At 41.6% G+C, this 576,716-nt stretch overlaps 11 protein-coding genes, 2 long non-coding RNA genes and 1 pseudogene across 29 annotated transcripts; 8 read left to right on the top strand and 6 right to left on the bottom strand.

The window, feature by feature from the left end:
• Window positions 1–129,565: 129,565 nt before the first annotated feature.
• PMFBP1 (polyamine modulated factor 1 binding protein 1) lies at window positions 129,566–173,593 on the top strand (the record flags this gene model as incomplete). The annotated part of the gene is made up of 20 exons (XM_080828207.1): window positions 129,566–129,616; window positions 134,527–134,682; window positions 143,084–143,326; window positions 146,290–146,511; window positions 152,597–152,767; window positions 153,750–153,860; window positions 156,938–157,064; window positions 157,150–157,307; window positions 158,752–158,992; window positions 160,880–161,069; window positions 161,234–161,387; window positions 162,422–162,589; window positions 162,858–162,999; window positions 167,364–167,524; window positions 168,070–168,237; window positions 168,568–168,735; window positions 169,576–169,679; window positions 170,225–170,299; window positions 172,541–172,779; window positions 173,345–173,593. 20 exons carry the CDS (start codon window positions 129,566–129,568, stop codon window positions 173,359–173,361), a joined length of 3,066 nt encoding a protein of 1,021 aa, XP_080684333.1. The 3' UTR covers window positions 173,362–173,593.
• A 3,187-nt stretch (window positions 173,594–176,780) lies between these two features.
• DHX38 (DEAH-box helicase 38) lies at window positions 176,781–195,306 on the bottom strand. Of its 3 annotated transcripts, XM_080828204.1 has the most exons (28): window positions 195,200–195,306; window positions 194,740–195,042; window positions 192,349–192,688; window positions 191,820–192,007; window positions 191,005–191,106; window positions 190,307–190,454; window positions 190,031–190,149; window positions 189,793–189,869; window positions 189,193–189,348; window positions 188,530–188,691; window positions 188,234–188,341; window positions 187,747–187,859; window positions 186,105–186,242; window positions 185,524–185,710; window positions 185,203–185,388; window positions 184,696–184,836; window positions 184,403–184,513; window positions 184,198–184,314; window positions 183,907–184,014; window positions 183,391–183,503; window positions 182,483–182,691; window positions 182,239–182,393; window positions 181,654–181,809; window positions 181,420–181,554; window positions 181,101–181,226; window positions 180,486–180,581; window positions 178,653–178,774; window positions 176,781–177,266 (listed from the first exon to the last, which is right to left on the bottom strand). In XM_080828204.1, exons 3-28 carry the CDS (start codon window positions 192,669–192,671, stop codon window positions 177,182–177,184), a joined length of 3,681 nt encoding a protein of 1,226 aa, XP_080684330.1. In that variant the 5' UTR covers window positions 192,672–192,688; window positions 194,740–195,042; window positions 195,200–195,306; the 3' UTR covers window positions 176,781–177,181. The 3 variants fall into 3 exon arrangements, with proteins under 3 accessions (XP_080684330.1, XP_080684329.1, XP_080684331.1); XM_080828203.1 differs by lacking the exon at window positions 195,200–195,306 and having other exon boundaries at window positions 194,740–195,103; XM_080828205.1 differs by lacking the exons at window positions 194,740–195,042; window positions 195,200–195,306 and adding an exon at window positions 193,642–193,747.
• On the top strand, window positions 195,237–204,840 carry TXNL4B (thioredoxin like 4B). 3 transcript variants are annotated; one of them, XR_013968286.1, is made up of 5 exons: window positions 195,252–195,391; window positions 198,039–198,206; window positions 199,705–199,856; window positions 201,602–202,831; window positions 203,023–204,840. XR_013968286.1 is itself a non-coding variant. In XM_080828209.1 (4 exons), exons 2-4 carry the CDS (start codon window positions 198,075–198,077, stop codon window positions 201,765–201,767), a joined length of 450 nt encoding a protein of 149 aa, XP_080684335.1. In that variant the 5' UTR covers window positions 195,237–195,391; window positions 198,039–198,074; the 3' UTR covers window positions 201,768–204,840. The 3 variants fall into 3 exon arrangements, 2 of the variants coding, with proteins under 2 accessions (XP_080684335.1, XP_080684336.1); XM_080828209.1 differs by having other exon boundaries at window positions 195,237–195,391; window positions 201,602–204,840; XM_080828210.1 differs by lacking the exon at window positions 198,039–198,206 and having other exon boundaries at window positions 195,259–195,391; window positions 201,602–204,840.
• Window positions 204,841–204,981: 141 nt separating this feature from the next.
• Window positions 204,982–209,577, bottom strand: LOC308358145 (haptoglobin). Its single transcript, XM_080828208.1, has 5 exons — window positions 209,479–209,577; window positions 208,270–208,352; window positions 207,862–207,963; window positions 206,872–206,946; window positions 204,982–205,894 (listed from the first exon to the last, which is right to left on the bottom strand). The coding sequence occupies exons 1-5, from the start codon at window positions 209,481–209,483 to the stop codon at window positions 205,116–205,118; spliced, it is 1,044 nt and encodes a 347-aa protein (XP_080684334.1). The 5' UTR covers window positions 209,484–209,577; the 3' UTR covers window positions 204,982–205,115.
• Window positions 209,578–227,803: 18,226 nt separating this feature from the next.
• On the bottom strand, window positions 227,804–230,220 carry LOC308357969. Its single transcript, XR_013968271.1, has 3 exons — window positions 230,043–230,220; window positions 229,033–229,438; window positions 227,804–228,104 (listed from the first exon to the last, which is right to left on the bottom strand). It is a non-coding gene; the product is annotated as an uncharacterized lncRNA (long non-coding RNA).
• On the top strand, window positions 228,236–239,617 carry LOC308357968. 3 transcript variants are annotated; one of them, XR_013968269.1, is made up of 5 exons: window positions 228,285–228,409; window positions 233,601–233,679; window positions 233,800–234,448; window positions 234,881–235,062; window positions 239,388–239,610. It is a non-coding gene; the product is annotated as an uncharacterized lncRNA (long non-coding RNA). The 3 variants fall into 3 exon arrangements; XR_013968270.1 differs by lacking the exon at window positions 239,388–239,610 and having other exon boundaries at window positions 228,236–228,409; window positions 234,881–235,459; XR_013968268.1 differs by lacking the exon at window positions 234,881–235,062 and having other exon boundaries at window positions 228,238–228,409; window positions 239,388–239,617.
• DHODH (dihydroorotate dehydrogenase (quinone)) lies at window positions 237,668–248,189 on the bottom strand. 2 transcript variants are annotated; one of them, XM_080827898.1, is made up of 9 exons: window positions 248,143–248,189; window positions 245,828–246,040; window positions 245,498–245,697; window positions 243,709–243,791; window positions 241,328–241,515; window positions 240,610–240,723; window positions 240,018–240,171; window positions 239,682–239,841; window positions 237,668–238,971 (listed from the first exon to the last, which is right to left on the bottom strand). In XM_080827898.1, exons 1-9 carry the CDS (start codon window positions 248,161–248,163, stop codon window positions 238,917–238,919), a joined length of 1,188 nt encoding a protein of 395 aa, XP_080684024.1. In that variant the 5' UTR covers window positions 248,164–248,189; the 3' UTR covers window positions 237,668–238,916. The 2 variants fall into 2 exon arrangements, with proteins under 2 accessions (XP_080684024.1, XP_080684025.1); XM_080827899.1 differs by having other exon boundaries at window positions 237,676–238,971; window positions 248,018–248,178.
• A 1,970-nt stretch (window positions 248,190–250,159) lies between these two features.
• On the top strand, window positions 250,160–314,361 carry PKD1L3 (polycystin 1 like 3, transient receptor potential channel interacting; the record flags this gene model as incomplete). Its single annotated transcript, XM_080827662.1, has 32 exons — window positions 250,160–250,454; window positions 251,941–252,060; window positions 257,001–257,108; window positions 261,652–261,698; window positions 263,932–264,180; window positions 266,101–266,232; window positions 268,542–268,718; window positions 269,600–269,727; window positions 269,823–269,949; window positions 271,038–271,166; window positions 271,493–271,724; window positions 273,870–274,063; window positions 276,382–276,612; window positions 277,746–277,847; window positions 278,116–278,294; window positions 280,462–280,608; window positions 282,556–282,752; window positions 283,105–283,304; window positions 283,753–283,933; window positions 284,531–284,723; window positions 284,824–285,058; window positions 289,924–290,023; window positions 292,953–293,090; window positions 294,022–294,207; window positions 302,674–302,989; window positions 304,129–304,262; window positions 308,520–308,647; window positions 309,427–309,587; window positions 311,219–311,429; window positions 311,843–311,944; window positions 313,582–313,713; window positions 314,085–314,361. 32 exons carry the CDS (start codon window positions 250,160–250,162, stop codon window positions 314,166–314,168), a joined length of 5,295 nt encoding a protein of 1,764 aa, XP_080683788.1. The 3' UTR covers window positions 314,169–314,361.
• A 497-nt stretch (window positions 314,362–314,858) lies between these two features.
• IST1 (IST1 factor associated with ESCRT-III) lies at window positions 314,859–347,299 on the bottom strand. 3 transcript variants are annotated; one of them, XM_080827663.1, is made up of 10 exons: window positions 347,211–347,298; window positions 326,874–326,976; window positions 326,297–326,477; window positions 324,885–324,972; window positions 321,826–321,909; window positions 321,202–321,312; window positions 320,094–320,300; window positions 319,391–319,483; window positions 318,217–318,265; window positions 314,859–316,260 (listed from the first exon to the last, which is right to left on the bottom strand). In XM_080827663.1, the coding sequence occupies exons 2-10, from the start codon at window positions 326,959–326,961 to the stop codon at window positions 316,061–316,063; spliced, it is 1,101 nt and encodes a 366-aa protein (XP_080683789.1). In that variant the 5' UTR covers window positions 326,962–326,976; window positions 347,211–347,298; the 3' UTR covers window positions 314,859–316,060. The 3 variants fall into 3 exon arrangements, with proteins under 3 accessions (XP_080683789.1, XP_080683791.1, XP_080683790.1); XM_080827665.1 differs by having other exon boundaries at window positions 318,217–318,261; XM_080827664.1 differs by lacking the exon at window positions 318,217–318,265 and having other exon boundaries at window positions 319,387–319,483; window positions 347,211–347,299.
• Window positions 347,300–360,685: 13,386 nt separating this feature from the next.
• Window positions 360,686–377,781, top strand: ZNF821 (zinc finger protein 821). Of its 5 annotated transcripts, none has more exons than XM_080829575.1 (9): window positions 360,686–360,966; window positions 361,616–361,678; window positions 362,871–362,958; window positions 364,235–364,351; window positions 371,064–371,189; window positions 373,825–373,970; window positions 374,636–374,740; window positions 375,890–376,056; window positions 376,821–377,781. In XM_080829575.1, the coding sequence occupies exons 4-9, from the start codon at window positions 364,312–364,314 to the stop codon at window positions 377,473–377,475; spliced, it is 1,239 nt and encodes a 412-aa protein (XP_080685701.1). In that variant the 5' UTR covers window positions 360,686–360,966; window positions 361,616–361,678; window positions 362,871–362,958; window positions 364,235–364,311; the 3' UTR covers window positions 377,476–377,781. The 5 variants fall into 5 exon arrangements, with proteins under 5 accessions (XP_080685701.1, XP_080685703.1, XP_080685702.1 ...); XM_080829574.1 differs by lacking the exon at window positions 360,686–360,966 and adding an exon at window positions 361,330–361,528; XM_080829577.1 differs by lacking the exon at window positions 362,871–362,958 and having other exon boundaries at window positions 360,918–360,966; window positions 371,064–371,208.
• A 5,219-nt stretch (window positions 377,782–383,000) lies between these two features.
• On the bottom strand, window positions 383,001–390,876 carry ATXN1L (ataxin 1 like). Of its 2 annotated transcripts, none has more exons than XM_080827661.1 (3): window positions 390,767–390,876; window positions 388,595–388,662; window positions 383,001–387,455 (listed from the first exon to the last, which is right to left on the bottom strand). In XM_080827661.1, the coding sequence occupies exon 3, from the start codon at window positions 387,333–387,335 to the stop codon at window positions 385,269–385,271; it is 2,067 nt and encodes a 688-aa protein (XP_080683787.1). In that variant the 5' UTR covers window positions 387,336–387,455; window positions 388,595–388,662; window positions 390,767–390,876; the 3' UTR covers window positions 383,001–385,268. The 2 variants fall into 2 exon arrangements, with proteins under 2 accessions (XP_080683787.1, XP_080683786.1); XM_080827660.1 differs by having other exon boundaries at window positions 383,001–387,452.
• LOC308357913 (IST1 homolog) lies at window positions 390,669–406,033 on the top strand (annotated as a pseudogene). Its single transcript has 10 exons — window positions 390,669–391,062; window positions 391,159–391,215; window positions 394,794–394,863; window positions 398,207–398,381; window positions 399,120–399,218; window positions 399,929–400,000; window positions 400,837–400,946; window positions 402,997–403,185; window positions 405,150–405,214; window positions 405,844–406,033. The product of its transcript is annotated as an IST1 homolog (transcript).
• Window positions 406,034–415,729: 9,696 nt separating this feature from the next.
• On the top strand, window positions 415,730–497,209 carry AP1G1 (adaptor related protein complex 1 subunit gamma 1; the record flags this gene model as incomplete). 2 transcript variants are annotated; one of them, XM_080827659.1, is made up of 23 exons in its annotated part: window positions 415,730–416,044; window positions 442,202–442,405; window positions 454,706–454,830; window positions 460,785–460,926; window positions 462,467–462,563; window positions 463,727–463,803; window positions 467,241–467,336; window positions 467,800–467,880; window positions 468,082–468,180; window positions 470,810–470,865; window positions 472,186–472,299; window positions 475,724–475,864; window positions 476,617–476,671; window positions 480,153–480,275; window positions 480,454–480,543; window positions 481,603–481,730; window positions 482,602–482,706; window positions 483,383–483,524; window positions 483,716–483,842; window positions 488,107–488,214; window positions 488,317–488,477; window positions 491,304–491,402; window positions 493,024–497,209. In XM_080827659.1, the coding sequence occupies 22 exons, from the start codon at window positions 442,205–442,207 to the stop codon at window positions 493,123–493,125; spliced, it is 2,469 nt and encodes an 822-aa protein (XP_080683785.1). In that variant the 3' UTR covers window positions 493,126–497,209. The 2 variants fall into 2 exon arrangements, with proteins under 2 accessions (XP_080683785.1, XP_080683784.1); XM_080827658.1 differs by lacking the exon at window positions 415,730–416,044 and having other exon boundaries at window positions 442,184–442,405.
• Window positions 497,210–501,001: 3,792 nt separating this feature from the next.
• Window positions 501,002–575,497, top strand: PHLPP2 (PH domain and leucine rich repeat protein phosphatase 2; the record flags this gene model as incomplete). The annotated part of the gene is made up of 19 exons (XM_080828021.1): window positions 501,002–501,100; window positions 508,368–508,636; window positions 519,784–519,917; window positions 536,712–536,902; window positions 542,603–542,728; window positions 544,262–544,416; window positions 546,457–546,603; window positions 546,983–547,213; window positions 548,414–548,616; window positions 552,258–552,318; window positions 555,491–555,586; window positions 557,380–557,535; window positions 560,135–560,335; window positions 563,991–564,153; window positions 564,369–564,499; window positions 565,130–565,240; window positions 565,937–566,131; window positions 567,794–568,025; window positions 570,616–575,497. The coding sequence occupies 19 exons, from the start codon at window positions 501,002–501,004 to the stop codon at window positions 571,768–571,770; spliced, it is 4,056 nt and encodes a 1,351-aa protein (XP_080684147.1). The 3' UTR covers window positions 571,771–575,497.
• Between the last annotated feature and the right edge of the window lie 1,219 nt (window positions 575,498–576,716).

Below are 576,716 nucleotides of genomic sequence, written 5' to 3'. Positions count from 1 at the left end.
GCATGTCAGACTGAGCTGCCATGTGTGTGTGCTTGTGCATGTGTGTGTGTTTGTATGTGTGATCACGCCTACCATATTGGCTTCCTGTCCCTGGGACATCAGCTTTTCCAGCTAGCTGAGCCTGTCCCCACAACCAGTTGCCACCGAGACCACCCCAATTCCTACCCTGTGAGCTTCAGGCCTGTGCTATGCAGGGTTTTGTTAAGCCGTTTAGTATTAATTGATTTTTTTCCCCATTTTTTTTCTTTCTTTCCCTGGGCGGGTCAATAGCTGGATGCTTCAGGAGCAGAGGATCTATCAACGGCAGACCAAGCCTAGGGAGACGCAGGCAGACCTGGAACGAAACCCAGCCAGCTCCAGCCGCTCCGACAGTACTTGGTGGCCAGAGAGTCGGCAGCAGGAAGCATGAGGCAGAAAATTACCCAATCCTTGAGGTCTGGTAAGTTTCCTCACTTTTGGGAAGTGAGGCAAATGATAACCAAGTCTTTCTTTCCTTACTCAAAAGAGTCAGCAGCATTTTTGCTGATTTCAGTTAATGAGCTAAACATAAAATTGGGATGCCCCCAGCAGAACTGGGAGGATGGAGGGGTTGTGAGGGAGTTTGCAGGATAGATGAGGGCTCACCAAACTCCGGTCCTAAGGTGAGCCACTGTGGCCAAGCAGACGTCCTGGGTATTGATCCCTGCCTCCCGATATTGATTTCCTCTTGGGGCCAAGAATGGGGTGGACCTACAGAGGACGAGAGGAGAACCGACACCCTCCCAGAGGCCCAGGCAGCCCTAATCGGTGATAACAGTGTTAAGTGGTCAGCCTGGAGATGAGGTTTGCTCAGATCTATTGATCTGCACTCCCCTGGGACATAAATCCTTCTGAATTTGCTTCCGTGATATAAATATTTATAATTAAAATAGCTTAGGAGCCTCTTCCAGGCCCAGGGAGAGTGGCCCATCCCAGGGTGGGTGTGATATCAGTCTCTGCCATCTCTGTACTTTGTACGCTCTTCCCACTCTCATATCTGTTTACTCATCTCTGCTTTCTCTTCTGAACCCTATTTTGCTCACACTCTGAGTGACAGGCACAATGTCTCAGACTATCAGAAGCCAGGAAAAATCTATTCTTTCTGAATGCTGCCTCCAGCTGAGGAGGGAGTGCTGCTCCCCCCAGCCAACGCTACACAGTTTCATGTGCATTCAGGAGCCTGGACTCGGAAAGGAATGGGCTGTTTTGGGGGGAGTAAGAGGAAGACTTCTTTAGTTGTCGCTTTGTTCTTGCTTTACTTGGGGCGACAGATCGGATCCAGTAACAAACAGCTTTTAACCAATGCCAAGACCCTGTGTTGGCTCACTTGCAGTTAAATCTAGAAGAAAAATTTGAAGGGCCTCACACTCCTATTTCTCAGCACCTCAGAAATCTAAGCTCGCGTGAAGTGACCAGAGCATCCCTTACCCGTGATAATGGGGAAAAAGGATGCTGAGGACTTATTTGGAGGCAGAGCCCTTGAAGCCAGCTGGAAAGACCAAGACCATTGACCAAAGCTTTGTCCACTGCAAGGACAACCTTATAAAGGGTTGAAACCATTTGACTTTAATTTTTTTTAAATTTGAGTAGTACGGAAAATGGTTTTCGAAGTCATTTGCTGTGTTTCCTAAACCTATTATCGCTTCGGTGTCCAGGATACAAATCTGTTCACCCTGAATCCATCATTTGTTTGATATCCAGGGTATAATCTTTTCAGTTCTGGAACTTCTGACTTTCTATCAGGTGTCTGTCTTGCTTCAGTGCTTATATTTTGAACTGTGTATCTTTGTGTGTCTGCCCTCAGCAGGTTTCATTAATTTGTAATTGATGCCTATAAAACTGTTTAAGGACTTCTGGATCTTATTCGTGTTGAGGAGGTGTGTTGGTGGGTGTGTACGCACTATGTAGGATGTGGGGAGAATGCACTGGGTTTTATTTCTCCTCATTTCAGAATGTTTAGTCACTCCATTCCGTTTGTGTTGAGTTAATAAGTGTGTGTCTGTGTATCTCTGCACCGGTGTCTGTACTTGGAGGGCAATGAGTATAAGCAGGTTAGAGTGGTGTCGCACGTTTCTCTTGCATTTGCATTAACTATATCTTTCCCAAATGCATATTAACCTTCACTCTTTTTTTTTTTTTCCTTTTTATTCAGAGATGGTAGTTTCAGAACTCAGATCTAGCTCATTTGTCTCTTTTAGCAAATGATTGAGGGTTAGGGACTATTCCAATTGGCAGGCAGGGTCTGTATTTTGGACTCCATTTGGCTTAGATAATTTATACAAAATAAAAGTCTAGCAGGTGTAATCACAACAGGCTTGACTTGAGAATGCTTCCAAGCATACTTGAGGTTGAAAAATATTTCAAGCTAAAAATGGAAGAATGTTCTGGTTTGTAACTTGTATGCCTCTGTGGTAATGGAGAGAATTGGAATGCAGTTCTCTTTGTTTGATTTATATGGCGACACTCAGAATGTGAAAGGTGTATTTTACTGTAGAAATAAACTTTCAACCTTGACCTAAAGAATAGAAGACTCAGGCCAGTACTTAAATCCTTCTCTGCTAGGTTATAATGAAAAGCATAATTAATAAGAGTAGATTTATTTTTAGGCAGAAAAATCCTGAGATTCATGTCTTTCTCCCATTGTTTGCAATATTTGTCAACATGTGCTTGCTTGATTCCTCTGGAGCACAAGCTTATTTGGAGAAAGTGATCTAAATTTTAGAACTGAATGCACTCCACTAATTAAATGTGTTTCCATGTGATCTTAGTGCCACTAAATCTAAATAGCACATACATAAATTCATTGCTGTCTTGTGCTACTGTTCCTACAGGTCATATTTGAAAGCTTGTTACCAGCCATAGGGAAATAATTATTATTATGGAATAATCCAATGGCTTAGGATAGCAAGCTTCAGTGTCTTCAGTCTTATAAGAATTCAACTCTTATGTTATAGATATTTGTCATATGGTACATCTGCCTTTTATATTTCATATATATAGATATGTTTTTCAATCCCATTTGTCTAAAAGATTGTATATTCAAATATTTTTAATGCGAGGATAGAAACATTTCACTGTTATTTCTACATTCATAACATAAAATGTCATGATATTGATATTTCACTATTACTTCTATTCAAAAATGTATGTATTATGTTTCAAGCCTTTCTGAGCATCTTGATGTACTCATTTGACCCTTAGAGCAAACTTATGAAATAAGTTAGAGCAGAGCCATTACCACCATTTTACCAATAATAAAATGCACAAGGTGACACAGATATGAGTATCAGACTGGGGTCAATTACCTGAGGGTATGGACCCCTGGTCAAGAGCTCTTTCCTAAGTTACCAGCTGCCTCCACTAATATTTGATAAAATTTTAGCTTATTCTGTACTCCCAGCATCTATCACAAGCATTGAAATGTATGTAAGGCAAACATTGGTTGATATTAAATGATTGCTAGTGTTCTGCTTAGGCAAGAAAAAGTAGTAAATAAGTATTTCAGGCATCTTTCTTTGGCCTTCATCATACCACAGCTGGCTACAGAGTCTGACGCCATGACAAACCTTTCTTGTTAGACTCAGAATTTCTGTGAGTTATTAATATGCCTAATCAATAGTTTTGCTCCCCAGGAACATGTCCCTATGAAAACACAGTGAGTATTTATTACTCAGTTCACAGAACTGACATGCACATATTTAGTCTTCATACTACCAGTACTTGCTTTTAAAGAAACATTATGTACAACTTGAAATATCAAGATTAAGTATTTAAAATCAACCATAAACTTTTCATCTTACCAAAATAACCACTGTCCCTTTCCCCAACCTTCTTACTTATTCAGGGGCTCTTAATCTTTTCTGTGTCTATTTCCAGACTGCCATAGCCTTGAAGACTATGGACCTCTCCTCAGAATAATAGTTTTGAATGTATAAAATAAAATGTATAGAATTACAAAGGAAACCAATTTATATTGAGATTAAGTTATCAAAAGATTAAAATCATTTAATTGATTTCCAAAATTACCGCATGTGTAGTTTTTATTAAAATGTTGATATGGTCTAGTTGTAGATCTATTACTGTAATTTTGGGGTGAATAAGATCCAGTGGTGGAGCTACTGCTATAATTTTAAGGTAGCGATGAACATTAGGGATATTTTGAAGTTACCTAAAATATGTAATATGGATATGATATGAAAATAGCTGTGAGGGACGCCTGGGTGGCTCAGTTGGTTAAGCCGCTGCCTTCGGCTCAGGTCATGATCCCAGGGTCCTGGGATCGAGTCCCGCATCGGGTTCCTTGCTCCGCAGGGAGCCTGCTTCTCTCGCTGCCTCTGCCTGCCTCTCTGCCTGCTTGTGTGTACTCTCTCTCTCTCTCTCTGGCAAATAAATAAAATCTTAAAAAAAAAAAATTTAAAAAAAAAGAAAATAACTGTGATTTCTGTTGGTGACATTGTCACTGGTATTATTAATATTACTTTGGTGTTTCCTACAGTTATAACTGAAGGAAATGCTAAATATGGTTCAATATTAGTGAAAATAAAGGTGTGATTTTTTTTTTGGTCTTATCTAAGTTTATAGACCTACTGAACTCTATCCATGGATTTATTAGGAATCAGAGGATGTCAGGTCAAGAACCCCTACTTTAGGAGTGCCTGGGTGGCTCAGTGGGTTAAGCCTCTGCCTTCAGCTCAGGTCATGATCTCAGGGTCCCAGGATCGAGCCCTGCATTGGCTCTCTGCTCAGCAGAAAGCTCGATTCCTCCTCTCTCTCTACCTGCCTCTCTGCCTACTTGTGATCTCTCTCTCTGTCAAATTAATAATAATAAAAAAAAGAACCCTACTTTAGCTACTTTCTACTCATTTTTCAAAACTCAACCGAAGCATCATCTTTTCTAAACAATTTCACCAGCCTTCCCCCAGGAAGAATAAACTGCCACTTTTCTATGCCTTAAGAGCACCCACAACCTCTCTAACTAACACTTAGCACACCACAGGATTCACATCAATTTACTCCTCTGTCCCTCCTAAAGAGTGCACATTCCTGAGGGCATGGCCCATGGCTTATTACCACCACCTACCACGAAGTGTGGAACATAGCAGGGGTGCACTAGATATTAAAAAGGAGGAGGGAGGAAAATTCAAAGACAAGGGAGCCATATATCACAGAAAATTAAAATTAATAGAAAATTAAAGTCAGTAGGTTGAATGTTTGCTTGAGCCAGATTTTCCATCAATGACACCTTTATATCCCAAGCACTAAAGATAGCCATAGGGACCCTGTTCTTCTTCCCTTTTAGTGCAACTCTCGATTTATAGCTTCCTAAAAAATAATAATCCTATGTTAAGAATATAATAATGATAACATCCTAGTTTCAGACCCATTTTTTAGCTTTTTGTTAGTACAGACAAGGGAAAGTCAGGATGGGCATGAAGATAGAGGGCTTTCTTCACCTCCTGAGATTTAGAGCTTTCTCAGTCAAATGTAAAAAGCCAGGGAAAATGTTTTTGATTTTAAGGCACAGATACAAATGTGTGAATTCCCCCTAAAACTCTATGTATTTGAAAATGATTATGAAAATTTCCTTGAAACCTAGAGCATTAGTAATAAAAGCCTCTTAAGTCCTCAACACAAATGCTTTGTGTAGAATAAGCATAGATGTTTATACATAGAAAGGTACACTTTCAGACATGCACTCAACTTCTTAATATTAATGTCACATAAAAATCAGAATTTATTCATGCATATTGACACAATTTTGTATGCACCTCTTGCTTTCCCATAATAAATACTTGCTATTTCTACCCAAATGAATGGGTATTCACATATCACTGTGAGGCTGCATATTTCTTGGGTCCAAGTTGATTTTTATTGACAATGGACTTGTTTATTACAGGAGGAAGAAGATAGAGATCAAAATGAAGATAAAATTGGAAGACAATTTATAGCCATTTTTATTATCTAGTCTTCCATTCAATATTCTTGTGCATGAGCGCGTGTTGTACCTGAGTCATTGGTTAACAGTTCAATAGCTTTCAATACCCCTCTATAGAATATCTTATTGAAATATACTAGCCAACCACAAATTTAGATTACAAAATTTAATCTGATTTAATATAAAGTACTAAGATCTTATCTTCGGTAAAGCTCATTTCACCCCATCATTTAATAAGACACTGATCCACATGCATTCCACATATCCTACAAGTGGTATCTTATCAGGGTCAGCAGTGAGCGTCTATGGAACAGACACCTAAATATCCTGTGGACCTGACCCTTGTTTCAGTATTCACTTACCTTCACCCACTGAAGCAGAAAGTTGAAAAAGCAGTATTGAGTCCTCCATTCTTAAACAGAGTGTTGGTAGAGCAAAGAAGAAAGACTGGCCAATGACTATGATGATAGATAGGGAGAAGTAGTTTGCATTGGAACTGTGGGTCAAGGAACTGATCTCAAAGCATCAATCCCTATTTGAGCCTCCTCACCTTTTGAAAGGAATTCCCCACAAAGCCTTAATTGATATTCTTGTCACTAGCTTTCCAAAGGTCCATTGCTTATACCATGCTTTTTTACCTGTTACATACCAGCTTCTCCCTGATTTTATCATTCTTCTCTTTTGTTATTATTATTCTGCTCTCCTGCTCTCCTTACTCTTTTGAAACATCTAATATTTTTAGTTCACTGTTGCTCCAAATTTACTGATTTGGCATATAACCCTGAAGTTCTTCAGAAGGGAAGTCTACAGAAATCTAAAAGGTGAGGAATATTTTTAGCAGGCAGACAAATGAATCTAGATACACATAAAAAAACATAGGCCAGGGGCGCCTGGGTGGCTCAGTGGGTTAAAGCCTCTGCCTTCAGCTCAGATCATGATCTCAGGGTCCTGGGATCGAGCCCCACATCGGGCTCTCTGCTCAGCAGGGAGCCTGCTTCCCCCTCCCTCTGCCTGCCTCTCTGCCTACTTGTGATCTCTGTCTGTCAAATAAATAAATAAAAATCTTTAAAAAAAAAATAGGCCAGACTTACTTTGCAAATAAATATAGGCATTCATAGTTGATATGATTATGTTAGAATTACAGCAAGAATTCAATATTTATAATCACCCTTAGTTTATGCAACACAGTAGATATCTTTCCTAGGCAGAAATGAAAATATGGTTCTGGAAACACAATTCGAACAAGCAGAACAGGAAAGACAGCTTAAATACTATACCATATAACAAAAATTCCGTTAAAAAAAAAAAAGGACCTAGGGCAAGAGATTGTTAACAGAATCCTATCTTGAGATAAAGAGATTGCATAAAGCAATTTGCTTAGGAATTTGACAATCAATAGAGATTATGTTCAATAATCCTCACTTTAAAGATTTGAATATTTTAAATATTTTCAAAACAGAAAAAAAAGGTGTTCTTAGTAATTATCAACTATTAAAACGTAACCTCTGTGCCTAATAATATAATGACTCAAATGCAAAGAGAAAAGAACTGAAAGGATGTAGGGGATAATGGAGCCAAGAGCAGGAGGCAGCTTTAGGGATGGATAAAGGACAAATCATTCCAGACAAATGTGATCACTCTTTTAAATCGCATTACGAGATTAATGGATGAAGGGAATGCACTAGAGGTAATATATATGGATTTTACTAAAGCATTTGATACACTGCTCCATGAATTTCCACTTGCAAAATTAATTCAAATTGGGTAGAATATGTGCATGGTCACATAGATTGAAAATTGGCTGAAGGACCATAAACAAGAAGTAATGACAAATGGTGGTCCCTCACATTTAGGTGGGAGACAGTGTCCAGTGCATCTCTGAGGACTGATGCCCACTTTGATATAATATAACCACCTCACTAATGATCCTGAGAAGGGGAAGGAAATTGCAGAATTTACAGATTTTGACATAGGAAGTATCATAAACCAAGACACAATTAGAGCACAAAAATAAATAAATAAATAAAAATAAAGAGTAAAGTCAAATAGAGGTGATACTTAACCTCTTTTCATGACTTAATAAAGGATTGCTAAGAAAATAGTTATATACAATTTTCATTTTCATTGTTAAAGTGCTGATTGGGGAAAGTGTATTTCCTGTCATTAAATAGGATAGTCCTTTATTCAGTGAGAATCTGAAATCTATCCTCCTGTGTTCTCCAAATTTTAATTCATCTAAAGAATTCTTAGAAATGGTGAAGGAGCAGGGAGGCTCAGTGGTGCTGGTAAGTTCCGACATTGCAGTAAGTAAGGTTCAGGTCATTATCTCAGGGTTGTGAGATCAAACCCCACAAGGGGCTCTGTGCTCAGTGCCTGGTCTGCTTGAAATTTTCTGCCTCTGCCCCTCCCCCCACTCACGCACACGAAGGCACATGCACTCTCTCCTACTCACAAATAAATAAATAAAATCTTAAAAAAAAAAAAAAGAAAGAAAGAAATGGTGAAGGGACAAAAGAGGTAGATTTATAAAGAAAGAACTTAATTATGTTGACTTATGTGCCTAAACATTGGGACATTAGTAATTTTCCCAGATATGTGATAAGTACAGGGCAAATAATCACCCTGAAAAAAACTTCAACTTATTATAAGATTCTTTCTGACACAAATGTTCCCAAGTACCTCCTTGACAACCGTCAGGACGATCTTATTGTTGTTTCTGATGTTGTTGTAGGATTTAAAACCATATAAAATGTCATCATTTAGTAACAGAATGAACTCTTAAAAAGTGAACTGGATAAAATTTGATTTTCCTTTTATGGAGAGCAGGGTCTTAATTATAATTAAAGCCCTTTTACATTTACCATTTCATCAAATCCTCTTGGCCACCCCAGAAGGGTAAATCTCCAATTTACTGATGTGGAAACTGAGGCCCAGAGAGGATAAATGACTTGTCTAAGGCTATGCCATTAACAAATAACAGAGTCAGTACCAAAGCCTCAGTTTTATGGGCAGCTAGTCTTGCAGTCTTTCTACCAAAAAGCAGTTTCCCATGTTTATGCCATGGAAGAGACTATCTCAGAAACCATATACCAGGGTATATGGTGACTTTAACTATTCATCCTGTGATAAATCAGATCATGTGATGAAAATGACCAAGCATGGAGTCTGGGACATGAAAGTCACTTAATAATGTGTAGCTCCTTTTCTTTGCTTTTCACCCTACTTACAGTGTCTTCATCCAGCAAGCAGTTATCAAACACCTAGTGAGGGTGGGCACTGTCAGGCTGTGCACATCTTAATCCTTCTTAGCCAACTTAATTCTTCCTCTGAAGCTCAGGTCTCCCAAGTGAGACCAAAAGTTCCATGAGAGAAGACCGTGTCTGTCCATTCACTGCAGTGTCCCCAGTATCTGGCCCATAATGAGGGAGACTTCCTGAGCTAGAGAGAAAACATTCTGCCTCACCCTTCTGAAGTTCCCCTGAACTTTGGTCAGGCTCACATGTCTGCATAGCTTCATCATGTACCATGAAGTAAAATGGCCCATGACCCCCAGCCCACACTGAAAGAAAAGTCTTGGATAGGAGATTGAGGAAGCTGGACTACGAATGCACTTGTGAAGTTGTTTTTATTTCTCTTCTGCCATATCATCTCTGTGGCCTTTATAGCCAAGTCTGACAAGTTAATCACCATGCTACAGCAGTTGGCTACTGGAATACCCTTTGCTGAAGGGTGGAGACAGACATTCTGCTTCTGCACCCATTGTTCAGCCTCTCCACAGAAAGCTCTGTTGAGGAGTAACAACAGCCCACTGCTTTGCAGCTTCCGGACAGTCTGCTTTCCTGCAAATTTGGAAGGAGAATAGAGTATTATAGAAAGCTTGGCATTCATTTGATGAATAGGCCAATTGTAAGGACAGGCCAATGGGTATGTAGCTTAGGTAGTAATGCACAACATGGATGTCCCCATGCATAAGACTGTGGCCAGGGTAAGGACCTAGCCAGGGCCACCCTGTCTAGCTGTGTACATGACTGTCACATCCCCACATCCACTCAGTTACTGCCCTTAACCCAACCCTGGAAATGTATTACATCACAGATATTTCCACACACAATTGAATTAGTTATGTTATATTATATTCAAAAAGAATACCTTTGTCATTCCCAACACTCTTCTTCCACATTAGGCTTATTGCAGTTGGGGGAGTGCACCTGAAGTCTTCATTGAGGTGTCAGGCATAATTTAGCACTGGGAAATGAATTACGGGATTGCCCTTTAGGAAAACGCTGGAAGCTCAGCCCTGCCTGTCAAATAGGTCCCTGCCTTATAGCGAACTCTGCAGGTGAATGAATCAGTATTTGGCATATCAGCATTTCATAGAGCCTCCATGCTAATGTCTTTTTGAAATGAAACCGAGAAAGCTGTTAACCTCAGTTAGCCGAGTGTCCCCTCTGTGACCGGGATAAATCATCAATGTAGAGGCTGAGAACTCTGTTCTCACTGCTTTGGGGAATGAGAGCCAAGGCTGTGGAGAAGCCGATGAAAGGAGCCTCTGGATCTCAGAAAACTAAGTAAAAGTCTTTCTCCCTTAAAAAGAGAAAGAAATATTACTTCTCCTTACCTCCTGATTTAGTTATTCTAAAAGGATTTTTTAATACTTTGATTCAATTAGATAGCATATCCTAGCTTTGCGCAGTGGCGGTATCATAGCCAATGAGGTTTATCCGAGGCACGATTATTGCTAATAGATAGCATATCCTTACTTATCCTTTTTTCCAAACCTTTGATCTCTTCTTCAGTGAAGTCCCCCCAAAATATTGATATTTCATTATAGTATATATGCATATCTATATAGATAAATATATATGAAAAAATATAACACAAAACAACATATAATTTTATAATAGATAATAATATATTAATATATTATGTATATATTAAGTATGTATATTAACTCCTGGACTCTCTCACAACTAGTCTTAACTGCCTAGTCTTAACTGTCAGAGTTGCTATGGTCAGCTGCCTATTCCCTCCTATTCTGACTATTCTATACTACTTCTTGAATATTTTCCCAGAGTTCAGATTCAAACACCCATACACAATCCTCCCATCAATCCTGTGAAGCCATTAGTTCTGCTTTTACATTTGAAGAAACTGGGGTGCAGAGCAGTTAAGGGATCAAACCCAGAACTTCTGCTATTAACTGCTTTGCAACCAACAGTGGCCAGATAAATTGCCAGAATTCTCTTTAACAAGCCAGTGCAAACAAAAGGTTCATGACATAGGCTTTCAGGCCCCTTTTTGCCCTGAGGCCTCCTGACTGCTTCCCCCTTCAGATGTCCCAAAGGGAAGGCTGTTTGATTACTACGTGCATTACTACGTGCATCTTCAACCTTAGTATTTACGATCAACTGTACAATTGCTTTTATTAGTTGCAGCGTGCATGTTATCCTCATTTTCACTTTTCCTCCCTGACTCCCTGAATTAGAAGAAGGCAAGATGCCTAAAGTTAAGGCCTGTGACGTTGAGTGTTCAAGAGGAGCATGGGGCAAGATGCTAGAAAGATTCTCAATCAGCAAGAAAACATCGGTTAAGTGGACTGCAAGATTTTCAGAACACTGATGATTCACGATAAATTACACTCTAAAATTTCTTACATTCTAGGAAAAAAAGTTAAAAACATAAATTGTAAACATGGCAATAGAATGCCAACAGTATTTAATGTTAGGGTTGGAAAGGAAGCTTGCTTGTTTGCTCCTACCAGTCTTTGGCAGGAGGGGGAAAGGATCAGAGTGGGAAGGAAACTGGTTTGTATTGACAAGTTCAATAATTGATGGGATATGAGATACAAAAGTTTGAAGAGCACCATAAGATACAACTTTGTCATTTTACTGCCAGAAGTTTATTAAAAAAAAATAAAGAAGAAGTAAAACCAATGAATCACTTAAGAAGTAGTTAGTAAAAGTTTATTGTGCACACATCAAAAAGACAGTTTGTAAACAAAGAGCACTCAAACCAAAACATGGAATGAGGCTCAGAGGTACATTGTTATAGAGCAACTTGTATAGTAGGAAGGCAGTGAGTGTTTATTCTTTACGTGATTGGTTACAATATTAGAATTTTCTTAAATGAAAGGGAATTGGTCAGTGATTACCTCATATCAATTTGGGGGAACTTTTTAAGTTTCACTTATGATTTTTAGAGGCATAAGTAAGAAGTGACATTGGTTAAGTTAACCTCACTTTTCTTTGCCAAATAAACTAAATTAAGCTTTCCTTGTAAAGCTCACTGGTTTCATCTGCTCAGGGTATTTTCAAATTTGGTTGGTCTTTGTGTTTGATTTTGACAGTTCCCCTCTTCTGGTCATGGTCTCTGCGAGCAGTGGCATTACTCCCGGTTACCACTGTTGATGTAGTCAGCTCAGGTCTAGGAATCACTTACTTAATTCTGTTTCTATCAGAATAGTTGCCAGGCTGGAGGGACTTGCAGTCTTCATTGTTTAAGCAATGATTGTTGATTTCATGCAGTTGCCTGATCCTTTTGGATACCACTTAGTACGCAAGTGGCTGCCAAAAGATACTTAAAACGCTAGAAAGTATACAACTCACTAGCAAGAATAATATGATGACTATAAGGAGAACAATAGCCAAGGACTGAAAAGTTCCTCAGAGAAGAGATTCCCAAGAGCCAAGTTTTAACCAACAAAACAGGACCATGAAGAAGGTGTCACTTATTTGATGAAAAAAAAAATTTTTTTTAAGATTGTATTTATTTATTTGACAGAGGGATCACAAGTAGGCATACAGACAGACAGGGGGAGGGGGGGAAGCAGGCTCCCTGCTGAGCAGAGAGCCTGATGTGGCTTGATCCCAGGACCCTGAGAACATGACCTGAGCCGAAGGCAGAGGCTTAACACACGTAGCCACCCAGGCGCCCTGATGAAAAATTTTTATCTGGTCTTTTAGATCCTTTAGATTTGGGGTAATAATGCCTAATATGTCAACATAAAAATAACATTTTTTTCTCCAATTATAGCACATGCACCTCCTTGTTGAGCAATCAGGGCATCGGGGACTCTCCTACTTTTTTAAATTTTTTATTTTTTATTAATATATAATGTATTATTAGCCCCAGGGGTACAGGTCTGTGAATAGCCAGGTTTACACACTTCACAGCACTCACCATAGCACATACCTTCCCCAGTGTCCATAACCCAACCACCTTCTCCCTACCCTCCTCCCCCCCGGCAACCCTAAATTTGTTTTGTGAGATTAAGAGTCTCTTGTGATTTGTGGGGACTCTCCTATTTTAGAGTACCACTGAAAATAAACTATTTATTTCAGTTTGTACTGCTTGAAAAACATTTAGGGCATCATTAAAGCTTTTCTCAATAGTTGCTGAAATATTAACAGGTGATTTTTCTTTTTTTTTTAATTTTTTAATTTTTTTATAAACATATAATATATTTTTATCCCCAGGGGTACAGGTCTGTGAATCGCCAGGTCTACATACTTCACAGCACTCACCATAGCACATACCCTCCCCAATGTCCATAACCTCACCCCCCTCTCCCGACCCCCCTCCCCCCAGCAACCCTCAGTTTGTTTTGTGAGATTCAGAGTCACTTATGGTTTGTCTCCCTCCTGATCCCATCTTGTTTCATTTGTTCTTCTCCTACCCCCCTAACCCCCCATGTTGCATCTCCACTTCCTTATATCAGGGAGATCATATGATAGTTGTCTTTCTCCGACTGACTTATTTCACTAAGCATGATACTCTCTAGTTCCATCCACGTCGTCGCAAATGGCAAGATTTCATTTCTTTTGATGGTTGCATAGTATTCCATTGTTTATATATACCACATATTCTTTATCCATTCATCTGTTGATGGACATCTAGGTTCTTTCCATAGTTTGGCTATTGTGGACATTGCTGCTATAAACATTCGGGTGCACGTGCCCCTTTGGATCACTACATTTGTATCCTTAGGGTAAATACCCAGTAGTGCAATTGCTGGGTCATAGGGTAGTTCTATTTTCAACTTTTTGAGGAACCTCCATGCTGTTTTCCAGATTGGTTGCACCAGCTTGCATTCCCACCAACAGTATAGGAGGGTTCCCCTTTCTCCACATCCTTGCAAGCATCTGTCATTTCCTGACTTGTTAATTTTAGCCATTCTGACTGGCGTGAGGTGATATCTCACTGTGGTTTTGATTTGTATTTCCCTGATGCCAAGTGATGTGGAGCACTTTTTCATGTGTCTGTTGGCCATCTGGATGTCTTCTTTGCAGAAATGTCTGTTCATGTCTTCTGCCCATTTCTTGATTGGATTATTTGTTCGTTGGGTGTTGAGTTTGCTAAGTTCTTTATAGATTTTGGACACTAGCCCTTTTATCTGATATGTCGTTTGCAAATATCTTCTCCCATTCTGTCAGTTGTCTTTTGGTTTTGTTAACTGTTTCCTTTGCTGTGCAAAAGCTTTTGATCTTGATGAAATCCCAATAGTTCATTTTTGCTCTTGCTTCCCTTGCCTTTGGCGATGTTCCTAGGAAGACATTGCTTCGGCTGAGGTCGAAGAGGTTGCTGCCTGCGTTCTCCTCAAGGATTTTGATGGATTCCTTTCTCACATTGAGATCCTTCATCCATTTTGAGTCTATTTTCATGTGTGGTATAAGGAAATGGTCCGATTTCATTTTTCTGCATGTGGCCGTCTAATTTTCCCAACACCATTTATTGAAGAGGCTGTCTTTTTTCCATCGGACATTCTTTCCTGCTTTGTCGAAGATTAGTTGACCATAGAGTTGAGGGTCTATTTCTGGGCTCTCTATTCTGTTCCATTGATCTATGTGTCTGTTTTTGTGCCAGTACCATGCTGTCTTGATGATGACAGCTTTGTAATAGAGCTTGAAGTCTGGAACTGTGATGCCACCAACTTTGGCTTTTCTTTTCAATATTCCTTTGGCTATTTGAGGTCTTTTCTGGTTCCATATAAATTTTAGGATTATTTGTTCCATTTCTTTGAAAAAAATGATAGGGATTGCATTAAACATGTAGATTGCTTTAGGTAGCAAAATAAATATTTTCACAATATTTATTCTTTATTCTTCCAATCCAGGAGCATGGAACATTTTTCCATTTCTTTGTGTCTTCCTCAATTTCTTTCATGAGTACTTTATAGTTTTCTGCATATAGATTCTTAGCCTCTTTGGTCCTAGGTATCTTATAGTTTTGGGTGCAATTGTAAATGGGATTGACTCCTTAATTTCTCTTTCTTCTGTCTTGCTGTTGGTGTAGAGAAATGCAACTGATTTCTGTGCATTGATTTTATATCCTGACACTTTACTAAATTCCTATACAAGTTCTAGCAGTTTTGGAATGGAATCTTTTGGGTTTTCCACATATATTATCATATCATCTGCAAAGAGTGATAGTTTGACTTCTTCTTTGCCAATTTGGATGCCTTTAATTTCTTTTTGTTGTCTGATTGCTGAGGCTAGGACTTCTAGTACTATGTTGAATAGCAGTGGTGATAACGGACATCCCTGCCGTGTTCCTGACCTTAGCGGAAAAGCTTTCAGTTTTTCTCCATTGAGAATATTTGCGGTGGGTTTTTCATAGATGGCTTTGATAATATTGAGGTATGTGTCCTCTATCCCTACACTTTGAAGAGTTTTGATCAGGAAGGGATGCTGTACTTTGTCAAATGCTTTTTCAGCATCTATTGAGAGTATCATATGGTTCTTGTTCTTTCTTTTATTAATGTGTTGTATCACATTGATTGATTTGTGGATGTTGAACCAACCTTGCAGCCCTGGAATAAATCCCACTTGGTCGTGGTGAATAATCCTTTTAATGTACTGTTGGATCCTATTGGCCAGTATTTTGGTGAGAATTTTTGCATCTGTGTTCATCAAGGATATTGGTCTGTAATTCTCTTTTTTGATGGGATCCTTGTCTGGTTTTGGGATCAAGGTGATGCTGTCCTCATAAAATGAGTTTGGAAGTTTTCCTTCCATTTCTATGTTTTGGAACAGTTTCAGGAGAATAGGAATTAGTTCTTCTTTAAATGTTTGATAGAATTCCCTGGGAAGCCATCTGGCCCTGGGCTTTTGTTTGTTTGGAGATTTTGGATGACTGTTTCAATCTCCTTACTGGTTATGGGTCTGTTCAGGCTTTCTATTTCTTCCTGGTTCAGTTGTGATAGTTTATATGTCTCTAGAAATGCATCCATTTCTTCCAGATTGTCAAATTTGTTGGCGTAGAGTTGCTCATAGTATGTTCTTATAATTGTTTGTATTTCTTTGGTGTTAGTTGTGATCTCTCCTCTTTCATCCATGATTTTATTTATTTGGGTCCTTTCTCTTTTCTTTTTGATAAGTCTGGCCAGGGGTTTATCAATCTTATTAATTCTTTCAAAGAACCAGCTCCTAGTTTCATTGATTTGTTCTATTGTTTTTTTGGTTTCTATTTCATTGATTTCTGCTCTGATCTTTATTATTTATCTTCTCCTGATGGGTTTAGGCTTTCTTTGTTGTTCTTTCTCCAGCTCCTTTAGGTGTAGGGTTAGGTTGTATATTTGAGACCTTTCTTGTTTCTTGAGAAAGGCTTGTACCACTATATATTTTCCTCTCAGGACTGCCTTTGCTGTGTCCCACAGATTTTGAACTGTTGTGTTTTCATTATCATTTGTTTCCATGAATTTTTTCAATTCTTCTTTAATTTCCTGGTTGACCCATTCATTCTTTAGAAGGATGCTGTTTAGTCTCCATGTATTTGTGTTCTTTCCAAATTTCCTCTTGTGATTGAGTTCCAGCTTCAGAGCATTGTGGTCTGAAAATATGCAGGGAATGATCCCAATCTTTTGATACCAGTTGAGACCTGATTTATGACCCAGGATGTGATCTATTCTGGAGAATGTTCCATGTGCACTAGAGAAGAATGTGTATTCTGTTGCTTTGGGATGAAATGTTCTGAATATATCTGTGATGTCCATCTGGTCCAGTGTGTCATTTAAGGCCTTTCTTTCCTTGTTGATCTTTTGCTTGGATGATCTGTCCATTTCAGTGAGGGGAGTGTTAAAGTCCCCTACTATTATTGTATTATTGTTGATGTGTTTCTTTGATTTTGTTATTATTGGTTTATATAGTTGGCTGCTCCCATGTTAGGGGCATAGATATTTAAGATTGTTAGATCTTCTTGTTGGACAGACCCTTTGAGTATGATATAGTGTCCTTCCTCATCTCTTATTATAGTCTTTGGCTTAAAATCTAATTGATCTGATATAAGGATTGCCACCCCAGCTTTCTTCTGATGTCCATTAGCATGGTACATTGTTTTCCACCCCCTCACTTTAAATCTGGAGGTGTCTTCAGGTCTAAAATGAGTTTCTTGTAGGCAGCATATTAATGGGTTTTGTTTTTTTATCCATTCTGATACCCTGTGTCTTTTGATTGGGGCATTTAGCCCATTAACATTCAGGGTAACTATTGAGAGATATGAATTTAGTGCCATTGTATTGCCTGTAAGGTGACTGTTACTGTATATTGTCTCTGTTTCTTTCTGATCTACTACTTTTAGGGTCTCTCTTGGCTTAGAGGACCCCTTTCAATATTTCCTGTAGAGCTGGTTTGGTGTTTGCAAATTCTTTCAGCTTTTGTTTGTCCTGGAAGCTCTTTATCTCTCCTTCTATTTTCAATGATAGCCTAGCCGGATATAGTATTCTTGGCTGCATGTTTTTCTCGTTTAGTGCTCTGAATATATCATGCCAGTTCTTTCTGGCCTGCCAGGTCTCTTTGGATAAGTCCGCTGCCAATCTAATATTTTTACCATTGTATGTTACAGACTTCTTTTCCCGGGCTGCTTTTGGGATTTTCTCTTTGTCGCTAAGACTTGTAAATTTTACTATTAGGTGACGGGTTGTGGACCTATTCTTGTTGATTTTGAGGGGGTTCTCTGCACCTCCTGGATTTTGATGCTTGTTCCCTTTGCCATATTAGGGAAATTCTCTCCAATAATTCTCTCCAATATACCTTCTGCTCCTCTCTCTCTTTCTTCTTCTTCTGGAATCCCAATTATTCTAATGTTGTTTTGTCTTATGGTTTCGCTTATCTAATTCTCCCCTCGTGGTCCAGTAGCTGTTTGTCCCTCTTTTGCTCAGCTTCTTTATTCTCTGCCATTTGGTCTTCTATATCACTAATTCTTTCTTCTGCCTCATTTATCCTAGAAGTAAGAGCCTCCATTTTTTATTGCACCTCATTAATAGCTTTTTTTATTTCAACTTGGTTAGATTTTAGTTCTTTTATTTCTCCAGAAAGGGCTTTTATCTCTCCAGAGAGGGTTTCTCTAATATCTTCCATGCCTTTTTCGAGCCCGGCTAGAACCTTGAGAATCATCATTCTGAACTCTAGATCTAACGTATTACTAATGTCTGTATTGATTAGGTCCCTAGCCTTCGGTACTGCCTCTTGTTCTTTTTTTTGTGCTGAGTTTTTCCGCCTTGTCATTTTGTCCAGATAAGAGTATATGAAGGAGCAAATAAAATACTGAAAGGGTGGCAAAGACCCCAGGAAAATGCACTTTAACGAAATCAGAAGAGACCCCAAATCGTGGGGGGAAGAAAAGGGATAAAAAGAAGTTAAAAAAAAAAGTAAAAAAGAAAACAAATAAAAAAAAAAAATATATATATATATAATATAAACTAGTTAAAAACTTTAAAAAAGAAAAGGGCAAAAGTTAAAAAAAATTAGCAGAAGAAAAAAAATTTTTAAAAAAATTTAAATTAACCGCAAGACTAAAGAATCATGGGGAGAAAGCCATGAGTTCCGTGCTTTGCTTTCTCCTCCTCTGGAATTCTGCTGTTCTCCTTGGTAGGTGAACTTGGTCTTGGCTGGATTTCTTGTTGATCTTCTGGGGGAGGGGCCTGTTGTAGTGATTCGCAAGTGTCTTTGCCCGAGGCGGAATTGCACCGCCCTTACCAGGGGCCGGGCTAAGTAATCTGCTCTGTTTCGCTTTTGGGAGCTTTTGTCCCCTGAACGCTTTCCGTAGAGTTCCGGAGGACGGGAATGAAGATGGCGGCCTCCCAGTCTCCGGCCTGGAGGAGACGAGAGCTCGGGGCCCCTCTCCTCAGTGCGCCCTCAGAGAAAAGAGCCCAATCACTCCCATCTCCCTGGCCTCTGGCTGCGCTCCGAGCTCGCCCAGCCTGCGACTGCTTCAAGGTAACCCTGAGCTGAGAGCTCACTCCTCGGCTCTGTCTCTGTAGCTGGCTTCCCCTTTCTAATACCTGCGAGCTCTGTGGCACTCAGACACCCCCAATCCTTCTGTGACCCTGCGGGACCTAGGGCCATGCTGGCCCCACGTGGGCTTCACCCCGGTTTAGCCTCTGGAGCGATGTCCCTCCATGGAGCAGACTTTTAAAAGTCCTGATTTTGTGCTCCGTTGCTCCGCCACTTGCCGAGAGCCGGCCCCTCCCCCTGGGGTCTATCTTCCTGTCGCTTTGGATTCACTTCTCCGCCAGTCCTACCTTTCAGAAAGTGGTCGATTTTCTGTTTCTAGAATTTCTGTTCTTCTTCTCTTTGATCTCCAGTTGGATTTGTAGGTGTTTGCAATGGTTTGATAAGCTATCTAGTTGATCTCCTGCTACCTGATGTAGTCTCAGCCTGCTACTTCTCCGCCATCTTGACTCCTCCCCACAGGTGATTTTTCTAACTCATTAACTCCCAATGAGGAAAAAACATTCCAACAAACATATGAAAACCAGAGCTTTTTTGAACAGTAGGATTTGGAAACTCACAGGAAGCTTGTTACTTCATATATATATCATTTTAAATTTAAAATCTGGCTAGCATTCAAGGAGTCATATTTAGTCCTTTGGGTGCAAGGTTATCCTAAACCACAGTATCCATAACATTTCAGTGGGAAAGCTTTGTATATCTTATTACCACAGAGGATGAATAACCCAACAATATTAAGAGAGTTAGGGTGGATCCTGTGACCCACCAATTAGGTGGGCATCATGATTATTCCTTGCCATGAAGCAGGAGCACATTCCCATCTTGAATGACTGTGGTTTACATTTAGATAGGAACAAAAAACATTCCTATGAATTTCATTTAGCAGTCTATGTATCATATCATGGATGATAAATGATTGATTTCTTTTTCCATTGGTGCCCTGAATATTGGTCTATCCAATAAGTGAAACTGTTATTTGCTTTACATTATGGGATTATGGAGACATTCCATTTCCCTACTTATTTTTCACTGAACCAATGTACAAGTTCAGTCATTTCCTTGATGATATAATTAAGAGTATTGTTATCATTATCTAATTTTAATTCTGTATCAATATATGTAGAAGTCCACTCTTCCTCATCTAAATCAAATACAGAGTGAGTCTGGAACATTCCCGCAGATGAGGTCTAGTACAATTTTCTATGCATAGTGACAGTTTGCCAGCAATTAAGTTTACAGTGGTCATGAGCCAGGCCTTGGCTCTCAGGCTTCTTCCCAATGCCATATTAATTGGCCATAAGTATTAGTTCAGTGGCCAAGGGAAGAATACCAGACCTTTTCATAAAGCCATTTTCCTTAATTAGTCAATCTAGGAATGTATAGCAGCTGGTTCTAATATTAATTGGGTGTCTTCCTGAGCATTTAAATGGCTAAGTAACTTGGATGCCTGGCTGGCTCTGTTGGTTAAGCGTCCAACTCTTGACTTTGGCTCAGGTAGTGATCTCAAAGTGTGAGATCCAGCCCCAACTCAGCTCCACACTGGGCATGGAACCTGCTTGGGATTCTCTCTCTCTCCCTCTACCCCTTCCATCCCCCCCACCACCACCACTCATGTGCACTCTCTCTTAAAAAATGGCTAGGCAACCAAAAATAATTTTGGTTAGTAAAAGAAGTTATTTTTTGGATGTCGGACTTTAGTGAGTGTTCAGTCTAGGTGAGGAAAATTCCCAACATAAAGAGAACCATAAGTTTAAACACTTTTTAAATTGACATATAATGTATTATTTACCCCAGAGGTACAGGTCTGTGAATCATCAGGCCTACACATTTCACAGTACTCACCATAGCACATACCCTCTCCAATGTCCATAACCCAGCCACCCTATCCCTACTGCCCCACCCCCTAGCAACCTTCAGTTTGCTTCATGAGATTAAGAGTCTCTTATGGTTTGTCTCCCTCCCGATCCCATTTTGTTTCATTTTTTTCCCTCCCTAGCTCCCACGACCTCCTGCCCTGCCTCTCAAATCCCTCATATCAGAGAGATCATATGATAATTGTCTTTCTCTGATTGACTTATTTCACTTAGCATAATACCCTCTAGTTCCATCCACATCTTTGCAAATGGCAAGATTTCTTTCCATTTGATGGCTGCATAATATTCCATTGTGTATATATACCACATATTCTTTATCCATTCATCTGTTGATGGACATCTAAGTTCTTTCCATAGTTTGGCTATTGTGACATTGCTGCTATAAACATTCAGGTGCACATGTCCCTTCAGATCACTACATTTATATCTTTAGGGTATATACCCAGTACTGTGTTTGCTGGGTCATAGGGTAGCTTTATTTTCAACTTTTTGAGCTTTATTTTCAACTATTTTTATTTCAACTTTATTTTCAACTTCAAACCTCCATACTGTTGTCCAGAGTGGCTGCACCAGCTTGCATTCCCACCGACAGTATAGGAAGGTTCCCCTTAAGTTTAAACATTTTGAGTTAGTTTGCAAGACACTAATCACAAAACAATTGTTATAAAATTAAGTCTTGAAAATAAATAGGAATTCTGCATATGTTGTTTCGTGATGTTGGGCAGAAGTTGTCTATATCATGCTATCATCTACTTCAGGGAAAGACTTCTCCCTGGAAATCTTTAATTTTAAGTCAGCTACAGGTTGGCAAGCCAAAAAGTCTGGGGAGCTCTCTTTATTTTTTTTTTATTTAATTTCTTTTCAGTGTAACAGAATTCATTGTTTATGCACCACACCCAGTGCTCCATGCAATACGTGCCCTCCATAATACCCACCACCAGGCTTGGGGAGCTCTCTTTAAATGAGAAACATGGATCCAAGCTTCAATAACCTATAATTTAGTTGTTGTGTAAAAAATGAAAAGAACCTATTATGGCCCTTTCCATCAAGTTTCAAGTGCCATTTTTCTCTGATGTTCCTTCCAGAATACCCAGTCTCCATGTTCCAATATATGGGATACATCAAGCTATTGCAAATAAGTTTTTGAATATTGTGTTAGTGTTTTAGAGCATTTAGTCGTGTCAGAATTTATAAAGGCAAAATATGCATGAGGTTCTATCTTAAATGGCATAGGTTACCCAGTGATGATTTCCTAAAGTGTCAATTTATGTTTCCCAAAAGGTGTTGATCTTAAAATCATAAGAGTGAAGGATAACACTGTAAGCCATGCTAATCTTGTGATTTCAGTCAGTTTTGCCATTTTCAATTTCTGAGTACCATTGGTATGTTCAACCTTCCCTGAAGACTGAGGATGATAGGAACAATGATAGTGCCACAATGTTTGAATAACCTTGTTTAATTGTTTTATAACCTCTCCAGTAAGTTAATCCCTTAATCACTTGAAACTTCATCTGGAACTCCTCATACTAGGAAAACATGTTCTAATAATTTCTTTGCCACAGTAGCTACAACAGCTTTCCAACAGGGGCAAGCTTCTACCCATCTAGAAAACAAATATACCATTACAAATACATATTGATAACTCATAGAAAGAGGCAATTGAATGAAGTCCAATTGTAAATGTGCCAATGGTCTGGATGGTAGGGGAGCAACCCCTCAAGCTACTTTAATAATTTTAGCTGGGTTATATGATTGACAGGTTAAACATTGACTGTAAATCTGTCATGACAATTTAAGACCATCACTCCACCAAAATTTTTTCATAATTTGTGTCATTTTGTCAATTCTATGATGGGTAGTTGTGTGAAGTACTCATAAGAGTGGCAATTTGAGAGATTCAGGAAGTGTCAGAAGACCATTTGGACTTTCTCAGAATCTGTTGTTGTTGTTAAATTTACATGCTTCTTGGTGCCGTTTTTGTTTTTCAGTGTTTGACACAATTTTTATATGTTACACAAGTTGTCGTAAGTAACCAGATTTGGATCTATCTTACAAAACCCATTTAAAGTACAGAATTTGGTTACATTAGGAATTTCTTGAGTAACAGCCTTAGTGTGAACATCAGCCATAGCATTTCCTTGATATTCAGAGTCTGATCAGCAGGTATGAACTTCAATTTTGCTTATAGCTATTTGTGAAAATAATAACAGCAGAGAGATCAGCAGTCTGAGGTCTGTTTCTTATGGGCATACCATTTGATATTAAAAATCTTGTTTCTAGAGCATACCAAATGCAGAGACCACTCCAAAAAACATGCCTGCTCTCTGTGTAAATATTTGCAGTTTTTCCTTTTGCTAGTTCACATGCTTGAGTGAGGACAAATAATTCTGCTGGTTAGGCTGAGTTAAACTGAGAAAGGACTCTTCTTTATGTTAATACATATTGTGTAGTTATAGCATACCCAGCTTGATATTTCCCTTCAGAATTTTGACTTAAGAACCATTAACATACCATACTAAGTTCAGATTTGGAGTTTCCTGTAAATCTAATCTAGGAGTCAGATCTTGAGAGACCAATTCAACATAGTTGTGAGCTTCTCCTTTGTCAGGTAAAGGTAAAGGGTAGCAGGGTTTAAGGATTTTCAGCAAAGAATATGCAGATCTGAAGGAGACAGGAGTAGAATGTCATGCTACTCGAGTAACAGAATTGCTGAGTATGTTCAGTGTTTAGCAAACCCTACAGCATGAGGAACTTTCAGATATAATACACTTCCTTGAATAAGTTCTGAACAGGATTCTACAATTTTAGCAGCTACAATAACTACCCTTAAACCATTTGGTTATGCCCTGTCTACCATGTCCAATTATAAACCATAATAAATTAAAGGACTTTTTTTCCTCCATGTTCTTGTGTAAGGATTCCCAGTGCCTGCCTATTACATTCATAAACAAAGAGTTTCAAAAGTATAATCAGGAAGCCCCAAAGCAGGAGGATTTTGTAAGGCTTGTTTGATTTTAGTAAAGGCTTCCTCATATTTTGTTTCCCAAGGAATGGTTTCCTAAATGTTACTTTTAGTCAGTTCATAGAGTAGAGAAACCATAAGGAAAAATTAGGGACCCTAAATTGGCAATGTCCTGCAAACCCGAAGAATCTTCTAAGTTATCTCTTAGTCCTAGGTCTGGGGTAACTTTGCATGGTACTTATTCTTTCTGGAGGCAGAATGATTCCTTTTGCTGTTAAATCATGATAAAGGTAATGTACTTTTTCTTGTGAAAACTGAAGTTTATCTCAAGGGGCCTTATGATGTTTATAAGGTAGCTGTTGCAATACATATTTTGAGTCAATTTCTGAGTTCTCTCTGGATGAGGAGCAGAGAAGTAAGTCATCTATGTATTGAATCAAGGTAGAATTTCTGGAAAGTTGTGGGGTACTTAAACTCCAGTGTTGAACTTGGGATAAATATGAAGGGGCTTCAGTAAATCCTTGAGTGAATATACTATCCAAGTATACTGTTGATTTTTCCGGTGAAAACTAACAAATACTAACTTTCCTTATCTACTGGGATGCTAAAGAAGGCAAAACAGAGCTACAACTGTAAACCATTTACATTCAGTTGGAATATTTGACAACAGAGTGTTTGGGTTGGGTGCCACAGGAAACTTTGGAGTATAGTTTTATTTATAGCCCTAGCATCTTTTACAAATCTCCACTCTCAACCATGGGGCTATTTTTATGGGTAGATAGGAGTGTTGCAAGGACTACTGCAGGGAATAATTAGTCTCTGACTTATTAAATCTTCTGTTATAGGGATGAGCCCTTGTATGGCTCCAGGTTTTAAAGCATCTTGGGGCAATTTTGGAAGCAGTTTAGAAGGATGAATCTGAATTTTGTTTAAGTTTGTACCAAAATATATTCAAATAATCTCTCATTTGTTTCTGGTTTATCATCATTTCTTTTTCTTTTCTTTTTTTTTTTTTATAAATTGAAGTGCATTTGAGACACAGTGTTACATTGGTTTCATTTATCCAATGAGGTGATCTGAAACTCTATAGGTTATGCTATGTTCACAAGTGTAGCTACCACCTGTCACCATACAACACTATTACAATACCATTGACTATATTCTCTATGCTGTATCTTTAATCCCTGGGACATACTCAATCCAAAACTAAAAACCTGTATCTCTCACTCCCCTTCACCCATTTTGCCCATCCCTCCACCTACCTCACATCTAGCAATCATCAGTTAGTTTGTTCTCTATATTTATGGGTCAGTTTCTACTTTTTGTTTATTTGTTTGTTCCTTAGAGTTTTTCTTTAGATTCCATATGCAAGTTTAATGAATCATATGGTATTTGGCTTTCTCTATTTCATTTAACATAAAACTCTCTAGGTCTATCTATATTGTCACAAATGGCAAAATTTCTTTATTTTTTATGCCTGAGTAATATTCCATTGTGTGTATGTACATTTATATATTTATAATAAATGTATATATTTATATACATGTGTGTGTATACACACACACACACACACACACATATATATATATATATATATATATATATCTCACATCTTTTTTAACCCATTCATCTATTGATGGACACTTGCTTCCATATCTTGGCTATTGTAAATAATGGACTAACATAGGATGCATGTATGCCACAATAAACGTAGGGGTGCGGGGCGCCTGGGTGGCTCAGTGGGGTTAAAGCCTCTGCCTTTGGCTCAGGTCATGATCCCAGGGTCCTGGAATTGAGTCCCGCATCGGGCTCTCTGCTCAGTGGGGAGCCTGCTCCCTCCTCTCTCTGCCTGCCTCTCTGCCTACTTGTGATCTCTCTCTGTCAAATAAATAAATAAATCTTTAAAAAATGTTTAAAAAAATAAATAAACATAGGGGTGCTTGTATCGTTTTAAATTAGTGTTTTCAATTTGTTTTGGGAAAATACCCAGTTGTAGAATTATTGGATCATATGGTATTTCTCTTTTTAGTTTTTTGAGGTATCTCCACACTGTCTTCCTGTTCTGAATTTTAATAGTTCAGCACTCTTAATTTTTCCCATATCTATGAAAGAAGAGGCCCATGAGAATGTTAGGGAATTTGGAGAGGTATACAATATTTATGTTATTATGGGGTTTGTTATCCTCTTCAGAATAATCAATTTGGACTTGTAGAGCACATAATGTTTCAGGATCTATTGAGTCTGGAAATGCCAAGGTTATTTCTCCTGGGGCAAAAATTTATTTGGCCTCCTAATTTGGAAAGTAAAGCTCTTCTTAGGAGATTTAAAGGAGCTGTGTCACATAACAGAAAGACAAGGCTTGCAGAGGAGAGGCCAAGGGTAACAGTTGGACTCTGCTAAAAGAACCCTTTGATTTTGATTGGACACACCCATCACTGAAACATTTTTATTAATCCAGGGAAGTTCTTGATGTATCATGGTGAGGTTTAAAGTCACTCTGGTATCTACTAGTACGGTACCGATTTCTCCATTTATTTTACGTTCTATTTCACCCTGATGATTTGTAGGCATTACTAGGATAGCTTACTGAGCAATTCCTCCAAGTCCTGTCAGTATTGATAATCATCTTGGAGATCTGATGGTATGTTCCCACTAGTTGGATAATTATATTGTTTGAAGGTACCATCCCTTTTCTTTCTTTCTTTCTTTTTTTAATATTTTATTTATTTATTTGACAGGGAGAGATCACAAGTAGGCAGAGAGGCAGGCAGAGAAAGAGGAGGAAGCAGGCTTCCTGCTGAGCAGAGAGCCCGATGTGGGGCTCCATCCTAGGACCGTGGGATCATGACCTGAGCTGAAGGCAGAGGCTTTAACCCACTGAGCCACCCAGGTGCTCCTACAATCCCTTTTCTATTGTCCCTTCTGTCTGCAGTATCTACAGGTATCTTTGTCAACAGGGGCAAAATTAGTTCTAAAATTTGATTGAGGCCCGTATAGTTGCTATAATTGTAGGGTCAGGAGCTTATTTGCTTGATGACCTCCACTGTCTAAAAATTCTTTCAAAATACTCAGCAAGATGTTGGAGCTTAGAAAGGGGAGTGATCTCCCGATCTCATTTATGCTTCTTTAATAAATCATTAAGCTCAGGGCGAAGCCCATTAACAAAATGAGCAGACAAGACAATATTAGCTTTAGAGTCCCTGAGACCAGAATGCTGTCTAAATATTTTTTCTAAGCAAATTTGAAAGTCTGCAACTGATTCATCCCTTTTGTGTTTATAGGATTGTATTATAGCCCAATCAATTCTCTCACAGGAAAAACTCTCATATAGCTTCAAGGAGCAATTAATCTAACTTTCTTTCTCTTTTTATTCCATCTTTCGAGGCATGCTTTGTGGGGTCCTCAGAGTCTCTAGAGGAGTCCTAATCTGCTGCATGAAGCCATCTTTGGGCATCTCTTGGACTTACCACCATGTGAACAAATTGGTACAAATCAGGGAGCCTAGGGTCATAAGCTCCAAAAAGAATCCTAAATTCTTCTATAAATTTAGTTTGATCCTTCTTTGGGTCTTGAAAATCCTTTATAATGGCTTGGAGCTCAACTCAATATCATAGCTTAAATTCTGCTCTAGCTGGGACTCCCAGTTCATGGGAAACTCTTACATTCAGGGCCATCAAATAGTTAAATTGATTATTTCCTTTCCTCCGTATCAAAGACTTTATGTCCAGACAGAAACTTCAAAGCCTTATCTAAAGAAATTCCCAAGGATCCCTCAACATGGCATAGTTAAAAAAAGAGTTGGGGACAGGGCAGGTTGATGCTATGGGTGAATGGCTGAACAAGAATGCCTCAAAAACAGATGACATCTGTCCTATTTGCTCACCACGTGGTTCTAATTAGATTGGTACAGAGTGAATTTATGACTCATCTTAGGGACAGGTTTTACCTTGGACATTTGTGTTGAGTTTAAAAGTGTTTGTTCCATTTCTTTCTATATTACATAGCAATGTAAAAACACCTGCGTGTTAATAAGCATTAAATATTAAACAAGTCCCCTTAAATATACCAATTAAAAATATGATAGAGTTGTAACATTCAGGTTGAGCTAATTTCATTTATCTATGAAATCATAAATAAATCTTTAATTTTTCTTACTTTACTACTTATAAAGCTATGTATTTGTGATGTATGTTCAAAATTTACTTGTAATAGAGAACATCAAGAATGGAAGAGTTGTAAGTTTAAAACACATTGCATCAGTACTATCTTAGAGACTTAATGCCATTGTTACAACCACACCACTTTCATCTTGTCCTCCATTAACTTACTAGATGTGGCCAGTTATTGCCTCCTAAACAACCAGAAGACAGCTCTACAAGGATTTAAGATTACCAGAAGAGGGGTGCCTGGGTGGCTCAGTTGGTTAAGCTCTGCCTTTGGCTCAGCCCCACTTATGGCTCCCTGCTCAGCGGGGAGCCTGCTTCTCCCTCTCCCTCTACCCCTCTCCTCACTCCCTCCCTCTCTGCCCCTCCCACTAGTGTTCTCTCTCACTTGCTCTGCTCTCTCTCTCTCAAAAAAAAAAAAAAAAAAAATAGAGATTACCAGGAAAATTTTTCCATGATTCTAGTAGGATTTAAAAAAGATAAATAAGAAGGTTGCTTCCTCGGGACGCCTGGGTGGCTCAGTTGGTTAAGCAGCTGCCTTCGGCTCAGGTCATGATCCCGGCGTCCTGGGATCGAGTCCCACATCGGGCTCCTTGCTCCGCAGGGAGCCTGCTTCTCCCTCTGCCACTCTGTCTGCCTGTGCTCTCTCTCTCTGACAAATAAATAAATAAAATCTTTAAAAAAAAATAAAAAAATAAAAAAATAAAAAAAAATAAAAAAAAAAAAAGAAGGTTGCTTCCTTTTTCGATGTCTAACCAGGAAAACAAAGGACTTCAAGTATTTACAAGAGGGAATTTAATGCAAGGATTTACATGGGGGAGCTGAGACACCAGTGGGGGTAGGGCAGTTAACAACAGCGGGAAGCCACTACCCTACTGCAGAGACAAGAGGAGGAGGTGGTGCTATCAGTGTTCAGGGACTAGAATCATGTCAGGTCTATAGGGTAGAGCTGGAGCTACAGAGGAGACACAGTTGCTGCTGGAGATCCATCCCAAAGCAGAAAGAAAAGGGAAACGTGCTTGGTTCCTTCCTCCCACACTACATTCTCCTTCCAGTTCCTCTCATTGGCCAAACCTAGCTGGTAACCAATTGACTTTAGAGCCTAGAAATACATTCTGCAGGGGGTTCACCTCCCAGCTACACAGAGCGGAACAAGGGAAGAATGAGAAATGGAAGTGAACACAAATAGGAAACAGCCTAGAAGCAAAAGAGAAGCCTCTCTATAGATGAAGACCTGCACTTTGGTCTTTAGTAATTATTAAGTTGTGTCTCTCAGCTCTCAGGCTTGAGTTCCTTCCAGTGTTGGTTAGGATGGTTAGGTCTATACATTAGCCATCTTTACTGCATATCAATGGATGATAAACATTACTAGACTCTGCAGGACAAATAAAGAAAGAGAACACAGCATCCCTGATTAGATGTAATTTACTCTTATATCTTTCTCCCTGAAAGAGGTAAATCCTAAAAGAGGAGGTAAAATGTTTCCCAGAGAGGAGATAAAAAGAGTGTTTTAGGTAGAAGGAATAGCCTAAAGAAGTGGTAAAAATATTTTGCATGGCACGCAAATCTCCTTAGATGGAATCAATTCTGAATGGGCTTAGGTGAGAGAAGTGAGTAGAAAACTTTGGAGGACTTTAAATTTGATCAATAGAGAACACAGTAAACTTTCCATATGAAAAATGTATTGAGTTTTGCTGATATCAGAAAGAATACTAGGAAGCTCTTGGCATATCTAGTCACAAGGCAGAGAACCAAATGGTTGACTGTGAAGAGGCATCCTACTGCAGTATTTAAGAGCATAGGTGCTGAAGCAAGAATTCCTGGGTTCAAATCTCAGTTTTACCATTTATTAACTCCTCTGAGAGACAAAGATATAATCGTACTTACCTTGCAGGGTTCCAAGCATCAATTTTGTACTTGACACATGATAAATGTTAGCTATTATCGAAATCATATTAGAGGATGAGCTTACCAAGGAAGGAAGGGAGAAAGAGTAAAATGCCCTTCAGGCATCTCCAATGTATATTTGGAACGTTTTGTAATCTAAATTGTGGTTGAAATCACTATGAATGCATAAACTTACTGCACGAGTGAGTCCAGAGAAAGGAAAAACAGAGGGCCCAGGACAGACAGAGAAAACAATAGAAAACTCAGTCAGAGAAATAATAAGAGAATTCTGTGGACCAGCATATTAAAACCTCAGAGAATAATAAAGCCTCACAAAACAATGGCCGCTCAGCAGGATATTGAAAACCCTGGATGGATGTCTTCTCTTGAGTTTGCTGAATTGCTTCTCTGCTTGCTCTGTCCTAGGCATTACCATCATTTTTGCACATTGCAGCATTTTAAACAGGATTACTGGACTAAAAGCCAATCACAATATTGTATAAGTGTCTATCATCAGTGAGGATTAGAAAACTGAAACATTTTTTTGTCCACAGAGAGTTGAGTGTACGTCTCTAAATCTTCCAAGGGGATTAATTTGGCAATGACAAGAGGACACTTTTCATGGGGTACGAGATTCACCTTGACTGGTACCAGTTTCTCTGCTTCCCACTGGAGGCTGAAGACAGTAAGGAGAGATAGCTCACAATGTGAAACCATTTCCAAGAGCCACAAGGCAGCCAACATTATTGCACATGGCCTGGCATCAGCCTGATAGCAGCTCTAGCTGAGGCTGCATATCCATATGGCATGTGGTCATTATGCCTGATTTGGAAGAAATAATGGAGTGCTCACTTGGGGGTGGAGGTATGGAGATAAGAAAGAGAGAGATGGGAGGGCAAATTCACTGTAGAGTTTTGGTGGTTCAATGTCCATTACTGCTTAAAGAATGGGTGTGTAGAAATCCAATTGGTAGCAACTGGGAGAATGCAAGAAACACGTGACCTCATTGTTTCTTTTTGTGTTTCTCTTTTAACTCCTTCAGCAGCAGTGTTAAAGTGCTTAGAGGAGGGGCGCCTGGGTGGCTCAGTGGTTTAAGCCTCTGCCTTCGGCTCAGGTCGTGGTCTCGGGGTCCTGGGATCAAGCCCCGCATCGGGCTCTCTGCTCGGCGGGAGCCTGCTTCCCCCTCTCTCTGTCTGCCTCTCTGCCTAGCTCTGATTTCTCTCTGTCAAATAAATAAAATCTTAAAAAAAAAAAAAAAAGTGCTTAGAGGAACAGAGGCCACTAGGAACAGGAGAGGGGCTATGATCTTACCAAGGGGATCAAAGAAGCTGGGTTTTGCAGGCTATGAGGCTGTGCATCATAGCAAGAGATAGCCATTTCATTTATTTTCCTTAAATGACTTTCAGTTCTTTGTGTATACTCATCACATAAGCCAATAATTAATTGTTTGAAGAAAAGCCCAGCAATTGTTTAATTTCTCTTATAATTGGGGGAACTATGTACTTTATCCTTCAACCCTTCTATTGAAAGGGGTTACAATGGATACTTTCACTGGGACAGTAACCATCAAGTGGGTCTTCCCAAACTGATTGGAATATGTAATCCTACTTATAACCCATTTCAAAATCTTTTTAGTTCGCATAGCATAGTCATTAAGGGCACAGACTTGAGCCAGACTGACTCACTAAGTTCAAATCCCGGCTCTGCTGGCAACTAACTAACCATGTGACCTTGACAAGTCACTTAACTCCTCTACAGTTCAATACCCTCATCAGTGAAATTAGACAAAATAATTGGGTCTAAGTACCAACTGGTTAATATGTGGGTAGGCACTTAAGGTGACTCCTGATGGACAATGTGAGTTGAGTGTTTATTGTTCTTGTTGGTTTTGGTTTTGGGGTTTTTTGGGGTTTTTGGTTGGGGTTTGTTGTTGTTGTTATTTTAGACTCTTAAGGATAAGGAACCTAATCTACGGACCTGATACCTGCCTTCTTTCTCCATGCCTTGACATGGATGGACATTCAGCAAGTATATTGAATGAATAAAGGAGAGAAGAGAAGGAATGTGTCACGGAAGAAAGGAACATAATTTTTATCCTTTACTTTCCTTTTTTCTTGATTCTTTATCACTATTTTTAGGTTACTTTGAAGCACAAGGACACTGATACCCACTCAAAAATTCTTTCAAATGCCTACTCTAGCCTTTACTATATCCTTGGGTTTGAGCTTTCCTGTCATTAGCTCACTCATAACCAGCACTGGTCTCACCCTACCATCTGCTTTTCCACATGCCTGCCTCTCCCATGCTGTTAAAACTTAAAGGAAGAAGTTATATCTGATATTAATTAATTAAAATTAATTTTGTCAATTAATACTATTGCTACCACCTCAAGTAGGCTTGTTAGCAATCCTTTTATTCACTCTCTATCATATTCCCCAAAGAGATCCTCTTTCCTATCCCTCAAACTTGCAACCCTCTCAGCCACACCTCTCTCTCAGAAGGTGACCTGCTTTCTGCTTTATGGAGATGAGACTCATGAACTCCTTCAAATTCCCTCATTCCACATCCAAATGATTTATAATCCTTCCCATTATCATTTTGCCTACCTCAGAGGCGAAATTATCCCAACTCCTTTCCAAGGCTAATTCTTCTCTCTCTATCTGGATCCCAATCCATCCCTCTTCCTTCTGGGGCTCTGATCTATCAGTTATCCTGCTCTGTTTTGTTTTTTACAACTCTCCCAAATTCTCAATTCCTTCCCCTTTGGATATTAATATGCTCATTTATTTTTCTACCTTAAAACAGAAAGGACAACACAAATCCTCATATCTTTCTCCTTGTATTCATTACCAAACCTGTCAAAGAATAATCTATCAAAAGAATTTTAGCTTCTTTCACCCATTCATCATTCCTAAACCTTTCCAAAAGGACCTATCACACCACTAGCTTGAAATTGCCCTCTCTTAAGTTACCCTTGACATTTTAATCCCTATAACCAATGATCTTTCTGGGTCCTTGTCCTACTCAGTCACCCTATGGCATCTTATATTGCTGATCACCCTCCCCTTCATGCATTACATTCTCTGGATTCCCTGACTTGGGTTGATCTTGGTTACACTCTGTCTCTCTATTTGCCTCTTCCATTTCCTACCCCTCAATACAGATGCTCCCCCAATACTCAGCTCTTCCCTTTATGCTCATCCATCTTCTTTGGTGATGTCAACCATTTCCAGGCCTTTGACTATCTCCTCAGTGCAGATGGCCCCAGCCCAACACACCTCTCAGGCTGCAAGTCCACAATTCCAGCATTCTGCTGGACTTCTCTGTTTGCTAAAACCCAGAATCTTCTTCTCAACATATTCTCCCAAACCGATTTTACCTCCTGGGTTTCCTGCCTCTGATATTGGCATCTCTATCCCCCCATCTCATCCTCTAGACTTCAAAATTCAAATTATTTCCATGCCTCCTGCACCTAGTCTCCAGATTCCATCAATTCTACCTCAGCCTCTCAAATCTGTAGCTTTCTTTTCATAACCACTGCCACCATCCAGATGTCACTTCTCATCTCAAATATCACAACAGCCTGTTAGCTGTTCACTTCTTCCCTGGTCTATTCTTCCAGCTCATCCTGAATCTTCCATCACTCCCTTTCCCAATAATGCTTTATAGACTACAGATAGTGGCCTAAACTCCACAATCTGGGCCTTCTTTTTATTTTATTTTATTTTATTTTCAGCATAACAGAATTCATTGTTTTTGCACCACACCCAGTGCTCCATGCAATACGTGCGCTCCTTAATACCCACCACCTGGCTCCCCCAACCTCCCACCCCCTGCCCCTTCAAAACCCTCAGATTGTTTTTCAGAGTCCATAGTCTCTCATGGTTCACCTCCCCTTCCAATTTCCCTCAACTCCCTTCTCCTCTCCATCTCCCCATGTCCTCCATGTTATTTGTTATGCTCCACAAATAAGTGAAACCCTATGATAATTGACTCTCTCTGCTTGACTTACTTCACTCAGCATAATCTCTTCCAGTCCCGTCCATATTGATACAAAAGTTGGGTATTCATTCTTTCTGATGGAGGCATAATACTCCATAGTGTATATGGACCACATCTTCCTTATCCTTTCATCCGTTGAAGGGCATCTTGGTTCTTTCCACAGTTTGGCAACTGTGGCCATTGCTGCTATAAATATTGGGGTACAGATGGCCCTTCTTTTCACTACATCTGTATCTTTGGGGTAAATACCCAGTAGTGCAATTGCAGGGTCATAAGGAAGCTCTATTTTTAATTTCTTAAGGAATCTCCACACTGTTCTCCAAAGTGGCTGCACCAACTTGCATTCCCACCAACAGTCTAAGAGGGTTCCCCTTTCTCCACATCCTCTCCAACACACATTGTTTTCTGTCTTGCTAATTTTAGCCATTCTAACTGGTGTAAGGTGGTATCTCAATGTGGTTTTAATTTGAATCTCCCTGATGGCTAATGATGATGAACATTTTTTCATGTGTCTGTTAGCCATTTGTATGTCTTCATTGGAGAAGTGTCTGTTCATATCTTCTGCCCATTTTTTGATATGATTATCTGTTTTGTGTGTGCTGAGTTTGAGAAGTTCTTTATAGATCCTGGATATCAAACTTTTGTCTGTACTGTCATTTGCAAATATCTTCTCCCATTCCGTGGGTTGCCTCTTTGTTTTGTTGACTGTTTCCTTTGCTGTGCAGAAGTTTTTGATCTTGATGAAGTCCCAAAAGTTCATTTTCGCTTTTGTTTCCTTTGCCTTTGGAGACATATCTTGAAAGAAGTTGCTGTGGCTGATATCGAAGAGGTTACTGCCTATGTTCTCCTCTAGGATTCTGATGGATTCCTGTCTCACATCGAGGTCTTTTATCCATTTCAAGTTTATCTTTGTGTATGGTGTAAGAGAATGGTCAAGTTTCATTCTTCTACATATAGCTGTCCAATTTTCCCAGCACCATTTATTGAAGAGACTGTCTTTTTTCCACTGTATATTTTTTCCTGCTTTGTCGAAGATTATTTGACCATAGAGTTGAGGGTCCATATCTGGGCTCTCTACTCTGTTCCACTGGTCTATTTGTCTGTTTTTATGCCAGTACCATGCTGTCTTGGTGATCACAGCTTTGTAGTAAAGCTTGAAATCAGGTAACGTGATGCCGCCAGCTTTATTTTTGTTTTTCAACATTTCCCTAGCGATTCGGGGTCTCTTCTGATTCCATACAAATTTTAGGATTATTTGCTCCAGCTCTTTGAAAAATACCAGTGGAATTTTGATCGGAATGGCATTAAAAGTATAGATTGCTCTAGGCAGTATAGACATTTTAACAATGTTTATTCTTCCAATCCAAGAGCATGGAATGATCTTCCATCTTTTTGTGTCTTCTTCAATTTCTTTCGTGAGTGTTCTGTAGTTCCTCAAGTACAGATCCTTTACCTCTTTGGTTAGGTTTATTCCCAGGTATTTTATGGTTCTTGGTGCTATAGTAAATGGAATCGATTCTCTAATTTCCCTTTCTGTATTTTCATTGTTAGTGTATAAGAAAGCCACTGATTTCTGTACATTGACTTTGTATCCTGCCACATTACTGAATTGCTGTATGAATTCTAGTAGTTTGGGGCTGGAGTCTTTTGGGTTTTCCATATAAAGTATCATGTCACCTGCGAAGAGAGAGAGTTTGACTTCTTCACTGCCAATTTGGACACCTTTTATTTCTCTTTGTTGTCTGATTGCTGTTGCTAGGACTTCTAATACTATGTTGAACAAGAGTGGTGAGAGTGGGCATCCTTGTCGTGTTCCTGATCTCAATGGGAACGCTGTGAGCTTTTTCCCATTGAGGATGATATTTGCTGTGGGTCTTTCATAGATAGATTTTATGAAGTTCAGGAATGTTCCCTCTATCCCTTTACTTTGAAGTGTTTTAATCAGGAACGGATGCTGGATTTTGTCAAATGCTTTTTCTGCATCAACTGAGAGGACCATGTGGTTCTTCTCTCTTCTCTTATTGATTTGTTCTATCACATTGATTGATTTACGAATGTTGAACCATTCTTGTAACCCAGGGATGAATCCCACCTGGTCATAGTGGATAATCTTTTTAATGTGCTGCTGGATCCTGTTTGCTAGGATCTTGTTGAGAATCTTAGCATCCATATTCATCAGTGATATTTGGTGTTGATTTGTCTGAAATTCTTTTTGGTGTGGTCTTTGCCTGGTTTGGGGATCAGGGTAATGCTGGCTTCAAAAGAGTCTGGAAGTTTTCCTTCTGCTTCAATTTTTTGAAACAGCTTCAGGAGAATAGGTGTTATTTCTTCTTTGAAAGTTTGGTAGAATTCCCCAGGGAATCTGTCAGGTCCTGGGCTCTTGTTTTTTGGGAGGTTTTTGATCACTGCTTCAATCTCGTTACTAGATATTGGTCTATTTAGGTTGTTAATTCCTTCCTGGTTCAATTTTGGGAGTTTATAGTTTTCCAGGAATGCATCCATTTCATCTAGGTTGCTTAACTTATTGGCATATAACTGTTGATAATAACTTCTGATGATTGTCTCTACTTCCTTGGTATTAGTTGTGATCTCTCCCTTTTCATTCGTAATTTTATTAATTTGAGATTTCTCTCTTTTCTTTTGGATTAGTGTGGCCAATGGTTTATCTATCTTATTGATTCTTTCAAAAAACCAGCTGCTAGTTTCATTGATACGTTCTACTGTATCTCTAGTTTCTACCTCATTGATCTCTGTTCTAATCTTGATTATTTCCCTTCTTATGTGTGGAGTTGGTTTAATTTGTTGTTGATTCTCCAGTTCTTTAAGGTGTAGAGACAGCTGGTGTATTCTGGATTTTTCAGTTTTTTTGAGGGAGACTGGGATGGCTATGTATTTCCCCCTTAGGACTGCCTTTGCTGTATCCCATAGGTTTTGGACAGAAGTCTCTTCATTCTCATTGGTTTCCATGAATTGTTTAAGTTCTTCTTTGATCTCCTGGTTGATCCAAGCATTCTTAAGCAAGGTGGTCTTTAGCTTCCAGGTGTTTGAGTTCCTTCCAAACTTTTCCTTGTGATTGAGCTCCACTTTCAAAGCATTGTGATCTGAGAATATGCAGGGGATAATCTCAGTCTTTTGGTATCAGTTGAGCCCTGATTTGTGACCCAGTATGTGGTCTATTCTGGAGAAGGTTCCATGTGCACTTGAGAAGAATGAGTATTCTGTTGTTTTAGGGTGGAATGTTCTGTATATATCTATGAGGTCCATCTGCTCCAATGTGTCATTCAATGCTCTTGTTTCTTTATTGATTTTTTGCTTGGATGATCTGTCTATTACAATCTGGGCCTTCTTATTTTCCAAAGTGTAACTCCTACTGTTGATCTTTATACACGTTGCTCTCCAGCCAATCCAAACTTCACCTTTCAGAATAAGTCCCACACTTCCCACTGCTAAGCCACATCTTCTTTCTTCTTGTATTAGTTTCCTAAGGCTGCCATAACAAAGCACCATACAATAGGTGGTTTAAAATAATAGAATAATAGAATAATAGAATAAATAATAAATAATAAATAAAATAATAGAAATGTATTCTCTTACAGTTTTGGAGGCTTAAAGTCTGAAATCAAGTTGGCAGCAGGGCTATATTCTCTTTAGGCTCTAGGCTCTAGGGGAAGAATCCTCCCTTGCCTCTTCTAACCTCTGGCAGTTGCTGGCATCCTTGGTGTTCCTTTAGCTTATAAATGCATCACTCCAGTCTCTTTCTGCCTCCATCTTTGTGTGGCCTTCTCCCTTACCCAGGAGAGGGTCCAAATATTCCTCTTCTTATATCAACACTGATCATTGAATTAGGACCAAACCTCAGCCAATTAGACTTCATCTTAACTCAGTTATATTAACAAACTCTATTTCCAAATAAGATCATGTTCACAACTTCTGGTGAATAGAACTTCAACAATATCTTTTTGGGGGACACAATTCAACTCATAACACTTCTCTGCAGAGATGGATTTCTCCCTTCATCCAATTCCGTCTGTCAAATCCTATTGCTTCAGAGTCTGGTTGATTTTCATCTCTGCCATGTGGTTGCTCATAATTCCCCTTCACCCCCTCCCTATAAATAACATAGTATTTTCCCCCTTTAATAGCATAGCTATTTATGCACATTTTCTCTCTGCTGCTAAATTCTAAAGCTCTCAAGACATCGGACACATATGTCATTCATCTCTGTAGCCCTCAAAATGCCTAGCAGACTGCCTTTTGTTTATGAACTCACCTAGTTAAATAAAATAAATTTCCTTATACATATGAAGTTGTGACCGTTCTGTATTTTTTGCCATTTAAAGTAGTTTTTCACTTCGTCCTTAAATCTAAATGTTGGCCAGGCCCAAAGAATTTCAATTTAGACTTACTTTTGCATTGAAATATTTCAACATTAGTAACATATCTCTCTCTTATTTAACTTGATGCATCTTTATTTTTTTCTATGCATCAATCTATTCCTTGGACTATTTTGAAGTTAATATTGCAGGTGCCATGAATTCTGTTGGAATCTAATCATCTAGCATTCAGAAGATATATTGGGGAGTCGTCTGGGGGGCCTAGCTCGTACATTCAACTTCAGCCTTACAGACAATATGTTGAAAATTGAATCAGCATGGTGAAACACAGGTTCCTTCTGGCCCAATTTATATGTTTAAATATATAAATAACTCTTTACTCTAAGTTTGTTATAACTAGTATGTTGTTCCTAATCCCATAATACTTTATTTTTGCTTCCTTCAGATTTTAACCTGGAGAAGAGTGGAGTAACTCATGAATGCTCTTGTATCTTAATCAGAGCATATATATATCCTAGTTTTTCTTCTGGAATTGCTGCATAATATATATGGCTTCCTCTCTGTGTGTGCATATGTGTGTGTGTATCTGTGTTTCTGTGTACCTATGTGTCTGTGTATATTTGTATATATATTCACAGAATGGCTGGAATCTGATTAATCTTCTAAATAAGCTGAGCACAAATGCAGTGAGAGCATTCAGATTCAGTTTCGTTCGAGGAGGACATGGTTCTCTTTTTAATGCATATTTGGGACTGACAGACAGAATTACTAAGTATCAGCAGTCATGGGGAGAAACGGAGAAACAACTGAAATGGTAGATTGAAATGGTGTTTAAGGGCCAGTTTCTCTGCATGTGCTCACTCTACAGAAAGGGTCCTAGGGGCTGTGGGGAAATAGGCAGCCTCTGGGCTGTGAGCTAATGTGGCACTGCTGCTGTTTGCATAGCTGCAGAGCCCTAGGAAGACCTGGTAAAGCTAGCTCAAATTCCAATGAATATTTACAATTACACTGCTCCAGAGCCGAATGCAATCACAGCGCTCCAGTCTACAGGTTTTATGCATCAAAAGAAAATGAGAGGAGAGCTGCAAAAATGGAGTTGCCTTTGGAGAGACTTATAAACACAGATCTCACTGCTTGTGGCAGAACTAAAATGCTTTATTTCTGATAGGAGCAATTTATTCTTCAGGCACCTTCCTTGATAGTAGAAAGCGCCTGACTGGGTTTTGAAGTGAGAAAGTCTTCAGTAGATGATTTTTAATTCCAAGCAAGAAAAAGGGATGGAAGGAATCATATTACATAATTTTGATTTTGTTTTCTAACAGAAGACCCTAGAGAGGAGTGAGAAAATCCCTAAGCTGGTCACAAATTCCATCTTCTTTCAGTTTGTGTTTTTATTCTATTCTCATAGCTTGTCCTTTCTTCATAGAGCAGCCCTGGGAAAAGCTGCCACCATTTTGTGTCCCCAGTTTAAAACCTTGAGTAATTGATTGCCAGTAATGCATGCAGCCCCTTGCTCATTTTTTCTCATAAGCTTTTGATCCACACCAAAGTCTGGAGAGAACTGAGTGGGAAAAATTAGTCAGAACCATTTGGACCCAGTGAGGCAATTTTTAACTTTCAGAGGCACTGGGGTGGATGAAATTGAATGTTTTAAAAGGACTCCATCAGAACCTGGTTTTGTGGTTCAGCTGACTAATCTTTTAGACTATTAAGATTTATATTAGATTACTATTTGCTAGAAGCCAGGGTTGTTGCACTAAACAGAAGTCTTCTCTACTACCCATCCATACTTTTACCCACTTATCAGTCCATTCTTCCCATCAAGATGCTACTGTCTCTCATCCATTTACTGGCTTGCTTACTCCTCCTACTACTAACCCACATAGCCTTTCACATATCTATCCATCAGTTTACTTGTGTATATCCATGCTTGGAGCAAAAGAAGGGAAGAGTGGTGTGCCTATATTAGTGTGATTAGCCATTGGTAAATCTGAGAAAGCATGTTTCCTTCTCCAATTATAGTTCCTTAGATTCTCAGTTGTTTATAGACACTGGGGAAAAGGAGAAGCTTTAGATTCCCATGACCCTCATTACCCTTCCCTATTCTTTGTTGTAAATTAATAATATTTTGATAGTCATATATAATTGTTAAGCAAATACAGCCTCAGGGTACTCCACCTTCCAGTTAGAATGCTGCCTCTAAATCTTTCCTTCAAGGAAATTCTGTAGCCACTAGAGTTATTTAGTAAGTCCCTACTATATACAAAGCAGTATATGGTCTATGAACATGCAACAGGTGTAAAAATATTTGTTGTAAAAACCCATGGATGTTGTACTCCTGAGTGTAGGATGAAGAAGCATCTTAAAGTGATGTTATTGATTGAGTCATTACTCCTCTGATCAAAGTTGTATTACAAGATCATTTAGTGACTCCAAGAGACTATGCATTTGTTCCAACAGTGCTACTATTGCCCAAAATATTTGGGTCTTCTCTTCTGGAAGAGTCCATTACAAATTTTAAAGTAGGCAATAAAACTGAATAGACTTTTTTTTCCAAAGAAAGTCTACAAATAGCCAAGAAGTACATGAAATAAATGCTCAACATTATTAGCCTTTAGAGAAAGGCCTATTAAAACCACAATGAGATACTACTTCAGACCCACAAGGATGGTCATAATTTTTCAAAAAAGGGGAATATAATAAGTTTTGGCAAAGTTATAGGGAAATTGAAACCCCCAGACACCACTAGTGGGAATGTAAACTTGTGTAGATTTTATGGAAAAGGTTGATGGTTCTTCAAAAAGTTAAAGATAGAATTACCATATGGCCCAGCTATTCTACTTGAAGGTGTATGCACAAAAGAAGGTGAAACAGGTATTCAGGGACACCTGGGTGGCTCAGTCAGTTAAGCATCTGCCTTCAGCTTGTGTGTGATCCCAGGGTCCTGGGATCAAGCCCACATTGGGCTCCCCGATTGGCGAAGAGTCTCCTTCTCCCTCTGCCCCTCCCCCAGCTCGTCCTCACTCTCTCAAATAAGTAAAATCTTTAAATAAATAAATAAATAAAACAGATATTTGAACAAAAAGTTGTATATAAATAGTGATACCATCTCCATTCACAATAGCCAAAAGGTGGAAACAACCCAAATGCCCATCAAGAGATGAAAGAATGAAAAAATATGGTATATCTGTATACTGAAATATTCATTCATAACAAGGAATGATACATGCTGTAATATAAATGAAACTTAACATATTATGTTAAGAAGACAGTCACAAAGACAACATATTATTCCATTTATATTGTTTCCAGAATAGACAAATCTATAGAAATAGAAAGTTAATTTCATGGTTGCTTAGGGCTAGGGAGAATGGGAAAGGAGGGGTAGGAAAATAGAGAGGTGATGGCTAAAACGTACAAGGTTTTTCTTTGTAGACATGAAAATATTTCAAAATTATATGTGATGTTTGCAAATATCTGTGCATACACTAAAAAATAATTGAATTTTATACTTTATATGAGTGAATTATATGGTATGTGAATTATTTCCCAATAAATCCAGTTTGTTTGTCTTTTTAAGGAATCTCGATCCCTCAACATGCCTCTCAAACTCACAACCCCAAAATCAAGAGTTGCGTGTTCTACCAACTAAACCAGCCAGGTGCCCCAAATATGCTTTAATTTTAAAAAAGCAATTTATAAGCCATATGAAAAAAAAGTATTAACCCATTACTTTATGGTAATATTGGTCCTGCCCAAAATTTTTGGATAAAGAATAGTATTCTCCATCTTGTTCATTTACTTATTTCAGATGTTTGTTTCCAACTGACTTTTAGCTATTTTTAGACATCCAATCTACTATCAAGTGGTGCACATTTGCTGACAATGATAATATCCAAATTAATGAGCAGAGGTCAGGAAAGAACTGCCCAGAGGGAAGTTCCTGAAGTTTCCACTTTCATCTGAGAAATAAATGGATTATCTCTTTAAATCACTTCAGAAAGAACAACTGTCATTTGAAGCTATAAATTCTGGTGCGTGTGCTTTTTAAAAAAGGTCAGACTTCACATATGTATATGCATGTTACTATATACATATTCTTTGCAATAGGTAAAATATATAGTATGTGTGTTCAATCTTCAGTTTGTATCAGAGCAAGGAGAAGGGAAAAGTAGGGTTTTTTCCTACTTATTCATTCAATAGACATTTATTGGACTCCATTTATTTGGTACAAAAATCGTAAGACAAATTTTTCAGGAAAAGCCCTTAGCTGATTAGGTGGGGATAGTCCAGACCTTTTATAAACTCCAGAATTCAGACCAAAGAATAGAGACCAAATAATACATTAGTGCTTAAGAGCAAACTTTGTAGGATAGTCAACAGAGGCTAATGTTCCCCTAGAGAAGTTCTTTGGCAAATATTTTTTAAAGCTCCCAGAAATGCCTTTGACCAGCAGAATATCCAAAGGTGGTATAACTAATTGTCTCAGCAATAACTTCTGTATAGTTGCTGTTGACCTACAAAGAAGATTCCATCTTTAGCTCTTCCCATAGTTTTAGGCCCTCCAACACTAGTACCCTGTAACTTTTATGAAAATGGTTCCTGTTGACCCTATTAACTGATGACAACTGCATAATAATACAACAGGAGAGAATGTTATAGGTGTTGGTAGAATCTTTGAAATCCTCTCCACTGTGCTAATGATCTATGGGTAAAAAAAGTCACTTGTATATTTCTATAGAATTATTTTAGGTTTTTGTCATTTTTCTTTCTGCTAAAAATATACTAAGTAAGTCATAATAACTAGCTAACTAATTGCCTCCCCTACTGATGTTCAACTTCTATAGCAACTGGGTTTGAGTGGAAACTTAGCCAGAAAATGATTTCTGTGAACTCAGGTGAAACTCTAATGATACCACCACATGAGAGAAAAACTGCCACCATCATACAAAAAAAGTTAGCGCAGAGCAAATTGATATCTAAGAGAGGCCCTTTCAACCTTGCAGGGAATGGTGTTTTCAAAAGTTTGGAAGCGACTATTTTATCTGGTATTGTTTGAATGTTCAGATGCCCCCCAGGACTGACAGCATTTTTTTCTAACCTTGAAATAGACACTCAATGGAAATAGGAAATAATGAGATTTGCCTGTACATTTCTGCTAATATACCAGTACTCACTAATGGCTAATACATCCAAGATTTAGTTCCTTGGTTGACTTGAATCCTCAACCCACCTATTAGTTTGTATTGGTGATACAGATTGTATTAGGGGATAGTGTGACTTTTAATGTTTTGGGGAAAAATTGTTATTTATTTTCAAAGTTAAAACCTACTTGGATTCCTACCTCTTGATAACTATTGGTCAGCTACCTCACCCTTTTATGTTTATGTGTACATTTATAAAACAGATATAAAAGACATAAAATGATACCCAGAGGAGTAAAGGAACCAACATTTGTTGCAAACATACCACATGCCAGACACTATGCTTGTTATTTCATTTTAATCCTCAAAATAATGGTATAGTCAATAAGATTCCCATTTTTACAGACAAGCAAACGGAAGTTCAGAGTCATTCAATCTGTGACCTTTGAGAAATGTGGTACAAAGATTCATACCAGAGTGGAAAGCCAAAATCCTTTTAAGTTTCAAGATCCTACATGCCCACCCCCTTCCCACTCCTTACGTTTTGGATCTCATTATCTCTACTCTTTCACCCTCCTCCAGCCCTGCAAGCCTGCTCCTATGTCAGGGCCTTTGCAGTGCTGTTCCTCTAGAAGGCCCTGCCCCATGCCTAAATGGCTTATCCCCTCACCTTCTCATGTCTTGACCCAAATGCCACCTTCTCAGTAAGGTTTCTCCTGATCATCCCACTTACTCTCTACTCCCTATTCCCAATCTTTCTTACCCTGCTGTTTTCTTTCCCTGTAATCTTTTGCTATAATGTTATCTTCATTGTCTGTTCCCTTCACTACAATGTATGGTCCACTAAGACATAGATTTTTTGATAACAGTTGACACACAGTGTTGTATTAGCTTCAGGTGTACAACATAGTTATTCAACAAGTTTATACAGTGTGCTATGTTCACCACATACATATCAGTACCATCTGTACTGATACATTGCTATTGGAATATCATTGACTATAGCCCCTATGTGTCTTTTAGTCTCGTGACTTATTTATTCTACAACTCAAAGCCTGTATCTCCCAGTTCCCTTCACCCATTTTGCCCTTCACCTCCATCCCCTCTGGCAACCATTTGTTTGTTCTCTGTATTTATAGGTCTGATATGCTTTTTGTTTGTTTATTCGTTCATCATTTTGTTTTGTTTTTTAGATTCCACTTAAGAGTGAAATCAGGGCGCCTGGGTGGCTCAGTGTGTTAAAGCCTCTGCCTTCGGCTCAGGTCATGATCCCAGGGTCCTGGGATCGAGCCCCGCATAGGGCGCTCTGCTCAGCAGGGAGCCTGCTTCCTCCTCTCTCTCTGCCTGCCTCTCTGCCTAATTGTGATCTCTGTCTGTTAAATAAATAAATAAAATCTTTAAAAAAAAAAAAGAGTGAAATCATATGGTATTTACCTTTCTCAGTCTAACTTATTTCACTTAGCAAAACACCCTCTAAGTCCTCCGTCCATGTTGTCTCAAATGACATGACTTCATCCCTTTTTAATGACTGTGTTGTATTCCTGTGGTGTATGTGTGTGTGTGTGTGTGTGCGCGCGCGCACACGTGTGCATGAAGGGGAATGATAACCCTTTTTGCTAGTCACCCACAGGCTTGGTGAGTGATCTGTGGTACTGGGGAAGCATGGAAACAGAAGGCCCAGGGGGGAGGAAAAGAGCTCGTACCTCCTCTGTGCACTTGTGACTTCGTAGGCCCAAAGAAGAGGCCCATGCTCTATTTGGAATTTACAGTCTTGAGGGATGAAAAATAAATCTAAGCTTGGATTACATTTCTAGATGGTTAAAATTCAGAATTTCATAATGAACAGTCACAAGGCTTAATGGATTTTGTGCTATGCTCCTACTGTTGGATATTTGTTAAAATTCAGTGTGGAACTAATTCATCTCTGAAACCCATCTTAAACTTTCTAATAACCCATAAGCCTGTTGGAAGAAGGCAATGACAGAAAACAGTTCTTATCATTTCATTGGTATAGTTCTTCATAGGCCTGAAATGAACTCACTTTTTTCACTTTATTAAAAATCTTTTTGTGGCTGACTCAGTATATAATAAAGAAAAGTAGCTAGATACAAAACCTTGAAAACAGTTAAACAAACAAATTTTTTAATGCACAAGCTATCTAACTGCTTCTAGACTTTTTTCTGTGTGTATATGTATGTGCATGTTTATATGATTATATACTAGAAGGAAAATTGGTTAAGTTGTTATTTCTAAATTGTAAGATCCAGGGTGATTTTTATTTTTTTAATGTCTGGATATTTTTCAAATTCTCTACCACAAATGTGTATTGTTTTTAGAACCACAAGAACAATTAATTTTATCAGTAATTTTTAGAAATTTTACATCATTTTCTTTGAAGATCCATACAAAGTATTCCCTATATTATTATGTTTCTTTGAATCTATTTCCTTTTTCTTAAACCCTGCCATGATTCTAGCAGCTGAAGTGTTTTACTAATTATAAAGATTTTTCCACATCAAAAAAAAAAAATTTAAACCACAAAACCATTTATCCAGTGATATTTTTTCCCTCCAAGAACTAATGAAAATACATATCCACACACACAGTATATTTTTTTAAGCTTTGTAGAATTGATCCATAACAAATACTCCCTCCCTCCATCTCCCTCCTCCCCATATATTTATCTACTCTATGACTTTTTAAAATTTCTTCAAGTATTTACCAAAGGTTTTGAAATAACATCTAAACTACTTGTCTCCTTAACTTACAGTAGAAGCAAAGAAAACAAAGACCAGCTGGGAGAGAATGAAATGGATGCACCTACTTTCAAGCCCAGGCCTTCAGAGAGGTAAAACACATACTCAATCCTTCCAGTAGATTCCAGAAAGAATGTGGATAGCACTTCTCTTGATCTTTTTTTTTTTTCTTACACAAATTTAATACTTTGTTCGCTTATAACCAAAAAGCAGTATTTAAAGAAACAGCACAGGTCACCTTTATTATAGATAGCACAGTTAGCAAGATACTACCTTGAGTAGCTGTTTAAAGGGATCACACTTCAAAAGATAATTGACCTAAATTCTCCTTCCTGATCTGCACTCTGGTGAGTTTTGCCCATGTGCAGCCCTCCCAAGCATCTCACACAAGGAAGAGATACAGTAGGGTCCTAGGAGGCATGAGAATACAGGCCACTGTGATTAAAACTAATTCAAACATTATTTTAATCCCTGTGTTTAGTTTTCTAAAAATTCTCAACCTCAGTGGGTGTGTAAGGGCTGACAGCTCCACTATGGAAGGTATCAGAAATTGGTTTATAGAGAAGAACAATTTAAAGTGATTACACCTGTTCTGGTCCTATTTGGTTAGGGTGTGGTGAAACAGAATTCTCTGTCTCTACTTTCAGAGTATTTGTTATGATGTGAATTATGGGCAACATTATAAAATACACATATCTAAAGGAAGAAATTTTACTAAGAGAAGCCTAATGTTACCTAATTTCTTTTGTGAATCACATAAAGATCACCAGCCTAAAAACTTTCTTTTGGCAGATGTTCACTAATTTAGTCATGTTACCTGGCTATGTTGACATTCCAAGTGTATTTTGTTGCTTTGTCCCCTTGGTGTATTTTAACTTATAAATTTAAAGGATATCTGCTAGGAATATACTTAGGATAGTTATGCAGTTGGTTCTTTACAATCTACAAGAACAACAATTTAAAGTTTCATTAAACATTCAACATATTTGGGGCGCCTGGGTGGCTCAGTGGGTTAAAGCCTCTGCCTTCGGCTCAGGTCATGATCCCGGGGTCCTGGGATCGAGCCCCGCATCGGGCTCTCGCTCCGCGGAGAGCCTGCTTCCTCTTCTCTCTCTGCCTGCCTCTCTGCCTACTTGTGATCTCTGTCAAATAAATAAAAATCTTTAATAAAAAAAAAAAAAACATTCAACATATTTACTGGTTGTAGAAATCCTATCAGCATCAACTACCCATTGTTCCAAACATCTCTGGAACAAATTGGAATCAACAAACATCTTGGGTACATGATCTTCCTGGAGTGTTTTTGTGGCTTTCTCTCATTATTTTGGGAAATAATCTTGTTGCTATCATTTAATACTTCCAGAAACAGACTTGGCATTAAAGTTCTGATTCATTTATAAAATTCTGACCATATGTCATGAATCATAACTTTCTGCTTCATACATGGAGGACCAACACAGATTTGGAAGATGTTTATATTACCTAAGGCTGTGTGTTAGCAAAGAAAGGCATGAGAACCAGATTCCTAACATGTATTCATATTTCTGACAGGTGTCCTTGTATTTGTGAGTGTTCCCATTGTGTCTTTCTCAAACAAAACCTTAGCCATTCTCCTTAAATTTATAAAATTAAACAGAATAAAAAATGGAAAGAGATATACACTAAACCCCTGATACCTAAAGAGTGGAGAAGCCAAAACAAAGGTGAAATGGGGAAACGGCTGGGGAAAGAAAACAAAATCAAGCTCCTGGACCCTAATATTATATGAATATGAGCAAAAACCTATATGAAGTCACTTAATAATGAGGTCAAGAATGCTAAATAATTTAACATACCCTTGGATCTTGATTTGTGATGGTCCAAAACTAATATTCCACAGGCCACAATGCACCTTGTCACAGACTCCTATTTCTCCTTCAAGATAATGCCCAACTATTAATAGACCCAATCTGGTGGAAATTACCTAATTGGCCACAGTCACTTCAACTCGAACGTGACACTTTGGACATTCTGTAGTCACAAGGATAAGTTAGGAGTGTGGGCAGCAGACTTGCTCTTTGTGGTAATTGTAGCTGAAGCTTGTGCTATCACCGAAGCTTATTATTTTGCAAGTTGTACACTCAGCTCTTTGTAAAAATTGTACTGTAAGGAAAAATCCCTGAGGAGGCTTCTTTTCTCTACTGGTTCTTCTAACATCCCAGATGAAGATGACCAAACAAAATGCTATGTGATTGTGTTTAAGTGCACATAACTACATGCCGCCTGATATCTTAGTACTATGGATTAAACAGTTCCTTAAGTCTCTGTATTCTTTCAGTTTTGTGCTTATTCAGCTAACCAAATTATTGCTAGTGAATGACATTATTTAAGAGAATTCATCTTGGGAAAAATTTGTGTACCTACCCCTTCATCAAGCAGGTAAATGAGGAATGAGAGGTCTGCTTCTTTTTTAAAAAATTTATTTGACAGACGAAGTTCACAAGTAGGCAGAGAGGCAGGCAGAGAGATAGGAGGAAGCAGGCTCCCCACTGAGCAGAGACCCCGATGTGGGGCTCGATGCGGGGCTCAATCCCAGGACCTTGAGATCATGACCTGAGCTGAAGGCAGAGGCTTTAACCCACTGAGCTACCCAGGCACCCCAAGAGGTCTGCTTCTAACTAGCATTGTCATTGGCCTCCATTCTTTGCCTAAGCATTGTGCCTATGAAGACAATAAGCTTATTCCTACACAGTATGAGTGCATCAAACTGTAGACATCTTTCTCTGGTTAGTAATTCTTTGTATTTTCATAACTTTTTACAATTTCAGAAGGGTACAGCTACCCTCTCTCCTTCTCTTCCTTGCCCCCTTCCTTTTGTGTTCATTGGGTGAATAAGGTGATCTAGGTCCTATGCTGGGCACTGAAGATACACAGATAAATGAAATATAGTCTCTGTCTTCAAGGAACTCCCTGCTTAGGAAAAGGAAAAGTAAGAATAACCAACTAATTATAATCTCATGCAATGAGTGCTCTAACCATGTGTACTGCAGAAAATGCCAAGAAGTCAGGAAGCTGCACAGAGAAAGTAACTTTGGGACAAGATCTTGAAGGATGAACAGATGTTTACAACTGAAAAAGGGGGGATGTGGAAAGAGGATTGGGGAAGTTGTTGCCTGAAGCAGAAGGGACAGTAGCTGTGAGGACATCAAGGTGTGAAATACATGGCTAAAATGGCAAGTGAGGCCAGATCAGAATGAATTTTATGAGGCTTTTTGAAATAACGGAAAAAATACGTACACCAGTCTCTGCTCCTGGTTCCTGGCACAGAGTTCCTAAATCCTCTGAAATTTCCTAGACAGGAGGAATGTCTTTTGTTCTAATGAGGTGACTCTTGGTGGGCTCATGGATAACTTCAGATTGGGAGCTGCTCACTAGAGAGACCAAGCCTTGATTAGGAGTTTGGGACTCTCAGCCCCACCTCCAATCTCCAGAAATGGAATTAATGATTGATCAAGCATGTGTGATGAAACCGCCATTAAAAGTCCCAAAAGTATGGGGTTCACAGAGCTTCCAGGTTGGAGACCACATACCAACGTCATGGGAACAGAAGCTCCTGTACTCAAGACATTTCCAGACCTCGCCCTGTATATCTCTTTATCTGCCTGTCCATCTGTATTCTTCATCATGTTCCTTATAATATAATAAAAGAGTAGAGGTAAGTAAGGGTTTATCAAAGTTCTGTGAGGTGTTCTAGCAAATGATTGGACCTGCAGAAGGAGTGGTAGGAGCCTTCAACTTGTAGCCATGTTGGACAGAAATTGTAAGTAACCTAGGGACCCACTACTTGCAGTTGGTGTCGGAAAAGGGAACAGTCTTATGGGAATGAGCCCTTAACCTGTGGAGCCTGTGCTAACTTTGGCTAGTGTCAGAATTGACTTGAATTATAGGACAGTCATCTAGTGTTGGGGAATTGTTTGGTGTGAAAACCCCACATATCTAGTGTCAGAAGTGTTTGAGAAGTGTTGTAAGTGTGAAAAAAGGAAAACACAGAAGAGTTCTCCTAGACACACTTATCCAGGTGTTTGAACAAGTCAACAAGCTCCTTTGGGTACAGAGTACACATAGTCTAACAGTTCTGTATGCAGCAATAATTTTATATTAATGCTATTCTCCTTTTAGCAACAATAGTCCATTACCACATACCGTTAATATATTTTTCCCAGCCGCTGGGTGCTATTAGCCAATGGAAGCTAATATGACAGACTGTAGTCTCCTCTCTTAACCAATGAGCAGCAGTGTAACACTCTGCAGCTGGTCTTACCCAATGAGTGCTCTAACATACTATCCCCAGGTGAGTGTTTTTCCCACCGGTGGTTTTTGTCTGCCATGATTTCTCTTTCTGTGATTTATTTCTGCTCTGAGAAGCAATTTTGATCCATGTGGCTAATAAGAGATGTGCAAGTGCTAGTGCTAGAGCAAAGAAATAGAATATCATGCTGGGTGTTCAAATACAAGTGTAATAACAGCTCAAGTGAATTTCAAGGAAATAGAGTAAGAATCAGCAGACAGTTGCAGACTGGTGGCCAATTTTGAGATGGGCATCATATAGGGCAGGGCATCTCGGGAGGACTACAGGACACCTGCCCAAAATCTGGCTGGCGGGACCATGTGACCTCAAGGAATTTGGAGGGAACAAAGTGGCTCTTATCAGCCATTGCCTTGATACTGGGAACACCTCTTTAGGGTCTATGCTTTCAGGACCATGTGCAGCACTAATTCAGGTAGTGCACCCCCGCCCCCAACCCAGTGCAAAATGAGAATCAATGAGCAGTTCATAGCTTACTAGGGTATTCCTCTAGAGCCAGAGGAACCCAGTCTGGGTTTGAAACAGCTCTACCATTTTTATCAGCTATATCACCTTAGATATTTAACCTTGCTGACTTCAGTTTCCCTCTTTGTAAAATGGGAGTAAAAATACTACCTACCAAATGAAGCTGTTCTGAAAGTGGAATAATATTTATAAAGCACTAAGATTAGTGCCTGGCACAAAGTAAATGCTTAAAAATATTTGCTGTTGTTGTTATTATTATTACCACTGTTTATTTTCTGTCTATAAAATGAGGAAAAATGACTAAATGATCCCTAAAGGCCCTCCCAATTCTAACATTGCCTGAATTTGCCAATCTCTTTTATCCTAGGAGAAAATTATAACTCAGAGGGTTTGACTACCCACCCCTGTGCCCACCAAGGTTACATTGGGAATAAGGAGTAAGATGCAAAACCAGAATTGGAACCCAAGTCTTACAGCCCCAAATGTTATGCCTTTTGTGCCCTTCCCTGTACCAAAAACTGAATAAAGCATCACCCAGCTGGGTGTCTCACTCCTTAATCTCTCCCACTCTTGGAGTTGCACCACCTCAAGCCACTCTGTTTTGTTGTAGTGTTATTGTTTTTGTTTTTTTTTTTAACCCTTTCCATCCCTCTGCAGATCAGGAAGAGAAGTGACAAGCTTGGGAAGCAAAAAGGGGGTTGTTGCATTAGAGGAAATAAAACTTAGCACGATGTTAGAATGTTCTGCTCAGTATTTACAGCTCAAGCACCTGCTGTTGGTCTCCACCATTAGGAGACTTATCATCCTTGCAAGGCAAGTGGTCCATTTTCCATTCACCACTGCACTCAGTTTTTAGAAAAGCCAAGTCTTTGGATGTGGCCCTTTGTCTTACTACCTATTGTTCTTGTTCTATATGGATGGAATTCTAGTCATATTTTTTTCCATTTCTGGTACAATTTTGGCAATGCTGCAAGGACCAGTAGAGAAGGGAGAGAGAGGGAAGAAGGGGGAGGTGGAAAGAGAGGTGATGACAGGACACATTCCCAGCAAACTGACCTATCTAGTGTCAGTCTTGTTAATTTGTTCTTCTGTATTTTGTCCTGCAGTTTTTAAACCCATTTACAATGTACCCAGGACTCTGGTCTCTCATTCCTAGGAATGAAGTGTTCTTTTGTTTATCATCTTTTTTTTTTCCTTGTCTCTGTCCACTCAAATATTAGAATAGTCATTATTCTTTTAACAGCTAAAATATCTGTGCAGGTTTTTAAAAAATAAGTATTTTTCATTTGACTGAACTGATTTCATCAGAAAAGGTTAATGTGATTATTTTGATTTGCAAAATTTCCCCCTCTTTTTATTTCTTCCACATTTGATTTTGAGCACACATTTAATAATTTCTGGTAGTTTGTGTAGGTTCAGCTAGATATGCAGAGTAGGTTCTCAACAGTCACGGAATTTTATTATGACCAAGGAACCACTATTCTATAAACACGGAAAATTAGAAATTATCTCTAGAACTGTTTGTTAACGAAGTCGAAGGCTAACCTTTAGGGCTCATTAAAATTCCACTGATGAAAACTCTCTCTCTTTCATGAATCCATCCCTCTGTTACGAGTGCTGGTGTGTGGAAATTGGTCTGGGCCCTCCCCTTTTGCCCTCCCCTTTAATCTCTTGGTCAGGTTTAGGCAGAGATTTTTAAAGCTTATAGATTTCTCTTTCTCCTTCTCAGAGTATGTGTTGTGAATCCAAACAAACACGAATGAGTCTCTGAATGTGTAACTGTTACCGAGTCCTACTGACCAGGCAGGCAGTCCTGCTGAATCTGCCATCCTCCATCAATAAAGGAATGAAGTCATTTAGGGATAATTAACAGGGGCAAAAAGAGGGATATGTTCTCTGTGCCTGACGGTAGAAATAAATATGAAAACAAACCTCCAAATATAATGCACAATTGATGAAATGCATTGAGTTTTTTTAATGAATCTATTTTAAAAATGACAGTCAGTTAAAATGCAGTCTTATCAAGAGATCCCTGCATGGTAACAGCAGCCACTCTCCTGTCCTGCTGGCGGATAAGACCCTCCAAATCCTCCCAAAGTGCTGCAGCATCCATGTGCAGAAGAGCATTTGAATTCACTTGGTACCTCTCTGTAAACGGAGGATTCTATTGATGCCACATAGCATCACTACTACTGTTGCTAAACAGATGGAAAATAATTGTTTATGGAATTTTTGTTTTAATCGCATTAACGTGTTTGGCAGGGAGATCCACCTAAGTACACAATGTAAAGCCTGCCTTTGATCTAGGCCCCTTTGGGGCATTTTCCACGACTGATAAACTGCTTCTCTGAGTTCATAGGCAAATGATAAAAATCATAAAAAGAAAGAAAAGAGGAAAAAGAAGAAGAAAGCCAGGCACCAACCTCCCATTTGAGTATTTGTCTCCTTGGAGCTAGCCAGGCTTGCAGTCATGCTGACGACTCAGCACACATCTCACCCAGTTATACACCCACACAGGGAGCAACATGAATGCCCTCAGCTCTCACCCCCCCTTTCTCCAGTTCCCTCCTACCCTTTGCACACAAACACACACATGCTCAATGCAAGAATTCATATGCTCTATCTTTTCAGACTTTCCTACTGCCTTTAAATGTGGCCTCATTTAGATCCTTACATTTATCAGTAACAGCCCTTACACATATTTTCCTTTTACCCTCACGCATTTCTTAGTTAGCATTAATTATATTGTGGTCTGATAGAAATCAGAAGCTTTCTTGTAATGAAAATGAGTGTTCCAATTGTGAAATATTTTGTCTACTAAATATTCTGCTGTAAATTAGCCTGAGTATAGCCAAAGGCAGAACTAACTAGATTCTATACAGAATCTAGTATAGAAAATTTGATAGCCACTGAAAGAAAGGCTTCTATAGATTCCCATTTCCGAAGCACAATCCCCATCTTGCCTCCTCTTGAGATGGTTGATCAGACACTTTCCTCCCTTCTTAGGAGAAAGAGATCTGAGGAGGTTTTAAATTCTTGGATGGATTTTTTTGTTTGTTTGTTTGGTGGATTTTTTTTCTTCTCATTCTTTCTCCTCTGCAGAACACAACTAGTAAATGATTGGATCTTTGACAGAACAAAGGTATTTTTGATGGGCTCTGTAATCTAGTGCGCTAATGCGCCCAGTCCCCTCATTGTCTTGCTGTCTGATCCCATCCCTTCTGCCAGACAGTCACTGCGGGATGAGTCACTTTTAATGTCTGATAATCAAGGTGAATTTTCAAAAAGCTGCCATTTTGGAATTATGCACTATATCACAGTGTCAGGGACGAGAGGAGGAGGAAGGATGAAGGAAAGGCTAAGATAGACACCTACTGTACATTGAAAGAACTGCAGTACAGAGCCAGCACTGTGCCAGACAAGATGTGTCTGGAGGGGCTAAGTCGATCAAGGCGTCCATAATGAGAAGGGAACTATGTTAATTATAAATTAAAAATAACTTCTATGATAATGAAGATTATATGCACAGGAGAAAACGTCTTAGTTAAAACAGACTGCAGGGATGGAATTAAGCACCAGCCATTTGGGGGCATGGATTCTGTACCTACTGAATCTATTGTGGTCCATTAAATAACCTAATACAAACTTACATTGGAAAAAGAATAGAAGTGAATTGTGGCTGTCTCCGTGGATGCTGTATTGTCTGCCATCCTTATTTAAAGCAACATCAGCTAAGGGAGGTACCTAGCAAATGAACACAGCCTCCCTGCATCTTGGGAGACTGGATATTTCTGGAATCATTTAAAGGACTGAAACATTTTTCCCCAAGAAATAGCAAGGGAGATATTGGAAACCCCTGGTAAACAAAGGCCAATCAAACATTCTTGCAAGACTTCGGCTATTATATACGTTGGTCACTGTCTTCTCTAAGGTAATTAACTAAACCCACTGTTACGTATTATGGTTCTGAAATATTTTTAAATTGTTGTCACTGTATTAAATGGTAGGATAGTTGAAGGAAAAGGATATCAGAATAGCCTGCTATTTCTGTTTATTATTCAGATAAGCGAATGCCTATAAATAGAACCAGGATGTTTTGACTAGGGAAATGCTGTCCTCGTTACAGCTGGGAGATGCTGGGGCGATTTAAAGCTGAAGCTTCAAAGCCTTGTCCTGCTTTATAAAAGCATGAGGGTTTTCATGGCTGTTTCAGTGACCAGTCAAAGTCTGCAGGTGCTTTATCTGTCCTGGGGGAGGGAGAGAATGACATTTCTGCGAATGCTATTTTATAACCATGATGATCGCTTACATATTTCCTCTAACAGAGGTATTTAAATACCTGCATATCTTCTTCAACACAAGTTATGTTTACAGATTATTACACCTTGTTATTGTCTACCAAGGTTAACTAGTCCATTCTCTCCCCATTCTCCACTTCTACCATCATACATACACATGTACACACACATACACACACACACACACACAAATACCTTAACAGATGGCTGCAAAAAAAAAAAGCAGAAAAAATATTTAGCTACCATGCTATTTTCATATATACAAAAGGTTAGATATACAGAAAATATATGAGATAAAAGTGACCCCTTGTACTAAACTACAGAGAAGTGACTTGTCCTAGGACACTCAACCAGAGAATGGCAGATGTCAGGCTAGCATCCAGGCGGCTAACTTGAAAGCTGGCATGCTTTCCACGGCAGCATGCTCTCTTTCCATTAAAAGAATCAGGTCTCTGCAGCTTGGCTAAACAGTGATTAATGCACAGATGTCACAATGAAAAAAAGAAAAACCTGAGGAAGAGATAAGAATCATATACATTTTCAACCATGATACAAAGGAATAAAATGGAAAATGGTATGAAATGAAGAAAAGCAAAATTTTAATGGAACGTCTATCTAACAAAATGATCTGCCTAGTCAGGAATTCTATTAGAAGGCAGAATTGTCCTTTAAGGAAAGTGGTAGAGACGTTTGAAACTAGCCAAGAAAGCAAACGTCGCTTGCAAAAGTCACACTGCTCTATTTCTCTCTATATATTTTCATCTGAAATATTAGAACAATTCAGTCATATTCAAGCATGGATTCTCACTGTAGTCACAGATCCTGCCTAGGCTCTGTCAATGAGTGACAGCTAAACCAGCATGTTCTTTTCTTCTCTAAAATCTAGATCCTTAGAGTGTACAGCCTACCTTGCTCTCTGAGGAAAGATCAACCTGAAATGACCTAATAGGGATTTTTGCATCTATAATTTCCCTTTTGCCATGTTCTGTCTCCTGTTAAACTAATCTCTGTCTGAAACATTCTGCACATTTTTATTAAAATACCTCACTGGTGCTTGGGGGCTCTAAGGTCCTGAGCATGAAACCCCGGCCCCTTCAAGCATGATGTCCCCTATATTAGTGTGAAACCTGACAGATTTCCTTCACAAACACTGTATAACAATAGGAACATTATCAGAGATGCTAAATAATAATAATGATAAACCAGACATAACTATAAACGAGAACAGGACCTCCCAGTAGCTCTGGTTATCCTTCTACAAGGAGCTAAAGAAGGCTGTGCTAAGAATTAAAAAAGAAGAAATTAAATCCATCTCAATGAAGAATGTGTTTTAACACAATGAACAATCTTTGGTAGCTAAAGGAAGGGATCAAAAGACTATCTGTTGTATAAAAAAATCTTAACAAATAAGATGGAGGATGAAGATATGAGGGTCAATAGACAGTGGAAGTTTAGAAAACAAATTGTGATTCCTTCAAGTATCAAAACAAGTAGGCTTTCATAGTCTCTCTGATCCTACTTTTTGCTTCTGGAGAAGAAAAAATTGAAGAACATAGATCTGGCTGGTGGGGTAAACATAGAAACATGTTACCTGTTTTTGCTCTGAAGAGGTATCAGGAGTATTAATGGGACTTCTGTTTCAATGGCACTGTTAGGAATAAGGTTTCTCGACTTCAGCCCTATTAACATTTTGGGCTGAATAATTCTTTATTGGGGAGACAGAAGAGGCAGGAAAGGGGATGTCCTGTACATTTTAATATGTTTAACACCCTCGCTCCCTTCTACCCACTAGACGCCAGTGACATCGCCCGGTTATGACAACTAAAATGTCTCTAGACATTGCCAAATGTCCCCTCAGGAGCAAAATCATCCCTGCTTGAAACCACTGAACTAAAGGGAATGGATCTTATTTTTACAAATAGACTCGGCTATCCCATGTTTTGGAGACAATCTTTATTTGTACAACAAAACTCATGTTTCTGATATGTTCAAAACGTGGCAGGCACTTCATGGTCTCTGATATTGCCCATGGATTGACTAATTATTGGTTCTCCCACAGAACTCAGAGCTCAAGATACCTGTAATCAAGTCTACAGGGAGGCAGGTCTCAAAAAGAATTGAACATTTGATTATTGATGTAGAGTCACCTAAGATCAAATAGATACAAAGCCAACCACCTTTTGAAAGAGATTACAAACAAAATATTTTGTTTAGTCTCCATGTATTTGCGTTCTTTCCAAATTTCCTCTTGTGATTGAGTTCCAGCTTCAGAGCATTGTGGTCTGAAAATATGCAGGGAATGATCTCGATCTTTTGGTACCGATTGAGACCTGATTTATGACCCAGGATGTGGTCTATTCTGGAGAATGTTCCATGTGCACTAGAGAAGAATGTATATTCCGTTGCTTTGGGATGGAATGTTCTGAATATATCTGTGATGTCGATCTGGTCCAGTGTGTCATTTAAGGCCTTTATTTCCTTGTTGATCTTTTGCTTAGATGATCTGTCCATTTCAGTGAGGGGAGTGTTAAAGTCCCCTGCTATTATTGTATTACTGTCGATGTATTTCTTTGATTTTGTTATTAATTGGTTTATATAGTTGGCTGCTCCCATGTTAGGGGCATAGATATTTAAGACTGTTAGGTCTTCTTGTTGGACAGACCCTTTGAGTATGATATAGTGTCCTTCCTCATCTCTTATTATAGTCTTTGGCTTAAAATCTAATTGATCTGATATAAGGATTGCCACCCCAGCTTTCTTCTGATGTCCATTAGCATGGTACATTGTTTTCCACCCCCTCACTTTAAATCTGGAGGTGTCTTCGGGTCTAAAATGAGTTTCTTGTAGGCAGCATATGGATGGGTTTTGTTTTTTTTATCCATTCTGATACCCTGTGTCTTTTGATTGGGGCATTTAGCCCATTAACATTCAGGGTAACTATGGAGAGATATGAATTTAGTGCCATTGTATTGCCTGTAAGGTGACTGTTACTGTATATTGTCTCTGTTTCTTTCTGATCTACTACTTTTAGGGTCTCTCTTTGCTTAGAGGACCCCTTTCAATATTTCCTGTAGAGCTGGTTTGGTGTTTGCAAATTCTTTCAGCTTTTGTTTGTCCTGGAAGCTCTTTATCTCTCCTTCTATTTTCAATGATAGCCTAGCCAGATATAGTATTCTTGGCTGCATGTTTTTCTCGTTTAGTGCTCTGAATATATCATGCCAGTTCTTTCTGGCCTGCCAGGTCTCTGTGGATAGGTCCGCTGCCAATCTAATGTTTTTACCCTTGTATGTTACCGACTTCTTTTCCCGGGCTGCTTTCAGGATTTTCTCTTTGTTGCTAAGACTTGTAAATTTTACTATCAGGTGACGAGGTGTGGACCTATTTTTATTGATTTTGAGGGGCGTTCTTAGCATCTCCTGGATTTTGATGTTTGTTCCCTTTGCCATATTAGGGAAATTCTCTCCAATAATTGTCTCCAATATACCTTCTGCTCCCCTCTCTCTTTCTTCTTCTTCTGGAATCCCAATTATTCTAATGTTGTGTCGTCTTATGGTGTCACTTATCTCTCGAATTCTCTCCTCGTGGTCCAGTATTTGTTTGTCTCTCTTTTGCTCAGCTTCTTTACTCTCTATCATTTGGTCTTCTATGTCACTAATTCTTTCTTCTGCCTCATTTATCCTGGCAGTGAGAGCTTCCATTTTTGATTGCACCTCATGAATAGCTTTTTTGATTTCAACTTGGTTAGATTTTAGTTCTTTTATTTCTCCAGAAAGGGCTTTTATCTCTCCGGAGAGGGTTTCTCTAATATCTTCTATGCCTTTTTCGAGCCCGGCTAGAACCTTGAGAATTGTCATTCTGAACTCTAGATCTGTCATGCTACCTATGTCCGTATTGATTAGGTCTCCAGCCTTCGGTACGGCCTCTTGTTCTTTTTTTTGAGGTGAGTTTTTCCGCCTTGTCATTTTGTCCAGGTAGGATTTGCTTTCTCCTGCTGTGGAATTCCGCTGTTCTTGGTGACTGAAGTTGGTTTTGGATGGGTTTCTTGTTGATCTTCTTGGGGAGGGGCCTGTTGTAGTGATTCTCAAGTGTCCTTGCCGCAGGCGGAATTGCACCGCCCTTGCCAGGGGCCGGGCTAAGGAATCCGCTCGGGTTTGCTTTCGGGAGCTTTTGTTCCCTGAGCGCTTTCCGTAGAGTTCCGGAGGACGGGAATGAAGATGGCGGCCTCCCAGTCTCCGGCCCGGAGGAGCCGAGAGCTTGGGGTTCTGCTCCTCAGTGCGCTCTCAGAGCAAAGCGCCCAACAGCCCCGCCTCCCTGGCTTGCGGTCGCGCCTCGAGGAAAGCAGTCAATTGCTGGAGCTGGAGAAAAGCGCCGGGTCGCTTTTGTCTCCGTGGCCTCCGGCCGCGCTCCGAGCCCACCCAGCCTGCGACCGGCACAAGGTAACCCCGGGCTTAGAGCTCACTCCTCGGCTTTGTCACTGTAGCCGGCTTCCCCACTCTAATACCTGCGAGCTGTGCGGCACTCAGACACCCCCAGTCCTTCTGTGACCCCGCGGGACCTGGGGTTATGCTGACCCCGCCTGGGTTTCCCCCCAGTTTAGCCTCTGGAGCGATGTCTCCCAGTGGAGCCGACTTTTAAAAGTCCCGATTTTGTGCTCCGTCGCTCCGCCGCTTGCTGGGTGCCGGCCTCTCCCCCTGGGGTCTATCTTCCCGTCGCTTTGGATTCACTTCTCCGCAGGTCCTACCTTTCAGAAAGTGATCGATTTTCTGTTTCTGGAATTGTTGCTCTTCTTCTCTTCGATTTCCCGTTGGATTTGTAGGTGTTCACAATGGTTAGATAAGCTATCTAGCTGATCTCCTGCTACCCGACGTCGTCTCAGCCTGCTACTTCTCCGCCATCTTGACTCCTCCCCCAACAAAATATTTTGAAAGAAATTAAAGACCTAAATAAATGGGAAGCCATCCCATGGTCATGGATTGGAAGATTTAATATTGTTAAGAATGCAACACTTCCCAAAGAGCCACCACCCTAGAGTTTTTCATTTGTTTGTTTGTTGATTGTTTTGTTTTTGACATAACAATTATGACAAAAATGACTTTGAAGTTCCCAGACTTCTATAGAAAACAGGCCAAGCCACAGTAGAAAGCATATTTTTTGGGATAATGGGAGGAAGGGACCTCCCAGAACCATGGAGAACAATGAACTAGGAAGCTCCTCCAGGAACCAGAACAAGAGCCCAAGTAAAGAAGTCCCTACCCCTAAGGGTACTTCACCATGTCCCCTCACAAAAATCTCAAAATTGTTGAGAACCAGTGACAGCTCTATGATTTTTATTCCTTCCTTTTTTAAATGGGAATATTTATTTTAGTTACCCTGTATCTCCCTCTTCCACCAGTATGTACTGGGCATGTGAAAGCAAGTAATTTGGCTTATTAGTTCACAAGTGTCTGGACCAAGAGGATCCATATGAGATCCAGTGCTTTGAGTTTTGAAATGTGATTGGCTGAGACTTTGAGTGTTTTCTTTAAAGAAAAGAGGAAAGTATTTTGCATGTAAAAGAGGGAGCAAGTTTTTGTCACCAAAAGAACAGTCAGATTTTACTACTCTTCTCAATTATTGTCTGCTCTTCCCTATGAAATGATTATAAATACTCATTTGCATTTCATTTTCACTTTCATTTTCAGAGTTTTAGCACTTATACATATGGGTGACCATGTCTTTGACATTAGGGTTGGACATAAGACTTTCTTTTGCCAAGGAAATGTGGGTAGCAGTGAGGCATACAACTTCCCAGGAGAAGCTTAGCCGTTTTATGGCTCAATTATCACTTCTTTTCCTTTGACACTTTGTCCAACATGAAAGAATTGAATGGGCATCACCAACTCAAGTCAGAAATTTCAACAGAGGGAATGATGGCCATGATCTTGATAATGATAAGGACTTGCAGGTGAGGCTTTTTAAAAATCCATCTTGTTGCTCAAAGAATTTCCCGATTTCATTTTTGCTAGTTGGAAATGAAAAACAGTTGTATTTTTCAATCCTATTTACAAGCCACCAAGTTCTTTCTTGGGCCCCCTCTTTCTTGTATTGCCTTGTTAAATGTAGAAAATAGAAACTAAGTCATACTAGTAACTTTCTGTTTCTTATCCTCTTCACCTGAATCCACAAACCAGGTAGGTAGATGATCTGCCTTCCTAGAAAAGTCAGACTTAAGCAATGCAGTTTTTTAAATTAAAAAACAGAGAACTGGCAGAAAATGCATTTGATGAAACCCTAAGACTAATATCATACTAAGTGGCTAAACACTAAATGCTTTCCTCTTAAGATCAGGAACAAGACAGGGGTGTCTGCTCTCACCACTCTTATTCAACATTGTATTGGAGGTTCTGAAATCCAGGGCAAGTAGGCAAGAAAAAGAGATAAGAGGCACCAAGTTTGGAAAGGAAAAAATAAAACTATCATCATTTTCAGATGATATGATCTTGTACATAGAAAATCCTAAGTAACTGACCAAAAAAGCAACTATTACAACAGTAAACAAGTTCAACAGTGTTGCAGGATGCAAGATCAATATACAAAAATCAATTGTATTGGTATACACTAGTAATGAAAAATCCAAAAATGAAATTACAAAAAAAAAAAAAATCCCATTTATAATAACCCCTGAAGGTTTAAGTCAAATAGAGCTCATTCTTGTCATCCATTATTGTTTGCCTTTTTTGTGGATCCCTCCAGTGCTCATTTAAAACGGTTTTACTTAAATAAGAGTTTTGCTGGGTAGTTTGGATTTGGGGATAGGGATGTTGGCATGTATATGTATGGTTTTGGTGGAGGGTGATTATCTTAATGTAGAGTTTTTAACCTATATCTTTATAAGTAGAAGGGTTATGTGCATACTTGATTTGTAAATTAGACCTCGTATTTCCCTTTTGCAAGTTCTAGAAATGGTTTACCCTAACATTTTGGGAGTCAGTTTACCAATATAAATTACTTTGTAATCTTTTGTATTTTTTTACAAGTCCACCTGGTAGGGTTGATCACTGTCTTCTGTACAACGTCTGTACCTTGTACAAACTCCTATTTCTGCATATCCCCACCATTTTCTAATTATTTGTATATGTGTCTGTTTCTGACACCAGACCTCTGAAAACAAAGACAGCATTTTAACTTTGTATCCCCAATGCCTAGAACACATTCAGTGCATGCTTGCCATCCTGACCTCCCACTTCCATAGGATTTTTATGTTTCACCTGCTTGAAGGCTGTCTTCCTGAAGTCTTCTCTCCTCCAAACTCTGTATGTCAGTCCCCTCATATTACAGGTTGATAATAAATTAATACACATCCTCTCCATGTATTATATCCATTTCCTTATTTCTAAACTTATCACTAACCATCATTTCACCATTGGTCATAATGAAAACAGCCCATGAGAGTCATGTTAGGTGTGTCTACTAATGGGATTTAAAGCCACAGTATGAGAATAGCTTATCTGTGAACAAGATTTTCAAGGTAAGAAGTAAAAATTTCTGTCCATCTTTTCACTATCCCAGCCTCATCAATATTTCTTAGCCCCTTTAACCTAAAACAATAGTGGATCAGAGAAGCTGAGATCTTCCATCTGCTGTTAAGCACAGACTATACATGTCTTTTCAGAGAGAGACAGCTGCCCTTGTATTTAGAATAAGGACAGAAAGAAGCCAGCATATAGCTCATGCTTGATGAATATTTATTGTTCAATATAGTCTAAAGGAACCTGCCCTACCACTAGTGTTTCTATCAGCTGTGACTATCAGCCTATCAAATCAGACATCATGATAATTGATTGAGAACTGGGTGGGATAGGAAGACATTCTTAATGGTTGATTGACTGAAAAATCCATCACTAAACAATATACAGTCAATGTTATAGTCACAGCTTATATATTCTCTGACGAGAGTTTTTAATCCACATAGCCATTGTTTTTCTAGAGATTGACTTGAGGCTCACTGGTTTGATAGGTATTTTCTCATAGAGATGGTCTCAACTTGACCTGATGAGAGGTGGAAGTTTTTAAAGACCCACACAGCCGAATGTTTCAGTCTTTGAAAGAAAGATACATGAATATTAATTAACAGATTAGTGTCTTCCCATCAGTATATCTTTGTGAGAAAAGTCTTTGCCATTTATCTTGAGTAAATCCTTTGAAATAGTGCTACTCAACGTGTGGTCCATAGACCAGTGCTAGTCTAACAACTCTTTGTTACTGGCGCATGATAGGATAAATACAAAAATTAAGGATGAGCATTTAGAAAATGTTCTAACAGCTTGACAGCATAATTTTATGTCTGGGTAAAAAGCAAGCCGGGTATTTTGTATTTCTTTTACATTTAAATTTTTCAATATTAATTTTATCATGGCTTATGAAAATATTAGTCCATGTTGGTTTGTATATTTTTTAGAAAACTGATCTTTACCACAGATAGTTTGGGAAACACTAATTAAAATACCATGTCTCATCTCTGCTTGTTTGCTAGCCTTATTTGCTTTATTCTAATCTCCAGACTTTATACAATTTTATATTCACTGCCATTTTCTCTGAACATACTAAACTTAGACCATCTCCTCTTTGACCTGCAGACAGTAGGCATATTAAAGAAGTATCGGTAACACCTTTGTTTGAAGCCCTTAGTATCTGGAGGTTCATTTGTAGTCATGAAGTTTTCTAACCATGTTAACAATTTATTTATAATTTAGGGGGTAGAAAATTTTGTCCCTGTTGATTATAACTTTGGCTCCTGGAATTATCAAGCTAGAATAGACTTTAGTAAGTGAATCTTTCTCTGACAGGTTCACAGAGACCAGGTGGCCGTTGGAATGCTAGAGAAGTTCCTCTTAATCCACCATGCCCTTCTAGCATTACTAACCTCTGCGTCATCTCTGCACAATCCAATAAATGTCGGTTCTCCATGAGTATTATTTCAAGTGAACTGATATATTGTTCATTGTTATATTTCATTTGGTTCTTGTGCTGAGCAGTCAACCTGTCTCCAGGAGAACTATGTTTAGCTGATTATGTCTTAACCTATGACATCATATTTTTTAAAGAACATAATTTGAAGACATTGATATCTATTGCCATTTACAGCTTCTTTTCATCTAGATTGATTATATGCTTATGACAAGGATGTGAGTGATGGAATGGAGAGAGCAAGACCAGAATCAAGAAGACCAGTTAGGGGGCGCCTGGGTGGCTCAGTGGGTTAAAGCCTCTGCCTTCGGCTCAGGTCATGATCTCAGGGTCCTGGGATCAAGCCCCGCATCGGGCTCTCTGCTCAGCAGGGAGTCTGCTTTCTCTCTCTCTCTGCCTGCCTCTCTGCCTACTTGTGATCTCTGTCTGTCAAATAAATAAAATCTTTAAAAAAAAAAAAAAAAAAAAAAGAAGACCAGTTAGGAGGTTACTGCATCCAGACAAGAAATAATGAGGGGCTGGTCCAGAACAATGACAGTGCTGATGGAGAAGAAAGGATGAGTGTGAGAAATATTTAAGCATTAAAACAACAGGATTTGGTGACTAATTAGATGTGGAGAGTAAGAACGAAAAGTTGATGATGACTCCCAAATTTTTGGCTTGGGATAAGTAGGTAGTGATGAGATGGGAAGATAGGAGGAAGAACAAGTCTGGGAAAGTATGCAGAGAGAGGAGGTGATGGATTCAGTTTTGAGTACACTGAGTTCACCAACACTCCAGCCAGGAAGTTGGATATATGAGTCTGAAACTCAGGAGAACAACCTGGCTACAGATCCAGATTTTTGAACTCATGGACATTTAAGTAATTAAAACCATAGAATTGAATGAGAACACAGAGATATGTAATATTTTAAAGTGTCTTAGAACTATTTCAATTTATTCAACTCCCTCTTAAAGTTTACAAATTTTACAGTTATGGTTTCTCTATCTTCTCTGTGATAAAATAGAATAATCTAGCTATATCCTAATAGTTTGCATATGGGAATTTTAGGATTCTATGAAAAGTGAAGCCCATCAGAGAGATCAGTTGAAATGTTTCCTAAACCTGGAACTCTATCTTCTGGTGTAGCACAGATTACCCAACTCTCCTCCTTGTCCAGATCTCATTAACAGATAGTAAAAACACACAAATGTATATATTAGAATTTTAGGTGTTTGCCTGTTTGATTCAATGTAATCACCACATGACCCCCTAAGAGATATCATGAAACTCATTTACAGATGAGAAAAATCAACTCAAAGAAACTACAAGGATGACAAGTGATGAAAGTTGCCATACTTCAGCATTGTATCTCCAGCCATCTAATAACATGTGCCTTTGGACAACATCATATTTAGGGCCCCACTCTATACTGGTCACTCCAACTGCTGATACCTCTGTCTGCCTCAACCAAATCAGGGACCCCCAAAACCAATTTTTATGGTTCAAAAATTGGCTTTTGTGCTGTACCCTTGAAACACAAATAGCAAACACTAATGGACACAGGAGAGAGAGCCATATTTTAAATGAAGTTTCTTTTTATGTTTGTTTTTGCCATAAATCTTACTAAGAGAGCATCAAGGAGGCTGGAAATGTTTATCCCTTTTCACCCAGTAATCCTGTTTCTACAAAATTCTCCTACAGAATAGTCAGAGAGGTATCACAAAATTCATTCATAAAGTTTTTTTTAATTTAACAAGTATTTTTAGTGAGCATCTACCAGTGCCAGACACTATGCTATCCATAAGACAGTCTCTGCCCTCTAAGTATTCCCAGTCCAAAGCATCACAGGGATGCAGTACCTACAGTGACAGAGAATTTGACTGGGTGTCATGTAAACAGGAAAGAGGAGGATCTCACCAACCTGGGGCAGAGAAAGCTTTCTAGAGGAAGTGGTGCATAAGTCTGAGTTGATTATATGACTTAGCCTTGGGAAGATGGGAAATAAAGATATTCTAGACAGAAACAAGAATATAAGCAAAGTGGTAGGAAAAGATACTACTTCAGGGTCTTTCAGAAATGGACAGTTTGAAGATGTCATATACCATGTTCTGGGGCCTCATTTTTACTCTGTACGTTAAAAGTACTACCAGTGTGTTCAGAGTAGCCCTAATGTTTCTCAGAGAAGTTTTAAGGGCCTTTGTCAACAGGGAGGGGGGTGGGGCTGGGAATTGATCAAACCTCTGAACCACACCCTGTCGCAACATAAGATCCCCAGGAAGTTTTACTTAAGGTATTTTAAAGAAGGTTTCCACTGTTGAAATTTTAAAAACCTTTGATGGGGAATTAAGAGATATCTTTAAACAAGGAAATGACCAGAACAGATGTGCATTGCAGGTAGATTACATGGCTAACCACTGGAGGATACTTCTCCCTGTATTATAACTGGAAACAACCTAAATGTCCAATAATAAGAGTGTGACAAAATAATAATAATAATAAGTAGCTGCCATTTATTGAATGTTTATTGTGTGCAGGCACACTGCTAAGCACATGTATGCTTTACACCATTTAACCTTGATAGAAATCCCATGAGGTGAGTATTAACAATATTTTGTGGGTGTGAGAATTGAGGCTTAATGAGGTTGAGTGGCCAGTTTTATATTACCCAGCTGTTAAAGGGTGGGACTGGAATTCCATCCCAAATTTGTCTGACTTTTAAGGGCATGCATTCCGTCTCCTGAGCCATGATAAATCCATGTGGAGGAATGTTCTTCAAACCTTTGGAATCATTTTTTTTCAAAGACCACTTAAAATTATCTGTAGAACAATATAAAATGAAAGCAAAACTCAAATACAAAAAATACATAGAATCATTCCAATTTTATTAAACAATTAAAATGTTAAAAATATTTATCACTGAATGATATGACTCTATGTAATTATAATTTTTATTGTTATAGCTTTCATCTAAATTTTCTAGAATGAATATATTTCTTTAATCAATAAAAACATAACAAAAATTTATATATACATAAAAATATAAGTATATATATTTATACATATACATATATATAAATACATATATGTGTGTGTGTGTATATATATATATAAAACTTACTCAAGCTGAATTGCTGTTGTCAGTCATCCTCACCCTAGACTCAAGGGGAGGGGGATAGTTCTTTAATACATTTTTCAGAACAACAGTGCAAACTATCATGTGCGCAGGATGTAAGAAAAATCAGTCTGTGCTAATTACTAATCATATAACTTTGAAGTTAAATTCTCTGGATCTCAACTTCTTTGCCTAGGAAATGAGAAAGTTAAGCTAAAGAGTCTTTACAATTCTGAAAAACACTAAATTTTTAAGGATTTTTTTTTCTTTTTAGTACAAATGAAATTAGGTAGGGAGCATAAAAGAAATACATTAAATTTTTCTTGTCTTAGATTTTCATGGGCATTTAAGGTGGATTTTTGATTAGCGTGGCTGTTGGTAGTATGATAATATGCTCAGGTGCATTCAACATCTCAGCACTGCTTGATGCTTTCACAAAAATTTTTCTCATCTCATCTTCACTAAAACCTTTAGGGGTGAGCATTATTATCCCTATTTTTGCTGCTGTAGATCAAAGAGTTCAGGAATTCATCAAAGGTCTCTCATGATATGTTGTGGCCAGATTCAAACCTGAAGGCTCCTTTATGAATTTGTAGAATATTGTTAGTTCAGATATGGAATTATCTGTTTGCTTGTTTGTTTTGTCATTTCAACTACCTACTGTACTGGTTATTTAAAAAAAAAAAAACATAGTTTCTGTCTTCAAATATTTTGTATTCTGAGAGACAAGGTTCTTTTAAAGAAACAATTGTGAAATTAAAATTGAGAACGATATCTAATAGGGACAAATGGAGGCTTTCGGCAATGTCCCTGTATCCTTTAGTGAGAAGCAAACAAAAGGACATTATTATAAAATTGCAAATGGGGGCAGAAGCAGTCACTTGTCATTAGTGTCAGGGTCATTTTAATGAAAATTAACCCCAGAAATGCTTGACTAAGCAGTGGAAACCTAGGCATCATTTGGACCTTGACAGAACCAGGGCAGTTAAATCTTTCTTACCTGCATATGAGCTTAAGAGAATAAATCAGTCCAAAGCCACTGGTCATGGTAATTGCTCTAATTATTATTGCAGGAAACACTAGAAAATACCTATGAGGTATCAAAAGATAGCCATAGCCCAGAATAATCTTGTAACCGAAGAATTCCCAGAGGAATATTCAGACAGTGCTCACAAAGCCTGCATCTGCCCAGCTGGATAACAAAGCATAAAAATATGTAGTTTGCCAGAGAGGATGGATTCCATAGCATAGGGTGTGGTCTCCTGCTGGGGATGACCCTGCTCAGCAGAAATACAGCACAGACAGGAAGAAATTAGGCAGGGCATCTCAGAGAGTCATTATTGCTAGCTTAGGGACATTTTGGCTCCTGAAGGTTTCTACTCCTGGTGTGTGTGTATATGCACGTGCACATATGCACACGTGGCCTTCAGGTGAAAGAACAGTGAGGTGATTTGTTCATCTGTGACCCAGCCTTATTTCTTGAAATGTGACTATCCACCTAGCATTATGGGCTATGCAAAGAGGGTTATATCTAAATAAGAGTTCCTAGGATTTTTTGAGGGGCTATCAACTTCTAAAATCTCCCACTGTCTTGAGATGAAAGGTGACCCAAGGTGGTAAGCTTGATCTCAGATGGTAAGAGGAAACCAGGTGTTTTGTGCGTCGTCAGCTCTGATCTATCATCTGTGCATCGTTTGAGGCGTGGTGAAGGGTACATGGTTTATCCCGCTCAAACATTTCTTCTCCAGCAGACTCTCTTCTTCTAGGTAGTTAAAGACATAACTACTTTGAAGTGCTCTAGTTTCTGAGGAGTGCTGACATGGGGACAAAGTATGGTAGATAAAGAACCCTGGGCCAGAAATTAGGAAAATGGCTGCAAGCTCTGCCCCTGTGCCTCATGAGAAAACTAATCTACAGGTGCCATTAATTCTCCATTATCAAAAGCAGAATTGTATGTTTATTTACACAAGTCACCAGAACAAGTGAAATAATGTGTCCAAGCACTTAAATTTCCTTCTAAGTAAAATGTAACAAAATTTAAGGAGCCTTTGCTGTGTGCAAGGTACAAGTTATATGAGAGATACAAACAAGGCATGGTTCATATCTTTAGGGAGCTTGGAATCTAGTGAGGTGACAGACCAATGCACCTATTACAACCAACTGAGGTGTAACCGACATTGGGATAATTGCTGTGAGAAAGTTTATTCAGTCATTCAATAAGTATTGGCAGGCACTGTGAAAACTCTAAAGGCAAATTACTTCTCTCTGAGGTGGGGGAGGCATCATGAAGCTTCATGGAAATGAGCATTTGGGGTGGGTTTTGAAGAAGAGGTAAAAATTTGCTAGGCTGGGATGAATCGAGACAGGTATGTTGAAAGTAATGGAGGCATAAGAGGCCTGGGAACATATTGGGTGTGCTTAGGCAGCAGTGAGCCATCTGGCTGGGCAAGAGTCAAAAACGTGGAATTAGAAGAGAAGGAATTAGTGAGGGTCACGTCGGAAAAGATCACTTTCAGCCAGATTCAAGGTTGCTAAGTTGAGAAGCTTGGACTTCATCATGTAGATATCAAAGGCTTGGGGCAGAGGAGTGATGTGATTACATCTATGCTGTAGGACAAGTCTGTCAGTGGAGCAAAGAGAAGAGAATGGAGGAAAGGAAACTCGGTAAGGGATCCATAAGAGCCCAGACAAGACAGAGTCAAGCTCTTTCAGAAGGGGATGGGAAAAAGAAATGAACACACAAGATATGAAGGATGTAGAATCCACAGAAGGTGGCAATTTGGTTATGGAGCCAAGTGGAGGAGAGAGTTGAAAATGATCCTTCCCACATGTTGCCATCAGCAGCCCCGCCCTGGGCAAAATATTGGCTTTATTTTCGCAGCTTCGGAGAGTTCAGCACAGTACCCCCTCTTCTGCTGTCAGGCCCATGAGCACTTATTTCCTTTCCACAGTCAAAGTCTGTCATCTGGAAGGGTGTGAAATTCATCCTGTCTGGTTAAGAGCTTGCAATGTAACCCTTCCCAAGGATTTGCCCTTCAACAGATTTCTAAGCTTTAAGGTAGAGATAGAAACTTTTTAAAAGGAAATTTTGAATATTAGCTAAAAATTTTCCAATGTGTTTTTCTTCGTATATTGTATGCCTTTCACAAGAAGCTTTGAAGCTTTGGGAGGTAATTCCTGTAACCCCATCCTCTGATAGTTTTCCTATTGCCTCTATCCATCTGGCAGCCCTCCCTCAGCATGTCTTTTGTAGGTCTACTCTTTCCTTTTCTGTCCAGCGTACTCACCAGGTCCTGCTTCTTGGCTCCCACTTATGATTTGGCAACTGACCTACAAATGAGGAATTATTTTATTCTCAAATTTCAAATATTTCAAACTTTGCTTTGGTCCAGCCTTGTTTAATGGCAGGAGTGATATTCAAAATACTGAATAAGTCCTTAAAGCACAATCATTCACCAGTCATAAGAAGCACCAATAGCAAACAACTGTTAGGGTCATATGGGAACATCCAGCTGAGTTTCAGCTTGGAATTGGGCATCTTCTGGGTTATTACACCCTTACAAATAAGGATGGGCCAACAGACCTGTAGTTAAGACTTCCACCCAGTCTTTTGAAAATTGGATTAAGACAAAGTGAAAAACAAACTATAATCCATTTCACTACCACTGAATTTCCAAAGGCTACTGTTGCCAGCCTGCAACTGATCCCTGACTATTTCCTAGGCAAGGTAGGAAGGAACTGTGAAAATTCTGTGGTGTGATATACCTCCTCAACCTGAATGTTTCTCCTCTGTGCATGGAGTTTTCCTACAGTGCCTCTGAGATGCTCTGGAGGAAAGGGAGCAAAGCTGCTACCTGTTCTTGCCTTGCTGCATCCCACTCCCGTTCAGTCTAGGCAGCCAGACCTTTGCCCCACTGAGGCTGAGTGTCATTGCAGTCTGGCCTGTGTCTCATTATCCACTCAAGATTATTCACTCCCTCTTCTATCTGAAAGATCCAAATAATTTTAAATACCACCCCTCAGGCTGCAGCTGTCCCCAGAAATGAAGTTCTGATTAAATTCCTACTGCTCCTTTAAGAGCCAACTTAAATGTCACCTCTAAATAATAACAGCTGACATTTACTCAGTGCTTACTCTGAACCAGGCACTTTGCTAAGGGCTTCTAATGGATTTTCTCCTTTCATCCTCAAAATAGACCTCTGAGGTGAGTATTAGTATTATTCCCATACTACAGATATGGAAACTGAGAGGTTAACTTATCCAAGGTCTTACTAACTAGTAAGCAGGAGAGCCAGTTGTCCAATGTCTGGGTCTTCACTGCCCGTATATTGCAGGCATTCAGTGTATGACCTGAAAGATGGGCACAGTCTCTGCCTCCCTTTTGCAGAGTGTTCTGATCATGTCCTTTACAGCAGCCTGCACATTTTCAGGGATTTACCCAGTGCTATCCTTCTAAACTCAACAAGACCATCATTATGCGCCACCCCCCCAGACCTGGTACTGTGCCTGGCATATTGTGGGTATGCAATAAATATTTGCAGAAGGAAAATATAAAGGGACAAAGGAAGAAAAGAACAAAAAGGCTTTCTAGTTTGGGGGTTGAACAATACAGTGACCCAATATATACTTTTGAATGAATAGAAGCTGTGTCACTGAGATTTAAAACACCAGGGTTGCAATCCCAGCTCTGCCATTTACTGGCCCAGCAGCTCCCATGCGTATCACTTTCCTTTGAGCCTCATTGTCGGTTGTGTTGTTGAGTAAGAGATACACAGAAGGGATTGACATATTTCACATCGTATAGAGGAACAGGTAGTCATCACGGATACATAACATATTGCAGGGGGCCAATAACTGTTTTTGAGTGATTAGGCCAAATGGCTGTATGTCTAAACATTAAAATATGATACATGCAAGTATCATCAGAAACATCTATTTTATGTCTCGATGCTGTCTTTACGGAGATGTGCATCTGTTTATATTTCAAATGCAAATGAATTTTGCTAGTCCTGGTCAGAATAGTTCAAATGTCTCTTCTTTTGTCGCCCCCGCCCTTCCTGCCTCCCCAGCCTATGTATTCCTTCCCCACGCTCTCCCTCCAACACCCTTCATCTGCCTGTCACTTTTCAAAGACAAGCTCCTCAAGAATGAAATCTCTGCTTTCTTTGTTTTCCTGGTTTCCATTTTGTATCCTAAAATATTCACTTGAAGTTCCGCTTGACAGACGTCCCTAATCTAATCTCCACGTCTGCTTTCTAATTTTCACAGTCAGGATAAAACAAATAGGTTGGAGTTAATTGCCGGAGCAGCGGGCCGGAGCTCTGAGCTGTGATTTATGAGCTGAGTGCAGGCGCTCTGCAACACATTTTTCTTAATTTATTTTTAATGAGTCTCTCAATTAATTTTCTTGGAAACATCTTAATGATGTTGGAGGCGGGTGTTAATGAGGTCTGCACCAGCTCCTAATTTTGCATATTTTAAAGTGCCTAATGTCATCTTGCACCCTTTCTTTCCATTTTAAGAAGAGTTGAGAGACGAGGGAGATTGTTGTTGAACGGAGAATTTTCACTCTTCATGCCTCAGTCTTTGCGTAACCTTTCAGACTTTATGGGCTTATGGTGTGTCTCAGAGCAATTGCATGCTTCTTGCCACCCTCCCCCACCTGCTCTGGGCTCTTGGAGTCTCAGAAGCTGCTGCTAGAAGGGGAGAAAAGACACAATCCCCAGAAACTTCGAGTTCTGGGGAGCAGTTAGTAGCCCTGAGTGAAGATGCCCAGAAAGTACTTTTGCAAGGTGGCCTAACCTTCCCTAAAGCAGTCAGTGAAGAGGTGGAAATAACAGTGGAAGAAACAACTCACGGGGTGTCTTAGCATCTGGCCATTTGTTCAGAGACCCTGCTCCCCTCAATGTCTCTACAGAGTTCAGGACAAAGTGCTGGAGCACAGTTGGTCTCCGAGCCCTCTCTGAGCCCTTTCAATTCCAAAGTCAGCCTCCACTAAGTCATCATTAGTCTTCATTCTGTATTTGCTAGTTAGACTTTATTTTTCTGATTAAATAGTCATTAAATGCTTTTGATAGAAAATTTGGGAAATGCAAAAGAATGGATCAAATAAGGGAAAAACAGTTTCTAGTGCCTGAAAACAGCCGCTATTAAAACTGTGGTGTTTCCTTCTAGACATTGTTCACTTTCTACTCGTGGCTTTTGGTTTTATTTTTATAATTGTGATATACCGAAGATCATTTTTTTCTCATTTAATATTATAAGTAGCAAACTTCTTTCAAGCACTTTTAAAGGCTGTTTAATATTCCATCTAATATATCTGTCATCATTTACTGTACCGTTCCACTGTAAGCATGTAAGCTAATTCTCAAACTATTAACACAAATACTATTGTGATGAACATCTTTGCACAGAAAGCTTTTTTTAATTAGGGGAAATTAATTAATTAATTAATTTAAAAATTTGGGACTGTTTCCTTTGGAAGAGCCTGAGGAATTACAGATTTAAAGAGTATAATTCTTTGTAAGGCTCTTGATATAGTTACTTTCCAAAGAGTTATGCCAGGTTATTTCCAACAGTAATACATGAGTATGTCTATTTATTCAAACTTACATTAGCATGAAGCGGTACAATTATAAAAAATCTTAAGTAATCTGGCAGATTTGATTGCATTTCTCTTAATTCCTCTACTAAGTCCCCTCCTTGGGTAAGGTTCCAGTGAAACCAAAGGCTGATTTTACTAGGGAACCTCCTGAACCATGAACTTGATGTGGCCAAGACCCAGATTTCCTCTCTTGACGTGTAGTACTCAACAAATATGTATTGAATTGACTTAAACACAAAAAGGAAAGCTGAGGATATGTCTCTGAGTGTCTTATTTCCATCTGAATCTGCCCAATGACCTCTCCATCTCAGTGTCCCCAAAACTGACTGCATGTCTCCACACCTCACCTTTCCCATCTTGAGTGAAGTTACCCCCATTGAACAGCCCCCGGAGGCTCCAGACGTGAGAGTCATCTGCAAAGCAGCCCTGTCCTCACAGCTCCCAACACAGGTACTTTAAGTCAGTCAGCAACTCCTGTGGGTATATTTCCCCCCCATCTTCATGGATACCTCTTCTGTTCCATTCCCACAGTCCCATTTCAAATGTTCTTTTTTTTTTTTTTTTAATTTTACTTATTTATTTGACAGACAGAGATAACACGCAGGCAGAGAGGCAGGCAGGGAGAGAGGGGGAAGCAGGTTCCCTGCTGAGCAGAGAGCCCGATGCAGGGCTCGATCCCAGGACCCTGAGATCATGACCTGAGCCAAAGGCAGAGGCTTTAACCCACTGAGCCACCCAGGCGCACCCCCACAGTCCCATTTCAGACCCCTGTCTCTCACCTAGACTAGTGCAAAAGCCTCCCAGTTGTCTTCTGCCTACAATATTTGCCACTGCCCTTTAGCTCTTTAAATTGCCAGGGTGCTGTCTTTCTAACACAAGCAAAAACCCTATAGGGATTCCCTTCTTGTATGCAAAACTTAGACCAAAATCCTCAGTATGTCATTCATACAATTTGACCCCTGATACATTACTCTTTTCTCAAATGTGCGATGTACTCTGTTCAAGCCATTTGCTAAGCTCGGGATGCCCTTTTTCCAGCTCCCATAGAGCAATTCCATGCCACCTACTCCATGAAGCTTATTTACCACTATGGCTTCTGCTTGGTGCATATCTCACACATGGTAAATGCTTAGTGAACATCTGGTGTACGATAAGACAACTATAGAAATGTGTTTCCTTCAAAGCCTTTACCTACTGCACTTTCTGGATTGTTTTACACTCTTAAGTTACATGTTTATATTTGAAATTTTAAAGAACCCTTTAAACCTGGAGGTTAAGATATTTATATTAAAATTTTTTAAGAACATTTCAGCCTGGGAGAAAATAGTTTTTCAAGGCACTTCTGTTTTCTGGTAGACTCTTTTGATTTATTGCTGGGCATTTCTTAATTTCTGTTAAAGTATCTTTTGAGTGTGTTTCCCACTGATTCCTTGTGCTTAGTTTAAGTGTTGTCAGAATATTCCCCGAGAAAAGACCACAGATTCTAGCTTTAGGGGATAATTGGTTCAGATAAGATACTGTACCCAGATGCAGACCTTAAAATCCAGTGGCCTTAACAGTTAAAACAGGATCTTTCAAGCATTATGTTAAAGCTGAGGGATTTTTTTTTTTTAAAGCTTTCTGACAAATAGCAATAATTTACCTACAACCGTGAGACTCTGGTCTCTGACTCCAAATATTTATCAAATAAATTAATAAACTATAAGTGAAGCTCTGACATCAGAAGCATTGCTTTTGAGATACTTTTAAAGCCTTAGATTTATACAGGGAGAGAACAGAGCTCACCAGTGGATGAAAGCCAAGATGAGCAGGCAATATCAATAGTTTTAGATATGATGTTGAAGATGGCTTGACATTGAATATGTTATCATAACATTATTATTATTTCTAATATTGGCCTCTATATTTGGGTTAATAATATAATTATATAAATCCTCCATTTTATTTTTAATGTTTAAGATTTTCTAGCAATGTATATTAGTCATGATAGGTTTTGTTATAACAAACAACCTCCAATTTCAGACATATGATGCAACAAACATTTTTATTTTGCTCACATAATGTTTAAGGTAGACATTTTTAGTAGGATAGTACTTCCAGGTTATCTCCTTAGTGACTCAGAGATCCAGGTTCTGCTGTCCTCTAGGGCATTCCTGGAGTCCTTCTCCGGGTCCTCTGCACTGAGCTGGCCAATGAGTAAAGAGAGGGTGTATGAAGGGTTATGTTGTGCATTTCAGAAGTCAGGTACATTAGTGGCATACCTCATCCCTGTGGTGTGCCAGAGCCAGCCCATGACAGCTCTCAAAAGAGCTACCTATTAAATTTTCAGTCATTTTGCGAGCTGGTTGTTAAACACAGACATTATTTACAATGAAATTATATAAACAAATTTTTCAAACAAATTAAATGAAAATCAAAGGTAATAATTATTCAAACTTCCTATTTTTCTACATTTTACTATGATTTATGCTTGAGATTATTTATGTCTCTGCTATCTAAAAATGGGAAATGTTGTAGAATACTACAGAATGGTTCATCTCTTCCTGACTCCATGTTTCAGTGCCATCATGTTGGGTGTTTGAAATAGACAATGGTAGGGATACTTACACCACAAAAATTGGCAAACCCTAGAAATTAGGGTTTGGTTACTATTTTGTTGATTATCTAGAGACTTTTAGAAGTCATAGAGAAAAAATTAAAATCCAGATTAATTAAAATCATTTTGTATCTCTAGTCATTACATTATGAACAGCACAAAATATTGAAGAAATATTCTCTAGTATTTGATAACTGCTAACTGATTCATCAAAGAAGTTGCCCACATTACTGATGAACAAGTAAATTCTGACATATGTCTTCATTATTTCACTTACTCCCAAAGAAGATAACCAATATTCATGTTGGAACTACATTCATCAATTGTAACCATAGGTTGGCTACAATAAAAGAGTTCAGTAGAAGTCAACAAAAGCATTTGAGAGAATCAATTACCTATATGGAATTACAGTAGAGTATTGTATAATTTTTAAATGTAATTGTTATATTTTTAATAGTAAGCAATGTGCTACACATCCTTTATATCTTTATATCCTATATACATCCTTTATATCAACAATTTATAATAAACTCAAGTACCGATACACGTCCTGTATTATGGAGAGCCCATTGTTAAACATTTACCACTGCCTCTACCTAAACTCTATTGACCAGAACTCAATGGCATGGTTTCACCTAGATGCAGGGATTGCAGAGTAACTAGCATAGCTACATGTCCAGGAAGAAGAGAACTGGATATTCATGAGCACTAGCAGTCTCTTTCACAGTCTATTCTTCTGGTCACAAAGTATCAATTCCTTTCTTCTTCCAGCATGGAGAACACACTCACCCAAAGGGGACAACCCAAAGTCCCATCCAATAACTACATTCCAGCTCAAAGTCCAGCATCTCTCAATGATGCAAATTTCTCTATCAGGTCAGATGTAACTTTTCTTGGCCTGACAACCAATGAACTAAAAGCAGTTATCTTCTCTCCCTACCTCCCAACCCCACCCTACATACTGTAGTGAAGCAGAGCAAGAACTATAATTAAAAATTCATGTCAGAAAATGAACACAAAGGGGGTATGCTACAATCACTTATTCTTAACAAATACTAGAAACTTATGGGGCTGGCATTGTGAAGGCCTCTTATCCTGACAAGGACCCAGTTCTGCTTTATGGGAGGAAATCTCTTGGTCTGTAGGGCTCTGCTTATTGCTTATGCTGGGGAAACTAAAGATGTTTTGTGTCTCGAGCTTCTTTAATCTAGACTCCTATTTTATTTAACAGTAAAATTCTTTCAAAAACTAGTATAGCCTTCTGATCTCTTTTGCTTCCCAGTCACTTGAATGAGACAATAATCACAACCAACATTATTTCCTAGAGATGATTTTCAAACCTGCCTCATTTTTTTTGCTTCTTTGTCCTCATGCCAGTCTCTCTCAATTTAATGGGAACTGGCTTGAAGCCATCTGGAACCACCTATGGGAAGATCAGACCTTCAGTCTGGTCTTTGCCACAAGCTGTGTTGCACTGAGAGGTGTCACCAGGCCTTTGTCATACATCCTCTACTGTTTGGGATAGAGGAGCAGTGAGCTTTTTCAACTCTGACTTTGCAAATGCCTGGGCTCTTTTTAATCCCATTTATTTTTGCTTTAGAGACCTGCTAATTCTCTCTTGGGTTCATCTCCTTCTTATAACAATAGCTTAGCAAAGGCAACCAATAAAAATCAAAACCATTACAAATAGTCTGTTGTCTAGACTTTTCTTCTAGAGCTTCCAAGTTAGGAGAACTTATGACTACTAGGTTGCCACAAGTGACAGTTTTATCATGTTTTACCGCTATATACCATGGGTTTCATCTTTCTGGTCATTTGTAACAGCATCCTTGTCACTCACTGCCTGACCATTAAGCCAATGCCACATGCTTTAGTTTTTTATCAGGGCAGCAGCTCACTTCAAGATACCAACTTCTATATTAGTCAAAAAAGGACAGGCTAAACTATGGTACAATATCCTAGCCCCTTAACACAATAAAATTTGTTCTGCCTAATGGAAAGTTCATGCAGGTTTTTGTAATAGGGCAGCTCTACTTGCAGGTACTAATTCTGGGATACCAGTTCTTCAATCTGGTGGCTCGATATCCCTTGAGATTCCCTGGGAATCCTCAGCACCCTGTACTCTGTACTCTGCTCACCAAGAAGGAAAGAAAGAGTGTGGAGGACACTGTGGGTGATTTTAGGGGTCAGGCTTTCAAGAGAGAGAGATATATATTAATCACTTCCACACCTCCTCCAAGCCACTCAATCACATGCTTCTACCTAGATGCAAACAGATACTGTAAACAATATCGTCTGTATTATTATTATCTTTATCCTCCTCCTGACCAAAACAAAGATCTTTTTTTTTTTTAAAGATTTTATTTATTTATTTGACAGACAGAGATCACAAGTAGGCAGAGAGGCAGGCAGAGAGAGAGGAGGAAGCAGGCTCCCTGCCGAGCAGAGAGCCCGATGCGGGGCTCGATCCCAGGACCCTGGGATCATGACCTGAGCCGAAGGCACAGGCCTTAACCCACTGAGCCACCCAGGCGCCCCCAAAACAAAGATCTTAAGATGCCTTAAATACCTTCCTACCTTCTTCCACCCTTCTTCCCTGTTAGGGGGTTTTGTTGGTTGGTTGGTTGGTTGGTTTTTGTTTGTTTGTGTAGTTAGTATTTATTTAGTTTACCAGCATGTTTCACTATTTTTTGCTCACTGTTGCTTTCTGCATCCTCTTCTCTTCTGGTTTAATCTACCTTCTTGAAACAATTTTCTTTATTTGTTCGTCCAGCAGGGTCTAAGGCAAATAAATTCTTACTCTTTATATGTCTGGAAATGTCTTTATATCACCTTGCTTTTTGAATGATAATAAGTCGGGTAGAACATTCAAAGTTGTCAATTATTTTTCCCTAAGCATTTTGATGGTGGTCCTACTATCTTCAGTTTTTTTGCTGTTTCTTCTGATAGTTACCTCCATATTTATAAAGAGTGTGTTTAATGACACTTTGTACTTGCTATATTAGAAATTAACTAGGGGTGCCTGGGTGATTCAGTCAGTTAAGCGTCCAAATCTTGGTTTCAGCTCAGGTAGTGATCTCAGGGTCATGGGATCAAACCCCATGTCGGGCTCTGTGCTTGGTGTGCAGCCTGCTTATGATTCTGTCTCTCCCTCTCCCTGTGCCTCTCCTCCCTTCTCTAAAAAAAAAAAAAAAAAAAAGAAAGAAAGAAGAAGAAAAAGAAATTAACCAGATACTTCATATTAAGATAAATAAGAATTTAGTTCTCTTATTCCACCTTATATCACTCCTATTTTTAATTATGTATTTAATATTTACAACAGTGTGATTATGTTGATACTGTTCACTGTTAAGCCAAATAGTAAACTATGATCACATTTAAATTGAACTATAATTCAAGTTCTAGTACTGGGGTGTCTGGGTGGCTCAGTCAGTCCTGGGACCAAGCCCCACTTTGGGCTCCCTGCTGGCTCAGCAGGGAGCCTGCTTCTCCCTCTCCTCCTTGCTTCTGCTATCTCTGTCTCTGTCTCTCTCTCTCTCTCTCTCTCTCTCTCTCTCAAATAAATAAATAAATAAATAATTTTTAAAAGATTTTATTTATTTATTTGATAGACAGAGATCACAGGTAGTCAGAGAGGCAGGCAGGGAGAGAGGAGGAAGCAGCTCCCCGCTGAGCAGAGAGCCCAATGCAGGGCTTGATCCCAGGACCCTGAGACCAGGACCTGAGCTGCAGGCAGAGGCTTTAACCCACTGAGCCACCCAGGAGCCCCAGATAAATAAAATTCCAGTGCAACTTTGGGATATTCTGATAATTTCTGTTTGCTCTTTATTTATATGCAAAGTTGGCCATGTACTTATCATTGACCTTTCCCCTCAAATGCTTTATATTAGGTTTGCATTCAACTCCCTTGCATTAGTATCTATGGCTGTGTGGCAAATTGCCCCAAAACTTTGTGACTTAACACAAGCAATTTATTATCTCAAATTTCTGTGGGAAAGGAATCAGACTTGAAGCAGTTGGTTCCTCTGGCTCAGGATTACTCACAAGGTTGCAACTAAGGTGTCAGCCAGGACTGATGGCTATTTCAAGGTTCAACTAGGAGATGATCTGTTTCCAAATTCATTGAAGTGGATCTTAGCAGGATTCAGTTCCTCAAGGGTTTTGGCAAAGACCATTCCCCAGTTTCTTGCCATTCTCCATTGTGCAAGTCACAACATGGCACCTTGCTTTCATCAGAGAAAGAGATGGAGAATAAGATGGAAACCAGTATCTTTTTATACCCTCATCATGAAAGTAACATTCCCTCACTTTTATTATATTCTATTTATTAGAAGCACATCACTAGGTCTAGTCCATCCTAAGAGGGGAGAGTTTTACAAGGGCATGACTACCAGAAATCTGAGATCATTAAAAATCATTTTGGAAGCTATCCATCATACCCTTTTATTTTTTTCATGGAGTTCTCTTTCTCCTTCTTCCTCTAATCTAGACCAGCCAATCTCTAGTCTTGCTCTCAGCCAACATCCTGAGAGTTCCCTTTACCATTTTTCTGTAATGGAGTCTTTGTTTCCTAGATCCGACCATCTCCTTTCTTGGTTGACTTTTTCTTATTTTGGGAGAGCATATCTACAACTACAGATCCCTAACAAAGGCACTGAGAAGGTAAATTTTCTAAGTTTGTTCATATGTGGAATGTATTTGTATTAATTATATCTACTATTTGGCCAGATATAGAATTCAAATTTAAAAATCAGGATTTATGAGACCTTACTTTTTTTTCTTCTAGCATCAGTATTGTTGTAGAGCAGTCTTATCTCTCATTTCTCTGTAAGTGACCAGTTCTTTTATCTTCTCTGGAAATTTTCCAGATCTTCTCTTTATCCCCAATGTTCTGAAATTTCATGGTGATATTCTCTAGTAAAGCCCTAGTCTTCATTTATTGTTCTGAATACTCTGTGCACCTTTTCAACCTGAGACTCATGTAAATTTGGAGAATTTTCCTTGTATAGTTTCTTTTTTTTTTTTAATTTTTTTTTTTTAAATTTATTTATTTGTTAGAGAGAGAGAGAGAGCGAGCACAGGCAGACAGAGTGGCAGGCAGAGGCAGAGGGAGAAGCAGGCTCCCCACCGAGCAAGGAGCCCGATGTGGGACTCGATCCCAGGACGCTGGGATCATGACCTGAGCCGAAGGCAGCCGCCTAACCAACTGAGCCACCCAGGCGTCCCCCTTGTATAGTTTCTTTGATGAGTTCCTCTTTCCACTTTCTCTCTTCTTTTTCTAGAATTCCTATTCTACTCTAGTTGTCCTTCTAGATCAGGGGTCAGCAAATGTTTTTTGTAGACGGTCAAGTAGTAAACATTTTAGGCCATATATGGCCTAAAATTTGGATGCCATATATGACCTCTATCACATATTCTTCTTTTTCTTATATATATAATCCTTTACAAATTTAAAAAGCATTCTTAGATTAAGGGACCTACAACAACAGGCTATCACCATATTTGGTCCGTGGGCCATTAATTGGCAACCTCTTCTAGATAGACATAGCCTATGTTTCTTATCTGTTCTCTCATATTTTCTATTACTTCTTCCTATAATTTCTGGGTGATTTTCTTGGTGTTACATTCCAACTCTCCACCACATTTTTTTATTTCAGAAATTCTATTTTTAAACTCAAAGAACTCTTTCTTATTGTGCAAATGCTCCCTTGTATAATAACATCTTTGCTATGGATATAAACTAGAGGTTATTTCTTTCTTTTTAAATTTTCTTTCTGTTCCCTGCATTATCTCTATTTCCTTCATGTTCATGTTTCTGTTTGTCTATTTTTGTCTCTTCCTTTCCATTTAAGGGTTTTCTTTAAAAAAAAAAAAAAAATTCCTTGCCTGTTCTATTGAAATGTGAGATTCTAAACAGAGGGAGGACTCTATTTAGGAAGGGGAGCAAGGCAACCAAGGGATTTTACTTTTGGGTTACCAGATACAGAATGCTAGTGTGGGGAAGTCTAGTCCCTAGGGCCATTTAGTTTATCCAGAGAAAAGATTTCTGATCTCTTGCTTAGAGGAGAGATGTGTTGCTGCTGGTGTTCTATACATTGAGACTAGAGGGTGGGAGGAAGGTTAACTCTTCTACTCATTGATTTTATTCAATACCTGTGCTAAATCCCTTTATCCAAATCACCCTCAAAATTAAGTTTAGACTATGGCTTCTTTTATTTGATAAATGAGTCATCTCATTTAGTCATCTGCCTCCTAACTTCCAAAAATCATTTAACTTTCTTATCTGTTGGGTCACATCTTTCATTGTCTTTCTATAGTGGATTTATATCTTTTAAAAATCCCTCTATGATCATTTTAATAAGGTCTTAGATGTAAGCAAAGATAAACACACATAGTTAATCCACCTTATTTAATCAGGAGTTCTATATATCTTAAGACTACCTTGGATGAGTGAAATGTCATTTACTGAGATCTGGAAGCCAGAGAATTCTTTAGAATAAGAGATCTGAGTATGGATATCCACTAGGTGAGAGTGGTTCCTCATTGTCAGGCAAAACATTTACCGTATTGAGTGACATAATACAGAACATTTTTCACTTACCACTCAGACTGTCATGAGCAGAAAATACTGATTATGACCTAACTATTATACTTTATACTTGAATTTTCTGTAGTCCACTTCTGTCACATAGGTTGATTTCACAGGTACTTTAGATCCCACCTTTAATATTAGAGCAAGTGAGTATTTTTTCATTGAGTTTGTTTTGCAGGGATATTTATGTTCAATATTACCACCACTTTCATAAAGCACATTTTTAGAAGATTGGATGGAATATTTTGATATTTCATGGTACCCTCTATTCAAAAACTTTAGTGAGAATCAAAATATTGAACCCTTCAGCCTTTAAGAGAAAGGAAGTTCTGACACATGCTATAACATGGTTGAAACTTAAGGACATATGCTATGTGAAATAAGCCAGTCACAAAAAAAGAAAAATATGTATGGTTCCACTTTTATGAGTATTTACAGTAACCAAAATAATAGAAACAGAAAGTAGGATGGGTCAGGGCTAGAGGGAGAAGGAACAGGTAATTATTGTTTAATGGGTACAGAGGTTCATTTTCACAAGATTAAAAGACTTTTGGAGATGGATGGTGGTATAGGCAGCATAAAATAATGAATTTATTTAATAACACTGACCTGTACACTTAAAAATAATTAAGATGGTAAATTTTATGTTCTATGTATTTTACCACAAAAATAACTGAAAAAATAACACTGAGTTTTATACCATATCATTATTAAATTCATTCAATAAACACTAATTGAGTACCTCCTATGTACTAGGCACTGTTACAGTATTGAAGAGTCAACAGTTAACAAACTAGACACAATCTCTTCCCTCCTAGAGCCAATACTCTAGTTGGGAAAGGTAGATAATAAATTACTAAGTGTATGGGATGCCTGGGTGGCTCAGTTGGTTAAGCGGCTGCCTTCGGCTCAGGTCATGATCCCAGTGTCCTGGGATCGAGTCCCACATCGGGCTCCTTGCTCAGCAGGGAGCCTGCTTCTCCCTCTGCCTCTGCCTGCCTCTCTGTCTGCCTGTGCTCACTCTCTCTGACAAATAAATAAATAAAATCTTTAAAAAAAAAAATAAAATAAAATAAATTACTAAGTGTATAACATAAAGTGGGGTAAAGGAAGATGAGTGACAAGCATGCTATTTCTTAGTATGATCGGGGAAGCCCTCTCTGATTAAGCAGTACTTAAGCAGAGAGAACTGACTGGTTTTCATATCTTATCCCATTTCCAAAGAGAATTTATAATTGTGAGTTAACCAAATACCCACCCATTCCCCCCACACACACACACATATACACACAAAAGAGCTACATTTGGTAAAAACTCTTAAATTTCAGTTACTCATTGTTCTTATGGTTGGTATTGTCACTATTTGAGTATTCATCTATGCATTCTCTTCTGCTTTTAGCCCACGTTATTTCATTATTTCTATTCACATTAACAAATATTTCCTGACATAGACTGAACTTTCCATCCAAAGAAATTCATCTGCTTAAGTTGATTATCATTCACCTATAAGGATTAGGCATTGTTTTCATTTTCTAACTGAGGAAACTGAAGCACAGAGACCTGAAAGCACACAAGATTTTTCTGGCGAAACTACATGCAAACTTCAGCCACCTAGCTCAAAGTCTTCTCTGTTCCATAGAACCTAAGTCACCACATTGCTGTGGGGACTGATTAGGACAACTTCTCTGAAAGCACTTAGCATATCCTTAAGCACATTGTAGAAGTTCTTTTTTCGTCAGCAACTTTTACTAATAACTGGCCGCTAGGGTGATAAAAACACCCCTTGCCTCCCTTCCTATTTTTTAGAATGATTTACCTAGCAAAGGATCCTTGGCAGACATTTTTCTTTCTTCTTTGATTTCTAGCCCCCTAGCACATGGTAGTAGGCATCTCAGGATTTGGGGCACTGAGAGCAGTTGGCTACTAAATCATTTTAGTGAGAACGGCCATGAGGCCAACCTAATGTATCATTTGTCCTGTGAACTCCTGGATAACATTGCTCTTGCTCTAGTCGGAAACCCTTCACCTTTTCAACACTCTGTTTTGTTCTGTGTCACCATTGGGAGACTCAGTAGCCATGGAAGTGAAATTGACCCTGGTTTCATGATCCTTAAATCAGAATCCAAAAGTGGATTCTTTTTCATCCCTATTCAAACATGGCACTCTCTCATTTCAATTAGCAAAGCTTGAAAAAGAATATTAAGCCAGGAGTAATTAAAGCAGAAAGGATTCCTTGCTTACCTCCAGTCCTCCTCCAAATTGAGGATCTGCAGTGTCCCCCAGCAGGGCTGTGAAGTTTGGGTTCTTGGGAATTCTGATGCCTGGGGCTTTGATGTAGCTCTCTTTTTAAACAAGTGACAGTTCAGGAAGCATAAGCTTCCAGGAAGGATTTATTTAACTTTTTAGAGTCTAAAATTTAACTGCACAAATCAGACTTGTCTATGCCCAACACCCAACTTGTTCACTTCAAACCCTTGCTTTTTTCTCTCTGTAAGTGGTTTTCAAAGCTCCTTCTCCCCTCCTACTGGGGAAGGCCACCCCCCTTCTCCTCTATGAAACAAGTATTTGTTTGTTAAAATCTCTACCAAGAAGCAAAGCAACCCCCTACCTGCAACTTCTTAAGTTTCATTGCATCAGTCAGGGTCCTGGCAGGAAACAGATTCCACTCCCAATGGTACAGATGAAAAGGATTTAAGGTAGGGGCTACTGAGAGAGGAAGGGACAGGATTAAGAGAACAGGCAAGGAAAGGTGAGGTGCCCCGGGACTGGCAATAGCAGGAAATTATTACCACCTCTGGAACAGAAGGAACAAGAGACAGACATAGTGTTACCAAAGCCAGCGAGAAGTGGCAGAGTGGCCCAACAGAAACTGTCATCATGGAACGAAGTGACCCTCCCAGGAGTCTGAAGCAGGGAAGAAATGCCCCCCTGTCTCCCAGGCTCCTGCATGTGCTTCCATGGCCCACCCAGACAGGGCAGTTAATTGTCACTGCTTGTGTGTGGGTCTTGTTTCCCCACTTTGTGTGTAGTCTACCTGAAAGCCAGTAGTATGTTTGCTGTTTGTTTTGTATTTCATGGGTCTTACCCTGATAACCTAATAGGTCTTAACCTAGTAAATGCTCTTGTTAGATTTTTGAATATAATTAGTTATAGTATAAAAATATAATTTAGAAAAGATTTCACTAGGTATTATTATCATATCATATGTTTAATATATAGGGAAATCTCTACTTTGGGGGGATTTTATATTTTTTTATTATTGAGATTTATTTGATATATAATATTGTACAAGTTTTATATGTAATGTGTCAATTTGATTCCTTTATGGATTGCAATATGATTACCTAACGCTTTAGCATTAGTTAACACCTCCATTGTGTCCCATATTTTTGTATGTGGTAAGAACATTTAAGATCTAGTTTCTTAGTGACTTTGAAGTATGTAATAGAGTAGTTAACTATAATTTTTTCTTCAATTATATTTTTACACTATAAGAATTAATTATACTCAAATAATCTAATAAGAGCATTATATTGAGCACTTTTATTGCACTTTGCTTTATTGAGCTTCACAGATAGTGCATTTTTTACAAATTGAAGATTTGTGGCAAGCATTGAGCACATCTTTCAGTGTCATTTTTTCAACATTTGCTCACTTCATGTCCCTCTGTCACATTGTGGTAATTTTCACAATATTTCAAACCTTTTCATTATTACTATATTATTTTTGTGTGGGGTTTTTTTTCTGTTTTGCTTTGTTTTGTTTTTAGAGAGGGAAAGATGGGGGGACAGGAAGGGGCAAAGGGAGAGGGAGAGAGAGAGAATCTGAAGCAGGCTCCATACCCAGCAAGGAGCCTGACTTTGGGCTCCATCTCACAACCCTGAGATCATGACTTGAGCTAAAATCAGAAGGTGTGTGCATAACCAACTAAGCCACCCAGGTGCCCCTTGCTAATAAATATAGAGTGATAACCCTGAGAATATGTGTGGGGCATCATTGTAAGTCAGTGAGTGGATCTCAGCCAGAAATAGAGCAGACCCTTTGCTGAAGAAAAGTAAAGAAACAGCACAGCCACTGAGAAATGACAGCTAATGGGCATGTTTGGCCAGGGACAATATGCACATGACTTTCTGGACACAAGCACTGTTTAGAGAGGTATTTGCATGGCCTGTTTTAAAAGGTTAAGTGAGGAGGGGTGCCTGGGTGGTACAGTGAGTTAAGCTAACCATCTGATTCTTGGTTTCGGCTCAGGTCATGATCTCAGGGTAATGAGATCAAGCCCCGTGTCTGGCTCTGCACACAGCACAGAGTCTGATTAAGACTCTCTCTCCCTCTCCCTGTGTCCCTCTCCACCTTCCACCCTCTCTCTGTCTAAAATAAATAAATAAATCTTTTAAAAAAAAAAAAAAAAAGGTTTAAGTGAGGAGAGGAGAGAAATGTCCAGAATGTCCAGAATGTCCAGAAACTGACCAGAACTGAGCGCCCAGGCCCAGCTGGCTATGTGGAATCTACTTAAGAAAAGAGAGAAAGAGAGAGCACTGGTGAAACATGGAACTAGGACTCTAGCAAATGGTCTGTGGCTCAAAAAGGATTTTGTTACTATTTATCTTTAAGGTTTTGCAGAGTCTGGATTCCTGGGTTGTAAGCATTGCTCTCTCACTCTGGGGCAGGGACATGTCACTGTGCCATGACTGGCTTGCCACCTAGACCAGCTGACCAAAGTGTAGGACCCTTCAGTGCTTCTGACCCATCTGGCACGAAGGTTTGGAAGGTGTATTCCCTTGTATTTAAGTAAGCGCTAAGGCATGTCAACATATGCTGGCAAAAAACACCAGATCCCTTCTGCATCAATGACAAAAAGCCACAAGTAACATAGAACAATTAACTTTGATTATCTTTATAAGCAGTGTGCACTTTTATCCACAACACATTTTGGATCATGGGCTTGATTTTTCCTTTGCCCCAGATCCTTTCGCAGCCATCTTTCTCTGCCAATAGTTGGCATGCCTACCAGAAATGCAAACTAACTTCAACTTACCTTTGGGCAAACACAGTTAGATTGGAAATTGTATATTCAATTCAATAACCTTTTGGGGGAAAAAGATTAAATGAATGTCTGTATGGATTAGCAAAGGAGAGTCAAGTCTAAAGGTCTCCTCTATCATTTAAAGAAATCTTGGTTGACCCTGCTGCCCCTTCAGTTTCGCATGTGATTTTTCTCCTTCTTTTGGCTGCCAACATTCTCAAGTAGGTGGTTACATCTTCTGCCTCCTCTTCCTCACAATGCATTCCTTATTTAGTCCCCAAAAAGCTGACTTTGTGGCACTTGTGATGGTTAAATTTAAGTGTCAATTTGACTGGGTCATGGGCTGCTCAGACATTTGGTCAGACATTCCAGGCATGTAGGGTGTTTCTGGATGAGGTTAAGATGTGAATTGGTAGACTGAGCCAACCAGATCACCCTCCCCAGTATAGGTGGGCCCCAACCAATCAACTGAAGACCTAAAGAGAACAAAAATACTAAGCAAGAGGGAACTTCTCTTGCCTGAGCTGGGACATTGGTCTTTTCCAGACTTCAGACTCAGACTGAAATGTCTGCCCTGCTTGGGTCTTAAGTGGGTTGGCTTTTGAATTGGAATGTATGCCATTAGCTCTCCTGATTCTCAGGTCTTTGGACTTAAACTTACATATCAGCTCTTCTGTGTCTCCAGCTTGCCACCTGCAGGTATTGGGACTTCTTAGCCTCCATAATTGTGTGAGCCAATTCCTTATAATAGATCATATGTATATAATATACACATATATAATAAACTGTATCTATAAATATGTATTTATATACGTGTGTGTGTGTGTGTGTGTGTGTGTGTGTGTATAATTGGTTGTTTTCCTGAAGAACCCTGACTAATACAGCACCACTGAAGCTGTACTCTCAAATGTCACCAGTGGCCTTCTAGTCAGGTTCTATGGGCTGATCTCTACCTTTCTCTTTGTTGATGCTGACATTCACTGCTCTGCCCACCTCTCATGGGCTCCTTCTTCCTCTCCCCATTTCTTGGTTCTCAGTCCTGCTCTCACAACCTTTTCCAATTCTCACCACTGAAGCTCCCATTTCTCTACTAAATCCTAACTGAGTTTCCTCTACCTTCCAGCCCAGTATCTCTTGCCACCTATTAGCCACTGCTCTTTAATATTTCCATCTCACCTAAAATTCAGTGTGTCTATCTTCTTTCTCCCAAAATCATCTCTTCCTGTGCCTGAAAACTTGTGTCTGCTTCCCCTACCCCAGGATCCAATTAATCACCAAGTCCGGTTGGTTTTTCCTTTCATTTCCAGACACCCCCTTCTTTTCATTTCTTCTGTTTCAATCCTAGATGTGCTGTCATTCCCGCAATAGGCTTTCGTTGGCCCCATGCCTTCAGCCTCTCTTCTCCTTCACCACTGCCAGATTAACAGTGGCAGACATTATTTCATTATGTCTGTCCCCTCCTCAATCACCTCTAGTGACTCAAAGCAAATCCCAGACTTCTTTGCTGAGCCCCTAAGCCTCTCTGCCATCAGACCTACCATTCCAGATTGACTATCAGGACAAAATCATACTCCAGGTAATTGGAGACATACTGCATAGGATTGCCTTCCTGACATGTCTTATATTCCTTCCAACCCTGAAAATTATAGAGGTGCAAAGAACTTGTATTTCCCCACTTAAAACCCCCTTCCTACATATATTTTTTAAAATTTTGATGTCACATGTGTTCTGGGTGAAAACTGATTGACATGAAGTTTACTATAAAATTTTAAGGAGCCATTTAAAGGAGTTAAGCATTTCTTAGCCAACTTTGTGTTTGTTCCTATTATCTACAGTCACCATTGCAATAGCGAGTTAGCGAAGAGCAGTACTTTGGGAGATAGTGCTTAATAGTGTGGGCTCTCAAACTCCCTAGGTTTGAATCCTAGTTCTACCACATATAGGCTGTGTGGACTTGGGCAAATCCCTTAACCTCTTGGGGCCTCAGTTTCATCATCTGCAAGGTGGAAATGATAATAGTCACATCCAAAGGACTATCATAAGGCTTTACAGAAATTGGTTAGACCAGTGTAAGTGCTCATCATACACATTCTCTGAATTTCAGTCATTATTGCATTGTTACTAATGGTGAGCTGCCAATGCAGTATTGGAATTACCCTATGGAGCTGCCCTTCTAGAATATTAATATCACAGCTACGAGTGAGTGGGCATCCTGGTGCTCCCCTGGCCTTGGCTCACCTCCAACAAAAGTTATAAATAGATGTAGGTCATGGAGACCCCTTACCTGGAGGCACTTCTGGTTCTGCCTATTTGCCGGCCACTCTATAAGAACTTTTATCTTATATTAACTATTACCTTTTATCTATTAACTATAATAGATCTACTATCTATTAACTATTATCATATAAGAACCTTATCTCATTTCAGGCTCTCAACCACCCATAAAGTAAAACTGAGGCTCTGAGAGACTAAGGAATTTTCCTAAGGCTACATAGACAGAATTTGAGCTCAGATCTAGCTGTGTTTTTTCTCTTGTGCCTCCAGATTTGTTCCATCTCTGCCATACCCGCCACTCACTCTTCACTTACTTCCTCAGAACTCCGCCCCATCTTCCAACAGCCAGCAGTTATCTAGTGAGGACGTTCATTCATTTTTAGTTGATTGGAACTAAGGCAACGTGAAGCAGTGAAATTTCTTTTCTGACTCACTGATTGTTGTCACTACACCTTCTGCCTTCACAAGCAGTCACCCTAGAACAGTGGAAAAGAAAGGGATTCAGGCCCTCAGAGTACCTGATGCTTCTAAAGTTCACCTGCCATGGGACATCAAGGATGATAGACAGGGCTAAGCTGTGATGATTCCTGCCTATCTTGAACAAAAGAGGCTCAGAGAAGATAGACCACAAAGATATCATGGGACTTAAGTGTTAAGTTACAAGTCTGATGACAGTCTTCCTGGTTGTACAAATGTTCTCAGTGAAGTCACCACCGTGGCCAAATGGTGGATACGACTTCTGCACCTACGATTTGTACTTGTGTTTCTTGCAGCTCAAATGTATGATTAACCCAACATTAGCTAGTGGGAAAGGTTTATAATTACTCCACACACTGTCACTAGGATATGCAATGCAGTTTGTGAAGCCCGTTTCTTATGTGCCTTCAGTGATTCTGTTTTCGTTGCTGACTCAGTCAGGACAAGATCAACAAAGCTGAGGTAATAAACCCTGAAATCTACTACCTTAACACAACAAAAGCTTTCTTCTTGTTCATGCAAAGTCTGAACATTGGGGGTCCTCCATGCTAGTGCCTCAGGGACCCTGTCCCTCTTTGTGGAGACATTGCCATCTCAACAGGAGGTCCCTAGAGTGAACGTGGCAGTAGATAAGAGAGCACAGCGGGGGCACATTGACTCTTAAATGCCTCAGCCTGGAAGTGACATACATGATTTCCAGGCATACTTCAGTGGGTAGAACTAGTTACATAGCCCTACCTAATTGCAGGGGGCAGAGGAATGTCATCTTCCTCAGTGAGGAAGAAGATGAGGAGAACCAGATGTACAAGCATACTAGTAATCTCTGCCATCCTATTTACATAAGAAACCACCAGAGACATAAAATCAGAGCTCCTCAAACTTGTGATCAGAACTGTTTTTTATTAACTATTTTTACCTATAAAAGTAATATATCTTCATAGTAAAAATAATTCAAAATCTACAGGAAGGTATTAGGTGAAAAGGGGAATTCCCCTCCTGTCTTATTCTTAGGTCTTCCCCTCCCCTCCCCCCCCACCCCCGGGTCCTTCCCAAAAGTTTCCTGTATATTCTTCCTGTTCTTGTTTTTCACTCAATAATGGCTTAGGTAGCTTTTCATATCAAAGTACATACAGCTACCAGTTTCGTTCTTTCTTTTTTTTTTTTTTTAAGATTTTATTACTTTATTGACAGACAGAGATCACAAGTAGGCAGAGAGGCAGGCAGAGAGGGCGGAGGTAAAGGGGGGTGGCCACGGGCAGGGAAGCAAGCTCCCTGCTGAGCAAAGAGCCTGATGGGATGTAGGGCTCAATCCCAGAACCCTGAGATCATGACCTGAGCCGAAGGCAGAGGCTTAACCCACTGAGCCACCCAGGCACCCCATCTCCAGCTTCTTTTAATTGCCTAGTATAATCAACCCTGGTTAATGAACATTTAGGTTGCTTTCCATGTTGAACTATCATAAATCATATCTCTGCATAGTTCAGTGGATGTAATATATGCTAAGGCAAATTTCTACATGGTGGAACACAGAGTCAAAGGGTATAGGCATTTTATATCTTGAAATCTACTGCCTAACTGCACTCTCAAAAGGCAGTAAGTATCAATTTTTACTTAACAAAAAATGATGAGCCTGAATTTAAATATTGATGACAGCAAGGAATTTTTGTGAATTTTTCTGGGCATGACAATGATATTTTTTTAAGTTTTTATCTGTTAGGGATAACTACTGAAGTGTTTCTAGGAGAAATAATACAAGGACTTAGATTTGCTTAAAAAAAAAATTGAGCAAAGAAGTAGATGTGGGATGAATGAAGCAAAAATGGTAAGCTATTGATCATTGTTGAAGTGGATGATTCATTATACTCTTCTCTCAACCTTTGTATGTATTTGATATTTTCCATAATAAAAAGTTAATTCCTGGGTCACCCGGGTGGCTTAGTTGGTAAGTGTCTATCTACCTTCAGCTCAGGTCATGATCCTGGGGTTCTACGTGGGGCTCCCTGCTTGGCAGAAAGCCTACTTCTCCCTCTTACTCTGCCGTCCTCCCTGTTTGTGCTCTCTCTCTCTCAAATAAATTTTTTAAAGTTTTTAAGTTAATTCTTTTTTTTTAAGATTTTTTATTTATTTATTTGACAGAGATCACAAGTAGGCAGAGAGAGAGAGGAGGAAGCAGGCTCCCCGCAGAGCAGAGAGCCCAATGTGGGGCTCGATCCCAGGACCCCAGGACCCCGGGGATCATGACCTGAGCTGAAGGCAGAGGCTTTAACCCACAGAGCCACCCAGGCGTGACTTTAAGTTAATTCTTTAAGTTAATTCTTATGTTTATTCTAAGAGGAGATGTCTGAGAGGCTTGTTACTGTCCAATATCAACTTCCTGATTAAAGTCAGAGGAGCCCTGTGTGAGAGCAAGTCTCTCCTGGTTAGCCAGGAGGAGCTGGAGAGAGATGGGGATTTAGGATGAGGAAAAAAATTAAAGTTCTAGAAGAAAGAGAAGGAGGACCTTGCAGAAGGAGAAGAAGGAGAGAGATTGCCAGTCCTATCCATCACCCGCTCCCTCCAAGTGAACCACACAGAAACTCTTGCTTTGAAGGGTGGAATTGCCCTCTGGACATGTAAGACTATGCACACTAGGGGCTGGTAGATGACAGGGAGTAAGGAGGGGGAAGCAGAGGGGTAGGAGAAAGAGAAAGGGAAGTTTGCCTACTGAGCACCAGCAGCACCTCCCTCAGTGAAGCCATTTAGCATGCCAGGGAAGCACCTGAACTTTATGTTCAGAATTCCAGGTTCAGATCCCTTCCCAGGCCAAGCAGGTGTGCTTATCTTCCCAACAGTCCACCCAAGACTGTTCAGAAATCATCCGGAATCAAGCTGATATTTCAATGATTCCCCTAGTGTTATTAAATTCTACACTCACAAGTTGTGACCATGGATGTATGATTTCTGTCTATGTGTAAATCTATGTGCCCAACAGGAAAAAAAAAAAAAATTTATATGTGAGAGAATTCTCTGTTTTTAAGTAAGAATATGAGCACTTACCATAGTGAACCCAAGTATGGTTGGTGATTATATCCTCCTCTGGCAGATTACAGAAATGACTAAATCCAAGGACTATCTTCTCTTAGCGTCTGAAATGCTGATCTCTAAGAATTCTATGAAAGAGATACTATAAATAAGAGTCCTGCACATACATTTTCAGAACGTCATGAAAAGAGGCCACTTTGCAGCCAGGTAACCACAGATGTGTGCTCATCATCTGTGCTATACTCAGCATTACCAGCATTGATCACAGCCCTGGGATTGCATCATAACTTTTTGTATGTGTAATAAGAGCCAACAAAGTGGCCAAGGCAAGAATGTGTTGGGTTCAACCTACCCACAGCCATCCAGGATGCCCACAGGGGTTTGTTTTCATCCTTGACATCCAGTGCAATTGGACACACACTTGCAGTTACTGTAGGAGATGCTACAGAGCTGTGCTGGGAGGAGGGAGGGATGTCTTGATGGGAAACTGATTATCTTTTCCAAAAGGAGTCATCCATTCAATGCTGATCCATGGTGGAGGATCCACTCAACATATGGACAAACAATTCTTCCAGTGGCATTCTGCCTCTGTGCTACCACAGTGCTATACTTCAGTGGTACAAGAAGTAGGAAATGTCATTCATTTCTAAAGAGTCAGATCACTTTTAAAAATTAGAGAAAAGAGTATTTGAAAGCTAATCTCCTGTTTGTCATCTCCCCATGAAGCTTTCCACTTCTCTTTCTCCTAAGTTTTAAGCCCTGGTCCTGGGCCAGAAAGGCAAATTCCCAGCCCATAAACACTGACAATGACATCTAGACAGTCCTGGTCCATGTGCCTGTCAAAGTAGTATGTACTCTAATTTGCTCTCCAATGTGGCAGCCACCAGCCACTATGGCTCCTTAAATTCAAATTAATTAAAATTAAGCAAAATTTTAAAATTCATTTCTTCAGTTACACCAGCCACATTTCAAGTGCCTAATAGTTACCTGTGCCTCAGGCTACCCTGCTGTACAGAGTAGATCTAGAACATCTTCATTATCACAGAAAGTTCTACTGGGCAGTGCTGCTGCTCTGATGTCATTTAAACTGGTATGACGTCTTTGAAAGGCCCCGAAATCCATTTGAAGGGAAATGATGGAAAATGGTAGATCAGGCTCTAGTCTGGGAGCATAGCTATGTATACACCCTCTCCTCTGTTCTTTTATTCCTGTCAAATTTTATCAGGCTTATATGTACATCATCTCATAAGAGAAGTGTCCTGAGTGTTCATAGAGTTCAGAGAAGCAAAAACTACTTCCACCTTGGGAAAAGGAGTGGATCTCAAAGGAGGAGGAATATAGTGGTGGAGGCAAGACTATCTCAAGCAGGAGGAAGGACCTGTGCAGAGGCACAGAGATAAACAGTTTCTTCCTTGAAGGACAGTGCTCCTCCTCTCTCCCAGCCGCCTGCCCTAGGCTCTCGCCCCTGCCAGCTGGCTGATTACCTCAGTGCACTGTGCCAAGTAGTGGGGGATGAATGTCTACACCAATTGTCCTCGGTGGTGATTAAGGGTCAGTCAGAGAGAAGAGAATTCACTTTAACAAGTTAAAGTGGGATATCAAATGACTTACAAAATTACGAGAAAACCTGAAGAGACAGATGCTAGGTGGAGCTGTCAAGAGTGACTCCAAGCAAAAGAGCACCAAGGAGACTGCTCCTTGGTTTGTGACCAGGAAGCTGCCATGATCAGAAAGCAGTACAGTCAGTAAGTGACCACCACTGAAAATCCCAACACAGCCATGAAGGTGCTGTCAGAGAAATAACAGCCCCAGAAAACATGGGCACTGCCCCATGTCACCTTCCACAATTCATGCTGCTATATCTAACAAACAGAACTTAAATCACATCCAGAACCCTACGTGCTTTTGCGCCTAGTGAATAAAAGGGAGTATGGAAAATGGCGATTGCTAGCATAACAGCAAAACAGGAAGGAATGTTAGAAGTGGGAATCTTTTCCTCCACCAACCTGCCATACCCTCATACCCCCATAATTATCACAGATTAAACTCCAGGATAGTTACAGCAAATTTCAAAGGTCAAAACCTGAGACTGATGGGAAGACTGCTAAAAGTAGAAAGCAGGAAATAATACTCCTGTAACCACATTAACAAGAAAGAAAAATCTGGAAAATATTTTAAGGCTCCTGGGTATTCTTTAGAAATCAAGAGTTCCAGAACTATGCAGCCTCTTTGCTGGGATGCAGCCATTGAGATTCCCAGCTTTCTGCAAAGCCCTGCAATAATCAGTGGGGTTGTACAGCATCCCACCCAGCCACACACTGATGAGGACTGAGGCAGGCTATTTTTAGGGTGAATTTCCAAGTCTGAAAAACACTAGTAGGAAGTTGGCACCCAGCTCCTGGTTTTGTTTGTCATGTCAGTCCCCGCTGAGGAAAGCAAACAGCAGGTAACTGTAGAACACACCTGTCTATAGCAGCTGTTTGATGTTAGCAGGCTTTGATTATCAACCAAGCAATTTGCGTAGGATTTGGAAACAAAGGAAAGAGATTGTCAAGAGCCAGAGGAGCAGGTGACATGCAGCATGCCTATGTGCTCCCAGCAGTCAGGAGGAGAATGCATGAGTGAGAGATTGGCACCAGAGGTAGTACACTTTGGAAAAGTGACAACCTCCTACGGGGAAGTAATGGGGGTCTCTGCAATGAAGTGCCAACTCCCTATCCCAACGAAGCCTTGATGTCACTAAAGTCCATGCTACTTGTAAACAATTCTAACGAGTGTCGGAGTGGAGCCTAGAGGAGCAAAAAATGCATGGTTCTTAGCATGGCTAGTGAAAAACTTCAGTAAGGATTCCAGCTGGATGCTAGCCAGATGGTTTCTAATCTATAATGACCAATTTATTATTTATTTATTACTGCCCGTCCTTCAAGATCCAGCTCAAATCCCATATCAACTCATTCATTTCCTAATTTGTTCCTTCTTTAATTGTTTGTTCAAGTGTATTTACTCAGCCTACTCTATCTCCTAAGTACAAGGGCCTAGTCAAGACTTCCACAGCAAGATGAGTGAAAGAGATGATCTTCTCTCCAAAAGGAAGATAAAATATGAATAAATTGTGTTAGGTATTGGGTATCTAGTACTAGAAACAAAGTGGTGTGAAAATTCCAGGATAGGAGAATTAACTTTAGTTTGGTGGAGGAAAATGAAGAAAAGGATTTGGGAGACCTTCCTGGAGGAAGCCACCTCTGTGAAAACCTTCATTAGCACCTCAATCTTGGGATTCCGTCTCTCTGAACTACCAGGGTATTCTGCCACTCAGCCGTGACCTACTTTGTAGAGTTAGTGGCCTTTCAATATATCTAGTCCTCTAATTTATATCTGACCAAAAATAATGAGCTTTGGAAAGTATTTTGGGGGCTCTACACTGGACATAGAATCTGTTTAGGATTCTTTCTCCTCCTCTCCCTCTGCCCCTCCTTGTTCATGCTCATGTTCTCTCTCCCATTCTAAAAATAAAAAAAGTATTTTTTAATGAATTGAGATAATGTATATAAACATATAGTGGGTACTTGATAATATTAGCCCTTTCCTGGGATGGAAATAACCCCATAGGTAAAAGTAAATAAAATTCAAGACAATCTGTTGACCGAATTCATTGTTAAAGGACTGGTTTTGGCAACTTTACTTGACTCCTTTATTATTATTTATTTTAGAGCCAGGCCCTTGTGTATTCCAGAAAAGTATTTGCTATCATGTTGTAGATAATTTTTCTGACAATCGTTATTTGTTCTTAACTATCATATTCAGAAGAAGCACACACTATTCTAACAGAATTAGAAACCAGATGTTAAGTGGGAAGTGTTGAAGATCTCTTGAACAACTGTTGGGAATGAGGAGTATCTATAATGAAAATTTGGACATAGTTCCTCTAACTTTCACACCTCTCAAACTCCAATTTAAATTTAAATCCAAAATGCATTGTTCTAAGGGTAACTGTTCAGCATAAAGTTATGATCTCAAATTAATATCTCATCACCCTCTCAAGGTGAAGTCTGAGAACTGAGAAGACAGAGCCAAATGTTGGCTTTACACCAGACGTTTCCAGGCCAGTATAGAAGCTGCGCTGGGTAAAGAGCTGGAAAAGCAATGACGGACTTATAAATGAGGATTCTATGGCAATCTGGGGAGCTCTGCTAATCCGTCCCATGGGTGGGAAGGGAACAAGGAGTTATTCAGACTGTGAAACAATAAAAAAGCAGTAAGTATATAGTTAGCAGACAGAGAACCATAATCCAGCTAAAGCACCCAGGGACCCCGCAAAGGACAGTCTCTGTGTATATCACCAGCAGCATACAGAATTGGGACCCACAGGCTACTCCTCTTTTCCTCAGACAGTATGCTATGCCCCAAGGCCTGATAGAGAATGCCCAACTAAGACAGGAGCTGATTTCTTCCAGCAGAGCCCATCACTAGTGGACAGTTGTCTTGCCTTCCCAATGCAAAAGATGGGGAATAGAATATACGATATGGTAAATTCTAGATGTACATTAACTCTTCATAGGTATTCCATGGAAGACAAACTGCTGTGCTGCCACAAAACAAAGAATTATCTGGCCCAAAATTCCAGCTGTGCCAAGGTTGAGAAAACCTGGTCTAGATGTACCATGCATGAACTTCACTCTGAAGTCTTGCCCCTTATGTAGACATATTGTCAGGCCTCAGGGAGCACGTCCCTTCTTCAGTCAGAACTCACAGACGTTTCTCTACTTCTCCCCTTCCTCTTCTCTCTGCTCCCCTTTCACTCTTCCCAGCTAAGAGGAAATCTCTCTTAGGTGCTGGGAATCCTTCTGCCTTTATGTTTCTTCAAGACACTAGGCTTGTGCTCCCAAATGCCCTGTCCAAAACTGACAACAGGTCACCATGGGCATTTGGTGTAGGACAGCTCCTGTCCATTCATTATTGACACTTAGCATCTCTAGCCCCCAGAACAAAATGAGGACAGTACCTTTCTTCCAGTACCTTATTGCAATAAAACTCATGACATGCATTTCCGAAGCCCTTTTTAGGGATGCTAATACCCCCATTGGAACATTTTCCCTAAGAACTTAAGCTTTAGTAATATGCAAGCCAGAAAGACTTTCACCTGCCTTGTGACATGTCTCCCCCAAGGCAATGACCAAATTACTGGTTTGTAGGAAAAGAAAGACAAAATAGATTAATATATTTAAATAGTATCCAGCCACATTCTGGTTACTTTCTGCAATAGAGGTTCATAGGATCCATAGAAACTTAGAGCAGTACATGGTATTTTTTTTCCCCACCAGCCATCTCAAAAACCAGTGTTAAAACTCTGGGAGCTTTTTTTTTTTTTTAAATCACAAAGTAATGTATCCATCAGACTCTGAACCCATTTTTGGCCCCATCCTGTACCACCAAGGACAAGGTAGGGGAGAGGTTCTGGATGTGGGAGGCACAGCAAAGGGTAAGGATGTCTGGTACTTCCATTACCAGAGAGCTGAAGATGCAATGGTTTATATTTTGGGAGAGTCAACTTGACTATATCAAAACCTCAAATGGCACCTTCACTCTGAGGCCCACTGTTTCTTAGGAAGATTTGTATAGCAGGCTTCCTGCAAAGGGGAACTAGACCTACCTTCTCATTTGCCACCAGGATCCACGATTCCCAAGAGAGAAGATGAATTGGGTTGGGTTGCCTCTGTCTGATCTGAAAAATTCTAGTGAGTAGAATCCACAGTTGTGAATAGAATCAGAGGCACTTGTACCCTTCATGCTCAACCTAGAGATGGTTATCCTCTGCTCAAGCACCAACCCCCATCCATTCATCTATGGGCCAGTTCTTTCCTAAGATACAACCATAGCAAATTGTATAGAAAGGAGGCATTTGGGGCCATTTTCCTCAGAAAAGGCAGCACTCTTGCCCTGAGCCTGTCCATGGTGTGGAAAGAGCACTGCACCAAATATCCTGAGATCTAGATCTTATCCTTACTCTGTGTGATTTTGTCCTAATCCCAACTTTCCTACACCCTAATTTCTTATCTGTAAAATATGTCCCACCTGTATCATAGGATTGCTGTGCATTTCAAATGAGCTAATAGTTACGGAAGTACTTTGAAAAGCTGTAAGAACTATAATAATGTTATTCCTTGACTATAGATTAACGAACATAATAAAATTGCTATTGCAGGTATTAGCATAATAGCACAGATTGCCCTTCCCTTTAATGAAATTCATCAAGGATAAAATTCTTGGATGTTTTCCTGATGTTCTCACACCATCTTTCTTCAGTAGGAGGCCATGAAGCTCAGTGGTCCCAGGATACCTGTGTATGGGTAGAGGGTCCAGAAGGCTACTCTGCCTAAAGAGACATCACTCGAATACAGATTAGACATCTTCAAGGTCCTAACTGCTTGAACAGCTCTAGCAAGAGAGTCAGCTATTTTAAACTGATAAGTGGGGAAATGATGCTCCAGAATAAATCAAACCCATTTTGATTAGAAAACATGTTCAGTTTTGTGAATACCAGCGAAGTTTGCTAGTTACAAGGACAGGGCTTCCCCTCCTAGACAGGGAGAGTTCAGGCTAGTGTAAAGTCCCTGATTAAAGCTAAAGGGTTGGCTCTCTCTGAGGACATCCCACCCCCTTGCCTTATGGACAGGCAGGCGTGGTGTGAAAGTGTTTGGCAAAGACCTTCCAGAGGCTCCGGCACAGCAAGACAGGCATAGAGCCGTGTGTGCGACCAACAACTTGGCATGTCGTTTTCTCTCTCCAGATCCAAATGTCACCTTGCTGATATAAAATCCATTGCAATAGTTCTCTCCATTTCCTCTCTGGCTATTTTTCTCTTGCAGGCCCCATGAAGATTCCGCATAGCCACCAAGCCCTCTGTGTAGAGTCAACAACGACCACCAGCAGTCTGTCCTAATTCCATGCTGCCATTCCCTCTCTGCTCAACTTCTCAGCAAGTTTCCCGTGGCAGCACAGCATTAGAATAGTGTTACTAGCTTAGTAAGTGATTTCCAATTACATTTTCACCCCTTATTAGAGTAAACCATCCCCTTAAATGAAGCCACTGCAGAAACTATTTCCCCTTCCTTTTTTTTTTTTTTTTTTTTCGTATGATCCCTATGTTTTTAAGTTTCCTTTTGCTTGACCTTCAGCATTGGGCTTTCTAAGGGCTGGACTCTGCTTTGTCTTCATTTGGCTATTAAAGCAGGTTTTATGTCTATTTTAAAGTGACGTTCGTAAAAGGGGGCGGTCATCGGAGAGTAGGACCATGCAAAGTCTCAGCCAGGGAGGACACTGCCTTATGTCTCAGAACACAGGCAGACCGCTGACAACACCTGAACAGACAGGGAGAGGTGACCTTGGGCTGGAAACAAAAGAACTGGGCCCCGGAAGCATGCTTCTTAGCTCCCCACAACAGCACAGCAACTCACCCTGGGAAGAGCAAGAGCACAGAAAACAAAGGCTCATTTGGCATCTCTGATATCATCTTGGGAAGCGAATAAGACAAATAACTTAAAAGGGGCAGGGGAGATCGATGACGCTGCTAACTTGAGACTGTCCATATGAGAGACTCTGATTTATCAACCTTCATAAGAACTGATAAGCTCTGAAATGAGTGTTCTGTGATCGGCCGTTGTACCTCCTGCTAATCTGTGTTGCTCTCCTGGTAGTGGGGGTGGGTAAGGTGTATGTGCAGAGGGGGGAGGGGACTGTGACAGGGACAGAAAATACACACTTTGATTCTATTATTCACTGATCCACCAGTTTGCCCTCTTACGATGGGGCTGTTAATTGTGCCATTCCAAGGTGCAGCCCAGAGCCGGTGGGAATTCTATTTCAGAACGGGTTTGGGGTTGGGGGGGAAGCTATTCCTGAGAGTGGAGCCTGGTCATTTTTTTTCACCAGTATTATTATGAACCTGTGCTCCTTGTATTAGCAGAATGGAGTCAGAGAAACCATGCAGCCATTCGGAAAGGAGGAGGGGAGTTCTCCCCAGGGCAGGGGGACGCTCGGGATCCAGCAGGGAGAGGGAAGCTATCATTAAAAATAAGAATAAGAAAATAGAGCTGTAAAGTGGGCGAGTAGCCGGGCTGAATATTGGTGCGGAACAGTGTCTGAGCACTGGCTGGGGCTGCCTGAGTAAGATTAAAATCTGCAGGGAAATTTTGTTCCTTAGCACTGGCAGAAATTAGGAATAAATTCAATTGCATTCTGCACAATAGCTGGAAGCGATTGAGGTTAAGTGGCCTCGCTCTCTGATGTGTTAGTATTACTGAGCACTCTCTGCCCATGTGACTCCGTGCAATCTGCTCTTGGAACACGTCGCCATGGCAACTGATGATTTCTATTACAGTACATTCAAGTTCACATTCTAGGCCTGTCATATGCTTGGAAATTTCCAGTTAAAATATTTATTTATGAAAAAGGCAAAAAAAAAAAAAAAGCCACCCCCAGACTCTTTTCAGGGATAGAAAACAAAAAGATAGACCCCAATGCAGAATGATTTATCTGCAGATGGAAAGAGATTATTACATTTTCACTTAGCTGTTGCCACCAAACAAAAAACTCCCCATGGGGTGGCCAACTTAGTTGCAGAGGGGGCAAGTTGGAATCTTACCTACTGTGGTTTGTGTGCAGGTGTGATGTCTGAGTGCAAAGCGAAATAGTCTAAGTATCAAAGTTTCCACTTCTCTGAGGCTCGTGGTTCCAGCTGCAGCTTCCCACTAGGTTTGCACTGCTTTATCTTAGTCAACCCTCAGCCGGGAAAAAGCTGCACTCACCCCTCAGCCGTGAGGAAGGGGTAAAGAGCTCTCTCATTGGGTGGGTCATATTCTGGGGGGCCCAGATATTCTCAAGCTGACCCCAGGAGAGGAGAGGGCAGCCTGGGACATAACATAGCAGACTGGTCTCTCATAGAAGCCATAACCGTGTTCCCTGATGGAGATCTGTGAAGATTTCTATGTATACCTCCCAGGCACTGCCCACGGGGCCGCAGGGACCCCCAGCCCTTTCATGAAGACTGTTTAGGCTTGTATACGCCCCCTGGCTTCTCTCCAGAGAAAGACAGTCAAGGGTTAAACTAAACCCTTTCTGAGAAAGCAAGCATTGTTTCTCTGCCATGCCACTATGGTTGCTAACAAGCCCTCCTGGCTTCCTCTACTTTTTCCCCTTAGTCAAGCACATTAAATATGTTAATAAAAGATTCCCTAGTGCTTTTACTATCAGAAGTTTCCAGGTGGCTGTGCTGACCCTAGGTGCCCAATTACCTGGTGAGGGCATCCCATGACTCACAGATGGTTCTCTCTCAAGCTATTAAAATCTCCAGATTTTTTTTTTCTTACATTGTGGCTTCTGCTGTGTCTGATTGGAATTGAATCATGATTCATAGCTAGAACCCACTTTGTTCAGTGGGGCATGGTTTTCTGAATTTTCCTGATCATAAGAATCACTGGGTTACTTGTTAAAATACATATTCTCAAGGGTATTCCCCAGACCTACTCAGTCAGAATCTCTAGGAGATAGGCCTGGGAATCTGTGTTCTTACAATCAAGCAAACTTGAGTGGCACTGTACTTGGACTGTGAACCTATTAACAATATTAGGGCTATTTTTCAAAAATTATCCCACTGACATACTCCTAATATCTCTATATAAGGCACGGAGCCAGAAGTCTTCTGGGAAATTCTTAACCATTACTGATGTCAAATGTGACCAGGAAAAAAAAAAAAAAAAAAAAAGATTGGGCAATATTAGAGAAACATAAAGAATGGATTGATGGCTGTTGTTCTGGAAACTTCCCAATGGAAACATGAATGAGTTCAGTCCTCTAAATATGAAAGTGTTTTCTATGCAACCAAATAGTCATCCCATGTATAAGAAAATAACTTCTTAAAACTGAGCTTCACCAATGCACCAACCCAGCAGCTCTAAGAAAGTAGGATTGTGCCTGAAAAACAGATGAAACTGTTCAGGGCTGGGGTGGAGGCAAATCAAAGGGTTAAATATTTGTCCCACTCAGCAGCTTTGTCTATGAGGATTTACAAGGCAGGTGTGATGTTTACAGATTGCTGACTGTGCACATAAACAGGTAGGGGAGGCAGCATAAAAGATGGCAGCCCCGAAGCCAGAACGCTAGCCAGCAAGGCATGTGTGCTACATTCAGCAGAGAAGGCACCAAGCATAGATGTGGCCCCTGAGCCCTCTACTCCTAGCAGAAGTGAGCGGTGCCTGGATGTGCAACTCTGTTGAGGAACTCTAGGTAAAGACGTCGGTGTCAACACCACTCAGATTGAGGGTTCTCCCAGATCTGGAGGCAGGGATTGAAGAACTTTCAGTTGATCTGTTGATCCAAAGGGTGAGCAGTCAAATCTGAGAATGGGCACTAGGAGAAATTAGAGCAGCCATGGTTAGTTGCTGAATCAAGTCAAGAGTTCCAGAGAACTCCTTCACACACACATACATCAGATTCTGGAAGCTCTGAGAGAAAGAGACAGAGGGAGATTTAACATGCTCTTCTGGAGCCTGGTTTCTTGGATCCAGAAATCACTTTTTCAGATTCCGTAGTGAATTACAGACCTGTAGGTCCCTATCCAGCCAAGTAAACAGCAGGACCCAGAGCCCAGAATGGTTCTGGCCAAGCCTAGCTCAGGCTGTCGCCTTTGTGTAGGGCAGCAGCGTCACCTAGTGATCCTGTGGTTTAAGTACAAGCTCTTTCCCTGGGAATTGTCCAACTTGATCCAACTATAAAGAGATCAATTACCCATATTAATGAGTGAGAATCATAGTATATATAATCCCTGCCTGGTGATGACCGCCCCCCATTCTGTATTTGTTTAGCCTGACATGCATTCTGTGGTTGTGTAGCACTTGGGTTTTCCACCAAGTAACATAAAAAAGAGGATGAATAAGCTCATGCCAGGCCAGCTGGGTAGAGGAGGAGGAGGGGTTAGCAAAGTTAAAGGGGGCTGGGCCCTTGTGTCAGTTCAGGTCCTCCAAGAAGCAGATGCTGAAATAAAGTTAGAAACAAGACACTTAGTGCGGTTAACACCCATGGGGAAAGGGAGTGGGAGTAGGCAGGGAGAGACTTCAGGCCACAATGCAGGTCAGACATCTGTGAAAAGAAGGGGAAGGAAAGAAGATGGGATAGGAAGAGCTTCAGAGTGCTGTGTTGCTGGAGAAGGGCTTGGCCAGCCCAACAGGGCAATCTGGTGCAAAGATCATCTGCAAAGGAGTCCTATACTGGCCAGAAAAGGTGGGCCCTGGTACCAGCTCTGTGCCTGGTCCCTGGCCAGGAGCTTCCCTGGAGATGCTCACAGATAGAGGCTGTCAGCTCGCTGCATTCCTTATGGCAGTTTCTCTCTTGAAAGGAGACCTGAGCAGCATGACTCTATGGCTGCCACAAACTCAAAAGGAAGCTGTCTCAAAATCAGATATTTGCCAGCAGATCCCCATGTCTACACATGGACACTATCAAAAATGGAATGAAGGAACGCTGTGGAGTGATGCATCTAAATTGATGAGTGTAAAAATCAACAATTGTTCTCATTGCATTAACAAATGTAAACTAGAAAGAGAAACTCTTAGCAGCATTTATTAATCTTGCCTTTCTAAACAGCAAGCTGCCTGCCATCCATGGTGTGTTCTCTGCCCAGGAAACCAAGATCAATGTCAACAACCTGGAATACAAACAGCACTTTAGCTTCTTTGTTGAGGATGGATTTGGGTCTGAAAACGTCTATATCCTGCCCAAGGCATGAACAATGACCTCACATCTGTGCTGACTCTCTCCCTCCTGTAAATGGTCTTTGATGCTGTTGACCATGAGACACCACTGCCCTGGTGATATGACCTGATCTCTGTATTTAAAAACATTAAGGAACTTGTTCAAGTTCAAGGATTTTCAGAAATCCAATTTGGGTGAATTAGGAAATCCAGATAGCACTACAGGCAAGGGCACAAAGTTTTCAAATCACAGTTAAGCCACAAAGGGCCAGGATGCTTGAATAAAAAATGCAAGGAGCCCCTTGACAAAGAACCTTGAAAAGATCTAAGGTCGGAAGAATGCCCACTGTGGAAATAGAGAAAGGATGAAGAAGAGCCAAAAAAAAAAAAAAAAAGTGAATGCACAAACTCTTTCTAAGGCTTGTCAAGAAAAGAAAGGTAAGAGCAGCAGAGAAGGCAGAATGAGTTAACACCACCAAAGAGGTTAAAGGCAAGGAAAACTGGCTAGGAAGGGGAAAGCATGGGCAATGAAGTGGCTGGACTAATGAATGAGAAGGCAAGTGAAATTAATGATAACTCTGAGTGGCAGAGATACCAAGCTGCTCTATTAAATTGGTCTTTAACAAGAAAAATAAAGGAAGGGAGCATAGATAATTAGGAAGTAATGAAGACTTTAAATATGGATGTTGAAATAAACCAGGTAAGGGAATACTTGGAATCATGGTACAATATGTAAATCAGCAGGTCCAGATAACACGCATTCCCCAATCTTAAGGGAATTAGTTAATGAACTTGCTGAACTACTGGCCATTATTTTCAAAGATTCCAAGAGACCAGGGATTTTAAAATGAAAATATCTGACCAGTCTTATACCAAATTTAAAAAAAAAAAAAAAAAGGCAGTTTGATCTTTTTTTTTTTTCAAATTTTTATTTAAATTCTAGTTAGTTAGCATATAGTATAATGTTGTTTTCAGGAGTAGAGGCCTTGATAATTATTATACCTGCGGCTGTATACTCTCCCCACCTCATGAGGATGTTGTAATGACAAATGGGATTAGAAATATTAAACTACCCGGAGGAAAACCTGGGGGAAGTGGGGGTAGCCGGTATTAGTTTTATGATCCAGGCTGATGGACTGGAGCTGGGACATATGATCAAGTACAATACAGATATTTGACCTTTTGTTCATGGAATGCATATGGGGGTTGTATGATTATATTTTTGTTTTTTAAAGCTGATATAAAATCAGTTTCATCTCCAGGGAAAAAGAGAAAGAAAGCCTTCTTACTAGTGGCCCATCTATGATGCAAAAATCTCTAAGGAGGGGCACCTGGGTAGCTCAGTCTTCTGAGCATCAGTCTTCTGCTCAGGTCATGATCCAGGGGTCCTGGGGTCAAGCCCCGCCTCAGGTTCCCTGCTCAGTATGGAGCCTGCTTCTCCCTCTCCCACTCCCCCTGCTTGTGCTCATTCTCTCTCTCCCTCTTTCAAATAAGTAAATAATTTCTTAAAAAAAAAATTTCTACAGATAATCCACAGATGGATGATGGAGTATAGGCAGTATCAAAAGTCTCCACACTTTCTCTTCAATAAATAGACTGCAACACATTATTCTTTAATTTAATCAAAATAATTAATACATTTTTAAAAAGATTTTATTTATTTATTTGACAGAGATCACAAGCAAGCAGAGAAGCAGGCAGAGAGAGAGAGGGGGAAGCAGGCTCCCCGCTGAACAGAGAGCCCGATGTGGGGCTCGATCCCAGGACCCTGAGATCATGACCTGAGCCGAAGGCAGAGGCTTTAACCCACTGAGCCACCCAGGCGCCCCAATACATTATTTTTGTAGAAGAAAACAAACAATAGATAAGCAATAATAATAATCACCTAAAATCCTGCCACTGCTTTAAGTTCGATATATTTGCATCCATAATTTTTCCCATAGAAATAAATATAAAAGTTATTTTTTTTATTTTGTTTTTTAGAGAGAGAGAGTGAGAGCATGTGAGGAAGGGAGGAGTTGGGGGTGCGGAGGGGATAAAGAGAGAATCCCAAGCAGGATCCATACTCAGTGCAGAGCCCAACCCAGGGCTCTGAGATCATGACCCTGAGATCATGGCATGAGCCAAAGTCAAGAGTCAAACACTCAACCAATTGAGCCACCCAGGCATCCCAATATAGAAGTTATTTTTATAAAAACTGAATGGGTCATGTATGTAGAATGGCCTATATAAATATAATATAATTGGGTTTTTTCCCACACGCTATAATACACACATGCTTCCATTATCTCAAATTGCTGCATAGTTGTTTAACCAACAACTTTTGGACATTTAGATTATTTCTCCTTTCTCTTTGCTATCAGTAACTCTGCAGTTAACATCCTTAAGCAAACATCTTCGTATATGTATTCTTTTCTTCCGTTAGAATAAAATCCCATAAGGGGAATTGCCAAGTCAATTGTCCTTTTTTTAGGACTTTTGTTCCATATTGCTAAATTACCTTCAAGAAAGAAGGCAATTAACACTCCACAAACAGTAAGTGAAAATGCCAGTTTCCTCAATGTGCACACCAACTGGATTTAACAAATATTTTAATCTTTCAATTCAATAACATTTTAAACATCTTATAATAGTTTAATTTGGGTCATTAGATAGAAAAAAACACCTGAGGAAATGTGTATATTTTCTATCCTGGCCTTAAACAGGGTTTAAGTTTGGAGGAATTCTCTTTTCTCTCCCTGTCTCTTCTTTCCTCCTGCCTACCTGCCCACCTGTGACTCCCTTTCTTTTTGAATCATACCTGCATTGACACATTTTTCATAAAGTTGGGTAAGAAATTCAAACTATTGAGAATAATAGCACAGCACTATCTTATCAAGTTAAACTTTCACAAGCCTATGAACCAGGCATTTACATTGGAGAAACACTCGCATAAGCACCCAAGAATGCCCAAGAACGCACACAGCAGCCCAGCTCCTCTGTAACTAAGGACCCAACAACAACTAACTGTACATCTCCAGCAACAAGGATAAATAAACTGTGCCACAGCCCCACAATAGACTGTCATAGGGCGGTGAAATGTATGAACCACAGCTCAATACAACCACATGAATGAATCTGGCAAGCAACTTTGAGTGAAAAGAGCCAGTTGCAAAAGGTTCAACACAGTATGATAAAATTTTTATAAAGCTCAAAAGCCAATAAACTTAAATAACATATTGCTGGGGGGCACCTACATATATGATAAAAGCATTTTTTACCAGATAAATAATGATCATGAAGTTTAGGGGAGTGGTTATCTGAGGGGGAAGGTGGGCTCAGAAGAACAAAACAGGCAACTCTTGGATGCCACACCGGAAATGTTTCAGATCCCGATGGGATCACACATAGCACTTGATTGTTCTGTTTCATAACTTGCATAGGTGTACTAAGCATCGAATGTGTCAACCACAGAGAGGTGATTATGCATTGCACACTTACTCATTAGCAAATTTCATTAGCTAATATGTCAAATAGTCCTCTGATGTCCCCAAAGAGCACAAGCAATTTCTCACTGCTAAAACCGGGCCCCATCCTTTACTGGCTGGGTGCCTGCCACTGAAAATATAGAACAGAGCCTCTCCTGAGGATTCCACCATCCCCCAGAGAAGGGGATGTGTCCTCCCACCTCAAAAGGAGAATTCCTTCCACTCTGGAGAATCAGGAAGGGAGAAAAATGAACCAGAATGTACAATGGACACAACTTCTAGAGGAATTCCCTAAGGCTTAGGGCTATGACCTTACCCATCTTTTCTAAAAATAGATCCCGAATTCTGGTAAATGGTGAGAGGAAAATAGCCTATTTTTAAAGCAGATATCCTAAATAGCAATATCATTTTGCTTAAGCAATGAGCCAAGTCGCTTTAATGAGGTTGTGGCATTACTGGAAATAAAAGATATATTTAAATAAATAGTCCATACATTACCCCAATAAATCACTTGAAAAATATTCTTAAATGTACTAAATGTATTTTTAGTGGCACATGCCTGACCTTTCTGGAAAAAGAAAGACAATGCTGGAACATTTTGAGAATAAACATTTATCCAAATTAGTAGTCAAGACACCAGTAAAATTGTTTCACATATTCTTAACATCTTTAACTATACCCTATGCCTCAAGAACAATTTATTTTTCCTACCTTTATTAAAATACAGATTCTGTCTGTAAAGTAGCAGGAATATGAGACCAGAAACTTTTTTGATGACCCAGTGAGAAATCCTATAATGGTCCTATCACTGCAAGGCCTCAGGCAGGATGGATATATGTATTTGCAACATCTCCATAAAATGACTTGCAGTCCATAAAATAGTTTTTTTGACTGTGTTTCCAAGTGTTTTAAAATCAGTGTCATATTCTTTTTCTATAATATTCACAATAAAAATGTAAATAAAACCCATTTATTCATTCAACAAACACATTCTGAGAACCCGCTCTCTGCCTGGCACTCTGCTGGGGACACGAAAGTGTTCTTTCAAAGTCCTTGTAGCTTAGGATGTTTTATAAAGCCCCCTGTGTTAAATCACATCTGACTCTCCATATGTTATGTTCCACTGCCTGAAAAATCATAATAATTAATAATAATAAAGTAGCAATTAATAATAATTAATTAAAATAATAATAGAATAAGTTGTTCTCCAGCGACAATTTCAGGTTTAGGTTTGGGGGGAGAAATTCCAAACCTCAAACTTACTCATCCCCCATGCTTCTCCTGCCCCACCTCCCTCTCACCCCTCACTCTCCGCTTTTCCCTTGTCTGATCCTTAGCTAAGCTCACTGGCTTCCCTTCTGTTCCCTTTCTTCTCTCCCTCCCCTCTTTCCTTTACTGTAAAACTTGTAGAAAAAGATTCACACCACTCTCTCCTCCTAGAAACCTCTGGTCAGCTGTGGGCAATTTCAGTCCTTTATTCTAGCCACAAGGTCACAAAGGTCAGCAATGGCCTCCTCATCTCCAAAATAATGGCCTGATTTTCTCATCTTACTTCAACTTCTGTAGCAGCTACACCATGGATCCCACTGTCATTTCTCTGCCTTCTCCCCTTTAGAGAGATCTCTTTACTGGCTTTCTTTCTGCAAGACCCTTCTCAGCCCTTCTAGCCAGTTCCCTTCTCTTCCCAACCCTCAAGTGTTGGCACTTACACCCCAAACAGCACCCCCACTTACCCTGCTGTCCTAACCCCTGGAAGTTCTTCTCATGTGCAACATGGAATCAGACAGAGAGGATCTTGGACAAGCTTTTCCCTTTGTCTAGAATGCTGACCCTAGAATACTCATGTCACACATTCCCCCCTCTCATCTTCCTAAAGGAAGGCAACATGTAGTGATGGAGGGCATGGAATCTGGAGCCAGACGATGGGGGTTCAAACCTTGACTCTGCACTGATGAGCCATGCAACCTTGGGCAAGTTACTCTCCCTGTTCCTTAACTTCCTCAACTATAGCATAAGATAATAGTATCTGCATCCAAAAATTATTATGAGAATTAATGAATTAATTTTTTTAAAGATTTATTCATTTATGTGAGAGAGAGAGCGAGCACAGGTAGAGGGAGAGGGAATGAGAAACTAAACAGGCTCCCCCGCTGGGCGCAGAGCCCAATGCTGTGCTCCATCCTACCACCCTGAGATCATAACCTGAGCTCACATCAAGAGTCAGACGCTTAATCAACTGAGCCACCCAGGTGCACCAATGAGTTAATATTTTTAAAGTCTTTAGAGCGGTGCGTGAAACATAGTACCATGTGTGTTTGGGGGGAGAAAAGTCAACTCTAAAAATATTTTCCAAATGCTGAAGCTTTTAATCACCCCTTACCAGTCTACTTATCACTATATATTGTTTTTAGATAAGTGTCTCCTTATACTCTGAGCTCCCTTGGTCAGGGACCCTGTCCCAGTCACTTTTGGATTCCAGCCTGGCACAAGGCAACTCTCAGCAAATATTTGTTGAATAAGCAGAAGATCTGGGGCACCTGGGTGGCTCAGTGGGTTAAAGCCTCTGCCTTCGGCTCAGGTCATGATCTCAGGGTCCTGGGATCGAGCCCCGCATCGGGCTCTCTGCTCAGCGGGGAGCCTGCTTCCCTTCCTCTCTCTCTCTGTCTGCCTCTCTGCCTACTTGTGATCTCTGTCAAATAAATAAAATCTTAAAAAAAAAAAATTTAAAAAAAATAAGCAGAAGATCAGAAAGGATGAGTTTTCCACAGCTACTGGTCTTTATAGCAACTCAGAGATCATGAGCCTAGAACTTCCCTGGGAGGAATTTTGGCAGGGGTGAGGGTGGGGCATTATTAGGCACGAGCACTTTCCATTCCCACAGTTTCTTCAGCCCTGTAAACTGATCAGGTGACAGGAGGCATAGTAGTGCCAAGCCCGATTAATCCAAACCAGAATGGCACACACAGTACCTTTCTGTATCACATCAGTTGAGTTTTATTTTCCATCCTTCATACCTGTTTCCTCCTTTGTGTGTAGTTAATGAGCTTAACATTTAAAACAAGAAAAGCCAATAAAACACAAAAATCACAAATCAACAGTGCTTTGTTCAAGAATATCCTATTTAATCAAGAAAATTCCCCCAAGTAATACACTCAGTTCAGCCCCCAGGGGCCAGGTGGTGCTGGGTGCTGTAGGGGGAGGGTCAGGGAGAATGTAGGAAAGAAAAGCTGTGCTCCCTTCCCTTGAGGCTCACAATGCCGTGTAAGATAGAATACACCATCCCCCTCCAGGCAAGCATCTTTAGAAATCAAAGATGTTCCCATAACCTACTAATGCATCTGTGCCTTTAATTAGCCCAATCGAGCATATAACTCGGTAAAAATCTCTCACCTTTTCTGTTCCTTTCAACTAATTTCTGAACATTTCATTTTCTAGTAAGCTTTCACTGAATAACAAGCAGTAATGAAATGACCGATATTAACCCATTGTTAGATTAAACAAAGTACATCATTGGCTGATAGCATTCTATATTATTGGGGTTTGAAATGGGTCCCATCCTATGTTGCAAACATTTGGTATTTGCCTAATGAGACCATTCTTGTACATACAAAGGAAAAAAAGACATTGTATTAAAACATTTCATATTAATGACGGCATGTTCAGCACTTTCCGCTCACGGCCACATCTATGGGTGAGGCAGGTTTCTTGATATTAAATGCTGCAGTTGGGCCCATATTCTTAGCAAGATGTCTGATTGGCTACTCCCCAAATATACCTTAAATTGGCTTAAAATAGAACAATCACATGCTAACCTGGTAGCATTAGCAACTCTATTAACAGCCAATTTCACATCTACACCGGAGGGAGTAAAAGGTAATTTGCTCATTATCAACACCCTCTGGCAGTGGAAGGAAATGACTGTTCATCAAAAAGTATTTTCCAACATAACAATAGCAGCGCCCATATGTAACCACCTCACTCTCCCTTCCCTCCACAACTGGATCACTGGAGAATGGCTACAGGAAAAAGACCAAAATACAAATGGGTTTGATATAAGTAGTCTACCTGCCCACTCCCTACTCCCCTCCATCCAAAATCAGCCCTACCTTCACCTCACCTCAACCCTTCAGGGTTATAAGTGAAATGTTGGGCAAATAATCCTACAGGGTACAGGATGAATCCCACTACAACAGAAGTTGTGTAGATCGAAAAGTTATCCAACTCTCCATTACTTAACTAGTATCTCAAACTACTTTAACCTAACCCAGTAGAGAGTGGACAGTTCTTGGAGCCCACTATAAGCAGACCTAATCTGTAGACTCACCCAGTGACTGAAAAAAATAAACCACTCAAGAAATACAGTATTGTCCCAATGGTGCAATTTTAAATCTCACCCTTGGCCAGGCTTCATTTAGTAAATATTTCTTTAGAAATGAAGTTCTTTTATTTGTTTGCTTTTATTGGTGTTTAATAAACTCCAGTATGATGTGTTTATATATTTGGGTATAATATTATACTATTGTAATGACAAATTACAGAAACAGATTTTGTATCTATCACCTCTGTTCAGCTGGCTGTTTTTATTTGAGAATAGTCATCTCCTAATTCTTGTCTAGCTCTCTGGGCCTTCTCTTCTTCATACCTTTGTCCACCCTGTCTCCTGTATACAGAGGCCAGGCTAATCTGCCTGAAGCAATTCTTGAGATGTTACTCCCCTACTCAAAATTGCCTCCCTGTTGCTCCCTGTTGCTCCCTGTTGCCTCCCCATTGTTTCTAAATAAATTCCAGACTGCATTCTAGCATCTGAAGCTTTTCACAACACTGCCCTCCCACTTTTCTAGCTCTAGTTGAAAGCTCTCATTTCTCCCCGGTATCCCAGAATACAGCCCATCTGCCCTTATCAGAGTTAAAAGTAAGACCAAACATACCACCTCCAGAAAGACTTTTTTGATTGTTCCAAAGGAAAGTGATCAAGTACACCTCTGAATTACAGTAACCCTTTGGGATAGTCTGCCAGTTCATAGTGGATTACAAGGGGGCTTCCCCTGGAACTTGTAAATGAGAGAAAGATTGTTCTAAAAGAGCTTGAACCATACCCAGAGTTGCCTTAGAGAGACAGATTAGCTCTGATGACCTGACTGATGACCTGACTGTACCAGATTATCCTACTTAAGGAAAGAGCTTATCAATCTCATGATGCAGAAGGGGGAGAAAAACATAGTCCCAGAGGGAATGATGTCTGGACCCCTCCAGATGTCTAGGAGGGATGTCTAGGACATAGGGATCCTAGGCCAACAGATTGACAGTACCAGTCCCATTGGTATTGGATACAGTTACTATCTGTCTTTGCTATCTGAGACATTTACATGATGTTGTCCTAGCCAGTTGCCATTCAACACTATACGCTTTAAGTGTCCTTAGTTCTGATTCTGTCACTCCAAACCTCTTTGGTTTCTGATGTTTCTGATGTTAGTCAGAGAGGGTATGTATGTACGTCCATACATGTATGGACTGCAAGTGTTCCAGCTCCCATGATAGTGAGTTCTCACTATAAAGTAGTTAGTCGGCTCTTTATTCTTTCAGTAAATATTACTGAGCATCTACTCTGTGCCAGGTATTTGTCTACTCACTTGAGTTAAGATGGTAAACAAGAAAAATACAGTCTTTTGACCCTTGGAGTTTATAGTATAGCAGGAAATACAGACAAGTACACTTACAATTCTAATATTGTGTAATGACTGCTTTGTTAGGGATGTTCAGGGGATAAGAGTGGGACCACATGCTTGGAGGAAACACCCAGGCTTTGGGAACCAGAGAAAGCTTTGTAGATAAAATTATATTTACCCTGATTCTTGAGGCACCAGCTGAAGTTAGCCCAAAGATGATGGGAGAAGAGAAATGTAATGATACATATAACTCAAGCAGCATGGACAAAAGATTCAGGGTATGTCTGAGAAACTAAGCATAGGTCAACAAAGCTACAGTGGGGAATACAAAGAAGGGCAGGGAGGGTTAGGAGAGCAGGACACAGGTCAAGGAGGGCCTCATAAACCATTTTAAGAATCTTCCTATCGTGAGAACAGTGGAGAATTATTGAAAGGTTTTAGACAAGTAAATGACATGATCATATCTCTAATTGCTGGGGAATAGGCAGAGTCATTGGGGATGAAGAGAAGAGGGCCAATTAAAAGATTTATTTAGAAGATACAACAGGTAGGACTTGGTGAGTGGTGGGATGAGAGGGCTGGGAGTTGGTAAGAGAGAGAGGGGGAAAGACGGAGGGAAGGAGAGAGAGAAGATTCAAGATGGTGCTTACATTTCTGGGCTTGAACAGATGGAATGAGTTGCGGTACCTTTCACTGAGGCAACTTGTAACAGTGGTTCAGAGCACAGACTCCAGGTAGTGCAGAGTTGGACTACCTGGGTTTGAATCCCTGCTTTACCCCTTACTGCTGTGTAGCCTTGGGTAAGTTACTTAATCTCTCTGTGCCTCATTTTCTTACCTATAATGAAGATAACCAGAATACCCATCCATAGAGTCATCATGCCGATTACATGAGTTAATGGTGATGTGCTCAGAATAGTGCTGGCACATAATAACCGCCTCATATGTTTGTTAAGTAAATAAAATAGGTGACACAGGAGGAGTAACAGGTTTGGAGCAGAGGATTATAAGCTTAGTTTTGGAGATGTTGAACTGCGGAAATCTGTGGAATAATCAAGAATAGCTCTCTAGACAGCAGTTGCATATATAGATCTGGAGCTCCAAATGGAGATCTGTGCTAGAGATTTCGTTCTGGGAGCAATCTCATATAAACAGTAACTGATATCAGGACAAGGGAGAGAACAGATCAGAGAGGATATAAGAACGAGAAGGACAAGACAAGGGAGAGTCTTGAGGACAATTTCAGGGCATAAGAAGTACTTTACTTGCGAAAAAAATTGAGGAGCAGTCAGAAAAGCAGTTCTCAGAAAACTAAGCAGTTCTCAGAAACCAAGGACAGAAAGTGTTTCTAGAAGCTGGAAGTAGCCGCTGGTGTCAAGTTTGTCAAATACAATTAAGACCCAAAAAAAGCCCATTGGATCTGACAAAAGTTTGACCTCGGCCAGTCAGAGTTGCTGCCACTAGGTGGGGATGGAGGTAGGAGAAGGGGGTGGAGGAAAAATAAAGAGACAGCAAATGCAAACAATTTATTCATCGTGGTGAGTGGGGAGTAGTGGGGGGAGGAGAGAGCAGACAATAGGTGGAGGTCGAGAAGGTTGTTGGTTTTTTTGTTTTTGGTTTTGGTTTTTTTTTTTTTTTAGTATATTAGAAGATACTTGAGCATATTTAAATGCTATTATGGGTTGAATTGTGTCCCCCAAAATTCATATGTTGAAGTCCTAAGCCCCAGTATCTGATAATGTGACCTTATTTGGAAATAGGGTCATTGCAGATGTAATTAGTTAAGATGAGGTCATACTGGAGTAGGATGGGCCCCTAATCCCATTTGACTGGTGTTCTTATAAAAGGGGAATTTGAAGACGGACATGCACACAGAGCGAGCACCATGTGAAAATGAAGTCTGAGATGGGAGGGGTGCAGGCAAACCTCCAGAAGCTAGGTGAGAGACACAGAACAGATTCTCCCTCCCAGCCTTTCTCAGAAGGAACCAACCATGCCCACACCTTGATCTCAGACTCCCAGCCTTCAGAACTATGAGACAAATAATTTCTACTATTAACCACCGATTTTCTAGTACTTTGTTACACCAACCCTGGGAAACTAATACGACTAAGTCTCCAGCTAATGGGACATTCCACTGTTTACCTAATTAATCAGGGTCCCAGCAGGAAGCAGATGGCATGCTCAAGTTGAGTAATTAGTGGAATGTTTTATCAGGGAACCGAATATAAAGGCATGGACAGGGTGTAAGGAAGCTACATGTTATCATGCAATGCCCAGGCAGAGTAAGAGCGGGCCTTGACCATTCCCAGACCTCAAGAGCCAAGGGTGGAGCAAACCTAGACTGAAATGGGCAACGGAGCAGCTGTTTATAAGGACCCTGACAGAAGTGTGATCCCAGCCTCAGTCACTGCTGGGGAGCTGCCAGGGCCAGATCTGAGGGCATATGTGCAAATGTGGCACAGCCCTCCCTTCCTCTGATCCCCCTGCTGGTGCTCCATATCCACCAAACCAACCAGAGGCCAGAGGGCAAGTGAGCAGCTTGATAGGCCCACAGGTGCACCTCACTGGGCCAAAGCAGAAGAGGAAGAGTCTAGAAGGGGCAGGGGTGCCTGGGTGGCTCAGTAGGTTAAGCATCTGATTCTTGACTTCACTCCAGGCCATGATCTCAGGGTTGTGAGATCAGGCTCTGCACTGGGCATGGAAGCCTGCTTAAGATTCTCTCTCTGTCCCTCTCCCACTGCCCCTCCCACCTCCCTTCAAAGAAGAAGAAGGAGAAGGAGAAGGAGAAGGAGAAGGAGAAGAAGGAGAGGAGGGGGAGGGGGAGGGGAAGAGGAGAAAGAGGAAGAAGAAAAAGTAGTAGTAGTAGTAGTAGTAGTAGTAGTAGTAGTAGTAGTAGTAGTAAGGGGCAAACGGAAAACCCAGACCGATCCCTTTTCACACTTTGGAACTGCTTGACTACATTATATATTCAAATGATTAAACTTTTAAAATGCTAATAAGAAGAATCATTAGAAAGGGAGAGGTTGCAGTCACTAGGCCCCTCACTGCGTGAAGCCCCTACGGGAGGGAAGGGGGCTATTTTATGGTTCCAGTACTCTTGTAGTTACATTTGTCATTGCTCATTTCTGCTTCACCTAATGCATACTGGGTTCTTTGCACTTTTTAATTACTGAATAAATTAATATTTATAGTCTCTATTTCTCTTAGAAATATCCATTGAGAGGGACTTTTTCTATCACCTGACCTCTTGACTATGTGAAGTGACTGAGGTGTATCTCTCTCTCCTAGGATACCTTTGAGATATGCCAGTGAATGTACCTGTAACCAGAACAGGTCTGGTTTAAAATATGGGCTCGTAAAAGACAGCAAGTGACTCCAGAGAAGCTTCTGTTTATAACATAATCGGTAAGAATCATTTCTTTTATCTATGATTATAGACATTTATTTAACTAAACCTACTACAAAAGGCTGTATTATCTAAACTTGTACAGGTTGACTTGCTATGGCTTTTATATGCCTCTATACTAGCTTTAACCAATGCTTTGTTTCAAGGGGAATCTTAATTCATTGCAGAAATTAATGCAATAATCATAAGAATAATAAGTCTTTTGTAATAAAGGCTGATGTACACATGTTCATAACAGTTCATCTTTGGGTTTTACAACATGAATAATTTTTAATTCCACAAAGTAGCACCAGATATGTGGCAGGCTTTTGAGTCCTTCGCTTGGCTTTTCCAGGTAAAATTCAGGAACTGCTTTGTGACAACCCACTTCAGCAGTCTTCAGCTTCTCATACCGTAATTACCGCAGCAATCCGCTGGTTACCTGCTTCTTGAAGCAGAAGAACAGATTTGGAAGTCACTCTTACAACTAAACTATCCACGTGAATATCTTCACACTGTATTGTCTCTGGTGGAGGGAAAAGGGACGTAATAAAATACAGAAACTGTCATAGTGGGAGGAGAAGTTGCTCGTGGGTAAATCATTTGAGGAAAATCAGAACTGAGCTTTGACCCAGTTTCTCTCTCTCATGAATAATGGGATTAAGAGGATGAGCTAGAATAGGCCTCAGAGATCAGTGAGGACAAAGGAGGCAACCAGGTGAGTGGAAGAAATGACCTCTGACAGAAATTCAGCCTTCAGGATCTTTCCAGGTGGAGATGTCTGAGAGCTGGACAGCTTTTGGGGTGGGGGTGGGGGGGAACCTCATGAAGTAACAAGAAAAGCCATAAATAGCTGAGCATTTTAATTTAAAAAATAAATAAACATTTAAAAAGCAAAAGATGGGGGGCCTGGATGGCTCAGCTGGTTAAGCATCAGACTCTTGATTTCCACTCAGGTCATGATCTCAAGGTTGTGAGTTCGACCCCTGCATCCAGGCTGGGTCTGGGCATGGAGACTGCTTAGGATTCTCTCTCTACTTCTCCCTCTGCCCCTTCCCCCCTGTAAAAAATAATTAAGTAAGATATTAAAAAGTAAAACAAAAAGCAAAAGATAAAGTGGAGAAGCGGGGAGTACTCCATGGCCCAAGATGTCTTCCCACAAAATGCACTTCCGTGAATGGTCCCAACTGGGTATTTCCAGTGTTTTAAAAAGTCATGCGCCCATGCTACAACACACCCATCAAAGTTTCATTCCTTCCCTTTGTTTTGGAGACAGAAATTCCCTTTACATCCTCCTTGTTACCGGAACCATGGGAGCGCCGGGGTTCACCCGAGCCCCGCGGCTTTCCTCCCTCCTTGCCCCTTGTGCGGTTGATGCGCTCTCAGTTACAAAGCGCTGGAGTGCTCCTGCCTTCAGTCAATCCGTTTAGCCAAAGGCCTCTGATTTGTTCACATTTACTACAACACAGACAGAGGGCTGGAGGATTTTTTTTTTTCTTTTTTTTCTTCTTCCTTTTTTTTTTTTCACTATTGATCTGGTGCTTTAAGAGGGGAAAAAATCTCCTTGGCTGTCTAAACACTATTGATCCCTGCTTGGGAGTTGCAGCAGAAGTGTAGAAAGGGCGTGGATGAATTGAAATTTCATTTCCGACAACTTGTTCCTGTTATTTTTACCCTTTCGGACGGGGAGAAACACGTTGCTGCCGCTTCAGTCAATGTGGTCGATAGCTCCACAGAGAAACTCAACACGGCTTCTGCCAGAGGTTTGGCAATGAGACATGATGTTGGATTTGGAGTGTATGAAACTGAAGGATGCTGGCGAAAAGCACAAGGTCTTAGCCAATGGTTTGGGACTTGCTCAGACCTCAAGGGAGCTGTGGCTTCGGAGAAAAGGTTTACAGAGACAACAACATTCCTGTTTGGGAAAGGCCCTGAGTGGCCTCACAAGAAGCTTCACGGTTAACCAGTGCCTGCTTCAGACCCTTGGCTGGCTTTCTGTAACAAGAAAAGGAGAGATCCTCTCCAGCCAAAGCTAAATTTCAGGCCTCAAAGAGGAGCATTGTGTCGTGCTCTTACAGGAGGTTGCTCATTACCGTCTGGAAAAGGACTGATGTAGAAACCGGAGCTGCAGCCCTGCAGGGATCGGGTGGACGACGCTGGGTGTTCAAGGGCACACATCTGCAGCCAGGAGCCTCAGGAAGCACTCCCACCCCGTCAGCACGCTGAGTAGATGTGGTTTGGTGCCAACAGCACCAGCTTTGTTCTTACTTTTATGAGATGTTCAAAGAACACAGGAGAGAACCAGGCTCCTTCGTCCTAATGGCAACATCTGGCATTTATGTAGCCACGCACCTTTGATCCTTAAGGATCCCAAAGCACTTTATAAACTGCTGCAGTGCTAATGGTCATAGCAAGCACCTTACTTATAGTAAATGTGGTCAAATATTCCCCATATTGGTTCCCTCTTCTCAATTTTGCTGTGTACAGAACAGTCCTCCATTCGAAGGCACAATTCCAGTTTGGATCTCAAGCATCAACTTTTATGTGTCTTTTTTTTTTTTTTTTTTTTGCATTTTGTTCCATACTGTTTGCCCCCACACACATCCTGCTTCTTTTTAACTAAAAGTGCTTCACAACCATTGTTAATAAACAGTACTTCGTTTACAGTTCCAATTATTTTATAGGCCTGTTTCTGCTTCTATCCCCATCCCTCCCATTCCAGAGAAAGATGAAAATGCTCTTTTCTCCTGGGAGCCAAGAATCTGCATTGCGGATGAGGTTGCAAATTCAGACACAATAAACAGAATTAAGAAAAACTGAGCTGGCATTTGACAGAAATTGTAAAATGACACTCAGAAATGTTGCTCTTGTGGAAATTACTGATATTAAAATATAAATCAGTGTCTTGTGTTTCCCGTAGCACCAGGGGCTCTATTAGGTTATGCAGTTTGATTGCTGAGCTGAACCTAAGAGACTTGGCAGTTCTGTGCTGAAGTTATCCCAAACTATTTAACCCCTCTCCTGCTGGAAAGAAGGCATCCAAGCAAATGCCAGCTAAAAACATTGCTTCCAAAAGGCCTCGGTTTTTTCATCGAACACTTTGAAATCTGGGAGAAGGTAGAGGGGGCTAACATGGGGGGAGAGAAGGTAAGGAATTTAGAAAATCCTTTCTCAAGGCAAGAATCTGGTTGCACAGTACCAGGAATAAGACAGACTAGGACAACTCAAAAAGCAGATTCGATGCTAGAAAGGGCAAAGGAGAACAGAGCATTACTTTTTTAAAAAAATATTACCCCTGTTATATATGTATAATTTTTTAAATCCCCACAACAACCCTATAGGGTAAGTACTGTTACTCCAGTTTTTTCCAAGTGAGAAAACTGAGACTCAGAAAAGGTAACTTGCCCAAGCTCACATAACTTGAGTCAAAATGTGAACCGTGACTCCATAAATAGGCTGGGGCAAGGAAGCAAAAAGATGAGTCTGGAGCATCTTCAAGGGCCAAAAAGTAAGGAAGTACTCAAGAAATGTTGGGGCTTATTGAAATGACCCAGGGAGCACCTGGGTGGCTCAGTCGGTTAAGCAGCCAATCGTTAATTTTGGCTCAGGTCATGATCTCAGGGTCCTGGAATGGAAACCTAAGTCTGGTTCCATCTCAGCAGGGAGTCTGCCTAAGATCCCCTCTCTCCCTCTTCCTCTGCCCCTCCTTCCCCCCCACTCCATGTACGTACTCTCTCTCTCTCTCTCTCAAATAAATAAATAAGTCCTTAAAAAGGAAAAAAAATACATATAGGAACCAAACTGAAAGAGCTCCCAGTGGCCAAAGTTGCAACAAATAAACGATGATATTAAACTATAACCCATGCAATAAAATAGATAGCCATGAGTTCATACTGCTGTAAATAAATAAATAAATAAATAAATTGGAGAGAAGGGGCAGCTCTTCCTAATGAAGAATTCCAGTGAATAAATGTAGAAGGAGTAAAGGAAATAAAAAATCCCCATTAGGACACTGCAGCAATAATTACTGCAAGCAGGATGTACCTTGCTAAAAATAGTAGGTGAGAGTTTCAGGGAAAAAAACAGGATATTTATATGCCCTCAAAGTATCTCCCCCCCATCTTAAGAAGTTATTAATTATAATGGAGAAAATAGTATAACTGCATAGTGGATAAACTCAATAAACAGTAGCATAACCAAATGACCAGTGTTAACATCATCAATAACAAGACATACTAACATTATGTCATATTGATGCTAACATTGGAAAGTTGGAGAAAGGGTATATAGGAACTCTAGACTATTTTTGCAGCTTTTCTGGAAATCTAAAATTATTTCAGATAGGTCTGTATATTCCCAGTTTTTCACAAGAGTAGACCGCTGTTAGCTATGTGGGGAGACAAAGCAAATCACAAATAACCATAATAAAGGAAGGTGGTATTGTGTTAAAAGAATTATAAAGTGCTGTGAGCATATGAGGAGTTACCTACTTGGCAAGGCTGGTGTGAGGATTAATTCTGTTATTTTATGTTTATAACTGTGCCTGACATATAGTAGTTGCCATACAAATGTTCATAGTACATGTGGCTGGAGGGAAGATAACAGAAATGGCAGTTGAGTTTAGTCTTGAAGGTGTGTGATTTTTGGACAGGCAGAAAGATTTCTCATTTAAAAGGAAAGATAATGAACAATCAGGTGGGAGAGTGCTTGCCATGTCAGTCAGTCGTAGTGGCAACCAAGATTAGAGGAGTATGTGCTTCAACAGAGAAAATTTTACTAAATGGCATGGGAATATTGCTGGTGTCAGTAGGAGGATCCCCACTCTGGATCTCCCTACTCCATACAGCAAGTGGAGAAAGAGAAAGAGTGAAAGCAAAGAGCTGATGTATCAAGAGAAACCCAAGTCAAGTGTCAAGGAAAGGAAGAGGCATTTGAGAAAAATATCTGTTCACAATGGAACAGGGGTTCTAAAATGTACCGTAGAAGCATCTTGTTGAAGTGCTAAAAATGGGGAGTTGTCGAAAGGTATCTCTGAGAAGAACATAAGGATACTTTGTCCATTTCTTTGCATTAGATTCAGCTGCATGAAACAAAAAAATAACAGAGACTTAAGATAGAAATTGCTCTCTGAATGGTGGTTCCACAGCATTCAGGGGCTTAGGCTCTTTCTGTTTTGTCTCTATGAGCATCTTCTCCGGTTCCAAATGGTTGTTGGGTTAAATCAGCGTTCTAAACCATCAGGAAGGAGGAAAGAATGAAGAGCTGTACACTACTACTAACTAAGAAGATTTTCTGGAAGGTTCCCACAGTATTTCCTTGTACATCTCACTGACCAAAACTTAGATGTGCAGCCATAACGAGCTAGCTACAGGAGAGGCCGAGGTAGGTAGTCTTCTATTTATTTATTTATTTTTATTTTATTTCAATTCCAGTGTAGTAAACATACAGTGTTATATTAGTTTTAGGTGTACAATATAGTGATTCAACAACTGCATATATTAATCAGTGCTCATCAAGGTAAGTGTACTCTTTTTTTTTAAAGATTTATTTATTTATTTGAGAGGGAGAGCATGTGCATGAAAGTGAGGGGAGGGGTAGAGAGAGACAATCTTTCAAGCCAACACCCTGCTGAGCAGGGAGCCCCATGGGTCCTGACGTGGGGTGGAGGCAGCAGCCCCAAGCAGGGCCCTATCCCAGGACTCATAAGATCACGACCTGAGCCAAAACCAAAAGTCAGTTGCTCAACCAACTAAGCCACCCAGGTGCTCCTTCACCAATTTCATCCATCCCTCCACCCACCTCTCCTCTAGTAACCATCTGTTTATTCTCTATAGATACGAGTCTGTGTTTTTGGTTTGTCTCTTTTTTTTCCCCTTTGTTCATTTCATAGCCTTTCAGATGAGCACATGGACACCCCAATAAAATTAAGGCTCTGTTACAAAGGAAGACAAGGAGTATGGATGCTGGAATAGGTGATTGATAGCCTCTGTGAAAAGTATCAAAGAAGATAGTCATGGGAGAGAATTTCACCTGTGACAGTGAGGCTGATAAATCCTGGAAACACTGCTCTTGTTCCTCCTGGACCCTCATTCCTTCTGCCATTACAAAGTCTCCTTCTGGGAAGACCCAACTAGCCATGCTTCCTCTCCAGAAAAGCCTCGGTCCTGGGGTTGGACTATGACCTGATCAGAGACCTTGGTGTCAAGTTCCTATTCATTAAGTTATGGTCCAGAACCCCAAACCCTGGCAAAATCATCTAAAGTGTCATCTCCTCCTACCACCTTCCCCATCAGATATGCCCTACATGATTAAGGAATTTCTCTTTTAGAACTGAGTTTGGATCCAAAGAGTAGACCCTGTTCATGCTAAGCTTCTGCACAATATGGCTCCATCCATGCATTCTGGGTAGGAATAATTTATTATACAAGGAGCATCCCTATAAATTCATGGTGCTCACATATTTTTTTAAATTTTATTTATTTATTTATTTGACAGAGATCACAAGTGGGCAGAGGGGCAGGTGGGGGGGGGGCAGGCTCTCCACTGAGCAGAGAGCCCAATGTGGGGCTCGATCCCAGGACTCTGGGATCATGACCTGAGCCGAAGGCAGAGGCTTAACCCACTGAACCATCCAGGTGCCCCTCATATATTTTTAAAATAGAGGAAGCATTGAACATCCTCTCATTATTTCAAGAATTAAGAGCCCTGGATTTGATCACACTTTTTCCATTGGTAGGGGGTGGAACATTGGAGAAAAATCTAAAACCCAACAAGAATAAAGGAACAACTTATGGCTGAGTGTAGGTAAACCTACTGGTTTTAATTTTATCTTATTTTAGGGATTTTATTTTATTTTATTTTATTTTTATTTTGTTTTCATTTTATTATATTTATTTATTATTATAAGGGATAATTTTAACTTTATCTCCTAAAATTTTTTCCAGTGTTACTGAGATATAATTGACAAACAGCACTGTATAAGCTTAATGTGTACAGCATAATGACTTGATTTACATATATTGCAAAATGATTATCATAATAAGCATAGTTAACATTTATATAGATACCAAAAAAAAATGCTTTTTTCCTTGTGATGAAAACTCTTAGGATTTACTCTCAACTTTCAAATAGACTACAACAGTGATAACTACGGTCATCATGTTGTACATTCCATCCCCAGTTCTTATTTCTCTTATAACCAGAAGCTCACTTTTCTAAGGCTAGTAGTCCATCCCTACACCCAGGCAGTTGGTTACCAGTTCCTTGGGAAAAGAGCCAGCATCAGCAATCTGTGGTTATGGCATTAGCGTAACCTCATGTAGGTAAATGGTGTATGAAACCCTAACACGTGTTTCTCATCCTGCCCACTCAACCTGCACTTCATCAAATTCATTCACTTGTACTCTTTTTATTTCCTCTCCCAAAAACTAAACAAAGCCTTTCTGAGTTAGGAAAGGGGAAGGAGAGGGGAATTTGAGCATAAGCAAGAGAATTAGACCCTGGTGAGATTGATGAGGAGGGCAAGAGTCAGGGAAACAATAGAATCCCAGATAGGCTTAGCAAACCAGGGGCAAAAGATACTTTTGATCAATACCAGGAATGGGGGGCAGAAAAGTGGGCAAGATCTTAATTAGGGTCCTATACCCTTTCTCTCAATGCCTTTCTAGGCAAAATGCAGAAATGTTAAGGCAGGCCTAAGAAGAGAGGGCCTGAGACCAATCTGCCGTGTGTGTGTCTCTCTCTGCATTGGGAGCATCCTTGGAGAATGAGGAAGATGCAGTACATGTAGCCTGTTAACCAAGACACAGATATCTCAGCATACTCCAGCTGAGACAGCTGGAGTAGGACCATGGACTAGAGCCACCTCCAATGCCAGAATCCAACCTAGGACCCCAGAATTTAGGTGTACTCTGAAGAGACCTTAAAAAGGTGGAAGGAATCATGAACTGATTATTTTTAACTTGAAAACGATGGCCCTTTCTCAGAAACAACTAAGATTCTGCTTTCTGACATTTGATGAAAATGGAGCTCAGTAGCCAGGTTGAACAGTAGAAAAACGGTTGCCTTTTCTTTGCACACTTGAGTTCATACCTGCTAAACTAGTCACTCACGTAAGGTACAGTGCTAGGTGTTTCTTGGGAATCTATAAAGTGCTCTGAGTGTGGGCTGAGGACTACCCGGAGGCACAAACATCTCCGAGATGCTCTGACCAAGTTTCTGTTTTCACTACAACCGGTTTTTGTTGTTGTTGTTGTTGTTGTTGTTGATCTGTTTGTTTTTCTGGTCACAGCTGTCACCAAGGGAAGGCCTGCTGGAAGGATAAAAGGAGCAGAACTTTTGAATACAAGGAAGCAGTTCCCTGGGCAGATGCGGCAGAATTGGATATGCCAGTAGAAGAGAAGAGGCATGAGGAAGTGAAGGTCTCAAAAGAGATGCAGGCGATAGCACCACAGAAGACACAGAATAAGCATTTGAGAAGAGAGAAGACATTCAAGTCCTAGACCCAGAGATCAGAATCCACAGATCAGGTAGGGAGCCCCTCCCTCCATAACGAGTTCTCTCCTCCACAAAATATCGGTCCCGCCACACCCCTCAGAGAATGTTGTGAAGGCTCACATGACCATTTTATAAAACATCTGAAGCTCCCTCAGAGCACTCTTCCTTGTCCATCTGGCAAACCATACTGTCAAATGCATTGAAAATTTATCATATAACCCTTCCATTTTATTCATCATAAGCACTTCCAAATTGCCCACTGCTGTTGTTAATGACTCACAGGATTCCCACGTCTCCTTCGTGGAACACAACTTAGTTCTCTCTTTTTTTTTCTTCTCACTTACTTCACTTAGTAAAGCCCAATGCTTTATCATGCAAATATGAGAGCCTCTGCTTCCATTTTTCCTTCCAGATACTTTAGGCCTTTGCAACCATAGCTGTGTAACTCAGTAGTTGATGTTATCAACACAATCTAGACAGTCATTTTTCTGTCTTGGGATAAGATTTCACTTGGTTTAAGAGTCATCTTTTGACCATCCTGTAGGTCTGGCTGTAGAGGAATATTATTCTCAAGGATATATTTGTTCCATTCCAACTTTTATATGATGCTCGGGCTGAATTCATGGTTCCAACTAAAGAAAGATGTGCATCAAGGTAGAACGTTGAATCAGTGAGCCTTAGTGCTAGAAAAGTCAATGGTCATTTAATACAACCCTTGTTGTATTAAATGCATTATGTTGTAATTAAATTAAATTAAATGTATTAAATATAATATGTTGTATTAATATAAAATATAAATATAATATATAATTAATTAATATAAAATATAAATATAATATGTTGTATTAATATAAAATGTTGTATTAAATATAAACCACCCAGTTTATAGTCAGGAACAAAGCCTTGGAAAGATGAGTGCTTTTCTTTCCAAAGGCTCCTCCTTGACTTAGGTGCTGAACAAGGTTTAGAAGCTTGGCAGGCTAGAGCCCCCTTTAGTGTTATTATACCACACCATATTTAATCTTCTCATTTGTGTCGTGCTGTAGATTAAATGTTTGTGCCCCCCCATTCATGTGTTGAAATTCTAATCCCCAAAATGATGGTGTTAAGAAATGGGGACTTGGAGTCGTGATTAGGTCAAGAGATGGGAACCCTCATGAATGGGATTAGTTCCCTTATAAAGAGACTACAGATCAATCCCTTGCCCCTTCAGCCATATAAAGTCACAGCAAAAACAAAACAGAACAAATAAAAACAAACAAACAAACAAAAAACAGCTGTCTCTGAAGTGGGTCTTCACCAAATACTTAATCTTCTAGCAAACTGGTCAAGGATTTCTCAGTTTCCAGAACTGTGAGAAATTTCTGTTGTTTAGAAGCTACCCAGTTTGCGATATTTTGTTGAAGCAGTACGACCGGCTAAGACACCCAATGTTGACATCAGTTGTGACATTCACCATTATTTTCTTTAAGGCATAAAGGAAGAAGTCAGGCATAGCCATGTGACTTCTTTTGGCCAATGAACTGTGAGCAGAAGTGAAGGCAGCTTCTGCTTTAAGAACCCGTGTGTTGTCTCTCTGCTGCCGTGGCAGCAGGCAACATAGTAGAGGAGGTTCTACCAGCTGAGGTCAATGAAGAGCAGCCCCAGCTGAGGCATAAAGGACATGTAGCACAGTGAGAAGGGAACTTTCATGGTTTTAAGTCCCTGAGATTTGGGGGATGTTTGTTCCTGCAACATCACCCGGCCTCTACCAGCTGAGTAGGCCTGAGCTAAATCCCCGCTCCCATGATGCATCTCTGTGCACAAAGACTAAAGAGAGTAAACAATGCAACACACCAGAACACAACCCCACAAAACGTTCCAAATTCTATGTCTCACCAGCATTCTTTCTTCCTCTTGGCTTATATTAGGGGTGGAGGATGTGGTTCATTACAAAGAATGAGTATTTTGATAGCTTCTCATTCTTGGAACTATTCTGCAGGTAAGTGCCTAGTGGAAATTTCTCTCGTTGTAGAGTGAAAAACATAATAAATTAGATTACTTTAATAAGTAAGAGCATTATGATCTGAAAAGCATCATCGTGTACCTAAGTACACACATACATGTGCAAAAAACTTTGGTTTTCCTTGAGACTTTTTATATGGATAATTCTCAGCATTCTACAAGTTTTACAACTTTACAGGCACCACATTACAGTAAACTGATGCTTTGAAAAACACCACATCATCAGGTATCTCCAAAGTAACAGCTACAAATTAATGACAGCTTCTCAAGAAGTAGTAAGACAACTCATGTGACCTTGGGTAAGTCACTTAGCCTCTCTGGACTAGTTTCCTCCTTAAACAAGTACTTCCCAGGGTTATCTTGAGAAAGAAGGTGGGTTGTGCACATTCTGTCTGATTCATAATTACTGCATTAATGTTAACTATATTTGAGCCATTGAATACTTATGACAGAAAGTAAGATCATCTCAGAACTTTTGCTTTCCAAGAAACTGTGAATTCAGAAATGATTTAGTCCACCAAGTGTTGGTTTTTGGAAAAGATGTAAACCCTTAGTTCTGTCTGTCTGGTGAAGGTGTTAACACACTTTTGAAAACACAGATGGACAGACAAGTAGGTATTGCTAACAGTTCGGGAAATTTTTCCAAGCTCCCTGATGAGAGCATGGATCCAGATGGGAAAATCTTTAAAAGTCCAGACTCATTTCTACTTTTACCATCTTAAATTCTTGGGCTTTTGCAGGTTTATAACAAAGCTCAGAAAATGCTAAAGCTTAAAGGAGAATTGAGAGGTGCCAAGGAAATGAAAGATGAGGTAAGGCTCCTAACTCTCCTACACACATGGAGTTAAACCTGTGTTACAGTGAACTTCTTTTTCAAGTTTCATGATTCAAAATTCTAGGAATAACAATCCCAGAATATCACAAACAGAGGTGGGCAGCAGATAATAGTGTTTAAAAGCCCAGACGTGAGCTAGGTGGGTTGGGGTCCATATCTAATAGTAGTATAATATCAGGCATGTTACTTATCCTTTGGGAGCTTCCTTTCCCTTATGCAGAAAATGTGAATAATTAACACCCATCTCAAAGGTTTGCTGTGAGGATTAAGTAAGATACCACATGTAAAACACTAATTCTTGGGACATAGGAAACATTTAAAAGATAGTAACTATTGTTGCAAGCATTGTCTCTCTAACTGGAATGATATGGAAATGGAGTGTTCTAGTTAGTCTAATATTTTGATCAAACTATGTTTACCTATTCCCTGACTTGTTCCAGAAAGCATTTAAGGGGGATGTTTAGGGTAGTATAGGATTGTCCCACATGACATATGCTTTCAACAGAACCCCTATCAAGAGATGAATACTTTCTAAAAGAGATGTTTCAGCTCCTTTCCTGCTGGATTAATGGAGGGAGCTGTACAGGATTTGCTGCATGTTCTGCAGGGAACAAGGATTTGGTATGGATTTTCTAGAAGGGCATTTCTTCATTCAGTTGATATCTTTGGACCACCTTCAATGTGCCAGGCATTGTTCTAGAGGCTGAGGATAAAGCAGTAAACAAAAGAGAGAAAGATCCATGTTCTCATGGAGCTTACTTTCTGGTAAAATAATTTCTCCCAAGGATACGATAGAGAAAAGTATGTAGCAACTGCCCAAATGCTAATAAAAATCAGCCCGTATTCCAGAGGTGGCGGACCACTGCCATATGCCATGTGTATCCTAACCCATATATTTATGTAGTGTGCCAATTTTTAAAGAATTTAGAACACAATAAAATATACTCATTCTTCACTAGATGAACAAAATTGGTTCCAAAATTTTTGCTCACAGGCAAAACCTTGTATAAGAGCCCATTAACTCCCATTATAAGTAATCAAAAACTGCTATGTTTCTATCGATGGTAATGTAAACTCAAAAATCAAGTTAGTAATATTGATAACAGTGCTTGAAATTACTGTAGTAACTGTAAACTCTTACTACATAAGTAAAATGTAAAGATTCCTGAAGCAATGATGATTTTTAAGGTTTTATGCTTTTTAAAACATACCTCTCACAAGAAATTGATACATTCTGAATGGTAGCAGTGGTTAAAAGTAGTTTTCCATTGTTTGTTAAAGATTTGCCTTTATCCTCAGATTAAAAAAAAAAAAAGATAATTTCCCACAGATGATGACTTTTATGGTGCCATTGGTTGACTCCTGGAAACCACCACCCAAGCTTTCTTGTTCAGGTACCAAATCCTGAGGGAATGCTTCCATCTTAAAAATTTGTAAGGCTCTTGACTTCTGAGAGTGCTTGTGAGTCACAAGCCTCAATTTAACATCAGCTTCTTCCAAGAGGAAGCACGAGACTATGTGTCAATACTTTGAAGTCTAGAGCAAAATTTCTTCCTATCCTTGGAAATGTATGTTCGAGAAGGCATGCTCTTTGAAAAGGACCCGTTGAATCAATACAGAAAATTTGCTTCAGTAAACAATCTATTTTCCAATAACTATCATGATTGCAACCACAGTACCAGCACTCACCACTTTGCCTGCACTTGGTAGCTGTTGCTGATGTCACACGCCTTTAAGCAGTAACCAGGTCCCAACCTCATCTAAGCAAAACTGGGGTATCTAAGAGCATCGCTTGCATAAGTGAAAACTCACCTAAAAGCAGAGGCTTGTGATTTCAGCCATCATTAATGACTTCAGATCTAGGACAGGATCAGATGGTGCCTGAGGGTCAGTATTATGACTCTCAGCTCCTCTCATGCCCCAGTACTGGTTACAGAGCTTTGACTGATGAAATGTAAGATTAAATCAATTCCTGCCACATATTGATACTCAAAAGGCATCTGCCTGGAATTTAGCCTTCATAAAATAGATAGGATTAGAAATAGTGTACAGTGACCTCTGTGCAAGATATTAGCAAGAAATTAGGTTTACTGGAACCTCAGAAACACTTGCCTCCAGACCACTCTGGAGTTCTGAGGTGAGCACATCCTCTTCTTACAACTACCAGCAGTAAAAAATACTTTGTTTTGCATGGGAGTCACTTCATTGTTCTCCTAGCATTTTCACACCTGTTCTGATAAAAAACAAACAAACAAACAAACAAAAAACGCTTTATGATTTGGACTTTCAGAATGAATGGTTAGGCTTTGATTTCAAAAGCAAATTTCATTTGACATCCAATAAAACACATTTGTTATTCAATTGGTTTATAGAATCCTCAAAGAAAGAATTATTTATTCCAAGCCTCTTGTTTTCTGAATGAAGAAATTGCCTCAGAGACTCTGAGTCAATGCTAACGTCCAAATTAGATGAGATCATCTACATTAAAGAGCCAATTCTGAAGTCCTGTTGGTGCATTAGAATGGGGCCAAGCAGCAGGCTTCTGCTCAGAAGACATCTAAAACTGAAGGGAGAAGGGTTTTTTATTGGCCTGACAGAGAGAGGGCATTTAGCTTTTAAGTTGGAGAGGCTCAAGTTGTATATCATTGCTACTTTGTTAATGAGTCCACAGTGTGTCAGGCTCCATATGGAACAATCTGGTGACATGGTCCTCACTTTAAAATGCATATATTCAGCAGTAAGGCAAGGGTATAGAACATTTGACACTTCCATAGAACAGGCATTGTATTGTCACCTAATCTGCTCATAGATGCCAAAGAGTCCTGGGGCGAGAAGGGAAGAGATCCCTAGGGTCCCAACCCCCAGAGAGCCTCTATTCCCTATTCCCAGTGTGGCAGCAACGAGAAAAGGAATTTACAGCGCTAGGATCAAGCTGCTGCTCCTTGTCAGGTCAAGGATTTTGTTTTCTAGTTAGAAAACAGTGTCCATACACCATTTTTTTAAAGCTACTCTACACACATTCTGTTAAGAGAGTCCCTGGTAAATTGTAGTAATGGTAATTACATGCTTGGGGCAGTTGACATCCACTGTTATTTTTCTGAAAGTGAGGAACAAGGGACGGGAGCAAGAGAGAGAGAGTTTTGAGATAATGAAATCCTTTTAATGACAGAGCCATGCCGTTAACCTAATTAAACTGTAAAGTGGTAAAAAAAAAAAAATCCAGGTACTAAATGGAAATGAAGAAATAAATCAGCTGAGACAGCAGCACTTCTGGGAAACCTTCTGAATTCCGAATACTCTGACATTGTGGTGTCCGATTCTCGTGGTTATCCTCTGGCCCCCTCGGCCTTGTGCAGAGGTCTCTTAAACTGACCTGTCCGGTAAGGCTTGATTTACGATGTCCATATCAGGTCTCCAGCTCTCCTGGGAATGAGAGTTATGTAGCTCATATATTTAAGAAGCCAAAGCAATCAGTGGGATATGGTGGCATATCACTGGCTATAGGGTCAGAAGAGCAGAACTCTCCTCATTCTGCTGCTAACCAGCTAGGGGACCTTGGGCACTGTCGTTTGGATCACTTTACCATTTCTGTGCACCCATGGCTTCTGTGTACTTTTGCACCTGAAACTCTCTTAGAAGAATTGCCTTTGGGCTAGTGGGGTCACTTTCCTCCTAAGAGCAGAGAGCTGGAAATCCTTGGGAGCTTACATCCCACGAGGCAGCCCTTAGCCAATGACTGACTGATAATGAGTCTGACAGCTCAGCTTTTGCAACTAATCAAGACAAACTCTGAGGTGTAACTTTCACTCCAGAGTTCCCTCTGGGATCAGGCTGAAGCTACTGCCTGCAGGACTTTGTCTGAAATCATGCCCTTCACTGGTTTCTCCCCCTTTCCTGTCCTGCTTTCCTCCACTTCCTTGTTGATTTCTCTTGGGAGTGTTTCTTTAATAGATGCCAGAAATCTTCACCAAAGAGCCTGCTTTGGCTAATCTAATACAAGGCAAGGATCTACCATAAAAGCAGCTGCCTCAGTTCCAGCATCTAAAACTCAGAGGTGGTAGGACCTGCCCTCTTGAGTGTTATGAAGCGTCTGCACAGTGATAGGACTAAAGCACTGGACAGGTTCACAAAGGGCTTCTTCATAATTTCTTTTCACACCGTTACCACCCAAAACACTGGGAGTGGAAGGTGGCATCCTTCTGTGATGGGGAATCCACTTCCTTACCACAGCTCACCCAAACTGCTGTGCGCTACACTCTCTATTTTGATCTTGATCATTAATTTCCATTCTGACCTACCTGTAATTAGCTAATCTTTTCACTTGTAATCAAAGGCAAATTATCTTATGCAATCAGTGATTTTGCTTTTATTTTCCTTTGTGTACATCTCCACAGAAAAGCAAGCGCTAGGTTTACAGGGAAGGGAGGTCTTTTGGTTTAGTGGGTAAGAAGAGAAAGTTAAGACACTTCAGAATCGACATCAACTCCATCACTGATTCACTGTAGTCCTGACAAGTTCATTTGACATCTCACTATGTTCATTTCATCGGTGGCAGAGCCATTAATATTTATAGACAGTCTGCTAGGTGCCTGGAATTATTCTAGGCACTGACTTCCTCTTGAAAAACAGGGGAAGTGTCTGTGATGTCCCCACAGCAGTGGGTGAAGATTAATTAATGTAAATAAGTAATTGTCTGAATAATGCAGAGTGCTCAGACACCTCGCAAATGGATACTGTGTAAATGTTATACTGGGTGAGTAATAACAGCTAAGAGTTGACGGACAAATTTCCAGCAAATTTAAAGTCTCTGTCAACCAGTTAAGTGAACGAAAGTAAGCATTTTCTCGATAGTTTATAATTGATGCTTTTGTTTTTCTGACTGCCCAGGCTGGGGAGAGAGACAGAGAAGTGAGCAGCCTGAACAACAAGCTCTTGAGCCTGCAAGTTGACATCAAAAATCTGCATGATGTTTGCAAGAGACAGGGGAAGACCTTGCAGGAGAATCAGCTCTGCGTGGAGGAGGCGATGATGAGCGGCAACCACGTAAGGGATTCAGCAGTGCTACCTACTTCTGCTCCCTCAACTTTCACCTCTGTTCCCTTAGGCAGGAACAATAATAGAAAATTCTTCCACTAGTCATTCAAGAGCATTGATTGACCAGGCAATGAGAGAGAATTAAACACACTTACACTACAACACACACACATACACACACAAAAAGCCCATCCCTGCCCTCAAGATTTTTCCATTTAGCTATCTCCAAGGTCATCTACATCTGAGGCCCTGTCTTTTCCTTATCTGGCCTTTCACACCTGGATTTGCAGCTCCTGAGGCCCATTGCCCCGAAAAGACCAAATCACAGTTTTGTAAGGAGAGTAGCTTCTCCTAATGGATTTTAGACAAACTTCTAAGTCAACCATGAAAATTACAACTGTCCCACTTGCTCAGAGGTGTCACTGCTCATCAGTGCAGCAGGTGATCTTGGTTTTCCCATCGGAAGCTCTCGGCCTACAAGCTTTCCTTTTGGATGCAGGAACCCTGTCACCAGTCAAGCTCAAATGCAGAATGACTAATGCCTGCAAAAGCAGTCCTCTACCAATGACTGACGGGGAGGTGGTTAAATAACCTATCACTCTTGCCCCTCAGTCACGGAACACCCCAGACATGCTCTTTCCTGGTGTTCCTCAACACGATCCTACGTCAGCTGCCCACCACGGGAACTAGCTTGATAACGTGCCCTTCTGAGGCTCCCTTCCTTTCCTTGTCTCATTTCTCCACGGGCCTTCCTGAGTTTCCCAAGATCACTTCCCATGCAAACTCCTACTTGACACTCCGTCCCTTGTCCCAGGGCTTCCTTCCAGAGGTGTGGGAGCCCAGATACTCAGTAACACTTGTCCTGCGTGTGTGTAAACAGTGGCATGATCATCTTTTTTGATTAATACTTAACTGTAGGCTAGGGAGTTCATCAGCTGGGGCAATTTCATTTCAGCCGGAGGTTTTCTCTCTTTGGAAATTCTAGTGCTAGGGTCTTTAAACCAGTCACTAAATTTATCCCCATAAGCTGGGGAGACAACTGGGAAATATTTTCCCATAATTCTCTAAATCTTTGAGTTTGAAAGAATGCCTTACTTGCAGCTTTCATTTCCTTTTAGGGACTTGAGTCCTTGGCAAACATGAAGCAGGAACCAGTTGCACAGACCTGTCACCAGACCCCCAAGTTAGCCTTAGCTGCTGTGTAAGATTCCGCCATCTTCCACATTTGTGGTCAAGGATCTGGTCTCTCTTAATTGTGTCTGTTAGAGTTCTTCCAGGACTTACCACCTCCCTATAGAAACCACAGATTGGTCTTCTGCAATGCCCTAAAAATGCTACCAACAAAGCAGTACCACCTTATCCTACTGAGCGTTACTGTCCTTTCCCCAGGAGGTCACAAACATAGAAAAATCCATCGGTTTTCCTAAATGGATCTCAGGAAGAATATTATCATAATTTACTTCTTTCTAAATATTAACATTTTAAGATATTTTCACCATTGCTGTCCAAGTTTATTTATTCCCCCAGTCAGGGAAAGCCATGTGGCTTATAAATGTACCTAGCAACTTGGAAGGAGAAAGGCATTAAATCGCATTTTATTATTCTAATTGCCCAGAAAAAGGTCTAACAGCTTGAAATAAGCTTTAAAACAGGCTCTTTTTTCCCTAGCACTTAGTGCAGAATTTAAATTGCAGACTATGCATACAAATACACAATTAGATGTAGATTTATACTCATCCACTCAGAAAATCCCTGCAAGATCTGCCCTCTACAAGGAAATGTAATATGGGAACAGAGGGGACACCCAAGACTTTCTGAAATTTTCTACTAATATCTAACAAGGATCTGGAGCAATGAGGCAGAGGTCATAGTTCAGAGCTACAGTTAGGAAAGAAAATTAAAATACTACATCAGATGTTATATGTAAGTACAGGGATGGCAGGCAGGGGGTGGGTAACCTTGTAAACCAAGAATATGTTATGCTCCAAAACCCAGGAACAGAGATAGGACAAGAGTGAAGCAAATGAAGTACTAGGGTTCAGCATTTACAGGGTTCTCCCGCCTCACGTGCCAGCCCTGAGCTTGCCCCACCCTGAGATGGAATGCCTCCTTAAAAATTGCACATCACATGCCCCACGGTAGTCCTGGCCCTGCCCAGGAATCAAAGAGTGCCCCAATTAAAGTGAAAGGAGAAAAGAACAACAGAGATATCATAATATAAGAATGAGCAGATTAGAAAAAGAAGGGTTTCTCTGAGCAATTGACCAGACAACTTTGACCCTGGTGGTGGCCTGGGGAGAATACCCTGATATTTAGTACAGCCCAGATTGTCAAACTCATCTTTGAAGTGGATGAAGGACACTATTCTTAGCATAAAACTATGTGAAGAAGTTTGATTTCTGAAGATAAAAGTCACTGGTCAAATATGGGTTAATATATCCTTGATGGAAATTATGACACAGAAATATCACTTTGAGTTATTAGGAATGAAAAAAAAATTTTAATGGAACTGCTAAATGCAATGTAAGATCTGGGATTGGATCCTAGAACAGAAACAAACAAACATTAGTGGAAAAACTGATAAAATCCAAATGAAGGTGTACTTTAGGTAATAGTAACTTGCCAATGTTAATTTCTTAGTAGGACAAATATACCACGATTACGTAAAATATTAACCTTAGGGAAAGATAGGTGAAGAGTATGTGGAAACTCTATATACTACTTTTGCAATTTTTCTGTAAATCTAAAATTATTCCAAAATGAAGATTTTTTTCCCCCCTTAAAGGGACTCTCTGGTAAGCAGAGATCACAGATGAGAAAAATGTCTAAGCGATGAAGATGTATCCAAAAGAAATGCGAGTCACTTAAACACCAAGTTCTACACTCTACCAATATAAGAAAGTACAAGAAAGTACTTGGTAGAGAATGTAAAAAGTAACTGGTAAACCTATCTAGTGGTAAAAGGCTAAACCAGGGTTACAGGGAAAATATCTCACCTAACACCTCAAAGACAGGGAAAGAAGTTCATGACAATGACTGGGGAAAGATGAGACTTTCAGTTCTTAAATGAAGGGGAAAAATCAGCAGGGATCCAGTTACCAGAGCAATGCCAATCTGAGACAGAAGAGAGTTAGCACAAACTAGAAAAGGAATAAAATGGTTAAAAAGTATTTTGAAAAGCCGGCTTTAGGCAAATCAGCAGGACCTGATGACATACTTTGAAGAGTGCTTAAGGAATTGGCAGGTGTTATTACATAGCTGCTAGCGATTATTTTTGAGAACTCAAGAGGATAAAGAAAGTCCCTGTAGACTGAAAAAGGGTAAATGAAGTGCTCATCTTTTTAAAAAGGGAAAAAGGACAATCCTGGTAATTATAGACCTGTCAGCTTAACTTCAATATCAGGGAAAATATAGAACTTAACATCAATCAATTAGCATCAACTTGAAAAGCACTAAGTATTGGGTAGAAACCAAAGTGACTTCTCAAAAGGCAAATCATGCCAGGCCAATTAATTTCCTTCTGTGATCAAATAGCCACATAGGCAAGGAAAGAGCAATAGCTATAATCTCTTTGACCATAAGTATGGCCAAAAAATTGACTAAATATGAGAACAAGTTCCTACTGGTGGCCAGTGCTCTCCATCCTTTAAGACAGTTCCGGCCTAGATAGAAATTTATCTGAGAAACAAGGTGGGCCTTGAATCAAGAAATTTATCTGAGAAACAAGGTGGGCCTCCAGAATCAAGTCCAACTCTGGATGGTAACTTCAAGAACTAACCTCACTTCTGGAAGATTACTTCCAACTTGCTCATTTTCTCCAAATCTCAGTTTAAAGGTCAAAGTAGAATCTAATAAAATGTCTGTCTTCCCTGGAAAGAAAACTTTTAAAAGGGGAGACAAAGAAATAATAGGAAATGTACTGATGCCTTTATCACAGTGCTCTCTGGCACATATATGTGAGTGAAATGTGGGTTTAATCCATAGCATGTCATTTTCTATTCATTTGCAATTGAGAAAAATAATCTTTTGAGTACTTAGCAATAAATAAGTAGAATTTTAATAGGTCTCAAATAAGTCTAGGCATTTCTCCAAGACTTTGAAACTTGGTGTCTCTAAACTCACAGGTATCTATAGTGTACAAATGTTTAAAATTCTCATCCAAGGAAACTCTAGTTTCCCTGTATATGTGAGCACTTCTTGGATCTTTATAACCAGACAGATTTGGTCAGGTGCTGTGTTTGCCCTGTACTGGAAGATTTGGATGAACTCTCATCATCTGGCTGGTCTATCATGTTACCTCAAACCAGAATTAAACCCAAAAGATTCATCATGACCTCTGGGGAAGAGAACTTACAAGCAGTTCACCAGTACCACCGACAGGTCACTAAGCTTTATACACATAGGAAAAGACATGTGTCTTTTAAGCAAAGAACAATTATGAACACACCTAAGACCAGAGGATGTACCACATACTAGATGGGGAAGCCCTAAAGAAAGTGTTTTCAAAAAAAAAAAAGCTCTTCTTTCATTCCTTTGTATAATGAAGAGAAAACAGGGACATGAAAATAAGGTGAAGCTAAGAAAGAATGAACAATGAAGAGACCACAGTTAGTTTTCAACTGAGTCATGATTATCCATCAGTGGAGAGGCGGGTCCAAATCATCAGTCACACACAAGTCCTTGAGGGACCAAGAATCCAGTTTCTTAATTGTCAGAGATCAAGTCAACTTCCACAAACCCAAGAAAAACAGAATTTAAGCATAATTTGGTAAGGACTTTATTGGGTATCTGCTTCGCTAAAATAAGTCCTCTGAATTAGCCCTACCCCACAATGTTCACTCCTTTGCTTTAGTTCTAGCCACATTAGGTATTTATTCTTGACCATGTTTTTTTCCTAATAGCTTCCCACCTCCCAGCTTACCTGTATAGTCAGAAGACTTGGGCTGTTAAGAACATCCCCTATACACGCCTGTGTGCATGAACACCCACACAAACGGCACTCCCAAGTCCCTTCACGGATGAGTTGTGAGAATAACAACACTCTTATCTTAAAAAGAACGAGAACATTTAACTAAAAACATGTAATATAAATGTTGGCAATTACAGCTACACAGAGTAAATACAAAATTCAGCATTGTTTGGCTTAAGAAATATCATTAGCTTCCATCAATCAGAGAAAGACCATTATCGTATGATCTTACTGATATGAGGAATTTGAGAAACAAGACAGAGGATCACAGGGGAAGGGAGGGAGAAATGAAACAAGATGAAACCAGAGAGGGAGACAAACTGTAAGAGACTCTTAATCTCAGGAAACAAACTGAGGGTTGCTGGAGTGGAGGGGGTTTTGGAGGGATGGGGTGGTGGGGTAATGGATATTGGGGAGGGTATGTGCTATGGTGAGTGCCATGAACTGTGTAAGACTGATGAATCACAGACCTGTACCCCGAAACAAATAATACATTATATGTTTAAAAACAAACAAACAAACTTCCCTCCAGCCACATACACCAGATATTCAGGCCAAGAGTTCAGCTTCTCTTTGCCTAGGATTTCTTGTTGGTGACCATAGTGGTCCATTTTCAGTCTTCTCATTCAGAATGAACTGACACAATCATCTGTTGTCTTTCTGGTTCTGAGTTCGGCTGAGCCTCCCTTATCTTATGTGAGCCAATCCCCCTCTCTCTCACCAGAGATTTTCCCTCTTTTCAGTCCAAGCCCTAACAGAATTACTCTCATTAAGACTCTATCTTCATTTACTCAGACCAAAATTTTGGAGTCATCCTGACTTGGATGACCATCATTCCCTACCATCCCACATCTAACACAGCAGCCAATCCCATGAGATCTGCTTTCAAAATATTTTCATGATCTGGCCATTTCTCCCAACTTCCAACTTGGTCCATGCCACCATCACTTCTTGCCTGGATTCTTGAAGCATCCTCCTTGCTGGTCTCTCTGCTTTCATCTTTGCCCCGCTACTGTTGACTTTCAGTAGAATAGCCAGTGTGCACTTTGCAACACCTAAAGGACATCATTTCACTTGTCTGTTCACTACCCTCCAATGTCCTTTTACCTCACTGAAGGGAAAAGTTAAGTTCTTTAGAATGGCCTACATGGCCCTAAAGGAGCTTACCTCCCTTTTTGTTCTCACCTCATCTGGTACCACTCTCCCCTTTACTCTTTCCGCTCCAGCCAGAATAAAGTGGTTCCTCAGACACGACCAGGCACCTCCCACCCCCAAGCCCTAACACTTGCAGTTATCTCTCCCGGGAGTGTTCCTGCTATGGATCCCCACCAGGCTCCTTCCCTGCCTCCTTCAAGTCTTTGCTCAAATGTCATCTTTTCAATGTGGTCCTCCATGAAAATACTTAATTCAGTATTACAGCTGCCTCCATGCAAGCATTCTTCATCTCTCTTCTCTGCTTTACTCTCCTCCTTAACACTTTTTCCTTTTAATATACTACATAATTCACTTATTTAACTTGCTGCCTCCCCCCTCCCCATAGATGCAAATTCATGAAGGCAGGGATTCTGTCTGTTTTATATACTTCTATATCCCCATTACCTACTACAGTGCATGACACCTACTAGGGGCACCATAATATTTGCTAAACAAATTAATTAAAGGATAATATCCCATCCATCCATGGCTGCTATGCTAATGCTCATAGCAGCAATATTCATGATAGCCAAAAACTGAAACAATCCAAGGGTTCATCAGCTGGTGAACAGATAAACAAAATATGGTATATTCATACTATTCAACAATAAAAAAGAAGAAAATACTGATTCTTGCTATAGCTTGGATGAACCTTAAAACATTATGCTAAGTGAAAGAAGCCAGACACAAAAGATGACATATTATAAAATTCCATTTATATGATATGTCTGGAAAGGGCAAATCCATAGAGGCAGAAAGCCTCTGAGAGATTAGTGGTTGCCTGGAGCTGGGGTAGGAACAAGAGTGACAAATGGGCAAGGTGGAATTTTTTGAGGTTATGGAAAAGTTCTAAAACCAGACTCTAACAATGGTTGCACAACTCCATAAATTTTCTAGAAATCATTGAACTATATACTTAGAGTGGTTGAATTTTGTGATATACAAAGTACTTCACTAAAACTGTAAAAAAAAAAAAAGTTAATTTTTAGAAAGTTTGAAAGTACTCTGTTAATGAGGCCAAGGCCACAAGCTCAAATTTTGGGGAACCAGTGAGATTGCCTAGTCTCTGTTTAATTTCCTTCTTTCCTTCAAAACCTAACTATGTATAAACCTTTAGTCTAGGTCCTATAGAAGCAGACATGGCCCCTGCCCTCCAGGGTCTTACAATCTAATAGAAGATAAGATACACAGAAGTCACTGCAATGCAAAGCAGAATGTGAAATGCCATAGTAAAGACATGCCAATAAAGTCTATGGTATTGGTGCAAAGATGGCTTTGCAGGGAAAAGAGGAAGGAGAGCAAAAATTGGACAGGATTTTACAGAATAAGTAGGAGGATAATAAGCAGGGAAGGGAGTTAAGGAATGTCCATGGGCCACGCTCTTCATCCACCTCTCTTTCACATGTCATCAGGGATATTGGGCAAGAAAATATAGGAACTTCAGTGCAAAGACCTCACCTGTACTGAAATAAACAACTCAGGGATGTATCCTACCAGCAGCATACCTGATACAAAGTAGGTGCTCAACATATATTTATTGAATGAATGAATGAAAATGTAGGATGGGTCTAGCAGCATTTCAATTTGATTGTGGATTGGCAGGAATAGATCTCCCTGTTTCTCTCTCTTTCTCTCTCTCTCTCTCTCTCTCTCTCACAAACACACACACACACACACACACACACACACACACACTCAGCATCTACAAGGTCACATCTTCCTTCAGGAGGAGACAACAGAGTCAATGTGCCTAAATAATCTCTGCCTCCCATTGGCCAGTACTCCAGAAAGCTGTTTCCCCAAGAGCCTACCAAGAGTTTGCCCTTTTATCTAAGTGCAAGTCAAGTTTAGTCCAAAAAGTGACCAGAATTCCATTGTGTTCTAGATCAATTGGGTTATCTTTAAATGTAAAGACAAAAAAAAAATCACATCATTGTGTGTATCTTTATATTACTTTCTAGGTCCTTTAGGTATGTTTTTTCTTCTGGCCTGAGTAATATGAGTGGTAGATCTAACTAGTAGGAAAGAAGTAGGATTTTTTTCGTCTTTCAAATCCTCCTTACAGAATGGAAATACAAAATGATGTTTCAGTGTAGATAGAGTGAAAGGTTTACTAAGTGCCCTGTGGATGAAAGGATGGAGAGATGGATGTCAATGGTTGAACAAATGAAAAAAAATCGAAGAATGAATGCATTCTTAATGGCAACCTAAAGGTATTTTCCCCCATATATTGTATCTCAATTGCAGAATAAGAAACAAGTATTAGCATTCGAGGAGTCACGGATGGAGTTTGAGCCCAGTAAACAGTGCCATCTGAGACAACTCCAACAACTCAAGAAAAAATTGCTAGCCCTTCAGCAAGAACTGGAGTTTCGCACAGAGGAGTTGCAGACTTCTTACTGTTCCCTCCTGCAGTATCAGTCTGTCCTAGAGAAGCAGACTTCTGACCTGGTTCTTCTCCACCATCACTGCAAACTGAAAGAAGATGAGGTATAGATAGAATAACTATGGAAATGTCTCCTAAGCCCAGGTACCCACTGAAATCAGGCCACACCTACTAGAAAGCAGACACTGGCCTTACAGAAGAGAGCTTCTAAACATCTTGAGCAGGTTTTATCAACCTCCCCTCTTTAACTCTTAATCTTTATGAAGCTGAACAGAGAAAACTAAAGAGAATGGCATAATTGGGTGAGAGCTCCAGTATCAGTGTACCTGGGACATGTGATGTGGTGTGTGTGTTGGGGGGGGTAATGCTTATAGGTCCATCATTTCCATACTATTATCATTGCAATTTAAATGCAAAAGACTCTAGGTCTCTGAAGGTTATAAAAAAGGTATAAAGTCCATTAAATGAACCATTTTTAGAAAAACCAGATTTTGATAATATAAAAATTCCTAGCACCTGGATAGCTGATAAGATAACCAGATATTAAGCCTGAGTCAATCATTGAGAGTACCAGATCGGTCATTTTTTTCCAGGCTGGAGTTTTAGATCATATAGACTCAAGTATATTCTGAACATTCATTTCCATTCATGTCCCAAGATAGTATTTTTTTTTAAACCAGAAAGAGCATCCTTGTGGAATCCCGAGTAAATTCCAAAGACCAAAACTATAGAATTTAAACCAGTTGAGCAATGGTAGCACTAGCAGCAGTGAAACTATGGGTTCTAAGTACTGAGACAGACAGCCTCCCCGAGCATTTTCTTCTTTGCCTTTAGAGATAAAATTCCAAGGACTAAGATGGTGCTGTTGCTTAATGAGTAATTCCAGGGGCTTTTTGAGGACTTACAGAATGTAGAATTTTTTACAAGGGTATGTTATGAGAATTTGCTGAAAAGGATTGGAAGGGAAAGAAACAGAGAAAAGCTATCCTACGAAGTATAATTGAGGGCAAAGCCTATGAACATAAACCATAGTTTAATAAATTAAAGCAGGGTTGGGCTAAAACTGACCAGTTCTTAAACAAGAGCAACCCTGAATTAGCCGGGATTCTATTTGGCTGCATGTAACAGAAAACCCCAAGGTAATAGTGACTTTAGATAGTTTATTTCTCTGACATATAGAAGAAGGCTGAAGATAGGTGGTCTAGGAATGTTACAGGAACTGCATGTGTCATCAAGTACCTAGGGTCCTCCCTTTTGGGTCTACCATCATCAGCTCAAAACTTCCATTTTCTAGATCTCCTAAGGTGGCTGCTAGAGCTCCAGCCAACACTTCCTTGTTCCAAGCAGGATAGGGCAGGGAAGGAGGTGGGGGGAAAAAGACACACTCTTCTCTTTTAAGGACACTTTTCAGAAGTCTCACACAACACTTTCATTTATGTATTGTTGGCCAGAGTTAGTCACGTGGCTTATAGCTAGTTCTTAGGAAGCCAAAGAAATGTATTTTAGTGACATGCACTGCTGTCCCAAATGAAGTCAAGTCTCAACTACTAAGGAGGAGGGGGATAATTGATGTGGGATCTGGTAAATAGCAGTCACTAAAAATGATCTCAAGCTGGGAAAACATTGGAAAAAATTACTCTAGGCATTCTGCCAATTTTCCCCAATACTTTGTTGCACAGTAGCATCAGGCTTCTGTGTAAGGCTGGATTTCCCAACAGCAGAGCCTAAGACAAGGAGATGAATGTAAAATAGTCAATTCAAGAAGTGATCCCAGAGGGAGAGTGGAGAAGTGAGTCAAAGAAAGACAGGAACCCTATAAAGAAAATTAGTATTAAGAGCACTACCATGGGCACCTCAGATTCAGCCCCTCTGGAGAACTGGGGGAGGTAGTGTACAGCATGCCTCACAGTGATCCCAACTCACCACCCAGTCATTGCTTGAAGGCTGCTCCTGGGTGTATTAACTCCCCCATACTTGTAACGTGCCTTGTCTTACTCCTCTGCGGGAGTGGGCTCCTGAGGCCAGAGCATCCCTCAGGCAAAGAGTTGAAGATGCTTGTGGTTGGAATGGGTTTAGCATTCAAAGGAACGGTAAATGCCTCCAGAATGTGAGAGAGTCACTGATAGCTTCTGTTATAAACATTTGAATATAAAATATTCTTTCTGTCTTCCCCTTTTCTGATCAGCACCTCAAACTAAATGACCTTTTCCTAGGAGGAACTTCAAATGGCAGGCAGCAAGCATAATTAGCTTAGACCAACAGAACGAGTTCTATCCAAATTCTACACTGAACTATTTGAACAAAATGAAACCTTCCCTGATGACCCTCCTGCTCCTAACTCCTTCAGTACATGTAAATCTGGCCATTCGGTTGACCATAGTCAGCTATATATAGTTATTTGCCAGTTACAAATCATGCCTTCCCCAAATTAAAGAGTTTGTAAACTCTTTGAGGGAGGAGCCTACGTCTAATAGGTATATATCCCCCAGCACCCAAGACATTGTTTAAGAGCGCTCAGTAAATATCTGTCTGTTGGTCAACTAATCAACCAATTAGCTGAAGATTAGGAAGAGAACGCAATGTAAATAAGAACTGTCCAAGTCCCAGAGGAACTTGGGGTTGTTCCCCCTCAATCTCTTAGGAACTTTGCTGTGTGCATGAGGGGCTCCACATTTTCTAAATTAGATCTCTATAGAATACCTAGGAAGGAAAGAACATGGGCATTTCATGCCTTTAAAAAAAATGGAGCTATATAGACTCATTCCTGCTAAGTAACTAACAAGTCCTTATTGACTTTTTAGTACATGCCAGACAGATGGGAAATAGATAATGGTCCCTGCCTTCAAGAAGCTTACCATCCAAATAGGACAATCTTTTTGTTTTAATTTCTAGTCATTAACATTCTGATATTATATCTTGTAGCTTTTAAATCTGTATTGGGCCTATTCTGTACCTCTAGGTTTCTAGTGAAGACATAAGACTCCTCTGTGTGGGGTCCTTATGGCCATATTCTTTCCTCATTAGATGTTTCCATGAGTTCAATGCGGTTTCATTCCTTTACCAACAGGTGATTCTCTATGAGGAGGAAATGGGAAATCATAATGAGAACACAGGCGAGAAGCTCCATTTGGCCCAGGAGCAACTTGCTTTGGCTGGGGACAAGATTGTCTCCTTAGAAAGGAGTTTAAGCCTCTACAGGGATAAATACCAGACTTCCCTGAGCAACATCGAGTTACTGGAGTGCCAAGTGAAGATGTTGGAGGGGGAACTCAGCGGGATCGTCAGTCAGGTAGGCCTCACACCAGGCCACTCTGCCTAGGAGCTCCAGCAAGTGGACATGCTCCCAGGTGGTCACCAGGTAACAGTCCCTGCTTTCTCTGAGGGAAACCCAAACCTCCAACCAGATGTCATTCCTTCCCTTGAATTTTGTAGCTCCCGGCTTTCAACTTCCAGCCTTCACATCTCCTTTAAGATTCCTCCCCAAGAATTTTGAGGCTACTTAATTAATATAAAGTGCTACCACTTCAAATAAGGCAAAAATCAAAATACCAAACGGGCTCCCAAATCTTCCATGTTCTCATGAGGTTCTGGCTGGGGGGGCTCTTTTCGGTCACAGGACTCATGCAAACCATGACTTCAGGATCAAACAGGAAGTGAAGTCCATGAAAGATAACAAAGCAGAGCAAAAATGCCTGAATCTTTCTTTTTCTTTTAATTGCTTTTTTTAATTACAGAAGTAATATAACAATGTAGGTTCCCTAGACAGAATCACAGAAATTAAATGTAAAAGTCTGCTTTCAGCCTCCTCTACCCTACTCTGTTCCCTTTAGATAATCATTTGAATAATCTGTTGGGAATCTTCCTCAGTCTTTTGTTATACAGTTACATATATAAATGGTTAGGGTTTTCTTATTACATAAATGGGTCATTTTATAAATGTGGTTCTATACCTTGCTTTTTAAATGTGTATCTTGGCAATTTTAGTAACTACCTTGTATTCTATGGTATGACTATACCATCTACTGACCTATTTTGTCTATTACAAACAAGATGTAATGGACATCCTTATTCCTATGGGATAATTTCCTGAAGTGGGATTGCTGGGTCAAGGAATACGCTTATTTTTAATGTCAGAAGATACTTCTAAATTGAATGCCAGAAAGATTCTACCAGTTTACACTTTTACCAAAAATAATTAAGGGAACTTGCTTCCCCACACTCACATGGTATGTTTTTAGTCATTTTAAGTTGTGCTAAACTGATGCATGGGGAAAAAAACAAAAAACACCAAAAAACAAGTTTCCTCGTTACAGTTTTCATTTCCTTTCATTCTGACAGTTGTGGGTTGGGTTCCCCGAGGAAGCAGACTCTGACACAGATTGGCATGCAGTACATTTTTTTAGAGAGAACCCTTGGTATCAACACCTGTGAAAAGAAGGAGAAGGAAGCAGGGAGTAGAGGAAGAAATTGAGCTGTAATGCAGTCCCAACAAAGGCCTCAGCCAATCTTGTGGAAGCTCTGGGGCTGGATGAACATACAAAGGGGTCCCAAATTAGGGAGAAGGGATCTGGCCTTCTTCCTCCATGTAGATCAGTTATGGATGTGATCTGCCCCTAGGGAGAGGCATGACTTGGAGCAGAGCAGTTTTCTTCAACCCAGGCAATCCCCAGAAAGGCCTGAGAGCTGAGGGTTGCCTTGGGAAGCACTCCCAGCAGCTGGGGGAGTAAGTCCTTCATTGCTGAAGGGGACACATCACAGTGCCCACCACACTAACAAAGTATTGAGCACTGTTCATGGGTGTATCAGTCATGTGGATTTCTGCTTGATGAATTACTTGTTTAAATCCTTAACCAGTTTTATATTGGGTATTTAATGTTTTTTGCATTGACTTATAGGAGCGTCTTAATATATTATAGGTAATAAATGCTTTACTTTAACTTTTTATTTTACTTTATTAATGGTATTTGTCATCATACAGAAATTTTTTTAATTTTTATGGAGTTGAGTCTTTCAGTCCTCCTTTATAGATTCTGGGTTTTCTTTCCTTTTTTTTTTTTTTTTAAGACTGATTTGTGTATTTGAGAGAGAAAGAGAGCAGGAGAGGGGCAAAGGGAGAGGGAGATAATTCCAATCAGACTCCCCACCGAGCACGGAGACTGACGGCTGGATCTCATGACCCCAAGATCATGATCCAAGCCAATATCAAGAGTCAGACAGCCAACCGACTGAACCACCAAGGTGCCCTTGGGTTTTATTTCTTGCTTAGGAAGGCCTTCTCTACCCCCCAAGATTACAAAAGTTTACCTAATTTTTTTAGCACTTTTATATTTTTTTATTTCTATGTTTTTATCTTTAGTCCATTTGGAATTGATATGGATGGATGAATAGATTAGATAGTCAGATGATAGATGATAGATAGATAGATAGATAGATAACCTATATATATATATATATATATATATATAGAGAGAGAGAGAGAGAGAGAGAGCTATAGATACACATAATTTTATGTTTACCAAAAGGTGTCTCCAGCTGTCCCACTTCTATTTGTTGAACACTTTCCCCATTGACTTGAATTGCCAACTCAGTATATATGCTGATCCCCATGTACATGTGGTTCTTTCTGAACTCTCTTCTTTTGATCTATTTGCCAGTTTTTGCACCAAGATCACAGTTTTTAGTGACTTTAACTGATATGTTTTGATAGCTCCTTCAAAGTAGGTCCTCCTTCCATGTTCTTGACTTCCAAATATTTCTTGGCCACTTTTGTACATCTTTTCTTGGTGAAATTTAGATTTATGTTCATTTACTTTCAAATTAAATATTAATTTGGGGGAATTCACATATTCTATGGGACATGACATGCTTCTACTTTTATTTAAGTTTTCTTAGGCACCCTGCAATAGGATTTTATACTTTTCTTTATAGATTTCACATATTTCTTGCTAAGTTTACTCCTAGATCTGTTATAGTTGTTACTGATTTTGTGAATGAGATTGTATACATTTAATTTTATTAACTATTTCTGATGTATAGGAAAACTCTTGTTCTATCACCTTATTAAACTCTCTGACCAGATTTTCAGTGGACTGCTTGGTATTTCTAAATTGCTTTCCTTCTCAATATTCATACAACTTATTTTCCATCTTACTGCACTGACCAGGACCCCCCAGAACAATGCTGAATTTTAACATCCTTGCCTTGTTTCTCATTTTAAAGGAAATGGTTCTATTATTTCACTAATAAGTATGTTTGTTCTTGGCTGTTTGTTAACATTCTCTTTCAAGTGGAAGCGTGACTGTCTATATGTAGTTTATTGAGAATTTTTGTCAGGAATTAATGCTCAACTTCATCAGATGTTTTAGCAGCTATCAAGGTTATCATAGAGGTTTTTCCCTTTAATGAAGTGAATTATATTAATAGATTTTCATTTATAGGACAATCTCTATGTTCCTGAAATTAACCTTACTTGATTGTGATATATTATTTTATTTTATTTATTATTTTGCTTTATTTTAATAATAATATATCATTATATTACAATAAACTGTTATACTAAATTGCTTAAAGTTTTATTTTTTGTATCTGTTTTCAGAAATGAGATTAGTTTGCTTACTCAAATCCTTGTGCTCTCATCTCATATTGGTTTCTGGATTATGCTACCCTAAGATAAATGAGTTAGAAGGTTTTTATTTCTCTTTTAATCTCTGAAACTGTTTATGTAACATATAAAGTATGCATTTCTTTAAGATTACAAATAAAACCAATTTTTAATCATTACTTAAGCAATATACTCCAACTCTTCTAAATTCTTGGACTTTTGCTTGTTAATTCTTCCAGAAACAATTTTGAGTAGCTAGGTTTCTCAGTATTTACATGTCTGAAAAAGATCACTTTGTCTTCATTCCTAATTGCTAGTTTGGCTGGGTATATAAACTTTCAGGAACACCTTCCTTTAACTCTTTGAAGTTATTGCTACATTGTCTTGTACCATCCAGTATTAAAGAGGAATTGTTAGATTTTGATGTTTCTCATTTTTGTAAGTTGCCAGTTTTATTTCTTGGAATTCTGGAGGGTTTTAGACTCAAGGTTTCTTAGTTTATTTTTCATTAAGCCTCTCAACATTTAACTGACCCTTTTAATCTGAAGATCGATAATTTCTTCAACCCATGGAATTTTTCTTCTATTACTTTAAAATTAATTTCTATTTTTCATCCTGTGGTATTAAAACATTGGACCTGTAAGGGCACCTGGGTGGTTCAGTTGGTTAAACATCTGCCTTCAGCTCAGGTCATGATACCTGGGGTTGTGGGATTGAGCCCAGCGTTGGGCTCTCTGCTCAGCAGGGAGCCCTCTTCTCCCTCTTCCTCTGCTTACTTGTGCTCTCTCTTCCCTATCTCTATATCAAATAAATAAATTAAATCTTTTAAAAAAAAAAGACATTGGACCTCTAGATATCATTTTCTTGTTCCTCAACTTTTCTGTCATTTTCCATTCTTTTGCCCACTTACACACTAACTTACTTATAAGAATGGAGCACTGGGTGTGGTGCAAAAACAATGAATACTGTTACGCTGAAAATAAAATTAATTAATTAATTAATTAATTTTTTTAAAAGAATATTATTTATGGTCAGTTTTAGATTTCTCTCTGTCCCTTCTACAGCTTGCTCATGGGTAGCTTTCATGCTTAGTGAACATAAACTATTTCTAACTTTGCCTGAAAAAGCCCAATTAAGGAAACAAGTTTAATGGAAAAGATCTACTCTCCAAACTGTAACTCTTTCCTCTTTTCTGGCTATCTAAATCAGTTCATTTCATTGTTGGTGCAGACCCATGTGCATGTAGTAACCCTCATACATGATTTCAGATGACCTAGAAAAAGACATTTTTTAAATTTTTTTATTAACATATAATGTGTTATTAGCCCCAGGGATACAGGTCTGTGAAACGCCAGGTTTACACACTTCACAGCACTCACCATAGCACATACCTTCCCCAATGTCCATAACCCAATCACCCTCTCCCTACCCCCGTCCCCCCAGAAATCCTCAGTTTCTTTTGTGAGATTAAGAGTCTCTCATGGTTTTTCTCCCGAGAAAGACATATTTTTTTTTTGAGAAAGAAATTTTTTTAAACGGTTCTAGGAAAATGGGCATACTCATGCTAATGGGAGTGTCAATTGGTATAATCTCTTGAAGGATAACGGTGTGATATCTACCAAAATTTCAAATATGTCTTAGCAGTCCTACTTCATGAATTTTTTAAAAGATTTTATTTATTTATTTGACAGAGAGAGATCACAAGTAGGCAGAGAGGCAGACAGAGAGAGAGGGGGAAGCAGGCTCCCTGCTGAGCAGAGAGCCCTGTGCAGGGCTCAATTCCAGGACCCTGGGACCACAACCTGAGCTGAAGGCAATGGCTTTAACCCACTGAGCCACCCAGGCACCCCCTACTTCAAGAATTTAATCCAAACATATACCAGAATAAGTACTCAAAGACTTATGTGCAAAAATACTCATTTCAACTTCATTTTAGAAAAAAACTTGGAAACAACTGATATTCCCATCAATAGGAAATTAGATAAACCCACTGAAAAGCAATTTAAAATAGCTAGAAGTACATGTACTAACCTGGATATATTTCTAAGACATCTTTTTCAGTGAAAAAAATCTATTTTTATATTTTAAAAGACCAACATAATATCATCTGTATTCTACAGATTCCTTATTATGTATGTAAGTGTATAAAGTTCTAGAAGTATATGCACAAATTGTCATCTCTGGAGAATACAGCAAGTATGGGATTAAAGGTAGTACAGTCAAAGAGAAATTTAGACTTGCCCACAATGTTACACTGTTTTAGATAGATCATATATATATTACTTGTGCAATTTGATATTAATTTTAAAAGAAAAATCAGATAAATATACAAATAACAATATGGAAAATATCCTAAATAAATTGTCAAGTGCATACATAATGTTAGAATAGCGTTTTAGAAGAGTTTAATTGTAGGGGGAAAAATAGAGGGTTATACACATATGCATATATGCATATACAAAGATGCATAAAATATCTTTGGAAGGATACCCCCCAAAATGGTAACATAGACTGTCACAGAGGAGAGGACTTGAGTCATGGAGGGTCAAGAGGGAGGAAGACTAACTTTACAGTATATTCTCTTATGAACTGTTTGAACTTTTAACCATGCGTATACACTTGTTAATTTTTTCTTCTATTAAGAAAGCTGTGATTCACATATGTGAACATGAACTTTCAGAATGTAGATCTAAGAGATTTTCCATGCACATGGCATTCTGAAGTTAACTCAAATAGTATGAACAAAACCAACTCATTTTTTCCAAATATCCAGGAGACTGAGAATAAGGGTGATCATTCAAAAGTGCGTATATACACATCTTCCTGCATGATTCAAGAGCATCAGGAGACCCTGAAACGACTGTCTGAAGTCTGGCAAAAGGTCTCTGAACAGGATGATCTAATCCAGGAACTACGAAATAAATTAGCCTGCAGCAATGCTTTGGTAAGTGACTTCTAGAATATTTTTCTGAGAGACCAAAAATAAACCCATGAAGAAAGAAAGGAGGGAAAAAGAGTCACCTAAAGTTATTTCTGTCAGCAAGATTGCTCAAATGTCTTATATAGACTTGCCCCTACCTTTTCTTCATCATCTCCATGGTTACATGCCCCCAACCCATACTAAGTTTGAGATTCTAAAGAGGCTTAAAATCTATCACAACAACTTAAGTCCTCATCAATAGAGAAATGGTGGAATAGATTTTTTTTAAAAAAAATGGTTAAAAAAACAGCCATATTGTAGAATGATATGCAGCCAAGAAAAAGGATTCAGCAGACTGTAAGAATTAAATGGGGTTGTGAGCTATTGTTGAGAAAAGGTTGCAAAATCCTATGTATAGATCAATTCTACTTTCATTTTTTAAAGTCTTTGATTATTATATAGAAGTACATACCGTAAATTGCCTATAGTGCTCACCACCCCCTACTAGAAATGAGAGTGGAGAGTAAGTGGAGAGATTTCACTTATTTTTTTGATGCTTGGGTTTTGTTTGAATTATTTTAAACCAAGAACAAAAATTTCATGATTTTTAATTTTTTTAAGTACATACACATCCATGCATTCCATAAAAACTTCCTTCTTTAATTCTTGAATTTTGAATCCCATCCTCTGATAGATTAGATGTCTTTCCATCACAGCTTTTAAAGAACCTTCTGCCTCATAAGCTGGAATACACAGAGGTTCAGGAAGGAGTCCAAAATGTGGCCACTGGCAGACTCAGACAAACCACTGTCTATGCCTTACTGAGACTTGATGTAAGATTGAGAACCTAATTCTTTCTCTGTTGCAACCCCACAGGAAGTTTGTGATGAATTACATAGTATTATAACAAACTTAGGCTGAAAAAAGGAACACCCTGCCAAAATAGTACTAGTAATAATCACATTACATTGATCATTCAGCATAACTAACCTAAACTCATTTGCAGGTTCTAGAGCGTGAAGAGGCTTTGATAAAATTACAAGCGGACTTTGCTTCCTATACAGCCACACACAGACATCCTCCTAGTTCCTCAGAAGATTGTGAAGACATTAAAAAGGTGGGAGAACTTTTGCTTATTTGTGCCTGGGGCGTGTCAAGTTGAGTTGGGTTTGCTTCTGGGTTTTCTTGCTTATTTTTTATTTTTATATCATATGTTTATATTTGTGTGAACTTGATTGGCCCTGCTACAAGCATACTGTATGTAATATATGCCAAGTCCCCGTGAATGTGTCTGGCAGTATTCAGTTTTACAGCCAAATTTTGGAATTGCACCTGCTTCTTAACCCCCTCCCAACAGTATGTCCAAACAAGACACAGACTCTGATTGGTTTGCTAGGTTCAAAAGGACCATCCAGCTTTCTAGTTTCTAATTGGAGTTGAAAAGCACCAAATTTAGGGAAGACTATTTATTCAAATTCAGTCCTTAGAAATCTCGATATTTTGAAAATTCAAAGCTATCTCAAAAGTTGATTCTAATAGTGAATAAGCATCTAAACCATGTAAACAAATAGCAAGATTTGACCAACCAATAGTCAAAACTAGGCTCAGTGCTCGCCTAGGCAAGATCTTTTTTAAAAATTTTTTGTTTTTATTTCAGTTAACTTACAGTGTTACATTAGTTTCAAGTGTACAATATAATGATTCAACAATTCCATAAATCACCTAATGCTCATCATGATAAGTGCACTCCTTTATCTCCATCACCTATTTAACACATCTCTCCACCCACTGTCTCTTTAATAACCTTCAATTTGTTCTCTATAATTAAGATCTGTTTCTTGATTTGTTTCTCTTTTTTTCCCCCCCTTTGCTCATTTGTTTCTTAAATTCCACATATGAGTGAAATCTTATAGTACTTGTCTTTCTCTGACTGATTTATTTATGGGATAATGCTCTTTAACTCTATCCACATCGTTGCAAATGGCAAGATGTCATTCTTTTTTGAGGCTGAATAATATTCCATTTTATATATATATACACACATATACATATATGTATGTGTGTGTGTGTGTATATATATATATATACACATACACATACGTATACATATTTATCACATCTTCTTTACCCATTTGTCAGTTGATGGACCTGTAGGCTGCTTTCATAACTTAGCTATTGTAAATAATGCTGCAATAAACATTGAGGTGCATGTTTCCCTTTGAATTTGTGTTCTTGTATTCTTTGGGTAAATATCCGGTAGTAAGATTGCTGGCTCATAAGGTAGTTCTATGTTTAAGTTTTTGAGGAAACTCCATAGAGTTTTCCACAGTGGCTGCACCAGTTTGCATTTCCTAGGTGAGATCTTATATTAAGTCAGTCATACCTGAACCTGAAGTCCAAGGCAAAGTCAGCCACCTGAGGCCATACTGTGCGCAGGCTTGCTAATCCTGAAATAGCAGCAAAGGGGGGTGTGGCCGAGAGAGTAAACAACACATACAATCTCTTCAAGGGTCCTTTAGTGCAGGGACAGAGACTCCTCTTTCCAGGAATTTCTGATGCAAAAAGTTTGAATGAATGAGGAATCAATATTGAATTTTGGAGTTCCTCCTTGGACATCTGTCAATGTTTATTTTAAAGGTCAGTACCATGTTATTCACATCCTCACCTACAGCAAGATCTCCTAACACTCCTATTTTTTGTCTGAAAAATGTCTTTATTTCTCCCATACTCTTTTATTTTTTGTATAGTGGCTAAAAACACATAGCATTAAATTTGCCATCTTAATCACATTTAAGTGTACATTTCAGTCATGTTGAGTCATATTTCCACTGTTATGCAACAGATCTCTAGAACTTTTCCATCTTGCAAAACTGAAACTCTATATTGACCAAACACTAATGCCTCTTTACCACTCCTTTTTTTAAAATGATGCAGACTTCCCCAAGAAACAGCATACAGTTTTCCCTGCCATTTTATGTGCCCTATCCAGTGCTTTCGTGAAACCTGGATATTCTATTAAGAATGGAACTATCCAGGTCACAGTTAATGCCAGAACTCAGCTGGCCTGGCATAGAGTGAGACTTTGAGCCCCTGTAGTGCCCACACCTGGGTCATATGGAGACTGCCCTGTATTTCTCCAGCTTCCCCCACCCCGTCTTCATGCTGCAATCCTCCCTTATTGACAACTCTGAATTCACATAACTATCCCTTGATGCCCAGATGACTGACTGCCCCTCCTCAGTCACATGTTCTACCTTCTCTTAGTTATAGCCCATTCCCCTCACCTTCAGAGTAGAAGCCAAAGTCCTTTCGCAAGGACTACAAGGCCCCCAAGATGTGATCACCCACTAACCTCTCACCTCATGTCCCCTACTCTTTCCATCACTCACCCCTCTAACCACATGCCCCCCCGCCATGTTCTCTCTCTAGAGTTTGGCCACTGGCTAGCTCCCCCGCCTTCACATACCTACAGATACTACAACACTATGACATGGCTCAGTCCCTCACCTCCGGTAAGCCCCTGCTCAGAGGCACCTTCTCAGTGGGGCCAAACTCTCCATTCTGTTTCTAAACGCAACCTTCTCCCCCCATACACCTCTATTCTCCTTTTGCTGTTCTGTTTCTTCTATAGCACATAGAAACTGTTAACATTTTCTACAGGTGACTACTTATGCTCTTTATCTGTCTCACCCCACTATGAAGTCAGTTCCATGGGGTCAAACATTTGTTTCTGTGTTTCTTATTCTACGGCCCCCAGCACCTAGGACAGTGCCTGGCACATAATAGGTGTTCCATCAATGTCAGTTGTTGTAGGGCAGAAGGAATGGTGGCTTTTGTACACATTCTGCATGAGGGTGATAAGTCTGATGTATCCTTTTTTAAATTAATTTAATTTGTTTAATTGAGATACAATTGACATACCCTAAAATTCCCTATGTAAAGTATACAATTCATTGGTTTTAAAACAGTCACAAGGTTGGGCGACCATCCCCACTGATTCCAGAATATTTTCACTACTCCAAAAAGAAACCCTGTATGCATGAGCAGTCATTCCCCCCCTCCCTCCCTCAACCCCTGGCACCTACTTCTCCCCTCTCTGTCTCTCTGGATTTGCCAAATCTGGACAGGTGGCATTTTAGAAAGCATTCTTGCCCCATGTGCTCATCCTGCCCTGGTTCTGTCTTACCTGCCCAGATACTGAAGCACTTGCAGGAGCAGAAAGACAGCCAGTGCCTACACGTGGAGGAGTATCAGAACCTAGTGAAAGACTTGCGCATGGAGCTAGAGGCTGTGTCAGAGCAGAAGAAAAACATCATGAAGGGTAAACCCGGAGTGGGTGGGGTAGCAGGGAGAGGCAGAAGGAAGCTGGAGCCCTCCTTTGAGCACTCTGTCCCTTCCCGCCATAGACATGATGAAGCTGGAGCTGGACTTGCACGGGCTGCGGGAGGAGACATCTGCCCATATGGAGAGGAAGGATAAGGAGGTGTCCATCCTGCAAAGGCGGCTGCAGGAGCTACAGATGCAGTTCACAGAGACCCAGAAGCTGGGCTTGAAGAAAGACAAGGTAAGGCAAAAGGAGCTCTCTGGTTAGAACTGCCAACAGGACAGGCGTGAGGCCAAACCTGGTCCAGGGCGGGTCCTGGAGCTCTGCACCCAGTGGGATTGCCTGGGGGAACATCAACACATGAGCAATGAGACTGCAGGTACTTTAGGCCCAGAGGCAGTTCTGAGCACTTCTTTGGGACTTCTCATAGCACATAATAAATAAATAAAATACCATTATCCAGGGACCTTCATAGAGATGTTGACTCTACAAGAGGTTCTTTCCCAGCCTGCAAGGTAGAGAGTTTGGGACACACTTGCATTGTTCTTTTATGCTTTTGTTTATGCTTGATCGTGGAAAGAAATGCTTTAAATATTGTGTAGTTCTTATTAAGAACTTCAAGTGAATTTCAATGTATAAAATTACAAATACCTCATGAATATGCATAGAGGCAGTTTGAAAATATTAATGGCACTATGCCCTAGAAGATCTGTAGTTCTCAGCATAAGTCAGCGTCCTGGAAAAGCCTAGGAATAGAAGTAAGGACAGAAATGTCGTAAAACCAATGCAAGCTTATACAGTCAGCACAGTTCCAACTCTACACTTTTATCAGAGATAGCAGAAATCATCCAACTGCTTGACTGGCTGGTCATTCAGGCTCCCTATTTGAAAGTTCAGAGGGGATCCATTAGTCAAAATGGAAGTATCTGGAGAGATGACCACATGCAGCCAGGAGTCTGGGTAAACAATTCTGAGTCATTCATATATTCATTCAACCCGTATTTTTGAGCTCCTGTGATGTGCCAAGCACCACTCTAGGCATTAAGAATATAATAACACATGCAACATCCTTATTCCTCTGGAGCTTACATTCTAGCACAGAAAGACAGACGATAAACAAATCACAAAACTAATATATAATGTAATGCCAGGTACTGATAAGTTCCTGTTTCACACAGGGTGGTCAGGGAAGGCCTCTGTGATAGGGTGACATTTTGGCAGAGATTTGAATGAAGTGAGGGAGCCACCCAGGCAGAGGTCTTCGGGAAAAATACTCCAAGCAGAGGGAGTAGCACGGGCGAGAGTCCTCAGGTGGGAGTCTGCTTAGAATATTCTAGGAGACAAGCTCAAACCAAGAGAGTTAGGGGTGGCTGGAGGGGAGGTCAAACGAGACCATGAGCATCCCAGGAGGTTGCTGGAAGGATAGTGGCCTTTTTCCAAATACATGGAGCCAGCAGAGGGCTTTGAGGAGAGGCAGAACAAGATCGAACTTGGGCTTTCAGAGGGCCCCCTCCGACTGCTGCATTGGGAATGGACTGGCTTAAGGCAGGAAGCAGAGGTTGGAGATTGTGTGATATCCAGGCCAGAGAAGATGGTGGCTGGAGAGGGCTCAAGATAATCTGTACCCGGCTTTCATGGGTAGCTGCTCAGGCCTCTATCAGCGGTCACCCTTTGCTTTCCTCAGCTCCTCCAAGAGAAAGATGAAATGCTGCATGAGCTCGAGAAAGAACTGTCACAGGTTCAGAACAGCCTCATGAAAAAGGAGATGGAGTTGGAGAAGCAGCAACGAATGACAGCAGAACTTGAAAGCACCATCCAGGAGGTGAAGCAGGATAAGTCCAGGGCAGAGTGCGGGGCCCTGCGAGCTGAGATCCAGAAGCTGAAGGACAATCTCGAAGACGCCCAACAGCAACAGAAGCTGGCAGGTGAGGCCCCCAGCAGACGGTGTCCCCACCACACTTCAACCCTCCCTCGGGGCCAGGGCAGTTCCCCCTCTTTCTCTGAATGGCCACTTCCTGCTCCTTTCCCCACTCCTCACTGCAGACCTTGTCATGATCTCATGGCACATCTCACAGGGATCACAGTGCCCTCCCGAGCTCCTTCACTCGCCCTTAACTGGGAAGGTGAACTGCTGACCACTCACGCCTGCTGTTTTCCCAGCAGCGTCTGCTGAAGTTCACCTTTCGCCATCACAGGGAGGACAGGGCTCGGTACTTTGCTTCTGTGCTCTGCATTCCTCCCCAACTTCTCCAGGACCTCCATCACACAATTTATTCTTCCCTCCCTTTAGACACCTTCTCTCCCCTTTATTGCCTCCCAACACATTCTCTCCTGCGTAGCCTGCGCTACGGATCATGTCCTTGCTGCTCTGCTGAAACCGCTTTCTCAGAGGTCATTAATGACTTCTTTCCCTGGGCATGGACTTGCCCTTGGGGGGATGAAAACAATCAGAAATTAGGTACTGGTGATGGTTGCACATCTTTGTGAGTATTGCAGAAACCACTGACCTGTATGCTTTAAAGTGTTAAATGTTGTGTTATGTGAGTGACATATCAATTTTGTGGGGGAAAGGTCCATAGCGTGGCCTCCTTCCCCACCCTCCTGTAACTGTGTGTGTCTGTGTGTGCTCTTGGCCTCCCTCACTCAACAGTTGTTTCCCATTTTTGGAGATCAAACAGGTCCCTTCTTCTTTCACAAATCTCATTATTCCCTCCTCCTCTGACAGTAGTCATCCATCCCTTAAACTCTGCCTTCCCCCTTCTAGTCTCATTCTTGGGACAACTCCAAAACCTAGAGCCCCAACCCTTACTTGGCACCTGTGGTCACTCTTGTCCCTAGAGAGTAGCTCCACCTGGGCAATCCACCTTCCCCTCTAACCCAGCATTCCCCAAACTGAACTTTCTCTTCCCTGCTTAGAAAAGAAATTCCTCCTCCTTATTCCAAGGTATATCATTATTTCTGTATTGACACCATCTTTCGTCCAGCATCCCAGGCTGAAAAATGGAGACAAAGGTGATGTTTAAACAGAAACAATAATAGAAACTTTAGGAAGTCCTTCTCCTTTTAATACATTTCAATTTTCCTAAAATAATCTTTTTGCCAGGTCTCTGCTCAAGAACCCCCTAAATTAACTCTAAACATTTCTCTCTGGCTTTCAAAATCCTCCAAAGCCCACTCCTGTCCATGCATTCCCTCAGCAGTCTTCCAGCACTCCTTCCCACTTTCCTTCCCAGTCAAACCAATCTCTTCCCATCCTCTTCCCACTTGCCTCCCCCATTCCATTCCTGTGCATTTGCTCTAATGTTTCCCCCATCTGGAGTTCCCTTCCTCCTCCTCATTCTCGGGCCCAGCAGCATCTCTGTTCTTCCGTAAGTCCATCCCCAACTGTTCTCACCCACACTGATCTTGTTTCACAGGAGTTCACGGTGAGTGCACACTTCACATGACTGGGTTTTCTAGGTCATGTGGGCTGGTTATGTCTCCCTCACGAGGCTCTAAACTCCATTAGGGTCAGGATTTGTCCTTAACGACAGGATGAGTCACATAAGAGATACTGAGCAATTTATATTGATTTGTTTAACTTTAGTCCAGAAGCCGTCTATGGCTGGGGGATAGCTGAAGACAGATGACTTAACAGAGCTCCTTGGGAGTGATAATGAGATGGAGAGAAACAAGGACAGGTTGTAAATTGAAGTAGGTCACAAATTGAAGGAACAGTCTTTTTAACTGGTCTTATCTGAGAGTCAGATCTTCACACATGCATATCCCTTCTCCCACGCACATGTGCCTGGCTTGTCTGCTGGGTTCTGTAGCTCAGCAAGCCTCCCAGTACAAAGAAGAGACCCTTCTGGCAAAGAGTAACCTGGAGGATGCGCAGAGGAAACTGCAAAGCTACCTTTTCCTGGAGAAGCAGAAGACAGAGACCATCCAGGAGCTGCAGAGAGAACTTCAGAAGCTGCAGAAGGATTCCTTGATGGCTGGAGAGGAACTCGCCCCCAACAGGTACCACTGTCTCACCTCCAGGGAGAGGCTCTGTCTCTGGCGAGCCGGTCTGGACACAGCAGCAGCTGCCTGGGACTGAGAGAGCCAGCCCCGGCGCAGCCGACTCACAATCGGCTAACGCAGACCCTGGAGTCTGTCTTCCTCTTGTCGCTATTTTGCTTTAGGATGCGGATAGAGGAGCTGACATTGGAACTCTCTGAGACCCAGAAGAAGCTTGAAAATTCAGAAAAGGAAAAGAGGCAGTTTCAGAAGACGACGACTGAGCAGGAAATGAAGCTGAATGAACTGCTAGACCATCTAAAACTCCTTCAACACCAGGTATAACGGGCAAGTCGGCTGCCAGCCCAAGCATCTGCTCTGCTTGAGATTAAATATATTGGTTTTTACTGGGGAAGATGCTACCACCAATCCATTCAAACTAATTTTCCAGCATTTGTGTTAGAAGGCTAAGCCAGCCTATTAGCTCTAGTTCCCACGACCCACAATAAGCATTCTCAAGGGCTAAGCTTAAAAACAGTCAGAGGACAATGTTCAGTTTTTTTAATAGGATTCAAAACTATCCTTGTCAGTCATTTTAAAGTCCTCAATCTCTGAATTATTCTTTTTGTGCTTTTCTAAGAGTTTTTAAACTTTATTCAGAGAGGTTTTTTTTAATTGTGTTATGTTAGTCACCATACAGTACATCATTAGTTTTTGATGCACTGTTCCAAGATTCATTGTTTGCATACAACACCCAGTGCTCCACGCAATACATGTCCTCCTTACTACCCATCACCGGGCTCACCCATCCCCCCACCCCCATCCCCTCTAAAACTCTCAGTTTGATTCTTGGAGTCCACAGTCTCTCATGGTTCATCTCCCCCTCCAATTTTCCCCCATTCCCTTTACCTTTCCTTCTCCTAATGTCCTCCATGTTATTCCTTTTTATGTGGAAAGATTTGGTAAGTGGGAGAGAAGGTTGATGCTGTGGGAACTGGATCTATATATAAAATAAGTTGGTTTATCTAATTGAACAAAAAAAAATATTGCTGGACATCTGAGGAAACTTTTTTATTATCTATGCTAAATAACCAAGCGGTTGCCCTCAGATTTATCTCAGCCATTCTCTTTGTCTGGGGAGGGGTGGGTTGTTTTGTTTTTTCAAAAATATACAGCCTAAGACTGTCTTTCAGGCCAGCGTTTTTAAACAAAACAAAAAAAAAAGGCAGGATTTTTTTATTTATTTGAGAGAGCAAGCAGGGAGCCTGATGCAAGACTCCAGCCCAGGACTCCAGGATCCATGAGCCAAAGGCAGATGCTTAACCAACTGAGCCACCCAGGCGCCCTCTTTCAGGCTAGTCTTTATTTCTCAGCACAGGGAGCAAGCCTCTGCCAAAACCAGTCTAACAGAGGAGCTTCAGGAGGTGACAAGATTACTGGAGGAGAAACGGGAGCAGCTGAAAAAGAGCAAAGAACAGGAGAAGTTGCTGGAGCAAGAGCTTGAGACATTCCGACAGGAGGAAAAAAGGAAAGAGAAAATGGTGAGAAGGAGAGTCCAGGAGGAGCTGGGTTCGTGAATCCAGGGCAAGACTTGAGCCCCACTGAGTCTGGCAGGATACAGAGGCCGTGGGTGCTCAAACCTCAGAAGAGAAGGGAGGGAAGGTAAGAAAGGCAAGGTAGAAGGAGAGAGAAGGCCAAGACACCACAGGCTGCAGAATGGAGCTGTGGGCGTGGGAAGGAGGAGCAGGCTGCTCTGGGAGTCTGAGGTAACACCTCTTTTCTGGGTTTTGTTCTCTAATGGGGGAGCAGACAAAGGAAAATTTGCGGATGTTGGAGGAGGAAAATGAGAATGTCAAAGCACAGTTAATGCAATGTTCTGCGCAACTGGAATCCTCTCTGAGCAAACAAAACGCCTCCCAGCAAGTCATCCAAGAGCTAAACAATGAGGTGAGTTGACAGAAACCCTGAGGGCGTGCAAACGTGAACCCTGTGACCCTTGACCTGAAATCAGCACTGACATCTCCTCCACTACGGAAATGCTGCTAAATGCTCAGTCCACCTGTATCCTGTGGCTCATTAGCCCCACTTCTCTCCTTGAAGTGGGGGTAACCCTTCCGCACCCACTTACTCAGCCAAAGAAATGTTTCTTCCACATGTGGAAGGTCTTATTTGATATCTGCTGGAGCTCCCAAACTATCTGGGATTTGGCAGCGATATTCCACAGCAACATTTCAGACCAGAGTTCAGTGAGTCCATTGTTGGGGGCAATTTGCTAGGGAACGCTGCCAAAAATAGTGCCAAAGCACAGAAAAGGCATAGAAAGGGAGACAGCTATTTGTCATTACACAAATAAAAATGACAGAAAAGCATAAATGGCATCTGACATATACAAGGCACCATGCTTGAAGTCAGTCATCATTTATTGACGGTCTACTTATGCCCTTCACATGCCTTCCATCTGCTTGACTCCCAAAAACATAGACATTACCCTGATCCTCATTTTGCAGAGGAAAGAAAGGCTGGGGCTCAAGGTAACTGATTAATAAGCGATGAGAGGGACCGGCATTTGAACCTGGATCATCTAGCTCGAACACCTAACCTCTTTCCCCTTTATCATGAATGGCAACACTTTCCCTAACTGCATAGATTTCATCTTTCTGCAGGAAACAAATACAGCATCTTGATAGGTGGTCTCTGTGTTACAAATGAAAGCAGCTCTGATTCCTTTATAATTTAAGAAGAAATAGTATGGACTATGCAAAGTATAAGAACAGCACTGCCAATGGGACTTTCTGTGATGATGGAGAAGTTCTATATGAGAGCTTTCTAATATATGGCATCTACTAGCCATATGTGCCTGTTGACTGCTTGGAATATGGCTTTGTATGACGAAGGAACTGAGTTTTCAATTTTAATATTAACTAATTTTAGTTTTATTTAAAGGTAAATAGCCTCATGTGGCTAGTGTCTACCATATTAGATAGCATAGAAACTGACATTTCTGGAGTTTTGTCCTCTAGAGATATAAATCTCTCCTTTGCTGTGGTCCAGAGCTGAGGTCTGAGTCACTGAGAACCCCCCCCAAGGAACCTCCCTGAATATAAGGGATATTACCTCAGTGTTTAATATGGGCATATTATCATGTTTGCCAAAAGGAAGATAGCTGTGTAAAGGTGGAAGGAAGAGCACTCATTTCAGAATTCCTCTGATGGAAATCAGGAGACTGCAGGGGTTTTTTGGTGTGTATAAGCATGTTCAACTTTTTAAAAGCATACCTCAAATATAGTAGATGTATTATCAGTTGAAACAGTTTATTGGAAAGAGGCTTAGTTTTGCATTCTAAAATGCATTTTCTTTTATCAATATTCCATATCTCAATTTTTAAAGTTACCAACTGAAGACAATAGATCTTGAGATTTTTTTTTTTCATCTCTTTGATTCTAGGACATTTTTCCACTACATTTTATAATTAATTACTATTAATAAGAAAGCTAATTTATTTTACATATTTATTCTGTATTTGGACTTCTTATTGAATTCACTTCTAAGCAGTAATAGTTTCTCAGTTACTTCTCATGGATCTTCTAAGTAGATGATTATATCTCATTTGCAAGCAACAACAGTTCTCTAAGTCTTTGTAATTTTTTTTTTTTTTTTTGCCTTATTGCATTGCACAGTACCTACAGTTTGGTATTCAACAGTAGCATCCTTTTCTTGCTTTAGTATTACTGGAATCCATCTGTTTTGGTGTGGTGTTCTTTGTAATATGGTGAATAAAATTAATTAATTGATCCTAATTTTGGCCCATCCTTACATTCCTAGTATGAGTCCTGACAGTGAGTCATGTATTACTCTTTTAAAACAGTACTTGGAACGTTCTAGGAAGTAAAATAAGGTCTGTATGACTGGAGTGCAGTAATCAAGGAGGATATGGGCATAGGATGAGAATAGAAGATAGGTAGGGGTAGACATTGTGGCCTCTGTTAAGCAATTTGGGGTTTTATTCTAAGAGCAATGAAAAGACATTGATGATATTTCCTTAAAGGCACTGGAGAGGTGATTTGAGCTAAGTTTTCAAAACATAATTCTGACTAATGTGTGGAAATATATTGCAGAGAGGGGTAGGTATAGAAGTGAGGGATCTGGTTAGGATGTTATTGCCATTCAAGCTAGCATGGCATCAGTGAAGACAGAAGTTAGCAAATTCATGATGTGTTTTGGCAATGGAATTGACCAGACTAATGATGGACTGAATGTGAGAGGAAGCAAGGAATCAAAGATGACTTAGTGAAACTCACCTATAAAACCATCTGGGCCTAATGCTTTTGACAAGGGAGAGAGTACATCTTTATAAGAACTTTTATTAAAACCCCTTGATTGTATAATTTACAAATATCTGTATATTATAGATTTTTAATATCTTTCTCCAAGCTAAACCACTGATGTTAGAGAAGTTTAAAATAAAGCCTCCAAACTCCAATGGACTTTTTGTTCATAAGAGCCTTCCCAACTTACCTCTTTTCTCCTTAAAAAAAATACTGCTCCTTTCTTCCCCAGATTTCCCTATGATTTTTTTTTTAATTTATTTATTTGACGGACAGAGATCACAACTAGGCAGAGAGGCAGACAGAGAGAGAGGGGGAAGCAGGCTCCCCGCCGAGCAGAGAGCCCGATGTGGGGCTCGATCCCAGGACCCTAGGATCATGACCTGAGCCGAAGGCAGAGGCTTTAACCCACTGAGCCACCCAGGTGCCCCAGATTTCCCTATGATTTTGCCACCGCTTCTTTGTCCCAGATTATAGTCCACTTTCACTCCCAAATAAACCCATCTTTTGCTGGAAATTGTTAAAAATAAAAATAAATAAATAATACAAAAAATAAATGATATATTTTTATTACATATAAATAAATAACACAAAATCAAATAATTAATTAAGCTTCTGTTTTAGCTTTTAACATCCCTGTGATTTATGTCACCACCTTTCTTTATGTTATCCCACCTCTGTGATGACAGTTCCTGATTTGGCTACCAATTATCAAGAGCTTAGAGTGAATTGCAATTTCTTCAGTGATTCCTCTGGTTTATTGGGCAGACCCAGGTGACTCTATGTTTTCTGAAGTTCCCAAAAAAGATGCATTTCTTTTTCCAGAAGACCAAATTATTTTATCTTTAGGAATGGTTTCCTTCCTGGCACATGTAAATATAGAGTCAAAAGTATAATCTAACACTTCTCATCTCACCATTTCCTAGAGTTGAAGATATTCAAAATTCCGTGTAAAAAAAAATAAATTTCAAGCCTGGAGCAGTTACTGAAGAAAACCCAAATTAGTGTGTTTCTGTGTAGATGGCCACATAGAGGATGTGGGTGTATTAAAATACCAAAGAACAGATAAAATACCAAAGAACAGAAGTTGGAAGTAGATCTCTGCCTCGTACTTAAAAGTATTTAAAAACATGTTCTGTTACTTAGCATGTTCATGACCAAACTCACAGCTATATAGTAATTTTTACCTTACTAAGCCCTTTTTACCTATATAACTTCATTTGATCATCACTAAAATTCTATGAAACAGTTGAAAGTAACTGGTTTGCAGAAAGGGAAACTGAAGTCCAGAGAGATTAAATAAATGACAGAACCACAGCCTCTAACTCCGGATCTCAATTCCTTTTAACTATAGCATGAATACTCTTTACTAAGTTTAAGACACCGACTTCAGTTTTTAAACATGTTTTATCAGAACTACAAGTTCAGTGCATCCCTAATTCCAAACATTGCCATACAAAATATTTCATTCAGTCAAAAACAATTATTTAGTATTTACTGAGCACATATTATATAACATGCCCTGAGCTATAGGCAGTGGAGATACAGCAGTGAAGGAAGCACATACAGTCCTGTTTTCATGGTGCATCAAGTATAGTGGACTAGGTCAGGAACTAAGGAAGGTATAAAATGTACAAATGAAATATTATTTCATGGTTCCTGACCTAGAACTGAATTCCAGATCCTTATTAAAGGCTACAGATTCTGTGAAAGGGATTATTCATGTACTTAATACATCAAAGCCCAGTACTTCCAGTACTCCTTCCCCTTCTAACTTAGAAGGGGAAGTGTGGGGAGAGGCATATTGAAGAGCCTGGAAAGGCAGCTGTTCTTTTTATAACAGTGAGGGAAGGGTGGGGGCCTTATCACAGACTGCTCTGCATGTTAGTGCAGAGAGAAGAGAGCCTTGCTCTTGTCCATTTCCTGTAGACACAGAGCATTCCTCTGTAGGCATGACCCTTGATAGTGATGTTCTCCCTCCTAAAGCTAGTCCTTCAGAAGGACGCCCTAGAGAGTCTGCAGGTCCAGCTGGAGAAGGCTGTGCACAAGGAGAAGCAATACCTGCAGACCATGGTCACTAAGGAAGCCTATGAGGAACTGTCCCGAAAGTCAGTCGCGTGCCAGGATGACTTGACACAAACTCTCGAGAAGGTAAGCCACACCCTCTCTTCTCCAGGGCTGTTTGGGGCAAAGAAATGTCCATAGCATGGAAAGTGCAAGAGTCAATTCCCCGCACAACTGGCTGTCACCAGGACCTCTGCAAACTCTTGCCTGAGCTAAGATGTCCTTCCGGGGAAGGCCTGACTCCTTGTAGTGAGGCTTCTTGTGGGGGGAGAAAGGGAACACAAGGAACGAGGCCAAATCTAACAACTCTTTCTGCCCACAGGTGACCCAGGGGCAAAGTTTTCCCAAAACCTAGGTTTTCTGGGCAATTTGTGCCCCACCCAGGGCTGATCGTGCCCAGCTGATCAGTTCAGAGAAATGGAAAAAGAGGACATGGGGTAGGGGAATGAGGGTGTAGCAAATCAACCACTGTCCCTTCCCACCCCTCTCTGGGACACTAGGCAAGTGACCAGGTGTCTGTGTTACCCTGAACAAAGGATGGGGATGGACTGGAACCCTTCTCCATTCAGCACTCAATAGAATGGGCCAAAGAACTGTGACAGCCATTCTTATCCCCTTTGTCTTTATGGAAGCTCAATCATACGACCTCAGAGACCAAGAGCCTGCACCGAAGCTTGGCACAGGCCCAAGAGAGGAAAGCTCAGCTGGAAGATGAAATCCTTGCTTACGAGGAGAGGATGAAAAAGCTCAACATGGAATTAAAAAAACTGCAGGGCTTCCAACAGCAGAGTGAGCTAGAGGTGAGAAGCAGCCAGGACCTTAGGCTGTCTTCCTGTTCCAGGTCCCCAGAGTTTCTCTCCTCTTGCCCCGAAAGTCCTTAGTGCAGAGCCATTCCCTTTGAAGGGTTCCCTCCACTTGCCGCTCAGGGAGCTTCAGGCAAAGGCCATAACAGTCGGAGCAGGGGCGCCCTCTGCTGGTACTGGAAGTAAAGTGTCCCCCCCCCCCAACCCCCGCCAAGGAGTCTCCCAAAGTCAAGAAAGCCACTCTCCTGCCTTGTCACAGAGGCTCTGGGCTCAGGGCGGCCAGCTGGCCAGCCGGGGTCTCCCTCCTCACTTTGTGCCCCTGAGCAGGTTCAAGCCTTCGACAAGAAGCTGGAGGAGATGAGCAACCAAGTGTTGCAGTGGCAGAAGCAGCACCAGAGTGACCTCAAGATGCTGGCCGCTAAAGAAGAGCAGCTCCGGGCCTTCCAGGAGGAAATGGCCGCCCTGAAAGAGAACCTCCTGGCAGATGAGAAGGAGGTGGGCACTCCTCAGCTTCTGGCCACTTCCTCCCAGACCTTCCCAGCCCATCCACGACCACCTGGATACTAGACCAACCTTGGTGGGGGTGGGAGGGCCTAAGAGCAAGGAAATGATACCTCCAGCCCACTCTATTCAGTACGAGGTAGGGTCTGGGTGCTCTAAGGCCCACGGCAGTTGTCTCAACCCAGCTGTCTTCCTGTGCCTTCACTGATAGAGATAGTGAGCAGAACAAAGGCCCATTCCAGAGAAGAGTGCCCTCCCCCTGTCAGGTATACCAGCTGTCCCTGACTGAGATAACCCCCAGGGCAGTCCTCCTCCAGAACCCATCCTGACATTTTCACTTACTCTGCAGTAGAATCTGCTAAGAGATCTTTGAGCATGCCTTATGCCCCTGTCCCGGAGCAGTGAAGTTCATGGCGGGTGGCCACAGGATATCTTGGTTTAGCCACAAGGCCTTTGCTTGCATTAGAAAAAAAAAAAGGCATCCATTCCTCAAGATATTTTTTCTTCCATATGTTAAAAAATTGGCTTAACATTGCTTTTTTAAAAGCAAGATGTTTTAATGCCTTTGCCCAAAAATCATTATTGTAAGTATACACATCTACTCTGTCTCTACTACAAACAAAGCCCTGCTCAGTGATGTCACCTTTGTACGCAGGCACTATTGGAGCTGAGAGCCTGCTGTGGCAGGTCCAACTCTGGCCTAGGGGTTGGACAGCAGAACCAGTGTTTCTTCTTCCAGGAAGAGAGAAGAGACCTGATTTGGGAGTAGGGAGGTGACGGGCCTGTGCTTCCCACCCCACCCCCTAACCATCTCATTTTCTTCTTGTACCAAAGCCCTCTAGTGTGCCCCAGCGGTCTGTGACTAAAGATACCTATAGGCTACGCCGAGAGAATGATCAGATTATGTCCAACATGGAGCAATGGGCAAAAGAGCAGAAGTAAGTAAGGAATTAAAAAGAAAGGCAGGGTTCCAAGCCTTGGGCTGAGCTGAGAAACTGCACATATGCCAAAGAATAGTGTCACATTCACACACACACACACACACACACACACACACACACACATGCTGCCTTCTAGGGAAATGAATTCAGTGGTAGCCCACATCCAACAGCGGGGAGTAAGATGGAGGGGCCTCAACTTTTCAGGCAGAATTGGGAAGACCTGCTGACTTAGAAACAGAGCAGCTCCATGATAAAGAGGATGCTTTGCTGCAGGTCAAATTTCCTCTTCCCAACCAGGAATCTGGCTTCCCTGCCTAGATCCCTTGAACCCTCCTAAGATCACGGTGATTTTGCCTAGTAATTGAGAATGGAAGGTTCCCTCAACTGCCAGGTGCTAGCGAGGCTCTAGCACTGGGAGTGGGTGATGAGCTGGGGTCTGGGTCTCAGCAGACGCCTTGCTGAGAACACCAGCCTCCCAGCCAGCCAGCTTGTGCTCTTCCTCATGGGGGTCTGGGAAATTTCTTTTATGGATTTTATTACAGGATCGCCAATGAGAAACTAGGAAACAAGCTCCGTGAGCAGGTCAAATATATTGCCAAGCTGACTGGTGAAAAGGAGTAAGTCATCCCACACCACCCAGGCTGCTGCTTGGGCCCTAAGGAGAAGGGTCAGCCACAAGCCAGGGCTGGCTTTATCATTAGATACATGCATCTGACCTCAGGAAAGGGCTGGTACTATGGAAAGATTCTGGATCATGAATCTGCATTTATGTGACTATGGGCACATCACTTCACCTCTTTGGGTCTTCCCTCGTCAACAATATGGAAAGGGGTTACTAATCTCTATGCCCCTTCCCGCTGTCACCTGCTGTGATTCTCAGAGGACAAAAATGCTAAGAAGGAAACAGGAACTTAAAGGTGGGGTAGAGGCTAAGGTGCTGTAACAAAGAGACCTCCAAGGGAAAGAACATAGAACACAGAAGAACCATCCCTAGGAGGTGAACAGTCCAGGTTGGTGGGGTTCCTCTGTCCCACATGGTCATTTGGGGGAGTCTCTTCTACTTGTTGTAAAGTTAAGTTTCTTCTACTTGTTGCTCCACCTTCTCCTGTGGCTATGCTTCATCCTTATGGTCAAAGATGGCTAATCAGACTGTAGTGTGGGAGGAGTGTTGGAAGTTTGAGGACAGAGAGGAAAGTATGGATGTCTAAAATCAAGATTTCAGGGATAGTATAGTCACAGATTATGACAAGCTTTAGGGCGGTGGCTCCCAACCCTCTGTCAGGGAACACTTAGAAAATAACCACATTTGTTTGGCACAGTGGAAGAATTTGGGATGAGTTGTTTGAGACAAGTTGACCGACCAGTGGCTGCCCCAAGAGCTGAGGGTGTCCACATCCCAGCACACCTGGAACCCACTCATCAGCCTCAGGTGGAAAGCTCTGTTCTGAGCTGTGACCATAGGATGGTGGCAGAATTTAAGGAGAGGACAGATCATTGGAATACAGAAGTCGAGGAACTGAGAGGCTTGGATAGAATGTACAGGATGTTGAAGGCATGGGGAATGCTGACAGGAGTGGACCAGAGAGAGTGTCAGAGAGCCAGGGAATGAGGGCGTGGTGAGGACCCCACCTCCAGACCCGGTGGCATATGGAGTGCGGCAGTGACATGAGGGGCTCCAGGGGTATCTCCAACACTGGCCAGGTTTATAGAGGGCAAGAGGGCAAAGCCCAGGCCCAGAGAAGTTCAGAATGAATTCTTTGATTTCCCTCTAGAATAGACCATGAAATTTTTCACTTGGACAAAAGCATTTTCTGAAAGGGATTAGCTAAAAAAGAAATTGTAAAAAATCTGAAGGTAACAGAGCATTTTAGAAAAACAGAACTTTTTCTTATAGTATGCCAAGTTCGAGGAAGTTCTGTTTCACAAAGAACTCATTCCTGAGTTTGAACCTATTTGAAGAAAAGCCATCTTTTAATAATAATAATGACACAAGTAATATTTATCTGTTACATGTGCGAGGCACTGTTCTAAGTGCTTTATATGTATTAATTTATTTAATCTTTATAAGAACTCATGAGTTCAGTACCATTAAAATCCCCATTTATGGATGAAGAAAGAGAGGAACCCAGAGGCTAAATAACTTGCCCTTGGCCTCATGAATAGTAAATGGCAGAGCCAGAATTCCAACTTGGGGTGTCTGGTTCCAGAGCCCATGGTCACCCACTGCCCTCGACATTGGTTTGGAGAAATATGACCAGTTCTGGAGCCCCAGGAGATATGCTAAGTTCTTTCACCTCGCCTACATCAAACTGCCACCATTTCTTCATCCATAAGATGGGGACAAGTTACTTCCCCAAGCTCTCAACAGAGCTGGGATTCCCTGGGCTCTTAACCTTCCAGCAAAGGGAGGGGAAAGAACTTGGCTTTGGCATCAGAACTGGATGAGAGTGTTTCCCCGGCACAGCCGGGATAGCCCAGGCACATGGGATTTTTCATGACAGCCTTCCAGCTCTTCAAATCAAATTTCTATCATTTGTCAAACTGGAGCTTTATATGAAGCACAGAAGGCAGATCAGACTCAACTGTCCCCATCTGACAGATATGAAAACCAGCCCTGAGCTGACATGATGCAGTGTCTCAGAAGTACTGGTTTTGGGTCCACCCTGACCCTGGGCCTGGGCTTCTTCCAGGAGATACACATAGACCTTCATTTCTATGGAACATGAGAGCACCAGCTCTGAAAGGACTTGCATGTCACTGGCCCTCCTTCCTGTGGTGCCTTTATCTGTCCTTGGTAAAGTGGGGAACAAAGATGCTGAAGCAGACCAAACAACTCCTGTCCTTCCCTCCTTCCCCAGCCACCTCCACAATGTAATGGTCCATCTGCAGCAGGAAAACAAGAAACTGAAGACTGAGATAGAGGAGAAGAAGCTGAAAACCGGGCACCCAAGGCTATACACCAAAGCCCTGGGCCCAAGCAAGACGGAGCCCATACAGAAGGGAAAAGTGTGTGCCACCTTGGGCTGGAGGGGTACAACCCAGGACATGACCCAAAGAATGGACATCACCAAGTTTGTCGGGATACCCCACTGCTCAGGTATGTCTGCCATTTGTCTTTTGCTACTTACATAATATTGTCTTTCTTAGTCCCATGGTTCCAAAAAAAAAAAAAAAAATAACAGCCTGATAGTATTTCTTAAGAAGAGATCATTAAATTGGGAATTCAAAGTAGGAACTGGGGGACAGAACTTCTAGCTACGCTGGACCAGAGATCACTGTTTCCTCATTTGTTGAGGGAAGAGGTGAGTGAATTAAGGCTCATTCTGATCTAAGACTCTTTGATGATAGCCAAGTGCCTCGTATCTCAGACCTATCCCTTCCCCTGACCCAGTCCCTTTTGGGAAGTGTGGGGACAAGAGGGAGACAGCCAGAATAAACATCTTCCTCCTATAATGTGTTCTGAAAACTCAATAAGAGCACCCTGATCCCCTGTATAGCCTGGATCCATAACTACCTTTTCTGTCACCTGTAGACCCCATGTTTCCCCAAAGGGAAGAAGTCACCCCACAACTGAGCTGCCCAGCCATGAGGCCAGTCCTTGAGGAATCATCTCATTAATTTCTCCTCAAATCAAGATTGTCATTTCCTCCCTGTTCCCTCAGGTTCCTCATATTGCTAGAATCAGCACCTTGTCCTGGGCATCATTTCCACGTACGTTTTTCAGAGGACAGTGATTTTCTGTCCCTCTCTCTTGACCTGGATCAGCTCTTACAGAATGCATCAAGGTCCCTGCCTGTTTTGCAAGATGCTAACATTTTATTGAGTTTTGTCCACTTTCTGCAGTGGAGTGAGCATTGGAACCATACTACCATCTCCAGACCCAAATTCTAAAATAAAGACATGAGCATAGCAGTCTCCGTGAGCTCTTGGCGTCTTGCAGACATCTTTGCCCCCTCCAGCCCACAGCAACATGTTCATCCCTGTTTTCTCTGGATTCTAAAAGACACAGTGTCTTTCATATATACGGGAAATCTATAATTCTCAAAGCAAGTTTCTGGATTGTTGGGATTAGTTTTTAAGCCAACAATAGATAATTAGCTCCCCCTTATTTTTTCTATGTGCCTGGAATGCAAGAAAAAAAAAAACTTAAAAACCTCAAAAAGGGAAGTAATCCCGAGACCCAAAAGAAAGGAAGAGACATGAGTGATGCATTTTCTGAACGGAGGAGGGACATAGCCATCTGCTTTCTTTCCGCCATATTGCATTTCTCCTTTAACAATTTTATTTTTCTCCCCAGCCAACTCAATACAATTCCATTACAACAAACTCCAAGGACAGCTAAACTATTTTAGCTGTAGGATTTTGTTAAACTGAATACATGTCTGGAATTTATATTCTTGGTCTGTAGGAAATTAGCTACTAAGGTAAAGTAAGAGAAAGAAATGAGTTTGTGTCCCGGGGTGGGGGGCGCAGGAGAAGTGAAGAAACCCACTAGTTGGTAAAGATTCTTAAATATTCTTGCCTCCTTCCCCAGCCAGACAAAAGCCAAGACATGTTAAATAGCATGTCCCTGCCAGTACTTGGCAAGGGCAAATAAGGAAAGTGCAGCGTTGGGGCAGGAATGATGGGCATCTCTGGTAGTCTCTGCTGCGACAGTTGTTGTCTGCTTGTTTGTGCTTATTTTTGACTGTGTATCCCCATCAGGTTTAGAGTAAGGATATATTTTCCAGAGGAAACAAAAAGTGAAGAACCTGGTACTAATGAAATGATTTCCTGCTTCTAGTCTGTGGCCCATTTATTCAAACAAAATTTCAACGTCATTAAAATCCCCAATACAGTCTACTGAAAAAAAAAAAGCATTTTGTCCCTATATTTATGAAAATGTATCATATTTACTGGCTGGACAGTAGTAGCTGGATACTTTGAATGTGGTACATTTTTTCAAAGTTATCTTTCACTTCTTGTGGGGTCATTCCACCAGAGCAGGGCAGGTAGTGAGCTATGGGGAGCAAAGGAGCAGCAGAGCTAGAAAAACATGGACATGTCATCTAGCCATCTGGCCTTTGAAGTGCAGCCGGGGAGATCTGATGGGGTAGAGGGGTTGAACTTAGGGAAATGCAGTTTCTCTAAAGATAAGGCAAAGGCCAGAAAAGCTAACCATAATTCTTTAAAAATAAATAAATAAATAACCAAAGGGGTTTCTAAAAAGTAGTTTGGATAGCTAATAGTAGAAATGGTCTCTGTATGATACAGTAGTGCCGGTTTCACGTCATTGTACATTTCCCAAACCCATGGAGTATGTAACATCAGGAGTGAACCCTCACGTAAAGCCTGGGGTCTGTGGGATAATGTGTCAGTGTAGCTTCATCGAGTGTGACAAATGAACCGGTCAGGTAGAGGATGTTGTTAGGTGGGACCTGGCAAGCAAGCTCTGGGCTCCCTAGAATGAGCCCCCATCTCAGCCTGAGACCCTCAAATGCTGACATCTTTAATGTCTCTAAAGTGCCATTACCATCAACTAGGCATTTACGGAGATGCACGTGACTGAGAGCAAGAGGAGGCCCCCAGAAAGATGTCCAGTTCTTCGGCCTCACTGTTCCCTCACGCCAGGAAGCCTGAAGGCCAGTCCCCAGAACCCACTTCAGGGCTGTTGTCACAGACATGCTTTTTTATCTCTGGGGGCAAAAATTGGTTATTATCTGAGAAAGAGTGGTAAGAATCAGAGTATAAAGCCGGAAGGAATTTTAAGGTGGATCTGAATGGAAAAGGTCCATAAATTAAAGAAAACATTAGAGACAGAGGTCCAGAGAGACTCTTGTGCAGAAGTCCCAACGCCAAAGAAGATTCAGGAAGTGCTGCTGGGAGGCGGAGACCCTCCCCAAACAGCCTGTGGCACCTGTATGTATTCCTTGTTTTTAAATGAGAAGGCTGGGTTGACCCATGGTTTTCATAACCTCTGGCTTCATTTTTGTGACCTAGGGAACTTGAAGGTAAGCTCATGGCCAAGGTCACAGCCTGTTACTAACAAAGCCATATTCACTGGAACCTCAGTTTTTGACCTGTTCTGTTGCATCCCTAGCCCAAGTCTGTAATGAGATCACATACCCAGCTTACTTCTTTCCACAGAGCAGGTAGACACGTTCTGCTAGCCCTCCCGATGCCAAGATTAGAAGCCTTCCCAGATGAGCAGCCAGGAGCCCTCTCTTCAGTCCAGAGCCATGAAAAGTCAGTTTCTACCTGAATTCCCAATAAAGGCAGTTAGAGGTAAAAAGAATGGAATTAGAGGTGGTGGCTGGTGCTGGCTGGTGAAGCCAGGCTTCCAAACTCATCCATAAAACTGACTTAAATTTTAAATCTACATCCCAGGGACAATGTGAGAAAAGGAATAGAAGTAATAGTGAGCAGCATGACCCAAGAGGCTGGAGCTGAGTGCGGCTGGCCTGCGTTCAAGGTGCTTCTGAGCCCCAGGCCAAGCCCATCAGTTAGCAGCTGTTCAGCGCCAACACAGAACCTTGTAACCAGCATGCCTGGCAGAAGCCCCATCCCAGGTGATCACAAAATAAGGACCGTGGGTGATACGAAAGGCCAAATACCCAAAAAGCCACCTCAGCAGATCTAGGCTGCTTCATAAGAGAAAGGACTAGATGATCCAGCAAGGATCATCTTTTATGTGAAAATCAATAAGCAATGTCTTATACTATTTTTGCCAATACATCACCCTTCCGCATGCAGAGCAGGAACTTCTGCCATTCTGAGCAATAGAGTCACGAACGCACCCCTGGGGAAGAGCAGAGGGCACACGGCTGCCCATCAACTTCCCACCTGGCCCCTGGCCAGCCTTGCCTGGCCCACCAGCCTCGGGAAGAGCAAGGCACCCTCAGAGTTCAACCTGCCCGGGGCCCCAGGCCATTATGCTTCCCTGTAGCCACGTCCCATCTGCCAACCGCCTCAAAGAGGCACTACCCAGAGGATAGAAGTAAGGCGAGCCGAGGTTTTAGAAGGATCCACCCAAGGAAAGTCAAGTCAGAGTCCTGCCCATCTTCTTACCTATTATGTGATTTAGGGCAGTGAGGGAAAAAGGAACAGTCTGAAATGCAATAACATTTTACAAACAATAAATTTATTTCCAAATCCTGAATTATAACCAAATTACAATTCCCTCTAGCTCTATTTTGCTGCTTTACACAGAATTTAAAAAACCATAGTCACGGCCACGTCATTTATACACCAAGCATCCCGGGAATGGTTTATTTGGATACGATGGGTCCGGCCCCCTCTTACGGCCCTGGCCGCTCTCTGCTGCTCTGCACCCAGGCCTGCACTGAGGAACTCCTCCTCCCCGTTGCAGAGCTGGCCCCTGCCGCAGCTTCCCCCAGGGGCCATGACGTACACAGATGAAAGCGCGCAGATGAGAGGGTTTGGTGGCAGGCCCCAGGTGCTCTAGCCATGGGGCTCAGGACTCCATACACGGCTGCATCCTCTGCAGACAAAGCCTCAGCTCAGAGCCCAAAGCGGGCTGGTGTGCGGCGAGGGGTCATGGGTTCACCTTGCTCCTTCCGGCCTGGAGTGTAGATCTTTGTAGACCTGGAGACACAGAACGAAGGATGAGGAATCACGCTGCTGCTCACTCCAACCAGGATGCCCAGGAGGACGAGGAGCCCAAGGCCTTGCTGTTTCTAAGTGGTGTGTAAGCAGGCTTTGGGACTGAGAGGTCTTCTCCTCCAGCACATTTCCACCCCAGCTGCCTTTCTCATTTGTAATGGGGAGCAGAATAAAATATCACCTCATTCTGATATCCACCAAGGACTGTTGAGAGGTAGCTCTTTTAATAAATCCTTTCATACCTCCTAGGTGAGCTGTGGAAGCAGCCTTCCAGTCACCTCACCAGGCTGCCACTCCATCTGTCTAATAAAGAATCTAACTGGCCTTGGTCTCCAGGTGCTGAGAATTCTACCAATGAACCACCCATGCATCTGTCCCCAGGTCCTGGGAGGCAATCTCTAAACCCGTGGGACTGAATGTCTGTTACTCCCGGCGGGCCCTCAGACCGCATCTAATAATTTCTCCTAACGAGATGATTCAGGATGATTCAGGGCTGTAATGTGACCCTGTGGTATCAGCCCAGCCTCTGTGGAAAGGAGGAGGCTGGGGAGTGAGTCAACCACACGGATGTTTACTCAACCATTCACGCCCATGAATGAAACCCCAATAAAACACTGGACACTGAAGCTCTGGCAGCTTCCCTGGCCAGCAGTGCTCTGTGCAGACTATCCACACCCCAGCATGCCAGGAGGGTCGTGGGGCCCTGAGGACAATGGAGGCTTCGCATGCGGGACTGTCACAGACCTCATTCTCTGTGTCCCTCCATTGGGCTGGTTCTGACTTGTATCCTTCGGCTATAATAAAACTGTAATCATAAACACGGTACCTTCCTGAGTTCTATGAGTTATTTTAGAAAATTATTGAACATGGGGAAGTCCTCGGGGACCCCCAAATTTGTAGCAAATTGGTTAAGAGTGACCGGCAACTCCCCAACTTGCAGCTGGGGTCTGAAGTGAAGGCAGTCTTGCGGAAAACTGTGCCCTTCACCTGTGAAGTCTGACCCAACTCCGGGCCAGCAGAGACACAGATACCAATTCTCCAAGGCTCCCAGGCTCTCCTCCCATCCCCACCGTGATTTCCAAGTTCTCACTTGTCAGTGAAGCTGGAACTTCTCCAGCCAACCGCAGGCCTTAGAACAACATGACAGGGACCAGGAGTTGCAGACATATCACCACCGGAGACAGTGTGTCTAGAACTCCTCCGATGCCTCCATGTGGGACCGGTCAACTTCTGTCACGATTCAGCCCTACACTCAACTTGTCTTAAATCGCAACCCTGCGTCGGGACCTGCTCGGTCTCTCAGGCTGGTCCCCAGAGCCTCCCACAGACAGGCTCCATCCCAGCCAGGGTTCCTAGGCCGAAGCTCACCGGACACTGCCCAGGGGGCTGCGCTTTTCCTGCTCTTGCCGCCGGGCTCGCAGCTGCTCCTCAGCCAGTGCCATCTCCTCCTCCATGGCAGAGGCCTCCTCTTTGGCCCGTCGGCGGTTCTCCTAGAAAAGTGAGAGATGGACCGGGGACCGACCGGCAGGTGGTGAGGCCTCATCCACACCCTGCCACAAGCCAGGTGCTGTGTTCTCTGGGTCAGCTTCCAGAGCTGGGGCCATATGGCTCTGTACCCCAGCACGAAGGCTGCCTTGTCTTTTGAGGCTGAAGCCTATTCTCCTCATTGAGTCAAGCCAGACACTGCACAATTCAGTCCGAACCCTGTCATGCCTTCCATTCAATTCAGTAAGTACTTTCACTCTCTTACCAAGTGCACAGTGATGCCAGGAGGTACAGGAAACTAGGGAGACATGACCACCTGGCTGGGAAAAATACGCACAAGGAAGATGTGTGCCAGCCCAACACAGACAGTACTGACAAGAGGAGAAGCAGGAGCCCTGCCACCTTCTGCAGCCCTGAATCCTAGCTCTAGGCAGTCGCTGTCCATAGACAGTAAGACCACGGGGAGACGGAGCAGCAGCTAGAGAACTTCTACTGGCGGGATCGGGCAGAACCACTGATCAAGCTTAGCATCCTCAAAAGTGGGACCACCAGACCTGACGTGCTTCCTGACAAGATCTAGAAGGATGTTCACAACACCACATGCATTTATGCATCTTTGCCCAAAACAGCTAAACCTGAATTCTATCAGGCCTTGAAATTAATTTCTGGTGTATAAAATTAAAATGGAAGAGAGGCACAAGTTAAACACCATCATGAAAAAGCAACTAACCAAATACAGAACATGGACCATTCTAGAAATGACCTGGTTTCTCCAATAAATCAATGCCATTATAAAGAATGGGGGCAGAACATGCTCTAGAATAAAAGACTTAACACATATAACAACTAATTGTCATGTTCAGATACTAATCCAAACAGATCATTCATAAAAAGTTATCTTTGGGATAAAAGGAGAAATATGAATAAAAACTGGAAACTTAGAACATTAATTAATTCTGTTAATTAATTAGGATTAATTCTGTTAAACAATAATGGCACAAAAGTTACATTTTAAAAACAAATAAAGTGACATTTTAAAAACATTTAAAAACAAGTAAGTTTTAAACAAGATGCTTACTCAAGTTTATACTGGTGAAATAATGTGTCTGAAATGCGCTTTAAAATTTTTCCAGGAAAAAAAAAATTTTTTTCCAGGAAAAAAAATGAGTGTGTGGAGGATGGTAGGAATAAGCCAAACAAGACTGACCAATGTTGATCATTATGGCAAGCAGGTGATGAATTCATGATGGCTCCCTATACTGTTTTTTATGCTTTTATGAATATCTGGACTTTCTAATAATAAGTTTTTTGTTTTTTTTTAAAAAGACCTGGGTGGCCCAGTTGGTTAAGCATCAAACTCTCGATTTCAGCTCGGGTCATGATCTCAGTGTCATGGAATCGAGTCCAGCATTGGGCTCCGAGCTCAAGGCAGAGTCCACCTGAGATTCTCTCCCTGTCCCTACTCCCTCAGAATAAGTAAATAAAATCATAAAAAGGAAAAAAAAAAAAAAAAAAAAAGCTCGGCCAAGCAAGCAACTGGAGCAGATGGGGGCAATCTAACAGACCAATCTGGCTTGATCCCAGCTTATGTGTTTGAGAGAGACGTAAGGAAGGTAGGATTCAGATGATGACATGTCTTCAATACCAGGCTAAGCAAAAAATGGGTCCCACCCATGGAGGCAAACAAAACCTCCATGGAACCTGCGGGGCCCTTACCTGCCGAGACTTCCCCGCCTGTTTCACACTGTAGAACATGGGGCCCAGCTCCGCCAGCCACTCGCCATCCACGGCAGTCACACACTGCATGTACTCCTGCAGGCGGAAGGATCACAAAGTGGTCTTCACAGAAGGGCCAATGCTTTGGGCTGTGCTTTCCACAGCAGTTCCACAATTAGGGCCTATGTGGGAAGGGACTGACTCCCAGCCCTCTGAGGCTGAAAAAGGCAGACACAAGCCCTAGACACCGGAATTTTAATCCTTTCTCTCATGCAAATTTCTCCATGCTTGAAAACAGGCCCTCTAGTATCCAAAAGAAAAGGCCTAGACCCTCAGAAAGCCCTTCTCATGACACCAAGAGGGGTTGCTTAACCCAGGCAGGAAGCAGGAAACAATCCATTGGCGCAGCTGAGGCCACTGTCATCTAAAGATTAATTCTACATAAGCCTCCCCCAAACCCAACTGAAAACCAATCTCTCAACTCCCCTCAAAGCAACACATGTGGCCTCATGTCTCCCAAGCTCAAAGCTCCTACTGGAAGGCAAGGAAGGGTTACAGAGGCCTGGCCCAGCCAGGTAAGCCTACGTCATGCAAGCTGTGTCAGAAAAGACTCACCTTGGTGGTCATGACCAGCTCGTGATACACTATATAGTCTGGGGTATAGCCCATTCCAAAGAGAGAGCTGGTGGGGTGCAGGTGGCAGGGCATCCCTGTCCGGATATTCACATACTCCCCAATTCCCTAGGGAAGAGACGTAATAGGTAGCCACATCAAGAAATCACACCTCATGTGGGCAGCCACTGCATCCCTTGTCTTGACACAGGGCCTTGGTGGGGAAAGCCCAGATGTGTAGGACTGGACAATGAGAAAGACCTTTGCCCTGGAACAATTACCAGGCCAGGAAGGGGCCACAACCAGGCTTCTCCAGGCTCACCTTGAGTTTGGCCGCCTGGTGGAAATAGGCTGCACAGATACACTTCCTGACGATGTCCCAGTCAGTGCCACACGAGGCCAGGCTCATCCGCTGCTGTACCATGATGTCCTTGAGCTGAGCCCGTACCTCCCGGACCTAGAGCAGGACACGGAGTGGAGAAGGAGCGAGCCCTCCCCTCTTGCTCCCTACCACCCCTCACCCCAACATCCTGCTCATCTGGGCTACTGCCCCTACCTTCCGCATGGCCTTGGCATGGATAAAATGATCGTTACACCAGATGGTGGAGTAGTTATTATTCTTCCACTGCAGGTAGACATTCAGGTAGGTCAAATGATCACTCTCGGGGACAGCAAACTTCTCCCGGATCTGATCGCTCTCCTCCTCTCGGCCCTAGAAAGGAAAAGGGACCTTTACTCTGAGCACAGGCAGTCCAGGCCCTTTGAGAAGACCCTGCACCTGCCTGCACACACAACTTCAAACACATCGATATGTGACCTTGACAACACGGAAAATAACGCAGCTTGTAACAAAATATTTACTCTAAAACCTGAGGGCTGAGACACAATTACACTGGAAGATAAAAAAGGTTCTTGCCAATTCCCAAATCACTTTCTGAGAACCCCTCGTGTAGCCCAGGCTTTCCCTCACCCCAAACTGCTTACCAGAAAACAGTAACATTATTCTTTGAAAGTTCTGACTCCTGTCCCTCCATCCCATGTTAATAATACAAGAAGAAACCAGTTCCCTCTAGTCCTTCCTCAAGCCCCAGGACTTGCGCTGCGGCCGCTGGGGTAGAAGCACGGGACACCATGTCCCCACCTTGGGCCTGTAGAAGATGGCCGGCACGGAGAGCATGGACACGATGAGCAGGATCTCTGAGCTGCAGCCCATGTCACAGGACACAATCAGCATCTTGGACAGCGCCGGGTCCAGTGGGAACTCCACCATCAGCCGACCTGTTGAGGTCAGACCACCTGGGAGAGGGGCAAATCCAGACATTGAGGGGACGCAGTGAGGTCCAGAGAGAACCCCATCTCTCTCCCAGCCGCCGGGGCCCGCGCACCGGTGTTGTCCAGGGCCCCGAGGATCCAGAGCTGATACATGGAGTTGAGCATGTTGTCCTCAGGTGGAGGGTCCATGAAATGGAACTGCAGCAGGTCCTGCACGCCAAGGGACTTGAGCAGCAGCACCACGTTGGCCAGGTTGGTCCTCTGGATCTCAGGCACCGTGGTGGTCAGGAGCTCGTTCTTGTAGGCGCTCTGGGTGTAGAGCCTGCCGGGGAGAACACCAGGCCCTGCTGAATCTCCAACAGGCCCAACGCTTGCGCGGGCATCCCCCTGGGGGACGAGCCGTGCTGCTCAACTCTCCCCAGTGCCCACGCCCCGGAAAGGCTGGAAGAGCTGAAAGCCACGGGGATGGAGGCCAACTTCATCCCGAATTTCCACGCATTCAAAATTCAGTCCCGCCAGTTCACGCTTCTGCTGGAGTCTCCTACACATGTGTTTTATTTCTGGAACCAATGAGCCTACACATGTGTTTTATTTCTGGAACCAATGAGCCCGGGACTAGAATCATGGCTTGCTTTTGTTTTCTTTACAGTTTTCTGTACTTTCTGGATTTTTGTAGTGAGTATTTCTAAAAATTAGAAGCAATGAAAAAGAAAACTCCTGCAGAACCCCATAAATCTGTTCATATCTACCCTCAAAGGGAAGTGCCCTGGGCTCCACTGCCACTCAGGGCTGCCTGAAACCCAAAGCCGCTCACACCTCACAGGTGCCTGGAAAGGCTGCTTCCACTCGGCAGGGGATGATGAGAAGACCAACAGGTGGCAGTCCTGCCACCCGTGCCCAGCCTCAGGGATCCTGGGGCCAGCATCCCTGTGCGGGATCACAGTCCAGCACCCACTGCCCCAGCTCCACACTCCGCAATCCCGGTACTGCCCCAGAAAGCAGGCTAGCACAGGGCTCCTACCTGAAACACTGACCTGGGCCCGTCCGGCCAGCGCGCCCCGACCTCTGGTTAGCATTGGCCTGGCTGATGGGGTAGATCTGTAGAGCATCCATGCCGATCCTGGGGTTGAAGACCTTGGGAGGGGAAACAGTAAAGGGCTGATAAAGGAGAGAGCAAGGGGCAAAGGAGAGGCATCTCTGAGACAAAGACAGCCCAGGCTGCAACACATCACAGAGCATGGTGTTTTAGCAATGCCAACAGCCATCCTTTTGAAGCCAGGAAACTTAAAAAATCTCCCTGACGAATATCAGCTCTGTAATCTCTACTGAGTTACTAAATCATCTACTTCGTGGTGTGATCACTAGGATTAAATCGGTCAAGTGCATGGCAAAATCAGCACTCAAATACTAGCCTCTGAAATAGTACCAGCACTTCTGAGTCCATCCCGCCTCTATGGGCTGAGGACCCAGGGCCTGCCCTCCCCCCAACTGAGTTACTGTGATGTCCCGGGGCCCCAGGGCCCGTGTCGTTCCTTACCTTTAATTTGCAATAACCAGAGTCAATAACAAACATGATGCCATCGACAGTCAGAGACGTCTCAGCAATGTTGGTGGCAACGATACACTTCCGAACGCCATCTGGAGCCTAGAGCCGGGCAGGATGTACAGGAGGGCAGGCTATAGGCCCGCAAGTAGGAAAGACTCTACAGGGGAAAGAACACCCCCATCCCTGCCAGAAAAGTAACACCTTCTCTCTCTCAGCCTCCCTGGGGAGAATCCAGGGAGACCCAAAGGTGGGGACCCAGAACAGACTTTCTTGCTATTGCACCTTCTGGAAGATTTTAGCCTGGAGGTCGGATGGTAGCTGGGAGTAGATGGGCAGCACAGCCAAGGCAGGTGCATTTTCCAGTTCCTCCAGATGTTCCACAATCTGGTCTGAGGTCACCTGACAGCAGAGAGAGAGCCATGAGACACCAGAGCCCCTCACAGGCAGGGCACTACCCGTTCATCACAGTCATGACCAAGGCACACACCTCAATGTCCTCTTGGCCAGGCATGAAGATAAGGATGTCCCCAGGGGCCCCTGACAGGTGCACTTGTAAGGACTGCTTCACTGCGGCCTCCACATAGTCCTCCTGCGGGGTCTGCAACACCAGCCAGGGACACAATCAGAGGGCAGTTATCAAGGGAAATGCAGGCTGGCACCCCTCTGGGAACCGGTGACCAGTCACTGGTGTGGGGCTAGAGAGGGGGTATGTTCAGGGCTACGGACGGGGTTGGGTTCTCATCAGAGATCAGGACTGGTTCAAAAAGGAGGCCTCAGTACCTTGCTGAAGAGAATGTCAACAGGGAAGGTACGGCCAGGGATGTGGAAGATGGGAACATTCCCAAAAAAGGCAGCAAATTTCTCTGCATCCATAGTGGCTGACGTGACGATGAGCTTCAGGTCTGAGCGCCGAGCCACCACCTAAGAGAAAAGGTCAGTGTGAGCCTTCCCGAGATTCAAAACCCTCGGCGCCCAACATTCCCCCAAATGAAACAGAGGCTAAAGCTAACAGACTGGCACATTAGACCCTTAAGACTCCTGAAGACTGAAGCCAGGAAGCCACAGCCAAGAGAACCATGAGTACTCAGCTGAACAAGAACAGAGTGAACTACAACACCAGGAATGAGCCTGGCAACCTGGAGGCCTCGGGGGACACTCTGGCCTGTCAGAGACCCCCTCAGCCTCCCAGGCGAGAGCCCAAGCCCACCTGCAGCACCTGGGTCACTACCAACAGCGTGCTGCTCAAAGCCCCAAGGGTGCAGACGGAGTGTACCCCAAAGCCCTCACCTCCCGGAGCAGCCCAAAGAGCACGTCAGTGTTGAGGGAGCGCTCGTGGGCCTCATCCATGATGATGGCACTGTAGTGATCCAGGTCCGCTTCCCGGAGCGACTCCCGGAGCAGGATCCCGTCCGTCATGTATTTGATCAAGGTGTTTTCTGACGTGCAGTCTTCGAAGCGGATCGCGTAACCCACCTGAAGGTCAGAGAGAGAGGGCTCAGAAGCCCTGGGTCCCAGGTCATGGCCGGCACACCCTGTGCTGGGTCCAGGCCTTAGCAGATCAGCTCAGCCAGATGGAAGCCACGCGGCTCACCCCTCACACCCACTCACCTCCTCACCAAGGTTGCCCCCCATTTCTTCACTGACTCTCTTGGCCACAGACATGGCAGCCACACGGCGAGGCTGGGTGCACCCGATCATCCCGTAGTCCGTGTAACCGTCTTCATGCAAGTACTGCGTCAGCTGAGTGGTCTTACCGCTCCCTGTCTCTCCAACCACGATCACGATGCTGTTATCTCTACAAGGGAAAGAAGATGAACGGCAAGTCGTGCTGAGTGTAAGGCCACCGGGGAGCCTCTGAAGAGGATGGGGCCACCTCCTAGGCCCACATCACTATCCAAGGAGCAGCCTGCTTGGAAAGGTGGACTTCCCTGGGAGAACGGCCCAGAACTGAGACGCCACCTAAAAAGTCTAGAAGACTGGGGAGGGTTAAACAAGTGAACTGCATCAAAGCAATGCTGTTGTGCCGGCTTTGGCCAAAGAAGCCAAGAGCACCCGTATCAGATAAGAAAAAATTCTTCGTGTTCTCCATCAGATCCAACGCCCCAAAGCAGAAGAGCTACTGAGTAAATTCAAGAGACAAAGGGGAACCTGACTCAACAGTGGCTGTCCCAAGCCCGGGAAGGAATCACCTGATGATAGTCAGAAGTTCCTGCTGCACAGCGAAGATGGGCAGATACTGTCGCTGCTCCAGAATGGACTTCTTCTTGGCAAACTCGCTGCTGGCTTCGCTCTTTTTCTTCATGTGATCTGCAAACTTCTGCTCTGTCCTGAGAACACAAAGGAGCCCCATCACCCCGCACAATTTCCCACGCTGTTCTTCCTGACCGGGCTCCTGCCCTTCTTCCGGCACCCCAGAATGAGAACTACCCCAACAAGACACAAGAAAGCTCTGAGACCCCCGCGCAGCCAGGCAACCTGAAACGCTGCTCCTGTCCTCTGCCTCAGGGACTGGCACTGCTGCCTGAGAAGCCACAACATACACAACACCCTCAGGTACAGGGCTCAGTATGACGCGCAGGAGCTCAGATTAGCAAATGGGCCAAATCTCAGCCGTGAAGAGCTTGCCCACCCACTCAGGATCTCGTACAGAACACCAGGGGCGGTTTTGGCACGATGCACGAAGGGCTGAAAGGAGGAGGCGAGGCCACAGTGTCCGGACCCGGCTCAGACCTCTTCTCTCTCCTCTGGGCAGGACAGCATAGTCTGAGCAGCTTCATTTTCAAAGAATTGTGAGAACAAACACACCCACTGAGTGCTGACCAACCGCTTTCACTGAAAGCACGCAAGTATCTGACACATGCACACAGGCCTAGACTCAAAAGTACTACGTGACTCTCCCCAGACCGCACGGCAAAGAGAGAACGCTTCAGTGTTGCCGAAGTCCGTGCCTCTGCCACTCGCCCTCCCCCGAGAGACTGGACCCCTGGCAGGCCCACCCCATGGGTATTTCTAACTCCACCATCACTCCTGGTCAGCTAACAGTCAATGCCTATGGGACTGCATGAACTACAGGCTGACAAGGGCTGATCGGTAGTACCGACTTCTCACCTGGGTCATTTCTCACAGGGTTACAGAGGACTATTCACTCGGATGCTGCTTCGGCAAGACCTTAGAATGTTCAGAGGACGAGACTCACCAGGGACATTTGAGTCCAGTCACCTAGCCAAGGTGGGAACCCCAATAAGCAGCTCTTTACCATCTGTTTAAAAACCTCTATGAACAGGGATGTCTCTCTCTGACAAGACAATCCTTTCAATGTTCAAACCACAGTTAAAAGTAATTCCTTCTTCCGTTAAACTGAAATCTAAGGGGGCAAACCCCACCCTCCCATACTGAACATCTGAAACACACTGAAACAGAGTAGCTAAGATACTGGGCTCCAAGTCCCACTGTCCAGGGATCATCATCAAAGTACCATTTATCAGCCGGGTGACCTCAAACCAGTTAACCTCCCTGGACTTCATTGCTGCACACAGGACACGGGAAGGATAGCATCTACCCCACGGGACTGGCATGAGACCTCTGGGCGTATGTGTGAGGTGTTCAAGGCCGGCAGGCAGGGGTGGCGCCTACAGCAGTAGCAGTGGAGGCAAGAGGAAGAACATCTAGGAAAACCCGCAGATGGTAGAAGAGAAAGACCAGGAGGAAGGGACCAGAAGGGACCAGAAGACCCGAAGTGACATGATTTTCCTATTCACAAAACACAAATTCTACCCATTCCCCAGCAAGTGTCCTCCTTGGAGACAGCTCGTTGCCAACCAGGACTCCTACCTATAGTCCACTTTACCATCTTCCGTCAGAGCTTTATCTGGCTCTTCCTCTTTTTTGACACCCATGATGTCTCCTAGCTTGGTTCCAGCCAGCTCCCAGTGTTTGTGTTGAGCCTGAAAAAAATACCAAACATCATGTAACACGATTTCGGTCAATGGAAAATTAATCCCACTTGACAAGACGCTGCAGCCAGCAGGTGGTGAATCCCCACAAGTCAGTGGTACTGAGCCTGCTTCCCCATTTCAACCTCAAGCTCCCCGAGCATCAGGCCCTGCGGTTGTCTTCACTAAGGCCGTGGTGGAAGAACACAATGCCCTCCTCCAACGGCTTGCTCTTGCTCTGGGAGTGTCATCGAACTTCCAAGAACCCTACCTGGGAGAGCTACTATGATTTTTCTAAAAAGAAAAAAGACCAATAAAAGGAAACAAAAAACAAAAAAACCCACACCCACAAGAGATAGCCTAACCCCCAACAACAAGAAACCAACCTTTTTCCGTTCCTTCTGTTCCCTGTGCTTCCGCACTGTCTGACTGCCTTTTCGAGCAATAATGGCCAAGTCAGAAGTGGCATCCTTGACTGGAATCACCGGCTCTGGCTGCAAAAGGTTGAGGAAAAAGAGAAATTCCCCACTAGTGGGTAACTCAACAGGAAGGTCCACTTCATAGCAGCCCCAGGAAACGGAACAGACTGCTACCCCATCAGGCAAGGGGCTTTTTTCTCCTCTCTTCTTTTTTCACTTCAGTTCTACCTAAGCTGGCTTCTCTCGGGCCCCAGGAGCCTCACCTGCTTGGTGAAGACGATGCGCCCATCAAGAAAGGGAGGAACCAGGTTGTGAACCATCAAATGCACTTTGGCCGCACTGTCCTCCTCGAAGTCCTCGTCCACCTCCAGCCGATGGACCACCCCGCTGGTGAGCATGCGGTTGGTCTCCCAGCGCTCGTTATCCTGTGACAACACAACAGGAGGCCTCGCTCAGACTGCAACCAAAAGGCATCCCGAAAGGTCACTGGCAAGTCCACTCATCAAGTCCTGACAGAAGGGCCAGGGGATGCCATGGAGATATCCCGGGCCTCTGTACCCTGCAGCTCCTTAGAAAGCAGAGTTGCTGATCCCAAATCACCAACAGTATTTTTTCTAAGCAGCAGCCCTTTATATCTATATCAGAACCTCTATACAGACAGACGCATGCCGAGTGTCCCCAGCCCCAGGCGGAGATACCAAGAACACAGAGCCAGAACCCACCCTATCAGTTCTCATCCACGGCAGCCCTCGAGGAAGGACTGCAGAAGGAGAAGTTAGGAGCTAGAAGTTATCTGAAGCCAACCCCTCCTCTGCCTCCAGAGGTACAGCGACACTGGGTACATCAGTGACTGGGAGGCGAACCGTGCCACCACGGCGTGCCCCCGACTCCAGCTGAGTCAGCTCCGACTACTGCGGGCTGCCTACCTCGTTGATCTGCCTCCGCTGAGCCGAAATGCGCTTCTGCTTCTGTTTATGCAGGTGCTGCTCCCGCCTTCTCACATAATCCTCGGAGGAGTAGGCCAGGGGGTTGTGGAACTCATCGTATCCCTCATCCATCATGTACCAATCCCGGTCCGCTTGCTGCCACACATGGGACAAGGCAATGAGAACAAGGGACAGTTGGAGTGTACGTGAATGACAAGGCCAGAGAAGAGATGCCTGGGAAGAAGTAGCTGGTGGGATGACGGGGCCAGGCAAGGGCTGCCCTACTAGGAGATGAGCCATCTAGAGGAGAACTCCGGGGGCGGACTCGTGACGGCACTTCCTACATTTACCACACGGTGGCACCAGCACTCAACTAAAAACTTGGGTCAGCCCTGCGTCTGGTGAAGGAGCTGGTGCAGGAGCCTGTGCCTCCCTGAACAGATTCCAGGGCTTCAGGACTGAATAGGGCTCAGCTCCGGAGCCTGCCCCGTGTTAAGCTCCCTCACCAAAGTCCAGTTCCACCGGAGCTTCACTCATGGCCCACTCCCTACGGAGGGCCACTCGCCCTCGTTCAGTCCCTCAAAGATGTCAAGTTTTTACCCTCTGGTCATCCTCCCACTGCTGCCGTTCCTCTTCTGTGTCGAACGAAATTCCCTCTTCACCATCCTCACGTCTTCCTGAAGGAGAACACGTAACAGGTCAGTCCCAGTGACCCCAGTTTATCCCCAGCGGATGCCAACAGCCCTGCAGAGCCGCACTGCTCCCGAGTCCAGCTGTGCTCGACCTCACTGGGACGAGTCATCCTGCTTTCCTGCCTCCTCCTCCCTCCCTGCCTTACCTCGGCCCCTGGACAGACGGGGCGTGGAGCCCAGATGTCTTCTATCATCGGCCCACTCGTTGTATTTGTAGGATGGGGTTGGCAGAGGTGTGTCATCTGAATACCTGCTCCGCACAGACCTGGGCAGCAGCAGAAGCAGCAGCAATGAGCAGTCACTAGGCGGAGACGTGTTCCCCAGCGGCCATCTGCTTTCCCAGCCCAGGCCCCTTTGCCCTCCTCACGTCCACCCTTTGCCACCCACCCAGAGAAACCGGGTTGCTCTGCCCAGAACATCACCTATCCCGATCACGACTGGACTGTCGATGGCTCCGCTCAGAATCCCGGTAAGAAGGTGTTGGAGATGGAGATTCCCACTGCGAGCGCCTTGAGAAGCCATAGCCACTGTCCTCTTCCTCCCAGGCAGACCTTGAAGGAGTAGCTGCATCTGGGGCCACAAAGAACACAACCACAGGAAACATCTAACTTGGGCTCTAGAGCTGACAGCCAAAAGTCAATTCCCCAAATTTCTTTCTTTTGCTATGCATAAACTTTATATCTATTTGTAACAGGTAAAATGGTTTGGACAGTTTTTAAACATACCTGGATTTTAATGGTTCAGTTTTCATGGGTTTGTAACATTTTTCCTTTTTTTAAAATATGTTTATTTGAAAGAACAGCCAATTTCTCTCAGCAAACATACTCCTCGTGGATATAAATAATTATTTTTAATAAATCCTCTTCTCCAGCTCCCTATTCTTTCCTGCCATTTGGCAAACTGGCCATTCAGCCAATTGGCCTATCAGCTTAAAGGATCAGATCCGTCTCGCCAGGTCCAGGGCGTCCCCGCCTGACTCAGAACCAAGTATTCCTAGAGGTTCATGGTGAAATCAGCAATTCTGACTCTGCCCACAGCAAATCAACTGAGGACAGGAGTCACTCACCCCACCTTTTATACACTCGACCCCTCACAAGTCACAAGCGATGGCTCAGTCTACCTTTAGGTCGGTGTCTCGGGCTCTCCGGTTCATTTCTTCTGCTGCGCTCTGACCCTCCATCTCGCTCGGATCTGCTGCTGTGTCTGCTTCTATCCCGCTCATCTGCCAAGAGCCACACACAGAGCTTAGGATATATGTGTCCCAACCTAATTTCCACCCGTCTTCACCCTAGAGAAAGGACAGGCCTTCCCACTCACTCACAGGTGCAACCTGCACTGTTCTAACGCGATCCATGGGCTCCTGAAACTCACATATCCCCATTCTCTCAAGGGGAAAAAATAGTTACTGGCTAGAAAGTTTCAAACTCACAGTAACAGTTATTTTCCTGCAAGAATTCAAAAAACAGTAGTTACAAGTCTACAGTGAATAGCTGTTTAATAGTTACAAGCGTATAAGCTATAAAACTTAAAACAACACTAAGCAAAGCCAGCGTTGGATTTTATGTCTAGCTTTGCTCCACAGCACTGTCCTTTCTCTGTCACCAGCACTGTAGTAAATTCTGGCTTCTTGTACATATTACCTGTTATCACCTGTATCACCAACCATAATAAAACGAGGAGCACACACTCAAGCAAAGCAGCTTTGTTGCAAGTAACAGTTCTTAAGCTGCCTGCTATTCCTAACCCTGACACAATCAAAACCAACAGGGCTCCCTAATTATTGGGCATTAGAAAAACTCCTGCAACAGGAAAGAGGCTGACGTGTTAATTCAAATGTTTAACCAGGCTGCTCTGCCCAGAGTATCACCTATCCCGATCACGACTGGACTATCGATGGCGCCGCTCAGAACTATATGAATGATGCCGACCAGTTACCTCTGTCTCTCTTGCGGTCACAGTCTCGATCCCGTGATCTCTCTTTCTTCCGATCCTTTTCTTCTTTGGACGAGGCATAGACGCCATGCTCCCGCCGCTCCCGCTCCCTCTGCCGACTGCGTTCCCAAAACTCTTCACTCACACCACCAGGATGGGATGGAGTCTCTACCCGAGCAGACCGATAATGTCTGAAACAGGGAGGGCAACCGGTAAAAGGCCCTTCCATGGGAGAAAAACCTTGCCCCCAGACCTCTGGCTGGCTGTCCTTTTCCACTTTATCTCCCTGCAGGCTTACTTATGGCAATCACCCAAAGCACTTCTAATCTCCATCCTCTCTTCTTTAGTCGCCTTTGAATGTTCCCCACAAATCTGAAGAAAACACCAATTCTTATCTACCTTCAATATTACAGAATCATAATAAAATCATGGAGATCTACACATCCAATTAGAAAACAGACATAAACGTGAGATGCTATTTCCTGGCCTCCATTCTCATTCCCTTTGGGTCAACCTAACCTACAGCTTTTACCTGTCTTTTCGGCTGTGTCGGCCAGCTTGGTCACCGCCCTCCTCCTCAGCATCCCTCTGGTCATCCTTGCTCTCCTCCCAGTCCTTGTAGGAAGAGATTCTGGACTTCTTCTTGTCCTCCCCATCATCCTTCTCCTCTCGCTCCCTTCGTTTCAGGGAAGCTAACAAGTCCAGTCCCAGCAATGAAGGGCGGGGGGCGGGGGCCTTGAAAACATGCTGCTCACTGGCTGCACTTTTGGTCTTGCAAATAAGACCGCCAACCTGAGAGTCCATATCAGTGCCTTCCAATCGATGAATCGAGGCATCCTCGCTGGTATCCTCCATGACAGGCTCTGGGATGTCTGTGGAAGGAAGACAACCCATTTTGTACTGGATGTAAGAGAAGGTTCAACTCTGCTATAACCCAGGATAACTGAAGTTAGAAGTATATTCAGGGACTTAACCTCCCCATCAAGACCAGGCTTTGTTTAGCTACCTCTTACCAAGACCTTTCCATTAAGTCACTGACAATCTCAAAAGATCCTCTGACTCCCACCCCAACACACATCAGAAACACACACACACACACACACACACACGCTCGCACACCCACCAAACACCAGGATCCAAGGGGATATCATCCAGGCAAGTACAGACCTTACTAAGGGACACTTGCTAGAACATAATAGCATCTAGAAAGGGACTACAGGGGAAACACCACTAGATTTTAAGTCAGAATCCTCAGTTAGAATGCAAGATTTTGACATTTTCTACTTGTATGATTTTAAGAAGATAACTTAATATTTGGTTAGGCATAATTTCTATATCTGTAAAACAGAAATACTTTTTGCTTTATCTAATCCATGGAGTTACTGTGAGAATTAAGTACTAGAGTGTATGTGAAAGTTCTCTGTAAACATACAGCATTACATAAATGTGTTATATTATTTTACTTGCTGTGCTCCTATATACCAGCTGGGGCTCAAAATTTTCTACCTGAGTTGTTCTACCTCTCCCTCCCTTTAAACTACAGATACAGTAGAGTAGGCACACTGGTGTATAAGGCTGCCATCCATGTGATCCATACACTAATGGCTTTTTTGGCACCAGCTGTGTTGTGTAGAAAAGAATTACTTCACAGCAGTTGAAATCTGTTTAGTAACAATCCACCTTCTCCAAAAATATTGATGAGAAACACTAGGTTATGAAATGATGTTCATGAAAAGTATTAAGGTGACTGTAAGATTTTCTGGCACTCAACTTATAACAAATTCCTCTTTACCTCCCATTACACACCATCCATTTATAAACATACACTGATTTCTGCGTGCTTGGGTAACTCCCCTTTCAACAAGTCAGTGAAGCAAAGTAACTGTCAAGGTGTAGGGTACCACCGGAATCCAGAATGTTTTGCCCAGCAATAATTAACACGCACGGCTCTATAGAGAAATAAAGCCAAACAGACTGAACACATAACATGAACATACACAGAAGAGTTGCATTTTGAAAAATGCCATCAGGTACAAGAGAAAAGGGAGAGCTGCATATTGGTGACATCTGTGTGCATGAGAGGATATCTAAATAGGAAGGTAAACACATACATGTTTTGCTCAGCAGTAGTCTGAACTAGAAAATATACTCCTATAATGGGAAAAAAGGGAACCTCGTCTGTCTTGCTGTTGCTGTCCCAGTGCCTAGTAAAATAAACGTTTGCTGAATAAATGGATGAATGAATTTAAACAGAGTAATGGAGAACGGGAAATCAAACATTTCTAGAGACAGCAAAGGTACGTACCAACAGCCCAGGACAAGGCGCCTGACAAGACTTAATTAGCTGCTGAGAACAAATAAGGAGTGAAGGGGCTGGATTCTGGAGAATGATTAATGACAGAGAAGCCACAAAGGATACAAAAAAAAATTTTTTTTCGAAAAACTAGATTTACTCATTCAACAATTTTTCATTGACTTCCTTCTGTGAGCCAGTTGCTGTTCTGGGCAATAGGAATAGAAGAGACAACGAACAGACAAAAATCCTCGCCCTCCAGTCCAGGAGATCACCTAATAAAGATACCACAATGACAGAGAAAAGGAAGACACAGGATCCCTACTCGTGCTCGGACTCGGCCTGGGAGGGGGCTAATGCAGAAGCCTGAGGAAGGGTGCAGGGTGACCCCTGGACAGCATCCCTGCACCTCCATGAGGCCGCGCCAGGCAGCAGGATATGACCAGATCAAGGAGAAAGGATGGGGCAGGCCTGACCGGCGCAGCATCCCTAAGGTGAGAAAGGCAAGTGGGGTGACAGGGACGAGACTTTGCAAACCCGGGCAGGAACCTGAGCGAAGGACCGATATCCGTAGCCCGGAGCTGCCATGATTAGGGAAGGGCAGGTCAGGAAGGAAGAAGGGACACTCACCTCACCAAGCTCGACTCTCGGGACCTTCTGTCCCAGATTCTGGGGCGCTGGCACCACCACCCCTCACTCAGAAGGCCTTACAGATCCAGACACAAATCTTGAACGCGGCCATTATTGTCCCATAATACCTTACGCGATCCCTTCTATCCGTCCAAAGATACCATCGAGTGCAGCCCGGAAAACGCCTGTTCTTTCCTCCAAGTGGGAGACAGAAAGCGACCGAGCACACAAGGCTAGAGTGTCCTCCTCTGGGACTTTGATCAGAGACACCGCCTAGTCTCGTTGCGACCAATCACAATTAGTCTGAAAGGCGAGAGGAGAAGGAGGGTGAGGGAAGGAGGCCGGTCATGTTTAGTAAGGGCGGAAGTGACTCTACAGCTTCCGGCCGAAGCCGGGCAAAGTGGGCGAGACTAGAATAACCACTTCCGCTCGTTGGACTGGGGAGCGACAGCAAGTATACCTACTGCGCCTGTGCGTTTTCTCTTTCCGTTTCCGTTTTCTTGAGCGGTACGCGGAGAGTTGCTAAGCAGTAGTGCCTGGGTGGCTGGGGGTTAACGCTGGCAAAGAATGTGTCGCCGGCGTCCCAGTTTGTTTGAAGACGGTTGTGGACAGTCCTGAAGTGGAAGAAAGGGAGGTGACTTGTACAAATAAAGTAAGTATCGTTTTCCGTAGCGGTTATGGGCTAGGAGTAGCCTAGCCACAGGTTTCGTTAAATATATGTATAATTATGTCGAATATTTTGGAAAAAGAAAGACGCTCTCTCCGATGTAAATAAAATCCACCTGTCTGTTCACTCGCAGGCATAACCACTGACGGTGTTTGGGGAAATTTATTTCCAGTTGTTTTTCTATGCAAATGTATACATTTGTATTACAGTTAGGTTTTGTACAGCGGTGGAATCACACTTCGTATACTGTTTTGTAACTTCTTTACCATGAGAACTTTTCGGTATCTGACATTTTCATTTGTATCACAATATTCAGTGGTCGTGTGATAGTATGTTTTAGGACTGTACTATCGTTTATTTTTCCAGTCCCTTTATTTTAGGCCATCTAGGGTGTTTCCAGTTTTTCATCACTAAGATTATGATAATATTTTTTTCTGCATAAATTTTTGTGAACGTGTCGAATTAAGTCTCAGAGATGGAAGTGTTCCTCGGATTGTTTTCTTTCTAGAAAAGTTTTGCTCCTCTGTATTACAGCGGTCACCATGAAATGTGTGTCCGTTCACGCTCTTGCATTATTGTTTCGCTTTACCAACTTAATGGCTTTGTCAAATAATCTTCTAATTTGCTTTTGTTTACTATTAAAGCTTAACTTTTCAAATATTTTTGTCCATTTGTGCTTCTTCTTTTTGTGAAGTTTCTGTTGATATTCTTTGCTGTGAACATATTCTTGGGTGTGGCATCAGTTTTCCTCTCTTCCTTCCAACATATATGTACGGTCCCCTCACCTCGCTGAACAGCTTTGCCTTCCCCTCACTTCCTTCTCTTTGTCAGTATCATAGTGGGGGTGCTATTTGAATTCTTGTGGAATAGGTCCATCCTTTTTTTGACTTAACCCTTCGTAAGTAATTTGTTCTGCTACTGACATTTGATGAGGTCCCTTCTGGCAATCAACTTGCCTGTTTAAAGAATGACTTACTATGGAAATAATTTCATTTCCTATATGAATTTTATTAATATCTTAAAATGTGACTTGTCTCACACACACACGCGCACACACACACATAAAGAAATCCTCCCTTTTCATAGCATTAATCTACTTTGGGACCAGATTGAAAATGTCAGGTTCTCAATGGAGTTTCTTATGGATGGACTCAAAAATAAAGTTCCTTTCTTAACCATAAAAATAGGTACTGATTATAGCAGAGGGAACACTGCACTAGAAATTTGGTGACTTGGATTCTAGTCCTTGTTTTAGCTAGAATCAAAACTGTAAGTAAACAAGTCTATAAAATGAGGGAATTGGATTGGATCCCTTCTATCTCAGTGTTTTATGACTTGTTTCTTTTTGTGTGGGATTGCACACACCCTTCTTAATTGATTTGTTTGCCGTGTGGTGAGGTACATCTAGTAAGGCATGCACCAAGAATCTTGAAGCCAGAACTTAAGATAAGACTCCCATCAATAAAAGACTTAAAAAGTATGGTGCATGCGTAGTGGGGCGCCTACGTGGCTCATTCAGGTAAGCGTCTGCCTTCAGCTCAGGTCATCTTCCCAGGATCCTGGGATTGAGCCTCTTGTCAGGCTCCCTGCTCAGCAGTGGAGTCTACTTCTACCTCTCCCTCTGCCCCTCCCCTGTGCTCATGCTCTCACTCTCTCTCAACTAAATAAATAAAATGTTTAAAAATTTTTTCTGAATGTACGGTCCATGCACTAAATAGTATGTTGTTGTAACAACATATGGAAAGGTCTTCCCATGTTAGGTGAAACACTGCAAAAGGTCTTCCCATGTTAGGTGAAACACTGCAAAGTGCAGAAGAGTGGGTAAAGTATGTGTGCTGGACATCTGTCATTTGCCACTCCAGCTCCACTCTTCCTCAGGATCAGGAGACTGGGCTGCCTTATGCATTTCCACTGCCATCTGGTTCCAGTTTGAGTCAGCCAGTGGGCACATTAGCAGGAGACCAGAGGGAGGGAGAAGAGTGGCTGCATCCCTTCACTGCTGGCCGACCTCCTATACAAGGACCTTCTGCACCCCGTGGTCCCCACCACACACTTCTCCCTCCCGTGGCCCCTTCAGGCCTCGGGGTAGGAACGGCGCCCTGCTCTTACTAGCTGAAGTACAGCACTGTACTCTGTTGTTTTCCTATACCCTGCCTTCATGAAAATCCCTTTAAATGACCAAATTTGAGAATGCCGTCTTTTTCCTGCTGGCACACTGGCAGATAGAATAGGCTATTCTTGGGGTAAAAGAGGGAAAAAACAGAGGAATGTATATTTGTATTTTCCTGTAAATGCATAACAAAACTGGAAGATACATGAGAACTTAACGAAAGTAGCTATGTGGTGTGTGGGGAGAAATAGCCTAGTACAAATGGGGCCAGTCGAGGGCAGACGGGGAGGGAGATTTTTTCACAGCATACATTTCTATATTGTTTCTTTTTAAGCTGACGGACTTGCCACCAGTTTGTGCGTTTAGTGTTTTCCTTTTACTTTTTTGATAGTGTGTTGTATGAAGCCATTTTTTCCTCTGGGAATAAAATATACATATTACCTATTCCAAAAATAAAGTTTTTTTTAAAAAATTAAGACATGCGCACTTAATCTGTCTTTAAATATTGCAACTGTATTTCAGGACTGACAGTGAGGATTACTATTAGGATTTCTCAACATGAGCTTCCTATTGCCCAAGCTAACTAGCAAAAAAGAAGTAGACCAAGCAATACAAAGTACCGCAGAGAAGGTGTTGGTCCTCAGGTTTGGCAGAGACGAGGATCCTGTGTGTCTGCAGCTAGATGATATAGTAAGTGAATTTTTTAAATAAATCGTTTTTATGAAAAATCTATGTATTCTCACTTCAATATCTATAAAGTACATGGGAGGGGGCAGCCAGGCCCAGGGACACAACTTTTCATTTGTCGGCACACTTTCACTGGCCTGAGCTGAGCCCCCAAAGCTCTAACTATGCTGAGTCTGTCCTAGATGTCCTTCTGCAACACCAGCCATCCAAGTTCAGTTTCACCAACAAGGCAGTGGAGAACCAGAAACACTATTAACAAGCATCTGTGAATATTATTTTACTCGGTGCCCACAACAGTGGGGAAATTACTGCTCCCATGGTGGGGGATAAGTGCCCCACCTGAAGAGCTAGGGTTTGAACTTCGTTTTCTCTGCCGGCAGATAAGCTTTCCTAGTGTGTTGCCTCCAGTGTGTGCCTGATGATAATCTCTTGTTTCATAGCACATCTACATACTCTGATGAGCAGAGAGGGGAGTATGAGACAGAATAGGTTTATTCCTGTCTGTGTTTATCATGGAGAGAGACTTACCCCAGAACTGAGATCTCTTCCCAGCATCTCTATTGCTGCCACCCACAGTGTGAATCCGTATAAGAATATTTAGTACTGTGATTAAAAATGAGTGTGTTAACAAAAATGATGTGTTAACATGAGGCGGAAAGGGGCCAGAGGATTATACCCTCAGCTGTAGAAGGGACGGAATATCACCGAGCCAGGCTGCCCGAGTTCAAGTCCCAGCTGTACTGCTTACTAGCTGTGTAGAGGCAGGTTACCTCAGTTTCTACATCTAAGAAATGGAGACTATAAAAACCTCATAGGAATGTTGCACCGATTAGAGTTAACAGGTGTAAAGCACTTCGGACACTTAGCACCTAATAACACGATGCAAGTCTTCACTATTTTTATTACAATTATCGTTCATGGAGGGATCGGAAGGGAAGAGATTTGAGGGAATTTCAGTGTACAGTACATAGTTCTGAGTTGTTTCTGTTTAAGTGAACATGGATTTTATAAATTCACAAAAAGTTTATAAAAACTTTTTACAACCAAAAAACAGATTTTTTCTTAAAAAAAGGCGGGGGGGGTGGGACGCCTGGGTGGCTCAGTTGGTTAAGCAGCTGCCTTCGGCTCGGGTCGTGATCCCAGAGTCCTGGGATCGAGTCCCACATTGGGCTCCTTGCTCAGCGGGGAGCCTGCTTCTCCCTCTGCCTCTGCCTGCCTCTCTGTCTGCCTGTGCTCACTCTCTCTGACAAATAAATAAATAAAATCTTTAAAAAAAAAAAAAAGGCGGGGGAGGGGATGAGTTCATTTTACCCAGGGCCCTCTCACAAGTCTACCAAAGGAAACTCTGAATGATAAGGTTATACTGTGTCTAATGTGGAACTCAGGAGAGATTCTCGCCCCAGGAATTTCTTCCGAACAGAATATTCGAGTAAAAAGTTTTCACAGAAGAAACCTTAACTGCCTCTCGTATTATGACATACATGTCTCTCTCTCTTTGCAGCTTTCTAAGACCTCTTCTGACCTGAGTAAAATGGCTGCTATTTATCTGGTAGATGTGGACCGAACTCCCGTTTACACGCACTATTTTGACATCAGTTATATTCCATCTACGGTGTTTTTCTTCAATGGGCAACATATGAAAGTAGATTATGGGTAAGTCTGATTGACTTGCAGTTACTATAGCGATGGGAGTTGCTTTTACCCAGGTAGTTGCCGTAACTCACCTGCCTGCGCTGCTGCTGCTTCCTCAGCTGGGCCACTCATTTGTTGTGTGAAACGTGGGTGCAAAAAAGAGTGTTTCCAGTGTGACTGGCAGATTTTAACCTCTTGCTGAAGCATGAAAGAATTGTACGATTTGGGAAGCGCTAACCATCCTTCAGTGTAGAAAATGCAGAACAGCTTTTTTAAAAGTTTCCCCGGAATTTCATTTAAAACAAAATAGGTCGTTGTATTTAAACGTCTGGGACTGGTTGGCTACATTTGGAAAGAAGTGTTCCAGCAAACTAAGACATGCTTCTCTCTGCCCAACTGTCCCGTCTTCTGCCACTCAAAAGGTTTCAAAAACATTCTTCAACCAATTCTGTCAAGAATAAGCACTATGAAATCCTTAACACCTTCCACTGCATCCAGTCAGCGTCCTAATACTTAGCATGTATTTTCAGTCCGTCTGTAGTTGTTATCATTTCCCGCTGTGGGTGAGGTGTTTGCTTGTCTAGATCTGTGTTCCTGCTTTGCCATTCTCTCTCTGAGCGTACATTAAATATTACTTGTTTTAAGTATTTTAAAGCTATTTATTCTCCTAGGATACAGTTAAATATTATTTTGCTGCAGTCTTTTTCAAGGGTGATTTATGACACTATTTCCCATCTTAAAAGTCTATAAAATTTGGGGGCACCAGGTGGCTAAGTCAGTTGAGCATCGACTCTTGATTTCAGCCCACTTGATGGTGTCAGCATCATGGGATCAAGCCCTGTGTCAGGCTCCCCACTCAGCACAGAGTCTGTCTAAGACCCTATCCCTCCCTGCCCCCAACTCATGCACTCTCTCCCAAAAAAAAGAATAAAAAAACCAGCAATTGTATTTCCAGAAATTTCTCTGAAGGAAAAATAATCATGAAAGTGAGCAAAATTGGCTGTGTGGATATTCATCCTATTATTTAGAAAGCAAAACACATAGAAAGAACATAGATGTCCACAGAGGGATACTGGATAGCAGTTTCATATAATGTTGTGGATGTAAGCTTAATGACTTTGAAAGAAATACGTTATATGTTAGTTGGGAAAGCACATTACAAGATAGTTTGCATGGTAGAATTGCCATGATTTTGAAAAAGTAGTGCATCTGTGCACATGTGTGCACACACACACATTGGAAGGATGTACTGAAATGCAGCCTCTGGCCTCACTGGTAATTTTTTTTTCTAAAAAATTTCTACAATTAACATACTTGAATTTTGAAGTAGTAAAAAAAAATAAAAAAATAAAGATTTCATACTCAACCCTCAAAAGTGTCCATGAGGGGAACTCCGAGACAATGACCAGTTAATGGGCTTTCCATGGTGAAGCCGACAGCAGCAGCCACAGACTATGCCCAGGCCAGCGTCCAGGGAGTTCTACTGGAGAAGGAGCTAAGAAGTGACTAAAAGAGATTTTGAAGTGGAGGCTCTTCACATGATAGGGCTCACATGCCACCCCAGTGGCTGATGGCACTGGTTTTAGTCCTGTGTCAAATGGGCCCGGTAACTGCAAACAGAGAAATCAATGTCAGGCTTCATGTCTTAAGTGTCCCCGATGAGAAGAAAGTAACAGAGCAACGATTCATTTTGTTTATCCTGAAGGTCTACCACGAGTAATCGCCAGAAGTTCTGAGCGAGCTTGTTTTTCTTCCGTGCTCTCTAGGTCTCCAGATCACACGAAGTTTGTGGGAAGTTTCAAAACCAAGCAGGACTTCATAGATTTGATTGAAGTAATTTATCGAGGAGCAATGCGGGGAAAACTTATTGTCCAAAGTCCTATTGATCCCAAGAATATTCCAAAATACGACCTTCTCTATCAAGACATTTAGCACATTCGCTACTCAGAGTTGAAAACAAAGGAACATGTTGAAGCAGTACCTGAACCCGGCTATGCTGTCTTCCTGGAGTCCTTCAGAAAGGTGCTCGGCATCCCAGCGGAGAAGAGGTCTGACTTGGACAGAAGATCCCCCGCCCCCGAGTAGAAGGCCATGTTGGTCCCGTGATGAGCAGGGATGCTGAAATGTCTACTCTCTGCAGACCTCCGAGCAGTCAAGACAACCGGGGTCCATTTTCCCAGCATGATTTTTTAAGTTTATATTGTACTTCTCTTTATTCCTTAAGGTAATACAGAATCCTTTTCAACATTACCTACTATTCAATTACGTTTATGTGATACACAAGGAAAATAGAAAATCTCTTTGCACAGGAAGAGAAATACTTCTTTTGTACCCTAAGTGTACACACACAGCCTCCCCCTCGCCCATTACTCCACTCGGTTATTTACTGCATGCTCTCCCATCTCCAGTCCCCACTATCCCTGTTTCTCTTGGATGAGTGATTCTCTGCTGATAGTGGGCAAATTTGTTTTATTTTGGAAACCTTCTAGCTTAGACTTTTAAAATAGTATCTTGGTTTGCTCATTTTACTAGTTTTTATGTTACGAAATTGCCCAAGAAATGAGACCTTGAACCTTTACCATCCAGCACCCAGTTTGAGCTAAGCAAAAAAATGAACTACCTGTAGTTAGTAGGAGCAGGTTTCTCCCAGAAGTCAGAGTTCTGCCTCTCTCTGGGGCAGAGAATTTCACTCCAAGGACTCAAGACTGGAAAGAGATGCCAGAGTTGTTAGAAGAAATACATCTTTATGGTATTTGCCCCTTTTAATAACTTGATGGAGAATTCTTGCTCTTCTGACGTCCCCAGCATGACCTGCCCTAACCACTTGGGCAAGTCACTGCTTCTCTCAAAACCTCATAGAGCCTCTGGATCCTGACTTTCTAGTACAAGAGAAGAGGTGCAGAGCCGGAGGGCCACGCGCCAGGCAGCATCAGCCAGTTGCGGGCCTCCTGGCCAGCAGAAGCCCAGTTCTGTGCAGGCCAGCAGTGTCGCTGCAAGTACGTTCCCCCTTCACCAGCTGCTTCCCTTCTGAGCCTCGTCTGCAGGAAGAGGTGGCCACTAACGGGGCACAGAAGGAAGGCTGCTGGGGGCTTTGGTGTCCTTCGCTGGTGAAAGGAGAGAGCCAACACCACTTCTGTGTTCTCTCCCCCTCTCCCTGCGCTGGTTATCCTGATCCGTGGGACTACAGCAGCCATCCTAGGACCATGAGGACCAGCATGAAAAGTGAATGTGCGGAGAAGAACAATAAAACCCTGGGTCCCTACTGATGTTTTGAGCCTGTGAGTAAATACTAGACCTACCTCCCTCCAGACCCCTGTGAAAGAATAAAACGTCTTCATTGCCTCTCACTGTTCGTTGGACTTTCTTTCGGAGCCTAAGTCACGCAGTATTTGACGTGGGGTAAGTGCACAGATACCAGCAAAAACTCACAATTTGCAATGTAAAATTACCCTGTCTCGTCTCCTCCCGAGGTGTTCAGGGAATGTTTCTCTGAAGTCCCGATTTGTGTCCTTGTTCCTACCTTAGTTGCTTTCCATTCTGCAAGTACCGATTGAGTTCATACTGAGTGCCCTGCCCTGTGCCCGATGCTTCTTAAATACAAACGACTCCTGCTTCGCAGAGGAGAGGAGACTTACCCCTCCTGGAGGGAAGGAGGTGCTTGTGTGGAAGAGGGGGGAGCATTTCAGGGGAGGGCGCCGGGAGCAAGGAGGCCTGATGCTGGAGACAGCAGAGCGTGTTCAGAGAGCTGCACGGAATTCAGGGTCACTGAAACTCGAGGGCTAGCCCGGGAGGTGCTGCTGGGGAGGAAGCCAGAGAAGACAAGTGAATGGAGAAAATGCCAAAGGCTTCCTCCTGAGCAGTGGCCAGAGGCCACTTAATGCAACCAAATAATTCTTTAAAAAAGAGATTTTTTTTTTTTTTTTTCAAGAAAACTTAGTGCTAAAGATAGTACCAGAAGAAAAAGGCATTACTACATTCTGAGAGGCATTCTGTTCATGTGTGTGTGGTATGTTTCCGTTTCTGGCTCTTCTCTGTTTCACAGGTTTTAGAGTAGAGGTGTAAGATCTCCCCTGGTCCACTAGCTCTAAGGGGTTGAAAAGTACTGATGGATGTACGGATGTGCGTGTGAGGACAGCTTCGCAGGGCAGGGTGGGGCCTGGTGTGAGAACAAGGAGCTCAGGGCATTTTACACCAGTGAGAAAGAGAGGCCCTATTTTCATGTGACAAGAGGTATCTTGATGAAAGGTCAGTGTCCTAAGGGCTTAAATAGCCAGGAAGAGTGGAAGAGTTAGAAGAGCTTCCTGCTTACAAGGGTTCTGAAATCATTCTTCTGGGAGACCCTTAATAGCAAGAGCCTGTCTTCGTGAAAGGGAAGACTCGGGTGGCTTGCATTTGGCTCCTGGTAAAGGCTGGGTTTCTTCCACCCTGGGAAAGCCTACCCTACTGAGGAAGAGACCTGTACCTCTTTACCAAGATCCGGAATGTTGGTAGGGACATTAGAGATGATCTGGTTCGAGCCGATCAGAAAGGAAAGTGGGGACTGAAGGCCCTTGGCAGACATACAGCCACACCACAGTCTGGACCCAGCAAGTCCAGAACCGCTCCTGCCTTTACCCCATCTTTGTTTTCTGAAGTGCCGTTGTGTGGGGAGCACACATAGTAAGATTCCGCCTGGGTCAGAACCCTCGTCTTTGTCCCTCGTCTTTGTCCCTTGTCTTTGTCCCACGTTGAGCTAGCGTCTTCCTCTTCAGCCCGCACGCTACCGTCACACACTGCCCAGAAGCAAGAGAGCGCGGGGTAGGGAGCTGAGGTTCGTATTCAGACCGGCCTGGGTTCGAGGTGGGTGACCTCAGCCGCCCTGCTTACTGGCCCCCTGCTTACCGGCCATGTAGCCTTAAGCAGATCACTTGCCTTCTCCAAGTCTGTTCCCTTGTCTCTGAAACAAGGGTAACCGTGACCTTTCTGAGGCCTGCTATCTGGTCGGCATGTGGTCACTGAGGGTGAACCCAGCACAAGACAGTTCTGTGCCGCCTTAAGGGTTTCTGGTTGGCTTGGGGTGGTTTCTGCCACGCCCCAGTATATAGCACCGCTTAGCTGTTGCTGCACAGTAAATAAGGGAACGGCCTGGGCTAAAAACCCACAGAAATGACTCAAAAGAAACCTCTTTATTGATTGACTCCTCACCGCTTCACACCGTGTTTTCTCCCCTCCACTCCCATCCACTTTCCCCTCTTCCAGAGTGAGTTCTTGCCCTTGGGCAAGGGCTGCCAACAGTCGGCGTTAGTTGCCAGCAATGGTTTCCTGAACCCAGGCCAGAATAGAGGGCACCTTCACATACACGCCGTACTCGGCCACAGTACAGCTCTTATCAAAGCTCAGGATTCCAGCCGCATACCAGGTGTCCTCATCCTGGTCGTGCACAGCAAAGGCGCTGCCCGCATCCCCGTAGCAGGTGTCTTCCTGAAACTTGGACATGCCTGCGCAGAAGGTGTGCTCATTCAGTATGGGCTGCACCCCCACGGGGCTCTTGGATGACTTCTTTTCGGGCACTGTGCTGCCTTCGTAGTGCTGGACACAGTTGTCTTGATCGGCCACAGGCAGCATGACGTACTTGAGTAGCTCAGTATACTTAAAGTTGGAATTTCGCCCCCAGCCAGACACATAGCCCACACGCCCGACTTGTGCGTAATCTTTGGAAGGCAGACAGATGGGCATTACCCTGTCATCAATGGGCACCTTCTGCTTGAGTTTGATGAGCCCGATATCTACCTTGGAGTAGTCAGGGTGGAGAACCACCTTTTCAACCTCCACAAGCTGGTTTTTCCCCACATAGAGTGTTAAAGTAGGGGCGATGTCTTTTTCTTTCGCATCATCCGTATGGCCCAGGAAGAGATTTTTGGCTGTGGTCAGCAGCCATTGCTCATTGATCAGCGTGGCCCCAGAGGTTAGATTATGGTGCGAGACCATCTTGGCCTGCCAGGGAAAGCTGCCTTTGGCATCCACGGATCCACCCATGATGCGCTGCACCTGGTCCACCGGGTTCTTGGGCTTCCCGCATACTGTCAGGGAGAGCGAGAAAGTCAGGAGCGAGAGTGTGAGTCTCCCGGTGTGGGAGAGAGAGGGACGGCGGGGCCAGGTGCTGCTGTCGAAACTGTCATGTTGATTTCTACACAGAAATATCAACATGCCTTGCCTTTACCACCTGCTGCTCTCATTTCCACAGTTAACAGTTTAAAGCGGTTCTTGTGTACATCACTGAGAGACTAAGTGCTTTTCTAACTCACAAAAAAAAAAAAAAAGGAATCCTTAGATTTTCAAACGCTGGCTGATGAGCTATATGTATATTTAAATCATTTATCACAAAAAGACGCGTCCGCAACTCCCCGAAATTCGTTGTAAGGGTGAGAAGCTGAAATAATTCATCCTCTGCATAAAGAGCGATGTGGTGCCTCACAGGCTGGAGCTCAGATTTTAGATATTGCAGTTAATACAAGACAGGTTAGTAGTTGTGCACTAGAACTTAGTGTAGCTAGTAGTAGCAGAAGAGCGCAGGCAGAATCCTCTGGTCCCAGGAGGGACACAGAAAGAGCAACATCTCTTCCTAATAACAGGAAACACAAGTCCTAACCCCTCGCCAGCCTGCGTCACCCTTCTGTGGATTTGGCTTGTTTCGGTCCTCCCACAACTCGTTCTTCCTGCTTTACACTTGACTCTGGGCTCCCTGAACAGCTCATGTGAACATACAGGCCTCCTGACCCTAGAGGCCAGGGTAGACAGTGGATTCAGCCAATATCCTGAAGGTCCAAATGAGCAAGATCCTTACTGAACTTTGCTGGGGAGTGTCCTCACCTAAAAGTTCGCTTATCAGCCTGACCACTTGTGGTTCTCCCCGGTCCCCCATCTTGGCTCTCATGTGCTTGAAGGAAACCAGTCGGGAAGGATGCACCTTTGGGACCTTTCGATCGAGATGCCTGCCCGTGCAGGAGACTCTCAACACCCACCCTCGGTCAGCTTCCCAGGGCTCCTGGCTTCCTACCTGCTTCACATTCAGGCAGCTTCTCTCCAGTGACCTTGTTTGTCCAATGCTTCTCACTGTTCAAGGTGTACACTCCTGAAACAAAAGGAAAGAAATGAATCAAAAGAGAAATTAAGTCTACACTGAGCGTGAGGAGGGAAGGTGTTTAAAGAGAATTAGAAAAAGAGGAGAAGGAAGGGGAGGGAAGAGGGAGAAGGGAGGAGCGCTGTGCTAGAAGTCAGGTGCTGGGGGTCCGGTGACGCTCCGCAAGACAGATGTGTGGCGGCAGCGATGCAATACAGACTAGCAGTGGGTTCAGATCCTGACCTCTCCCTCTTCCAGGCCACCTGATCTTGAGCAAGTTACTCAGCCTCGCTGTGCCTCATCAGCACAATGAGAATAGTAACAGGAGCTCTTCCGGGCTGGGGGGGATGTCATGAAAACTCCATGAGCAAATACATGTGAAGCACTTTGCACGCGCAGAGCACAGTGCTAGGTCAGGGCCACCTGCCGTCTTCACTAGTGCCACCCTTGTTTCTTTGACCACATCTCCTTTGGGAGATGTAGATGTCCCTCTGGGGTGGGCAGGCTACACGGCATCGCCTCCCCTTCACAAAGGGGCAAACTCAAGGCTGAGTTCATTCTCCCAAGAGGCCACAATTACTGGTGACAAAACCCTTATTAGAATCTACCTCTTCTGGGCACCTGGGTGGCTCAGCGGGTTAAGCCTCTGCCTTCAGCTCAGGTCATGATCCCTGAGCCCCGCATCTGGCTCTCTGCTCAGCGGGGAGCCTGCTTCCTCCTCTCTCTCTGCCTGCCTTTCTGCCTACTTGTGATCTCTCTCTGTCAAATAAATAAATAAAATCTTTAAAAAAAAAAAAAAAAAAAAAGAATCCACCCCTTCTGGTTCCAAGGAGAACGTGTCAGCGTTCTGGCCCATCACCCCTGGCCCCACTCATCACAGAAAGGCCGGGGCAGAGGAGGGTGCAGGGACACTTGTCCAAGTCTTACCGTCTCCTTCAGTGCGCAGTCTGTACAGGGGCTTACACTGGTAGCGAACCAAGTGCTCCACGTAGCCATTTTCAATCTCCGGGGGCTTTGGGACACTGACCTCTGCAAAGAGAAAGTCATTGGAGGAGGAGGGGCGAGACTCGGAAACCGACCCCAGAGACCGAGAAGTCCGTTGAGAAGAGGCTGCTGTGCACATCAGCCACCCTCCAGCTCGAATGGAAGCCAAAGGGAAGGCCATCCCCCCTCTGTCCCGGCTGGCTCCCCAGAGTTCACTGGACTGAAACACCAGACATCAGGACGAGACAGGGGAACTGGCTCTTCCCGAAGAGAGGGTGCAGATCCGACAGGGTCGCAAGGAGGCACGGCAGTACTGAGACGTGAGGCTCCCACCTGAACCCAAACACCTACCTGCGTGGTCTGTGGCCTCACTGCCAGTGTCCGCTGTGCAAAGCTGCCCGCAGAGCACGAGGGCAATGACCGCTCCCAGGCCTCTGCCGAGAGAAGACAAGAAGGAGTGAGCACCTGGTCTCCCGGCCTCACACCCGCACCCACAGGCACCCACACCCCTCCCGCTGGGCCGCGGGAGAAGAAGCTGTACAGAAGTGCTGGCGCCAAGAAGCGGCCGCCACCCCCATGCACACACACTCTCGGGCAGCTGCTCAGTATGGCCGGGTTCCAGCATGCTCTGCACCACTGGGAATCCTGCCTGGGCTTCCAAGAGGGACCACCAAGGTAGGAAGGCATGTAGATCTGTGGGCCTCAGATCTGCAGCATTTAGGAAACGTTGAATTGCCAGTAACACGTGAACTCCCCCGCAAAAAGAAGCCTCCCTCACGCACCCCTGAGGTCCTGGGCCACAGGGTGCTGCTAATAAAATGTGGATAACCGGAAGATGGGAAACGGGTTTCTTATGCTATTCTCTTTACTTTTAAAAACTTTCCATTTCCAAGATGTTTTAAATATACAAAATTTAAAACACTTGCATGGTTTTCCTACTAATGATAATTTGCCTTCAGGAAACCTCAAAATGCCAAAAAGGGTTCCAGGCAGATAACTGGCTTCCTGAGAGCCGGACTCTGGGCATCAGTGCCGGGGGCCGCACTCACCAGTTCCCCATCTTGCTGAACGAAGCCAGCTCTATGGAGAATGCTTGGCTATGTGAAGTTTGTAGTTGTGTGACTTCAACATTTCCAAAAAAATTCTTGTTATTTTGATAAAATCTCAGTGCCTTCATTGGGTCATTTAAATGTGTTACCTTTGGTCCTCTACATTTTTTAAAAATGAGAAAATCTGCTAATAGATATATTTAAATTGCCAGAAAGCCTACCATGGGAGCTGCTGGCAGGCATCCCCTGCAAAGATGAAAACTTTGTAACTTCGAGGAAAGAGCTATGCATTAGAGTAAGTCGCATTCTCACGGATGCAGAAAAGCGGATTTAACGCACGAAACCTCTTAATTTGCTCTAATTGAACGCATCTGCCCTATTTCTTTGGGTTTGTTTTGCATCTCCCCTTTGGTTTCTCCTATACCTGGACTGTCCTGGAGGTAAAGGCTGTACACAGAGAAGGAAGCAGTCATCTGGAGAAAGGGGGGAAGCAGCAGAGCTGCGGACTCACCTCATCCTTGGTTTGTCCTGCCTCTGGACGAGCAGTGCTGTGGGGGCCCCCTGCCGATGCTTTTATGCCCCCAGTATCTCACTCCACCCCCTTCTCGATGTTGTAATTCCTGTGTCTACACAACTTTGACCTTGTTAATAAGGTCATTGCATTTTCCAGTAACAGAGCCACAAACAACATCTCTGTTCAGAGTGGAGCTCTTGCTTCACACTTGAGTTTCTTTACAAACCCCAAAGAAGCCTGGCCACACTGTGACCCCGTGTGGCTGCCAAAGGGTTTCCCAAAATCGGCCCCTGTGTGCAGGACTGGGGTAGGAAGCGTCAATCTGTGTCTCTTTGTTTTGGAGCATTTTCGGCACTGAGAAACAAAGCCCTTCTGTGGGTTATTTTAAACCCATTATAGACGCTCCTGCAACCTGGCTGAGACAGGGCTCTAAAGAAAACATTTCCTTTTCACAATCATTTCCCCCACCAGTGTTGACATCTCCCTATTGCATAAAATTTCTCCAGCCTGAAATCAGTAAACTGTATTTATTGTGCCTTCTCTGATAGCTCTTTGCAAGAAATCACATAAAATAGTTAAAGCTCTGCTTTAACCTTATAAAGTTTGTGTCTGGCTGACGCAAACCATGCTACATGGCAGTGGTTCTCCTGGTATTATAATCCTGTAATTATTTTTTATAAGATTTATTTACTTATCTGAGGGGGGAGGGCAAAATGTGTGAAGAGGAGAAGGAGATACAATTTCTGGTATAGAGACAATAAGTCATGGAAATAAAAGGCACGGCATAAGGAATGAAGTCAGTGGTACTGTACGAGCGTCGTATGGGGACAGATGGTAGTTACACTCGCCGTGAGCACAGCATGGCATGTAGAGATGTTGAGTCGCTGTGTTGTGCACCTGAAACTAATATAACATTGTGTGTCAGCTACAGTCAAAAAAAAATTTAATAGGGGAAGGACTAAATAACATGGTGTATTTGTATAATGGAATACAGATCATCCTCCGCTTATAATGCAGCTGCATCCTGATAAACCAGCTTAAGATCAAAGTATTGTAAGTCAAAAATTCATTTAATACACCCCCCCCCCCACCAAACATCATAGCTTACCCTGGCCTACCTTAAATGTGCCCAGAACAATTACATTAGCCTACGGTTGAGCAAAATCATCTCCTGCAAAGTCTATTTTATAATGAAGTGCTGAGTGTCTCGTGTAATTTATTGAATACTGTACTCAAAATTTAAAATAAAATGGTTATGTGGGTAAAGAATGGTGGTTAAGTGCATTGATTGTTTACCACCATGATCATGTCACTGACTGGGAGCTGTGGCCACCATCATCACAAGAGAATGTCATCCCACATGTCGCTAGCCTGGAAAAAGATCAAAATTCAAAGCACAGTTTCCACTGAATGTATATTGCTTTCACACCATCATAAAGTCAAAAAATCAGAAGTCAGGGGTGAGGAGATGGGTGAAATAGGTTGTGGGATTAAGAGGTACAAACTTCCAGTTATAAAATTAGTAAGTCATAGGATGTATGTACAGTGGAGGGAATATACGCAATAATACTGGCATAACTTTGTGTTGGACAGATGGTACCCACGCTTATCATGATGAGCATTTTATAATGTATATAAATGTTGAATCATTGTTATATACCTGAAACTAATATAATGTTGTATGTCAACTATACTTTAATTTAAAAATTAAATATAAATTAAATATAAAGTAAAAAAAAATTTTTTTAAAGGAGGAAAAAAACTCATGAGTTAAACTCTCCTCAGTCAGGGACCATCTATATTATACATCTAAGAGAATGAATGAACTGTGAAAGAACGTGGATAATCCTAATTTTGAAAGAAAATGACAAGTTTCAGGAGGTTGTAGTAAGAATGATATCACTTTGGGGCACCTGGGTGGCTTAGTCAGTTAAGCTTCTGTCTTCGGCTCAAGTCGTGATCCCGGGGTCCTGGGGTCAAGCTCCCTGCTCAGCAGGGAACCTCCTTCTCCCTCTCCCTCTGGTCCTTCTCATGGCTTGTGTTCTCTGGCATGCTCTGTCTCTCTGATGAATAAATAAAATATTTTTTAAAAATACCAGGGTGCCTGGGTGGCTCAGTTGGTTAAGTAGGCTGCCTTCAGCTCAGGTCATAATTCCAGGGCCCTGGGATCGAGCCCAGCATCAGACTCCCTGCTCAGGAGAGAGCCTGCTTCTCTCTCTTCCTCTGCCTGCTGCTCTGCTTACTTGTGCTCTCTATCTCTCTGCCAAATAAATAAATAAAATCTTTTTTTTAAATGATACCACTTTTATAGAGCTAAAACCGAAACATACTTGGAAATGGATTCTTCTGTATAACAACAAAATCACAAGTAACAACAACAACAACAAAATAGATAAATCGGGCTCCATCAAAATTAAAATTCTGTGCATCAAAAGATAATATCAAGAAAGTGAAAAGACAATCTGTGAATGGGAGAAAATATCTATAAATCATAACTCTGATAACAACTTAATATCCAGAATATATAAAGAATTCCTACAACAACAAGAAACAATCTAATTAAAACACTAAAACATTAAAACAGGCAAATGAATTGAATAGACATTTTCTCAAAGAAGATATACAAATGGCCAGTAAGCACATGAAAAGGTGTTCAACGTCACTGGAAAAGTCAGGAGGGAAATGCAAGCCAAAAACCACTGGATGCCACCTCATCCCTACTAGGATGCTACAACTAAATACACACACACACACACACACACACACACACATAAGGGGCACTGGCTGGCTCATTCTGTGGAGCATGTGGCTCTTGATCTCAATTGTTGTGGGTTTGAGCCCCATGTTGGGTGTAGAGATTGCTTAAAAATTTTTAAATTAAAATTTCATAAAATATGTATATAAAACAGGTGTTGTCAAGAGCGTGGAGAATTTGGAACTCCCATACATTGCTGGAGGGAATGTAGAATGGTGTAGTCTCTGTAGAAGACAGTATCATGGCCCCTCAGAAAGCTAAACATTGACCCGGCAATTCCACCTCCAGGTATATACCCAAACTAATTAAAAATAGGGACTCTAACAGCTACTTGTACACCAATGCTCATTGCAGCATTACTCACAATAGCCCAAAGGTAGAAGCAATCCAAGTGCCCTTCAATAGATGAATAGATAAAGTGTAATTGTTGACACGTGCTACAACATGAACAAACGTGGAAAATATGCTCACTGAAAGAAACCAGACACAAAAAGACAAAAATTGCATGATTCCACTTATGTGAAATATCTAAGAGAGGCAAATTTACAGACACAAAGTAGATGAGAGGTTACCAAGGATTGGGGGAGGGGAGAATAGGATAGTATTGCTTAATGGGTACAGAGTTTCTGTTTGGGGTGATGAAAAAGTTTTGGAAATGGTGGTGTTGATTACACAGCATTATAAATGTAATCAGTGCCCTTGAACTGTATACTTTAGAATTTGGTAAAAAGAGAAAAATTGTATATACTTTATTGCAATAAAAAAAATTCATGAAAAAAATAAATTCTTTCTCTTGAGGCCAAAATCTAAAAAAAAAAAAAAAAAAAGGCAAGCATAGATGCCAAGGAGACAAAAACTATATATTTTTAAATATTTTAGTAGAATGGAAAACACAAAATGTAGTGTAACTTCTCATAGGGAGACAAGAGGAAGGCACAAGAGAGAATCATATAGATAAGTTATGTTAATGATCCAGCTTTGGGCTGGGTGATAGGTTCATATACATACATTTTATAATTGTACTTTATTAGAATATATATCTATGTATCAAATGATGTTTAAAAAAATGAAGGGGGGTGCACCTGGGTGGCTCAGTGGGTTAAGCCTCTGCCTTTGGCTCAGGTCATAATCCCAGAATCCTTGGATCGAGCCCTGCATCAGGCTCTCTGCTCAGCAGGGAGCCTGCTTCCCCCTCTCTCTCTCTGCCTGCCTCTCTGCCTACTTATGATCTCTGTGTGTCAAATAAATAAACAAAATCTTAAAAAAAAAAAAATGAAGGGGGTGGGGGAATCACCTGACAGACATTAAGAGGCAAAGTCCAGGCCCCTCCTTCCAGAGATGTGCTCCAATGAGTCTGAGCGGAGTCTGAGAATCTTCATTGTAAGTGGCCATAACTTCATCCCTGCATATCTTCTGCGACTTGACTGCAGCACAGTGGTCCTATGAAGTGGAGGGAGAGGTTTTCCCTTGGGGCTGCAAGAGTCCCTTCTAGAAAGAAAACATTTCTCACCACCACTGGAGAACAAATGCTTACCCAGGAGGTGCATGAAAATTTGCATTTGCCCATGAACAAAACCTAAACTCTATTACAGCTGTCCCTTTTGTTGGGCAACCTGGGAGGGTTCACAGCCTCTCTTCCTTGGGCATCCTTTAATGACTTGACAACCAAGAGTATCCAGCCCAAAGGCCTTCTGTCTCAACCGGGAGTTAGGGTGGGACAAGATGAGGAGGTGGCAGCTGAGAAGCCTCAGAGTAGCTGGGCACAGGAAGTAGTGAACACATTTTGTGATGAGAGCAGAAAGCAGAAAAGCTTGAAGGATTAATAAAGCAGGACAGCAGTTGACAGAGAAATGTGAAGAGCAGACTTTTGATTTTGGAAGGAAGAAGATAGTTGTTAAAAGTTTATTTTGCCATTATTGAAGTCTTGAAATTTTGCTTGCTACAGAAAAATGCAAATAAGAAAAAAGTCTTCCCATTATTTTGTCACCCCAAGACAAATAACCACTACCAACACTTTGGTGTCACTTCCTTCCAGACTGTACATATTGCTACATAGTTTTGATAATTCTTTATACAGGATTTTTGTGGTCTGCCTTTTTTACCCAGTGTAATAGGTGTTTTCCACGTTGTAGCAAACACTTTTAATGCCACATCATATTCCTAACTTAAGGATATGTCATATATACTTTATTTTTTATTTATTTTTTTTTTTTTTAGAGAGAGAGAGAGAGCATGGGGACAGGGGGCAGAGGGAGAGGGAGGGAGAGAATCTTGAGCTGGCTCCATGCCCAGCACAGAGCCTTATGCGGGGCTTGATCTCACAACCCTGAGATCATAACCTAAGCTGAAATCAAGTCTGAGTTTAACCAACTGAGCCATCTAGGCGCCCCTCCTATATACTTTAAATATTCCCTCATTGTTGGGACTTTAGGATGATTTTAATTTGTTATAAATATCTTCCATAAGTTCAGGAAAGTGAGGTAGGAAGCCAGGCTAATTTTATTCCATATGTATAGACAGTTGATCCAGCATCATTTCCTATAAACATCAAATCTTAAGTGTTCAGCTCAGTGACTATATATGTACAACAACTGCATAATCCACACTCAGATCAAGATATAAAATATTTCGAGGGCATCTGGATGGCTCAGTCTATTAAGCATCCAACTCGTGATTTTGGGTCAGGTCACAGTATTGAGGTTGAAAGATCGAGCTCTGCGTTGGGCTCTGAGGTGGGCATGGAGCCTGCTTTGGGTTCCCTCTGCTCCCTGCCTGCCCTGACTCAAGCACTCTCTCTCTCTCTTTCTCAAAAAAAAAAAAAAAAAAAAAAAAAAAATATATATATATATATATATATATATATATATATATATAAAATATTTCTAGCACCCTAGATGACTATTTTGGGTTCCTTACAAGTCAACACCCCACCCTCAAAAAGTAACCACTAGTCTGACTTCTTTCATGATAGAATAGTTTTGCCTGTTCTTGAACTGCATATAAATAGAATCAAATAGTGGTCACTTGGTTTTGGTTCCTTTGCCTATCACTATGTCTGTGAGAATCAACCATATTGTCACATTAGTTTGCTGCTTTTTTTATTCCTGAGAAGTATTTCATTGTATGAATAAACCACAATTGATTTATTCATTCTCCTGTTTACGGATGTTTGAACAGATTCCAGTTTGGGGCTATTCTAAATAAAGCTGCCATGAACTTTCTTGCACATGTCTTTTGAGGGATACGTGCATTCCTTTCTCTTGAATAAATATCTTGCTGTGCTGGGGTACCTGGGTAGCTCAGTCACTTAGGCATCCAACTCTTGATTTCAGCTCAGGTCATGATTTCAGGGTTGTGAGATCAAGCTCTTCATTGGACTCCTGCTCAGTGGGGAGTTGGCTTGAGAGTCTTTCCCTCTGCTCCCTCTTCCCCCAAGCTCTGTCTTGCACACACACTCTCTCTCAAATAAATGAAACTTTAAATATCTTGCTGTGCCATGGGGTAGGCAATGTTTAACTTTAATAGATGCTGCTAGACAATTCTCCAGTATACGTTCCCATACATTCCCACCAGCAACATATCAAAGTTCCAGTTGCTCCACATCCTTGCCAGTATATTTCAATTTTAGCTATTCTAGTGTATACACAGAAAAGTATAATGATGACTTTAATTTGCATTTTCCAGATATTGAATGACATATAGAGCACTTTTTATATTCTTACTGGTCCATTTAGATAACCTCTTTATGAAATGTCTTTTACTTATTGATTTGCAAGAGTTGGTGTTCTATTTTTTTTTTCCGAGCACTAGTCTCTTATACAGAAGTATAGTAAGCATCTTCTCCTATTCTATGGCTTATCTTTTCTCTGTCTCTTAATCATGCATTTTAAATGAACAGAAGTATAGAAGTTCTTATTTTTAATAAGCCCTAGCTTATTTAGTTTTTTAAATTTTATGGTTAGTAATTTTTTGTGTCCTGATTAAGAATTCTTTGCCTGAAAATTCTCCCAAATTTTATTCTAGAAGTTTGTTTTGCCTTTCTCATTTAGCTCTATAATCCATGTGGAAGTATGTTTGTATATGATGGGAGATGAAAATTCAGGTTCATCTTTTTCCATATAAAGCATCATACCTTGCCCCTAAAACAGTGGCACCTTTGTTAGAAATTAGGTGACCATATGTTGGCCTCTTTCTGTATTCTTTATTCTCTTCCATTAGCCAGTTTATCTTGTCCTGGGTCAATGCAACTCTGTCTTCATAAGGAATTTTATTGTAATCTTATTGTAAATCTTTCTCCCCATTATTATGAGTGTTGCAACTTTATTCTTTTTCCTCAAGATTGTCTTTATGGACTATTCTATATTCTAAGTCCTTTGATTTCAAGTTCTGAAATCAGCTTTCAATTTTCACAGGAAGTCCTGCTGGGATTTTGATTGAGAGAACATGAAATCTCTAGGTCAATTTGGGGAGAATTGACATCTTAACAATATTGAATCTTCCAATCCATTAACAAGGTATATGCCCTCATTTATTTAAGTTGTCACTAATTTCGGTTCCTTGTACATTTTAGGGTAGATGTCTTGCACCTCTTTCATTAGCTTTATTCCTAAGTGTTCAATTTGTATGGCTATTATAAATGATATTTTCATCTAATTTCCTGTTGTTTATAATGAATATAGAAAAGTACACTTGATTTTTGTACATTGAAATTATATCTAGCAACTTGGTATATTCACTAATTAAATCTAATAATTTCACTAATTAAAATTTTTAGGTACACAGTCATGTCATCTGCAAATAATGGCTCTTTTACCTTGTCTTTTCTAATGTTTATACCTTTTATTTCTTTTTCTTACCTTATTGCACTAACTAGGATTTTTGTTACAATGTTAAATAGAAATGGGGAACAGACATTCTTGTCGATTCCAAAACTCAGGGAGGGAAAAGACATTCAAAATTTCACTCTTAAGTGCATTTTTGTTTTCTTTGTTGTTTTTGTTTGTTTGTTTTTGTAAATATTCTTTATCAGATTAAGGAAGTTCCCTTTGGGGGAAAAAAAAAGATTTTATTTATTTGAGAGAGAGAGAGCACGAGCAGGAGAGGGAGAGGGAGAAACAGGCTCCCCACTGAGCAGGGAGCTCGATGTGGGGCTCAATCCCAGGACCACCCTGAGATCATTACCAGACCCCAAAGGCAAACCCTAACCAACTGAGCCACCCAGGTGCCTGTAAGGAAGTTCCTTTCTATTCCTAGTTCACTGAGTTTTTTTAAAACATAAAGAGGTGTCAAATGTTTTTCTTTATTCATTAAGATTATCTATTTCATTAATGTAATGAATTGCATTGCTCCATTTTTTAACGCTAGACCAACCTTGCACTTCTGGAATAAACTTCAATTTCTCATGATGTAGTATAATTTTCAAATATTGCTGGGTTTGATTTGTTGATTATTTTTTAGGATTTTTCCATCAGACTTCAAAGAAATTTTGGTCTATAATTTTCCTTTCTTGTAATGTCCTTATCAGGATTTAATATTAAGTTGATGTTGATCCCTTAATGCAAGAGGGGGAGTATTCCCTATGTTTCTATTACATGAAAGTATTTGTGTAAGATTGATATTATTTTTCTTAATTGTTTGGACGAATTTTCCAATGATGCCATATAGGCCTGTGGTTCTCTTATTGAAAGACTTTAAGTTGGAGGGGGCAGAAAGGGGAGGATCCAAGGTGGTGGCACAGGAAGATCCTGAACTCACATCCTCCCACAGACATACCAAATCTACAGCTACATATGGGTAATTTCCCTCTGAAAACTAAGTGAACTGCTCTCCAAAACAAAAGATTAAAGGACCACATCAAGAGGGTTAAGAGAGGCAGAGACAAAATCTCACCAAAAAAGCCCACCCGCAGCCCATGAACACAATAGGGAGGGACTGCACCAGACAGATAATTCTCCCAAAGGAGCAAGGGGCTGATGCTCTGTATCATACACTCCAGCCTCTGATATCTGCTCTCAAAATACGAGACCTAGAATGTAGGACTGGGAAAACCCATGGGGCTGACATATGGAGGTCCCAAAGTGCTTTAGGAAATTGAGATTCCCCCCTTGGAGGTCTCTCTCACATAGCAAAGAACAGCAAAGACCCAGCAAAAAACAGCAGTTTGAAAAGCACCTACACCATAAGTGAGGGAAATTTATTTGCTGATCTGGGGACATTGCCTGCAGGGGCAGGGGACAGTTGAAATGCTCTCTGAAGATGGAGGTGGTGGAGGACACCATTGTTTGCACTCTCTCCACATGGCCTGCTAGCACAGGAAGATGAGCTCAGAGGCAGCACTCTCCCACTCCATAGCTAAAGTCTTCAAACATAGGTGGCTGCGACACTCTGCTGCCCCCGGCTCAGGCTGGCAAGTGCAAGAGGTCATGGCATTCTCCTGCTTTCGGTCTAAAGCCGGGATCTATGCAAAGACAAGGCACTATCCTACTGCATTGCTAAAGCCCATGGGTAAGCAGAATTGAGATATTTTAGTGCTGCATCTCTGAAGCTACTAGTGTGCCCCAGCCCCAACACTCTCCAGCAGCCTTGCCAAAGCCGACAGGCACATTCAGCCCACACAGGGACACCCCTGATTGCCTGGCTTTGGTGGCCAAGAAGACTTGTGTTCCAGAGCTCAATGGGACTGTAACAATCAGAAAAACAGTTCTTGGCAGACCACAACCCCCAGAGCACTGCTCAGACAGCAGACTAGAACATAATCCCAGTCTTCCTATGAAGAAGACTATTTCCTCAACCTAGAACTTCAGCCTAACAGACCTGCCTCAGGTTTCCCATGAATCTAGATGCTAAAGAAGCACTCCCAGGGAATGTAAGCAGGGATACACCATCCTTCTGTACCCCCTTGGCCTTGCTACAGTTCAACAAGACTTCCAGAAAGCTAATACACTCATCTGGAGCCCTGATTTTTGCAATTGTTACCCAGGGGACACCTCCAGATCTCCTGGTCTGGAAGGCAGCAGAGATTACAATTGCAACCCCACTGGACTGTGTATATATGAATGATTTTAAAACTGCTTCCTCGGGATCTGGCTGCCAATCAACCTGAAACTAGGTACTGAGTGAAATTCCTCCTCTTGGGTCACTGACAAGTCTTGGCACACCCTCTACAATGGGGTCATATGAAGAATAAATCAGGCAGTTTAGACAAAGTTTCATGAGAAAACCAAGATCTAGGGCAAAGTTGAATGAGAAGGATAATCACCTAGACAAGGCCACTCCTTCAAGACAGAGAGGTAGATGTTTTGCGTAATACATAGACACAAACACATAGAATCAAGCAAAATGAGGAAGAAGAGAAATGTGTTCCAAACAAAAAATAAGATGAAACCTCATAAAAAGACCTTAATGATAAACAGATAAGTAATCTACCTGATGAGGAATTCAAAGTAATGATCATAGAGAAACTCACCAAGGTCAGATGGAAAATGAAAACTTGGGGAGTACCAAAAAAGAAGAGAAAGAAGAAGAGGAGGAAGGAGATGAAGAAAAGAAAAGAAATAAAGAAAAGACAAAGAAAATATAAGAGTGCCATATAGAAGTCACAGAGCTGAAGAATACAAAACTGAATGAAAAATACATTAGAGGGGTTCAACAGCAGACTGGATAAAGCAGAAGCATGAGTCAGCAACCTGGAAGATGAAGCATGAAACTCACCCAGACAGAGTAGCAAAAAGAAAATATAACTTAAAAAACAAAGGTAACTTAAGCGACCACTGGGGCAACATCAAGCAAAATACCATTTGCATTATAGGGGTCCCAGAAGAAGAGGAATGAGAGAAAGTGTCAGAAAACTTCTTTGAAGATATAATAGCTGAAAACTTCCTAACTTAGAGAGGGAAACAGTCTAGGTCCAGGAATCCATAGAGTTCCAAAAATGATGACCCCAAAGAGAACTACACAAAGACACATTATCATTTAAAAGTTAAAATTAAAGGGGTGCCTGGGTGGCTCAGTGGGTTGAAGCCTCTGCCTTCGGCTCAGGTCATGATCCCAGGGTCCTGGGATCGAACCCCGCATCGGGCTCTCTGCTCAGCAGGGAGCCTGCTTCCTCCTCTGTCTCTGCCTGCCTCTCTGCCTACTTGTGATCTCTGTCCAGTAAATAAATAAAATCTTTAAAAAAAAAAAAAAAAAAAGCTTTAAAAGTTAAAATTAAAGAGAAACACTTAAAAGCAGCAAGAGAAAAACAAATTGTTATATACAAGGGAAACCCCATAAAGCTATCAGCAGATTTCTCAGCAGAAATTTTTCAAGCCAAAAGGGAGTGGCATGACATATTCAAAGTGCTAAAAGGAAAAGGCTTCCAATGATTACTCTATCCAGCAAGATTATCATTCATATTTGAATGAGAGAGAAGTTTTCCAGACAAGCAAGAGCTGAAGGAGTTTGTTACCACTAAACCAGCCATTCACAAAATATTAAAGGGACGTATTTAAGCTGAAAAGAAATGGCACTAACTAATAAGAAAAAAACATATGAAAGTAAAAATCTCACTGGAAAAAGTAACTGTATAGTAAGGGTTGGATTAATCACTTGTAAATCAATTAAGAAGGTTGAAAGACAAAAATAGTAAAATTAACTAAAACAATAATTGGTTAAGGGATACATAAAATTAAAAGATAAAAAGTGACATCAAAAACATAAAATAGGGGCGCCTTGGTGGCTCAGTGGGTTAAAGCCTCTGCCTTTGGGTCATGATCCCGGGGTCCTGGGATGGAGCCCTGCATCGGGCTCTTTGCTTGGTGGGGAGCCTGCTTCCTCCTCTCTGTCTCTACCTGCTTCTCTGCCTACTTGTGATCTCTGCCTGTCAAATAAATAAATAAAAATCTTTTAAAAAAATAAAACATCAGGGGGAGTAAAAATGTAGAGCTTTAGGATGTGTTCAAATTTAAGTTGCTATTAACTTAAAATAGACTGTTATAAACATAGGATAAGATATGTGAACCTCACAGTATCCACAAAGTAAATACACAAAAGAAAATGAGAAAGGAATCTAAACACAACACTAAAAGAAGATCATCAAACTACAAGAGAAGAGAGGAACTACAAAAATAGCTGGAAAACAATTAACAAAAGGGCAATAAATACATATCTATCCATAATTACTTTAAATGTAAATGAACTAAATACTCCAATCAAAAGATGTGGAGCGTATGAAAGGATTTTAAAAAAGACATATCTATATACTACCTAGAAGAGACTCACTTCAGAAGTAAAGACACGCAAAAACTGAAAGTGAAAGGATGGAAAAAATATTCCATGCAATGACAACAAGGGGAAAGCTGATGCAGCTATGCTTGTACCAGACAAAATAGAATTTTTAAAAAAAGACTAATGGAAAACAAAGAGGGGCACTACATAATGATGAAGGGGACAATCCTATAAGAAAATATAACACATATAAACTCATATGCACCCAATATAGGAGCACCAAAATATGTAAAGCCAACATTAAGAGACCTAAAGGGCAAAACTGACAGCAGGACAGTAACAGAAGGGATTTTAACACCCCACTTATGTCAATGGATGGATCACCCAGACAGAAAATCAATAAGAAAACATTCAGCCTTAAATGATATAAAGATATATACAGAATATTCCATCCAAAAGCAGCAGAATAGAGGTTCCTGGGTCCCTCAGTCAGTAGATCATGTGACTCTTGATCTTGGGGCCATGAGTTTTAGCCCCACACTGGACATAGAGATCACATTAAAAGAAAAAAGGAGCAGCAGAATACACATTCTTCTCAAGTGCACACAGAACATTTTCCTTGATGGATCATCTTTTTGGCCATGAAACAAGTTTCAATATTCAAGGAGATTGAAATCATATCAAGTATCTTTTCTGACTACAATGGTATAAAACTAGGCATCAATTACAAGAAGAAACCTGGCAAAAATACAAATACATTATTAAACAACATGTTACTGAACAACTACGGGGTCAAGGAAGAAAGAGGAAATTTGTTTTTTTATTAAAGATTTTATTTATTTGTCAGAGAGAGAGAGAGCACACAAGCAGGGAGAGCTGCAGGCAGAGGGAGAGGGAGAAGTAGGCTCCCTTTTGAGCAGAGAGCCCAATGTGGGACTTGATCCCAGGGCCCTGGGATCATGACCTGAGCCAAAGGCAGATGCTTAACTGACTGAGCCACCCAGGCATCCCTCAAAGAAGAAATTTTAAAAATACCTAGAGACAAAGAAAACCAGATATGTGGCATGCCAAAATCTATGGGGAGCAGCAAAGCAGTTCTAAGAGGGAAGTTCACACCAATACAGGTCTACCTCGAGAAATAAAAGAAATCTCAAATAAACAATTTAACTTTACACCCGAAGTGACTAAAAAAATTAATGTAGCCCAAAGTTAGTAGAAGGAAGGAAATAATAAACCAGCACAGAAATAAATGAAATAGAGACCAAAAAGACTATAAAAAGAAAAGATCAATGAAACTAAGAGCTGGTTCTTCAAAAAGAAAATCAACAAACCTTTAACTAGAAGACCAAGACCAAGACCAAGAAAAAAAAAAGATGGCTGAAATAAATAAGAAATGAAAGACATGTTATACCTATCAGAATGGCTAAAATCAAAATTATAAGAAATAACAAGTGTTGATGAAGATGTGGGGGAAAAGGAGCACTTATACAGTATTGATGGGAATGTAACCTGATACAGCCTCTATGGAAAAGAGTATGGAGGTATTGAAAATAGAAATAACATTTGATCTAATAATTCTACTATTGGATAATTACCCCTAAAACACAAAAACATGAATTTGAAAAGATATATGCACCCCTATACAGCATTGTTTACAATAGCCAAGATATGAAAGCAACCTAAGTGTCCATTGATAGACAAATGGATAAGGAAGATGTTGTGTATGTATATGCAAGGGAATATTATGCAACCATAAAAAGGATGAGATCATGCTATTTGAGACAACATGGAAAGATCTGGAGGATATTATGCTAAGTGAAATAAGTCAGTCTGAGAAAGACAAATATCATACTATTTCATTCATGTGGCTCTAAGAAAAAAGGAATAAACAAACAAAAAGCAGAATCAGACCTATAAATACAGAGAAAAAACTAATGGTTGCCAGAGGGGAGGGTATGGGGGAATGGGAAAATGGGTGAAGGGGAGTGGGAGATACAGGCTTCCAGTTATAGAATGAATAAGTCACAGATATAAAAAGCGCAGCATAAAGGAATATAGTCAATGATATTACAATAGTGATGTATGATGACAGATGGTAGCTACAATTGTGATGAACATAGCATTATGTATAAACCTGTCAAATCACTATATTGTACACCTGAAACTAATGTAACATTGTGCATCAACTATAGTCAAAAAAGAAAAGGAAGGAGGGAAGGAAGGGAAACCTTTTTTAAAAAAAGATATTGATAGGGGTGCCTGGGTGGCTCAGTTGGTTAAGCATCTGTCTTCTGTTCAGGTCATGATTGCAGCATCCTGGGATCAAGCCCCACATCAGACTCCCTGCTTAGCAGGGGTCTGCTTCTCCCTCTCCCTTTGTGCTTGCACTCTCTCTCTCTTTCAAGTAAATAAAATCTTTTTTTTAAAGACATTGATGAAAGAAATTGAAGAAGACACAAATAAATGGAAATATATTCCATATTCATGAACTGGAAGAATAAATATTGTTAAAATGTCCATAGTACCCAAAGTGATCTACAGATTGAATGCAATCCATATCAAAATTCCAATGGCATTTTTCACAGAACTACAACAAATAATTCTAAAATTTGTGTGGAACCTCAAAAGACCCATAAAAGACAAAATAATCTTAAGAAGAACAAAGCTGGAAGTATCATGGTCCCTAATTTCAAACTGTACTACAAAGCTGTAGTAATTGAAACAGTATGGTACTGTCATAAAAACAGACATATAGATCAATGAAACAAATTAGATAGCCCAGAAATAAACCCATGCATATACAGTTAGAAAATATACAACAAAGGAGGCAAGACTATACTGTCAGGAAAAGACAGTCTCTTCAATAAATGGCATTGGGAAAACTGCAAGCTAAATGCAAAAGAATGAAACTGGACCACTTTCTTACACCATATACACCAATTAACTCAAAATGGATTAAACACTTGAATGTGTAAGACCCGAAACAGTAAAACTAGAAGAAAACAGCAGGCTCCTTGACATCTGTCTTAGGAATGTTTCTTTCCATACCGATATATTTTTTTTTTACCAATTCTGATGATCTTTGCCTTTTAATTGGAATGTTTATTAGTTTATTTATATTTAATGTGATTCCTAATAGGGCTGGTTTCAAGTCTACCATTGTGCTATTTGTTTTATATTTAATCCATAATCTTCTTTTATTTCTTGCTTCCTGCCTTTTTTGTATTACTCAGTTTTTACATTGTTTTCTCCCTATTATTTTGTTATATATTCTTGTGTTATTTTTCTCATGGTTATCCCAAAGATTTCAAGATATGCATCCTTTAATTATAATCTACTTTAAGTTAGTGCTTTGCCACTTCCCAAAGAATATAAGAACTTTACAATAATTTAATTCTCTTTATCTTCTCCCATCCTTTATGTTATTTTTGTCATATATTTTACATCTGTATATTATAATCCTCATAAGCATTTAATAAAAACAGTTGCTGGCAGGTAGATGTGAGGTCATTTGAAATGTGAATAAATAGCCAAGAAGACAAATTTAGTGTTGTGGAAATTTAAACAAAGGGACAAATTCAAGAGAATTTTCAGAGAAGCAAATTGCAAAATTCATTGAGTAATTAAATATGGGGAAGACAAGGCGTGAAAATGACTCAGGGGGTCCTGGGTGACTCAGTGGGTTAAGCCTCTGCCTTCCGCTCAGGTCATGATCTCAGGGTCCTGGGATCAAGCCCCGCATCGGGCTCTCTGCTCAGCGGGAAGCCTGCTTCCCCCCCACCCCCACCTGCCTCTCTGCCTACTTGTGATCTCTGCCTGTCAAAGAAATAAATAAAATATTTCTTTTTTTTTTTTATATTTTATTTATTGGACAGACGGAGATCACAAGCAGGCAGAGAGGCAGGCAGAGAGAGAGAGGAAGGGAAGCAGGCTCCCTGCTGAGCAGAGAGCCCGATTTGGGGCTCGATCTCAGGACCCCGAGATCATGACCCGAACCAAAGGCAGAGGCTTTAACCCACTGAGCCACCCAGGTGCCCCAATAAAATATTTCTTAAAAAAAGAAGAAGAAGAAAAGAAAATGACTCAAGATATTAAACTTGAGACTCAGGGAAGAAACTGATGGATACGTATGGACTGGTTGGGACTGGGATGCTAGGGTTTGGGTGGGAAGAAAAAACACTGAGCTCAAGTTTTAAAATGAATTCTATGTGAAATTGAGGCCTAAAAGATGACCACTGGAAACATGACCAGATTGGGAAGTCATCTAAATATAATACCACATTTATTGGAAATTATGTGAGGAATGAGTTTATCAGGGCACGGAATATAAAAGAAGAACTATTCATTCATTCATTAAATCTTTATCAAACATCTACAATGTGTCTTGGTGTTCTGGTGCTGAGGATGTAAGAAAGAAAAAATCGAACAAAATTCCTGCCCTCCTGGAGCTGATATTCTAGTAAGAAAATAATGATTAGTAGTTGGAGTTGGAAGGACATCATGAACTGAGACAGAGGAGTGCACCCTATACAATAAGTAGAATCTGTGAGGATGCTGTCCGTGAAACCTAGGAGTTGGGGAAAGGCTTGAATAAGGCAGATATACTGTACTTTAACAGGTCTCAAATGTTGCTGTACTTTAAAATCTCTTGGGAGTTTCTGAAAATCCTGATGCCCAGGTCATACTCCATCCCATTATGTAAAAATGCATGCCGGTGTGCGCCAGTCATTAGGATTTTTTTTTTTTTTTAAAGATAGCCAAAGTGGAGAAACTGGTGAGGAGAACAAAGACAAGAGAAGTGTAGGTAAAATTAAATCTCCTTACAACTTGCAATCCACTGATAAACACGTGAGACCTGCGGAGCCTGACATTGTTCAAGGAACTCATGCTGCCTTCATCACTACAGACTAAAAGCGACATTATCTTGACAAAAGCCAGACTTCCAAAGCTCTGTGGACACCACCCCCCTCCGCCCCGCCCCGTACAGAAATTCCTTAGAAACTTACGTTATCTCTACCCACCCTTCCTCCACAAACTTAAAATACATCACAGTAAAATACTCCTCACAGTCACCAACTGCAGCTCTTTTCTGCCCACTGGTCCTGTCCCTGTTCTATCATAAAAGCAGCTTTTGTGCCATAAAACATCTCAAGAATTCTTGACCATTGCCCTCGACCGCCCCACACCAGGAACCACGGCCACATTTCATCAAATTTAATATGCTATGAATTATAAGCCGGAGGAAACCCTGCCAATTAAACTTGGACAAAATGCTTAAGATGCCATCTATTTAAGATGCATGTCAATTTCAGAGATGTTAAAAATGGCAAAATAATCAACATTTCAGAATTGATGGAATCCTGTGGACACAAGTGCTGTGAGCAGTCACGGAATGAGAACCACCAAATTCTCCCAGGAGTGTACATGACCTTAGTGAGTGCTGAATTTGGAACAGCACATGTCGTTCAAAATTGCAGTTTGTCTCGATAAGAAAATTAAACAAGCATGTTCCCACTATCCCTCCTCTTTCTCGTTTATCTCGGTTATCTCACTTCCCCTCAGCCACCAGGGCCCAGGAACGAAGAGATCCCACTGTGCCTGGAACAGGGACATTGCTTCCTTGGTGACACCAATTCTCTTCTGAAAATTGCATCACTGACAGGCATACATACTGATGTTCTGAGCCTTTTTTTTTTAGATTTTTTTTATTTACTTGACAGACAGAGATCACAAGTAGGCAAAGAGGCAGGCAGAGAGAGAAGGGGAAGCAGGCTCCCTGCTGAGCAGAGAGCCTGATGTGGGGCTGGATTCCAGGACCCTAGGATCATGACCTGAGCCGAAGGCAGAGGCTTTAACCCACTGAGCCACCCAGGTGCCCCTGTTCTGAGCTTTTTAAAAAGGTTCTCAAAAGTAGCATCAACCCCCTCCGCCCCCCACAAAAAAAAGCATCAATCCTGACACTTTATAAATGAGGAACTGCTAAGTTCCAAGATCTTATTTTATTTTTTTTAAGATTTTATTTATTCATTTGACAGATCACAAGTAGGCAGAGAGGCAGGCAGAGAGAGAGGAGGAAGCAGGCTCCCCGCGGAGCAGAGAGCCCGATGCGGGGATGCGGGGCTCCAGGATCATGACCTGAGCAGAAAGGCAGAGGCTTTAACCCACTGAGCCACCCAGGAGCCCCTCCAAGATTTTAAATCAAATATTATCCTCAAACCAGCTTCCTATCAGTAAGACAGCCAACCAGAGCTGGTAAAGCCACAGAGTCTGTCAAAACTTCAAATATAATCTGCCAGATGAAATTGGTCAGAGGTCAAAGGTGTGAGGATATCGTTCAAGAACAAAGTTCATCCAAGTAAATTTGAGGATCAAATTAGCTTTATTAGGTGATTCATGAATCAGGCAGCATCCCATCTAGCAAGTAGAAAACCGTGCTCTGAGGAGTTGTACAAAACAAGGTTTTTATAGGAGAAGGGGGAGCAAGGAAGTTATTAGCACAAAGAAACAAGGAAAGACTAAGAAGGAAGGGAGGGAGGGAGGGATTGTTTCTGGCCAGGACATCTTCTTTAATGGGGGGAAGGGAGCAGGCAGGGTTTTCATCACGCAGATGATCTCGCCAGTGCTGATCAGGAAATTTCACACTGACTGTTAAAAGGTCACATTCCTGGAAAAGGTTGAAACTGTAGTTAAGTCTTGGTTTGCTGTTGCGGGGGAGGGGGGGTGACTCCATTTGGGGCTGGTTGTTTCTTTTTTTAACATTATTATAATCATAATAATCCTCTTGTATGCACCTCCAGAAATTCCCAGCACGGACTAAGTCAGCACACCCATTTATGGAGACAGCAGAATGGAACTGGGACAAGGACTCCACCAGCAAGCCCCAGTAAGTGCGGACCGTGGACAGGATTTCAACGCAGAACCGCAAGCCTGAACCGAGAGCTGAGGACCGGCACTGCGTTAGCGCCTCCAGTAAGTCTAGACTGACTGCATCTTGGAAAGCCAAGGAGATCATAAGCCTGAGGCAGAGAGTGGAGCCCGCACAGAGAGGAACTCTCGGGCCCCTGCAAACAGGGCGAAGGAGACTCAACTGCAAAGGGGGTTTGCAGGCTCCACATCTGTTTTTTGTTGTTGTTGTTTTGGGGTTTTTTTGTTTTTTGTTTTTTGGTGTTTTTTTTTTTAAGACTTCATCCATCTATTTGACAGAGATCACAAGTAGGCAGAGAGGCGGGGGTGGGGGGGGAGGAGAGGAGGCGGGGGTGGGGGGAGCAGGCTCCCCACTGAGCAGAGAGCCCCCAGGACCCTGGGATCATGACCTGAGCCTGAGAGGCCTTAACCCACTGAGCTACCTAGGCGCCCCTCCACATCTGTTTTTTAGGGAAGACCCTAAAGTATTGACAGTCAAAGCAGGAGAAGCCTGTGGCGGCAAAGTGGGGGCTTTTTCTGAGCAGAACAGTCCCCAGCCCCACACCCTCCCTCCCCCCACTGCCGCTCTGGCACCCCCACCCCACCCTGCCAGGCCCTGAGGGCATCACCTCCAGGAAGCAGCCAAAGACCACGTGGGCCACGGCTGCAAAATGCATTAGCAAACACACCAAGGAAACTGCCTAGCGAAGCATTTGGGAACTATGTCCCCAGAGTGCCAGCCAGATTCCGGGAAGAGTTGAGCCATCCCTTCTGGTCCCGTGACAGATCTCTCCAGGAGTGGTGTTAAAACTCGGCAAGAAATTAGGGATTGGCATAATTATGGCCCCAGGAAATTGTCTGAAATTAGTCCTAGCCACGCAGAGAAATCACAGCAGCTGCCCGAGGCTCTGCCCCCAGGTGACTCCTCTCCCCTAGGGAAGCACTGGGCTCCTTCCACTGTTGCAGAGTGTGTCCCACTGGATTCTTGTCGGTTGTGTTCAGATTTGTCCCTTCTGAGACCAGGCGAGATGGTAAGAAAACTCAGTGGTCTTCATCCCCAGCGCGTAGCACAGCCCGGGGCAGGAAGCAGAATCTCTGGAAATGAGGGTTGGGAGAATGAGAAAGTGAAAGAGCAAATGAATGCGGGTCAGCCTTCTTCTCTCTGGGTCTCTCCATCTCTCTTTGTCTGTCTGTCTCTCTCTCACGCACACGTTGTTTCATTGGTTATACCAGAGTCTCAAATATAGTTGAAATTCTGCCCTAACCAAAATGATTGCTTTTGGATCCCCAGACTTGGGATCCACACTTTTTGCTTTAAGGTAGGAAGATGTGAGTGCGTTCATTAGAGGACTGTAAATCCAACATCCAACAGAGTGGTCAAAGCTCAAAAGGCTGGCCGATCTCTCAAATAACCAAGACCGAAATGGCAACACCAAGGTTAAGAGTCTTCCCCATCCCTGGGGAGGGAGCGGAGGAGTTCTTGCCGCTGCCCCGGGAAACATTCGGACCGTTCAGGCACAGCTTTGTTCCTGGACCCACCCAGTCAGCCCTAGCGAGTAATGGGAATCAAGTGGCGCGACCAGACGGCCTCCACGTGCTGTGACTCCTTGTGTTTCCCGTGGGACACTTCCCAAATAGAGTGTTCAAGCCCCAGGAAGCCTCTCCTGGGCTGGCAGGAACGCGGAGTTGGCGTGCTTACCGCATCTCCTCTCCTAAACGCGCTGCCCTTTGGAGCCTTGCTCGGGTTTGTGTCTCAGAAGCCTGCTGCGCGCCGGTTCCAGGTCTTCCCTGCTCTGCTCCTGCACACGCACGTGTCCCCTACCATTCTCCTACACGGAAGAAGCCACGCTAACTTCACTTCTCACATTTATAACCACAAAGCTCTTAAAGAACATTTTACTGCCAAGATTCAGTCAACACTAGAGGTTAGGTAACAGGATGGTCTGGCACCAGCCAGACCTAGAGGAAAGAGAAATCTTTTTTTTTTTTTTTAAGATTTTATTTATTTGACAGAGATACAGCGAGAGGGGGAACACAAGCAGGGAGAGTGAGAGAGGGAGAAACAGGCTTCCTGCTGAGCAAGGAGCATCATGCGGTGCTCGGTGCTCGATCCCAGGACCCTGAGATTATGATCTAAGCCAAAGGCAGACACACTTATTGGCTGAGCCACCCAGGCACTCCTGAAAGAGAAATCTTGAAATGTGTCTTAGCCAAGTAGAAAGCAGATAACATATCTGACAGGCAAATACAAGATTACAGTAGGCTTTCATCTGGCCTTAGCTGGGATTAAATTTGGCGACCTATGAAAGAAAACCCCAATTAACAGAGACTTAAGCACACAAGGTTTTATTTTCTCAAAAGAAATGGAAAAGTAAACTGACAAAGCTGGTTTTGGAACTTCAAAGAAGCTCTTTCCAGATTTTGCCTCTGTAGTTACCCTAATTCTCAGTTGTAAGATGGTTGCCAGAGCTCCAGTCATCATCCCCATGTTCCAGGCAGCAGAATACTTCCCAGAAGTTATACACAAGACTTCCATTTATATCTCTTTCAGTAGGATGTGATCGCATATCCACACCCAGATGCAATGCAGCTCAAAGGCTAAAATACAACCTTTATTTTGGGAATAAATATAGAATGTAGACCTGTTCACAAGACAACTGACCTGATATCTTCAGAGGTTACTGGTCTAGATTTTAAAAAGACTGAAGAGACACATAGGTGAGCCTTGAGTGACTGTGGGACATAATTTGAAGTCAATAGGGAAAACTGGAATATGGACTGAATGTTAGACAATATTTGAGAATCATGGCTAATTTCCTTAGTTGTGATCACAGAATTACAGTTTCACAGGAACATGTGGCATAATTATTTTTAGAAGCTGCAGGCTATAAATTACTTAGGAATGAAGTGTCCTCACATCTACCACTTCCTTCAAAATGGTACATCAAAATACAATATATCAATAGGTAAAAATATCCATAGAGAAAACATGGAAAAGATAGTAAGAATTACTGAGCCTAAGTGTAGGGGGTATGGATATTTATTACACTATTCTTTCAATGTTTAAATTATGTCTAAATTCCTTATGATAAAAATGAGGTGAGAGCAATTCCCTGTTTGGTTTGGCACAGCCTCATGTGAGACTGGCTGCCTCCTGGCAAAAGGGAATGATGTTCCTTTGGGCCCTCTGGGGTCACTCGGTTCAGAGGGTCTGCTAGTGGGTTGGCCCCCCGCAGTCAGCCAGGGTGGATTCCAGAGCCTGTGAGTGTGGAGAGAGAGGACTACATCTTGGCCCTTAGCTTCTCCAAGGGCCTCCCCCCATTACCCAGGATTCAGCACAGCAGCAAACATCCACAAATGCCATCACCCACTTGAGATAACATGACAGGAGGTAGACAATGAATCCACTACATAAAATCATCATCATATAATGTGAAGGCATCAGTGGTGTATGAGGACACTGCTGCGTAGAGTACAACAAATGCTAGACTTGAAACCAAAAGAATCTGTCCTCCCTCCACCATTTGTACCCATAACATCTGTGGAGCATTTCAGCCTCCTCATCTGTAAAACGAAGATCATGACCACTGCTTCCCCTGCCTCACAGGGCTGTCTGAAGACCAAAGGAGATATTGTGTGTAGTTTTCTGTAAACTTACAACTGTACAAGATGATTAGGAGGGTGACCTTGCTTATCCAGAACTTCTTCATCCCATGAGACTCCCATGCAATCATCTACAGACACCATAACCAAATGAAATTTTTCAAAATTCTGCTTGTAGTGGTTTAGAAGTATCTCCACAAATTCTTTGGTTTTCCTCCTTCAAAAATGTAACCATTTTTCCCCTCCCCTTGAGTGTAGGCTGGACTACCTGCTTCTGACATAGGGTTGCCAGATAAAATAAATGATACCCAATTAAATTTGAATTTCAGATAAACAACAAATAATTTTTAGCATAAGTATGTCCCAAACATTGCATGGAATATACTTATACTAAAAGTTTGTTCATCGATTATCTGGAATTCAAATTAAACTGGGCATCCTGTTGCTTGTGTTTGTTAGTTTTGCTAGAACCAGCAGCCCTATTCTAATGACCGGAATGAAGTGGCCTAAGTAACAGTTTATGACTCCACCACTGTATCATGAAAGGCCTTGCAGCTTCCACCTTGCATTCCTCTCTTGCATGACTCACTCTGGGGGAGACAGATGCCATGGTTTGAGGATCCTCGGGCAGTCATATGGAGAGATCTACTGACTCATCCAGCCAACAGCCAGCGCCTCCTCCCGAGCCACAGGAGCGAACCATCTGGAAGGGGATCCTCCAGCCCCAGCTAAGCCTCAGCTGGCTGAAGGCCCCGCCAGCGTCCTGGCTGCAGTCTCATGAGAGAGGCTGAGCCAGATCCCTACTGAGCTGCTCCTGAATTCCTGACCCAGAGACGCTGTGTGGGAAGAGAAGTCATTGCTGTTTCAAGCTGCTCCATTTTGGAGTTTCAGGCTCAGCCCTGGCTGGCACGGAGGAGTCTACAGAAGGCTCCCCACCTTTCCTAGTTTCTGAGCTTTGATCACCAAACTCCATTCTACCACCGTATTTCAGACTGATCAAGTGCCCAGGACAAGTATCTCTGAAGGCTTTTAAAAAATTAATTCTACACAGTGGGAAGTCTATCCGTTAAATGAAGATGAACATTTTTTTTAAGTAGGTTCCATGCCCAACATGCGGCTTGAACTCACAACCCTGAGATCAAGAGTCATAGGCTCCACCAACCGAGCCAACCAGGAGCCCCAAAAGAAGATGAAATTTTTTGAAGGCAAAACAAAGGGAAAGAGGACTAGTAATGCTTTTCTGAGGTCCTATGAGGCCCTTTACCTGCATCAGAAGGAGATACTTGGGCCCCGAGGCCCAATTCTGCTGATCACTGGCTGCCTGGTTTGGGGAAGTTACTTAATCTCTCAATCCCTGTGTTTGTTAAATACAAGCATAATAATACCCACTTGCAGGACTTTTGTGATGATGAGAAATATTTAAAATAATCTTCATGAGGCAGGTAGGAAGTGATAAGCACTACTTCACTTTGTCCAGTCCTTTGGGATGGACAATGTCCTTCTTTTCCTTTTACATTTGGGAAACTGAGGCACACAACATTAACATGACTGCTCACAGCTAATAAGTACCTAATGTGCTGGGAGACATAGTACACATCTTTGTAAAAGCTGCAGTAAGGATATCATTTAATCCTCCAAACCATTGTTTTTCCAGGTGAAAAGATGGGGCGTCAGCAGGATTAGTGGGTCTCCTGAGGTCAAACCCTGAAGTCTGCGCTCTTCCCCCAACCACAGTAAGTCATGGAGTGAACAGCACTCCCTGGGGTGGTCCTTCCCCTGCTATTATTCCCAGCCCCGCAACCATCCCCCAGCTGGTGCTCCTGGCTCATGGGAGCTTCTAATTACTGCCGCAGGATGGAATGGGCCAGACACCTGAATCGGAGACCTTAATTCATATCTGGTCCACAACCCAGTTTTCATGGACTGGTCAGCATCAGCTCAGATTTTAAACAGGCATATTTCTGCCTTCTCTGAGCCAATGAGATGCTGGCTGGCCCTCCTGGGTGGCCAGCCAGCTGGAACAGGAGAGTACGGTCTCTTCGAGATGGGGCCTGTGCCCTCCCGTCTACGCCTGAGAGGAGAGCTGAAGGGCCCCCAGTGTCCTGCACACTCGCTTTTCCTGCCAAGGGGCACTGCCTGAATGCCACCAGCAACCTCCTGAGCTATGCGGGTCCCACCGCTGGCCCTGAGATGAAGACGAGTAAATCCTCTCAACTATGGGTCTCAGTCTCCTGCTTGACCTCGAGAACACCATTCTGATGGGATGTTTTCCTGCTCCCGTCCTCATGGATAACTGGACGAATGGTACTGGCTAAGGAACCTGAGCCAGAGCAGCCCATTGGAAGGTCTGCAGAGGAGGGCTGTTTTTCAAAACACTGGATGTGTGTGACTTGATGGACCTTCCCCTTTAAGGGAAACCACTGCCGGAAGGAACCCCAGCCCCTTCTGATACAGCACTGTGCCCTCTTGTCGGCCCCACCAGCCGGAGGCTGACCCGAACAGGTAAGAATGAGAGAACCCAGAGAAAACTACTCCCCTTTTGTTTTCCTTCCCTGTGGTCTGACTTAGTGAAAGCCCCCCACCACACCCCCCCCACACACACACACAGAAACGGATGTGGCAGTCACTCTGGCTGCAGCCCAAGGTGGCTTGCTAAACCCACAGTTCCTGTTTTCTTTTTCCACAAGGAAGAAACATAATGTAAGCTATTCCCAGGGAGAAAGTAGAGAAGGAAGAACAGCTTATTCCCGACCCACAGTTGGAAAATCACATGTGGAGCAACATAAGAGGAAAGGGTCCCTCCCTTACAAAGCTGGAGAGAAAGTAAAACTTGGCAAACCTCTCTCTAATGGCAATTTAGCAGTTAACTATCAACAATGTAAGTGCCTCTAACCTTCGCCCAAGCGGTAACACTTCTGGGAGTCTATTTTACAGAAATTCTACTAGAAGAGCAAAAGATACATAAACCAAGACACTCACTACAGCCTGTGATGGGAACAGTGAAGACAGCCTACATAGGCCATCAGTAATTATTGGTGTGTCTACCCTGTGGAAAACCAGAGTTCTGTCGGAAAATGCACAGTAGATCTTAAAGAACACTGAAAAATTCCATGATGGTACGTGAAAAAAGCTAGTTGCCGAATAAACTTTAACTTACTAACTGCTTGTATTTAACTAATGTGAAACTGGCCAGGCCAATTATGCACAGAACATAAAATATAAGAGTGAACAATGTATTAGCAAATGGTATTAGAAACTCGGAGCACCATTCCACTCAACGATCCTGGGCCCCAGAGGGCTACATGGGCATCGTCAGTCTATGTCTCCCAGCACTGTGGGCTACTCTGGGCTCTGAGCAACATTCTGAGAATCAAGAAGAATTCGTACTCCTTCTCTCACATGGCCCCTGAACGCACGCCAACTCCTTACTCTGGTCCTCAAGGGAGAAACAGCCACCTGTGCAACTGTGCTAAGAGACAGAATGTCTGTCTTCAACTGAGAACATTCCAAAGGGTAACTCTTTCTGATCCCTTCCTTTTCCCGAGCAGCTAGAGTTGGGTCAGGTGGCACAGAGCAAGGCGGGTGCCTGCAATGGGGCAAAAGACAAGCAGGTGGCACAGAGCATGGAAGCCCACGCAGAATGAGGGGGCATGTCCACAAAGGCAGTGGAGGGGGCACGCGGTGTGGAGCGCCAGAGTCCCCACCAACCAGGGAAGTGAACACAGAGTCCACAGACCAACACAGGGATCCGAGCTTCAGTGGTATAAGGAGGATGTCTGCTGCGGGGAGCAGCCCGGAGCAGGTGTCAGAGCCACAGGGCGTTAGGAGGGCCAGGGCGGGGCGGGGCGGATGGTGGAGGGTGCCTGGCCCCAAGCAGGGGAAAGGATGACCACACTCTGCAGAGGGTAGAAACCACGAATAAGATATATATGAGAGGATGGGCCAAATAAGAAAACAGAGTGAGTGTTGAGAGAGCCAGCGTTTCCGTTGTCAGAGACGGGAGTCACAAGTATAGGGAGGGAAGAAGCTAGAATGCACGTTGTGATTTGGGATTGGATTTGAAGGCATCAGTCTGAATTCATGGTTTTCAATATCTAGAAGTCTGTGTGTGCATGTGTGTGTGCGCGCGCACGCGCGCGTGTGTGTGTGTGTGTGTATGTGCTAACATACGCGTATATTCCCTAACTCTGTCCACTGAGAGGCCCTGGAGCAGCAACCCCCTCTCCCAGTGGCAACAAGCATCCCCCACATGTAGATCTTGATTTCTTTTTTATTTTTAAGATTTTATTTACTTGAGAGAGAAAGAGACAGAGCACAAGCAGGGGGAGAGGAAGAGGGAGAAGCAGGCTCCCTCTGTGCAGGGAGCCCAACAAGGGGCTTGATCCCAGGACCCTGAGATCATGACCTGAGCGGAAACCAAGAGTCGGAGGCTCAACTGACTAAGCCACCCAGGTACCCCAGTTCACAGTTCTGTATCAGTAGTTGAGGCTCAGTTGGGTTCTTTTTTCTTTTTTTAAGATTCATTTAGAGAGAGAGAAAGAGCCCACAAGCGGAAGGAGGGGCAGAGGGGGAGAAATCTTTAAGCAGACTCCACACTGAGCAGGGAGCCCACTGCAGGGGTCAATCCCAGGACCCCGAGATCATGACCTGAGCTAAGATCAGGAGTCCAGTGCTTAACTGACTGAGACTCCCAGACACCCCATCCGCTGGGTTCTATGCTCAGGGTATCACAAGGCCGGGACCAAGGTGTTGGACAGGTTGGGTTCTTACTCAGTTTGGAAAGAATCTGCTTCTAAGCTCACTCAAGTGTTTGGCAAAATCCAGCTCTTTGTGGCTGTAGGTCTGAGATCCATTTCCTTGCTGGTTACCAGCCAGGGGCCAACACCTTCCTTCTCATGCCCCCCACCTGTCTTCAAAACAGCAACACTTTGATGCCTTCTGATACTTCCGATCTCTCTGATGTCTTCTTCCCCCAGAGAAAACACTTGCTTTTCATGGGGCTCATGTGATTAGATGGGGCCCACCTGGATAATCTGTCTTCAAGGTGGCTCCAACGTTAAACCACGTAACTTAACAGTCATGGGAAAGATAGCTCATCACGTTGCTAGGCTCCAGAGATGAAGACAGGGCATTGGGAACCAGGGGAGACATTTTAGAAATGCTGCCTACCACACAGCCCGTAGATGAAGTGACGTGTCTGTGCTCATCTCCTGATTTTTGATGGTTGTGTTGCAGTTGTGAAGCGGAATGTACTTGTTTGCAAGAAAGCTACACTACTGTATTCAGGATGATGGAGCATCAGACCAGCAATTTACTCTCATAGGACTTAGTATTAAAAAACAGTTCTTTGGGGGCACCTGGGTGGCTCAGTGGGTTAAAGCCTCTGCCTTCGGCTCAGGTCATGGTCCCAGGGTCCTGGGATCAAGCCCCGCATCGGGCTCTCTGCTCAGCAGGGAGCCTGCTTCCTCCTCTCTCTCTGCCTGCCTCTTCATCTGCTTGTGATCTCTCTCTGTCAAATAAATAAATAAAATCCTAAAAAACAAAACAAAACAAAAAAACAGTTCTTTGTATTATTTTCCTAAAATTATTCTATACATGGCTGCACAGAGAGATAAAAAGATAGCTATGAATGTATGTGTTTGTATATTAAAAAAAAACTTTCTGGAAAAATCTAGAAAGATTCAAAAGTTACCTGTGATTACCTCCGGAAAAGAGTTACTTACAGGAGAAAAGAGGTCCATGACTTTTATTTGTGGGCTATTTTTCAAAAAAAGAGAAAGGTCTTTGAAAAGGACAGCATGAGACAGGCTGGTTTCATGGCAAGAAAGTGAGCCGACACAGGAGGGCCCGGCTGAGACCGATTCAACGACGAGGCAAAGGGACCCATTAGCTCCATTACCATCCTGGGCCTCTTGCAGAGCTTCTGAGAAATCAAATTTAGAATAAAATCCGTATCGAGGTGATGGGAACAAAGGTAATTTCCTGCCAGCTGTGAGAGTGCACCAGACCCCAACAGCACTGCCCAGACAAGGTTTCCGGCTTCTCTCTGCCATTTGCTTTTCGGTATTGAAAAGACTGGTGTTGCTCATTCTCTTTAGCTAATGAGACACCTCTTTAGCATCTTGTCTAAAGTCTTCAAGCACCTTGAGAACCTGTCTGCCCAATGGCACCCCAAGTCACAGATAATAAAGGGGACAGCAAGCACATTTTCCTGTGATGGGTTGAATTGTGTCTCCCCCAAACTGCTGTTAAATCTTCTAACCCCTAGACCTCCAGAGTGTCCCCTTATTTGCAGAGATCCTATGTTTACCGAGGGAATCAAATTAAATGGAGGTCATGGGAGCGGGGTGTACTCTGACATGATTCATGTCCGTATAAGAAAAGATGAGGACCCAGATTCACAGAGGGAAGACAACGTGAAGACAGAGAGAGGATGGTCACCCACAAGCCCAATTCTTGGAACTTTGTCTATGTCTGAAGTATTTTCAAAATAAAGTGAAAAACTTTAAGTAAATAAAAGTTCAGATAGAATGAAAGAGAGTGAAGCTCGTCAGAAGCCCGGTGCAGACCCCAGACAGCAGAGGCCCGCGAGGACCTGCAGTACCGGGGCAAAGCCCAGCGCCCTCCAGGTAGGGCTGGGATTTAAATCAGGTTTTCAATGGCTTTATTTTTTCCATGATTTTTTTCGTGGATTTTTTCATGATTTTTTTCCCTCAAATATTTAATGTCCTTGCAATATTAATGGGATTTGAGTCTAGAAAGAATCATTAACACAGTTATGGTCCAACAAGTGATTAAAGAAAGCCATGCATTGGTTCTGGTGACACTCATGACTGGCTTTGACAAAAGCTGGGCCAGAGGAAGGGCTCCTGTGGGTTGGGGGACGTTGCTCTCCTCTCTCAATCTAGCCACAAAGGCCCTCCTGCTTTAGTGAGAAGATTCCGGATGAGGCTTGCCACCGACTACGTCCTCACCTCTGATGATCTGCTCCAATGGCATCTGTGATTCTGGTAAAACCCTGTTCCCTGGAAAAAGAGAAAACAAAGCAATTTCAGCAAATGGTGAAGGACAGCCCCTGCTCTCACTGGAAGCCCATGTTCACCATAACTGCCCCTGCCTCTGTGTCCCCCGGAGGCATGCCTCATGCCTCCTCTGTGGTCTTCCCCCAGGAAACTAGAGGTATTTCCATCTAAGTCTTCACACCAGAAAGGGAATCAATGTCAAGTATTAACAGCTCCCTGAGCTCAAGCCAATGTTACTGAACAGGGTAGCTGCCCAAACTCCTCAGGCCCAAAACAGCACTGTCTTAGAAGTTAAGACAGTGTTTTAACTGTTTGTTTTAACTGTTTGCCCTGTTTGTCCTTTGTCACAGAAGCAACACAGTCATCTTTCCCTGTGTGTGTGGTTTTTTTTTTTTAAGATCTTTTTATTTATTTGACAGAGACACAGTGAAAGAGGGAACACAAGCAAGGGGAGTGGGCGAGGGAGAAGCAGGCTCCCTACTGAGCAGGGAACCCGACAAAGGACTCGATCCCAGGACCCCAGGACCACGACCCGAGCCGAAGGCAGACACCCAACGACTGAGTCACCCAGGCGCCTCCTTGCCCTGTGTTTCTGAATCCTTTTTGAATGAGGAATAAATAGAGACAGTGAATAGCATCTCTTTCACTTGAGTCTTTGGAATTGATGCCACCTTTAAGTTCCCCTATTTCAAGCCACCCATGGCCCCACTCACTTCAAAAGGGCCTCCAGCTCCCGCTTGACCCTGCCCACCACGGGCGGTCCATGGTAGGTGAGAGCCGTGTACAGCTGCACCAAGGAGGCCCCCGCCCGGATCTTCTCCAGCGCGTCCTGCCCGCTGCTGACACCGCCGACCCCAATGATGGGGACTCCGCCTGCACCGAAGCACATGCAACAGCGTCAGGACAGGTGGGCAACGCGAGACCCTCAGTGTGCCTGCCGCCCTCCAGCCCCTGCTGAATGCAGCAGTTCAGGGGACCCTGATTCGGATCAAACCCCAGAGCCTGGCGAGCTTCCCACAAGTGTGAAGACACAGGGACCGAATTCTTGCCTTTGGTGAGCGCGTACATCTCCCGGATGGTTTGGGTGGATAAGTCCCGGAGAGGCTTCCCACTCAGCCCTCCAATTTCAGAGCGCAGGGCACCCTGGAGGCTGGCAGGGCGGCTCACTGTGGTGTTGGTGACAATCAGTCCATCGATGCCCAGCTGCAGTGAGAGACAGAGAGAGAGCCCTCCAGTCATGGCCAGTAAGAACCACTTACTTTAGTCCTGCCCAAGGCCCCTAAGTAATAAGTGGTGGACTAGGATGTGAACCCAGGATTTCCAGGTTCAGTCTGTGTTTCCACCACTCTTGTATGACACAGGGACCTGGGATCACACTGGAGACAGTGACAGAACACCCCAGTCTGACCCAGGCCGCAAGCGCTAGCCTCAGACCCCTTGCTGGATGAATGTGGGAGGGAAGAAGTACAGGGAAAGGACTTCTCCAAACACTCGCTTTGTATTCCGTGATGAGTTACATCATGACACATACCAAACCAGCTCTCACCATCCCAGAAAGGAAGCTACACACTAGCCCAGCTGGCCAGATGCCCCCAACCCGCAGGCAGTGAGGGGTGTCCCAGGGCCCAGCCCGACTCACACCTCTCTGACCACACTGGCGATGTCCTCCTTGTCCTGGGCTGTGAGGTCAGGTGCGATCTTCACCAGCACGGCTGGCTTGCGCACTCCCTGCAGTGCGTCCCTCTCCTGCAGCACCTAGAGTAACATGTGGCCAGAGACGGGGACCCCTGAGGCCGTAGCCCCCAGTGCACAGGACTGCAGCCGCCCATCAGCTCATTCTCACACGGAAGCACCAGCAACCTCTCCCTTTCCGGAAATAAAGCTCTCAGTTATGCCAAGGACCCCATGAAGGTGAATCTGATTCTCTTGAACCAAGGGATCCCCAAGATTAAATCCCTAGTGTTGTCACTGGCATTAGCTAATCTATTAAGGTTTATTTAGACTTTTTTCCTAACAAGGAGTTAATTCCTAACAAGGAGTTACTGTCACAAGTACTATTTGATAAAGAGTCATCCAATTCATTCATTCAGTGTGCTCATTGCTAGGGACAGAGAGACCCAGGCTCCTGTTCTCTCAGATCTTACGGTGTAACAGCAGGGACAGGTGACTGAGTCATTAATCACTGTTGAGCGTAATCAGGGTTACCAGAGGGGATTACAAGGATAGGAGGGGTCCCTATCTGTCCAGGTGCTAAGGCCCGCTCCTCAACAGTGATGCTGAAGCTTCCCTCTGGAGAAAGAACAGGAAAGGAGTGGGCCGGAAAGGCGACAGAACGGAGCCCGGACATGTAATTGCCTACCTTGGTCAGCAGGTGGCGCAGCTCCGCCTTTCCCTGAAGGCTCCGCAGCCCAGCGGTGTTGGGACTGGACACGTTCACTACCAGGTAGTCAGCCAAGGGGCCCAGGACACGAACCCCCTCCGCGTAGTCCGCAGCTGCGTCCACCGAGGTTTTATTCTTTCCCAGGTTTATTCCCAGGGGCAGCCCCTCTATGAAGATCGCTCGTCAAGATTTTGTCCCCAAATGCCATTTCCCGTGTAACAAGCTCACGACGCCCTCGACTACACGGCCGGCCAGCGAACAGCCCCGTAGGTCTTGACCTCTGCATGGGACCTTCCCGAACCGGCGGGCAAACACCACGACAGCGGCCGGTGCTGCGGCCGGCTGACCCGGAGGAGCTCACCGCCTTGGCGCAGCAACGTCAGGGCAACCACTAGCGTGTTTTACTGCACTGTGCCCTTTTTCTTTTTTTAAAATTTAATGGAAAATGGAGCAATTCGGAGTGCAAATACTAGCGATAAAAAGCTAGAGCTCATAAATGTCACACGGACCGTTGGAAATCCACAGACATGTCAGAAGGGGCAAATGTTTACACTCAAGGGCTGTCTGCTGGCCTTGAGTCACGTGACCGGGTGGGCGGTGGTGAAGAAAAAGCAAAATTTAAGAATATGTCTACAATACTGGAAAATGTTTTCTACTAATCATGCCTAAAATATAGAGGTATAACTCTTTAATAACAGAATTTCAGCTCTCTGAGAAGGGATTCCCCCTCATAGCTAGGGTGAGCGCTCATGCCAGGGCTCCAGGATGCTCCTATGGCTGGGCATAATTATTAATGCCTTCACCCTTCGCTCTCCAAAATGTCTCAATTTGCACAGTAAGTACTAAGCCAACCAACTTAAAAACCCATGGGATTATCGCACTGCATTTTGGACTTTAAGAAAAACATTTCAGAAACCTGCTATCCATCAAAGCAAGAGGTTGTCTGTACTTCTAAGCTACCACCCTATCTGCAAAGGTCACGGATACCTCAGTGGTGCTCATTGCTTCTTCCAGCTGGTGATTTGGAAAAGACCTGGAACTGCAAGTGAGCCCCCAAAATGTGTGTCAAGTTGGTGGGATCAAACAGCAGCATCCCACCTTCTCATACCCTAAACTAGTCACCCTTTTAATCACCAGCTTTAAAGTGAATATACCATGGGGGAAGGGAGGTGAGGAGGGGGTTAGCATTCAGGTAGACAAAAGCACCACAAGGCCTCCAGACTTCCCAAGTCCAGCCTCCACCAAGCCAAGCCATTTGTAAGCTGATTCTTCCCTGAGCAGGCAAACTGGCTTTTAAAAAAAAAGCACCCTTTCGGGGCGCCTGGGTGGCTCCGTTGGTTAAGCGGCTGCCTTCGGCTCAGGTCATGATCCCAGCGTCCAGGGATCGAGTCCCACATCAGGCTCCTTGCTCGGCAGGGAGCCTGCTTCTCCCTCTGCCTCTGCCGGCCACTCTGTCTGCCTGTGCTCGCTCTCTCGCTCTCTCTGACAAATAAATAAATAAAATCTTAAAAAAAAAAAAAAAAGCACCCTTTCATGCAGCTATTGGATCTTCCATCAGCAGTTAGCTACCCAAAACGCTAAGACTTTGAAGTTAGAAATTCCTGAATTACTCCGTCCTAAAAGGGCACCATAGCTTTCGCAATTTCTGTTCCTTAGAGAACAGAGAACACATGAGACTAAACTCCTGAAAAGAGATCCAGGGGGACCCAATGAGGACATGGCCACAGCCCCCACAACCTCAGAGGGCGATTGGGAAGGTATGGTGAGGACAAAATAGGGCTACACACACTTACATGCATCCTGAGGGACAGCAAAGCAGCGTCCCCGGAGAACATATGGAAGCATCCCTGAATGGGGGTTTCTGAACAGGTCATAAGGATAGTTTCCCAAATGCCAGGATCAGCTCTCCCCAAATAGGAAGGAGTATGAGTAATTTTAATGGCCTTCTTTATGCTTCTCTGTATTTACTAATGCTTCTATAATTAACATGCATTATTTACATACACACAAAGGGACCATAAAGCAAGGCAGAGGAGGATGGCGCTCAAGGCCTGCTCGCGTCTTAACCACCCATGTGACCACAGAGGAGCTGCTTTGCTTTGCTCATTTCCAAGCTGCCCCAGTTATGATATAACCCAGGTTATATAACGAGGCAGAAACTAAGTGAGTCTTTGCTAAATTGCAAAATTCAGTTAAAATCTTGGTGGCTGTGATAAAGTCAGGAAAATTCCCAAGTTCCATAGTGGTTTTTTTTCCTACTGCTCAGTCATGTTTCTTTCACCAGGAATGTTCCTGACATTTCTCCCACAGGTTTCCTTCCAATAAATGAAGAAAGTCCCTCGAGAGCACCCCCACTTTACCTTCTGTGAGCCTGGCCTGTTTCTCCTGTCTGGCCCGCAACCTGTGTTCCACCACCGAGAGTCCGTGACTGTTAAATCCGTATCTGGAGAACAGAAGTAGGTAGGGAGGGGACAAGGTTAGAGCCCTCAGCCAGAAGGCAGAGACTTTGGTGAGATGGCTTCAAGGCCATTTCCACCATACTTCTGATTTTTAGAAACAGGGAAAAAAATATCAGAGTCAGTTCTTAGACTTCCAAAGTCTAACCTCTGGAACTCCTAGAGAACTTGCCAGAACACCATCAAACACAGAGGGAAAGATTTAAATTTATAAACAAGCCGCTCTAGTACCTAGCACTGGCAATAGCCCAGACTCACCACACAGCTGCCCCAGACATGTCTGGGTCCGGCCCCCATTCCTGACTCACTGCTCCTCCCACCAAGAGGGGCCTTTCTGACCACCCCATCTTCCACCTCCTGCCTGCGCTCCACTAATGCCTCCCAGAAGAGAAATAATAACCAACACCTATTGGTTAAGCCACTTTGGTACTTGCAGCCTAAAACACTGAACAGATACACTGGCACCCATTTTTGTGGACTTAATGAATTACTCCATTCGTGCGGCAGGTGTTTACTGGGCATCCACTCCGTGCCTCCCAGAGCAAGGAGGCTAAACACACAGGCTCTCCTCCCTCAACCACTTCTCGCCTATGGATTCTGCGAAGTACCGTTGTCCTGGTGCCTGCAGTTTTCTGTGGTAGCCGAATCATAAACACATCTACTTTGCCTGGAAATACCGATCCCAGCCTGCAGTGCAACAGAAAGCCAATGACTTCGTTTCTAACGTTGGAAAATTTCCCTGAAACAAGCATGATGAAACAGGATGTGCGGCCAAATAAAATTCCCCAAGGGCAGTCTTCCAGAAGACCATCACCGGGCCCAAAGATGCTGATCAGAATCTCCCAAGGAGGCTCTCAAAACTCTGATACCAAAAAGTACAGACTTTTTATTTTCTAGGTTCACTGTAGTGAATATTGCCCAGGGCTTACAAAGAGAAGGGCTTCACACAGTCTAGGAGGCTCTCTCTTACTAAGAGCAGCTATACATGTGGACTATTAAATTTTCCAGTTTACTAAAGGCCAGGGCTACACAGTCCAATGCAAGAACTGCCGGCGACATGCGCCACTGAGCACCTGAAATGTGGCCAGCCCAGACCGAGCACGCTGTAAGGCACACGCACCCTGGATTTTGAACACTTAGTACCAATGCAAGAAGGTAAATAGCTAATTAATCATTTTTATTCTGATTATATGTTAAAATGACATTTAGAATACATGATTTAGAGTTAAAGATAACCATAAACAATAATTACATACAATATATTATTAAAATTAATTTCACCCATTTCTTTTTCCTATTTTACTGTGGCCACATGAATATGTTAAGTTACACGCAGAGCTCACATTCTATTTCTACTGGGCAGTGCTGGGCAAGGGCACTGGAATAACGATGTGGAAAAAGCACAAACTCTAAAGTCAAGTTAAGTCTAAATCTGTACTCAAGTTCTCCCGCTTATGATCTCATGATTATAGGTAAGTCATGTAGCTCTCTGAGCTGCAGTGTGTATGTGTGTTAAAGTAGAATACCAAAACCTGTTTCTCTGCCTGCACACAGGAGATGCTCAACACAGCTCCTGAACATTCTAAACAGCAGAAAAATGTCCACACTGTAGGACAGAAAAAACCCCGGCAGATCTTACATCACGGAGAGCCCTGCTGGGAAGGAGGCCTCCCCTGCTGAGCTGTTCACCTACCTGTTAATGACGGCTTGGTCCTCAGGGAGACGGAAGACCCGGGGTCTCGGGTTTCCCTCCTGAGGTTTCGGAGTCACACTGCCTATCTCAACAAAGCCAAAGCCCATCTTGTAAAGTCCGTCCACAGCTTCCCCATGCTTATCAAATCCTGCCGCGATTCCAACTGGATTTCGGAACTTATGGCCCAGGACTCTCACTTCCTAGGAAGAAGGAAACAAAGCCAGACACACGCGGGCTATCCCGGTGTTTCTCCAAGGGCAGGCCACAGCCCATCTAGGTCAGAATGACCCATACAGCTTGTTAATCAGAAGGTGTTCCGAGAGCACCTACCAGCATGTCAGAGTCTTGAAACGTGGCACGAGGAAGGAGCCCCAGGGAGGTGATGCGAATGGCCAGCCTGTGGGCTGACTCGGGGTCCAGCAGCCTCTGCATCGCCGGCATCAAGTGTTCAGCGTAGAAATGTTCATCCCCCATGGCTGTCAGGTAGGAAGTGAAGAGAAGTCCTCCACCCCCCAGGATGACCACAGCATCCTGGGCCCGCTTCTGGGGGAGAAAAAAGGCCCATTTAGAGTCCCACAAGGCCAGACTGCAGTAAATTCTCTGTGCCCTTTACACCCATACACACAGGACATAAAGACATGTCACATGAAGAAACATCTTTAGCCTTCTGCTGACACTGGTCTCCTTCATTTCTAGTCCTGCTCCCACACTGGCCTCAACTTTCAGTGGCTGTATCCACACTTCTGACACTCATCGTGCCCTGAAGGACTCCAAGCCAGAGGTTTCAAGAGAGGCAGTATCGCCTCCTAGGGGACCTGTGGTAGGCATTTTGGAGGACTCAGTAAAGGCAGACATCCTGCATTGTTGTAGGCTCTCAGACAGATGAATTGTCCCTGTCCTGTATGACTTGTGAACATCTTACTGACACTCAGTATGTAAAAAATATCTATTCATATTATCTGAGCCTACAGTCCACCACATAAACACAAACTATCTCCTGCATTCCCTCTCCTGAGGGAATGCAATTGCCTCAATTGCTGAAGGACAACTACACTGTTTTGCACAGAACATTACCAAGGATTGTTCCCCATTTCAGAGATCTCAGGAATGGTATAGTGCTTTGCTTGGGCGTTTGACAATAAAATATACCTGAGGCACTAGAATTTTTTTTTAGAAATTTTTAAAAGATTTTATTTATTTGTCAGGGAGAGAGCCTGAGCACAAGCAGGGGGAGTGTGAGGCAGAGGAAGAAGCAGACAGAGGTAGAAGCAGCAGGCTCACCACTGATCAACCCCAATGTGGGGTTTGATCCTAGGTCAAACCCCACATGGGATCATGACGTGATCTGAAAGCAGATGCTTAATCGACTGAGCCACCCAGGCGTCCCTGAGGCACTAGAATTTCTAGAGACTTAAACACCTGACAAGATCGCACTGAGTCATGCCATAACATTTACATGCTGAAATGCATGTTTTATTATAAATTCCTTCAATTTCTCTTTTATATTCCAGTTAGGACATTAGTTGAACTTTTAAAATAATACAAAGACAGACCACATTATATATAAATTCTACTTCAGGATAATAAAAGCAGTTGCAAAATATTTTTTTAAAAGGAGCATCTGGTCTTAATGAGTCAAGAATCACAATCGTGTTCAAAACGTGCTTCATAATGCTTTTTCTCTGGTTATCACTGCCAGATGATGAGTCATTCATTCATTCATTCAATCATCTGCCCAACAGTTATAGAGCACTCCGAGGAGTGCTCCTCAAGGAGGACAATCTCAGGAGGAGACAGTCATTGGTCAATGATCATGCAAACATGTAACTGTGAGGAGTGCTATGAAGAAGAAAAGGTATAGGGTAATAATAGAACCTAGAGGTGGAGGAAGGCTTGCTTGAGGAAGCAACTAAAAGCTGACATCCAAAGGATAAATAGGAGTTAACTAGGACGCAGCGGGGCTCAGGAAAAAGTGCAAAGATGCTCTCAGTGGCAGAAGGTAATGAGATGCATCCAAGGAAGAGGGGAAGGAGAAGGGCTTGTTGGAAACCAAGGAATAAGGAAAAGGACGACTTAAAAAGAAGATGGGAGATAAGCAGGGACCCTGGCCAGAATAAAGATTTGAGTTTTCCTCCCTACACAAGTTAGTGATGGGGTCAGATCTGCCCTTGAGGATCACTCCCAGCTGTTAATATAGAGCAAGTATTTATTGTCTGGCTTCTAATCTCCAGCGGATTGTAGGAACGCCCCTTAATGTCAATCAGCAAGTATCTGGACGCGGTTACACAAGCCCCCGCCCTAAAATTTCATCTAGAAGGGTTGGGGCCGTTGCACGTTGGATCCTGCGCACGGCGTTAGGCGGTCATGTGTTCACTATACGCCCGTGTGTCAGGGTCAGTAAAAGTCTGGCCCACGTGCGTTGGCAAAGACCTGCATCTACCCAGACTGGAACGTGCCGTTACGCGTGTTAATGCACACGCATTGGCATTTGCAGGTGCCTCCACACACGCACAGACGTACCCGGGGGCCCACGATCTCGGGGCCGAAACCCGTCCACACCTCGCTCACGTTAGCCCTCTATTCTCCTCTTGCCCAACACCTCGCCCGCACTACTCGTTGCTGCACAGCCCACTTTCTCAACTCACTTTAAGCTGCCTCCACGCCATGCTCCTTCCGCCTCTGGACCCGCCTCTGGCTCATTTCCATTGGAGGAGATGGCTGCGAGCCCTCCAATCACCGCCCCGAAGCTGCCACTTCACCAATCGCCGGGCAAGAGGGTGGGGCCGGCCTCCCCGCGGCGGAAAAAGCCTCGCTCCGCCCCGGGGGCGTGGCTGGACGCCGACGCGCGCAATCGCGGCGGCCACGCCCCTTCCGCCCCAGGCGCGGGGCTTAGTCGCTGCGCTGTGCGGTGCTGCGGGTTGCTGGCGCTGGGGGGTGCCCGTCCCCGCTTCCTGGTACAGCGACATCGCATATGTAGCTCTTCAGTTCTAAGCAACGCGCTCACCAATATCATGATCGTTTAAATTGAAAGCTCTCGGTAAAGCGCGTGTTAGGAGTATGTATCAGACACCGTAAATAGGGAATGAAAGACCGCACTGTGTAAGATACCCGAGTTGACCTCAGAGAAGATTCCACCAGCACCAGGTTTTTCTTAAAAATGCCTAAAACGTATGTATGTACGTAAGTATGTGTGTAAATGAAGGTTTTGGGAAATCTAGACTTTGCAGCCAAGTCCTGCTCCCGAACGATTCCATTGCGGCGAAAACCTGGTGGACTCTATTTAGAAACCTTCCATATTAATTGGATACTCTTTTTCCTGGCATTGAAGACATTTCAGTTTTTTAGTTTCAGTTCCCAGTACTGTCTCCCCAAGTGCCCATCCCACCCGCCCCACACAGAATTATTTCTTTCCCCTTTTAAATACTTGACACTTGGCATGCATTTACTCAGTTGACTCTTGCTGAGATGACCAGTCCCTCTATCTCAAGACGGTGAAGTGCTGGGAAAAATTTCTTCCTCATCTGAGTCTTCATAGATATATGCTGTCCAGTGGCACTCTCTTTATTAGCTACAATTGTTAGGTCTTTTTTTCCCCCCCTAACTAGACTGTAAATGTTTTGAAAGTAAGGAACATACCATATTTATCTTTAGTTCCATTACCGCATTATTTTTCAAACTGAGGGAGGAGTGTATTCTTGGCATAGACACTTAAGAGAATATTGGATACTGGTGTCTTTCTGTAATGGTTTTTAAAAATAATATAAGTATCATTTGGGCCATTTGGACAACCACCTGAACCCTGAAACCTACCAAGCTATTTCAGTGCCCACATTTTATTGTATTCATTCTCATATTTTGGTACCAAGAAAGAAAACTGGCTGAAATAAATGATGGATGGCTTGCAGGTGAAGGACAAGTGACATGCTGTATGAACAAAGGTTTTTCAGCAAGTTAAATAAAGAAAAGTGGTGAGAGAATGAATTTTTGCTACAGCATGAGATAGCGTGCCTGCCAAATCAGAACAACCCATGTGGTCATAAGCTAGTACCATGTTTCTCTGTCTGATAGCTGTTTAGTGCAGCCTGTTTTCATTTCATTGGTTTTCAGTTCTGTTTGTATTTAATTTGTATTCTTCCATCAGATATTTACTTTTTGGTTTTTATGATTGTGTAAGAGCTTTAGCATATAGGTTATGCCTAGTTTTATGTTTGAAGGTATTTAAAAAGCAGAATACAATAATTTAAATTTGTCCTGGGGTTCTGTAAGAATGGTTTCCTTTAAAACACACACACACTACATTTCTTAATTTTTAGCAACGTTGACTTAGATATTCCACATCTTCTATTCCTTTACAGCCTAGGCTTAGCAAATAAAGATCCATTGTAAAGCTAAAGGCACAGCTGGCTGTGTAGACACAGGTGCGGGTGCTTTATAAATGCCCATTGCCTTATTGATCTTTGCTGTTTGTTTTCAGCTCGTAGGGACTCCACCTGGGTTCTTAAAAACAAAAGCAGAAAAACAGCCTTTTATCTCCTTCACAAATTATTCCCTCTTCCTAAAAGAATGATACTAATAAATACGACAAACCCACCAAGAATATATTTAAAGGACCAGGCAGCTGCTGAGCTCCTACACTGTTCTTGCTCACAATTCACAGAGAAAATGGTCTTCAGGGGAGGAATCTGGCTTTGGTTATGTATCAGAACAGGTGTCATTCTAGGAAATGAGCTAAATATCCCAGAGCGACTCGGTAAAAATCATTGTTATCAACTTAACAGGTTTCACTGCAGCTACGAGGAAGCAGAAAATCACTGCCGTGTCCAGGGGGGACACCTTGCTTACACTTGGAACCTGGAAGTCCAGAATCTTCTCTGGGACTCTCTAGAGGAAGGGAGTAAGTGGTGGATTGGGCAAAATCTAAAGCACCTGGGAAAACATCGAGAAAACCACAACCCAGGTAAGGGTCTGAGATGAGTGTTTTAAAAGAAAAGTCCTTACTTTTATTCTGGAACAGGAGAAAGAAAAAAATTTAAATCTTTCCACTTTTGTATATAGAAAAAATCAGTCGCTTTACTTCATTACCACAGTTCCTCTGACGTATTTATATTTTGGGGCTTTAACCTTTGATTTGTCTGTGTAGAAAGACAGTGAGATTTTCTCAGAGTTTATCAAAAGCTAGCATGCCTGATATTTCACTGAAAGTGCTGTGTAGGATTCTAAAATGGGAAACTTTTTTTTTTTTAAGATTTTATTTATTTGAGAGAGAGAGAGCATGAGAAGGGGGAGGGTCAGAGGGAGAAGCAGACTCCCTGCCAAGCAGGGAGCTGGATGCGGGACTCGATCCCGGGACTCCAGGATCATGACCTGAGTCGAAGGCAGTCCCTTAACCTACTGAGCCACCCAGGTGCCCCTAAAATGGGAAACTTTTTCTGGCCACTTTGTTCCTGGCAAATATCTCCTCATCATTCTTGGCTCCAAGTTTCCTAATTCAGAAGCCAGAAGAGAAATTATTTGCCTGTTATCTTTCTTAGAGAGATATTTTCAAAGTCATGCACCGTAATATTGTGGTCTTGGAGAAATATCTAAGGCCATGTTATATGACCATCATCTTCACTGAAGTCTAGGTAAATTAATACAAAGCCTTGTGATAAAGAGCGCGTAATATGAAAAAAATTATCTATAATGTTTGGGCAGAGAGAAGCTTAACTGCTTCAGTGTTAATACTTTTCTGGAGACAAAAAGCAACCTTTGCTTGACATTAACCTGACCTCCAGGTTCCTGCAAGTCTTCTTAACATCTAAAAATCCCTTTGGAGGGAGAGGGTGGTTGGGTTATGGACACTGGGGAGGGTATATGCTGTGGTGAGTGCTGTAAAGTGTGTAAACCTGGCGATTCACAGACCTGTACCGCTGGGGCTAATAATACATTATATGCTAATAAAAAATAAAAAATTTTAAAAAATAAAAATTCCTTTGGAAACTTCCTTTATCTCGTCCCCTGACCAAGAGATATAGGTTAGCAATCATCCTTCAAACGTATGGCCCAGTGATAGCCATCTAAAGGGTCTTGTAACTAAGGTTTACTACACAGTAGAAAATGACCCCCTCACGGTCCGGGAAACCTTGCTTTCCAATTACTTAGAGACTTCCCTAACCCTTCCCAATTGGAAAGAATGTAATCAGTCACTCTTCACAATCCCAGGGTAGCTCTTTCTGCCCTCAGGTCCTGTCCCAATGTTTAATAAAACCACCTTCTTGCACTGAAGATGTCTCAAGAATTCTTTCTTGACCATTCGCTTCTGGACCCTCAATAACACATCACATTTGGGGGATATCCTAAGTGCCATCTCTTAGAAGCTAGCAAAATTTGGTTTTCATATTTACTTTGAAAAAAGGTTGATTTTGGAGTCTGAGGCTCATCTGGGTCTGGTCGTCCTATGGCAGGTATCGTGGGCCCTTGGCCCCCGGAGCTGCCCAGCTGCACTTACCTGTCCAGAAACTCCAACTGGATCTCATCAAAAGTGGACTTGTGCCCCCTGGAACATTCTTTCATTTGCCAGGCTGGTAAGTGATGAAGCCCCATACCACCAAATTCATAATTTTTAGAAACTGATTCTACATAAGGACGGCATGCGGACGTATTGGTTCATCTGTTCATGAAAGGGAGATATATGCCAAGTGACATCCAAAGGAGGAGGCAACAGAGGAAGGAAAAAGGCTGGTAAGTCCAGCTTGACAAGAAGTGGTTTTTTTAAGAGGGAGCCACCCAAGAGGAGAATGCTTAAGAGTAGATGTGTGTCCTAGTCCTGTCTCTGGGGCAGATCATGGACATTGTGCCTCAAGGTTTACTTAAGGGTTTGGTTAAATGAAAAGAAAAAAAAAATGGGGGCTGGGGGAGAATGTGCTTAAGAAGGTTTCTTGTCGCAGAGTCTGTGAATGATAGCACAAAGGATGCGCGGTCATGATCTTCATGATACTGATTGGAGTGAGAAACTTCATCTGGGATGACTTTCATATACATCCCACTCTGGTAGTTAGACCTGTGCCTGATGTTGCCTTCGTTTCTTGACTTGGGTGATATGGGAGAAAGGGTCGTAGTAAACTCTGTTTTCCCCTTGTGCACCCCTAACCCATTCGGCACTCGGGCTTCAGAGGGGAAACCACAAAAGCAAAGGAGGAAAATAGAATATTGGTGGAGGAAGATGAGAAGGTGAAGGGTGACGAGGCTGTTGTCATGTCGGTTTGCTTCCGCAGGAGTAGGCGATGAGAATTGTGTGCCCGAAGTTGGGTGTGTGGTTTTTCTTTCAATCTGTGTTTCTCATGGTGGGTGTGTCCAGCATTTATTCTTAGTTCAGTGAATTCTCGAGGACCTTACAGTGTCGCAGTCTGAGTAAAGATTTTGTTCCACTTTAAAAAGTCACAAATACATTCTTATTAAAATATGAAGCATCTGGGACGCCTTGATGGCTTGGTCAGTTAAGCATCTGCTTTTCACTCCGGTCATGATCCCAGAGTCCTGGGGTCAAGTCCTGCATTGGGCTCCCTGCTCAGCGGGGAGTCTGCTTCTCCCTCTGCCTGCTGCTCTTTCACACACACACACTCTCTCTCTGACAAATAAATAAAATCTTTAAAAAAAATGTGAAACATCGGGGTGCCTGGGTGGCTCAGTGGGTTAAAACCTCTGCCTTCAGCTCAGGTCATGATCCCAGGGTTCTGGGATCGAGCCTGACATCGGGCTCTCTGCTCTGAGGAGAGCCTGCTTCCTCCTCTCTCTCTGCCTGACTCTCTGCCTACTTGTGATCTCTGTCAAATAAATAAATAAAATCTTTAAAAAAATATGAAACTTCTATGGGTTCTTGATAAAACAGAACACATTGCAATATTTGTCTATTATAAGGAAAATAAAAAGATCCCCTTCCTCAGATGATTTCGAAAGGACCCTGTATTTCAGGGTAATAAGTTTTTGGCTTCCAGCTTCTCATTCTCCACCCTTTCAAGCTCTCTGTGATACGCTTGCTGGATTTTGCTGTGATAGCACTGTTGTTGGCGAGGCCAAGGTTGTGAGGCCAATCTCTGCGTAAATCAAGTGGTCCTGTGTTTGTACAAATGTGGGTGTGCCACCTATGATTGTGAACTGTTTTTCATCCTTACAGGAGGTTATTGGGCCCAAATCCTCTCCAGGATAGGAAAAACAACCCTTAATACAGCCTAAATAATGATGATTTTCCATTCATTTTTCACTCTTCAAGAGTTGAGTTTTTAGACATTTTCACCTACTCTTGGTTTTGGAGTGAAAATGCATTTTTCTGGTATTATCACTCATGTACTTGCAAGAGATTACTGCTCTGGAATATGGAGTGTTCGTACAGAAGATAATCTTGGGCAAAAAGAATTCTAGGGGCATCTCGCTGAGTCAGTGAAACATACAAACTCACAACATCTCGGGGTTGTGAGTTTGAGCCCCGTGTTGGGTGAAGATATTAATTACACATAAAATCCTTAAAAATAAATAAGTAAAATTTTAAAATAAAAAAATAAAATCTTGGGAAAAAACCAACAAAAAATGTTTTGAAAGATAATTCTATTCCATTATCTAAGCCAACTCAGCAAATTCTGAACTTGCAATCCCGTGATGAGATTAAATGTTTCTGTGGTTGAGAGCTCAGGCTCTAAAGTCAGATGTCTGAGTTCATGTCTTGATTCTGGGACTTTCCTGTTGTGGCCCCTCGGCAGTCCTTCGGAGGACTGTTATGAGGATTAGTAAGATAATACAAGTACAGTATTAGAACAGCACCTGGCAGTTATTACTGATAATATTATGAAATTTCTCTTTTTTGTGTAAAGTTCATTACTGCTTCTAGATAGCATCACATTCCTTCCTGTCAAAGGTCATTGGATATCTTGGAGATCCAGTATTGCTAATTACCTTTAAAACTAAAGTATTGGCACGGTGTCATTGCTTAGTGTTCAGAACTAGCCATTGTTGGGGCACCAGGCTGGCTCAGTCAGAAAAGCACGTGACTCTCAGTCTCCGGCTTGTGAGTTCAAGCCCCATGTTGGGTGTAGAGATTACTTAAATAAATAAAAAAAAAGAAGAAAAGAAAGAAAAAGAAAGGAAGGAAGAAAGAAAGGAGGAAAGAAAGAAAAAGAAAGACTGACTTTTTTTTTTAAAGATTTTAAAAAATTTTTATTTATTTGACAGAGAGATCACAAGTAGGCAAAGAGGCAAGCAGAGAGAGGAGGAAGCAGGCTCCCTGCTAAGCAGAGAGCCCGATGCGGGGCTCGATTCCAGGACCCCGATCATGACCCCAGCCGAAGGCAGAGGCTTTAACCCACTGAACCACCCAGGTGCCCCAGGAAGAAAAAGAAAGAAAAGAAAGAAATCGCTATTTTATTGTGAACTTAAGAAGTGCCTCTTCAGGGCACCTGGATGGCGCAGTCGGTTAAGCATTCAACTCTTGGTTTTGGCTCAGTTCATGATCTCAGGGTGGTGCGACGGAGCCTGCCTAAGATGCTCTCCTGGGCCCCTCCCCACTCTCTCCTGCGCTTGCTCTCTCTGTCTCAAGGGAGGAAGGCAGGCAGGGAGGCAGGCCTCTTCCAAAATAACATGTTGGTGGGAGAAGTGTTTGTAAATTTGTTCCTTAACATTCAAGAGAGAAGTTTAATGTTTCACATTATGAGGTATTGTTGCCCAAAAATAGAGAAATGCAAATTAAAACTGAGATACCATTTCCCACCTAACACGTGGGCATGAATCCACAAACTTAACAACGTATTCCATTGGCAAGAATGTAGGGAAACAGATACTGCCCTAAATTGCTAATGGGAATGCAGTAAGATACAGTTTCTTTTTCTTTTTCTTTTTTCTTTCTTTCTTTCTTTTTTTTTTTTTTTTTTGATAGACAGAGATCACAAGTCGGCAGAGAGAGGAGGAAGCAGGCTCGATCCCAGGACCCTGAGATCATGACCTGAGCCGAAGGCAGAGGCTTTAACCCACTGAGCCACCCAGGCACCCCAAGATACAGTTTCTAAGGAGAGGGATGTTTGGCAGTCTCTAGCAAAATTGCATGTACATCTACCCTTTGACCTAGCATTCCTGCTGCTGGGAATCTATCCCAAAGTTACACTGACAAAAATATAAAAAGACACACGAATGAGACTATTCATGGTGGGTCTCTTTACAATAGCAAAAAAGTAGAAACAGTCCACATACCCATCCAGGGGACACTGGTTGTAAAAAGAAATAAGGAATGTCTCTGTGTACTGCAGTAGGGTCGTTTCTATGTTTTTTTTAGTGGAGAAAGCAATCTGCAGAACAATGTATGGTATGCTACTTCAATCTAAGAGGGTGATAAGAACATATGTAAATATATGCCTAACACACGCATCCATAAGCATAATAGAAAAACAAAAACTAATGAAAATGATTACTTGTGGGGGAGGGAGGGAATAGGGCAGAAAGGACAGAAATAGAATTTAGATCTTTCTGAATGTAACTAGTTTCATAATTTGGACATTGGAACTCTATAAATGTTTTACATAAATAGGAAAAAAAAGCTGTTTTTGTTTCTTAAAAATGAGGAAGAAGAAGAAATGAATTGGATGTAGCAAGTTTAGACATTTTTTAAGGTTAATTTTGCTCAGGAGCAGGAAGGAACTAGGGCAGCAGTTCATGAGGCAATGTGAATGGGTGGTTTGTCTTAAGACAGAAGAAAATAGTAGCCGGGACAGTGTCCTTGATCTGAGCTAGTGTGCAGCCAGAGGGGTTCGGTTTGGGTAGGAGCGCAGGGACAGGACAGAAGGCGGCATTTGTGGGTGTGGATGCTTGCCGGTGGGGGGCAGATTTGGTGGCAGGCCTCTGGAAAGGACCTTCATTGCTTCCATTTTCTTTTTGAAGCAAAAAGTCAGGTTATGACCTGCCTTGAGGACGAAGATCAGGGACTTCCTTGTCATGGGAGGTACAGTAGAGGAGGACATGGGAAGGAGTCCTCTCAGAGAGCAGAAGCACGAAGAGACCCAGGGGACACGGTATGATTGCCCAGCTTGTGATCTGAGTTGAAGTGAGATCTAGTCATGAGGTGGTGTGATTTCGCAAGCCATGTTGGGCGGCATGTGGGAGAAACAGCATGTCAACACAAGGAAGCGCGGCCAAGAATGTCACCGTCCACCTACTGAACTCTTTTCTCTCTACCGACAGGAATTACACACTACGAGGAGAATATTACACTTAGAACGTAATTTCTTAAAATGAAGTTAATTCTATCTTCTTAGTGTTGACCCAGTCAGTGGGCCTCATTTTGTGATGTTGGGGAGTAGAAGGTGTTGTGACGTCAAGAGCAGAAGAGCTCCTTGACGATTCCTATGTTGTTAAAAAAAAAAAAAAAAGATAGTAATCTTTCATTGTGTTGTCTTGATTGCCATGTATGTGCTGGTGACAGCTATCTTACAGACTTAGAGCTGGAGCTATATACTAGAAATTATCTTTCCCACTGGCCTCCAAATAGATGCCTTTCCAGACCAAGTTGAAAGACATGGAATGAATTCTCATTTACACGGGAGACCCGAGAAGACAAGAGGAGAAGTCCCAATAATGAGAAGCAAAAGGACCGCAGGTAATGGGTAGTGAGATCAGTTCCTCTCTGGAAGGGTCGGTTAATGCTCAAGGGTGTCATCCTATCATGTACCTGATCAATATTTGTTATGTTCTGTTTTGTCTGATCTCATTATTGCAGCCTTTGCTCTCATTTTATACTTATTTTCTTGATGGGCCTTTGGCCATCTTCTTTTCACATGTGCCTTAATAAAAGACGAAGGTTTTCTCCCACAAAGTTTTCCATCCAAAGAGTCTTCTTTTTTTTTTTTTTTTTAAGATTTTATTTATTTATTTGACAGATAGAGATCACAAGTAGGCAGAGAGGCAGGCAGAGAGAGAGAGGAGGAAGCAGGATCCCTGCTATGCAGCAGAGAGCCCGATGTGGGGCTCGATCCCAGGACCCTGGGATCATGACCCGAGCCGAAGGCAGAGGCTTTAGCCCACTGAGCCACCCAGGCGCCCCCAAAGAGTCTTCTTAAAGTCCTTGCAGAGTCTTTCACATTGTGGTGTCCTCGCCCTTTTTTTTTTTTTTTTTTGAATAAATACTATTTAGGGAAGATGCATTAGCTTGAAATGACCTCAGTCAATACCAGTGTTGGATGACTATGGAGATCACCTGACCAACCAGGTGGAAAAAGAGACCAATTTAAAGTGCATCTGCTGATTATTCTGAGGGGTCTGACCTCACATCTTCAAGTTGTAGATGTCTTTGTCAGCGAGCCCTCCAAGGACCCATGAAAAGAGCAATCTAGAAAGTGCTACTGTAGACCCATGAATATCTTTTTGAAGAACAAATGTGAAAATCAGCTTCTCTAAATGCTTTTGTAACTGCGGACTTGTGAGGTGGGCAAGAAGTGTTTCATAATAGCATTAGATCAAAGTACAGTTGGTGTGCTTCCGACACTGTTAAGTAATTACAGAAGTCACTCTGATGATAATTAAGGTACTGAGACCTAGGACGCATTTGAAAAGTTTCAGTAAAGCCAAGTGGCGAAAAGTGAATTTCCAGAGAGCAGTGCCAGGACATTAATACCCTACTTCAGAGGAGGCGGTTTTAAACGTGCCTTTGTGGAACAAGTTAATTAACTACGTTAAGTAACTAGACATTGGACTGTTTCACTTACATCCTTAGAAATGATACAGTCAAGATTGCCCTAAAATAACTATCTTTAAATCCATTGAGAAAGGAGGACTTTGCTTTTATCTGAGGAGTTGCCTTATATTTATGTATGCATGGTCCTTCGAAAAAAATTTTTTTTCAATTTTTAAGTAATCTCTATGCCCAGTGTGGGGCTCAAACTCACAACCCCGAGATCAAGAATTGCATGCTCCTCTGTGCTAGCCAGGTGCCCCCCAAAGTCCTTGGAAAATTTTGTGTCACTTCGTTTTACCTGTGTTCCTATTAACTTTTGTGTAAATTGGTCTAATTATTTGATGCTGAGAATATTTTTATAGTAGAGCTTATCACACTTAAATGTGTTTTAATAACTGATGTCATTTCTTGCCTTGTTCTATGCTTTCTGGTTCTAATCCTTCCTTGCTGCTTTCTTCTGTCCTTTGTTGGAATTTTGCCCTTCAGTACTCTTCTTTTAATTGTTTGCCTTCAAGGAGTTGCTTTTCTGAAAACACATTCCCGCACCTGTGTTCCTCTAATGGTTGGGCTCGGGAGTGAAACAGTCTCTTTTGGAGCCCCCTCATCTGGTTAAAGGAATATAGTACATGTTCGTTTTTCCTTCCCTCCATAGATTTTGTTAGTATAGTGTGTGGATTTTTTTCAGGTTATTGTTATATTGGCTTTTTTTTTAAGATTTTATTTATTTATTTGACAGAGAGAGAGAGAGCTCACCCAAGTAGGCAGAGCGGCAGGCAGAGGGAGAGGGGGAAGCAGGCTCTCAGCCGAGCAAGGAGCCCGATGGGGGACTCAATTCCAGGACGCTGGGATCATGACCCAAACCTAAGGCAGCTGTTTAACCGACTGAGCCACCCAGACGTCCCTATTATATTGGTTTTTTAAAATAGATTTTATTTATTTATTTGAGAGAGAGTGAGGGAAGAGGCAGAGGGAGAGGCAGAGGGAGAGAATCTCAAGCAGACTGCACACAGCCTGACACGGGGCTCAGTCTCACGACCCTGAGATCATGACCTGAGCCGAAACCAAGAGTTGGATGCTTAACCAACTGAGCCGCCCGGGGTGCCCCTGTTTTTAAATATATAACTTAAGAATATTTCTTAAAAACTTTTGTCAAAGTCCTATTTCCAGCAATTTAGAACATATATCTGTTTTAACTGGCTTCACATTTAGCACCAATCATTTTTATACCGTAACTTTACCCTTGTTGAGCTCTTCATTTTGTATCATCTCTATTTCAGTTGTTTTTACAAGGAAGATCCATTGGTGGAAATATTTTGGGAACTCATGGATACTCAAAATGTCTTTCTGGTCCCTTCCCAATAGGACATGTTTTAGTAGGATGTGCATGTTAAAAACACAGGGTCAGTTGCTGTAACAGAAGTCAGAATGGTAGCTTGGACAAATGGAAGTTCCTTTCTCTTCCACATCACAGTGTAAGTTAAGTAAGGAGTCCAGGGCTGAGAAGTTGGCTCCGTGGTTTACGAGACCCAAGCTCTTCCTGCCTTGTTCTACTGTCATCACCTTGTGACTTGCCTCTCATGGTCTGTGAAAGCTGTGTTAGCTCCCTGCCTCTGTGATCGCATTCTGTCAACTAGAAAGAGAAGGGAAAACAGGAAGCCTGCCATGCTGCTGCCATCAAGGGAGGCTGGGAAATGTAGTCCTTGATGGGGCTACCGTGTTTCCTTAGAAGGGGTGGGGTTAGATAAGCAGTAGTCCGCGGGACAAGAACAGCCGTTCCTTTCTCAGCCTTCCCCTCAAAACTCTTGCCTTTTGGCATTTAATGTTATCTTGGAAAAGAATATAGTCGGGCTTTTTATTAAAAACAGGTAGCCTTTTTCCCCCTCTATCAGATTGTAAAATTTCTTAATCCTTGTAATACGGAAGTTTTCTTAGCAGGTATCCAGGTCGCTTTTCACTGATTTTGCCTAGAATGTGATATTATATATACACATTTTTCTTAGTTCATGAAAATTCTATTCTCTCTTACCTATATATCACTTACATTTCATTAGTTCTAGTTTTGTCCATAAGAAATACTAGTTATCAGGGCACCTGGGTGGCACCCTGTGCCCCCTCCCCCTCCCCCCTTCCCCCTCCCTCCATCCCCCCACCCACGCTCACACATGGGCTGTCACTCTAAAAAATAAAAAGGAAAAAGAAAGACATGGCAACTAATCAGTACATCTCAGAACTCTGTCCTCCCCCAGCAGTAGTGGTTACAATGATCCTTTGCTAAATAAGACCTATCAGTCCTGTCAAGGCAGAGAGACTGTTACAGGAAGAGATAGAGATGGCAGAGCAGGCTCGTTGTAGCCAGATAAATTGTAAGGGGTCCAGAGCACATGGCTTGAAAGAAGTCAACCTAAGTTAATAGCAAATAGTCATGTTAGCACACTAGTAGTGCCTTCAGATCATGGTTTTCTTACTGGAAAATGTGGAAAGGGAATGAAAGCAATAACTGAGATCTGGTAAAATGTCAACGATCATTTTCTAAACTATCACACTACAGGGATGCCTGGGTGCCTCAGTCTGTTACACATCCAACTCTTGGTTTTGGCTCAGGTCGTGATCTGGGGCTGCTGGGATTGAGCTGAATAGAGAGTCCACTTCCCCTCTCCCTCTGCCCCTCACCTCCACTCAAGCTCTCTCTCTTGCTCTACTTTCTCTCTCAAATAATTGAATAAAAAATTCTTTTAAAATATTCTTTGAAAGGGGGCGCCTGGGTGGTTCAGTCATTAAGCATCTGCCTTCGGCTCAGGTCATGATCCCAGGCTCCCAGGATCGAGCCCCATATCGGGCTCCCTGCTTGGCAGGAAACCTGTTCTTCCTCTCCCACTCCCTCTCTCTATGTGTCTCTCTTTGTCAAATAAATAAATAAAATATTTTTTAAAAATTCTTTGAAAGTATTAGATTATGGCCATACCACCCTGAACACACCCAATCTCCTCTAAAACTATCAGAAATGTGCTCTGATTTATTAATAGGGAGCCTCTCCTTTTGGTGAAATTATGAGGCAAATATTTCCACAGTAATACTTATGTACTGACAACTTTACAATCGATCTGATTTCAATATTTTTTTAAAGATTTTATTTATTTGTTTGACAGAGATCACAGGCAGAGAGAGAGGGAAGCAGGCTTCCTGCTGAGCAGAGAGCCCGACACGGGGCTCGATCCCAGGACCCTGAGATCATGACCCAAGTCGAAGGCAGAGGCTTAATCCGCTGAGCCACCCAGGCGCCCCCTGATTTAAATATTTTTATACTGGGAGTCTTTGAAGAATAAGTCAGATGAGACATTCGTGGTTGGTGACACTTCAGCTCTGGAATCCTAGCTTGTCTCCAGAATTATCAGCGGAAAGTGGTCACTTTGGTTCCCTATATAAAATGATTTTTACTTGAACTTAGTCTGCTTTCTTCTTTCTGTGGCAGCTACTCATCCTGCAGCCGCCTGTCACCACCCTGCTCGTGCCAATCTTGTAAGTACGTCCCCGGACAGCACACATCTGGGATTGGTCATCTCTGCCCTTCCTGGTGGGTCCCGCCAGAATGCCGCTGTGGCTCACCAAGGGCCCCGGGTATAGTTTTCTCATAAGGAAAGCAAAGTACTTATATGCAGGAAAGAACCAGGTTGAATGGATGCTTTACTAACAATATTTTTAAAGGCTCCTCTGGCTTTCATGTTGTTATAGTTATCATTTGTTGGTTGGTTGGTTATTCCCTGCTTTATTCCAAAAAGGACTTGTGATACCTTACAAAAGGATATGCAGTATGATAAAATTTAAATTTCTTTTTAAAAAGGAAAAAAAAAAAAAAGGATGCCTGGGTGGCTCAGTCAGTTAAGCATCTGCCTTTTGGCTCAGGTTATGATCCCGGGGTCCTGGGATCGAGCCCCGCATCAGGCTCCCTGCTCAATGGGGAGCCTGCTTCTCCCTCTGTCTGCCGCTCCCTTCCTCTGCTTGAACATGCGCGCGCGCTCACGCTCTCTCTCTCTCTCTCTCTGACCAATAAATAAATAAATAAATAAAGTCTTTTTTTTTTAAAGATTTTATTTATTTATTTGACAGAGAGATCACAAGTAGGCAGAGAGAGGGAGAAGCAGGCTTCCTGCTGAGCAGAGAGCCTAATGTGGGGCTCGATCCCAGGACCCTGAGATCATGACCTGAGCCGAAGGCAGACGCTTAACCCACTGAGCCACCCAGGCACCCCAATAAATAATTTCTTTTTAAAAATAAATAAATAACAAAACAAAAAGTAGTTAAAAAGGGAAAAATATCTGCATGGGAGGAAAATAAAAGTAGGAACTGTATAATCTATAAAATTCCACATTCAAGAAATTTCTCAGCCTTTTTGCCTTTGTGTCCTACATAGAAACCTTTCAGTGGTTGTCTAAAGATAGATTTACATTTACTTGACCCACTGCAAAAAAGAACTGTTTCTAGTTGTGTGAAAGAGAACAAGGATGAGGTCAAAAATCCCTCAAGTGAGAATTTTTTAAGAGATGTTCTACAGAATAATAACCAATATTGCTTAAATCATTTCCAGAAGGAAAGAAAACAAAGGTTTTTGACTGTATGACTTCTCTGTCTTTCACCTGACCAGACCTAACCACTTCCCACCAGTTTCACCACCATCACACCAGTCTAAACCACCATCATCTCCCAGCCGAACTTGGCATCTGCCTCCTGCTCTTCTCTCCCTGCTTCTGTCTGTGACCCTTTTCTGTCAGTTCTCACAACAGCAATCAGAGGAGGGATCTTTTACAGCACAAGTCAGCTCACGCTGCTGTTCCTCAAAGCCCCCAGTGTCTTCCCATCTCATTCAAAGTAAAGTCCTACTTTTCTCCATTGCCTGCCATATGAATGCTCTCCCTGGTCCCATCCCTCATTCCCACCCCCAGGATCTTTCTGATCTCCCCTACATCTTAGTTCTGCCCCTCTAGCCTCCTGCTGTTCTGTAGACAAACCCATCAGGCTGTGGCCTCAGGGCCTTTGCAGTTCTCACATGCCTGTCTCCAGTATATTGGCAGAGCTTTCTCCCTTTATTTCAACTGTCAGCAAAAATGCTGTCTCATACCTCTGAGCACCCTATCTGAAGCGCACTGTTTCCTTCCATCTGTTTACTCTTACTATTTTTCTGCATGGCACTTATTTAATACGTAGTATAATTTGCCTCCACCATGAAAATGGAGGCGCCATGAGGGCAAGAACTTAGTTTATTTTGGTCATTGCTATATCCCTAGTTCCCCAGAGCATTCTTTGGCATGCGGTAGATGTTTAATTATAACTTACTGAATGGTTGATAATAAATACACTAATGTAAATTGTGAATCTTTTTTTTAAAGATTTATTTATTTATTTATTTGACAGAGAGAGAGAGAGAGAGAGAGAGACATAGTGAGAGAGGGAACACAAGCAGGGGGAGTGGGAGAGGGAGAAGCAGGGATGTAGGGCTCTATCCCAGGACTCTGAGATCATGACCTGACCTGAAGGCAGAGGCTTAACCCACTGAGCCACTCAGGCGCCCCTAAATTGTGAATCTTGAAGAGGGTAATTGTATGCCACTTTTTCAAAACTGAGCACTGGCCCTTTTTGAGAAAAATACCCAGTATTACCTCATGGGACACGGGAGTGCCAGAATAATTTTATAAACTCTGCCTTAATTTTCACTTGGTAAAATCAGGTTCAGCCTTTTCTTCTTTGTACCTTTCAGTCCAAGATCCTGTGTCTTCCCATCAGCCCGTTTCCTTCAACACTCCCCACAGTCACACGGCGGGTCATGGCAGTGACCTCAGCACCTACCAGCCAGCCTCTCCCTGCCACACCAGCGCTCACCACACCTGCGCTTGAAACACAGTCCAGGCAAGCTGTGGCCGAGGTGACCTCAAGCCGCAGAGAGGACTCCCAGGCAGAGGTCTTCACCACTAACCCACAGACGTCACTTCGGGACGCACCTGATCAGGTAAGTACAGAAAACAAGAGGTCACCCTGGGGACCTTTGTGACACTGAGAAGGTACTTCTGTTCTTTCCTTCTATTTTGCTGATGCTTCCAGAATAGCTGCGTGAGGAAGGGGCCCAGTTCGCGCTCTACTTCTGAGCAGAACTGTACTTCAGAGGACCTGACGGATGAGCGTTGCCCCAGTGAAAAGCAAGCATGAGCGAGTCCGTGGAAATAGTGCACAGTGGGTTCCATATCCCCCTCGGGATTTTAATGTCTTATTTTTATTTAATGCTCTTTAGTTTAGTACTTCAGATGGGGAGGAAGTTTTGTCTACCTGCCCCAGTTTTCTGGGCAAACACTTCTGGACTGTTCTCCCTCCGCACCTTCCCCGCTCTCCTTTCTCCTTTGCTCCCTTTCCCCCCACAAATTTCAAACAAAGCAAAGCTACTTTGATCATGTTGACTGAAGAAAATCATCCTGCCTCTCCTTCGCTATCATTTTTTTTTTTTAACACCAGCCTTACTTACATGCCATCTAACATTTCCTTGCTCAAAGATAATCCTGTTAACGCTGGATCTGCTTCCAGCGGGAATTGGAACTGGATGTTCATTATTGTTTCAGTACTGTGTCTCCTGGTAGAAAAACTCAACCCAGTAGCTTACACACAGAGTGCTTTGTTTTCCTTAAACAGAGAGAAGTCTTAAGTGTAGAACACCCAGAAAGGCCTACAAATAAATTATGAGAAAATTAAGAGAATTTACCAGTGTTGCTGAATACCAGATCAATATCAATAAAGCTAATTGTACTTTTACATAGCAGCAGCAATCAGTTAGAAAATTAGATTAAAAAAAAAAAAAAAGCTAGACTAGCAGGGGCTCCTGGGTGGCTCAGTCAGTTAAGCCTCTGATTCTTTTTTTTGTTTTGTTTTGTTTTGTTTTTAAGCCTCTGATTCTTGATTTTGGCTCAGTCATGATCTCAGGGTCCTGAGATGGAGCCCCGTAGTTGGGCTTCACACTCGGGGCAGGGGGAGGGGAGGCCAGTTTGGAATTCCCCCTCTCCCCTGCCCTTCCTCTGCTCCTTACATAGGGTTGCTCTCTTATAAAATAAATAAATAAATAAATAAAATTAAATAAAATAGAAAGTACCTAGGAGTAAATCTAACCAAAGATGGGCAAAACCTCTATGGAGACAGCTATAGAGCTTTATTAAGAGCCATTAAAGAAAGGCGAAGTGAATGGTGAGATCGACCACGCTTCAGCCCAGCTCTGCAGCATCACATAAGCCGCCCTCAGTGTTCTTCCTGGCAGGAGGTAGAATGGCATTAAATACGACCTGACCTCCCCTGGAAAACGTGCAGTTTCATGGCCCCTGGGTCTCACTCATACTTTTATTTCTGCTTATTTACACCTTGGTCCCCAAGTATGGAACCGCAACTGGGTGGTCCTCAATTCTAAGATCACTCTGTAATTTAACTTCCTGCAAACCCTGTGAATTACAAATAACCCTATTCAACTGTATGGCCCACAAGGGCTGGATCACAGCTGACTTTAAGGACTCTAACTCCTGAGCCCAGCTGCACACAGTAGGCATTTAATAAAGATTTACTGAACATTGGCTGAACCAAGCTGCAATGGGCTGTTCTCTAGAAATGGCAGCAAGTAACTGGTATAAACAGAGATTATCTCAGGGTGGGACTTCTGGTTCAAAAGCAGTAGACTCTTAAAGAATGGTCATTGTATGACCTTGGTATCTATTCCTCTACTCTATGAGAGAGGTAAAAATTCTATCCATTTGCAGAAAAGCTTCTGAAAGTAGTAACTGTTACAGGGAGCCTGTGATTCACGGAGTTTGTCCTGTCAACTCCTGTTAAAACAATGTCTCAAACTACTAACAGGTCATTTACTATAAATAATTCTGGCAAAATCCTTCATCCCCAACAGGTCGTAGACGAGCAAGCAGGAACCATGAGCAAAGCGATTTATGGTTTGCAAACTCACAGCAAACTACAGACAGCTTGTGAGGTGCTCCAGAAACTGACAGCCTTTATCCCAGGAATTTCTAAGTCAGCTCAGGTAAGCATAGGGTGATGGGGAGGAAACGAGATAGGAGAAAGGGGGAAGCGAAACAGAGACAAAGTATATAAAACAGAAAATACCAAATCTGGAGATGGTGCCCTGGGCAGAATTTCACCTTATGAACTATTTCATAGAGACTCGATATATTTAGCCAGAGTATTTGTACCTTTAATTCTGAAGATGGCAAATAAATAAGTCAGTAATGACCTTCTCAGGTATGCTGTGTTTCTCTTGTTCATTTATCAGGTTACTGCCTTTCTCATACATTTGTTAGACATCACGGGGGACAGAAACAGATCCACTCCTTGGCCGAGATAGAGCAGTTCAGCTCTGAAACAGACAATCGGCCTGCAGTGCACTGTGATATTTGCATCTGTGGCTGCCACAGTTATTCTCAGGAGTTATTCGTGCCTGGCTCTGCTCCCTACACATAAGTAAATTAAGGGACTAGGATCTGTGAGCATTTTCATTTTTTCTTTTCCATGTCTTTTATTTTCAGATATTCTGCAATAAGCCTATAAATGTAATCTGTGTTTATTTGGGCTGCTTCTCTTTTTCTTTCTTTTTTTTTTTTTTTTGAGAGAGACAGAAAGAGAATACGTGTGTGGGCCTGGGGCTGGGGGGGTCAGAGGGACAGAGAGAGAACCTTAAGCAGCCTCCATGCCCAGGGCAGAGCCCTGACATGGGAGCTCATTCTTAGGACCCTGCGACTGTGACCTGCGCCAAAATCAAGTCAGGCACTTAACCGACTGAGCCACCCAGGTGCCCCTATTTGGGCTTCTTAATTATGGTAATAACACATGCTTGTTATTAAAAAATCTGAAAAGCATATAGAGTTATAAAGCCAAAGCCCTCACCATCTTTGTCCCTCTTGCTAATCCCATTCTCTAAATGTAGTCGCTGATACCAAATTATTATTAATTTGTCACGCATAGCCTGCCAGACTTTTTTCTATGCATGGACAAGTTTGTCATTTTAACAACAATGGGGTTAAAGTAAACAAATGTTTCAGCCTCTTGATTTTTTTTTTTAACTTAATGCTGTGTCATGGATATCTTTTTGTGTCAGTACACGTAAATGAACCAGTCATCCTTCATGTGCATTTGGACATTTTTCATTTGTCCACCCTCAGAAACAGCCTACCCATGAACACCCAAGTCCTTACGTCACCGATTACTTACGCAGATGTTTCTGGGGAATAGAGTGCCAGAGATAGAAGCAGGGTCTTTTGCATTTTCAATAGATGACGGAATTGTCTCAAAAGGCACTGTTCTGGGGCACCTGAGTGGCTTAGTTCGTTGGGCGTCCAACTCTTGATTTTGGCTCAGGTCAGGATCTTGGGGTCCTGGGATCGAGCCCTGCTGAGCATGAAGCCTGCTTGGGATTCTCTCTCTCCCTCTGTGCCCCCCACCCCACGTGCCCTCTCTCTCAAACAAATAAAGAAATAGGCACTGTTTCACATCCCTACCAACCATTGCGCATGCTCTCCCAATTTCAAAGGCAAGAAAAAGAAAAGGAGGAGGGAACATTTTATTGATTACTGAGGACATTGAACATCATCATATGTATTGACTGACATTGTGTCAATCAATCAGCTCTCAGTTGCTTCTTCGTGTCCTTTGTCCACTTTCCCTCCAATGGGTTGTTTGTCATTTTTTCTTACGTGTTGGTAAGAGAGCTTTATTTACTGTCGGTGTTGACCTTTTGTTATTTGTGTTGCAAATATTTTGTGCCCACGTCTTATTTTTCATTTTGTCTATTGGATTTTTTTTTTTAATGCAGAAGTTCTTAATAAATGTTACTTTGAAAACAAAAACATTTCAAAACCAAAATAGTCATACCTACAGTGGATAGTCTGTCAACCTGCTTATCTTCTTACTTGTTTTGCATGAGAACAACCTACCAAAAGGAGAATTGGGGTTTTCTGGTTCATTTAGAATTTTTCCTGCTCTCTATGATGTCAGTCTTGAAGGCTTTTGAGGCCCGAGTTTCAAGGGATAGTCTCCTCAGTGTTCCAGCCAGTACTGCCCTTTCCCTTTTTTTAGCTTAGTTTTGTGAATTAGCTGTTTGATCTACTTACCACTCCGGGAGGGTTTGGTCGGTTCCTTAGAATAACATGAAATACGAATCCTCCCTATAGGTATTATACTGCCAGGTATTAACCTGCCAGGTTGTAATAGTGCTTTGTTATAAAAATGTGTTTGAAATGCATAAAGAACATCGAACTCCTGATGAGAAGAGCACAAATAAATTCAAAACAGGCAGAAACAGCTCAGGTGTGTGTGTTTGCTTCCTTAAACTCCCAGGTCAGTGTCCTCAGTCCGCTTGGTGACCCGAATGGGCAGTTACCTGGGAGCGCGTATGAGAGCAACAGCAGTCTGGGCTTCGAAAACCCCATGACTGTCTGCCTCATTCACTCCTTCGACGATGTCGTGGAAGCTGGTGAAGCCAGTCTGCAAAGATCCAAGCATGACATTGAGCAGGTAGGTGCAGGAGATGCTCATGTTGATCTCATTTTAGAAACTTTTTAATCATCGGGGTGCCTGGGTGGCTCAGTGGTTTTAAGCCTCTGCCTTCAGTTCAGGTCATGATCTCAGGGTCCTGGGATCGAGCTGCACACCGGGCTCTCTGCTCTGTGGGGAGCCTGCTTCCCCCTCTCTCTCTGCCTGCCTCTCTGCCTACTTGTGGTCTCTGTCAAATAAATAAATAAAATCTTTTAAAAAAAAAAGAAAGAAACTTTTTAATCATGAGGCCCCTGCGTGGCGCAGTCGGTTAAATGTCCAACTCTTGATTTTGGTTCAGGTCATGATCTCAGGGTTGTGAGATCGAGCCCAGCGTCGGGCTCTGTGCCCGGTGCAGAGTCGTCCTAAGATTCTTTCTCCCTCTCCCTCTGCTCCTCTCTCTCACTCCCTCTCTTTAAAAAAGGTCCAGGGCAGCGTATATCACGGGACGAAGAAATATGTCTTTGGGTGGCCCTCTTAGTTGATACAAAGGATGTTGATTCTTTAGCCCGACTGGAAGTACTTTCTATGGGTCTTCTTTTTTTTTTTTTTTAAAGATTTTTATTTATTTATTTGACAGAGAGAGAGGCAGGCAGAGAGAGGAGGAAGCAGGCTCCCCACCGAGCGGAGAGCCCGATGTAGGGCTCGATGTGGGGCTCGATCCCAGGACCCTGGGATCATGACCTGAGCTGAAGGCAGAGGCTTTAACCCACTGAGCCACCCGGCACCCCATCTATGGGTCTTTTCCAAGAATGTCACCTTTCCTTATGTCGCCATCAAGATCTTTGTTCCCTGTCCAGCCCCTCCAAAACCATTATCCACTGAGGTTACTCAGGTCACATAGTGATCCCTTCTAAATGCAGGTAGAAAATATGCTGGAAATGGCCTTGCTGGCCCTTGGAAAGATCCAAGAAGTATTTCTACAGCAGAACCGGGTTTCTGAGTCTTTAGTGACTATGACCTCTTCCATTGCTACTCTGATGCTGAGCAGGTAACAGAGGAGGTTGCGGGGAGAGGTTCCTTTTTGGTTTTTGTTCCTAAGAAAACACACAGAAATTTATTTCCCTTTAATTTCTCCTTCCTTAGCCAAAACGTGTCAACCTGGCCTCTGAGCTCCTACAGTCTCTGGTCCCCAGCACCTGTGAGGTTAGTCTTTCCATCAGCCTCAGCTTTGCAAGAGCTCTTGAACAGACACCCGGGAGTTAATGTCCAAGTGAGTGTGAAATTGATTCTGATCCTATCGGAAATGGGATTGATGGCTGCAGGCATTTGAATGCCCCATGAAGGGTGTGCACCGGGAAATGTAAGCTCACCAGACCAAACAAAAGAAGACTGGGTGCCCTGGATCTCTGTTTTAGGTGGTAGGAATGGAGGCCTCTTTTTTTTTTTTTTTTTAAGAAAAAAAGAGAGAGAGCACACAAGCTGGAGGAAGCTGGGGGAAGCTGGGGAAGGGGCAGAGGAAGACGCAGACTCCCTGCCGAATAGTGGGCCCGATGCAGGACTCAGTCCCAGGACTCTGGGATGAGGACCTGAGCTGAAGGCAGACGCTTAACTAACTGAGCCACCCGGGCACCCGGGAATGGAGGCGTCTTAAAAATGATCCACAGTAGAAGTTGGGAGCATTAAACAGACTTTGGGATTTGACAGTTTCTGTGTTAGGGTTTGAATTGATGCATATACAGGGCACCTGGGTGGCTCAGTGGGTTAAGCCTCTGCCTTCGGTTCAGGTCATGGTCTCAGGGTCCTGGGATCAAGTCCCACATCGGGCTCTCTGCTCGTCAGAGAGCCTGCTTCCTCCTCTCTCTCTGCCTGCCTCTCTGCCTACTTGTGATCTCTCTCTGTCAAATAAATAAATAAAATCTTTTTAAAAAAAAGTTTGAATTGGTGCATATACAAAGCTGGGAATACCTGGGTAAGTGTGGACTCAGTGTATCAACTTAGCCGTATCAGTACATTATATTTCTTTCAGCGCTTACCTGACAAACAGAAGTAAGATTGGTGCCTTATCCAGAAGAGCAGAATACTTACTTCCCTAGTAATCATGAATCCTCCAGGCATAAAAGGTGTAAAAAATAATAATAATAATTCTGAGGGTCCCAAATAAATGACTCATTTTAATTAATTCTTTCCCATATGGTGTTCTAATGAGAAATATTTCACTTAAGATATTAGCAAGGGGAAAAATCCCAACATTTACTTTAATTATTGGATATCTGACACCCTATTACCTGTAGGGGTGTTATTTCTAAAGATTTTCCGAAGATTTCAGCAATGGATGAAACCGAGTTCTCTTGTCTCTAGGTAACAGGACTAGCTTTCAATCCCTTCAGGGATTTTGATGACAAGAACATTGTTGGAAGCATCGGGAGTGTGTTGCTAAGCTCTAATCATAAATTGTTCCAAGCCGATGACTTAATGGAAGATATCGAGGTATGACATGATTATAGGGAATGAAATAGAAGGGAATAGGAATTCTTGGAGAACAGGCTGGAAACAAGTCATTTGAGATTCATGGCAGTCCCATTGATTATTCCCATCTCCACTGGGGAGCTTCTAATGGAGGTTACCTCTCCATTAGGAGAAGGTGTTTCGGTCTGAGATTGTTCTTGTCCCTTTACCCCGGCTCTTTATTACCTATTAATACGCGGGGAGGAAGACTTAGGAAGTCACATGCCATTTTCACTAGAAAGGAGACTGAAAGACGTCAGTGGATGGACCGTCATGAACTTGAAGATTGATTAACTGTCTCCTTCTAGATCATGCTGTGGAGAAATGTTAGCATGGAAATCCATCACACCAGCTTCAACGTGAGCTCAGATCATTTTATTATTGTAGTGAACATCACATCCCTGGAGAAATCCCTGATTGTATGCATAGTACCTGAAAGTCGCCTTTTAATGACACTCTACCTGGGGTTCCAGTATCAGCCGAACCACACCCACTTTGACCTGAACATCACCCTTCCAAAGAATCAGGTGTGGCAAAAAGGTAAAACCCCAATCAGAAACTTTTTTTTTTTTTTAATTTATTTGACAGACAGAGATCACAAGTAGTCAGAGAGAGAGAGAGGAAGGGAAGCAGGCTCCCTGCTGAGCAGAGAGCCCGATGCGGGGCTCAGTCCCAGGACCCTGGGATCATGACCTGAGCCGAAGGCAGAAGCTTTAACCCACTGAGCTACCCAGGCGCCCCAGAAACTTACTTTGAAATCTTTGAAATGCATTTTCTTCCCTTTTTTTTTTTTACTTTTTATTTTGAGGTAACTGTGGGTTCTCATGCAATTGTGAAAAATGAAACAGATCTGTATCTCACCCAGTTTCTCCTACTGGTGACGTCCTACTTAACTACGGCACAATATCCTAACCAGGAAATGACACTGGTACAAATGCATTGACCTCATTGGGATTCACCAGTGTTGCGTGCACTTGTGTATGTGTGTTTATTAGTTCTATGGAATTGCATCACATGTGTAAATATACGTGACCAGGAAATGCATTTTTAAAAAAGATGGATTGTGGAATGGATCGAGATCTGTAGGTGATAAAGCAAATTTAGTAAATGTTTTTTGTTGTTTTTTTTTAAGTTTTACTTATTTAAGCAATCTTCACACCCTATGTGGGGCTCAAACTCATGACCCCAAGATCAAGAGTCACATGGTCTTCTGACTGAGCCAGCCAGGTGCCCCAAATTCAGTAAAATGTTAATTATAGAATCTGTTCGGGGATTATTTGGGTGTTCACTGTGTAATAGTCCACTTTCTGCATGGTTGAAAATGTCCATAATGTTGAGAATAAAATCCCAGCACAGTGGGTTATGTCTATATTTCAACCTTTATTTCTAATCTTAGGTTTGGGTAAGGACAGATATGTCTCAGTAGGTCTTGGTGTAATACCAGACGGACTACTTTGTGGCTTAGAATAGTTAAGAATTTCTGCAATACGTAAATAGGGCCTGGATATACTTGACCGAGAAACATAGTCACCAGATATCAATTTTAAATGTAGTCCTGGGGAGTCGGGATGGGGTAACGGGGAGATGGACACGAAGGAGGGCACGTAATGTGATGAGCACTGGGTGTTATTTAAGACTGATGCGTCACTGAACTCTCCCTCTGAAACTCGTGATACACTATATGTTAATTTAAAGAAAAAAAGTATTCTAAAGCTACAGGGAAGTCTTAAGAGCTAAGCCTTCGCATTTAAAAAACAATGGGGTGGGGGGAGTCATCGGAATGGAGAAAGCATGTCGTAGTCTCCTTCTGTTATGGTCTGCCCGGGCTGAGCGAGCTGCCCCTGGCTCTCGAGTCGGCCTCACTGACATAGGGCTCACCGCTGCAAGGCTCTGTCTGCACTACCAGCGGGCTCTCTCCCCATTCGGAGCACGCGCTCCCATCTTCCTTGCCCGTCTTGACAGTGTCATGTTTGGAGCTGGAGGGGATCTTAGACAACCTCTGGTCCAGAGTCCTTGTCTGAAAAGTGAGAAAGCTAGGGAGATTGTGGGACTTGCCGTAGCCCTTCCCAGCCCCCTAGTGACAGAGCCAGACCTGGAATCAGGGCTCTTTCCTGCAACAACCAGTCTAGCTGTTTCCATCATAGCTTCGTTTGGGGGCTTTTTTTGCTCGCTAGGTCTTATAGCTACTCATTGTGATGGATGACGATTTCATTTTTCTAAAATTCCTAAAATCCTGACCTGTTAGACCTAAATTTTCATTCGTAAAAAAAATAGTTTCTTATTGGAACAGGAGTGATGCAAAGCCCCAGGTTATATCACTGGTCATTATCTTAAAAATCATTTGCAGGGTGCCTGGGTGGCACAGTCAGGTAAGCGTCCGACTCTTGGTTTCAGCTCTGAACATGAGGTCAGGGTCATGGGATCCAGCCCCATGACAGGCTCTGTGCTCAGCACGGATTCTTCTTGAGAATCTCTCTCCCTCTCCCTCTGCCTTCCTGCTCATAATGCACTCGTGCACACACACTCTCTCTCTCAAATGTTAAGAAAATAAAATCATTTGTAACTCCAGGCTTAATCATTTCCCTATTTATAAAATAATGACAATAATACATCCTTCATAAGGAAGGTTCTCATGGTACTTTTGTCCCACTTAAAAGGCAACTAAGCACTGTTCTTGGTTCTCAGCTGAGGAATATACATGGGTGCTGAGCCCAGAGAGCCTGCGGCACGGGACCGGCACCTACCATGTGACGGCCACGTGGAACGAAAGCAAGGAGAGCGTCCAGCAGACACCCGCCCGGTTCTCGGTGGTGACAGCCGTCACGCAGTGTTATTTCTGGGACGGCCACAACAGCACGTGGAAGAGCCGTGGATGCCACGTAAGAAGCCACGCCACTTGCTCTTTCTCTACCGCCTGCACTGGCATGAAATGCAGAGCAACTCTTACCTTGTTTGGGGGGTGGGGAGCCCAGAAAGAAAAATCAGCAGAAGGGAAATAAGGTAGCTGGGGAAAACGGAGAAGGAATATGTGTAGCGGGCCAGGACAGTGTGCCTCTTTGGAGCAGGCTCGTGCCCCATATGTGTAATTTCTTTCCTAAACTCAGTCCAGGGTGGATCTGACAGTTCTAGATATAGTAAGTAATATGCAGAAGTCCTACAAATATTAAATATGTGGTGGGTAAAAGAAAAACTTCTTGCTTAATAAAAGAGAACTTTTAGGGGTGCCTGGGTGGCTCAGTCGTTAAGTGCCTTCAGCTCAGGTCATGGTCCTAGGGTTCTAGGATCGAGCCCCGTATCCGGCTCCCTGTTCAGTGGGGGGCTTCTTTCTCTTTCTCCTGCTTCCCCTGCTTATGCTTTTTCTCTGGCAAATAAAATCTTTTAAAAATAAAAATTAAGAAAAGAGAACTTTTATAAAAATAAGTTAGCAGAGGCACCTGGGTGGCTCAGTCAGTTAAGCGTCTGCCTTCGGCTCAGGTCATGATCCTGGGGTCCTGGGATCGAGTCCAGCTTCGGGCTCCCTGCTCAGCGGGGAGTCTGCTTCTTCCTGTCCCTCTCTGCTCCCTCTGCTTGTGCTCTCTCTCTCGCTTGCCCTCTCTGTCAAATGAATAAGTTAAATCTTAAAAAAAAAAAACAAAAAACAAAAAACTAGCAGGTTCTTGTACATTCCAGGCTAGGTGGGGACTTTCCACATGGTTACCTAATTCCAAGTGTGCGCCCACCTTAAAATGGCACTCTGCATTTTCACGCTGGTGAATTTATGCGATCCCATCTGATTTAAGTCCTGGTTCAGTTGCACAAAGACTGTGGTGCAAGGTCCTAGAAATCATAAGGCTGTTCGTAAAAGAGCTGAGAGGGGTCATTCACATGGGAATAGAGGGAAAGAGGATGCTCTGGAAGGCACCAACACCATTGATGGCCTCAGCAGAGATTTCTGGAAGATCTGGAGCAAGGCCTTTCTAGCAAATCCTCTACCTGGGAGCCTGTTCAATGGCAGATTCTGTTGTTGTAAAGGAGGGTGGGACCTGAGCTTCTGCCTTTCTAACAGGCTCCCAGGTGATGTCAGTGCTCCAAGTTGCGGGAGATGGCACTTTGCATAACAAGACTCACCCATCAGTGACCCCACTGCTCACAAAAAGCACCAGGGGGTTTCTGCCTCCTTGAAACCCTGTATAGCGCTTGGACCCCACGCAAGGAACAGAGCTGCCGAAGTCCTCCCAGAACAAGAGATAGACCCAGCACCCAGAGCTTGACCTTGTGGCATGGAAAACAGTCAGTCATACTGACACATGAGTGTTGTTGGGCATGCTTTGGGTCTCTGTGTAAATGGTACCATTTGTACCATCCTTTAACTTTTTTTTTTTTTTTTTTTTTAGATTTTGTGTATTTGACAGGGAGAGAGAGCACAAGCAAGAGGAGTGGGAGAGGGAGAAGCAGACTCCCTGCTAAGCAGGAAGCACGATGCAGGGCTCAATTCCAGGCTCAATTCCAGGACGCTGGGATCATGACCTGAGCCGAGGGCAGACACTTAACTGACTGAGCCACTCAGGGGTCCCCTTTAACTTGTATTTTTCACTCAACATTTATGCACGATGCTATATCTAGCTCTAATTCATTCATTTTAACTGCTAGAGAATATCCCATCAGTCGAGAGTAGTAGCCCTCTACTTCTTTATTTGTATGTTCTGCTGTTACTGGACATACATAGGTCGTTTCCGATTCTTTGGTTATGAACAATGACGACAGAAACATTCTTTCTCACATCTCCTTGTGCGCAGTGCAGACTTCCCCTGGGGTCTGTGTTCACACCTGGAATGGCCAGAGTCCGAGGCTGCCAGATTGTTCTCCACGCTGCTTCCCCCAGCCTCTGCGACCACCAGCAGTGAATACGCAGCCCGGACAGTTTTCCCTCTCAGAACTGCCTTATGTTTGTGTTTTATTTTTAAGATTTATTTATTTATTTATTTGACAGAGATCACAAGCAGGCAGAGAGGCAGGCAGAGAGAGAAGAGGAAGCAGGCTCCCTGCTGAGCAGAAAGCCCGATGTGGGACTTGATCCCAGGACCCTGGGATCATGACCTGAGCCAAAGGCAGAGGCTTTAACCCACTGAGCCACCCAGGCGCCCTATGTTTGTGTTTTATGATTGTCTCTTCCTTAGCACTCAGTTAAGTTAGAATCAGCATTTGATTCTAATTACAGGTTGGGCCACAGAGCACGGTTTTGAGGACACAGTGTCTCTGTAACCGCCTGGCCTACTTTGGCAGCGACTTCTTCATTGTGCCCCGGACGGTGAACATTAAGGACACGATCAAGCTGTTCCTTCGTGTGACCAACAACCCTGTTGGGGTGTCTTTGCTGGCCAGCCTTTTAGGATTCTATATACTCATGTGTGTGTGGGCTTGGAGAAAGGATCAGGCAGACATGCAGAAGGTGAGATGTTGATTCTAGAAGCTTTGCCACAGTGTCTTGAGTGTGTTGAACAAGATGGAAAAAACCCTTGACCAGAAGAGGCTGGTAGCGTGGTACTTGGTGGCATAGAAATTCAGGGGGGACTTTTCTTAAGTTTCTCTTCATGTCTCTTTTCTCAGGGCTTAGCAACTTAACACTCTATCTGCTTTTTTTTTTCTTTTCCTTTAGTGGCGGTTGAACCCTCCTGTGATTTGTTTAGGTTAGGAATCACCCATAACATCTAGAGAACGTAACCAAAATCGAATGCAAGTTTGTCTCACTTTATACACTGGATCTGAAAGTTATGTGGAAGTGAAATGATAATTTCATGTAACTGTGATAGATAAGAAACCTGTAAGGAATCTCTTTTTTGAATAACAAAAAATCCCTTGATGACAGCTTCTTTTTTTTTTTTTAAGGATTTATTTATTTTAGAAAGAGCAAGTGCACGGGGGGAAGGACAGAGGGAGAGGGAGAAAGAAACATAAGCAAACTCTGCGCTGAGTACAGAGCCCTTCGCGGGCCTCAATCTCACAGTCCTGAGATAACAACCTGAGCTGAAATCAGGTGTTAGATGCTCAACCAGCTGAGCCACCCAGGCGCCCTGATGACAGCCTCTTCTTAGCATCCATTGCATGCGTTTTTTACTCGTATGTTTTCTTACCCTTGGAAATTCTAGAATACATGCCGTCCATTTCCTTATTGCTATGCATGAAGAGTTGCCAGTTTTTGTAAATAAAAACATGGGACACCCAGTTAAATTTGAATTTCATATAGTGAATGCATTTTTAGTGTAAGTGTGCTCCCCAGTGATTCACGTTTATCAGAGATTCACACTTAACTAGGTGTCCTCCGGGTCGTGTGATAACCCTCTCTGCATGGGAGGGAGGTGGAAAGATTTTGAAGCCCAAGACCTGATCGGGGATTCTGTGACTATTTCATTTTCGAGGCATAAAGCCGGGTCTTCCAGCCCTCACCGCTGTTCCGTCCCTTGGGTCTGCTTGTTTACCTCCCACTCGCAAGTCCCCCTTGCTCTCCACCGGGTTGTCGAAGCTGGACCGCTCATCCTCCTGCTTCTCAGGCCAAGATCCTTCTTGGTTCTCCTTTCCCTGCAGGTGAAGGTCACTGTCCTAGCCGATAATGGCCCCAGCTCTCAGTTTCACTACCTGCTTCAGGTCTCCACTGGCTATCGAAGAAGGGCTGCCACAACTGCTAAGGTTAGTGGAATGAGTGGTCTTCGCCCTTGGCCTTGCGTCTTCTAGCGCACGAGATGCGCTCTGACCTGGTGACACCCCGCCCTCCGGGAGCATGTTAGGAGCACAGGTCCTGGTTCTAAACTGTACGTGTGTAGAGCCTGGAGAGCTTGTCCAGCCCCCAGCGACTTCACCTTGGTCGTTTTCTCTGTCTCCTCCTTTCCCCTGAAGGATAAACTCAAGGGGTCATGTTACAACATCCTGCATTTTATGTTTCCTTGTCGTGTTTTAGGTGGTTATCACCCTTTATGGATCAGAGGGACGGAGTGAGCCCCATCACCTTTGTGACCCCCAGAAGGCAGTCTTCGAGCGAGGGGGACTGGATGTCTTCCTCCTCACCACCCAGTCCTCCCTCGGGGAGTTGCACGGCCTGCGGCTCTGGCATGACAACTCGGGGGCCAGCCCTTCTTGGTAAGTACCTGTGTCGGGCGGCCTTGTCCTCCCTTCTCTGTGGACCCCCCAGTTTGGGGGCGAGACCAGCATGCCACCGCCACGCGGAACAATAACACTTTGGGCCAAGTCGTAACAAATGACTAGTAGATTTAAATTCCAAAGCATCTACAAAGGGGAAACTCTGGAAACAAATAGGGAAAATTAACAATATGATTCTGTGTGGATGGTAAAGTGACAGATGATTTATTCTTTTATTTTCATTTAATGGTGTCATGATTGTGAAGACCAAATCATGTCAATTTACTGCCCAAAGTGTTGTAAATGAGAAGTATCTCTACACATGAAAGATATCTTTATTTTTTAAAAGATTTTATTTATTTATTTGAGATAAAGAATGAGCAAGTGAGAGAGAGAGCATGAGCAGGGGGAGGGGCAGAGGTAGAGGGAGAAGGAGACATCCCACTGAGCTGGGAGCCCAACACGGGGCTTGATCCCGGGACCCTGGGATCATGATCTGAGCCAAAGGCAGACGCTTAACCAACTGAGCCAGCCGGGTGCCCCAAAAAAATATCTTTGAAGAGTAAACTTAGTAAACTACTCTTCCCTAAATACACTTCTGGTCAAAATTAAGAGCTTCAGAAGAGAGGAAAGGAGGGCAGAATCCTGATGTGGGACAGGTCCAGGGAACTTGTGAGGAAGAGGGTCAGTGATGAGGCCATGAACTTGACATGCGTGAAGTCCACATGGTTCTGCTCTTCCTGCCGCCGCACTCAGAACGAGGGGAGGTGCGTGGAGAGAGTAATGATGGCGTTAACTGAGATCAAGACTATTGATTGCGGTTAGGAAAGAAGAAGGGAATGGAGTCAAAGGTCTCTGATCAGTAGTTGCTGAGTGTTGCCCACCTGCAAAGAGTGCGCTCCCTGCCCAAAAGCATTAGCAACAGGTGTCTCTCCGTGCTACGCGAGGCCAGTCGAGTCTAAGCATTTGCTTGCTGCTTCTCCTCTGTTCAGGCATCTAGAAAGCGCTTGGACACTGATTGCGGTTTGATTTATAAAGGGGAATAACGTATAGTGGACCCCTGAAGAGATGCATAATGTCGCTAGCCACCAAAAATGCAAATTAAAAGCACAGTGAGAGCACTTAACGTCTAGTCTAGAATGACTGGAATAAAGTCTGACAAAATCGAGTTGGGGTGATGTTGGGAGCCACTGGAACTCACGCGCATCAGGCAGGAGCACACAGTGGTGCAGCCACATGAACGGACGGTTTGGCAGGGCTTGTGAAGGCCAATAGACATGTAGCACGTGACCCAGAAACTGCACTCCTAGGTGATCACCCAAGATCAATGAAAACGCACGTCCGTTCCAGGACTTACACACACACATTCATAGCAGCTTTGTTAATAGTCATCCAAAACTAGAACAGCACGAATGCCCATCAGGTCAATGAAGAAACAAATGTTAACATGTTCATTAAAAGGAGTACAACCCACCAGCACAAAGAACGATCTACTGCTACAGTGACGCGGGTGAATGCCAGAAGCATTTTACAAAGCAAAAGAAGCCGGACACAAAAGGAAACAGGCCATATGCATCCACATATATGAAGTTCTGAAAAAAGCAAACTAGTCTGAGGGACAGAAAGCAGATCAGTGGTCACCTGGGGTCAGGGGTGACCCTCAGCGGGGCTGACTGGAAAGGGGCACAGGGAACTTTTGGGGGTGATAATTTGATGGTGGTGGTGCTTACACAGTATTTACATTTCTCAAAATGTGTTGAACTGTAGAGTGTACAGAACCCAGTAGGATGAGAAGCCATTAATATGAATGTTGAGGACCAGTCCCCACCCACCAGGGACGTCCCCTCAGGCCCTGGTGACAGAAGACAGAGGCAGGTGGGCTGTACGAAGAGGCGACTGGCGTGTATGAACAAGGAAAGTTAAGGGAGTCATCCACACACTGGAGTGTTCGCGAGTGACAGAAGGCTGCATTCTGGTTTTGATGCATGAATTCCCTTAGAGGTCAGGAAGGGATCACTCGGATCAGCTCTTCTCTCTTTCTTTAGTTCCTGCCTCACAATGAAAAGAATCCATTTCCCAACAGGGTGAGATTACCTCTTGTTGCAGCAGCTGGTTCGTGCCCACCCCCCCGACCCCCCGTAACATACCTACCTTCATTTTACCGTAGGTACGTAAACCAGGTCACGGTCAGTGACCTGGCAGGTGAAAGGAAATGGTACTTCCTGTGCAACTGCTGGCTGGCGGTGGACCTCGGAGAGTGCGAGCGTGACCGGGTCTTTGTGCCAGGCTCAAAGAAAGAGCTCTTTTCCTTTAGGTATTGGTGGGAAATGGTGGTGGTCCGCAGGTGTCTGTGGCTCTGTTCGTTTTCCTTCCTTCTTTCTGCTGCTCAGATGGGATATGCCAGTTGACCTGTCTTCAGGTCTGCTGATTGTTTCCTCTGCCTGCTCAGATCTGCCGTGGAGCCTTTCCAGTGAACTTTGCTTTTCACTGCATGTATTTTTCAACTGTGGCCTTTCTGTGTGGTTCTTTTAAAAAATACTTTCTGTATATTTACTGATGTTTTCTATTTGGCAAGATGCCATTCTCATTCACTTTCCTTTAGTTCTTTAGACATGGTTGTCTTTGGTTCTTTGGACACATTTAATATAGCTGATTTGGGGGCCGCTGGGTGGGTCAGTCGTTAGGCGTCTGCCTTCAGCTTGGGTCCTGATCCCAGAATCCTGGGATTGAGCCCGCATCAGGCTCCTTGCTCACAGGGAGCCTGCTTCTCCCTCTGCCTGCTTCTTTCCCTGCTTGTACGCTCACTTGCTTGCTCTCTCTCTGACAAATAAATAAATAAAACCTTTTAAAAAATAGCTTATTTAAAGTCTCTTTCTAGTATAGCCTGTGTCTTGTCTTCCTCAGGGACAGTGTATTTATGGCTGTGTGTGTCACACACACATGCATGAGTGAGATATACTTTGTTGTTTCTTTTGGTGTCTTGTGATCTTTTGTTAAAAACTGACCATTTTAAATATATTTTTTAAAGATTTTATTTATTTGTCAGAGATCACAAGTGGGCAGAGAGGCAGGCAGGTGGGTGGGGAGCAGGCTCCCTGCTGAGCAGAGAGTCCGATGCGGGGCTCGATCCCAGGACCCTGAGATCATGACCTTAGCCGAAGGCAGATGCTTTAACCTACTGAGCCACCCAAGCGCCCAAAACTGACCATTTTAAATAATGGAATGTGGCGATGCTGGAAATCATATTTCCTTTCCCTGCCCCAGGATTTGTTGTTCTTAGTAGTTGTTATTGTTATCTGGTTAGTGACTTTTTCTGAATGAATTCTGTGTTCATCATGGCAGGTGAAGTTTCTGCTCACTTAGTTTCATTGTGATTTAATGTTTAGTCAGAGATTTTGTAAATGTCTGGAACCAGTAAGCCTCTCAGTCTTTGCTGGGAGTTTTGTGTGCATGTCATGGCATCCCTTCACCACTCTCCCTTCCCCCACCCATGAAACACTTTTAATTCCAGTTACCCTACCTGAGGCAAACTCCCACCTGTGTTCTACCTTCTTCCAGACCTGGAGCCTAGAAATCCTGTGACTTCCCTGCTTACCACCATTTTTTCTAATTCCACTTCTCCTCAGAGATATTTATCCTGTTTTTAAGCCCAGCCAGTATGTGTTATTCTTTCTTTTTGTAGCTTATTAATAGTTCCTCCACATTTGGAGTAGAGCAGGTGATCAAAGTGTGAATTTACCAAACTATCTTGAGTGGAAGCCTGATGCAAACTTTTGTAGAGCAAAAGATTTATCAAAACTCTTAGGAAGTTTTAAAAAAACAGTTTTTAATTTTAAACTCTCATACAATATAAATTAACCTTATCCTCAAAAACCTCATGTCCAGGGGTGCCTGGGTGGCTCAGTCATTAAGCATCTGTCTTTGGCTCAGGTCATGATCCCAGGGTCCTGGGATCCAGCCCCGCATCAGTCTCCCTGCTCAGTGGGAAGCCTGCTTCTCCCTCTCCCGCTCCCCATGCTTGTGTTCCCTCTCACTGAGTCTTTCTCTGTCAAATAAATAAATAAAATATTTTAAAAAAACACCTGGTGTCCTAAAATCACGAAGGAGTCCCACTGCCATGTCATTTGGAAGCATCTTGATAAAGGTATCAGATGGTGGCTGAGTTGTCACAGTGAGCTTGTGGCCGGACAAAATACTTGTTTGCCTGGGACGCCATCAGGATGCCAATTCATGTCTGTCCTGTTCTCATTTATCTTCTCAGACACCTGTTCTCGTCCATCATTGTAGAGAAGCTCACCCAGGACCATCTGTGGCTCTCGGTCTTAACTCGACATCCCTGGAACCGGTTTACGAGAGTCCAGAGACTCACTTGCTGCCTGACATCGCTGCTGTGCAACATGGTGGTCAATGTTATGTTCTGGAGGAGAAGCAGCAGCACGGCTGAGAGAGACGAGCCAGGTGCGGGTGAGCCTGGTGTGTGGTGTTTGTGGCGTGTAATCCTTCCACTGTACTGCACCCTCCTTCCTTTCAAGGTCAGAAACAGGATCCTGAGGTGCCTTTGTTTTTGCTTTGCTTTGACTGCTCTAACAGACTTCCACCCTGTTCCCGTTCATCAATGAGTGAAGCAGCCTTGGGAACAACACGTCACTCTTATCCTTAGAGATCCTGTCCCTAGATAATGTCCATGAGGATGTCCTGTCTTTGGATAATCATGGCTGAATTGCCAAACAGATACCTAAAGCTGGGAGGGCAACGACTGAGATGACTTCAGCTCTTGAGGATAAACGCTGCTGTCATGTTCTTCTTCCAGTGGGTTCGTTTCCTGTGACCTGGTCCCAGCTGCTCATCAGTGTCCAAACTGCTGTCCTCCTCTTCCCCGTCAATCTTGTAATTGGGCGCCTCTTCCCGCTGATCCAGCCACAGGAACCCCTGCCTCACTTTCCTCCCAGCCAAGCCTCCTGCCTCCCAGAGGCTCCTTTTGAGCCTCTGTCTCTCACAGAGGTGACTGAGGTAAGCTTGGTGCCTAATTTTATAAGTAGATGGCAGGCCTTGCTTCTGCGTGTAGCGAGAAAGGTCAGTGGAGAGGATCTCCTAGAAGGCTTGCGGGTCCTATTAACCTTGACAGCTTTTCCCTGAGTCCTGTCCCCTGGGCCATGATGCTCATGCCCCTCGTCTCTCCTCTTGATATATTCTGAGGACTGGGTGTGAGTGCAGAAGGTACTACTCTCCAGTTTTCGTGGGTGATGTTTGATCCAGCTTTCAGTAATCCCTCATAAAACTAGTTTTGAAGCTACGGGGAGGTGACTTCTTCCTGAGAAAGGAGAAAGACAATGAAAAATAGAGGTTCTTCCCACTGAGCATTCACTCTCAGAGTAAAGAGACGACCCCGCCATGTATAACTGCTACCAGTCCTGGGCCAATGTCAGACTGACTTTTCTCATCTTGGCTCCACATTCAGGAATTGAAGGAAACGGTGGGATTCCTGCTCAGGAGAAACACCTACCTTCTCTCAGAGTGGGAACAATCTTTATGGGTGTCTCACAGCATTAACAAGATGGCGCAGCTTTTAGCCAGCCTCGTCTCTTCTCACTTGGAGGGTCACAGCTCTCCTCAGCAGGCAGGACCCCATCCGGCAAATGGTAAAGCTCCGCAGGTGTTGGTAACTGACGGGTTATCCGCCTCTCCCTCCCTCCTCCCTCTCGGCATAACCAACAGGCACCGTAGAACCTTCTGCTTCCGTTTCCTTAAGCTTCCAGTAGAGCTGATCGCTTTCGAGACAGTATATCTGGTGATACAAAGTAAAGGACGAAGGAAAAACCCACAGAAATGCCCTCTGGTTCAGACCCCCTCACACTCCATCTGCTCTACTGGGGGCTCTTGAGGCTTGTCATTCTTTTTCTTCTATGGAACAGGGAGATTAGGGGATTTATGGAATCTTGAATATAGTTTACGCCCCCCCTGGGCACTTAACACCATTCTGGTGAAGAAAGCCCAATTCAGTTTAAATTTTTATTTGCTTCTAGATCAAAAGTTGTATTTCTTTTTTATTCTGGATCCAAGTGTAGAATTTTAGAAATTGTTAGCAAGTCACCGACATGCTCAGAGAAGACAGTCGTTAATTGTTGGGTCCAGTCTTCGTGGTCTGGGAAACGGAACATCCTCATCCATGAATGACTTGCTCCTCTCTGCCAGTAGTGCCTGTCCCTTGACGTGTGAGCCCCGGCCTGTATTTGCAGTGATTCCTGAAAGCCACCATCATCTGTCCCGTTACCTGCTTGGAGTTCTGAAGCGGCTGCAGTCACACTTATGCGCCCTGGGTCCCACCCAAGCCGATTGGCCTCGTGACGTCCTCGATGCCACCGACCGACTGCAAAAACTCCAGGAGCTCTTGGAAACACGTATTCTTCCCACAGAGCAGGGGCCCTCCAGGTAAGGCCCCGCACCAGGCTTCCCGCATCACCCATAATCTCCCTGAGTCTCTCTCTCAGCTGCTGCCTTTCAGCTGATTCCTTCCACCTCTGTTCTTAAGGGAGGCCACCAGTTTCCCCATCCTGAGCCCACAAGAAGGGAGGAAGCCCGTGGCTCAGGGCCTGCGCGGAGGGTTGACTTATGTCTGCTGGCTCTTCCTGGGCGTCACTAGCCTGGCCGCAGCCTTTTTTACTGCACTTTATAGCTTGGAACTGACCAGAGAGCAGGCCACCAGCTGGGTTTTGTCAGTGATGTTATCCGTGCTTCACAACCTCGTCATCAGCCAGCCAGTCAAGGTACGTGAAAACGGGGCATCCCAGCATGGGGGGGTGAGGGTGGGGACCCACTCGCGCTGCAGGCTGCTCACTTGGGAAGATGACACTCTTGGGTGTCAATTCAAAGTGCCTAATGGTTCTGACAATTTGACCAAAAAGAAAGAAAACAACATAAATAGGCAGAATGAAATTTCAGGCATGTGTGAGGTCACAGAAAAAACTGATGAGAACTGATAGACTAGTAGAAGCAGAGCGGAAAAGGACTGCCAAGAGAGGACAGTGAAAAAAAAAATCAATCAACAATAAACTACTTGGAAAAAAAACACCAGGGAACTTAATTTTTTAAAACTTTTTAAAAAGATTTTATTTATTTATGAAAGAGAACACGAGCAGGGCAAGCTGCAGAGGGAGAGGGAGAAGCAGCTCTCTCTCTTCTTTTTTAAAGATTTATTTATTTGACTGACAGAGATCACAAGTAGGCAGAGAGAGAGAGAGGGAGGGAAGCAGGCTCCCCGCTGAGCAGGGAGCCCGATGTGGGGCTCGATCCCAGGACCCTGGGATCATGACCCGAGCCCAAAGCAGATGCTCAACTAACCGACACACCCAGGTGCCCCAATTTTTAAAAACTTTAAAGAAAAATGCCAAGTCCACAGAAATGTGTGGAGAATGGTCTAACAAATTCTACCCTTGTGTTAGTCAGCTTCAACAATCACTTCATTACCAAAACAAGCCAGTCTTGTTCCATCTGTTTAAAATAAATAAAAAACCTCACTTCCTATCATTTTCTCCCTAGATATTTTAGTGTATATGTTTCAAAAAGATAATCACTCTTCTCTTTTTTTTTTTTTTTAAGATTTTATTTATTTATTTGAGAGAGATCACAAGTAGGCAGAGAGAGAAGGATGGGAAGCAGGCTTCCTGCTGAGCAGAGAGCCCCATGTGCTCAATCCCAGGACCCTGAGATAGTGACCTGAGCTGATGGCAGAGGCTTAACTCACTGAACCACCCAGGTGCCCCAGATAATCACTCTTCTCTTAACAACATAAATATAAAAACCATTCACACTAATGTGTTAATATTTACACATTATAGAATGTATCTTATCCTTTGAAAATGTTAAGATGGTATGTTTTTTGTTATATGTATTTTATCACTTATTTTTTTTAAAGATTTTATTTATTTGACACAGAGCGAGAAAGATCACAAGTAGGCAGAGAGGTAGGCAGAGACAGAGGGAAGCAGGCTCCCCGCCGAGCAGAGAGCCCCATGCAGGGCTCAATCCCAGGACCCTGGGATCATGACCCGAGCCGAAGGCAGAAGCTTTAACCCACTGAGCCACCCAGGTGCCCCATCACTTTTATTTTAGAGTCAATGTTCCATTTCTCCTAGTTGTTTTGTAAATGTCTGTTTTATGGTTACTTTGTTCAAATCAAGATTCAGATAAGGTCCATGTGTTGCCAGTAGTTGGTCTGTGTCAGAGCACTTTGTTTACTAAGTCTGCAGGCACCCGCTCTCTTCACACCACTCTCCGTTCTCGGTATTTCTCACAGGGCATTTGCTGAAAAAACAAAAACAAAAACAAAACACGAATTTTGCCCAGTAGAGTTTTCAGCTTGCCGGGTTTGGGTGACGGGATTGCTTCTGCTGTAAGAACCCTGGAGGGTGGGCCCGCGTTCCCACAGGCCAACTTGGGGAGCTCTTGAAACTCCAGACTCAGGCCTCACTCCGGACCTATCAAATAGTAATCTCTGGAGATGGATTCCAAGGCCCAACGGGTTTAAAATTTCCCCGGTGATTCTGGTGTAAGTCCCATTTGAGACCCGCCCATTCCGGGGAGAGCGAGGAGTAGGTAGATCTTAATGGAAACTGCTGGAGGATGGGCACCTGGTTGCCTTAGTCAGCGGAGCAGGTGACCCGATCTCATGGTTCTGAGATTTTTTTTTTTCAAATCTTAAAAACAAAACAAACTCCTGGGGGAGACCAAAAATAACAGGATCTCCATCCGGAGATTCAGCTGAATGAAACACAGAGGGTTTCGGGAAGTGAAAAAGGTCACTTACCAAATACTCAAATTCTAGTAGTTGAGTTGAAGGAGATGTCACTAGTGAAACTCATATTAATGACCAGGAAAATCAAATGAACCAAAATAATGCAAAATATGAAATACATATATCAAAATACTGAAAGAGAAGACACTCGGGAGATCCAGGGTACTGGGCATGCAGGCCATCGGAGTGGTGATAATTAAACCATCCACTGTGGCAAAGAAATACCGAATTTATGTTGAGAGGCCTCAGCTGGTTTCAGGCACAGTCAGTTTTAAATTTTTTTTTTTAGATTTTATTTATTTATTTATTTGACAGACAGAGATCACAAGTAGGCAGAGAGGCAGGCAGAGAGAGAGGAGGAAGTGGGCTCCCCACTGAGCAGAGAGCCCAATGCGGGACTCGATCCCAGGACCCTGAGATCATGACCCGAGCTGAAGGCAGAGGATTAACCCACTGAGCCACCCAGGTGCCCCAGGTGCCCCAGGCACAGTCAGTTTTAAAACACATGCTGAAATGGAGGATAGTTCTGCAATGGGGCTTACGACCCCCACCCCCCGCCTGCCTCTCTGCCTACTTGTGATCTCTTTCTCTCTGTCAGGTCAATGAATAGAATCTTTAAAAAAAATAAAAATAAAAAATTGATGATGGAAGAGTGTTCTAGATCCTTAGATTAAAGCATACATTTTTAGTATGGATAGGATATTACACAAGGAAAATATTCAGACTTTCCTTAAGTGTGATAATGGTAGGAGAATGTCCTGGTTTTTAGGTGACCCCTGCTTGCATACAGGCGCTCCTCCCTTGCGCTGTTGTGGTGTGCTTGAATTCTGGTTACGTGGTCTCACTAAATAACACCGGTGTCCCAGCAACACAGGTCAAATACCATTTACCGCCGTCTCTCACCTGTGCGTGATTGCATGAAGTTCTAACCACGTGCTGCGAGCTCTGCCATCCACGCATCACTACTTCAGTAACACCTGTGCACAGTTATACACAGTGTATAGCTGTGTTATCTCATCTCTCAGCCGTAAACCCCTCTGACATTTTACCAAAAAAACCCCCCAAAAACAAAAAAAACTAATTGAAATAGGCAGTTGGCCAACAAAGACGTAAATGCAATAAGGCCGCCCACCTGGCCCAGTCACTGGAACCTGTGCCTCTTGATCTCGAGGTCAGGAGTTTGATCCCCACGCGGGGTGTAGAGAGCCCTTAAATAAAACCTTAATACGTAAATAAAAATAAAAGTGGCAAAAACATAATACATGGTAATGCCAGGGATCATGGGCACTCGCTCTGGGTTGAAGAAAATCTGGTGATACAGGGTACGAGCCTTCACGTTCTGCATCCCTTTAGTAAGCAAGCTTCACTTCTAAGGACCTATCCTGTGAAAATTCAGAGTACTTTATTAAAAAAAAAAATTGGCAACAACGTAAATGCCCCCAAATAGGACACTGCTTAATTTATGAGACAGCCATATCCATTTATGGGATGCCAAGCAACCATTAAAAATGCTAAGGGATGGCTCGAGGCGCCTGGGTGGCTCAGTGGGTTAGGCCTCTGCCTTCGGCTCAGGTCATGATCCCGGGGTCCTGGGATCGAGCCCCGCGTCAGGCTCTCTGCTTGGCGGGGCGCCTGGTTCCCCCTCTCTCTGTCTCTGCCTGCCTCTCTGCCTGCTTGTGATCTCTCTCTGTCAAATAAATAAATAAAATCATTAAAAGAAAAAATGTTAAGGGATCCTTAGGGTGGCTCAGTCAGTTAAGTATCTGCCTTCGGCTGAGGTCATGATCCCAGGAACCTGGGATCGAGCCCCACATCGGGCTCCCTGCTCAGCAGGAAGCCTGCTTCTCCCTTTCCCACTCGCCCTGGTTGTGTTCCCTCTCTCACTGTCTCTCTCTGTCAAATAAATAAGTAAAATCATGTTTTAAAATGTTAAGGAAAATGTAGTGATGTGGAAAGCTAGTCTGCAAATATATTAAGACAATTGATTAAAGGATATATTTCAAATGTTAATGTTTTCTTAAAATCTTTAGTTCTTTTTCCCCCAATTTTTATAATAAATGTATGTTGCTTCAATTTTTAAAAAGTTGCAGTGGAATGTTGGGGAAAAATATAAAAAGGGGGAGACAAGAGATGGAAGCCACCGTATCAGATTAGCTCTTGGTCTCGCTACAGTGTTGAATTTGGTTGGACCCAGGGCCAAGTGGGCTTGCTTTTTCCCCCAAGTCGAATCCAAGGACCGTCCACCAGAGGGCGACCTTAGGTCCCCAAAGTAGACACACCCAGAATGGCCACCTCTGAAAGAGGGTGTACGGCAGCGCAGCGGGCTGGAAATAGCACCCTTGTCCTTTATTCTCCTGAGGACTGGAGCACTTTCTTCCCTTCGATGGAAATTAAAGGACTGGGGGAAACTTGGCTGCACATCGAACCGATACTTAAGGTCTTACTCAGTTCCAAGATTCCGTGATTTCTTTAGCAAAATGGACACTTAATCCTTGAAACTTTTAAAAGTGTAGCTTCTCCAGGCCAGCTCATCGGAGGTCTTCCAAAGACGGTGTTCTTAAGTAACTTCCACAGATCATTACAAATAATCCAGTAGTTGAAGCTTTCCAACCCAGGCAGCTTGAGGACCACAGGCAAAAATATAAATCTTAACATTATATTAACTGGGTCCCTATAATGATGCAAAAATAATCATAAAACTCCCTAATTCTCAGTTTTCCATGATAGTAAAGGGTCAAATAGTGGAAGTGCATTAATCATACCTTTAGCTTTCTGTAATGGGATGACCTTGGGTCCTCTGATATCTGCTCCTGACTTTGTCCTGGGATCTTCCTGTAGGCGATCTTCCTCACATTGTTCCTCTCCCTGATGCTGAACCGGATGCCATGGCTTTCCAAAGAGAACGAACAACAAACAAGGAGGATCTTGGCACTCTTGGGTAATTCAAGTAGTTCTAACTACTAACATCGGATTTTGTCACCGCCCCACATTTATCCACGCAGGGGTCTTGTCTCTGGTTAGCGGGCTGCTCCTTCTCCGCTGCCCCAGGCAAACCTTGAATCACTAACACTCCTGCGCGTTCTTCCCAAGACCCTCTGCTGCCTTCTCGGTGCTTCACCTCTCGTCCGTCAGTGTCCTCCATCTCCTCCGGGGTCTTTCCCTCCTGAGCCCCCGAGGCCATTTCCGACCACTCACTGTCTGTATCTGGATGCGTGCACCTGTCTCAAATCAAACCTGTCCCGGTCAGGGTGGTCTGCCCTGCAAACCCACTACTTTACTGTATTTTCTCATTTTTTAAAGAAAGATTTATTTATTTATTTGAGAGAGAGAGCAGAAGGGGCGATGGTGATCGAGAGCGAATCCAGTGCAGACTCTGCAGAGCCTGACATGGGGCTCGATCTCATGACCCTGAGGTCACAACTGGGCCTAAACCATGAGTCAGACGCTTAACCCCCTGCACCACCCAGTCGCCCCTCTATTTTCTCATTACAATTAAGAACAACCCCCACCCTCTAAAAAAATGTCAGAGTGATCCTAAGTTCTTGCTCCTCACATTCATTCGCCAAGCCTGCAGGAAACTGCCCTCTAGATAACAGACTAGAGCTGCGCCTGTCATGCACATGAACCTCACCAACACAGCGGTAATCAAGAAAATTAACACTCTAATCCTGGGAAATAGCACATATATATATAAATATACACAGAAGAGTGTGTGTGTGTGTGTGTGTGTGTGTATATATATATCTATATATAGATATATATAGATATAGATATAGATATAGATATATATTTTTTTTAATGAAGAAGTGCATGGGAGGGACGTCTGGGTGGCTCAGTCAGTTAAGCCGCTGCCTTCGGCTCAGGTTGTGATCCCAGGGTCCTGGGATCAAGTCCTGCTTCGGGCTCCTTGCTTGGCGGGGAGCTTGCTTCTCTCTCCGCCTCTGCCTGCCACTCTGCCTGCTAGTGCACATGCTCTCTCTCTGACAAATAAAATCTTTAAAAAAAAAAAAAAAAGTGCATGGGAATGATAAACTCAAATGCGGGATTAGATTAGCTCTCTGAAAGGGATACCATCACAGATGAACACTAGCAGACCCTATAAGTGGCGATCATTTTATTTATTTTAGGGACAGACAGAGCATGAGCAGTGGGGAGAGGGAGAGAGAGAATCTTAGGCAGGCTCCACGCCCAGCGGTGAGCCCGATACAGGGCTCCATCTCACAACCCTGAGAATATGACCTGAGAGATCAAGAGTCGGATGCTTAACCGACTCAGCCACCCAGGCACCCCTAAATAATCTCTACACCCAACATGGGGTTCAAACTCATGACCCCAAGATCAAGTCGCGTGCTCTATTGACTGAGCCAGTGGGGCGCCCAGTGCAATCACTTATTTCTTAAGCTGAGTTGGAGACACACTGCTATGGGGTAGGCACCCCATTCCTTACAAGATCTTTAAAAATTAATCTAATTTCAAACTGTTTTCCTAGCTCTCCTTTCATTTATCCATGGTCTTGAACTGCTGGACTGCTCTTCCCTCTTTCTAAAAGGCTTTTTTTTTTTTTAATTTTTTAAGCAAGAGCTTTTTTTTGGTCTTTGTCCATCTGAAGAATTTTATCTGACTCATCCTTCAAAAGAAATGTCAGGTTTCAGTCTAAGATACCTTCTCTGATTTCCTCAGGAGATTTATTTCCTTTTCGGTGATTCCCCAAGCACTAGGCACATACGTGCTGGCGAGTTTTATGTCCTGTTATCCCTTCTGTCTTTGTCTTGGTTTGTGTGTCTCTGGCCACGTCTCCCAGTGTGGTCTGTGGGTGAGCAGCATTGACATCTCCTGGGATTTTCAGAAATGCACAGTTGTAGACCTCACCCTGGAATCTGCATTTGAACAAAATTCCCAGGTGATCCCTTTGCACATTGAAATGTGAGAAACACCATAGAACAGTACTCCCAACGTCTGGGTCACTCCTAGAACTGTTCATGTCTAGTCCAAGATAAATGCAGAAATTGAGAGCAAACGTTGAGGAAGTCTTATGGCAGTTGGACCAATTTTAGACATAAAGTATCTAATTTTCAAAATGGGTTTGGATTTTACATGCTCCTATTGTACTTCATTTTTCTAGCAAATCAATTTCTGTTGTATTTTATAACCGCCTCAGTCCCTGGGGTGCCTGGGTGGTGCAGTCATTTGAGCGTCCCACTCTTGGTTTTGGCTCAGGTCATGTGTGACCTCAGGATTTTGGGATCCAGCCCCCCTTCAATGGGCTCCACACTTAGGGCAGAGCCTGGTTAAGATTCTCTCTCTCTCTCTCCCCTCCCCCCGACTCTCCCCTACACGTGCTCACATGCTCTTTCTCCCTTTCTCAAATAAATAAGTAAACTTAAAAAAAAAATAGTGACACCTGGGTGGCTCAGTTGGTTGGGCGGCTGCCTTCGGCTCAGGTCGTTATCCGTGTCCTGGGATCGAGTCCCACATCGGGCTCCTTGCTTGGCAGGGAGACTGCTTCTCCCTCTGCCTCTGCCTGCTATTCTGTCTGGCTGTGCTCACTCTCTCTGGCTCTCGCTCTGACAAATAAATAAATAATCTTAAAAAAATAAATAAAAACACATAAACTTTAAAAAAAATAGTATCAGTCTCCAGTGGGTTGGAATTTTTTTTGCCGGAGGGGGGTTGGAATTTTTAAGTCCTTCACGATAGTTAGAGAATTGCCACAAAGGTGGGTTTATTCTTTGTTTTTGGTTTTGGTTTTTTTTTTTTTTCCCCAGCATTTAATAGGCGATACGCACAGTGGAGTTTCAGCAACTGTTGGTGAATAACTGCTTAATGAAATATAACTATTTTTTGGCCTACATTTGCATTTTTGACAGCAAAATGTCCACCATTACCTGGTTCAAGAGATAAAAACAACCCCATCTATGTAGCTCCAGCTTTCAACAGTCCAGTTCAACGCCCAGAGAGAACATTGAAAGAGAAGAAGCTTTTCAAGCTTGCAGGAGATATTTTGGGTATGGAGGGCAAACAGTAGTGGGTCGATCCTGCAGCACATTTCCCAGCAAAATGGGAGTGGGAAGAAAATGAAAATACAGGGCAGCGAAAAGCTATCTTAAAATGCTGAGGGTACCTTCGTGGCTCAGTCATTAAGCATCTGTCTTTGGCTCAGATCATGATCCCAGGGTCCTGGGATCGAACCACGTATTGGGCTCCCTGCTCAGCGGGGAGCCTGCTTCTCCCTCTCCCACTCCCCCTGCTTGTGTTCCTGCTCTGGCTGTGTCTCCCTCTGTCAAAGAAATGAATAAAATCTTTTAAAAAAGTTTTTTTTTTAATGCTTACCTTGGAAACAACATGGAGCCCAAGGTGGTATGGTAAATGGGAAGATGCTTGAACTCAGGAGTCATGGTAGGTTGGTGTGTGCTTGGATCAGTCCCTTCCTTGGCACACGGAATGTAATAACACAGCCTGCTTCTACACTTCCCAGGCTGGAGGGAAAATGGATATGCCTTCAAAAATGGCAATCCTCCAGTGCCGGGGAACTGGGTCAGCACATACAGTGTTGAGGTTATTGGATTTCCGGGACCAAAGGAGGCCAGTTCTGTGTTTATTGGCCTTCCCTTTCTGGTGAACACAGTCTGAACACAGAGAGAGAGAGAAAGATTGGGGCCGGGGTGCATTTAGTTATAAGAATTAAAATGCAACAATTTTCCTGTGGTATATTGTATACCTTATTTCAAGTAAAATTTCTGATTAGTGGCAGAATAATTCTGGGAAGGCATATATTAGTGTGTGTAGGTCCCCCTATATGGCAAATACGTTGGCTCGTCTATTTACAGCTGTTAGGTTGAACCATATGGAATTGCCAAGTCTTAGGAACCATGGAGAAGGTGTAGAGAATTTCTAAGCTGACCGCTCAACTGATTTTTTTCCCCTCTTGTATCCTAGTACAAATCCTCTTCCTTACCTCGTTGATGACTATAGTCTACTCAGCACAGAACTCGAACAGGTTCTACCTCCATCAAGCGATCCAGAGGAGCTTTTCCCATCGTTTCTCAGAGATCAGACTTCCGAAGCATTTCTACCTGTGGGCCAATCGCACCCTCCTTCCTAACCTGTACGGGGATTACAGAGGTACGGACCCAGTCCTGGCCCCAGCTCCTTGGACGCTTCTCGGTCGATATTTTCCACCAGTTACCAACATGTCGTTGTTACTTTAGATCTTGAGTGAGCTGTATTCGGGAAGTTGTTGAGTTGTTGTTCATTTATCTCAGGATCGCTGGCTTCCTTGTGGGATTTAGAACATCTCTTAGGTTCCTGGGGAAAGAAACCTAAAAGACATGCTCATCTCAGTAAAGGTGTTTTGAGCTCATTTCGGAGGGTTTTTGCACGGATTGCAACTCCTATGCATTGCATGTTGATTCCTTTTATTTTTTTTAAGGTATTTATTTGATTATTTATAGAGCATGTGTACTGGCGGGGGGAGGGGCAGAGAGGGAAGGAGAGAGTACATCTCCCACAGACTCCACACTGAGCCCATCACAGGGCTTAGCGGAGGGGCTCGATCTGATGACCCCAAGATCATGAGGTGAGCCGACATCAAGAGTCGGGCTGAGTCCCTCAGGTGCCCTGTGTGTTGATTCTTTCTAGTTCACGTTTGGATGGTGACGGCTGTAGGTTCAGCACACACTGTATGGGCGGTCTGCAACTTTGTGCTGACTAAAATACTGAGCACATAGAAAGTGAATCGAGCCCTGGGTGGCCGTGGCTGGTGCCAGCGCGACAGGCATGGTCCCCTTCAGTCTGGGGCTCTGTGGTATAGTGTCTGAGAGGACAGACTTGGAAGCCAGACTCTGGCCAGGTTCAGATCCTGGCACTCTACCTATTAGCAGTGTGTTCTTGTGTAAATGACAACCCGTTGTGCCTCAGTTTCCCCATCTATATCATGAGGATAATCCTAGGACTTGCCCTAGCAGATTGATTAAAAACTCAGTAGATCTTACAACAATGTCTGACCCATAGCATACACTGGATAAGTTTTTTCTAAAACAGTTTTAAATTTTATTCATTTGAGAGAATGCGAGAGCACAAGTAGAGGGGAGAGGCAGAAGAAGAGGGAGAAGCAAACTCCCTGCCGAGCAGTGAACCCAAAGTGGAGCTCGATCCCAGGACCCTGGGATCATGACCTGAGCCGGAGGCAGAGGCTTAACCCACTGAGCCACCCAGGCACCCCATGTATACATTCTTAATCTTAAAAGCTACTGCCAGTCTCCTCATTGTACCAACTAATGCTCCCGTGAGCCATGTCTGAGTCTGCCCACATCTCCAACAGCCCAGTGCAAACTGGTGTTTTCAAATAATACCCAGGGCTCTGGAATAGACGACAAGCTTTGTAAGCGCCCTCCTGAGAAAATGCAAGTCATAACTAGAGGAAGGTGCCGTTTTCCACCTCTCATTCGGGCCAACCTTGCCTCTGCCCTTGCCCTCCTTTGTTCCATCCTCCCCGTGCTATGGTTTTGAACATAAATCTGTATTCTTCCCCTGTTCGGAACCTCCCGTGGTTTCTATCGTACTTCAAATCGCAGACCCTTTCCAGAGCTTAGAGGGGACTTCCCGGAGCTGCCCCTGGCTACATCCGGGCCCTCCACTCCTACCCCCGGACCCTCTCCACTCCCCGTCAGCTGCACAGGCTTCCGTGCCTTCCCACACGAGCACATTCTCACCTCAGGGACCTGGGATCGTGCTGATGCCCGGAGAGATCTCTGCATTGTGGTCTCTCTCACAAGCCACTCCTCAGAGAAACTGTCTCTAATCCTTCCTTACCAATGAATAGCATTGTTCCCTCCCCGCCACTCTCTGTCCCTCATCCTACCTAATTTTTGTTCTTAGCGCTCTCGTGCCCTGGATAATGTTTGGGTATTGCCTGTCTCTCTTGCTTCTCAAATGTGCGCTCCCTGTGGACCAGGACGCTCTTTCATCCACTCTGCTGCTGGCACCTAGAGCAGGGCGTGGTGTGAGCTCAGTACGGACTGACTGAGGGGCACCTGGGTGCCTCAGTGGGTTAAGCCTCTGCCTTCAGCTCAGGTCATGATCCCAGAGTCCTGGGATCGAGTCCCCCATCGGGCTCTCTGCTCAGCAGGGAGCCTGCTTCCCCCCCACCCGCCCTGCCTCTCTGCCTACTTGTGATCTCTGTCTGTCAAATAAATAAAATCTTTTTTAAAAAAGTGTATTCAGGTCTTTTGCCCATTTTTTAATCCGCTATTTTTGTGGTATTCAGTTGCATGGGATCCTAGGTATTTTGGATATTGACCCCATATTAGATGCATGGTTTGCAAATACTTTCTCCCATTGAATAGTTTGCCTTTTTACTTTTTGGTCTCTGGCACTGTGCAGAAAGTTTTTTGTTGTTGTCTCACTTGTTTAATTTTGGTTTCTGGTGTTCTCTCCAAAGAACTGCCAAGACTAATGTCAGGGAGCTTTGCCCCTGTTTTCTTCCAGGAGTTTTACAGTTCCAGGTCTTACAGTTGAGTTGGGAATCCATCTGTAATTGATTGTTGTATGTGGCATAAGGAAAGGGTCCAGTTTGGTTCTCTTGCATTCAGGTATCCAGTTTTTCCAGCCTCATTGGTTGAAGAGACCGTCTTGCCCCACTGTGTATACTTGGCACCCTTTCCATAGAGGAGTTGGCCGTAAATACATGAGTTGATTCGGGCCTCCCCATTTAGTTCCATCATCCTGTGTGTCTGTTTTTATGCCAATAGCACACAGTTTTGATTACGATAGCTTCCGTAGTGCGGTTTGACATTAGGACATGGGATGCCTCCAGCTTTTTCTTCCTCAAGATCACTCTGTCTCTTTGGCATGTTTGGTGGGGTTCATACAAATTTTAGGATTGTTCTTCTATTTCTGTGGGAAAAAATGCCTGAATTTTGATGGGTATTACACTGAATTTGTAGATCACTTTGGGTGATACGGACATTTTAACGATATTCTTTTAACCCACAAAGAGGGAATATCTTTCCAGTTATTTGTGTCTTTATTTCTTCCATCAGTGTCTTATGGTTTTTGTTGTACAGATCCCTCTCAGTTAAATCTATTCCCAGGTATTTTCTTCTTTTTGGTGCTTTTGTAAATGAGAGTATTCTTTCTTTTTCTGGTAATTCATTGTCCATGTAACAAAATGCACCTGCTTTTTGTGTACTGATTTTATTTCCTGCAACTTTACTAAACTCATTTATTTGTTTGTTTTTGTCTTTGTTTTTGTCTTTGTTTTTGTGGCGTCTACAGGGTTTTCTGTATATAAGATCATGTTATCTGTACCCGGGATCATGACCCAAGCCAAAGGCAGATGCCAAATGACTGAGCCACCCAGGTGCTCCTTTGTGCATCTTTGGAAATCATCATGTGATTTAATCCTTTGTTCTGCTAATGTGCTATATCACATCTACTGAATTGTGTATGTTCAGTCATCCTTGCAACTCAGGAGATAGACCCCACTCAGTTGCAGTGTGTGATCTTTTTAAACATACTTTTGAACTTCATATGTTTGCATTTTGTTGAGGATTTTTGCATTTGTGTTCATCAGGGATATTGGCCTGTGATTTTCTTTTCTTGTAGGCTGTGGTATGAGGGTAACGTTGGCCTCATAAAATGAATTTTGAACAATTTCTTCCATTTTAGTTTTTTTAAAAGATTTTATTTATTTATTTGACAGCGATCACAAGTAGAGAGGCAGGCAGGGTGGGAGGGGGGAAGCAGGCTCCCCACTGAGCAGAGAGCCCAATGCGGGGCTCGATCCCAGGACCCTGAGATCATGACCCGAGCTGAAGGCAGAGGCTTAACCCACTGAGCCACCCAGGCGCCCCTCCATTTTAATTTTTTGAAAGAATTTGAGGATTGATGTTAATTCTTCTTTAAATGTTTGGTAGAATTCACCCATGAAGCCATCTGGTCCTGGTCTTGTCTTTGTTGGGAAATTTTTTATTACAGTCTCCTTATTTGTTAATAGTCTGTTCAGATTTTCTATTTTGTCATTATTTAGGCTTAATAAGCTCTGTGTTTCTAGGAATTTATCCATTCTAAGCTGTCCAGTTTGTTGGCATACAGTTGTTCACAGTAGTCTCTTACAATCCTTTGTTTTTGTGTTACCAGTGTTAATGTCTACTTTTTAATAATTTTATTTGAATGCTCTTTTTCTTGGTTTAGCCTAAAGGTTTATCAGTTTTGTCTTTCAAAATATTTTTATTTTTGTATATTCTATTTAACTTGTCTTTACTTCATTTATTTCTACTCTAATCTTTATTATTTACTTCCCTCTGCTAACTTTGGGCTTAGTTTGTTGTTGTTGGTTTTTTTTTACTAGTTTCTTGAAGACCAAACTTAGCTTGTTTAGTTGAGAGCTTTCTTTTTTCATAAAATAGGTGTTTATTACTATAAAATACCCTCTTTAGAACGCTTTTGCTGCATCCCATAAGTTTGGTATGACATTTTTATGTGCATTTTTGTTCGTCTCAAGGTACTTTTAAATTTCCTAACTTGACCCATTGGTTGTTCAGAAGTGTGGTGTTGAATTTCCATGTGTTTGTGAATTTTCCAATTTGCATCCTGTTACTGATTTCTGATTTCATACCATTGTGGTCAGAAAAAATACTTGATATATATGCTTTCGGTCTCCTTAAATTTGTGAAGACTTGCTTTGTGGCCCAACGTAGGATCTATCCTGGAGAATGTTCCAGGTGCACTTGTGAGGAATGTATATTCTGGTTGAATGGAATGTTCTACATATATCTTTTAGGTCCATCTGGCTCATAGTATTAACTCACTGATTTTCTGTCTAGGCGGTCTGTCCATTGTTGACAGTGGAGTATTGAAATCACGTACTGTTACCGTATTGCTATCTATTTCTTCTATCGGGTAACGTTTTACTTTACTTATTTTGGTGTTCCAAGGTTGGGTGCATATATATTTACAATTGTTTTGTCCTCTTTATGAAGTCAGCCCTGTATCACTTTATCATAAGTGAGCTTCCCTGTCTGTTGTGACTGAGTTTCACTGAAATTCTGGGTTTTTTTGTTTTATTTTGTATAGATTTTGTTTATTTATATGTCAGAGAGACAGAGTACAAACAGGGGGAGAGGGAGAGGGAGAAGCAGTTTCCCCGCTGAGCAAGGAGCCCAAGATGGGACTTGATCCCAGGGACTGTGACCTGAGCTGAAGGCAGCCACTTAACAGACTGAGCCACCCAGGCACCGCTGAAATTCTGTTTTATCTAAGTTAGAGCTACTTCTACTCTCTTTTGGTTGCCATTTGCATGGAATTTTTTTTTCCAAACCTTCAGTTTCAGCCTATGTGTGTACTTAAAACTGAAGTGAGTCTCTGGGTGCCTGGGTGGCTCAGTGGGTTAAAGCCTCTGCCTTCGGCTTAGGTCATGATCCCTGGGTCCTGGGATCGAGCCCCATATCAGGCTTTCTGCTCAGCAGGGAGCCTGCTTCCTCCTCTCTCTCTCTACCTGCCTCTCTGCCTACTTGTGATCTCTGTCTGTCAAATAAATAAATTAAAAAAAACTTTAAAGTGAGTCTCTCATAGGCAGTATATTATTGGATCTTATATTTTTACCATTCAGTCACTCTGTCTTTTGATTGAAGAATTTAATCTTTTGACATTTAATTATTGATAAGAACTTACTATTGGCACTTTATTGTTTTCTGATTGTTTTTTCAGTTCCTTTATTCCTCTTTTATTCTTTTGGTATCTTTGTGATTTATATTTTTGTAGTGGTATGCTTTAATTCCCTTCCTTTCATTGTTTTGCATTTATTACAGATTTTGCTTTAGTGTTATCATAAGGCTTATGTAAAATATTTTATAACAGTCTGTTTTAAGCTGAAAACAACTTAACTTTAATCACATAAAAAGCTCTACATTTGGAGGTGCCTGATTGGCTCAGTCAGTAGAGCATGCAACTCTTGATCTCAGGGTTGTGAGTTCAAGCCCCACACAGGGTGTAGAGATTACTTAAAAAAAAATAAATAAACAAGATTGTTCTGCCTGTACATTAGAACAACAACAACAACAAAAAAAAACCTCTATACTTTTACTTCTCCTTTCCTTGTGCTTTAGGTAATTGATGTCCCACTGCCTTTCCTCCTGTGCTGTCATTCACTGACGTATTATTATAGTGGTATTAGTGGTATTTTTAACACTATTGTCTTTAACTTTTATACTAAAGATAAAAGTGATTTACATACCACTACAGTAGTACCAAGCTCTGAATTGGACTATGTATTTACCTTTACCAGTGAGTTTTATACTTTCATGTTGTCACACAGCCTCCTTTCCTTTCAGCTAAAAGAATTCCCTCTCGCATCCCTTGTAAGACCTGGTGGTGATAAACTCCCTAATCTTTTGTTTGTCTGGGACTGATTTTAGCTCTCCTTCACTTCTGAAGGACAGTTTTGTTGGGTATAGTGGTTTGGGTTGGCAAGCTTTGTTTTGTTTTTTTCTTTCAAGTACTTTGAATATATCATTCTACTCCCTTTGGCCTGCAAGATCTCTGCTGAGAAATCTGATAGCCTGTGGGGGTTTGTGTGTGTGTGTGTGTAAAGTTACTTTTTTTCTTTCTGTTTTCAGAATTTTCTGTCTTTGACTTTTAACAGTTTGATAAACAATAAAGTATCTCAGAGTAATCTTCTTTGGGTTGATCTGACTTGGGGTCCTTTGAGCTTCATGTACCAGATGTTTCTGTTTTTACCAAAATTTGGGACATTTTCAACTATTGTTTCTTTAAATAAGTTTTCTGCCTCTTTCTCTCTCCTCCTACTCTGAGATTCCCATGATATGTATATTTGTCCTTTTGACAGTGTCCGGAAGTGACATAGGCTTTGTTCACTCTTTGTCATTCATTTTTCTTTTTGTTCCTTGAACTGGCTAACTTCAAATGACCTCTCCTCAAGTTCACTGATTATTTCTTCTGTGTGATCGAGTCTACTGTTGAAGCTTTGTATTGAATTTTTCAGTTCTATCATGGAATTATTCATCTCCAGAATTTCTCTTTAGTTCTTTTTTATGGTTTCTATTTGTTAAAATTACCATTTTGTCCCTTCATTGTTTCCCTGATTTCATTTATTTGTGTTCTCATGCTTTTCACTGAGTTTCTTTAAGAAGATTATTTTGATTTCTGAGGCAGTTCCCAGACCTCTGTATCTTTGGGGTCATTTAGCAGAACTTGAGTTTCCTTTGATGGTCTCATGTTTGTCTGATCCTGATTCTCTGTGATCTATATAGTCTTGGATTGGTGTTCATGCATTTGAAGGAGCAAATACCTTTTCTAGTCTTTATAGACCGGTTTTGGCAAGTAAAAACCTTCTCCTGTCAGTTCCCCAGGCTGATGAGTTACCTCCAGAATCTAAGTTGATCAGGGATGTGGCTGTGGTTATGTCCACAGTGGGGTCCACTGTTTGTAGGCCTGTTACCAGGGGCTCGGATAGGTGTGGATCTGGTCTGCTCTCTGGGTGGACAGGACTCACTGCAGAACCTTGTTCAGTGGGGCTGGCACTGGGATAAGGGTTGGAGTAGAAGAGGCCTGTTACCAGATGCAAGAATGAGTGTGGCTCCCCCCAGGTTTCTGTGAGGGCTCCTGCTGGGTCACTGGGTGGGTCCCTGGGCCAGCAGGGTGGGCCCTGGACTGTGGCTGAGAGGGACTGGAATGAAGTCCCCAGGCTGTTCAGGATCCATAGCCAGGACCAGTATCTACAGAACTGGTTCTGCAGGGATTGATGAGTGTGTCCCCCACCAGGATTGCTCCCTGACCATGGTTGGGATGGCCTGGAGCCAAGTTAGAAGTTTCAGGATCTGAAGTCAGACCAGGTTGGTAGGCTTATGTGCAGTCTCATTGATAGGTGTGTCTCCCAGCCGGTCTCTGGACTAGCAGGACTGCTCATGGACTGTAGCCAAGAGGGGCTGGAGTCCAGTTAAAGGCCATCGCCGGATCTACAGACAGACCGGGTTTGGTGAGCTTGCCTCCAGGGACTTTTGGACTGTGGCTGAAAAGGACTGGCACTCAGAACTAAGGTCTAAAGGCCTGTTATCTGAGACACAGGCAGAAGTGACTCCTGGGTCCCTTGGTGTATGGTGCTGTAGCCAAGTCCACAGGGGCAGAACTATTTCTGGGTCTGTTATCAGGACCGTAGGTGGAGAGTCTGCCGTCTGGGCATGGACGTGCCTTCTCAGAATGGACTTTGTCGGTCCGGGACTCCACTGGGGTTTCACGGTTCCCTACCTTTGGATCCCAAGGCTCCCGCAAAGGCACTCTCATCTGTGGATTACTGTTGCTGAGAGGAGGTACACGCAGGCCGCCTCCTATTTCACGGTCTTGCTGATGCCTTTCAGTTGATTCTCCTGGTTCATCTAGATCACCTTTGTGTCCTTTACAAATGATGACCATTTCACTTCCTTATTTTTATGCTTATTTCATTTTCTTGCCTGGTTGCATTAACTAAAAATTCCAAATATGTTTTTTTTTTAAATAGTGGTGAAAGTGCATTTTCTGCTACTAACTTAATAAGGCAGTTGTGAAAATGGTTTCTTGTACTCTTTTTGTTAGGATTTATCACTGATGGGAACTCCTTTCTTCTGGGCAATGTTCTGCTTCGTCAGATTCGCATTCCTCGTGCTGTACTCCTTCCAACTGGAGTGTCTCCCCAAGAACAAGCGAAGCCATCTCCCCAAGATCAGGAGGATACAGAGAACTATGGAGTAAACTGGGGCCCCCCTGATACAAACGTCACAAAATCAGACAGCATTTGGCATTATCAGAATCAAGAGATAGTGGGTGGCTATCCTGTCCAAGGGGAATTTGCCACTTACTCAGGAGGAGGGTATGTTGTGAGACTTGGAAGAAGCTCCTATACTGCCATCAGGTGAGGAAGCCTGAGCCCTGGACAGGAGAACCAGGACGCGTCCCTTCTTAGGACAGTTACAGCTGCCATAATGGTGCTCAGTTGTCTGTGACACTTGTAGACACTTCCTTTTTTTTTTTTTTTTTTTTTTTTTTAGAGAAATCTTCTTTTTCCCCCCAAGATGTTATTTATTTATTTGTCAGAGAGACAGTGCAAGCACAAGCAATGGGAGAGGCAGGCAGAGAGAGAGAGTAAGGATCCCAGCGTGGGACTCGATCCCAGGACGCTGGGATTATGACCTGAGCCAAAGGCAGACGTTTAACTGACTGAGCCACCCAGGCGTCCCCCTTGTGGACACTTCTTAGACTTTTAAGGAAATGTACCTTTTAGTTTAAAAATTCCTTGTTCAACCTCACACTACAGATATGTTTTGGTTTGGCAATTTGCCCAAACTCATTTTTTTTTTCTCATCTGGGAAAACACCTTCCGATCTCAATTCTGGTATCTCTAGTGTAGGCAAATTATAAGCTTTAAATTTAAGAGGAAGCATTGCCTTTCATGAGCCATAATCAATGCACATATTCACAGTCAAATTTCCAGAGACTTTAGAGTGTTTTGTATGTGTATGTAATAAGAACTTTTATCATTATATATGAAAAGGCTTAAATTATCTCTTCATTTAAGTTTACAGCAAGAAATTTACTCAAAAACGCGGGAAGTCTGCTTCTCCCTCTCCCTCGGCAGCTCCCCCTGCTTGTGCTTTCTCACACTCTCAAATAAGTAAAATCTTAAAAAATAAAGAGAAGCATTTAACATTTAGAAGTCGTAGAGTAATAGCAGTAGCTGACATAAAATAATTCTACCCTACCAAATATGTTAATAATAATAATAATTCTACCCTACCAAATATGTTCTCTTAAACATTTAAAACTGATGTGAATGCTCTTATGAAAACTTTCATCTTTATAGACTTCTCAGTTTCTATCTGTGTGAACTAATACTAGTGAAAGTTTGGAGATTAGTAATAGTAATCCGTAGGCAAACGACATTTGGGAATGTCGCTTTGCAACTGGTACGTGATATTGGAAATGCCAGGCCATTTTTCTCCTTTGCGGGATTGAATGGAGAAAGAAGCTGACCCTGTCGTTCTGTTTTCCCAGAGTCCTGCAGCATCTTGAAGAGAGTCACTGGCTTGACCATTGCACCAAAAGCCTCTTGGTGGAATTTGTGGTCTTCAATGCCAACGTGAACCTCTTCTGTGTAGTGACCCTGATTTTGGAGTCCAACAATGCAGGTACAGAGGTCTCTTCTGTCCTGACCTGGGTATCGCAGGAGAAAGCTCAGTTTCTTTATTTTGTACCATTAAAAGACAGTATTTTAGTTAACGTTATGATACATAATTTTAAAAGTCAAGGAATTCAAGGCAAAAACAAGCAGTCCTTTCTTCCTCCTCACCTCACTCTCCCTCCCCAGAGAAGGCTACCTCCTGCTTTTTTTTAACTGGTTCTTTGAAAAAAAAAAAAAGTTTTTTAAAGATTTCATTTATTTGACAGAGAGAGAGAGACAGCAATAGAGGAAACACAAACAGGGGGAGTGGGAAAGGGAGAAGCAGGCTTCCTGCTGAGCAGGGAGCAGGATGCGGGGCTTGATCCCATGATCTGAGCCAAAGGCAGATGCCTAACTGACTGAGCCACCCAGGCACCCCGGTTCTTTGAAATTAAACAACTAACATGCTTATTACTTATTTCATGCATTTTAAGTTTTAGGTACTGTTTCTTCCTATGATGATAAGCATTTAACTTTCTCATACTCATACACAACACACACACACACACACACACGCATACACACCCACTTTTCTCTTTCCATGTTCTCCAAATATAGTAATAATTTATGGTCAGTTTAATATTTATTTCCACTATTGTGATTATCTAAATGATTTCTCAAAGATGAGCCATGTAATGTATTATAATTTCTTTTCTTCTACAACATGTTCCTTAGAGTTTATAATTATTTCCTTTTTTTTTTCCATTTGGTTGGTTTTGCATTGATTCATTGCATCATTGATTCACCTCCAAACTCCTCCTAGAAGTAAAAATCTCTCTCTGTTCAAAAAGCGTCAAGCAAAAAAAAAAAAAAAAGTGTCAAGCAATCTATTATTTTATCTTTTCAAAGATAAAAGGGCCTCTCTGGGGCCCTCCGTCCTTTTGGTACAGTTCAGAATGGTTATTCTCTGGGTCTGCCGTGCAACACTCATCCTGGATTCTCCCTACAGTATTATTCTGGGGATTATCTTGACCTCTCCCCTCTGTTGGATCTTCTTTCCTGGATCCCACGTTTTCCTCTCTGGGTTTACTTCCTCATTTTGCTGGAGCATATCCTCTGGGAAATTACTGCAAGGGTGCAGAAGAAGTAAATTTTTTGAAGACTTCCAGGTCCAAAACTGTTCCTACTCTGCCGTCACACTTGATTGCTCATTATTCTGGTTACAGTTGTTTTTACAGAATTTTGAAAAGTATAGCTCCATTCCCTTCCAGCTTCTCATGTTGTTGTTAAGAAGTATGACGATGGGGACATCTGGGTGGCTCAATGGGTTAAAGGTCTGCCTTTGGCTCAGGTCACGATCTTGGGGTCCTGGGATCGAGCCCTGCTGGGAAGCCTGCATCTCCTCTTTCCTCTCTCTGCCACTCTGCCTACTTGTGCTCTCTTTTTCAAATAAATAATTTTTTTTAAAGTATGATGCCCCCAATTCCCAAAAGTTTTTAGAATTTTCTTTCTCTTCCTGGTGAGTCCTTTAACCTGGAAATGTGTCCTTAGGTTCTGAGAAATTTTCTCACAGATTTCTATCAATTTTTTCTTTGTTTTCTTTGTTCTCTTTTTCTAGTATTCCTGGCATTTTGACATTGGGATGCCTAGACTGATCCTTTTATTTTTCTTTTCTGTTTTTTGCTTTTCCATCTTTTTCTTCTAGTTTCTGGGAGATAAATTTAACAAGTGGTTTGGAAGTTGAAGTATTAATCTTGATAACTTAGTTTTCAAGAATTGTGTTTATCCTCAATATTTTTTTCATAGTATCCTGTTCTTTTATGGACATTGTATCCTCTCAACTCTCTGAGGATGTTACAGGCTTTGTTGTTTTTTTTCTGCTCTTTCACTTTCTCTAAATGCCTCTGAACTTCTTTTTTTATTTGTTTTGGTCTCCAGTTGTCAGTGTTGAGGTTCAATATGTGGCTGTTTTATCATATTGAAGACAGAGATAGTAAAAAGCAAACAAATGCTAGTTAGAAGCTCTCTGTTCATAGAAAGAGCTTGTCAGCTGTTCCTAATGTCTTTCTGGCAGTTTCACATAGAAGGACCCTCCAAACCCCTGCTTTGAGGATGTCAGCCTTGTAGACTTCTCTGAGACTATTGAGAAAAGGGACTGGGAGGCATCGCCATGCGGTATAAAAACTTTCTCTTAGAGGTGCCTGGGTGGCTCAGTTGGTTAAGTGTCTGACTCTTGATTTCAGCTCAGGTCATAATCTCAGGGTCAAAGGTAGATCCCCAAGTTGGCCTCTGCACTGAGCTTGGAGCCTGCTTAGGATTCTCTCTCTCCCTCTGCCCCTCCCCTGTTCATGAGCGCGCTTTGTCTCTCTCTTCGCTCTCAAAATAAGAGTGAAAAACTTTCTCTTAATTCTTTCCCAGTAGACCACTACTTGCAAACAGACCTGTTGCCCCTGATTTGGGATTCTCTCTAGTTCAACACTAGGAAATAAACCTTTAGTTTTAGTGTGGTGGAAGGCACGATAAGTAGCAAATGCCTAGTTGTGAATGGTGAGGGAGGAAGTCTGGGATCTGACTGCTTATGTCAGACTTGGGATGAATTCTATTTCCAGTTTCATCTGAACTTACCTTCAGAAGTATCTAATGCCAGCAATTTTCCAGCCTTTCTGGGCTTGCTTCTGGGTTTTCTACACAGCTGACTTTGCCTTTCCCTTTCTTGAATCTGTTGTCGGTGTCATTCTTCTGTTTACTGGCTTCCGAGAGTTCGTTGCTGCCATCTACGCTCCTTTTCCTTGTGTGTGTGTTCTTTATCCTGTCACTATCATTATAGTGGCATTTTATGAGATTAGAGGGACGCTCATATATTCAGTTCCCCTACCTCTAACAGGAAGTCTGTCCTGATCAAACTTCCTCTTTATTCTGTTCCCAGAATCTGCCCACTAGTATCCTTCCATTTACCACCAGATGTCACTTTTTTTTTTAAGATTTTATTTATTTATTGGACAGAGAGAGAGAGAGATCACAAGTAGGCAGAGATGCAGGCAGAGGGGAGGAAGCAGGTTCCCCGCTGAGCAGAGAGCCCAACGTGGGGCTTGATCCCAGGACCCTGAGATCATGACCTGAGCAGAAGCTTTAACCCACTGCGCCACCCAGGTGCCCCCAGGTGTCACTTCTGATCAGGAGTTTTATACTTAGACTTCTACACTTTTTCTAAATGAAGTATAAAGGCTTCCTGTGGGTCTTCATAGGGTTTTTTATTGTTAGGAACTACCAAGCCCCACCCCACCCCCGCCAACACACACATAAACTCCAAATAGGGCTGAAGTGAACATGGGAAAGTCCCAGTCTTAAGATCGAACAGTGTGAAGTAGGAATTCCTTTTATTCTTAAATGTACTTTATACTACAAGGGGTACATCTTAATTCTAGTATTTTGGGGCTTTATGAAAGTTTATATTCACAAGACCTTTCACGATTTTAGAAGCAACCACCTCACTGTCCTTCTAGGTAGAATCTGAGGCTTTTTAGTCTATCCTTCTCTAAATGTGTGAGTATTCCCAGGATACTGTGAGTATTCATCAGGTATTAGGGCTTTACATAAATTTACTTTTGGAAAGTACCTACATTTGAAATGGCTCAAAGCACTATCATACTAATTTCTGAAAATGTATTTTAAATAGCTTTAAATTCCATTCTCCCCACGCTTCACATTGCACAGTCATCAGCTCTCTACCAAACATTATATGGAGAGGGTTCAAGGAGTCCGTGCATCTCTGCACCTGTTCTCGCTCAACCAGAGCAACACCTGTTAACAGCTGTGAAGTCACAGACTGTGCCCTCAAGGTGGGATCACGAGTATATCTTCCCCTTCTACTGACTGGTGCAAAAAGTGCATTTCTCCAGTAGTTATGCATGTGTGATCTGAGTTAATATCCCTGACAGCTCTAGAGGAAACACCAAGCGAAGTGTAGCAATTCGGGAACATTTGAAATAGATAATCCGGTGGGGCACCTGGGTGACTCAGTTAACTGTGTGGCTCTTGGTTTGGATTCAGGTCACGTTCTCAGGGTTGGGAGATTGTGCCCACATCAGGCTCCAGGCTCAGCAGATTCTGCTTGGGATTATCTCCCTCTCCCCCTGCCCCTTCCCCCACACACTCTCTCTCTCAAATAAAATCTAAAGAAAAAAAAGATAATCCAGCAATAGTTGCACTGATTTTACAGAGTTTGAAAGGAAGAGGGCGTAAGTTTTGAAGACTCTTGACTCTAGGTGTTCTTTGTTGTTCTCAGGTGCGTTCTTCCCCTCACTGAGGCTGGACACTTTAACTTCCCTTCAGGCATCAAAGAAGGACTTTGCCTGGTCTCTCATCTCGCAAGTCATCTATTACCTACTGGTCTGTTACTATGCCTTTGTACAGGTGAGAAATTCTCAAGGTTTCCAGTGTTATCAGGGGAGCTCCACAATGAGTTATTACAAGAATTATGGCTATGACTTTGTCCTTTCCAGAGCCTGAATTCAGCTAAAGGCTGACTGGCTTTCCATGAAGTAGCTCTTCAAGATTTCAAGAGTGAAGGAATTAACTCTGTAAAAAGATTATTATTTTGGGGGCGCCTGGGTGGCTCAGTGGGTTAAGCCTCTGCCTTCGGCTCAGGTCAAGATCTCAGTGTCCTGGGATCGAGCCCCACATTGGGCTCTCTGCTCAGCCGGGAGCATGCTTCCTCCTCTCTCTCTCTCTCTCTGCCTACTTGTGATCTCTGTCTGTCAAATAAATAGATAAAATCTTTAAAAAAAAAAGAGTATTATTTTTTGTACGTTGTTATTATCCCTATATAAACTAACAACAAGAACTGAAATCTGATGAACAGAGCAAGTGCTCAAAAGTACAAGTAGTGGCACCAAAACAGAATCCATCTTAAGACAACACATCTTACTTTCAGGCTTGATAACTAATTTTAAATTTAAGCAACAGGAATGAAATAATGTGTATCCAATGCAGGTTGTGTTAGAGAAAGCTGGCTTTTCTGTAAGCAGCAGCTCTGAGTGACTACAGAGCAGCACCAAGACCATAACCCATCGTGTCCAAGTTGGATCTGACAAGGGCCCAGCTTAGTGTCTTGCCAGGGTTAAAATGCTTCATTAGGGAAAGACCTGGCTAATCCTCAAGGCAAGCATTAGTGACTGTGTGTCTCCTTTTAGGGTCGTCAGCTGAAACAACAGAGGTGGAGGTTCTTCTCTAGGAAAAGAAACATTCTGGACATGAGCATAATCCTCATTAGCTTTGTCCTCCTGGGTCTTGACATGAAGCGTGCTGCTCTGCATAAGAAAAACATGGCGCGATACCACTATGACCGGGACAGGTAAGACAGAGCCTGAGCAGCACAGGCTGTTCCTGTTCAATGTCTAAAGTTTCCCAATTGCACACAAGTTTCTTTCAGACTCCCCTTCCTCTTCCGCTGTTCTATCAGACCTATGTTTGTATAATACCAGAGTTAAATATAGAACTCAGACCAATGTCCACAGCTGAGAAAACAATTAACAAGTAACCATATACTGCTAATCACATTGAAAAGCTCTCTGCCTTCATAATACTTAGGTATGTGTTTGTCAAAGGTAATGCATTTAAATGCCATATAGCAAGGACCTAGAATTAGTCACATTTTGCACCCTGGCCAAAGACTAAAGCCTGAGGCATGACAAATGATCACCCTTTAAATAAAACAACCCAGTGCATTTTTTTTTAAAAAACCAAAGGGGGTTGTTTTCTGGGTAGAGATGTCCATCCATTAGCTTATCCATACTGAAGAGACATTCTGGTGCCCCTTTGGACACCTTCTGTGGTCTTTCCCATGGGGAAGAACATCTATTTCCCAGACCACATATTGCCACGTGGTACTTTACTTTTTCAGTGGCCAACAGTGTGGACTGCTGATCTGTGTAATGAGAAAATATCCCAGGTCATCCTTAGAGGGCCATTTTTGCAGGGACAGAGTTTATTTTATTATTTTTTTAAAGATTTTATTTATTTATTTGACAGACAGAGATCACAAGTAGGCAGAGAGGCAGGCAGAGAGATAGGAGGAAGCAGGCTCCCCGCTGAGCAGAGAGCCCGATGCGGGGCTCAATCCCAGGACCCTGAGATCATGACCTGAGCCGAAGGCAGAGGCTTAACCCACTGAGCCACCCAGGTGCCCCCAGGAACAGAGTTTAAATGGTGTTGACAGTTGAGGTCCATCTTGCCCCATGGCACTGTCTAGGTCTTAAGACACTAAAACAGTTGTGATCAAGGGCCAACTTGCTCTATCTATTGGAGTCTTTCCAAGTAACCTAGTTGCTGCAACACGAGATTATGAATATGTTTCTCACACAATACTCCTCCCTTCTAGTTTAGCAATCATCTCTCTAAGATTTTGTCACGCATAAGCACGGGAGTGGCAGGCAGAAGTAGGCTCCCTGCTGAGCAAGGACCATGATGCGGAACTCCAGCCCAGGACTCTGGGATCATGACCTGAGCTGCAGGCAGACAGATACTTAACCAACTCAGCCACCCAGGTGTCCTTATCAATCATCTTTCTACTTTCAGCACTGTTAAACCCATTAGATCAATCACCCCCCAGAGAATATAGGATTAGAGTGCTGCAGAAAACAGACTAGCATAATGACATATCTCATTAGGCTAACTCCTCTCCTTTTGAGAGGAGGGGTTTAACTCAAACCAGAGGAGTGGAGGCGGCTGGCCTGGATTGGCGGGATGAGTCTGGAGTAATCTGCTAGAGGTTTTATTTCAGGATTTCTTCAAATCTCCCAAGCAAGTACATGGCCTTTTGCCAGTGCTCTCACATCCACAAGTACTGGAGGCTTCTTGCTGGAGAGTTCTTGCATCAAGTATTTGACCTAATAGGACTCTCAGAGCTGCTGCCCTCAAGCAGGGGAATGGATGAAATGGATGGCATACACTTCGGCGGTTAACTGTCACCCTTCCTTGGCACAGGTTCATCAGCTTCTACGAGGCAGTAAGAGTAAACTCAGCCATCATTCACCTCATGGGCGTCCTGGTTCTGTTGGCAACTATTCAGCTTTGGAACCTGCTGCACCATAACCTCAGGCTGCAGGTCATCGGTAGAACACTCGGCAAAGCCTGGGACGAGGCGGTGGGCTTCTTGCTGGTCATCCTGATCCTGCTCACAGGCTGTGCCACTGCTGTAAGCCCTCATTCCCAAAAGCTGTGGCCTCGGAATCACACTGCTTTCTAAGAAAGCACTATACGGCAAACCATCAGTTCAAGTTGGCAATGAATTTTGGAAAAAAAAAAGTATGAAAACTGGTTTTTAGTTGTAGTTCCTCACTTCACCAGCAGTATGGCTTAAAATCAGACATCCGTCTCCTCTCCTCAAACTTAGCTCACAGGGTGATGTGAAGGCCAAGTCAATCGATATGAACATGCTATGTAACTATAAAATAATTTAAAGGCATTGTGATTTGAATGGCCACTAAGGCACTTCTATGATTTCCATCCCCTTTGGTCCTGGTGTTGGCTCCTTATTAAGCCAGGAGGGAAAGAACTGACATCAGCCCTATTGCTGGGTATCCTCTAATTAGTCTTTCTCCTTTTCAGTTTAACTTGCTGTTTGGATGGAGCATCTCTGACTACCGAACATTCTTCAGCTCAGCAGTGACTGTTATTGGCCTCCTACTGGGAATCTCTCATCCGGAGGAGGTAAAAACCCCCATCCTGGCTTCCCTGCCGGATTCTATTTTGTCTACAGGGCGAGAATTGCTTACAATTAGCAGCCCCTTCTGTGCCACTGCACACATGAAAAGGAGAGTGTAGATCCTCTGCCTTCCCGTTCTGTAGTGCTACCTATGCATTTAATGTGAGGGGCTATTATCAGAGATGTGTCCCTTTTTGAAGCACCTAATTCCAATTTCTTCACTTCTTAATCTTATTGCCAGGAAGCTGGGCCTGAATTTATGTTCTCATCACCTACCCAGATTAGTATTTGCTGCTACTTTCTCAGTAGCCCTTTGACGTATACAATGAAAGTGCCTTCTAAAAAAATTAGAGAGGTACAATTCCAGAAAAAGAGCCACAATATTTCTGTTCATTGTTCTCCCCCAAGAACTCCCAAAACAAATCTCTATCCTATATAAAAAAATAGGAAACCCAGATGAGGATTTGGAGCCCTAGCATTTATAGATTTGATCAAGACAGAAAAACTATAATTCATATTAGTGAAATTGTAAAGATCTCCACGAAGTTTAACCTTCTGAAAATCTAGAACTCAAATGGGCAAGTTTACATAGTTTCTTAACATAGTTCCTAATGTGGGAAGTTCTCACCTTCCTAAGATCCGAGAAAGACCTGTTATGGTTCTAGGTTCAACTGGGGAATGAAACCTTCACCCATGGAACACTTAAGACACTTTAGGAAGTAATAAAACAATGACCTTTTGCTAACACCTCCTTTTTGTCTTTAAAAAAAAAAAAAAAAAGCCTTCTCTAATAACAATACAATGTGAAGGGAAAACGGAGTATACTTACTGGGAAAAGTTTTGTATCACAAAGATGGTGAAAGCTGTCTGGTTGACCTAGAGTAGCTATAATTAAGCAATATCTGGTCATACAGATTTCCATCACAGTGGTATTTATTGTAAGCATTCATCCTCTTAAGTTGTTGGGACTGTTTTTTGTTGTTGTTGTTTTCAAAAGTTCCCAACTGGCAACAGTGAATAAGCCAATACCAAGGGAAAATAAACATTTGTTAAAATGAACACATAAACTAAAATACTCCTACAGAAACCACCGTAGTCCCTGTATTTGAGAATGATCACTTCATGCTGAAAAGTAAAGAATGGCAAAACTCAGTACTTACTTTTAAAATATAACACCCAAAAAAACAAAATAAAAGCCAGTTTTTTATGGTTAACTTCTTAAATTTTATTGGAATGCTCCTGTGTTTATAGAGGTTCTTAGAATGGCAGAGACAGTTTTTATTATTTTTGATGTTGTTTATTCTTTCAATGTGCTTTTACTACTCTTTCAAGCTTCCGTGCTTAGATATATTTTCCAGAGCTGCCAAAATTCACATGGGCTTTGAATCACTTATAGTTCTACTGGGACTTACCTGTTTTCTGGTGAAAGCCCTTAAGTCAATTATTTTTATACCCATTAAATCTGTCATTTCTAGTCTTCTGTCCACGCAAAAGCATTTTCCTTTTTATTTGCTTCTCTCCCTACTGTCTACCAAATATTTTATGTGAATATATCCCAAACATTAGTATATAACTTGTATTTTTAAAGTAGAAGTTAAACTGTCAGTGTTTAAAATCAAAACATTTTACTGTCCCCTTCCAGGTTATTGCTTTAGACCCAGTCCTGGGATCCTTTCTGATTCTCACCGGTGTCTTCCTGATGCTACTTGTGATCATTAACCTTTTTGTTTCGGTGATTCTCATGGCCTTTGGTAAAGAAAGAAAATCCCTTAAGGTAGGTAGGTAACACTCTGACTCAGTAAGTGAAATATAAACTTGTCATGATTTTATCATTAGAAAAACTCAACTGTTGCTGCTCCTAAGATCATAGACTGACTAATGCACAGAATCAGCACAGTTCCTTCATTAATCTCCATAGCTTGGGCAACCATTTTAATAGAACGCCCAGTTTATAGGACATCTACTGTCTTATAAATAGCTGGTCCTCAACTGTGAAGTAGCAGAAACACTCCAATGCCTGACAGTAGATCATTAAAGGAACAGTATGTTTACCATTCCTAGTTTTTAAATCTTTTGGTACATTTCCCCTCCTAACAATGGCATCAATTTTAATTCCCTCACTTTTCTCCTTTTGTGTAGGAGACAACTTTGAAAGAAGATGGACTGATAGAGATGGTGCTACAGAAACTCTCCAGTTTACTAGGAATCCAGCGGCACCAGAACACGTGAGCAAACAGCCATGACAGCAATGGGCAGTAACACTGAGGCTTTAAAAGATGGACTATCTTGGGTGCCTGGGTGACTCAGTCGGTTAAGTGTCTGCCTTGAGCTCAAGTCATGATCCCAGGGTTCTGGGATTGAGCCCGTCTGGCTCCCTGCTAAGTGGAGAGCTCACTTCTCCCTCTCCCTACCTTTGCAGGGTATAGTTTAGGAAATTACTGGTTTAATATACTGTTAATTTTGTAAATCACTGAGGACTCAAAATCTCCTTGGCAGCAAGTTCTTAGGTTTATGGATCACTGTCAGGAAAGGGTTAACACTATAAGAGTGATACAGGATAATCCAGCTCTGCTGCCAGAAAGCAAGAAACACTCACCACCTATGTTTTCAGCATGGCTGTGGGAAATACATGAGTCAGATGTGAGCTCACTGCAGCTTATTAAAATCAAAGATATAAGTGTGAGGTTTGGCTAATGGGCAGCCCTGTCCCAGAGGACTAAACAAGCAAACTCAAAAATGTTACCTGGGCTTAAATACAGAAATAGCAATGGACTCATTGCTGCTTCAGACATACACATTACCCAAGGAACCAAAGGTAAGGTCTGGATTGTGCCCAGCATGGGTCACTTACTTAAAATACTCTCCACTAAAATCCAAATTTGTACCTCACTTGACCAAACGAGTGGAGAAAACAGGGCACAGAATTTTTAACTTTATTATCAGCTACTGAGCTATGAGATACAAACCAATCGAAAACATTAAAGTTGGTTGAAACAGGTGTGTACATTTACACTACACCAAAGCCAGCATCTTGTCTTCTGATCCCAGAGCCATCCCTCCGGGGAAGGATGGCTGCAGCTAGGGGGTAGAGGAACACGTTAAGTTACAATAGTAAAGAGTCTCATCCACCTAGGAAAGTAGTCAACAACCAGAGCCACATTTTTTATGGGCACCAAAAACTTATCTGAAATCAGTTTTTAAAGGTTCTCTTAATCATAAAGTTTTCAAATGAAAACAGGAACCCCTCTTCTCCTGCAGGCATTCCAGCTCACTACCCAAGAAACTTGAGTACTTCTATTAAGGCAACTGGAAGCCCACCTTAGCCTTGAATGGTGACTCTGCCCAGTATGTGACCTGTCCTTCGTTTGCCAGTAAATGCAATCCAACAGAAGATGCTATGGGGAAAAACAGGAATTTATGCAGTGCTGCCCTCTGGTAAAAGGGGAACACAGCACTCAAAGCAAAAGGCCACGGAGGGCTCCCTGAGAATCCAGTAGAACTAAGAGAAGCTTTCAACTTTCCAAATTAACTTTGCAACTGGATCCAGGTAGGACAGTGCCCGGCAGCAAGGAGTAGTGTATGTGCCAATGAGAGGACCCAGCTTCCGGGAACTATTACAGTGGCGTCCAGAGTCAGTCTCTCCCATTCATAGCACACCTTTGCTTTGATTCTTGCTCACCACAAATCCCTCTGTACAGAGGGGTTTGTTTCTAAGTCTAGAACTTCAGCACAGAGCTGAGAGACTTCATGAAATATTCTTCTCTGTGTCCAGCCATCTTTGGCAGCTCTCCTCATAATGCTTTTACCTTCTCACTCCTCTGTGGAGGGACACAGAAGCCAGAGTCTTCTCGGTGATGGGAGAAGCTGGGCTCACACTCATGGGAGCTGGACAAAACCAGCGGCCCAGAGTCCGACGCTCTAGCCTCATAGTCTCTAATCATTAGTCTCTAAGGAGCAGTAGAGAACTGGAAAGCAGCAGAATTAAGAGCAGGAAGAGAGCCCAGAGGAAGAGTGTACTCAGTGATGGTTAAGAGATGAAAAAGAATTTCATGGAGATTGTTACAAGGAGAAACAGCTCAGTCTCAAATCTCAACACCTGCAGGTTGCCTGGTTTAAGAGACCTAGGTTTTCTTTTTCAACTCTTCAAATCTCCGGGACAGATCATCAAAGTCAATATCCTCAGATGCTGAGGTGTTGGCACCAGCAGATGCAGTTGGTAGTGTGTCTGGCACAGATGGCAACTCCGGTAGTACAAAGTTGTCGTAGGTATCCACGGGTCGGGAAGGGGGCTTTGCAGAGGCTTCTGGCTTGGGCCCAGGACCTAATTAAATTAGGGTAATGTTACAAACACCACAGAAAAGTGGCGCAAAGCCAACAATCCCCTTTGGCAGAAACAACGAAAATACAGGAGAAAACACTGGTTTTTAGAAAATGATTAATAGTTCTAAAGACCAATAAAAATTTCCAGGACAATACCTACATTTCTTTAATAGAGCTGAACGCTATCTGTTTTACTTTCCCATGGTGAGAAAAGATTAAAGGGAAATTCAAAGTGTGGTACCTGGGATTAGGTACACAGAGCATTCACTAAGATTCCCCTTTCGCAAAGATCTGCTACTAAAATTCTGTTGGAATGAGCCACTCTCTATGGCTTAGGGGGAAATTTTTTTTTAAAGACTTCATTCATTTATTTGACACAGACAGTGAGAAAGGGAACACAAGCAGGGGGAATAGGAGAGGGAGAAGCAGGCTTCCCGCCAGGCAGGGAGCCCGATGCGGGGCTTGATCCCAGAACCCAGGAATCATGACCTGAGCTGAAGGCAGACACTTAATGACTGAGCCACCCAGGTGCCCCATGGGGGAAAATTTTTTTATTAAAAATGTTAATGTCAGGGACGCCTGGGTGGCTCAGTTGGTTAAGCAGCTGCCTTCGGCTCAGGTGGTGATCCCAGCGTCCTGGGATCGAGTCCCATATCGGGCTCCTTGCTCGGCAGGGAGCCTGCTTCTCACTCTGTCTGCCTGTGCTCTGACAAATAAATAAATAAATAAATAAAAATGTTAATGTCCTTACTGTTTCGTGTAATAGGATCTGAATTACCAGTCTTCCCTTTTGTATTTTACAAAATCGTCCCCCTCTCTACCTACTGTATGTTTCCATTTGTGTCTAAGTTCTAGAAAAGGCAAACCTCAACTAGTTTTAGAAAACAAGAATAGTGAGGTGCCTGAGTGGCTCAGTCAGTTGAGCATCCGACTCTTGGTTTTGGCTCTGGTCAAGATCTCGGGGTCATGGGATTTAGCCCCATGTCAGGCCCCATGCTGAGAGAGGAGTCTGACAGATTCTTTCCCTCCCCCACCCTATGCACACATGTTCTCTTTCTCTTTCTAAAGATAAAGTCTTAAAAAAAAGAAGGGTGGGTACCTGGGTGGCTCAGTTGTTAAGCATCTACCTTTGGCTCACGTCATGATCCCAGGGTCCTGGGAATGAGCCCCACGAAGGGCTTCCTGCTCAGCAGGAAGCCTGTTTCTCCCTCTCCCACCCTCCTACTTGTATTTCCTCTCTCACAAATAAAATCTTTAAAAAAAAAAAAAGAAAAGAAAAGGGAAAGAAAGAAAAGAATAGTGTTTGCCTCCAAAGCAGAGTGTGGACTGATGAAGCTGACTGGAGAGGAACATAAGGGAACTTTCTGGGGTGATGGAAATGTTCTACACCAGTTTTACTGAGATTGTTGTTTATATAAAATCAAAACTCATCAAAATATACCTCAATAAAACAACTATCTCCAATTTAAAAAGTACCCCCTAACCCGACCCCAACCCTAGTTTCCATAGTCCTGGTAGTGTTTTATTTTTTTGAGCACACGACCACAGGAGCATGCTTGCTCTGTGAAAATTCACTGAACTATTCATTTATGGTTTTATCTACTGCCCCCTCTTTAATGATCAAGTTAAAAAATATGTTATGTATACCTAGATGGAAAGATAGCCAGATGGATTGAATGACTGATCTCTTTTGGTATTTCTAGGTACAAAAGAAACTGAAGTAGCAGGAACATGAAGAACTCGAAGTTGAAAGAAAAACTATAACATTAACAGAAACAAGGAACTTGGGAGAGTCTCTGCACCCAAGAAAGATACAGTTCTATCTGAACCTACTACACAGTGCAGAGGACAGGGCATGTGGGTAAAATGCCACAAACATGAACACTATTCTGAGGAATGAGCAGTAATGAGAAAACAGCAAAGAATTCAGCACTGAGGGTTTCTGATTCACACTCACCAACAATCTGTGCAGAAGAGACATTCTTATCAGCATTAATGTCATCAACCTGAAATACAAAGAATGTTACTAGGGGAGAAAGCAATAGCATTACTGGACAAAGTACTCATACTGGTATAAGCCCCTGAGTTTTCCAAAAGCTAAGCTGCTCAGCAGAAGCAACAGAACCTGCTCCAAAGAAACTGCCCCTCCACCCCCTGTACTCCTTCCTTATCTTCCAATCAGATACCATGTAAACTCTTAACCACCAAGCAGAGAAAAAGAAAATTCTTACCACACCACAACACCTCTCTTTGATACCTTCACCTTCTGGGCAGAGAGAAAGCACTAACCCACTGAATGCATCTCCAAGAACCAAGTCCTCAAAAACTGAAGATCTTCTACCTCATTCCTAGAAACAGTTGTGGGCAATGCTTCAATGCATGCAAGACCGAAACATAAGAAAACCCAGGCCCGAGGGAAAACCAAAGGAAAGAAAGCCAAACAAGTTCAGGAACAGGGGGATCTCGCAGCAAACATTCTACCGATTTGTTTTCTCTGTAATGCATCAGATAGAAATGGGTTTCAAAAGGCACATACTAGCTGAGGAAACAAGGCTGACAGAAAAGGAGCCCTCTAATTCTGAATCAAAGCTGTGCAATCACCAACAATTCAATTCAAGGCATGATTACCATATTTATAACAAGTTTCATCTATAAGATGAAAATGTAAAATTAATGCTACAGGCTGGAACTTATTAACTGGACACTTCAGTTAAAAACAAATCTGGCCACCACTCCTTTACACAGTGCTGAATTTATAAAACTGTATTTTACTTATGATAATCTAGCAACAAGACTATACCAGCTCAATACAATTCTCTGCCTCATTAGTTAAAAAACAACAAAAAACCCCCAAAGACTAGGTAAGTGCCCTACTAGAACTCTCTAAGAGATCAGCTCCTTCCTGATTTCTGGCTTAATTGCAAACAAAGCATTGCCACCAATGATGCCACCACTGCCACCACCACCGCCCCATTTCCAGGGTAATGTTAAAGCAACACAAAAATCCAAAGCAAGAGCAATGCTGGTAACTAGGAATTGATCAAAACTTTGCCTTCCCTGTGGCCATTATTTTGCTCTCTCTTCATGGGATTCACTCTCCTGCTGCTTACAAAAGAGGCTCAAGCACTTACAGATTCATACGATGGGGGAGTTGCTGGTATCTGAGGTGGATGAATATTGGGAAAAGCCTGATAAGTCCCCACTGGCAATCCATTGAAATCCGACTGCAAGTGAAGAAAGGCGACATGAGACACAGCCCTATTTTGCAATTTCTGAGGTTAGTGTATGGTAAGGGAGAAATACCTACACGTATTCAATGTGAATATTCAAGATATATCTTCAATATGTATATTATTCAAAACCTCCAAAAGAGAAAAAAATGCCCAGGATTCCAGATTTTTAAAGATCTATAGCCAAAGACTCGTCTTCAAGTTACTAATCAACTGCTTTGATGTCTACAAGGGAAGATTCTAATCAGACTTTCCTATTACTAGTAATGACCTTTACCTTCTTGTCTACACAGGAGGTTTTTCTACCTGGTAATAAGTAGTAGTCATTTTTGGAAAGAACTATTAGTATGCCTGTAACAGATTCCAAAGGTATTCCATAAACCTACAAGAAAAAGTTTCTCTAGCGCCATCTCTGTTATCCCACATCATTAACAAGACTTTCTCCAAATCCTACTATTTTTTCACAATATAATCATTAATACCAAATGTTCCTACTGCAGAATCTTCTTCACAACCTACAACTCTTGAGTGTATTCATACATCCAATGTGTCCTCTTCTGTTACATTTTCCACAGTTTACACCCATGCTTCTATGAATACTTACTGGTCCCTTTGGAAGTGGGTAGGAGAAAGGAGTACTTGGAGAGGGCATGGGCATAGGCATGGGCATAGGCACTGGTACTGTTCCATCAGGTCCACCAATTGGTGCTGCGAAACCACCCCCTCCTCCTCTTCCAGGGCCCCCTTTCTTCACATCATCTGTGAATCCAACATCAATAAGATCTGTCTCTACCCCAGGAGGAGCTTCTGCCTGAGAAGAAGAGAGAAACCCGTATCATTAACCCACACTACAGGTCAGGTTCCCCCAGAAGCAGACTCTGAGATGGAGACCAGTGTGGAGGAAGCTTACTGGCCTAGTCCCTTGGGATAAAGACCTGTGGGGAAGTGAAGGAAGCAGGGATGGGCTGCCATACAGTCACAACAACTCCTAATTCCTTAAGGAGCTCTGCAGCTGCAATGGGCCTGTAACAGGTACCCCTGCCTGGGACAGTCTTTAAAACCCAGTTACTGAATACAGGCTGTCCCAGAGGTCAACTTTGGATGAAGCAGCTTTCTTCTGAGGGCCACTGCTAGAGTGTATGACCCACCAGTCATCAATATTTTCAAGAGCTGGTGAAATAAATGCTTTTATCCTTAAGTGTATATATCTGGAATGGGGAAGAGTTGTCTGAGCAGCACAAAGAACCCACTACAACCCACTGATCTTAACTGAATTATTACTATTTGTATATTTGCCCCCCCTTACACTGTAAACCTCTTCAGGACAGTGATCTTGGTTTTATCTCTATTCTCAGCTTTCTGTGCACTGCCTATCACAGCACAGCAGGCACCTAACAAATAGTTTCAGAATCCATTTGGGGTCTTGGGACACTTCTTGCTTCAATTCCTTGAACTTCATCGAAAAGCAGCAATAGTGCCATTTTTGTATTTGCATCAAGGTTTGTACCTTTTCTCCATGCTTTCCAGTCATTCATCTCATCTGATCAAATACTCTTCGAGAAATGCAGGCATATTTATCATTACTGAAAAAAAGCACTAACTGGACAAAGGCTTAATCTCCCAAACACAAACTTTAGCACAAAGTATTTTTTAAGAAAGTGATATCCAGAGATTCATCTCCCCCTCTGTACTCTTAAAGACTCTACACTTACCATGACCACAGAGTCAGGCTCATAGGGCACATTGTAGTTCTTGGCAATTTCGATCAGGTATCTCTCCACCAGGATTTTAGGTGGGGCTTCCACACTCAGTTTGTGCATTAGCTGTTAGTAAAAGACCCAGAGTTAAAATCTATGCCAATTAGCCTAAGTCTAACCTGACTCACTTTAAAACTCTGTTCCTCTTATTTTACAGGTAAATTGAGAAAAAAGGAGGTTCTGACCAGTTAAATGATTTTTTTTTCCACTCATGAATCATTATTACAAACCCATGCCCCTCTCGTGGTCTCTGGTTACATATGATACAGGTGTTGGTAAGACTGATAATGCCGCCTTCCACATCTGAATTCATCCACTCTTCATCACCTCTCTTCTACATCCACAAATCACAAAGGGCACAAAGAACTGGGGGCATCACAATCAAGTCGAGTGAAGAGGTAAGGAGTCGAGGGAAGAGGTAAGGAGTTGACTGCACTACCAACCTGAGAGACCTCTCACCCTCACTATAAATATGCAACCCTAGACTAACAGCCATACAATAAGACCCACTACAATCAATGCAAAAGAACATGCCCACACCCTGCCTACTCAATCTTGTTTAACAAGTATGTTCATTACCCTGTCATTCACAGTTCCAATCTGGTTGGTCCTACATAACTTGCCATATTCCTTGCTATACTTGGCACAGAGCTGATCAGCAACCTACAGAGAGAAAAGAACAGTAAATGAGGGTGCAAACCATTCTTACAGACTGCTTCAAGCTTCCTATCAAGAGTAACCATGCTTCTATTACAGGATTTCAAAAAAACTGGGGCCTGTAAAACTTTAGGGATACATATTAATTCATATTTGTTTATATACCCATCCACTGAGCTGTTAACTATGTGCCATATTCTATCATAAACATTATGACAGATGCTATAAATACAGTAAAAAGACACTGTTCATACTCTTACAGTCTTATAATCTCTGAGGAAAGCAGTCATTACTTAATCACACAAAGATACAAATGCAGCCATAATAAGTGTCACCAAGGGAAAGTACACCACACTGTCAATAACTTAGAACAGCGAAATTAGATTTGATCAAAAAAGTCATGTAAGGAGGCGCCTGGTTAGCTCAGTCGGTTAACCGTCCAATTCTTGGTTTCAGCTCTCAGGTTTCTGGGATCAAATCCCGCACTGGGCTCCTTGCTCAGCACGGAGTCTGTTCAAGATCTTCTCCCTTCCCCTCCTACCCCTCCCCCTACTTGTGTGCTCGCTTGCTCTCACATAAATAAAATCTTTAAAAAAGGAAAAAAAGAAATCAGGTAAGGCTTCCTGAAGAAAGGGATGCTCCGCTGAGAGGTAAAGGATGACTAGGAGTTAAGAGGGAAGGAAGACGAACATTCTAGGAAAAGAAAACAGCATGTGCAAAGGCCTCTGGTGGAAAAACAGGGTCAATCCTCAAGCTGAATTAGAGTCATTGTTGAGCCCCAGGGAGGAGCGTGATAGGAAATGAAGAAAGAAAGGCACAACGGGACCACACAATCCAGAGCCATGTTAGGAACTGTTCCTATCACAAGAATAGCAGCTACTAAAGGGCTTTAAAGCAAGGGGTAGAGACAGGATCAGATCTGTGATCTGAACAGAATCCTAAGCTGTTCGATGGAATGCTGAATAAACTAAAGGAAACCAAAAGAGGTGGAGGAAGAAGATTCAAAAAACTTTAACAGCCCTGGCATGAGAAGCCTGGCACTGAACTGGAGTGGTCCCAACACCTGAGAGCTCAGTGAGGAGGCATTCATTGTTCAGTATGTAGACCTGGTACTTTCGATTTAAGTTTTCATTTGTCTTTAGAGTAACAGTTTTTGGGGGCACCTGGGTGGCTCAGTGGGAGATCATTTTTTAAAATCTGCAATTTTTTTCTAGTTCTCTTAGGAGTTCATCTTTTTAAAATCATGTAAATCTGTTTCATCCTGAATAAATTTTAATATACAGGAAGAATACAGGAGAGATTACAACAAAACTGAGGTTGGGATGCCTGGCTGGCTCAGCTGGAGGAGCAAGCAACTCTTGATCTAGGTTCATGAGTTCAAGCCCCATGTTGGGTACAGAGATTACTTAACTAAGAACTTTAAAAAAAGAGACTGAGGTTAAAAGTCTATATAAGCAGCAGATGCCCCTGGGGCACCTCGCTGGCTCAGTCGGTAGAGCACAGGACTCTTGATCTCAGGATCATGAGTTCAAGCCCCATGTTGAGCACAGAGCTTACTTTACAAAGAAAAGTAAAAGCAGCAGCAGTTGCCTCTACTCTCCCATTCCTCTACTCGGAGAACTCTATGGTTACCATCCCTACCAGATCAGAATACAGGAGGCCTACTCTCTGGGGAGGTTAGACTAAAGGGATTCTGAACTCCAAGCATAGCAGACAACAGAGACACTTAAGGACAACAGAAAAATTAAGTGTAAATCTTCTACAAGAGAAGAATGAGACCTTTGGCTTCCTTCTCCTCTGGTGCTCAGAAATTCTGGCAGCCAGCTTATACCCTTGAGGTAAAGGGTATAAGGAAATGACCATACCAAGAGAAAAAAACTAGTTCCTGATACTCTGGAGTTCCCTTAAGAAAGGGCTTAGATCATTCAACAGTGAAAGCATCTGGCAATAAGCCCCACCCAGGCACACAAGAGGTTCCAAGCTGCTTTTTAAATGCCTCACTTTTCAATATAAACCAACAACCAAGAGTCACCAAACTTCGTGAAAAGCCTCTATGACAAAATAGTCTAAAACAAAGGATTTTAGAAACTAGTATTAGTTAGTTTAAGAAACTAATATTCTTGGGCACCTGGGTGGCTCAGTGGGTTAAGCCTCTGCCTTTGGCTCAGGTCATGATCCCAGGGTCCTGGGACTGAGGGCCACATCAGGCTCTCTGCTCAGCAGGGAGCCTGCTTCCCCCCCCCACTTGTGATCTCTGTCAAATAAATAAATAAATAAATAAAATCTTTAAAAAAAAAAAACAACTCTCAGTTAAAAGACATTATAGCTATGAAATAAAAGCAACAGACTATTAAGTATATATTGAGAGAATTTAAAAAAAGATCTCAAAAGATAGGTCAGGAGATAAGACTGAAACAATCTATAGAATAAAACAAAAAAGGCAAAAATGTAAAAATAGGAAAGAATAACTAAAATGAATTTATATCCTGGCAGTCAGTGCCATATCCATATTGTAATGGGGAAGTTTTTAACATCTATCTCTTTTGCTAGATTTTAAAGCTACAAGAGTGGGGTTGGTGTCATATATTACTCACTACTGTACCCTCAGGTTCCACCTAACTTGTAACATACACCCGAAGAATATCTGTGGAATTAATGAAGCAAAACATCTTTCTAACTTTACTGGTTTAGAGTTAAGAACTTTTCTATTTGAATATACTTAAGTAACATTACACTAAAAATAAAACAAAACGAGATACACAAAACTTTGCTCCTTGAAAGAAATTATTCAAGTCTCAAAACACTGTTCTATTGCATTATCTAAGTCCTGAAAAGGAGGCAGAGACAAATTCATAAAGCCCATTTCAAAGACAGCATGTAAAAGGTACGAAATAATCTGGTCAAAGAAGCAGAAGTGATTTATATTAACCGACCTAAAAATATGACAAACTATAGACATCACTGAAACTCATCGTACTCACTATTTTCAACTCAGCCACTTCTGACTGGAGCCGAGGAGCAGCCCATATCAGCGTAGACACAGATTCAGCCAGACCAGAATCTAGTTCCCTAGTTAAGGAAAAAAATTAATAAAATATAGTATTCTTTCAAACAGGAGCACCTGGATTACCCAGGTCATGATCCCAGAGTCCCAGGCTTGAGCTCCATATCAGGCTCCCTGCTCAATGAGGAGTTTGCTTCTCCCTCCCCCTCTGTTCCTCCCCTGCTCTCAAATCAATAAAAAAAAACAAAAATTTTTTTCTTAAGATTTTATTTATTTGCAAGAGTAAGCCAGAGAAAGCACAAGCCAGGGGGGAGAGGCAGAGGCTGAGCAGGGAGTCCAATATGGGACTCAATCCCAGAACCCTAGGATCATGACCTGAGCCAAACGCAGATATTTAACCAACTGAGCCACCTAGGCACACCTAAATAAAATCTTTAAAAAAATACAAACCAAAAAGATCCTAGAATTTGTATCATATGCTTGATAGCCTCTAAAGTTCTTTCACGAACCTCACTGGATTCTCACAAATAATTCTAGGGCTTCTAGCCTCATTCATCATCCTATTTTACTTCTGGGGAAATTAACTGACAAGCCCAGGGTCACAAAGCTAGGAAATGGTAGACCCAAGACTCAAACTTAGACCTTTTGATTTTAGAGTCCTTATTTTCTTTTCAGTTGTCTACATGGAGATCAGGCCTTCCAGCAAAAGTATTAGGAAAAAGGTACTCAGGTATGTGAAGTAGTCCCCTAGTGCTATTCCCCCACCTACAGCAGGAGACCAGTATTACTCCTTTCTCAAATTCCCTTTCTCAAAAAGATGATTTGATCTAGGTCTTCAAAATATCCTATTTCATTTCATTACAGTTATACAAGGTAAGTTCTAGAGACCTACTGAACAACACTGTGCATATAGTTAATACTATACTAAGCACTTAAAAATGTGACGAGAGCAGAGGAGCACCTGGGTGGCTCAGTTGGTTGAGTGTGAGGCACCTGGTTTCAGCTCCGGTCATGATCTCACAGTCGTGAGATCAAGGACCCTTTCACGCTCCGCGCTCAGCAGGGAGTGTGCTTGGGATTCTCTCCCTCTGCTCCTCTACCCATCCCCCCACCACCTCCACCCCACTGGTGCATGCATGCTCTTTCTAAAATAAACATACATCTTTTTAAAAAATGTTAAGAGGGCAGAGATCTGATGTTGTGTATTCTTACAAAAAAGGGTGTGAGGCAGGGGGACATAAGGAAACTTGGAGGTATGATTGTGGTGATGGTATGCAGGTATATGCATATGTTCAAACTCATCAAACTGTACACAAATGAACGGGTTTTTTTTCTATAAATCGTACCTAAATTAAGATTTAGAAAAAAAAGAGAGAGAAAATATCTTACTTCATAGACTGGATGAGGCCAAACCGAGCCAGCAGCAGATCACAATACAGCTCCAGAATCTCCATGGCCTCCACAAGGTAGTCTTCTCGGATAATGTGCTCCACTCGAATCCGAGCTCGTTCATCTTTCCCAGCAGCCAGATAGTCAGCAATTTCTTTCCTTGCTTTCTGGGCCAGTTCCGCTAAGGCACAAATCCCATCCAGTCACATAACAGCAGTACATTGGGCCCTGGTCTGCAGGAGACTTCTATCCCAAGAGCAAAGTGGGTGTTTCTAGTACATCCTAGCTCACTTCTCTCTTAGCAAATCTGGTCCCAACTCATCCAGGCTCTAGAATTTGCTCCTTTGTCTAGATGAGAATATTGCTATTGTAGCCAGAAATTTCCACTTCAGGAGTCATGCTACCTATTCCCTGCAACGGACTGATTCAATCTTACTTGTCACAAAGAGCAGCCATAATATATCTAAAGCTTAAAGGATGTGGAATCCATAAGACTTCACAGTACTAGCCTGACAGAGCCAGAAACTCAGTGACACATTTTGCGAAAGAAAATATAAGGCAATCATGCATTACTCACTTTTTTTTTTCTCCAATAGTTTAAGACGGTTTATGACTAATCTCAAATTGACTCGTAAACGCTCAGCTTTAAATCCAGAGCCCAGCATGCTGTGCTGTTCCTCCTGGAAAAAGATAATGCACAGTTACTACTTTCTTTCTTTCTTTTTTTTTTTTTTTTAAGATTTTATTTATTTATTTGACAGAGAGAGATATCACAAGTAGGCAGAGAGACAGGCAGAGAGAGAGGAGGAAGCAGGCTCCCCACTGAGCAGAGAGCCCGATGTGGGGCTCGATCCCAGGACCCTGGGATCATGACCTGAGCCGCAGGCAGAGGCCTTAACCCACTGAGCCACCCAGGCGCCCCACTTACTACTTTCAAGTTGAAATTATTCCAGTTACAGGGTGGATTGGCTGACACTATAAACCAGAATGGTTTCCTAATACAGGCAAAACAACATGATCTGATTCACGGTTTTTTTTTTTTTTAAAGATTTTATTTATTTATCTGACAGACAGAGAAATCACAAGTAGGCAGAGAGGCAGGCGGTGGGGGGGAGGCAGGCTCCCTGCTGAGTAGAGAGCCCGATGCAGGGCTCGATCCCAGGACCCTGAGACCGTGACGTAAGCTAAAGGAAGAGGCTTAACCCACTGAACCACCCAGGCACCCCTGAGTCACAGTTCTTAAAGATCATTTTGGTTGTCTGGAGAACTAACTGGGGGAAGGTAATAATAAAACCAAGAGGACCAAGGAGAAGGCTATTACTGTAGTCCAGTCAAGAGATGGAAATACCTTAGACTAGGTTAGTGTGACTGGATTTGAGGTCTATCTAAAAGGCAGAGCTAAAAGAACTTGGTAATGGATAAAATGAGTATCTATATATCAGTGTAGAAGTGCGTTGATAAAAAAAAGCAGCAGCAGGAACGGCTTCTACTTCTCCCAAAAATCTCATCAGGGCAGTGATGAGGAAAGATTATCAAATTTAGAACCAAATTCAAAAATATTCTCCCACTAGTTCCTCAAGTCCTCCTACTAATTCAAGCTAGTGCCTAAGATCACAAAAATATTGGTATTTACTGACATATAAAGAAATACACGAAGGGATGAGAAGTCCAAGAAAAAAAAAAACTGCTCTATAAAATTTAACAAGAGGCTATTTACCAAAACTCTGAACGAACAGCAAAATTATAGTCAACAAAACCACTCCTCTCCACCCACAAGGGGGTACACCATTGTTCATGCCATACTGAGACAGCACAAATTCTACGCCTCTCAATGAATTCTGGACTTGAACTTCAAAACATATAACATCCAAACAAAAGTTAGGTCTAACAAACTAACCAATAAACAGACAAACCAAAAAAGATATCCAATGTAAGGAAAAACACTAGGGATATTTGTCCACTTGTGCATGAACCACTAAAAAGAAATATCAGATGTATTCTTCTTTTGTAAAATTGCCTCCAGAAGCCTTTATACATTAAATAATTAACCTAAGTCTCAGTTTACAGTGGGCTTGTATGTCATGAAATATCTAGGATCCATAACTGAATTATGTTCAGTCCAGTCAACAAATATTTACCGACTATTTCTACATCAGACAATAGCTAAACGCTGAAGATTTAAGAAAATAAAAGGGGGAGGGTACAGTCCTTCCCCTCAAAGGAATTTATTCTATGGACAAAAACAGCTAAGAAAATCTGACTACTATAATACTATTTGGTAAGAGGTGTAATTTTAGAGTTGTTTTCAACTGAAAGTGACTTTGTGCCCCACATGGGACATCTGGCAATGACTGGCGACATCCCGAGTTGTCATGACTGAAAGGGATGCTACTGGCATCTGGTGGGTAGATGCCAGGAATGCTGCTAAACATTCTACAATGCACAGGACAGAACCCCACAACAAAAAAATTATCCAGCCCAAATGTCAGTAGGGCCAAGATTAAGAAAGACACCCAATCTCAGAGACATGACAGAATACTTTCCGGGAGAACTAAAAGTCTAAGTTGGGTCCTAAAGGATAAATTTTTGTAAGGTGAAAAGAGGATGTGACTACCTCAGGCAGAGGGAGTGCTGTATGTAAATTCCAGGTACCAGAGAGAACAAGAAACTTTCAGAGGAACACAAGTTCAGTACAGCTGAAGAATGGCATTAATTACAGTTTGTGCCTAACATCTCTCATAATCAAATTCAAAACTTCAATTTGACATTTATAAGAGAACAGGCGCTGTGGTAGGTTCTGGTGCTAACTAGATCCAGACAATATCCTTGTTTTCAAGGCCTCTATAACCAGAGATGGATGGGAGATAGAAAGACAGCCAGAAAAACAGTAACTAGGACTATCATTCGCTATATGAGGCACTGGGTCCATGATCAACCAGCAACTGAGTGGTAGAGTGAAGAAAAAAATCTAAGTGCATCTAAATCCAAAACCCAAGTAAACAATCTTAATCATACACTCCTATAGCACTTCAGTACAAAAATTATAATAATATACATTGTTTAATCCCTTTCAACAAATATTCATTGAATGTCTACGGTACTGTGACTGAGATAGAGACACAATGGCACTGAAAAAGAGACATGGTTATTGCCCTCATGGAGTTCACAGTCTAGTTAGAGAAGCTATCACCTCAGTAACTACAAAATAGTAAACAAGTAAGTAAGTGGTGCTCTGGAGCTTATTTTAAGTTTGACCTCTTTGGCCACTTGCTTGGATACTGTTTCAAAGATAAAAGATAACAATATCAGAGGTCTGGTAGAGTCACAGGTATGACAGAAAAATGTCAAGATTTCTCTGTGGTTCTTAACTAATCTATAAGCATCGATTGTGTGATGCATCAATATACATGAGAACAAAACTTTAGTATTATAAATATTTTCAAGAGGCTTAAAAACATACATTTTAACTTATTAATTCTACTCCTAGTAATTTAGCCTAAAGAAACAGAGGTTCGGGTTGCCTGGGTGGCTCAGTAGGTTAAGCCTCTGCCTTCAGCTCAGGTCATGATCTCAGGGTCCTGCGATCGAGCCCCGCATCGGGCTCTCTGCTTGGCGGGGAGCCTGCTTCTCCCTCTCTCTCTACTTGTGATCCCTCTCTCTCTCTCTCTGTCAAATAAATAAATAAAAAAGAAACAGAGGTTCATTCAGACTTTTATATAAAAATATTTATCAGCATATTTTTAAGACCAAAAAATTAGAATAATGAATAAATATTGCTTATTAAACTATAGTATATTTGTGATGGAATTTTATGTAGCCACTGAAATTTTTTAAAAGTATTTACTGATGAGAAAATATATTAAAAGGCAGGACTACATATATGAAGTATGATCCCAAGTTCTGAGTTTAAAAATGCAAATATACGGGGCACCTGGGTGGCTCAGTGGGTTAAGCTGCTGCCTTCGGCTTGGGTCATGATCTCAGGATCCTGGGATGGAGCCCCGCATTGGGCTACTCTTTGCTAGCGAGAAGCCTGCTTCTCTCTCTCTCTCTCTCTGCCTGCCTCTCTGCCTACTTGTGATCTTTCTCTGTCAAATAAATAAAATCTTTTTAAAAAAATGCAAATATACATATAAACAAAGGCAGAAAAATGATTTATCACTATACATAAACTCTTTTCAAACCCAATAAGACTAACAGTAGAGCTAATGTTAAGAACAAAACCCACCTCAGAAAGCCTATAATTTAGAATTTCTATCACAAGACAAGTAATAATATAAATTCCTTTGTCTCCTTAGAAAAACAAAGTATTAACTTACCAGAAAACACTAATCAAGATCACCTTATCAAAAGTGGAATATGTGTGGAATGTGGGGAAAAAAAAAACACCCACAAGCTCACAGATACAGAAAACAGACTGGTCGTTGCCAGAGATAGGGGGGCAGAGGATGTCAAAAACGACAAAGAAAAAATTAAGTATGGTGCATTACTCAGCACCAAAAAAGTGCTTAAAACTGTCCAGTAATTTATGACCATCTCCTCTGACAAGTAAACATTTAGAAGAGAGTACATGCACACTGTGTGCAAGCCTATGATAAAGAGCTAACACAAGAAAAGGAGCACAGAGGAGAAATCTCACTGTGTGCCAGGCCCTGGCCTTCATATCCATCAGCTCATCTGTCTCACCACAGATGAGTGAGGGCAAGATTTGGGTTCAAAGCCCATATACAACATTACCCACACAGGGTGACCACTTACCAAAAATATTACAACTGTGATTAAAAATGTAAACATGGTCTTGATATCCCTAACTCACATGCTCTTCCATCGAGGGCCATGCAAGGTGAGAGCTATGGAGGAGAACATCCATTCAGCCATGGAGCTCTGGGAAGCTTCCAAGAAGGATGTTCACTAGGCTTGAAGTGTGAAGAGGACTCTGTAGACTAGCAACGCAGGGACGATTAACAGAGGCTTGATTCTCAATGCTCACTTCTGTTCTTAACAGCCTTTGCGTATGCCATTTAACTACTCTGAGCATCATTTTCCTTACCTTTAAGATGAACACAATAGTAGGTATCACTAAACAAGCACAAGAACAAATTTAACAATTCCTATCAGGCACTCTCCTATGCACAAAGCATCAGCCACATGCCTTAGCAGAAAGCAAAATAGGCAAGAAAGTTTGTGGAGGACAAAAGAGAAAAACTAGCAGCAGGTCTATTATGGATGTAAAACCACAACCAAAAACCCGAAAGTCCTCTATCTGTAAGAAGCAAGCATCCAAATGCCCAGACTCCTAAGAAGGAACATTAAAGTGCATTTGAAATGCACAAATGCAGTCTTGGAAAGGGGAGAAGAATGTCAGAAGAGAAGGACAGGGGGAATCCTTTAAAAAACTATAGTGAAGGGAAAAAAGGGCAAAAGGGAGAGTTCTGTCAGGAATAAGAAACATTTTTAAAAAGTCAAAGCAGGGATACGTGGGTGGCTCAGTACGTTAAGCAACTGCCTTGAGCTTAGGTCATGATCCCAGGGTGCTGGCATCGAGCCCCACATCAAACTCCTTGCTCAACAGGGAGCCTGCTTCTCCCTCTGCCTGCCAGTACCCCTGCTTGTGTTCTTGCTCTGAGAAATAAATAAAATCTCAAAAACAGATAGACAAATAAAGAAAGAAAGAAAGAAAGAACCACCCGGGTGGCTCAGTCAGTTAAGCAGCTGCCTTCAGCTCAGGTCATGATCCCAGGGTGCTGGGATCAAGTCCCACATTGGGCTCCTTCCTCAGCGGGGTGCCTGCTTCTCCCTCTGTATGCTCTGCCTGCTTCTCTCTCTGACAAATAAATCTTTAATAAAATAAAACTCAAAGCAAAAACAATACATCTCTCCATTTCAAAAAAAAAAAGCAAAAGTTAATGAGGACATGAACAGAAAGAGAGCAAAGCTGATAAATACATTAACAGATATTTAGGGAAATTAAGTTTACCAAAAAAGTTAATTCATCAGAATAGGTACCTAAAGTGAGCCAGACACTGAAAGACACATGTTAGGTAACAAAGGACTGGTTTTAGCATCATGAAATGCTGGAGGGTGTAAAGACATTTTTATTTCACATATTTGCCTAAGATGGTTAGTGTCTACAAATGCTCGTTTTGAACCACTCTTAAACAGCCTGGGGGAAAAAAATCCGAAGGCATAAGAAAATGGATTCTGAAGAAGGAAAGTGCTAAAATTCTCTGAAAGAGGCGCTTAACAAATGTTTTATGCTGTAAATAGAAACCCAATTCTGTGACGGAATTTGAAAATACTGAGGTGTGGCAAAGTTGTTTACATTTCATGCAATCTTTTAGCTGGGGATGTATGGGGGAGAGAAACTCTAAGAGCTACTGTAAACCTGTGGAAGGCACATAAAAATAAATCCAAATTACTAATTTTATCATTCAGTAATAACATTTTTTTGTTCAAATCTTAAGCAGTAAATAAAATCGCAGGGCCTATTCAGGGACTCTAACGATCAGGGTTCAAGCTGAAAACAGATTAGCATCCACAACCTGGGTAATCAGAGAAGAACAGACTATGTACAAAGGTGTGGGTAAGGTTTAGATAAACCAAGAAAGGACAGTGTACTGTCCCAGAACCACACATCCAGGCCTGAAAAGGCAAGATGAAGAACTGAAACCTCACAGGGGTAGCTATATGAAGAGGATCTCCAGACAGGAATCAAGGTCATTGGTAGAGGCATGCAGACAATTTGCAACAATCTGGCAGGAAATCTAGCCCTCATTCCTCCTGCCCTCTGGTCTCCTGGTACCTCCCATTTACCTCCAACTGGAAGGCAGAAAGGAAAGGGGCCTATAGACATAGTGCACAAGAGTGAGCCTCCCATGACATATATCAGAGGAAGGATGCTATGTGGCTCTGGAGAAGAAGGTATTGAGCATAAAGACTACACACACACACACACACACACACACATACACACACACACACACACACACACACAGAGGAACCTAGATCTCTACCAAAGCAACCCCAGATTTACACTGTAAAGATTTTGGCTAACCAGAGTAGAAAACTGAAGTTAAATGAGTTGCCTAAAAAAGGAAAACTGTGGGTGCACCTAGATGGCTCAGTCAGTTGAACAACCAACTCTTTGTTTCAGCTGGGGTCATGATCTCGGGGTCACAGAACAGACCCCGGTGTGAGGCTCCATACTCAGCAAGAAGTCTGCTCCCCCTCTCCCTGCATCCCCCCACCCCTCATGTGCTTTCTCTAAAATAAATAAATCTTTTTTTAAAAAAGGTAAGGGTGCTCCAGTGGCTCAGTCGGTTAAGCGATTGTCTTTGGCTCAGGTCATGATCCCAGGGTCCTGGGATTAAATAAATTCCACATCTGGCACCCTGCTCAGCGGGAAGCCTGCTTCTCCCTCTCTCCCTTTGTAGCTCCCTCTGCCTGTGCTCTGTAGAATAAATAAAATCTTAAAAAAAAAAAAAAAAGTGTTGGAAAGGAGATGGAAAAAAACTTGAGACCCTGTGTACCACTATCCATGAGACTATAAAATGGAGTACCACTATGGAAAAACAGTATGGTAGTTCCTTAAAAAACTGAAAATAGAACTACCATATGATCCAGCAATCCCGCTTCTAGGTATATATCCAAACGAACTGAAAATAGTATTTCAAAGAGGTATCTGCACACCCATGTTCCTAGCAGCATTATTTACTACAGCCAAGAGGTGAAAGTAACCCAAATGTTCACTGACAGATGAACGGCTAAAGAAAACATGCTGTTTATTTTTGTTTATGTATTCTGACACATATATAATAGTAAAGTCCGAATCCATTTTGTAGCATGACAGGATTTCCTTCCTTTGCAAGGGTGAGTAATACTTTATCAGCCTAACAGTACTCAATAAAATATATGTTGTTTTTTTTAAAGATTTTACTTACTTATTTGACAGAGAGAGATCACAAGTAGGCAGAGAGGCAGGCAGAAGGAGAGGTGGCAGAACATTGTGTCCATTACAAGAGGACAAATAAAATATGACAGGCGCATACAGCAAACTACTATGCCGCAGTGAGAATTAATGAACTAGCTATATACTTAAAGCAACATGAGTAGTCCTTCAACAGAAGCAAGAAAGTGCCTGGATGGCTCATTCAGCTAAGTGTCCAACTCTTGGTTTTGGCTGAGGTCAGGATCCCCGGGGTCAGGAGATCGAGCCTCTAGTCAGGCTCCAGGCTCCATAGTGTGTATGCTTGAGGATTCTCTCCCTCAACCCCTCCCCCACCCACAGTCTCACTCTCGCAAATAAATCTAAAAAAAAAAAAAGAAAAAGAAACAAAAGATACAAAGAGGAGGGCACCTGGGTGGCTCAGTGGGTTAAAGCCTCTGCTTTCGGCTCGGGTCATGATCCCAGGGTCCTGGGATTAAGCCCCACATCGGGCTCTCTGCTCAGTGGGGAGCCTGCTTCCCTTCCTCTCTCTCCCTGCCTCTCTGCCTACTTGTGATCACTGGCTGTGAAATAAATAAAATCTTAAAAAAAAAAAAAAAAGATATAAAGAGGAAACAAACGGAAACTTTAGAATTGAAAACCAAACAATAATCAAGGTAAGAAACTCACTGATGGGCTCAACAGCAGAATGGAAATGACAGAGGAAAGAGCCAGGGCACTTGAACATAGATCAATAAAAACTATCCAATTTGAAAAAGAGATTTAAAAAAAATTTCCAAGTGAAAAACGTCCCAGAGGTCTATAGGGCAATAGCAAAAGATCTAATACTTATGTCCTCAAGAGTTCCAGAAGTGGTACCAAAAAATTGTGAAAAACTATAGGCTGAGGGGGCACCTGGGTGGCTGGCTGTCAGTTAAGCATCCAACTCTTGATTCTGGCTCAGGTCAGGATCCCAGGGAACAGGGCTCCACACTTAGCTGGGAGTCTACTTGAGATTCTCTCTCTCCCTCTCCCTTTGCCTCTCACCCCACCCCCCCACCATCACTTGCACAGAGACTCGCTACAAAATTAATCCTAAAAAAAAAGAAAATTATATGCTGAATTATATTGCCAAATTAAGCAAATGGCATAAATCTACAGATTGAAAAAGCTCAGGGAATTCCTAACAGAATAAACCAAAAGAAATATATGCCCAGACTCATCATCATCAAACTGCTGAAAACTAAATTTGTAAAATGCTGAAAGCAGCCAGAGAAAAATGCATTACTTATAGATGACCTATTCAAATGACTACAAATTTCACATCTGAAATCATAGAGACCAAAGAGAAGTGTAAAAGTATTTCTAAATTGCTAAAAGAACTGTTAAGCAGAAATTCATCCACTGAAAAATACCCTTGAGAAATGAACATGAAATAAATTCATTCTCATATGCAGGAAAAGTAAAGAAGAATTTGTCACCAACAAACCTGCTCTTAAGTTTTCCAGGCAGAAAGAAGTGGTGACACCACAAGAAAATCTAGAATATTAAAATAAAGGAAGAAACTGAAAATATCTGTAACTTACATTACAGATATAAATACCTGGGAGGGACGCCTGGGTGGCTCAATTGGTTAAGCGGCTGCCTTTGGCTCAGGTCATGATCCCAGGGTCCTGGGATCGAGTCCCGCATCACTCTGCCTGCCACTCTGTCTGCTTGTGCTCTCTCTCTCCAACAAATAAATAATTTTTTTTAAAAGATTTTAAAAAATATCTGGGAAATATAACAGATGACTCTGGAGTGTCTTAGGATGTCATTTTTTACAGTTAAAAGCAGAGCTAGTAATATTGTCTAATGGAGTTTCAATGTATCTAAACATTTAAGATAAACATAACATAATGGGATAAAGGGGGCAGAGTAAAGTGATCTATATGATGTTCCCATATTCCACAGAAGTGGTAAACTACTGACTCTAAGTACAGTGTGAAAGTACACCTAGTGTAATCCCCAAGTACAGAGACTGCCCCCAAAAATGGTCCACCTATATACTATCAACAAGAAACGCACTTTGATAAAATGAGTATGTTTAAAGTAAAAGGATGAGGGATGCCTGGGTGGCTCAGTGTGTTAAAACAACCAACTCTTGATGTTGGCTCAGATCATGAGCTCAGGGTCATGATATCAAGCGCCCCCCCCCGCCCACTGGGCTCCATACTCAACACAGAATCTGCTTGTCCCTCTCCCTCTGTTCCTCCCACCACTCACATAATCCCCCCCCCCACAAATAAATAAAATCTTAAGGGGTGTCTGGATGGCTAAGTCAGTTATGTGGCTGCCTTCAGTTTATGATCTCAGGGTCCTGGGATCGAGCCCCATGTTGGGCTCCCTGCTCAGCAAAGAGCCTGCTTCTCCCTCTGACCCTCCTCCACCCTGCTTGTGCTCACTCTATCTCAAATAAATATAAATAAATAAGTAAGTTGGGGTGCCTGAGTGGCTCAATCGATTAAGCATCTGCTTCCAGTTAAGCGTCTGCTTTTGGCTCAGGTCATGATCCCAGGGTCCTGGGATGGAGACCAGACTGAGGCTCCCTGCTCAGTGGGGAGTCTGCTTGTTCCTCTTCCTCTGACCCTCTCCCCCATTGACATGCACATGCACTCTCCCCAATTTTTTTTTTTTTAAGTAAAAGGATGAAAAAGATCTATCACACACTCATCAAAAGAAGGTTAAAAGTTTTTTATCCTCCCCCCACCCAATTCAATACAAGCTTCCAGTTATAAAATAGGTCACAGGGATATAAATGTACAAATTAGTTAATCATACTGTATCACATATTTGAAAGTTGGGGAGAGTAGATCTTAAAAGTTCTTATCACACACACACTTTTTTTTTTTAAAGATTTTATTTATTGGGGCGCCTGGGTGGCTCAGTGGGTAAAAGCCTCTGCCTTCGGCTCAGGTCATGATCTCAGGGTCCTGGAATTGAGCCCCACATCGGACTCTCTGCTCAGCAGGGAGCCTGCTTCCCACCCCCCCACCCCCCGCCTGCCTCTCTGCCTACGTGTGACCTCTGTCAAATAAATAAATAAAATCTTTAAAAAAAAAAGTATTTATTTATTTGACACAGAGAGAGAAAGCACAAGAAGGGGAAGCAGCAGAGGGAGAAACAGAATCCCCTGCTGAGCAGGGAGCCCAGTGCAGGGCTGGATCCTAGGACCCTGGGATCATGACCTGGGCTGAAGGCAGAGGCTTAACTGACTAAGTCACCTAGATGCCCCCAAAAGTTCTTATCACAAGAAACAAATGTTGTTAACTATGTATGATGTTGGATATTAACTAGTCTTACTGTGGCAATCACTTCACACTATACACAAACACCTAATCATTACATTTTTATATCCGAAACTAATATGTTTTATGTCAATTATAAATCAATTTTTAAAAAGAAAGTTAAAGTTAATTGGAGCAGCTATATTAATGTTAGACAAATTAGATTTCAGAACAAGGAAAACCAGGGATTAAATAAAGGAGTACTATATATTGCTATAATTATTTAGTGATAGAGAGAAATCACCAAGGAAATATAACAATCCTAATAGTAAATGCACCTAACAAATAGAGCTTCAAAATATATGAAGCAAGAACTGACAGATAGGAAAGAAGAAATAAATCACTAATTATAGCTGGAGACTTCAAAATGCCTTCACCAGTAACTGATCAAACTGGTAGAATATATATGATATACAATGATATACAAGAAATGAACAGCACAAACAACCAAACCACCAACTATATCTCAGTGATAGTTACAGAACACTCCACCCAACACAGTATCACACAAGGAACATACTTGAATGTAGACCATATCCCAGGATACAAAACAACCTTAACAAAACAGAATGGAAGTCACACAAAGTATGATCTTTAACCATATGGAACTGAACTAGAAATCAGTTAACAAGATAGCAACAAATCTCCAAACACTTGAAAATTAACACACTTCTTCATAATCAAAGAGGAAGTGGCAAACGGGGGGGAAAAAAGGTTTTAAAGGTTTGAACTGCAAGAAAATAAAAATATTGTAACCTGTGGATATAATTTAAAAAGCAGTACTTAAGGGGAAATTTACAACACTAAATGCTTATATTAGAAAAGGTCTCAAATTAGTAATCTAAGCTTCTACCATAAGGAACTGTAAAAAGAACATTCTTATAACCCAAAGCAAGCAGAAGGAAACCATAAAAACAAGGCAAAAGTCAATAAAATTGAAGAGGAAACTAGAGAAAAAGCAACAAAACCAAATGCTGGTTATCTAGAAAAAAACCTTTTAATTATTTACTTATTTATTAGCGAGACAGAGAGAAAGAGAAAGAGAGAGAGAGAGAGAGAGAGAGCAGAGCAGAAGGAGGCGCACAGAGAGAAGCAGGCTCCCCACTGAGCAGGGAGCCCGAAGCGGGGCTTGATCCAGGGATCCCAAGATGACCTGAGCCAAAGGCAGATGCTTACCCAAATGAGTCACCCTGGCATCCCAAGATTTAGAGCCCCTCTCTAAACTGACACAAAGAAATAGAAAATGTAATTACCCCACATACGTAACAAAAATTGAATCTAAAATTAAAAACCATTCCAAAGGAAAAAAAAGAAATTCAAGCCCAGGTGGCTTCTCTATTAAACACTTAATACTATCAGTCAGCTGTAGAAAATTAGTGCCAGTATTACATGAACCCTCACATACTTCGTAAGGCTGGTATGAGAATTAAATGATAACCATAAAAGACTCAATCTCAAAAAACAGACTGAGGGTTGCTGGGGGGAGAGGAGACGGGAGAGGGTGGTGGGGAAATGGACATTGGGGAGGGTATGTGCTATGATGAGTGCTGTGAAATGTGTAAACCTGGCGATTCAGACCTGTACCCCTGGGGATAAAAATACATTGTATGTTTATTAAAATAAAAAAATTAAAAATTAAAAAAAATTTTAAAAAAATTAAAAAGAATTAAACAATAAATGGACTCTTAAGTGTTTTAGGTTGAAATAAAAATGTTTAAGATATGCATTGTATCTCTTCACCCCAGCTTTAACTTTTTTCATTAACCAGTTTCAAAGTCACTGAAAGACTTTAACTGTATATAGTCATTATAGCTCCTTGAAGTCAGTTTTTCTTTTTTTTTTTAATCAAACACTATTTCTGTGGTTCCATTGTTATTCCCACACTAGTGCTTTGTATAAAGCTGTCACTATTGTTATTCAGTAAGAAATTTAAATAAAAGTAACATTTTTTTCAATTCCACCGACTTACAAAATTTAGTTTTGTTTTAAATTTAAGGAAAGAAAAATAGTTTGCCGAAGTATTTTGTAAACTTCAGTTTTGAGGATTTTTTAAAAGATTTTATTTATTTATTTGACAGACCAAGATCACAAGTAAGCAGAAAGGCAAGCAGAGAGAGAGAGAGAGAGAGAGAGAGGGTGAAGCAGGCTCCCCGTGGAGCAGAGAGCCTGATGCGGAGTTCAATCCCAGAACCCTGGGATCATGACCTGAGCTGAAGGCAGAGGCTTAACCCACTGAGCCACCCAGGCGGCCCTCTTTTTTTTTTTTTATTAGGTTTTTTAATTTATGTTTTTAGTAAGCTCTACACCCAACCTGGAGCTCAAATTCACAACCCAGAGATCAAGAGTAGCATGCTCTTCTGACAGAGCCAGCCAGGTTTGGAAGCCTCCAAGTTTCGAGGATTTTCAACTTTCAGAAAATAAAAAATGAATCATTAAAGACAGTGACATGGGGCACCTGGGTGGCTCAGCTGTTGGGCGTCTGCCCTCAGCTTGGGTCATGACCCCAGCATCCTGGGATCAAGCCCCATACCAGGGGTCCCTGCTCAGCAGGGAGCCTGCTTCTCCCTTTCTAGCTCTCCCATGCTAGTGTTCCCTCTTTCCTTCTTTCACTATCTGTTATAAATAAATAAAATCTTCAAAAAAAAAAAAAAAGGGTTTCATCTGCCTTCAGCTCCAGTCATGATCCCAGGGTCCTGGGATCGAGCCCTGCATCCACCTTCCTGCTCAGCAGAGGAGTCTGCTTCTCCCTACCACTTGTGCCCTCTCTCTCAAATAAATAAAATCTGTAAAAATAAATTAAAAAATAAATTTAAAAAAGGACAGTGACATTAAACCACAAAGACAGTAACTAAAGATCTATCCTAAATAATTATCAATATATGAAATAAATCATTAGACCCCAAACTAGTCTAATATAAAATATCACTTAATTACCATTTCAGGACTTAAACCTGCTTCCAAAGCTAAATACCATAACCTCTGTACCTGGCATGATTAGAAATATTAATCTGAAAATTAAATAAAATATTCTGGTCAAATTACTGTTTTATACATACACAAACACCTACATACATAAAAGAAACATATATATGAACAAATGTATATGTGAATACATACACACATACTATGTACTGTCCAATAACTCACTTAAAATTCCTTTTATTATTCAGAGGTTATTCTTAAATGTTATGCACTCACTCACCAAACGTTTACGTGCACTTCTACCAAGCATTGTGCTAAGCCACCAGACAGGTAAATAAGACCTCCCCCTAAAGCTTCAAAGAGTTCGCAATCTCATGAGAATGACATTAAAAAAAAAACAAAACTGTAAGACATGTAAACAACTATAACATAAACCCTATGAACTAGTGATTACAAAAGTAGTTCTCAGTATTCTACCTAGTTTATGTATAGACATACCTCGTTATTGCTCTTCTCAGATACTGTATTTTTTTTTTTTTTAACAAATTGGAAGGTTTGCTACCCTGCATTAATCAAGTCTATCAGCACCGTTTTTCCAAAAGCATTTGCTCACTCCAGGTCTGTGTCACATTTTGCTAATTCCCACAGTACTTCAAACTTCTTCATTATTATTACATATGTCATAGTGATCTGTGATCAGTGACCTCTGATGTTACTACTGTAAAACTGTACTGGGGTGCCACCAATGACTCCAACGTAGGACAATGAACTTTGCTGAGAAATGTGTATGTTCTTTGCTCCGCCAACCAGCTATCCCCCATCTCTCTGCTCCTAGTTAGGCATCCCTATCCCCTAAGACACAATTTGGAAATTAGGCCAGTCAATAACCCTACAATGGCCTTGAAGTGTTCAAGGAAAAGAAGAGTCACACGTCTCTCACTGTAAATCAAAAGATACACATGATTAAACTTAATAAGGAAAACATGTCAGAAGTGGAGAAAGGCCAAAAGCTAGATTTCTCACACAAGTTAGCCAAGTTGTGTATGCAAGGGAAAAGTTCTTGAGGGAAATGGAAAGTGCTACCCCAAGGAACAATGGTAAGAAAGTGAAAGCCTTATTGCTGGTATGGAGAACATTTCAGTGGTCTGGATAAAAGATTAAACCAGCCACAACATTCCCTTAGCCAAAGCCTAATCCAGAGCAAGGTCCTCTCTTCAATTCTACAAATTGAGAGAAGAAAGGAAAGCTGCAAAAGAAAAGCTTGAAGCTAGCAGAAGTTGATTCATGAGGTTTAAAGAAAGAACCCATTTTCCATAGTATACAAGTGTGGAAGGTGAAGCAAGTGCTGATACAGAAGCCGCAGCAAATTATCCAGAAGGTATAGCCAAGATAATTAATAAAGGTAACTATACTAAACAGATTTTTTTTTTAAGTGCCCCATGTTCAACACAGAGCCCAACATGGGGCTTGAACTCACAACCCTGAGATTAAAACCTCAGATAAGATCAAGAGTCAGATGCTTAACCAACTGAGCCACCCAGCCACCCCCTAAACAACAGATTTTAAATGTAGATTAAACAGTCTTACACTGAAAGGAGATGCCATCCAGGATTTCCACAGCTCGAGAGACGTCGATGCCTGGATTCAGTTTCAAAGGATAGGCTAACTCTCGTTAGGAGCTAATGCATAATGCAGCCTGTGACTTTAAGGTGAAGCCAATGCTCATTTTCCATTCTGAAAATCCTAGGACCCTAAAAAATTATGCTATATCTATTCTACCTGGGCTCTATAAATGAAACAGAGCCTGAATGACAGCACACATCTGTTTACAACATGGTTTATTGAGTATTTTAAGCCCACCACTAAGACTTAGTACTAAAAAAAAAAAAAAAAAAAAAAAAGATTCCTTTTACGTTCATTGATAACACACCTAGTCACCCAAGAGCTCCGATGGAGAGGTATGAATGAGATTAACATCGTTTTCATGCCTGCTAACAAAACATCCATTCTACAGCCCATGGATCAAAGAGTAATTTTGACCTTCACGTCTTATATATTTAAGATATATGTCCTACATGGCTAGAGCTGCCATAGATAGTGATTTCTCTGATGGATTTGGACAAAATCAACTGAAAACCTTTTGGAAAGGATTCGCCATTCTAAATCCCATTAAGAACATCTAATTCATGTCAAGACAGCAAAATATCAGTAATAACAGGAGTTTGGAAAAAGTTAATTCCAATCTTCAAGGATGATTTTGAGGGGTTCTGGACTTCAGTGGAGGAAGTAACAATAAATGTATGAAGAGCAAAATAATTAAAATTAGAAATGGAGCCTGAAGATGTGACTGAATTGCATGACAAAACCTTGATGAGAAGTTGTTTCTTATGAATGACCAAAGTACTTGGTTTCTAGAGATGAATTATACTCCTGGTGAGGATGCTGTGAAGATCAGTGAAATGATAACAAAGAATTTAGAATATTACATAAACTTGGTTGATAAAGCAGCAACAGAGTTTGAGACTCAAATTCTGAAAGTTCTATGGTGCATAAAATGTTATCAAACAGTATCATATGCTGAGGAACTAGTCATGAAAGTCAACTGATGCAAAAACTCCATTATTTTCCTATTTTAAGAAATTGCCACAGCTTTAGCTTCATCCAGATCAGTCAGCAGCCATCAACATGGAGAGAAGACCCTCTACCAGCAGGAAAGTTACAACTTGCTGAAAGTTCAGATGATGGTTAGCCTTTTTTTAGCAATATTTTTAAATTAAGATATGCATGTTGTTTTGTCAGACATAATGCTACTGCACACTTAATAGACTACAATGTAGTATAATAGTAATTATTATACGTACTGTGAAAATTAAAAAAAAAAAAGATTCAGGGGCACCTGGGTGGCTCAGTGGGTTAAAGCCTCTGCCTTCAGCTCAGGTCATGATCCCAGGGACCTGGGATCGAGCCCTAAATCGGGCTCTCTGCTCAGCAGTGAGCCTGCTTCCCCCTCTCTCTGCCTGCCTCTCTGCCTACTTGTGATCTGCCTGTCAAATAAATAAATAAATAAATCTCAAAAAAAAAAAAAAAAAAAAAAGTCTGCTTCCAGATCAGGTCACAATCCTGGAGTCCTGGGATGGAGCCTGTATCCAGCTCTCTGCTCTGAGGGGGGGCCTGCTACTCCATTTCCCACTGCCAGTTCCTCTGCTTGTGTTCTCTCAAGTAAACAAACTCTTAAAGAAAAAAAAAAAGGTAAACAAAGAGTCATCTGACTCATTTTATTGTGATATTCACTTTATAGTGGTGGTCTGGAACCAAACCCACAGTATCTCCAGGGTATGCCTATACTGATCTATTTTTTTTTTTTTTAAGATTTTATTTATTTATTTGACAGACAGAGATCACAAGTAGGCAGAGAGGCAGGCAGAGAGACAGAGGAGAAAGCAGGGTCTCCATGGAGCAGAGAGCCGGATGTGGGGCTCGATCCCAGGACCCTGGAACCACGACCTGAGCCGAAGGCAGAGGCTTTAACCCACTGAGCCACCCAGGCGCCCCTATACTGATCTATTTTTATTGGTGTACCACTATTGTCACGTGCCCTTCCTGGCTCTTCCCAACTCCTCATTTAATCCCAATCCTTAACTCTGGAACAACAAACCCATCTAGTCCCTCTTTCATCATTCAATTCCAGGAGCCTTTTCTTTCTCTCTCTTTTTTAAAGAGCCTCTTAAAGAAGGATCTCTTTATTCCAAATAAGAGAAGGTATAAAACCATGGATTGAGTCATTCATGTTATTTGGAGGAGAAAGGTGAGACTGCTGCAGCTCATACCTGCTGCCCAAAATTGTGAAGCTGTCCAGCAGTGGTAACCCTGAAAGCTCTATTTATAGTTAAAAATAGAAAGGGGGAAAAAAAAAAAAAAAGGTGTGGGGTAGCCGGTTGGCTCAGTCAGTTTCAGTTAAGTGTCTGCCTTTGGATCAGGTCATGATCTCAGCTCTCTGCTCAGCAGGGAGTTTGCTTCTCCCTTTCACTCATCTGTGCTCTCCCTCTCTCTCTCAAATAAATAAAATCTCCCCTAAAAAAAGAAAGAAAGGAAGAAAGAAAGAAAGAAAGAAAGAAAGAAAGCAAAAAAGATCCTGAGGTCCTAAGGAACAAGCTTTAGAGTATGTAGCTCCAAAAGTGCCAAGTGAGGTAGGGTGGCAGCAGAGTCAATAGTGGCTAGGATGATATTATGTCGTATAAAGGAAAACTTTGTATTTGAAATGTATTATTTTACTTTTCTTGAATACTTCTTCCCTATAAGATAAATGATATGAATAAATTTAGGTATGACCACTGTAATGAAGCTATGAAGAGGTGACATAAAAGTACAAACAAGCTAGAAAGCATTAGTATAGTCCAATCCTTAAAACCTTTGATTTATAGAATGCCAACTTTACTGTATTTTCAGTTATCCATTATCAAATCTTCACTAACCAAATTAATCAAGATTAAATTTAATTTTTAATCAAGATTAAAAAGTTAGTAAAATGAAGGGCCACAAGACCAGTAGCATCACGCATAAACTCACAAGTACTGACTACAGAAAGCAGAGACCACAAGATATTCTGAAAGAAGCTATAAATACTGAAATGTGTATGCATTATGAAAGTATTTTTGTCTTATTTCAATAAAATTAAAATAAAACAATTATAGAAAAGTCCCTGAGTATATGTTTACTCAAGAGTTTTTCCTCATATTTTACAGTTGTAATCATGGACTCTGACACTACTGAGTCCTTTTATCACGTGACATAGTATCTGTTAGGTTACAGTTTTCAGCTTTATTTTAATGGCTATCTAATATTCCATAGTAATTTTTAAATTAGTCCCCCAACTTTCTGATATTTATCATGTAATGCTGAAATCAGTATTCATATACATACTACATTTCCTATATTTGAAGTTACTTCATTAGACTACACCTTATTTTCTAGTTTTATTTTTTAAATCAGAATAGACTACATACAGCTGGGACTTGATTCTAGTTTCTTTTTAAAGATTTTTATTTACTTTTTGGTCAGCAAGAGAGAGAGAGAGAGCACAAGCAGGGAGAAGCAGGCAGAGGGAGAATCAGGCTCCCCATTAAGCAAGGAGCCCAACGCAGGACTCAATCTCAGGACTCTGGGATCATGACCCGAGCGGAAGGCAGCCACTTAACTGACTGACTGAGCCACCCAGGTGTCCCTTGAATCTAATTTTAAAGGAATGAGAACTTAAGTAGACTAAAGTTGGAGATTCTGGAAGCTCCTGATCACTTAGAATCCCAGAGGCACTGGAAAAGAGTAAAAACAAGTAATTTGGACAGAATAGTAACAGTACTTTAAAAAACGACAGGATTCAGAAACTGGGTGACTTTAAAATGCAATGCTAACATTAAAGTTTCAAAACACTCTTTTATCTTCTAAGAAAAGGATATTACCAAGTCTTTTATTTCCTTTAGACGTGATTCTGAGAAAGTTGTAAAAACAAAATTTCCCACAGACTACTGGATTGTAGGTAAAGGAGTCAAAGGCCTCTACGTGTATACACACTCACTCACATATATTTCAACTACTATTTTGTTAAACATATGCACAAGGAGAGATATAAACAAAACTGGCCCTGAACTGATCGTTGTTGAAGCTAGATGAGGGAATTCATTACTTTTTAGTCTGCATGAAATTTTAATTAAAAGTTAAACTCATGGGGCGCCTGGGTGGCTCAGTGGGTTAAAGCCTCTGCCTTCGGCTCAGGACATGATCCCAGGGTCCTGGGACTGAGGCCCACATCAGGCTCTCTGCTCAGCAGGGAGCCTGCTCCCCCCCCCCCACCCTGCCTACTTGTGATCTCTCTCTGTCAAATAAATAAATAAAATCTTTGGAAAAAAAAAAGTTAAACTCATGATACAAAACAAAAAAATTACAATCCCCGATAAGAGTTATTTATGGGCGGCTTTTAATTTTACTACTGCAGAGAATGAAAGCCGCTGTGTCTTTCCTACTGCCTAATTGTAAACGGACCCTCTATGGATCCTGATCCTGGCAAAACTTTACGCTGCCGAGTTTCGAGTCCTCAGCTCCAGCACCCCGGAAAAGGAGAGCTGAGAACACAAAGAGGAGAGAGGCAAGGGCAGGGCCTCGGGCTCCTCGCAAGGTTTCCCCTCAGACACGGAGGAGTCTGCGAAACCGGGTAAGGACCGAAGCTCGCTTAAGCTAAAGAGAATAGCAATCTCCTCCGGCCAAAGGGGGCACCACCTCAGGAGGCCGCCCCGCCGGGTACAGGCGACCAGACTCTCGCGGTCAACGCAGACCCCGACCTTTCCAAAGTCTCTCTGGACCCGTGGAAACGGCACAGGGGTGTTACCGAGACCGCGGGCTGAGCGCTGTCACCAACAGGAGCCGAAGCCGAGGCCGCGGCGTTTCCGCCTTGGCGGAGACTCCTCGAGGCAGGAAGAATAACAGGAAAGTTTCACCGCCTCAAGTAGCCAGGACTAGTGGTATCCAAGCGGGTCCCGGCCCTGCCAAGCCCCCCATCCCCGCCTCAAACGGCCTCCGGAACCACGGACCACCGGCCTGACCTCCGGCCTGACCCCAGACCCAGGATCCCTCCCTTTCTCCTCGCTTGCCACCTAAGGCTCGTCTGAATCCCAGACTAGGAACTCCTAAACCCGGACCGCAGCGCGAGGAGAAAAACAAAGACCCTTGACGCGAAGACTGCCACACTTACCCGCCTGAATCCAGGCGTGAAAACGGCTGAGAGGAACCTGGCACTTAAAGCTCAGCATCCAAAATGGCGGCTCGCTCAGCCTCGGCACAAACGAGCGCGGGCGGAGGGATCTGCGGGACCAAGCTAGCCACGCCCCCCTCCCAGAGATTGGCTGCGCGCCCGCCGCTCCCGGAACTCACGTCCTGAAGGGCTCGAGGTTCCTTCATTCAGCTCCCTTTGGAGCCGGCGCGATGGGGACTACTTCCCGCGGCGGAGGCATGAGAGGTGACGCGTAGACACGTCACGCCTCGTGCGTGACGATGGTCATCTGGCAGAGGCGCACCCTGGGTAGGGCAGGTCTTACCGTGGGCTCGGAGAGGCAGGCGGGAGTGGTTTGTTCTCTTGTTCTTTGCGCAGTACGTTTTCCTGGATTGTTCCAGTCCCTCGAAAAACTGGCTCCTGTACTACCTTTTGGACACCCGGAGTTACTCCCTGAAATTTGCTCCCGTCCTTCTCTCAACTCCAGTCGCCCTAGGAGCTTGCCCCCAGGTGTCAGGTTCTTTACTCCAGCGGCAATGACTGAGAAGGTTTCGATTCTTTAGACGCTGTTTATCCAAGCCTTCACCCTAGTCCCTTAGTTGCCCACCATCACTCCATTTGATGCCCTTCAATAGCTCTGCCCCTCTTTTAAACAAACCTGATTGCTCTTTTGAGCCAAATCTCCAGTCTGTATTATTGAATTCACTAATATTTCCTTAACAAAACGTTCTACGGGAATTTACCTTATCTCTATTCAGAGGAAACTTTCACTTAGTTTTGTTTTTTCACTTGAAAACCGGTCCTCAGGTCACTGAGAGAAGGGGCTTCCTCGGCTCTTGGCCTCTAGGAGAGGTAATTCTGCCCCCTACTGTAGAGGCTGCATCTACTGGGACCAGAATTGGTTTGGAAAATTGTAACGCGGTCGTGTGACAAGAATGGAGCGTTACTGGATGAGGTTTATATGAATTTAGAAACAGCGTGTTTTTGTAACAACTTGAAATATTTCCGTAAAAGACCGGTTCCAGAACCTCAGTGAACCTCAGTGTTTGATTCTTTTAAAATGTGTGTGTTGGGGGAGAGGTTTCCCCTGTAAATGCATGCAAATATAATTGAGTCTGCCACGCACTAAGATAATGGCATCTTAAAAAATGGAAGTGAGGGGCGCATGGGTGGCTCAGTCAGTTAAGTGTCTGCCTTTGGCTCAGGTCATGATCCCAGGGTCCTAGGATGAGTACCCCATCAGGCTCCCTACTCAGCCGGGAGCCTGGCTCTCCCTCTCCCTCTGCAGCTCCCCCTGCTTGTTCTCTCTCTGTGTCTCTTTCTCTCTGTGTGTCAAATAAATAAATAAAATTTTTAAAAAAAGAAAATGGACGTGAGAGCGGACTGCTCGAATTTAAAAAAGCATTAGAGACACTGCAACCAAACGTAATGTGTGTGGGTCTTGTTTAATGATTCAACAAACCAACTAGAAAAGACATTTTTTTAAACAACCAGGGAAATTAGATTATGGACCAGGTATTATATGATACCAACTAACCAAAGAATTGTTATTTTGTTAAGCATGAAAATGGCATGAGAATTTGTAAGAAAGTGTCCTTTGAGAATTTTTTTTCCTTTGAGAAATATTTAAATGATAAATACTTTGCATTGGGGTTAAAATGGGGCAAAAATCTTGATGATCATTTAATTGAGTGAGTTATTATTGTACAATTTTCTCTACCTTTAAGTATGTTTTAAAATGTTCATAGTGAGGGCACCTGGGTGGCTCAGTGGGTTAAAGCCTCTGCCTTCGGCTCAGGTCATGATCTCAGGGTCCTGGGATCCAGCCCCGCTTAGGGCTCTCTGCTTGGCGGGGAGCCTGCTTCCCCCTCTCTCTCTGCCTGCCTCTCTGCCTACTTGTGATCTCTGTCTGTCAAATAAATAAATAAAATCTTTTAAAAAAATGTTCATAGTCAATAAGTCAAAAGGTGAAAACAACCCAACTGTCTGTTGTCCAATGACCAATAAAAGATGGCACATAGGGGCGCCTGGGTGGCTCAGTGGGTTAAAGCCTCTGCCTTCGGCTCAGGTCATGATCCCAGGGTCCTGGGATCGAGCCCCGAATTGGGCTCTCTGCTTGGCAGGGAGCCTGCTTCTCTCTCTCTCTCTCTCTCTCCCCCCCTACCTTTCTGCCTACTTGTGATCTCTGTCTGTCAAATAAATAAAATCTTAAAAAAAAAAAGATGGTACATATATGCAATGGAATATTATTCATGCTAGAAAAGAAGGAAATTCTGATACATCATCTACAACATGGACAAACCTTGAAGCTATTATAGTATGTGAAATAAGCCAGTCACAAAAGGACCTAACACTGCGTAATTCTATCTATATAAGGTCTCTGAAGAGGTCAAATTCAGACAGGGAGAAAGTAGAATAGTGATTACCAGGGGCCAGGGGAGGGGAAAGAGGGAAGTGGTTCTTTAATAAGTACAGTTTCATTTTGGGAAAACAAAAAAGGTCTAGAGATATATGGCAGTGAAGGCTACATGACAATGTGAATGTACTTAATGCCACTGAAGCATATAATTAAAAATGGTTAAAAAGCTAATTTTTAGATTATATATATTTCACCACAATAAAAAAACTGTTCATAACAAAAATGTTTAAGTCCTTGCCATGGACAAGGATTAAATAAACAGAATATATGCTAATCATTTAAATGCAAAATATGGAATCTTCTATAAGAAAACTGGCTCTAAAGAAAAGAGACTAATAAAACATAATAAGCAAATGAAATACATAAAACTCAATTGGATCCTGGTTAGATAAAAAAGGATACTTGGGGAAACAATTTAGGCAATTCAAATGTGTTTCAAGTATTAGATATTATGAAATTATTGTTTATTTTCACAGGCAGTAATAATTGTAGTTGAACAGGGAAGTCCCCTTATTCTTGGAGATGCATGTTGAACTATGTAAAAGTAAAGGATCATGGTGCCTGCAACTTACTTTCAAATTGCTCAGAGAAAAAAAAAATGTGTGTGTTTTTATACTAAACTTTATATACCTCCATGGGAAATAGTAGTTTCCCCCCCAAAACTATGAGATTAAGCCATGGTCCCAGCAATAAATAAATATATTCTGATTCTGCTCTTGATTTAGTTTAAAAGAGAATAAGGAGTGAATTTAATACCTTCTCTTTTTTTAAGAGAAAAATGTTTGTTTTTACTAATTTGAGAGTGTATGTGTGGAGTTTAATGAAAGACTCCCCATGCCATTTTTAATTTTTTGGAAAATATTATTTAAAATTTATGCATTTTTTATTTTAAATTTAACACAAATAGGATAATAACATGCACACTATTCAGTAAACCTGCTTTTAATTTTTTTAATTTTTTAAAAGCTAATTTCCCTTTTTTTTAAAGATTTTATTTATTTTTTTGACAGACAGAGATCGCAAGCAGGCAGAGAGACAGGCAGAGAGAGAGGGAGAAGCAGGCTCCCCACTGAGCAGAGAGCCCGATGCGGGAATCGATTCCAGGACCCCGAGATCATAACCTGAGCCAAAGGCAGAGGCTTTAACTCACTGAGCCACCCAGGCGCCCCTTATTTTTATTTTTTAATTAAATATTTTATTTATTTATTTATTTTAGAGAGAGCCATGTGAAGCTTGATCTCACAGCCCCAAGATCATGACCTGAGCTGAAATCAAGAGTCAAGGACTTAACCGACTGAGCCACCCAGGCACCCCTAAACTGCTTTTTATATTTAATATAGTCTGTATATCATTTTTTAAGATTTTATTTTTAAGTAATCTCTATACCCATGTGGGACTCAAACTTAAAACCCTGAGATCAAGAGTTGCACACTGTACTGACCAAGCCAGCCAGGCACCCCATTCTGCATATCCTTTTCTGTCAACATGTATGTCCAACTTTAACCATGGAAGCAGATATACCATTATTTAGCCAATCTCTTACTAATACTTAAGTTGATTCCAATAATTGTTCTATAATGTGCTATAGTGAATAACCTTCTAAGTATGTATATGCACACATTCAGAATACTTTTCAGACAGATTCTTGTAAGTGGCATTGCTAGGTCAAAGGGTATGCATATTTAAAAATTTGATTCCCATGTTACTTGTCCCCCAAAATTCATATGTTGAAGTGCTAACTTCCAGTATCTCAGAATATGACCTTATTTGGACATTGAGTGTTTACAGAGGTAGTCAAGTTCAAATTAAGTCCTTAGAGTGGGCCCTAATCCAATATGACTTACCTATATCCCCATAAAAAGGTTAAATTTGGAGACAGATGCACACTCAAGAAGAACACCAAGTGAAAATAAAGACAGAGATGGAGGTGAAGCTCTACAAATCGAGAAACACCAAAGGTGGTCAGCAAACCACCAGAAGCTAGGAAAAGGCTTGGAACAGATTCTTCCATATAGCCCTCAGAAGGCACTAGCCCTACTGACAACTTGATCTAGGACTTCTAACCACTAGAATCACGAGACAATAAATTTCTGTTGCTTAAGCAATCCAGTCTGTGGTACTTTGTTACAGCAGACTTACCAAACTAGTATAACCCATTACCAGCCTTCTCTCCCAAAAGGTTCTATTATTTTATCCTCCTAAAAAGTGTATGAGAGTGCCCATTTTCTCACACTCTCCAACTATGGGCATTGTCAATCTTTCTAATCTTCTTGAAACAATAAATTAATTTGCATACCTTTGAACATTAGTAAGATTGACTAGCTTGTAAATACTGGGCTCATTATAGTTTTTTGCCCATTTTCCTAATGGTGCAGATAAACTTTTAAAATACATTTTTTACAGTAATGCATAAATAACCAACCACACATGCACATGCGCACATACGCACACACACAGCTGAAAAAAGTTTTGCAGTAAACATTAAATCTCCTTCCTCTGCCACTTAGTCTTTTAGTCCCTCGCTCTAGAAATAGAATAACCATTGTTACCAGCTTCTGGCGCCTGTGAGCAAGTTACTTTTTTTTTTTTTTAAGATTTTATTTATTTATTTGACAGACAGAGATCACAAGTAGGCAGAGACGCAGGCAGAGAGAGAGAGAGAGAGAGAGAGGGAAGCAGGCTCCCTGCTGAGCAGAGAGCCTGATGCCGGACTCGATCCCAGGACCCTGAGATGGTGACCTGAGCTGAAGGCAGAGGCCTAACCCACTAAGCCACCCCGGTGCCCCTGAGCAAGTTACTTAATCTCTCTGTGCCTCAGTTCCTCATCTGTAAAATGGAATAATATCATTTACCTTAATAAAGTTGTTGTGAGGATTAAGTGTGTTAATTACGAAAAGCTCTTAGAACAGTGTATTAAATAGGTAATGTTAAATGCTTTCAAAATCCTTCCAGTGATATTATATGCATGTAAAACCATATGTATATACATACCCTTTTTTCACACATGTAGTAGCATACTATGCACACTACACCATAACCTAAACTATAACATACATTAAGATATATGTTCATATCAGTAGTTGTCAATAATTCTCATTCTTTAAAGGACTGCATAATCCTCCAATATATATGTGTACCATAATTTTTTAAGCACTGATCTATTGATGGGAATTTAAGTTATTTCCAGTATTTTGCCTCTGTAAACAATGCTGCAATGATTAGATATTGGCTTGCATGGATTGTATTTAACAGGTAAATTCCCAGAAGCATAAGGATCGAAGGGTAGGTATATTTTTAACGTTAATAGTTATTGCCAGATCACCCTTGACAGAGGAAGCATCAATTTACAACGCCGCCAATGCGTGAGAGTTTCTATTTCCCCATGCCCTCAGTAGCACAGTGTGTCTGGATAAGTTTGAATAACTTGACATTATTGCAACCTTACTCAAACCATGAAAGTAAAGATGAGTGAAAAATGTCACGGAGCCCATGTCTTGCTAAAAGTGAGATTCAGGGGCGCCTGGGTGGCTCAGTGGGTTGAGCCTCTGCCTTCAGCTCAGGTCATGATCTCAGGGTCCTGGGATCGAGCCCCTCATCGGGCTCTCTGCTCAGCGGGGAGCCTGCTTCCCCCTCTCTCTCTGCCTGCTTCTCTGCCTACTTGTGATCTCTGTCAAGTAAATAAATAAAATCTTTTAAAAAATAATAAAATAAGGGCGCCTGGGTGGCTCAGTGGGTTAAAGTCTCTGCTTTCAGCTCAGGTCATGATCCCAGGGTCCTGGGATCGATCGAGCTCCACATCAAGCTCTCTGCTCAGCAGGGAGCCTGCTTCCCCTCCTCTCTCTCTGCCTGCCTCTGCCTACTTGTGATCTCTGTCTGTCAAATAAATCAATAAAATCTTTTAAATAAATAAATAAATAAATAAAATAAAAGTGAGATGATTCATTTAGAAAAATTGCTTCCTACCCAGCAGTTGCTTCAATTCACCATTCATCACCTGTATTTTGTCCTAATTATTTAGATCCTAGAACACATCAGTGTAAATCGTACCACACCAGCCGGTTATCCAAACAGTACCTCTGTCCGTGGCTAAATAGACCAGTTTCATTCGGAAGCAAAACATAATTGAAAAAAATCAAACTGATTCACATCATTTTGCTTGAAAATTCTGTTTTGCTCCTAGGATAAAAATTAATGCATAACATTTCTTTGGTTAACTAACCAGTACCTCTTTTTTGTGTAAATGATTATAACTAGAGGCCATAACAAAAACCTGATATAGTGCTTGAACGCGGCAGAATAAGGATCCTTAACAGGCCTGCAGGCCAAGATCAGGCAGGGCTGATTTTGTACACTCCCTCCAGCGAAGAATGGTTTGTACAGCAGTGATGGATTGTAAAAAACAAAAAACAAAAGGAAAGAAGAATATGTGACAGAATCCTTATGTGCCCACAAATAAAATATTTATTAACTGGCCTTTTATGGAAAAGTTTTGCTGACTGCTACAATAGAAGAAAGTACTACACATTTTGTAAGAGAGAAGAGAAAGATGATGGGCAGAGAGTAATCTGTCTTTTTTCCTTTTTTTTTGTTTTTAAAGATTTTATTTATTTATTCCTCAGAGAGAGAGAGAACCCATGTGTGAGCACAAGCAGGGAGAGCAGCAGGCAGAGAAAGAGGGAGAACCAGGCTCCCTGGTGAATAAGGAGCCTGACGGGGCACCCAATCCCAGGACCCTGGGATCGTGACCTGAGCTGAAGGTAGACACTTAACCGACCGAGCCATCCATGTGTGCCCCCCCACCTTTTTTTTTTTTTTTTTAAGATTTATTATTTGAGAGAGAGAGTCAGGGGACGGTCTAAGCAGACTTTCCGCTGACTCTCTGCTGAGAGAATTCTAAGCAGACTCTCTGCTGAGCATAGAGCTAACTCAGGCTGGATCTCACAACCCTGAGATCATGACCTGAGCCAGAATCAAGAGTTGGACGCTTAACTGACTGAGCCACCTGGGTGCCCCTTGTCTTTTTTGTTTTAAACATTAACGTTTAGAAAAGGGAAAGTTGGGGCACCTGAGTGGCTCAGCGGGTTAAAGCCTCTGCCTTCGACTCAGGTCATGATCCTAGGGTCCTAGGATCGAGCCCCGCATCGGGCTCTCTGCTCAGCAGGGAGCCTGCTTCCTCCTCTCTCTCTGCCTACTTGTGATCTCTGTCTGTCAAATAAATAAATAAAATCTTAAAAAAAAAAGAAGAAAAGGGAAAGTTTTGGGGCACCCACATGGCTCAGTGGGTTAAGTGTCTGACTTTAGCTCAACCCTCAGTGGGGAGTCTGCTTGTCCCTCTACTTCTGCCCCTCCCCCACTGGTCCTCACTCTCTCAAATGAATAAAATCATAAATAAATAAAATATTTTAAAAAATAAAAGGGAAAGTCTCAGAAATAAAAAATACGGGCCACTCTGGACATTTTCATAGGCCTGTAGAAAAATCAAGAGCATTTTTTAGAGCACCTATGGAATGATTTCTTCAGAGAACTTATCAATATCATTAATTGGGGCTACATATGAATATTAAATATTTCTATGGTATTTTTCAGTTTACAAGTTACTTACAAACACATTATCTCAATTTGAGGCTCATGACATTCCTATGAAGCAATGATGGGTCAGAAGTGATTGTTCATTTTTATAGGAAAAAGGTGAAGCTCAGAGCTATAGTGATCAGTCCAAGGACAACAGTAAGCACCAGGGTCAGATCTTGACCCAGATCTTGAGACTAGTCTTTCTGTTATATACTTTCCATTATCCATAATGATTCGCATCCTGGTTTTACCTCAGGTTTTACCTCAAATTCATGCATATTGATTTCATCAACAAATGAAAAGAAAAATGCATTAAATCATGATTATGATTCTGATTTGGGTTCATATACAAGATCAAAAGAGAGTTCTCAAATCAGATTGTTTTCATAGCATTTATCATCATTGCAATCATCCTAGAAAATTTAATTTTTCCTTAAATGACTCTAAAAGGATGAGAATATAATCTAGATTCTAAATATAAACTCAAGGGGTACCTGGGTGGCTCAGTGGGTTAAAGCCTCTGCCTTTGGCTCAAGTCATGATCTCGGGGTCCTGGGATCGAGCCCCACATCGGGCTCTCTGCTCAGTGGAGAGCCTGCTTCCTTCTCTCTCTCTGCCTGCCTCTCTGCCTACTTGTGATCTCTGTCTGTCAAATAAATATATAAAACTCATTTAAAAAATTTTAAAATACATGAAATATAAACTCAAAAGTTAAAACAATCTCCTTAAAATATAAGATTTATATCCAGACTATCTGATACTGGCATAAAGATAGACATATCGACCAATGGTATACAATTGAAAGTCCAGAAGAAAACCCGTACATTTATGGTCAACTGATACTCAACAAGGATAACAAGACAGATCAATGGGTAAAGAATAGACTTTTCAACAAATAATTCTAGAAAAACTGGATATCCACAAGCAAAAGAATAAAGTTGAGACTCCCTGTCTCACACTTATGCAAAAATTAACTCAAAATGGATCAAAAACGTAAATGTAAGAGCCAAAACTAGAAAACTCTGAGAATACATGGATGTAAACCTTCATGACTGTAGACTAGGAGGTGGCTTCTTAGATATGACACCTAAATCACAAGCAGCCAAAGAAAAAATACACAAGTTGGATTTCATACATAAGAATAGTTGGTGCTTCCAAGGACACTACCAAGAAAGTAAAAAGACAGCCTACACAATGGCAGAAAATTTTGGAAGTCACCGATTCTCTAAGAGTCTAGTCTAACCAGAATATTGAAAAACACCAACTTTTAAAATCAACACTGAAAAGACAAAAACCCAATTTAAAAATGGGCAAAGGAGTTGTATAAGGCATTCCTCAAATGGTCAGTAATAAGCACATGAGAAGGTGTTCAACACCCTTAGTCATCAGGGAAATGTAAGTCAAAACTACAATAAGTTGTCACTTCACACCCACTACAATGGCTATAGTAAAAAAAGAAAAACAATAACAAGTGTCATCTAGGATATGGATAAATTGGAACCCTCCTACATTGCTGGTAGGAATATAAATTGATTTAAGCAGAGAGCCTGATGCAGGCACTTTGGTAAACCGTCCGGCAGTTCCTCAAAAAGTTAGAGTTACCATATGACCCAGTAATTTCACTCCTAGGTATATACCTAAGAGAATTTAAAAAATATGTTCACACAAATATTCACAGCAACAGTATTCAGAAAAGCTGGTAAGTGGAAACAACACAAATATCCATCAACTGACGAATGGAAGTAAAATATAGTATATCCATACAGTGGAGTATTACTCGGCCATAAAAAGGAATGAAGTATTGGGGCACTTGGCTGGCTCAGTTGGTAGAGCATGTGACTCTTGGTCTCAGGGTCATGAGTTAGAACCCCTATGTTGGAGGTAGTGTTTACTTAAAAAGAAAAAACCAAAAAAAAAAAAAAAGGAATAAAGCACTGACACAATGGATGTTAACATGTCCAACATAGATGAATCTTGAAAACATTATACCAAGTGAAAGAAGCAGACACAAAAGGCCCCATGTTGTATGATTCCATTTTTCTGAAATGTCCAGAATAGGCAAATCTGCAGAGACAGAAACTAGATGAGTGATTCCCAAAGGTTATGGGGAGGAAGAGTGGGGAGTGACTGCTAATGATTATAGGGTTTCTATTTGGGGCAATGAAAATGTTTTGGAATTAGATTATGGTGATGTTGCATGACCTTGTGAATATACTAAAACCACTGAATTACATACTCTAAACATATGACTTTCAGGGGTACCTGGCTGGCTCAGAAGGTAGAGCAGTTAATCTTGGGGTTATAAATTCAAGCCCTGTGCTGGGTGTGGAGATTACTTAAAAATAAAATCTTTACCAGGAAAAAAAAAAAGTGCTAATTTCATAGTATGTAAATTTTATCTTAATAAATGTTTAAATGAAGTTCTTTAAATTATCTTACCTATACTATTGTAATGTAAAGCCCTAATGAGGTCATTGTAGAAGTCAGTAAATATAAAACAGATTAGGAAGATATTTCAAGGAAAAGTTTATAGAGTTGAAGTGGCAAAATAATAGCACAACTGAGTTGACTGGGAAAGTAGGAAAAAAAATGAAGCTGAGAAAAAAATCCATGATTAATGAAAAAGTATTCTAGATCCACAAGTTTAGGTGAGAACAGAGGAAAAAGAAACTAATTCCTTATTCAGTAATTTTTCCCATATTTGATTATAACCCTGAGTCACACCACCTCTGAGACACAAGAAGGTTATAAGAATAGCATTATTATGATCCTATTTTATTTGCAGCTCAAGGAGATAGAACAAGCTGCCCAGCTTCACACAGTAACTTAATGATGAAATTAAGAAATTTCACTGAAGGCTTTCTCCTAATGTTTTACCTGCTTGCTATTTTCATGTTGCAAATATCATCTATGTCAACTTTAAAGTGACATAATAAAGCTATATTGGCATCGCTCAGTCTAAACTCATCAAGAATTACTGTTAAGTATGAAAACCAATGTTTATTCCAGCTTGCATTCTTTTTTTCCCCAAGTTTTTATTTAAATTCCAGTTAGTTAAGAGACAGTGTTAAATTCATTTCAGGTGTAGAATTTAGTGATTCAACACTTACATAAAATACCCGGTTGCTCATCACAACAAGTGACATGTGCCCTAATCCCCACCCCCTCTTTAACCCATCACCTCCACCTCCCTATACTTATGAGTCTGGTTTTTTTGGTTTGCCTATCTCGTTTCCCCCCGTGTTCATTTATTTTGTTTCTTAAATTCCACATGAGTGGGCGCCTGGGTGGCTCAGTGGGTTAAGCCTCTGCCTTCGGCTCAGGTCATGATCTCAGGGTCCTGGGATCGAGTCCCGCGTCAGGCTCTCTGCTCTGCAGGGAGCCTGCTTCCTTCTCCTCTCTCTCTCTCTCTGCCTGCCACTCTGCCTACTTGTGATCTCTCTGTCAAATAAATAAATAAAAATGTTTAATTAAAAAAAAATTCCACATGAGTGAAATCTTATGGTAGTTGTCGTTCTTTGACTTATTTCTCTTAGCATAATACTCTCTAACTCCATCCATGCCACTGTACAATGGCAAAATTTCACTCTTTTTTATGGCTGAGTAGTATTCTAGTATGTGTGTGTGTGTGTGTGTGTGTGTGTGTGTATATACGTCTTTTCTCAAGGTTTATTTATTTGAGAAACAGAGAGCATGTGCATGCATGAGGAGGGGGAGCGGAAGAGGGAGAGAGAGAGAAAGAACCTCAAGCAGTCTCCCCACTGAGCACAGAGCCCAACATGTGGCTTGATATCACGATCCTGAAATCATGATCTGAGCTGAAATTGAGAATCCAACACTTAACCGACTGAGCCACCCAGTCACCCCACACTACATCTTCTTTATCCATTCATCAGTGGATGAATGTTTGGGATCTTTCCATAATATGGCTATTGTAGATAATGTTGCTATAAACACTGGGGTGCATGTATCCCTCCAAATTAATATTTTTGTATCCTTTGAGTAAAGAACTAGTAATGCAATTTATTCCACCTTGCATTCTTATATGAAACTGTTTTAAAAAAACTTCTGGTTAGATGAGACTATTCCACTTTCTGGTTATCTGGGAATTAAAATTTAAAATGAAATTTAAATTAACTGAAATTAAAGATTAATAATTTCTACCTAAATATCCCAGCCACAATAAATGAATGAATGAATGAAGCTATTTACCACACAATTGTGAAGAACAAGTTCCTTCAATATAGCCATTCTCTCACATTAAACACAAGAGGCAGAAAATAATATCATCTCATTGGAGACTTATGGGAAGAACATTTTGCAAAAACACCTTATGCAAATACCAGGACTTGTTGCTTTAAAAACAAGTGCCAGCCTCTTCATTAGCTCTTCTGCCTTCCTGGGGCCAGGAATCACAAGGACTATTTGTGTAATGCTTTCATATCTTCATTTTACTTAATCCTCTGTTTACAACAACCCTTTGAGAGCAGAGGTTCCGAATTATTACATTATTACCCAGTTTACATTTTGGGAAGCAGAGGTTCAGCATAGGGACTTGCTCAAAGTCACAGGCTGGTCAGTGGCAGGGCTGGGACTCAATTGAGGCTAGATCCTCTGTTACCAGATCCCATCTTTTCACCGCATCCCCTACTTCAGGTAAGCTGTGTTAGAGGCAGTCTTAGGCATTCCACAAGAAGACAGGATAAAAGGAGGGAAAGGAAAAGCAGTGAGGAAATAGGGATGATGACAAGGGAAGGAGGTGTCTTATTAGGAAATGAGTCTAACTACTTTCAATTGCCCCAAATGCTCCTTAAGTGGCAACCGTGCCACTTAACCGTTACTCTGTACCTTACGCCCCTAGGTCTACAGCTACTGTTATTTTACTAGTTAACAATTATGTTGGAGACTTAAACGCCTAAAAGAAATGTAAAGATTTTTCTCTTCTGAGATTCTGACAGCAGAACTTGGCCCCTCCCACAAAGGTCCGTGGCCCCTAGGTCTCGGTCACATTAAATGCCTTGGGGGTCGAAAAAACCGCGAATTGTAGGGGGAACCAAGGGAAGAGGGTTTGGGTTGGGGGAGAGACTAAGGTAGGGCTAAGGCGAGGGGGAGCCTGCGGTGGAGCTGTGGTTGGGGGATGTGGGTTTTGTGGCTAAACTCAACGGTGGGGTAAAAAAACAGTATCTGAGGTGACTGTCAGGTCCAGGAAAGGATAGGGGAGCTGAGGGGCTAACCTGGATGAAGAAAGACCGAAGAGGAGGCGAAGCTGCGTGGTCCCCGGGGCGCGAGGATGGAGGCGAGGCCCCCCTCACACGTCTGTGATTGGATGCTCCCTTAAGTCCCGCCTCCCCAGACCCCCTCTCCCCTCTAGCCCCGCCCACGCCGCCGGGCGCGCGCCTGGGGAGCGGGGAGGGGGACCAGCCCTCAGAAGGGGGAGGGGGAGAGGAGAGGCTCGTGCACGCGCCCCACTGGCTGCGGGTGCGCGACCAGCGCGCTCCCGCCGCCCGCGTCGCCATCTTTTCCCCCTCCGTCTGTCTGTCTGCCGTTGGCTTTGTCCGTCTGCAGCGCCGCCCCTCGGCTCCCCGCCACCGGCTTGGCTCGAAGCCGCCCTCCGCCTGCCGGGGCTCAGTCCCGGAGAGCCCCGGCCCGGCCAGCCAGAGCTGCGGTCCGGGGCCCATTGTCCGGCGGTCCGTCTGTCCGGAGGCGGGGCCCACGGACGCGGAGCGCCGCAGAGCGCCGAGGCGCCGGGTAAAAAGAACCCCGTCTCCTTCCCTCCTGGGTTAGGCTGAGGATGCAGGGGCTCCTCGCCCTCCCCCTTGTTGCCGGCTGTCGGTCCTTTTGTCTGTGTCTGGGGAGGGGGCTCCGGCTTGCTCTGGCCGGGGGGCGGGGGCAGCCCAGGCGCGGACGCTCGTTCAGCGCCGGGTTGCTGAGACGAGGCCGGACCCGGCTGGCTCACCACCGGCCGTTCCTCTTTCAGTCCCTCTGGCGCTCTTGGGCGCGGGAGGGGCGTCCGCGCCGCCGCCCTCCCGCGGTGGGCCCAGGTCGGGCAGGGCCGGGCACAGCCGGGGCGGCCCCGGCGTCTGACAGGCTGGGGTGGAGCCGGGGGAGGGGGAGGATGGGCGTGGGAGTGCAGACCCGGGTGTCAGTCCCGCGTCGCGGTCTCGCAGAACGGCTTCTAAATTTAGATTTCTGAGAAGACTGTGTCGTCTGAGGGTTTGTCTGAGCCGCCTCGGAAGACCTCTGGCTTTTGTCGATAATTCCTGGGAATCTACCTGTGCTCATGCTTGGAGAAGCCAAAAGGACCATCTCGGTACACATGCTCCAGACCAAAGAAAGTGGGAACAGGGTCAGTGAGGCAGCTACGTGACCGGCTTTCTTGTCCTCTCCCTTTTGGCAGATAAAAATCACTGGGATTCAGGCGAGTTTACTTTGCTCCGTGGGAACTGCACCAGAGCTGGAGGTGGGAGTGCACCCTCTTTTTTTAAAGATTGGATTTCACCTGTTTTTTTCATGCTCAAGTCTGTGGTGTGTTCTGGAAGCTGCAACCTAACACCTGTGAGAGAGCAGGGACAATGTTAAGGGGAGATGTTGGCCCCCCTCCAAAGGACTCATAACCTCGGTCTAAAGACAAATTTTCCTTCCTTTTTACATGGAACCCCTTGTAAACCTGCATCTCACCGTTTACCTTTCTTCCTGTCCCGTTTTTTCTTCCAGATGGTGATGTTCAGGCGGCTCTCCATTTACATTTTTGTGTTGGTTTTAGATTCGGGTTTGGGAACTGAGGCAGTGTTAAAAGTAAAACTGAATGCGTGATCTTTAAGGCAATGTGTCTATGAATTTTAGCTTTTACTGCCTATAAAACTGTTGTCTAACTTCTGAGATCTTGCTGTATAGTCAAGAATGCACTTACATTGCCGCTTATGTGTGTATTTTCTTTTTTTTTTTTTATATTTTCTAGAGTCCACGACTCCACGGGCTTTCTTTTTTTGAGGGAGGAAGGGGTGTTTTCCTGTTTTTTCCCTTAATCCCTCAGGTGTGAAGTCCCATTGGGTACCATCTGGTCAGTTCCCCATTCGGCCACTAGGAGGATTGTGAAGTGGAGTGGACACTGCCTATTTATGCAGATACTCATCTGTGTTTCTGACTTGTAGCTTTAGTATTGAACTGTTACCTCACCAAGATGATCTGAATTGAGCCTGTCTCAAGTTATTTGGTCTTCATTTGGAAGGATCGTCATTACTTTTATCTCAGTTTCAATTTCTAATCTTGATGAAGAGAGAAAATTTAAAGATTAGTTAATATTTCATTTTTTCCCTTATATAATAGAGAGGTGTAGCTCTGCAAATTTTAGGAAAAAATGATAGACAATCTGCATTTTATTCAACTTTCTACTTTGTGATTCCACAGAGTTATAGGAAAAGACCCAAAGTGAATATGCCTTCACTGCTTCCATTAATAAAGTAACTACGTGATTAGAAAGAAATGGCCTAGGCAGACAAAACTTAGAACAGGAATACATACTGCCCTCTAACTAGTTAACATTGATTTTTACTGTATGCATTTGAAGCTGGGGTTGTTGGTTGGTTTTTTTTGTTGCTGTTGTTGTTGTTGTTTAATTTAAGGTCTGAAAAAGAACTATGTTTGATATGCAGATATGATAGAAGACTGCCCGAAAGCTGCTTCCTTTGCCACTTCCTGTGGAGGCCTGTCTTTGCCATTTGCGGTTTCTTTCTTCTTTTGGTAAGGGGAGGCAGGATCTGATTACAGGTCTGAGGTCCTTTCTAGCTACGCTGAGGAGTTAGTTGGCATAACTGGAGATGAGTCTTCACTAACTGCAGTGCAAAGTATAGTTAGCAGTGCTTCTCATAAGGCCTTGTAAGGCATTGAACTACTTGTTTATTCAATGTAAGTACAGTTTGAAAATGCAGGAACTGAAAGAAAACTTAGAGGGTGATCAGATCCATATTCTTGTCTTTGGTAGGAAAGGCAGTCTCTCTTTTTAATCTGTTTATTCACTGTGCTTTCATAGAAAATTTTAGTTTTCACTACTAATCCATTTCAGACTCTCTAACAACACTTACTGCTGGGAAAGTCTTTCTTATAAACTAACCAGGAACCTCCAGGCTTAGGAGTCTGTTCCCTCCAATTTCAGGGAAGCAGATGCAGGTCTCTGCAGCACTTCTCATTTGGGGAGCTTTTCTCTTTGTTCTTCCCACTGATCTCTTGCTACATAGAGGCTGAATTGAAAGGAGGCACTAAAGTTATTAAATTTGACCGCCACTCCAAAGCATGTGAGCAGGGCCAGATTTATGTTCTACACTGGGGTGTTGAATTAGCAACAGTGTGGATGGCATCTGGCTGTTCTGGTGAGAGCTCATCTTCAACATTGGAAGCCTAATTGGTTTTAGTGCCCTGTCATCCACAGTGCTCAGCACTGTGCGTACCCCATTAGATAAAGGCTCTATTTTCCATGTTGATCTCATTTATAGATGCCTAAAATTTTGATACATTTTCGGTCTCACAGGGATGGGATGCTTTGTCACCTCCAGACAAGATAGCTTTTTGAAAAAAACATCTGGAGGCTCCCATTTGTGCAGATTGCAGGGCCTGACTTCCAGTGGGCGTATAATACGTGAGCTGCCACCCCCTTTTGCTTCCTTTTGCATTCACGGGGGTTATCCCTTTGAGCCTGCAGTGCTTCTGAAGCTGTTTGCCTGAGTTTTTTGCTTCCTGTTCTATCCTCTGACCTTGATCATGATCACTTAATAGTATTCTGGATTCCACAGATAGATTTAGAGTGGAATTCTCTAAATCCTTTGAAGGAGTCCCCTCTTAAACTTCTTGGGATCTTGATGTTGTGCTAGAGATCTATTCATTCCTTTCTTTTTAAATTCTATTATTTATAACTGGTGAGTTTTATATGCTCAATAACTATTTTTTAAAGTCTTCTTTTATTTTAATTTTGTCTAATTTCTGGAAGAAATGACATGTGCTAACAATATCCTTTTTATTATAGGTCAGCATCCTGCAAGGAGGTAGTAACATATCCAGTTGTGAAACTGGGAAAGGCCAGAGCTCTCAGATCAGGGAAACATGTCCCGTCGGAAACAGACAAATCCGAATAAAGTTCACTGTGAGTACTGGGTTTTGTCTTCTGGAACCTGGGTACATTAAGGGTTGAAATGAGAGAGTCATCTGAATTTAAGTGAAAGGCTCACAGTAGTTTGTGAAGGAAAATAGGGTTAAAGAGTTTGAACAAGATTTTAAAATGTGGTTGCTGGAGGTGTTAGAAACCTGTTTTAGTAGGTGTACTTGATCATATTAACAAACATTTATAGGATATCTGTACAAAGCCTTGTGCTAGATGCCAGGGCTATAAAACAATGTAAGGATATATAAGGCTATAATGTAGCCACAGATACGTAAAATAATATCTAAAAACACAAGATAGTATATGCTGAGTGCCATATAGGGGTGCTGTAGACTGTGTGTACGACAGAAGTTAAGGGGAGAGAGTGAGTTCCATGGACTGAGGAAGGAGGGAATGCTTTGTGGAAGAGGCCCTAGACTGTGAACTTGAACTGGGCCTTAAGAAGGTAGGAAGTGGACTTTTTGAGACTGACGCGCTACCTACTGCGCTAACGAGGCACCTGGAAGTGGACTTTTTAAAAAAGGAAGAAGGAAGAGATAAAATCAGTAGGGGAAATCATGTGAGCAAAGATATAAGGGAGAATGCACAGGGGCGCCTGGATGGCTCAGTGGGCTAAGCATCTGATTCTTGATTTTGGCTTGGTTGTGATCTTAGGTCATGAGATTGAGCCCTACACTGGGCTCCATGCTCAGCTTGGAGTCTGCTTGGAATTCTCTCTTCTCCCTCTGCCCCTCCCTCCACTTGCACTTGTGTTCCCTGTGTCTCTTTTTCTCTAAAATAAATAAATAAAATCTTAAAAAAAAAAAAAAAAGAAGAAGGGATGCATATGTTCAGGCGATAAGGAGACTTTGTATGAAGCAGAAGTTTTATTTATCCAGATGTCATAGGACACAAGATGAGGTTGGAGATATTAAATTCTATATTGTAGAGGCCTGAAGACCAGTCCAAGTTCATACTATATACTGTGGACTATAGGGAGGTACTGAAGGTTTTCGAGCAGAGCATGTGGATTGACATTTAGAATGTAGTGTTTTAGGGACTATGAAGCAGAATATGGGATGAATCACATGAGAGAAAGACTAGTAACAGGAAAACCAGGTATGCATTATTGTCTTGCATTGTTTCTCACCAGTTTTATATGTGTGTTTTATTTCATCAATTAGACTACAGAATTCTAGAAAGAGACTATGTCCTTTTTTTATTTCCTGCTATTCCTCTCTACTTCTAGCACTGCTTATAATAGAGGATATTCAAAACTGTTTCTTTAACAATATAACTATGCAGATTTGATGGAATTAACCAATTTCCTATGATCTGGGCAGATGAGCATCCTCACCCAAATGTTTTTAAAAGAGCTAAATAGCACCCTATTATTATGGAGGACTGACTAAAAAAGGTACAGCAACATCTGAAGAGAATTCAGTGGCATGATTACGACAGGTTTTTTCTTGAGGAAAGAACTCTACATATGGGAGAATACATTAGTCAAGGAGTTTAAGATAAGAGGATTAAAATTTATTAAAAACACACCGGATGTCAGGTACTATGTACCTTATTGGGTAATTTCAAGAGAGAGAGGAAACAGTTCGAACAGAGGAATTAGGAGGACTTTAACATTGTATAGGTTAATGAGATTAGGGTGGCAGACCTCCATATACAATAATTCTTCAACTTAAGTCTTGGGAAGGTTTTATAAGAGAACAAGTCTGATGTTTCTAGGAGTATATTCTGGAATAGGTGGCAGTGGAAGTCTGCTTTAATACAAAGGTGAATGAGTGGTTTAGGCAGGGCTTAGAAATTGCTGCTACAACAGTGGAAATGTGGTAGGCCTGAATGTGAGGATTGTCAAGAGCAGTATCTCTAGCCTAGGTAATCCAACCCAGAAGTTTAGGAGGATAGTCTTCTCTCTGGCTGAAAATGAGTATTAATAAGAGACACAGATGTGACCCCAAGAAGGCAGGGCAGGAAAGGTACTTTTAGCAGAGATGAGGTGTTGACAAATAAGGCAGTCACAGGAGTTGGGCATTTACCTGTAAATGCACCTGTCCAAAAAGACTTGGTTAGATTTAAGGCGAGTAGCTGGTGGACATGATGGCATGATTGTGATGAGGCCAGGAGAAGCCAGTGAAGGCCCGTATGGTCCGTGCCTGTGTCCACAGAGCTTACATCTGACCGCTGACTCTATTCCCACCATAGCCGAATGCAGGATGAGCTGGTATTAGGTCAGAAAACAGAGGGACACACAGGCCATGGAGAAGAGAGTATCACACATACACAATGGCAGAAATACCATTTCCAGAATGAGTGAACAGTGTATTGTGGCAGAGTGGGTGGAACTGTGCGGGCTCTGTGCTGGGGACCATTAGAGGGCTGTGAACAGAAATGTTCACATGCAACTAAAAAGCAGACCCCCAGGGAAGGGCTGTGATGCATTTGGGTAGGGAACCGTGGAGGCTTCTCAAGTAATGGACTAAGCCTGACTAAAGAAGAAAAGACACTGAGGTTTGCTGGTGTCTCAGGACTTTCTACCTAATGACTATGCAGGGACTGAAGCCAATCCTACCTTTTTCAAAAGGGCATCTTCTCATTGCCCATGACAATAATGGCAAGTAGGAATAGGTAAATTCAGTCTTCTGGCCACTGGAGTCTCCTATTTCCTTGCAGTGAAATGGAACCAGTCGAATGTATTGAATTTAATGCTGCTCATCTATTTAAAGTAAATGGAATGGACTCAAGGTCTGGGAGGCGAGAATGTCTGCACAAGCTTTGCTGAAATGTTAAAGCCAGTCGGCACTTGAGTAGAGTAATGGCTGAGCTCCATTACATCTGCCTTCTGGGAAGGAGATTGTGTGGCATGAAGCTCAAAGCCCGCCTCAAAGAATGTATTAAGAATCCCACTGCTGCAGCCTGACAGCATTTGTCAGATCCACTTTAGAAGCCAACGGGCAGGCTGCACTGACAGTTACTCGGCTTTCCTCAGGACTGTCTCTGTATCTAAATTACTGTCATGATTTCTCCTTTCCCCAGAAACATCCAGGCATACTCGTGTATAGTTTGTTCAGTTCATTAACAGATTTGACACAGAGCTTTCTGAATAAAAGCCCAGAATTGTTAGTCTCAGAGAAACTGTGGATGGACTGTTAGACCTTCCTCATCTCACCTCCTTCTGAGTACAAGTTTCTGTTAGCTGTTTCTAGAGAGGTTGAAAATAGAGTCCCTTGTACACTCTCATTTGGTGTTTATGCCAAGCAAACCACTAAGAAAAGGAAAATTTTTTTTTTCCTTAAGAAAAACTTTTTCTTCAGACACTTTTGTTTTCAGATTGCAAAGTACAAACAAAACTAAAAACTTTGAACTTCAGTAAAGGCTTCTCGGCTTTTACAGACAAGTAGGAAAAAAAGCCTTTAAAGTCCCTTCTCTTCCAAAAAGCACAACTTGTTTTGTCCTTGTTCGTTCTGTCAGCATCCTTGTGAGGTAAATGGCTGTGTTCCCAGCATGTGGTAGCACCTTAGGTTTTAGAGACTGTCAGCTGGAATGGAATCCTAAGCTCCTCATTCCCAAGATTAGCTCATTTTTTTCTTAATATGACATCTGCTCTCTTAGAATTTTTTTCAGCTGCTTTGCTTTTCTTAATTTTAGTCAGCCAGAAATTGCATTTATTTAATTGCACCAAGGACTCAATACAGAGAATTGTAAAATCTTTGCCTTTCTAGTAACTTTCATCCCAGGCTTCTTGTCTGTTCTACAGACTTGCTAGAATGGCCTTGTTCTTGTCTGGTCTGAAAAACCTTAACCAAATCAAACAGTGTTTTGATTTCATACCCCACCCCCTGCCAAAAAAAAGAGAGAGCTAGCACCTTCATTTTTACTGTAGAGCTTAGATGACTTGTTCTCAACTATTAATAGACAAATAAATACCCATGTTAAATAAGATGGTTGCCCTACATTAATATCTAGAGACCTGAGGTTTTTTTTAACCTACTCCAATAGTCTCAAGATAGAAGGAAATAATAATTCAGCATTATAAAAGCAGGCAATTATGTAACACTTCTTAAGCACCTGTATCTCTATGGATCCCATTTGACTTGAGTTATTATGACATACTTTTAGGTATGTAAAAGGTATCACTATCTTTTTATGAAAGGATAATTCTGGAGAGTGGGATTTAGAGCTTAGGTAAATAGTGACTACTGGAGGATCATTCATGTACCTTCTCCTATGAGATAAGCCAAAATCACTTTTCTAATGATTTTTATATATTTTGCTTTATATTGATAGGAATAGCCCTAAGGAATAAAGTTTCCATTGGCCTTTGTAAGTCAGGAATAGAACCAAATAGAAGAGCACAGTTTTTCTTTCCAAACGCCAAAAAGGAATAACAGAATTAATTTATTCCAACAATCCTAAGTGAGATTGCCAGCAAAAGTCCTAGATAGGGACATCTTCTAGATAGACTCTTCTCTGTTCTGTGAAGGCCTAAATATTAGACAACATCAATAGACAAAAATGTTGAGCTCAAGTTTGTGGGTCTAAACTGAATTACTAGTTGATCTGGAAAGTCATACTTTTAGATGCCCTTCTACTAATCCAATGGTAATTACCATTGGTAATTAAGGGGGGAAAAAAGTATTCTTCATATGTTATAAACCTAGTTTGTTTCCAAGTAGGTTTCTTTAGAGATGAGAAGTGTCACTGATGAGAATGGTCTGCCCCTTGATAATTATCTGCTGGTATATAATGTGTCCCTTAGGGCCATTTCTGCCCATAGTTTCCACGTCCGGAAGCACGCATCTATCCAAAAGAATTCAGTAACTAGTCCACTTGGCCATGGCCTTGTGGTTACGGTACAACCACCATGAAGAAAAGTATTTTTCTTCTGCAAAAAGAATGAGGAGGTGCTATAATAGAATTCACTATTTGCCTTCTCTAGCAGTAATTTATGCCCGGTTTGTGATTGTGATGTTTTTAAAATGGACTTAAAGCTGCTTATTTTTCTTTTACTGGAGGGCTTTGTGGCTAGAAGTTCACTTGAACCCTCAACACCTCTACTCCCACTCACAGTATTGATCAGAGTAGCCCCAGCATGGTAACTTACCACAGGGTATCAGAACCATCAAAATGATAGGTCCCTTTGTCAATTACTGGCCCTGAGAATGTTACTTTGGTATTTGAGGTGTAGCATCAGAGTCTTATGGTACAAAGGTAACATTATCGCTATGATCAGAACCATTCTTCTCACAGAGATAAGTGTTTGTTTTCAGCAGAATCATTCTGGTGAACCATCTAACCTCACATCTCTGCTTGAAAGCAGTTTAAAATATGGATTTTAGAGCTGTACAGACCTGGGTTCAAATACTTTGCTTTCCTGTAAACCTGAGTTTTCTCTTACATAAAGTATGGGTAGGAAGAATACCTAACACATAGAGTTTTGCAGAGAATCTTTAAGACAGAAATTATAAAGCACTTAACATAGAGCCTGGAACTAGGACAAACCAAATAGTAATTATTAGTGTTTAACACTTAGCATATGGATGCTCACTGAATTTTTGCTGAACAAATGCCTAAAGTGAATCACATGAAGCCTACTTCATGTCAGTTCTTTCATTGCCCAAGGACTTATAACACAAGTCAACTGACCATTTCTCCTACCTCATTGTATCCTGTCTTGGAATCCGAGCCTGTTTACTTTCCTTTCTCTCCATTAAGAAAGCGCCTGGCCTATTGTCAGACATTTCACTAGGGCTTTTTATTAGTCTCTCTTGGTGGCTGGAGAATGGGGACTGTAGTTTCCACTCTGACTGAGATAATGGAAACCTCGAGAAACCCAATTCTCTTTTCTGCTTCTGCCTGACCTCTTGGAAATAAAAGAGCACTTAAATGTTAACTCTTCAACAACCACACAGATTCTAGGCAGAGTTCATTGAAACTAAATGCATAACCAAGGACAGGTCCAGGGCTTTTGGATATTCCATACAAAAAAAGAAAACAGACCACATTGACCAAGGAAACTAATAAAATATTGTTGCAAATTGGTTGCCGTCTTTCAGGGAGTTTGTTCCTCAGCAAAAATGAGTTCATGTATTACCTGTTCTTTTAATCTCCTATTCAGCCAGTTGTTGATTTGCTTGTGGTTAATTCTGACAGACACAGAAGTAGAGTCAAGGAAGAACTTCCAGAGCATGCCTTGGAAAGAAGATGGCTGAATATGAGATTAGAGAGATTGTTATTGGAAGGGTTAGTTGAAGCACTTGTTTGTAGTCAGAGCTAGACACTGAGCCAGGGCCATAGTGTTAGTATACTAAGAATCAGAGATTGTGCCCAGATTTGTTGCCCTATCTTTATCATCCTATCACTTTGCCTCTTCTGCCTCTCTCGCCAATCCTGATGGAAGGTTATAAATGGAATTGAGATTCTGAAGTTAAATTTGTAAAGTAGAAATTGATTACCTTTTGAAAGGAGTCAAGATTAGGAGGATTTAAGCAAGTGATGCTTTCTAGAGCATCTGGCTTACTGCCCAGGAAGAGTAGCAGTGCCCAGAACTCCAGGAGGCGGCAAGCTGACTTAGTGATGGATGACCCCACCATGGGGTACCTGCCTGTCTCCTACCTTTGAATGGTCTGACTTTCCAACCAGCTTCCCTGGGGATACATGCTGCCCAGCTGGTGGCCTGACTATTTTTCCTTGTGACCACCAGGGGATCAAGTATTTGCTGGGCTAGAAGAGCAAGCCCGCCAGGCGATGATGAAAACTGATTTTCCTGGAGACCTTGGCAGTCAGCGACAAGCTATCCAACAACTAAGAGATCAGGACTCCAGTAGCAGTGAGTTCTGCACCTTCTGGTAATGACTCAGGGCAATGGGAGAAGAATTATCAGAGTGTGTGTGCTCTGGGGATTGTGCATGGGGGTTGGGAGGAAGATATGAAGAAGAAGATTTGTGGATCCTCAGTGTTCCCAAAGATGTTCTAAGGTGTATGAGCATATGCTTGTCCAGAGAGAGGACAGGTTTAGTATTATTTTTTTTTTTAACTCATGGACTGCTTACTTGGTGCAGTACCATACAGAGATAGGTTTGTGATGACTGTGATAGACAGGGGCATAGGGATTATTAGTGCTCAATCTGTCCCTGAGTTAGGTCAACTGAAAAGAATCTCTGTCTCCTAGAATCTATTTACTTATAATTAACAAAATGTAAGAGTGGCATTAATGAAATTTTTGCTTGAGATTTCATTATAATGTTATATAAGAGGATTTCCTTACCAATGAGATTATGCATCATATAAAGTGCTGAAGTCCAAGTCAGAGCACCTGGCTGGCTCGGTAGAACAGGCAGCTCTTGATCTTGGAGCTGTGAGTTTGAGCCCCACAGTGGGTACAGAGATTACTTTAGGAAAAAAAAAATTTTTTTAATGGAATTTTTAGAAAGGAGTAAAATGTTAAAGTCAAAGTCTTCCCACACCAAGTCCTAAGTAAATCCCTGGAAAGAGATGGAAAAGACAGTGGCTGGTAACTAGCTGAGCCTCACAGATCATCTGTTCCGTGAGCTGCCTGAACAAACACATTTTGAGATGTGTCATTTCCTAGGATGATCTCCTTACTTTACTAATCACATCCATCTGATATTGGTTGGTATTACTGTCAATTCAGAGTGACATTTTTAAATTTTTCTCCACATTTGGGATTGAAGAATAAAGAAGGAAAGAATTCAGCACCTTCTAGGAACTACAGTTTCCACTCTAAGTAATAACTTAGCAACAAAAAAACAATAATAATTTAGCATCTAATAGCAAAGAAAAATGAACCAAAGATTTCTAGAAAACCTGTGGGAGCTACCAGTTTGAGTAACAGGATAGGAATGGCAACATCTATAAAGTCTAATAGGCTTCCATTCTGGAAAAGCTGCATCGTCCCTCTAGATGGCATACTTATTTTGTAAACATCATTTTAGTAGAGATATGTTTGAATTTTTTCATCACTCATGTAATGTGTCTGATACAATGTTGTCTTACTAAGTTTACAAATATTCCAAATAAACTGGTGAGAAAATATGGTATGATTTAATCTGTTCCAGTCCTTCATTATTCATATAAATTCAGATGAAAGCATTGGGCTAGGGAATAAGGCATACAGGGCCCAAATCCAGTCCACCAAACAAGTAGAATATCTAATAGAGACATATGTAACTACTAGCAGATGATTTGGTTAGATTTTCTTATGAAGAAAAGGAATGTAATCAGTTTTGCCTAGATGCTGGTGGATTTCAGAATTACACAAGGTAGTAGTAGAGAGAAGACAAGAAGCATTAGTTAGCTGGGAAAGCTGAGTCTCACAGGTGAAAGTCTACCTTGTATTTCTCTTGCTCATAGTCAGGCCCAGGAATCCAGGATCTTAGTGTGGTTGGGTTGGGGCTGGAGTCTCACAGCTTACCTAGACTTGGCTCTTCTTGTGATCTTCAAGGTACTAGCACTTCTTTTTTCCCCTTTTAGAAATTCCCTTTTTTATTGTGTTTTTTTTTTTAATCTTTCCCCTACCATTTTATAAGTAATAGGGGAAAATATCAGCCCACAAAAACCTTGCAGATTCCCCCAGTCACAGGCAGACCACTCCCCCATAGCCACATCCTACCCCCTAAATGAAAACAAACTCAATTCTTACTTTAGTCACAAGAAATTATATTTCATCCTAAAGAATGACCTGTTCCCTTCACTTAATACAGTCAGTTATCTGTCAGGTAATCCAGAGAACCAACAGAAACAGTGGATTTATTTAGCCTAGAATTCTGAGTTTCTAGCAGAGTAAGAACACCCTGAGTCAGGTAGCACAACAAATGGCCTAAGGTTGGTTGCTGTGCTCTTTTTTCCACTGGACTGAACAAACCTTTCCCTATAAGGTGACATCACTACTACCTCCTTTCTTGATAAGAGAAAGAAAAAAATTTGTTGGTTTTTCTCTTAAGTGTGCCTTAGGGTTTGTTGGGAGAGAAAGGATTAGTGGGACTCAGAATAGAATAGTACATGTGATGGCACTGGAAAAACTGTACAGGGGGGTTATGGAGAAAAGTAAGTAATAGAATCAGTGAGAAGTGTGGGTAAGGCAGAGTTGGTGTGTTGTGGGAATGAGCATGGTGTGAGGTGCGTGGGAGGTGTGATTTCAAGTATGAGATGTTTGGGAATCGTGTAAGAATTATTTTTAGGATAACGTACAGGGCCCAGTAACTGTTGTCTAATGCAATTTTGCCTGAGATTTCCTCTTTTAATGTAAATGGCATTATAAACAATAGCTATAGCTCTTCCACCAACATGATTTGTACCCAGCTATACCAACTATACATTGATACAAACTCCATTATGGAAGACTTGAATATGTTTTCCATTATAGCTACAAACTCTAAGATGGAAAGCAACTCAAGATGTATTCATGCAAAAATCAGAACAAGTGACCAATTTGTATGTTCCAGGTGACAGTGAGGGTGATGAAGAGGAGACCACACAAGATGAAGTCTCTTCCCACACATCAGAGGAAGATGGAGGGGTGGTCAAAGTGGAAAAAGAGTTAGAAAATACGGAACAGCCTGTTGGTGGGAATGAAGTGGCAGAGCATGAGGCAAGTGACAACAGCTCCCGAATTCAGGACCCCCAACCCTTCTACTTGGCTCTGATGTGTTTGATCCACAGTAACGATCTTGCCTCTGGTGGTCTCCTAGGCCTTCATGTGAAGACTTTCTTCCTTCACAGCTCCATTTACCCAAACCCCACACACAGCTCTCATCACACCAGCTTTCCTATCCTTCCACGTATCACTAACCCAGGTACAGCTTCCCCACTTCTTTCCAGACAGAATATCCACTTTTACAAGACTATCAGCCGACTTCTGAAGTGTACTCTTAAATATGCTTGCAAATATAAGTCAGAGTGTTACCTGAGGTGCCAACTTCTCTCTAATGTGTTTCCTGAGGATTCCTGCAAGAAGCACAGCAGGAGGAAAGCTAATCTTCTCTCTGCAGAGTTTACTGTGGGGAGTGGGGGATAGATCAACTCTCTTAGGGCTGCCCTGTGTCCTCAGGGCAGGAAGCCTTGGGGAAAATAAAGATAGGAGTAAATGTGATTCCCTTTCCCTATTACTTTTCCCTTCAGTCCATAATGGGAACCTAAGAATAACATGTGATATCAGGTTGTGTTCCTTTTAACAGGACACCCTGTTAAAAGAAGTAGGGGCAGGGCAAAGAGTGGTAAACAGTCTTAATGAATTGCCTACTTGTTGAATTGCAGGTCACAGGGAACTTGAATTCTGACCCCTTACTTGGACTTTGCCAGTGTCCCCTCTGCCAGCTAGACTGTGGGAGTCGGGAGCAGCTGATTGCTCATGTGTACCAGGTATGGGCTGGGGAGCCACGCGCTCCAGAACACGAGTGCCAGCACCTTGTTTAGCCTTTGCCTCCAGCTCCCAGGGGAACCTTGGGTTGTTGCTTCCAGTGAGACTCCACTCTAGTCCCCAGAACGTTTTAAAGAATAAGTGGAATGTGTTAGGTAAACCTGTTCTGGGTTCCCAGACAGACACACTCGGAAAATTAAATTTTTTTTTCCAAATTATTGAATGCACATTTGTTTATTTATTTATTGATTAGGGGTAGGTGGAGCAGGGGCAGAGGAGGAGAGAGAATCCTAAGCAGGCTCCACACCCAGCATGGAGCCCAGTGCAGGGTGCAGGGTTTGATCTCACAACCCTGAGATCATGACCTGAGCCGAAATCAAGAGTCAGACCCTTAACCCACTGAGCCACCCAGGTGCTTCAATGCATATTTTAAATAGTGAAATAGAAACTAACGTCTGTTAATAATGAGGGCTTGTTTTAAAGAAGAAAAAATGAGTTAACATAAATGTTTCTATAATACTAGAAAAAGTATAAATGAGGGGATCAGAAGAACACAAGCTTTTTGTGCTCTTTTCTTCTCTGATCCAGTCGCAGAGCACCTTTGCCTTGTGATCTGTATTAGAAAGGCGTTAGCACACATGGCAGCCTGGGTTTTACATAGTTGGTTCATGAAGGGAAGCCTTTCTTTAGAAGATTGTTTTTCAGAGGATTTAAGAAAAGGCAGGACAAAATGCTTTTGGATACCAGTCTTCCTAGCCAGCTTCTACACTTGGCCTTCATTGCTCCCTTAATATGCACCTGTACCTGCACAGTGTGAGGCTACAGACAGAAATTATCCCAACCATGAATTCTTTGCAGGTTTTGAAGAGGGCTCTGGCTCTGGAGCTCTGTTGTTTACAAGCCAGCCACATGTTCCAGAATATAGTCAAAACTCTAATGAAATCTGAACAATAATCGGATTGGCCTGGCCCTTCTAAAGGGCCGTTAACAGAAGAGACTCTTACTTTTCCAGGTGCTAAGCAGGGAGAATAGTTGCAAATCCCTTGTTCTGAGACTAAGGAAAAGGGACATTTCCCAGAGAGCAGTTTCTAAGTGGGTGTAGATTACCTTAAAGGAAGCCTGAGCTGACAGATGAAGGCTCTGTTTTACAGCACACTGCGGCAGTGGTGAGCGCCAAGAGCTACATGTGTCCTGTCTGTGGCCGGGCCCTAAGCTCCCCAGGGTCCTTGGGTCGTCATCTCCTAATCCACTCGGAGGACCAGAGGTCTAACTGTGCTGTGTGTGGAGCCCGTTTTACCAGCCATGCCACGTTTAACAGGTTAGCTGGTCACCTAACCCCTTTGCTCTGGGAACAAATTACTGGGTGTGGGTTCTGCTTTCCCAAATCAAAAGAAAGGCTAGAGATAGGTAATGCAAAGGTGACGGACTCTGGAAATACAAGTAATGAAGCCAATAAATATATCCGTTCCATTAGATATCCCCAAAGGGCAATGGATTCTCATTTCTTTCCCTATTAGAGTAATATTTTCACCTACAAAGATATTGGAGGGGGGCAGTCCAATAACATTCATGATAAAGCTTGGAGAAGTTACAGGGAGCTAAAAGGCCCCTGATGTGAGGACACAGTCTGTACTGTGTCCCAGGAGGGCTGGAACTGTGTGAATTGTGGCCTAGTTAAATTTGCCTAGGATACAATGCAGAGTCGGCCAGGGCAGGAGGGGTTGGGCCAGTGGACTCCCCTAAAGGCAGCCTCTACCTCAAGAGGGACCACCATTTCCACAGTAGGACTGCCCTGCACAGCTCTTAGAAACACCACCAGCCAGTTGGAATGAACCCTGCACATTTGTGGGGGATATCTGGCAGGTGGCTCAGGCTCTAACTCCAGGAAGGCTTTAAAACTTGGTAGACCACCCAAGCCCAGAGAAGGTATGAGGTGGGGGAGGTCAGAGGTCTCCCAAGTACTCAAATCTGACCCCTAGTGGTGAACGTGGAGCAACTGGCCTAGTAGGACAAGCGTTAAGTCAGAGCTGTATACCTGAGCCTTGCTAGGAGACGCTAACAACCCAAATTTTTGTGTTCCAGTGAGAAACTCCCTGAAGTACTTAATATGGAATCCCTACCCCCAGCCCATAGTGAGGGTCCCTCCAGTGCTGAGGGGAAGGACATTGCCTTTAGCCCTCCCGTGTACCCTGCTGGAATTCTGCTTGTGTGCAACAATTGTGCTGCCTACCGTAAGCTACTGGAAGCACAGACCCCCAGCGTTCGCAAGTGGGCCCTACGCCGACAGAATGAGCCGTTGGAAGTACGGCTGCAGCGTCTGGAACGAGAGCGCACAGCGAAGAAAAGTCGGCGGGACAATGAGACCCCAGAGGAGCGGGAAGTAAGGCGCATGAGGGACCGTGAGGCCAAACGCCTGCAGCGCATGCAGGAGACAGATGAGCAGCGGGCACGCCGGCTGCAGCGGGATCGGGAGGCTATGAGGCTGAAGCGGGCCAATGAAACCCCAGAGAAGAGGCAGGCCCGGCTCATCCGGGAGCGGGAAGCCAAGCGGCTCAAGAGGAGGCTGGAGAAAATGGACATGATGTTGCGTGCTCAGTTTGGCCAGGACCCTTCTGCCATGGCAGCCTTAGCAGCCGAAATGAACTTCTTCCAGCTACCTGTGAGTGGGGTGGAGTTGGACAGCCAGCTCCTGGGCAAGATGGCCTTTGAAGAGCAGAACAGTGGCTCTCTGCACTGAACCCGCCTGCCTTCCTGCTCACCCAGGTCCACAGGGATCTGTGCTACAGCCAACTCACAAGGCCTTGTCCTTACTGCCAGAGGAAGGCCTGGGTTTGCTGCAGGTGGACCTAAGCACCTCTTGCATGTGGGAGCAGGATGATGGGGTCAGCAGGGAGCCGGATTAAGGCAGCTCTGGACAAGGGAGTAGGCACTCCAGGGAACTGGACTCCCAGCCCACTGCTGCAGGGCATGCTTATAGGACTATGGGGCCCAGTGCGGCCCACGGAGTTGTGAGGGCAAATAAATTAATTTTATCTTTACTGGCCTTTTTCTGCTTTTCTCTTCATTTCATTCTAGCAAATGAAGTGATCTAGGAGAGCCCTGGGTGAAAATTTTAGGCAGGGACTTCTGACAGACTGTCTTCTGAAGGGAGGGTGCTCCTCATTTTAGGCGGCCCAGAGATCCCTTGTTTGGGCCTTTACAGGTCAATGAGGCATAACTATGACATTAAAGAAAGAACCGATGCTAACTTTGTGGGTCCATTCCCACAACCGTAATGAAGATCAGCTATGGTCCCAAAAGCCACTTAAACGTAGCTTACCTTTTCCAAACTCGGAAGTAGACGCCTTTCCTCCTAGCTGGCATTTTCTAAAGAGATGCAGTATTCAGTCTAGGTATTGCCTACTTTTCCCAGCAGATTTCAGTTTGTCAAACTTTAAAAACTCTATCATAGATAGTAGTCACCTTCATTTAGGAATATGTTCATAGAAAACAGCTCTAATACTAAGGTCAATAGTACCGAGGAGCTCTCGTTTGAGAGAAGAGATGATCCATCTTTTTATTTATACCCCAGAGCCAAGACAGGATAACACCCATTGAGAAAAATCCAGAATTAAGGTGAGACGAGAGCTCAAGTTGACAGTGGTCAAAGCCAGAGCAAAATGACAGTTTGTATGTCTGCCAAACCAAGGAGGAGACAAGAGCTGAGGTCATTTCTAAAAAGTGTCTGTGATGGTACAGAACAAGTACAGAACTTTCCTTAGCCTGCACCAAAGATTGTGTACAGTTTAGATAATTATAGATCTTGAGGTCCAGAAGGAAGTGCCCTAGTTAACTTGTAGCCAGAAAAATAACTATGCCAGGAATGTGGACCTCTTCCAATATCATAACAAGGAAACTTGGACTCCTCTCTGACCTCCATAGGTTTAAGGCTATTTAATAGTGTTAACTGACCCCCTTCCCACCACTGAGCTACAGTTAATTCCTACCAGGCAGGCTGAAAGATTTCTGTTCTGGGAAAATAAAAATTTTAATAAGTTATTCAAAAGTACTGGACATTTGAAAGAAAGTACTTAATTGAGTCAAGTGTCTGTCTGTCACAGAGCTCCATACTGAAGTCCTACTCGGGATGCCTCAAAACGGTTGGTTGAGCACTCTCTATGTGTTAAAGATTATTCTGAGCACATTACATGGATTATCTTCTTTAATCTTCACAGCAAACTAGGAGTTAATACAAACTCAGGAGCCCAATGCCTGGATTTAAAAAGCTGAACTGTCATTTAAAAACTAACTTTGGGCAAGTTACTTAACCTCTGTCTTGGTTTCCCCAAACACAAAATGGAAATAATAGTATGAGCAACAAATGACTATCAATCTATAATTAATATATAATATATATTAATATGATATAGTTATTAATATATGTAACTTAGGATGGTTTGTGGCACCTGTTAAGTACTCAATGAATGTATCTGAGTCACACTCCTGTATCTTGAGTGTTTCACCTCTTACTACTGGCAAGCTTTCTAGTTTAGAAGCAGTAGTTTAGGAACGCCTGGGTGGTTGGCTCAGTTGGGCTTTGGCTCAGGTCATGATCCCAGGGTCCTGGGATCAACACCCGCATCAGGCTCCCTGCCCAGCAGGAAGTCTGCTTCTCCCTCTCCCACTCCCCCTGCTTGTGTTCCCTCTCTCGTTCTCTCTCTCTGTCAAATAAATAAAATCTTTTTTTTTAAGTTAAAAAAAAAAAAAGGAGTAGCTATGATTGCAGCTGATGTATTCCAACAATTTTTGGCAGCATTCCTGAGGAAAGAAAAGAATTGGAGAAAAGGCCAGAGTGAGGACATCTACAAGCCCTTGTGATTGATTGTACTATTATCTAAGTCTATAGGTAGACTTCCGGGTCACTGAAAGACACACCAACAGAATGTGCAGATCTGGTCAGAGCCCACCACATAAAGATGGGCACTATTAGCCATTACAAGCTCTCCCATGAAGGGCTTCTGTCCCCCACCCAACAGCCAATGTCTGAGGCTGGGATAAGAAGAAGGCGCAAACACCAAAAGGAAAAGCTAGTAGTTTATATAGATAGATATATAGATATATAGATATTGATATATATTGTGTTTACATAGTCCACAAGTTAAATGCAGGTATCCATAAGAAGAGCATTAACAATAAAAATACAATCTGTGTGTAGCCAAGTACAGAGACTTAAAATGGTAAAACAGCAAAAAGGATCTCACAAAAGTACAAATATACAGTACAAATTGATTTATTTAAAACAGTTACAAAAAAGCACAACAAAATAGAGATTATCCTTAGAATTATTAATGCTTTGTTAAAGATCAGGTAGGATTAGAGGGTAAGAAATGGTACTGGGTGGGGGGAGCACCTGACTAGTTCTAAGGCTTTAGATACAATGCAGTTGATTACATATTAATTCAGCCATTACATACTGGGGATAGTAGTTGGGGGATCAGTAATTTATCTACAGGGAACTCCTACACAAATCAGATCCATCCAGACCTCCCCAGTGCAGTCCTTCTTTACTCCTCAGGACCCTAAAGCCACCCGATGACAACATTCCCACTTTCCTTTCTCCACCCCATTCCCTATCCATATATTCTTCCCTCCCCTAAGGTGCTGTGCAAGCTGAGAGCAGTCTGCTCTCTGCAGCTGGAACATATACTGTTTTGGCTACAGGGATCCTGTGTGTGACTAGAAAGGTTGTAGGGGACAGCCTTATTTTAATACTTCAAGTTTGCCACGAGTACAGTCAGTCTCTTCCCAGCACAACCTGTATTCTTTCGAGTGTGAGTATCCAGCAAATGAGGGATGAACCCTGTCTTCAGCAATACCAGCAATGCACTAACCACTCACAGCTCACAACTACGTGCAAACTCCCTGTCCAGGGAGTGGGTGTAAAACCACGGTATCACCAGCTCACTCTGTGAAGAACCTCAGTCCCCGTGACAGTCATAAAGACAGAAACAAATGCTTGCAAGTTTGACAATAGGTAAAGGCACATGGGCTGCTGTCATACACACTGCAGACAGGAACCCAATTTGAGGCCATCTTCACTGCTGGGCATTTGCAGTAGAATGGCTTTGGGATCACACAGACTTTGAGTTTGCAACCTACCGGGGGAGGATCTAGGCTTAACAGAAGAACTAATAAAGAAACCTTAGTGTGAAAAGTGCATTTATTACTACTGTTCCTGCTGGGGAGGCTCAGCAGGGCAAACCGCACCACCTCTCCTCCTTCCACCCCAGGCACTGTGCATAGTCTGCAGGTAAGGAGAGAGTGCAGTCGACTCTAGCATCTCGAGGGCCAGCGTCATCCGAGGCCCAGATCAGGTTTCTGGCCCAAAGATGGACCCTAGAGTTGAAAGAGCAACTGATAGCTGCAAAGACCCAGATGCTTATTTTATTATTGCATAATGTGGGAAGCCCTCCCGAGCCCAGGGAAGCTGGACGGTGAAGGCTTCCCAGCAAAGGGCTAATAGGTTCCTGGTCAACATCCAACCTTGCACAGTCCAGCTCTTCAACTGTAGTGTACACTTCTTCCCATCTGGAAAGTACTGTAGCTTCAGTGTGGTTTAGTAAACTTAGCCCTAGGAGGCCAGCGGTCTCCCTAAAACTTAGCCTCTACCCAATTTACTTGCTCTTAAGACTGTGACCTCATCTCCATGGCCAGTTCAGTTAATCAGGTATCTTTACTCCAAAGGACCCAGGCCCTTTCCCAGTCAGCTCATGTCTACCCTTCATCTCCAGTGTGATCATTCAACTCTCCAATGTGCCTGCGTGTTGCAGGTTTAAATCAAACCACCACCCTGTTTCTCTCCTATGATGTCCACTGGTAAAAATAAAACTAAACCCCACCAAGGGGCTATTTCGGTCAAACTTCAAACCCTCTTCAGTCCCAGAATCCACGTAACTGGAGCCAGATGACCCTAACCCTAGCACGCTGACAAAGGCCCTAGCTCGGTTCCCCGTCATTTATGTTTAAAAACAGGATTTAAGATACCACAAAGGAAAACAGTTAATACATAGAAAACGCCCACTAATAAGACCTGTTTGCTTCTCCCTCAAGACAGTCAGGTGTTTGGAGCCTAAGGGCTCCGGACAAGCACTGAAGCCACATCCCTTTGGATTCACCAGCCCACCAGCAGCATTTCATACTATCCCTATTCAATATGACTTTGCTATAAAGTAACACTTGCACAGTTCAGAATGGACAGGAAGCCTGGATTTCCTCTATATGGTCAGACATGGAAGGAGAGGGAGCTATAAAGGGTAGCAGGCAGGACAGTGAGCAGACAGCAGCAGTGGCAAAGCAGCACAAGAGCAAAGCCCTTGGTGTTATGACCAACTGGGACCAAGACTGTAGAAGGGTCAGTCCAGATCTGCTAGGGCCCCTCCCCGTGGGTGTAAGTATTCACTCTGAATTCCCTTCCCCCATGCCACCACCCTCCATGCCTCCCCCCGACCCTGTGCACCATGTACATCTTGATAGGAACATCTTGATCCAAGACTTGGATGTATTATCCATTCTTTATCTGATCTCTACTCCCAAACTGATACAGGCATTGCTGGTCAGTGCGGGTTAACAGTCCTCCCTTCTATTCCTCCATTCTGGGAATTTCCTACCACTGACAAGGGAGAGGCTCTGGCCTTCTTCACATGCCCATTTCCCAAAAAGCTGACAGCTTCCCACTTCCAAATGTTCACTATCTCAAAACCACTCTTAGGTCTCTTGCCAACTTATGAAATTCCTTAAGGAAGAACAGACCACCACAGGCTCCTCTTACTTCTTGCATCTGGAGAAAAGACTGAACCGGAGGGAAAAGATAAGCGGAATGCCACAGCTCTGACCAAGATTTAGAGCACAGAGCTTCTTTTCCTGGGAGCCCGTACTTTACAAAAGACACCTCAAGCTTAGCACATCGAGTATTAAGATGTTACATACACATGGCATGGTACTAGAAGAGCTGGTGATACTCCTTCACGGGCAAGAGACAGAAGGGGAACAGCAGCAGAAAGGTCAGGGCCCAACTTGCCAATGTGCACAAGATGTTCTCTTTCCAGGATTAAGTGGAAATTACCAGGCTGAGAAGTGGAGGGTCACCTGGTTTAAACTACTGTCTGGTTGGACATGGGTTTGCTCAACTGGTGTCCTTGGTGGACAATTCTTGAGTGTCTACTGTGTGCATGCCACTGTATTCAGTTGGTGGGCCTTCCTATGAGGAAGGAGATTTCTGAGAAACCCGTGCAAACAATAATCCCTAGGAATGAGCTGATCACAGAACGGGCAGAGATGAGGTCTTCTCCCAGGGCTATCGTCTGAGAGGATTCCTCCAAGACTTAGCCCCACAGGCCCCCTCTGTAGGAAACAAGCCAGAGAAAGCAGCATTCAGAGAAAATGGGGGACAGAGCAGGGAAAGGTGAGGATCCCAAACGCATACAAGGTTGAGTGTTCACCAGAGTTGGTGTTTGGTTCTGAGGTGACCCAGAGACTGAAATACTCACAGTCCGGTCAGCAGCTTCCTTTGGATGGGCCTCTGAAACCTGACTGACTGCTCTCTAGGAATGAAACAGTGGTGTGTAGGGCTTGTAGCAAACAAGCCAGCCTCAGTCACTTTGTTCCCCCAGGAGAACAACCTTTAGCACCTGAACGCTAAGAATGACTCCATTCTCAGAACTCCCCCTCCCCCCAGGAGGTAGGTAAGATTATTTATCCCCATTTGGCAGCTGGGGAGGAAGTGAAAGAGCGAGAGGTCACAAGACTTGCCTGAAGTCCTTGACAGAGTAGAGATCAGACCTCAGAGGTTTGGGACTCCTGATGACAGGCAAGGCCTCGGCTAGTCCGCGTACATTTCTGAACGAAATGCCAGAATCATACGCTGGGAGAAGCCTCATCAGAGAGCGGGGTGGACGATACCCTGAGTTGCTTCAGGAGTCTAAAGACCCCTGAAAAACAAACAAAAAACCCACCCACCCACCTGAAGGTTGGTGGGGGAGCCTAATTCTCAAGACCCAGTGGAAACCCACAGTCCAAGCTGATGCTAAAAGCTGTAAGAAAACGTGGACTTAAGACACAAGGGGCGGGGGGCAAATGCAACTAAGATTGAGAATGCTCTTTGCAGAGGAACGCTCCACCACAAAATGAGACCTAGGAGACTTCAGGTACTGGAAACTTATCAAGACTATCCCAGAACCTTAGAGCTGGCTGTGGGAGGGGATGGCCCGGAGAAGCCTGAATGCTGACAGAAGGTGGAATAAGATGGGAGGGGCTGTGTAAAAACACCAGGATGGGCACTGCCCAGCCAGGGGTATCTGCCCTGACCCAGGGCACAGTTCCCTTCTTGTCTTTCTACCAAGCTGTTCAGCTGCAGAAGAGGGGACATGATTATGAGTTTTGAAAAACAGGGAATATAACTGAAGAGGAAATCAGAGAGACCCCCTCCACACCAAACACTAGAGGTCTTGGTCAGAGTGGACAAAAACAATTTTGCAGAAGGGGAAAGGCAGTGCAGCTACAAATCAGGCCCAGGTCAAGACACCATGCAGAGGACAGGGCAGCAGAAGGGTTGGGGCAGCGCAGGCACTTAGGCACAACATAGACAGAGGAGGAGAGTAGGGGACTGGGGACAAAGGTCCACTGGTTCTTTCAAAAGTCACCATTACCAACTAGAAATTCAGTACAATTTCGAAGTAGGTCTGGCATGCTGGGTACAAGGAGCTCTGTTAGTTCAGCTACCTTTCCAGAAGCCCTGCCTAGAGCCCAGTCACCTGGCCATCAGGTCTTTCTCCCAAAGTCCCCTAACTGGGTCCCTGCCAAAGCAGTACTTCACTCTGAACCCTGGAGGGGCTTCTCTTTCTTCTGGTGCTAGAAGCCTTGTGGGAGGAACGGTGGGGGGATGGAAAGGGCTGAAGCACAGGATCAAGCAGAGTCCTGCAGATGAGTGCTCCTCCCCCACAAACCCACAGACATCTGTAACAAAATCACCCTTTAAAGTGCACAGCTCTCGAAAGAAGAGTTCTGGGTGGGAACCCTCTTAATCCCGATCATGGGGCTTCCTCCCCTCCCACCACAAAAAAGAAAGGAAAAAAACTTCAGACAGTTGAACTGCTACTATAAGCTGTGGATCATCATTTTTGGCTCTTTCTTTGCTCCCTCCCTCTGCCACCTGCCCCCAAAGCCCGACCTTCCCCTTGCAGGAGCTAGGGATGGGGAGGAAAGAACAGGGAGGCCCTGATATTTGGAATGTTTCTTATCCTGTGTGCACCCCCATCCTTCCTTAGCTCAGGCCTGCTGCTCCCCATCACAGCACCCTCCGGGGCTGCCCTGAAAGGATGCCATGGGGTAATGAGCAACAGACCCTGCCTTGGGAGGCTGCCTTCATGCCTCCTCTTTCCCCCCAATCTCACTGCCAAGAGAGCCATTCCCTGCTCGGCATGTGCAAATCCTCTGCCTGCTCACGCTGAGGCCCAGCTCTGGGGTAAAGCCCCAGTCCTGGTCTGGGAGAGAGGTTCATTTTCCTGCATTGGAACGCCCTTCGATGGACAGCTTTACCTCCTGCGGAATGAAAGAGGGACGGAGCAGTGCAGCCCGTGCCTCCTCCCCTTGCATGCTGTATCTTTGGAAGCTTGGGGCTGGCCAGCAGGCCTGAGCACCAGGCTCCGGCTGCGAGGGCTCTACCATTTGGGAGCCCTCACCTGACGGCTGGCTCTTCCCCTCACTGTCACATTGCTCTCTGGGTCCCAAGACTGTCCTCTCAGGCCTTTCTCGGGGGGGACCCAGCTGGCCTGGGGGAGCACAGCTAGCCTGAGAAACTGAGTTACTGTTCAAGCTCTGTAAACTGATAGAGATGCAGACATCTCCCACCTGCAGCCGATGGCAGGGCAAAGAGAAGAGCTGTGCAGTCCGCCCAGGGCTGCAGGACGACCAGCCCTGGCCATACACAAAGAAGGGGTGCTCGGGGGGCACCTCGATGCTCACTTTGCTCTGCTGCTCACCAACCACGAAATGCAGCATGACAAATCCAGGCCACTGGCTCTCCTGAATGTCCACGACCGTGCTAGAGTCAATCTTCAGCCCCCCGCTCACTTCGGCACTGCGCACAAAGTCCTGGGTCTGGAGGTCCTCCACCCGCTTCAGCTCCCCTGTAGCCAGCTGGATGATGGCGCCTTTCATGAAATGGGAGGGCAAGTGGGAGGAGGTAATGGGGGGTGGCGTTGGCTCCTTATCTGGGAAGGTGGCTCTGGCCTGCATGTCCAAACTTGATGCCACCAGGATCTCCGAGCCCACGGGCAGCAGACCTGGGTCAGTTCCAGTGGGCACCAGGTTGCCATTGGCTACAACCATTGCTTTGGGTAAAGGTCTATGTTTCACCGGTTCCTGATGGGATTGAGGGTAGAACCCTCGGGCCTGATTTTTCTCGGCCATCTCTGCTGGGTTCCTGGCTGACCCTCGCCCCTCACCCTGATGGTCAGGGGTATGATGCGACAAGTTGAGGGGGCTGGGCTCATCCTTCCTCTGAGCTGTCACCACACGATAGTCCTGAGAAGCTAAAGCGCCAACCACCCGCTGGACCTCGAGGTCGGTGTCTGGGGTCCCTCGGTGTGTCGGCACTGCCACCTCCACCCGTGCAGTCTGAGAACCTGAAAACAACTGTCCATCCACCACACATTCTACCACTGGCATCAGTCCCTGGCCTTCACTCTTGCTGTTGGGGGAGTCGAGGGCTTCGCTTTCCCGTCTTACTAAGTTTCGTTCTCGCTGTCTCTGTCCGTTGGCAGCAGCTGCTTCCAGAGCAGACTGGCCCTCCTGAGGGGTAAGAAGCGGGCTGGCACCTGCTGGAGGGGTTTCATGCAAAGTGTACCCAGCAGGTAGCCTGGACATCTGATAATAAATGGGCATCCGGCCTGGAGCAAGGTCCAGTGGCTGAGTACTCGAGTGATGTGGCAACTGCCCAGGTGGGGAGGTGGCAGAAGGGGCTTTGCTGAATGAGTGGGCTGGGGATGAAGCCTGGGGAGGCGGAGTGGCTCCTTCTGCCAGGAGTGAGGCATATGGCACAAAGTGTGGAAGGTGAGAGGTGGCGAGGTTGGCAGAAGGAGAAAGGAGGGGACCCGGTAGGAAATTAGGTGGCACAGCATAGGGAAGGCTATAAGGAGACCCGATAAACTGCAGAGAGGTGGACGGGAGTTGAGCATAGTGGATTGGGGGATAATGGATTCCTGGATGTTGAATCAGTGAAGACGCTACATTAAATGTGGGGGGCAAGGGGCTCATGTTCACCACAGATGGGAGGCCAGTTGGGGAGAAAGTAGCAGGTGGCACAGCCACCTTATACAGCATACCATACTGGTCCACCGTCAGACCAGTGATGGCCTCAGCTCCATCACCCCCCAGACTGACTCTGGCTCCTGCCTGGCTCTGCCCGGCCACCACAACCCCTCGGGACCATTCAGAGGCATCACTGGAGGGTGTGTGGTTAGTTGAGCAGCTGGTAGTTCTCCCCATATCCTCGCTGGTCACGGGGAGGTCTCGTTTCTTTGGTGGAAGGCATTCCTGACTCCTCTCATGAACAGGTTTCATATTGCTTTATGGTGTTCCTGGAGCCTGGAAGGGGTCGGCTTGCTCCTTGGGGCATCAGAAGGGGCTTCTCTGTGGCTCCCCTGCACCCCTCTCTGCTGCTGGCTGGGGCGCCCACATCTGCTAGGGAACAAATCAGAAGCAAAGAAAAGTAACCTAGGGGCGAACCAAGTCAAAAGAAGTAGCAGAAACTGTGCCCACAGAGGAAGGTGTATCGAAGGGGACTGCTGGGAAAAAAAGGCATGATAAAGGGGCAAACAAGGATGCTACCCTCCCCTCATTCATCCAGCCCAGGACATGAAAGAAACAGCCAGGGAAACCACAGAGAGCTACAGGAACAAACATTCAACAATTCATAAACAACCTGTGAGCTCTACAACCCCAGAGAGACCAACAGCTTCATGATCAGGTGTGCCACTGATGGGGACCTTGACTCTTCCCAGCTTTCTCCCCAAAGAGATTTGACCACACGGTTGTTGCCGCTGGTTCTTCTTCCTAAGCTTCTCCTTTTGTCACCAAAGATTACCATGCTATCTTCTTTCCAACATATGACCTCATCCTCACTTCCTTTCCCCAGCCCAGTTTGGGTTATGATCTCACCTTTCCCCATCCCCCCATCTCAGGCCTGGTTAAACTCTCATCCTCCTTTGCCTCGTATCACCACTACCTCAAAGACCCAAGTGCCACTGAAAGAAAGCATCTTCTGTGCTCCATGAAATACTACATTCAAACTTGGGCCCTATGGAAAGTGATTGCACTAGTGTGTTCTATAATGTATTTGTTTCTGCTCTTCCCTAAACAGCAACAAAACTCTTCTGACCACACATAGACTTCCTCCCCCTGCCAGAGTCTGGAAAAACTTCTTTTCTTCTCAGTAACCATCTTCAGTGTACTTTCTTCATTCATTCTCTTTCTTTTTTCCTGTGTGTTTTCTTTTGCCAATGGCTCTTTTTCCACTGTAGATCTGCTCTAGGCACCACTTCCTAAATTCTTGTCCCATTCCTCCAAACCTGTCTAGGTCTCTATTATTCATAAGAAAGTTCTCTCCCCCTTTTCTCTTGCTGTCACCTTTCATACATGCATTTGTCCCTCGTCATAAAGTACCCTTTTGGTCCAAACATTTCAATGCATGAACTTTGTCACCTATTTCTTGCAATCAAGGCTCCAGTTCTTTAGATCTGGATGTTACACTGCTCTGTTTTTCCACTGATGAATCCCAGTGTTTCTTCTGGCAACAAGGTATCCAAATTTCCCTCTATTACCTGAGCTTCCAGTAGTGCCTCTGAGCAGCTGTAGTAAGAAGCAGTGTCCTCCCCGCTGCCTTGGGAGCCTAGAAGACAGAAATAGGAATAACGTAAGCAGGAGTCCAGGCTCTCGCTTCCCCAGGGTCATCAAGGTAATTCTAAAGCCACAAAAACATTAAAGTCCATGAGTCCCTGCCTCATGCTCTGCTCCAGAGGTAACAGCACATTTAACAAGTTTCTAGGCATTTGAATAGAGAAAAAGCTATATCTTAAGCTCTAATTTGTGGAAGGACATCCCTGAAAAAAAATTTTCAAGGTGTGTCAAGTTTCACTGTTTTCCTTAACGTTTTATTCTTCATTCTCTACCTGTACTTATTCCCCAAAGGTTAAATTTACCACCAATCCCAATTTCAGGTAAATGTGCAACTAAAAATGTAAGATTCAATATTATTCCCATGTGAACAACGGGAAGCTGGAAAAATCAACTGCGTGGATTTCACCTTTATTCAGGGCTGATGAAAACATAGATGTCAGGGCACCTGGTTGGATTCAGTCATTAAGCATCTGCCTTCAACTCAGGTCATGATCCCAGGGTCCTGGGATCAAGCCCCATATTGGGCTCCCTGCTCAGCGGGAAGCCTGCTTCTCCCTCTCCCACTCCCCCTGCTTGTGTTCCCTCTGTCGCTATCTCTCTCTCTCTCTGTGAAATAAATAAAATCTTTACTGAAAAATACAGATGTGGAGGTTATTTAAATGAAAAAAGTGCCACTAGAGGAAAAAGAACAATTATTTATGTTTCTGGGGCAGAAAAAGAGGTCAAGGGGGAGTCACTCAAGGGGAAGCCTTATTAACAGATTTTCAGGGTAAAAGAAATAGGATCCTGTGTGTGTGTGTGTGTGTGTGTGTGTGTGTGTAAAATTTTCTGATTGACAACTGTACCAAGTGTTGAATCAGGTGTGACAGAAAATGCAAACACTGCTTGGGTCCTGGTAGCTCTTAACAATGGGGAAAAAAGTTCACATTAAAGTATCAATATCTGAATCTACACATGCCAGTAACATCAAGCACTGAAGAACAGAGCCTTCATCTCTGACAACAGATAAAGCAGTACTGACCAGTACTCTGAGAAACTATCCATTGTCCTGTCCAAGTCCTACAGAACTGCAAGCCTCTAACCAAACTGAAGCAACATTTATCTCTTAAGACTGGCAAGGTGTGTATGTACAAGAAAAGGTGATGAGATAGGAAAACAAGGGGGAAAGAAAAATTCTCAGTTCCACAAACACAAATTACACAGTGGGCACGGGTCTTGCATCCCTTTTTCACCAACAGTTCCAGTAATCGAAAAGCAATTAGCTTTCTCCTTCATTCGCAACAGAAATTGGGGTCACATCTCCAATCCCTGAATGATCTTTGCTTCCTGCAATTAAAACCTTAAGGGAAACCTGCCTCTAGGTTTGCCAAACACGGCCGAATAAAAAAGGCAAGAGGTCTGAAAGAATGACAACAAAGAGCCAAGTCTGGGCACCAGGTTCCAACAACGCAAAACACATTTCGGAATCTGAAACCTCCGCCTCAGGAGGGGCTCGATGAAGACTTCTCAGAAGGAAGATGCAGCTTGTGACCCCAACCGAGGGGGCGGGGAAGGGAGTCTGTTCCGGAGTCTGTTCAACGCTGCTAGTGAGAGCCCAGAATCAAGAGAATGAACCCAAAATTCGGTGAGGGCGAGAGGTACGCCCGCCAGAAATGAGTGGAGCTTGGAAGAGACTATGGGTTATGGCTTCCCGTGATCCTGCAATCCTTGCTTCAACAAGGGTAGGGCCCGAAATTAGGAATTTAACGTTTAGGGGTGGGGAGTCGATCCTTGAAGCAGAGGGACAGGGACAAGGCCCCGCAGGCGATGCTTCCTTGTTTGGGGGCCCCTTCCCGCCCCCAAAGACTCGGACACCCCGGCCCGCGAAGACACAGCCGCGGGGGTGCCGGGGCCTGAGGCCGCCTTCTGGGCCGGGCCGGAGAAAAGCGCGCGGGACTCGAGGCGCGGCCTCTTTTGCTCTCCCGGTCCGCGGTTCTCGGGCCCCGGTCCGGCGGGGCAATGGGCTCCAGGGGGCCACTTCCTCCTAAGCTCCGAGCCCAGGCCTGCTTGGCCTCAGTGAGGCCGGCCCAGCGGCCCCCACGCCCGGAGACACTCACCGGCCCATCTCACAGCGCTCCTCGGGCTCCTCCCGCTCGTCCCGGAGCCGCCGCGACCGCGGCCGCCGCCATCCCCGGCCCCGGAGCCGCCCCACACCCAGCGCCCCCCCAGCCGGGCGCCCGGAGATGGCGTCAAATGCGTTCCGCCCCCGTCGCGGGCAGATGGCGTCACGGCCCAGGCCCAAGAGCGACGCCCAGAAGTCCCTGGGAAGGGAGGGATACGGCCCCTAGCCCCTCGCCCCTCGGCCCCAGCGCCCCCGTGGTAGGAAAACGGGCTCCTCCCCGCGGGAAACAGGGTCACGTGAAGAAGGTTGGGGCGTCTCTCTCGCCCTGACCCCATCATGACCCCTGCATTCTCTCTACGCCAGTAAATTCTGGGGGTTCCCAAACAGAGCCCTGGGGCGTGGCCAACTGCGACCCTCATTTCCTGGACTTCCGAGGCCTGACAGGTGAAGCCTCATCCTGGGAACCTCGGGGAACTCCGAGGCGACCCCTGTCCAGGAGAGTAAGAAGATGCCCCTGGAGACCCAGAGTGGGGATGGGGGAGCTCTTTGAGTTGAGAAATGGCTTTGACAGGGATGAGAATGGACAGGATCCAGGATCTAGGAGGTGAAGCAAGTAGTGGGAACTTGAGGGATGATAGGAGGGCGTTCAGTACAGTGGGAAGAGGCCTTGACTACTCGGTCAAATATTAGGTCACCATTCATTGCTAATTAACTAGTCACCTTCATAGTAACATGAACATCTGATTAACGATAAGTGAACAAGTGAACACCAGTCAAATTAGTGGTTTGATTGAAACCATGTAAAAAAAAGTTCAGCATACAGACAGAAACAAACTAAACTGAGGAAAAATGTTTAACTATTAGAGAGATTGGATCTGAGTGGGTTTTTTCCCCTTTCAGTTTCTGCAAACTCTGTTCAGTAAATAACAATTGATTTTTGTTTGATTTTAAAAATACTGGCTGGGCTCTGGTCCCTGCTCTGTAGCTATCGGACCTTAGGAAAATTGTTTTACTACTTTAGACTTAGGTTTCTGCTTCTGCAAAATGAAGAGCTTAAATTAGATGAAGGGGTGGGAGTAAAATGTAGATAAAAAGAGCTATTATTATATATTAAGTGAAAATATAAGCAAATACGCACAGTATGAAATAATGTATTTAATGAAAAGACATTTATGTATCTGTACAGAAAAGGAATGGAAGGCTATGTAACAACTAGTTAACACTGGTTATCTCTGGAGAGGAAAGTAGCATTGATTGGTGACCAAAAGATACAAAAGGGACTTATTGTTTGGATTTCGTATGAAAATATTATCCTAGAAATATTAAGATGAGTAACTTAAAATACAAGTAAAGTTTATGTTCTCTAAGATTCTTCTAGGGTATCAATAGACCTCAATTTTGGTATTTTCTCACCTGGATGGGCACAAATATCATCAAAATCATTGAATGCTGCCACACACATGCCTTGCACCAGTGGGTGAAACACTGAAGCTACTGATCTGTAACCATCTAATTAGTATTAGTCATGACAGTCTTCTCCCTCAGTTTGGCCAAGAAGGAAGTCCTGTAGTTACTCAGTGATTCCGTTTTAGCACTAACTGGAATTCTGGCTTCTAATTCATTACTTAGCTCACTAAATTGGCATTAAAACTAACAAGATTTTTTTAAAAACTGCCAGGATAGACAAGCCTATGCTATCAATCTATTTATTTAATTTTAAAGATTTTATTTATTTATTTGCAGAAAGAGAGAGCACAAGCAGGGGGAGGAGGAAAGGAGGAAGCAGGCTCCCCACTGAGCAGGGAACTGATACAGAACTTAATCCCAGGACCCAGGGACCTTGACCTGAGCTGAAGGTAGATGCTTAACCGACTGAGCCATCCAGGTGCCCCTATGCTCTTTTTTTTTTTTTTTAATCAAAGTGATATACATGCTGCTTGCTGTCTTTGCCAATTGTTTCCATATCGATAAATTCAAATCAATATAAAACAATCTGCCAAGATAGAGACCCTTTGGATCCTCCAGGTGTATTCAAGGATAACCATTTCCTCCTCGATTAAGGTATACTCTCAGAGAGTTGGTGTTTCAGACATAATTGAGAGAGCAGGCACAGGTAGATGCAAGCAAAAAGAATTTTTTGGCTACCATCCGTTAACATGATTACATAATGCAAAGGCGTGTTTGTTTTAAAGACAAAACAAATAAACAAAAAAAAACCCCAAAAAACCCAGAATATTCTGATTGGTGAGACATAGGTGATTCCTGGTTTGGTGTGGCAGTCCCAAAAGAGTGGGTCATATCTCTGCTGTATTCTCTTCTAGAACTCTACTCCAAGCAATCTTCATGTCTTTGTACATATTGACAGTAGGAAGCTCCATAGTGACAGTTTGATAGGAGTATTAGTAAATAAGTAAACTAACATAGTTTTTAGATTTAAGACGCTAAAATAACAAAAAATTCCCTCATTTCCCCCAAAATCTGTATCATTCTCTGAAATCTGGATAATTCCCTATATAAGTTATTTATAGTAAGTAAACTCAGGGTTTTATTCACTGTAACTGACTCAATGAATAGTTGTTGAATGAAATTTCACAAAGATATCTCAAACTGCAAGACTCTCCATGCTGATTTTTTTTGCTCCCATTTCCTCATTTCTACTCTTACCTGGTTTTGCCTATTTGTTACCTGTTTTCAGTCTCTGTCATCTGAAAGTCCTTCATTTTCTTTCACCAAATTTGTTTGTTTAATTTCTGCAAAGTTTTCTGAACTGATGTAGTGAAAGGAGGTTTGTAGTTTTTTTTTTTTCATTAAAAAAAATTTCCCTGCTCCATAAAAGGAGATTTTTTAAGGTATTTGAGACATTTGGGAACTGAAAAGTTACAACTCAATCTGTTTTGTCTACCTCTGCTCTTTCCTTGGATTCCCACTGAATTCCTTTGATGTGTGTAGAATGAGTTTGTGTGATGGGAGATTTTTAGCTACTCTGTTGAGAGGAAAACAACAATGACCACAAAACCCCGCTGGGCTGGTTCTTCTTCTCCCTAAGCAGGCACAAGTTTCAGACCAGCTCTCTGTGTTGCCTAGTTCCTCATTGGTGATTTTTCTACACCTGTCGTACAGACAGGGGCTATTCAGACAACTATCCCAACTCTTTTTCAATGTTACGGGATCAAACTAGTGAGAAGAGCTGGTAATTTGGGAAACTATGTGTGTCATAACAAGAGGAATAGGTGGTTTTTTCATATTGTCAGTCTCTTCACTTGTATTGCTCAGCATATAAATGTGTCATTGTAGGGAAGAACTTTATCTTTGAATCCCGACGGCAGAAACAACAATCTCAAGTGTAGGTTGAAGTTCTAGAAATACTTGGCAGATTTAGCTTTCCCAAGACATGTGTTAGATGCCTGGTATTAGATGATTTTTCAAAAGCTTTTCTAGATGTCCAAATGTAGAAATGTGCCGTTTTCAAGCTTCTGTTTTATCTACTTCTGAACAATGTTGTGTCCTTATTTCCACATGCTTTTAATGTTATATACCCTCTCCAGATTCCAATGGGGATTTCCCTCCCAAATTCATTAATATTTTATGTACAAGGAGGTCTTGGAATTTCTATGTAAGTGACTAATACATCCTTTGGGGAAGGGAATCTCGATCTGCTGTTTGCTTCCTCAGACACTTGCCAAAGGTTTTCATTTTTATCAGAAACTTCCTGCACAACTCTGAAAAGTTGCAGTCAGAACACTGACAATTGAAATAAACCAAAGGAAACCTAACCCTTACTTGAATTGTAAGAGTCCTATCTGGGGAGTTGGGCCACAGGGAAGGAGTACATTTAGACCATTGCTGAGCAGACGGGAATTCCTTACAGGGGCCTACTGAATGAATAAAGTAGATGTGGAAAAATTAACGCCCCATGACATTGATAACTCTTCCTCTGTGAAACTGGCTCGACAAGGTGATTTGTGAGCTGCTGTGCCTTGTGGTGGAATCATGTTCATCTCTGAACATGAACATCTTCTAAGGCAATCGCCTTCAGGTCAACCTTCAACTGGTTGTCAGTAGCCTGAAACTCCTGGAAAAAAGTAAAAGTGAGTGAACAGTTCAGACAGCACAACAAGCTGCTTCTCATCACTGAGCACTGCCCTCCCACACCCCATAGATCTCCTGAGATGTTACTTAGCAATTCTGGAATTCAAAGGAATGTGGCTGACTTGTGGGAATGATGATTATAGTGATCAAATCACTTAAAAGTTTGCAAAGACTGTTCTGTATCTTGATGGTATCGGTACCAGTATTTTAGTTTTGCAAGATGTAATCCCTGCATGAAACTAAGTAAAGGGTACTCTGGATCTTTATTACTTCTCACAAACTGCACGTGAATCTATGATGATCACAAAATAAGAAGTTTAATTTTTTAATTTAAGAAAAAAGTTTCCAAAGATTTCGAATGTAAAACAATGTCCAGAATCCTGGACTCTTCTTCATCAAAGTAGAGAACTTTATCTAGTCAAGCCTTTTCAAATGTGCAGGTGCTATTAAGTTTGAGCTGCCGGGCAAATTTTTCTGGCAATGCTTCCTTATGTTTTTTTAACACGCCGAAAAAGAAATAAAAAAGCTATTTCTTCTGTCAGGTGACAGCTCAGGTAGTGTTAGACCCACGAGCTGGTGTAGTAGCTGACAAGTGTTGTCTTCTTTCTTTGAATCCAACTTATTTTCTGTTGCCTCTTGTTCTTTCCTCATTTCAATGGGTCACATGAACCGTTAACCCCTCAAAAAACTGAAAAACAAAACAAAACAAAACAAAACGATGATCTCTGATTATGAGGAAGGTTCAGGTAAAACAAGTTTTGCTTGTGCATGCAGTTTTCTGAGTGCCCCTTAAATAGCACTATTTACTATTGAATTACTGTCATGTGTTGGTGGAGAGGCAGCTGTTCCTCAAACTTTCAGATTGATTTTTGGGCATTCTTGAGACAATAGGGGCCTAAGAAAAATACCTTAAACAAAGAAAATTTAGGCAAGCCCAGTGGTACCCATCATTGTTACCATGAACCATGATGATGACATTGCTGGTATACACAGAACTTGTGAATTTTCAACTGCATGCCCGTGTGTCCTCCTATTTGATCCTGGCAATTCAGTGACACTTATAATTATCCAAATAAATTATATCCTCTTTTTACAAATGATGTGTAAACTTGGAGTGCCGGAGTGATTTGAGGTAAATAAAGCAAAATTAGCCCTGTCTTACCTAAACTTAGTACTCTTTAAAGGGAGGCAGTTATCTTGACTTTCTATCACTCCAGGGTTCTATTTTTTTCTTTTTTTTAATAAAGATTTTATTTATTAATTTGACAGAGAGAGAGAGAGGTCACAAGTAGGCAGAAAGACAGGCAGAGAGAGAGAGGGGAAGCAGGCTCCCTGCTGAGCAGAGAGCCCAATGCTGGGCTCAATCCCAGGACCCTGGGATCATGACCTGAGTGGAAAGCAGATGCTTTAACCCACTGAGCCACCCGGGCGCCCTCCAGCGTTCTATTTTTAACACAGACTGTAACCTGGGCACACAATAAGTGTTTGCCAATATTAGTAGTGGTGTAACAACAATTCAGTATTTAACTGAAATAAGTCCAGTTCTACTGTAATTTCTTTTCCCTGTGACATCTAAAGCAGAGAAGTTTCCTACTTTGGACATGGCTAAGCAGACTTTCAAGCACTGAGCTTTGTGTTTATTTCAGATTTAAAGTAATCTCATGTCAAGAGTTGCTTGCAATGACAGAGTAGCTCTGTTCCTGATTAGAAGGTGAGCATGAGGGCTCCTGGGTGGCTCAGTGGGTTAAGCCGCTGCCTTCAGCTCAGGTCATGGTCTCAGGGTCTTGGGATCGAGTCCTGCATCGGGCTTTCTGCTCAGCGGGGAGTCTGCTTCCCTCTCTCTCTGCCTGCCTCTCTGCCTACCTGTGATCTCTCTCTGTCGGATAAATAAATAAAATCTTAAAAAAAAAAAAAGAACGTGAGCATGACTCAGTGAACAGATGGGTTACATAGTTTGGAGGCTCAGGTTTTCCTGATTTGTGAAATGCCTGTTTCCCCAGGCTCAGTCATCAGTTGATAAAACAAGGTGGTAAGACTTATCTCAGTGGATTGGCCTGGGACAGGTTCCATTTGCTACCTCCTCAGCATGACTCAACTTGTTCATTTTATTGGCATACTGTGGTGAAAAAGCACAGGAACCTGCAGTTTGAAGATTTGGCCTTGTTCTAATTCAGTCACTCCTAATCATGTGACCACTGGCAAGCCATTTAACCTCTCAGTATCTCAGTTTTCTCAGCTGTACAATGCAAATAACAATATGAACCTCACGCAAGTGCACAAGTGTTGCAGGGATCAAATGGAAGTGTATATATTAAAACAGTTTCTTATTTTTTATTTTATTTTTTAAGATTTAATTTTTAAGTAATCTTTACACCTAATATGGGGCTTGAACCCACAAACCTGAGATCAGGAGTTGCATGATCCACCAACTGACCCAGCCAGGTGTCCCTGAGGACAGTTTATTATTTTTTTTTATAATTTTTAAAAAAGTTTATTCATTTATTTTTCAGAGAGAGAGCACAACAGGGGGAACAGCAGGCAGAGGGAGAAGTAATCTCCCCGTTCAGCAAGGAACCTGATGTGGGGCTCGATCCCAGGACCTGGGATCATGACTTGAGCTGAAGGCAGACGCCCAACCGACTGAGCCACCCAGGTATCTTGAGGACAGTTTTTTAAATGCAAAGCACTTCATGCATCTTCTTTTTTAAATAACCTTTTTATTATGGGGGTGTCTGGGCGGTTCAGTCAGTTAAGCATCTTTCTTTAGCTAAGGTCATGATCTCAGGGTCCTGGGATTGAGCCCACCTGGGACTCTGTGCTCAGTGGGGAATCTGCTTGTCCCTTTGCCCCTATCCCCACTTTTGATCTATCTCTCAAATAAATAAAGCTTTAAATAATCTTTTTATTACAAAAATAATAATTGTTCACTGTGGGACATTTTAGAAAAGCAAAACAAGCTGAAGGGATAAAACAAAGACCATTCATCAAGCACCCTCTAGAGCAGTAGGCCTTCAACAGTTGTCAGAATTAGGGAGCTTGTTCAAACACAAATTGCTGGACTCCCTTCCAGAGTTTCTGATTCAGTATTTCTGGGGTGGGCCCCAAGAATCTGCATCCCTAGCAGGTTCCCAGGTGCTGCTGGTGTTACTGATCTGGGGATAGCCCTTTGAGAACCACTGACCTAGTGCAAAACACTGATAACTTTATATATGCATATATAGTGTATATTTTTTATTGTTTTTATTAAAACACTGTTTCACCCTATCGTATAACCTGCCTTTTTTATTCAACGAACTCCACTTTGTACATGCATTTTCCTATACATGTGCTTCCTGCTGCCACCAAGCTGGCCCAGAAAGCAAGGAAAGAGATTGCTGACTATCTAGCTGCTGGGAAAGGTGAATGAGCTCAGATCTGAGTGGAAGACATTATGGAGAAGACTACCACATGGAGACCATGGAGATCCTGGAACTATATTGTGATCTGCTGCTGACTTGGTTTAGCTTGATCCAAGCCACAAAGTAAGACCTATGGAACTTGCACCGCTTTTTAGGCTCAAAGGGGTGAGAGAACATCCCTGCCCCATAGTGAGGAAGAGGGTGGGCTTCAATTTGTTGAGACTGTGCCAAAGGACTTTGTCTCTAATTTTTATAGGAAGAAGTAATGCTGTTTAAAGAGACTAGGTCAGTCCAAAGAGCCATTTTTAGAATCATATGGTTGTCTTTTTCCCCCTGAGCTTGTAGAAAAGTGGGAAAATACAGACAAAAAAAGAATCCATAATCACCAAGTCTGGAGCTAAGAATTTTGGTGTATTTCTTTCAGTCTGTATATGTATTTCTGTATTTATCTATGTTGCATAAACACATTGTGTGTGTGTGTATATATAGTTATATATACCTATATGTACATATAAGTATGTATTCTAATTTCAGTTAAGAGGAATTATTTGACATATTTTGAACATTGTCCATGGGCTACCTTTTATTTATTTATTTATTTATTAAGGATTTTATTTATTTATTTGTCAGAGAGAGAGAGGGCACAAGCAGGGGGAGTGGCGGGCAGAGGGAAAAGCAGGCTTCCTCTTGAACAAGGAGCCTGATGAGGGGCTCAATCCCAGAACCCTGGGACCATGACCTGTGCCAAAGGCTTAACCAACTGAGCCACCCAGGCACCTCCATGGGTTACCTTTGAAGCAGGGGCGGGGGTTGGGGGAGAAACATAAACCCCTGTGTCGCCTAACTTTGTGTTTTTCTTAGGGAACTGGATTCTGGTCTCACCGAATCTGTGTCTGCACTAATCTGGATAGCCCCGTCCTCCAGTCAGAGGTACCTGAGTTGAAAATAGTAAGTCTAGGGGTGCCTGGGTGGCTCACTGGGTTAAGCCTCTGCCTTTGGCTCAGATTATGATCCCAGGGTCCTGGGATTGAGCCCAGCATCAGACTCTCTGCACAGCAGGGGGTCTGCTTCCCTTCCCACCCTCTACCCCTTTGCCTCTCTGTTTACTTGTGATCTCTCTGTCAAATAAATAAATAAAATCTTAAAAAAAAAAAGAAAATAGTAAGTCTAATAGTTTTCACTGCCTGTTCTACGACTGTAGGTGAGGGTATCACTAGTGCTTCTTGTTGGAATTGTGGGATTAGTTCGAGGAATCCTTTTTTCTCTTAAAGGACAATGATAAAACCTTATTCTCCTGCTAGTCTTTAAGTGAAAAAATGGTTTTCTTTCAATGGCAATAATAGATACAAATAAATAAACCTCACCTAAAAAAATAAAGCAAAATTTGAAATTGGATTTCTTTTGTGTGGAGACAGGAATCCTAATTTATAAGGTGTTTACAATTAGAGTTTCTAAGTTTAACGTTTATCAGATATTTTAAAACAAAGCAAAGCACTTGTTAAATGTTGCTGTTGCTGCTGTTTTGAGCTAAAAGAATATAATTCCAATGAGGTAATATGAAAGTGATTTCTGCTCTTTTGGTGGTTCTTCATCTCAAGCAAATTTGCCATAACTTGATGAATTTTGCCTTTATTTATTTCTTGGTGATGGTTTGCTCCAGGTATCTGGAGCCACGTGCAAAGTACAGCCAAGAATACGGCCAACTGTGTTGAACCAATGAGATTGGAACTTTTAGCTCTCAGGTAGTTCTCTTCCAGAGACACACATTTTTCTAAGTCAAGAAGTCCAGGAAAAGAGCACTTAATTTTCTGCAGACTGAAAGATGTTTAGAAATAAGTTTTGCATTGGAGGCAAAGCAACTTGGATAAAGATTTTAGACTAGGGAACTCAGATGCTTATCAAAAAACTATCCTCAAGCAAGCTGAGATGGTTCCTTTATGAAGAAGGCATACATTTTCCTAAATGAAACCAGCCTAGTGATGTGAAGGAAGTTAATAAACTTAGAAGCTTCAGCTTTTGGACATCTTCCATCAGGACCACACACATAAAATTCAGGACTGACATTCAGCTGAGACACAGAGATCTGGCTGCAGTGTTGTTTTATGCTGGCGGACACTCTCAGCCTCCTGCGTGTCCATTCTTTTTTTTTTTTTTTTGTAAGATTTTATTTATTTATTTGACAGAGAGATCACAAGCAGGCAGAGAGGCAGGCAGAGAGAGGGAAGCAGGCTCCCTGCTGAGCAGAGGGCCCTGGGATCATGACCTGAGCCAAAGGCAGAGGCTTAACCCACTGAGCCACCCAGGCGCCCCCAGCGTGTCCATTCTGATTGGATGGTGCCCTGCTGTACTGGTTGCTGAGTGTGTTGTATCACCTCTGACAGAATTCAAATAGGTGTAAAGTCAGAATTCTCGAGTCAAAGTATTTTTTTCTTATGTTTATTTTCTTCCTCTTATTTTACTTGGTCTGCGGCTCTTTCATCCCAGGAGAGGGCTGTCGTATTACATAAACTAAAGTCTTTTTGTTTCTGAATTTGTAGATATGTGTGTGACCAAGTCTGTTATGTTCTTTATCTTGCAGCTCCTGTGTAAATTAAATGTAACACTCTACCCCAGGTTCTAGTGGAACAATACCTGATAGAAATTGCTAAGAGCTATAATATGCCATATAAATCCAAGGCAGCCATTATGGTGAGTACTTTCAAGAAGGGAGACTTGACTTAAAGCTGAGATTTTTATTGTGCACCAGAAGATTTTTTTTTTCTGCTTAGGAATGTGGCTTTCAGAGTAACTCTGGCAGGAATGTAAAGCAGGTGACATTTGCACCTTTTCTCTGCCCACAAACTTTTCCTAACAGAGCTCGGCTTCTGCTGTCACATGACCTTTATAAGCTGGTAGCATCAGAGTAGAAAACAAAGATGAAGATATCTTTAGAATGTACTTGTGTAAAAAAACAAATAAAAAACAAAACACACACACACACACAAAGAAGTGTGTTCAACATTTTTGTTCTTAAGATCTCGATTTTATCCCCCCAGAGATAATTTGCATTTTAATAAAGAGCTCTTGGATTAAAGGCTGCAAGATCCTAAAGTATAAAGCACTCTCTTTTGGTGTTGGTTAAGAGTATGAGTTCAGTAGTGAAATGGCCTGTATTCAGATCCTAGATTCACCATTTATTAACTGTGAGACCTCAGGCAAGGGGCTTACCCTTCCAAAGACTCAGTCCTCTGATCTTTAAGAAGGGAGATGATCAGGGCGCCTTGGTGGCTCAGTTGTTAAGCGTCTGCCTTCAACTCAGGTCGTGATCTGGGGTCCTGGGATCGAGCCCCGCATTGAGCCCCGCATCGAGCCCCCCATCGAGACCCCCATCTAGACCCACATCTAGACCCACATCTAGACCCACATCGGGCTCCCTGCTCAGCGGGAAGCCTGCTTCTCCCTCTCCCACTCCCCCTGCTTGTGTTCCCTCTCTCGCTGTGTCTTTCTGTCAAATAAATAAATCTTAAAAAAAGGGGGGGGATGATCATAGTTAATAATTATTACCAAGTCTCATAAGTTCGTTGAGATTATTAAATGAGCTAATATGAATAAGGAAGTTAAATGCAATGCATGGCATATAACCAATGCAATCAAGTTTTGCTTTTTGTCATCATCACTGAGGGTGGTTTAAGCTTCCAAAAGGTAGTCATGGAGTGTTTTAGGGCAAGAGGGATATCCCCGTAGTGCCTTTGAATTGCTGAGGGGGAAGAAGAAGCAGATTCCCTGCTGAGCAGGACTTGGGGTGGGGCTCAATCCCAGGACCCTAAGATAATGACCAGAGCTGAAGTCAGACACTTAACCAACTGAGCCACTCAAAGGCCCCATTCCACTGGCTTTTTATTTCACTTACAGTAACAGGCAGCAGCTTTCCTCTGATCAAGGAGGCTGCCCATAGGCACTCTCATCTCTTCTCGCTGCCCTCATTCTCTCTGTTCCCCCCTTTATTTACTCTGCCTCAGCCACACTGGCCTCTTCCTGCTTCTTCAAACACACATGCTGATTCCCACCTCAGGACCTTTGTACTTCCGGTACTCCGTGTTCTCTAGCTATCTGCCCCATTCCTCGCTTACTTCCTTCAGGTCTGCACTTACATGTTCTCTTCTCTGAGTCCCTTCCCAGCTACCTTCTCTGAAATGTCCACCTCTTCCCTCTTTTCTGCTTTATGTTTTTTTCTATATTGCTCTTATCTCCAACATACTGTACCATTCACTTAGTGATCTTGTTTATATGTTTTGTCCCCTGGAATATCAGTTGTATGTGGACAGGGACGTCTGTCTGTTTTGTTTACTGTAGCATCCCTAGCCCTGTGCCGACTTTACGTCAGGTGGTCAATGGATTCTGTCAAACGAGGGAATAAATCCAGACTTTGCCACTGCTAAAGCTTAGTGAACTTTCTTGTAGATCTATCTATGCATATTTGTGTGTAGCTCTTAATCACAGAGGTATCACAGGGTCTGACTCTCAAAACATAGTCATTGAAAGAGAGAAAGAAGCAGCTTGTGGGCCAGAGGCTCAAAGCCTGCTTTAACGGTCATTGACTTATACTAGAGTCTAAACTGCGTGAGGGTAGGAACCATGTCTCTTTGCTCACCACTTCTTCACCTGTGCTTCCAAGAATGTTTGGCAGATGGTAGGTATTGCAATAAACAAATGTGTGATAAACTGAGAACCCAATGTGCTTCTTACCTTCTTGCCTCAGGAGGAAGCCCCGACAGACCTGGTCAGTATTGGATTTACTGAGGATGTCAAGAAAGGTGCCTTTGGCAGAACCGGTGGAACTTTAGCAAAAAGCGGTGATCCACTCAAGGCATCGCCAGTATCTGCGCTGGGGCCCTTTCCTATGAGATCCCCAGCCCCTTGTTTCTCACGCCTTCCTCCTGAAAGACAGGTCAGTACAGAAATGGGAAACTGAATCTGGAATGCTACTACCAGTAGTGGTAGAATATATTTCTACATGGGCTTTTTGAATGGTACAATAATCCTTGTGAAGTTTTTAAGGCCCGGGGGCATATTTACAGTCATTTAGCTGACATTTGATGTGTTTTTATCCTGAACTCATGAGACATAGGCCTATAGTCTTTTATCATCCTCTTGACAATACCACAATATGGATGCAGGAACATTTTTATGAGCTGGACAAATCTGAAAGTCTTTAATGTACAGTGATTTAGACTCATGTTTCAATATTTAATTTATATGTGGTGAAAACAATTTACTCTCTTGTTGAAAATAGTATAAAAATCTCAAAACTTTGTATGTATAAATCTAGAAAAATCAAATAAATAGAAGTTCAGGAGCCATACACATTAATATTCTTTATTCTCTGTTCCTTCAGTATGAAGTAAAGAGAAGTTGTTTTTATTGTTTTTAACTTGCTAGGCATTTCTGACCCCATGGAACTCTTTTTTAAAGATTTTATATTTCAGACATAATTTAGCTCTGATCTTCCTTGTTGATGTTTTTGTCTGAACCACACCTTTTGTACTGCTCAGCTTCCAGTCTTGGAATGCAAGTACTCTGATTTAAAATAAAAAAGAGTCATAATCTCTAGCTCCATCCACGTCATTGCAAATGGCAGGATTTCATTCCCTCTATGGCTGAATAATATTCCATTGCGTATATATGCCACATCTTCTTTATCTTTTGATGGGCACTTGGGCTGCTTCCGTATCTTGGCTATTGTAAATAATGCTGTTATAAGTCATTCAGAGAAAGACAAATACCGTATGATTTCACTCATATGTGGAATGTAAGAAAAAACAAGCAGAAGGAAAAAGAAGAGAGACAGAGAGACAAACCAAGAAAGAGTCTTAACTATAGAGAACAAACTGATGGTTGCCAGAGGGGAGGTGAAATGGGGTGGATAAAATAGGTGATGGGGAGCGCACTTGTTGTGATGATCACCAGGTATTGTATGAAATTGTTGAATCGCTGTATTGTACACCTGAGACTAATATAACACTTTGTGTTGACCAAATGGAATGAAACTAAAACCTTAAAGAAGAAAAATAAAAATGAAAAAGAAAACTTTATCATGGAAACTTTAAACATGTAGAAAATTAGAATAATATAATGAACTTCCAGGTACCCATCAATTTTAACAGTTGTCAACATTCTGCTTCTTTTATTTCTTTTATCTCTCTCCTCCTGACACTTTTTTTGTGTGTGGGGAAGAAGGAATTTAAAGCAAATCTCAGACGTCATATAATTTCACCCATAAATACTTCAGTATATATTCAGTATATATATTCAGTATATATTTCTAACACATACCCTTTGTTTTTATAATATAAAATGATGCCATTATGATGCTCAAAACAATTAAAAATAATTCCTTAATATTAATTCCTTAATAAATTCTTAATACTCAATATACATGATTTTTTATTTATTCTCGGAAATATATTTTTACAGCTTTTTTTTGAAATAAAGATCCAGAAAGATCCAAAAAGATCTACACACTGTATTTGCTGATATATCTTTTAAATCTTTTCATCCTAACACTCCCTTCTTCCTGCTTGTCCTTTTCTCCTCGCTGCTTATTTGTTGAAGAAAGGGTCCTCTGACTTTATTAAACTGAATCATCTTTCACAAGTAGCATCTCCAGGCTTAAAGATAAGAGATTTCCCAATTCTTATATGAGACCACACATGACAAAAGAAGCAAAACTCATAGTCACTCCTAAAGCTAATTTCCAGAAGGCATAAAAAAAAAAATTCCCCTTCACAGAAAGGAAGTCTGACTGTGATTAATTTAACTTAATTATGTGAAATATTTATTGAAGGCTTACTATGAAAAATTGTGTGTTTGGAACTCAAACCAATCACATCCCAGTGATCTTTTTTCTTTCAGAGTGACTCCTATAAGAAGAATGATTTGTTTCCTTCACTGGTTCCTAGTAAGTATAGGGAATGCTGGTAGAAACTGGATTTGCTTAATATCTGTTGAAGTTTTCCAGTTGTTATAAGACTATTCCTTGGGGTGCTTGGGTGGCTCAGTTAGGTAAGCATCTGACCCTTGATCTCAGCTCAGGTCTTGATCTCGGTGTTGTGAGTTCAAGCCCCACATTGGGCTCCATGTGCTCCACTTAAGAAAAAAATAAAAACTATTCCTCCATAGGTGAGAAAAGGTTATTAGTGATTGACTAGGAGTACAGTGGGTTCCTTTATAATAGATAACAGTTTTCAAATTGGATATAGATCTCTGAGAGATCTTTAACACACACACACACACACACACACACACACACACACACACACACACAGGTTTTAAAACCACTACCACACTGGATCATCATGGCATATATTTTGAAAAAGTGTTCTTTTTTAAAACGTCCAGTTTGAAAAAAAAAGTCCAGATTGCCCTTGAAGCAAGGGCCAACAAAATGTCACTGCTACCACCGTTTGCATGCTGGGGAGTTGTCTAGTTCTCCAGATTATATGCTGCCCTCTCGAAAGTAATAATAGCCTACTGTCTTTAAGTCTGGGATTTCTTTCTGGAAGACTGTATTATTGTGACTTTGAATTATATTTATTGAAATGAACAGGTCAGGACTCAACCCCCCAACTTCTCCAAAGCCAGAATCAAGATCCAGTGTTGGTTTTGTTGACTTTATGCTGCCTGATTTGCCCAAAGTAAAACCTCAGGCAAGACTATCCATTGACCCTCATGGTTCTGAGGAAGTTGATCTTGAAGATCTTAACCAGAGACTTGAAATGCTGAAAAAGACCACATAATTCCTTGGTCTTGGATTGGGCAATTAATTTTTTGGGCATCAGAGCTCTTCAGCACATTTTAATATGGCTACTTATATGTGGGTCTGAAGTTTTCTCATTTACAATTCCTTCCATCTCTTTTTTTTAAATTTATTTTTATTTATTTTTATCCTTCCATTTCTTAAAGTCTGTGGTTCTCTGTAATAATATGTATGTGTGTCTGTCTGTCTGTGCATACACATATAATTATTCCTGTCTCTTAAAATTCTATAAATCTTTTTTTTTAATTTTTTAAAAGATTTTATTTATTTATTTGACAGAGATCACAAGTAGGCAGAGAGGAGGAAGCAGGCTCCCTGCTGATCAGAGAGCCTGATGCGGGACTCGATCCCAGGACCCTGGGATCATGACCTGAGCCAAAAGCAGAGGCTTTTTAACCCACTGAGCCACCCAGGTTCCCTTAAAATTCTATAAATCTTAAATGAAGATTCCTGACCTAAAGAATTTTACTAATTACAGTCAATAAGCTCTTGATTTCTCCTAGATCCTTATTTCTCTCATAATTATCACTTTTTCCAAGGAGGCAGAACGGTGTGTATTTAAACCCTGCACTTACTAGCTAGCTATAAGACTCCTCGGTAAATGGTACCTTTGTCAGATGTGCATGAGAGAGCAAAGAAACTAGAGAAATATGTGTCTTTTAAAAAATGAGTATTTGGGGGGCCTCCTGGGTGGCTCAGTCAGTTAAGTGTCTGACTCTTGGTTTTGGCTCAGGTTGTGATCTCAGGGTCCTGATCTTAGGACTATGGGATCAAGCCCTTTGGTGGGCTCTGCACTCAGAATGGAGTCAGCTTGTCCCTCTCCCTCTGCTCCCGCCTGCCCTCTCTAAAATAAACAAACAAACATATAAATAAATAAAATCTTTTTTTAAAAAAATGAGTATTTTAAAGAAAGAATGTGCAAGCATAGAGTGAATGAGAGGTGCTGTCAGGAAATCAGAGGAATCCTGTGCATCTGGGATCTGTCACTTACTAGCTGTGAACCTCCTTTTTCTCACCCATAAAATAGAGACAGTAATGAGAATTAAAAGATATGGTGTATGTAAATCCCTTTAGCACTTAGTTGGTGCTTAATAAGTCTCCTTTTCAATTTCTATTATTTGCTAAGTTCCAGTGGGCTAAATATTAGTGACCCTATGAAACTGGATAAATGAGAGGCTGAGAAAACAAATGGTCAGATTAATTATTTTGTATTTTGTACTACTGTTTTTGTTTTTGTTCTGAGCAGCCTCCATGCCCAATGTGGGGCTCCAACTCACTCTTGAGCTGAGATCAAGAGTTGGACGCTTAACCAACCGAACCACACAGGCACCCCTGTTTTTCTTTTTAATAGTCTTTATGTTTTAGAGCAGTTTTAGGTTCATAGTAAAATGCCAGATTTATTTTTTTTTAAAGATTTTTATTCATTTACCCGAGAGAGAGAGAGAGAGAGAGAGAGAGAGAGAGAGAGAAAGAGAGAGCGCGAGCGCGCGAGAGCGAGCACGCATGCACACAAGCAGGGGGAGCACCAGGCGGAGGGAGAGGGAAAAGCAGGCTCCGCTCTGAGCAAGGAGCCGGTTGTGGGACTCCATATCAGGACGCTGGGATCGTGACCTGAGCCTAAGGCAGTTGCTTAAGCAACCCAGGTGTCGCTTTTTTTTTTTTTTTTTTTAAGATTTTATTATTTGGGAGTGAGAGCGCGAGTGGGGCCAGGGAGGAGTGGAGGGAGAGGGAGAAGCAGGCTTCTTGCCGAGAGGGGAGGGAGCCCAGTTGAGATCATGACCTGAGCAGAAATGGAGAGTCAGATACTTAACTGACCAAGCCACCCAGGAGCCTCCCATTTTTATTTTTATTTTATTTTATTTTATTTTTAAGGATTTTATTTATTTATTTGACAGACAGAGATTACAAGTAGGCAGAGAAGCAGGCAAAGAGAGAGAGGAAGCAGGCTCCCCGCGGGGCAGAAAGCCCACTGTGGGGCTGGATCCCAGGATGCTGGGATCATGACCTGAGCCGAAGGCAGAGGCTTTAACCCACTGAGCCATCCAGGTGCCCCCCATTTTTATTTTTTGAAGATTTTTTTTTATTTAGCTAAACTGATTTAAAAAAAATTTTTTTTTTTTTTTTTTTTGAGAGAGAGAGAGTGAGAGAGAGTGCAAGCACATGAGTGAAGACTGGAGGGGCAGAAGGAGAGGGAGGGCGAGAAGCAGAAGCAGAAGAAGAGGGTTGGATCCTAGGACCCTGAGATCATAATCTGAGCCGAGGTCAGCAGACCCAGGTACCCCCAAATTAATATTTATTTATTTATTTAAGTTAGAGAGAGAGAGAGCGCACAGGTGGTAGGGGCAGAGGGAGAGGGAGAAGCAGACTCCCCACTAAGCAGCAAGCCCTATACGGGGCTCTATCCCACCACCAGGGATCATGACCTGAGATGAAAGCTGACACTTAACCAGCTGAACCACCCTGGCACCCCCAAATTAATTTTCATTTTGTTTTATTTTATTAAAGATTTATGTGTTTATTTGAGAGAGAGGGAGAGAGCATGAGCAGGGGAGGGGCAAAGGGAGAGGGACAAGCAGATTCCCTGCTGAACAAGGAGCCTGACCCATGTGAGGCACTATCTCACGACCCTAAGATCATGACTTGAGCTGAAATCAGGAGTTGGTCACTCAACTGATTGAGCCACTCAGGTGCAGCCCCCAAATTAATTTCTAAATACAATTATTGATTATGCAAAATCTTTATTCAGAATCCCATTTTACGTGTCTAGGAGAGTTTACATTGCCCCTTTTGCAGGTGACAAAGTGATACCTGTAAACCAACTTCTCTCTTTAAAAAAATCAGTTTGATCTTGAAGGTTTCATTGAAGGATTTCCCCCTCCTTGTATAAAGCATATTTATTCAAAGACTATGGGGTCAGAGGGAGGATCTTCCAAATCCAAGGCCCGGGACTCACTTGCACAGCAAGCGGGCTGCCTCTCCTGTGGAGTATAGCGCCTCACTCTGGCACCTGTTTGAGTCCTAGATCATCCTCTAGAATGTGTGAGCAGTTTGGTGGAGGATTTTGGTGTTTCCTTAACTGGGTACAAGGAAATTGCTGCATCGGCTGCTGTATATGTCTCAACACTTCTTGGACTTCCCAGGCTATTTTTATTTTATTTTTATTTTATTTAAAGTAGGCTCCACGCCCAGCATGGAGCCCAACCCAAAGGCTTGAACCCACAACCATGAGATCAAACCTGAGACCATGAGATCAAGATCTGAGCTGAGATCAGGAGTCAGATGCTCATTAAAAAAAAAAAAAAAAGTCAGATGCTCAATTGGCTGAGCCATCAAGGTACCCTTTCCCGGACTAATTTTAAAGCAAATTGTAGGTATCTGGGTGGCTCAGTCAGTTAAGTGTCTGCCTTCCGCTCAGGTCATGATCCTGGGGTTCTGGGATCAAGCCCAGCATTGGGTTCCTTGCTCAGTGGAATCCTGCTTCTTCTTCTCCCTGTCACTCCTCCTGCATGTACACTCTGTGTGTGTGTGTGTCAAATAAGTAAAATATCAAAAAAAAAAAAAAGCTAGTTGTAGATCTGCCTGATTTTAGAGGACAAGGAGAAGGCTATGCACTTAAAGGAAAACAAAACCAATTTACCGTGGAATCTTGTAGGCAAATGATGGTGCCCATATTAAGGAACTAAAAGTACTTGAGTAGGAAATGAGTCAGAAGCCCTGCTGTGTTTCTGGATAGTGCAACCCTCTCTGGTGGTCACAGTTTTGTCTTCCCTAAACTAAAGAATGGCACTATTTCCTCAGGTTGGGTTTTAGTTGGTTGCAGTCTCATATCTGGTGAGAGTTTTCACTCCAGAAGTGCCAACATAATACAGAATCACTTAGGGACGCCGGGGTGGCTCAGACGGTTAAGCGACTACCTTCAGCTCAGGTCATGATCCCAGGGTCCTGGGATCGAGTCCTGCATTGGGCTACTTGCTCAGTGGGGAGCCTGCTTCTCTCTGCCTGCCACTCTGCCTGCTTGTGCGCTCTCTCTCTGACAAATAAATAAATAAAATCTTTAAAAAAAGATATAGAATCGTTTACAAGCCAACTATAAGTATTCTACAAAAAAGAAAATATTGTGACATAAAACATCTCGAGTGGCACTGTGGACTGACTTTTTAAAAAAAATCTCTAAAGCAAAGAATTGGCTTGGCTGAGACTTGTATCCTATAGACTTTGAAGGAACATGTAGTAGATTTCCTGCTGGTCTTGGTAGGAGGTTAAAGAGCATATGGAGTTGGCTCTTAGAGTTTCAATTTTTACATCATTTCTAGCTCTTTTGTCACAACTGAAAAATTAATTCCTAAACCCTTTTCTCAAGCCAGGATAAATTGTGAGTAGGGACCATGCTTAAAAGAATTGTAAAAATGCTTTTTGTGAAAACATTACGTAAACAACAGAGAGACTAATTTGTCTCTGACTTTCAGGCTTATTTATAGATTTGGGTGACTCAAAAGAGTGGAGCTGCCTCACGTCACTGTCACTATATTTCCTACAGGGTTGTATCTCCTTCACTCTCCTTTCTTGGCTGAGGTCTCTGGCACGTGGAGAAGCAGGAAGGGTTCCTTGTGAAAGACGCTCACCACATTTCTGTGGGGAGAGCTTTCTCTATCTGCTGTAAAGATCATATGGCTTCAGCTGCTGATACTGAGTCATTTAAGAACCCCACTGCATCTAAGCCCAAAAAAGAATACCCCCCCTCATCCCCCCCCCCCCGATACCAAAGATTCCAAATGACATGCCATGTCTTCCAAGACACCTCTTTCACTGTTCTGGTGCCCCATGATCTCTCATTTTTCTGCTTCTTTTGGGGTTAGGACTTATCTGCTAAGTGATAATATCATTGACATTTTTGTGTTAGAGGATTTTTTAAAAACCTAGCTTGCCTTAATGAGATTAGGGAAGGTATGACAGTTTCTTTTGAAATGTCCCTTACAGGGGTGCCTGGGTGGCTCAGCTGGTTAAGCATCTGCCTTTGGCTCATGTCATGATCCCAGGATCCTGGGATTGAGCCCCACATCAGGCTTCCTTCTCGGCAGGAGTGTCTGCTTCTTCCTCTGTGCCTTCCCCTGCTCGTGCTTGCGCTCTCTCTCTCTCTGAAAGAAATAGAAATCTTTAAAAAAAATTAAAAAAAGAAAGAAAGAAATGTCTCTTACAGATTCTGTGCACCCAGGGCGGTATGGTGTAGTGAAATAGAAATCTTTAAAAAAAAATTGAAAAAAAGAAAAATGTCTCTTACAGATTCTGTGCACCCAGGACAGTATGGTGTAATGAAGAGACTCAGGCAGTCCATTTATTAAATGACTGCTATGTAGACTAAAAGAAATATACAGTTAGTCCTCACTTTTCAAAAGGTCACATTAGACTACCTCACTTTTATGAATGACCTACATTAGTACCTGTTCTTGCTAACCAAAGGAAATCTGAAGATTTTCACTTCTACAAAAAAAAAAAAAAAAGTGAAAATGGCACTCAATGTTTGTTTTGTAGGGAGCATTGAGGCAGCATGCACACGGAGCAGTGAGAGTGTCCCTGCCAAGTTTCTTCCCTGAGATCTACGCTAAAATTTAGGTAAAATTTTTCCTAGAAAGACCTTATATTTATTGAGCCCTTACTATACGCCTACCCCTGTTCTAAGTTCAAGTGTATCAGCTCATTTGATAATGACACCAGCTTTAAGATGCCAATGCTACTGCTGTTATTAACTCCATTTTATAGATGGAGACACCGAAGTTCAGAGATCCTCAGAGATGCGAAGTAACTTGCTGTAGGTCACACAGTAAAGAGAAGAAGGGTGGTATTTCAAGCCCAAGCAGTCTAGCACTAGAAACCAACATTTTTAATCGCTACAGGATAATGCTTCTATGGTTTACAGGCTCCTGAGGAGCAAATGAATCAGTGCGTATGAAAACACTTTTGTGAGTTATGAGACACAATGCACTACTGTTACTTGTAGTGGACAATCAATAAATGGGTTAGCTGAATTGTTTGGTGGCACAAAAAGTATTTATACTTACATTGTAATGATCCTTGGTACTTTTCAAAGTGCTTTCACACATTTGATCTCTCAGGATAATAAGCCACTTTGAATCCATTTTGGAACAACGCTGGTCATCAATACATGTGGGGCCACTGAAGTCACAGGCCCAGAGATGGGAAACACCTTGCTTACAACAGGAAGTCAGTAACCCAGTCAGGACTGGCACTCGAATGATCTGACTCCTGGCTGATGCCTCTTTGGTTTTTGTTGTTATTATTTGTTAAATTGAACATATTAGTTATTAGTAATAAACAGAACCATACAAATAATTATCCTTTCTCCCAGCTGTTTTTTCTTCCTACAGGTTTTGCTAATTCTTTCAAGATGCTGCTGTATAAAAACAAAAATCCCCTGGGGTGCCAGTCTGAAGAGCATATGACTCTTGATCTCAGGGTCCTGAGTTCCAGACCCACATTAAATAAACTTTAAAATAAATAAATAAATAAATAAAAACAAAGATCTCCTTTAGGATTTGGATCTGTACAACTGCATTATCTTATAAGAACTTTTTTCCAAAACGCAAGTCTTTCCCCCCCCCAAAAGTACAGCATGCTCATTGCAAAACTAAAATGTAATAAAGTAAAAATCCTCTCTAATCCCACCATCCAAAGGTAACCATTTTCACATTTTAGTTTTGTCCTTCAACTTTTTTCTGTGTACATACACGCTTTCTACAATATTATTATAATGCCACTTTGTAATGTTTTTTCTAATCTGTCATACCATGATAATAAAGATAGAACTAGAGCTTCAGTTTTATTGGCAGCATAGCATTCTATTTTACTGATGTGCTGTAATTTATCTGAAACAGGATTATGCTTGACTAGACAGGGTGTAAGTCTTCCCAAACTTTAATGGCTAGTCACAGAAACCAAAGCTCTTAGGATAATGATGACCATGCTCTCTACTGGGTCAATTGCTTTTATTTTTTGTTGCATTGGAGGAGTTTGGTAATTATAAATATAAGTAAAAAGATACATGGAGGGAGTTTACATTTTATACTGTCTGTCATGTTCTCTTTAATGCTCTGCCACTTGGCATGGTACTAGTTCCTGCCTCTCTCTTAGGAAGATAGTTTAATTTTTCTTTTGTGGTTTGCAGTGGTAAACACTTAAATTCAAGCTCAAAGCAAATTTTTGTGATGTTGTAAACTACCTTAACTGCTTTGTAACCTGCAAGCTTTTTTAATTTTTATTTTTAAAAAGATTTTATATATTTATTTGTCAGAGAGAGAGAGAGCACACAAGTAGGGGGAGCGGCAGACAGAGGGAGAAGCAGGCTCCCTGCCGAGCAAGGAGCCAGTTGCAGAACTCGATGCAACGGACCCTGGGATTATGACCTGAGCCGAAGGCAGACGTTTAACCAACTGAGCCACCCAGGTACCCTCCACCCAAACTGTTCTTAACATGTGTTCATGCCTAGCTAGACTTGAGAGGAATATTTGTAGTGACATCACCATGTTCTCTGGTTTTATGCTACTACTGAGTAGATGCATGATCCAAGGTTACACCGTACAGTAGTGCTTTGGGGGATATGAGGCAACTGAATTCCATAAGCTTTCTGTTCCTCAGACCATTTGGACTGATTCTACCATGAGCGTGGATGTGGGGGTGGGTGGGTGTGTACTCTTTTCTAATTCAGAAGGTGGCACCAGGTAGCAGAATCCCAATGTGGAAGGGGCTGGGAGGTCTTTCAGTAAGTAACACTTTCTGTGAGCCCCAGTCTCATTTTTTAAAAAAGATTTTATTTATTTGTCAGAGAGAGAGTGAGAGCGTGCACAAGCACAGGACAGAGGGATAAGCAGGCTCCCCGCTGAGCAAGGAGCCCTGGGGCTCTATCCTAGGCCCCTGGGATCATGATCTGAGCCAAAGACACCTGCTTACCTGACTGAGCCACCCGGCGCCTCTGTCTCCTTACTTGTAAAACTAAGTTACCTATGCTTGTCTAGTCTGATTTAGCAGGTTGGTGGGAGGGTCAAATTAGAAAATTAGGAAAATGCTTTTATAAACAATGTGGTATCAATACTTAATAATAAAAAATGGTAATTACTATTATCATGCCCCTGGGCTTTGATTCCGGTCACTTGGTAAGTCCTAGTAGTTCAGGAGTGAAATTGTACCAGTTGACCTCCTCAATTCAGTTTTTTTTTTTTTTTAAAGATTTTATTTATTTGACAGAGAGAGAGAGAAATCACAGGTAGGCAGAGAGGCAGAGAGAGGAGGGAAAGCAGTCTTCCCGCCCAGCAGAGAGCCCAATGGGGGGCTTGATCTCAGGACCCCGAGATCACAACCCAAGCCGAAGGCAGAGGCTTAACCCACTGAGCCACCCAGGCTACCCCTCAATTCAGTTTTTTTAAAAAAGATTTTTATTTGAGAGAGAGAGAGAGAGAGAGAGAGAGGAAGGAAACAGGAGCAGTGGGGAAAGGCAAAGGAAGAAGAAAACTCCCCACTAAGCTGGGAACCCTGGAAGGGCTGGGTCCCAGGAAACCAGGATCATGATTGGAAGGCAGAGGCTTCACCCATTGAGTTACCCGGGAGCCCCTCCTCAATTCAATTTTTGGGAAATGTTTTGAAATCCCCAAATAAATGTGCCTAAGGAAAAAAGCACCTCCTGTCTATAACAGGTCCTAAACTCAAGATGTATGGTTAGTACAGTTCTTTTTTTAAAAAAGTATTTTATTTATTTATTTGACAGACAGGAGATCACAAGTAGGCAGAGAGAGAGAGGAGGAAGCCAACTCTCCGCTGAGCAGAGAACCCGATGCGGGGCTGGATCCCACGACACCGGGATCATGACCTGAGCCGAAGGCAGAGGTTTTAACTCACTGAGCCACCCAGGCGCCCCTGGTTAGTACAGTTCTTTTTGGCATTCAGCCAGGTGCAGTACTTTATTCATTTTCAGGACTACTTTACTGCCAATCTACCTGAAGGACTTTAGGTAGGTCACCTTTCCCTTAAGTGGGCCAAGGTATCATGACCCTCTTTGCCGTTCACATGGAAAATATTTGAGTCGGGTGTTAGTAATTATTTATCAAGCCAGGAACTGTCGGAACTGTCTGGGTAGGCTCAGGTCATTAGTTGTTGGCGACATGGTCAGAAAGCCCACTCTGAAGGGTTTTAACCCTTACTAGTCCAAATCCTTTGTTTTTACATATGAAGAAACTAAAGCACTGAGAGTTTAAATGACTTGTCCAATGCAGGAGGTTGAGCGATGGTACTGGAACTGGAATCCATTCTTCTGTATCATTCTCTAATCTAGAGAATCCGAGACCACTTGGAGCATGTTCCCGAAGTTAACCTAGAGAGAAAGCTAAGGTCCCAAACACAGTAGGAAATAGTTCGTGATATTTGTGCATTAGGTCCCAGCGACCACCTGCCTCGCCTCGCCCACTTCCTCAGCCACCTTGGTAGCCCCGCCCTCTTCAGGTGGCCCCGCCGCTTCCTGGTATGCCCAGCCTGCTCCTCCCCCACAAGCGGAACCAATATTCGGAGGCTTCCAGGGTCAGCCGGATCTTTCTCTCTCAGACTCTTCGCAGCGGTGACTCGGCAGCAGCGTCTCGCGTCATCAGTGACCGCCCCGTACCTTGCTACGCTTTGCGTCGCTCTGCTAGAAGCAGTCACCTCCTCCTTGGCAAATAGTCCTCGGCGGGGTCCGAGTTCTGGATAATAGGAGAGGGGGCGCACAAGAAGTTGCAGCCGGGGAACACGGAATCGACTAGAAGAGAAAGACAGAGACCACAGTTTCTGCGATACTGTGTGAAGTTAGTTAAAAACTTCCTCCTTCCTAAAAGGATCCTTCCGCCTGCAGTCGCGGTGGTGAGGCCGAGGGAGCCGCCATTTTGGATGTTCGGTTCCTGCTGCCACTGCTGCCGCCGCCCCCGAAGCTGCTGGTTTCATTCGAGGTTTCGGGCCGGTGAGTGTCACTCGCGGCGCTAAGAACATATTGCTTCTTTTGCCCCATGCCTGCCGGCAGCGCTCGGCCGGAAGCTTCCTGTCAGTACCAGAGGTCCGGTCCTGGGCTTTGGGGGGTGAGAAGAGAGGACAGAGGCTGGCCCAGGAGGGGCCCGGAGCCCCAGGGGCTGTTCCGACTTCTTGAGGGCCAACCCGAGGCCTCGGACCAGGAGGCTCCGCGCGCGGCTGTCTTGTGTGCTGTGGCCTTGCCCGGCCGGTGCGGGCCTCCTTTGGACCCATTGACTTTCTTGGGCTTCGACCCTCTTTTGAGGGCTCATTCAGGGAGCCTGGGGTTAGCGGGGCGGGTCCCACCCCCGCGTGTCTTCTCTGAGCCACGTATCAGCGTTCTTGTATCTTGTACTCGGGTCAGGTCTTTCGTAGAACTCTCTTTAGCGCCTCATAATTCTCAATTAATCGCTGTCTGCTCTGCAGTGCCGTCCTCTCAGAACCGGACATTGCCCTCGCCTCTCTGTACCCTTCCAACCAACTTCTTTCCCAATTTTTAGGGTCCTTCCCCCACTCCCTAACTCAGCTGCGAGTGCCCTGCTTACCCTTCTCTCAAACTCTTGATGTTGGCGGACGGTAGTTTCTAATAATCCTCCCTATTTTCTTGACTGACTGGAAGAGTCGGGACCATTGGTTATGTTTCCCTGTTAAGGTTTGATGAAGGAGAGCCATCGAACCACTCGCTTAGAGTATACTTCAGCAGTAAATGTTTGGAAAGCTGATTAAATGGCTTTTGGGGAGGGGTGTAGGGAGGAGGCTGTCAAATGTTTTCTCATTTGTGAATTCCCTCCTTGTGCTGAAGACTTGGCTTTTTGGTGCTTATTGACACTTATGTATTTGTCTTGGTGTTATATATCCCTGGGCATGAAAATTGCCCGAGAAGGATCTTAATCCGATGTCGGCAGAAAGGGAAGTAACTTTTTTGGCTACTGTAAGGATTAGTTTAACAGAGGAGAGGAGTGAAGATTTCTTGGTGATCTTAACTTGCAGGTTATGATCTTTGCTGACTGATTCTGAAAAATACTTAAGTTGACTTTGTGTTGAATTTGGGCCGGGGGTTAGTTGAATTTTGAATATTCACTTCTGCTCTTCTCCCATAATACTTGCCAGACTATGTACCTTAAGTTTTGGTTTAAAAATATAAACTCTCCAGGTATTTATAATCTCACCACTTTTATGCTGTTCTTTAAGTATGTTTGCAGTATGGCATGCTTGAATATAAAGTATTTCACAGTAATTCATTGATTATTTCCTACATTTCAAGTTAGGCGAGTGTGATTGAATCACCTCTATTTCATCTCAGCCTGGGTTTTTAAACCTGCTGAAGAGAGCTTATTTGAGATTACAGCCTAGTGACTGTTAAATTTAAATTTGTAACTTAATGGACTCCTGTAGAGGGATGAAGAGGAAAGTGAAAAAAAAATGTATAACTTGAACTTGGATCAAACCTTTTAATACTTCTAATCCATGTCTAAGGGCATTATTCTTATCACCAGGTAGATAAATTCCTGTACTGGTCATATGATGTCTCAGTAGGAGACTGAATGTTTTCATTGTAAATAGTGTTCTTGTTATTTAAAGAGACTTTTCAAAATTATGTTAGTGTTTCTGTATTTACTCTAGGGGATAGGGAGTTTCTCTTTTGGATAAAGGAACTATCACACCCCTGAACATCTATGGAATGCTTACTCATTTAATAAGTATCCCCTTGTAATTGTTACTGAAATGTCCCATTTCTGAGTTACATTTTTTAAAACAAGGTTATTGGAAGAACTATCCGGTAGGTGTTACTTAACTGTTCATTTCGTGGTATAATGTATTGATAGTCAAACATTATTCATTCTTAGGTGGTTTGCATTCAGTTGAAAAGTGTCTTTTTGCCTTACAAATTATAACCAAAATGTTGTTTAGTGCACTGTTGATTGATCACATATTTGAATGTCCACTTTGTCTAGGGTTGTAGGATTATACTTGAAAGAAACATTATTGTTAAGGAAACTTCAGTTCATTTTCTTTTGGGAGCAATTTCTTGTTCCTTGATCTGTTTCACTTTTACCAGTTCTAGACTTGAACTAAACGTGAATTTTAGTTAGTTTTTTTTAGTGAACTCTACCCCTAACTTGGGGGTTGACCTCAAAAACCTTGAGATCAAGAGTTGAATTCTCTACCAACTGAGCCAGCCAGGTGCCCCTTGATAGTGAATTTTAGAGTGAAACTATAAAGTACAAAAATTGTCAACAATACCTTGGTGATATTTTGCCCCCTGTTTATTTTAAAACGTAGTCTTGAAATTAGTGATGTGCAAAAACAGAAGTCCAAGTTTTTTATGATTTATTTATTTGGGAGAGAGAGCGAGAGAGCATGCACACAAGAAACGCTCGAGAGCAGGTGGAAGGGGCGGAGGGAGAGTGAGTCTCAAGGAGTCTCTGCACTGCGTGTGGAGCCCGTCTTGGGGATCCATCTCACCATCTTGAGATCACAGCCTGATCTGAAACCAAGAGTTGGATCTTCAGCCAGCTGTGCCTCCCAGGCACCCCCAGGTTTTTTGTGATTTTTTTTTTTTTATTATTTGTTTTAGAGATTTTACTTATTTATTTGAGAGAGTGTGCACAAGTGAGGGAGCAGAAGGTGGGAGAGATACAGACTCCCCACGAGCAGGGAGCCGGATGTGGCACTCTGTCTCAGGATCCTGGGATCATGATCTGAGCCAAAGGCGCCCATTAACTGACTGAGCCACCCAGGTGACCCCAGGTTTTTTTGTGATTTGCTAAAAGTCTATACATATTGAAAAAGTTGAGTATTTTCCAAAGATTATTTTTAATTAAAAAAAAGTATTAGGAAACTACATACCAAAACAGATTTTCGAAATGCCTAATCCCCTTATTTGCATTTGATGAGGATTTAAAAATTTTGTGTATAAAGCAGGGTTTAATTGAAAGCAAAACTTTAAAGCTCTTAGATTTAGCTTCAGAGAATATAAGACTTTTACTTTATCTTTCTATAAACTGGAACTACTTGTTTAGCTATATTTGGTCCTTAAAATTCATTCATTCTCAGCTTTATCAATTGTTGTGAGTTCTTGATTTTGATGTCTTCATCCCTCTGTTACTTTTACTCAGTTCCTTTCATGCAGGATTAGGTTTAAAGTAACAACTAATTTTAAAATTAAGAGAACATAAAGATTTATTTAAGCTCTCATATTTCTGGGTGTATAGGTTTTTAAAGTTGTATCTTGGGGTGCATTGGTGGTTCAGTGGGTTAAGCCTCTGCCTTCGGCTCAGGTCATGATCTCAGGGTCCTGGGATCGAGCCCTCTGTCAGGCTCTCTGCTCAGCGGGGAGCCTACTTCCCCCGCTCTCTCTCTGCCTGCCTCTCTGCCTCCTTGTGATCTCTGTCCATCAAATAAATAAATAAAATCTTTCAAAAAAATAAAGTTGTATCTTTGTCAGAAAGTATTAGGATTTTTCCATTTGCCTTTTTGTATAGAAAATTTTGTATCTGTGAAGACATTCATTTCTATCTTGAAAATATACGTAAGGTTTTTTTGTTTGTTTTTTTTTTTTTTTTTTTTTTAATTTATTTATTTGTTAGAGAGAGAGAGCGAGCGAGCACAGGCAGACAGAGTGGCAGGCAGAGGCAGAGGGAGAAGCAGGCTCCCCGCCGAGCAAGGAGCCCGATGTGGGACTCGATCCCAGGACGCTGGGATCATGACCTGAGCCGAAGGCAGCTGCCCAACCAACTGAGCCACCCAGGCGTCCCTGTTTGTTTGTTTTTTAGGTTGGTTTTTTTTTTTTTCCTCCTTCACTGAAGGAGTAACAACAGAGTTTGGCATGGAGGAATAATTTAATTTGGCATGAGTCTTGGTTACCAGAACATCTCTTGTCAAAGTTTGAAGGGTCCAGAAGTGAAAAAAACCCCTCACACTTGCCAGACTTGTTGAGTCAGCATTAACTAACACTTTTGCATAAAAAGGGCAAGGTGTAAGATACTGTGATTGAAATGAGAAATGATTTTTCATTAGGTACTTAGAAGTTTTGTTTCGTTTTTTGGCTTACTTAGACAATTGGAGAGAAAGTTGAGTTATAAATGTTGTCAGTGAAAAATAGGTTTCAAAAGAAAAAAAAAGTAATAGTCTTTTAAAAGATGATGAAAACATATGTGACCTTTGCACTTTATAAAGAAATAAAGACTTTTTTTTTTTTAGATTTTATTTATTTATTTGACAGAGATTACAAGTAGGCAGAGAGAGAGAGGTGGGGGGGTGAGTGGGGGGGGAAGCAGGCTCCCTGCTGAGCAGAGAGCCCTATGCGGGGCTCCATGTGGGACCCTGGGATCATGACCTGAGCCGAAGGCAGAGGCTTTAACCCACTGAGCCACCCAGGCGCCCCAAGAAATAAAGACATCTTAAAGGCAAGTAATTTTTACCTCCTTTCTCTGTTGTTATAGTGCAGCAATCACAGTATAACCTGAGAGGCAGTTGCTTTGCTCACCCATCTTTCTTGTGTTTTACTGAGCATCCTAGACTTTTCAGCTTGTTTGGCCTTGCGGTTAATGTTACGGGTTTTGGGGAAGAGCAAATATGAGAAAGACATGATCTTAGATCTTTGGGATTGTAAAATATTTGCACTCCCCTCACAAACCTTTGGGTTAAAAATGAGACTGATTAGAATAGATGATGTACACTATTGGGTTAAAAGATCTAACTTTAGTAAATAGTCATATAGTTGTACAGCTCAAAAGGAGTTCCGTTAGTGTTTTTACAGCTCATTTTAGTGAAGCTATTTACTAAATGTTACTATTGGGAAATTATCCTATTTGAAGCTGAAGAAAAGGAAGGGAAGTTAATTTTTAAAAATTCCTTTTTAAAGTCTGTACAAAGGATTTGGTTCCCTTCCCACTTTTTGATATTTTTGAAAATGTGATCCTTTTAAAATATGGTGAAAAGAGGGGTGCCTGGCTTACTCAGTTGTTAAGCATCTGCCTTCTGCTCAGGTCATGATCCCAAGGTCCTGGGATCGAGCCCCACATCGGGCTCCCTGCTCACCAGAGAGCCTGCTTCTCCCTCTCTCACTCCCCCTGCTTGTGTTCCCTCTCTAGCTGTCTCTCTTTGTCAAATAAATAAATAAAATATTTAAAAAAAAACAAACGGTGAAAACATTGGTTTGAGCTAAATGGAGAAACTAAGTGAGAATAATATTTTTGTAGATAGTAGGTTTTGGGTATGATTTATTGAAGGTAAGCTGTTGTGAGAAGAGCTGCTTTTTCTGATAGTACTTTGGATACGTGATGTATTTAAAATATGTGTTTGTCTCTACCAGTGAAAGTTGGGCTTTACGTTTTCCTTAGAAACATTCCATGATGAAAGTTAGTAAATGGTGTTGACTATTTAAGAAAGTAGAATTAGGGAAGTAGTTTAGTAGCAATTAGTTATATTATTTTTATTTACACATACTGAACTTCATTTATTTTTAAACTTTTAAACGTAAGCACTGTTACACCCAAGGTGAGGCTTGAATTCAGCGACTCCAAGATCAAGAGTTGCATGGTGTATAGACAGAGCCAGCCAGTTGCCCCTACACACACAACTTTTTTTTTTATACTGTTCCTCTAATACTTTATGTTCTTTCATTTTCTTTGTACCTGTTCTACCTATACCTGGAATGCTTTTCTTTTCTCCCTTCTACCTAGTGAATGTGTTCATCCTTCCTCTCTACCCCCAGGGCAAAGGGGTGTAGCACTTTCTTTAAAGTCCTTCAACTGTCTAACTTTCCTTGAGTTTTCAGAGGACAAGAACTATCTAATTTATGATATCCATAGTACATAGCACAGTGAATGGCCCTTAGTAGCTACTCCACGGAATAGATGTTACGAATGAAAATAATATGGGAAAATTATTCAGGTACTCAGATATATGGTAACTGGTTGATGCCAGAGCCAAAAGCAGTCAGGGGCCTGAGTTATGAGAAGATACTGCAGGTCGTTTACTTATGACCTGTAGAGTTGATGTCAGTGAAGTTTATTTTCAGATTTAGAAAACATACATGAAACCTCATATCTGTGTCCTTGAAAATATTATTTAAATGTTTAATTTTGAAATTGGCATGGTTCTTTTTTTCTTTGTGATTTACTCAAACTGTTTTGCAAAAGTTTCAGGGGGCAGCAAAGAATCCCACTCTTCCCCATCTTCTTTCTTTTGAATACTTAATATGTAACTCATTTTGCTAAGGAAGCTCATAGTAAGTTGAGAATGTCAGTCTCCCCCTCCCCCCAATGGAAATATGTCGATGCAGTTCAGTGAATTGTTTCCGATTCTCTTCTCCTGTTTGAATAATATACTTTTATAGTGCTAAAAGTTTTTTAAATCTATCTTTTTAATTTACAAAATAATAGGTTTCCATTATGATAAATGAAAAAAATCGAAAAACATATTTAAAGTTATTAGTTTCCCTCAGTCTCTTCATTGTTATTACCCAGCTATTTTATCAGGTTATGGGTGTACTTCAGTATTTCTCTCCATGCTTGGTCAGGTGTTGTATATAGTAACCTAAATGTGCACATTTATAAGGATTCTTTATTTTTACAAAAGGGACATCATACTTATTATATTACTCTGTAACAAGCTTTTCTTAACACATCCTGGTTAGTAAATGTAATTCAGTTGTTTTTTAAACATCCCTGTTACGTCTCATAACATGAATGTGTACCATATATTACTTACTCAAGATTTTTTTTTTTTTTTAAGATTTATTTATTTTTAAAGATAGAGTGTGTGGAGAGTGGGATGGGGGAGAGGAGGGACAGGGAGCGAGAATCCTTAAGCAGACTCCCAGCTGAGCGTGGAGCCCCATGTCAGTCTCAGGACCCTGAGATCATGATTTGAGCTGAAATAAAGGGTCAGACCCTTAACCTACTGAGCCACTTAGGTGCCCCTATTCAGCGATTTTCTTTTTTTTTTTTTTTAAGATTTTATTTATTTATTTGACAGACAGAGATCACAAGTAGGCAGAGAGGCAGGCAGAGAGAGAGGGGGAAGCAGGCTCCCTGCTGAGCAGAGAGCCCGATACAGGACTCGATCCCAGGACCCTGAGATCATGACCTGAGCCAAAGTCAGAGGCTCAACCCACTGAGCCACCCAGGCGCCCCTATTCAGCGATTTTCTTAAGGACATTTAGGTTGTTTCTAGATTTTGTTAATACAAGCTATGTATTTGTAAACATCCTGGTACCTGTCACCTTATTTGCTGCAACTTTTATTTCTGCAGAATAGATTCTTCAAGATGGGATTTCTGGGTTAAAGGAAATATACTTTAAATGTTTTTATTGTCAGATTATTCTCTAAGTAGGTTGTCATTTCTACCTCCACTAGCAGTGGGTTTTCTGTAGCATCACATCCTTAGATGTAAATAATTTAATTTTTACTCGTCTGCCAGATGATGAATCTTCTTTCAGTTTGTCTCAGTTTTCCTGGCCATTATTAGAGCTAGCCTCTGTTGATATGTTTGGGGGGGGGGGGTTGTTTTTTGGTTTTTTGTTTGTTTGTTTGTTTTTCTGTTTGAATTTCCTTTGTTGAGAATTTTCTGTTCATGTCCTTGGTTCATTTTTCTTTTAAGTTGTTTTTCCTCCCTTTTTTTTTTTTTAATCTTGTAGGAATACCTTATGATACATTAATTCTTTGTTGTATGACACATGTATTTATTCATCTGGAATTAACTTTTTTTTTTAAGATTTTATTTATTCATTTGACAGTGGGAGAGGGAGAAGCTGGCTCCCCACTGACCAGGGAGCCCAGTACAGGACTCGATCCCAGGACCCTGGGATCATGACCTGAGCCAAAGGCAGATACCCAACTGACTGAGCCACCCAGGTGCCCCTGGAATTAACCTTTATAGGATAAGAAGCAGTGGGTCTTACATGGTTTTCCTTTGTATAGAGAGCCAGCTACATGAGGATTAAACTGTCTTTTTCTCAGTGAATTGAAAACCATCTTTAAAAAAAAAAAAAGAGAGATTTATTTGAGTGAGAGAGAGTGAGAGCATGCACAATCAGGAGGAGGGGTAGCAGGAGAGGGACAGATTCCCCACTGAGCAGGGAGCCTGAAATGGGGCTCTGTCCCAGGACCTTGAGATCATGATCCAAGCCAACCAACTGAGCCACCCAGGCACCCCAGTTAAATGCCATCTTATATGTTATGTTCCCGTATATGTTTGCTCTATTTCTGGTTCTTTTTTTCTCTTTACTATTATTTTACTTTTTTGAGTGTAATAGTTTTATAAAAAGTTACCGTCTGTTAAGAAAAGCTCCTCTTGGGGCACCTGAGTAGCACAGTTGGTTAAGCTAAGGTTTGGACGGTTTCGGCTCAGGTCATGGTCTCAGGGTCATGAGATCAAGCCCCGCATCAGGCTCTGTGCTTAGTGTGGCGTCTGCTTGAGATTCTCTCTCTCCCTCTTTTCTACCCCTCCCGCTCGTTCTCTCGCTCTCTAAAATAAATATTAAGGGGAAAAAAGAAAGAAAAACTCCTTTCGCTGTACTTTTTCATTTTCTTAACTATTCTTGAACATTTATTTTTATATCTATTGACAGAAAATATTTCTGTTGGGTTCAGTAAACCTCACAAAAAGCCCACTGTTTGGAATTGCACTATATTCACATATTAATCCTGAGAGGACTGACATTTTTAATGATCAAAATTTTTCCTTATGAATTTCTGTTGTTCAGGTCCTGTTTCAGTTTTAGGTTCTTCAGTAAAGGTTTCATAGATTTGACAGTCTTCTTCATGTAGTTCTTTGCCTTTCTTGCTAAATTTATTCCTAGGCATTTTATAGTTTTTGATACTATTGTTAATTGGACTTTTCCTTGTCTGCTTCTTTTTTTTCTCTCTTTCTCTCTCTCTCTCTCTTTTTTTTTTCAAGAGAGGGAGAGAGAAAATCTTAACATGGACTCCATGCCCAGTGCAGAGCCTGGCATAGGGCTCGATCTCATGACCCTGAGATGATGATCTGATCTGTAATTAGTAGTTGGATGCTTAACTGACTGAGGTACCCAGCCAGGCACCCCTTCCCCCATCTCTTTCTGTCTTTTTCTTTTTTTTTTTCTTTTTTTAAGATTTTATTTATTTATTTGACAGAGCAGTAGAGTGAGAGCACAAGTAAGCAGAGTGACAGGCAGAGGGGGAGAGAGAGAAGCAGGCTCTGCTGAGCAGGGAGCCTGATACGGGGCTCGATCCCAGTACCCTGGAATTGTGACCTGAGCTGAAGGCAGCTGCTTAACCAACTGAGCTACCAGGCGCTCCCCCCCACCGCCTTCTGTTTCTAACTAGTGTCAGAAACATGGGTTAAAAATGAATCTTTAGGGCGCCTGGGTGGCTCAGTGGGTTAAAGCCTCTGCCTTCGGCTCAGGTCATGATCCCAGGGTCCTGGGATCGAGCCCCACATCGGGCTCTCTGCTCCGTGGAGAGCCTGCTTCCTCCTCTCTCTCTGCCTGCCTCCCTGCCTACTTGCGATCTCTGTCAAATAAATAAATAAAATCTTTAAAAAAAATGAATCTTTAATTTCCTGTGGACTAGATCCCCCTCCCCTCCTTTCTTGGTATCCGGAATTAACAGAAATTGGGTTTGTGAAGAATATTTAGGGAAACTTTATTATTTTAGTATGAAATCACTTTCTAGTGATTAGAAATAAACTTTCTAATGTTCTCCTGTAGAAAATGCCTTTAGGTAAATGTGACTATGTCCTTCGAGGATGAATACTGTCGTCTTATTTTGAAAGTTCACAGTTTTCCTGATTTTTATTATTTTGAATTTTTGAAGCAAGATTTATTGCTGAAATAAATGTTTATTACTTAAAAGATAGCAGAAAATAAGGGCGCCTAGGCGGCTCAGTGGGTTAGGGCTCTGCCTTTGGCTTGGGTCATGATCTCAGGGTCCTGGGATCTGGCTCTCTGTTCAGTGGGGAGCCTGCTGCCCCCTCTCTCTCTGCCTGCTTCTCAGCCGACTTGTGATCTCTGTCTGTCAAATAAATAAAATCTTAAAAAAAAAAAAAGCAGGAAATACAGAGAAGTTAAAAAGGCATCTGTATTTATACAAAGCACAGATAGTCTATCTCTAACATTTATTGTACCCTTTGGGGGATAGCTTTAAAAACATTAAAAATTTTGGGAATTTTACTACAATTCTTGATATTTGTGGGCTCTTTAGGACTTTTTTTTTTTTTTTAAGATTTTATTTATTTATTTATTTGACAGACAGAGATCACAAGTAGGCAGAGAGGCAGACAGACAGAGAGAGAGAGAGAGAGGAGGAAGCAGGCTCGAGAGCCCAGTGCGGGGCTCGATCCCAGGACCCTGGGATCATGACCTGCGCTGAAGGCAGAGGCTTTAACCCACTGAGCCACACAGGCGCCCCCCTTTTTTTTTTTTTAAAGATTTTATTTATTTATTTATTTGACAGAGATCACAAGTAGGGAGAGAGGCAGACAGAGAGAGAGAGAGAGGAGGAAGCAAGGACTTTTTTTTTTTTCCTAATTTTAGGGTTGAGAGTAGAAAATTGCTTTTCTTTTCCCTTTTTTTTTTTTTTTAAGATTTTATTTATTTATTTGACAGACAGAGATCACAAGTAGGCAGAGAGAGAGAGGGGGAAGCAGGCTCCCCGACGAGCAGAGAGCCCAATATGGGTCAATCCCAGGACCCTGGGATCATGACCTGAGCCGAAGGCAGAGGCTTTAACCCACTGAGCCACCCAGGCACCCCAGAAAATTGCTTTTCATCAGTGTCAAATTAGGTATTAAACATGTTTATCATTGTTTGGCCTTTTTATTTTTATTATTTATTTAATAATAATTTATTATTTATTTTTTATATTTATTTATTTATATTTATTTATATTTAAACTTATTATTTATTTTTTTAAAGATTTTATTTATTTACTTCACAGACAGAGATCACAGGTAGGCAGAGAGGCAGGCAGAGAGAGGGGGAAGCAGGCTCCCTGCCGAGCAGAGAGCCTGATTGGAGGCTCGATCCCAGGACCCTGGGATCATGACCTAAGCCAAAGGCAGAGGCTTTAACCTACTGAGTCACCCAGGCGCCCCGTTTGGCCTTTTTTAAAAAAAAGATTTGTTTCTTTGTTTAGAGAGCAAAAGAGTGCTGGAGGGGCAGAGGAAGAGAGACTTCTCAAGTGTATTCCCTCCTGAGTGTGGAGCCTGATGTGGGGCTCGATCCCAGGACCTTGTGATCATAAGCTGAGCCAAAATTAAGAATTCGCCACCTAACCAACTGAGACACCCAGGTGCCCCTTATTTGGACTTTATATTCATGCATCTTGTGCAATTAAATTGTCTAGGAGGATATTTGTATTTATATACATCTATTAAATTCTCAGTTTCAGTGAATTTTGATTGGATAATTTAAAAAGAAGATTCCTGTAATTAGTGTGTCATTTTAGGCAGAATTGAGCTTAGGACTTCTTAGAGGAATGCCAGCTGGCTGCCTAGACAGAGTGTGGTGCTATATTGATGTGGTCACACATTTCACAGTCTATTCCTTAGCCTTGAAGATGGAAAAATTCCATTTTAGTATTTATTTCGGGGTGATTTAGCCTAATCAGACTCACTGATGTGAGTTAGAATAACAATGTTGTAATTCACGAGGGGCGGTGCTTTTATCCTTAATTACCTGTGATTTCCAGGGCTCCTCTTTCCGTAAGTGTAAGAATTTGGGAGACAAGCTCCTTGGAAAGATGATTGATAGTTACAAAGTTGCATTATAAGCCTGAAGCTAGAGCATATAAAGTTGAATGGTCTTGAATGTTTCATTATTCTAGGCCCTGGTGAAAGCCAATGAAAGAACTATCCCTGTCCCACATGGTGTTTACCTTTGCAGTGACCAAAATATTTATCCCCAGATACAGTCTCTCTTATTCAAATAGTGATGTACTAACATTGCTCTCCCTTTTTCTTCACTCTGTAAAACATTTCCCTTCTATAAGCAGCACACTTCCTCATACAGGGGAGATAGATATGTACTACTTCCCCCTCCCTGCCCCCAGTACTCAGAGGAATCCCCTGAAACATAAAAAGGTGAAAAGATCTGGCTCTCTGCTCAGCAGGAAGCCTGCTTCCTCCTCTTTCTCTGCCTGCCTCTCTGCCTACTTGTAATCTCTGTCTGTCAAATAAATAAATAAATAAAATCTTTAAAAAAAAAAAAAGTGAAAAGAACCCAGCTAAGTCAGAATAATGACAGTTGGTCTCTATAAGATATATTGGAAAGTTAAAGTCTGATCAAAGCTTAATACTGTTGATCATTTTGGTGTAAGCTTTCTTACTAGTTTGGTCAGTGTTTTCTAAGTTGTAAATGCATTAAACCAATTCAGATATCATATGCAATAAAAAATTTGAAATAAGGTTTCTCTGTGGAGCATAATCTAAATATACGGCCATGTGGAAAGGGGCCCCTGGGTGGCTCAGTCAGTTAAGCCAACAGCTCTTGATTTCAGCCCAGGTCATGATCTCAGGGTTGTGGGATCAAGCTCTGCACCAGACTGTGTGCTCAGTCTGCTTGTTCCTCCCCCACTCTCTCATATAAATAAATAAATAAAACCTTTTAAAAAATAGAAGTATTGTTATTAATTTGAAAAAAAAAATGGCCATGTGGCAAATGTGGGTGAGAGAGCACAGTTACTTCTTCTGTAGGGTTTTGCCTAGTGTTAACTTAGGTCCCTTGAGTGTTCTTAGCCATACTTAAATCTGTGACTGGATGTTATAGGGTAATCACTGGCAAAATTAATTGAAATCTAATTTCTTGAATCTTTTCTCATTGTTAAGCAAGAAAGACTTCGTGTACAGATTTTGTGTTGGTTAGAAAAGGAGGTAATTTTAATATTGAGAAATTGCTTTTAATTTAGGATTTTTTTTTTTTTTTTTTAGATTAGAGCTCACATAGCTTCACGTTTGGGGAAAGAAGGACAACATACAGCAGGAGCCCCAGCTATTTGGTTATATGTTCTTAACTGGGCTGACAGTGGTTCTGAGCTTAAAGCCAGGTAGTATGAGCTGAGAAGTAGAAAGAAAGTTAACTGAGAGGGTAGAATAGAGGACTGCGTTGAGTCCTGATGCCTCCCCGTTGCTGTTGGTAAGTAGCCAGTGCACCTTTACTTTGTTTGGTTTGGAAAGGACAAGTGCATTTTCTTTATTCAAGACTCTTCTAGCATTTAGGATTCATTTAAATACAGTGTTTCTAAAGTTCCTACCCTTAGGTAAGGGGAATACAAGGATGAGTAAGACTCACAAGGATCTGGCCTTTAGGAGCTTATATTTGAGTGGGAAAAATAGACATTTCAAAGAAAAAAAGGTAATCATGGTCTGAGGTTAGTATTGCAGTATGAGGAGAATTTTTATCAATTAAAGAGATTTGTGTGGTGCATGGGTGACTCAGTAGGTTGGTCATGGGCGTCTGCTTTCAGCTTGGGTCGTGGTCCCACTCTCCTGGGATTGAGTCCTGTGTCCTACAAGCGTGTGTGTGTGCGCACTTTCTCTCTCTCTCTCTCTCTCCCTCAAATAAATAAAATCTTTTAAAAAATATCAGAGATTTGTGGAGAGTTTTGAAAATAACCATTTTCTCCATTTTGGAATAAAGTTTAGGAGAATTGGAACATAAACAGTCATTTTTTTTTGGTCTTTTGTGTTTCTTTTTTTCACCTATAGTAAGCATTCACAATTTTGCTTATTTTTTGGATATATAAAGTAATTAATTTAGCTTAAGCTCCAGAACCTAATTTTGTTTACATTTTGGATAGAAACATTTGAAATTAAATTCTCACTTGCTTGTGTTCTCTTTATTTTTCAATGTTTTTTATTTTTTATTTTATTTTTTTGAGAGAGAGTGTGTGTATTTTGGGTAAAGGGAAAGGGGCAAAAGGTGAGGGAGACAGAGAATCCCAAGCAGGTTTCATGCTCTGTGTTGAAGCAGGGCTCAATCTCATGATCCTGAGAGCATGACCTGAGTCAAAATAAAGTGTTGGATGCTTAGGGGCACCTAGGTGGCTCAGTCAGTGAAGTGGCTGCCTTCAGTTCAGGTCATAATCCCTGTGTCCTGGAATCAAGCCCCACATTGGGCTTCCTGCTTAGAAGGGAGCCCGCTTCTCCCTTTCTCTCTGCTGCTCCCCCTGCTTGTGCTCTCTTGATGTCTCTCTCTCTCGCAAATAAAATCTTTTAAAAAAAGAAGTAAAAAGTTGAACGCTTAACTGACTGAGCCACCCAAGAACTCCTCAATGTTATTTAACAAATAGCCATTAATGAAATAAATACATTTATCCACAATCTCTGTATTTTAACAAGTTAGAATTTTAATTTTTCTGTGTTCCTTACCCATCCTTGCCCTAGTAAGTATTCTAGGACAAAAAAGGACAATTTATTTTTATAAAATGTACCAACTATGTAAATATAAAACAGATGGACAGACACATAGGCATTGAATACAACTATTGAAATACTAAATGTAGGGCTCAGTCAGTTGGGCGGCTGCCTTCGGCTCAGGTCCTGGGATCGAGTCCTGCATCTGTCTCCTGCTTGGCTGGGGGGTCTGCTTCTCCCTCTCCCTCTGACTGCTGATCTGCCTATTTGTGCTCTCTATCTCTCTGTCAAATAAATAAAATCTTTAAAAAAATACTAAATGTAATGGACAGAAACACAATTATAGTGGTAGACTTTATGGTTTTTATTTTTTCCCCCAAAGATTTTATTTATTTGACAGAGAGTGAGAGAGAGCACGAGAGGGGAGAAGCAGACTCCCTGCGGAACTGGGAGCACGATGCGGGACTTGATCCCAGGACTCCAGGATTATGACCTGAGCCGAAGGCAGTTGCTTAATCAACTGAACTACCCAGGCACCCAGACTCTGTTTTTTAATTAAAAAAATTTTTTAAAAATTTATTTTCTTGTCCTGGAAAGGACAAGCAGAGGGGTTGGCAGAGGGAAAGGGAGAAGCAGGCTCCCCACTGAACAAGGAGCCCGATGTGGGACTCCATCCTATGATCCTGGGATCATGACCTGAGCTGAAGGCAGCCACTTAACTGGCTGAGCCACTGTGGTGTCCCATAAACTTTTTTTTTTTTTAAGATTTTATTTACTTACTAGAGAGGGGAGTGGGAGAACATGGCAGGGGGAAGGGAAGGGGCAGAGGAGGAGGGACAAACAGAATCCCCACTGAGCAGGGAGCCCAGTGCAGGGCTCAACCCAGGACACTGAGATCATGACCCAAGACAAAGGCAGACACGTAAGTGCCTGAGCCACCCACGAACCCCTTAATTAAAAAAGCCTGCTTCCTCCTCTCTCTCTGCCTGCCTCTCTGCCTACTTGTGATCTCTGTCAGATGAATAAATAAAATCTTTAAAAAAAAAAAGATTCTATTTATTTATTTGAGAGAAATTGCGAGCGGGGTGGGGATGGGGCAAGAGGGAGAAGACAAAGCAGTCTCCCTGCTGAGCAGAGAGCCTGATGAGAGGCTTGATCCCAGGACCATGACTAGAGCTGAAGGAAGGTGTTTGACTGACTGAACCACTCAGGCACCCCTGTAGTGGTAGACTTCAACATACCTTTCTCAGTCTTGGATGGGTCAAGTCGTTAAATTAATAAGAACAGACAGTGTCTGAACTATACTATATCATTTTTAGAAATTGTTCCACAGGTATAATTTTTTTCATGTGATTGTCATCTTAGTTTTAAAAAACAGCTTTATTGAGGTATATCAATATTTAATGTCTGTAATTAGATTATAAGTGCATTATGGATTGAATTATTAATTTCATAATACCCATAAATTCACTAATGTACATATTTAATCTATATAGTTTGATGTTAGGATAAAATTTTATATTAAGGTTTTTCTGTCCTCTGCATTAAATGCTAAATGTTGATGTTATTACACTATTTCTTGATAAATCAGGGTCTTACTATAAAAACCAATTACAGTATTCTTTGTTATTTAATACTCGTAAGACTTTAGGGAGACTTGAATGCTTTTTGCCAGTACACTAAATAGGCTCAGATTACTATGTTGTGTGTGTGTATTTAAGATAAAGACTTTAGGGACGCCTGGGTGGCTTAGTTGGTTAGGCCGCTGCCTTCGGCTCAGGTCATGATCCCAGGGTCCTAGGATCCAGTCCCGCGTTGGGTTCCTTGCTCGGCAGGGAACCTGCTTCTCTTGCTGCCTCTGCCTGCCTCTCTGCCTGCTTGTGTGTACTCTCTCTCTCTCTCTCTCTGGCAAATAAATAAAATTAAAAAAAAAAAAAAGAAGATAAAGACTTTAATTTTGGATTTGTAAAAAAATGATAAATTAAGGTAATTATTATGGAACTCAAAGGCAGAGATTTGCAAGTGATTAGATCTTTTCCTTTTGATTAATGATGGAAAATTTTTATAGGATAAAAATCTATGATTTAAAGGGCACAAACTTTTTAAAAATTATGGTAAGAATGTAAGCCGATTTCTACTCTTTTTTTTTTTTTTAAGATTTTATTTATTTATTTGACAGAGATCACAAGTAGGCAGAGAGGCAGGCAGAGAGAGAGGAGGAAGCAAGCTCCCCGCTGAGCAGAGAGCCCGATGCAGGGCTCGATCCCAGGACCCTGGGATCATGACCCGAGCTGAAGGCAGAGGATTAACCCACTGAGCCACCCAGGTGCCCCCCAATTTCTACTCTTGACAAATTTTCAGTTATATAATACGGTATTGTTATCTATAGGCACAGTTTGTATAGCAAATCTATAGAGTTTATTAATCTTGCTGCTGTGCTGTTTGGATACTTGTTTCTGCTAAATACAGGTTTTGTTTGCATTGCTGCTGCTGCTGTTAGATGACACTTTGGCGACCAAAGTGTCGACCCTTAAGGCGATCCTTAAACAGCCTCTGTCTCCTGGTTCCCACTCTCCTCTGTTTCCTCTCTAGTTTTTCTAATTTGTAAATTAGAGCCTGCAAATAGAATAAAGTACATGTTCTACTATATTGATGTGATGTTCTCTGTATTGCTCCATGTCCTGTTTAGCTGAGTCATCACTATACACCATATTCATGCTTTATTTTTAAAAACAGGATAGTTCGTCATTATTACTAATAATAGATGTTTAAGCTACTGTATTTTAAGGAATCTTGTGGTTTTGAGTATTTTGAAAGGCAAGTAAAAATTCTTAAAAAGTAAGGAAATCCTCAACATTATATTAAGAGTGAGTAGGTTGTGTTTTCCAGTTTATGAGGTCTACAATAGTCACTACATAGATTAGATGTATTTGAATTTAACTTTTATTTATTTTATTTTATTTTTTTTTTCCAAAACATTTTTTTTTAATCTTGGATTTAAAATTTCAATGGCTTCCGCTGATTAAAAGTGGAGATTAAGCCAAAGTGCTTGATTGTATGTTTACAAGTGGTGGGTTTAGTTTGTGACTTCATTTGTTCTCACAGAATATCAAGACTGCAATCACATATAGATACCTTAATTCACTTCTGGAAATGAAAAATGATTTTTTTTCCAAAAAAATTACAGAAAGTAATGCAAATTTAGTTCTTTTTCGTTTTGGCCTGATTCTGTTGATTTGTTGTTGTATGTTGAAGAATATCTTTAGAATTTTATCCTATGTTACATTTCTTTTTTTTTTTTTAATTTTAAAATTTTTAATTTTTTTGCAGCCTAAATTTTTTTTTGCCATTTTTATTTTTTTTATTTTACTTTTTAAAAGATTTTTATTTAATTATTTGTCGGAGAGAGGGGGAGCAAGCGAGCGTGCATGCATAAGCAGGGGGAGCAACAGGCAGAGGGAGAAGCAGGCTCCCTGCTGAGCAAGGAGCTGGATGCGGGACTGGATCCCAGGACCCTGGATCTCAGGACCCAGGACTAGATCATGACCTGAGCTGAAGGCAGACACTTAACCGACTGAGCAACCCCAGGTGCCCCTGAATTTAATCTTCTAATATGAAACATTTCAGACATAAAATATTTGGAGGATAAAGATACTCATTTACCCACTACCTACGCTCAGAAATAAAACACCAGTATAGCTGAAGCCTCCTGTGTGTTACTCTGTTCCTCATCATATTCCCGTTTCCAGATGTGCCATTTTTTTGGTCTATGTTTCACATGCATGTTCTTATTCTTACTGCAGTTTTGTATCTCTAAAGAATAGGTTCTTTTATACATTTTAAGTTTTTACAAAATATTAGTACTATATCTTTCTCTACCTTATTTTTGCTCAGAATTAATTTATTCAAGGATAGTGTATATAACCAGCCATTATGTCCAGCATTTGTTTAGTGCATACTATGTGTGTGGCACTGTGCTAAGAATTTTAGATGTATTCTCATTTAATTCTTATAACAGTCCTTTGAGGTGGGTACTCTCCCCATTTTACAGATGAGGAAATGAAAGCTCTGGGATGTTTAAGTCATTTGCTCAGGACACACAGTTTGTAAGTGGTAGAACTGGGATTCAAACTCAGGTGATTGCACTCCAGGGTCATCATTTTAAACAATGATTAGGGTCATTGGATTCTGAAATTAAACAAAAACAAAAACACAGGGGTTCTTCTTAATTCTTTTGGTGTTAAAATCTGATGTGACCAGACAGGAGGCTGTAGTATATATTTTTTCTCATTTGGTGTGAATATTCGTATGTGTTGCTGCAGAAATATTGTTTGATAATGGAGCTGCTGTCCCAGACATACTAGGCAAGTAATGACCTATAATATATGCACTGCATTACCTTCCTAAAATTCAGAAAATTCTAAGTTTTGTTCTTAAAGGTTTTGGAAGGCAGCTGTGCTAACCACTATACCATGTTCTTAAAGGTTTTGGATGAGAAATTGTGGACTGGTACTGTGCTGTAGATCCCTTTCTTTTCTGTATGTGTGTGTTTTGTAGATCCCTTTCTGCATGGAATTTTGGAGTTGTTGGTTTAATCAAGAGGGCACTTAATTTTGCAAAAGAAAAATTTTCTAAATATATTGAATTAGTTTGGCCATGACATACTTTAGCTTACCATAATTATAATTTTCTGTTCTGTCACTGGTCAGCAGAAAGAGATCTTGCTGATTTTTTATATTGCTGGAATTGTAAAAATCTGTTTTCCTCACTAGACTTTTGAGTTCTTAAGGTTAGAGATCATGACCTTGGCTGTTGCCAGCATTTATCGCAATGCCTGATATAGAAAAGGCTCAGCAAATATTTGTTGGATGAGTGGTTGGCAACTTTTTGGTATAACGTGTTTCCCTATTTCTTAGGTCATCTATGGGATAGTGTGACAAATTGAATAAGGAGGGAAAAAGAAGAGATGCATGAAACTAACTTCTGATTCCATATTTTTTTTAAAGATTTTTTTAATTTATTAGACAGAGATCACAATTAGGCAGAGAGGCAGGCAGAGAGAGAGGAAGGGAAGCAGGCTCCCTGCCGAGCAGAGAGCCCAATGCGGGGATAGATCCCAGGACCCTGGGATCATGACCTGAGCCGAAGGCAGAGGCTTTAACCCACTGAGCCACCCAGGTGCCCCATGATTCCATATTTTTTACATTCTCCCTGCCTCCTTTGAAATGGATATAAATGATATCATTTATGATACTGTTTTCTCTGTTAACTGTAGTTAATGGGTCCTGAAGTATTAAAACTTTTTTTTATTTTCTTGATTAAAGACTTTGATCCTGCTGCTTTCTGAATTCAAGATTCTCAAAACTTAATGCCCATTTTTAAAAATTGGGTTTGACTGCCGTGTTTTGAGAGTTCCTTTTTACAGTCTGGTTACTTTATAGTCTGGTTACAATAAGTCCTTTGTTGGATACGCATATCCAGTCTGTAACTGGTCTTTTCATTTTCTTAACAATGTTTTTCATAGCACAAAAGTCTGTAATTTTTAATAAATCCAGTTTTTAATTTTTTTTCTTTTATGGGTGTGACTTTGGTATAATGTCTAACCCCAAGTCATGAAGATTTTTTCTGTCTTGTAACAGTTTTTTATAGTTGTATGTTTTGTTTCACATTTAGATCTGTGATCCATTTTGAGTTAATGGTTGTATAAGGTATGAGATTTAGGTTGAGGTTCAGTTTTTTTCCATATGAATGTCCAGTTGTGTGCGTTTTGATACCATAGTATCATCTAATTATCTTTTTAATGGTTGTGGTGATATCCCCTTTCATTACTGATACTGGTAATTTGTGTTAACTTCTCTTTTATCATCTAGCCGTAGTAGGTTTATCAGGTGTTTTTTGTTTTTTGTTTTTTTTTTAAGATTTTATTTATTTATTTGACAGACAGAGATGACAGGTTGGGGGGAGTGGAGGGGGTAGGGAAGCAGGCTCTCTGCTGTGCAGAGAGCGCGACGCGGGCTCTATCCCAGGACCCTGAGATCATGACCTGAGCCGAAGGCAGAGGCTTAACCCACTGAGCCACCCAGGCGCCCCCTCTAGGTTTATCAGTTTTATTAGTCTTCTTAAAGAACTGGCTTTTTTGGTTTTGTTGACTTGACCTAATTTCTGTTTTTAATTTCATTGATTTCTATTTTTTATTATTTGCTTTTTTCCTACTTCTCTTAGATTTATTTTTCTTTTACTGGTTTCTTAAGTAGACCCTTAGATTGCTTGAGATGTTTCTTCTGTTCTGACAGAGACGAATTTAATCCTGTTCATTTTCCATTAAGCACTATCTAGGTGTGTATCACAGATTTTAACATGTGTTTATATTTTTGTTCAGTTCCATGTGTTTACTAATGTCCCTTGCTATTTCCTCCTTTACCAATGGATTATTTGGGAATGTATTAGTTTCCAAGTCCATGGAGGATTTTCCAGTTAGCTTTCTGTTATTGATTTCTAGTTTAATTCTGTTAGTGGTCAGAGATTGTACTTTATTTTATATGATTCCCATTCATTTAGTTTATTAACTTTTTTTTTTTTAATGACTCAGGACATGGTCTATTTTGGTGAGTGTTCTGTGTGCACTTGAGAAAAATGTATATTCTGCCATTGTTGGTTGAGGTGTTCCATTACTGTTGGTTAGACCCAGTCAGTTGATGATGGCATTCAGGTCTTTTATATCTTTGCTGATACTCTGTAATTTTATCATTTACTTAGGGGCCATATTAAAGTCTGTAATTGGGGTATAAGCCAAAAGGGAATTTCTCCCATCCTTCTTTTCCTGCTTCCTGGACCAGAAAGAGAGGGTTTTTCTTAAAGCTCCTTCTCTGTACTTAGTGAACACTTCTGGGTTTTGGGTTGCTATTGGGTCTAGGCTGGGCAATACTGGAGGAAAAGTGACGACTTCTTGGCATTTTGATAGAACTTCAAATTCTGCTGTCTTTCTCAAATCTGCTGTCATTTACTTTTCAGAGTCCTTGGGTAGCTGTGGTATGCATTTTATCCAGGATTTATAGTTACGGTCAGAGGGAGAGACAGGAGTCTCCATGAAGTGTGTTTACTTCATCTTCCCTGGAACTAGAACTTTTTGTTCAGTTTTGAACTTAGACTGTATTTTGAAATACACTAAATTCTTTATTCTGTAAATTAACTTTTTCATTCATGCCTAAGAAAATTTCTTGTGTTTAAAAAAAAAGAAATAAGTAGAAGTAAGTTGTAAGTTGTCACAGCCAAGGAAAAAAAATACTGCTTTTCTCTAGAGATAGCCTGGTGCTGGAGAAAGAGTGCTGATTGGGGGAATCACAAGATGTGAGTCAGGCTAGTAATTAATTCTTTGACCTTGTGCAAGGTAGTTAACAGCCTGGATCCTCAATTTCCTCCATAAAAAGCTAGTGGCATAAACTGTCTGTCTTTGATCCTCTGGCTGAGCTGAGAAATTGCTCCAGGTAACTTTTCTCTCAGCAGGCTTAAACTCTTGTGCTTTTTTTACCCTGCTGTTGGCCTAAGTGTTTTGGAAATGGATTTAGGCTTTCTCTCATAGTCTTGTTTACATTATAGAATCATTCAGGCCTTCATAGAGAAAAGTTATTTTCCAGCAGAGTATTACTAATTGACCTTGATTTTTTTTTTTTTTTTAGTTCCGTAATCTTGTTTTGTTCTCCATACCAAATTTGGGTTAATAATAAATAAGATTTTTTTTTTTTAATCTTTTTTTAGGTAATCTTACACCCATTGTGGGGCTCAAACTCACAACCCTGAGATCGAGAGTTGCATGATCCTCCCACCAAGCCAGCCAGGCTCCCCAAATAAGATTTTTTTTTTTCAAAGATATATTTATTTATTTGAGAGAGAGAGAGAGAGTGCAGGCATGCCCGTGCATGAGCAGGGTAAGGGGCAGAGGGAGAAGAATATCCAAGCAGACTCATGCTACGCACAAAGTCTTGACCCAGGGCTGGATCATGATCAAGAGCCATGAGGTCAGGACCTGAGCCGAAACCAAGTTGGATGTTTAACCGAATGAGCTATTTATGAAAAATTTTAGGACTTAAATGCTTTGTTTATTGAACCTTTTTGACTTTTAAAAAGTTCTGATTGTGAAAATTTCTAATATACATAAAAATAAAGAATAATAGAATGTAATTTCATGTAGTCATCATATGCCCTCAGAAGTAATCAGTGTTTTGCCCGATTTGTTTCATTTTTTCCCTCCTCAATATTTTTTCCCCTGGAGTATTTTGAAACAAATCATAGCAGTCACATAATTTTATCTCTAAAGATAATAAGATAATGTTCATTTTTGAAGTACTGAGAAGAACTCTAGCCTTGGAGTTCTAATTCTTGGAGTTCATGTGCTAGCTCTGTCACTTACCACTTTGTAATCTGAAGTTGCATAATTGCTCTGAGGTGAAGTTTCTTCATGGGCAAAGCAGGGATAATGATCTCTGCCCTTACTTCAAATGGATTAGAACAAATGAAATAATGAAGATAATGAATGTACGAGCGTTAAAACACTAGGCCCACGGTATTTCTATTAAAAAGTAACAAAATATTGTACAGGTAGCCTTACACAGTTTAGTATGTGTAATTTTAAGAGGGCCATAGGGAGAAACATACCAATACCTAGAGAACTTTTCTCAAAAAAATTGCCAATATATTATCCCTGCCTTGAGGAGTGATGCTATAGTGAACTAATGGGACTGGGATATCTTCCTGGTCTGTGTGATTAGAACAACTTTGAGACTTACTGGTTTAACGATCCCACAGCGTGTACGTACTGAAGATGGTAGTAATGATATTTTAATCTAATTTTTTTTATCATTTTTCTCAACACTGTTGAGGTATAAATACATACAACAAAATGCACTTGTTTTAAGTGTTCAGTGAATTTTGAGTTGTGTATATACCCATCATAAACGTTTCTGTCACCTCAAGAGGTTTCCTTGCATCCCAGTTGATTCCCATCCCCACCCTCAACACCAGGCAATCATTGATCTTTTTAGCATCACTATAGATGAGCCTACAGTGTCATATAAGTGAAATCATACAGTGTGTACTTTCTTGTTCCTTCTGCTTTTGCTTAGCATACTGTTTTTGAGACTCTTCCATGTTGTGTTGGTTCTGTTTTATTCTGAAAAGTATTCATTTATGTGGGTATACCCTTATTATTCACCAGTTTATGGACATTTGAGTTGTTCCTATTTTTTTAGTAATTATGAATGAAGCTTCTGTGAACATTTGTGTACAAGTCTTGGTGAGAACATATATTTTCATTGCTTTTTGGTAAATACTGAGTGGATTTGCTGAATCCTATACTAAATATATATTTAATTTTATAAAAAATTGCCAAACTGTTTTCCAAAGTAGTTGAGCCATTCCATTTTGCATTCCATGTGAAAGTTGAGCACTGGTGTTATATGTAAATAATGAATCACTGAACACTACATCAAAACCTAATGATGTACCACTATATGCTAGCTAACTGAACATAATAAAAAAAAATGAGAAAAGTTTTACATCACTGTCAACTCATGGTATGGCTAGTCTTTGAAATTTTAGCCATTCTAATGGTGTAGGGTGATATCTTATAGTTTTAATTTGCATTTCCCTGCTAACTAATGATGTTAAGCATGCTTTCATGTGTTTATGGCCATTCATATATCTTCTTTGAGAAGTGTCTATTCAAATCTTTTACTCATTTTTAAATAAGATGTCTTACTGAGTTGTAAAATTACATATTTTGAATACATGTCCTTTGTAAGATTGGAATTTTATTTTTTTCTTTGTGGCTTGCCTTATTTGCATCTTTTGAAAAGCAAAAGTTTTAACTTTTTGTCAAGTCAGATTTATTATTTCTTTCGTATTTTGTGCTTTTTATATATGACATCGGTGCTTAACCTAAGTTCCCAAAGATTTCCTCCTATGTTTTCTTTTTTTTTTTAAGATTTTATTTATTTATTTGACAGAGATCACAAGTAGGCAGAGAGGCAGGCAGAGAGAGAGAGCGGGGGAAGGGGGAGCAGATTCCCTGCTGAGCAGAGAGCCAGATGTAGGGCTGGATCCCAGGACCCTGGGATCATGACCTGAGTGGAAGGCAGAGGCTTAACCTACTGAGCCACCCAGGCGCCTCCCCCTCCTATGTTTTCTAATGGAAGATTTTTAGTTTGGGCTTTATTATTAGGGCTGTGATCTGTTTTGAATTAATTTTTTGTATGTTATGTGAGGTTAGGATCCAAGGGTAATTTTTTTCGCTGTATGGATACCTAGTTGTGCCAGCACCATTTGTTGAAGGAATACCCTTTCTCCTATTGACTAACCTTGGTCTCTGTTGAAAATCAGTTGAGCTTATATGTAGGTCTATTCCCAAACTTTTTCTTTTGCTCCATTATTCTCTGAGCCTGCGCTTAAATCCATCTCCGCATTGTCCTAATTACTGTAGCTTTATAATATTTCTTGAAATTAGGTAGTGCAATTTCTCCAACTTTGTCTTTTAAAAAAATTTTTTTTAAAAAAGATTTTATTGGGGCTCCTGAGTGGCTCAGTGGGTTAGAGCCTCTGCCTTCGGCTCAGGTCATGGTCCCAGGGTCCTGGGATCGAGCCCCGCATCGGGCTCTCTGCTCAGCGGGGAGCCTGCTTGCCTTCCTCTCTCTCTGCCTGCCTCTCTGCCTACTTGTGATCTCTGTCTGTCAAATAAATTAAAAAAAAAAAAAGATTTTATTTATTTAGCAGAGAGAGGGAACACAAGCAGGGAAGCAGCAGAGGGAGAGGGACGGAGAAGCAGGGAGCCTGATGTGGGGGTCGATCCTAGGACCCTGGGACCATGAACCAAGCTGAAGGCAGACGCTTAATGACTGAGTCACCCAGGGGCTCCCCCTTTTTTTTCTTTTTCCTTGTTTTGGCTATTATAGGTTTTATTACTGTTACTATTACAATTTTAAAAATATGGGAATATGACTCTAGTAGTCTTATCCTCTGAGATTGGTTTATTATTTTTTCCTCATCACAATTTCCAAAGAGTACCCAGTGTACTGAGATGATTGTTGTTTCTTGGAAAAAGTGTTTAAATCTAATAATTGGTCTTGTAATCTCTATTTTGTTGAGTTGAACTTTGTGATCATATTCAATATTCATCTGATAATTTATTGTGTTATACTGAGTTGAGAGTTGAGCAGAAAATATTTGTCTTTAAGGTTGGGTATAGACCTTTTCCTTTTTTTTTTTTTTTTTAAAGAATTTATTTATTTATTTGACAGAGATCACAAGTAGGCAGAGAGGCAGGCAGAGAGGGAGGAAGGGAAGCAGGCTCCCTGTGAGCAGGGAACCCGACGCGGGGCTCGATCCCAGGACCCTGGAACCATGACCTGAGCGGAAGGCAGAGGCTTCAACCCATTGAGCCACCCAGGCGCCTTGGGCATAGACCTTTTCTTAATTACTTTAAGGATGGAGTAAAGATTTGGGTTGAGTTTTTCCCAAGATATTTTGATAATAATGATGGATTTTTAGATACTGGTATATTCTGTGTCTTATCTTGCTTATCTTAATACTTAACACTTTTGTTTGTATTCTTTCCAGATATTTACTGAGTTGAGTTTGTATGTAATAGCTTTGCTGAAGCTTTGTATCCTTGGACTTAGCAAATCTTGAATTCTTAAAAATAAGAAATTTTTGTGGGAAGTTGTGTGAATGGTTTTGATAGTAAAAAAGTGAACATTTTTATTTAATGTCTTTCTATATCCAGAGGATGCCAGCCCCCATCAGATTGCGGGAGCTGATCCGGACCATCCGGACAGCCCGAACCCAAGCCGAAGAACGAGAAATGATCCAGAAAGAATGTGCTGCAATCCGATCATCTTTTAGAGAAGAAGACAATACATACCGGTGTCGGAATGTGGCAAAATTACTATATATGCACATGCTGGGCTACCCTGCTCACTTTGGACAGGTAGGCTGGGCTGAGACCACATCTAGCAAGGGTACTCTTGTTTGAATGACAGTAGTTCAGGGAGGGCTGGTCAGTATTTTCCTGTCAGGAAAGACAGGATACTTTTCATAGTCATGTAGTCTGATCATTGTGGAACTGAAGGTAGAATTGAGAGAGTTGCAGACCTGGAAAGGCATGATATTGCTGTCAGTTGTGCTTTCCATTGGGAATCTCTCATTATGTGGATTAGAGTATGTTTTGATGGTGGCAACTAGCTTGCTTTAAGGATTAACCAGTAGGTTGTGATTGGTCGGTCAAAGGGGCTGGACTGTAATGAATATTTAAGAAATATTTGCTAAATGTTTCCTTAGCTCTAATTCTGTACACGCAATGATATAAGGAGGACAACTCAGAACAGATGATTTTAAGTAAAAGAAATTAAGTGGTTGCCACATAATGGCATTTATGGATTTTGTCGTAATTACCTCATTACTCAATTGCTATAGCCACTGTGCAGGTCTGCCTCCTGATTTTCTCCTAAACACAAGTGCATATTACTAGATACAGCCAGTTTAAGCTCTGAGAAGGGTATTCTTGGTGATAAGTGCTTTCTTCTCTCCGTGTTTATACATGTTAAGGGGTATTGAGTCACAGAGAAGAGTATAGCGGGTTGTTTTTTAATTCTTATTAATGCTATTAAATTTTATCTCACTGAATTTAGGAATTGTATTATATGCTAAATAGTCTTTTTAAGGAAAAGACTACAAAATTGAAAGAATGTGCAACATTAGGAGAAAAATACCACCCATGTTTCCATTATTCAAAGATAACTTGTTAATGTTTTGATATATTTAATTTACCTGGAAAGGTGGACTTGTTTATCTTTTTGTTCAGCTCAGTAAGTCCAGTGAAAGGAGATTCCCCACCTCTGAATTAAAACAAAACGGTAATAGGATTGAATCCTATCAGACTGAATTGGGTTAGTTTTATGCTTATCTTAGGGCTGGGAATGAGGTCACCTTCTCTAGAAATACATGATTGAGAGTGGGAGAGCATTAATTTCCCAAAGGAAAATTGAGGTGTTACTATCAGAGGAAAGGAGGACCAGGTACTAGGCAAACAAAACTCTCCTCTGAGTAAAACACGTTATATGCTTTTACCACATCAAAAAGTGATCCAGGTGGTTATACATTTAGTGAATGTCATAGTATAAAGCAAATAGACGTGTGTATTTTTGTTGGTTGATTTTAAGTAGACACATTTAGGTTAGATTTACAGAAATCTATTATGTTGGGCTCTAAAAGATAGTCAGGGGTGGAGGTGGGGAAACTTTAATCCCTACACTCAGAAATAACCACTGTAAACATCACAGAATTAAAGTAGTTCTTTAAAGACCAACTATTGAATTTAAAATCATATTATAGATTTAACACTGATGATATTTCATTTTGTGAAAGAGTACTAAGAGTCATTACTATGTAAATAAAATATACTTTCCAACTTTACTAGATGGCATTTTTTTGGATGTTTTGGAATTTAATTATTTGATAAGACATTTTAATTCTTAGGTGAAAAGTGTTGATATTCAAGGAAACTGTACTAAAATTTTGGTACCAAAGAAAAGATTTTTCCGAATAGGGATAGGAAATCATAATTTTAAGTCCCTTACTCTATTTCCTCTACTTGAGTAAGTCAGGGCCCTATCCAAGCAATAATTTGGTATCCTGCCCATCAGAATTTCCTTTATAATGTACCCATAAAAAGATTCTTATCTAGGTTCTCTCACCTGCATGTATGAATCACAGTATCATTTTCATTTAATTATGTGTAAAAACAGCTACCGTTTATTGCATTTTATTAGACTTGTTAGACTTGTGCTGTTCATTATGATAGCCAGTAGATGCGTAGCCACTGTTCTCTTGAAATGTGGCTAGTTCAACAGAGGCGAATATTAAAGGAAAATAAATTTTTGATGGGTATTTGATGCAGTTACTGGAAAACTTTTAAATGTTTTCGACAACTTGGGTATGTGAATCTACTTTATCAATTGTAAATTTTATGAAATCTAAATATAGTTAAAATATTTCTGATGGATATGTAGTATACAAATTGAGATGTGCTGTTAAGTGTAAAATACATACTGTATTTAGAAGCTTTAGTACAAAAGAAAGTTGTAAAATATCTAATAATTTTGTGTTGATTATATGTTGAAATGGTATTTTAGATATATTGGGTTAAATAAAATCTATTATTCAAACTAATTTCACCTGTTTCTTTTTACTTTTTACTGCAGTATCTAGCATGATGCTGTTCAAAAGAAATAAAAATATGAGCCAGATGTGTAATTTAAAAATTTCTAGTAGACACATTTGAAAGTCTTTCAAATTTTACAGTAATACCCACAAGATAGGTAATATCCTCATACTGCTGGTGAGGAAACTGAGATTCAGAGATTAAGGGACTTGTTTAAATTCACACAGCTAGCAAATATTAGGGAGAGGATTAGAACTCAACTTTGTATAACTCCAAAACTGATTCATTCTTTAGATATGTTTAAATCTGTAAGTAAGTGTATTAACTATTTAATTACTTTAGCCCTGACTTACTGTACAGAGGATTTGAGGTGACATTCATTACCAGCATCTGTTTTTAAAAAAAGGATAGTAGAAAATAAGAATTGAGAGAAGGAAGAATTCAGAGCCCAAAGTCACTGTACTTGCTGTTGGTAAGGCAGGTAAGCCAAGAAAAAGAATTCAGTTATGTGGTTGTTATAACCAGAGTTTATAAGAGGATGACTGCGGGAACCAGGATTCCTGGATGTGTATTCTGGCTTTCTTACTTTACTGTGATTTTGAGCAAGATCCTTAACCCTTTTTTTTTTTTTTTAAGATTTTATTTATTTATTTGTCAGAGAGAGAGGGAGGGAGGGAGTGCACAAGCAGCAGGAGCTGCAGGTTGAGGGAGAAGCAGGCTCCCACTCTCGGCTGAGCAAGGAGCCCCATGCAGAACTTGGTCCTAGGCGCCGAGGATCGTGACCTAAGCCGAAGGTAGACACTTAACCAACTGAGTGACCCAGGCGTGTCTGGATCCTTAACCTTTCTTTCTTCAGTTTCCTCATCTGTAAAATGGGAACAATCTTCATACTGCTGTATGCGGTTATAATGAAGATTAATAAGTTAGATGAGTAAATGTTAAATGTTTATGTTTTGTATATAAAAAACTCAAATATTACTGACTTTACCATTTCCTCGAGGACAGCAAACTTTTTTTTTTTTTTAGAAAATCACTGAAGTCTAAAATAGGTTTTCATTTATTTATGTATTATGTAATCTTTATACCCAGTGTGGGGCTCATATTCACAACCCCAAGATCAGGATTTTCATGCTTTTCCAACTGAACCAGACAGGCACCCTTAAAATACATTTTCTTATGTGGGTTTTTTACCTAGGAGTCTCTTAGTAATGTAAAACACTGTAACTCAGTATTTTTACAACAAAAGCCATGATAAAATTTCCTGTAGGGTTTGTAACCTTTCATGTGTCTGGCTTAAACATGACCCAGAAGTAAAGTTGAGTATCTAAAAAAGTGGGTAGATTGCAGGGGTAAACAATAGTGGCTTGGGGGCCAGATTCTTCCACAGATGTGTTTTGTTTTGCACAGTATGTTACATTTTTGAATTTGCTGCTGACATAAAAATCAAGGAACTTCTCATGGAAATCTGGATTTCTAGTTTCTTTTAGAAAATCGGTAGGATTTTACATCACTGGATCCACATTTTGCCATGGCACTTGTAGGCTGGTGACCTTTTCCAGGCTGGGCTTGCATTGTCTATTTCTTTCCCGTCCCAGCCTGGCCTGCTGTACTCAGTTACCGGTCCATAGTAGTCTTCCCTTCCATCAGTACCGTGTAGCACTTCACTTCCTTATGTTCTTTAAAGTTTTTCCAGTGTTCTCTATAAACTCTTACAAACCTTTGGTGAAATTTGTAGGTTCCTTGGAGCTCTTCTTCCTATTGCAAATAACACTCTTAAAATTTTAATAATTAGGATTTAGATATACAGAAATATAGTTCATTTTTGCATATTTATCTCCTTAGCAACATTATTGCCTTTGGTTCTGAGAGTCCCTGTAGACACCATTGCTTCTATATAATCAGTACTATTGTCTGTAAGCATTGGCAATTCCCTGACTTTCCATCCTTAGTCATTCTTTTTTCTTTTTCTTTACTACACTGTACCTGTAATTGGATGGTGATAGTAGGTGTACTTGTCTTGAGCACCGTTAAGCCCAGATTGTGCCCAAAATAAGCCTGAACTCTTACTGTGCCAGAAAACAAAAACTACAGAGGTCATGGTAAAAGGTTTAGTAGCCACCAGAAGTAGCTTTTTGTTGTGCCTGCAAATAAGAAAATTTGAGCATTAATACAAGTAATTATAATTGAATATACCAAGGAAGTTTATATCAGTGAGTTCATAATTTTTTTTTATCTTAAGTTTTTATTTGAGAGAGAGAGAAAGAGAGAGAGCGCGCGCACACAAGTGAGCAGAGGGGGCAGAAGAAGAGGGAAAGAGAGAATCTCAAGTAGACTGTGCCCTGAGCACAGAGCCTGACATGGGGCTCAGTCTCACGATGCTGAGATCATGACCTGAGCTGAAATAAAGAGTTGGATGCCTAACCGATTGTGCCACCCAGGGGCCCCAGTGAGTTTATAAGTATTAAACAAATTTTTAAAAACTTCATTGGTTATCTTTATAGCATACGAGGGTCTCATTTTGAAAATTGGTAAATAAAAGGAAAGAAACATTTATCCTACCTTTTTTCTTTTTAAGATTTTATTTATTTATTTGACAAAGAGTTCATAAGTAGGCAGAGAGGCAGGCAGAGAGAGAGGGGGAAGCAGGCTCCCCGCTGAGCAGAGAACCCTATGCGGGGCCTGATCCCAGGACCCTGAGATCATGACCTGAGCCGAAGGCAGAAGCTTAACCCACTGAGCCACCCAGGTGCCCCTATCCTGCCTTTTCTACCAGTAGTTCCTTCTGAAGGAATTATTGGTAAGTTCCTTCCAAAGGAACTCTTGGTAACCCAAGGAGCAAGAAATTGCTCCTTAGAGGAAAAGCCCAACCAATAAATGAAGAAAGAATAAAAGAATTAGAATATTACCATTTTGTGATTTCTGGCGATCATCATTGATACTAATGTCACAAAAGAGAGACAGCCACCAGAAATAATTATATACTTCTTGATGAAATTTCATACCACCACCTATGAAGTGTGTTTGCTAAGTCAAAACAAAATAAAAACTGAAAAACCTGAATCTGATGAAGAATCTTGTCCATTTAACAAGGGACATTCATAAGAGTTCATTGCAGCATTGTTTCTGATATGAAAACATTGGGAATAATCTTTGTGTCCACAGAAAGAATAGGTAAGTTGTGGTATATTCACAAGTGGGATAGTATATTAGCAATGAATATAACTGAATTACAGTTTCTTATCTGAATATGAGTAACACTCAAAAGACGTTGAATGAAAAGAGCAGGGATATGGTATGACACTTACATAGAGCTTAAGACATTAAAAAATAATTGTCTCAACATATGTAGTAAAGACAGGGGGCATGGCAATGATGAGCAACAATTTTGAGTTCTGGTTACTCCTAGGATGGAGAGAAGGGAAATGGGACCGAGGCAGAGTATGCAGAAGGCTTCAGTTGAATTTGTGATACTAAAAAATGTAAAATAAAGTGAGTAGGTTAAAATGTTAAGATTTGCTAAAGCTGGCTGGTGGCTCAATGAGTATTGCATGATTTTTGTGTATTTTTGTGTGAAATATTTCGTAATTTCATAATTTTTCTCAAGAGCAGAAATGGGATGCAATGGCAATGTTAAGTATTTTGTGTTTGTTTTTCCCCTTGGCCAAGAGAATGAAAAAACAACCTGGTCTCTCATAGATTTTTATGTTCCCAGACTACATAGTGGTAAAGCAGTTACAAGCTTATTCTTCATGTGTGTTTGTATGTGTGTGCTGTGTGTATAAACTAGAAAGTTATTTCTGAGTATTAAATAGAAATAAAGGTAATTTTTAAAAACCTAACCAATCAGTTGCAGTTCCATTAATATGTAGTTGCATATTTTCATCAAGGTGATTGTTCACATCATAAAGCTTAGATGTTAAATTTAAAAGCAAATTATATATGCATTTGACCTTGTGGGAAATTGTTCTGAAGACTAACAAAATAGATGTAGATTTTTTCAAGGGCAACCAGATTAAATATTGATAAAGGGCAATATTTGTACTTGCTTTAGAACAATGTAACAAGGCCAAAAACCTTTCTTTTAAGAAATTGCTCTGAAATTCAGAAAAAATTGGAATATTGAGTCAGAAAATGTTTATGAAAACAGTCTTTACCTGAATTCTACTCCATCAGGATATTTTGGGGATGACTACGTATTGCAAAACTTCCAGTTGATTTTGATCAGTCAAGTTTGGAAACTACTTCCTTAAGGCATTATATTTATTCCAAAGGGAGCTGGTAACTTCACTCTCTAGGCTTGCTAATGGCTGCCTGGAATGTTTCTGCTGAGAAAAATTCTTAGGCCACTTCAAGGGTCAGCTGTAGAGAATTAGTGACTACTGTATTTGCCTTGAAAGTAAAGAGTGGAGGGCAGCGTTAAGGTTGTCCTTCATGATGTGACCCAGTTATCTTAGTGAAGAGGAGACTGAAGCCCAGGTTGTTGAAACAGCTTGCTTAGGTCTCTTAAGCTAGAACCAGGATTAGGGCTTTTAGGTCAAATAGTGTCTTTCTGTTCCAGTGTGTTATATAAAGGGATAGGACTCTTTGTCTGATGTTTTCTTACTGTTTCTCACCTTGAATGAGTGCCCTTCCTAACTTGTTTGCATAGTGGCTTGTGCGTAATTGTCACAGTGTGTATATAATATATATATATCCTACAGTGTATATGTATGTATCATACTTGAGATATATATCCAAATGTTGGTTTCCTTTTGTGTGCCCTTCTAACTGGGTATCAGTCTAGCTCATTGGTTTTTACACAGCAGGAGTTTATGAAGTTGAAGAAAAATCACAGCTTAAAAACAACTGGAAAGTAAATATAAAGAAAATCAGTGAACAGCTAAAAATTATCGCAGTCAGGCCTTTGGGATGGAAGATAGCAGGGAGAGCGAGGAGGTTGCTGTTGAAAAGCCAGTTATAAGAGTGTTGTTGACAAGGAAGAAGCTGGTAGTGAAAAATACAAAATAACTGCCGGCAGAAGTAAACATAGCCATCGCGGGCGTTAGAGATAAGGAATGGACATAACTTTGTAATCTCTTAACAGCATTACAGGTGTGCACAATAATTGTTCATTAGGAATTTAAGTTATTTTAAAAAGGCTGATTGTTCCCATTTACTGAGTTTTATTTTCATAAGGTTTTTGGTCTTAAGTTCTCAAAGTCTTTTCATAAAACTATTTTAAGACTCAAATGCTTTTTTGTTAATTTTTGAAATTACATGTTACTCAGTTTGGGAGAGGGAGTAATTGCCCTAGGTTTTTTTCCCCTCCTTTTTAATTATTATATTAACTTTTGTAACCACAAATTAGATATAAGTTCCCTTTATCCTGCAGATTTAAACTTTTTCCTTCTAGGATAATGACAATTCATTAATGCAAAACTTAAAAGATAGAAAAGAATATATGATGAAAACCTTGCTTTTTGTTCACTTTCAGACACTTAGTTTCCTGTTTTGTTTTGTTTTGTTTTTAAGATTTTATGTATTGGGCGCCTGGGTGGCTCAGTGGGGTAAAGCCTCTGCCTTGGGCTCAGGTCCTGATCTCGGTGTCCTGGGATCGAGCCCCGCATCGGGCTCTCTGCTCAGCGGGGAGCCTGCTTCCTCCTCTCTCTCTGCCTGCCTCTCTGCCTACTTGTGATCTCTGTCTGTCAAATAAATACATAAAATCTTTTTTAAAAATGTTAAAAAAAAAAAGATTTTATGTATTTATTTGAGAGAGAAAGAGAGTGCGAGCGAGAGAGCACAAGCCGGGGTAGCTTCAAGGGGAGAGGGAAAAGCAGGCTTCCCATGAAGCAGGGAGCCGGATGGATGGATGCAGGGCTGGATTCCAGGACCCCAAGATCATGACCTGAGCAGAAGGCAGAGGCTTAACTGGCTGAGCCTATAAGGCGTTCCTGCTTAGTTTCCTTTTTATAGGCAACTGTCTGTGTCTATCCTTCCAGAGATACTTAATATATCTCCAGGCAATGGAAATGCCTACTCCAGTGTAAAATACATATGTGCACTGTCTACTTATTAATCTGTCTTGAAGATTAGCCCATGTCCTCATTCTTTTTTCCAGCTTTTTTGACATACTCATTCTTTTTGCCAGCTTCTTTGACATACTCATGGTAATGTATCTAGCATAGTAGTCCATGATACTTTTTGTTTTCTTAAGTTTCTATTTATTTGGGGGGGGGGAGTGCAAGTGTGAGCACAAAGGAGGGGCAGATGGAGAGGGACAAACCAGATTCCCTGCAGGGCCAGGAGCCCAGTGTGGGGCTTGATCCCGTGACTGGAGCCGAAGGCACACACTTAACCAACTGAGCCACTCAGGCGCCCATATTCCATGATATTTATGGATCATAGTTTATTTACATTGATGCCTCATTAATTGACACTTATTTCCAGTCTTACTGTTTATTTATTTAATTTTATGTAAGCTCCACACCCATTGTGAAGCTCAAACTCAGGACCCTGAGATGAAGAGTCACATGCTCTTATCAACTAAGCCAGCCAGGTGCCCCTCCAGTCTTACTGCTTAAAGTAGTACTGCAATTGAATAATCACCATTATTTTACATGTATATGAAATGTAAAGGTAGTGTAAGTTCCTAAAAGTGGAATTATTGAGTCAAAGGGTATGTGTATTTGTATTTTAGATAGATAGATTTGTATTTTAGATTTAGCCAATCACTAATGTCCTCACTCTGTAATGACAGTATAACTTTGCTAATATAAGAGGTTAAAACACTGTCTCACTATGGTTTCCATTTGCATTTCTTTTTCTCTTCCAGTAACTTCACTGAGACATATTTTGCATATCTTATAATTCACCCTTTTCAAGTGTATGGTACAGTGATTTGTTTTAAGTAAATTAACCTACTTGGGTTTGCATTTGTTTTATGAGGAGGTTGAACTCCATTTTCTATGTTTGAATTATTTTTGTTTTCTTTGAACTGTCCATATTCTTTATCCATTTTTATATTGAGTTGTTGGTCTTTTTATTTGGGTTTTTGTTTTTGTTTTGTTTTGTTTTTTTAGTTGTTGGTCTTTTTGAAAATCAGTTTGTAGGATCCTGTTATATAGGATTTGTGTCTATGAATCAGGTTGGAAATATTTTTTCCACATTTGTCATTTGTTTTTTTACTTTGCTCAGGGAGTTTGGAGTAAAATCAAAAGTTATTTTTTATCTCTGTCGTGTGAATATAAAAGCTAGACTGTTTTCTGTGGTCTTAAAGCATCTGTTAGATTTGTAGGTTAGCAATGTTTCAGGTGGGATTTTCAAGTAGCTTTAAGTGAGATGGAGTAGTACTCAATTTGAGGTTGTTACCTAAGGGGCAGAAACATTTAATTGATTTTACCATTTTTCTTCTGTAACTCACACTAGAGTTGTCTATTTAGTGGTTGCTGCTCAAAAATGGATGCCTTCCCATAGTATTTCCCCCAAAACCCCATTGTCCATCCTTCCATCTTTTTTCTTTTTCCATATCTGAAAACTTTGATAATACTCTTAAAGATGAAACACAGTGCTTTCTTAGCACTATTGCTGGCCATTAACACCAAAGTGTAGAGGATGATTAGAATTAATCCTTCAGTTGAGGATGTTTTTCAAATGCCATTTCCAGTCTTTAATCTTGGATTTTCCTCTCAAAATGTGCCACCTTCGTAAAACAAGTGTATATTCTTTTTTTTTTTTTTAAAGATTTTATTTATTTATTTGGCAGACAGATCACAAGTAGGCAGAGAGGCAGGCAGAGAGAGAAGGGAGGAAGCAGGCTTCCTGCTGAGCAGAGAGCCCGATGTGGGGCTCGATCCCAGGACGCTGGGATCATGACCTGAGCCGAAGGCAGTGGCTTTAACCCACTGAGCCACCCAGGCGCCCCAAACAAATGTATATTCTTGAAGCAAAGTCACTGTACCAATGGGGAATATTAAAAAGAATTAATTTAGTGTTTGTCCCTTTAAGTTGTAGTTTTTTTCTTCCTTTTTAGGTAAGTTTTAAACAAGTGTCACAAAGAGCAACAAATTGTACTCTCTAGTCATTGATGACTTTGAGTGTGTGACTATCTTAAAACTTGGCCTAAAAAATACACAGTCATGTTAATGCCTAAGAGTAAAATCTGTCTTCTTCATTAGTTCATCTTAATAACAAATTTTTGGATAGTTTATTTGCATAATGCCTGGTATTTGTTAAAGGCACAATTCAATAAGGATGATTAAAAATTTCAGTCATACCTGAAGCTCTTTTAGAACTCTTTTTTTTCACTGCTTAAATATTCATTTTTAGGATTATTAAATGGGAAGGTTAAAAATCCTTCTGTTTGAAAAAGAGTAAGATTTTCTGATAATATTTTAGCTCCTGTTCTTTTCATTCACCTCAGCAGTAATTTTTCTGCTGAGATTGAAGATGACTTTATTCATTTTTTATTTCAGAAATTGTTTTTTAAAATTTAAATTGAATGCATAGAAGGAAGGGAAGGATTGTTATGTAATCTGTCAGTTTCAGAGGCATTTCAGTTTCCCTTTTGGATCCTGGTTATTCTTGGAGGCTTTGATTTGTTCATGATAGTATAGTCATTCTGTTAACTTGAGGTGTTTTTAATGCAGATATATCAAGGGAGCAGTTTTTAAAGATTTTATTTTATTTATTTGTCAGAGAGAGTGAGCACAGGCAGACAGAGAGGCAGGCAGAGGCAGAGGGAGAAGCAGGCTGCCAGCTGGGCAAGGAGCCCGATGTGGGACTCGATCCCAGGACCCTGGGATCATGACCTGAGCCGAAGGCAGCTGCTTAACCAACTGAGCCACCCAGGCGTCCCGAGAGCAGTTTTTAAGTAGCTTGAAACAGTTTTATTTGCAAATGCTTTTATTTTCCTCAATTTCACTTTTGAACTTACAGGCAAGTTCAGATGGGAATAGTCTCATGATTTTAGACTGTTGTATACAGGTTTGCATTTGAGCCCCTTTCCTTGGGATACAGTGATTCTAAATGGGAACATAGTTTGTAAAACTCCTCTTGGAGTTTTGGAGTGTCTAACAGGTACACCCTTTGAAAACCATCACTAACAAGGGGATGTTTGGTCTTTTGCATGTTAGTCAAGGTGGAATGATAAGGTATATCAAAATGATTGTGATATTCAAGAAAGGCTAAGTTAGCGAGACAGTCTGTTTAACTGCAAAGAGTCAAGCTCTGAGACTTTTTATAAATTACATTAAGAAAAAGTCATTTAAGGGGCACCTGTGTGGCTCAGTGGGTTAAAGCCTCTGCCTTCGGCATGGGTCATGATCCCAGGGTCCTGGGATCGAGCCCCACATCGGGCTCTCTGCTCAGCAGGGAGCCGGCTTCCTCCTCTCTCTCTCTCTGCCTGCCTCTCTGCCTACTTGTGATCTCTGTCTGTCAAATAAATAAATAAAAATCTTTAAAAAAAAAAAAAAGAAAAAGAAAAAGTCATTTAAAACATTTTAGGTTTATTCCACTCCTGAAATTTCCTCTGGCCTTTTTTTTTTTTTTCTCTGTATTTTTATTCCTCATATGCTAAACTCTTTCTTCTGCCTTCTCCTTGGTTCAAGCCCTAAATGTAGCACTTCCCACATTATACTAAGGTTAGTTATGGTCTCTTTTTCAGTTGTATATTCCTGATGTTTAAGATAGTGTTTGGCACTTTGATGTATTTCCAGTTACCGAGTTTTTTGATATTCAAAATAGAAAAGACCATAAATGTACCCATAAGTTAGGTGCTCATTTAGTACAACTGGGGATTAAATTAGGAATTGGGTTTATTAATATTTTATTATAATACTTTACTAATAAGTACTTACTTCAGTCTGTGGAAGTAAGGTAAACCTCACAGATTATTTGGATAGCTTGTATCATAGGACCTTGCCAAGATGATCTAGTCCAGAACTTGGTGTCCTATCATCAGGATATCTCAAGATACTAGGCGATTTGATACCTACTTATTTCAGCCATCCACTGACTCTGGGTTAAAAACATTGCTTTCCTGATTGTGGTAGCAATTCCTTAATTTCTTTTCTTTTTTTAAAAAATTTGCAGTTGGAGTGCCTCAAGCTTATCGCCTCTCAAAAGTTCACAGACAAACGCATTGGCTATTTAGGGGCAATGCTGCTGTTAGATGAAAGACAAGATGTCCATCTTCTCATGACAAACTGTATCAAGAAGTAAGTCTTTTCCTTCTTTTAATAACTACTTTGTGCTTTTAAAGTTTTCTTACAATATGACATTGAGAGCTTCTATTTATTGACTTTATTTACTACCTAGAATATATTTGAATTGCTCTTATAGTTTGTGTGTAAAGAAGGTAAACAAAGGATTAAAACTTCTATAGGGCAATATTTATTATTATCTTTTAAGATTTTATTTATTTATTTGAGAGAGAGAGAGTGTGAAAGCACACGGAAGCAGGGGGAGGATGGGGGAGGGAGAGAATCTCAAGCAGATTCGGCACTGAGTGCAGAGCCTGATATGGGGCTCCATCCTGTGACCCCATAATCATGACTGGAGCCAAAATCCAGAGTTGGTCACTTAACTGACTGAGCAGGTGCCCCTGTAGGGGGTAATTAAATGAAGGCATTGCATGTATAACATCTTCAGGCATAGGACCACAGTTTAGCAATGAGACAAGAATTTGGGCCTACAGGGAATAGAAAAAGCATTGGTAAATCAGAGATTTCTTGTATTTCCAGGACCTTGAATACTATGAGTAATGAAATTTTACATTTATTAAAGAATTACCAGTGTATGTTCTGAGTAAATACCATTTAAAGGTAAAAGAAGAGGTTTTGCTTGTTAGTGGTCTAACTCAAGATTTTACTTGCATGAAATTTTACTTAGGCTTTTGAATTTTTGTGTTTCTTTTTTTTCCTCTAATGGGTGCTTTACTAGTCCAGTCATGTTTGTTTAACTTACAAACTGAGGAATGCTTGCTATATGGAGGAATTAGAGTAGCTGAGCAAGGGAATTAGCAGTTCTTCCCAGCATCCTTCTTACATCAAATGTTTATTCAAAAGTTGTGGAAGTTCTGGTGGCCTTATTGGTTAAAGGTACTTTTTGGTTTGTTTTAGTTTGGTTTTGGTGTGTCTATTAGTTTAATCTCCTTTTGTAGATTTCTTTTTCATTTGTAGTATTTGTTTGACAGAAAGTAGAAGCAGGGGATATAGGTAATCACGTTTGTAGTTACTGAACTCTTACACTTTTATAAGTGGTCAATAATGTTCTACTTTAAAATTTCCCAGTGGATGATGGAAAATCCCAAAATGAGAATTACGATTTGCTTGTAAATATAGAGGGTGTCATGTAAATACATTGAGTCTGTGAACTTAATTTTGGGGGAATTTAATTTTGGGTCTTGAAATAAATGCTAATGAAAATACGAAGTTGATTCATGTATTCAACAAATACCTGTTGTATACCTGCTGCGTGCCAGGAGCTGTTACAAGTTCTGGGGAGGGAGAGTGAAAACAATTGGCAGAGATCCTTGGTGTTACAGAGGTTACAGTCTTCATGTTCAGCGTGACTCTTTTATACCTTTACTCTGGCTGGGCCTCTGAGAGTTTCTTTAATTTTGGTTCTTGCATGCTCTGTTGCCCTTATTAGTTAAGCCTTCAGTCACATGCTGATGATTTGGCAGTTCTGCCTAGCAGCAAGTTCATATTAAAGAGTTAATACCAAACTCAAGTGTAGGTTTATAGCTTGATAAAAAATTGAAGAATGAAGCACATAGGCAAGGAAGCAATCTTTGTTTTGAATTTTAATGAGACCTAACCAGGCCTCAGGTGAACTTTTTGAGACAGAGCTAATAGTTGGGAATTGATCTGGCCCCTTAGTCAAAACTCAGGTTAAAGGACTTTGGGCCATTTAGTTTTGTTTTTCAAAAATATTTGTTAATGAACGGGTTGGTTTGTTTTGTGAGGTTTTTTGGTTTTTGTTTGTTTTGCTTTTGGTTTTTATTATGGGGCATCATTGTGTACCAGTGGTTTTTATGTTTAATAATGAATATTTTCCGGGATGCCTGGTTAAGTGGCTGCCTTCGGCTCGGGTCATGATCCCAGGGTCCTGGAATTGAGTCCCACATTGGGCTTCTTGCTCAGCCAGGAGCCTGCTTCTCCCTCTGCCTGCCGTTCTCCCTGCTTGTGCTCTCTCTCTGACAGTACATAAAATCTTTAAAAAAAAAAAAAAAAAAAAAAAGAATGTTTCCCTCATTGTTCATTGGCCTAGAAAAGCTCTAAGCAATTGAAGATCTTGGAATCTTTAAAAATTGGATATGATATTTTAAGAGCTTGCATTATGCAAATGTTATTAATCATTGAAAAATGAATGAAAAGTCAGCTAAATATTCTTGGAAACTGGGAACCTAAATGGGGAAGTCATAGTTAAGACTTAAATATTATTGGGGCATGTGGGTGGCTCACTCGGTTAAGTGTCTGCCTTCAGCTCAGGTCATGATCCCAGGGTCTGGGGATCGAGCCCTGAATCAGGCTCCCTCCTCAGCTGGGGGCCTGCTTCTCCCTCTCCTTCTGCCTCCTGCTTTGCCTGCTGCTCTGCCTGCTTGTGCATGCTCTCTCTACCTCTCTGTCAGATAAATAAATAAAATCTTAAAAAAAAGAAAAAAAGACTGAAACATTATTTTTACCAGGAAAAAAAAAAAACTTTTTTGGGAGAGAGAGAGAGGGCAAGCAGGGGGTGGGGTCAGGGGGAGGGGCAGAGGGGGAGAGAGAGAGAGAGAGAGAGAGACACACTCTTATTTATTTATTTATTTTTAAGATTTTATTTGTTTATTTGACAACACAAGCAGGAAGAGTAGCAGGCAGAGGGAGAGGGAGAAGCATTCTCCCCACTGAGCAAGGAGCTCAACATAGGGCTTGATCCCAGGATGCTTGGATCATGATCTGACCTAAAGGGAGCCGCTTAACCCACTGAGCCACCCATGTGCCCTGGAGAGAGAATCTTAAGTAGTCTCCATGTCCAGCTTGGAGCTTGACTCAGGGCTTTATCTCACAATCCTGAGATCATGACCTGAGCCAAAATCAAGAATTGGACACTTAACTGACTGAGCCACTCAGGTGCCCCTTATCAGTCTTTTTTTTTTTTTTTAAGATTTTATTTATTTATTTGACAGACAGATCACAAGTAGGCAGAGAGGCAGGCAGAGAGAGAAGGGAGGAAGCAGGCTCCCCGCCGAGCAGAGAGCCCGATGCGGGGCTCGATCCCAGGACGCTGGGATCATGACCTGAGCCGAAGGCAGAGGCTTTAACCCACTGAGCCACCCAGGCGCCCTCTTATCAGTCATTTTTATCTTAAATATTAAAATTGCTAAAAAGTAGCAAACATGGCTAATTTATGCTTTACTTTCTTTTCCTTTCTTTATTCAGGGAAGGTTAAAACCATTTATTATTTTAAATGAAATTAAATTACCAGTAGTGAACCCCTTACATGTTAACAGAAATAACGTTTTTAATGAAAAATTATTTTCCAAAATAAAAACAATTCAAATGAGAAAAAGAACATTATTTCATATTTTTTTTAATCTTTAAACATCTGGTCTAATGGAAGACAGCCAGATGTCATACTTGCTTCTACATTCAATTTCTTGTGTTGTTTTGATTGAAGTATGTGAAGATTATCCAGCCTTTCACAGATAGTTGGATAGTTAGAAAAAGGAAGAGGACTTTAATAGCCTTTCAGATAACTGGATATTCTTCTTTGATACCATACCAAAACTCCATAAATGGTAGTTTCTTAAGGATTAGTTGCAAGGTGGAATTTGAAACCATATTAGTGAAGTTTGGTAGTTTGTTATATTAAACCCATTGGTCCTCTTGCACTTGGAATCTTTTACTCATGTATGAATTTGTAACACCATGCCTAAGTCACTTGGGAAAAATTGGCCGAGTTAAAGTATTGGTAGACTATGAAGTTCATCATGGCAATACAAATTATCCAAAATTCTCTCACTTCAAAGCTTGGATTTTATCATTGGCAACAAGTATTGTCAGTTGTTGCTCTTGATAGGCCAACTTGGCTCCTTTTCCAGAAGATGTCACCTCATACCCAAATCTTAATAATTATGTTTGTCTGTTATTTTTCAAATAAATATTGTATATATTTGAAAAGTTCATAGTTAGGGGCACCTGGGTGGCTCAGTCGGCTGAGCGTCTGCCTTTGGCTTAGGTCATGATCCCAGGGTTCTGGGATCGAGCCCCACATTGGGTTCCCTGCTCAGTTGGGAGCTTGCTTCTCCCTCTCCCTCTGTCCCTCCTGCTCGTGCTGTCTCTTATCTCAAATAAATAAGAACAGAAGTCTTAAAAAAAAAAAAGTTCATAGTTTAGCTTGCAAGTGCACAGGTGCTTTTCTCTGAGATTGCCACTTGGGTGTGCAGAAGTTCTTTATGAATACTTAATATTTCCTCACACAATATTAAACAGTATGCATTTGAGTCAAGATTTAGTAAAACTGAGCTGCTTTACTGCTCTGTCAACAGGCAGTGAAACAGACTCATTCCTTCCCTCCCTCCCTCCTTCCCTCCCTTCTATCCATCCTTCCTTCCTTCCTTCCCTCCTTCCTTCATCTGTCTGTGTGTCGCAGTGAATACAATGACCACTAGTACAGTTTGGTACCACTACTCGGCCAGTAATTCTCTCCACCACTGCTTTTGCATCAAGTGCAAATGTCAATATAGTTGGCAAATAACAAGTTAGTATTGTGAAAATAGTTTGGCTGTCCTGGACCCTGTGAAACAGTCTTGGGGCCTTCCAGAGATCCATTAACCACTGAAATCCTTGAGAACCACCAACTAAAGAATATTAAAATGCTCTTAAAGTGGGTAGAAGTAGCATAACTCATATAGTCATTCAGCTTCTAAATAGTAGAAGTTGATTATAATAAATAGATGAATTTACTGGTTCAAGCTTTTTAATATTTCAGCTTTCTCTGAAGGTATACTTCCTGGCTGGTTTGTAAATAATTTTGTACAGTAATCAGTGTCTGTTAGAGATAGGATTTTGTGTATCTGTATCACCAGATACTGGGCCTCACCGTAAATATCTAGTTTAGTTTGTTAAAGGTTGTTTAATTAGCTAATTTTTCTAGTTACTATTTTTTTCTTCTTTTGAATACATAAAAATGTAAAAATTAGGGTGTTTGGGTTGTTAAGTTGTTAACTGTCTGCCTTCAGCTCTGGTTATGATCCCAGGGTCTTGGGATCAAGCCCTGTGTCAGGCTTCCTGCTCAGTGGGAGGCCTGCTTCTCCCTGTCCCACTCCCCTGCTGGTGTTCCCTTTCTCACTATGTCTGTCTGTCATATAAAGAAATCTTTAAAAAAATGTAAAACTTAATGTGACAGCAAGGTAAATATTACACCACAAGGTTAGAGGTTTCAGAGTATTTCTGTTGTGATATTTAAGTCACCTTAAATGCTCTAGTAGTGGGGACTGCTTTTTGATTTTTTTTTTTTTAAGGTTTTGGTTGATGTATGTATATCTTGTCATTTTTAAAGTAATTACTAGTAAAGCATATTAAATTTTTTAAATTTTTATTCTTTAGATAGAATGTGCATGCGCCAGAGTGGGGCGGGGGGAAAGTGGGGGAGTAAGGGGGTGTCAGGCAGGGGGAGGAGGAATGGAGGGAGAGAGAGAGAATCTTAATTGGGCTCCTCACCCAGTGTGGAGCCCAATGCAGGGCTCGATTTCACAACCCTGAGATCATGACCTGAGGGAAATGAAGAGTCAGACCCTTAACTGAGCCACCCAGGCGCCTCCCCAAATCTTCTAAACATATAGTTGTGCTTCACATTTCTGTCTTTGTTGGCTTTCACTTTCATTGGTTTGCTGAATTTTCTAAAGTAGTTTGTCTTCAACAGATAACATATTGCTGAATTTCTGTTACTTTGGTATTTGGAAACATGGAGTTGTAAGCCTATAGGAGGCACTGTAAATCAGTTCACTGTATTGGTAATTTGTAATAAGGTAAACATTTTTGCAACAAATAATCTTATTAATTATTTTTCTTACTGGACAAATTGTGAATCATTCAGAGTTGCCTCATTAGATTGTGAAGCTTCTGTATGGGGAGCACCAGTAAAAGCATGTTCATTTCTACCTTTTTCCATTCTTTTGCAGTGATCTTAATCATAGCACGCAATATGTACAGGGGCTAGCACTTTGTACCCTTGGCTGTATGGGCTCTTCAGAGATGTGCAGAGATCTTGCAGGAGAGGTAGAGAAACTCCTGAAAACCTCCAATTCTTACTTAAGAAAAAAGGTAACTTTTAATGAAACCAAATATCTGCATTTGGATCAGGGACTATTATGGAGATGGGGAGGCAAATTATTTTTGAGAGATGATGGTATAACGTATCTTTCTTGGCAGTAGATATATTTTAAATGATTATATATGAATCAGGTGTTTGTAAGTCGAAATCTGTCTTTATACTAATTTTGGAGGTCGGGGTTTTTTTTAATTAAATAATTAACTCCAGTTGGTAATTGTGAACACTTTAATTCTTCTCTTAATTCCCCTTTTTTCAAGAAAATGATTTATAAACAAACAAACGTTACTGGATATCCTAGATACCTAATTACTTCCTAATTTGCCAGGTTCTAAACAGTATTAAATAGAGTGATAATGAACAGAACTTCAAGAATTTACTTTTGTCCTAATAATTAGTGCCCATGTCTTTGTATGAGTGACTTTGAATCTCTGGAAGTGCAGTTCCATTGGGACCTACGTAATTATTAGAGAATGATCTAGAATATACTTTATAAATTGGTGTGTCTAAATGGAATAGTAATGGAAGACAATAATCTTACTCTCTTACTTGCTTTCATATGTTGATATAAACATTTATGTTTTTTAAAATTGTGCTTGAACCTTGTACCCTTCATAAACAAAGGGTGTAAAATGTAGAACTTAGAAGACGCGAACACTTACTATTGCCTGGTTGTCATTCACTGTGCCGCCACATTAATGGTGTGACAAGGCCCACGCTGTTTTCTAGGATCATGGACTGTTGATGATGATTGTGAACCAAAGTCAGTGCTTTCTCTTAAAGTATGAGTGGGCTGCTCTTGTTCAGAAAGTACATTATTTCATGAAATAAAACACTTCTGTGGATTGGAAAAAAAATCTTTTTTTCCCCCAAATATAACTTGGGAAGAATTAGCTGAAATCTTTTCTTGTTACTCTATCTATTTTGTTTGTGGTATTTTACTCCAGCAAATAGTATTTATGGGTACTTTTGGTATGCATAATCAAAATTAGTCTTTGTACCTTTTTTTCCAGTGAACAAGCTAAGACCATCTTTTCTTCAGTAGAGACTAGCTAATTATCAAATGATTTTCTTAATATCAGCAGAGAATGAATTGGGGAAGATAATAGGTATTATTAAAACTAACAGTAGTAATGTATCTTTAAATTTTATGGTGTTTTTATAAAACCTTTTGGTCATCTTAGAAGAATGAGTATCACAAATGGAAATCTTTATTTTTTACTTTGTAAAACACAGAAGTTATATTTAATTTGTTTGATAAATTCATATTAACCATGGTCTAGTCTAGGAAGTTTCTGTCCACTTATTTAGTAATACATGAATAAAGGGACAGCTGAGCTAAGAGTTCTCATTAATGAAATAGTATAAATTGGAAAGTCCTGACCAGTTAATATGTAATAAATCTGATGTCTCACTTCTTTGTTCTTTCTTCTTTCATTAGGTGAACTAAATGATAAGGCTTTTGTTGGTATTTTTTGCAAGACTGGTTGCCCTGACTTAGTTGAAATAAATCTTTTTTCTTTTCCTTCATAGGCAGCACTGTGTGCTGTTCATGTCATCAGGAAGGTTCCTGAACTTATGGAGATGTTTTTACCAGCAACAAAAAATTTATTGAATGAAAAGAACCATGGTAATGTGATTTGGATGTGCTTGTGAAGTACTGAGGGAAAGCAGGAAAGAGAAGGGGCTTCAGGGAGTTTTGGCTTTCTCTTTGAGTGCAGTGGACTTGCCTTTTTGTTGTGCTTAGACACTGCCAGGAAGGGTTGATGGGTCAAATCTCACTTCTCTCAAATCCTAATTTTATAATTAGAGATTGATTCCTTTATAGTAAACTTGGTTTTTATTTTCAGTCCTCTTTTACTATATTAAAAATACTGTGTTAAGTTACTAATACTCAGTGTAATGTACAAATGATCCTAGCCTTGATTTTCGTATCTAAAACACTTTGATTTCCTAGCTATCTTACCCTAGAAAAAAAAAAAACATTATATTTTTATTACCTTGTGGTAGGAGTATAAAATTTATGAAAATCCTTTAGGTTACTTGTAATAGGAATTTATAATGGGTACTTAGATATATTTATATAAAACTTGAGAGAAACTAAATGGAACATGGCTATTTTTTCCCATACTTTTATTCTTATTTTGAAGTCAGTGAAACAAGTTCTGAGGGAAGAAATTCAGTTGTCCTACTAAATGTTAAGAGAAAAATAGTAAGGTATATTTAATTTGGTTAATTCAGTCCTGTGCCTAGAAGGCTCAAAATAAACTTGTTGGACAAATGAGTGGTAGGGTACTTACTTATTATTAGTGGAAACTATTGTGAGATTTTTTTTACTCTGGAACAAGTGTATTTACTTTGTCATCCATAATTACCTTGGAATTTTGATTCATTTTATCTGGAAATTTAAAAGTTTTTTTAAGATTTTTCCTTTTTGAATGATCAGATCTCAGCTAACAGCTTTTTAATAAGTACAGGGCAGATGATACCTAGCTTATAGTGACTGTGAGTATTTCCTTATGGATAGGCTCAGATGGAGAGACACATGTGTTGGTTTTCATTTTTTAGCAGTTATCTTAGTTAAATAGTTTAAAATATTCTGATTTAACTGAGTTGACCAGGCATCAATTTAATACTTCTTTGTATTCACCTCAATGCTTAGCTTCTTTGGGAAATTAAAAACAAAAGTAGCAACTATCTTTTTGGAATTGACCTGCAGAACTCAAAGCCCTATTCTGTGGAGTTGAATAATATGTAGCCTCATTTTAGTTTTCATTTGCTCTTATCTTTCAGGTGTCCTTCACACATCTGTAGTCCTCCTCACAGAAATGTGTGAACGAAGCCCAGACATGCTCGCACATTTCAGAAAGGTAGGTACCATTCTGTATGCCTAAGCCTTTCTTTTCTTTTCTTTTTTTTTTAAATTAATTTATTTGACAGACAGAGATCACAAGTAGGCAGAGAGGCAGGCAGAGAGAGAGGAGGAAGCAGGCTCCCCGTTGAGCAGAGAGCCCAATGCGGGGCTCGATCCCAGGACCCTGGGATCATGACCTGGGCCGAAGGCAGAGGCTTAACGCACTGAGCCACCCAGGCGCCCCTGCCTAAGCCTTTCTTGATCGAAAAACAATTTTCCTGAAGAGTACATGATTTCCTCACTTAGGAATTTTCTTTTGAAAGGAAGTTATGGAGCTGAATAAAGGACTTGACCAGCCCTGCTGTGTGGTAGGGCTGGAAGCCAGATTTAGGCATATAAGAACTGGCAGTAGTACAGTGTTTTCCCTTTCATAATAGAAGTCTCTCAGTGTTGGCACACCTACCAGTCTCTCATGTGCTTTATCTGCTGTTTTCACATTGAAGTCAGGAAATGTAACTTGAGGTCAAATTACAAACAGGAATTGTGTGTGCGTGCACGTGTGGGGGGCGGGTGTGGGTGTTGGTGGGTGGGTGGGTGTTGGTGGGTGGGTGGGTGGGTGGGTGGTGCGGTGTGTGTTTTTAAAGGCAGGTAATTTATTTTTTTTAAGGTGAAAACTACAAAGTGAAGTTCGACATTACTTTTATGTAACACAGGGTCACCTTCTGTTCATTTTAGACTGTTGACTGAAGTCTAGCTTTCTTAGGCTCCCCCCTCTCTTTCTTACAGCATTCTAAAGTGGAAATTTTTGTTTTCTTCACTGGCTTTTAGAAGACGGTAGTAAGGATGCCTGGGAAAAACTGTACTTTGAGTAGTTACATGCATTTAATTCCTTTTTAAGGTGCTGATCACTCGATAAATGGGGCTTATTTTGTATTTTAGATCTAACGAGGCTCTAATAGCACTTATTTTTTTGGTTGTTGTTTTTTTTTCTTCTTCTTAGATGTTCATGTCTTGATTAAATTATTGTAAAATAGTATGAGGCCTGTATCTGTCCCTAATGCTTGCTTTGTATGTTTTGTTCCTGTTGTCTGTTTGGAATCCTGCTGTATGTTAGAATGAAAAGGTAAGAATTAACCCTCTTTTAGATGGTGCATGCTGGCATTAGGTCCTTAGTAGCTTTTGTGCATCCATCCACAAATGTAGCTTTTTAAAAAATACATTAATGCTGAAGCTGTGCTTAATATTATGAGTTATTTGTTTTAGCATTTTTGGCTAACTCCCGAGTCCGGTTTTTGTCTTGTCACTTAAACTCCTCACTCCAAAGTCAGCCTTGGATTTCAGTTGCAGCCTTTCCTGAATTCTAAGCCTCCTTCTCTGCCTTTTCTTCATATTCACTTGAGAAACTTTGAACAGTTTCCCGGTGGCTTTGGTGATGGCAATTCCAGATCAGTTTGGAGCCTTGGCACAAAACACTGCTTCTTTTTGAAGTAGATATTTTAGAATCATGTGTGGGTAACCTCATACTTTATAAAAAGCTCTGTATGTACTTCTGAGCTCTCAATTCAGACTTAGAGCTTTTATTTCTCCCCTTACCTGCACTTACTCTTTCCTGGAAGTTTTGGGATATGAAAGGATTTTGGGATAGAGTGGGTGGGCATCAACTGATTTTCATGGCTGCAGCGTTTCCCTTTGTCATCTTATCTTGTTTGTCTTGTCATAAGTTTTAGTGACTTGCGTTTTTGTCTGAAAAATAAAGCTGGGTTCCAAGAATTTGTATGCTAAACATTTAGGCATTTGTGCTTTTTGTCCCAGGGCAATTTTACGTGGTGTGCTGGTCTTGTGTCCGTGAATAAAAAAATTTGTGAATTTAGTAGCCCAGGGACAAAAGACTTCTCTAAGAAATCAGGTGAAACAAGTAATTAGGGATATGTGTAGTAAAAAAAAAAAGGAGGCCATTGGGAAGCATGCGGGGTGAGCCACTTTTTGTGCAGAGCTTGGTAACTAGGTGATCCCGGCTTTATTACATGTTAAAAGCAGTTTACAAATTTATATTATTCTTCCCACTAATATAAATCTGTCCACAGTTGACAGATTTAATGGGGATTCTGTTTAGAATTTACAGGTCACCATAACTTAGGTTTGTTTTAATCTCGGAGTTGTCCAAGTTAGAATTTTGTTTAAATGGCTTATGCATCACCTAATTCTGAAGTGTTACAGCCAAACTTCTTTAAATTCATACAGGTTATATTCTTATATTGAAAAGTGGCCTCAGTGTTGCGAGTGCATTCCTTGGCCTTTGTTTTGATCTTGATCCCCTTTTAAAACTGAGGCGTAAGGAGGAACAAGAGCCAGAACACAGTGAGAAAAAGTCATTGAGTTGCAGCAAATTGGTTGGGGCTGTTCTGATCGCCTCCAAAAGAAATGTGATTTGCTTCACTTTGGACACTTGTTTTCTTAATTTTAGGTGATTAGAGTTGTTTATGTAGCTAAATTGAGTTTTTAGTTGGAGCCCAGAAAAGTTCCCATTGTGGAGCACATTTTGGAACAGGGTTTAAGATTAAGTGCTTACTCAACAGAATGAAATGAATGATAACATTTGAAGCATTTAAAAAAAATACTTTGAAGTTCAGCTTAGCCATAAAATTGCCTCTACTATGTGTTATGATTCTAGTGGATGAAGTAAAGGAAGGGCAAGAGGGGGATTCTGACCATAAGGAATATATAGTTTCACTAACAAGATGAGACAAAGTAGGCAACAAAGTGTGTATAATTAAGTGCTGAAATAAAACTTTACCAAAAATTATATCTTATGAGTTAAGAATAGGGAAAGGAAATTATTCACGGCCTCGCTATCTTCTTAAGGTGAAAAGTACAATTTTTTTATGTGTCTTTTCTACTTGGTCAATGTTGGAGGCTTTTGGATTCCCTGTTGTTTGTTGGAAAAGAATAGAACTAGCCTTGTCTTAAGTTTTTTCTCTGTTTGAGATAGTATATCTTAAAACTGTAATTTTAATAAAATCACCAGTATTTTTTGGTGATGACATTTTATATTCAAATGTTTGAGTGTGTAAAAACCGAACATGTTTGTGTTACTGAGATATGTCAAGTTCTCTAGAAGTAGAAATGCAGTGTGCCCTGTAGGCATCTGTTTGACTTGATTCCCACAGGCTTTCTGACCTCCTGTTACTTATAGTATCTTTGCATATATAACTCTAGGGTAAAAACGTCATTTGTTTTTTTAATTCAGATAAAATACATATTCCGTCTTGAGTTCCTGGCCTAGGTACTCTTAAGTTCTGTTTATCAAGCATCAGCAGTATACCAGCGTATGGTATCAGTAGAATTTTCTTGGATTCAGACCCTTGCACCCTTTTTAATTAGGCAAATTACCTGTCTATTCATGAGAAATTCTTTCATGTTCACTGTTTTTTGATGCACTTTTCTTCTCTGCAGCTTGTGCCCCAATTAGTTCGTATTCTAAAGAACCTCATCATGTCGGGATATTCACCAGAACATGATGTTTCTGGTATCAGTGACCCCTTTTTGCAGGTGAGGTTGAAAGAAAATTTTGGAGAAGTGAATTTAATACCTTTGGAATAAATTGTTTCTTTCCTCTTAAGTTTATGTCAGTAGGAATTTGATAATTAACTGACTAAACCAATTACATTAATAAGTGAATAGTGACAGTTCTATACTGCATTAATAGAATAAAATTATAGTTGTACTGTGTAATATCTATTGCATAGAGACTTGACTTATCAATATACTGTAGCTTTGTAGGTGGTGGTATCCTTTAGCTGTGGAGTGATGAAGTGTGGGTTGTCTAATTACTTCATTCAGACTTAGAAGTATTTACTACTTTTCTAAAGATAATGTTTAAAATTCTTCTGTTTGAATTTTGACCATTTCTAATGAGATCTGAGACTTCATTTAAGTTATTTGAGTTTCATACCAAGTAAGTTCCTTTGTGCCAGGCGTAATTTGTTGACACTAATCATGTTTTGCACGTTAGGTACGAATTTTGCGGTTATTAAGAATTTTAGGACGAAATGATGATGACTCAAGTGAAGCTATGAATGATATATTAGCACAGGTGAGTAGGCTCAGTCTGCGTTGTATAAAATCTTCATTTTAGTGTAGTGGGAGTAGAACGATTCTGGTTAGATGGAGCAGTATTTATTTGTGTCTCCTCATTGGTGGCTGTAATCATTCACAAACTGTCTCTTGTTACCTCTGGATATTTTTTGAAAGTGTTATTTTATCACTAATGTACTGCCCACTTGTGACTTTTCAGGTTGCCACAAATACGGAGACTAGTAAAAATGTAGGAAATGCTATTCTTTATGAAACGGTTTTGACTATCATGGATATTAAGTCAGAGAGTGGACTGCGAGTAAGTCTTTTTAAATCTTTTCCCTAAACATTTCAATTAGAATAAATAACTTAGGCTTGAGTACTTTAGAAATGAATTGCATTTGGAAATTAACTTTAGGAAAGTGATGTGGAATGTATAATGCTGTGTTTTGGGATCTGAAGTATCATTCCTCCATTGAAGGCTTTTAATACTGATTACAATAAAGTTTGGAAGCTCTCAGGTATAGTTAGATACATAGATACTGTTGAGTGAAGGAAACATTTCAAAATAAGCTTTTGTTAGAGCCATGATTTGAATTGTATTCATCACTCCAAATAAGACATCATATTTGAGTTACTTTGTTTTTCTTAAATATTTGTGTTTTTTTTTTAAGAAATGAACACTTAAAGTAAAAAAACTAAAATAGTACCAAAGGTATGTAGGGAGGGAAATGTTTGCCTGTAGCTTTCACGTTCTAGTGGGGAATATTGTTACCCTTTCTTCATGTATTTTTTCAGAAATCTGAAAACGTATCTGTACATGTGTATTTCTTCTCTTCCCCACTTTTTGAAACTTTTGGCAATTATTTTAGACTTACAGAAAAGTTGCAAAAATAGTTCAGAGCTTGTACATACCCTTCACTCAGTTTCCCTTAATGTTAACATCATGCATAACTAGAGATAATTATCAAAATTAAGGAGTTAATATTGGTATCATGCTAAATTACAGAATTTAGTCAGCGTCCACCAGTTTTTCTATATCTGCCATTTTTCTTTTTGAGGAGCTGATCCTCGATTCCACATTGTATTTAATTGTCATGTCTCCTTAGTGCCCTCCAGTCTGAGGCAGTTCCTCCATCTTTCTGTGCCTTTCATGACTTTGACACTTTTGAAGAGTACTGATCAATTACTTTGTAGAATGTCCCTCAGTTTGGCTCTCTCTCAAGTTTTCTCATGATTAGACTGAGGTTAGGCTTTTTTGGCAAGACTACCACAGAAGTGATGTGCCCTTTTCAGTATCCTATGAGGAGAGACATGCTATCTGTTTGTTTCATTACTGGTGATATTAACCTTGGTCATTTGGTTAAGGTGGTGTCTGTTGTGTCTCTCCACTGTATTGTTATTTTTTCCTTTGTAATTAAAAATAGTTTGAGGGAGACACTCTGAGACTTTGCAAACACCCTGTTCTCAGACTTTTTGCCCACCCATTTTAGTATCCATCCAAGAATCTTTTTTTTTTTTTTAAGGATTTTACTTATGTGTTTGACAGACAGAGATCACAAGTAGGCAGAGAGGCAGGCAGAGAGAGAGGGGGAAGCAGGCTCCCCACTGCGCAGAGATCCTGATGAGGGGCTCAATCCCAGGACCCTGAGACCATGACCTGAGCCGAAGGCAGATGCTTAACCCACTGAGCCACCCAGGCGTCCCTCCATCAGAGAATTTTTTCTACAGTAGTTATTAGGATGGTGTTCCAGTGACACTTTTCTATTTGCCTCATTTTTTCCTCATTAAATAAATGTAATTCCTCTGTAAGGAGGAATTTATTCATGAATTTATTCATTTTTTCAGTCACTTAATGATAAAAGAATCGCTAGTTCATAGCCTTGTAAGAAACAGGTTTACTAAATACAGTCCAGTATTTAAATGTATACAGTTCTTTTTGTCCTTATCGTCCCAGTATCTAGATAACTTAACCAAAGTAATTTAGGTTAGTTCTCTTCCTCTCCCTCCCTTTCAAGCAAAATGAGAACATATTATATAGATTGTCCTGCACCTTACTCTTTCCACATAACATTATCTTGGAATTAGTCCATATTCATGTATAGAGACCATTCCCATTAAAAAAAAATGGTGGAATATACATAATATAAAAGTTAACCATTTTTAAGTCTGTAGTTCAGTGGCATTAAGTAATTCACTTTTGCAACCAGCACCACCATATATCTTCTGAACCTCTTTGTCTTCCCAAACAGAAACTTTGTACCCATTAAACAATAACTTTCCATTATCTCCAACCTTCAGTGCCTGGCAACCATCATTCCACTTTCTTTTTCTGAATTTGACTATTCTTGATACCTCATAAAAGTGGAATCATAGAGTATTGTCCCTTTGTAGCTGGCTTATTTCACTTAACGTAATGTCTTCAAGGTTCATCCGTGTTATAGTATGTGTCAGAACCCTAATGGCTGCGTCATGCTCCATTGTGTGGATGTGCCATAGTGTACTTAGCAAATTTGCTATTAATGGACACTTAGGATGTCCCAGTCATTTGTGATTACAGATAGTGTTGCAGTAGATTCTTGTGCATATGTACAAGTGTGTTTTTCAGATAAATTTCTATAAGTGGAATTGTTGAAGCAGAGGAGATGTTTAAAATATGTATAATTGCCAGAATTCTCTCCAGTGAGTCTGTGCCAATATTATTCTTCCACTAACAGTATAAAAACTTTAAAACATAATCTTCTAGCAATTACTTTTGAAAGAGTATGATTTTATGAGTTTGCCCTCAGATTTTTGTTTTGTTTCATTTTTGTTTTTTGCTAGCCATCTATAGAAGTATCAACTATCACCTTTAAATAGTTTTCACCGTCATGGGTCAGGAGGTGATCCTTATACAACATAAATGTTTAATTTTATTAGATTTTTTAACCTGTGTTATTTCTCTTTAGGTCCTAGCCATAAACATCCTTGGTCGTTTCTTATTGAACAATGACAAGAATATTAGGTAAGTCAAATGGAAAATATCTTGTATCTTGGTATTAGAAACTCAAGTGTTTTCAAGAGTGATTTTGCTCAAGATCGCATATGTACTGAGTGACTTTCTAGAACTTCAACTCAGGATTTTTATTTTTAAATTTTAAAACTTAAAACTACTGTTTCGTAAAGAATTTGAGGATTTGGCTCATGACTTAACTTTTACTTTGGTTTACACTGTCAGCATTAGGAGTCAGCGAACTTTTTCTGTGAAGGATCAGATGGTCACTATTTTAGGCTCTGTGGGCCTTAAGGTGTCTCTGGCAGCTATTCAAAACTCTATGTCTTGGTATGAAAGCAATCATAGACTATGTAAGTGATGACTGGCTGTGTTCCAGTAAAAATTCATTTACAGAACCATGCAGCATAGGGCTAGAGTCTTGTAGATAGAAGCTGTGGCTTGCGGACCTCTGCTCTAAATTAAGAAGAAAAATGTAACATTTTGCACTGCAGACCTGGAATGTGTTTGTGAACTCCAGCTAATTTTTTTAAGTAGATGAATTTGTAAGTATTTTATTTTGTTACTTTCCTTCATGTATTATATCCTTCTTGCCCTTTTTCCCGTTTTTTTTTTTTTTAAAGATTTTATTTATTTATCAGATAGAGATCACAAGTAGGCAGAGAGAGAGGGGGAAGCAGGCTCCCCGCTGAGCAGAGAGCCCGATGCGGGGCTTGATCCCAGGACCGTGGGATCATGACCCGAGCCGAAGGCAGAGGCTTTAACCCACTGAGCCACCTAGGCGCCCCCCCTTTTTCCCGTTTTAATCAGGAGAAAATATTCTTTCTTATCATGTGAGCATTTAAAAGTGTGTAAATAATCATTGTGGTACCCTGAATTATCTCCTCCTTTCAAAAGAATTTTTAAATATTTGAATCTTAAACTCAGATTTTTATAGGGGCAGTTTTGGTACCAGTATCAAATAAAAACAAAATACAGATGGTAACATTGAAATCATTTCCTCCTGTGTTTTGGGGCTGAGGAAAGGCATACTATATGCTTGTTTTGTTGTACTGCTTGGAAGAATTTGGAAGAATGGAATCAGTCACTTTTAGAAGTTTAAGTGGACTTGACCATGAATGCAAATCTAATAAATTCTCGTGATTACCACTACTTAAAATTGTATTTTCTTTTATGCCTTTAAGATGTTACTATTACACTAATTCCGTTTTGACTTTTAAATATTTAAAGATATATAGTCATTAGACATCTTCTTTGTCATTATTTAAGTAGAGAAGAACTATCCTGAATTTTACATTTCATTTCTGTTTTCTGCAACTTTGTTTCATCCAGATATGTAGCTTTGACATCTTTGTTGAAGACGGTGCAGACAGATCATAACGCAGTACAGAGGCACAGAAGCACAATTGTGGACTGCTTAAAGGATTTGGATGTCTCAATAAAACGGTAACAGATTACTGATCGTTCTCTGGTCTACCCCCTACCTGATAACTTCATAATAGTTCTGAGAATGAGTATGTTGCCATTTGTTTATTTAGTCATTATTTTCACAGTTGAACTCTCTGCTGAGGAAATCCTTTTTAAGAGAGGATCGGCAGGGGGAAGGTTTTATCAGTGAGAGAGGCCAGTAAGGAGTACTGAAGTGCACACTGCAGTTCTCCTTGGTTCTTTGTACAAACAGGTACATATAAGCTGGGGAGAGGTCTGCTTAACAGAAGTACTGTGCTCTGTGTGCTGGAGGATGAAAATGCGGAGTGATCCATCGGCTAAGTGTTTTATCACAATGCTGAAACTCAGTTGCTGACAGCACACATTTTCCCACAGTACTTATGCCCTGAGATACTAGAAGCAGCTGTGTTTTTTAGAACAGTGCATCTAAGAATGACTGTTAGGCAGCAGATAGCACTTTGAAAAGGCAAAATTTCTATTCCCCAGTGGAGTAACTCCACTGAATCTATGGGAAGAACTGAGAGATGTTTGTAAAACCTAGTCAGAGTTGGCCTCAGTGAACTTTTGGTTGTATGTTCAAATCCAGAATAAATTAGATTTGAAGTGATCTCTGAAACCATTCATTTAACAAATATGTATTGATATTGAGTTCCTTTTATTTTCAGAGAGCAGATGCTAAGCGCGTGAGCAATGTAAAGACAGACCTAAACTCAGCCACCATAACTCACCTAGTGCTTTGCACAGGATTTTTTTTTAAATTAAATTTTTCTTTTAAAGATTTTATTTTTTTAAACATATTTTTAAAATTTATTATTTATTTGACAGACAGAGATCAAAAGTAGGCAGAGACAGAGGAAGGGAAGCAGGCCTCCCGCTGAGCAGAGAGGGGGGGGCTCCATCCCAGGAACCTGGGATCATGACCTGAGCCGAAGGTGGAGGCTTTAACCCACGGAGCCACCCAGGCGCCCCTGAAGATTTTATTTTTAAGTGATCTCTGTACCCAATGTGGGCCTTGAACCTACAACCCTACAAGAGTTGCATGCTCCACCACCTGAGCCAGCCAGGCACCCCAGGGTTTTTGTGTGTGGTGGGGGGGTGCTTTGCACAGGGCTTATAAACACCCTCTCAGTTGATTCTCCGATCAAGCCAGTGAGACAGACTAGACAATTTACTTCTATCCCCACTTAACAAATTAGTTAAAATACAGTACCATAGGAATCAAATGATTTCCTCTAAACCTACCCCTGTAAGGGGCAGACCTGGGAATAGACATTTTTTTTTTTTTAAAGATTTTATTTATTTATTTGTCAGAGAGAGAGAGATCACAAGCAGGCAAAGAGGCAGGCAGAGGGAGAGGGGGAAGCAGGCTCCCTGCCGAGCCGAGAGCCCGATGTGGGGTTCAGTCCCAGGGCCCTGAGATCATGACCTGAGCTGAAGGCAGAGGCTTTCACCTACTGAGCCACCCAGGAGCCCCTGGGAATAGAAATTAGACCTTCTGACTCCTATTGTTGTTGTTTCTCTATTGCTCAAGACTGGGATTTGCATTTCAAAAGTAAAAACTGTGTCTTCTTGACAGGCTATTTAACGCTAGGAGCTCAGACTCTGCAGCCCGAATGCCTCATTTCAAATTTTGGCTCTGTCTTTATTAAATTTGCTTTGTTCACTTAACCTTTCTCTGCCTCAGTTGTCTGATATGTAAAATGCAAATGAAAGAGCACCCACTTCAGAGGCGCCTGTTTGGCCCAGTCGGTTAGGCGGTTAAGCGTCTTAACCTGCCTCAGGTTGGATCTCTGGGTCCTTGGATTGAGCCCCACCTTAGGCTTCCTGCTCAGCGGGGAGCCTGCTTTTCCCTCTCTCTCTCCCTCAACCTCTGCCCCTCCCTACCCCTCATTTTCTCTCTCTCTCTAAAATAAATCTTAAAAAAAAAAAAAAATGAGCACCACTTCAGAGGGTTATGCAGGATTAACTGGATTATTATATGTAAAGTACTTAAGCACTGTACAAGAATTAGCTATTATTGTATCCCTGTAAAGATTGAATGTTTGGTTCATAGATTAGCTAAGATGAAAGTATCTCTTACTTATTAAATTGGTGTTTTGAAAGTAAATTATATACCATGTTTGAAATTACTGACCAAATATGAGAAGATACATGCAGTAATCTTCCAACTTTTACATGTCAAACATTTCCATTTTGCCTTGGTTGATAGGCAGTTACAGAAACTCTTATTTGCCTGCACAGCACATGTCCTTTTTCCCTTTGCATGGCCCTCATTCTCTCTTTTGCCCCCCCCCGCCCCCACCAGCTTTATTGAGAAAAAAATAATAAACATTGTCTAAGTTTGATGTTTACAGGTGCATTGATTTGATCTATATTGTAAAATAGTTACCACCATGGCATTATGACACCTATGTCATACTACATAGTTACCATTTCTTTTTTGTGCTGAGAATAGTTGAGATCTATTCCCTTAGCAACTTTCCCTTAGCAACTTTCAAGTATATAATACATTTTTATAATTATTAATTGTTGTTGTAATGCTCTGCATTAGATCCCCAGAATTTACCCATTTTATGGCTGAAGCTTGTACCTTTTGATCGACATCCCCCCCTACCCCAGACCCTGGTAACCACCATTCCAGTCTGTTTCTATGCTTTTGACTTTTTTAGCTTCCAGGTGTAGGTGACATCATACAGTATTTGTTTTTCTCTGACTTATTTCGCTTATCATAATACCTTCAAAGTGTGTTTTTATTCCAATTTTCTGTATATCTTTTGATGTAGACTGTTACATCATCTTTGGACAGAAATGGATGTAATAAAAGGTGAACGTGGGGCGCCTGGGTGGCTCAGTGGGTTAAAGCCTCTGCCTTCGGCTCAGGTCATGATCCCAGGTCCTGGGATTGAGCCCCGCATCGGGTTCTCTGCTCAGCGGGGAGCCTGCTTCCCTTCCTCTCTCTCTGCCTGCGTCTCTGACTACTTGTGATCTCTGTCTCTCAAATAAATGAATAAAATCTTTAAAAAAAAAAAAAGGTGAACGTGGTAGCTTTATCACGTTTTTAAGGAATAATGCAAAGGGGTATCTTTCGGTAATACTTTTGTTGCTTCTCTTTTTGAGCCTTTTAAGTATTCTGAATTTCAGCTTCTTAAGACTGTTGAACCCAAACTGCATTTTTGGTCATAGATAGTGTATCTTTTAGAGCTTTTTGAGGAAAAATGTTGAATGAAGATTCAAAATGCTAAAACTAACCTTGTTAACTTTAGTTGTCTTGTGTACAAAGATTGGGATCACAAGATCATGGAAGGACATCAATATATCTGCCAGTAACTTGATGTTCAGAAACAACACACCTGGGTCTTTGTTTCGTTCCTGCTATAAATATCATAACTTTTTTTTTTTTTTAATGTTTTCCCTCTGCAAGGCGTGCAATGGAATTGAGTTTTGCCCTGGTAAATGGGAATAATATCCGAGGCATGATGAAGGAATTACTTTATTTTCTGGATTCCTGTGAGCCAGAATTTAAAGCAGACTGTGCATCTGGAATCTTTCTTGCAGCAGAAAAGTAAGATTTAATTTTTACATTTATTGGTAAAAGATGCTTGGAACTTTTTGAAAGCATCTTTACAACTTGGGGAAAATGTTGTAAACCTCTTTAAAATGTGTAATGTTTATTTCAGCCTCCCAGTTGGAAATTTGCTTCGTTAGAAGGTCATTCTAGTCAGTATTTAAGTATGCTAAGACCAAAAACAGCCCACTTTTATAAAATGTCCTCTTATATTTGTTCTTCAACTTCTCATCTATGAAGAAGAGAATAGAGAAGCTTTTGTTTGTTTCTTTGTGGGTTTTGGGTAGAGAATAGAAAGACTATAGCATCACAGCATCTAAATTGTCATTCTGTGTAAAACTTTTAGGAAGAAGTACCTCAGTTTTAGCAGTATGATTATTTCTCCTCTCTGCACTGTGAATTTAAGGAAATGAGTTTCTAGTCCTGGTATTGCCTGGATCCCTTTTCTTTCTTCTCTGTCCTCCTGCTTTGTCTTCGTGATTTGTTTTCTGAAAAACTGGAGATGGCGTCCCATGTCTCAGCTCAGTAACTCGTGTTACAGTTACTATGGGAAACATCTGGGTTTGTGTACCATTTCATTACCCTTTGAAATGGGGGTAACTACTAGATTCGAAGGTAAGATTTGCCCCCAAATAATCACTTTACCAGTAAACCTAAAAAGATTATAGGACAGGATTTTTGAAAGTCACTGAGCACAGAATATAGTCCACAGGTTCCAATAATTTCATCTGGTGCCATTATTTCCCCAGGTATGCACCTTCCAAACGGTGGCATATAGACACGATTATGCGTGTTCTGACAACGGTAAGTACTGTTTTTTTAGTCAACATATACCAAGTGCAGGATGTGCTGGTTAATGAGACAGACAAATCCCTTGTTCTCAGGAGGGTTTACATTCTAGTTCTAGTGGGAGAGATAGGAAATTCATGGAGAAATACGCACTATCTTGTTAGGCAAGAAAAAGATACTACGAGAAACAGTGAAGCAGCGTGAAGGACTACAGTGATGGCAGGAGAGAGTGGAATATGGGGGCAGTGGGCCAATTTTTTTTAGATAGAGTAGTCAGGGCAGGTCACTCAGTGGAGGTGACACTTGAGGAGAGAGCTCAGTGAAAGGAGGAGCCATGCCAAGGTTTGGGGGAGCAGTAAGTGTTGCAGAGCCCTTGAGTAGCAGCAAGTGTGGCCTGCTTGGAGGCAATAAGAAGGCAAGTGAAGCCAGTAGCATGAGAGGCAGAGAATGGTAGAACTGAAGCAGGGGCTAGGTTATATAGGGCCTTCAAGGAGTTTGGAAGCCATTGGAGGCTTTTGAATGACTACATTTATTCTGGTTTTAAAATTTCAGTTTTATAAGTTATTCTTTCTTTGGCAATCTTCCAGAATTTTGGAGCATCTCTGTTTATCATTCAGTTAATAGGAATCAGAGATTTAACAGTTAAAATGAAAGTGTTGTGGCATATAAAGAAAACATAACTACCTATGTTTAGTTGCTGTGTCAGAAATAGATACCATAAAGGGAAATTTTTGCAGGTTTAATCGCATTAAAATTCAAAACTTGTAAGGCAAAAGGAAAAAAAATCTACAGAGTTAAAAGGCAAATGACAAGTGGAGAAAAACACTGTAACATATGACAGCATGTTAATATCTATAAATAGTTTACAATTAATAGGAAAATTAAACACTGTAATGGAAAAATTGGCATTTGGACAGACATTTCATAAAAGAACAAAGAAGTGGCTAGTTAACATTGACAAATACCCTTACTAATAAAGAAATTTTACTTGTAAAATTACAAGGGAGGTATCATTTTTCACTTGTCATACTTTTTAATCAAATTCCTAGTGGTAGTTAGGAAATAGAGAAATAGGTAGTACCCTCCACTTCGTATTGGGTATAAAATGGTGCCATCTTTCCAGAGTACACTTCCAGAAATCAAGATTTGGCCCCTTAACTGACTGAGGCACCCGGGTGCCCCTAGTTTATACCTTTGAATTCAGTCATTGTCTTTTTAGTAATTTATCTTGGAAAAATAAAAGGACAAGTGTACAAAAACATATATACAAAGATAATCTCAGTCTTGTTTATAATGGGAGAAAACTGGAAATAAATACAAGTCTCCAAATGGGCATTGGTTAAGCAAGTTATGAAACGTGTCTGTAGGAAGGAATGAGATCGTTAAAATTACGGAGTGTGTATATATATTTGTTGCTGTGGAATTCTGTCTGTGACATGCTGGTTTGCTAGTTTACTTGAATTAACTTCATAAAAAGTTAATGTACTAATGAGGAAATTATATTTTAGCAAAAGCTGTGAATCAGGACACATTTTTTAGTTTTTATAAGGCTTAAGAGAAGAGAAAATTAAAGCTCTTGAAGAAAAATGTTGTCAATGCTTCATTCTTTTCATTTTTCCAATTGATTTCTATAGTCTTGTTATGGTCCTATGATTTTTCCTCTTTAACCTGTTGATGTTATCTTTGTTATCTTTGTGTTACTGATTCCTGGTTAAATCTTACATGACTTTTATTCCTTTATTTATTTATTTATTTTTAAAATTTTATTTATTTATTTGAGAGAGCGAGAACACAAGTGGTGGGGGGCAGGCAGAGGGAAAAGCACACTCCCCGTGAGCAGGAAACTTAACATGGGGCTTGATCCCAGGACCTCAAAATCATGACCTGAGTGGAAGCCAGACTCTTAGCCAGCTGAGCCACCCAGATGCCCCTGTCTTTCATTTTTTAAAATTTGAGATCTTTCTGGGGCCCCTGCCTGGCTGAGTCGGTAGAGGACGTGACTCTTGATCTCACTGTCATGAGTCTGTGCCCCACGTTGGGCGTGGAACCTACTTTAAATAAATAAATAAAAATACAAATAAATAAATTTGAGATTTTTTTATGGCCCAGAATATGGTTTGTCTTGGTGAATGTGCCATTTGAGCTTGAGAATAATGTGTTTTCTGCTGTTGGATGAAGTGGTGTATAAATGTCAATTAGATCATGTTAATGCTTTCTCTTATTTAAAACACTACTTTTTTCCATTAGGAAAGAAGAATGTAAAACAATTACTTATTTTTTCACTTCTGTCCATTCCTTTTTGACCATTTCCCCAAACTTCTCTCTCCTCTGGCTTTGTGGTTTTTTTTTAGCAGGTGTGGGTATCCCAATCACCTGGGGTTTTTTTTCTGTTTCTGTTTCTGTTTCTGTTTCTCTCTTTCTCCTTTCCCTTTTTCTGTCTCTTTCTCTTTGTTTCTCTTTCATCTTTTCCTTTTCCTTGGTCTCATTCTTCTGAGTCAGATCTGGTCCTCTGTCCTTGATCAAGGTGGAATGATACAAGGCACAGGTTCCACTATTTATATGTCCTGCACAGCTTGGTTATCATAATCCTCTGACAAGCCCAAGATTTAGTTTCCTCAGAGGTTAAATAGCTTTACTTTGTTGCATGGTTGCGAACAGTACCTCAGATTCTATTAGTCAAGAGGACATTAGAGAGACTAGGTTTGTTTTTGTTTTTAGTGTGCATGATTGAATACAAAATATTTCTCCTTTCTGGGACGAATGGTTCTTTAGTTTTTATAAACTCTAGTTTTCAAAGGACAATGTGATATTTTAAATAAATTGAAGTTTTAAAAAGATTACTATTTATTTAATTCTTATTTAAAATGCTGCCTTTTGGGGGTGCCTGGGTGGCTCAGTCAGTTTAACATCTGCCTTAGGGTCAAGGTCATGATCCCCCAGGTCCTGCTCAGCAGGGAGTCTGTTTCTCCTTCTGCCTCATCCTCCGTTCATGTGCATGCAGGCGCACTCTCTCTCAAATAAATAAATAAAATCTTAAAAAGAAATTTTTAAAAATGCCGCCTTTCTGGACTGCTGATATACACTCCCCTCTTCGTCCCCCAGAGTAATGTGGCTTCTCTAGCTAGCCCATATGATTTTAACTGTGTTGGGGAGTTGTGAGAGGGACAAGTTGTAGTTAAGTTCCCAGTGAATGTACTTCATATGTTTTTGAACTCTTAAACTAAATCTGTTTTGATAAAGGTCCTTTATATTTTACTTTTACTTTGACAAAAGAGATTTTTAAATTTTTTATAAAATTAATAAAATTAGAATATTCATTTAAATAAGTAAGTCATTTGAATAAGTAAAACTGAAGTTTGAGCTGCGTATAAACCTGAGAATTGGAACCAGCTTTATCTCTGAGGATGCTTTGTAGTCGTCTCTTTTGAATAAAAACAATAGCTAACATTTCTTATCATTACGGTGTGTTTCTAAGGGTAACTGTGTTTCCTTTTAGGCAGGAAGCTATGTTCGTGATGATGCAGTCCCCAACTTGATCCAGTTAATAACCAATAGTGTGGAGATGCATGCCTATACTGTCCAGCGCTTGTACAAAGCAATTCTTGGTGATTATTCTCAAGTAGGTACTTTCTACTTTGGTGGGGAAATTACCCATTATGTTCCTGGTGTGTTCTTACTACTAACACTCCAGATACATATTTCTTGGTTTTGACCATTATATGATTAGATGATGTGTGATTTGCATTAATCCTTGCAAGGATTAAAAGGCTTTGACAAACGATGACTTCTTTTGACAGCAACCTTTGGTACAAGTGGCTGCGTGGTGTATAGGTGAATATGGAGATCTTCTTGTATCAGGCCAGTGTGAAGAGGAAGAACCTATTCAGGTACTTCTTGTTACTCTTTCAGGCAGGGGAAAATAGTAGTTTTGGTTACAGAAGGATAGTGTTTAATGAGTACTTGAGGTTCATTCCTGAAAAGCCTGTTAAAGAAGGTAATGCCAGAATTATATTTGGAAACTTGCCAGTTTTTGAGATGGAACTTATTAGCCCTATGTGAGATTTTAAAACCACCTACAGACTGACTCCCCGCTCCATCCAACTAAAATACATTGTTTCTCCTACCCTGTGGCTTGATAAGAAGAAATGAGACATATCTGTGTCTGCCTTTGCTTATTAAAAGACTGGCTTTAAGGGTACCTGTGTGGCTCAGTGGGTTAAAGTCTTGGCCTTCGGTGCGGGTCGTGATCCCAGGGTCCTGGGATCGAGCCCCACATCGGGCTCTCTGCTCAACAAGGAGCCTGCTTCCTCCTCTCTCTCTGCATGCCTCTCTGCCTACTTGTGATCTCTGTCTGTCAAATAAATAAATAAAAATCTTTTTAAAAAATTTAAAGAAAAAATTAATTAATTGAAAAAAAAAAAAAAGATTGGCTTTAGGGGCGCCTGGGTGGCTCAGTGGGTTAAGCCTCTGCCTTCGGCTCAGGTCATGATCTCAGGGTCCTGGATAGAGCCCCAGGTCAGGCCCTCTCTCAGCAAGGAGCCTGCTTCCCCCTCTCTCTCTGCCTGCCTCTCTGCCTACTTGTGATCTCTCTGTCAAATAAATAAATAAAATCTTTAAAAAAAAAAAAAACTTTAGGAGAAGTTGTGGCAATAGCACTTGAACTCTATTTATCCTTTTATTTTCTTCCTTTACTTCTGCCTCTTGAAACTAATATAATGTGTCTCGCAGCCCCCATTGGGTATTTTCCACTCTTTTTTTTTTTAAACCTCCCTCCTACCTGCCTCTGATTGATGATCAGCGTGGACACTTAACAGTGGCGGAGCACAGATTGTGTTAGAAGTTTTGGTAATGATGGTAGGGTTGTCTTTCTGGTGGCATCCTGTGACTTGAAGTCAAATTTAGATATTTACTGTTAGAATTCATCCTATTTTTTTTTCCTTCCCCAGGTAACAGAAGATGAAGTGTTGGATATTTTAGAAAGTGTCTTAATCTCTAATATGTCCACCTCTGTGACCCGAGGTTATGCCCTCACTGCCATTATGAAGCTTTCTACTCGATTCACCTGTACTGTAAAGTGAGTATGGAGAAAAAGTAGAATGGACATTTTATTTATAATTTTTAAAAACTCTTTTGTTATGGAAAATTTCAAGCAAAGGCAAAAATAGGATAGTAAAATGAATTGTATATACCTGTTTTTCCACGAAAGTAATCATTAATTTGTGGTTCATCCTTATTTTATCTACACTTTGCTCCCTGTTACCCTCACACCCCACCATTTATTTTTTTGAAGGTAAAAAGTTATGTTTTTAAAATCTGATTTCTAATGCCTTTTCTGTTTAAAGTAGAGAAGTTATTTCCCTATATAAGGGTTCTGGTTTATTATAGTATTTTGAGATGTCTGAAGAGGAAGAAAATCACAGAGGTTTTGGTGGTCAAATGTTTACATTCTGCTCTTCACTATTTTGAATAAAAGTCAGTTGGATTAGTTTCCCAGCCAGGTATATTTAAGGCAAACTTAGTTCTCTTAGATTTTCTGTAAGACCATGTGAAAAAGGGTATTTTTTAACTCTTTAAATTGTGAACGAGAAGAATTCATTGTTAGGTAATAACCTTTTGTTGATAAAAGCTTATTTTAAAGTTGTAGAGAGAATGAACATTACATGCTTCTTTTGTAACAGATTAATAATTGGTACTTTTTTCTAGCAAATTTTAGGGATGGGACATTTAACAAAAAAAGTCTAACATTACGGTTAGAACAAGTATAGTGGTACATGATGGTGTTGAAGTGTATGTTGGATGAAAGAAGACAAAGGAAAGGGGTTTTGTTTTTGAAAAGATACGTAAATTAAGGAAAGAGGAGTGAAAACTCCGGTTTGTTTATTCTCTCTGCTTGTTCATGAACTTTCTTTTGGGTATTTGAATTTGTTTGTCATTTTATCCCAAAGCCGAATTAAGAAAGTGGTTTCAATCTATGGAAGCAGCATTGATGTGGAACTCCAGCAGAGGGCAGTAGAATATAATGCACTTTTTAAGAAATATGACCATATGAGGTAAGTGAAAGAAGCTAAGCAGTGCATGTGGCTGTTAGCATCCTGAACACATTGTCATGATAATCCACGAAGGAGACTCATTCCTTGTGCTTGATTACCTGGACCTCACAACTCTGTTTAGTCCTAATTGCTTGACTGCTTTTATTTGTCCGTCCTCTATTCTGCCTGCTCTATAAAGACTTAAGTCAGCCGTGTCCTCCTATTCACCTTCTCCCCTTTCTTTTGGTGTGAAATGTTTGCTTCATGTTCCATTTTATTGGGTTAAGAAGTGGGAGTTTTGGTGTTTTTTTTTTTCAACGGAATCTCATTGCAGTATTTAACTCTGTGACACACGATCTTTTTTTCCACTTCTGTTATGCAGTGTCTTCTTGATTGGAACTTGTTAATTCCTACTTATTTACCTTTCTTTCATTCCAATTTCTCTACCACCGAGAAATCCCAGTCTCTCGGGGTTTAGGTAGACAGTTTGTCTATTCAAGATTTCTTGCCTGCCCTTAATCCAGCCAGGAATTTAGGTCATGTATTCTTGTAATCCACCTTCTATTTTAGTGTGTGTGTTACAGGGTGGGGAGGGGAGATGGCTGTCCATATTTGACTCCAATATAGTAACAGTGATTGTCTTGGGTAGGGAATCTAGGTTAACTGCCTAGAATTTAACCACTTCAGATTCTTCCAGGTCTGCCCTCCTTGAGAGAATGCCTGTCATGGAAAAAGTGACCACAAATGGCCCTACTGAGATTGTGCAGACAAATGGAGAGACAGAACCAGCTCCACTAGAGACCAAACCACCACCCTCTGGGCCACAGCCCACCAGCCAGGTAGCTTTTCACTTGCTTATCTGGGAATCCTCATGATCTTAACAGTTCCTTATAACCTCTCAGCTGATTCCCTTCAGTGTTCCTGGATTGATTGATGACTCTCTTCCTTATTTTTAAGTGTTGAAAGAGCTTTGCCTTTGTTGCAGATTAGACAAATGACTAATGAATTGAGGTATTATTTCCTTGTATAGGCCAATGATTTATTGGATTTGTTGGGAGGAAATGATATAACACCTGTTATTCCAACTGCACCTACAAGCAAACCAGCTTCTGCTGGTGGAGAACTTCTTGATTTGCTGGGAGACATCAACCTTACAGGTGAGACCAGACTGGAGTTACTTAATGCCTTGGCTGGGTATAAAGGCCTTAGAGAAAAACTACACTGAACATAGACTTTCTGGCATGTGAAACAATTAAAGAGGGAAGAAGCTAAGTGAGAAGTAAGAATGGAATCTTAACATCTGGGATATAAACTGCCATGCTAGTATTCTAGAGCTAATTCACAGGGAATAAAGGGTCCAGTTTTTAATTTTGGGAGGATAAATTGCTCTCCTAGTATTTAAGATAGAAAGGACTTTCTCTCTCAGGCTACAGAAGAAATATATTCCAAGTCACTTCTGCTTTTACTTAGTGTCCTAAGACATCACTTTTTCTATGTTTCTTTCTACTCATGATCAGCTTTCAGTAGCCAAGGCCATTTGTGGAGAGTGGAGAGACGTTAATCTATTTTCCTCTCACCTTCTTAATAAAACAGTGGAGGAAGAAAATCGTCCATGATGATAATATTCAAACATAACTTTTCATTTGGGAACATTTTTTTCTTTTCTTTTCTTTTAAGATCTTATTTATTTATTTGACACAGAGAGAGAGAGAGACAGTGAAAGAGGGGACATAAGCAGGGGAAGCAGGAGAGGGAGAAGCAGGCTTCCCGCCAAGCAGGGAGCCCTATGCGGGGACCTATCCCAGGATCCTGGGATCATGACCTGAGCCAAAGGCAGATGCTTAACGACTAAGCCACCCAGGCGCCCCCGGCACATTTTTTTTCTTATGTTTGTTTGTATATAGTAGACATTAGTGATTGTTGATGTATTCAGTAACAGTATGAACCCTGAGTCCAAACGTATCACTGTAGCATATAACTTCTATCTCAAGTGATTTCTTTAAAAGTATAATGGTGAGTTACTGCATATATGACCTCAAATAGAAAGTAGCCATAGGATGAGGATTTTGGCTGCTCATCTAGACAAGCTACCAGAGGCTAAATGATTTTTCCTAACACAGCTTCTTCCCAGAGCTTACAGTTTATATTTATGTCTTAACAAAATTTCAAAATGTTACTGATGCATACTTTTGAGTCATTCCCAGATAGTTTCACATCCCCAGATGCCATAGCTCTACTGGATATATCAAAAAGCAAAAACAGCCCCTTAGTTAAAACATGGCGTAGGGGTGCCTGGGTGGCTCAGTGGGTTAAGCCTCTGCCTTTGGCTCAGGTCATGATCTCGGGGTCCTGAGATCGGGCCCCGGGTCGGGCTCTCTGCTCAGCGGGGAGCTTGCTTCTCCCTCTCTCTCTGCCTACCTCTCTGCCTACTTGTGATATCTGTCTGTCAAATAAATAAATAAAATCTTTAAAAAAAAAAAAAAAGATAGTGTATAGATGATTCAATTACTTATGAACGTATTAGCATTTCTGTGTTAGTTAGTTCATACTCTTCACAATTATAATTTTAGATGGTTGTCCAATATTGCATTAAAAGGTTTGCATCGTTATTTACTCAGTTCCTTACTATTGGATGTTTTGTTTCAGATATTTCTTGCAACTAATGCCTCAACAAATATCATCATTACATTGATTTTCTCTTATTTTGGATTACATTCTTAGGTCAGGTTACTCAGTATTTCTGGTTCTGTTTAAAGTAAAGATGGGAGGTGCCTGGCAGGCTGAATCAGTAGAGCATGTACCTCTTCATCTTGGGATTGTGGGTCCAAGCCCAGCTTGGATGTAGAGATTACTTAAAAATAAAATCTTTTAAAATACGAAAAGGATGGGGGTGCCTGGGTGGCTCAGTCACTTAAGCATTAGCCTTCAGTTAGGGTCATGATCCCAGGGTCCTGGGATTGATCCCAGGGTCCTGGGATTGAGCCCAGCATGGGCGTCTGCTCATCAGGGAGTCAACTTCTCCCTCACCCTCTTCCTGCTGCTCCCCCTGCTTCTGCTCTCTCTCTCTCTGTCAAATAATTAAATAAAATCTTTAAAAAATAATTTAAGAAGGATGATAACTACTTTACCTTACGAGCTCTTTGTGAGGAATGGTGACTTATTCAGTACATGCAGGACACATAGTAGGCACTTAGTAAATGTTGTATCTTTTCCTCAGTAGCATGTGGCTACCAGTTTCACTGTACAGTCATAGCATTGTGTATTTTCATTTTTTAAAAAACCCTACCAGGTAAAAGATTGGCCCTATTATTTTGTTAAATTTTAATTTTTTCCATCACAGGGATAGTTATATCTATCTATATTTTTGCACATGAATTTCTTTTTTGAATATTCCTTTTGTATCTTAAACTCATTTATCAGGGGGGTTTTAATGTTTTGTTTTGTTTTTGTTTTTACTTTCTTTCCTAGTGTTACATGAAAAGGCAAACTGGTAAAACGTTAAAAGAGCCTGGATTTTCCTTACTCATTATGTGTCTTAAATGTATTTTCCCATTTTCTTTATTAGGTTAGACATTTTTGAGGATTATATTCTTTAAGCCATCATTAATTACAGTCCTGTATTGTAATGCATAATCATTTAAGTAAGTGGAAATTAGGAAATAAATTTAGTGTGTCTTTTTAGGGGAACTGGAGCAATGAGTTTTTGTTGTTTCCCCAAACTACTTAATGTTCCTTTATAGGAGAAAAGAGCTAATGTCTGAGGGACTTAGGGATCCATAGTGCTGCCTGTATATTTTGAGTAGCCTCTGAATTTTCCATGGGAATGCATTTCTGAAATTGTTTTCAAAATGGAAATTATGGGGAAACTACTAGATTGGAGTTACAAAAGTTAGGAGAATTATATGAATATTTCTCTGTATACCTTATTGGTAATGTGCTTGACTGTACTTGCTGTGGTGTTAACATTTGTTTTAGCTTCTTAAGGTTTGCTTAACAATATATATTTTTACCTTCCTTGCTAACTTTTAATGTCACTTTTTTCTCATGTACTTGGGTTTTTTTTTTAAAAAGATTTTAACTTTCCTTCACTTTGTTAATCCTTTTTGAAATGGTATATTTTCAGATAATTTCATAAGTAGTTTGAAATCTGTTTACACCTAAAACTCCTTATTTCACTATTTTCTTTTGCCTTTTCTTGGAATCCTGATTTCTCTCAGTTCATGTTCATTTTCTACCACTTGCATGATCCTGAGCTTGTTCTTATTTGGAAGGATCAAATAAAGGTGGTAATTTGGTGACTTCTTTCCTCCAGTTCATACCACCTCTCCCAGGGTGTCTGTGCATGTGTGTTAAGATTTTATTATGCAGTATTTAACATCTAATAATTTAATAAATGTCTTGATCTACTTAGCTTATAAAATAAACTTATTAAATTATTATTAAAATTATTAAATTAATAAATTTATAATTTAATTTAATTAACTTAATTTAATTTAAACTAACATTTAAAATTTAAAATTATTAAATTATTATTAAAATATTATTTTGCCTGCCAGTTGTTGGCAGTGTTTGGAGATATTTTTGATTGTCACAGCTGAGAGGATGCTGCTATCATTTAATGGGTAGAAGCCAGGGGTGCTGGTAAATATCTTACAGTGCACAGGATAGCCCCCTACAGCAAATAATTAGCCTAAAATTTCATTCGATTTGAGGTTCAGGAACTTTAGTTTAGAGGTATAATCGTGTTCAACTCTGTTATTGCCAGATTGTTCTCCAGGTTGTTTGTACTAGTGTGCCATCTCTACAGCAGAGAGTAGAAGTAGATTCTCTTTTTACTCAGTTTCCCTCTTCTGTGAATTTCTTGTTTATATCTCTTAACATTTTTTAAGTTGGGTCATCTTTTTTCTTACTGATTTGTAGAAAATATTTATAGTTCTGGATACTCATTCATTTGTCATTTTGTAGCAAACATTTTCTCCTGCCTATAGTCTCTCTTCCTATTTTATTATAGTATTTTTTAAAGTATTTGAATGTTTAGTTCTTTCCCTTTATGGTTTGTTCTTTTTCTTTTTTTTTTTTTTAAGAAATATATTACTTATTTATTTATTCAGAGTGTGAGGACGGGGAGGGACAGAGGGAGAGGGGAAGAGAAAATCTTAAGCAGGCTCTGCACTCAGCATGGAGCCCGAGGCAGGGCTTGATCTCATAACCCTGACTGGAGGTGAAACCAAGAGTGGAACATGGGCTCAGGGGTGACTGAGCCACCCGGGCACCCCTGGTTTATGCTTTTTGCAACTTGTTGAAGGAATCCTTCTCTTAATGTGAGATGTAACAGTCTTCTCCTGGGGTTTTTGGGTGTTTTTTTTGGTGAGCTTTGTCATGCTGGTTAAGATGGACTTACCACTGGAATGTTTCATTTAGGTGCTCCAGCTGCTGCTCCTGCCCCTGCCTCAGTCCCACAGATATCCCAGCCCCCCTTCTTGTTGGATGGGCTTTCATCACAGCCTCTCTTCAATGACATCACTACAGGTACTGGTATTATCACCCTCAGTGAGAGGTAGTTATTGAAGAAGAGTAATTCTGTGAGCGTTAAGCTGACTGCAGTTAGACTGATCTTCCTATGCTTTCCAGGCATCCCCTCCATCACAGCATACAGTAAGAATGGCTTGAAGATAGAATTCACCTTTGAACGGTCAAATACCAACCCTAGCGTCACAGTGATAACGATACAGGCCTCCAACAGCACAGAGCTGGACATGACAGACTTTGTTTTCCAGGCTGCAGTACCAAAGGTACTACAGTGTCTTCTTTGCCTTTTCCATGCATTTAATAAGGGATATACTTTAATGTTTATTATTTATTTATTTATTATTATTATTTTTACTACTTTAATGTTTAGACGTTAAACTAAATTTACAGATTTAACCCAAATTAACAATAGTGTGTTATGGTTCACTGAAGCATGTCATTTTGAAAGCTTTTTACTTGGTCAGAAATATTCTTACAGTATAAAGAAAGGACATTCTTGTAATAGCTAGTGAGACTTACAGCAGAATTCTGCAAGGTGGTCTGGTAATGCTCAGGCCATGGAGGATGACTGGGATTCAGTAATTCAGTGGTTAAAAAGCACAAATTCTAACATGGAATTAAAATTCATTAAGGTGAAGGACTTTATCTCTTTGGTATTTTCTTCTAGTTACTGGATCAGAATTTAAAGTTTTCATCTCTTGTTATTTATTTAAGTGAAAGAAACATTTCCTTCTTTGTTAACATGTAGTTTAGTATTGATACAATGACTGGTTATTTTTGTGAATTGAAGCTTTGTTTATACCAAATCTTAGTTTAAGGAATATTTATGTCCTTTGAATAATTAAAAGTTTTGTATAAAGAAATATTGTAAATGAAAAGTGGGCAAAATTTTTCTGTCAAAGACAAGATAGTTAAGTATTTTAGGCTATATGGTTTCTGTTGCATCTACTCATTTCTGGTGTTATTGTGGGGGGAGAATGCCATGGTTAATATATAAATGAAAGAGTGTGTTTCTGTTCCAATAAAACATTTACAAAAGCAGATGTTGGGTCTTTCTTGGCTGATGGGCCATGGTTTGCCAGCCCTTGTTTTAGGCTAAACTAATCTAATCTTTGCAGTGACATGGGAATATGGCATTCAAATGACACATTTTTGGAAATTGAAAACTTTTCTTTTGTTTGTGGTTACTGCTGACTTTGCAGCCTCCTTTACTTGCATTTTTTAGGAGCCAGAGTCATGTAGATATTTTTATAAGCAGTAGAGTTGGGGTAGTTTCAGTACTAGTTGTATGATGTTAAACAAGTTTCTTAACCTCTGTGCCTCAGTCTCTTCGTTTACAAAGGAAGGATGGTGGCAGTGATTATCTACTTCCTGGGGTTTGTTTGAGGGATAGATGAGTTTTATGGGCTATGTACTGTTTTAAGCATTTTTCCTATGTTCATTGCTCAGTAAGTGTTAACTGCTGTAACTTTGGGTTTTATACTCGTTATTCTAGGCTGTGCCCTAGCAACATAGCATCTCTGCCATTAAAGCACAGCCTTATTTTTGGTGCTGTTGTACTATTTAATACCTATTTGCATGTCACGATGTATCTTGAACTTCAAAATAATCATATTTCATAGATTCTACCATTGCTTTTTATTATCTCTGAAATTGAGATGCATTTTAAAATTGATACTTTAATGATAGTTTAGTTGATGGCCTTTTATTTCTTCTCAGTGGTATATAAAATAATGGTGTGAAAAACAATGGCATCTTCTGTTTGATGAAATAAATGTAAATAATAATATTTCAGCTTACGTAATCTATCTTGACAATAGAATTATAATAAGACCCAACATAGTAAGTCTTTGAGTTGATACTAAATCTCTTTACTCTTACAATTTTGGTCCTAAGAGAAGGCTGGATAGACTGTCCTCCTCTTGTCTCCTGCCAGCCCTGCTCCCTACCTGTCTCTTTCTGTCTCTCTCCGCCTTTCCCTTTTTTTCCCCCTCCCTCTCCCCTCCCCCCTTCTCTCCCTCTGTTGTCTTCCCTCTGCCTCTCTTCCCTCTCTTTTCTCTCCTCACTCTCCATTATTTTCGAAGACCACACTTTCAGGAGAGATTTTTTAAATCCTAGTATGGGGTGCCTGGGTGGTTCAGTCAGTTAAGTGTCTAACTCTTGATCTCAGCTCAGGTCTTGATCTCAGGGTCATGAGTTCAAGCCCCACAGTGGGCTCCACGATGGGCATGGAGCCTCCTTAAATTAAAAATAAAGTAAAATCCTAGTATGTAGAATAGCTACATACAAACTATATTGTGCTAACAATTATGGGTTCCCCGTCTTGCTGATAACACTTTTATCTCTCTCCTATGTAAACAAATAAAACCCAACAACACTACAAATTATGATAGTTGGCTTTTCCAGATCTTTTGCTGTATAGGCTAGCTCTGCACGAAATTGTTCTCTTAAGACCTGTGACCCCAGTGGGGGAGATCTTGATGTATTCCACATACATATTAATAGCTTGGCTCTTTACAGCTTTTCCTTACCTGTGTCATGTAGCCCTTGACACATTCCAGATTATGTAGACTTGAGAAAACAAATGTTTAAGTCTCCATTTCCCAACCATGGAAATCAATGACAGCATAAAGGCCTGTAGTTGGTGATTGGTATGCTGGTTTGTTATTTCTAGAAAGTGTTTTTTCTTTTTCATTTCTTTATAGCTTTTTTTTTTTTTTTAAGCCACATGCACCCGTTTTTCACCTGCGTAGTTGATCAGTTACTATTAAGTGAGGTTGCCAAAACAAGAATTGGTCACCTTTTGAAAAGTGGTAGGCTAAAGTTCCTTTTGCCTGAAAGAGGAGAGTGGCTTATTGCTAGTTTTCATGATCAAAGACCTAACAGTGGGGTTTTAAAAATAACGTGAAGGTTATAGTCCAGCCCACATACTGTGAATTGCCGATATCTGGAAAACAAACAGAATGTAGTAGTAGGTGAATCTGTTACTTGAATAATTATCTAGGTGTCTGACTTTTTTATTTGTTAACATCTCTGACATGGTATTGAATGTGTTATTTTTTCTGAAGAGTGCCCTTTGTTCCCCACAGACATTCCAGCTGCAGCTTCTGTCTCCCAGCAGCAGCATTGTCCCAGCATTTAATACAGGGACCATCACACAAGTCATTAAAGTTCTGAACCCACAGAAGGTGAGTAGCACGTTTGAAGACAGTATCTGAGTGAGGTGTAAGCATATTTCCTGAAATAAAATTCTGCTTTGTTTCTCTAGGTTTTTTTCTGACTCATAGTTGTGGAAGAAATCTGTGAAAATGTCTAGTCTAACCTCTTCATTCTTTTGTAGATTAGATAATAAATGTAGCTTAGACACTTGAAATGGTTTAGTGGCAGCATTAAAATGCCGTTCTTTTTTGAGAGGGAGAGGGGACAGAAGGGGCAGAGAGAATCTTAAGGAAGATCCACGCCCAGCACAGAGCTCCACGAGGGGCTCGATCTCACGACCCTGAGATCATGACCTGAGCTGAAGTGAAGAGTCAGACACTGAACCGACTGAGCCACCCAGGCATCCCTAAAATACAGTTTTAAGGAGTTACTTAGAGGCTTCAAAGTCTAGTTTCTTGCAAGAGAAGAGGGAAAGCTTAGACATTTTAATCTTTTTTTTTTTTTTAACTTTAAGATTTATTTATTTATTTATTGTAGAGAGAGAGCAAGCGTATGATTGGGGGGTGGGGAGAGAATTTCAAACAGACTCCATGTGAACACAGAGCCTGACTCCAGGCTTGATATCATGATCCTGAGATCACTACCTAAACAGAAACCACGAGTCAGATGCCCAACCGACTGCACCCACGTGCCCCTTAATTTTTACACAAGTTGCAGTCCGGTGTAAGAGTATTTGTAGAACCCCATCTATCCATATTTACTACTGTGATTATTAAGAATGCCAGTATAAGAGGAGGTATTTTTACTGAAGCAGCCGAGTGAAAAGTAGCTTTAGAGACTGACATTAAGCAGTATTTTCATTATATCTTCTCAAAGAAGTAAATTGACTCCACTTTTAATAGTAATCAATTGGCTAGTTTTTGTACAGTTTCTGTAAACGGCCCAGAGGATTTCTTCACCTTGAAAGATTTCTAGCAGTGTCTCATAACCCCAGTATGATGATTTCTTCCAACATTTTGCCTTTCCTCCGCTACTCACCAGATTCTGAGTATCTGCCTATAGCCCAGATTCCTTTGATGATCTGACACAGAGTAAAAGTTTTCTTAGTGCATTAATATTTGAAATCTGCCACATAAAAAGGGTTTATAATTGAGTTCTCTTAAAACGACTTCTGTTCTCATAGTTAACTTTTTTTCCTTTTATGTCTTGGGAGCAAAACAAGTTTATGTTCACATTTACTATTGTTTTTATACACAAAGCAACAGTATCTCTGAATGTAGAGCATAAGATGAATATGTTTACCTCATTTTTCTGGAAAGTCAGATGCAGGGGTTAAATCTTTTTGAGAAGCACTCAGCCAGTGTTACTTTGAAAACGCTCCCAAGTGGTTCTGTCCTGTTAATGTGGTTCTAGGATGGAAGCTGATGACGTGTTCTGGAGGAGCACTTTCTCTGCTCCACTGCATGATGTTGGCTGGAGAACTAGGCAGGAATGATGGTGGTAATGGTTATTTGCCTGTGTGTCATTTTTAAGAGACAGCTTTCCTCTAAAATAATTTCTTTTCTCTGGATTAAAAGACTATCTGTGGACTGCACAGATTGTAGAGATTTCCTTTCAGTGTATAATTTGCGATTCTCTGTTCTTCTACAGCAACAGCTGCGAATGCGGATCAAGCTCACATACAACCACAAGGGCTCAGCAATGCAAGATCTAGCAGAGGTGAACAACTTTCCCCCTCAGTCCTGGCAATGAGGGCCCGGCACCATTCTCATTCTTGTCCCACTCAATCAAAGGAACTCTGGGAAGGAGGTTGTGATTGCTGGCAAGTCCCCCCCAACTGTACCATGGGCATGAGGAGCTGAAGAGAACTGTTGAGGAGGATTTTCCTGAAGTTACTGCTGACCTTGAAGCATTGTCAAACACGAATCTCCTCTCCTCCAGTGTTGAGGCCGGCTGCTTCTGGAGGCTATTTTGCACTCTTCCTCCTCTTCTCCTTTGTCCGCACTTCTCCACCCCTCCCACATTTACAGCCAGAATCAACATTCCCTGGGCCCCTGAGGAAATAAGCAGCTGGTCTGGAGGAGAGGACTGGAATCCATGGCAAGAAAACACTCACTCTGTCTCTGCAGCGAAGAGTTCCCCTTCTTTCTACTGTGTTTTTCTGTGGACTGGGCGAGGTGGGGGTATTCATTCCTCACTAGCTGGGTTATCATCTTCAGGCGCTTGTTACATCAGGCATTCAGAATGAAAATGTTAACGGTGGACATTAGGGAGCCCTGCCTTTTTCTACTGGTTCCCCCAATGTTTGAAAGAGGCATTAGGCTCCTGGTAGCCTTTTCTGTGCATTGCTGTATACACACAGACACACACGTGTATGTATGTTTGTTACCAAGACCTGGGCAGACCTGGAGAGGTTGTTTGTAAACACTGGACAGATGCAGTTAAAAAGAGCTTTTGTTGAGATTTGGCATGAAGGATATGGTGCTCTATTTGTAATAGAAACTCCCAAGGCTCTTCCAGATCCCCTGTCTCTCCATTCTTTAGCTGTAGTCATGAATACTCTCCCTGATTTTCAAAATTGATTCCCCTGAAAGTGCAAAGTGGACAACTTCTAAAAGATACATTAATAGTTATTAATGCCCCTATCCCCACCACAAATTTTAAAGTTTCTCCTAAGCCCGTAACTTGCCTGTTGAACTATGGTAAATGGGTGGAAAGAGGAGTTCGCTTTTTAAGATCAGACTCCTTAACAAAAGCACCTTTGCCCATAGGAAGAGTGAGTATCAGACTCATCCTAGAGCATATTGGAGTCATCTTCTCCATTACTCCAAACCTTTCTTTTTATTTCCTGAGCCTGGCTTGGACCTTGGCATTCCGTTTGAATTCCTTCTTCTAACTGGAACATTTGTGTTGTATCTGTAACACTGGCACTGAAATAAAGACCACGCGGTTAAAGAAATCTTTCCTATATTGTACTTTATGGTGTTGGAATGAAGCCTTGTAGCTTCCTTGCCCCCTGTGTGAGAGGAAGTCTTATGAACACCACAGGGTAGGCATATCCTTTCCTGAGTCTGAGAAGTTGGCCTCATGAATATCAGCATCAAAGACCTGAGGTCTGGAGCTTTTTACACTAGGGAGAGTGCCGAGTGCTTTTTAGAAAGGACCCTTGTGTTCTCAAACCTTTAACACTGAGTTGCTGGAATGAGGTAAGGTGACTCCTGTGGCACATGGTGAATGTACTGTGTACGTTCGGGTGCACGGGTGCCATGTCTGACGTACTCAAGAAGAGAGGAAGAGTCAGGCCCGCCTTGCTCTTAGAATGTTTCACAATCATTACTGTGTTGAGTACAGTGTAAGGACTACTCTGGCTTTGGTCTTAAAACCTGGGTACAAATCTCTTCTTCCCCCCCGCCCGTCGTTTCACCAAGCCTTTACTTAAAATCTTCAGTGTCTTGTCAGATCTAGCTCTGTATCAGGTGCTAGATTATTCCTAACATTTGACAAACCGGGGTTGAACTAAAAGGCTCCAGAGGGGAAATTTTTTGGTCTTGTTCGTAAACAAGAGCAAGATTTGCTAAAACTTAGTCTGCTGGATAAATGGTTGAGTCCAGAACAGGATATTATTTGGTGCACAGTTTTCAGTAAAGGCAAGTGTGGATTAGAGAGTGTTTCAGACAACTTGCTCTGCCTGTGCAATGAAGAGTAGCCTTTCAAGGTTTCTTTGCCGACTGATTTCATTGGATGGATACTTAATGCTGTGAAACATGATAGGATTAACATAATATTGGTGGATTTCTCGAATAGAATTTATCTAACATTCCTCTTTGGGTTAGAGGCTTTATTTTTCTCTCACGTTAATAGTTGACCAGCTCAAGTTTCTTTAGTTGGACTGAATTGAGTCTCAGAAACCTGCCAAAGTCCGTGCTATGAGACCGTGCTAGCTAGTGGAGCTGGAAAGGGTCTGCTCTAGGAACAAAGCATCTCCGTGGGTGACTGTAGTTTTGAGGTGGAGTGATGTGGTTCTCCATTGCTTTGTCTAGACGGGATAAAAATCATGGCCTTAACGCGGAGGGTGCTGCCTAGAATATCTGAAGTGATTTTGGAGAGTGGAAGCTGAGCACCGCACTGAAGAACTCTCGGCCAGAAAGCTGCCTAGGATCCTGACGGTTGCAATGACTTTTTCAAATGATGGGATCTTTGAAGGCTTCAGCGTGCCTTAGTTTCTAGGATCAGAATTAGTTCTCCTCGTACTTGGCCTTGCTGCTAACAGGAGAAATCTCTTACTTTCTATAAATACTTAGACATTTCAGCAATTTCTTTCCCTGGGATGACCATGCAAGGGGAAGCAAATTTGGATAGCTATACAACGTCAGAGCCATTGTGAGGAAAGAGTGATTCCCATGGCTGTCTTAATAACCCCAGGGTGATGAGCAGTGAGCCCACACATACTTGGACAATTTCACGTGCACTTTGACCTCATTTCCCCCCCTCTTTCAGAGTAGTGTATCCTCTCACTCCCACCCCCTCCACCCAAGCAATCCTAAGGGAGAACTCATCTAAGTAATCTTAAAAAACTGTAAGAAGGGTGCTCTACCCGAGAAGCTTCTCCCATAATACTCTGGTACTGTTACCTTGAGGTGTTTGGGACAGTCATGGAATGTTTCATGCTGTGTGTAGTGATCATCTGTTCATTTTAAGGTCTTTCTCATTTAAAGAAACATTCCCCAGTGTAACTTTCGGGCGGGGATTCTTTCTCTCAACTTAGGTTAAAGATGTGGTTCATACCCTTTATTTGTCCCATTCGTATAAGAAAGTAGACATTTAAAAACTGTTCAGCACTAACGATTTGAGTATTTCCATCTACTGCATAACCTGCTTTTCATTTTGACGTTCTTCTAGAAGAGGTTGGAAGTTAGGGGAGTACTGTTTTTGAGGTTCAACTTTATCATTTTCCTCACTGCAAAATACTTGGGCCATGAGAACTAGGGGGAAGAAAGAGTTTGAATGTTTTATTTTTTTTCTAGTGAATATATTTTATCCATATTGTCCTAAACCAAGTGAGAGCTAGAGAGCAAAAAGTAGATATTCACGAATTGGTGGTTGGTAGAGATGCGGTCCACGACTGTATACTCATGTATTTGGGAGTGGGGAGGGTCACTGAAGAGCGGAAAGTCCTGAAGTTTAAAACACATTGACCAGCTTTGGCTCAGGAGGGTGGGGCTGCTTGTGGAAGTGGAAGTGAATCACTCTTTTTCAAGCAATAGTAGTGAGTGGGCTCCATCTGCGGGGATCCAGGACCCAGGACACTTAAACAGAAGAACGTGCTGAAGCAGCTTGCACAGTTGCTTCGTGAACTTCTGTGAGGCTGATTCTGGCTTCAGGATGGAGCATCCAAGTTCTTTTTTGTTTTTGTTTTTGGAACCTGCTGTTGCGCTTTGTGTGTTTTGTTTTTGTTTTCAGTTTGGGGGGGGCTCGCTCATGGGAAAGAGCTTCTGGACTCTTTCCTTTGTGAACTCCCACTGTGTCCCTGTAAAGTCCCTTTTCTCTCATAATTGTTGTAAGTTACATTTTCATTAAGCCCCATCACATCTTCTTTACTGTAAAAATATTAAAAGGCTGTTTCTAAGTGGGACGGCTTATTCTAATTATTGCAGACATATTTTTGAGATGTAAAAAGAAACTTAAAATTAAATGATAAGTCTTAGAGGCGAGTGAGGCATAAAATGGATGTAAACATTTACATGGGATGCATTAGAATTCTGCTGTGTGTATTGTCTTTTGGTTGAAACAAATTATGAACAGTGACTAATAATAAAAAGTCAATACTCAATGATTTAAAATTTGCTTCCTTGCTTCTTACAAGTAGATTAGAGAAGCCTTGAATGAATTCTTATTCCAGAGCTTTGGGCTAAACTTACTGACCCGTTAATGTTCCTTTAACACAAAAATCCCACCTAGAAGAATTTGAACATTGTTAAAAAAAAAAACTTGTAGTCCATACCAGTCAAAAAGTGCAATTGGAAATTTTTATTAATGATTATTAGCTCATGCTGCTCCACATGGGTGAATTTTCAAGCAAAGCAAAGAAATTGTATCAAAGTGAAATGTGTATTTAGAGTTGGTCATGGGGTTTTAGTTATAAGCTATTTGTAAATTGTTTAAGTGTATCTGTGACTGGGAAGAGGAAGGTTTAACCAGCCAAAATGAATTCTATTTCAGGATCTATTTTATATGAATTCTTCTGGAGAAGTGAGAGTGGTTGGATGTTGGAAGCTATACTTTTTCTGTTACTTGGGTGATCCCTGATACTCCCTTGCTTGAGAAGGGGGAGAGCGGGAAAGCCCCCTAAGTGAGAAGGAGTAGAAGCCTCAGCATTAATCTAGTTTTTGCAGAAGTGCCCTTTGGCACTGATAAGTGACATTTCTGTAATCCTATATGTGGTTTAGTTAAAATTCATCTTTGTTTCTAATATTAAATTTAATTAACATGTTCATCTGCATGTAATTTCCTGTTAGAGGAAAATATAAAAGCTACAGTAGAAAAGTTTAGGCAGTAATAGACTTCAGGCACTTAGTCAACAATACAATGAATAGTGTTCAGAATTGAACTTTAGTCCAGAAGGACTGAGTGAATTTTTATCACTTTTAAGGGTTTTCCATGCTCTTTCCTCCCCTACTTCAATTGTCCCCATATTTTGAAAATATATCAAACACTGAAGCCAGGTAAATACTACCTGTTTCTTTGGAATTAAAATAAAGACTATCTAAAACTGGGGCACCTGGGTGGTTCAATCAGGTAAGCATCTGCCTTTTGGCTCAGGTCATGAACCTGGAGTCCTGGGATCAAGCCCTGTATCAGGCTCCCTGCTCAGCGGGAAGTCTGCTTCTCCCTCTGCTCCTCGTCCCACTCTTGTGCTCTCTCCCTCTCAAATAAATAAAATCTTAAAAAAGAATATCTAAATTTGTTCAACCTGTGGTAAAAAGAGATTAGGCCTACAGATGACTTAGTGGTCATTAAAGGAGTGGGAACTAGCTATAAATAAGTAAATGTAGTAAGACCTTATGGCTCTTCTACCACATTTTGACAAACTTTTCTTCTCCAGACTTTCTTTTGATTTTGTAGTGAGGATTAGGAAAGCTCCTGGGATAAAGCATGTGTGTGTGTGTGTGTGTGTGTGTGTCCTTCCCTCCTCAGGTGGAGAGAGAGGTGTGTACAACTGCTTATAAGAAGGATACAGAGAGGAGACAGTAATGACTTCTCTGTCTCTTGGCTTGATCTAAACAGTGATTTTTGTGTAATGATGAACCTGCAGTGAGGGCAGATGGATTTTTGCACAGAAATTCCCAGAGGATTTTATTTTTAGGGTTAGTCTCAGCTGTTTACCATTTCCAGAAATTGTAGTTACATAACCCTTGGCATACATTAATGCACACTGCCTTGAACTGGGGAAGAACATGAATATGTGACCTTTGAAACAATATAAAATGTTAATGGCAGTACATGATTTGGAAAGAAAAAGGAGAATCTAGTTGGTTGATTACTGAACTGGATCTTAAAACACAGAGACCTTTAAAGAGTTGCATTGTAAATAAATCCCTGGAACATCTGGGTTGGTAGTTTTTTATTTTTTGTTTTCCTTTTGAAAGAGGTACTACTGTTTTTGATGAAGAAGTAGTAAATACATAACTTTTAACATATGCTTGTATTCCGGATTTATGCATTAGCCCTTATTCCATTCATTAAAACACCAATCTACCACTGCTATTCCCCAGCATGAACTCAAAATGCTGGCCCAGGGATAAAATTCTTTCCCTTCAGGTGATTAATCAATAAAAAACTTAGGAGATCCGGAAAATGTAATGTATAAAACCTCAAGAAACAGGCTTTTAGAAACACTTAATTCTGAACCACATTTTGGTCTTTCCACTGTCTCTCTGTCCTCTGTCAAAAGTCCAGTTCTCTCCCCATATGGTGCCTATAGTTTATATACCAGTGTTCTTGCTGGAAGAAGTTACCCAGTAAGCATGGAAATGGGAATTCAGCTACTTTGAGTAGCTTCCTTGAAAGTAGTTTCAAGTAGAAGACCCAGGAGGTAGTCAACCTAAGAGCTTTTCTCACACTTTATGCCAGACTCATAGAAGTCATTTTTAATTTTAAAATGAGACAAATGAAGACTATTGGAGATTGGAATTTTGGTATATGCAAAGTAGCTCATGAGAAGGGAGAAAGTAGTGACTAAACTTTTGTACAGAGTCAGAATCTACAAGAGTCAGATTTTGTCTAGTAATCTGAAAGATCTCCAAGTGGTTACATATCTTACAGTAGAGAGGGGGCATGGACTGTACTGTTAGATCTCAAACTCTCTGGTCCTAAACCTATAATTAAAATATTTTAAACATAGTTGTTATAGACCAGGCAAGCTGGAGCAGTGGATAAGGTGATACTATTTTTACCAATTCAAAGCTCAGGGAATTACTGATTTTTTGCTACTTAATTCCTCACATGTTGCTTGAAGATTGATTAACACCTTTTTAAGAGGGAAAGCCCTAAAATCCAGAAGTCTAAAAGGTATCCTGGGAAAATTTAAAGTAGAATTTACAAGAAGAGAACACTGAGGAATTGAGTGAATCTTAGATTTGGAAAATCTGAATTATAACGGCTATTATGGATCCCTACTAAGCACTTTGTATGCATTCACAAAATCTAAGTAATAACTGCTAGAAAGATACTAATTTCTATTTCACAGCTAAGAAACAAAGGCTCAAATCAAGTAAATTGCACAAGGGTATAATAAGAGGTAAAGCTCAGATTTGGAATCAGGCTGCCTGACTCCAAATTTGGCTGACTGGCTAGCCACAAAGTACCATCACTGCAAGAATTAAAATAATGAATTAATTTAAAGATTTTCTGAATTAGCCTTGCAAATAATAAAATGGCCTTAGATCATATTGTGTCTTGAGGCAGAGTAAAGAATTCTTAGACTTCTACTAATGGAGGAGAAAAGGGAATTAAAATGTGGCTGGGAGGTGAGCTGACATTTTGTACACGAGGTTGGGTCGAATTTGCTAAAGAACATCGTGAACATCTCTAATAAGGAAGAGAAAAGGCCTTGCTAAGGTGAATATTCTCAACAATCCATTCAGTGGCTTTGCATGTGAAGGTGACAGGCCAGTTTTGAAGCAAAAAGAGGAAACGTCTGGGAGAGGTAAGTTACAAGAGCCACCCTCAGCGGAGGACAGCGCCCTGTCACTACTAACAGGTGCAGACCCCCACCTGTCCCTAGTCCAGCGGGTACTTCGGAGGCGGGGATAGCAGTAAATAACCCTCCCCGTGCCTCAGTCCTTCAAACCGAGGGCGGCGGGGCGGGAGGCGCAGGCCCAGGCTTGCGGAGGCGGCCGGCTCCGCCCGCGGGGTAGACACAGCCGCCCAGCCAGGATGCGGCTCGCACAGCCTGGGCCGCGCCGGGCCCGCAGCTACGCAGGTCCCGCTGGGCTGCGGGAGGGGAGGGGCGGGGCCCGGGGCGGGGCGGGCGGCCGCGGGGGGCGGGGCCGCGGGTTGCTCGCGCGCGCCGCCGAGGCTTCGCGCGCCGTCGCGCCGGCCCCGCGTCCCTGTGCAGCCTCCGCCACCGATGGGGGAGGTGGAGCCGGGGCCCGCGGGCCCGCTCGAGCCCCCGGAGCCGCCCGAAGCGCCCGCGAGCCGCCGGCCGGGCGGGATCCGGGTCCTGAAGGTGAGGCGAGCGGGCTGGGGAGAGAGCAAGGGCGGGGAGAGGCCGCCCCTGCCCCGCGCGGTGGCCGAGGCAGCCGGCGACCCCCGCGACGCGTCGGTCTGTCCGCTTCGCCGCCCGGCTGTCCCGCAGTCCGGCTGGGGGCGCCGCAGCCCCCGCCGAGGCCTTCGCGCCTGGCCCCCACCGAGGCCTCGGCCGCCTCCGTCTCCCCTCCGCTGCCCATCCCTGGCCGCGCGCCACCCGCCTCGCAGGCCCACGCCTTCGGTCCGGCGTCCGCCCGGCCGCCGCCGCCCACCCGGCTCCTCCGGGACCCGGGGCCCCGCCTCGACTGTCCTCGGCCTCGCTGGGGGCCGGCGGCCGGTCGCCCGTGGCCCGAGAGCGTGGCTGGAAGTACGCAGGGCTTTCTCCCCGGACACCTGAAGACATCACCCCAGCGGGAGGATGGCGGCGGTGATTGGCCGGGTGCTGCCGTGTGCTCTGGGCTGAGCCGGGTGGAGCGGGCCGACTCTGCCCTCGGGGCTCAGCACCGAAGTTAGGACCCGGCTCCCCGCTCCGAGGCGCCGGCCTGTAAGCTCCACCTGCCCGCCCGGACAGAGGATCCCCGGAGGAGCTTAATCTCGGGGAATCTCTGGGCGTGTTGCAGCAGGGAGGAGGGGTTTGGCAAAAAGGGCATTCCCGTTTGCGGGATCCGGGCTAACAATCCAGGGAGACGGTAATGGAGGAGCGGTTATGCAACAGGCAGCTAGCGGGGTTTTGGGGCAGGAATTGGGGGGAGTAGGAGGAAAATGAAAGCAGATGCTGGCAAGGCGGGGAGTGGAGCCTTGAAGGGAATGACAAGAAGTTTAAATGCACAAGGAATGTAGGGTCGGCAGGGGACAGTGAAGATGGTTTAAAGGAGAGGTTCTGGGAGACTAACTGAATGGAGTTTTCTACTGGCCTCTGAAATAGTTGGAGAGGAATTTTTCTGTAGGTCAACTATATAAACTAGATGTCCTTCTGGAGATGAAATAGAATTCCTTCTAGAGTTTTAGAAGAGGAAATCAGCAGGATTTAAAACTTGCCAGCGAGACGGAAGAGGGGAAAGAAAATAAAGAGGTTTTGATGTCTTTCAAAACTACTTTGCAACAGTGAAAATACATGATGTTAAAAAATACATTAAGTAATAGCTGTTAATTGGAATTAAGGATGAGCACTGTATATTAAGATTATTTGCAAGACACTGCTAAGAGGGAAACACTGAAAAAAAAAAATAGATGTGAAGGATCTGGTGAATCCATCCATGAAACAACATAAAATAGAACTCCGTGAAATATAAAACACTTTTTTTTTCTGCTGTTACCTCCCAATCTTAATGCAGTGACTTAAAGCAATAACTTTTCATAGTTTACCTTCACTTCTGCATAAAGCTTGTACATATTTATTTTAACTTACTTAGCCATAAGTTTTAAGTGTTATTACTTTAAGGCTTTTAGATATTTATTTAAAACTGTAAGGTCATCAAATGTAAATTGTGAATGAGCTTTTAAAAAAATGCTGTGCTGCTCCAGCTTATCAGGAAATGGCAGGTCTGGGATAGGTAATGCCCTCTGGCCTAGAAGATAAACAACCTTGGCTTTTTTTTGTAACAGCTTTTTGTGGGGGAGGGAGTGAACTGTGAGATGGAAGGAACGGAGATAGGAGGCTCTTGATTCAAGGGTCCTGTCTTCCTAGACTTAGGAAGTGGTCAGATTTACCACTGGTTCCCTGGGGCTCCAATCTGGGGACGGTTAGAAAGATACCAGAAATTGATCTTGATTATGGTACTGAGTTGGTGGTATGGGAGGCCCACAGTGCCCTTGTGTCTCTTGCTTTATTGCATATGGTCAACACTTAAGTAATCCTTGCATGGAAATGGGACTGGCTTTGGAGAATAGGTGCTGTGTGTTCTACATACAGAAGTTACGTTAAATAGCTGAGTCGTTGAATTTTGTGCTAAGTGAAACTGGAAAATAATATATAGGTAAAAGTCATAATCTGCTACTTGTTCTTTGAAGACGCTTTGAAAAAGTCTTATTCTATTTTGCTATGCCTTTTTACACTACGAAGTCATGAGCATCATTATTGTCAAATAATACAGATCCTCATAAAAAGGCTAATATAACTAAACCAGTATAATTTAGCCAGATTAGATCTCAGTCCATCAGTAGGTGGTATTGAAAAGTTTGACTCAAAAATCTGCTCCCAGCTTTATTTAGCAAATTGCTAGTTAGAATGTACCCCTTTACTGTTGTTGGAATATAATATTCGTGATACTCTTAAGATTATTGGGAGTACCTGTGAAGCATAGTTTTCCAGATGTTTGCGACAATTTGGGCCTTATTTTTTTTACTCAGACTGTAGAAGACATGAAGTTATAACTGGGCAGCAAGTCCCATGAGATCCATTTTTGTCAGTACTAGTTCCAGGTTTTTATCCAAGTAATGTGTTTATATGGTTTTTTAAAAAAAAATCAGTGAATACCAAAATGATTTTTAATGAATGGAAATATTCTTTTCTTTATCTCATCCCATCCTTTTGCAAAATATCCTTAATATATATATTCCTAAAGATGAGCCCATATTGTTTTAAAGTTTTGAATGCTGGAGCAAATCTCCTACGTTACAGTATTTCACATTCTCATAGAACTCAGTGAGTAGGGAGAGTTACTTGACCAGACTCTGTTTTTCCCATACATATCTTAGAGTTAATTGTATGTGGGCGTTTAATAGTTTATCACCTTGAATGGATCACAGCCCTCGTATGTATGTTATTTTCATTTTTAGAAAGTTAAAAGCTTAAAACTGAAGTGAGTACTTAATTCATGGCTTACTTTAAAGACTTGCACTTTCTGAATATAATTAAATTATTTTATTTTATTTTTTTTGGAAGTGGGAGAGTATGGGGGAGGGGCAAAGGGAGAGAGAGAATCTCAAGCAGGCTCTGCTCTGGGAGACTTTCGATCTTGAAGATCATGACCTGAGCTGAAATCAGGTCAGTCACTTAAACCAACTGAGCCACCCGGGGTCCCCTATTTAAATCGGAAATGTGCTCTTTTACAGTTGTTTAATGTGAGAGTTGATTAGTTTGTCAACAGATTTACATAAAAGTAAGGGAAGCAACAGAATGTTCTTAATCTAGCAGTTTCAGTGGAAAAGTGATTCTAAAAGCTGAGAGTCTATCAGCGGACCCTGATAGACTGCCCTTTCCAGCAGTTATCTGATGCTTTTCGCAGTGGAGAAGGAAGCACTAAGTAATTCAGCAATAGCTAATAATAGCTGAACAGTCCATCTAGATTGTCGCTGGAAGGCTATGCTTGCTTGGTGTCTAGGCCTTTTAAATGCCCATTGAACAGGTTTAAGGGAATGATACCTACTAAAGGTCTAACTCAGCAGTTTATCTGCATGGGGTCTGGAATATATCATATAAATAGAAGATACATTCTTTGGCCAACAACACATGTGTTTTAATAAGAAATTTATAGTCTTTTTTTTCCCCCAGTGCGAAAAAGTGTTTTTATTAAAGCAGAGGGATAGAACCCATGGGCAGAAAGAGCTGTCAGGGATTTATAGTCTTAAGGGAAATATATAAACACTTATTTTTTAAGACTTTATTTATTTGAGAGAGAGAGTATGAGCAGGGGAGGGGTAGAGGGAGAGGGACAAGCAGACTCCCTGGTAGTTAGGGAGCCAGACATAGGGCTTGATTCCAGGACCCTGAAACTATGACCCCAGCCAAAGTCAGATGCTTAACCGAGCCCCCCATAAATACATTTAAAAATGACTTAAAAATTTTTTTGTTCCCCAAATTTTATTTATTTATTTATTTGAGCGAGAGAGAGTACACAAGCAAGGAGAATGGCAGAGGGAGAGAGAGAAGCAAGCCTGATGTGGGGCTGGATCCCAGAACCCTGGGTTCATGACCTGAGCCGAAGGCAGATGCTTAACTGATTGAGCCACCCAGGTGCCCCTAAAAATGACTTTTAAAAATCCTCCCAGGAGAAAAATCATGGATGAACTAATATAACTTCCTGGGATTTTCTTGACCTTTCTAGGATTGAGAAGATCATTGGGCTATTAATTTGACTTGAAAAAGTTTTTTTTAAGAAGCTTTTTGGTGGCAGGGGCCCCTGGGTGGCTCAGTGGGTTGGGCCTCTGCCTTCCGCTCGGGTGGTGATCTTAGGGTCCTGGGATCGAGCCCCACATCAGGCTCTCTGCTCAGCAGGGAGCCTGCTTCCCCCTCTCTCTGCCTGCCTCTGTGCCTACTTGTGATCGCAGTCAAATAAATAAGTAAATAAAATCTTTAAAAAAAAAAGGCTATTTGGTAGTTTTGTGGTATAGTATCTACTTGCTCTCTTAGTAGCAGGGAGCAGAATTTCTCTCCAGTCAGTGCACAATGCAGAGCTTCTTTGTATAAACGTTGTTGTACCTTATAGAATACAGTTTTTAGATGGGCCAGTTGATCTTTTCCAAAGACTAAAAAATAGGGGATATTTAAAATTAATCAGCGATTAATTGTATTCAGTGGCTGAAATTACTGATACAAATATGATGGTCTTTGTCTTTATAAAATAAGTACTTGAAATTCCTTTGTTAATTCTGAGATGCTCAGCTTTGAGAAAATGTTCTTGTGGTCAAGAGAGACCTAGTTCCCACATGTAGCTGGGGTTTATCCTACTTATCTAAAGTTAGAATCAGTAATAATCCTTATGGTTTTGAATAGCGATATTCAAATCCTTAATATCTGTAAAATGATAGATTTACCTATTATCCTTAATTAATTTAAAATTATTATTATTTTTTAAAGATTTTATTTGACAGAGGGAGAGAGACAGCGAGAGAGGGAATACATGCAGGGGGAGTGGGAGATGGAAAAGCAGGCTTCCCACTGAGCTGGGAGCCTGACGCAGGGCTCAAGCCCAGGATGCTGGGATCGTGACCTGAGCCAAAGGCAAATGCTTAGACTGAGCCATCCAGGCGCCCTCTGTTATCCTTAATTTAAACAATGAAGCCATTCTCACTCATAATTTTCTTTCTTCCCACGTGGAAATGCCTTTTCACTTTTCCTTCACTTTTCTTTATCATCTTAGAAATTTAAATTTAGGTGCCACAGTTACCCTCAAATACTTAATCTCAGTAACTACAACAGTAATATTTGCTTTATTTATAGGTATTTCTGACTTCGAATGAAGAATAGTAGCAAAAGTCTTGTATTTACTTTGTGGTTTGTAAAAAGATTTTAGTGTTCTCTGTCAAAAAAGATTTTTCTCCTCAAGTTTGTTCAACTTCTTGCCAGAGCAAATTGGGCTACATTACAGACTGATAATATATTCTGTGATGTGATGTGATTTCTGTGAGTTCTGCATGCCTCTCAGGTATTAAGGCACTATAATAGATTCTCAGTGTAGAAGAGAGGAAGGAATATCAAATGCATGATTAAAACCCACTGTAGGGGCGCCTGGGTGGCTCAGTGGGTTGGGCCTCTGCCTTCGGCCCAGTTCATGATCTCGGGGTCCTGGGATCGAGCCCCGCATCGGGCTCTCTGCTCAGCGGGGAGCCTGCTTCCCTTCCTCTCTCTCTGTCTGCCTCTCTGCCTACTTGTGATCTCTGTCTGTCAAATAAATAAATAAAATCTTTAAAAAAAAACAACCCCATTGTAACCTCCATAGGACTAGAAGACATACATTCAAGATGAAGAGGTTCTCCTGTGAAGAGAGTAGAGTCACTAATTCTAGCTGTCCAGAGGAAACGGGGATGGCATACATAGAAGGCTCCATATGGAACACAAGAGAAGGTGATGTGAGTAGAGTTTTGAAGGCCATCTAGTAGATGGACAAGACGGGGAAGGACATTTCAGACAAGTCACAGAATTGTGGACTCATGATGTGTTTGGGAAGTTACAAGAAGCTGGGTATGATTGAAACAGTGACAGGTAACAGAGAATGATGCTAGAGAGGTATGGCAGCGTGTTAACGGAAATGCCTTTATATCAGGGAACGGGCGCCTGGGTGGCTCGGTCAGTTAAGCATGTGACTCTTGATTTCAGCTCAGGTCATGTCAGGGTTGTGAGATGGGGCTACAGGTGTAGGGCTTCCTACTCAGCGGTGAGTCTGTTTGTCCTTCTCCCTCCTCTTCCCTGCCATGCCCTCCCACCTCCCTCCTCTCTCTCTCTCTCTCTCTCAAATAATTTCATAAATAAAATGTAAAAAAGGGAACAGAACTGGCCCATCATGAAAATAGAGTAGGTCACTATTGATCTTTAGAGACTTGTCATATTGCTATAGCAGTTGTTTTTGCTTTGAAGTAACCACTGTATGTGTGAATTTCACACACCTAAATTATCAAATGCAGCACTAATTTTTTGGAAACATTAGAACAGAAAGAATATTTGTGCAACATTGTGCTATTTGCGATATGAGGCAGAGGGTCAGGACCCTAAAGAAACTTCCAGTTTGCACTGTAGAGACATATACAAAAATGTTTAATGCAGGATTGTTTCTAAAAGTGAAAAGATTAGAAACTAAATGCCATCATCAGGAGAATGGAAAAATTGCAGTGTATTCATATAATGAGATACTACTCAAATAAATGAGCTGGGTGTATTAGCATGACCGGTGTTGAACCAAATTAAAAAAATGTCAGTGTGAAACAATGTTAGGAAAAAAAAAAAAAGAAACATGTATGTTAGGATTTAAAGTTCTAAATCATGGAAAACAATTGTATTCAGTTTATAGATATGTACAAATATGGAAGACATAAAAATGCACGGAATGACTAATAGGAAGTACACTAGAGTGTTTTTGGGGAGAGAGGGAGGGAAATGGGATTGAGGTGGGGTATCAGGTGACTTCAGCTGTGTATGTATATATACATACATGTTCTTATATGTGTGTAAGACATGTAAGTCTTAGATGTAAGAATGTATGTTCTTTAGAATAAGAACCTGAAATAAATATGACAGGATATTAAAATTTGTGGAAAGTAGGTAGTAGGTACACAGATATTTTATTATTCTTACATTTTTTATGAAAACGTAAGAAAAAGGAAGGGTCAGACAGAGTGACGGAGAGGCCATGAACAGCTGGCAGGTGAGGAAATTGTTTTCCAGCTTAGGAATGGGCATGGCCGGTGTGGAAGGCCCCAAGGCAGGGCGCTGTGGTCGGTGAATAGAGAGCGCGAGGGTGGGGTGAGGCCCGAACGTGGCGAACTCAGCCAGACTTTCTAGCTAATGATTTCTTTGTCTTGATGTTTTCTAGAGAAATATGAAACGCAATGGGAGCAGGAATTGTTTGAACAGGCGGAGTCGGTTTGGTTCTCGAGAGAGAGACTGGCTGAGAGAAGATGTCAGGAGAGGTTGTGTGTACCTGTACGGAGCGGACTCGACCACTGCCACCGCAGGCGCTTCTGCCTCCGCCGCCTCCGACTTGCATCTGGTTCTGTGCACTGTGGAGACGCCCGTGTCAGAGATCTGTGCCGGAGAGGGAAGGGAAAGTCTTTATTTACAGCTTCATGGGGACCTGGTCAGGTGAGGTCTGAGTTTTACCCCTCTAACTCCATTGTAGTGTAAATAATCTGCGTTTCTGCTTGGAAATGGGCTGTAGGATTTGACTGGTGCTTAGAACTGACAATGGTTATGGGATCACTTGGCTTGAAATAAGATTTGTCTTTGGAATGCTGAAATTAGGATTCTTGAATTTAAAAGCAGGGCATGAAGGAAAATTTGGTCGTTACTTCATTTGGATTACACCACGGGTTAGATAGCCAAATTTTAAGTAAGTATTTATTTATTTATTTATTTGACAGAGATCACAAGTAGGCAGAGGCAGGCAGAGAGAAAGGGGAAAGCAGGCTCCCTGCTGAGCAGAGAGCCCCATGCGGGGCTCGATCCCAGGACCCTGAGATCATGACCTGAGCTGAAGGCAGAGGCTTTAACCCACTGAGCCACCCAGGCGCCCCTAAAATAAATATTTTAAAGTCATTTAAAAAAATAGGGGCACCTGGGTGGCTTGGCCAGTTAAGCATCTGACTCTTGATTTTAGTCAGGTCTCCATCTCAGGGTTATGAGTTCAACCCCCCCATGCTGGGTGTGGAGCCTACTTAAAAAATTTTGGGACACCTTGGTGGCTGAGTTGGTTAAGCATTTGCCTTCGGCTCAGGTCTTCATCCCAGGGTCCTGGGATCAAGTCCCACATCGGCCCCTTGCTCAGCCAGGAGCCTGCTTCTCTCTGCTTCTGTCTGCCACTCTGACTGCTTGTTCTCAATCTATCCCTCTCTCTCTCTCTGACAAATTAATAAATGAAATCTTAAAAAAATTTTTTTAATAATACATGTAAATAGAATGAAATTGAAATGTATAGAAGGAAATAGAATGAGAAGGATATATGCTCATGCATAAGTATGTTTATTTATATGTAAATATTAAAATTAATGGTGCTTATGCAGCGCATTTTTTTTAAAGATTTTTTTAAAAGATTTTATTTATTTATTTGACAGACAGAGATCACAAGTAGGCAGAGAGGCAGGCGGTGGGGGGGCGGGAAGCAGGCTCCCCGCTGTAGAGAGCCCCATGTGGGGACCCTGAGATCATGACCTGAGCCGAAGGCAGTCTTTTTTTTTTTAATTTTTTAAAGATTATTTATTTATTTATTTGACAGACAGAGATTACAAGTAGGCAGAGAGGCAGTCAGAGAGAGAGGAGGAAGCAGGGTCTCCGTGGAGCAGAGAGCCCGATGCGGGGCTCGATCCCAGGACCCAGGGATCATGACCTGAGCAGAAGGCAGAGGCTTTAACCCACTGAGCCACCCAGGCGCCCCTATGCAGCACATTACTGACTTCAAATCTTTTAGAGATCTTTCCATATTAATATTTATATAATTTTCATTTATTTAATGGCTGTATAATACTCTGTTTTATGAGTCTACCATCACTTTAGCTGATCTCCTATTAAGGGACATTCAAATTGTTACCAGTTTTTCACTTCTGCAAGCGGTGTTGCAGTGCATATTCTTTTACCTATGATATTTCTCCTATGTGGAAGTAATCTGTAGGATAAGCTCCTAGAAGTGGCATTGCTGGCCAAAGGATATATGCATTTATAATTTTGATACATATTTTCAGATTTCTCTTAATAGAAGTTAAACTTCAACAAATATAAAGTATGCCTATTTTCCCCTGAGTTTCTCCAGAACATGTTAGCATTAAATTTTATATATAAGCATGGACACGTACCCATGCATGAGTGCATACTTGCTTGTGAGTAGAAATGATTGTCACTGGTTTTTAGATTAGGGAATTACAAAGTCAGCATTCCAAACACAAATCTTTTGTCAAGCCTAATGACTTAGATTTTGCAAATCTGATAGGAATTTTATTTTTGTCATTGTAATTTTTGTTTATCTTAATGGGTGAAGTAGAGCATGTTTTCGTAGGTTCAGATGCCATTTGTGTTTCTTTAAAATCTTTTATGTGAATGTGAAGGAGAGTATTCTCATAGAATCTTTTACTGTGCTTATGAACTCTTTGCTTCAATTAAAAAGAAAATGACTATTAGTTCTTTGAATTAGATGTCAAATAAGAGTTTAAAGTGCCTGACCTTTCTCTCCTCCCTCTTCCCTGTAATAAATAAATGTCTTGAAACAATTCAGAGCTGTAGACTCAGTACTCTTGAAAGTGAGAAAGGAAGCTCCCACTTACACCTCAGAATGTGGTAATAATAGTAACACCTTCAGCTGAGCTAAAAATTGATATCATTTTAAAAGTCTAAAACGAGGTTTACTATGTATTCCTTTTAGGATTTGGACTAATTCCTGAAAAAGTAGATTAGCATTTGAATGTTTTCGTTGTTCACTAGTTAACTACATTTCCTAAATCCATTTGCAAAACGAAAGGATCAGACTGGGTGATCCTTAGGCTTTTCTAAATCTTAACACTGATTCTGATCTAATTTTATCAGGTGGAAAGCCTTGACCTACATTATAGCTGGTAGTGATTGATGGAGTTTGTGTGTTTAAGCCTAAGACCTACTCAGTTGTATACTAATGTATTTGTATAGAGAGATGCTAGAAATGTGGAGAAACCCCCACCTGAATTAGTTTGCTTCTACTGGTTGTGTAGTGAAGAATCCACATGTGAAATAATATACTTTAGTGAATCGAAATTACTTAAAATGGAGAGTGGCCTTGATAATTTTGTAATGAAATAGCTCTTCGTAGATCTAATTGGTTAGAAAATAATGAAAATACTATTGAACTGCCATTGGAAAGAATGAGTATGTTTTCATTGCTTGGAGCAGCTTAAGAGGTGTCACTCAGCCAAAGAATGATGCATCCGGCTGACATCACACTTTGTTTTGCCAGTCCACTGTGCTTAGTTCTCTACGTACATATTCTCATTAAATCCTCACAATAGATCCAAGGGTGGTAGCATCCTTTCTTTCAGATGAGGAAAAGTGAGGCTTTGCAAGAGGTCCAGTGACCTGTTCAAGGTCAGGCAGGTACTGCCAGGCAGCTGGAATGTCTCACTGAAAGTAGGTGGTGGACTTTGTTCGAGGAAAGGCCCTCCTGGAGAGGAAATGGTGCTATTTAATCATACTTAAAGATTTTTTTTAGATATCTTACTCAGCTGTTACTGCTTGAGTTCAGTCTTCTGTTATCTAATCAGAGGAATAGGTACTTTCTTTTTAATAGCCTGTGAGATAGTTGACAATCTCAGGTGCTATCTTTTTTTTTTTTTTTTCTCTTTACTGAATTGTAACAGGTAGTCACTGTAGAAATTTTGGCAAATGAAAAAATATAAAGAGAAATAATCTTCAGTGCTTGTGCTTTTTGTAGAGTACCTCATTTAATCCTCACAATGATCTTGGGAGGTAGGTACTATTTTCATTTCATCGATCAAGAAAATGAGGCTTAAAAAGGTTCAGCCTCTCACCTAAGATCACTTGTGGGGTGTCGGGGGGGCACCAAATGTGGGGCACTCAGATCAGGTAGAGGCCGGCAGTGCTGGTGGTGAAAGAATTCACCCCAAGCAGAATAAAAGAGATAAAAGTTTATTGAATACACTGCAAGGAAGCAGTGAGCAGACTAGCAATGGAGAGGCTGTCTGCCACAAGTGTTGAGGGGCCACAGGTATAGGGTGGAGTGAGTATGGGAACAAATGGAATTTTCCCTTTTTTGTTGATCTTAGGAACTGTGCCTGGTTGTAATTGTTCATTTAGGGCCTATGGTTATTTCAGGGTGGGTCACTTAATGAGCTTAGACCTCGGTTTTAATGTCTACAGGAAATTACATTTTACAGAAATGCTACTTAACTTGTTTAAAAATTGAGAAATAATAGGCAATGATGATTTAGAGCCTGGATTCTGGAACCAGAGTGTGTGGGTTCAAATCCTGGCTCTGACAGTCACTATGGAAGTTGTATGATGCTCTCTATGCCTTAATTTACTAATGTGTAAAATGGAGGATGACTGTATTTACATTATAGAGCTGTCATGATGAAAATTAATTACACCTTATGAAGATCAAATAAATTAATACTTGTAAAGTAGTGCTTTTTAAACTCTAATGTTCACCTGGGAGCTTGTTAAGATACAGATTCTGATTCAGAAGGTCTGGGATGGGGCCTGAGATTGTGTATTAAGCTCCTAAGTGATGTGCTTCACTTAGAGTGGAAAGGAAATAAAGTGTTTATGTCTGTCACCCAGTCTGTGACACCCAGTAAGTGCCCAGTGAGTGTTACCTACTTGGGTTGTTTCAAATCACTCAACTCTTAGAAGTGGTGTTGTGGTGACTAAACCTTGGCTTATGAATCCTTATATTGTTTTGTTTTTAAGATTTTATTTATTTATTTGACAGAGAGAGACACAGCAAGAGAGGGAACACAAGCAGGGGGAGTGGGAGAGGGAGAAGCAGGCCTCCTGCCGAGCGGAGAGCCCAAAGCGAAGCGGGGCTCAAGCCCAGGACCCTGGGACCATGACCTGAGCTGAAGGCAGACGCTTAACTACTGAGCCACCCAGACACCCCAGAATCCTTATATTGTTGATCTCCCTAGGCTCCATGCTAGAAATGGGATTGCTGGGTCAAAAATTACAGTGTGTTTTTTCTAAATCATCCATGACTTCCTTCTTTCCATACTTTTTTCAGTCACAGATTTGTCACTTCAGTAAAACTGAAGGATTACTAATTTATAGAATTGTAGCACTTGAAGGAACCTGAAAGAGATCATCTACTAGGGAAACAAAGTGTACCCAACTTAACGACCCCCCCTCCCTGCCCTCTTCATTTGGAAATATATGTGGGGCAGGGTTTGCTGGTTGTCAGAACTACTAGGGGGAGTTACCAGCATTTAAGGGGAAGGGCCAGAAAGGCTTAATGTCCTCAATATGCGGGATAGACTTGTACAACCAAGAATGGTCTTGCCCAAAAGACCAATAACTTCCTAGTGGGAATAACTGAGAGCATTTCCCTTTGTTTCATAAATGTGAAACTGAGGCCCGGAGAGGGCTGGTGGATAGCACGTTCTGGCTGCTACCTGGTCTGCCGCTGTCCCATTCCATTGCTCTTACATGATGACACTTGGTTTGTCTTTTTTATTGAACTGTTTAAGTGAGAACTGACTCACTAGTGAAGTTTAGTGTAGGCATTGCCTTCTGCCTGAAAAGTTGTAACAAGATCATTTATGTCAAAGTGGAGTGCCCCTTGGCTCATGATCATATATTTACTTTTATTCTTAGTCATCAAATTGAGTAAGATTTCTGTGTTTGATAGACTATCTTTTTTAAGATAAGTTAGGAGGCAGTAAGATGTTTATAACAGAAAATACCCTTTCGGTTTGGGATCCTGCCTTCTAATTACTTTTCTGTCACTGACTTGCTGGGTGACCTTGTACAGGTCACTAAAATCTTGTTTACCATATTTTGGTGTTGTAAAAGTAGTGTGAACAGTTCTCTTTCAGGATACATACTGAGCTGATTACTGCTGAGGAAGGAAAAGATTAGTTTTGTTTTTTGCTTCATTTTTCTGTGCTATTTTAAAACTTAAAAATTATCTGTTATACATTAAGTAATTCATTTTTGTTTTGTTTTTGTTTTTACATCATAATACTGCTGAAATCAGCTTGTGTTCTATAGTTGTTGATGGGTCATAGTTTAATTGGCAATGTTTTTTTCTTTCATAATGGTTATTATGATACCATTTGGTTTACTGCAGTACAATTCTGGTACTAACCACCCAGACTTTTCACACACTTCACAAGTTAAAGGCCATGGTCCACAGTAAGACTGCCCTTCAGATTCTAGCCACACTTCTAACCAACTGGATATAAATTTGGGAGTTCCCATGACCCTTTTAGGTTTAATAATAATAGAATGATTCAGACTCAAGAACGTGTTCTACTTATGATTACAGTTTTAGTAAAGGATAATAAAGGATACAAATCAGAACTAGCCAAATAAAGAGACACATAGGGTGAGGGAGGTCTGGGAGGGTCATGAACATAGAACTTTCATGCCCTCACCCTTGTCATCCTCTCACCACGTCTCCTCTTGTCACTTACCAGAAAGTTCCATGGAACTTCAGTACAGTTTTTATTAGCATTTCATTGGGTAGGCTTGATTGGTTCATTGACCTCATGCTTGGCCTTTAATCTCCAGCCATGTCTTCCTTCCCTACAGTCAGGCTAGCTCCAGACTCCAGCCTTTTCTTCACTTGGTTGGTCTTTATGGTGACCAGCCCGCGTCTTGAGTCATCTCATCTGTGAGGGGTGATGCCAGGGGCTCAAGAATGACTAAGACGCTCCTATTATTCAGGAAATTCCAAGGCTTTAGAATCTACCCCCAAGAATCAGGGATGGAAGACTAGTGTAAGATTCTGTATTATACAGTGATGCACACAAAGGTAGTGTATCTTTCAAATGATGTATTAGCCTGGAATACAATAATTTTTTTAAAAAGATTTTATTTATTTATTTGACAGAGAGCACAAGTAGGTAGAGAGGCAGGCAGAGAGAAGAGGAAGCCGGCTCTCTGCTGAGCAGAGCCTGACATAGGGCTTGATCCCAGGACCCTGAGATCATGACCTGAGCCGAAGGCAGAGGTTTTAACCCACTGAGCCACCCAGGTACCCCATAGCCTAGAATACAATAATTTTAAAACATAACTCTTTAGGTTCTTTGGTGTAAGTTAACATATGAAGTGTTTTGAGCTCTCTTCTGCATAAATTATTTTAACTATATAAAATAATGTGGTTTACCCAAAAGAAACTAGGATTTGTAATGAAACCAGAACACCTTGATGCCACTATGTACTCATTGTGTGATTCTGAATCTCACTTTCCTTATTTGCAAAGCAGACATAACTTTATAAAACGTTAAGCACTTTTCAGCATAGAGTCAGGCATGGAGTAGACATTCATTGAAGTATCCTTAGTATTGCTGTTTGTATTATTATTATCTGTATTATTGATCTTAACATTTGCAGATTTTACCTCTATAGGTAGCTAGAGACTGAGTTGTTGTTGTTCTTTTATTTATTTATTTATTTATTTGACAGAATGAGAGAGAGCGCAATCAGGGAGAGTGGGAGAGGGAGAAATGGGCTCCCTGCCAACCACGGAGCCCAATGCAGGGACTTGATCCCAAGTCCCCAGGATCATGACTTTCTTTAGGTGGGAATGTATAAACAGGGTTTCAAAGTCTACAGAGCCCCTTTTGGAAGGAAATTTGATCATGTAAAAAATGCAGAATTAGGATGTTTGCATTTCTCTTGATTTTCTAGACAGAAACTGAAAAATGGAGCTGGTGAGATTTAGCCTGAATATATCATTTCTTGGTCCTGGCTATGTGATCATTATATGGAATTATGGTACTTAAGTACATTGAACTCTGTATCTAAAAATAATAGCAGGATTCAGGTAGAATTTATGTTTATATTAGGAGGGTATCTTGGATGCCTCATAGACCCTTGAGTTCTGAAAGACCCTAAAGATCATCTGGCCCAATCTGATTCTTTAATTTTTATTTTTATTTATTTATTTATTTTTAAAAAGATTTTGTTTATTTACTTGAAGACAGAGATCACAAGTAAGCAGAGAGGCAGGCAGAGATGGCGGGGGGGGGAGGTGGGGGGGGGAAGCAGGCTCCCTGCTGAGCAGAGAGCCCGATGTGGGGCTCGATCCCAGGACCCTGAGATCATGACCTAAGCTGAAGGCAGAGGCTTTAACCCACTGTGCCACCCAGCCACCCCTTTAATTTTTATTTTTTTATTTTTTTAAGTAGGCTCCACACACATCGTGGAGCCCAGTGTAGAGTCTGAACTCACAACCCTGAGATCAAGACTTTAGCTGAGATTGAGAGTCGGACACGTAACTGACTGAGCCACCCAAATGTGCCTCAGCCTGATTCTTTCAGGAGACTCTTATCTAAAATTTCTGTGACAGGTGGCTCCCTAGCCTTCCATGAGCTATTTTGAGAGTCAGTCTCTTTCATTATTGGTCATCTCTAATTGTTGAAGTTCTTCCTCATTTTTGATCCAGGTTTACCTTTGCAGCTTTTCATTGTTCCTAATTCCATTCTTTGGAGTGATCCAGAATAAGTCTAATCCTTCTTGACACTGGAAGAGAGAGATAGCTCTTTATGCCTTTGTCTTCAAGTTAATCCTTCAGTGTTCAGGTTACATGGCTAATTGACCACTCCAGAATACAGCTTATAAGAAGTCCCTTTTACAGGGACGCCTGGGTGGCTCAGTCAGTTAAATGTCTGCCTTCGGCTCAGGTCATGATCCCGGGATCCCGGGACTGAGTCCCTCGTCGGGCTCTCTGCTCAGTGGGGAGCCTGCTTCTCCCTCTGCCTGCCACTCCCCCTGCTTGTGCTCGCTCACTTTCTCACTCTCGCTCTCTCTCTGAAAAATAAATAAATAAAATCTTTAAAAAAATTAAAAAAAAAATCTTAAAAAAAGTCCCTCTTACAATACATCCTCCTTAGAAGAATTCTACCACTGTACTGGGAAAGTGCTTAATATCGCTATAATCCTTTGTGAATTTTTATTTTGTTTGACTAGAGATTGGTTGTAATCGATGATGTTTTTATTCTGAAAAGTTAATTTTTTGTTTCTATTAAATTCAGTATTTATTTGTCTTTGTAGGGTTTTAGTTCTTGGTCATACCTCATGTAGTAGTTCTGAGTTTATGGATAAAAGTCTGCACTGAGCAGTCAGGAGGGGCCAAGTAGTTGTTTTATTTTTGCGTTTTTGTGCTCATCAGTATGATTTACATTCCTAAATTATCTTTTTTTGTGGGCTGTTCTGATTGGGTGGGGGCTGGTGGCCAGTGAAAGAAGTCACGAAAGGCAGAGCAAAAGAGGGAGAAGTTCATTGAGTGCGCTGCAGTGAAGTAGTAGGCAGGACAGCAAAGGAGAGACTGCCACAGGTGATAGACAGAAGTTGTAGTTATAGGTTGGAATGAGGGAATATGAGACGTATGGAATTTTACCTTTTTTGGTGATCTTAAGAACTATGTCTGCTTGTAAGTGACTATGGTCGATCAGGGCCTGTGGCTTAATGAGAGCCTGTTAGTGTCAGCTTGGTAGTGGCTGTGGGCCCTTTTGCCTTGCTCAAGTTTCCATTGCTGAGGCCTGTTGCCTAAAAGTAGTCTCTACAATTTTGGTAGTTGTTTACATTCAGCTTTGTAGTATTACTATTTTCATGTTAGTTTTACTTAAATCTTACTGCCAACAGTATTTTCTACTCCTTTCACCATAAAACACAGATGTCCTTCATATCTTTTTGCAGGGATGGGAGGTGTATCATGTTTCATGTAATTAATACAATTCTTAAGTTTTCTATTTATTTATTTATTTTAAAGATTTTATTTATTCATTTGAGACAGAGAGAGCCCAAGGAGGGGGAGAGGCAGAGGCAGAGGGAGAGGGAGAAGCAGACTCCCTGCTGAGGGGGAGCCTCATGCAAGGCTCAATCCCAGGACCCTGGATAATGACCTGAGCTGAAGTCAGAAGCTTAACCAACTGAACCACCCAGGTGCCCCCCCCCTTTTTTTTAAAGATTTTATTTTTAAGTAATCTCTACACGCAATATGGGACTCAAACTCATGGCCCTGAGGTCAAGTATCACACCCTCTGCTGACTGAGCCAGCCAGATGCTCCTTAAGTTTTCTGAACAGAATCCTTTTAAGACATAAAGACGAATGGTCCTTTAAAAGATTTAATTTTTTTATGAGAGAGAGAAAGGAGATAGCATGAACATGAGTAGGGAGAGGAACAAAGGGAGAGGGAGAAGCAGACTCCCTGCTGAGCAGGGAGCCTGACTCCTGGGACCCTGAGATCATGACGAGCCAAAGGCAGATGCTTACCCCACTGAGCTACCCAGGCGCTCCTCTTCAAGACCTTTTGAGCACACATGTGGTTTCCTATACTTGTTTCTTGGTTGTTGTTTCAGATGGGGGAGATATTCTGTTTTTATTCTAATTAAATAAAACTTCTAATTTAAAATTAAGATTCTAAGAATTTTTTTGAGTAAGTCTTCAGTGTGTTATTAAACACTATTATATATAAGATGTTTTGCGGAACACTTTAGTTACTATATAATATCTTGTAAGTAAATATATTTAATAACAACTCTGAGTTAAGTACTATTGTATTCCCATTATAGTGATGAGGAATTTAAGACAGGTTGAATAAATTGTCCAAGGGCATGCAGCTGATAAATAAATGGCAGAACTAAGACTAAACCCAGGCAGTCTGACTTTTGGAGCCTATACTCTTAGTGACTGTATTGATTTATAACTATTTGCTTTCTGATAAAACAATTGTAAAAAGGCTGTCTTGTGTTATTACTGATGTAGCCCCTTCTATCAAAATATGCGTGGAAGATTTTTGTTTTATATATATACATATATATATTTTTAAAGATATTATTTGTTCATTTGACAGAGACATGGTGAGAGAGGGAACACAAGCAGGGGGAGTGGGAGAGAAGAAGCAGGCTTTCCCGCTGAGCAGGGAGCCTGATGCAGGGCCCAGTCCCAGGACACTGGGACCATGACCTGAGCTGAAGGCGGAGGCTTAATGACTGAGCCACCCAGGTGCCCCTAAAAATTTTAATATTTACATATTTTAAGTGTTTTAGGTCTATATGATTTAAAATGTGCAGTGTCACCAGAGGCCACAAATAATTACTAGACATTCTGACTTTAATTTAGCTTTCATTTGGGACCACATGGTAGAATGATTTCTGGCGAATTATTCACTCCTAATTTTTATGCAAGAATCATCTCTGAAGCCAGTGGAAAACATAGTTCCTGAGACACAGTAGGCAATTCAAAGACTGCATCTCTGATTATGTGGGCAGCTCAAACGACTGAACCATTTAGGCATCCCCGTTATTTGGAAATCATTAATTTGAGCTCCTCACTGAGTAAATACCAGTAGGTATACCCCATGTATACCCCATGGGGTATACCTACTGGTATATGGGGGTCCTCAAAGACTAAAGAGGGGTCCTGAGACCAAAACCTCTGAGCACTTCCTGTTTAGATTAGTTGTGTCATACGATATTAAAGAAAATCTTGACACAGAAGTAAAAATCTAGAACATATTAAAAGATTGTAAATATTAAATGAAGCATTTTTATTTCTTACTAAATACTTCTCTTTTGAATTGTGTAAGCAGGAGACTGGAACCTACTGAACGACCTCTTCAGATTGTGTATGATTACTTATCCAGGCTGGGATTTGATGACCCTGTGCGTATACAGGAGGAGGCAACAGATCCTGACCTTGGCTGTATGCTTCGATTTTATGGTGGTAAGAATTCATCCGTGGCTTTCTGAATGTGTTTAATTGCTTTTAGTTGATCATTTGTGCCCCTCTCTGTCTTCAGCTTTTTAAAAGCATTTTAACAAAAGGTGTTTTTAAGCCATTTTTAACTAGTGTAATTAAAAAAAACAACAAAAAGAAGAAGGTGAGTTGTAGTTAAGGGAGACTTAGAAGTATTAGCCAAAACACCTTCCCATCTTTATTTTTGTTCTTCTTGTTCTAGTGTTTTTGCTGACTTAAAACTAAAATCATTTTATTTCTTTGTCAGAATTTTGATCGAATTATGCTTTTCAGTATCAGTTTTACTTTCGGGTGGCTTATAAAAACCATGGAGTTCTGGATAGCTCAAGAATGTTGAGAGCTAGGTGGTCATTATCAGATATGACTTGACATTTGATGAATACATTTGTCAAATCTATATATTATTAAATTTTTTTTTAAAGATTTATTTATTTGACAGAGAGAGATCACAAGTAGGCAGAGAGGCAGGCAGAGAGAGAGGGAATCGGGCTCCCCGCTGAGCAGAGAGCCCGACGTGGGGCTTGATCCCAGGACCCTGGGATCATGACCTGAGCCGAAGGCAGAGGCTTAACCCACTGAGCCACCCAGGCGCCCCTATATATTATTAAATTTAGTGGGCTTGAAATCTAGGATTTCTTTAACTCTTGTTTCTCTTTTGGTGCATTTTTCCCCTCATCATCTGTTTTTCACCTGATCACTTCAATAATAAAATTAGACTTATTAAAACTAAATACTTTCTGAATATTGCTTTCCAAATATACATAGTCTACTAATACTACGACTGTTGAGTACTATTGTGTGAGTATTACTGTGTGATTTTATGGTTGTGAATTACCTGGTTTATTACAACCACCTTATGCCATAGGAACTATTATCTTCTTCAACAGATGAGAAATCTGAGGCAGGGAAGTTAAACAGCTTGTTCGAGGTCATACAGCTATTAAGTGACAGAGCCATTTAACACCTAGTGATTTTGAAAAATGTGAATTAGTATGACCCACTTATCAAACAATTGAACTAATAACTGAATGATTAGTGTATAGTAGGCAAAGTCATTTACTGAAATTCCCTGCTCTCATTCCTGAAAGTGTCGATTAAATTTCTGTATACTTCTTTTTTTGTTGTTGTTTTTTTTTTGGCTGATGTTTATTTTTAAGTAATCTCTATACCCAGTGTGGGCTTGAACTTACCACTCGAGATTTAGAGTGTCATGGTCTACTGACGGAGCCAGCCAGGTGCCCCTCTGTATACTTCATGATATAACTCTTGTGACATAATGTCACAAGACAGCTTTATTTAGTGCACTTCACAAAAGATTTTATGTTTAATTTTTCATCATAACACTATTTTGTGACATATTCCTTGAAAGTTGGTTTTGTTTTATTTTATTTCAATTACTTTGTCTTCATTGCTAGTTCATGAAAGGAAAATAGTTGCTAGATTGACATTGAATAGGAAAAATCCATGGGATGCCTGGGTCCATCTCTTGATTTTGGCTCAGGCCATGATCTCAGGGTTGTGAGATTGAGCCCTGTGTCGGGTTCCACGCTAGGCATGGAGCCTGCTTAGAATATTCTCTCTGCCTCTCCCTCTTCCCACCACCCCCCCCCCCTTTAAAAAAAAAAAAAAGAATGAAAGAGGAAAGTTCTTTAGATTAATTTGAGGAGCACAGCCCATTTAAACCTATAAAACTTGGGTTAAAAAAGAGAACAACTTGGAGCAGGTAACATGTTCCTTTTGTGATTGTGGTTGAACATGAGTTCTGTTTATATGTTTTATTCTAAGGTGAGCGTTGAGCCTGAAACTGTCAGTGAGCTCCTTTTGAACCACTGAGATTGCATTGCACCCAGTTGTATATTGCAGGAGTATTGGCCCTAATACAGTAATCTTTTGCCACCACCTGATGAGCATGATAGCATGCCCAGGATCTTCATATACCCCTAAGAAAATATTTCTAGTAGAGTCTGAAAGAGTACCAGTTTGTAGTTCTTACCGTGTTTTTGAGGGGAGGGGGTCTTTAACAGAGAACATTTCCAAAAATGGGCTCTATTAATTTAGAGAAGCTAGTATAATTTGAGTGAGAAAAGTATGTTTGGGAAAGAGGTTTTTTAAAGCTAATTATTTTTGAAACTAGAAAATATGTATAAACAGCACCAAAACCAAAAGTTTTATATATATATATATACATATATATATATATATATATATATGTATGTATTATCTCTTGTCTGTGTAATGAAGTACCTCAAAATTTAGTAACTTTTGGGAGTGCCCAGGTGGCTGAGTTGGTTAAGTGTCCAACTCTTGGTTTTGGCTCAGGTCATGATCTCAGGGTTGTGAGTTCCAGCCCTGCATGGGGCTCCAGGCTCAGTGTGGAGTCAGCTTGAGAGTCTCTTCCTCTCCCTCGGCCCCTCCCCTGAGTCATGTGCTCTTTCTCTAAAATAAATAAATAAAATCTTAAAAAAAGAGCAACTTAGTAACTTAGGGGGCGCCTGGGTGGCTCAGTTGGTAGAACATGCTGCTCACACTGGGTGTAGAGATTACTAAAAAACATAAATAAACTTAAAAAAAGAAAACTTTGTGACTTAAAATGATAATAAGTATTTATTATATAGTTTGTGTGTGTCAAAAATCTAGGAGTAATTTAGTTGGATGGTTCCGGTTTGGGTTGCATGAAATTGTAGTCAGTCTTTTTGTTGAAGGTATAGTCATCCAGTGGCTTGACTGGGGCTGAAAGAACCACTTCTAGCGTGGCTCACTCAAACGGCTGCTGGTACGTCTCAGTAGCTGGTACCCAGCTTTCATAGGATGTCTCAGTTTTTCACTTTATAGATCTCTTTCTAAGGCTGCCTGAATGTCTTCCTGATTAGGCAACTAGCTCTGTCAGTGATGAGACAGACATGCACACGTGTGCACACGCGCACACACATAGACACACACACACACACACACACACACACGGAGGCCTCAGTATTTTTTGTGATCGAGCCTCATAGGTCACCTACATTATTACCACCTTCTGTTTAGTCGAAGTGAGCCACCATATACAGCGCACCCTCTAGAGAGGGAAATTAGGCCCCACCTCTTGGAGAGAGAACTGGCGAAGAATTTGTGGACGTGTCTTTAAACGATCACAAAAAGTATGCTTCCCTCTTATCTTGTTCCTCTATCCACTCAGTTCCTGAATCCCAAGACAACCACTGTTAGGAGAAGAAAAAATATCTGAAATGTTCTCTTAGAAGCAAATAGCTTAGTAATCAGCTTTAAATATTTTATATATAGTGTCTTTGGTGAGTTAGCTTAGTTAGCATCTAGTGTTAATGAGGCCAGGGTCATAAAGGCCTAAGTTCAAACCAGTTAATGTTGCTGTGCTTGCTGGATCTAAAAGGTACCCCATACCCCAAGCAGCCATTATGCAAATGTTCGTTAGTAGTGTTGCTGGAAAGGGAGTTCTGGGGAAAAGTGAGTTAGTGGAATGACTGGCTCAGTGCAAATTCATGATAAAAGCTGTGGAAATAACATAATTGCCTAAAGATGAGTAGGTAGCATGATCAGTCACAGAGATTAAGAGAGCACATTAATGAACTCTTTATTTGTGTATGAGGAAAAGGAGTCTAGAAGGTGTGATTTACTAGTGAAGTTGTAATTCTGGGGCTCTATGGCTCAGGTAGTATAAGTCCCAGCCTAAACATTTTCTTTCTTCCTTTCTTTCTTTTTTTTAAAGATTTTATTTATTTATTTGACACACAGAGAGAGATTACAAGTAGGCAGAGAGGCAGACAGAGAGAGAGAAGGGGAGAAGCTGGCTAAGCAGAGAGCCCAGTGTGGGGCTTGATCCCAGGACCCTGAGATCATGACCTGAGCCGAAGGCAGAGGCTTAACCCACTGCCACCCAGGCACCCCAAGACAGTTTTTTCCAAAGAGCATAAGCACAAAAAAATGAAGCCAGATACAGAAGAATCACATAGTATGTTTCCATTCATTTAAAGTTCAAAACCAGACAAAATTCAGCCATATTGTTTACAGATGTGTGGCAGTATTACTATCTGTCCATCAAAATCTGTTCTTTCCTTCCATAATAATAGAGTTACAGTTGGCACATGACTGCCCAGCTACATGTCACTTCCCAGCCTTTTTTGCAGTTAGGTTTGCACACATGTGACACAGTTTTCTTCCGTGGTATGGAGTGGAATTGTTGTGCCGCTTCTGTACCTGGTTCCTTCTTTTTTTTTTTTTTTTGAAGATTTTATTTATTTATTTGTCAGAGAGAGAGAGAGAGAGCAAGAGCAGGCAGAGGGAGAAGCAGGTTCCCTGCTGAGTGGGAGCCCAATGGTAGGGTTCAATCCCAGGATCCTGGGATCATGACTTGAGCCGAAGGCAGACACTTAACTGACTGAGCCACCCAGGTGTCCCTCTGTATCTGGTTAGTGCCCTTGTTTTCTTCCATGGGCTAGGATGGCATTCATCAAAGCAGTATTAGAAGTCATGTGTTGGGGCGCCTGGGTGGCTCAGTGGGTTAAGCCTCTTCCTTCGGCTCAGGTCATGATCTCAGGGTCCTGGGATCGAGTCCCGCATCGGGCTCTCTGCTCAGCAGGGAGCCTGCTTCTCCCTCCACTTCTCTCTGCCTGCCTCTCTGCCTGCCTCTCTGCCTGCCTCTCTGCCTACTTGTGATCTCTCTCTGTCAAATAAATAAATGGAATCTTTGAAAAAAAAAAAAAAAAAAAAAAAGAAGTCATGTGTTGAAATGGCAGAGCTATCATCAGCCTGAGTTTCTTGATAGTGCTGACCTCTGGAAACCTGCAGTGTCTACCCTAAGAGGATTACATTTCTTTTGTGTTTGAGCCATTGTGTTCTTTTCGTTGCAGACGTTTAACCAGCTATAACTGATCCAGGATGCATATATAAGTGGCAAAAATATGAAGAAAGCAAGGAAATGATTATAAAAGTCAGGAGAGTGGCTGATCTCTAGGGTGGAGGGACAAGGACGTAATTGCTATAAATATGATTTTTTTTTTAAGATTTTGTTTATTTGACAGAGAGAGACACAGTGAGAGAGGGAACACAAGCGGGGGAGAGGAAGAGAGAGAAGCAGGCTCCCTGCTGAGCAGGGAGCCCAATATGGGGCTCGATCCTGGGACTCCGGGATCATGACCTGAGCCGAAGGCAGACACTTAATGGACTGAGCCAGGCAGGCACCCTACAAATACGATTTTTGAGTCAATACAAATATATATATATATTTTTAATTTTATCAAAATATTCCTAAATTGCACAGACAATACTGATATGTGTTTTCATCAATAGCATTTGAGAATGCTCGTTTCTTTGTACCTTTGCCAACATCAGGTATTATTGTTAAAGTTAATCTTTGTCCCAGGGCGCCTGGGTGGCTCAGTCAGTTAAGTGTCTGCCTTTGGCTCAGGTCATGATCCCGGGGTCCTGGGATCAAGCCTCACATTGGGCTCTCTGCTTAGCTGGGAGCCAGCTTCTCCCTCTTCCTCTGCCTCTGCCTCTGCCTGCCATTCCCCCACTTGTGCTCTCTCTCTCTGTCAAATAAATAAATAAAATCTTTTAAAAATAAATAAATAAAAATAAACAAAATTTAAGGACAAGTTACAGGCCGAGAAAACATTTTTTTACAAATATTGTATGCAAAGTATGTATACTTAGAATACATACATATATCCTTTGGTTCAACATGAAAATAAGACAAAAATTTACACAGAAATATCAATGGGTTATCAAAGAAGAAGAAATCTAAAGATCCAATAAAAATCGAAACAACATTCAACCATACTAGTAGTACTCAGGGAAACGAAAATAAAAACAAAGACACCATCATTTTATTTATCGTATTAGTAAAACTTTCAAATGCTAATAATATTAAAAGGTGAAATTGTGGGAAAGGTGTACTTTGATATACTGATGGGCTATACATTTGTTCTGCATTATTTTAAATGCAAATATTCTATGACCCATTAATTTCATGTTTACAAATCTACTCTGAGGAAACACAGGGGCACAAAGGAGGTGATTTTACTATAATGCTGTTGGCAATAGTCAAAACTGGAAATACTGTAAAGGTCTATCACTAGCAAAATGGTTACATAAATTATAATACATGATATTCAGTACTGTGCAACTTAGAGAACTGCATATAGAAGACAGCTAAGGAAAGATCTCCAAAACATATGGTTGAGTGAAAAAGCATGAAGACCACAGCAAATAATACCACTTACGTACACAAAATATATTTCTACAAATACGTATTAGGTATGAATGTAAGTTAGAAAATTCTGAACAGATATACCCCATGTTGATAGCAGTGAATGGACCTGGGAGGTGATTGTAAGACACTGAAATGCTATAAATAATGAGACTGTAGGGGTGCCTGGGTGGCTCAGTGGGTTAAAGCCTCTGCCTTCGGCTCAGGTCACGATCTCAGGGTCCTGGGATCAAGCCCTGCATCGGGCTCTCTGCTCGCAGTGAGCTTGCTTCCTCCTCTCTGTCTCTGCCTGTCTCTCTGCCTACTTGCGATCTCTGTCTGTCAAATAAATAAATAAAAATCTTAAAAAAAAAATAATGAGACTGTATGCACACCTTACTTGTGAAATTAAAACTACTTTTTTTTTAAAGATTTTTTATTTTTATTTATTTGACAGAGATCACAAGCAGGCAGAGAGGCAGGCAGAGAGAGAGAGGAGGAAGCAGGCTCCCTGCTGAGCAGAGAGCCCAATGCAGGGCTTGATCCCAGGACCCTGAGATCGTGACCTGAGCCGAAGGCAGAGGCTTTAACCCACTGAGCCACCCAGGCACCCCTAAAACTACATTTTTTACAGAGGAAAAATATATGGACACAATGATTACAAATGTGAAATATGCATATGAAATATAACTAAGATGTGCATAATCATAAACATAATTGTATAAGGATGGTAGAATAGTTTTTTGTTGTTGTTACCTTTTTTTTAAAGATTTGAGAGAGAGAGAGAGAGCAGTCATGCAAGTGGGGAGAGGGCAGAGGGAGAGAATCTCAAGCAGACCCCCTCCTGAGGGTGGAGCCGGACTTGGGTTCCATCTCAGGACCCATGAGCCCATGAACTGAGCTGAAACCAAGAGTTGGACACTTAACCAACTGAGCAAGCCAGGCACCCTGGAATGTTGTTGTTTTGGTTTTTTTTAAAGATTTTTTATTTATTTACTTGAGAGAGAGAGAGAGCATGAGAGGGTAGTGGGAGAGGGAGAAGCAGACTCCCCGCTGAGCAGGGAGCCTGGTGTGGGACTCGATCCCAGGACCCTGAGATCATGACCTGAGCCGAAGGAAGAGGCTTAACCCACTGAGCCACCATAGTGCCCTGTTTATTGTTTTTAAATGTGCAGAAGTTTTTTTTTTTTTTAATTTTTTTTCGTGCAGAAGTTTTATTTAGTCAGATTTGGTGAGTCTTTTCCTTTAATGCATTTATATTCCTTAACCTAGGTCATAAAGGCATTCTGTATTTTCAGTACTCTAGATTTTTGAAATATGTGTAAGATAGGGATCTAACTTTACTTTTTTCTCTATAGGTAGATAGCGTTTTGTCCTAACAACATTTATGGAATACATCATCCTTTTCGTACTGAGTTGAAATATCATCTTTATTATTATTAAGTTCTTATAAAGGCAGTGTTCTATTTTTGGACTCTATTTTTGGACATGATAGAGATGACCAATTTGTCTCGTGCTAATGCCAAAATTATTTTAAATAATATACTTGTATAACACATTTTGATAGCTGGTAGGGAAGTACCTTATCACTGTTCTTCTCTGAAAAATCAGGGAGATCTCTGGAATCAGAGAAGCCTTTGTGAAGAAGTAGCTCTCTAAAAATTGACAGAATTTCATTAAGCAGAAAGGAAAAGGAGGACTTGGGATGGGAGATTAGACACCTCAGTGTATGTCCTGTGAATCACAGAGAATTCGATTCCAGATTGTTCTGGGTGTTGAGGGCAGTATCAGGAGTTTAGTCTTCATTTGGCAGATGATAGCAGGAAGTGAGAGGATCCAAGTGAGCCAGAGAAGGTGAATCTGGCACCAGTGTGGAGCATAATTCAGATGTGAATTAATAGGGGTCTGGAGTGGAGAATGGGAAGGAATTATTCAAACGAGAGACTTTTTGAAGGGATAATCGGTGAGAGTTGATGGCTGACTGAAAAGGGGAAGTGAGGAAGAGAACCTAAGAATTGAAGCTGACACTGAGGTTTTAAGCCGGGGTTACTTCAGGAGAATGTCAGGACTTGAGTTGTGAGAAGGAGCTGGTTCATGGGGATGGTGATGACTTGGTTTTGGGAATGTTTCATTTTAAATGGTGGTGAGATGCCTGACAGGCAGTTGGCAATGTGGAACTAGAGCTTAGGACATACAGATCTGGGAGTAGGGTAGGTGGGGATGTTAAAACTGTGGAAATTGTCACGATACCCGGAAAGAATTCTTAAACGTAGGGAAAGGAGGCTTAACGCAGGCAGAATTTTCATTATAATAACTAGCTTTGGTTTTATACCCTTGCTGTGTGCCAAGTGCTTTCTCAAGTGCTGAGCACTCTGTATACCTTGTCTCACGTAACCCTTAAAACCTTCTAGGTAGATGTGATTACTCCCTAGAGACTGTCATATGCCCCAGTCAAATAGCAGAGCCAGGAAGCAGATACATCTGTCTGCTTCTAAATTTCATCTTTTTAACTTCTAAGATACTCCGCTGTTTAGTTGTTGGCGAGAGAGTTTAGAGGAGGATGAGGGATCCATCAAATGAGAACACCTAATCCAACTCCTTGGTCTTAAACTCAGGAAACTAAGGCCTGAAGATGTAAGATTTATTTGGGATCATGAAACCAGATGGTGGACTTACTTTAGCCACCACTGCTTTGCCAAGTTTTCTAGTGAAATACTTCAAATAGAAGTTTTTTGTGTGGTATGAGAGCCTGTTGCAAATTTGAAATTTGTTGTGAGGTTTCCTATTTTGATCTTTGAATGTAAGTAAATATTTCATTTTCACCTTCTTACATATCTGCCAATATTTTTTGGTTTAACTTTTTTTTTTGGAGCTAACTTTGGATTTTCAGAGCAGTTGGAGGGCTAGTACAGAGAGCTCCTCCCGCATGCCCTTCATGCCGTCATTTGAACTGTTGTTCCATATAAATAGTACTTCCATTTTCTCCGGCTTCTCTTGAGACTTTGTCTTTAATTTTCAGCACTTTGATTATATAGTATCTGAGCTAGAATTTCATTGGGTTTGTTTGGGGTTCACTGAGCTTCTTGAATCCATGTTTCACTATAATCTTTCTCACTAGAGGAGTTCTCCTATATTTCTTCAAACCATTTTTCAGCATTGTGCTGTTTCTTCTCTCCCTTTGGCTCTATCCCTTAGTTCAGTTGTCAGAGTTTTTGGCCTGCTGCTTGGGATCACATTCACACTTGTATACGTCAGGGGTGAGCCCTGGAGTTCATAGACAACTTTAGGGGTGTCATTTTCCAGATCTCCTTCCTTTTTGCTATTTCCTGGGGTTTTACTTAACCTACCCTGTTGGACACTTCCTGCAAGGGTATCCACACTGCAGGACTCCCAGTGGGACACGGAGACCAAAAATTCAACAGGTTTCACCATGGGATTGCAGATCTTCCAACCAGAGAGGAAGTCACACCCATCAGAGTTTTAGGTGCCTGTGTCCCCACTGTTGGAGGCCGGAACTTAAGAAAATGAAAAGAGGGAAAAGGATGAGGAATTTCTCCCACTCTCTCTGAGTGTTAGGAGACCCCTTTTCTCCTCCTTAAGACAGGACCTGAAGGCGTTTCCTAGAGCTCTCTGTCCACACCAGCACCTGCCTCTGATCTTGGGCTTTCTCGAGTCCTGGGCTGGAAGATGTCACAGGAGGAAACAATGAGAAACTTGCCACTGCTTGGGTGGTATTTCAGACTGTGTTCTTCTTCCCTAATCTGCGTGCTACTGTTTTCTTTTCGGCATCCTTGTATAGCTCCTCCGTGCATTCTGTCTGGGTCTTATAGGTGCATTTAGTGGGAGAGGCAGGGTGGAGTGCGCCTTCTCCATCTTACTCAGAACCAGAACCTTAATGGTGTCTTTTGATTACTTCATTTTAATATAGTCCAATTGAACAGTCTAAATTTACCTTTATTATTTTCTAGAAGCTCTATTGTTTTGTCTTTCAGTTTATATTCACAGTTTCTATGATTCTTTTTGTCTATCATTGTGAGCTCATGGGCTTGTATATATTTGTTTTGACTTGTTACAGCCATTACTCTTTTTGTTGCTCATTTTGTCCCATTTCAGCTAGTGGGAGCTCTTTACATTGGCGTCTGTCCTTTCAGCGTGACCCCAGGAGTTTATGATAGCATTCTGGATTTTCCATTAAGTTCTGGCACAACAAGATGTCCTAAGCTCATCTTTTCATTGTCTGACTCAGACCAGGAATAAACTCTTTTTCTAAGGACTCCTGGTTCATTTTAATGAAAAATGATATTTAGAGATTATATTCTGGACAGTAGAGGAACTAATTGCTACAGGGTTGCCCTTGATTGTTTTTTTAGCAACTTTTTAAAATTATAAAAACATTACATTTTCTTTACAGAACATTTGGATGTATAAATATAAGGAAGTTAAAATTATCCGTAATTTTCCACTTAGAACCTTGGCTTTTGAGATTGTAAAACTATTTTTTTTTTGTAAAACTATTTTTTAATTCGAACTGTTACACATTCTGAATACTTACTAGAACTTTCTAATTCTCATTTTTTTGTTTTTTGTTTTTTAAGTAGCCTCCACGCCCAGCATAGAGCCCAGTGTGGCCTTGAACTCAAAACTCTGAGATCAAGGCTTAAGCTGAGATCAATAGTAGGACACTCAACCAACTCATCCACCCAGGCACTCCTCATTTTTTTTCTTTTTTTTATATCACTTTCAGATCAGAGACTGAATGTCTAGCAAATACTCCAAAATTAATAAAACAGCATATTATTTTGTATGTAAATGACTTATCCAAAACACAATGAGAGTGGTGGTGGATAGATTTATCTGTAGTAAAATATAAAGGAATAAGGCCAGGTAAGAACAGACTCATAATTATATATCAATTGATATAACATCTTTTTCATGTAAACTTTTAAAAAGACTATTAGGCAGTTTGAAAACATAACTATCATGAAGACCTATTTTTACATAATTTAGCCAACTTTGTAGTAGGTGATACTGTTAACCAGGGTGGGGGATATAGAAGCCATTGGCATGTTTGGGGAGAATAGTGAGATTAAAAAAAAAAATAGCAGTTTTATTGAGATATAATTCACATCCCATAACATTCACCCTCTAAAAGTATACAATTCAGTGCCTTCTAGTATATTCGGAGAGGTATCCAGCCATAACCACAGTCTAATTTTAGAATGTGTTCATCACCGTAAAACAGGACCCCGTATCCATTAGCATCATTCTCCATTCCTCACTCCCACAGCACCTGGCAACCACAGATCTCCATTCTGTCCTTATGGATTTTCCTGTTCTGAACAGTTCATGTAAGTGGAATCATACATTCTTGGCCTTCGGTGGCTGGCTTCCTATACTCAGCCTAGTGTTTTCAGAGCTCATCCATGTCATTGTAGGTATCCGTACTTCATTTCTTTTTATGGCCGAACAGTGTTCCATTGTGTAGACAGACAGTGCCACCTTTGGTTTATGCATTGCTCAGCTGCTGGGCGTTTTGATTGTTTCTACCTTTTGGCTCTTACGAATGATGCTACTCTGAACAAGCATGTGTGTATGAGTTCTTGTGTGGACATGCGTTTTCAGTTCTTTTGGGTATGGATGTAAGAGCGGAATTACTGGAGTGTATGGTGGGTCTCTGCTTAAACTTTTGAGGAACTACCAGACTGCTTTCCGCAGTGGCTGCCTCATTTCGTGATCCCTCCAGCGGCGTTGGTTTACATCTTTGCCAGCGCTTTCTAGTGTTTGTCTTTGCCGATTATAGTCATCCTAGTGGATGTGAACTGCTGTCTCATTGTGGTTTTGATTTGCATCTCTCTGGTCACAATGAAATGGAGCATCTTTTCATGTGCTTGCTGGCCTTTTATATATCTCCTGTGAAGTAATATCTATTCGGATTCTTTGCCCATTTTTAAATTGTGCTATTTGTCTTTATTGCTGAATTGTAGCAGTTCTTTATTCTGGATACAAGTCTGTTAATATGTTCATGATTTGCAACTATTCTCTCCTAGCTGGTGAGTCATCTTTTTACTTTCTTGATGGTGTCTGTTGAAACATGACAGTTTTTTACTTTTGATGAAGTCCATTTTTCTATATTTTCTTTTTTGTCACTTTATTTTTTAAAGGTTTTTATTTATTTGAGAGAGTGAGAGTGTGAGAGAGAGAACACGAGCACGGGATGGGGCTGTGAGCAGAGGGAGAAGCAGACTCCCCACTGCGCAGGGAGCCCAACTCCGGACTCGATCCCAAGGCCCCGGGGGTCATGACTTGAGCCAAAGGCAGATGTTTCACGCACTGGCATCCCATGTCACTTTTATTTTTTGTGTTGATGCCTAAGAAACCTTTGCCTGACTTAAGACCACAAGATCTATTCCACTGTTTTCTTCTAGGAGTTTTATAGTTTTAGGTCTTACATTTAGGCCTGTAATCCATTTTGAATTAATTTTCGTATATGATATGAGGTTAGGGATCTGACTTTATTCTTTTGCCTGTGGCTTTCTAATTGTTCAGCACCATTTGTTGACAAGACTCTTCTTTCCCCATGGAGTTATCTTGACACCCTGCTCAGAAATCAAATGTCCATAAATGTAGAGGTTTATTTATGAACTCTGTTCCATTGTTCTATGTCTGTTCTTACGTCAGTGCTGTGCTTTTTTTTTTTTTTTAAGTAATATCTATACCCAGTGTGGGGCTCGAACTCATGACCCCAAGATCAAGAATCAGATACTATACCAACTGAGCCAGCCAGATGCCCTAAGTACTGTACTATATATGCCAACTCCATATTCCATACTCCATAGTTGAGTTTTGAAATTAGGGAATGCGAGTTCTCCAATTTTGTTCTTTTTAAAATTGTTTTGTCTATTCTGAGTCTACCGTACTTCTCTATATGAATTTTAGGATTAATGTGTCAGTTTCTGCCATGAAGGCAGCTGGAATTTTGATAGGGATTACATTGTTGTAGATCAGTTTTGGGAGTTTTTTCATCTTAACGATATTATATCTTCTAACCCATGAACCCTGAATGTTGTCCATTTACTTAGGTCTGCAACTTCTTTTTTTTTTTTTTTTTTAAAGATTTTATTTATTTATTTGACGGAGAGATCACAAGTAGGCAGAGAGGCAGGCAGAGAGAGAGGGGGAAGGAGGCTCCCCGCTGAGCAGAGAGCCCGATGCGGGGCTTGATCCCAGGACCCTGAGATCATGACCTTAGCCGAAGGCAGAGGCTTAACCCACTGAGCCACCCAGGTGCCCCAGGTCTGCAACTTCTTTCAACTATGTTTTGTAGTTTTCACTGTACTATTTTAATTTTTATTCTTTTTGATGTTATCTTGGATGTAGTAAGTTTCTTAATTTTATTTTGAATTATTTATTCCTTGTGCATGGAAGTACAGTTGATTTTTAAAAAATTTTTGTATCTGGGGTGCCTGGGTGGCTCAGTTGGTTAAGTGTCTGACTACTGATTTCTGCTCAGGTCATGATCTCAGTGTCTGGGGATGAATCTCTGCACTGGCCTTTCTGCTCAGCAGGGAATCTGCTTGAGGACTTTACTCCCTCTGCCCTTTACCTCCCCCTCTTGTGTGTTTTCTTTCTCTCTTTCTCTCAAATAAAAGTAAATCTTTTTTTTTTTTAAGGAATTTATTTATTTGTGGGGCGCTGAGTGGCTCAGTGGCTTAAGCCTCTGCCTTCAGCTCAGGTCATGGTCTCAGGGTCCTGGGATCGAGCCCCAAGTCTGGCTCTCTGCCCAGTGGGGAACCTGCTTCCCCTTCTCTCTCTGCCTGCCTCTCTGCCTACCTGTTATCTCTGTCAAATAAATAAATAAAATCTTAAAAAAAAGATTTTATTTATTTGAAAGAGAGACAGAGATGGAGCATGAGGGGGAAGGCAGAGGCAGAGGGAGAAGAGGACCCCGTGCTGAGCAGGAAGCCTGATGCGGGCCTTGATCCCAGAAGCTTGGGATCATGACCTAAACTGAAGGCAGACACTTAACTGACTGAGTCACCCAAGTGCCCCCAAAATAAATAAATCCTAAATATATATAAAAAAATTTTGTATCCTGTAGCTTTGCTGAACTCATTTATTGGTTGTAATTATCTCTTTTGTGGCTCACTTAGGATTTTCTATATACAAGATCTTGTAGTTTGCAAATAAAGATAGTTTTCTTTCTAGTCTGATACTGGAAATTGAGGTGGTTGGGGACATCTTTTGGACATGTCTAGCAGACAGTTAGATATGAGATTAGAACCAAGGGAAGATTGGGGCAGGAGATAGAATTCTGAGGGCCATTATCATCATATGAATAGGGCAGTTTGGAGGCTGGAAGCCAGACTGAAGAAAATTGAGTAAATAGGAGGTGAGGTAGCAGAGATAGCTCATATAGAGGCACAAATGAGAACAAAAGAGTCTCAAAGGGTAAACTTACAATTTTTCAAAATACAGTTTGTGGGCCAACTACACTTAAACTACCTGGAATAGTTGTTAAAAATACATTTCCCAGGGTGCTTGGGTGGCTCAGTGGGTTAAAGCATCTGCCTTCGGCTCAGGTCATCATCCCGGGGTCCTGGGATCGAGCCCCATGTTGGGCTCCCTGCTCAGCAGGGAGCCTGCTTCTCCCTCTCCCTCTGCCTGCCTCTCTGCCTACTTGTGTTCTCTCTCTCTCTCTGTCAAATAAATAAATAAAATCTTAAAAAAAAAAAAACAAACCATTTCCCTGGGGGTGGCTGGGTGGCTCAGTGTGTTAAAGCCTCTGCTTTCAGCTCAGGTCATGATCTCAGGGTCCTGGGATCGAGTCCCGCATTGGCCTCTCTGCTCAGCAGGGAACCTGCTTCCCCCTCTCTGCCTGCCTCTCTGCCTACTTGTGATCTCTGTCCGTCAAATAAATAAATAAAATCTTTTAAAATAAATGCATTTCCCTGTGTTCCATCCCAAGCCCTGTGGGTTAGACTCTCCATGGGTGGGTGTCAGCGTCCCACATTTTAAACTGGCCTTACATAGTAAGTCTTGGACACTCACAAATCGGGAGAGTCACTGAACTAAAGAAATTCCACAGTTGAGACCGAGAGGGCACGGGAGAATATGGGAATGTTCTTGTAGCTTTGACAGGAACAGTAAGGAGAGTGGAGCTGAAGAGTGAGAAGAGAAAAGAACCAAACTCCCCGAGAAAGGTGGAGTTTGGAATATAGATCCAAGGATTGGCCTCAAATAGGAGGAGAAATGGGTCTCCCCCAGAGCTAGTGTCAAATAGAAAGTTTTAAAGCTTCGAAGTGATCTAACCCATTTCCTCAGATCATCTATGGGAAACACATAGTTAAAAGGGCGACAGGATGGCCAGGTTCCATAATCAATCCTGTGGTAATATCCAGTATAATGCAGTCTTTTCCCGGCTGATTGCTCTTTGCAGCACCTCATACTAGTGGTGTTCCTGTTCATTTTTGTGTAGTCTGGTTTTAGCGTGTTTTTAAAATGGGAAATCCCCTTTGTTTTTTTTTTTTTTTTAAAGATATTATTTATTTATTTGTCAGAGAGAGACAGTGAGAGAGAGGGAACAGAAGCAGAGGGAGTGAGAGAGGGAGAAGCAGGCCTCCTGCTGAGCAGAGAGCCTGATGTGGGGCTCGATCCCAGCACCCCGGGATCATGACCCTAGTCGAAGGCAGACGCTTAACGATTTTGCCACCCAGGTGCCCCTGGTTTTAGCGTATTTTAATCAAGAACCTGTCTTCTGTCATAATGTGCTGTTTTATTCACTTTGTCTCAGCCTTAGAAAGATTTCTAATGGGGAGGGAAGGTACAAAAAGAAAGAAACTTTTGTATGCACATATGAGCTTCTGCCACCAGGATTGGGATAGTTGATTGAAGTATCGGCCATAAGCTCTTCCTTACAAGGAACTGGAAAATGGAGTAATGTGTACAGAACTAGCGTGCTCCCATACTTATTAATTTCTTCCATCTAGAATGGACTCATCACAAGAGTGGCTGTCGTTTATTCAGTACTCCTTTTGTTACCCAAAAGTATGCTCAGTACTTTAAATTAATTATGCTAATTTTTTAAAAAGAAAACCCTAAAGATAAGTAGTATTAAGATCCAAACTGTGTAAATGAGGAAAGTCAACCTCAGTGGTTATATTAAGTAGTTCAAAGAAACAAAGTAAGTGGCAGAACCAGGATTCAAACTCAGGTTTGCATGTCTGGCCCTGAAGTCTGTGATCTTAATGACTTGCCAGATTGCCTTTCTCTGTGTACATGGAGATAGGATTGTGTTGGAAGAAGAATTAACAATGGCACCCAAAATAAAATCTTCCTCCCTGGCCCAAAATCCACAGTACCCCCCATTGTAAAACTTAAGTGATGGATAACATTTTAGAACTGAGATCATATTTTATGATACTTGTATTGCTTGGTAACTTGAATCTGTAAACGAGGTTGTTGAATATTGACACACAATACTTTCTTCTTCCTTGTAAGAGTCTCATATACTTGAATGGTGACTTCTGAATGCTGACTCCTGTTCTGTTTTCTTTTAGAAAAACCATGCCAGATGGATCATCTGGATCGAATCCTTCTGTCTGGCATCTATAATGTACGCAAGGGAAAGACCCAGCTGCATAAGTGGGCTGAACGCCTAGTTGTTCTCTGTGGGACATGCCTCATCGTTTCCTCGGTGAAGGATTGTCAAACTGGGAAGATGCACATTTTGCCTCTGGTTGGGGGAAAGGTAAGACTCATAAAAATGATTTTTCTTCATTTGTTTGATCTTAATTAAAATCACATTTAATTTTTGGCGTTTTCCCCACATCTTTTTAAAGAAGCCAATATGAGCATTATTAAAGATTGCATTACAAAGTTTGCTTTTTAGAGTTCTTAGTTTTAACCAGAAGAAACCGACTTAGGCTAATTTTTTTTTTTTTTTAAAAGATTCATTTATTTGAGAGAGAGAGAGAGTGCGCAAGCCGGGGGAGGGGCAGAGGGATAGGGAGAAGAACAGCAGACTCCCTGCTGAGCTTGGAACCCAACACTGGGCTTGATCTCATGATCTCATGATCTTATGATCTTACAATCTCATGACCCATGAGATAATGACCTGAGCTGAAACCAAGTCAGACGCTTAACCGACTGAACCACCCAGGCACCCCAACTTTACTTAGGCTAATTTAAGCATAAAATAGGTTTATTTATATCACAGGTTCTCTGGGAGGTCCAAAGCCTGTTCATACCCCAAATTCTGCTGCAGAACCCATTTGTTGATGATACCTCTGCCTCCACTGCTAGGCCCCCATAACACCCGAGTAGACAGAGAATGCTGCCACTTGCAGCCTCCTGCCACATCCATCCGCAAAGCAGATTCTTTCCAGCTTCTCCTTTTTCCCCATTTGACTTAAATTCAGAGTCGTGGGTGGTCACAAGCGCCTCTCCAGCAGCAAGGGGAGTGGAGGCATACCGTTTCTGGTCTGCTGGAGAATTCCCCATCCTAAGCAAGAGTTCATTTGCAAGTCTTTTAAACAGACTGACAGATGACTAGAAGCAGGTATGTTAATATTTATATGAAGCTGTACATCATTTTGTTTCTTTATTTTCCATCTTGAATATCATAAAACAGTCTGAATTTTAGAGAACTTCCAGATGAAATGACTTAGTGCATTCATGCTTTGAGACGTCCAGTCTGGCCCAGATGCATACCAATATCAGTAAAATAGATATATTCAGAAGGTAAATATATAAAAAGACATAGCTGTGCTATGGAATGTAGAATAGATGCAGTGAGCGGGTCTGAATCTGAGGGCCTGCTGGGTTCTGGGCCTGAAAGGTCGTGGCAGCCCAGGAGTTCAGCTCCTGTAAGTATTTGGGTTTAAAAGTCCTCTGCTCATAAGAAGAACCTGGCCCAGGCTTATTCTTTGAAGCAGGAGATGAGTGGTACTCTGCTCCTGAAGGAAAGCTGGAAAGAAAAAACAAACAAACAAAAATACAGCCCAAAACAGCTGTTAACCACTGACTGGAACCAAGTCTTTTTCTCGCCGTGGTCCTAGAAAGGTGGAAGGAACCAGTTATGTGCCCTGTGACCAGGAAGTGAACACGTCCCCACTGAATGAATGTGCACAGTCCACTCTCAACCGGGGGCAGCAACCCAGCACTTACTGTTGTGAGACCTGGTTCTGGTCTTGGAGGCTCTAGGACAGAATGAAGAAAATAGGTTAAAAGAAAATGACAGCCCTTCCTACCCCGCACCCCCACCAAAAATAAAAGAGAAAAGAATACAGCAAAGGAAAGGACATTCAAAGGGAAGTTGTAAGAAATAAGAAATAATGATAAGTGCAGACATTGACAAAATATGATGGTAAAGTTAATATTAATTGTAAGAAGTTGAAGTTTTTAAAATATTTTAAATATGAATATAAACTCTTAAAGCTCAAAGTGCCCTGAGTGATACTTAAAATATAGTGGTATGTTCGATAAGTAACGTGTGATACAGCCTTGGAATAAGAGAATAGAAATACCAAATAACTTTTAACTTTATTAGGAAAAACCTTAAGTATGAGTGTAAAAATTTTAAGGATAGCAACTAAAAGTAGAGAGGGAAAAAAAAAACATAAAACATTCTGTAGTGCTAAAAGAAGGTAGGAAAGGAGCAGAGAGAAATGAACGAAATGATTGGCCTGGTAAATTATCACAAATTATAGTGACAGAAACATATAGAAATATATCAGTAATCATAATTGTGATACAAGTTGTCATTTAAAATCCCAGTACTTGCTGTTTATTTTATAAGATTTTATTTATTTATTTATTTATTTATGTCTTAGAGAGAGCACGAGCAGGGGGAGGGGCAGAGAGAGAGGGACAAGCAGGCTCCCAGCTGAGCAGAGAGCTCAACGTGGGGCCCGATCCCAGGACACTGGGACCATGACCTGAGCTGAGAGCAGACGCTTAACCTACTAAACCATCCAGATACCCCCAGTACTTGCTGTTTGTAAGAGACCCTACACTTAGAAGGTTGAATGTGAATGGTGGGAAAAGCATGCTAGTCAAATAGCAACCAAAAGAAAATTGATGTGGTCATATTAACATTATACAAAACATTTTTATGAAAGCTTATCTGCAACAAAGGACTTCTCTCCAGAATTTAGAAAGAAGTTTTACAACACAGCAACAGAAAGGCAGATAACCTAGTAAAAACTGGGCAGAAGGGTTGAGTAGCTCCTTTACCAGTGAAGATCTACAGATGGCAAATCAGTACATAGGATGAGTCTCACCATCATGAGTCATTAGGAAAATGCAAATCACTATCACAGATTCTGCAAACCACTAGGATGACTAAAATCAAAAGACTGATGAGTACCAAATTTAGCAAAGATGAGGAGCAACTGGAATGCTCTCACATTGGCGGGAGGACAGTCACTTTGGAAAACAGTTTTTCATTTCTTATAAACAGAAACATGTGCATATCAGATGACCCAGCATTTCTCCTAGGTATTGGGAAATGAACATCTGTCTTTACAAAGACTTTATATGAATGTTCATAGCAGCTGTATTTATAATTGTCAAAAACTAGAAACAACCCAAAATTCATTGACTACTGGTGAATTAATAAACAAATGTGGTACATTCCACACAGTGGACTACTACTGAACAGTAGAAAGGAATGAACTGCTGATATACACCAAAATGAGGATGAATCTCAAAAACATTATTTTCTTTCTTTCTTTTTTTAAGATTTATTTATTTATTTTAGAAAGAGACAGCAAGCAAGTGCTCGAGCCAGCAAGCGCAGAGGTGGGGGGAGGGAAGAGGGAGAGGCAGAAAGAGAATCTCAGATTTACAAACCTTTCTCAGTATTTGACATTATGTGAGTATATTTTTCTGTGTCAGATACCCCATAGTAAAATATTTAAAAGTTTATTCTAAAACATGGGCGCCTGGGTGGCTCAGTCAGTTAAGCATCTGCCTTCAGCTCAGGTCATGATCTCGGGGGCCTGGGATTGAGTCCCACATCCAGCTCTCTGCTCAGCGGGGAGTCTGCTTCTCCCTCTCCCTCTGCTGCTCCCCCCTGCTTGTGCATGGTCTCTCGCTTTCTCTTTGTTAAATAAATAAAATCTTTTTAAAAAGATTATTCTAAAACAATCATTAATATCTGTTCTTCATTTCAGTAAGATCCTTTATTTTGATGTATTCATTAGCATGATTTATTACTAGTAAAAAATGATCCTGTTGTGAGATCAGAGTTGAGTGTTATAAATATTATTTAATTTTATTGGTATTTTTTTAAGATTTTATTTATTTGAGGGGTGCCTAGGTAGCTCAGTTGTTAAGCATCTGCCTTGGGCTTAGGTCATGATCCAGGGGTCCTTGGATTGAACCCCACATTGGGCTCCCCGCTCTGCGGGAAGCCTGCTTCTCCTTCTCCCACTCCCCTTGTTTGTGTTCCCTTTCTCACTGTATTTCTCTCTGTCAAAGAAATAATTAAATTCTTTAAAAAAAAAGATTTTATTTATTTGAGAGGAGGAGCATGCACACGCATGAGCACAGGAGGAGGGAGGAGGAGAGGGACAAGCAGACGCCCCACTGAACGCAAAGCCCAGTGTGGGGCTCCATCACAGGACCCTGAGATCACGACCTAAGCTGAAGGCAGATGCTTGACTGACAGAGCCACCCAGGTGCCCCTTATTGGGATCTTTTTAATATGATTCTTTTTTGCTTAAAGTATTTTGTGTTTTTGCCATTCGATTCAGTCTTTACTTGGCACTAGAAACCTAATGATTTACGAGTATAATTTGGAAGTTTCCAGCTGACTCACCAAGATTCAATAGTTATGACATATCAAAGTGAGATGTCAGACAAAGATGTAAGTGGTTCCATAACTATAGAGACTTCATCTTCATCAAAGCTATGTGAATTGGGTTGTTGGATTTTGGGGGAGAATTGCTTTGAAGAGAATTGCTATTGTGCTGTGAATCCCTACAGCCTTCCTAGCTGGGAATGGCTTCTGCCTTTTTCCTCAAGCCTGGTGAAAGAGGTTTCAGCAGGATTCAAGAGAGCTTAATATGGGTCCCTTGCGGCAAGGGGGGCATAGTGGATCGGTGTCCTGCCTCCTCCAAGAAGTCTTGAGGACAGAGATGAGTCTATCACCAGAGCAGCCAGGTAGCCTAAGAGCCTAGGTCATGCATTGGGATCATTGTGTCTCTTTGGGTTTGTTAGTTTGTGACCCAAATGGGTTGAGAGAGGAGAAGCCAGTGGGTAGATTGATGGATGAGTGGGTGGATTCTCTTAGAACTTGCCTGGCAGGGCCATCTTGAGGGACAGATAAGCTTCCCTTGAGGATAGGTTGACAGTGGACCACAGGATTCTTTCATGTCTGAGGAGGGAGTAGTCAACTGCTGGAAGAGTATGCATTAGCGAGGTCAAGTGATCTGTAAGTGAGACACTGTCATTGTTTGGGGTGGGGGGCGGTTAACCAAAAGAACCCTTAAAAGGACCCATTGTGGAAAAGCATCCCTTTAGAATCTCCTAGGCCCAGAGACTGAAATCAGGTTATGATTCTCCTTGTCTAGTAATAACCTTTGGTCTTCCCTTTCTACTTCAGCCCTGGAAGGGGTCAAAAATGGGAGCTAGCCCAGGGCTTAGTGAGAAAGGAGAGGAGTCCAAAAAGCAGGCCATGGCACCCTTTGCAGGCAGACAGCTACCTCCATTGTGCCCCAGTGTAGGTGGAAAGGGTTGGAACTGCGTTACCTTTGCAGTGGAGACTTTGGCTCTTATCACGCGGTCCAGAGACTCCTGTTCTGAAACACGGCATGCAGCCCTGCCTCGCAGCGAGTTGTACCTGGTGTTCCTGTATGTGGAATGCTCCTTGCCTAGGAGGTTCCCACGCCTGGACCCCCTTAGGGTCTTTGCTCACGTGTTACCGCAGTGAGGCCTTCCCTGACTGCCCTTTCTTAATTCAGATCACCCACCCTGTTCGCCAGGCTTTTCTCCTGCTTTCTTTTTCTTGATATTATTCATTATATATTATATTGTGTTATGCTACGTTTTGTCGCCATTTCGGTGTTAGAGTGTTTGTCCCTTCTCAAATACAGTTTACACTGAGGGCGGGGGCTTTTCCCCCTGCTTGTCCCCAGCTCACAGAACTGTAGAATGTATTCATGCAACAAATCTTTAACTATCAAACGGGGACTGTGTTGTGACTTACAAAGGAATTAATAAATAGATTTACTTAGGAGTATGCTCCGAGTCCTATTCCTTCAACATACTTCAGTGAAGTACTCCTTTGCTTTTTCTAAACAGCTTTATTGAGATGCATTTCTTTGGAGAAATGTCTATGCAGATCTTTTGCCTGTTTTAGAAAATTAAGTTCTTTGTCTTGTTGTTGTCCTTTGCTCTCTGACGGGGATTTTTTCTCTTGGTTCTCGCCCCTCCTCCTGTTCAGGTGGAAGAAGTGAAGCGACGGCAGCACTCCCTGGCGTTCAGCTCAGCCGGAGCCCAAGCTCAGACCTATCACGTCAGCTTTGAGACGCTGGCCGAGTGCCAGAGATGGCAGCGACAGGCATCCAAGGTGATAAGCTGTCGGACGTCCTGATGTGGGGATAAGACTGTAAAATCCCACGAGAGGTGTAATTTGAAACTGAACTCTCTCCAGGAGAGTGAATTATAATTTTTATGTATCTTACTTTAGGCCCCTCTAAGTATATAATGAATGGAAGAATGAAAGTCCAGCAGGTCCTTAACTTACTATTTGTATAGTAGAAATAGCTTTTAGAAGTGTTTGCAGGTGCATGTACCTCTCTACCATCTCTCTCTTTTTTTTTTTCCCCTTAAAGATTTTATTCATTTGGCAGAGAGACACAGAGAGGGGGAACACAAACAGGGGGAGGGGCAGAGGGAGAAGCAGGCTTCCCGCTGAGCGGGGAGCCCGGTGTGGGTCTCGATCCCAGGACCTTGAGATCATGACCTGAGCCGGAGGCAGCCGCTTTACAACTGAGCCACCCAGGTGCCCTCTACCAGCTCTTGAGAGGAATATGGCCTTGAAGGAATTGAGACACAATGAGATTCAGATGACTTTCCCTCAACCACTGTAGTCAGTGAGAGATGGTGCTGTTCCCTAATTCCTAGCCCGGTGCTTCTTGGTCTTGTATGTATTTAGCACAGCTGTGATGAACCACTTTAAATTTGAACTTACCATGGGATGTGACCTGTGCTCCTGTCACAAAGTCTTGTTACTGTATGCTGAGGATAATTAGCTTTTCAGCATAATTTCTGCTTTTTTAGTCTTTAAAGATGAAGTGCTCTAAAACTGTGTTGCAGTTTCCGAATTCTCTTGTTCTAGCTATTTGCAGAATTTTAGCACATTTTTCTTATGGAGCTAAATAGTTGCATAAAGGATGGTTTTCGTATAATGAGATGCCATAAAACATGAGTGACTTTTCCAGTGGCATTTTGTTTGGTTTTTAGACCAATTTTCACAACCCATCTTTTATTAGCATTCTATTATAGAAATATAAACTTGTTTTGGTTTTATTGAATTTTCTATATATACATTGTAGTTGTAATAAAATCTCTTCTGAATAAAACTAGTTTCAATTTTAAGTAGCTGTTCCATTCTTTTGACCTTATAAAGAGAAGTTAATATTTTTTGAGCACCTTTTGCATACTAGGTAGTGTGCTTTGTACTGGGTTAGTTAATTTTATCCTCACAATAGATGAAGAAACTGCACTGGTAAGTAGCAAAGCCCGTGTGGATACAAAAGGCCATGGCTTTCAATTTTACCCTGTCTGTTAGAGTTTTGTGTAGTTATTTTGGATCATCTCAACTTCTTGTATGAAATGTTAACTTTCTATCTTTATGATTTGTGTTTTTTTACTTATAGACACTTTAAAACTTACACTGTTGTGTGTTTTGAAGCAGTTTATGGTTTTAGGAAAAAGCAAAAATGAACTGGTTTTTATAAATAACTAATTGGATCTCATTACCTTTTTTTCCTTTGCATTTTTAAAATGAGTGCCTTTTTATGTAAATATGATTCGTTCCTATGCTGGGTGAGAGACATTTGGTGCTAGCTCAGATGGCTCTTTCCTTGACCGTATTCAGGTGGTGTCCCAGCGAATCAGCACTGTTGACCTGTCATGTTACAGCCTTGAGGAGGTTCCTGAGCATCTCTTCTACAGTCAAGATATCACCTACCTCAATTTGCGACATAATTTTATGCAGTTGGAAAGACCTGGGGGCCTTGACACTCTCTATAGGTAGGTGAGGAATGGGTTTCCCGACTAACTTATTCAAACCAAATCACGATCACCGTCTTAGTCATCTGTACCTGGAAGTGAGCATGCTTACCATCATATATATTTTTGAAAATTTCCCCTCCATTTTGAAGAGGAAGTAAAATTTTTTATTCATACAGTTTTCTTACACCACCACCACCCCTGCCCCCCACCTTTCCCCTCCATGCAGCAGAAGGTAGATGCAAATGTTCTGTTACGGAGGCAATGTTGAGCTGCCATTGATCTGGATAATCTTGTTACATAAGTCACTGACAGTGATGCATGATCTGAAGCCAGGGTAAATTGGGAGATTGAGTATATGGCAAGTTTTTGAATCATAAGTATCAAACTTAAATAACTTTAAGGAAATAGGCCTAATTTCAAGAATTCCATTTTCAGCATGGGGCTTTTATCTTTCCTGTGTACCTGCTAATGCTAGCTTCTAAGCTTTTCGACAGCTGTGAAACCTCTTTCTTCTGATAAAGGGATCATTTCACTCCTAAGGGACTATGGCCCATATATTTTCCAATTTCTTTGTTAGAATATATTCCCCCCTTCCAACCCTCCACCCTTTAAAAGTGGGTGGAAGTGAATAAATACCTAGTATAAGTAATTGTGTGGGCTTCTAGTGAACAGGGGAGAAATTGGAAATTAAAGCATTTAAAGTGGTGATTAAAAAAATAATACATATTGTGGGGCATCTGTGTGGCTCAGTTGGTTAAGTGTCTGACTTCAGCTCAGGTCATGATCCCAGGGACCTGGGATTGAGCCCTGTGTCAGGCTCCACACTCTGTGGGGAGTCTGCTTGTTCCTTTCCCTCTTCGTCTGCCCCTCCCCCATTCATGCTGTCTCTTGCTTGCTCTCTCTCTCAAATAAGTGAATAAAATCTTTAAAAAAGATAATATACCTTGAAATGGCATATTTTACTTTAATATTTACTATATTACTTTATTATATTTTTTATTTACTATTATATTACTTTAATATTTTTAGAATAATTTTGAGAAAGCATTGTGATTTTTATCCCATATGATGTGTTACAAAGCTTTTTGGGTATAAGCAAGCCTCTATCTAGTAATGAGATAATAGTTTTAATTATATTAATATGTAAAAACAACAGAAGTGATAATTTTAAGGAAGTGGGTTTCTAGCATTTTCTTCTCAGTCACTATGAAAATAGGGTTAATGCAGTTTGAGAGCAGCATTAGGAATTCAGAAGTCAAGGCACCAAGCCAAAGGAACAATCAGTACTCAAGGTCAGGACAATTGGAAATCAAAAGTTGAAAATTTGAAAGAGGAGCATTAAAGTGAAGTACCAGACTCCAGTCTAGGAGCAAGTGATACAGATCATCATCGTGGAGAGCACTCACACTAATAAAATCGTTAATCCTCCTGAGTAGAATTGCCAGAGTGATGCCTGTGGATCCAGTGTGTGATGATGATACAGTCTCTGGGTAAGACAGTGTAGATACTTGCACTTCTAGGAACAAAACAGAAGCACTGAAAATTATTATCAGATTATTATCAGCAGTCAGACTCCATATCACATTCACATTTGTAAGTTCTAAGTGGCCCATTCATTTCAAGTGACATTTGAGTCAATATAATTTCAATATGTAAAAAGTTGCTTTTATAATGGGATTTGATGTGCATTTTCGTTAGCTCTTCCTGTGTCCATGAGTTGGTGAATTGTTACAAGGTTTTTTATATTGCATATGGAAATTTGATAAAGGAAGAGATTTCAAGCATATCAGTATGACTTGATATAAAATACTTACACCAGCATGGGCTTTTCAAGATTTTGTACCTTTTTAAGGAGAAGGGAGAGGAACTCCCATTGCCCTAGACCTGATTTCCTTGTTGGTATGGAGCTGGGGTTAGGCATCTTAGCGTTCTGTGCTGTGCACGATGTTTGGCATGTGGTGAGTACTCAGTAGATATTTGTGGAACAAATTCTACTGTGGACATTTAAAACAGATGGCTTTTTCATTCATTACTGTAATTTGTATGTTTGCTTTTTAGATTTTCTCAGCTGAAGGGCCTAAACTTGTCCCATAATAAACTTGGGTCGTTTCCTGTATTGTTATGTGAGATTTCTACCCTCACTGAGCTCAACCTCTCCTGTAACGGATTTCATGACCTGCCGAGTCAGATTGGCAGTCTGCTAAAGTAAGTATCTGACTTTTGCTAGACTCATTTTTTACTGGCAGCATAAGGAGCTTGTCTGGCATTCGGAGTGAAGGTAGTCACATGAGCTCTGGCAGTGAAGTAAATCATATTAATTATGAGGATTCTAGACAGCAGCTGTTACTAGCTTGCAGGGGCGACTACTTAGCCCCTCAGTTTCAATAGCAGAAGCTCTGACTATTTTTGATGTTGGAGGGACCATCCATGGCAGTTATGTGTGTCATTGAGTCTCCATCGGTGGTGTATTTTATCATTATTGGATTCATAATAAATTAGTGATACAGTCAGAATAGATCCCTCTAGTACTACCCATTCCAGTTAAAACCTTTCCTAAAGTCTGTTTTTTATTTTCTTACTGTAGTCTTCAAACCCTCTGTCTTGATGGCAACTTTCTAACGACTTTACCGGAAGAATTGGGAAATCTGCAACAGCTTTCTTCCCTGGGAATTTCCTTTAACAACTTTAGTCAAATTCCAGAGGTTTATGAGAAACTCAATATGTTAGATAAAGTGGTTATGGCGGGAAATCGCCTGGAAGTCCTAAAGCTTGGGGTGCTGAGCAGGATGAGCCATATCAGACACGTGGATTTAAGGTGAGGCCGTTCTTCAGATGGATCTCTGATGGTTTCTTATGTTTGCTCTGTACGAACACTTCTCTAAAACATCAGGATTTTAGAACAGTGTCTGTTGTCCAAACTATAGTAAAGCTTCATTTTTCGCTCAGTAGCAGAGAGATTATGAGTGAGGTGGGTGTACCACACGATAGAGACTTTCACAGTACCTTTGACACAGGTGGTTCTGACTTACCCTCGCAGCAGCCTTTTATAGAATGCCCGTTTCTTCATGTCCTTGTCAGTGTTGGATTTTAGCAGTCTTTTTCCTTATTGTCAGTGTAGTAGGAGAGAATAGTACTTCATTGTTTAAAAGCATTTATGAATGAGGTTGAGCATCTTTTTAATATGCTAATTGGTAGTTTGTATTTTTCCTTACACTTGACCATTTTTCTGTTGAATCATTGGGTTTCTTCTTGATATCCATTGTATTACAATTAAAATGTTAAAGGTTTTCCTGTTCATTTTTTTGTAGGTTTTATTTTCTAGCTGTAACATTTTCCTGAAGGAAGCTGGTAAAAGACACATACACATAAAAGACACATATGCATAGTGTAAATGTACTTTCATTTACACTAAGCCATTGGTGTTCCTTGTAAAGAAATAATAACACAAAAATTTATTGAAATACAGGGGAATGAGAACATGTCTATGTGTTCTCTACAAGTATAGAAGAGAACTAAGAAGCCATTTTCTGTAATTTGCCCTTGAACTATCCCATATAGATACAGATTATTTTCCTCTGCAGTAATTAATGTGATGTGAATCTTACCACAAGAAAGAGTAGGCAGAGCCCCGAGAGAAAGTATGGCTGCTTCCTCTTGTTATCTACATGGTATACCACGACTGCTTTGCTTCTCACTAACCTGAAAGCTATGTTCATCTTCTTGTTCCTTTGGCCTGCTTCTTCATCCCTGCCTAACTTTACTAAGTTTTTAATGATTTGTAAGTGTGGTCCCTTTTCCCTTTCTCTTTAACTTGTATATGTATTTGCAAGTCTGGATTGTCTAAGTTTATAAACAGAGAATTCAGGGTACAGCTGTCCGTGCAAAATGAAGCAAGTAGTTAACTTTTTGAGTTGTTTAGGATAGAGAAAGGGATCATACTTCTCTTATTTTTATTTTGGTAAGCACATTTATTAGAATTTATTTCTAACGATTTCCTTATTTCTGAATATTTAAGGATGAACCATTTGAAAACCGTGGTTACTGAAAATCTGGAGGGAAATAAGTACATCACTCATATGGATCTGCGGGACAATCAACTGTCTGACTTAGATCTTAGCTCCTTGTGTAGCTTGGAGCAGCTGCACTGTGAACGGAACCAGCTGCGAGAGCTGACACTCAGTGGCTTCTCCCTCCGAACTCTGTATGCCAGTTCCAACAGTGAGTTCTCCATCCAGCCTCCTGTTTTTTCTCATGTAGATCTTGTCTAAGTTTTCTTCTTTTTATATATATATTTTTTCCTCTTTTATTAAGATTTTATTTTTTTTATTTATTTTCAAAGATTTTATTTATTTATTTGACAGAGAGATTGAGAGAGGGGACAAGCAGGGGGAGCATCAGGCAGAGGGAGAAGCAGGCTCCCCACTGAGTAGGAAGCCCATGCGGGACTCAATCTCAGGACCCCGGGATCATGACCCAAGCCAAAAGCAAATGCTTGACTGACTGAGCCACCCAGGCATCCCAAGATTTTACTTATTTTTTGACAGAGGGAGTCACAGTGAAAGAGGGAGCACAAGCAGGGGGCGTGGGAGAGGGAGAAGCAGGCTCCCCGCTGAGCAGGGAGCCCAACGTGGGACTTGATCCCAGGATTTTGGGATTAGGACTCAAGCCAAAGGCAGATGCTAATGACTGAGCCACCCAGGCACCCCTCATCTAAGTTTTCTAAGAACAGTGGCATCTGAGGTGTTGCTCAACCACTCTACAAAGTGTAGTTTGAGGTTCGTGGAGACCAGCTTTGTCTTTCAAGTTTGGTGTCAACACTTAAGTGGTTGAGATATGCATAAAAAGGCATTGCAGGACACTTGGATATTCACTAAAAAAGTATAATAGACACTTTGCAAAATAACGAGGGGTAGGAGGGTGGGCAAGCATGTTCAAAATAGAGTATCAATAATAGGCTAGAACAAGTGTTGACAAACTACAGCCCAGGGGCTAGATCTGGCCACCACCTGTTTCTATAGGGCCCACGAGGAAGGGGGTTTATACATTTTTTAGTGGCAGGGTTAAGAGATCAAAAGAGTAATTTTGGGGGCGCCTGGGTGGCTCAGTGGGTTAAAGCCTCTGCCTTTGGCTCAGGTCGTGATCCCAGGGTCCTGGGATCGAGCCCCGCATCGGGCTCTTTGCTCCTCGGGGAGCCTGCTTCCTCCTCTCTCTCTCTCTGCCTGCCTCTCTGCCTACTTGTGATCTCTATCTGTCAAATTAATAAATAAAATCTTTAAAAAAAAAAAAAGAGTAATTTTGACTTGGAAAGTTCTATGAAATTCAAATCTCAGTGAATAGACAGTGGTTAGAACATGCCCACTGCCATTTGTTTACAGGTTACTGGTCTCACGAGACAGTGGCAGAATGAAGTTGCTGTAAGAGAGACTGGCGGGCCTGCAAAGCCTAAAATATTTGTCACAGGCTTAGCCCTTTACTTTTGCTCATCTCTAGCCTAAAACTTTGTGCTGCTTCAGTTCTAGAATGAGAAGCCACTCACTTCAATAGTGATTTGCTCCAGGAATATTTTTAGGTGTAAAAGGCCCCATATTTGTTGGGACCATTCTTTTTATGGAGTTTTCTTTACCAAGGAAATTATAATTACTTTTTCTGTACTGAGGAAGGGATGGGGAAAGATGTTGAGTATCACTAAGTGTCAGAGAATGCAAATTTTGATAATGCCATTGTATACTCAACAAATTAAAAAAAATACTGTGAAGTGCTTTGAAGATGTGGAGAAGCAGCTCTCACACATTGTCAGTGAGAGGGTCATTTGGTAAAACCCCTTGGGAGAGCAATTAGACAGTGTTAAGAGAAGTCAAAGATGTGTGTAGCGCGTATTCTGACAGTTTCTCCATTTGGGATATCTCCCAGAAGTCCTCACATGTGCATAAGGTGATGTTCCTTACGGTGAAAAAAAAAAAGAAAAAAAATATGACTACTGATAGGAAGACATATTTATACAATAGAATATTGCACAGCAATGGAAATGAATGCCCTGAAGCTCTCTGTGTTAATCTGGGCAAATCTTAGAAACGTTATTTTGGGGGGAGGGGAAGCATAATTATATGTATACCAAGATAGTTGTATCAGATTTTCAAACACACAGAAATGTTGTTTCCTTAGCTATATGTATGCCATAACAGTATAAAAGTACCTGTAGGAGAGATAAAAATCATATTCAAAATGATGTTTACCTCTTGGTATGTGCAGTATTTTAATTCTTTGAAAAGTCTGCGTATAAGGCAGAATGTGAAGATTCATTAAAAGCTGGATGATGGGTGGATGAGTGTTCATTATTCTCTTTTCTGAATCTCTAAAATACATTTTTAGGATAAAAGATAAGGACTTCTCTTTTCATTTCCTTTATCATGCTAGAGAAGTTTCAAATTGTAGCTTAGATTAATAGTGTAGGTCCAAACAGTGTCATAGCTGATAAGTGTCCACTTGTGCTGTTTATAGATATTACTGTGAGATGGTAGTCTGTCTTTTGTCATGTAAATACTTGTTTTCAGGCCCATTCTCTATTCTAAATGTATCTAGAGAATCTGAATGAGTGGCCCTGCTGGAAAAGTCCTCATTGATGTACACCCTGTCTTAGGGACTGATTTTCTCTCACAGTGCCCTTCTAAATGTGGCTTGCTTGAAGTTAGCAACTTAAGGAACTTAAGGAACCTGTAAGTTCTACAACCTGGAAGAATTCATACCAACACTTGCAGTTCTGATGCCTCAAAAGTAAAGAACTCAGCTTTGCAAAAGAGGTTATCCAAGTTACCGTAGGAAAAGGAAAAGGCACTCAACCTCACTGGTCATCAGGGATATGCAAATTGAAACCCCAGCGTGACACCACTGCGCACCTACCAGAGTGACTAGAATGGGAAAGACTGAAAATGCCCGCATCTGCTCTTGTGGGTGTAAATCAGTGTAACCGCTTTGGAAAACCAAGGAATTGTCTACTCTCTCTCTTGCTCTCCTATCTTATACCAGCATAAATGCTGGTATGTCCGTGTCCACAAAAGACATGGACAAAAATGTTCATGGAAGCAGTATTCATAATTTTATAGTGACCTCAAACTGTAAAAGATTTCATTGCCTACCAACTCTAAAATGGTTAAATAAATTGTGGTATACTTACATAAAAAATTGGACACGGCTGTGAGAATGAGTAAACTACAGCCATATGTAGTAATAGCACCAAATTTCCCAATCATGGTGTGGTGGAAATAAAGCCAGACAGAAAATTATGCAGACTGTGTGTATTTATATGGATAGACAAAAATGATCTGTGGTATTTGGAGTCAGGGTAGGGTTGCCCAGCTGGGGAGTGACTAAAAGGGAAAACGGGGGGTCTTGGGGGCAGCTGCTAATGCGCTGTTTCTTGATCTGGGTACTGGTTACCCCATTGGGTTCTGTTTGTAAAAATTCCTTGATCTATACACTTAAGACTGTTGCACTTTACTGTATTTATGTTTTACTTTAATTATCAGTTAAAATATTGCCAGTAAAAATCCAATTATTAATTTTTTTTTTTAAGTTTAAAAGCTAAGTAGTCACTGTGTTGACATTTAACCACTGCCTGAGCTAATGTGAATTCAGACCAGTATATAGGATCCTTCTATTAGTTGTTTAATTTGGTTTTCAGATCAGGATCAGGTAGTCAAAGTTATTCATTGCAAGTTACCCAGGTTTTTGTCTTCAGTCCATCTCAGTAGATGACATCAGTTTTCTTCCTGGTGATCTCATGGAGCCACTTTGCCCTTGTTTACTCTCGGTTACTTTCTTCTTTGGAGAGTGTCACTAACACCTGTTTGTTTTTTGATTAGGGCTGACAGCAGTGAATGTCTATCCAGTACCCAGTCAACTCACTTCTCTAGAACTTTCCCGGTGAGTGTGTCTCATGAGAGTGGTGCTTGTTTGATTCTTAATGTATAAGAGATAGATGTGGATACTTTGGTGGTTTTGAGGTATAAGAGATCTAAGTACATGGAAATATTTGGATAGCCTGGAGAAGGGAGAAAGGATGAGGGGAGGAATACTTTTAATTGCCATACCGTCTATTTCAAGGGAAGGTCCTCTTGAAACAGGAAGGTGCCTGTGAATTATTCTTAAAGTCGGGGAATTTAGAATGAGGTGCAAACAAAGATCTTTCATCTTCTTCGTGGCAATGATTTCCTTTTTGCTGATTGAAATCAGATAATTCTTGGTTTTTAGTGACTTATTTTTAAATTTTTCTTCTCTTAATTATTTGGTATTCTTATGACTCATGGTGGTCTGATGGTCAGAGAAATATTAATTATTTATATTAATTGTATTCCATTGATGGTCAAGAACAAATATAACTGAAGTATGCTTCCTTCCCTTCACTTTTAACACTGTTGGGCATTCAGGATTCAGTGGTTGAGTTTTATGGTCTGGTGGAGAGTTCGACAACCAGACAGACAATTACAGGGTAGCTTCTTAAATGCTGTGATCATGGAGTGATAGAGCAGGTAGAAGGTGGACGGGGTCCTATATGGTTAGCGTCAAAGATTAAATGAGATACTAAATGCAGAAGATTTGTATGGTGCCTAGCAAAAAATAGTCTTTCAGGAAATAGTAACGCATAGAGCCGGGTTTCTTTTTGTTGTTACTTTGTTACCATTATTATTAAGCTGTTGTTCTAGATTCCTTTCCATCCCCTTCTTTTTGTCATATCTTCTCAGCAAAACCCCAGCATGGGTCAATACTAAGATTTACCTTCTCTTCCGGGCTTGATCATTGCTAAAGAAAATCAGATGGACATCACTGTAAAGTCACAGTTTCCAACCTCAGCTGGAGCTTATCAGCTGAGTCCTTCCAGTGTCCTGGGCATCTGCTCCGCATGGCTTGGCTTCCCTCCGCTGCTCTGCCCCCCATCTCCTGCGCTCCGGAGCTTAGCTCCTCACTGGATTGGGAAAATCGAGATCATCTTAGGCCGTCTCCCTCAGCTTCCTCCCACCTTGCTTGAAGGCATGTAGATTGATATCCATTCCCCACTTCTTTCCTCTGTTCGAGTCCAGGCCAGCCTCTCGGCCCCGGCCGGCAGCCGCTCCCCTGCTCCACACCTGGCTCTGTGAGTCACCACTTCCTCCCCTCTCGTGTGTGGTCATGGTCTTCCTTTTTTTCTATCCACTCACACTCACACCTCTTCTGACTTAACAAACACGGCTACTTGCAGCCCCTCTAGGTCTTACCTAATTCTTCGCATTCCCTTTTTGTCCAAATTTCTCAGTAAGTATGTTCATTTGTTGGCTCAGTTTCCTCGGTTCCCATTCGTTTATTCCGTCACAGCTTGCTTTCAGTCTTCTCATATGGAACTTCTTTATGTCGACACTGTCGTTCCTGCTCTCTTTTCTTCAAGCACGCTTTTTCCTCAGCTGGCTAATACAATCAGATTTTGTCCATGTGGCTTTGACCCCTCCTATCTCCTGCGCACTCTTCTTCCTCAGCCAGCCTTTTACAGGTCCCTTATTCTGGGTCTGCCCTTGCCTGCTACGTTCTCATGCAACAGAGTCTCGTTTACTCCGTGAGTTTAGCCACACTTGGCGTCAGCATCACCTAGATCGCCAGCCTGGCCCCTTCCAGCCTCAGACCCATGTGTCCAGTTGCGCGTTAGGGATTTTTGACCTGCCCGTCTCCAAGTACCTCAAACATGTGCCAAGTGAAACTCCTTATTCACTCCTCCAACCCTAGCTTAGCTTATTGTCTTACGTCTGCTTCAGCTTTTGGGATTAGCGTAAGATAGTCCTATCAGATGGACACCACTTGCAACTTACATTTCCAACCTCTTTTGGAGCCTGCCAGTCCTTTCTCGGGATATGATTTTTCTCCTTAGATGAAAAGCCTGAAAATCATTTTTTATTCTTCTGCTCTACTCCCATGTCTAATTCATCTCCAAGTTGTTTTGATTTTTGCCTCCTAGATATTTCTGGAATCCCTCCCCTCCTTTCCTTTTGTCTTACCACCCACTTAGGCCCATACCATGTCTTGTCTGGAAATCTGTAGCAGCTTCCTTTTACTAAAAAAAAGCACCTCAGCCAGACCTCTGAGTATCCACAGGGTGAGCTATTGAAGGTACAACACTTGACCGTGTCTTCCTACTGCTTACAGACCCTTCAGTGATCCTCCTGTCCCTGCAGGATAAAGTCACAATCTTCTAGACATGATTTACGTCTCTCCAGCTTGTTTCCTCCCCCTTGGCTCCATATTTGCTGCTCTGGCCCCACCAGATTGCTTAGTATTCCTCACATGCACCAGGCCCTTTCTTTTCTTCTTGCTGCTCTATCTCATGTTGTCACCTCTTGCTTAGTATGTCTTTGTCATCTTGGGTCAGGGTACAACATTCTTCAGATTCTAACCCAGATGTCGTGTGTCTTGGGGGAGCTGGCCCTGATCCATGTCAGGCAAAGTGCTCCCTTCACTTGGCTGTTGTAGCAGTATCTGCTTCTTTCTGCCTCATGATGTGATCTGTCCATCAGTAGATTCTTTGAGCCTTTGCGAAGCTAAGTATCATCTGAACATAGAATTCCTTGGGCTGACTATCTGCTGGGTGGCCTGGACTCACGTTGTAAATGACTTGAAGCTTCTGCCACCACTTGCCTTCTGTCCCCGCTTCCTCACCTGTATTCACTTGGTTCGTTTTCTCTACAGTTTTCCTTCTCTTCTCCTCCAGTCATTTATTATGTGTGCAAATCCTACTCATCTTTGAAAGTTTGTTTAGAATGCCACTGATTTCATTGTCTTAACCTTCGCCCATCTCTCTACTCTGTGCTTTCCTTGGTGCTCGGAGCCTCGGTGTCTTCTTTGAGCAGGCAGCATAATTGATGGAATATAATACATGTTCATCTGTTTGTCTCTCTCTTCCTATCAACAGCATTCATTGAGCACCTTCCATATTCCAGGTGGTGTGCTAGGGATGCTTTGGGGAGAGTGCTTCTGCCCTCAAGGTGCTCACAGGCTGGTTAACAGATATATTACAGACTAGTGAAATGAGTTCCACTTGTCATCTTCAGCGATGCCTTTTAATTATTTTCTGTAGAAACCTGCTAGAGTGTGTCCCTGACTGGGCCTGTGAAGCAAAGAAGATGGAAATATTAGATGTGAGCTATAATCTTCTGACAGAGGTTCCCATGAGGTACGTGTGTTTGTATGTATCTGTAATTCTTTTCCTAGGTTTGGGTTGCCTTTTTTTTTTTTTAAGATTTTATTTATTTATTTGAGAGAGAGACAGAAGGGGAGAGGCAGAGGGAGAAGCAGATTCCCCAAGCAGTGTGCCCGACTTGGGACTCCATCCCAGGACCCTGGGATCACAACCAGAGCCAAAGTCAGACACTTAATTGACTGAGCCACCCAGGTGCCCCTTGGGTTGCCTTTCAAAAGTTTTTCATTCTTTTTTGTTGTTGTTAAATATTGAGTACTTGCTGAGTGCAGGGCAGTGTGAAGTGTGGTAAGGAATACAGTAATGGCTAATGCACAGTGTTGGCCTGCATGGAACTGGTAAGTGGATAGTTGGGATGACTTGTGCACAGATAACTGTGATAAAATGTAACAAGAGTTATTGGCATAGATCAGGGACTTGATTATGATAATAGATCACTTGTATTGGATAAGTTATTAGGAACTGAGTAATATTCTAAGAATCTCAATTTTATTATCTTATTAATCCTTTAACCACGTTATTAGATAGACACTTATTCTCATCTTACAAATGAGGGAATGAGGGCCTGCAGCTGTTAGGTAACTTGCCCAAGGTCACACTTGACTAGGAAATGATGGGAGCTGACATTTGAGTGTAGCCGTTCTTAATCTGAAGCCCTCACTCTTCATCATTACGCTGTATGAATCAAATGTTTTAGAAATTCACAACTTCCAACGGTTAGAGAATGCTTCATGAGAGATTTGCATATTCAGGACGACCTTTTTACAAGATGGTAAGATTTCTGTATGTGGAGGGGGAGAGAAGGAGGTACTAGGGGTGAGGGAATGGAATATTCAGAAGCACTGAGGTGTAAAATGTGTAGTTGTACCTAGTGGAGTCTTTAAAATAAACTAGAGGCTTGAAGCATAGTAGGTGTGAATGCAGCCTTTGGAATCAGACCTTAGTTCTAATCCCGATGATACGATTTCCCACATTCAGTGTGAGATCTTTGGGAAATCAAAGTCCCTTAACCCTTCTGAACTTAATAGTTAAATTGGCTTGGCACATTTTAAACTCTAAATAAGTAGTAGTTTTTGTTATAATACATGTTTTTATTTATTACATTCAGTTACAGTTGACCCTTGAACAGTGTGGAGGTTATGGGTCCTGGCCCCTGCATAGCTGAAAATCCACATGTAACTTTTGACTCCCCCCACCCCAAAATCAGAGCCTACTGTTGACCAGAAGCCTTACTGATCACATAAACAGTCGTGTTTTGTATGTTATATGTATTTTATACTCTATTCTTAAAGTAAGCTAGAGAAAAGAAAACCTCATTAAAGAAAATCATAAGGCATAGAAAATACATTTACAGTACTCTGTTGCCTTTATTAAAAAAAACTGCACATAAATGGACCTATGCAATTCTAATCCATGTTGTTCAAGAATAAATTGTGTATTAATAAACTCACTGAATTTTGGTGCTGTCTAGACTTAAAATATAAATCAATTTATTCTAGAAATTGCTTTTTTTGTTTGTTTGTTTAGATCTGTGTTGTTTGCTTTCATTAAGTCATCTTTTTCCAAAATGACCTTATAATGACTTCCTGGTGGGTGGTGGGTAAGCATATGGTCGTGGCCGCCCTTTTGGCTCAGGTGCTTGCCAGTGAGGAGACTGTCTAGAACAGGCTTCTATTAGTTTACTGATTTCAGGGAGATGGCCAAGGGCATACTCAGAAAATGTGATTTAAGGAAGGTTTTCATTTGTTTCTTTGTACTGTTGCCCTTAGAATCCTTAGTAGCTTGAGTCTCAGAAAGCTAATGGTGGGGCACAACCAGGTGCAGAGCCTCCCGGTGCTGGCGGAGCACATCCCTCTGGAGGCGCTGGATATTCAGCATAACCTGCTCACCAGGCTACCAGATACGCTCTTCTCCAAGGCCTTAAAGTAAGTGCCACAGCGTTTATTGAAAAGAGAGTCATCAATACAAACAGTATTGACTTGTCATTGGCATGACCTTTGGAACTCTATTTACAGTGTTTGCTGTGTGGTCCAACTATAGGTGGGGATTGACTTATATGAGTAATTTGTAGGAAATGAAACATGGCATGTAGTCTTTAACTCAAGAGTTGAAATAACCATCAAATGGTGAAGAAGTTTTAGTGTTGCAAACAATTTAAAGCAGCTTGGGAAATTTCAAACAGGCTTTCATCTCCAAAAATGAATACATTTATGACCTCTTAAAGAAAAATTACAGCATTCTGATCAAGTTTTCTTGGGCAATTTTCAGCTTTTGCATATGGGAGAAAAGGACATATCAGTAAAGTTAATTTAGTTTTTGCTTCTTGCTTTACCAAGCTATCATCAAGTTATATTCTTAATGTGCAGTGCTTTTTTACTACCTACTTTGAAAACTGTGCATTTAAAGGTAACTTTGTTCCAAAAGGTGTTTTTTGTGTTTTCATTGTAAATTAACAAATAGATAGTGTGTCTTCCTATTACTTCCTATAATCAAGTTTATCTTATGCATATGTTACCATTAAGTGAAAACTCGCTTTAATTATAGTCTTCTGCTATATTGTCTTCAGTTTAGAGATGGAGAAAACAGAGATGAGCATTAGTAATTTAACATAAGGCTATAGGATACATATGAGAAGCGTTTAGCTCACAAGTGTCTGGCTTACTCTTTGGCAGCTTATATATCTCTAAATGTATAATATACTTGTTCGGATTTTCCTCAAAAAAAAAATCTTTGGAAATTCTATAAAATATTTGAGGGAACTTTTCTTTTTGGAAAGCTTATATGGGATTTTACTGCAGTAACATTTAACTGTTAATTAATAAATATTTGTTAGTAATGCATTTAGCTCTTTTTTTTTTTTTTTAAGATTTTGTTTATTGACACATAGAGAGAGATTACAAGTAGGCAGAGAGGCAGGCGGCTGAGTGGGGGGGGGAAGCAGGCTCCCCGCCGAGCAGAGAACCTGATGTGGGGCTCGATCCCAGGACCCTGAGATCGTGACCTGAGCCGAAGGCAGAGGCTTTAACCCACTGAGCCACCCAGGCACCTGGTCTTTTCTTTTTTAGCAAGAGGGGAAAGGGTAGAGGGAGAGAGAATCTTGAGCAGGCTCCATGCCCAGCATGGAGCCCATCACAGGGCTTGATCTCACAACCCTGAGATCATGACTTGAGCTAAAATCAAGAGTTGGATGCTTAACTTGACTTGAGTCACCCTCTTTTTTTTTTTTTTTTAAGATTTTATTATTAAGGTATTTCTGTACCCAATGTGGGGATTAAACCCATAACCGCAATATCAAGAGTCAGATGCTTAACTGACTGAGCCACCCAGGTGCCCTCTTTGTTGTTGCTTGTTGTGGTTGTTGTTTAAGTTTTTATTCAAGTTTTTATTGTTAAGCAATCTCTACACCTAATATGGGTCTTGAATCCACAGCCCCAGGATCAAGAATCACACACGCCACAGACTGAGCCAGCTGGGCGCCCCACTGCATTTAGTTCTTTTTTTTCCCCCCTCCCTGTTGCATTTAGTTCTAATGACAGTCTGAATAAAATTAGTTTACAACCTTAGAATCTGTAGTAAGGAAGCTACTTAGTAGCTATAGCAAACTGTCAATGATATTAATTTAATACTAACTCTGCACAAAGCACTTTCGGGACATATAAAGACATACACATATTGACAGTACCCTCAACAGCTAAAAAGCTAATTAGGGATGTGAATCACATAATATGAAGAAGACTTAACACACAACAAGGTTAATAATAATAGCTGTCTTTTATTGAGCATGTTCTGTATATACCAAACACCATGCTAGGCAAATTTTAAAAATCATACCATATGTTACCTGTTAGATTGGTGGAGATTAAAATGAATTATGATACTCAGGGTTGACAAGGGATTGAGCAAACTGACTTTCTTATATCCTTCTTGTGGAAGGTATAACTTGATAAAGCTTTTCTGGAGCTCAGTTTGGCAATGCATATATACCCAAATCTTAAAGGTGAATGTATCTTTTGACCCTATAAATTCTGCTTCTGGGAACATAGCCTAAAGGAATAATTAGATAAGGACACAAAATTGCTCCTTATGATGTCTATAATTGCAAATAGGTGCCAACAGCCTATATGCCTATCATTAGGGGACTGTCAGGGAATTGTCTAAATAAATACGATCTTATTAAAATCAGACCAAAACTTCCCTGAAGGGTGTCTTCACCACTGATAAATTTGTAAATATGAGATTCAACAACACCTTTTCTGTGGACAAGAGACAGTAAAAGATGAAACTAGGTTAGAATCAGGCCACTGCAGAAGCCTGGGAACATAAGCAAACCTAAATTCTTTGCTCTCTGCTTGGCTTGCATGAGTTGAATAAAAGGAACTTTGGTTGGGTGGATAGAATCAATTAGAAAAAAACCCTGGAGGAATTGACTTGTGTCACAAGTTTGGGAGCAGTGTCCCATAGTGAGATGGGATGATGGTAACAAATAGCCATAAAGGAAACGGTGATTTCTGTGTGTTGTGTCAGTCTCAGATACTTGAATGCATCTGCAAACAGTCTGGAATCTTTGCCATCTGCTGGCGCTGGAGAGGAGAGTCTGAGTGCTCTGCAGCTGCTCTATCTGACCAACAACCTCCTGACAGACCAGTGTGTGCCTGTTCTGGTGGGCCACCCGCACCTGCGAATCCTGCATCTTGCCAACAACCAGCTACAGACCTTTCCTGCAAGGTGAGCAAATGCACCCGCTGGTCATTTCAGACACTGAGGGTGAAATCTGCATTTGCCTGTCTACCTTAGAGCTCTCTTACTGGATCTCTTGCTTTGTGTTGAGCAACTTTCTGGTGCTGTGGTTCCACTAGTTGAATGAGAAAATCTGTATCCAATTGTTAAATTTCAGTAACCAGAGAAGTTGTAGATAAAATGCATTTCATTCTTTGTTCTAAGTACTTAATAATGGTCTCTGACGGGACGCCTGGGTGGCTCAGTTGGTTAAGCTGCTGCCTTCGGCTCAGGTCATGATCCTGGGGTCCTGGGATCGAGTCCCACATCGGACTCCTTGCTCGGCAGGGAGCCTGCTTCCTCCTCTCTCTCTGCCTGCCTCTCTGCCTGCTTGTGTGTACTCTCTCTCTCTCTGACAAATAAATAAAAATTTAAAAAAAAATTAAAAAAAAATAATAATAATGGTCTCAGAATTTTCAACCTATAAAAGTACAGGCCTAAGAAATACATTCTGAAAACAATGTTTTCTTTTCCCTTGTCAGCTCTGTTTTATAATATATTGTTGAGTCCATTAATTTATTCTTTATATATATATAATATATCATATGTATATTATATATAGAACGTCTACTTTATGTCAAGTTCTGCATAAGTACTGGGGAAACAGTGGTTAGGTAACAGTGTCTGTCGTCATTTCAGTAACTTACCGTCAAGCTGGGGACACAGACAAGTAATGGGCAGTTGCAGTACGGTGTAACGAATGCGGGATGTCAAGAATACACACAGGTAGCTTGCTGCACTGGACGGTGCCTGGGGATGGGGTTGCCCTCCAGGAGGAAGAGATGAATAGTAGTTAGCCAGACTCTACCCACAAGAAAATATAACAGAGCTATTTAATGCTGTTAAAGTTTTAAACAGTATCAGTGGAGAAATCAGTATTTTCCAAAATATATTTGATTAAAAGATTTTGGGAAATTTGATACCAGAAGAATCTATACCATGAAAGTCGTCCTTAAAAAAATGATGTTTTCTTTTTTTTTTTTTAAATATTATTTATTTATTTGACAGAGAGAGAGAGAGAGATCACAAGTAGGCAGTCAGAGAGAGGGGGGGGAAGAAGGCTCCCTGCTGAGCAGAGAGCCTGATGCAGGGCTCCATCCCAGGACCCTGAGATCATGACCCAGGCCAAAGGCAGAGGCTCAACCCATTGAAACACCCTGGAGCCCCAAAAATGATGCTTTCAAAAATGAAGCCAATAGGGAAATGATGTTTGATATAATTTGAATGAAACTATATGTATCATATAAAATTATGTTTGCTGTAATTTGAAATTATGTTTGATATAATTTGAAAACAAAACTATTTATTTTGATATTCTAATTTTATTTTATAGACTTTTCTTAGAAATGTGATAAACTTGGGGTGCCTGGGTGGCTCAATCATTAATGGTCTGCCTTTGGCTCGGGTAATGATCCCAGGGTCCTGGGATTGAGCCCCACACTGGGCTCCCTGCCGAGCAGGGAGCATCTCCCTCTCCCAGTCCCCCTGCTTGTGTTCCCTCTCTCGCTGTGTCTCTGTCAAATAAATAAATAAAATCCTTTTTAAAAAAAGAGAGAGGAATGTGATAAACTTAGAAAAACTCATAGAGATCATAGTTTTTGCGAATGTTTATGAAATGAGGTATTTGCAGCTTATAGAAGACAAGCAGGATGAACTTGATGGCTTCCTAAAAGAATTTGAACAATGGCTTTTTAAGTGAAGGCATAATCTTGGGGCACCTGGGTGGCTCAGTTGGTTGAGCATCTTCCTTCAGCTCGGGTCATGATCTTGGGGCCCTAGAATCAAGCCTCACGTCCCCTGAGCAGGGAGTCTGGTTCTCTCTCTCTCTCTCTCTCTCAAATAAATAAAATCTTAAAAAAAAAAAGTGAAGGCAGAATCTTAATTTCAGCATGTGAGAGTCTCTTGAAATCCTATCAGATTAATTCCACTGGCCTCAGATACGTTCCTGTAAAGTGGAAACAACAGACCAGTGACAAGTCATACTGGTTTTTGAAGCTTTTGGGAGATAACAGATGGAATGCTCTGAAGCTGTTGAATTCCTCCTAATCTGATGACATTCTTATTGTACGCATTAAAAGCAGACTGATACAGAACTTAAAATACCTCAAAGATTATGAAAATAGGTTAGAAAATAAAAAGTAATAGATTACACAAAATTAGAGTACTCTGAATACAGATAATAAAACTAAATGGAATTTAGGAGCAGTATATTAAAGAAAATGTTCTACACTGAATCATAAACTCACTAACAAGTCATCTCCTGAGCAGTGTTTAATTACACAGGCGTAGTCCAAATCTTCTGTTTCTTTTGGACTACTTTTTCAGAATCTAGTGTAGCTCTGGGTGCTCAATAAGAGGCTGGCTGAAATAGGAATGCTACATTTTTATTTACAAATTAGATCTAAGTAGGGAGTTGTATAAAAGAAAAGCACGAGATTTGGACAGGAGAACATTTTTTAACTGTTAATTTGTTAATTTTAAAATGTTAAATTGTTAAGTTAAAAAAGGCAAATTATTAAACATATATAACATTTTTTACTTTGAAAAATATAGTTTACTGCATTAAAAAAGACAAGAAAGAATACCCTCCACCAGACTGTTATGAGAGATTATCTCTGGTAGTAGGATTAAAAGATTTTTTTCTGTTTATCTCTACTTTTCAGGTTTTTTTCAATGAGTATGCATTACTATTATAGTAGGAAAGAAAACAATTTGAATTTACTGAACTTATTCGAAAGTATCTATGAATTTTCTAGGAATAGAAATTACTTACGATACATGGAAAGGGCAGGAGATAAATTTTATGTAAAACAAATATGCAAATGAAAATTCTGCATATGCATCTCATTTAGCAGAAACCGTAATTTCAGATTGGTGGTATTATTGTTTTATTTATTTTCTAAACTTCCTCTTCACGTTATGGGACTTTATTTTTATAATTTTTTAATTAATAAATTATAAACAGAGCAGTTTGTAATAATTTAGGTAAAGATGTTAGGCTGTCTGAAGATACTTTGCTTGCTGTGTAAAAGCTTTGCTTAGGCCCGCAGAACAGTGAGTCACTCACATCATAGTCCCTGGCACGTCGCTGCGTGCAGAGCGAGCCCTCCTGAGATGTCTACTGAAGGTGGGTTATGTGACGCACCAGTAGCTGTAGAGACTTAGCCCTGAAAGGAATCTTAGCGATGATTTAGTACAACTTGTTCATTTTATAGCTGAGGCTGTCGATGCCCGCTGACATTAGATTGTGCGGTATTTTGCAGCTAGTTAGCAATGGCCAAGCTAGTCCCATGGTAATCCACTCCCCACAGGCCAGCGAGGATTCAGCCTCTTCCCCGTAAGTCTGATAACAGAAAGATGTTCATACCCACAAGATCCAAGAGCTGTACGAGAAGCAAGGGAAGCTTCCGGCCTTGGAACCCAGTGAGAGACAGATGAGGCTGAGATTTAGGGAGCAGTCACCTTGGGGAGCTGTTCCCTTTGCTGGCATCTGACTGTTTCATTCCGAGCGGCCCTCTGGCAGCGGACCAGGCCGCCGCTGTCACACTGGCTTGGTGGCTGCCCCCTGTGAATGCAGTGTGCTATGTGGTTGTTTCTTTTTCAGCAAACTAAATAAATTGGAGCAGTTGGAGGAACTGAACCTAAGTGGCAACAAGCTTAAAACCATTCCCACGACCATAGCCAACTGCAAAAGGCTTCACACCCTTGTGGCGCACTCCAACAACATCAGTATTTTCCCGGAGATACTGCAGTTGCCTCAGATCCAGGTACTTTTCTGTGACTGAGCGGTGTCCTGCTGGGGAAACGGCAGGTCACTCTCTTCTCGTAGAGGAGAAGAAAGTGGCAGTTCAGGATCACAACAAATTTAATCGATTCCTGGGAAGAAATGATTTCTTTTGAGGATATGGTAGGGGACTTTTAGGGATCTAAGAATTCACTGCCTGTGATGTATTTTCTTTTGATTTCCCCATTTTCCTCTCAGTTTGTAGACCTAAGTTGCAATGACTTGACAGAAATCCTGATTCCCGAGGCTCTGCCTGCTACTTTACAAGACCTTGACCTGACCGGAAATACGAATCTGGTTCTGGAACACAAGACGCTGGACACATTTAGGTAGGAAAAATTTTGAAATTGAATCCACACGTGCTTTTAATTCCATCAGCCATGCCAGTGATCTCCTGTAGAGGTCTGTAGGGATCTTGATTTATTAAAGGGAATAGAATGAATTAGGCCATAGAGCCCCTCTGTTCTTTTACTTAATTCAGTTATGGATAGATATTTTATCCAGTAGACAGCCCATTTGTATCGGAACTCAGCGTCATGGGTACTGCTCAGCCACACACTGAATATCTGTACATAGACATTTTAGGTGGCTTGGATTACACTGCATTACATCATTTAAGAGATGATGCAACCTCAGTCATTGTACCAAGCCTTCATTGTATCAGAATATTTAAGTAGACAGTTGGCTAAGACTTGGAAATCTTTGGATGTGCTTGGTTTTTCATTGAAATGAACAGTACCAATGGCCACAATATTTGACCACCTATATCTTCCTCCAACCCTTTTTCTTTCTCCTCCTCCTTAGCCCGTGGGTTAGCACACTACTTTCCTTGTTCTCTCTGGAGATGAGTCTTGGTCTGTCAGCAAATGATTTTATAAAAACACATGTTCTTTGGGGATAGTTTTTGTGAAACACAGAAGCTTATGTGGTCTCATCTTCCCTTCGTGCACTTTCCACAGCCATATCACCACCTTGAAAATTGACCAGAAACCTTTGCCAACCACCGATGCTACACTTACATCAACCTTCTGGAGCCATGGACTGGCTGAGATGGCAGGGCAGAGAAATAAGTGAGTATCTTGGCCATGGAGAAAAATTAAAAAGGCAGCCTCTGACATCTGATCTGGGGCTGAAAGCTGGGCCAAGTTGATTCCAGTGGGACGTAAACACATCATAGAATGCCAGCATGAGAGAAGACCCCTCTGAGAGCATGGTGCAGGGAGACAAAACCAAGATGAACACACAGTCCACAAAATACCAAACATCCCCTCTCACGGCTGAAATGGTAACTGCTTTCTCCTCATGCTAATCTTCTTTCCGTATAGATCAGATTTACTGAGATACCGAGCCGTAGAACGACCCCACTTGCGACAGCACCTAATCTTGGTGGGCATTGTCCCTTGCTGCGAGGCATGATAGGCCTAGTTTGCTCCGCCGTAGTTGTGCTCCTGGGGGTCTCTGGCTGAAGGATGTTGACCATACTAGTCCTTAATCACTACTAGAGGAAAACGTTGACTCTTTCCAGCCTTCGGCAGCACTGCAAAGCGAGTGTGTACTGCCCGTGAGTGTGGCTGAATTCCCCTGTTTCTTATGACATCAACTCTTTTAGGTGCTACTAATTACCTCATACTTTTTTCACGTGTAGATTAGAATTTACTACTGTTTTTTCCACCCGCCGTTGATACTTTTCAAAGAAGGCTACCTGGAGAAGAATCCTTTTACCATAACTTGCTTTGATGTTTGTTTTTCTCCTATTTGTGTTACAGGCTGTGTGTCTCTGCCCTGGCTGTGGATAACTTTGCAGAGGGGGTGGGCGCTGTGTACGGCATGTTTGACGGGGACCGGAACGAGGAGCTCCCTCGCCTCCTCCAGTGCACCATGGCGGACGTGCTTTTGGAAGAAGTACAGCAGTCAACAAATGACACGGTGTTCATGGCTAACACCTTCTTGGTATCTCACAGGTAAGCAGGTGGGTTGAATAATCCCTGACTCGGTTCTACTTTTGGAACATAAATCTCACTAAGCCAGAAGGTCAGGGTCTAAATTTATAGGTACAGGATCAAGGTCTCACCTTGATCCTTCTGCTACAACTGTTCTCTGGACCAGCATGGAGAAATGTGGGGCCTTTGGTCCTTTATTTATTTATTTTAAGATTTTTATTTGAGAGAAAGAGTACGAGCATGGGGAGGGGCAGAGGGAGAAGCAGCAGCAGATTCCCTGCTGAGTATGGAGCCACACACAATGTGGGGTTCCATCCCAGGACCCTGAGATCACAGCCTGACCTGAAGGCTGATGCTTTTCCGACTGAGCCACCCAGGAGCCCGAGGACATTGGTCCTTTGAAGAGCCTGGGGGGAGCCATTTGTTTTCCCTGTTGAACCCAGAGGCTGCTGAGGATCTGGAAAATCCAGAAATTGTGTGTAGAAGGTTGATTGTGTATAAGTGCATTTGTACTTTTGGGTGGTGCGTAAGCTTTTGTAAGATTCTTCACAGACTCAGTGACCTACAGAAAGTTAATAAGCACTGATCAGATTTGTGTGTTTAGAATACTTCTTATTGGGGATTTACCAGTTAATCAGCCACTTAAGGGCAAAAACTATATAACCAAACTATTGAAAATCTCTTAGTAGCTAATATAGCCTCGTGTACATCAGGTGGGCTGTGGGAAGGCCGTGCACAAATGAGAGGTTATAACCTTGTATCATCCAGGTTGAGATGGAATAGCTTGGAGCCCAAGCTGGTATTACCTCTTATTATAACACAAAGCAAAGATGTTGGGAAAGGAGTCTATTTTTCAGTAATGGACTTGAGCTAGGAACTTGGCAAAAGAAAGAGTTTGGGAAAGAGAACACGGTTTATGAAGCACCCCCAAGAGCCAGGCAGAAGACCAGTCTTTCTTTCTCATACCATATCTTTAGTTTTCCAAACAAGCCAAAGAAATGGGTATTTTCTCAGAAAAATTTCTCAGACAACTGTCTTGCTATGGATCTGCAGTGAGCAAATGGCAGAGCTGGAATTTGCAACCGGATCTTTCTCAAAGTATCTGCTCTGTGCTTAGCATTGTGTGCTAGGTGCGAGGGGATGGATGCCCTGTGTACGGGACATAGAGGAGGGAGAGTGTGGTCCCTCTTTGGAGGACCTCGCAGCCTAAGTGAGTGGTTCTCAAAGTGGTGTACTAGGAGCAGCATCCTCAGCACCACTAGGAACTTGTTAGAACAGCAGATTACTGGGCCAGCCCCTTACCCACTGCATCAGAAACTCTGGGGAGGGAGCCCAGCCGTCTGTTCTAACGAGCCCGCCAGGTGACTTCTGATGGGCTGAAGTTGAAAATGACTGAATGAAAAAACAGTCTATGATCAGACACAAGCAGAAGCTGTAGACAAAGATGTAGCTTCACTGGCTCCCCCACCCTCAGCCTGTTTGTAAAATCTCTTTTCTCAGTCAGCTGTGCGTGGAAGGCATGTCCTGTAGTTAAGAGTCTGCCTTCAGGTCAACACCGGGCAGCTGGCTCTTAGTCACGTGGCAGAGAAACGAGGAACACGTGGACACAAAGGACTGCTTCTTACTTCGACAACTTCATTTTCTTTCTTTCTTTCATTCTTTTTTTTTTTTTTTCCTAAATAGGAAATTGGGAATGGCTGGCCAGAAGCTGGGCTCCTCCGCTCTCCTTTGTTACATCCGCCCCGACACTGCCGACCCAACAAGTAGTTTTAGCCTGACTGTAGCCAACGTTGGCACGTGCCAAGCGGTCCTGTGCCGCAGTGGGAAACCAGTGCCCCTCTCGAAAGTCTTCAGCCTGGAGCAGGACCCGGAGGAGGCTCAGAGGGTGAAGGACCAGAAAGCCATCATAACAGAGGTGAATCTCACTCTCTACCAGTTGCTTCTGCTTCCCAAATCTACTGAAAACTGTTCTGCATACAGGCAGTGAAGGTCCATTTTCTTTCCGTCAAGCCTGGTAAATTGTATCCAATCCAGAAAATAGTACTAGAAGACAATCTAATGAATAGTTAATGACTAACAAAAAGAAAAGGCAAATTAGAAATGAAAAATCCCAATTTGTGATCCTTCAGCTGATAGCTAGCACGTAAACTGAATGCACATGTCTTCCTTGGTTAATTTCCAACTCCTCTGGTTTGTTATTCCAAATAGAAGAAGAAAAAATTCTGCAGTTTGACATCACTGTTCTGAAGTGCAAAGTTTTAAGATATTTTTACTGTTTATATTGTGTCTGGCTTAGTATGCTCTGGTGGTTTGGTTTTGTTTTTTAATAATGAAGCATCAGTATCTCTACTGTTTTATAGCTTGTCTCCTTTTCTAGTAATTAGCATCACATTTTTGCTTTCAAAGAGACTTTAGTAATTGCATGTGAACACTGTTTACTGCAAAAGCGGAATTCTGCTCAGATGCTTTGCCCATTTTTAATTGTTTCTTTGTTGTTGAGTTTTAAGAGTTCTTTGTGTATTTTGGGTACAAGTCCTTATCAGACATGTGTTTTGCACATACTTTCTCCCAGTCTGTGTCTGTCTTTTCACTTTTTTTTTTTTTTTTTTTAATTTACTTGACACAGGCAGAGATCACAAGTAGGCAGAGCAACAGGCAGAGAGAGAGGAGGAAGCAAGCTCCCCGCTGAGCAGAGAGCCCGATGCAGGGCTCGATCCCAGGACCCTGGGATCATGACCTGAACTGAAGGCAGAGGTTTTAACCCATTGAGCCACCCAGGCACCCCTCTTTTCACTCTTTTAATGGTGTTGTTTGCAAAGCACAGGTTTTAGTACGAATTTTTTTTAATTAAAAAAATTTTTTTTTCTTAAGTAGGCTCCACACCTAATGTGGAGCTTGAAGTCACGACCCTAAGATCAAGAGTCAAATGCTCTACTGACTGAGCCAGCCAGGCGCACCCCAAGAAGTTTTTAGTTTGAATGAAGTCCCACTTACCTTTTTTTTCTTTTATGAGTTCATGCTTTTGGTGTTTACAAACTCATTGCCAAACTCAAGGTCACCTAGATTTTCTTCTGTGTTATCTTCTGGAAGTTTCATGTTTTAATCTATGTGGATCTGGTTTTAATTAATTTCTGTGACAGATGTAAGCTCAGTGTTTAGAGTCCTTTCTGCTTTTTGCATGCGAATGCCCAGCTGTTGCAGCAGTATTCATTGACCAGAAAGTCCTTTCTCCATTGAAGTGCCTTTGCTCCTTCGGCAGCGATCAACGGACCATATTTGTGTGGGTCCATTTCTGGGCTGTCTGTTCTGTCAGAATTCTGTGTAAGGATTATCCAGAGGAGATTCCACCCAAAGAACACAAAACCATAAAAAGGGCCATGACAATGTGGGTTGATATTAAGGAGATTCTGGTAAACCAAGGCATTAGTCTCAGGAGGGTCTTTCAGTCAAAACAGAGGAAAGATAAAAGATAACTTTGTGTTTGAATAACCTCTTTTTCCAGGATTTAGATAATGTTTTGGTTTTTCTTGGGGCGCCATAGGCAGGCAGGAATTATTCTTAAAGTGTCAGTTTAACCACAGGCATTTATTGTTTGCTAAGCACTTGACTCTTGTTTTATTTACTTTTCACAATAATCCCCATGAAAGAAGTGCTTTTATTTCCATTTTACAGATGAGGAAAATAAAATTTAGAGTTTGTGACAGATTCTGGTAAATGAGACAGCCAAGATTTTTACCAAGAGAATGACCACAACTCTGAAACAAAGATATTGATGACTTTTTAGAGGTTTTGTTTGGTTTTATCTTAAAAAGAAATCAGTACAAAGGATTTGGCAGACGACCATTCCCAACCTGCAAAAGAGGATTATTCTTTTTCCTCTAAGTTTAGAATTATATCCGTTGTGACTTGATCTGCTATTCATTCCAGGTACAGGCCTTACAGATGAGGTAAATTATGCTGTGGAATTCAGACTTGACTTTTCTAGGCTAAATAGCTTTAGAGGTCATTTAATGCTTGCACTACAAAGATTCTCTTAGCCATTTAATATCTAACTGAATCTTTTCTGTCCCAGCTGTGCCTTTAATGCGAAATCATTTTTAGTGACCCACCTCTGTGAGAATACTGGTGATGGAGGGTTAATACCAGCCCTGCTTATTGTTTTTCTAACAGATGTTTCTCTGTTTAAGGACATGCTGGGGCCTGTACTTCTTTGAGAGCCAGTATCTTTTGAGATGGAGGTGCTAAACTTTTAGCCACTTAATTTTAATTGGTTTTAACTGCAGTCCTGTGAACTATTTGGTATAATAACCACATGATACTTTGTCCTTTAAGAATTCTGTACATTCATTTTTGTAAGTCCACTTAAATTATAGAGATCTGAGGAAAAACCATACCTGCCTGTTCTCTTTTACTGTAGAGCACTAGGCATTGTGATCTAGAAAGATAAGAAATTTTGTGTCATTGTTGCTTGTTACTCAGAATTTTGCATTCTGCTTGTCTCCTAGGACAACAAAGTGAACGGGGTAACCTGCTGTACTCGGATGCTGGGCTGTACATACCTCTACCCTTGGATCCTCCCTAAACCCCACATATCTGCCACTCCACTTACCATTCAAGATGAGTTGCTGATTCTGGGAAACAAAGCATTGTGGGAACACCTGTCATATACAGAAGCTGTCAACGCAGTACGCCACGTGCAGGACCCATTAGCAGCTGCCAAGAAGCTGTGCACATTAGCCCAGAGCTATGGTTGTCAGGACAATGTGGGGGCGATGGTGGTTTATTTGAACATTGGAGAGGAAGGGTGCACGTGTGAAATGAATGGGCTCACTCTCCCAGGTCCTGTGGGATTTGCTTCAACCACTGTCCTCAAGGACCCCCCCAAGCCAACCACTCCTTCCTCCAGCAGTGGCATTGCCTCTGAGTTCGGCAGCGAGATGTCCACCTCAGAGGTGAGCAGTGAGGTGGGGTCCACCGCTTCTGACGAACACAACACTGTCGGGCTGGATGCTGGCTTGCTTCCAAGGCCAGAGAGGCGCTGCAGCCTCCATCCAACACCCACCTCCGCGCTCTTTCAGCGCCAGCCTTCTTGTGCGACTTTCTCGAGCAACCAGTCTGACAATGGCCTGGACAGTGATGACGACCAGCCTGTCGAAGGTGTCATAACAAATGGCAGCAGAGTCGAAGTAGAAGTAGATATCCACTGCTGTAGGGGAAGGGATCTCGAGAACTCTCCCACTCTTAGAGAGAATTCTCCTACCCCGTGTCCTGAGGAACATGCTAGAGGATCGTTTTTTGGGATCCGAAGACAGAACAGTGTGAACAGTGGCATACTTCTGCCGGGGAGCAAGGACAGGATGGAGTTACAGAAGTCCCCCTCCACTTCCTGTCTCTATGGAAAGAAACTCTCGAATGGCTCTATCGTGCCCCTGGAAGATAGCCTGAACCTCATTGAAGTGGCCACAGAAGCACCCAAGAAGAAGACTGGCTACTTCGCTGCCCCGACTCAGCTGGAGCCGGAGGATCAGTTTGTTGTACCTCGTGACCTGGAGGAAGAAGTCAAAGAGCAAATGAAGCAACACCAGGAAAGCAGGCCCGAGCCTGAGCCCCACGAAGAGGATCGGACCGAGCTCCCGGAGGAGTTTGACACGGCCCTGTAACCCTCCCCGAGGAGCCGGAGCGCTAGGCAAGGCTGTGCAGTGTCGGGGTAGGGATCCTTCCGGAGGCACAGTGCCTTTGCTTTCCTAAACCGTAGCTGAGGGGGTAGAACTTGGAGCCAAACGTGGTAAGAGCTATCAGGGTCTTGCTCCGGGATAAGCTAATAAACACCATCAGTGTTAAGTTTCACATTTAACCTGCATTGGAATTCCCAGAGTTACTGGGAAGAAAGCCGATGTGGTTCTGTATCAGTCCTACCACCTGCCATTAACCCTTTCTCTCCTAGGATAATTTGAGAATTTGCCTGCCTGGGCAGGAAAGGGACTTTTTCTGTGGAGGAAATAACTGAAGATTGATTCTCTTTACTAATTGCTGCTGATGGATCTCTGTGACAGAGAAATCACCTTATATCTCAACCTAACTGATGGGATGTGATGTGACCAGTCACATGGCTTTTCATTCTTCTCTACGAGAATACAGCCTTTCGAAATGATGTTTATTGGAAATGTAGAACCAATCAAACCGATAATTTATGTATGTAATGTAATGAGAGCACTTTTCATTGACTGTGAACTTTTTATTTTTGAATCTGCACTCGAGCCAATCTTCTTAGAGGCAGCCCGGCACCTTTGTCTGTAGACAGAATGATCATCAGGTGTTGGAGCGTTCTGTGAGGGTACTAGGAAAGGCCCTGGGCAATCTTCGAACTGTTGGAGGGCAGGCTGGGAAAGCTCCTGGGAAACTTGGGGGAGTAGGATCTTTGGGGATGAAGACGGGGAAGGAAGGAGAATTAAGGCTGCTTCCCCGTCAGTCAGAAAAAGAGATTTAGCTCCTTGACACATGTGACACCTGCCAGGAATTGCCCAGCAGATCACAAGAGAAGTATTTGGGGGCTGGCCTCTTCCCACAATGTGTGATGGAGTTGGCAGCCAGGCTCCTCACATGTAGGGCCAAGGCTGGTGCTGCTTGCATCCAGGTAACCTTGAGTGTAGCAGGTGACTCTACACAGACTGAGGCTGAATGAGAGCAGACGGATGGACGGAGCTCATGGGTTAGACATGTTCCTTCTCTTACTCTAGAGCAGAGGGATCGTTTCCTAAAGTGTCAGAAATGAGTTCACATCTTTAATGTTGAACAGAGTATGCTTCTAAAAACTGCTTATCCACCTCACATGGTTTCGGAGTACTAGGCTCAATTAATAGGAGGAGGAAGGAGGACTTAATTGAGAAAATCCTAAGCTTACAGAAAACCTGGTTTACTGTATTTTTGCACATTCCACATAACCTTAGCAAAATGCAGTTCCTTCCATATTTCTGTTCTGTTGCCTTTTCCATTAGAAGACTTACTTAGGAAACTAATTCCTACTTATTCCTATAAAATTTTGACATTGCTTGATTTCACCCGATGGGGAATGTGCTTTGAATTTTTAGAATACTTTAACAATTAAAAAGAAAATAGTGTGGAACCATGAATTTGCTTTATGAGAAACAAAATGTTAAAGATAGGGTTGAGATATATATAGATCTGGCTGTCCATCTATTTATATCTTTGAGGGAGTTTTTGAAGTTTTTGTTAAAGCAATAGTAGAAAACCAGATGATCTGTCCACAAATGGTTATGTATCCTCATCTTCTCAGAGGCCCCACATCCGTGTGTGTGTGTGTGAGAGAGAGAGAGAGAGAGAGTGGGGTTCACTCCTGGGGGCTTACACTCCAGCGGCTTTCTGAAATTCAACCCCTCAAGAATCTGAGTTTTAGTCCCCATATTGTCAGAAAAACTTGACTTCTCTGTATCAAACTACTGGTCAGCTACTAAAAAGTTTCAGAACTCAGGTCTTAATTTGAAGTAGGGAAAATAATGGCTTATACAAAGTTTAGATGCTGTTAGAAAAGGGGGAACGAATTGTGTGTTGCTGCCCTATTTTTATATGGGGAAATGGGGGGGGGGGATGAAGGAGAAATGAAAATGAAGAAAAAGCCCAAAATAATAGTGATGGGTGATGTGAAACGTCTTGCTACCCAGACAGCAGAGTCTTTGAGTTACAAAACACTGATGCTGTCTGTCTGCAGAAGAAAGTTCCTTTGGGAATATACCACTTTCATAGTATAGCTTCTTAAAAATAGTTCTTTATCTCTGTGAACCCTTTTCTTGTCTTTGTTTCCCACCCTACTTATTGGAACCACCATGAAACCCAGTCCTGAAATGACTTTACCAAAAGTAAATGTATTTACTTTTTAGTCAGAAGAACTCTAAAATTCCGTATGTTCTTTTTACATGGTAGATTTATTTTCAGGAAACACTAGGTTGCATTGAAAACCTTTCATACAGGCTTTCATATCATTAGTACCAAACTACTCTTTTCTGTGACTTCCTTTCATTCATTTCCCTCTATAATTGCTCTGTATTAAAATAGAGGGTAAGAAGGCCATAGTCCGTTACCAAAAATAGATTACAGAACTCTTGACCTATGAGGTCATTTATCGTCGTGTGATCTGATTAGGTTGTCACATGGTGAAATCCAGGAATCTGTCTCCAGGTGAATGTAATCTACTGCCCAGGACTTTACCCAGAGGATGTTTTCCCCAGGTGGGCAGAGTACCATTGATCTCTAGCCCAGAGATTCTGGCCTCTGGGTGATTCTCAGGTCTCTGTGTGTACCTCCCATTTAATAGAGAACTGTAAGAGGATTTGTGAAAGGGTATCACTCCTGCTTCTGGGAGCAGTTCAGGAGTTCCGTGGAAGAAAGAAAAATACATGAGTCTTGGCAGCCATGGTATTCTTGTTTTTATCCTAATGGGTTGGAAATTCATTTTTTGAACATTTGAATGCCACTATGTCATTACGAGTCTACCGTAGAGTCATTGAATTGGCACTCCTCATGCAAGTGAGGGCGTTATTATACTACTGTAGAGTGTATGTGTGCAATAAGCTGATGAATTCATTCCTTGGTGTACGGAAGAGCCAACACAAGAGCTTGGTAATCACTGGGTGCTATTACAGTTGTTTGTAGCGAGTGCTATTTTCCGGGAGACGGAGCCAGTTAGGCGTATCTACTGAATCTCAAACGTTGCTCTTCTTCCCACGTAGACCTTCAGCAAAAGCAGGTACTTGGAAGCCACAGGCTCACCTTCTCTATCTACTCAATAATTATTAATGAAGAGACCTCCATAAGGGAGCATTTGGCTGTTACCGATAAATGTACCAATTATTAAATAATTAGTCTCCAAGCCATTCAGTGATGCCTGCAGCATCACTAGAGAACTGTGTCGCGTCACTTTTTACTTCCCTCCGGGCGGGGCCTTTTCAGACTCCCCCAGTCGTGGAGGCGAGTTCATCTTTCTCTCCAGTTAGTGACTTTTGCCCCGTAGTTGGGTAAGCACTTCCTAGATTGAGAAAAGCAGCTACAGTAAATCCTGCTATTTCCTTCATTTGGTGATCATTCAGTCACACAGAAGCTCCTTGTATTCTGAATTTCACGCACTTCTCCCAGATGCTCTAGGGTTTTCTCTCACTGTTGCCAGTGGATGTCATCCAGACAGTGAGTTCATATCTTATGGTTTTGTGCAATCATTGTTGTATTGTAGTCCTAAGACTCATTATAGTGTATTTTTGATATTTTTGAAATGTGTTAAATTTTTTAATTCAATAATATGAGCCAGAGCATGTTGCAGCAAATCTATTGTTTGTAAAAAATAACAATAACAGTAATAATAAATAAAATAAAATGGAATATCTTTTTCATGGCTTTGTTTTAAAGTGGAATACCTGTTATTTTATAAATACTTCATTTTGGCATGAAACTGTAATTTTCTCTAACTTGTACATAGAATTAGTTTCTTAACCAAAAGCATCTTTAGGATTTTTCTTGCCCCCCCCCCCATTTATTTATTTTTTGCTTTAGAGGAAGATAACAAATGAAACCACATTCCATGACACTATGGAGCAACGAGTTAAGGCAAGAATAAATATTTTCGCTCACCTCTTAAGCTGAAACAGCAATAAAGATTTTTTTATGTTAAGAAACATATTCTGACTTGACTTATATGTTGAAATAAATCCCAAAGACTGGAAACAGTCCTTATTTGCATGCAGGCTGTTAGCTGACTAGAAGAAACTCAGTTAAAAGTAACTGATGGCTCCCAAATCATAGAGCTGGTGATGACACAGAAGGGCCAGTTGGATAACCTAGCAGTCGCGTTTGTCCTAAGGTAAGGGTTTGGTGTCAGAATCTTAGCTGTAGGAGTGCGCTTTGACTCACAAAATACTTAAAATCCAGTTCAGCCTCTAAATTATCTCCTCACCACCCTCCCTCCCCCGCTGGCTGTCTCCCATAATTTCTGAACTTCCAAGCAAGATTAGGTTTCTCTAATAAAAACCAGGTTGAAGTCATTTTGCAGGTCTCCTCCTCATCTGGCAGAACGAACATTTTAAAACCCTGGTGTGTCAGCTGTTCATGGAGCACCTTCAAAGTGCAGGGCTCAGGGCCACCATCTGTATGCTCTAGTGCCTCAGCTCTCTACGACACTCCCCTCCCTACTCCAGGGAGAAGTCAACAACAGAAGTCAAGTCCTCTGCATGTGTTCTCTGCTTCCCGTGTTAGCCCCTGGTACACACAAGAGTGCGTTAGTCTCTCAGAACATGTTCTGAATGTATTGGGTAAGTTTTGTCTCTGCTACCTAAAAGATTTGACTAGGGCCGCCTGGGTGGGTGGCTCAGTTGGTGGTGAGGCAGCCACCTCTTGATTTCGGCTCAGATGGTGATCTCAGGGTCGTGAGATCAAGCCCCACATCAGGCTCCACACTGGGTGTGGAACCTACTTAAGATTCTCCCTCCCTCTCTTAAAGAAAAAGATTTGACATTAGGCAAGTTAAATAACCTAAGACTGTTTTCCTCACCTGCTAAAAATGGAAATAACTCCATCTCTCCCAGCAGTAACTTAGGAGCTTGAA

Source organism: Martes martes (genome assembly GCF_963455335.1).
Source record: "Martes martes genome assembly, chromosome: 17".
NCBI classification, from domain to species: Eukaryota; Metazoa; Chordata; class Mammalia; order Carnivora; family Mustelidae; genus Martes; species Martes martes.
Note: the sequence above shows the minus strand (reverse complement) of the source record. Positions and strands in the feature narration are given on the sequence as shown.

Bases quoted from the DNA above. Each gene is read 5' to 3' on its own strand.
- DHX38 (XM_080828204.1), bottom strand. From the start codon at position 192,671: ATGGAGGATACCAGCGAGGATGCCTCGATTCATCGATTGGAAGGCACT. The intron at 185,711-186,104 runs GTGATTCCTTCC...TTTCCCTTGTAG, and splicing joins GAACTTCTGACTATCATCAG to AGATAACAGCATCGTGATCG. The intron at 184,015-184,197 runs GTGCAATAGCAA...GCCCGGCTCTAG, and splicing joins AGGCTAAAATCTTCCAGAAG to GCTCCAGATGGCGTTCGGAA.
- TXNL4B (XM_080828209.1), top strand. From the start codon at position 198,075: ATGAGCTTCCTATTGCCCAAGCTAACTAGCAAAAAAGAAGTAGACCAA. The intron at 198,207-199,704 runs GTAAGTGAATTT...CTCTCTTTGCAG, and splicing joins GTCTGCAGCTAGATGATATA to CTTTCTAAGACCTCTTCTGA. The intron at 199,857-201,601 runs GTAAGTCTGATT...CGTGCTCTCTAG, and splicing joins CATATGAAAGTAGATTATGG to GTCTCCAGATCACACGAAGT.
- LOC308358145 (XM_080828208.1), bottom strand. The intron at 207,964-208,269 runs GTAGGTGTTTGG...TTCTCTTTGCAG, and splicing joins TGAGGCCACAGACCACGCAG to AGGTCAGTGTCCCAAAGCCC. The intron at 206,947-207,861 runs GTAAGACTTGGA...CTTTTGTTTCAG, and splicing joins ACTGCGCACTGAAGGAGACG to GAGTGTACACCTTGAACAGT.
- DHODH (XM_080827898.1), bottom strand. From the start codon at position 248,163: ATGGCGTGGAGGCAGCTTAAA. The intron at 245,698-245,827 runs GTAGGTGCTCTC...CCTTCTTCCTAG, and splicing joins TTCAAGACTCTGACATGCTG to GAAGTGAGAGTCCTGGGCCA. The intron at 241,516-243,708 runs GTAAAGTGGGGG...CGATCTTCATAG, and splicing joins ACAGGCCAGGCTCACAGAAG to AGGGGCTGCCCCTGGGAATA.
- IST1 (XM_080827663.1), bottom strand. From the start codon at position 326,961: ATGCTGGGCTCTGGATTTAAAGCTGAGCGTTTACGAGTCAATTTGAGA. The intron at 321,910-324,884 runs GTGAGTACGATG...TTCTCTCTGTAG, and splicing joins AAGTGGCTGAGTTGAAAATA to GTTGCTGATCAGCTCTGTGC. The intron at 319,484-320,093 runs GTAAGTATTCAT...CTTCACTTGCAG, and splicing joins ACCCACTTCCAAAGGGACCA to TCGGATTTCAATGGATTGCC.
- ZNF821 (XM_080829575.1), top strand. From the start codon at position 364,312: ATGTCCCGTCGGAAACAGACAAATCCGAATAAAGTTCACT. The intron at 373,971-374,635 runs GCAAGTGACAAC...GTTGAATTGCAG, and splicing joins ATGAAGTGGCAGAGCATGAG to GTCACAGGGAACTTGAATTC. The intron at 374,741-375,889 runs GTATGGGCTGGG...TCTGTTTTACAG, and splicing joins TGATTGCTCATGTGTACCAG to CACACTGCGGCAGTGGTGAG.
- ATXN1L (XM_080827661.1), bottom strand. From the start codon at position 387,335: ATGAAACCTGTTCATGAGAGGAGTCAGGAATGCCTTCCACCAAAGAAA.